This window comes from Marmota monax, unplaced genomic scaffold (genome assembly GCF_021218885.2).
Source record: "Marmota monax isolate L192 unplaced genomic scaffold, Marmota_monax_Labrador192_F-V1.1 WCK01_AAM20220418_F8-fsc00332, whole genome shotgun sequence".
Lineage (NCBI taxonomy): Eukaryota > Metazoa > Chordata > Mammalia > Rodentia > Sciuridae > Marmota > Marmota monax.
In genome coordinates, this window is record NW_026693576.1 from 397489 (window position 1) to 935519 (window position 538031).

Sequence of the window (538031 nt, forward strand, 5' to 3'; positions counted from 1 at the left end):
TGAACTATGCTCTTGTCTAACTACAAATTCCATTTTCTTTCTGCTGTATGAGGCTACTTTGAGCAGTGACAAAAGAGTCCCATGTTTTCATCTTTATATGATTCTTTGTCTTATTTCCACTCCATTTTGGCAAAGATCAATACCTCTTTCCTAGGTTTTGATTGCTGATTCTTTTTTCCAGATTAAATAAGCCTGATGACTGCCCTCACACGTTCATTTTTCATTTGTTTGGAATAAATTCCTTTCCCACATGCTCTCTTGAATATGCACTCATTTAATCATTGTCCAAACAGGAGCTGGGTTCTGCGACAGAAATAAACATAACAGTTTTCTCTCAGGGACCTCACAGTGACCTCCTAAATGGTCCAAAATAAAGATGGGCAGGGTGCTAAATGCCCCATAATTATCTAACTAAACCTGGTAATTACAGAGTACTTACCAAAGAAGGTAACTCTTCATTTGAACCTTACAGACAGAATAAAATTTAAACAGGAAAACTAGATGAGAGTATCAGTATTCACTTTGTATGATTGTGTGACTCATTGATGATACCATAAAAATTGTTTCCAAAGATTTATTCTGTCTACTTAATTTGACTGGAGCAGGATGCTTTGGAACTGGCAGGAGTTGAAGTGACTGAAGGCAGGAATGAGATCTTCAAGCTCTTATGAGCTGCACAAAGGAATTTTAATGTTATATGTAACCTACATCTTGTATGCAGAGCTGTTCTACATTCACTTGAAAATATTTGGGAGTTCTAACCTCTTGTACTGCAGGAAGTGGCCTTGATTGGAGACGGGGTCTTTACAGAAATCAGTGAGTTGAAATGGTAAGGATGTTAGTTGTTAATTGAATGAATAGCCAGTGTGTTTTGCCTTACAATAACCTATAACAGGTACCACTGTTAGAATAACAGTTGAATAAGGTGATTTCAGTAAGGTAGGGTCTAAGACACTATGTCCAGTATCTTTATAAAAAGAGGAATTTGAAATCAGACATGAATACGGAGGGTGCCATGTGAAGATGAAGGCAGAGACCATGAGAGTGCACCTCAATCCAGGGAATATCAAAGATTGCCCACAGACCAACCAGAGGTGGGAAGGGGCCTGGGAAGAGATTCTAAGTCCCAGTCCTCAGAAGGAGCTACCCTGCTGATAACTGGATCTCAGACTTTCAGCCTGGAGAATTGTGAGAAATATGTTTTTACTGTTTAAACCACCCCATTTTTCACACTTTGTTTGGCACCCAGTCTGTAGAACTGGAATCCAATGCCTGGCAGCCCTAGATACTAACACAGATGGTAAGGAAGAAAGCAAGATGATTTTCTTCTGGAAAATGGAACTTTTAGAGGAATAATCAAATGAAACTTTTTCTACAACACAGACATGGGAGGTATATGTTTGTATCTGATTCAGGGGCAAACACAATGTATAAATAACCATTCTGTAAAGAGATATCTAACAGGTACCACTGTTAGAATAAGTTGAATAAGGTGATTTCAAAAAGAGTGGGCGCCACTCCCGCAGGAGTTGTCAAGGCAGAGACTGCCCGTGTCTAGCCAGGTGGTGATCATACTACTTAGAGTTAAGTCTTTTTCTGATCCATATCTCAATACTGGAAAAATTAGAAGAAGTCAATATACAGTGGAAAAGTTTCCAAGAAATAAAAGATCAATCTTGTTTTCATGTAATCCTTGTTTCAGAATATTCTTCCTGCCATCAACTTCAGTGAAACCTATGTCAATTCCTTTACTGATGCATGAATACACCCACAGCTGATTGTAAATACAAAAGTAGGGTCAACAAATGGAGAATGGTTCCATTGTCTGCGATAGCCTTCTCTGATTGGAAAGAGTGCCTTGGGAATTCATTACTGAAGGCAAGTCCCACCCCTGGAAACTGCTCCTGCGCTCACTCAGGATTATCAGACCTGACATTGCCAGGAGTCCACTTGCTCTACTCAGCTGCAGACCAACACGTGATAATCCAGGTAAAACTCTTCCTCTTCCTTTTACATTTAATAGCATATTTGTCAGTATACTATATGCATGATTATGTGAGAGCTTTGTGTGTTAGAGTCTTTCTTTCTGAAAATATACTCATATTTTATTCATGAAATTAAGTTCTGTAAGTAGAGAAAATACCTATGAATAGATATACATAAAACTGAGATAATCAATATCACTACCTGACATTGACTATAACAATCTTTATCTAAAAGTATATAATGTTTTCAAATGGAAAATCAAAATTGTAACAATAATTGATCACTGTGATACTCAGTCATAGAGTTGTTTGAAAAGATGATTTCTGCTCTGCAGTCCAATGTGAATTGTTCAGTTTAAAGCAGATGATTTCTATTTGGAGTTTGCATTTTCATTTGTGTTTCCATCCACGTTATTTTACTGCATAATTTTAGTTCAGACGTCATAAGATTATCAGTGCATTTTGAAGTCATATTTGTATAGGTTCACAGGTACATTTATTTGAAAAAAATAATCTTAATTGTTCTTTTTGCCACAAATTTTTTCATCAAATTTGATGAACAATATTAAGTAAATCATTTATCTCTTCAAATTAATGTATCAAATAGATTCATGCAATCTCAGAGAAATATATTACCTAGTTTGTGTAAAGGCATAGCTTTCTTAAAATTCAGAACTGCTTTACAACAAGGTTACAAATGAAACCATTGGTTGCCTGCAATGTTAGTTGTTAATTAAATGAATAGCCAGTGTGTTTTGCCTTACAATATCCTATAATGCTAATGGATAAGCTAATTTTTCTTCCCTAAATTAATTGCACAGACGTCCTTAATTTAAAATCACTTGCATTTACTCAGCTAGTTGTTTTTAAACAGGGCAAAGGTCTTCAACATTTATACTAGAGAGATTTAAATTGCCAATTTGATGTAGAAAGCAAGGGGCTTTCAGTATAAGTAATTAAAATTCACTATACATCTTTTTTTTAGGTTATATTGAATAGGTTATCAGAGTTTGCAAGAAGGCAATATTACTACAAATTAATCTTACAAAGTCATAATTATTCTTATAAAACCCTTATTATTATTAACCTGACAAATTCCTAATTATTCCATCTCTGTTCATTCAGCAATTTTCATTCTGTTTCAAGATCATGTAAAGAAATTCCAAATAAAATATTAAAGTAAAAATTAAGTGATTTTTTAAAAAATCAAACTGTCTAAACAGCTATTTGAGTTTGTAAGAAAAGTTAATTATTTTTTTTTATTTGTTCTACTTAGTTGTACATGACAGCAGAATGCATTTCAATTCATCATACACAAATGGAGTACAATAGTTCAATTCTCTGGCTGTGCACTGTTTAGAGACGCACCATTTGTGCAATCATACATGTACCTAGGGTAATGATGTCCATCTCATTTCACCATCTTTCCTATACTCATAACCCCTAAGAAAGGTTATCTCACCACAAATTAATCTTACTCTAATTATTATATTTCTCTTTTGATTCAGTAATTTCTCTTCTGCTTCTATGTCCCATAGAAAATTCTAAATACAATATTAAAGTAAAAATTTAGTCATTCTCGTTTATCAAGCTGTTAAAATTAGTGAGTTCCATGTGTGAATTACTGTCTTAATATAGCTAAGATTTATAATGAGAGATGAAGTTAATATAATGAATGTTATGTTCAAAATATAGTCATAATAGATATGATGTTAATGATAATGAATGATTAATGTCCCACATCAATGAAGAATGTCAGAAACATTACATAGAGACAGATGACTGTGAAACCCAGCATCCTAAAGCCTCATTGAGAATCTAAGACCATATTTCCATTAGTGTCAAGAATAAATGATTACCAGCATTAGCCTCGATTATTTTAGTGTTTCTTATGCCAGACAATTTTTATATCAAGAATTTTATTAAACAAAATTACACATCCTATGAACAATTTAATGCATTAATTATTTTTAGTTATCTTAAAATTTAGCATGTTTGCTTTCTTTTATATTATCAAAAGTGTTATCTCATGTATTGCTACATAAAAACCTTAAGAAATCTTATTTTCTGATATCTTTAAAATAAAATTTCAACCTGGCATTATAGCCCAATTATACTATCAGTGGAAAACTCATCAGATGAAAATTACATTCTCTGCAGATGCTTTTATCTAAGCAATTTTAAAAATCAAGGGGAATAAATTGTCCTTCCCTTGAAACTTCATAAAATTGGAAAATATAAACAATCAAAATTTGGGAAATATAAACAATCAAAATTTGAGAAATACAAATAATCAAAATAGTAGAAATGTGAAGTCTTATTTATTTTATTTTTGTTCACAGACTTAGAAATATTTTTATTTTTTCATTACTTAAAAAATATATGAATAATTCAGAACATATACAAAAACATGTGGACTAATATGATGAACTCTGGGCACCCAGTACCCAGCATTAACAATGAACAGAAATGGTTTTCCTTTCTCAGACACAGCACCTTCAACTAGTCCCGACTCCCACATTATTTTGAATTTATCCTAGCACCATGTCATTTAATTAATTAATATTACAGTGTGTATCTCTAAAACCTAAGCTCTCTTCTTTAAAATACTGTGATGCCATGATAACACATTAAAATATGCATGTCCTCAATTTAATCAAAATACAAAAGAGTAAATGTGCAACTCTCCTATCACCTCCTACAGGTCTCTCTTTTAAAACATTTATTTAGATCAGAATTCAAGCAGAGTTCACACATGTGAACTGATTGATCCTTTTTTTTTTTTACCATACTTTTAATCCACAAGTTCTCCTTCTATCTTTTTATTCCTTGCATTTGCTTGGGGACGGGGGACTGGATTTTTGTCTTGTGTAGTTTTCCTGTGTAAGGTTTGCTGATTGTCATACTACGGTGTAAATTCACGTTTTCCTCCACATTCCGTATTTTTTGTAGTTTGACATTTAGGGCTAGAAAATCACCCGGATTCAGGGTCTATTTTTGGCCTGAAGCTCCAGAGTTGCCCATCAGGAGACACTTAGTGTGGGACTGTTTCCCTTTGGCTAATGTCACTAACCATTGGAAACTCAATGATATTCATTTTAATTTGAAACATGAAAATATATGGTCAATTCTGAAATACTGTCAGCATAGTGGAACGACATAGTGGAAAAGTTAAAAATTAAATACAAATATTACTTCTGGTTAAATGGCTAGCAAAATCACCAACACCTTTTTCTTTCTCCAATAAATGACTGTACTTTCTAGAATTTGAAATCATACACAGTAAAAATTAAGTCTCAGATTTCTCAGAAAATACACACTCAAGCCATTCTTCTTCTTTGGTTTTCTTGTTGCTTTGAACCAACACCCTAGCTCTTTACTGGACTCAGCCACATTATCACGTTATCCAAGTTGTCATGCCCCAAGTTAACACGGTTTGGGTGATTATTCTCACAAGCACTTTCCAATGAAGAGTAATGTGGTTCTAAGGACGTGCTTTCAGGAATTCCAAAATAGGACACATCATCTATAAAAGAAATTTTGTTGCTTTTCTAGTGATCTGGGAAAGTTGGCATGCATTTTAAAATACTAGCGTTTGGGTTTTTTTTTTTTTTTTTAAGTTTTCTTAATTCCTGGATCAAAAGGACCGAATATTTTAAATCATCATTTCCTCAGATGGCAACATAAGCACTAAAGATACCATCTGTTTACTGGAAGATGGGAATTTGAGCTCAAGAGCTAGGCAGAAATCCACTTAAGAGAATTAAAACATGCGGGGCCAGATCTCAACCAGCAATGCTAACTTACTGGGGGGTTAAATGAGCTTTAGGTTAAAACTGCTTGACACAGCCACCCCTAGAATAATAAAAAGTGCATGAAGGTATCTTCCAGAGGGTGTCACATGCTTTATGTTCAGTGATTGAATGAAAGTAGGCATCTGTTTTTAATAGCATATGAGACCAAAAATACTAATGTATTTGTTTGGAAATACTGAATAAGCCAAGACTAAAATAAGAAATAAATTAAGAAAATATCTATGATTTTAGAAAATTAGTATTACATATACTAATGTAATACTTAAAATAAAATGAGTAGGCTGCATAGAAGAAACAAAAATGCCATGTAATTAGCAGATGTTGAATCAGGGTGAAAGGTATATTATTCCCTTTTTAATATATATTTGCATTTCTATGTAATAAAACATTTGAAGAAAAATGAGTATGATCCATTTACATTGGTTGTTAAATAACTTCAGACTCTAAATAGACAAGTATATACAAATGAAGATCCTCATTAGTTAGTGCTTATGAATGTATATATGCACATAATCAGAAAATATAATGAACATAAAAGGATTTCATTTTGAATATGTTTATGGCGATCATATCATTTTATGCTAAAACAAGTTTACTTTAAAAGAAAAAGAACTCTTCAACTAAAGAACTGAAAGGCATCAAGATAAAATGAAATTATTTTATGTAAATAAAAGTGATCACATACAGAAACATTATATGTGTGTGTGTGTGTTACCTTTTTTCTTCAAGTAAATTGCCATGTTCTGATTTGGCTGGAAATGCTGCCTGCTTTAAGATAGTGTTGGTAACTGATAGGAAATACAATATTTCTTTAATGTTGAGTTATTTTAGTTTCCTAGGACACTTCAGTCATGACTAGTTTTCAGGATTCAAATGAATACATGAATAATTGCATTTCTTTTAGTGAAAATGTTGACTACTGAATCTCCTTGAGAAATCTTACTTACTTTAGGTTGCAATTTCCCCTAGGAATTTCTTTTTTTTATTAGTTGTTCAAAACATTACATAGTTCTTGACATATCATATTTCATACATTTGATTCAAGTGGGTTATGAACTCCCATTTTTCCCCCGTATACAGATTGCAGAATCACATAATTGGTCTCTTCTTACTTAAGGTTTCAGTCAGTGAATTTTGTACAGTCCATCTCTTGAGACTCTAAAGGATATTAGAGAAATTTGTAGTCTCTTTATAATGCACCTTTTCTGCACAAATTTGTAGAGAAATTATATAATCTGGGGCCCCTTAGAGTCAGAACTTTGGGCACAACTCTGCAAGAAGGGAAGAGTGTTTTCTAATGACAAGGTTCGGGTTCTTGGGAAATTGCCACCTATGTCAATTTCTCCAGGTAATGAGGCTAAAAGTGCCTCCAATTTCAGGCAAGGCTTATTTGACAATAATGAACTTGACAAAGATGCTTAATCTGGACAGCTTCTACAATAAATTCATAGCTCAGAAAAATTAATACATATGTCATAAGTTTGAGATTCTTTTTCCCTTCTCAACTATCTGTTTTAATTATAAGTAAGAATTTGTATAACATTTTTCTCTTCTTAGAAACTGCGTAAGTTATTCAAGGACTCTTACATCTCCCTACTTAAAACCAGCTTGTCAATTTCAACAAAAAGGAAATATTTTTATTAAGACTAAATTTACATATAAATATGGATGGACTTGGTATTGTTACAGTAGCAAGTTTCTTAATAGCTATGTGTGGTGTACTGGTCACCCAGTTTTCAGATCTTTATTAATGTCTCTAAAAATATTTAATGATATTCTGGGAAATGACTTCTTTTATTTTTGCAACAAATTATATTTCTGTATATTTATGTTCTTAGTGTATCCTTTTCCGTACTTTGTCACAAACTTGGCAAAAAAATTATAAAAGAAAATTTCCATCTTTCTATCACCCAGAATTTTGACCTATACAAGAAGTACTATTAAGAACTACTGGAGCCAAGCATCTATCTTAGCAAAATATCATTAGCAATTTCCCCTCCTCCCCAGATATTGCTTTGAAACTATTTTTTATTTCTATTCAACTTACTTTTACCATTGTTCTATGGCATATTCATTTTATCTGATATGAGGGTGGTATAATGATCTTTATAATTCCTTAATCTCCCATACTGCTTTGGACATATCTGCTTAATAATCTCTAATGTCATATTTTTCTTCTCTTTCCTTTTGACTTATTAGCACATGGCATAGGTATTTTATTGTTTATCTTTCTATAGAAACAGACTTTAAAAATCAATATGCTTATTTGCTTTCTAATTCACCATTTTCAGGTTTGACCCGTGTTAATCTACTTCTGCTACTTCATTTTGCCTTAATTTTTGGTGTTTAAGTTAAATCTTGAGTGCTTTACTTTCAATTACATTTCAGTTGCAGGAACAATAAAGATTAATTTTTTTCAGCATATAACCACAGACACAGGTCATTTAAAAATTTATGTTCTATATATAATTTCATATTTTCTTGTTCAAAAAATAAGAATGGCGGTTCTGCTATTGTAATATGCCTCAAAAGCAAAAAAAGAATTATTTTTTCAAAATTTTAACTAATTTACGAAATAAAGTGATATCAATATAATGATGTGCACTAAGGAGTTGATTTGAGGTTGACTGGTCATTGCATAACGCATTTATCAGTAATTTTTTTGCATGGGGTACCAGGGATTGAACTCAGGGATACTTAACCACTGAGCCACATTCTCACACACACCCCTCTTTTTTTTTTTTTTTTTTTTTTGAGATAAGATCTTCCTAAGTTGCTCAGTGGTTCGCTGCCACAACCTGCACTGCCAAACTTTAGAAACCAGCCAGGGGCAATGGGGAATTAAGAAAGACACAGAAACACTTATAGAGAGAAAGCTGAGACAGACCTCTGATGGAGGAAAAGTGACCCAGAGCTAGATCAGCCTATTTATCATATAGAGTCTCACAGTCAGGAAGTTAATGCACATTGTTGTCTGTGCACCAAAAAGTTACATAACTAGAGGCATTTTTGTAACTATTCTACTATTGCAGTGCTAGGAACATGCTGTTATTATCCTGCTGTACCCAGGAAGCCCATTGCCTGCAAAACAGGCAGGTTTGAGGTTGCAGCACCATATTGTGGTTATCTTGTTATGTTCAGAATTCTCTCTCTCTGGCAGCTGATATCTGGGCTCAAGGTCAGGACTGTTATTGTTGTGTACATTTGCACAGAACTTCCTCAGGCAGGGCATTGCCATAGCTCCTGGGTAATCTCATCCTGCCCCTTTACATAGAAAGTTCCCAGGGCAAAGTGTAGCCACAATTCCCAGGCAGTTAAAAACCATGATCCAAGTCACTGCTGTCCATAGCTTGCTAAGTTGCTGGGTCTGGCTTTGAACTTGTGATGCTCCTGAGTTGCCTTCCCGAGCTGTTAAGATTATAGGCATCTGCCACTGTGCCTGGCTCAAATACTATTTAAAAAAAAAAAATAGCAAATATAGTAATGCAATAATAATAAGTTTTACATTTAGTTATTAAAAGAAAAAAGTGCATACAAATATGTTAATCAACTTGAAGTTTGAAATGAAACTTATAAAAAGATATATATGAGAATTTATGTTTTCAGGTTCATAAGCATAAGAGAATACTAAAACAGTAGATTATTCAAAAAGGGACATTAGGGATCATTTATCAGTCACTACTATATCTAATTTAGCCAAGAAACTCTTGCTTTAATGAAAAAATCTGTTGGCTGGTGTAAATAATAAAATTAACAAAAGCCCCAGCTTTTGTCTGAGTTGTCCAGCAGAGATGAGGAGGGACTGGATTGTTCCATTCTTCTCTCAGCCTTCTCAGCCCAGGGCAGCACTAAAACACAGCCAAGTACATCAAACACTAATATGTTTACAAAAATGAGATAAATGGAAAGATGTTGAAATTCTAGTTAAATTTTATTTTTAATCATTCTCTGAATTCCTTTTATCTTACATTTTAATATTTCCCATTATACATTTAAAAATGAGAAATAATAACTCAAGAATTCTAGAATATAAACTTTTCTATTAAATGAGAGAATCAAAGCCTAGTGGAGTTTATTTAGACAAAAAGCAGACCACTGGTGGCTGACTAAAATTAGTAATCAGACTCTTGTTGCTGCTCTTTTTTTCTATGTAGACTTCTTTAATTCCTAATAATTTGTGTAAGTCTGTATTCCCTCATACAGTTATCTATATTTATTTGTTTAGTCCATCTTTTATTCTATATATAATGCAATTTCAAATTTTGCACATAGCAATTCAAATTAAAAATAGATCAGAATGTCTATCTGTTGTCTTTTTATTTGGTCTTTTGCAGTTATAAAATGTATTTTTGGTGGGCATATGAAATGGAACAAGAAGCTGACCTGGAGCAAAAATAACTTTATTAGATGTATAGCATGCACACTTCATCTGTCATATTATCATCTATGATAGCCTAGTCAGCACCTCACATGTCTGTGCATCCTATGATTCCATTCTAGCTTTCATCTTCCATGACACGCACGCTCGTGCACACACACACACACACACAAACGTGAAACATTGTGTGACCTTTATCCTATTATACATATATATATATATATAATAAAAAAAAGTTTTTTATCATTATATTGAGAAATGTAGCTGAAGAAATGGAAAGCTGTTTCAGACAAATTTGTATTTTACTGGTTTTAACATGGTATTAAAACCCACTCAAGTACTCAAAGTAGCAGTCTGAAGAAATAGGAAATGATTATCGAATGGTTAAATGGAAAAATAAAATAAAAGGATTGTCCAGTGTCACCTTTGGTTTTAAAAAAAATACAAACTGAAAATGTATCTATCTTTCATTTTTTAAAAAATTAAATTTGATAATCCATTTTAGAATTTTATAGTTATATCAATAAATATGATAAGAACTTTGCACTCCAACAGTACAAGTAGTATAATAGTGTTAAATACATGGCCAGAAAAACTCCAAGGGGACATAGTAAGATGGATGACAAGTCTGAATATTGCCTATCCTTGTTGGATACTTTTTATAGGGAACAATATGGCACCATAGTTCTATCCTCTCCTTCAACAAACCAACATTGAAAAAAGAAGAGAGCATACCTATATCACAAGACCTTCAAGTTTAAGATCCTGAAAGTATTCTGGCCCACACCCCATGGGCATATAACACCGCAGAATAATTTTATGATTTGAAAATAATTACTTCTCTGGAGATTTGCATTACTAAGACATTGGCTGTGACAAGTGTTAGGTAAGAAAATTTTCTTGAATTTCAATTTCCTGGCACAGCTACAATTTGTGAATGTGAATATTTTTAGTTCCATGAAGCCAGGGTTTGGAAGGAGACTGGAGATCCCTAGGAAAATTTATGAGGGAAGTAAAACTTTGATTTGAAAGACTCCCATATCATTCCCAATGAACATCTTGATCTTTCTGCCTCCTTTCCAAACTCCCATGTTCTCATTCAAACAAGTCCTTCTGAAAACCCAGACCTGCTTCCCTGCTAACCTCCTGAAGAGTTAGTATGATCTTGTCTATGAAAGTATCAGCTAACTTTTAGGATATCTCTAGGAATCTGATTATCAAAAAGCTTGAATAGGCCTGGGGAAGTTCTAGAGACCCTCCGAGGCAGAACCTGAAACAAAAGATACTTGAAGTTGCGTTTTGAGAGCCACAGGCTCTAGGGTACTCTGATAAAGAAAGCCCCTCTACCTTCCTTCAGGGGTCTCCGGCTTCACCTTTCTACTAATTCCAGAAAGCCATATAATAATGAACTAGAAGGCCACATTTAAGAGGTTCAGCTTTCTCTTCTCTAAAGAGAACACAGTTTTGGGCTGAGGCAGCCACCCAATAATTGACTATAAGATTTGATACTATCAAAATTAATTTATATAGCACTTTTACTCTATATCATTTTTATCACTTTTATCACAAAAGGCCAAATCCAAAGTGAACCTTTTGCTGTAAATACTTGTAAAATTGTTTAACTCAATGAATTATTAAATTCATCAGAGATTTACAGAATATATACATGTAGAAATTAGAGGTATAATAGGGAAGAGATTTCTAAATACTTTATTTTTTGTAGATATGTTTAGATATGTGGAAAAAAAATTCCAATGTGATCAGAGGTTTCCTACTAGATTTATTGAAAGCACTTTATTTAAGTTGACTTAACATTTGTGAGTCTACCAAAAAAAATGTGCTGTTCTATTTAAAGATCTTTAAGATACTGCAATGCAATAAACCACAGGCAATTTTTGGCACTGTGTTAATGATACATATTTTCACAATTAGTAATCTTTCTGTTTCCAGAGTATGTTTATATTTAAGTATGTATCTCTGTAGTTACCAGCATATCTTTCACCCTGATTTCTTTAACTCAACAAGAATCAACCTTGTTTAACAAATTCTGTATATGCTTACTTTTTTGTTTCTTTAATGATTATACAGCATGTTCAAGATTTCAAGATAAATGGCAAATTTTAACATTTATTCATCATTCATCTCATTCATGGCCAAAATATTCAAGATGACACAAGTATTGTATTTTGATGAATTTCTTGTTACCAAAATTTCTGGAGACAAAAATAAATTTTCAAACACTGAAAGACATATTATTTCTATTTAGTTTACCTAATTGTTATTTCCAATTCACTGATGTTGGTCTGATAGTTAATATATTTTCATGAAAATAAACACAGACTAAAAGAGAATGACCACTTGACATCTAGATATACTTGTGATGTTAGTTGGAAAAATAAATAAATAAAAGCAACTAAATGTGCTTTCATTTTAGGAAGAGAGGAGGGAACATCTCCAGAATTTTTTCTTAGTGATCTTAATGCTTGTGACTAGAAAAAAACAATAATGATCACAATTTCACAAGTGATACTAAATTATTCCACTTAAATGATCCAGATATCTGAAGGGAGAATGGTATCTGAAATCCAGATTGTCCTCCCCACCCCACAACAAATGTAAACTCATTACAGAAATATATAAAAATTCACAATAAATTAAGGCCCAAAGATTAAGTCAATCAACAGTTGAATCTGAGAGGAAATTCCACAATCCACAAACTAACTGAAAAGAATGGCAAGATCAATTGCTAATTTAAGACATCCTTTGCATGCGATCCAAATATAAAGTAAAACAAAAGCAACCTGAAATTAGATAATCGCTTCTAACTTGCTTAAAAACCCTTTGCAGTGGTTTCTGTGTTGCAAGTCTGTGTTTTGAAGGTGGCCAGAATAATAATGACTTGGAAAGAGAGCAATTATAGACATAAAGTCCAGGGTTTGGAAGAAAAGGAAGTGGAAACTACACAATTAAAATGGGTGTTAGAGACACAAAGGAGAAGAGTTATGCAGAAAACTGAAGAACTGAGGTAAAACCTGGAATTGTAAAATTCTCTCTGAATACAGGGAAAATAAATGAAAGAAATGAAGATGAATGTGATAAAATGTGAGGGTAGATGGAAATGACGGGAGCTGAAAGTTACATAGCTCCTAAAAAAATGTGATCAAAACAATAGCCAGAGAAGCAAATCACAGAAAATGCTTCTAAACTGAATACAGTGCTAATGAGGCCAAACTGAAAGGACTTAACATTGTCTCAGGCAAAATCAGTGAAAAGGCCCACAATCCAGAAGGTCACTAGGCCTTTTGATTGTTTGCATTTTGGATCCATGCTTATTTTTATTCAAGTTTTATCATTATCATATAGTGAAGGGCTTTTCATGGGTACTTTCTCTCCATTTCTTAATCTATGCTTTGCCATAATATTCCAGTTTTGCCCCTGTGTCCCACAATGCAACAATTATGAGAATATCCTAAGGATGGAGTTCTTTTCCCACACTGCAGACTTCCCTCAGGGATGTCCCTATCTGATTTCCTAGTTATTTTTATTGTATTATATATGAGTGTCCCTAAAAGCAACATGCAATCCTTTTTAAAAGTAAGTTGTCAAATCACGTTGTTTTCATCGTAACCCGCTTTAAGATACCAACACAGTCAGTCAGGAGAAGGTGTGTTAAGCTCTGATAATAAGCCATCCCTTAAGCTAAATGATTTAAAGCAGCAAAGGTTTATTTCTCATTTGAGGAATATGTCTATTGTTCTCTTTCACTTTGACCCTTCTCTTTAACACCTCTGCTATTTAGAACTGGCGAGTTGTTGGGTCAGGATTGGTAGTGAATGATGCTTCAAGCTTCCACCCAGAAATGACACATATCATATCAACTCAACATCTCACCCATCAGTGCAAATCGGATGACCACGCCTAGTTTCAGGGTAGCAAAGAATTGCAATACTTCTACGTGCCCAGGAGAACTAGACATTTTTGACAGACAGAACTAATGACTGCCACATGTTTTCAGAAGATTTGAAGTAGTTAAATTCCCTGATGCCCCTAAAGTTGGCGTGTTGATAAAGAAATGAAAGGATCTACGCATTTGGTTTTAGCAATGCCAAATTCCCTCTATAAAACACCTTCTTAGCTACTAAAAAAAAAAAAAAAACTAGTGATGTTGACTTATTACAAATCCCATCCAACTGGAACAGTTGGGTGGGGTGGAGTGGGAAGTTTTGCAGAGCAAATTTGGAAGAAATGTGAACAGGCTTGCTATCTCAGACCATCATATCCTATATATATGCTGAACCAAAATCTCTTAAACTGAAATAAAAGAGAAATAGCATTCAGGCTTGAAACTATTTGGAAGAAAAACAGGAAAGTGTGCATGGAAGTGAGACCCTTTTTGAAGACCATGGCTCAATTAGATTTCTGCAATTAATTACAAGTAACATTTCAGACAGAATAGTTGGGAAACTAATATGACAAAATATGGTTAACAGAGATAAATTATTGCTTAGCCACTAAAAAAACCAATCAAACAAACAAACAAACAAAAACACCTATCTCCCAAAACTGCTCCAAACGGAAATCGTTGACTTAGGCAGGAACATCCTTCTCTGATCACTGCTTCCAAAACCCCATGTAGGCATAAGTCTGGGCTGGGGATACTGAATGAGGGAAAACTTCTTAGTGGGGAGAAGCTGGCAGCGGGATTGCTTAACCAAGATTCATGCCACTTCTAACAAATGTCTGCACAGTTACCAAAATACTTTCTGGATGAGTTAAAGAAGTAAAAGTTTAAAATGTTTTAACTGATCTATAAAAACAGAGAGAAATATATTGGTCAATGTGTATTAGATTCTGATGAACAAGAACAAAATCTAAAAAAAAAAGAAAGAAAAAGAAATGTACAAAGATCAATAGGTTTGTCTACAAAAAAATGGGGGGAAAAAAGAAAATATAAGTGAAACCAACAAAAGAAAGATGTGGGGATGGAATCCAATCATTATAACAAACATGTCATTGACATATAGGAAATTCTCACAGTTCAATTTAAATGTCATAGACAAACCAATAGAAAAAAAGAAATAAGGGCAAAACACAAAATATTTGAATAAAAAAAATTCTAAAAGACATCCTGAAAGTCAATAAATACAGAAACTTTTGCCCAAGGTAGGCAACTTCTTTAGTGTTCTGGCTCAGCCCTCTTCTGAGTTTGAACTCTAAATATTGGGTTGCCCCAGGGACCTATTGTCACCCTCTTTCTCAACAGGTATCCTCAGGTGACCTCACCCAATTCCAAGGCTTCAATCACTGTCAATAGTGAATCCACATCTTGTCTCCAGCCTCAAACTCCAGATATCCATTCAAATAGAATCCTGGATTTCTCTCCCCAGTCTATACATCTAATCGTTATTCAATTTCCCCAGCATCTATCCCAAGTTGTCCAAGTCAAAATCTATTTATCACTGTGAATCGACTTTACTCAAATCTCATGTTCTGTATATAAGTTCTAGCATATCTCTCTCCAAAACATCTCCCTGATCTTTCAAATTTTTCTAAATTCACTGTTAACCAAATTCAAGTCAGTATCATCTCTAGTCTCTAGATTCCAGCAAGAACCTCCTGATGGCACTCTCCCTGCAATCAGCAGTAAGAATGATGATTTTTAGAAGTATTTAAGATTATCTCAGTTTCCTCTTTAATATCATGCTAAGATTTTCCACCATGTTTTGAAGAAAAACTCCATTTCTCATTATGACTTAGTTAACTCACTTGATGTGATCACCCCTTTTTCTCTAATTGCATTTTATAAACGTCCCTTCCTCTACTGTACTGCAGCCACACTGCCCTTTGAGTACTTACAGACTCACGTTTTATTGATGTCTAGAAGGATTATAATGAAGAAAATATTGGCAAAATTTGTAAAAAAAAAAAAAAAAAGAAGAAGAAAGAAAAAGAAAAAGAAAAGCATTCAAAAATTACTAAATATATCAACTTAATTCTTTTTCTGGGCATTTCTCTTTTGGAAAAATCATAAGCAGATTTGTATTCACATTAAGTATGGAAATACAGCACTTATTGATTATGTGACATTAAGAAAAGTATTCTATGGATGATTGAAAGAGAAAAAAAAACAGCATATTTGAATAACAACACACTAGGCAGGAAGATATTTAAAATTAATATGATACTTAAGACAGAAAACGTGTAAATTACAAGTTATTGAACAATGCCCCTTGTTGTAAATATGGAGCTACTTTAATACAAGAGGATATTCTGAAGTTCCCAGAATATTTTGGAAGGCTAGAAAGCAAAATTCTGGAACTAAACAGTTGCATCCATTGGACTTTTCTATTGAAAATATTAATGTCTTTCTTTCAGAACTCAAGATGCTCAGGATTAGATACTTATTATTGCTGTTTCCCACAATCTAGTTGATTCTCTAACCATGATTATAAGGCTATCTATTGCACATGTTATGGTTTGGATATGGGGTGTCCCCTCAAAACTCCTGTAAATGATTAAATTATGAGGGCTGTAACCTGATCTGTTCGTCTTAATTTGAATGGACTAACTGGTGGTAACCTTAGTCAGGTGGAGAAGGGTTGGAGGAGGTAAGTCACTGGGAGGCATACACACACCTCACTCTGCTTCTTGAGCCTGCCATGAGCTGAGCAGCTTTCCTTTGCAGGGCTCTTTCCGCACCATGTTCTGCCTCCCTTTGGTTCAGAGCAATGTTGTCCACCATCATGGTCTATGACCTCTGAAACTTTGAGTCCTAAATAAACTTTTCCTTCTTTAAGTTGTTCTTGTTGGGTATTTTGGTCACAGGGACACAAAAGCTAACCAAAGTACTGTTTATGTGGTGACCTCAGGAACTTGCTCATTTCTAAGTACAACTCTTTCTAGGGATTCTACTTGGTGGAAACTAGGTGACATATTTGTATGAGGGCTGCAAGGAGACTGGAATGTGAGTTTTATAGCTTCTTCCTTGGAAAGGGAGGACGCATAAGGTAGAAAATCACCAGAATGTGACACAGATATTCAAACATGTTGAAAGATCACAAATGAAAAATATCTTAAACACTGAATAATACAGGTTGGTACCAAACCAAACACATATGGAAAAATATATACGTAGAAAAATCCCAAGAAGAAAAATAGAACAAACATAAATAATGCACATACATACATAATACACATATATTTACTTATATCTTTAGTAATACACTACATAATGTCATTTGAGTCAACCATAGACCGGCTTATAGGATTAATAATGGTTTTATAAAATTACATCACCTAGTGACATCACAGTTGTCTTCATGTGTGTGAGTGCACTATGTGATGTTCACACAATGGTGAGCTCACCTAACAACACATATCTTGGAATTTATACTCATCATCAAGAGGCACACATATGCACACCCATGGGCACACACTCTCACACATACACACAAACGGGATTGAAATTTTAAAACACATGGAATTCTTTCTCTTAAACTTAGATTATTATTTTTAAAATATTATTATTATTTTCAAAATAATAATGTTCATCATTGAAACATACAAAAATAAACAAATAACTAGACATACAAAAATAAACAAAAACATAACCTTCTTACACACAGATAATATAATTGCTGATAATGTATTTGGTACAGTTATTTTTTTTCAAAACAATATGCTTTTACAAATATATTTACAATTTAAATTAATCTAATTTTCAAAATATTTTCTTTTACCTTCATATTCTAATACTCTTTAAAATTGAAAAAACAAATCCAAACAACTTGTGTTAGGAATAGAAATACAAAAAGCTCTGTGCATGTGAGTGTGTGTGTATGTGTATGTGTGTGTGTACAGGCATGTTTGTTCCTGGGGATAGAACCCAGTGCCTTGTATATGATAGTCAAGTGCTCTACCTTGAGTTGCATTCCTAGGCCTGAAGAGCTTTTTAAATATGTGACCAAAAACAGTAGAATTTTCCATATAGTAGTAGCAAAAAGGATAAAGAGAATAATTCACAAAATAAGAAATGTGAAATAACTAATCAGTATGAAAAAGTTCCTCAAAGTCACTAAAATCAAACAAGTCAAATGAAAGATAATTCGTGTTGATGTAATGATAGCTTCTAGTGGACTCTTCAGTGAAAAAGTCAGCTCAACACAACGGGATGTTTCCTTCAATGTGACAGAGAGCATGTACACCCTATCCATAAAACTAGCCATGCACCTCTGTCAAATCTGTCAAAAAGGTTTAATAAAAATATTCCCTCAAAATAAAAACTTACTGTTCTTCACTATTGCAATAGTGAATGTTCCTGTAGTTCTTGAAAACAATCTTAGAAAGGTTCAGTTTTGGTTTTTGTTTCTCAATTAGCATTTTCTCCATTCTGTTATGACATTACAGAAGCATGTGTGAGCCTGTCTGGACTAAGAATGGTTAAGTTTTATAAACTGACAACAGCCTGTTGTTTAGACAGATGAAGGATAGCCTAAAGAAGAATATGGATCATGTGGTTAAAACACAAAGAAAAACTTGGCAAGGACCAGCTTTGGTATTCGACTTCTCACTGTGCACTAGCAGCCCATAATTGTTATCAGATTCTGTTTTATGTTGAGTGGATATGGTCCAGAACTGTGAAAAACATCTTCTCTTATAGGAATGTGAGGGCAATCTGACTCCATCTCTCACCCCCTTCGACTGCCCTGGGGTAATCTAGCTGGGTAGACAGGTGACCCTCTCCTTCCTCACTTATCCCCCCCAAAATGTGTGCTTGGTCACAAAACAAAAGACCTTCCTAAACATAGAGCCAAAGAGTAGCCATGACCTCTCCCAGCCTCCATACTTTTCCTACTCCAATAAATATTACTTAACCAGGAATCCCACATGTATATCTCTAGTTTTTGTGAGAAACAGCTGCTGAAATAGCCATGGAGCCATAAATTCTCAATTGTCTTATACTGAGCCAAAAGTTCAAGGTAAGTGATACCATGATTTTTACTTAACCTTTTGTTAAATGTGTTTTTCTGTCATTTTTATGGAACACACTTTAATTTAATTGCTGTATTTTCCAGTAGAATTGGGATTTTAATAATGCTATACCCCAGGCACCTCTCTTTCTCTCTCTCTTTCTGCGTGTGTGTGTGTGTAAAGATATAGATGTAGATATGGATATATACTTATAGTAATCGAATTAATTTATGTTTAGTGATTATGTTGGATGAACATAGCAATCATAATTTTCTGCTGTTTCCAAAATCTTTATCTTTTCCTTTACTCTCTTTCTCTGGCTCTCAATGAGGATGGAATAAACATGATCATCTAGATGTCATATGAAAAATCCAAAATAATGATTTCCTTCTCTTTCAGCCAAACCCCTCTTTTCCTGGATTCTCTTTCTTGGGTAATTCACTCAGTAATCTAAGATAAATATCAAGTGCCATACTATTTTTTTTCTATTTTCATTAACCGGTTGCCAAGTTTTAGTCTCTTTCCATTTTTCATCCACGTTCTCTGCCACCACCTGAAACTGTTCTAGAATTTGAAACACAGGCTGACTGATTCGAAAATCAAGGCTTTTAACTCCTGCTGAAAACTGCCTATATAATAAGGCTACACAGTAGGACCAACGTTATCAAAACAGTTTTAACAGATTAACCTAGAATTGTTATCAGGAATGTACTGGTTCAAAAGCATACCACATCAGGGAAGAGTGAGGACATCATAAAAAGAAGTATCTAGCTACGGTAGTTTGTTTCAACAGGGAAATTTAAGGAAAAGGATGCATGTGAGATTAAAGTACCATCAGAAACTTGAAAGACTGATTGGCACATTATTTCAGTTGTCCATTTGTTGTATATCAAATATTAATATTTATAAATGACCCCACTTTACTTCCCAGGTAAATAGAGCCAGCCTTGTAGTTAACAACAGTGACCAGTCTAACACATACATTATCACATCACTCATCAAAATCAAACTTTATCTATGCCATTCAAAGGCTTAGCTTAAGTTTGAAAAAACACACCAATGCTCTTCAAACAAAAAGAGAACCGCGCATGTGTACATGTCTCTTCCACATTTATCATTTTGTTTGGCAGAGGTTTGTTTGGGAAACATCTGTGATATCCAAAAACAAAGTTCCAGATGGAAGAGGTGAAAATAGACACATGTTCCAGCTGTTTTTAATCTCTCTTTTTGGTTGTAGTTAAAATAAAAGCACACCCTTTAGAAGTCAGAATTGTCACTCTATCCAAAGGTCAAGGTTCGAAGAGTAGCCACTCACAATATTTTTTTAATAAAAGTTGCATCTATGCATGTACATGTTTGTAGCATATATATGCAGCCATCTGTGGGTGTGCAAATGTGTGTGTGTCCATAAATATTTCCTGTAGGGGAACTTGCTCTGTGGGTGGAAAGGCTACTTATGTGTATCTCCAACACCCTGCTAGATGTGCTTTGTTTAAAATCCTTAATGGAAACAAGTCTTCCAAGTCCATGTGTGTGTATATTGAGGCCCACAGCAGGGTGGATCTTACTTTTGGCAGATATATGGTAAAGTAGAGTGATCAAAACCAGGTATGAAACATTGCTTATCGGTGTCACCTTAACAAGTCTTGCTTGAACACTATCTACAGGCACCTCAAACTCAGATCCATCCCAGTGGTGATGAACTCTTCTGAACCCCAGCTGCCTCAGTCAACATGCTGGTTAAGATATTGTTCCATGTAGGTTTACAAGATGTTACCATTGAGAGAAACTGGGCAAGGGTGTGTGGGATCTCTCTATATTATATCTTACAACTTCATCCAGATCGACAATGCTCTCAAAATAACAAGTGTTTTCTCAAAAAATTCAGTTGATTTAATAGAACAAACTTCTTTTGTCTTCAGTATCTCCAGGTGACAACGGTATGCCCTGATGCTCTTCCCTATTCATGCCCACCATTCAGTGGGTCATCAAGTTATGTCAGTTTGCTTCCTGCTTCTAGGGACCATCTGTTTCTGACTCTCCTCTTTCCTACTGCAGATGCTTGTTTCATAGCCTTCTTTTCTCTTTCCTGTGAAGTCAGTCTTGTAATTGGCCTCCTGGTTCAAGCATTACCCCTCTAGGACAGTAGGCCTAAGTATAGCCACAAAGTATAATTACTTGAGAAGATTTATTTAAAATTTTTTTTATATATGATTGTCCTAGGAGATATATATATATATATATATATATATATATATATATATATATATATATATATATATATATAATTGCCATCCTAGGACAATTAAGAAGTAAAAATATCCAAAAGTAGAGTCTGGCCATTGTTTTATTTTGAAAGCTTCCCAGATAATTCTAATGAGCAGCCATGGCTGAGAGAGAGAAACTGCCTTAAATATCTGTCTTCAGCTAAAAATTCTAGAATGATTTCATCAAAATGAAATGCTGGGCATTTCATTCCTCTGATTTCATACCCTCCCTCTCTGTTATGGTTTGAATTATAAAACTCCCCAAATTTACATGTTGACGTTCTAACATTCAGGACCTCAGAATGTGACTGTATTTGGAGATGGGGTCTTTACAGAAGTGATCAAGTTAAAATGCAGTCTCTGGTGTGGGTTCTAATCTAATATGATTGGTGACCTTATAAAAAGGGAATATTCAGACAGAGACATGAACACAGAAAGAATACAATACGAAAATGAAGGTAGAAATTGGGGTGAGGTTTCTACATATCAAGAAACACCAGAAATGGCCAGCAAATCACCTTGGAGCTAGGTAACAGGCATGACAGTTTTTCCCTCACAGCCTTCAAAAGGAAACAGTCCATACAGGCAAGTGACACTCATGTGTAATCCCAGCAGCTCAGGAGGCTGAGGCAGGAGGATTGCAAGTTCAAAGCCAGCCTCAGCAACTTAGCGAAGCTTTAAGCAACTTAGTGAGACCCTGTCTCAAAATTAAGAATAAAAAGGGCTGGGGATGTGGTTCAGTGGTTAAGCAACCCTGAGTTCAATAACTAGTGCCAAAAAATAAAGGAGCAAATCCTAGTTACATTCTGATCTCAGACTTCCAGCCTCTAGATGTGTGAGAAAACAAAGAACAGTTGTTTGTGGCACTTTGTTATGCTAGCCTAGCAAACTTAAATCCTCATAAGTTACAAAGTAAAATTACAGCACACCAAGGAGGGTCTGTTACCCTCCACCCCACCCAATTCTTCATTCTCCTTTCTTCATTCTTTACACTCCACAACTTGAAGACTTTACTTTGGTGTCATCTTATGTTGGGTAAACTCACACTTCCCAAGGTCTTTGACTACATGCAGAATGTTTTATAATACTGTAATGACTACATTGTATTACACATATCCATTTATGTTTTTGTGCTCTAAATGACCCTAAGTCCTCTGAAGACTGCACCATGTCTTAGTCCTTAAATGCCTAGTGTTTACAACTTGGTAGTTCTTCAATCATATCTTTATTGAATGAAAAATGTTAATTATTTTATATAGAATACAGTACTACATTAGTCTGAGGACATCAAAAAGTGAAGGCTAAAATGGGATTAAGGGTGCAAGAGATTTATCAGGAGTAAAGAAGCGGGGGAACAACCTTGGACTTGTTCCTCCTGTGGAAGGAGAAAGAAAAGGAAAGGGAATTGGGTAGGAAGAATCTTACTCTTCACACAGTTCAAGAAGAGCCCTTGAGTCCAAGTTGCCTCTTGGAAGATTCCCTCTCACTGTATTCCCCAGCTAAGCTCAGGCACCCGCATCTGCAACCATTGTCAGTTTCTAATCAGGAGCCCTGGCACCCATAAAACATGATTTCGACCAGCTTGAAGGTCAGATCTTCATTCTGTACCCTTTTGCAATGTGTTTTTATTGTCTCGAGTTATGACAATAATCCAAGGAATTCAAACAAGGTCCAGTTTCAAGGAGATTCCACCATGGCAAAGAGAGGGGGTAATGGGGAGTAGGTTAAAAGTTAACATTAAATAATTTCAGACTATCCAAAGTTCTCTGAAGATAACAACCACGGATATAGGGTGAAAGGCAACTGCGGGAGGGAAATAATAATTTTTGTAGAATGTTCCAAAAGGCCTCTGAGTTGATAGTATTAGGGGTAAAATTTGAACACTGAGAAATATTCAACTCTGAAGAGAGTGGTGGAAAACTCTGTTCTTTTGAAAAATAGAAAAAAAATGTCTGTGTATTAAGAGTACAATGAGCAAGAAAGTGTGTGATACAAGACATGAGAGAGATGACCCGGCTGCCACTTGTTTTGCCCTGGCCTGACCTCCATGTTCTCTGATGAATCATAAGTACCAGGGTCACTTATCTGTTTCCCTGGACTCCGACAGCAGGACAAGTCTGTGGCACCAGCAGCAGTGATGTCAACAAGGCCCACAGTCCCGGCCTTGGGAAAAGTCCAGAATTTAACAGTTAAAGAGATTTTTAAGAGATGTGGGAAGCTCCTATGCTCAGTATTATCCCAGGATCTCTCAGAGGAAAACCAGTGTCACATCTTACAGGTGGATGTTAACACCACGGCAATTACAAAATTGGATCAGTTAAACTTTCTCATAGATGCCATTTCAAGAGACCATTGTGAATTCACCAATAATAGATGAGGAACAGTGGCACCAGTCTGTGCTTCCTGCTAAGTCCCTAGAGTACTCTTTCATCCTGGCTCAGCAGCTCATTCCTGTCCTGGTCCAGAGACACAGCAAGACCACCAGCTCCATGACCACAGCCCAACTCCGGCGGATCTTCACATATGGCCTCATGAGGATCAGCCCAAGCTTGGACTGATGCAGGTTAGATAAGGTTGGAAAAAATGTGTCAAATTTGTAGTCCCACCAGTTCATATTGTCCAGAGCCAGCCACAGGATCGAGTTCAGCAGATTCATGGTAGCCAAGGACAAACCACACAGCTGGTACAGTACCAACACAGGAGAGATGGTACACAGGCAGTTGATCTGCTTGCCTAGCTGGTATTGGGCACTCAGATACTTTCCTCCAATGCTAGACAGAACACACAGACCAGAGTCCAACAGGACAGCTTTCATTCACCTCACTCACAGATGAACAGCAACTCTCCCAGATCTAGAGAGTCACCATGATCCCTGGGCAGGATCCCCCCACCTCCAGTGCCTATTCATCCAATGAGCCACCAAGCCTTTCCAAGGACAAGCTCCCCAAGATTAATCTGTCATAATTTCATTCTTCTTTATGACTGAATAAATACTCCATTGTGAATATATACCACATTTTCTTATCTACTCATCTGTTGACCATCACCTAGGTTGGTTTCATAGCTTGGCTATTGTGAATTGTGTTGCTATAAACATTGATGAGGCTGCATTCCTATAATATACTGATTTTAGATCTTTGGGATATATACCAAGGATTGGGATAACTGGGTCATATAGTGGGTCATATAGTTTTTTGAGGAATCTCCATACTGCTTTCCAGAGTAGTTATACTAATATGTAGTCCCACCAACAATGTGTGAGTGTACCTTTTTCTCTACATACTCACCAACATTTATTATTATGTATTCTTGATAATTACCATTCTGACTGGAGTGAGATGAAATCTCAATGTAGTTGTTTTATTATTATTATTATTATTATTATTATTATGTCTAATCAGTTATACATGATAGTAGAAAGCTCTTCGATTCATTGTACACAAATGGAGCAGAATTTTCACTTCTCTGGGTGTACATGAAGTAGAGTCACACCATTCATACAATCATACATGTACCTAGAGTAATGATGTCTCTCTGTTACAACGTAGTTTTGATTTGCATTTCCCTGATTGCTAGAGATGTCAAACTTTTTAAAATGTATTTGTTGGTATTTGTATTTATTCATTGGAGAAGTGTCTGTTTATTTCATTTATTAATTGAGTTATTTGTGGTGATTTTTAAGTTTGTTAAGTTCTTTAAATATTTGGATATATATATATATATATATATATATATATATATATATAAATTATATATATTTGGATAAAAATGCCCTAGCTGAGGAGCAGGTGGCAAAGATCTTCTTCCATTCTGTAGGCTCTCTCTTCATGCTCTTGTATTCTTTGCTGTACAGAAGCTTTTTAATTTGATGCCATCCCACTTATTGAGTTTTGGTTTTATTTTTGTTCTTTAACAATATTTTTAAGAGAGTCAATTCCTGTGCCAATATGCTGGAGTATTGGGCCTACATTTTCTTGTAGCAGTTGCAGAGTTTCTGGTCTAATTCCTAGGTTGTTGATCCACTTTGAGTTGACTTTTGTCAAATTTCATTCTTCTGCATATAGATATCCAGTTTTCCCAGCAACATTGTTAAAATGGTCATCTTTTCTCCAATGTGTATTTTGGTACTTTTGTCTAGTATCAGATGAAATTCTGTATGTCAGTTTGTCTCTGGGTCTTCCATTGGTCTTCATGGTCTTTTCCCTAAGTTTTCTTAATGTGTAGACTCTAAATAACATGAAGCTTGGTAAATCTCCTTCTGGATAGGGAGATAAAGTTGAAAACAAAGATGAGGATAAAGACAGTGGAAAAGTAGTCAGCAGAGGTGTAGTCACATCAGAACTTGTATGTCATCACATCAGAACTTGTATGGCATCACATCAGAACTTGTATGGCATCACATCAGAACTTGTATGGCATCACTGTGAAGATTTGGGATTTTATTATATGGGAAGCAATTGAATAGATTTTGCCCAGTCATCTGATGAATATCTGACAGATTACCCTGACCCTGCTTTTCAGAGAATATAAATAGAAAAGAAAATCAGTTAGATGTGTAATGCAATGGCTTAGATTAGGGTGGGTGACAGTGGCTATGAAGAACTGTGACTGGATTGGAGTGGATTAGATAAATTTAGAAGAAGTAAATATAGGATTAGGGGCTGGGTTGGATGTATAACATTAAATAAAGAAAAGCCGTAAAGTTTACAACTGAGATTTTTAAAATTTTTTATTTGTTCTTTTTAGGTACACATGACAGTAGAGTGTATTTTGACATATTAACACCTACATGGAGTGTAACTTACTCTAATAGGATCCAATTCTTGTGGTATAACCAGAGTTTTTGCCTTGACCAAATGGATGGATGAATGATAGTTTCATTTAATGAAATGGGGAAGTCTGGAATAGGAACAGGTTTAAGAAGGATAACAAGAGTTGTGTTTGGAGCAAGCTAAAACTTTGAGATGCCTATTTAGAAGCAAACAGTTCACCTTTTTCATATAAATTGCAGATGAGCAATTCATTTACCCAGCGCCTTCTTCATATATATATATATATATGTGTGTGTGTGTGTGTGTGTGTGTATGAAATGGCAGGCTTTATTATATATACATATATATAATAGTTTTATATATATATATATAAAATGAAGAAAAGGAAGTTTAAGAAGAAAATATGTGGTTAGCAGAAAGCAATTATGGACAAAAACTAGAATGAGATTCCTCAGGCATAAAGCTATTTTAATTCATTGCAAAAAGTAGCTAGATTGGTAAATATTTTTTTAAGGGTCCAAATCCATTTTAATGTTTGACTGTTGGCAACTTTTAGGCTCCACCAGTCTCACTCTTCCTTCTGCTCCACATCTGGGAAAGCTGATAATGAAGGGTGTTCCTTTTGGGGGCTGTAATGGGAAGTTCAAACTACACAAGACTCAGTCCAAGCTGGGGAACCTTACTGGCCATCATCCCTCACCAAAATAAAGCTTGTCATTTTCAGAGCCTGTGTTATGCTCTCAGAAAACCTGATTATGTACTAATACACTTTTCATATTTACTTGGTGAGCAAGGGGGCAGGGGAGGGTCCACCTTACTCTCCAGTTAAAATAGTTAATACATTCTAATATAAATTAAAATGAGGTCTTCAAGGATTGAAATCAATTATACAAGACCTGTTTAGAGAAGAGACATTTATCCCCACCACTTTTCTATGGCCATTACTCATCAGTCTTGGCAATCAAACTAAATCTTGCATGAAGGTCCAACTCAGCTCTGCCAGATGACAACAATAATTGGCACGTGAGCAGGATATCTAGGCAATAGTTGCCACCCTGGGGGTCTTGCTTCACTAGCTTTGGCTTGCTAACTGGCCCTGTTGCTGCTGGCAAGAATGTACTTAGAACTGTTCTGATTGGTGCTACATTTGCTGAGTCCTACCCAAGTACAATTATAGATTGAACTGACTTAAATCCAGAGCTGATTATTGACATATGGCAGTATGGGATCAGGAACCTCTTTAAAGTGGTCCTGGGTTGTGTGTCTTGGCCCAGATCTAACAGTGTGCTTCAGATTGACTCATGTGTCTTGGGTCCAGAATACACTGATACTAGGCTCTGGGTAACAACTCTGTACCCTGCGGTGTGTCAACCAGGCATTGACCACCACACTCAAGAGTACTCAGGGAGTACACAGATGCTCTGTGTAATATGAGTCTACTGGATGTGGAGCACTTACTATGGGGCATGCAAAGATTCACACTTCTAAAAGTGGATGGCAACTTAGAACTCTACAAAATACTTTTGATGCTGCTATTACCTATGCCTCTCTTGTCCCCCTGCAAATAAACCCTGTAATGTTGTGATATAATAAGAAATCTATTTAGGTTTCTGACCCTAACATAGATTTAACATTCTTATAGATAGAGCATTAAGAAAATCTTTCATTTTGATATTTGTTCTTTGACTCTTGGTTCAATATATAAAGCTCCTAATAGTTTTGTGATTTCCTGAGTGATGGGAGAGTCTGAAACTGAGCTCCTAAATTCCTTGAAATGTTCTGGGTGATAGAAGCATCTTTTGTTCTACTGAAGGGACTCTCGTGTGGGTCCTATATAGCCTGAGGATGGGGTTGGCTGCCAGGGGAACTAACCTAGTGGTAAGACAACACTTGGAACTTTCAGTCCCAATCCTGAACTCATAGGGAGGGGAGTGAGGTTGCAGATGAACAATTGATTTTCCCAGCACCCAGAATATAAAAAATAGACAACTTCTTTTAGGCCTTTCAGGGGTTTGAAGGCAAGATTTTTTTCCTCATTTAAAAATGTTTTCTTAATTCTATTTATCACATCTTTAACTGGACTCCCTACAACAAAGGTCTCCAGAATCTGTTTAAAGGGCAATAGGCAACACACATTAGTTTCCCTGTCCTTTCCCCAGAAAATCCTTCACAGTGGTGGCTTTTGCAACACCCCCCCCCACACACACACACACACACACAACTCCCTACTCATATCTTCTGGAATCTGCAGTGCACCCATAATATTCATGGGTTTCTGATCCACAAAACTGCCCTCCTTAGCCTGATGTTACCCATCATTAGAGTGCCAACTGCAGGCTTCATATTAAGCGCTCCTAAGGACAGAGGTTCTCACAGGCCTGAGCCTATGGCCCTCCGTACGTTTATGTGAGTCTTGAAAGCCACATCCTGCAAAGCTCAACACAGCTAACAAAGCCTCCTTGCTAAACCACTCAAAAATAACAAAAATAAAATAAAATAAAAAATTAAAAAAAAAACCCCTACAGCTAAATCTGGCCCCTCTTGAGTATCTAATCTGCTGCGGGAGGGCGTGGCCTCTTCTGTCCTCAGCCCACTTGTCAGTTGAGGAGGTGTTTGAGAAGTTACGCCTTTCGTGGACCCCTTAACTTAAACCTGAGATTTCTTGGGATTAATAGAGTGAACAACAAGAGGAATTTCTACACTTTATGGTCAGCACAAAATCTCGTACATGATGGTGTTTACTGGAAAGTTGTGCTTTTTATCCCTAACCCAGACACCCCTGATGAAGAACAGGACCCGAGAGTGAGCAAATCTGGCTAAACATGAGGCAGTCATCTTAGCACTGGGTGGCCCGCTCCCTAACTATAATAAACACCAAACTAGTCTCCTTTTCTTACTTTTGAGTCATTTCAGGCCTGCTTGAAAGGTTATCCTGCTTCCTTCACCTTCAGAAACCCTTATTTTGTAGGTAATCTTTTCATACCATCTCAGTCCATGTGTGGCATCATTAATCTTGACATTAAATGTCAAGTGAGATGACCACAACATATTTTCTCCTAAACCTTAATTAATGCCTTGACAAACAATGGACTCATCAGAATCAGGCCTTTTGATTATGTAAGTCACTTTGATAGAATTTTGCAATGTTCGCTGTAATTTGAGTCTGCAGCTAATTGGAAAATTTCGGAATTCTCTATTCCAAAGGGTATTATCAACTGAGAATAGAAGTTCAACTGTTTTCCTGTTTGGTTTCTCAAATTCACTATTTCTGTATATGTCTTCCATCTGTTACTTCTAGATACAGTTTTGAAGGGGAGCCCACACCCACAGTCACAATTCCTATTTCTCTGTAACCTGTTTAGCTATGTTGCTGCAGAAGGAGCTAAGTTACTATATTAAGCACTAGCATAAAACAAACTAACATGTTTAAAATTGGAGGTATTCTGAGCCGGGTGTCCCAAACATTCCTAAACAGTTCTGAGACTGGAATTTCAATGACTCAGATGCTCAGGATGGAAGGTTCTTTAGTCTCTATCTGGTATATCACATACTTCTACAACAAGGGTTTCATCTCAATATTTGTTCAATGCATAGATTTGTTTGTGGGTACAGGAGTTTATTTGATAAAACGTCTAATTGACAAAAACAAAATTCATGCATATTTATTTAATCAGTATGTTACATTACATAAAGTATGTATTGCTGCAGTCTGGCTGGGCACAATTCAGGAGCCACTTGTCAAAAGAAACAAACTTTATTTTTAGAACACACACATCACACCACACAGCTCCTCAGGAAAAACCCTCAGAGCCCAACTGCCACCACCGGATTCCCACAAGCCTCTCAACCTCCCCCACTCCTCCTGCTCTTGAGGCCCATTGGCTGGGTCGTGTGGGCGGAGCCAAAAAATGTCCCCCCCCCCCCATGAGCAGCTCCGTGGTCTGAAAGGGCAGGGAAACAGCCCAATGAGCATCACTGCAGAGGAGCCAATCAGTTGGCAGCTAGAAGTTTGCTGGGGCGCTGTGAGCCAATCATCAGCTGGCAGCTGGAAGTTTGCTGGGGCTTTCAACAATGTATTTGTATAATTCTATACCAAATTGCCAGATACATTTTCATGCATGGGGAAATATGCTGCTTCTCAGCATCTATTACTTCAGCTGTACTGGAATCTTTTGGGACGGCTATAAAGCTTGGAGAAAGGACACTCATTCCTTTTGAATTTATTCAGGGGCAAGGGCAAGGGCTGGGGATATGGCTCAGCGGTGGAGTGCTTGCCTGGTATACACAAGGCCCTGGGTTCAATCCTGAGCACCACATTAAAAAGAGAAAAAAAAAACAGCATAGAATTGAATTTATTTTGGGCAAAAAATAAATTATTTTCAAGTTTGAGCATCAAGAATTTTTAATTCATTCTAAAATTTCAGCAAGTCATCCATTACCTATAAAATAAATATTTCAGATGATTTTTGTCTATCTGAAAATGAAGATTACAAAGAAAATTTTTATATAAATTCTTAAAAACAAATACTTTATTAATTAGCTGCATAATATGTTTAAAACTGACTTGCCAAAAGCTCTACGCTAGGCTAATTTTTCACTGATAAGGTGAATATGTACGTACACTGAAAGGGATTCCATCCCTGGGAGAGGTAAAGAGAGAAAAACTACAGAAAACAACTATGCAAAGCAAAAGAACTGACTGAAACTGTATTCTTACAGATTATTTTCTTTCATAAGAAAGCATAACAAGTTTCAATGTTTGGAAGCACTTATTTTTTCATCCATAAAACATTTATTGAGTATGATCATGTGTGAGGCACTGTGGATGTGATGTTAGATGGAGCCTCCAGCCTTGAGTTTCTCACCATGAAGTCAGAGTGCAAAGCTTACTAACATGTTTTTGTCTTAGTATGAATTCATATGAATGACATAGCACACACAGGCTGCAGTCTTTGATTCTAATTAGTGGTGTTTAAGGTTTATGAGTGCAAAGAAAGTGGGTTAAATAGTTCAACAAACCACACAATCATCTCAAGTGATTTAGCAAAAAACTTCAGTGAGACTCAAAATACTACTGTGATATATTTGAAAAACCCAAAATTAAAGGTGAAAGGCTAAAAGCTCTTCTCCTAAGATCAGGAGCAGAGCAAATATGGTGTTCCTGCCACTTCTATTCACGACAGCACTAGACGTTATAGCCAGGGCCAATAGGCAAGGAAAAAGAGGCACCCAAACCAGAAAGCAAGATATGAAAGTGTCTCTTCTGTAGATGATGTCATCTAATTTCTAAAGCATTGGAAGAATAACTTTTTTAAACTGTTAAAGCTAGTAAATTAAGTCAGCAAAGTTGCAGGATGCAATATCAACTGTATTTCTACACACTAGCCATGAACGATCCAAAAAGAAACACCTTTAAAATTCCATCAAAATGGCATTGAAGAGAATAGAATATTTAGAAGTAAATTCAACCAAGGAGGAGCAAGACTGATACACTGAGGACTAGGAAACACTGATGAAGTACATAAAAAGATATCCATGTGTGTGGGTCAAAAGACTTAATAATATTAAGATGACAATGCTACCCAAAGTAATATATAGTTTCAATGCAATCTCTATCAACCATACAATGGCACTCTCTACAAAAATGGAAAAACTCATCCTAAAATTCAAATAAAATCTCAAGAAACCCTGAAGAGCCAAATCAATCTTGAAAAGGAAGAATAGAAACAGAGATTTCACAAAATTTTAAAGAGGTGGAAGTTCCATGCTACTGATTTCAAAATTAATCAAAGCCCAATAACCAAAACAGTGTAGTGCCAACATAAGGACAGACAGAGAGACAAATGAAATAGAATTTGAAGACCATAAATATACTGTCACTTTTATGATCCTGACCATCAACCAGGGAGCTGAAAATACTCAATAACGAAAGAACAAGTCCCTTCTTCAATAGTGGTGATGAAAAAAACATATATACAAATGCAAAGGAATGAAATTGGACCCTTACACCATAAATAAAAAATTAATATAAAATGAATTTTCTATCACTGCAACAAAATATCTGAGAATGAGAATATAAGGAATATATGTCTATTTGACTCATATTTATAGAGGCTGGGAAGTCTAAGCATGGCCCCAGTATCTGATCAGTTGATCTGTTGAGGTCCTTCTCACTGCACCATAACATAATGGGGATCATATGTTGAGACAGAGCAAAAGTGCTAGCTCGTCTTATAAAGCCGTCAGAGGAGACCCAAACAGATATTTGTACGCCAATGTTCATAGCAGTATTATTCATACATAGGAGACCCTCATGACCTCATCCAATCCTGGTTACCTCCCAAAAGTAATAACACATGAATTTTGGGACTTTCTATCATATGAACTTTGTGGGGGACACATTCCAGCTATAGTATACCTAACCATAGGATGCAAAATTATAAAATTCTTAGAAGAAAATGCAAGGGGCAAATCTACATGACCTTAGTTTTGGTAATAGTTTCTTAAATATGACACTAGAAGCAACAATAACCAAAAAAGAATTAGGTAAATTGGACTTCACTAAAACTAAAAACTTTTGTGCATCAGAGGATTAAAGAGACTGAAAAGATAACCCATGGGATGGGAGAAAATATTTGAAAATCATATATCTGATAAGGATTTCAAACCTAAAATATGTAAATAACTTGAGGCTCAACAAAATAGACAACTTGATTTAAAAATGGGTAAAGGACTTAAATAGACATTTCTCCAAAGTAGAAAAAAAAAATTTCAACATTATTGGTCATTTGGAACATCAAAAGCACAATGAGATACCACTTCACATTTGCCAGAATGGCTGTAATTTTTAAGTGGAAAATAAAAAGTGATGGCAAGAAAATGAAGACATTGGTTGCTGGAGGAAATGTAAAGTGTTGTACTGTTGTAGAAACAATTTGGCAGTTCCTCAAAAAATTAAACATAGAATTAGCATCTGATCCAGGAATTCTATTTCTAGGTCTAGAACCAAAAGAATGAGAAACAGGTGGTCAAATAGATTTGTTTTGCCAATGTTCATAGCAGTATTATTCACACTAATCATAAAGTGGAAACAACCCAAGTGTCAATCAGCAGTTGATGTGATAAACATACATGCAATCTATACAGATGCTGGAATATTATTCAGCCATAAAAAATGAGTGATTTTCTTTTACAAGCTATACTATGGATGAAACTTGAAAGCATTTTGCAGTAAATGAAGCCAATCAAAAAAAAAAAAACAGGGCAAATATCTACAATAGGAAAAGTCACAAAAACAGAAAGTATATTATAGGTTAATGGGATTATGCGAGAGGAGAATGGGGAGTTATTATTTACTGGGTCCAGAGTTTCTGTTTGAAGTGATGATAAATAATGGAAGTAGTGGTGATGGTTGCACAACACTGTGAATGAAATGCCACTGAATGGTAATATTAACATATTAACGATGGTCAAAATGGAAAATTACAATACAGAGATATATATTATGATATATATTATATCTATATCATAGTTGTCCATTTATATATACCATATATATGCATATCTCACCATTATACAAAAAAAAGTGGCAAGGGAAAGAAGACATTTGTATTAGTGAGCAATCTGTCACTGTGACAAATATCCGAAATGAAACAACTGAAAAAGAAGAAAGTTTTATTTTGCTCCATCATTTTGGAGGTTTCAGTCTGTGGTTGGTCAGCTTTATCACTTTGGGGCCTGTGTACATTATGCCAGGAGCACACAGCAGAGGAAGCTGTCTCCCTCAGGGCAGTCAAGCAAAGGGAAAGGTTTGGGGTCCTGATATGCCTTTTAAGGGATGCCTTTAGTGATCTAATTTCCTTCCACTAGGCTCCACCTTTTAAGTATTTCACCACCTCCCAATAGCACCTTAGGCTGGCAACCAATCTTTCAACATATAGAACTCTGGGTACACTTATCTAATCCACAGCAAGAGTACATAGAAAACTATTTTCAGTATTTGCATAAAAAAATCACTGGAAGGATATATAATAAATTAATATAAGTGATTATATTATACATTAATACAGTTTCCTGGCTCAAGCACAGAAATACTTCATACCTGACTGGTAAATGCTCACTCCCAAATTCCCTCAATTTCCTCTACCTCTGCTCTCACCCCAGAATACCTAACTGCCCCATGTTCCAGAAAGTGGGAAGTTAACCATGGCAGGCAGGGATCCAGCAACTTGGTACAGATGAGGTTGGGTGGTGACAGGGTGGAAGAGATACTGCATGCTAAGCCTTGTCACGTCCTTTTGAGTTCTGGACCATTTAAATATAGTACCTATCTCTGATAATAAAATTTTAAAGCAAAAATAAGAAGCAAAGAAGAAATATACCAGGTGGAAAAGGCAACTTGAGAGAATTAGAGCCAAACAAATGTGTACATGTGAACCACGGTGACACAAAGAAAAACAGGGCTTGGGGAATTACAAATCCTGTAGAGAGGCTTGAATATATGAGAAGAAACTAGCAAAGTAAATTTGGATCACAGTATGCAGCATTAATTAGCTTGCATTATTTCTGCAGCAGAGACAAATCAGTTAGAGTCACTTTGTTCTTCAATTAGCAGAAATCCTTGAACAAATTTATATGTTGGAAAAATCACTCTGACCAGTACAGAGAGAATGGTTTAAAGAGGGGTGAAAGTAGGAGAAGTAGGAGGGCAGAGATGATAAAGAGTGTGGTAATGAGATGAAAAAAGAAGAAGCCGAAGGACAGAAATCAAATGATCTTTCTGAAAAATAGCTTGGGATTGAGTTTTTTTTTTTTTTTTTTTTAAGGAAGAACAAAAGATGACTCTTAGATTGCTAACTTGGTTAACTAAGAACAAAAATGACCTTTCATCGGGGAGATCTAAATGGAAAATAATTCTGAATTCTGAAAATGTAAAATGTGAATATATTGAGATGCCAACGATAAAGCATCATATAATGTGGTTTTCAATAAAATGTTGTTATTATGCAAATGGTAATGATGCTTCCAATTTATTTATAAATGATTTACTAAAAAGATATATGCTAAATTTTACAGGAAAAAGATCTTTATATATAAATGAACATCAACTCAAGAGTAAAATTGAAATGTGTCTCAAAGACTCTTGTGCTGATTTTTGCAAATTTCTTCCACTGAAATAGCTTGGGTGTTAGACATGTAGGAGGATGACCTCCTGTTAATGCCACTAACTCAAGGATTTTATATCTTATAGAGGTAATAAATAATTAATAAGATTTTTCATAATACCAAGTATTATTTTCCCCCATAAATGTTTTCATAATGCTATATTTCTCAGGGAGCAATATTGTTTCCTCTGAGTGGAAATTAGGATGAGCAACAGAAGTTTCATATCTTCATGACCAAAATGACTTTCTTCCCTCAACTCTTCATCTGTCTCCAGTTTCACTTCTCTTTTTCCCCAACAGTTAAACATTTTAAGGAGTAATCTATATTCATATTCTTTATTTCACATTTATTCCTCAACCTACTTTGTCTATTCCATTTCTATAAGTGAAATGGCTACGGCTAAGGTCAACAGTGCCCAACACATGTCTAAATCATCTCTATATGGTCTCTCTGGTTCACCAACATGCTTAGACCAATCATTCTTTTTGAAACATTCTCTTTCCTTGACTTATATGCTATTACACATTCCTGATTTCTTTTATCCTTCTATGGTAATTTTTCTAAACTCTTTTGCAAGTTTATTCTCCTCTACCTGGCCATTAACTATTGGTATTTCTCAGGAGTTGGTACTAACCCTGCTTTTATTTTACCTCTCTTCTCTTCCAGGGAAGCTCACCACATCTATGACTTCAATTTCCAACAAGTGCCAATGATTTCCCCACCTGCCCCCTTTATTTCAAATCTCTAGACTCTTCTTCTAGACTACAAGTATAAATAACATTTCCTCAAACTCTGAATGTGTATGCCTCAAATACACCTCAAACTACTTATGTGCAAGTAATTATAGTCTTGATTACTCTATCAAACATGGTTTTATTCTAGTAGTCCCATCTTAATGAAATTAATTATCAAACAGGTACACAAATCAAAACCTCGGTAAGACTTTTAACACTTCTAACATTTATCTTTTATTAAATCCCTATTACCATTTAATCACCAAAACAATTATTGTTTCCTAAGTATCTCTTTACTTCTTTCTCTCTGTATTATCAACAACCTAATCCCAAGTACCAATATCGCTCCTATATTGTTGTAAAAAGTTTTTGTAATTATTCCAACTACAACGTTGCCCTGTGTAATCTGAAAAACATATTGGATGGGAAGTTCTTAGTCCTCAAATCTAGAAAGATAGCATAAAAAAAAATCCTTATTAGTTTCCAAGAAATGCCAGTTACTTAAAAAAAAAAAAAAAAAAAAAACAGAAATATCTACACACATCCACATCGCATGTCATCATTAGTAATCACCATCTTCTGTTTGGTTGGGTAAGAGACTTGAGAAGTGGTAGAGGAAAAAAGGTGAATGAAGTCCTATTTCCATCTTGCTACATCTTCTGCTTGGTATCTGACCTTTCAAAACAGGAGTATCCAGTCTGAGTTTTCTCTTTCAGTCTTTTCCAGATTATTTTAGGGTCATCTGAAAGCCTGGGAAGACCCTGATGTGCTTCTCCAACATGGGTGAGAAAGTCTGTGGTATGAAGATGTTCATCTACTTTCTCTTGGAGGAGAACTGACTCCAGTAAAGTCTTCTTTTGCTTTAGGAAGGCAGACTGAGCCAGCTCTGCTTTTTTCCTAATACAGTTGGGACACTGTGAAGTAATGTGTTGCTTTGCTGATGCCACCTGTTTTAGTGTTGTCCTCACGTTTTCAAAATAGATTCTGTTTAAAAGTTCATCAGGAACAGTACATGTTAAGGCATTGATTTCTGAAGGCTCTGGATCGCATCTAAACTGCAGCTTTTTGTGTCTGTTGCTCTTCTTTTTAGAGTCCACTCTTTGATGGATCAAGTTTATCTTAGTGGTGCAAAAAGACTGCAGGGCATTCAGTTCTTCATCGGACAGCCCATTGATTTCTGTTTGAAGTTCAGTCTCCGGTTGGTTTTGTTCATAGTTAGTTTTTTTGTCCTTGAGACAGTTGATCCATTTTTGAGTCAACTTCTTTTCGTTATTTTTGAAGTCAGAAAGCTCGGATTGCTTGGTTTCTTCTTGCAAGCTTGCAGCCAGTTTTCCATCATCCGATTCTGTCCCAGAGGGGCTGGGCCAGGACTGCTGTCCTCCAGAGGGGCTGAGAGAACCAGAACTCTCTACCTCATCAGTAAAGGACCCGGCCGTTTCATCAGAAAGGTGAGCCATAGCACTTACGTCGGTTTGAACCAATTCTCCTTGATCTTTTTAAATCCCCAGACTTCTGGGCAGATGGACATCACATTGCTTCAGAATCGGTTTCTCATCTGCTTTGCTTTCGTCAGGATCATCTCAGGAACTAGTGAAGGATGAGCCCACCGGGCCCTAGCCCGGGTGCCAACAGCTCAGCGGCCCTAACTTCCGGGTGACGCCTTTCCCCGCTGCCTTGGCAACGTGCGCCGGTCATGCGCAGTGAGTGGCCGCGGTCCCAGGCTCCACCTCCGCTCGAGCGGTTCTGCGGGGGTTGGGGTCTCGCTCTTAGGTGTGGGCTCTTGGCTTCTCCTCCGTAGTGTTTTAACTACAGAATCTAAGAGTCGGTGGGAGAAGGTTGCAAGTTTCATTGCTTCGGGACGGGGAGTGAGTGACGTCACACTGGTTACACCTTTGTAGTCTTAACAAAGACAAGGACAAATCCTAAATGAACAGATTTTAAAAACAAAAAGTGCTGGCTGAAATGCCCAAGCGAAAACCTGTCTGTTTTATATAATTACCTATTTATAGAGGATGTTTATTATATAAACACTGAAACCATTTTGTGCGACCTCTCGCACGACTTTCTGTGCTGCAGAGTTCTGGTACCTGGAAGTTTTTCCAGATCAGTTTCTCAGGGTTTTTGTGCAGGCAGGTTCCCCCTCTGCCACGTCAGTACTCTTTATATGACCAATTACTTCTCCTTCATGCCCACCCCTGCCCCAAACACTTTACAGACTTATGGTTTCCAGTTTGTGTTTGTGTGATTTTTTTTGGATAAGGCCGAAACCATGTCAGTGTTGCAGGCTGGTCTAATGACCAGCAATCAGCAGAGGTATTGTAGCCATTCAGTAGATCTCTGCGGAATGAAGGAGTTGACTGATGTGGAAACAAATAAATACTACCTCGCTCGGGTTCAGTGGACTTATGGAGTAAGTACTACCAGCTCAAGAAAATCTAATTTTTTTTTCTTCCCTGAAACTTCAAATTTAGTCTGTTACCCATGACATATCGTTTTCTAAACGAACAAAAAATGGTAGTTTTGTTAACAATTTTCAGGAATTATAAAATGCTAACTCTGGAGATGGACTTTTCCTATGTCTTAATAAATACCTGAGTCTAAGTATCTAGAATAATCTTTTTGTCTCTATCTCTCCTTATCTCCCTCCCCTGGTGTATGTGTATGGGGGCGGGGGAGGGGGGACGGGGATTCAGTTTGACCCAGATATATCTAACATTTCCCAAATAACTAACTTTGTCAAATGTGGGATATTTAAAAAGCGGCTTTCAAATATGAGCCAACATCATACTAAAGATAAGGGAGATTCCAACTTATTTATTCAACTCAAATTCTATTTTATCACATAATGTTAAACTTTAAAAAGAAGGTGCAGGTGGTTGTGGTAATACATGTCTAATACCAGCAGCTTCGGAAGCTGGGAGGATTGCAAGTTGGAGGCCAGCCTCAGCAATTTAGTGAGGCCCTGTCTCAAAAAATAAAAGGAGCTGGGAATGTGACTCAGTGGTAAAGCATCCCTGGGTTAAAACTCTAGTACAAAAAAAAAAAAAATAGTGCAGATAATTGTGAGTAGTTCAAGTGAAATCCATTCAAAACTCAAGTTTTTCCTTTATCATTTTGATTTCAAAAACTTCCCCATTCTCTGAACATTTTACATATTCATATTTACACAGAATTAATTAGAATCATTTTCCTCATATAACATCAACTATATTTAAATATGGTATATTTCTGTCTTTTCATATCCTAAAATTCTGGATATGAAAAAAATCTCCCTTTTTAAAAAACTGGTGTTGTAAATTTCTCTTGATATCTAAAAAGTAACTTTATCCTAGGAGCCAATAAATTTGGGTGGTAAATTATACAATTAATCAATTTCTTTAAAAGTAGCAAGACCCAGTAGACAGTTTAAGAACTCTAATGACTGTGTTATCTAAGGAAGAAAAATAGCTCAACAGTGTGCTATCATTATCCAATAATATTCATGAAGATAGAGGTCAAAGTGGATTTTAAACATAGAAATGATTACTCTTTATATAAATCATATAGTATTAACTTTTCAACTCTGTCTGTGAGCAAAGTTTAAAAGGTGATGCTACTAAATTCCACACTCTTGTTATTTCTTTTTATCTATGAAAGAAAGATGATATTTACCTACTGTCTTCTTTGTAAGTAAAAATTGTCGGTAATGTGTATGTGAAAAACTCAGATCATTTTGCTGTACTGACAAAAAATATATATTCTATATTACTTAGAGATTGTTAAAAGAACTATGAACAAGCGTGATATATTAATTTTTAATTAATTTTTTGGTTCTTTCAAGTGAGAGTTGAAAATAGAAAAGCATTAAGGGGAAAGGAGGTATAATTATAACTTCCTATCTTATCTCAAAATCTTCTTATTCAAAACTGATATAAATCACTCCCACTCACTGTACTAAAGGCAGATCTTATCAAGATTCACAGGAAAAAATGCAATATAATATTTTCAACATTTTATCGCTTCTTTTAGAAAAAGAAAAATCAATGAATTAACAGAAGAAATATTTATATCCTCAGAAAATTCAATAGCAACATTTCAGTGTCCCAATAACTTTGTTACAGAATTATTTATTTTTGGATTAGTAAATATCTATGATCATGAAATCGTTTCTGCAAAATTATGCAAACAAAACTTAAATGTGCAAAGAATATGCTGCATTTTTTTCCTATTAATGTAATTTTCCTTACAAGTTCTCATCCACTTGGATAACTAGGTATGTTAAGAATTAACCTGGTGATTAATATCACAGACATTCCCCATGTAAATCAGTCTTATTGTGGGAAGTGCCCAGTCAATGATAAATTTACCTAACACAATTTTTTCCTTCCCTCTTCTCCTCCACAAGATGGTGCGTGAGAGGAAAATCTTATTATATTAGGCTTCTCTTATATGGATGGGGTCCTTTACATTTGCCTTTCATTCAAACCATTATGTTTCTTAGAGTTGACTATTACTTTGAAGATTGATTGTTAATTTTTTGAAAATATACATTAAAAAACAAACTTCTGTCCTCCTTTCTTTAAAAAATATGTTTAACATATTCTACACATTACTCTGTTTTTATCTTAAAAATATATTTTGGATGTCACATGACATCAATATGTAAATATCTTTCTCATTTCTCTCTACAACTGGATAATATTCCTTTGTAGGAATTTGTCACAGTTGATTTGCTTGTTTTGATTGGCATTTTGCTATCATTAAAAAAATCAAATTTTCCTTTATGTCTTTGGAAGTACAGGTTCAAGATGATTCCTAAGTCTGAGATTACTAGATCAAAGTATTAAAGGCATATATAGTTTTCTATGTATTGCTAAATTCTTCTAATGGGTGCACCTGTTCCCAACAGCTTGGTCCACAGGATATATAATCAAATTTATGGATTTCTCCCCCCATCTAATGGGTGTAAAATAGCTTAACAGAATTTGAAACTGAAAAACCACAGAGGAAAAAAATATCTTTGAAAAAAAAATATGGGAGTCATAGATCATGATCTGCATTTTGATCTCTTGATCTCGTGATCAAACACGATTTCTTTTTCTCTTCATGTAGACTGCCTATTCATTTCTTTTGTTCAGTTTTCCATAGGATTTTTGCATTTCTTTTCAATTCTTTTAAAGCACTTCATATGTTGAAAATATGATTTGTTTTTCTGTAACATAATTTTGAAATGCTATTTCATCTTTTTTTTTTTTTCTATTTGGTCTACACTACTATTTTTTGCCATGCAAAAGTTTGATTTTTTTTTCATTTTTTTCAAATGTATCAATCTTTATTCTAATTGTTCTTGGATTATTTGTAGTAACTTTATATTTTATTTTATTTTATTTTATATTTTATAAGACATTCTCCTATTGAAATTGACTTGTTTCTCTTGGTGTACAGTTTTATGAATTTTGGCTCATGTAACCACGTGTAAAGTTGTGTAAACACCATCAAATCAGTATATACCATGCCCTGTTTTATCTCCTTTGCAGGCACACCCAACTTACCTATGTCTCCCATATTTTTTTTCAATGATTTTTCCCCCTGTGGTTTTTCAGATATAAATCATGTTATCTATAGTTAAGAAAACCACTCCTTTCTAATTCCTAAACATTTTTGGTTTGTGTTGGGACTTGGATCCAGGACCTGAAGCATGCTCAGTTAAGCAATACAATGGAGTTACACCCTGGCCCATCTAATTCTTGTATCTCTAATTGCTTCATCTTATTTAATTTTTCAGGTAATACCGGCAACACAATATAAACTAATAGTGAAGTTAATAACCTTAACCATTTTTAAAATTGGATATTTCTCTTTGTCTTGATTTGCAAAACATATAAAAAATTTCTCATACTTCAGAAATGTTTTGAACTTACAAAAACAAGAGATCAAAATGATCTGCACTGTATAAAATTTCCGATAAGACGGTATTATTGCAAAACTCTGTAGATAGGTAGAAAAGTAAATAAGTAGATAGAATATTGAAGAATTTCACAAGTTAACAAAGAAAAAGCTCTCCAGTTAAAAATATTAAATAGGGGCCAGGGTTGTGGCTCAGTGGGCAGAGCACTTGCCTAGCATGCATGAGGCACTGAGTTTGATCCCCGGCACCACATAAAAATAGACAAATAAAATAAAGGTATTATGTCCATCTACAACTAAAAAATTTAAAAATATATATTAAATAAAGTTTCCACCTATGTTCTTTTAACATTTCCAGAGTATCATTCATTTTACCCAGGTTCTCATTCTTATTTTATATATTTAATACATTTATTTATTTGTACTGGGGATAGAACCCAGGGGTGCTTAACCACTGAGGCATGTTCCCAGCCCTTTTTATTTCTAATTTTGAGATAGGGCTTTACTAAGTTGCTGAGGCTGGTCTCAAACTTGTGATCCTCTTGCCTCGCTTCCCAAATTGCTGGAATAATGGGCATGAGCCACCATGCCCAGCTCAGATTTTCATGTTTTAAAAATAAGGTTAAATAAAATTGAAACCTGAAAATAGAGTGGGTTTTCATTTTTAAATAATTTTTAAATATGTGAGATTTACCCAGTTTTTTTTTCCTGAATAATTATAGATACGTGATTTTTATGTAACTGTTGAAAAGGTTACAACAGTTATTAAAAATGTTTTGTGAGTTAGGGCCTAGACATATTCTGGATGACTGCATTTTAACAAACATATGTTTTAGAATAAAAAAAATGAAGTTGGGCAGCCTCAGCAATATAGAAGGTCCTAAGCAACTTAGTGAGACCCTGTTTCAAAAAATTAAAAGGGCTGGGGATGGGACTGTAACTCAAGCACCCTTGGGTTACATCCCCAGTACCAAAAAATAAAATAAAGTAAAATGATCATAATTTTAGTTATCTCTTTTTAAGGGACTTACCAAGAAATTAAGAAATTAGCAAGTTTGGTTCCTTTTGATAGCTCTGAGAAAATGATCTTCTCGACTTGTAGCTTCCCCATGGTTATTTCCACATCGTGTTTTTCCTCCATGCCTGTCTCTATGTCTGAATCCCTTTTCTTAAGAATGTTGGTCATATTAGATTAAGGTCCATGGTAATTATCTCGCTTTAACTTGATTGTCTTTGGAAAGTCCTTGTCTAACCAATAAGGTCACATTCCAAGATACCAGCAGTTAGAACTGCATCATAAGAATTTAGTTTGGGTAGTGGATACAATTCTGTGGAAACCAGGTAAAATGTTAACTAAACAGTCCATTTTGGGAGTAAATTTTAGCATAAAACTACTAGTGATTTGTTGAGTGAGTAAAACAGAATTGTTAAATATAGGAATCTACCATTAATTAAAAATCACCTCTGTCTTAGATGAAGGTTCATGGGGGGCTTTGTGTGTAACTCTATGGTCATACCTGAAGTTTTAAGTAACAAATTATTTTAAGAAGGCATTATTTTTATTTTAAAATAAGTAAAAATAAAAACTTTTGCTGATTTTATTTTCAGATATTTTGACTGAACTATTTCAGGATTTTTAAGGCATTTTAGGCATTAAGCAATGATTTCCCATCTCTCCACCTGAGGAGATTACTAGATCACCCCTTAGAAGTGCACCCCTTAGAAGAATTTAGCAATACATAGAAAACTATATATGCCTTTAATACTTTGATCTAGTAAAATTCAGAACCACTGAGGCATGTTCTCAGCCCTTTTTATTTTTAATTTTGAGATAGGGCCTTACTAAGTTGCTGAGGCTGGTCTCAAAATTCAGAATGTAAGTCATACATTGCTCAGTTAGTTTTGAAATAAATACATCCAGTCTACTTAAGGGCATCAATGCATTTTAATGACAAATAATGTTGTATATGAATTTGACTTGTATGATGCTTTTGCTACTTTTAAAATAGTGTGATGAAAACATAATGTCTAAGTATTCTGTCACTGGCCTAAATACACATCTGCCTTATTTACTTCCTCTTCATTGTAGTTAAAATTCAGAAAGACTTTCAACATCATTATGCAATTTTAGGCATTTAGGTGTCTGAGCCTTTGGGCAATATTAGTGGAATTTAAGAAATAATGTAAAATTAATCTAAATAGAATGTAATTCCCTTTAAATGGCTGAAAATATATAAAATGAATCCAGAAATATCGCCATTAATTTGAATTTGAGTTATGCAGTTTCAAGTTTGGGACAAAGTACAGGAACCTGTGGCTATAGATGATGGAGTTGGAATTCACAGTGGTTTTCCTGAAAACTACCATGCAGAATTATTTTTCTACTACTCAATATCTTGTACAGCATTTTACCATATTTTTTCTATGAAGTCAGCTTTCACTGTAAAATGAATATTCATATGATTGCAGAGGACTGAATGACATAGCAACTAAATAATTTCATTTAAGAATACTCTGTAAAAATATTTTACAAACATGTTCAAAGTAATCATAAAAATAGTTAGCATGCTCTGGGAAGAGAGCTAATGCAATAAATCGAGCTCATGGGCTAAACTTATTTTATCTCCTTATTTTAGATAGGCATTTTCCAAAACAAACTATATCACTGAAGAATGTAAGACTGTTTCTTTAGAGGCTTCCATGCTTAACTTGAAAGCTGTCAACTCAAAAGGCTGAAACAGAGCAAGACTATGAAACCCAAGTGAATAGCTCATTCTTTGCGTCCCTGCCCTTGCTACCCGGGGCCATGTGGTACAAGCCTGAGAGGTGTGCACTATGATAGCTAATGAAGCACTTCCTTTATATTGCTCTGACCAGAACTCCTATTTGAAATCTCTGTATTATGCCAGCAAAATCTCACAATGTTAGCCTTTGTTCTGGCTAGCAGAGGCCATTTCTTGTCCTTTCAGTGGCTGGATTTCACACACAAAACTTGTTAGGCCCTTTTGCAAAGAAGTGCAGCACTAAGTCATTAAACCAACTTCTGCTATTTTGTTAGATTGTTTTGTCTGTCTCTTTTAAATTACAGCACCCGCCCCCCCCCAAAAAAGAAACAAACAAATAAACCAACAGAAAAATCAAGAACTTGTAATTTTGAGAACACTTAACGTGCTTGGAGTAAAAGCCATTGGCCCTCTTGAAGGCATTCCTACATATCAAATATAATGATACAGGTGGCATTATAACCAAAAGGGAAAAGAAGACAATTTATCCCGGATGAAGAAAGCAGCATCAAATGGCCAAAATGAATTACACTTTATAATCATCAATGTAACTGGGAAGTATTAAATGTGACCCACTCATTATGGTTTTTTGGATATTATTTATCATGCTGTATCATGTGATTACGCATTTCCTCAACTACCATTAGATAATGTGTCCAATGCATGCTTTGGCCTAAAGAACAATCCATAGTCATTATCATAGAGCTCTCTAAAATATAGGCATCAGCTAATCTAAACACAAATTCAAAATATTTTAAAAGTTCCTCATGATCTTTAAATTCAAAAGTATATTATGAACTCCTTCCTCCAACCCGAGTTGTATCAGATCCTTCATTTTCAGTAACAAGAGGCAGCAGCACCCATGTTTGGAGTTGTGTTGAGTCTCAAGTGAGATCATACAAAAAAATAAAACTTTTACTGATTTTATTTTCAGATATTTTTACTGAACTATTTCAGGATCTTTAAGGCATTTTAGGCATTGAGCAATGATTTCCCATGTCTCCACGTGAGGATCTGGTAAAATCCAGAAACACTGAGGCATGTTCCCAGCCCTTTTTATTTCTAATTTTTGAGATAGGGCCTTACTAAGTTGCTGAGGCTGGTCTCAACATGGTACCTGCTCAGTCACCATTATCATTGAATAGAGGACCTGAATACAGAGATTCTTCTAATACGGTATCTTAATGAATTTGAGATGCTGTAAAAAAATACTTTAAACTTACAAAGAACATTAATTTATTATTTATTTCTCATAGTTCTGGAGGGTGGAATGTCCATGATAAAGGTTCCAGCAGATTTTATGTCTAGTGAGGTTTCACTTTCTGTTTTATAGATGGTGCCTGATTCTTTCTGAGCCCTCATATGGTGAAAGAGGCAAGACAGCTCCCTGGGGGCTTTTGTATAAGGGCATTAATCCCAATCATGAGGGCTCTGACCTTATAGCGTAAACTCTTCCAAAAGGTCCCATAACTTAATATCATCACCATAAGGGCAAAACTTCAATATATGAATTTTGATAGTATCGAGGGTGGGGTCATTAACATTTAGACCAATGCATATTGGCTGCTTCAAATGAGTTATTTAATCTTTAATAAGTGTCTTATCCTTCTGATTCCTCGGTTTCATATTTCTTTTCTACTGCACTCTAACATTTCCCCCAAAACATTAATAAACTTGCATATGTAAAAATATTTTGAACAGCAAATAACTAAAAACATAAAAGTTACTTCCTCAAATTGAAAAAAAAATGATTAAAACCTATGATCTCACTGAGCCCTATTATCTCAACATTTCTACCATCTTTGTATTCTCCTTTTTTGATTCCTATATTTTAGTGCAATTATCAAATCTTTAAGTCAATATAATTTAAATGCCAGAAAAGTGGATCTCACAAAGGAAGCCTTCATTCTATTTAGCAGAGGCAAAATTCCATCCTTTCTTTTGCTAAAATGAAAATGTTTTAAACTTGTTAAACTCTTTAAATACAAATAAATATTCCTACACTGAAATTATTTTGCTTTGTTCCTTTTTTCCAGATTTTAAGGTAAAAATTTGTTTCTATCCAATTTTTGAATCCTGGATTAAGGAAAATACCGTTAGTGATAATGTAACCATAATCTGTAATAATATAATCATAATTTTAGTTTGTGTCAAAATAAATGTAATAGGATCATAATATGTTCGTAAAACTATAATATTAATAGTAGTATTAATGTATTTGCGTCTTTTAATATATTCGCTAGCTTCTGAATCAACTCTTCATACCATATATTAATGTGTTTTTATAGTATTTCTAAAAAAAGGAAACTATTGGGTTCTAATGAAAAATCCTAAAATATAATGTCATCCCTCTTCCCCATTCCTTACCCAACTCTGTTGTGTTGTTTAGAAGTATAAACAAAAATAACTGAAATGGGAGCAGACCTCCACAGATCAGCAAGCTGTCTTTATTATGCAGTAGTGGAATGGGATATTTTCAGGGAAAAAAAAATGGCAACTGGTTTCAAGAGGGGTTTGTTTTTTATAAGTTTTAATGAGAGTTAATCATAGCAGTATGTTTAGTGTGATTTAAAATTAGAGACTTGGGCGGTCAGGAAACTGGTGAAGGTTCAAAGCCTAAATCAGGAAGACAGTTGTAAAACCTCTAAACCCATTGATACTAGGATGAAAGTCCACAGCCCAGAGCCCCTCGTTTGCCTTCTCCCCACAGGACCCATCCTTTCTCCCTGGGGGTTGTTATTCCATATCATTCAAGAAGTATGTTAATGACAAAAATTAACTTTGAAATGGGAGATGTTTGTAGTGGCAATTGAAAACTACAAATATGTTTTAAACCAATCTGTTAAAAAGATTGTTTGCAGTCCTTATTTCTTTCATATTTCCCCCCTGCAGAATATTTAAAAAATTTTTACTATTTCACAGGAAGGATATCTAGCCAAACATCTTTTTTTTTTTAACTAATAGCTATATCTGAAAAAAAGGGGTTGATCCAAATAAAGACAAGTTCCATGGGAGATAGTCACATTATTTGGCCAAAAGATTGGTCAATTTATGTCTGAGTTCCAAATTCTCATATTGACTTGACTTTTAGGGTTCTTATTTTCATTTTACTGTTTTCTTGTCTATTTAGTGTGCCCACTCAGCCCCCAACACATACTATGGTATCCATAATGCATAGTAAATCCTCACTTGGTTCTTCATGGCCTGTTGTTACATGAACATCATGTTTTAAGACTCCCAAAGGAAAATAATATTAAAAGGAGAGTCAAGCACCTTAATTCCTTCCCCTTGATAGCATTCTATTTCCCATCATCCAGGTGTTGTGACACTGGACTATAATCCCAGTGACTTGGGAGGCTGAGACAGGAGGCTCACAATGTCCAGGCCAGACCTGGCAACTTAGTGAGGCCCCAAGCAACTTAGTGAGAACTATCTCAATTTTTTTAAAAATAAATAGAACTGGGGATATAGCTCAGAGGTAAAGCACCCCTACATTCAAGTTCTAGTATTTAAAAAAAAAGGATTTCACTTCCCATGAAAGATAGTAAATATCTGGAGCTTTTAAAAGTAATTTGATTTTCTACACTTCCCTACTTCTGTAAGTATATAAAAGTCCCTATGCTGTAGAAGCTCTAATCAAACAATACTAGAAACTGGGGAATTGGGTTATGGTTAAAAATAATTTGCAGTTTTGAGTTTAGAAATTCATAGAATAGAATAGAATAGAAACCCATTAAGGAGCCAAGGTGTCCGAATTCTGGGAGTCACCCATGGCTCCTTCTTCTCCGTTGCCACCCACACCCATACAAAATACCATCAGTGCACAGCTACAGACTGCCTGCTTTTAGAACAGGACACCACCATTTCCCACTGGGTCCAACAATCCTGCCTTCCAGGTGACCCCACAGCCTCTGGAGTCTCCTCACTTCCTTCACTTCCTTTGTCCTTTCTCCCACTTTGACTCCTTTCCAAATGATCACCCCACAGCTGCCAGGATGAAGCATGACTCAGGCCTTGACCTTGTCCGGCCACAGGTGTTGGCAGCATTTTGTCTTGTTGAACCCTATTACCTGGTGTGAGTTACCTTTTTCCACAAAAAAAAAAAAAGTGGGCTACTTCAGTGAGCACTGTTAGTAAAGGCTTCATGTAAACATACTGGAGGAAAAAGGAGAGGGAAAATTTTTTAAGCCACTGAAGGTTCCCCTGAGAAGCAGAATCCATTCAGAATTCCACAGCAGCTGTTCCTGCCGTCTGCCCATTTCTCCCTTCTGATTTCTCACCGTTTGAGTCTCAGCTGATCTGTTGCTTCTTCAAAAAGACATAAACACAGATTCCTGTTCTTCATGCTCTTGGCACCAAGACTGTGCCTATAGCAACCACCACATCATAAGTAAATTCACAATTGTGTAATACAAGGCCTAATATTTGTCAAAACTGGTAGACTGTAAGCACCTCCAGAGCTAGAAAAAGACTGTTTTGATCCCTAATAAATCATGTGTCTTTGCTAACATACCATAGTGTTAGTAAATTATGAAAATAGTAAAAAAAAAATCAAATGATTTCATAATCTACAACACCTCTGACAACTAAGAAGCTCCTCTGACAGCGTCCTGCTTGGAAGTCAGCTTTCCCCACTTTTGTGTTGCTTATCATGATAAGGAGGTCTTTTAGGGCATCTAGTCTGTGTTTGCACTGGGTCTCAATCCCTGGCACGTAGCTGGCCTTGAGCAGCAGCAATTGGTGCATCTCAGTGACCTTTGCGCAAAAATCCCCCAGAGGGAGATTGCAAGAAGCAGGCATCGCATGGTCCCCAGGAAATCTGGCATACCAGGAAGGTTTGGGACCCCTGACGTGTAATTCAAATGTTGTTGAATATTAGAATCTGTGCTTAAAATGTCAGTAGCCAGATAACACACAGAACCAATGAAATTAGAATCATTGGGAGTTAGACCCAGACATTAGTATATTCTAGGTTTTTTCCAGGTGATTCCAGGGTGAGGCTAAGGTAAAGATCCCACACTCTATGCCTCTGTTACTAACATTGCAAAAGAGATAGGATTTGCATCACCGGGGGCTCCTTTGGAAGGCTGAACTGACAGCCACATCCAGAGCAACTGAATTGAAATTTGAAGCACAACATATGTCCCTCGTGATCCTCTGTGTGCTGAGATTTTAGGGGCACCGCAGCCCTAGGGCACGGGGGAGCAGCATCCATTTCCTCCTGGCTACTGTCCTCTTTTCTCCTCCTCTGGCTACCCATCCCTCTCCTCATCTCTGCTCCTGCCATTGAGAACTACAGTCACCTGACTTGCTGCTCTCTTTCTAACTGCTTTATTTTAAACATTATAAATTATTTTAAACTTTCAGAAAGGCCAGAGGAAAAATAGGACTAACACTCGCATACCCACCATTAATATGCAACAAAGATAAACTCTTATTGTCATCAGGTCCTTTCTTACTAAAAAAAAAAAAAAAAACATTACAAATAATAAAATTAAAGCCACCTCTTCATCCAGACCCAATTTTGTTCTACTCTGTCTCTCTTCTCCAAATATGCTCAGGTCTATTTTGTTTCTTTCCTAGCATATGAAACACCATAACAAATAATAGTTAAAAAAAAGCCTTTCCTCGGGGGAGCTAACCTTCTACTGTGTGGACAGACGATAAGCATAATAAATAAGCAAATTACATTAGAAGATAGTGTGTGAAAGAAATGAGCCATTTTCCCAAAAGAATGCTGAGGGATCCTGGAATTTAAATACAGGGGCAGGGAGGGCCTCTCTGAAGAGGTGACATTTGAACAAAGCTGTCAAATAGGTGAGGGAATGAGCCACAAGATTACTGAGGGAAAGAGCCCTAAACTGAGAGAACTGCAACAGCAAAAGTCCTCCATGAGCACATACATGTCTGGCATGTATAGAGGCCAAGAAAGATGCTAGAGGACTGAAGAAGATGGAAGGAATTAGAGATTGTAGCAGAGAGTTGGTAAAACCCAATCAGGTGGGGCCTTGTGGGTTTTCAGTGGGACAAGGGCTGGAGCACAGAAAGAAGTCAGACTCCAGGCAAGAGATAATAGTTACTTGAACCACAGTCCTAACAGTGGAAGTGGTAGGAATTGGCTATATTTTGGAAATATTTGGAGTTTGACGTTTAAGGATTTCTTAATGGAATGGAAACAAGGTGTGAGTAAAAAAAGAGTCACAGAGGAGAAACTGGAAGAATTAGTAGAAATCGAGGGGCTGGAATTGTAGCTCAGTGGTAAAGCACTTGTCTTGCAAGTGTGAGGCACTGGGTTCGATCCTAGCACCACATAAAAACGAATAAAGGCATTGAGTCCATACACAACTAAAAAGATTTAAAATATTTTAAAAAATAGAAATGGAAAAGACATCAGGAAGGCAATTGTTGGGCAAGACCAGAAGTGCAGTGTTTGGAAATGCTAACTCTGAGGAGCCTTTGGACAAAGGCTAATAGGATATTCTAGTAGACTAGTCTGGAGACCACTGGGAGCAATCTGGCTGGCAATGCAGAGGTTTGAAAAGTCATGAGGATATGGATAGTTAGTTTAAGCCACTGATCCGCCGGAGTTCACAAGAGAAGTATTTACAGATGAGAAAAGAAAGAAGGATACCCTGTGTACCAACATCAGGGGAAGGGGACGGCAGCAAGAGCCAGCAAAGGACACTGAGAAGGAGCAAAAAAGCAGGAGACACGAAGAAATCTGGGAGAGTGGGGTGTCCTGAAAGCCCACTGAAGAAAGGAATGGGAAGGAAGTCATCAACAGTATCAAACACCCCAACAGTAATCACTATTAGATTTATTAATGTGTAGGATTTGGGAGACCTTGACAAGAGTAGCTTTGAAGTTGTAGGGATCAAAGCCTGGTGGGAATTGGCTTTAAAATCAATCAGAAGAGAGAAAATAGAGATGATGGATATGGACAACTTTGGAAAAGCTTTACTGTAAAGGGGAGTACAAAATAGGCAATAGCTGGAGGGGTGAAGGAAATCGAGAGAGCATTGCACTTAATATAAGAACAAGCATTACATGTGTATGTAGATGAAAAACACAATAAGATGGAGATATGAAGGTGCAATAGATAGGAGGAAAGTTACAGTCACACCCTATGACATGAGGTGGAGAGGTACATGTTCAGAAGGATTGGTTTAGAGAGGAGCTCAGATAATATGTATAAAGTGATGGGAAGAAAGGTGGAACACATGTACATAAAAGCTGACACACACACAACTTTGCAATAGAATAACTTTAAAAAGTCATTTTTAGCCAGATGTGGTGGTGCATGCTCTAATCCAGCAACTCCAGAGGCTAAGGCAGGAGGATCTCAAGTTTGAAGATAGCCTCAAGAAGTTAGCAAGACCCTGTCTCAAAATAAAAAAGCAAAGAGGGGTGTGGAAGTTGCTCAGTGGTAGAACAACAACCTTGGGTTCTATCCTCAGTACCAAAAAAAAAAAAAGTCACTCCTATGGGTGTTGATAACTATAGCATTAATGACCCCAATATTATGTATGCTGAAGTAGTAACTCCTATTGCTAATTCTGTGGATAACCAAAGAAAGCTGAATTTCTTAAAAGCATAATGCTTTTTCCATAAAAGTAAATCATTTCCAACATACCAAATAAAAAGATTCATAATTAAATACCTATGAATGCTTTCTAGAAAAGTTAGCATTTGCCTCTAAAAATAATTAATGTGTTTTCTCTCATGCTTTGGACTTTCTCTTAAGAAAGTAAAACCATAACATATATACATATATATGTATAATATATATAATACTATTTGTTCCTATTTTTACAAATGAAAAGGATACATATTTTAGTCACATTTCCTTACATTTTAAAAATATGACAAGATAAAAATCTTTAAAAGCATTTTTCTGTAGTAACATTTTTTCTTATTTTTCTTATGTTTCATCGTGAATATTCTCAAAAGCTAACAATGAATAAACACATTTCCATTCCTGCTGCATGATATAGAACAGCCATCTTAAAACAATTGTTTGTATGTATCCACTCACAGACATTAAGTTCTGATATTCCTATCACAAGATTAAATTAGTATGAATCTTAGAATTTCTAGTTTGTTTTTATTGTGTCTGTACTTTGGACATGTCTTTATCAAAATACCAAACCTATAAATTCAGCTTGTTCAATTTATTAAAACTTTTTCCATAAAATCTTTATTGGCAAATCTAAACTTCATTATCAACCAGTGAGATCCAATAAACATGCCCATATGCTTCATTTACAGTCCTCTTCCTTCTGAATTCTAGTCTGTAGATAAATAGACATTAAGACAGGTGGGAATGTATAAAACTTTGCCTTGCCAAAAGTCTTTCACCTGGATAAAATAAGATGTTGTAGCTTCAATTATTTCTTACTGAAGTTCCCAGCAGAACTAGATAGGACTTATGTAGCACTCTAAACATCTAACACCTGGGAAAAATGCACCTTATCTTCACCTTTAATCTTAAAATTCAAATCATCTTTAAATATCTTGGGTTGATCATGGAAAATCTGTCTCTGGGTTTAAGTCAGTCTACTGTATCATCAGAGAGGTTGCCTGTCTCTTACTCTACTCTGGGGATCTTAAGATGAAGATAACATCATTTAATTCTTCAATCTCAGTACCTTCCTGGCACATAAGCACAATAATTACTTTCCAAATGAATATACATGTTTCTGTCTATTCCTATGTATTTTAAAGAAAAGACATATAATGCTCTTTAAAATAATGGAAGGGATAAATACAAGGGGTTGCTAGACTGTCTCTTTAAGCACCAGGCTTTTCATGTGATCCTGGAGAATTCAAAAGTATTCCATTCCTGAATTGCCTTTGTCTATTTTGGCAGAAATACCCTTGGAGTTCTTTTGGAGATTAGTTTAGTATGACCTTCCATTCCTGGAACCACACAGGCCTATTTCCATCAACCTGTTCTTTTCCAGATGTTTTTCTACCACATCCTTTAACATGGTTTAAAATTTTAATTCCTCTGCTGTTTAATGTATCAACCTTTTTTTGGACTAGTTGTGTCATATACATGAGTTATGTGTGCTATTTCCATGGCAATGTTTCTGTGTGATTTCACTGGGATATTTCATGGAAATGTAGAAGCACAGATGGTGGAACTCTAAGTATAGAGTTGAAGCAGTTACATTTGCTTACCTCATCTAATGTTTTACAGAGTGTTTTGAAACAATTTTCAACTCAAATGGAATTGCTTTCCTAATTCAGTTTGGAACTTTCCACAGAATAATGAGCTCCTAAAGAAAAAAAGACTTTAAAAAAAATATTGAGTTGCATGTAATACAATTATTTCACCTGCCCCTTGGTGTTTTCTCCTATTACTCAGAGACTTATCACCTCACTAAAACTGATCACTCAACAGTGAATACTGCCTTCTAACTATTTTAGAAATCTGACTTAAAGTAATTTCTACTTAAAATTGTTATTTCCTTCCTGTGCTTTTACTGCTAATTTTTGCCGTCCCTAGAGTTAAAAAGCAAGTTATCTTTATAGGTGGAGACTCATTTCCTGACTTTTAATGTAGTTGGTCAATTGTAGCTAAATTTAATGAAAGGGAAACATTCAAAAATAAGATAAATATTTTATATTTTATAAATGTTGGTGGTGGAGAGAAAGGATAAAAGAGAGAAAAGTCCTGTCCAGGAAATTCAGTAATTATAATTGTTCTCCCACTGAACATATGCTTATTTTTTTTTCTGAAGTCCAGAGAAGTATTTTCTAAAATGAGAATTTCTCTTGATATAAATATAAGAGATCTTCTCCATGATTCAGCTAAATTTGAATCAGCAATAATGCCAGTTCACATAACTAGATCATGTTGTTTTACTGGTTAACTTGCAGTTTATTGGCATGTTATACAGACCTGTTGTCTTTGCAACCAAGAGATGTGCTCTTAGGACACAACGTCAGAGTATTATCAAATCCATAGGAGAGATGACCAGAGTAAGAATAGCAAAAATTGAAAATTCATTACGTTTTTTAATTCAAACTTCTTTTTCCAGAAGTAGTAATATTTGTGCATGATTTAATTGTTTCATTATTGTATTTAAGACAAATATTTGAAAGTGTTTGTTAATCTCCTATTATATGCCTGGGGAATCACAATAATAATTTGGCTTTAATTGAGCGTTCCCGTCTTGAATAATGTATAAGCAAGGCACATTGAGTTTGCAAATGAGGTCTTGAAAGGTCACGTGAGGCAGGTGAAAATCTCATGGAACACCAGTAAAGGGATTGGGGGTGGAGAAGATTCATTCAACAATTCCCACCATTTTCAGATGAAGAACTCCTTGAGGACATCTAAGTAAAAGTCTCAAATATCCTTTCATTTATTATTTCGAATACTTTATATTCCTTGTAGCATTATTTATTTCTTTTAAAAATACTTCATTGCTATTTATCATCCCTATATTTACTTTAATATTCCATACACACAGCTGATTTTTCTAATTCCTTTTATTCTCCCTCTTGAAACGAATTCATTGTTCAATTTAATATTAAATGTGTTAATATTAAATTACAGGAAGGAATGAAATATACAGAGGGAAGGAAGGACAAATATTAGTCAGTTTTATAGTACAATATCGGGCACAGAATGTTAACCTAGTGAGGTGGAAAGTGAGGCAGCAGGGGGGATAGTCATGGTAACATAAAGAACTACTAAAAACAGCAAATTTAGGTGCCAGGAATTCATGTGGATAGAGATAGATATATCATTTATTCCTCACCACAACAAATTCTTGCTCTCAAATAACATAGATTTTAAAAGAGTAATCTGTTATATACAGAGAATTACAAAATATTTTAAGTCTACTTTTGGCTTTATCTATATAGAATAATAGGGTGCCTAAGAAACAGTTAAAGAGTTCCCAACATTTGAACGGTCTTGAAAATGAAGAAATTTCACACTCCAGACTATCCAATAAAGGAAACATGCAAAACGGAGAAAATATAAAGGTGTTTTCAGAAATGGCATGCATTTCAACATAAGTTGGCAAAGTTCCTATAGAAGCAGGTGCTAAGAGAAGAGATGGTATAGAGGAAGAATCAGATATGTGAAGGTGGCATTGACACAGCAGTGTAAAGATAGAATATGTGGTGTTTTCCAACTTAATGCACCATGAATGTCTGTTTCTGCTGCCAAGAGGGGCAAACCCCTAAACTTTTACAACATCTAGAGCAATAGGATGTACTTACCTTTCTGTTGAGGGCACAGAACACAAAATGTAGAGAAACATTTTCTTGGAGTCTGAAGAGCATTAGTCAAGACAGTGACCTATGGTCACAGGTTCTGCTGTATTAATAACAAAGACACTCTTTTTGTCCTTAATAAATGTATTAAACGTGATTTGTGATGCACTTAGCTCTCTTCGCTTTGAATCCATGGCAAGAGAGCTCTGCTAACACAAGTTTGTGTCAAGGTCATTTCACAGAATGCTGAAGTTTTACAGTTGTATTCATAAAGCCATAGAAAGATCAGTTGACCAATAATAATTGCTAAGAATTTCCAGTAGCTTATAAAAATCTGTTAGTTGTTCATCATAAGTTTTAAATTGAAAATTCTATTTTTATCAACAAATTAAACTGCTTATGATGCAATGTAATACTTCCCTTATATCAGCAGATTTCCATCATATAATGTGAAATTTTTCTTATGATTTAATTGAGGCAGTCACATGCAATAAAAGTAGTTGATTCATCAAAAGATTTTAAGGAATTATATGTTATAGATATTTATCACATGATAGTAATTAGCTTGAAAGTGTGTTATTTATATACAACTCAATTCAAGGAGAAATTTCTCCAAAGACTTCTTCACTTTAGGAGCATAGGGTGTCTATTTCAGGAAATGTAGAATTGTTTAACAAGAGACAGCATCCTAGAGACTCTTGCCAAGTTATGACAGAAGTCAAGATTGATGAATAAAGTATGGAAAATGGAAAGAAGCCTGGATCTGGGATATAATACCCCAGAGTGATTAAGACCAATTACTAAGATGTCCACCCTGTTGTATACACAGCCTAACTTCTAATGCTGCCTTTCATTATCAAAAAGCAGTATAGACTGAGTGGATCCTATAATAAAAGACCCAGGAGAGCCAAGGGCTCTGGTATTTTCTTAGTTTACATGAAAGTTCAATGAGGAGCAGAATGACAGGCTGTGATTCATGGGCCAAGAAGTCGTATCCTATAAATGAGACATCTGGAAGGTGATTTCAAGCTGCACCTTAAATATAATCTTATAAAACTCTGCAGCTAAATATGATTTCTAAAATATTTCTCTGTTTAGTCCAATATAAAGGATGTAATATAAGCCTATTATTGCTTTTTAAAGGGTTCCAAACTATTCCATCATATTAAAATAGTTTTTCAAGACTGAGATTCATAAACATTTTGCATTGCAACTGATTAAAAGAAAATAAATTCTCAAATTCTTGGTCTATTTTTAATGTTTGGGCATCAAATTGCAGAATAATTTCAGACCATGAAATTCCATGGGTATTTAGAATTTATGATGGCCAGTGATTACTGCTGAAACAAAGATTAATGACCAATATGAGAAAACCATTACATCTGATGAGCTGACCATGGGTCCTATAAATAGTGCATCCTTTGCAGGATTTTTGAAACTATTTTTGACTTCATAATAGATAAGAGTTCTAAGATACCACGAAAGATTGTTTTCTTAATCCCCTTCCTCATTTGTTTTAGCATATCTTGGAAGCCACTGCACACATCTAATGACTTGTGAACTATTGAGCTTGGCTAGTGTCCCACTGTGCCCTTAAACAATTAAAAAATTCAAAGTTGCAAAAATGGTTCATTTTTAATGTGTTTTATAGGGTGTGGAATGTTTTACACATCTTAAAATATGCAGATGCTGAATTCTCAATGGCTTAATTGCTCTCTTATCTATTATAAAGTCAAAAATAGTTTCAGAAAACCTTTAGAATAATATAATAATTCTGAAGGCTAATTTTTAACCTCATAGACAGCAAAAGATATTAAGGAAATAGAAATTTTTTTTCCAAATATGATGTCACTTATCTTAACAAGAATGGTTCATCCAGATGTAGAATTTAATCTCCAGACTCCAAATTCAATGCCTTGTTATTATCAGTATCTGCCTAAATGCTCTATTTTTTATGGTACTAAACTAGAGTGAATAAAAGATATTAAGTAGAGTCCAACAGCACCACAGAGTCAACTTACAATAGACTGAAGTTTTAAGAGCAGAGAATAAATAAACTGTATCATAAAAGGTATCATGATCTAGTCTGGGAATGTAGGAAACCATTATGAGCCTCGATTCGGGCCTCAAAAGAAAACTGAACCCTAACAGGTGAAGGTGACTTAGGGAAAATCTGTTTTCCTTCATGACATCATGAAGTCGAAGCTTCCTCAGTTCCCTCTCTATGGCCTTTCAGTCTAATGTTCTGATCCAGTTAATCAAGACATCCATAAAAACTTTGTCCCTCTTTTAAATGAGCACTGAAAATGCCATATTAACTCTTCTGGGAACTCAAATATTCTATTTCTAAAATATTGCAGTTCAGTGCAATCATTCATAGTTAAAACAATTTTTGTTTGTTTGTTTGTTTTGGTACCGGGGATTGAACTCAGAGGCACTCGACCACTGAGCCACATCCCCAGCCCTATTTTGTATTTTATTTATGGGCAGGGTCTCACAAGGTCTCACTTAGCGCCTTGCCATAGCCGAGGCTTGCTTTAACTTGGGATCCTCCTGACTCAGCCTCCTGAACCGCTGGGATTACAGGTGTGCACCACCGTGCCCGGCTGAAACAAAATTTTATAAGGAGCCTCCTATGTGCCAAGTACCATTCCAGCAGTGAGGATATGATGTGAGCAAAGAAAATGCCAGCCCTTGTGCACAGGGCTGCAGTACCACACAACTCCAGGGGTGACAAGAGGCTCAAAGCCTGTGCTGTTTACAGCACCCCCTGAAGGTGGCAGTGCACTTACTCTGTGGCTCTTAGATGGTAATTTGTTCATGGATGTATCAAGTTCTGCACTGAAGCAGCATTATTGAACAAAGTTTGAAATGCATAGTCCAAGTAAATTTCCCCAAAGAAATGAATTTCACTCCAAATATTTTTAACTCTATTAATGGACAAATTTTGAAATGAATTGTATATTCCCTTGCCTTGTTAAACAGAATATACTGATCAGACTGAATTTGTTCTTAATGACTATTTCACCATCTTGAACATAGACTGTTTGTGCTAAAATTCTGTGATTATTCTCAGGAGTATGAATCATACACAATACTATGCAATTGCTGAGTAGCCCCAGCTGCTATAGTTTTCAGTTCTTTTGTCTGTTTTTTGTAATCTCTTTCTTCATACTGTCTGCTTTCAGATCCTCCCATCTCTTCACCTATTACTAAGGTTTGTTTTCTCATGCCAAAATACTGTGTTTAATCTACTATGTACAGTACATGGCAATCACAGAACCATTTGGGTATGTACAGAGAGCCAAACTTGGCACAAATAATGATACTATCCGTGTGTGTGTGTGTGTGTGTGTGTGTAATATATGGTATACCATTAATGTATTTACACTTTTTAAGTAAAGTAATAAGACCATGAATAATAACAAGAGGAAATCACTGATTAAAAATGCCATTTTGGCTGTTGCAAGACTTTTGTTTGGCCTCTGGATTGTAATTTGCCGGGTTTGTTAGTTGAATGATGAAACTAGTAAGTTACTACCTACTTGTGTGTGTGTGTGTGTGTGTGTGTGTATGTGTGAGAGAGAGAGAGAGAGAGAGAATAAAATTATTATTGTCAAGTAGATTTTATCCACACGTCAAGCTAGTGTATGATTAGTAAAATCAATCAATGCAATTTGTGATAGGAACAGAAAAAAAGAAAAGCCATGTTACAATCTCATGGACAAATTAGCAATATTTATTTCAATTAAAATAAAAGTATCTTTATTAATAGACAACATAATTAGGTAGGAATCAACAAAAAAGTTGTTAGAACTGATAACTGATTTACTCACATCTCAAATTACAATATCAATACACAAAAACCAATTTTATTTCTGTATATTAGCAACAAACATTTGAAGCTACTAAGATCAACACTCAAAGTATAGATATTTATGGATGAGTTTAACAAAAGTTATGCAAAACTTACAAACTAAAAATTAACAAACATTACAGAATGTTTAAAAAGACCTAAATAAACTTAGAGAGATACCTCATTTATTGAGCAGAAGATCAGTGGTGCTGAGGTATATTTTTATGTAGAGATATATTGTTATAGATAATTTTGATCTTCATATTCACCTCAATCCCAATCAAAACCCCAAATATTTTCTTTTGCAGAAACTGATATGATGCTTTTAAAACATGTGGAAATTCAAATTTTAACTAGATGAGTTAAAACAATTTTTGAAAAATACCTAGACTTGTTACAAATAAGTCACACTAGTCAAGACATTGTGGTGGTGTTGAAGACTATGCAGGCTCTTTTTCTTTTTTGACAGTGCTGGGGATTGAACTCAAGGCTTCATACATGCTGAGCAAGCTTTCTACCACTGAGCTACATCCCCAACCCCAAAAACATATCTATGCACTAACAGGAGAGAGAATCCAGAAACACATGCATATAAACGGTTAATTTAATATCAACAAACATGCAAAGGCAGTTCAGTTGACAAAAAAACTATCCTTTCAACAACTGTTCTGGAAAAGTGTATATGCGTATACAAATAAATTGGGGCTCTTACTTCACACCATATACAATAACTATGTTTAAATATATCATACTCATTGATCTAAATTTAAGAACTAAAACATAAGACTTCTAAAAGGAAACAGGAAAAAATGTTTGTGATGTTAGAAAAACATTTATTAGAGTACAGAAAAATTCCAAACCAAATAAGAAAAACATTAGTTAATTGAAATTCATCATAATTAAAAACACTTGTACCCTCAAAAAAGACTTGAAGAAAATTAAAGGAAAGCCACAGGCTGGGAGAAAATATTTTTAAAATAAATACTAAAAAAGGACTTATATCCAGAATATATTAGAGATCTTACAACTCAATAAGAAATACAGACCCAAATTTTTAAAAAGGTGGGAAGGCAAAAGATTTGAATGGCATTCACCAAAGAATATACATACTGTCAAATATATACATGAAAAGAGTCTTAACATCACTAGAAATATGAAAATTAAAACCAGAGTTAGATAGAACTACCCATTTCCTATGATGCTTAAAATTTAAAAGTGTGACTATTCCCAGCGTTTTCAGGATGTACAAGAATTGGGTATCTCAGAGATGGTTGTTGCGTATCAAAAATATTTTAGTTATATTGGAAAGCATGGTAGTTTCTTATATAACTATATATGTACTAACTATGTGACTTAGAAATTTTATACCTGTATTTTTACCTAAGAGAAAGAAAACATATCTTCACAAAGACTTGTATATAAATGTCTATAGCAGCTAGCTTCATTTGTTATAACAATGAAAATAAAGAAACCAGAAACAATTCAAATGTCCATAAACTTGTGAGTGGATAAATAAATGTGGTATATCTACACGATGGAGAAGTACTCTGCAATAAAAAAGGTCTGATGCCATCTATGCACTGTAATCTGGATGAATGTTGGAAATGTTATCCTGAATGAAAGGAGCCAAATCCCAAATAAAACATAATATATAATTTTATTTTTATAATATTCTAGAAAACATAAAACCATAGTGATAGAAATATCAAAAGACTGCCAAAGCCACTCTTGGAGAGAAGGGAAGGACTCTGGAGGGTATGAGAGAATTTCCTGGTGTAAAGATATATAATAATATAATATCCTGGCTTTGGTAGTTGTCACAAGAATTTATATATTTATCAAACCTCATCCAGTTGCACACTCAAATTGGTGAATTTCATCATTATGTATTAATGAAGCTAATTTAAATATAGAATTAGGCTACTGGATTGTACATGTGATGGCACAGTGGTATGAAATACCAATTCTATGTCTCTCAAGAGAACCAGGGTAGTTCTAAACAGGTAAGATCCTGCATTTATCATATAAAGACTAGCTGCACAGATATTTCTAGTCGTCATAGGACAATCTGAGTTCCTGCTTTGGTCTCCTTCTGTAATCAGTGCCTGTCCCAACATTCAAAACTGTGTTTATAGATTGCTTCTTGAACAAATCCCCTGATAAGTAATTGTCCTGTCTAAGGCTTTATTAACTAACTAATTGGGGCTTCTTATCTTGTCTTCAGAGCCTCATTACTAACCTCAGAAATAATCGCTGAGTAAATAATTTTATTTCAGACATACCCAGCATGTTTAATGATGATAGGAAATTGTTGAAACTAACGCCTGCTTTTTGAGCAATATATAGGAGGAAATGTGGGACTCAACCAAAGCCTGTGGATTATCCAGGCTCATTCTAAGGGATGGTACTTGTGTTATTTACCCTGTTCAAGAACTGAAACTTAAAGCGGGGGGTTTCAGTTTAATACCAGGCATAAATTACATCTCTTTAATTATGTTCAAAGAGGCTCATTAAATCTATGGTTCATTCTATCTACAGAGGTTCATTAAGCCTGGGTTTTCATGATGACCACAGTAATCATTCATTAAGAAGGATCACAATTTTACTGTGGAGTGGAATGAATGGTTAAGTTTAAACATGTTTTTAACCATAGCAGTACTTCACTAAGGCAGTAGTGAAATGTCTAGCTGGGACTATGGAACTGACCACACTGAATTTGACCAGCCATTGCTGTTTCTGTCCCACCTATGACTTTTCTCTGATACCTGTGTTCCTCAATATCCCATACTTGTCCCATTATAATGTATCTCATTAGAACTGATGTATTAGGTGTCAGCATATTCTTAGAATCTATCTGATTACTTGAACTTCAGAACTTCTGAAACTAGGTTTATAAAGCTCTGTTCAGTCTTGATTGGTGCTGCACGTATCACTGTGAACTGTATCTCTGGAGTTTTTAAAATGAGCTTGTATCTGCATTTTATAACAATATCTTCTCTTTACCATAGGGTCTCCTAGTTTGGGTCAGTAAAAAAAAAATCGTTTTCTCATATGAATTATATAAACATTTTTTTTCTCTATGATTTTTTTCAATATTTGAACTAGAAAGTGTCACTTCTTCCCACTTCTTAATACTGCTTCTTCAGGAACAAAAGCCAAAGGGCTGGATTGTGAAGAGATCTTTGAACCTACACTTCCTAATGTATCAGTCAGCTTAATGATATCATTTGAGTCCTTACCAAACAAAGAAACAAACAAAAGGCAGATCTATTGAACAAAAGCAGAATTTCCAGTAATCTAGACAAAAATGAATTATGAACTACTATAGTAGTACAATGTGAATTATTCAAGATAATAATAGCTTACAAAGATTTAAGGATAAAGACATTTGTGAAGCTCAAAAGAATATGACTATATGGAAAAAATAACAAATGTTTAGTTGGCCATATATGATAATAGAAAGAGGAAAAAATAAATACAAAAAATTAGAAAAATGCTTTAAGATGAACTTATCTTTTATACACAAAAAAATGACTAGACCAGTACTTTTTTTTTAATGTAACAACACTAATTAATGAACAGTTGGAGTCAGAAGCCTAAGATTATAATCTGCCTCTACAACTTATTACCTGAATGACTTTGGGCAAGACACACAGTGCTCGAGTTTGGATCTAAAATGGCCCCCAGAGGCCCATAAGTTAATACTGTGATCCCAGCCTGTAGTGCTATAGAGAGATGTGGAACCTTCAGGAGGTACGGCCTAGTGGAAGGAAGTTAGGTCATTAGGGGCGTGCCCTTGATGGACACATTGGGACCTCAGCTCTTTCCTCTCTTTCTTTGCTTCCCAGTTGCTATGAGGTAAGCAGCCTCTAGCACCCCATGTTCCTGCTGTGATTTATGATGCAGCTACAGTTCCAAAGCAACATGAACAAGATCCCCCGTAGACTGAAACCTTTGTGACCACGAACAAAATTCATCTTTTGCCTTTTTATGTCAAGTATCTCAGGTATTTTGTCCCAGTGGCAGAAACCTGACTAGAACACACTGCAATACTAAGTCATCTTAGTATTACATTTGTTTCTTCATTGGTAAAATGGGGATATTTATCTCATGCTACCATTGTTTCAAGGGAATTCTTGGCCAAGATGAAGAGAGCACATAGTCACATTCACCAAAATACTTCACATGCACACACATTAAAAAAGCTACTAGTTTAACTAGCTAATAACTCACAAAAAAAAATCTGAAGGAAAATGACCACACAGAGCAAGAATCGATACATCATATCCTATTGACTTCAAAGTCCCAAGTAGAGGCGCATGCTGCTGTAGAGACCATCTACAAGCAACATGGGCTTACCAGATCTGAAGATCCTAATTCTAGAGAAGCTGTTATCTTTTTATGCTCAGGGCTAGTATCACAAGCTTGCTAACCCTCTGCCCAGAAAAGATATTACCATTTACAAACATAGGGTTCTCCAGGTCCTGGGCCATACTCAATGCCAGCAAGTCCCCTTCCTCACCTGGAGAACAAAGCATCATCAATGCTCTGGTGACCTCAAGAATATCTTTGCTCCCAATTCCTAATATTTAAGAAGTAACTACTATGTTAGTTAGTTTTGCATTGTTGGGACCAAAATACCTACCAGAACAACTTAGAGAAAAGAACAATTTATTTGGGCTCATAGTTTCATAGGTTCAGTCCATAGTGAGCCAATTCCATAGCTCTGGGCCCTAGGGAGGAAGAACATCATAGTAGCAGGGCATGGAAGAGGAGAGCTGCTCAGCTCAGAGAGGGCAGCCTGGAAACAGAGAGAGCACTCCATTTTCCAGAAACAAAATGCAAACCCCAAAGGCATGCCCCAGTGGCCTATGTTCTCCAAACACACCCCACCTGCCTATAGTTACCACCCATTAATCCATTCAAATTATTAATCCGTGAAATGGCTTAATCCACTAATTAGATTATAGCTCTCATAATCCAGTAGTATCACCTCTGAACCTGTCTCTTTATCTCACACATGAGCTTTTGGGTGATACCTTATTTTCAAACCATAAGGCCCATAGAATTTCAGACGGTTTTGTGAAGATTTAAGTAAGGTGATCTCATAAAGCTTTCATTACATAGTGATTATTCTATTTTAGTAGTTGTTTTTATTATTACATCATAGTTTTGTGAGACTCAAATAAAATAATTCATGCAATGTGCTTATCCCAGAGCCTAGAACACATTAAGTTCTTGAGGGTGAATTGTTTTTACTGTCGATATTGGTATTCTTTTAGTTACCATCACTCTACACTTATACTTTGCCTAACCATGTCTCGTAGCCTTTACCCACTCAAATCTTGACTCAAGATTTGAGATGGATTCATGGCAAAAAAACAATTTGTATGATTTTTGATAAAAGAACTGTATGGGATCTTCAGTTTGCATTTCATATATTTTCAGTATTTTATTTATGCTTCGTTAGGATGATGAGTGAACTATCAATGATATTCAGTATTGCCATTCATACTCTTTTACAATGATATATGTTAGAATGATTAAATCTTGCAAATATCAAATATACTGCATGAGCTCAATATAATGTGGAGGGTCTAAAAAACAGAGCCAGAACGTAACTATAAAAAGTGACTTTTGACATGTTAGTGGAAAGATGGAATTTTTAACTTCCTTAATTATATTTTCATGACCTAAAAATAACTAAAGAACTTTTCTAGCTTTGAGTTTCTGTTAATATATCCCAGACTATTGTCTTTTTTTAATTTTTCTGATGAGTGTTTATGCTTTAATGTGTTTAAAATAGAAACTTAAATATTCAGAAATATACTACTTAATTAATTGCACCCCTCCCATTTTTTGTAGATCCTGTCATAGGTTACTGGCCTCTTTACAAGAAAGATGGTAATAATTTGGAAGTTTTAACATAAAATTCCATCATCCCCAGGAATGTGCAATAATGATGTCTTTCCAAAAATATATTGATATTGCAATTCTTGGATATACTGAGATAACGTTTGAAGTGCAGCTGGCCTAGTACTTTTTGGTTACAAAGGATTAAAAGGAAGAAGATTGAAGATGTTCTAAATGCAGGAATTATTTCATCACGTGATGTGGATATGCAATATACCATCTCCAAAAATCACCTTGGGGTCGAGGTCATTGCACAAGGCTCATCTGTGATTTTGAAATCAGCAGGTCCCCTGAGACAGTGGTAGGAGCCTGTGACCAGGGGTACAATAACCTGGGTTCAAGTCCTGCCTGTGACTTGTTAATATTCTGCCAAAATATAAGTCATTTAACCTCTTAGAGCCTCACTATGATCATTTTTATTTTAATGTGTTCTTTTTAGATATACATGACAGTGGAGTATATTTTGACATATTATACATACATGGAGTATAATTTCTTCTAATTAGGATCCCATTCTTGTGGTTGAACATGATGTGGAGTTTTACTGGTGGTGCATTCGTACATGAAGATGTCCAATTCATTCTACTGTTTTTCCTATTTCAATCCACCCTCCCTTCCCTTCATTCCCCTTTGTCTAACCTATTGAGCTTCTATTCATCTTTCCCTTTCTTATTGTGTGTTAGCATCTGCAAGTCAGAGAGAACATTTGACCTTTGGTTTTTTGGAATTGGCTTATAGTCCCCATAATCATTTCTAAATGAATGGATGAGAGCAATTGCCTTGATGCTTTGCACAATAGAAAGAGGTTTCAATTAAATTCTGAGTGTCAAGAACCCTCTTCTTTCAGACTTTCATTCCTCCTTTAGACTAACCACTACTAAAAATACATCTTTTACCTATACTCCTTAGCTCCCTTTAAGACCTGTCATTCAAATCAATTACTACAATCTTAGGAGTCTGAGATCTCTCCACTCCCTCACTCATGTTTCCTGGTCACCTCTCATGATGGACTTTCCTAACTGTGTTTTCCTCTCTTTGGAATCAGACCCTCCCACTCTCCAAGTTACTTATTAAAAAGTTCCTCTCACTTGTTGATTATGATTACAACTTACTTATCTTGACATCATTGGTACAAGAAGGAAGATGCCATGTATCATTCTTTGTTATTGTCACTGGTGATGAAACGAATCCCCTTTCTACAAAACCAATCTATAAACTACCTGAGAACCAGATCACATCTGTTAACTCTGCTCAAAATGCAGTATAAATGGGGATGTGTTAAGAGCACAGAAAGTTCTTGCTGGTTAATGTGATTCTGCACCTCCACCAATAAGCAATGTATGTCTGATTCCATTGGGCCAAAAAGGAACTGCTTAGGCTGTTAAGAACTCAAAAATCTATTAATCAGATAAGCACAGTTTTAAGTATCTATCGATAATACAAAGTATAAATTTAAAAATACAGCATACGATTTCATATAATAATCTCTGATGTTTGTGTCACAATGTATAGCTTTGCGGGAGAGGACCTTTTGGGTATTTTTGTTTGTTTATGAGCAAGCATATGCACTATCTCATTTAAATCTGGAGACAACCCAATTTCAATCTCCAAAAACTATGTCCTTGATCCTCATTTTATAGAGAGAATTATTGTTGGGATAATGGTCTAATTTTTAAATGTTAGAATTGCTCTCGTCACCATTTTCTTGATAGCCTACTCTATTTCTTATGAACCAATAAACCATGTCTGTAGCAGGAGAATTAATTCGTGCCTAAAGTTTGTTCACCCTGAGTTGCAGAAAGATCTGGACATGCCTGCCTTGCGGCATTCATCTTTTTTTTTTCTCCCTTGTCCTGAAACCCCTTTCCCCACCGGAGGCTTTCCTTCCTGAAAATCTGTCTCAAAAAGTGCACATACATATCCTTGCACATACACATCATATTTTAGCCCATTGTCCTGAATTCTTTTTATTTATAGAATACAACACTGTAATTGGTAGGTATTTTCTTACTTAGTTCTGTATTCAATTAAGTTAAATTAGGTGTAAATTCATACATGGAAGAAACTTAGTCTCATTCTCCACCTATGATTGAAACCTGGCTCAGTGCTTGGCATATAATGAATTCTTAATTGTATGAGTGATTATGAAGACATCAGGAGTCTCCAATAAGGTATGAGACAGTGAGTGAGAGGTGTACCAGATCAGTTAGAGGAGCTGGTGCAGTGCTGCAAAAGGCAGATGTGATATCCACCATAGTATTGCATTTTCCTCCGTTGCAATCCCCAAAGGCTTATGAAGGGCTGCAACTGAAAGAATATTAATTAAAAATATTAAGCTCTCTATAGAAGACGAAGAGAACACAATATTGGTGATACAGTGCTGTGGCTTAACCGTTGAAAAAGAGAAAGCAGTGTCTTCAGGGTTGACAGCAGCTGGCTCTGGCCATGACAGAAAAACATCACCCAGTGTCTATTCAGAGCCTCTCAGCAGGAGCTGTGACATTTCCAGGGGATCAGCACCTTAACTTTCATTTAGCATCTGAAGGGAAAATCGCCTTCTCTTTGCCTCTTTGGAAGCATGGCTGGAGGAAAATGGTGCCTGTCCAATGGCAACTGAGCCTTGGTAGAACATACACCACTCTGTGGAGACTCTGAGAACAGTGAATTCCAGTTTTTAACTCCCAAATTAATGTAGTCTGAAAAACAAATTATAATGTGCAGAGCCTTCAACTGAAGTACACTCAGTAGGAGTGTGTGTGTGTGTGTGTGTGTAAAGGAAAAAGAGAAAAATACAACATCAAGAGATGATATGATGGAGCTGGGATTGTGGCTCAGTGGTAGAGCGCTTTCCCAGCATGGGGAGGCACTGGGTTGGATCCTCAGCACCACATAAAAATAAATAAATAAAATAAAGGCATAAAAACATTTATATTTTTTAAAAGAGAGAGATGATAAGGTCCTTTACCACTAATGAAGTAAAAGATACTACATTATGGAAAGCCTTAATAGTTTTGCTGTATGTGTATAAAAAATGATAAGAAGGTGCCATGATTCACTTTGATCAAGAAAAAGTTTTTGGAGAAATGCCTAAGAATGTTCTAGGAATTGCTAGCATAAATGAAAACAAAACCAAAAGTTTGGATAATATTTAAGAGTATGACATGAAAAAAGTGAGACATAAATAATCATATATATATAAACATAGCATATAAAATATTTGTGAGGGAGGAGATTTAAATGTTCTTTTTGGTAATAGCATGATTTTGATTCTTGGCCCTCATGAGCTACTGTGTGTTTCCTAAGTTCTGAGGAAATCAACTTCTTCTAGGAAAAGTGAACAAATATTGTCTACTTCTCATGAAAAAAAAAGTTAATGTAAACAAAAATTATAATATGCTACATGGGAATTGTAATTCATACTTAGTTCCTCCCCCTTCCTTTAAAGATTAGGAAAATGAGGCACAAATAAATTATTTTACCTGAAACCATAGAGATATTTGTTGGCAGAAACTTCTTACTATCTTAACTTGTTTAGTATATTCTTTATATCCAATATACTTTACTTTTCTATATTAAATATTTTGTACTTGCTATGGGAAAATTAGAAAATGCTCAAAATTAGAAAACAAAGAAAAACATCACTAAGATTCTACTATTCAAAGACATTTACTGTTACATTTTGATATATTTTTCCAGTGTTTCTCTCTAGGAATTGATTTTTTGATGAGTTTTTGTTTTATCTTTGCAGTGGTTTTGTTGACTCTAGCTTATTTTAATTAGTAGTCTAATATAAGAATTACTAGTAACACCTAGCATTTCATCTAATGCACACATCAAGTTTATTTATCAATTGTTATACTGGTTATTTCCAAACTTTTTTATATAGTTATACTATCAAAAAATTATGTTTGGAAATTCGTATTTAAAGTATTTATTCCTTCTGTTCAATTCTCTGCCTTGCAATTTATGTAATTTAGAAGATGTCAGGTTAATATGAAGAGGAACTTTGTAAATGGTTAAGTTCAAGGATGAAGGTCAGCAGGGTGAGAAGTTACAGGGAGGAGTTTAACCTATCACCAGGCAGTAGTGAAAAGCTGTGCTTTTAGGTTAGGTACTTTTTCCAACGTGGGCACTTTGACAAGTTGGATAAGCGCTCTCAACCTCAGTTACTTTGCCCACACTGGGAACATATTTGTACATCCTTCCCACTATGACTGTTGACAGACTAAAAGAGCAATCCTGTACAGCACTGAGACAGGGTCTGGCGATCAGTGAGTGTTCGAGGAGCATCCGTTATGTGTCTCAAAAGATTTCATAACAGCAAGAAGAACAAAAAAGGAATCAGGAATTACAGATCCACCTGGAGACAGGACTGAATGATGGTTTCCTCATTCCAGTATCCAAAGTGCATGGAAGTTTTAAAGTCAAGAAGCGGACGGAGAGGGACACTGAGATATAGGTCACCTTGGAAATAATTTGGCAGAATCGTATTCTGAAAAACCTTTTTCCTGTTGTTCCCTTTTCCCATTCAATTTCTTATTCTCATACTATTCCATGAAACAAGTTAGTTCCGTGCAAATGACCTTGGGGTCAGAGGACAAGGAAAGGGAGCTTTTTTTTTTTTTCTGTAAAGAATCTTCTTCCAGCTCTAATCGGACCTTCATGGATTCAAAATGGAGAAAAATGTCATCGGCTCAAGTGAGATTCTGTCCTAAGACTTGAAGACCTTTGCTTGGACTGGCTGAAGGGAGCTTTGCCACTGAAGAGCTGAGTAACTGGACCCATCACTTAAGCTAATTGAAAGTAACTAGATCTATTTTAAAATGTGGAAGAGGTGATTTTTTTCCCCCTATGTAATATATGATAAGTCTTTCTAAAAATAAGTATGCAGATTATTTTGATTCATCTTGCTATGAGATAGCTGGGCTGGGAATGGCTCATAATTTAATTGTACACAGTGCTAATATTTATTTAGAAGGAAGCATAAAATTTAAGCCCCATCTTAATTCACTTTCCCCCAGAAATTTAACTAGCAAATATGTATCAATGGATGTGTAACTGATGTGATTCTGCAATCTGTATATGGGGTAAAAATGGGAGTTCATAACCCACTTGAATCAAAGTGTGAAATATGATATATCAAGAAATTTGTAATGTTTTGAACAACCAACAATAAAAAATAAAAAAAAACAAAAAAAAAGAAATTTAACTAGCAAGAAAAAAAGGGATAACTCATCAAATTCCCTCCATTATTATTATTATCATCATTATTTTTACTGTTTTTTTGTGGACAATTGCCAGAATTGAGTGTTTCATTAAATTAACACAATGTAAAATGCTGTATTAGTCTGCTCAAGCTGCTATAACAAAATACTATTTGTTGGCTTGGTGGTTATACAAATAGACATATTTTTTACAGTTCTGAAATTCAGAAAGTCCAAAATCTAAGTGCTGGGCAATTAATCCTTGGCAAAGAACCTCTTCCTGGTTTGCAGACTTCCACCTTCTCTCTATGACCTCACATGGCAGAGGAGAGCTCCAATGTCTGTTCCTCTTATCAGGGCCCCAATCCCATCTCAAGAGCCTTGGCTTCCTAACTTCCTTTAAACTGAGTTAGTGCCATCTCTAAATACTGTCACTTGGAGGCTGGAGGTTTCAACATATGAATTTTGGAAGGAACCCAATTCAGTCCACACCAAATGCCAAAATATTTACATGTATAGTTTTGTTTTTTTTTCAGTTTTTTTTTTTTTGTTTTTAAACCAAGTAAGCTACATTTTGTGACTCCAATATTAAATGCTCTAATAGCTTGGATCTGTGACTAGCTTTTGTTTATACTAAAAAAATTCTTGATAGAACACACTCTTCCGTTTTTATTAAAATATGAGCACTAATGTAAAATTGGAACAATATGTCATATGATTTACTGTATTCTGGGTCAAGTGTTGAAAGAACTATTCAGACAACCTGCCAGGTTCTGTTAGGTTACACCCAAAGCTTCACGGTTTAAAACAAATGCAGGCTGAAAATTTGACTCACAGACATGTGGTCTGGCTCAAAACTATGCTACATGTATCTGGAAACACCCGCACCCCCCCCCCAAATACACATACACACCCACGTATACACACAGAGCCAAGAAACACAGAAATGTCTTCAAATAATGAAAGCAAAAACCAGAAACTGAATATCTTGTCTTACAAATTTCCTCCATCTCTTGGAGAAGCAACTTGGTATTTCCTTTGTGGTTTTCATTTCAAGGAATTTTTAAAATTCAGCAGTAAGTTGCTTTCTGTATTATCTCATAATACAATTCCCTCTTTAAAAATGGATGTATTAATAGAGGTACTTGGGGCATCAGAAGTTTGTATGAGGTATCAGAGAGGACTGGGAGAAGGTGTATAAAATGGTCTGAGGAGAGAGAAATCTAATACTGGTTGGCTTTCTCATGTTAGCCTTTAATCCCTCAGGTACCAACATTAATGTTAGGCCTTAGGATAACAAGGATTTTGGAAGAAACCTTAAAATGAACTTCACTTAAAATGGAAAATAAAGCAATATCAAATATTTATACGGTGCTGTGCATGTCTAAGTATTTACAAAACTTACCAAATGATAAAGCAATTGTTACAATTATCTTTCAAATCCCCAACAACACTGTGTCTGGTACCCAGTGGATGCTCAAATCGTTTGCTGTTTAGTTGTTCTTTTTTTTTCTAATCAGAATTGGAAAAAAAAGGTTGAAATAACAAAACTACCAGACACACTTTAAGAAAACCATTTCTTGTAATTCATTTCCTCCAGTTGCTGATATGTGTTGCTTTGGTTTCTATCTTCTTGTTGAGCAATAAGTACCATTACTGTTATCTTCATGATCTTCTCATCTAGAAGGCAAGAAAATAATCAACTTGACGTGGCTACTCAAATGTGAGCTAAGACAATTTCTGAGCATACATAGTGTTTGTGGAACAATCTTCTCTAGGAAATTCAGAACCATCAGACCTGCTCCGCCCCTACACAGTGCAAGGAAATCATTCATAGAGACCATCACCAGGGGATTCTGTCTCCAAGTTCAATGAGCCTGTTGCTCAAATTGACTTTACATGTGAAGTTGTTTTTGTCCCAAACTCTAAAGTCCAATATCTGTGTTTTTGATAGTTCACACCTTTTACTCAAGACCCAAAATATTATTTTAACTCATTAAAAAACTTGAAGCTCAGCAAGGCCCCACATAAACCAGCTACTGCATTTCTGAGGTTCATTTGTCTACCTAAGAACTTGGCAACTATAACCGACACTCTGCTTTGGCCCGTGAATAACTAATACAAGTAGGGGAAATTCTTTTATATTTTATTCCACAGTAGGATTATTTTGGTAGTGAAATTCTACCTTCCAACATAAGGATAGAAGAAACCTATTAGGACACATGTTTTACAAACTCTTTCAAACTATTTTTCTAACATTTAAGTTTTGGCAAATGTCTTACTACTTTCCGCCCATTATATTTTTCTCTAACTTACAATGACAAATGAAATTTCATGAAAACTTTAATTTAAAAGGTTTTTTAATATATATTTTCATTTCTCACACTAAGTGGAAACATGTCATTGAAGTTCATGAAAGAAAACACTGTTGATGTGTTGCTCTATCCCAGAAAATAATTATGGCCAGGCTGTGATAATGATATTGCATAAATGTAAGGATATCCTATTAAATACTGTGAAGAACATCAACTGTTTTTAAGGTCTGATAAAGAATTCTTTAAGCTATTTTTAACTGTGTCCTTTATAATGGTTAGCATGCTGAGAGACTGATAATCCATAGTAACACAAAAATTTTTGCAACCACATGCAGTGATGAGTTTATATTTGAAATTTGGCTGAATTCAATTGCCAAAGCTTTGGTTAAATCCTGATTAATATTTATCTCAAGTAGAAATAGTTATCAAACTGGTAGATGGAGATGAAAGTGAATAATACTTTAAAATAGCAGGATTACAGTGATCTCTACTCCATGAAAATATGAGAATCTATAGAAGCAAAAGGTTCCCTGAAGTTCTGAGTCCAGTTTATGTATAATGGATGCTCTTTTATACCTGCTCATCAGAACAGTGGTGAAAACACTGCGGTTTTCTAGACCTTGTTCAGATATCTCATTCATAACATTACAAAAAAAGAAGAAAACAAACAAACAAAAACCCCAAATCCTCATTCTATTCCAATGCATCTACCATAGCAACCATATATCTAGCCATAAAACAAGACATATATTTAAAAGAATTTAAACTATTCATGGTATATTCTCCAACCACAATAGAATTAACTTAAAAATAAACAATAAAGATAACAAGTGAACAACAAACAATTCTCTTTTTAATATAGATACAAAAATTAACAAAATTTTAGCAAATAAAATTCAATAACATATAAAAGATAATATGCCATGATTAAGGTTGGTTTATCCCTGGAATGCAAGATTTGTTTAATATTTAAAAATTAGTCAATGGAATCCGCATATTAATAGCTTAAAAAGAAAAATTTATGCAGAAAAAATAAAAATCATATTAGAAAAAAATGTTTAAATTCCTACATCCTTTCCTGATAAAAGCTTTCAGCAAACTAAAACTAAAGTAGGGTTTCTCAACCTAAACATTATGGATATTGTGAGTCAGATAACTATTTGTTGTGGGAAGCTGTTCTGTGCACTGTCACATGTTTCTCAGACACCTTGCCCCAGTTGTAACAGCTAAAAATGTATCAAAACATTGACAAATGTCCACTGGGGAACAAAATCACCTCCAGTTGAGGACAACTGAACTTGAAAGAATTCAATTGCCAAAGCTTTGGTTAAACCAAAAAGGGTATCCACAACAGCAACAATAAACAACAAGATTAAAAAGGAAAACACTTGAAGCTAATATTCTAATAGTAAAAGGTTAAATGTGTTTTTCATTAGATCCAAGACAAGGGAAGTATGTCTATTTTCATGAATGTTATTCAACAATGTGATGCAGACTCTAGCTTTATTCTAGTGGAATAAAGCAACAAGAACAACAATAAATAAATAAAAGCCATGAAGATTTTAAAAAGAAATAAAACTTCATTCTTATACAATATGATGATCATCTTCATAGAAAATCATATGCATCTTCAAAAAGCTACTAGTACTAGTTAGTCGTGTGACATTGCATGAGAGTCAATTAGATCAATACAACATATAGAGAATCTAGAAATAGAAGTATACATATTTTGGTCAGTGGATGATTGTTAAAGGTGAAAAGACAATTTCATGAAGAGAATTGTTGTAAATGATTCTGAAACAATTAGATATCTGTATTTAAAATAAAAGAATTTTTATTTACACTTACTATAAAAAAATTAACTCCAAATGTATCATAGAACATAAATGTAAAAACTAAAACTATAAAACTTCTAACATAGAATAAAGGAAAATATAGGAGAAATCTTTGTGGTCTTAGATTCATCAGTTTTCTTTGACATGAGGCCAGAAATTCGATCCATAAAAGAAAAACACTGATAATTATTTCATTTACCACAATTAAGAACATCTGCCCTCCAAAAAGAGTAAGAAAATGAAAAGACAAACTATATTGGGAGAAAATATTTGCAAACCACTTACCTAATGAAGTTGTTTCTTTTAGAATATTTAGAATATATGAAGATCTGTCCCTTTATTAATTAGAAAACCAACAACCCATATTGTAAATATGGACAAAAGATTTCAATATGTATATATTGGTTCTAGGATTGACCCCAGGTGTGCTTAACCACTGAGCCACAAACCCTAGCCCTTTTTATTTTTTATTTTGAGACGAGGTCTTGCTAATTTTCTTAGAGCCTTGCTAAGTTGCTGAGGCTGGTTTCGAACTTGCAATCCTCCTGCCTCAGGCTTTTGAGGTACTGGGGTTACAGGCATGCGCCACTGTACCTAGCTAAAGAGATATTTTTATCAAAGATATAATGATAACAAATAAGCACATGGAAAGAAAGTCAACATTATTAATTATTCAGAAATGCAAATTAAAATTTCAATGAGATATCCTACATGTCTATTAGAAAGACTGATCATACCAAGTGTTGGCATACTCATAGAACAACAAAAATTCTTAGAAACTACAGGTAGACATAAATTGTACATTGGCTTTAGGAAATAATTTGGGAGTTTCTGAAAAAAATTAAAATATGCCTATCAAGACCCTAGGTACCTATATAAGGAAATTAAACAATATATACAAATAAAAACTTGTATATGGATGTTCATAATGGTCTTATTTGTACTGGCCAAATAAATTTGTCCTAATGTTATTGTCCCAAATGTCCATCAACAGATGAATGGGTAAACAAATTGTGGTATATCCGTACAAGAAACATTACCAAGCAATAAGAAGAAATGGACTACTGCTATGATACAGATGGATCTCAAAATAATTAGATGAACTTGAAGAACACAGAAAAAGTATATGCAGGTGATTTCATGCACATAAATTTTTAGAAATCATAAACAATCTGCAGTGATAGAAAGTAGATCAGTGGTTGCCTGAGAGCAGAGGGGGAGGAAGGAGAAAGGAGGGATGAAGATAGACATGAGATGATGTGTTTTGTTTTGTGATGATGTTATCACAAGTATGTGGATTTGTCAAAAACAATAAAATTGTGTATTTTAAATATATACAGCTTTCTTTGTGCCAGTTCCAGCTCAATAAGCTATTAAAATATGTAGAGACTGGGGCTGTAGCTCAGTGGTACAGCACCTGCCTCACATGTGTGAGGCACTGGGTTTGATCCTCAGCACCACATATAAATAAGTAAAGATACTGTATGTTAAAAAAAATCTAAAATATGTAGAGAAATTCCAAAAGCAATGGACACCTAGAAGAATCAAGAAATAAACTGAGGAATAAAAACGCTAGAAAGCAGCAGCAAACACATTCTACCAGAAGAAAGAGTAATGCAAAACAATGCCTTTCTTTGCATCGTCTAACAGGTAGTAGTAACCTGCGTGGGACTGGTGAAAATGTCCTATTGAACTTGATGATACTAGGTTTCTTTCAGAGAAATACAGGTGCTTAATTATATAAAGAATCACACCAGAGAAGCATATTTGCAAATTCCTCATTGTTTTGTTTTTCCTTAGCTATTATCTGTTTAACCAATAGTCTCCCCCTGTGCTCTCAGTTCACAAGGCTTTTTTAATATTCCTCTACTTCCTACATGGAAAATTCAGCTCTTCAACAATATGCATGGCATTTAATAGAAGAACATCAACACAAAGTTCAAATCTGACCTTTCTAATTACCTTTGACAGAGCCACCATCCATCACCACCAGTTACCATGGCAGCCTCCTAACTGGTCTCCTTGCTTTGGCCCTTAATGCCTTTCAGTCTCTTCACACAGCAGCCAGAGCAAGCCTACTGAAATGTCAGGTGGATCGTGTCACCTGTCTACTCAAAACCTCCACTTTTTACTGAGTCAAAGCCAAAGCACTTACAAGACACCCCCTAACCTGCTTCTCATCATGAACCTGAGCTTACCTGAGATCTCTCTCCTCTCTTTTTCCATTCAAGCCACATCTCTTGCTATTTCTGGAACTCATAATCTTCATCTTCTAAGGGTGTCCTAAGCTTATTGAATTAAACAAGGAGATTTATCAACTCCTAAGATCATATATATATATATATATATATATATATATATATATATATATACACACACATACACACACATACATATATGTATATTTACATATTATATATATTTTAATGTTCAAGGGCCAAGATATTAAATAATTTAATATATCACTATATATAAATTTTTACTATTTAAGTTTATTTTTAAAACAACTCTAAATTTATGAAGATAGTTTTCTCTATCACAATTCTTGAATTGTAACAATTTTTAATAAAAGAGAGCATTGAACATAATAATCTAAGAAGCAGGTATAAAAAATGGAGTTTTAAAATTTTTGACAAAGTTAATCAAAAATTTATAATGCACATAACAACTGTTAAACAAAATTATGTTGTGTTTTTTCCCCTATCTGGATGTTTATCTGTAAGATGAACTTATCTGGAGAAGGTACATGTAAGAATTATTGAAAAAATTAACTCAAAATTCTGTCAAATAACTTTTTTTTGTTTCTTTGACATATTTGGCAACTTTAATAAATTACAAGCAAAGTTGTTAAATAGAGATTTTTGGAAAATTAATTTTCACTAATAAAGTGTTTCTACATTTATTATACAAATTGTATACATGTGAAAACTTTTAAAGTGTTTTAAAAGTACATTTATTTTTTCTAAGTATTAATTTCAAGTTCATTACTATTATGAAACAATTAAAATTGAAAGAATAAAACTTACTACCACCAGCATTTACCAAAATAGTTAATTCAAGTACTGATTTTGCAAGTACTGAATTAATGAAAATTCTTAATTCTTTTTTTTTTTTTTTGGAAGGGGTCATACCAGGGATGAACTCAGGGGCACTGGATCACTGAGCCACATTCCCAGCCCTATTTTGTATTTTATTTAGAGATAATGTTAGAGTTGCTTAGCACCTCACTATTGCTGAGGCTGGCTTTGAACTTGAGATCCTTCTGCCTCAGCCTCTCCAGCCACTCGGATTATAGGTGTGCACCATCACACTCGGCTCTTACTCAATTCTTGGAGAGTGAAACACTTTTTTTTTTCCTGAGGTGATATGGACTGAAGTTCAGGTCTTGCACCTACTAGGCCAGTGCTCTACCATTGAGCTATATCCCCAGGCCCTAAAACACTATGTTCAAAGCATAGATCTTGCTCTGCACAAAGGGTTATTGGACAATGTTAGAGTCATAGAATAAGTCTTCAAAAGTAGTTCAGATTCAGGGCTGGCGTTGTGGCTCAGCAGAAGGGTGCTCACCTAGCACATGTGAGGCACTGGGTTCAATCCTCAGCACCACATAAAAATAAATAAATATAATAAAGGTGTGTGTCCAACTATAACTAATTTTTTTAAAGTAGTTCATATTCAAATTTTCTTTTTTTTGGCATAAAATGTATATTTTGATGTTTTTTTTTTATTTTTATTTTTTAATTTTTATTGTTGGTTGTTCAAAACATTACATAGTTCTTGATATATCATATTTCACAGGTTCAAATTTTCTTAATGAGAAATCAGTATATAAACTATTATAGCAAATCAGCCAGCTAATTAGATTTATCAGAGCCACATAGATACTATTTAGATAGTTGTCTATGTGAAGAAATTTGATCTTTAAAATAACTTTCAATACTCTTCTACTCTTTTCTCCCCAAAGAGTAGGAAATAATTGTTCTATTGATACCATTGTTTCAAATGTATACATTTAACTTGGGGTTTCATGGATAGACAGAGATTCTAAAAATATCATCCAAAATAGAGATTAAAAAATCCAAAAAGAAAATAACTATAATAGTAAAAATAACTCTAGCTACCAGTGAACATTATATCAAAGTAGACTGCCTTATATGGATTATCTTCTCTAATCTTGAAAGTCCTTAGTTACAGAGGTTAAGTGTAAATTTTATGCAGGTCAAGTAACTTTCACGGGGTCACAGTGGTGGCTAGTTTTGGAGCCAAGCTTCTATCCTGATACTCCCTTTTCAAGTTTTTACATGTACCTTCTCCAGATAAGTTCATCTTACAGACAAACATCCAGATTAGAAAAAAAAAACACATAATTTTGTGTAATGGTCTGATCTAGTAGAGTGTAGATATTCAACAGAGTAAGATATTTAGATTTACAAATAGAAAGCAAGAAGGGGACAGATATTTTAAACCCCTTGCTATGGGCCTGACAGGATGTTTAGCATTTAAGAAGCATCTCGTTATTTATATCTATATGCATATTTGGTAAAGCCTGCATGAGAATATAAGTTCTGAGATTTCTTTGTATATAGGCAACAGACAAGGAAAAATAAATAAAAGTGATTAAAGATTTAGGAAGCAATGCTTTTAATAAGAAAACATGAAGTCTTGTTTGTTTGGAGAAGAAAGGACAAAATATTGGTTTAATGTTTAAGGAGAAACTGACTAATAAGAGTATCTAGATATCTAAAAAGGCACTCTATAAATGTATGTGAAAAGGGTTTTGTTGCTTCCTCAGGCCAATATAAACAGAAACAAAGCTGATTGTTAGAGGCAGAGTGAATGAGGCCATAACATTTCGGAGGAGACTTTAAGAAGCATTAAATAGGATGCTCACATGATATTGAAAAACCATAAAGAAGGACTAGAGGCAGAGATAAAGATGGAAGTATACAGGTTATTTTAGGAAAACCATTGTATTGATCTCCATTCCATTCTGCCCCAGTGTTTTCCTTAGAAAAATAAATATAAATATATAAACACATGAGCACACAAATTTAACCCTGCTTTCCAATCTGCAAGTTATATGGAAGGGTCTCTATTTTTAAAGAGGAATCTGAAACTCAAAACATTTAAGAAGTCTTCCCAATTTCACACAGTAATTAAGTGGAAGTCAAGGGAGGCAGTTTGTAGAGAAAAAAAAATTAAAGCACAAAACTTAAAAGAACTAGGTTCTGAAGTGGAGTTGGTCACTTGCCATCACTTATCTGGGAGAAAATAACTTCCTAATACTTTATTTGTAAAATAAAAAACATACACAAAGACTAGTAGGAAAACTAAATGGGCTAGTGTCCAAGAAAGTACTCTGAATATGAATACAAATACTTTGAAAAACAATTATGAAAGAATGAATGTCCTTCTTGTATGCTTAAAGGTTAAATTTAAAGGCTCCAAATGCTCATTTTTTAACAAGTAAGGTTTAGATCTAAATGTTTAGAAACCTTTTCTTCCCGTTATGTTTTTATTTGAATACTTCTCCTCCTCAAGTCATTCTTGCTATTTGACATGTCTTAAAATAGATCATGTTTTGAAACAATATTGAGAGATTTTAGCTATCTCATAAGAACAGAAGTAGTAGCTGCCACATACTTCTTTGAGTTTTCATCAGTCTTTTCACAGAGTATTAAAAAGATGGTCATTATGATATTGGAGGATCTGCTTGCCTTTGTTGTAATTAGAACAAACTGAGAATAAACATGAACAATGAAAACTACTTATGATTTCAGAGCAGAAAAGGATGGATATAAGGGCAAACAGGCTTAATTAATTTGTACCTCCTTATATGTCACTCATATATCCTATTGGGATTGGAATTATTCTCACACTTCCCATTATTGAAAAACTCTAAAAATGTTCAACCCACATGCAGACCCAATAATTAGATTCCTCTGATTGCCAGTTGCTGAAAAAAAAAAATGTTTAAGTCATGAATAGCAACAGAATCCATTGATCACAAGTAAAGTGGAGGGAAACATTACTGAGTAATCTCAATCAAACAAGATAATCAAACTTAGCGATGCTGTTTCCTGCTTCTCTGGTATAAATAACAAAACTGCCCCACTAGTTTCTCCACAACCTGAATGTCCCAAGGCCACATACCTCATCTTTCCTTCCACTTTCCTCAGGGAGAATTCTGGGTAAGAAAAGAAGGAAAATTGATATAACTCCTTTGCTAAAATGACTTCAGCTTCCTCTGCATTTGTGTTTGTGACATCTTATTATAAGATGAGCTAACATCTATTATTAATTGATGTACTAATTAAAGCCATACTTGCAGTTTCCATTAGCTTATTCCCTAAATTCTCTAGAGTTGGCTGTCTGGTTTTAATCAAAACCAAATGGTAGTCCAAGTTCCCAGCCTGGAGCAGCTAGGAGGAAGTCATTCAGTGGAGGCACAAGAAAGCAGAAAAGATAAACAGATGATAGTTCACAAAATTTGTGTCGGACAAAGGATGCAGATACTGTGCGCCGCTTTAGAGCTGTGATTCAGGGACTGTGTCATGCTAGATGGAAGCAGTTGCAAGTGTTTAATGTCAGCAAGACTCTAATATGATCAAGATGGAGTCTGTCTTCTGCTTTTCCAGCCCTGGGTTTGTGTAAACTGGAGGACTGCGACTGGAGGTAATGCTCCATGTGCTGTGACACAAACTACTTTATTCTGTGAAGAATTCTTGGGATCAGAGAGGACCTGAAGAAAACATTCCATTTACTGGATTCTTGGGATTCGACTTACAGATTTTCTCAGGTACAAAATGTAAGGCTGCAGCATTTTAAATTTTAAGTAATATTTTAAAAAGCGTATGTGTGTAGGGGGGTAAAATTCAGAAGAATGACTATTAAAAGCTCTCAATTCATCTTGCTCTCTTGAAAGATCTTTAGAAATGAGCCCTGGCAAAGGTCTTTTGATGAAGCTGTGTCTATACATTTAATATAGTGGAGAGACTGTCGATGGGGGTAAAACTATGTTTTCTTTTGTTTCTCTCTCTCTCTCTCTCTTTTTTTTTTTTTTTTTTTGCTTTTCCTTTTTCTCCCAAGTGTGGGATAGAAAGAGCTTTAGGACCTGATGACTCTCTAGCTAATCACCTCAAGAGCTTTGACAAACTCACTTCAGTTCTGTGAAAACTCAGAACTCCTAAAAGCCCAGGCGCCCTGCCCTCTTTCCACCCCTCCCCTCTGCTTCGTGCAGCCTCTCTCACATGCACACTTCTCAGAGGCAGGAAATACTTTCCAGGCAATCTGGGCCTGGTGGTGGAGGCCCCTCTCGCAAAACATCAGTCTGAATTTAGTAGACAGAAGTCACTAGGAACGCCTTGACAGGATCCGGCTTCAGCGGAGGCTCCCTCCAGCTGCGGAGGGTGTTTTTGTTAGAATCACACACTGCGTACAACTGCCTAGAATAGAGCCATGATCTCAACCACGAAATGTGGACTTATATTTTGGAGAAGCTAACGGGAAGGACTGCTCTCCTAGCCCGAGTCTGGACGGTGTCATGCCCTGGCTTTGCGTCTCCTCCTGTCTAGGTAAGAAGCTCAGATTGTCTATGCTTAGAGATAATCTTTGAAGAAGCAGAGGGAGAGAAGTGTTAGCATCTTGCGCAGAGTTGGTGATTTCCTAGGTTTCAGAGCTAAGCCCTGGTTCCAGGAGTGGAAAATGTTTAGTAAGTAGAAAACTGTGAGTCAAGTCGTTTTTTAGCCAAATGTCATTTCCAAAATAGACTTCATACAGATTTTCCTCTTTTCCTCTATAAAGTAACACTTTGTTTCCATTCCTTCTTATTCCTATTTATTAATAGAGCTATAAGGACTGTTTTTCTACCACATGGCACAGTATGAAACAAATCCATCTCTTCACACATTAAGGGTAAGGTGTAAATGAATTGTCCCTTCTTTTGCCAAAGGAAAGGGTAGATAGCACTAGAGTGACTTTTTCTTAATCATGAGCGCCCAAAGAATTTTTTTGTGTCACAATTAACACTGTGAAGGCTGGATTCTTCACTATTTCCCCAAGCCGGTTTCAGCCACAAGCTGCTATGGTACATCCTAAAGATTTCATGTTTTTAAAGCGGTCAACTTGAAATTTCAGATACTACGTCTGTCCTAACTGTATTTAACATGAGTTTGGGAAATGTAAACATCAGAAGTGGATTTAATTCATGTTAAATTTCCTTCATTCACTCCTTAGATCATATTTTGTGTGACTGTTTTGAATAATTGAAGTAAATCTCAATGACAATGACACTCCTATTTCAAAGTAGCCAAAATCAGTAAAATCACACAAAAAGTGATCATATGTCCATACATAGTATAATCTAAAATTACGTTTCCACTAGAATAAAATATGTCTTCTGTTATGCCTTCTAATCTCTAATATGTCTTCACATTAAATGTGTGTTCTATGAGTAAAGAAATTTAGTAAGGATTAAAGTAGCATGGGCTTATAATAAATAACATACTGTTATATTCCTGAATACTCAGAATAAAAATGATTATCTTTTGGAAATAATATAAAATGATATGTAAAGGGACTAATATTCACATGAATGTCCAAATGTATAAGATTCATGAGAAAACATGCTAAAGGAGGGAAGTTTTGACAGTTGGATCAGAAATTGAGAATACACTGATGACTTTCAATTGTTCACTAACAGTTCAAGTTATTTTAAAATTAAAATATGAGATATAGCATTTATTTTTTTAAATGTTAAATATGAAATTCTGTAGACTGGGGGTGTGGCTCAGTGGTAGAGTACTTTCCTACCATGTATGAGGTCCGGGTTCCATCCTCAGCTCCATGAAAAGAAAACGAGGAAAGGACAGAAGAAAAGAAGGAGGGAGGGAGGGAGAGATAATGAGGGAGAGGAGGAGGGAAGGAGGAAAGGAAGGAAGGAAGGGAGGAAGGGAAGAAATTCTGACTTATTTATAGTATGACAATAATACAATTCTTAAATAGAACATCAGAGAAGGAAAGAGCATAAGAGTTCACAACTTCTCAATATTCTCTTGAATTTGTCAACGAGGAAGCTGAGGAATGGCATTCAGAGGTGACCTGTCCAAGGTCATACTTCTAGCTCAAAGAAGTGATGACAGTACTACCACAGTGCCTTGATTCGTCATTTAGATAACTTCATTCTGCAATGTGTTGCTCCCAAATAATAATTATGCATGACGAAGTATGACCATGTCCACTGGAAGATTACTTTGCAGAAAGAAAAATAGAGTTTCTAATGAAGAAACACAAAGATTTAAAGCTATACCAATGTAACTAATGAAGAAAAAACATGATTTTTAAAAAACAATCAAATTCACTAAATCATATAGTTTATTCAAATGCAAATGTTTTCTTAAAAAGATTTATTGGCTTCAAAAAACACTTTAGAGGAGTAAATTGTTTTGTGACTATTTATGTTTCATGTTCATTCAAGAAAATTATTCATATGCTAATGATTATATTAATTTAAAACTAGCATTTCTTTAAAAACAGGTCTAGAAAAAAGTTTGTCTACTTCACATTCTTGTATTCAAATGATATCATAAAAAAAAACTATCCCAACCAGTGATTTTCAGAAGTAACTTTACAATTCCTCCTTTGGAATTGGTTTAAGAATTTAATATACCCAGCCTTTTTTTTTTTTCAAATCTAACCTAAATTTCTATTGTTTCAGCCTATTTTTAGTTCTATGTGCTTTTTCTTCAATGGAAATGTAAAAAGTTCAAATGGACTATGAAAACATAAATGTACATTTCTAGACCAACTAATCCCAGTTTATTTCACCTTCATTTCTACAGATTGTTTCCAATCCTTTGGTTCATATATCTACACTAAGCCTTCTACAAAGTCCTTCAGTTACAGAATACAGACTTTTTTTACAGTATATAAATGAATGTCTCACCAGTGCAGTGTAAAATGGGAGAGTTGGCTGGGTCATCTGTATCATATATCATATCTGACAATATACACTGCTGTGTAGGACTGAAGCACTGTACTTTCCAAGCAAGAGCCTGTCTCATAAAACTAGTATATTCCATTTCTAACAGATGACCTTTCTTTGCAGAGAATGTGTGTTATGATACTTGGGTAATATTTCTTGGTTTGGTTTGGTTTTGTTCATTTTCATGAACCAGATTGACTTTCCTAATATTAATACCACCTAAAAGATACACTATTCAACACCTCCAGAGTCACCACACTCTGTGTTTATGAAATGAGGAGTAAATGCAGTCAGCAGAAATCTATAATTGACAGCACAATTACTAGTAAGGAAGCTCATCATTTCTTTTTTTTCTTAAGAAGATTATAATTTAATAAAAGGAATTTGTCTACATTTTGCCAAACCTATCCTTACCTTACACCTTGCTAAAAATTCTTAAGGAATAGTTTAATCTTATTTATAGAGGATTAGGTCCCATGGCCTTAAGTCTAAATGGGCAATTAAAATTTATGTATTTTTTATTTGTTTCTTCTTGCAAAATGAATGAACTGTGACTACATTGTCTTACAATGAGATCAACTCTTTAGAAACTATCATGGAATAACACAGGGTCAAATGGAATATGACCCAGACCTGGGGCAGGAATTTTGTTTTCAAAATAGAGAAGTGTCAATAATTGTACAGGAGAATAGGTCTAATAAAATTCAGCACAATTTATGGAGAAGCACTACTCTTGATTGGCTTTAGTGTGATATAGAATTTATTTCTGTGGTTATGTGTTGATATTTGCTAGCTTAGAATTTTGAGTAATATATGGCCTTCACTTTTTTAAACTTTTAAAAAAATTTTTTAGTTGTAGATAGACAATACCCTTACTTATTTATCTTTATGTGGTGCTGAGGCTCAAACCCAGTACCTCATACGTGCTAGGCGAGCGCTCTACCACTGAGCCACAACCCTAGCCCTGGCCTTCATTTTTAAGGAAGTTAAATAATAAAAATATGAGCTGTAAACTTTGAAATTGAGTTTAAGGAGAAATTGTACATTTTGACCAAAGGATTATAGAGTATATGTAAGTGGACTTGAGAGGATTAAACAGGAACTCAGATGCAAAAAAACTGAAAGGCAACAATTCACTTAGTACATATGAATTTGCTCATTGAGAGATGAATGGAAGAGACAATTGTAGCTGTTTGTATGTGTGAAGATTGCTTTTGTATTGGACTGCAGTAATACAATATTTTTGTAATACAGTTCAAACAATTCAAAGAAAAATCAGTGCTATTAAAGGAAATTAGAAAGATCAAAGAGCAAGTTTAGAAATTTAATTAGGGCTTCCTTTTTTTCCCCCAGCAGTTAGCAAAATATCTAGCATGTTAGGAATTGTCAATACCACTTGTCAATAAATGCTTGTAGAATGAATGGGAGGAAAAGAGAAAGGAAGGCAAAAGATAATCAGGATTGAAAAATGTTAATTTGTGAGAGTTTTTCCAGATATCCTATTAATGATGGAATAATAATTGTTAAAGGGGAAGAAAAATAAGTGGTTGGCAAAAGTCATCAAAGGCTGAGGCCAGAGGTTAGCATCACTCTTGTAAGATGACATTTCAAGTTAATTAAGAACCAGGAGCATGAGCGTCCAGAAATAGCTTTTTGAAATGAAAAGTTACATGAGAGTAGAGAGAACAGAGCACTAGTGATTTTTCCACAATTTAAACAGAGTGGTTCACCAGAAAAGTCCTGGGCAGGCTCAGAGTGCTGGCTTTGACTCTATGCCATTTGAGTCCTTGAATCATTGCATTTTACATTTTGGTCTGATCACACCTATATACTGAAATAAAAGCAAGAGTTAGATTTAGCTCATACTCAGCCATGAATTCTGCACCCAAGATCAGTCAAAAGTTGATGGAGTCCTTCTCATCATCTCCATCATCATCATTATCATCATCTCCACCATCAACACCATCACCATCACCATCACCACCACCACCATCAGCAGCAGCAGCAGCAGCCACCCAGAGTGGCACCGAGCCTCCATGGGTACTTGCAATGTGCCTTAAACTAAGTGCTCTGTGCGTGTTATTATCTCATTATGATTATGTTAGTTCATTGTTATTATTTCCCCTCAACAACTTTTCAATATTTCCATTATAGATGTGATTAAAACGAAGTCACATAGAATTTAGGCAAATAACGCAGCATCAGGGGGGAAAAAAAGGATTCTTTAACAATATCTTGCCTTTACAAAATAAGGAGATAAAAATCCCTGCCCAGCGAAAGTTATTTGATATTAAGCTGTTTACTTAGTCCTGCAAACATTTCTTCTTATTTATGAGTATTTTGTATTACTACTAAAGGAGATAGTATAAGTAACACACCAAACATAGTACCTGATCCATTACACATGCTTAATAAATGGAAATTTTTTCTGCTTTTACTATTATCATTATCATGAAAAGTTTCTGATTCCCTTAATATTGCTTAAGAAACAGAAGCATGAGCTTCTACAAATAGTTTTAAATGAAAAGTTACATAATTCCAGGGCTGGGGATGTGGCTCAGTGGTAGAGTGCTTGCCTCGCATGTGTGAGGCACTGGGTTAGATTCTCAGCACCACATACAAATAAATGAACAAAATAAAGGTCCATCAACAACCCCAAAAAAAATATTTAAAAAAAAAGAAGAAAAGTTACATGAGTCCACATAGAAAGCAAGCAGTGATAAAATCAAATGCAAATGTATATAGGTAGAAAATAAAATGAAGTAAAATTATGGATATTAAGCATAAGTAAGATGAAAGCTATATCAGAGGCATCGACCCCTAAAAGGATACTGAACTAATGGAATTGGTGAAGACTCCAACAATTTCTTCTTCTTGACTTCAGTCAAAACTGAGCTTATGTAACGACTAAAACCTCACTCCCCTGTTGTAACCTTGCTATTTGAGCACCTGTGTTCATGTAGCTGTTATCTCTATTTACACTTAGTGATTACTAGGTCTACTGTTGGAGTGTTCTTAGAAATGATAGCAAAGCTAAAAATAAAGTGACCACTTAAGCAAAGCCGCAACTCACTATGGTGATGATAAAGCATTATAACCCACATCCCTTATTGCACAGAAATGTCCTTTTTATAATGAGGGGAAACCACATTTCAATCACATTACTTTGCCATCCAAAAAAGGGGTGGGGGAGGCACCAGACTTTTAGCACCAAATTTAACTCTAAGCTATTTCTTGTTGCATGAAAAATTCCAACTGAAAAAAGTTACAGAAAAGGCAATACCTTTCCTTGGTGATAAGGGATTCTATAGAGAAGACATACTGCAAAGTGATGATTCATTAATGAGTTGCTTTGCATAACTCATCTAAGGCACAGTGTGGTACTAAACGCCACAGGTGCTCTGAACTTATAGGGTGGAACACTATTGAAAAGGCTTTATGCTTTTGAAAGATAAAAAATGGAGACCCCCCCCCCAAAAAAAAAAAAAACACAAGTATCGGGAAATTGCTGCATCTGTGAGAAAATATTATCTCTCATGATTGTTTTAAATCAAAGACCTCCTGTAAACCACATATCCCCAGAAAGGTCTTAGTGATAGCAGAAAAAATACCATGAATGTTCCAAGATTTCCTCAGATTTCTCGTGGGTGGCTTAAGAAAACCTTAAGAGAATCTCCATGACTGACTGCCCTGAGCTATAAAGTGGGTGGTAAGTCAAGCCCTGCCAGGATTTGGACTCCTCCCTGCAAGAAAATTAGATACTGCTCAGGAACCTGGCGGTAAAAATAGGGCACCACCGAAATAATAGCTTCCAATTTTGCAACACCCTGCTCTTTTCTGATGAGCGGACTTCTAGTAGAGGGCAAGGGTTAATTTTCAAATTTGCCGATTCCTGGAGTAACTCTATTCTGAGAGCAAAGAATGAGAAAAAGTTTTCCAAGTTCCATAAAAGCTCTGAGATATAAATTTAAAAATAGATTAACATTAAAAGAATATTTTTAATTTCTGTGCCTACTTCTTCATTTTTCTTCTGAAAACCAAAAGTGTTGGGAACTTGGATGTGCTTCTCAGAAAAAGTGATATCTTACTTATTCTACTTGGCTCATTATACATGGTTTATATTGTAATCTGTTAACATTTCTGTGACTTCCAGGCAGCTTAAAGACAAGGAATCTATTTCATATGTAGTATTTCAATCTCCATTGAGCAATTTACTAATAAAAAAATTCAACAGGAGTTTTTATGTTTTCCATTGAGAACTAATGAAGTATAATGAGTAAATTCCAGAATTAGACAAAGAATATAAAAGTAAATGGAGAATGATTTAGTGAGGGATTAAGGGACAGATTGCTGCTAAAGAAAGAACATCTGCATAGACTCTTAGGAGATAAATTCTTGCATTGTATTATTAAAACTTTTCCCCACAACTTAATTCTATCCTCCTCTAATGTGGATTACATAATGTAAATATTTCAAAAAAAGAGCACTAATTATCTCTTAATAAAAGTTGGCTGTCCTGACTAAACTCATAGAAATGCTTTTTAAAAGTGTTTAACATTTTTGCTTTTTGCTCATAAAGGAAATTTTTAAAAATTCTTATCTCCACTGAGCCTTCTGGCTGCACATGAGCATCTTGATACTTTAGTTGTCGGTGAAAAGCATTTCTCTTCATTTTGTTGTTGAGTTGGGTGGCAGTGGGAAAGTGTCCCAATGTGCACAATCTAGTTTGCTGGATAATTGATTTTTTGACAGTTTCTTTGAGAAAAAAGGAACATAAGTTAGCCTGTACAACTGATGTGTGATGAGGGGTCACTTTGACATTAGTTAACCACACATTTGAAGAACTGTATTAAGCTAAACTCATGTCTGTTCTAAGATTGTCTATCCTAGTTGTCTAATTCACTCCAATAAATGTTCATGGTCATATAGTATGTACAAAACTGACATCCTGAGAGTAGCTAAGACACATCAAAATTTAAAACTTCAAGAAGATATTCATATTCCCAGTGTCTCCATCCCACTAACATGACGCAGACCACAAAGTAACAAAGCTTTGAGGTGTTATCCTCTTGGTTCAGATGCATTCTTTTCTTGCAAAAGTACATTTTTAGGAAGTGTAATCTACATTTAAGTGAAAGGCGATTATTCTCCTTGTATCTTCTCTGCTTTTTCACAGGGACTGAGTACATGTTCTGTGGTCACTCGTGTGGGGGTGGGGGGCGGGTGCGGGGGTGTGTGTGTGCGCATGCGCTTTAAGCAACGGTAGAAACAGAATATAACCTAGAAATTTAACATGAGATGGGTAAACATGAACAAAATCTCTAAGTTAAACCAGAATAAACTCTAACTTTCCAAGGAAAAAAGTAAGAAAAGGAAGGTAACAATACTGTTATATCTTCCTTTTCCCATCTATTAAATATGGAAGACTGTGTGATGGTATCTAAAAATAGCCTAGGAATTAATCACATTCATTTATTGTATTTGTATATCTATATATATATATATATATATAGAGAGAGAGAGATATACACACAAGTATATATATAAATATATGTATATACAGTCAGAAATCAATCATGTGTTCATTTATACTTCTATATTATGTGTGTGTTGTATATATGTATATATACACATTATGTGCATGCACATGTGTAGGTATATACATATATACATACATATTATATGGGTATATTTATGTAAATGTGTGTGTATATTTTTCTGTGTATACACACACATATATATATAGTGTGTGTGTGTGTGTATATATATATATATATATATATATATATATATATATATATATAATCCCAAAGGACAAATCAAGGCACCCACTTTTAAGAAGATGAATTTAAAAGTTGCCATTTTCCCAAGTACTACAAGTGAGGTATCCAAGAAAAGTTTAGGAATGCTGCAATGGAGAATTCCTCTTTTCCTATTTATTTGCTGATTGAATGCTATTTACATATTATTTTATGAATGTTAAACTTCTATTCAGATAACATTTCAGAAAGTCCAGGACTAAGATAATTACCAAGAATAACTGTCCTGAATTTGAGGAATTCCCTAGGAATCCCTAAAAGAAGTCACCTCAGAATTTCATGCAGCACTGTATTGACATTAGTGGCCCAAGCTAAAGATCTAAAATGGTACTTTAAGTTGCTGAAGATGTGGGGTTGCAATTTGTGTAATCAGGAGGGACTGCTGTAGGGAGTGGGGAAGGGGCAAAAGAGAAAGTTTGGACCCTTCAGATATATTGTAGAGAATCTGCAGTAGTATTTCGGATTTAAAAAAAAATCAGATTGTAGATTATTTTTAGCTATTTCTTCTGACATTTACCTCCATATTTCTAAATAATGTGATGGGTAATGTAATAGTTTTTCCACTTTAGATATTATCTCTTAATTTCCTACTATAGAAGATGAGGATTTATCTCTCTACACCTATTCCTCTCATCATCCTTAACCCTACCTCTCACAGACCCTAGACTCAAAAATAGTTGTTTCATAATTTTCAGTTAAATTAGTATTTACTATTTTTTATTTTGACTACATAAAAAAAAATTCACAGCTTAGCCAGGTAGTGGCACATGATTGCATCGCTCTTCTTTTTTTTTCTTTACTTTGTTCTTTTTATACACATCAGTACTATTTATTTGACATATTTATGCAAACACGAGTATGTCTTATTCTAATTAGGATTCCAGTTTTGTGCATGTACGTGATGTGAAGATTCACTGTGGAGTATTCCTATAAGTACATAGGAAAGTCATGTTAGAGTCACTCCACTGTCTTTCCTATTCCTGTCCCCCCGCTCTTCTAATAAAACTGGTCCTCCTAGAGTTAATAATTGATTCTTGTAGTTTCCTGTGAAACTATTACAAATTCTTCCATCCAAATTGTCTGGCTAGACTATAAAGTTCTTCTCAGTGTAGCTATCACATATAGCTGACATATTCATCTTTCTCTTTCTTTCTTTCCTTCTTTCTTTATCTAAGTGATATCTTTTATAGAGAACTATCCAGTAGCTTTTGAGAATAAAGGGTTTTTTTAAGTGATTTTTCACATAATATTAAGGTAGGAACAAATTCCCATCCAAGTTGTTAAGGCATATTTCCTTGTCATCTTATTTCCACTGTTACTTCTAAAAAATGCAATACCATTATCATTCCCAAGTCCTAAAATATAATTTCTCATTCTCTGTCTGATAGCATTAGGGATCATTAACTTGCCTCCTACATTCTGAAATTTCACCAGGATAGTTCCATTACTACTTCATATTCCATTTGTTTTCTTCGGTCTGAAGACTTGGATCATTAATTATGGGATATTTTCTGAAATTTTTTTTTTTGAAAAATTTCTCTCACTTTTCTCTGAAATGCTACTGAGAAATGTGGCTCCCCTCCAAGGTGACTAATGGACTAAGGAAGAGAAGGAGGGCAAGAAATTGATGACTGCCTACATTCAACTTTTCATGGCATTTGTACACCTATTGTGGCCATTGTTAGAACATTTTATTTTTGTTTACATAGTTTCTCACACAATATTGTAAGCTCCAATACGAAAGATAGACTAGATAGATTGTTTAGGTTTATATTTCTGATGTTTAGCAGAGCATCTTCCACATAGTAGGCACTAAGTAAACACGAGGTTAATAGAGATTATGATATGACTATGGTCACTTCTGTATTACTACACTCTTGATTTCAGCTGCTGGGGCTTTACTTAGGGACTTGTTCTCACAGGATATAGAATCATCAAGCACAGTTATTATCAGCTGACCTTTTAATCAGCAAGCCAAATTATAAGGTGAATGTTTGTTTCTGAAGCAAGTGCAAAGTAGAACATGATCATTAAATAGCACATGTCGTTCAATGATTCTCGAACTAGAAGGTCTTCAATTATCATTGTTAGATACAATAACATTAAATTTTGTTTGATTTTAGAATATATACTGTATGCCACGGAGTGCTTATGTTGAGGAGTGGTGTTACAAAATTAAACCAAAGAAAAATTTGTAACTGCTTTGTGTCCAAATATCCCATGCACTAACGTCACAGAAAGCAACTTTGGACGTTTCACAGACATTTTTCAGAGTCATTGCACAACTAGAAGTGCATACAGACTCTTGTAATATTAATACAGTGGTGTTTGAGCACATGTGTTTCAGAAGTGAAAAATCCCCATGGAAATTCACTTCATAAAATCAACACCCTGGAATGACCTACACTTTTCCAGATCCTCCATCCAAATCCTCAGCAGCTGAGCTCATTTTGAATGAAAATGCACAAAAAGGATTAGAAAAGAAATGTAATATAAATGTGCAAAATAAGGAGTCAGTAATTTGAAATACAATTTTAAATAAGGCAGCCTGATGGGGAAGCCCATAAGGAAAGTCATGTTTTTTACTGACTTCTGTCTCTTACAGGACAGATTTTAGTTAATTCAGATGATTTAGAAAATGACACCAGTATGCTCAGAAGCAATTGCAAATAATCTCACTTTTCTATGTACCTGTACTTTTTTCAGGCTTTAAACCACAGAAGTAGATTTAAATGAACTTTAAAATCAAAATTTAAATAGGAAATCTGAACAGGAGAAGTTGTAGAGATGAAACTTTTTACAATCACAAGATAAGGAATGGGCGTTTCAAAATATAAAGATGACAAACATAATCATAATCATGAAAAAATTTTGCCTTAAAATTAAAAAGGTATACATTCATAAGAATGTCGTGGAATTGTCCAAAGAACGTAAGTCGGAAATGAGATCAGGATTAAAACTGTGTTGAATCTATCTAAGTTACAATCTCTATCTCCGTAGTTAGAGTCTTTTAGAACTTGTTATTATATCTTACTTTGATGTGATAGAAATACCACTTACCAAACTTGAGTGGATTATGTTAGCAATTATTTTAAGATTTTTAAGGGCAAAATTGTTGTGTATTCTTTTCTCCATGGAAAATTATATTTCTCGTTTGTAAAAGAAATCAAACCAGAATTCAGGCTCAACTTAAATGTAAATGTGGCTTAGGAATGACACAGTAATACCACTTGGCATTTCTTAAGTTGGCCTGCTCTTTCTACACTGGATAAAAATAAAGAAAAGAAAGCATCTAAAACAGAACCGCCCTATTACAACCCAAATTTGCCCATGAAAGCAGAAATTTTCTGGCTTGCATCTATGCGTTTTTTCCACTTTCCGTAGCCTCCCACACTATAATGACTTATGCATGGAATTCAGAGACTTTATATTTTCTTTTGAGTGCAAAATGAATGCCAACATGGAAAATGTGAATGCTGGCCATTTTCAAAGATGGCCACAGACCTTCAGGGGAATTAAATAGTATCCAAAAAGATATTTGGTCAAGCTAGGGTACCAACATTTTAGTATATTCCTTAACTTCACCAGTCTTTATAACATGGGAATATTTGCCTTTGGGACATCTGCTGGGTCAGAATAACTTGAGATTTTTGATGGGGAGTCAGAATCCATTTCAATACACTGAAATGTCCCCAAACTAGCACAGCAGTTAATCTTGTTTATGGGTGAAATCAATAAGCCAATCCATGTTATGTGCTGACAGTTCTTGTGCAAAATAAAAACTAAGTGTCTGCTCTTTGGGATTTTTCATTTACAGTCCAGTTATTTGGTTTCATTGTGGAATAATATTTGGGTTGCTCAATTTATAATGTTGCATTTACTTCCTCATTCAAAAGGATTTGACTAATTCAAGGCAAAAGGATGAATACCTGGAAAGTGTTTTTATTCTGAACTTATATTACACATGATTTTCTTGTTTATTTAAATTTTTATGGCCAAATTCTAACTGAAATACACAAGCCAACTCCTTAGATACCCAAAGAGAATGAGATTCAAGTTTCTGAAGATTAGTCTTAATTGTTTTATCATATTCATATCTCCTTTCTGGTTCACTTGAATTCCTGAGAGGTATGGAAAGTTTATACATACTAAAGATACATAAGGAGAAGGGATGAAGTAGATTCTCCAAACTACATGGAGACAATGAATTTTACTGGCTATCTGAGCCTGGGCCTTAGAACCAGTACTTAATTTGAATATGGACTTACTTCCTAGACATATACTTTGGACAATTTATTGAATTTATTTAAGCTTCAGTATTACTAGCTTGCTAGCTAGTATTAGCAGTAAAACGATGCATGAACAGATGTATATGTCCTAAAATGCTATAAATTGTATATGTTGTGATTTCTTACCCATGAACCGTGTGTTAATATGAGCCAAACTGGATTATTCTATATTTCTTAGTCATTCCCTGGAGTAAATACATCCTGGCCATTTGGGGTCGGTATTAATTCTTTCACACACTAATACTTACACATGCTGTCTCTACAACTCAAGTTTTGCATGGCTAGTTCCCCGATAGCTTTTGCTGCAATTTAAACCAAACAACAAATGAATTTCTTTAACAACTTGTGTTCACAAAAATGAATTAAAGGAGCACATGAGCTAGAGCAATGAGTTTCTTCTGGTGATTTTTCTCAAGTATTTCAATTCAAATATTTTCTTAATGGAGTTTTAAGTGTTTGATAATTTATATCTTTATTCGTTAATGGACCAGCTCTACTGCTTTTAAAATTATTGCTGATAAATTTTGACCAGAGATATATTTCTTCTGTTATTAGGCTGCTGCTTAAAGAAATAAACCTTTAAAGCTAGGAGACAGAAGCTTTAAAAGATTTCTTACTTCTGTCTTCATAACACAGAGTGGTGCTCTTTTTTTTTTTTACCCAAGATAGATTTTGACACTAGAAATGTATCTGTAACTGCATGTTTTTTAAAATTTTTTAATAGGTGGCAAAATGACAAAATTCACTGTGTTCTTTGATCCATGAATTTGAAATAATCTTTCATCAAGTTCCATCTCCTTGAGCCTCATATGGAATGCATCTCTCTGTCTGTTGTTAAACGACGATGACATGTCTGCAGCTATCAGAAAGAGAAGCTGGGAAGAACATGTGACCCAACGGGTGGGACAGCCTTTTAGTTCTGATGATTGCAACAGAGTATGTCATCATGGACTTGTAGCCGACAGCTTGCAGGCAAGTATGGAAAAAGATGCAACTCTCAATGTGGACCGCAAAGAAAAGTGTGTTTCGCTCCCAGACTGCTGTCACGGATCAGAGCTGAGAGATTTTCCTGGGAGGCCAATGGGTCACATTTCAAAGGAGGTGGATGAAAATGACAGTCATGAAGGTGAAGATCAGTTTCTTTCTCTGGAAGCCAGCACAGAAACACTTGTGCATATTTCTGATGAGGATACCGATTCTGATCTATACCTTGTGGGTGATAAACAGATTTTAACTACTCAAGGGCATAAAATATCAGACCAACATAATGTCGAAGGAGCAGGCTCCTTAGTAAAGACACTGCCTATCATGGAAAGTAACCAAGATTCTTATAACTCCTGGGGAATGGCTGGGGAAGCTGATTTGGTAGAAGATTGCGGGGAAAATAAAGTTGCTGACACTGTAAGAAGCCTGGAGCTTTGTAGTGATATAAGCTTAAATGAAACAAAGGATGTACCCAACGTAATTATGCTTGATTCTTTGAATGTGAAAGATATTATGCCTGAGAAGCAATTGCTGAATTCTGCCGTAATTGCCCAACAACGAAGGAAACCTGACTTCACTAAAGATGAACCTGAAAGAAATACCCTCGACGTCAGACAGGATGAGTTCTTGGCTACTCCTTGCACAGACAGAGGACTGCCATTATTAAAAGCAGATTTTGGAAGCTGCATTTTGCAGCCTCCTTCCTGCCCCAGTGGAATGTCAGCTGAAATCGACCTGGAGAAGAGCGGTTTCTCAGAACATCAAAACAAAAGTCCTCCAAAGGTCAACATGGAAGATGGCATGCAGTGTTTACATGTGAGGGACTCTCTGACCACCCAGGAGTCCACAGAGAGCCAAGTCAGACTTCGAAAGAGAAAGGTAAGACACATTCACAGAGTATCTGGCTTTTGAAATTTTTTAAATATCCCCATTTTTATCACTTGTTATTTTGCTTTATTAAAAAGCTTTGTAGGCATTTCTTTTGCCCTATAATGCAGCTATTTAACTTAAAGACTATCCACTTGGTGAAACCATCAAAATATGTACAAATTATAATACAATTATCTTTCAATTTCACTGATAATATTTATGATGGCTCTTGGATATTATACTTTGAAATTGTGTTGAAGATATAATTTGACATCTTTTCTCTAGTTGGAACTGAAGAGTTGTCACCTAGCTCCTAATGATGCAGTTGAAGGCCTTGAGGAGTAAAACTTTTAGAAAGGAAGTTGTGATTTTTTTTTAACGTAGGATCCTTTATTTAGACCTCTTTCTTTTTCCCTTCAAAAGTATATTTCATCATAGTAAGAGTGGTATAAGTCACCACTATTCATGTTTAAAGGCAACAAACAATCACTCCTCCCACCCAATGTCTGACACTATTTAAATGATACCCTGGCATATTCACCAACAGTAGATGCATCATGATTTCTATTTCTTGCCACAATTTTAAAACATCAAAAAAGCCAATCCCTAGATCCCTTAGGAAGTTTCCAAGTGAGAGAAGCAAACACTGAGGTATCACTACATTGATTTGTGGTTTAGCTAGTAAACTCTTAGCCAAAACTTCAAGATTTCTCCAATATTCTTTAGACAGTGTGGGGTTGTCCATTCCTGATATAAGTCCAAATACAACTTCTCCTATACATCCCACCTACCAACTGGCATTGAGACCCTGCAGATCAGACACTTTGTATAATAATTAAAATATGCTTTCTTACCCTTCTGTTGATATAATCTTAATCTATAGTTGCAATTCTACCAAACACAAAACTAATGTTGTTAGTTCTTTTTAATGGGGGCTATCTACCTACAATGAAGAAAAAAAAAAAACTTCCACAACTGTCTCTGTGGTTAAAAATCTGGTTTCCATAAACTGTGGTTTAGCTAAAAAACTAGATCAGTAATGTGTCATGAGCTCGTTTAATTGAAAGCAAAGACTTTACAGCAAAAATTGGTGTGTTCGAACCATGTGCCAACAGAGTATTCTGTGCTGCTGGCCATCTCTCCCTTTCTTACATAAATTGTATTAAAATGTTAATGTTCCATAAAGTTGTTATGATTGGAATGCTCGGGCCACTTTTTCAGAAATTTCCATATATCCTATCAATTCTGTTGGAGGGAATGCAATAATGACATAAGAAAGTCTCAGCTGACCTATGACATAGCCCCCCTAAAATAAGACAAATCCTGCCCAACTGCCGACATAAACATTGAACATTCCCTAAACATGTGCTCACCATTTGGACATTTATATCAATACTGAGAATGCTGGAAAGGATTTACTCTTGGACGTGTCCCTGTAGCTCCATTGTATTTTGAGAGCTGCAATCATATCTCATTTACAAGTTCTAACTTAAATAATTTATATTAAGCATTTTGTTATTCTAAAGCTTTGTGACATTATCTGGTGGAATATTTACTATGACTCTATAACCATTTTGGGGTGGGCTTGTAATGAACAGATTAAATGTAAAAATTCAGATTCAAAATTTACTCTAGGAAAATACGGTTATGGAAGAAGTCCTTAGAACAAAAATACATAGGAATTTTTGCTTTATTCATTTTGAATGAGTGTAAAAATACCTTTAAATTGACAATTCGCCATTTTCAAATCTTACTAAAGAAATAACAACATATTCATAAAATAATATGTTCATCGTTGTATTGCATGTTCCTGAAAACAAAAGAAAATAGCCTAAATTTCCATCAATAAATAACTTGTTATTCGTCTATTGTATGGAATGCTATTGTTTACCTGTTGTATAGAAAGATGAAGTGAGATTCACATGCACTGATTTTGAAAGATGCTCACGACATAGTGTATCTGGAAATAAGCAGTGGCAGTCCAAACCTTATATGAAAAATGTACATATAGAAATCGATAAAGGTATAGACAGGAGAATAAACCTTTCTATACGACTGAGTAAGAATATGAAAAATCTCAGCTAAATGTGCACAAAATTAACAGCAATCACTTTGAATGAGTAGAATTAAAAAGGTAGAAAACATACATTCTCACTTTTTATAAAAATTTTTATAAAAAGTGATATAATGTGTGTGTATGTATACATGTATTTACTTTGTCAGCTATAGCAATAACTATAAAATTAAAGCTTGGAAAAGTGATTCATAGCATAAAGTGATATAGTTTTAGTCAGAGAACTTGAATCAGCTCATAATCTGATGGTCATGTGAGTGAATCAAATTCTTCACTGTATTTCTGAATGTGGATTTATCAGGATGAACTTTAGTCAGCTTTTCATTGCGCTGACCAAAATACCTGAAAAGAACAATAACAACTTAGAGGAAAGAAAGATTATTTCGGGCTCGTGATTTCAAAGGTCTCAGGCCACAGATGGCCAGCTCCATTGCTCTGAGCCCACGGTGAGGCAACAGGGGAAGGACCCAGTGAGGAAAATCTGCTCAGCCCTGGAGGCATCAGGAAGTAAGAAGATGCACCCTTCTAGGGCACACCCCCAGTGACCCGCCTTCTCAAGCCACACCCCATCCATGCAAACTAGGATGAACTGATCAGGACACAGGTCTCGTAATCTAATTATTTCATTTCTGAATACTCCTGCAATAACAGGAACTTTTGAGGGACATCTCACATCCAAACCATAACAGGATATAATCAAGATTCTAAGACTTGAAGAAAAAATCAAAACCAAAAAACTATAGGAGAGCTTATAAAAGCAATCACCCAGAATGTATTAAAATAGTTCTCTAGAGAAATCATTGGGCTTTAGATAGACGTTATCATTCCTTGAAATCCATATATCTTGACAGGCATTCATTGTTTTGCACAACTTATTTTTTTCTTGATGTCCAATAATATTTCTGACCATCCAGGATAAACACATACACGCACACACACACACACTTACATATTAGAAGTCTCAATTGTAGAAAACTGCATCTGTAGTATATCTAAGGATTGACCTTTTGAGCTAATAATTTCCTTAAAGATGATGAAATGGGTCATGAAACTGAAGCTACTAAAAGCAAAGGAAAACAAATGGGTTAAAAGCAGACATTAGTGAATGAGCCCTGAGGTCGGGCAGATGATGAGTGGTCATAGGGCCTTGGCTGAATCCCTGGGGTGAGACAGCTGGTTAAAAGCAATTCTCAGAAACAGATTCCAAAGATGTCTGGAGGAGGGAGACAGTCTAAGAAGTGGTCTCTTTAAACCAAAAGAGATGTGAAGATGGAAAATACGCAGAGAAAGACTTGAGGTTAGATTTTTTTTTTTTAAGAACTAGTATATTTGTCATTGATGGTGGTTCACAAATTAAAGAGAGTCCAAGATTCAGTCTTCTGTAAGGGCTATTTAAATATTCTCCAAATTTTTGAATAACCACAATAATTATATAAACTTATAAAATGTTTTATTTGCTCACATAAGACAAGGAATAAACCATATTACAAAGAAATAAACTTGAAAAGATTTTGCAAAAATATGAACTTTGAAAAGACACTGAATTCTACATTCCAATAAAAATCTAGACTAATTTTATGATCTTATTTTATTACCCTAGTATTAGTGAATCTGTAGATTTGACTACTATCATTCAAAGCTAGCATAACAGTAGCTTAAACAACCTGGTTTTCTCACATACACATAGTACTTAGCTATAAGCAGTTCTGGACCTATATGTAGGCTCTATATTTTCAAAACTCCAACCCCTTTGATCCAAACTCACTCCTGTCTTGAGACTTCAGTCATATTCAGGCCAGTGTGGTAGGGGACACAGGCAGATGCACACTTCTTTATCTCTCAGATTGCATGAACTAGAACTGAATTATTTGGCTATACCTAGCAACAAGAGGGCTTAGAATTGAAGTCTGCATTATGGGAGAGAATGTGTCTGCTAAAACCTCTATTATCATAAAATAAGAATATTTATGTTAAGGGATAACTCACAAACATATTGAGGAATAACCCTTAACATACATATATACTAATGTACCCTGTCATGTTATGAAAGAAATAAATAGGTTACAATATATGTTCTGTTATATTCTTTGTAAATACTTGGTACTTGAAATACTTGATACTTTAATTTCACACTGTAATATATCTTTCTGTGTTAGGAATCTATTTTACATATTAAAGTGACATTGACCAAGTGCTACACTATTTCTTATAGGATAACCATCTAGGAGCAAAATATTGCAGTGTACATATTTTATGTTAAGTGTCTGGAAAATGCAAGATGTTAATTAACCAAGACAAATAAAACTCACATATTTTCTTTTTACCCTATCTTTAAAAATATGCCTATATTTGGTAAAAGCACACCCATTCCTGAAATGGCATTCTCTTTGACTCCTGAATGCCTCTATGGGACCTTTGTTCCAAGGAAAGGTTGATATTGACCCATAAGTGATATAAAAGATAGTAAAACAATACCCCAAAAATGGAATAAGTCAAACTATTGGCTGGCTGGAAGAATATAAAAGAGAAGGAAATTTTGCCCAAGAAATAAAAACCAAAAAAGATAGCCCAGCCATGGTACAACATAATGTCACAAGATATGTTGAATAAAAGCAAGGACTAGGAGAAGGATGGTAGTCTGTGAATAAGTTGTATCAGCTGAAAAAGAAGGAAGGAATGGCATGCAGAACATATAGTTTTCTAGGTGAATTCATAATAGTATGAATTTATACTAAGGTCACTTTTAGACAGGTCTTTTGAAGCTTTCAAGACAGGTCTGTTGAGCAGATTGCCTTTCCTAAATCCTCTTGCTTTTCAGTTCTATTTTACTAGGATAAGGTTTGGATATAATGAATCAAAATTGTTACTAGGTAGATAACTGGGCATAGACAGATGACATGTTCCTATGATAACACTTCACCCACATATTTTTAGCAGAGCTGTGTCCCAGGTGAAGCTAGTGGCTTTGTAAGCAACATGATGTATGCTCTTTAGGCCACACAAAACTGTCAAATGACTTCATGCCACAGAAACTGGTTTTTTGCTTTGTAAACAACTAGAAAGCCAAAAACATATTTGCATATACTTGGGACTCAGATATTTTGCCTCATCTCAAATATAATTCTAGTAAAACTAACTAGAAATGCAACAATGATTATTTGATGAAGAAAAACACAAGATATAGTGCCTAGTGATCAGTCAATAAACATTGATCATTTTCAATATCCCAGGCTCTGTTCTATGTACGTGCTATACTACCATCAGTTAGACAGTCAAGGTGTTTATATTGTGAAGCATATAGTTGCTTAAATCCCCCTGGAATAACAAATGAGGCTTCTGTTTGACTAACATGAAAGGCTGGGACTCAAGGAAGACTAGTGACAATGAGAGAGAGAGAGAGAGAGAGAGAGAGAGAGAGAGAGAGAGAGAGAGAGAGAGAAGAGAAGAGAAGAGAAGAGAAGGAAAACAGGGAGAGAGAGAGAAAGAGATAGAGAAAGATGGGCAGGCTAAAATAGTATACTAAAAGAAGCATTGGTCAATTGCAAGGGAAGAATGTCTATCAGTCTTCAGCTGGGCGCTGCGGTGCATACCTGTAATCCCAGCAGCTCAGGAGGCAGAGGCAGGAGGATCAGGAGTTCAAAGCCAGCCTCAGCAAATTAGCAAGGCACTAAGCAACTCAGTGAGAGGTTGTCTCTAAATAAAATACAAAATATGGCTGTAGATGTGGCTCAATGGTTGAGTGCCCCTGAGTTCAATCCCCAGGAGCCCCCCATCCAAGAAAAACAGTGTATCAGTCTTAGATAAAACATGGATGTTGAGCAGACTGAAATCAAATGTATTGCAACACAATGATTTAGTGATCTCCAGCAGAAGTTTAGTAAGAAGACAAAGGTAAATAATTGCTGTCATTTTACATCAGGTTCTATGATGTCTAGAACTGGTTTTCATTGGCTGTGTCTCTATTATACAGAAGATGGAGCCCTGATAAACTAACATTTCAAGATCCTCAAATGTTTTCTCTTTGGGGGGAACACAACTTTCCCCAATTTCCTCAGTCAAATTAGTTGATTTTTTCTCTATATATTCATGGAGGACTTATTCCTTATACAATATATCTATTCCATTTTTAATTTCAATGTATAATTAACAACAAATTTGTTGGAATTCATTTTATTCCACTGTTGCTAATTAAAATGTAAGCTCCCCGAGGACAGTTATTCAGTCTCCTTTCTGTAGTGTCCAGCTCAATATGTAGGACCTTTCCATAAATTCCTGAATGAATTTACCATGGTAAAGCACCTATTTTTCAGAAAACAATACCAAATATCAAGAGCCCAACATTATAAAGATTCCAAAGAAATTAAGTCATGCATCCAAAATCATTGACCAGATATCCCACACTTCATACCATAATTTACTTTTTGTTCTCCAAGTTCCATGCTAAAACCGGATATGAGAGAAGGAGAGGGGGAAAGAAACCATGTAATATCTGGATCTCTAAGTCAACCCTCAAGTTTAAAATTATTACCACTCTTTGCCACAGAACAACTAATTAATTATATTGCAATCTGTGAGTAAAAAAAATATTTAGGTTATGGTCAGTTTGTCTCCAGAAAGGAGTGAGCAATGTTAGGTATAGAGAAGAAAAATATTAGAATATCTGTTAGCATTTATTTTGTCCTTTAAACTTGTATGTTTTATAACACATATGATATATTAGCACAAACGTGTATGCACTATAGTTTATAAATAAGTGAAATATGCATGCTCACTGAGGGAAGTGCATAATCAAAAAGTTAGAAGGGCACTCGTTCAGAAATTCTGTAGTTTTTCTGGTTAATATCACTTTGAGGAAGTTAGGGATGGAATGGAGAAGAAGTGACAGGAGTAAGAGATCAAAAGAAACATTGATGTGGCTGTGTCCCTGTAGTATGCTGTTTTTAAGTGTTTTGGGTATAAACTGAGGAGAGCAATAGCTGGGTCAAATGGTGGTTCCATTCCCAGATTTCCAAGGAATTTCCATACTGCTTTCCATATTGGATGCCCCAATTTTCAGTCCCACCAGCAATGTATGAGTGTGCCTTTTTCCCTACATCCTTGCCGACATTTATTGTTGTTTGTTTTCATAATAGCTGCCATTCTGACTGGAGTGAGATGATATCTTAGAGTAGTTTTGATTTGCATTTCTCTAATCGCTAGAGATGATGAGCATTTTTTCATATATTTGTTGATTAATTGTATATTCTCTTCTGAGAAGTGTCTGTTCAGGTCCTTGGCCCATTTGTTGATTGGGTTATTTGTTGTTGTTTTTTTGTTGTTTATTTTTTTAAATGTGTCAGATAATAGTAAATTTCTTAATTTCTATCAAGAATACTACATAAAATAGGGAGATTTCCTACCAGGTACCTTGAAGGCAAAAATATGAATACACACAAACATACATACACGTATGTGTGTGTATTCATATTTTTGTATCTTAATCTTTCTGTGTGTTTGTGTGTGTATGTGTGTGTATATTAATGTGTGTGTATGTATACTGGATGAATGTAATTAGATCTGAATATTTCCTGTTCCAGATATTATTTTTAAAAAAAGTAGTTATGATGTGTGATGAGCCTCTGATCCAATTAGTGACTTGGACCAAAATTGCAAATTTACATTAGTTATTAACAAGTTAATATTAATAAGTTCATATTAACTTAACATGAGCATTTATTGAAGCAAAAATTAAAACACTTTTATGATATTACTTTACATAATGAATGGCTATTTCTGAGCCAGCTGCACATTACAGTCTATCATAATCATGAAACTGATTTAGTTTCTTCCTCATGGATTTCTGTTACTAGAAACCAAGACCAATTTATTAATCTTTTAATACCAATGAAACTGCCATAGCTTTTGGCTGCCTCCCCCTAAGAAATGCCAATATCCACAAAAGTTGGAATAACTTGCATAACCTCCATAAGAGAGCCCTGCCCCAGTTATCTGGGTACCAGACACAATGGTGCCAACAGGATCTGTTCATTTTCTGGCTCATGTTCTCAGAAATAACATACTTATCCTTTGCTGCCAACAAGATCTCTATTCCACAGATAATTTTCTAACTGTAAAGAAAATTATAGCGCTATTTTCAAGATAACCTCACAGTTTTCAAAGGAAATATAAGCAAATAAGAAAACACACTTCTACTCTTTTTTTTTTTTCAGTTCTATTTCTACCCTGGTCTAGGAATAAAACTAGTGATTAATGAAGATCTTCAATTTTTGGATTCTTTTTCTTGAGCCAATGAAACTTCAAAAGAGTTTTCTTCTTTTTATGTACATTAAAAATTAACCCAGAGGTTTTAAAAAATGTTGAAATAGCATTACTATTTGGTCTAGAAAATGAATAGCTTGGTCTGAACTGGATTTTCTTGCCAAGAAAGTTAACTGCGATGAAGGGAAAGAGTCCAACCCAAATTGGGGGATGTTGTTTAGCCTATGTGAGCTGCACATGTCTCTGGAAAATGGAAACAATGATCTGTACTTCACAAGGTTGTTGTGAACATTAAATACGAAAGAAAATGTGATTCGACATCTACGAAGTCCAGAAGTAGAATAATCTTAATTTTTCAACCAAGGTTTGAGATGAGGATCTGACAGTCCAATAATTGAATAAAGCAAAGTTATTATCTCTGATTATAAGTTAAATTCTAGTGGAATCTATATTGACAGCATATAGAACCAGCCAGCACATATCTTGTGCAGCTGGAAATTTCTGGAGTGCTGCATGGCTCAGGGTAAGCTTCCACAGCTTCCTTGCTATATAGAGCTGTGTGGAGAACCCAGTGATTAAACCAGTGGGCTCCGATACCAAACGGCCTGCTTCACTCGTTTATAATTTTGTGATTTGTATCTTACTTAATCTTTCTGTGTCTCAGTTTTTTCACCTGCATGATGGGATTTCTCTCTCTGTTGTTAAAAATATCAAATGCATTCAGAAATATATATAATTCAAACAATGCCTGGCATATATAGTAAACACCATATTTTTTTCTGTTATTAGTAGAAGTGATAATTTTTATTTTAGTAAATTATTCTAATTATAAATGTGAGAGCAAACTGAACTGTCAGGAATAATTCTGGGGGCAGACTGTCAAAATATGAGAGAAATTTAGGAAATAAGTCAGCCCATATTGATACCTTTGCTATCCAATTTTATCATTACACAGTACAGTCTTCAATATGCATTCATTAACTTAGAAAGTATTTCGTAAGTACCTTTTTTCCCCCATGCACTTTGTTAGGTGTGGTGCAACATTATAATAAGTATCGTGTGTGCATCCTGACCTAGAGCTTACTCATTAGTAAGAGCAATATCACACATAGATAACTCACTTGAATATTAAGCTTAACTACCCTTGGTAATCAATAGTAATGAATATTAGAATATTATGTAATATTAGATTTTGAAATACCAGTACGAAATACCAGTATTAGTATTATCATGGTTCAGTATAATTCAAGGTAGAAAGTATTGAGATTTCTGGAGACAGAGTTAGGAACAGGTCCCCTAAAGGGGAGATGAGAAAAGGCTCCCTTCAAGAGGTGCCCAAGCTGAACTTCAAAGGATGCACTTTAGATTTTGTATATTTGGGAATCCAGAGAAGGAAATTTGTGGTGCTATTTTAATAATACTTGAGAGATTCAGATTCATTTTTTAATACACATACTTAAATCTTAGGAAGAAATAAAATAAGCAAACACTTTGCAAAAGTCATTATGTATACAGGCACTTTTAAGTACTATAGAGCAAACTATCTCATGGTTTTATGAAAACAATAGTGGTACTTCACATGCAATACCTTAGCTTAGGCAAAGCAACATACCCTTTTCAAATTTAGACTTTTAACTTGGTGATTTGAGGGATCCTTTTATTTAAACTTTTTTTTTTCTCTAGATTTCAGCATACTAATGAGTACTGTCAAGAATGCTGTCTTTACAGTCATAATAATTTGCCCCCCAGAGAGTATTTATCAGTAAGCAGAAAACTGAAACAAAGATCAGGAAAATATGCTCATGATTAAAACAGGGTCAAGAGATGCGCTAGCAAAATAGTTCAACGACAAAAATGATGATACTTTGAGTGAGTGAACCACAGTAACTTTCAATACTGTCATCAATTACATTGGAGCCATGTATGGAACATTGTTAATTGATTATTTTTATAATTATAGACAATTATGAAAAGGTAATTTAACAGTACAACGGACTGAAAGCATGAGAAATAAAAAGCCAAGAGACTAATTCCTTGTTTGTGAAAAGTGCAGCCCTAATTATGATGTTGCATATTCCATTAACATATTGGCCTAATATAAGGAAATTTTCTGATTTAGAGTCACTTGGAAGAGACACCCAAAGGTAGTTAAGTACAATTGGAACAGACAAGAAATGCACTTTATCAATATCTGATAAAAGGTAAAATTTCAATTTTTATGTTGGTATAAATGAAGAATTTTTTTCTTAAGGATAAGAACAGAATATGGGTGCTCACAGTCTCTGTGAGCAATTTGACCTGATGCATAACAATGTGTTCCAGGGATAGCAATCCATGACCATGTCCTTCTATTGTTGGGGACAAACATTGAGTGGGAAGGTCAGTGCTACAACCCAGTGTGCTGGACAACAGCCCTGGTTTTCAACATTATTATCTAACATTTACTTCAAATGTCAATTTATCTCATAGAATTCATCTGTGCTCTTCTGAATGAGTTAAACTTTTTAAGAGAATAATGAAGTGTAGTATAGTGGGAGTACTAAGGATTAAAAAAAACTACGTCACAAAAATATTAATTATAAAAATTCATATCCAATATCTCCAATAAGTAAGTACAATCTGAGAGTCAGCATTTGTTTTCTTAAAAACATAGCCAGGCTTATTGAAGCTTGATGTCAAGGAGGTGACAAAACACATTGAAGTAGTCACTACTACAGGAAGAACATTGGCAAACCGGCCAATTGTTCTAGTCTTCCATGTATTTTCTTTACTTTTTTTTTTTTTTTTTTTTTGGCACCAAGGATTGAACTCAGTGACACTTAACTACTGAGCCACATCCCCAGCCCTTTTTTAAAAATTATTTTATTTAGAGACAGGGTCTTACTAAGTTGCTTTGTGCATTGCTAAGTTGCAAGCCTTGGAACTCGTGATCCTCCTGCCTCAGCCTCCCAAGCGCCTGGGATTACAGGCATGCGCCACCATGCCCAGCCCTCTATGTATTTTCAAAGTAGTTGCAAAAGAAAAGTAGAAGCAGGCTTAGCTTTGAGGGCCTTTAGACTCTTTTTAACCCACCCACAGAAGCACAGAGAGGTTGACCCAATGTGGCCAACCAGTGCCTACATCAAGAAACAAGGGCTGAGGGTACAGCTCAGTGGTAGCATACTTGCCTAGCCTGAGCAAAGGTTGGAGCCTCAGTGCAAAAGCCATCAAACAAAAACTAACCTTGCTCTTATATGCATAGTAATTATTTCCCACAGGATGTATTTTCCATGGTATAGTTGAGACTTTAATTTCCCATCCATTCCCTGCACCTTTATCTTCATTTTGTTGTAAAATGATAACATAATGTGCAATGTCCTGTCTCATGTTCATTTACCCAACAAAGCAAACAAATTGCTCATTTTACCATAAGATTGCAAATAGCATCCTACAAACCAATGAGATGAAAGACAAGGATTTTGCTTTTCGTAAGTTCTTGGAATGTTCCAACTGGAAGAAACTTTAAACATCCTTGCATTTCTCTTTAACTGGAATACTGTGTTTATATTGACAAGGCCAAGGAGCTATAATTTAGAGCGTTAATAGTGGTATGTCCTGTTACCACTGCAAAGTTGCTGTCCTACAGAGAAGATGCTGAGTTGCATATTATTCTAGAAAAGCTACAATTTAAAAGTAATCACAAAGAGTTGGCCAACATCAAAATGTAACCGAAACCTAATATTAAGGTTTTTTTAAGCAAAGAAAGGAAATATGCCTCTATTTCAGACTTTTGTCCACTTTGTATGCAGAAAAAAAAAAATCCATCCTTGAGAATTTAACTATCATTTCAGGTAGTTGTTGATAAAAATATAAAATTAATTTTTAAAAGCTAAAAATGGAGTCTAAAATGATATTTGTGTTTCTCAGCTTCTCCTGGTTTCTAGTTTTATAATAAAAATTCACTCTTTTCTAAGGACTGAGTTTTCATTTAATTCAATTATTCTGTACTTTTCCCCTGTGATCAACATAGACTTTTATCATAAATATTATCTGTGTCCACTTAGGACTTACAAAGTGCTTTCTCTCAGATGTCCACAGTGTTTGGATTGAGGCATGATAAATTTTAAACAAGCTGAAAAGTATTTCAAACAAGGTCCACACTGTGAGCAATCATTAAGAAGGCAAGAAAGAGAGGAAATTAGCTAGTAGAAGTTGGTGTGATCGTCATGCAAGTTTTTTTGTACATATGTCTGTAATCGTGTAAATCACTACATCTTTATAGCTAAAATTCTGTCTAGACTAGAAGCAAAACATACACTAAATTGTATATCGGCCTATCATAAGCAACTAAAAATGGAAATAAATCTATTTTTGATATTTGATATCTTACATATTATAATCCTTAATTTCCAACTCTGACCACTGAAACAATTTATTTTCTGATAGTAAATGAACAATCTTCATGTTGCTTACACGTAGCCACTTAATTATAAAATTTAATTTTTGTATTTCCATAAATCTCTCTATTTTTAGGAAGGCCAATTTACTCTAGAGATGTCAATCAATAAGTCACTACACTGATAAAGAATCATGCATATGAACTGTTGCCCAGTATGGTGTCTCCAGTTTTTTTTTTTAAAGATGGAATTATTAGCAAATATGTAAATATTTTCACCTGAGGTTGCTGGCCAGGTCACTTTGAGACTCATGGAAATCTTTCCTCTGCACATTCATCATTGTGCACACTCCTTGTCATGGTCAGTGGGCACCCAAGTGAGAAGAAGCAGACGGATTTCCTGATGAACACTACTGTTGACCTTGAGGAACTGCTTATGTTCACCATGACATATTTACCATCTCCCAATGTTGCTGCCTTTAAGTTTTTCTGCTCAGAATTCCACTACCACTTTGATAACACCTCTGCATTCCTAACCTCTCTATTCAAGGATGTTGTGGTGCTTTTTAAAACCAAGAGAACTAAACAGGTACATATAATAGAGAGTGAGTCACAAGTGGTATCTATCCATCAAATGCTATCCATCAAATGCTCGGAGTTGGAAAACAAAACAAAATTATTCTGAAGCAATACAAATTAAAGTGTATCTATAGTTCCAAGAGCTAAATGAAATGAAATGAATTCTTATGTAAAAGACTTGTTCTAGAAATTCAAAATGTTAATTATTGGTTGGGAGTGTAGCTCAGTGGTAAAGTGTATGTCTAGTGTGCAGGAAGCCCTGGGTTCAAGCCCCAGCACCATCCACAAATTGGTTTATTAAAAACAACTTTTGGATTCACATTGTTAGATGTCCATATAGACCTATGGCACAGTCAGAATTATAGATAGTTCAGCTAAAAAATTTAGATTTCTAGAATCTAGCTTCACCTTTAAGTTGATTTAATATTTGTTATGAAAATAATTTGATCCCTTTACCCCCCACCATCTCCTCCTCAAGTTAGCAACACCATTTTAAGCGGCCTCTTTTCTGTGTGGGGGAGGAGGGACCAGGGTTTGAACTCAGGGGCACTCAACCACTGAGCTACATCCCCAGTCCAAATTTTGTATTTTATTTAGAGACAGGGTCTCTCTGAGTTGCTTAGCACTTCACTTTGGCTGAGTCTGGCTTTGAACCCATGATCCTCCTGTTTCAGCCTCCCAAGCCATTGGGACTACAGGCGTGTGCCACGGCACCAGCCTTAAGTGACCTCTTCCCTCCAGCTCTGACCCCTTCCAATCCCTTCTCCACACTGCAGCCCACAGTGTCTTCACACTCTCCTTCTAGATCTTCATCATTCCAATATGGAAGATGCTTTGAAGGACAGTCACCGTCCAGGGCTGTTTACCTGCATAGTCTCATTTTCACTTTCACATCATCTCACATTTTTAAGTCACATTAAACCTCTTCCACTTATGAACTCATCATTCTTTCTGCCTCAGAAATCTCTCCCAGCCCACCTCCCTACCCTTGCCTGACTAAGTTTTAGTCATTCAAGTTTTGTCTTAATTGACAATTTATTTAAAAAGGTTTAGTGAACCCTCAGACATTTGGGATCTTCTATGTGTCTGTTCATCCTGTAATTCTCTTAATGTACCCAACCACACTGAAGAGTATCAACTCACTTCTACATAGATTAGTGATTGAATTGTACCACCCCCACCCCCAAAAAAGTATATGCATATCCCAACCCCTGGAAACTAAAAATGTGACCTTACTTGGCCGGAAGTGTTTTGGCAGATGTAATTAAGGATCTCAGAATGAGATCATCCTGGATTACAAGGGGGAATTCCAAATCTGATGTCAAGTGTCTTCATATAATGCAGAAGAGGACCTAGACACAGAGGAGAAAGCCCCTGTGAAGACCTAGGCAGAGATTGCAGTAATACAGCCACAGCAGAGGAAGGCCTGGAGCCACCACAAGCAGGAAAGGGAAAGGAAGAATTCTCCCCTAGTGCCTTCCTGGAGAACACAGCCCTGCCAACATACTTTGATATCTGGCCCCCAGAACAGAAAATATCCTTGTTGTTTTAGGCCATCAAGTTTGTTACAGCAGCCTCAGGAAACCACTCCACAAACCTCCATTTCAAACTGTAAATTCCTTGGGATCCTCATGCTTATAACTCCCTCATCATTCTATGCTTTGAGCCCAGCATGCACCACACATAGAAAGTGCAGTTATGAAATTCCTGGGTAATGAATAAGTTAAGGCAAGTGTTAACTTATTAACTTATTAATAGAAGTTCTATTCTTTTCATTGTCTTCCTGTTGCCATTAAATCACTTAATCATCTACTCCAGGATGTCCAAATTTAACTTAACTGGTTACATCTCCATGAACAACTTCATCACATGGTTGTTCATTTATTTGAGTTTTGATGGGCTTATACTTTGCACAGACTGTAATGAATGATTAAGTATATTTAACTCTTTAGGCTCATTTTTCTCCTTGATAAAATTTGATGATGTTACTCAACTCCCCTATAACTAAGTATTTCATATGAGAAGCTCTACATGACACTGATAACCTGTCTTCTATAACTAACTTGCTTTTAAGGCTCTGGATGATCTTAAGATAATTTCTTTCTTCTTGGAATCATAAAATTCATCACACAAAAAAACATAACTTTATTCCTTTTGAGTGCAACTTTATTTTCACTTAATCTGTCAGTCTAAACAGCCATACCCTTCATCAATTTAGGAAATATTCCTCCCAATATTTTTTGAGTATTCCCATTGCTTCTGTCATTTTGGCCCAGAACTCTTATTTTAGATACTTTTCAACAACCTTTATCTTTGTCTCTTAATTCCCATCTATTTTATATTTCTTTGCAATTTTGTTTTACTTATTATGAGATTTTCTTGACTCCCAGGACCACATCAGCAGCTTGATATGCAGGTGTATCAATTTTATCATTTAATCTATCATAATATTTATTGTTGAACTCATACTTTAATTTACATATGCTCTTTCTTATTTTACTCAATGACTTAGTCCACAAAGTCCATAAACGGGTTTTGAGCAGTCACTAAATGCCAGCCACTCTTCTGGATAGGAGGAATAGCATTTTTGCTCTAAAAGACTTACTCTCTATGGGAAGGAGTCAGAAAATAAACCATCAAATGAATAGTAAGCCAAGGTACAGAATGAACAAAAGAAAGAATAGAGTAAGACCTGCAAAGCAATGTAAAGAAGCTGTTCCCCAAAAGAAAGCAAGATTGCACATTTCAAAATGCTGTAGATCGAAATCAACTAAATCAAAAAGAAAATCAGGCATTTGACAACATGAAGCCCACTGGCCAACTTATCCAGAGCAGCTTTGGTAGGAAGAGATGTTCATTTTTTGGTAGACCAAAGAAGGAAAGGGAAGACATGAGTAGAAGAAAGTGAGCAAAGTCAACTAATAAATAACTATTTTATGTATACTAGAAAAGGAAACAAAGAGAACGGAAGAGAAAGATGTGGAGCCAAGAGATTTTTTTTTTAAATTTTAGTAGATATTTGTGCATGATATTTGGAAGCTGCTAGAAATAATCCAATAGAGGAAATGTCATTGATACAAAAGAGGAGGTGATTCAAAGACTGATGTCCTTGAACTGCTAAGAGGGGAGGAGATCTAGTGTACAGAGACAAGATGGAGTTGGCTCGGATCTTAGCAAAGAGTTCAAATCTGTAACACATGGAATGCAAAGAATATGTTTCAGAAAGTAGCACATTCTTGTTTTATAGATGTAACATTCTCTCACATCTCTTTGTGAATACTAATTCTGGGGATTCTCTCAGAGGTTTCTAATGTTTTGTTGCTGTTACCTGAATAATTCCTTTTTCCTGCAAAGTCTGTTTCTCTGCTATTGATTTTTTTATGATTTCATGATTTTATTGGCCTTTCTGAGTTATAACTAAGGGAAATTGGTTAGAATAGGTGATTGTTGTTTGACTGCTCTGTAATTTCTTTGGGAACATATTATTTAATCATCTCCAATCTATCCATATCCTCAACCTAGCATGTGGAGGAGGCTCTCTTTCCAGAACAAATATTTACCTTTTTTTTTTTCTTTTTCTTTTTTTTTTTTGGTATTGGGGATTGAACTCAGGGGCACTCAACCACTGAGCCACATAATTTCTTTCTTCTTAGAATCATAAAATTCATCACACAAGAAAGCATAACTTTATTCCTTTTGAGAGCAACAGAAAATATTCCTGTTGTTTTAGGCCATCAAGTTTGTTAAGCAGCCACATCCCCAGCCCTATTTTGTATTTTATTTAGAGACAGGGTCTCACTGAGTTGCTTAGCACCTCACCTTTGCTGAGGCTGGCTTTGAACTCGCAATCCTCCTGCCTCAGCCTCCCAAACCACTGGGATTGTAGGCATCTACCATTGCACCCAGCTAAGTATTTACTCTTATTCCAGTTCATTCTGCACAGTACAGACTGATTTAATCTTCCTAAGAAATCATCATCATCTTATTTCACTCATAACAAAGTTAATCCATCTTTTGTTTTTAATCAGATTTTGATAATATTCCCCAGCTAATATTTTAGTCTGTATAATTAGTCTTTATTAAAAATTTGAACCTCATGGGGTGTGTGGCACATGCCTGTAAATCCAGCGATTCAGAAGTCTGAAGCAGGAGGATTGCAAGTTCAAAGCCAGCCTCCGCAAAAGTGAGGCTATAAGCAACTTTCGAGACCCTGTCTCTAAATAAAATACAAAATAGATATGGGGACATGGCTCAGTGGTCAAGTGCCTCTGAATTAAATCCCTGGTACAAAAAAAAAAAATTAACCACACACACACACCAAACGAACCTTGTTCTCACTTCTATAGCAGAATCCTACAAAAGCATACTATACAGCCATGTTCTCAGACTCCTACAGACTCTTAGAGACTCTGAGTAGTCATGTTGGACACCTAGTTACCTAACTGAAGCACTTAGTACGTAACTCTTGTGACTCTTCCCAAAGCTGCATTATTCAACTTCTCTCCCAGAAGATGTAACATGAAGTAAAATGAATAAAGGCTAATTTTATTTTCTTCTCATTTGGGGATATAACTGAGGCTTTGATGTGGCAGCTGTATATGCTCATTGAGGATTGTATGTTTCCTCTGTGTAGCCTCAGTGATATATATATATATATATATATATATATATATATATATATATATATATATATATATATATAAACACATTGGAGAAATAAGAAGATAAGAAGTAGTCTAGCAGATGGATGGATGGATTGGTGGATGAGTGGGTGAATGGGTGAATGAATCTGTATTTTCTCATTCACAGTTGACCACAAAACTTCTCTATTTTCAGTAAAGTTGATGTGGGAGAAAAGCATAATTTCCCTTGCTGTGTATGTATGAAAAGGATAACGTTCACTATGCTGTCCTTGACTCTAAGATTTTAATCTTCTTCTTTAATTTCACATATGTAAAGGGATGTATCCTACATTAAAATTATAATTATTTCCATAAAATATATTCATGTTTAATTTATTTACTCCTTTCTTCATTGAGCTTTTTTTTTTTAGTTGCTAGATATTCAAAGATGGATCAGTTACTACCATCCTCTTAAAAAGAAAAACTTGTAGAAAAGCACTCATAAATTCTGAACTCTAAATTATGCTCCATGCTCCTTTTTAATGATGATTGTTCATCCTACTTTGTCTGGACCACGATGGTTCATGCCATTGTCCCCACATCCTGCCTGGTGTGCCCCACATCTGCATCTCTAAAGAATTCCAAATTACATGGTTTACTTATGTATTAGCCATGTTAAAAAGAATTGTGCTGTACCTATATGTAAAGATGAAAATATGTCTTATCTCCTCACCTAAAGTTAAGCTTCTTAGTGGCATGAGAAAATTCTGTTCAAACTTTCAGAACTCTTTTCCTTATGTTTCCAATTTTTCTAATATTTTGAAAAACCTTAATCCAACATTTTTGATAAAGAAGATTAAACTTTAGATAATTGATAGAATGCTTTAAAACATCATGAAAACCATTATAGCTGGTTGTGCCCGGAAAGCCATGAAGAACTAGTATTCACAGTGATAAGTGATACTAATTAGTATTCAATTTAGAAATATTGAAACAATTATTTATTTATTCTACTTTAAGTTCAAGAAATGTAAAATGTGTTTTGCCTTAAAGTGAACATATTTGCCTCATTACCATTACAATTCTTCTCCAAAGCTCCTTTTTGCTTTAAGAGGCAACCAACTCACTTTTCATATTCCCAAGGAAATGGTGAACTAATTAACTTGTGGAAGTTTAGCAACACTCATTTCTCATTCAGTGAGAACTGGCTATGAAGTAATGATTCTGGTGTGTAGGACCAACAGAAATCACCAGAATGAAGGAAATGGTAGAAGCTTAGGTATGCTTTTCAGAGTATGCACAGTTTCATTCATCTCTACTTAATTTTCCAAGTGAAACCCATGATTTTCTTCATATAGCAAATTCAGTTCTGGATGCCACATATCCATTACTTGTCAATCACTGAGGCTTTGTTTTGACCAGATATATCTACATCCCAGTTTGCTCTTCCAAGACTTGGGTATCAGTCTCAGGGTGTGTATTTCCTCCAGTTCACCTCAGAGCTGAATCACATCAAGGAGTCTACCCATTACTGGAAAAGATTCTGTAGTTATGGTTAGGTCTTTCTCTTCAATTCACTAAATCCAAAAATACCCATGGCTTCTAGGCACATGCTAAGAATAATAAGAAATTCATTATTTTAACCATTATGTGTAGTCAAAGCCCTGATAGAAATATGGCATTTCAGGGGATCTTCAAAATCAGCAAACTAAAGTCCTCTTGAACCAAAATTAAAAATCAAAGTTTTCTCCAAAGAAAGTAACTTAATTTTTAAGACCTATGTATCTCATAGAACACAATTGTGTGTGTGTGTGTGTGTGTGTGTGTGTGTGGTGCTGGGGATTGAACACAGAGCCTTGTGCCTGAGAGATAAGCACTCATAGCTCACCAATTGAGCTATGTCCCCAGCCCAAGAACACACTTTTTAAAGAAGGGTATTTTACCTTTTTTAGACCTTTTTTAAAAGGCTATTTTCAGTCCTGATATACAATTTGTTTAAGGAAAGAAAGAAAAATTATTTATAAATTTATTCCTTTTAAAAATTAAAGTTGAGGCTGGAGTTCTGGCTCAGTGGTAGAGCGCTCACCTAGCATGCTTGAGGCACTGGATTCAATCCTCAGCATCATATAAATGTAAAATAAAGATATTATGAAAAAAAATTAAAGTTGTAATTTGATCTTTTTTGACTATAAATGCTTATACTTTGAGTTAGTATGAAATCATGGGAAATTTAGTAATCAAATAAAGCTATAAAAATATAGATGATTTTTGTCTTAGTTCATTCAGGATGCTGTAACAAAATACCACACACTGAGTAACTTACAAAGAACAGAGATTTACTCCTCATGGTTTGGTAGGCTGGAAAGTCCAAGACCAAGATGCCATCAGATTCAATGGCTGGTGAGGTCTTATTTCCTGGTTTATGGATGGCACCTGTATGAGGACTTAGTTCTCATATAATGGAAGGGATCTTTCTTGGGCCTTTTTTTGAAGGACATTAATCTTATTCATGAGGACTTTTCTTTCATAACCTAACCACTTCTCAAAATACCTTTCTCCTAATACTAACCCATTGAGGATTAGGTTTCAACATATGAAATTTGGAGAGGACACGTAGTTTCAAACATAGCAATCTCAAAGACCTTACTTATCAGTAAGTCAGGTTTAAAACTTTTCCCACACTTCATGTAGAAGAATGACATTTTATCATTGTTTATAAGATAGCCATGTCTGTTATGAACAGACAAAGCTATCTTATGGAAGAGTGTTGTTCTCCTCCCAGCTCTGAAAACATCTAGGACCTAGAGCAAGTCACCTGCCTTCTTAAGCTTGTCTCCAAGGAGGGTATTGTTAGGAAAGATTTATGGCCCTCTCAGCAGTTCACATCTCTCATTCCCATAGATTTGATAGCAAATTATGTTTGCTGTCTTAGTAATCAGAGTTTTTTATTTATCAGTGTTTACACTCAGGTCTAAGAATTTGTCCCACCACCACAAAAGTTGTCAGAACAACTGACATGTTATAACAGTTTCATTTAAAAAGGGATTCAAAACTTCTCTACTGAAAATGTGTCTTTCTATTTTTATATAGTTCATTCACTCATCAATCCCAAATGATTGGACATCTCTCTTGACTTTTCAGGTTAGCATGTTGTCTCTAGTCTGCACACTAATGGTCAAAATCAGAGTCTGGCTATAATTCCTTCATATTCGTCTCTTGAACCATAAACCTTTTTAAGCTAAGATAGATTTTTTTCCTTTTTTTTCTTATTTGTATAGTGACTAGTATTCAGGCCCTCAGTAAATATTTATTTGTTGATAGATTATCCGTGGTGCTGAATGAAATGTTTTCCCAAATCTAAAAGGAGGAGAGAAGGATGGAGGAAGGGAAGTAGAAAGAAAGAAAATAAATTTTTAAGGGTGATGTACTTACTTAACCCTCTTCTGCAATACACTCTTTAAAATCATTAGTGGTTATAACATGATTTAATCATTTAATAATCAATTTCTGTCTTTCTTATGAGTAAGGAATCCCTGCTACTGGAAGGAATGCTTGAATCACCCTAAGTTGGCAAATAGAATCGTTTGGTTTAAGGTGCTAGCATTCCCTGCCAAATGCAACTCAGGAGGGTTCTTCCCAATGAAGCATGACCCAGCAAAGCATTAAGGGGTTTCAGCTGTGTCCCAGAGGACCATTGCTAAAGATATCTGGGGACACAAGCCAAGTCTCACAGTGTGTAAAGAATTCTCAAAGATTTATGGTCATTTGTCCAAGATTTAATGAATTCCTAAGCAAAAATATGAGTCAATTTCATACTGTTTGGAGTAAGTTAGAGAAAACTAAACATTGGATGAAAATATAAATATTTCTGCAAAATTTCCGTCTTCTCACTGCCACGACTCCTTCCCCTCCCCCATGGAAATGAACAAACATTCCCTTCATTCAGCCGACATATGTGCGTGAACATACGTGTCACTCTGTAGTGAGAACAGCGCTAGTCTCTTCTTGAAGGCAACATCAGATTCTTAAGGTGCAGGATACCGCTCCTAGTCTCTCAATCCTTCCCTGGGAAAGTTAAAAATAAGTCCTGCTGAAAAAATAAGTTGGCACTTGTTATTTGAGAAAATTGCTTTATTCCAGGAACTGCCTCATGTAGCAGAAATTTATTTACCATCTGTGTGGACTCTAAAAATTTTCCATCTTAACTGATACACAGCTGAAATAGAAACCGACTTTCCGCGCGTAGGTTTTCCACAGGCCTCAATTTTTTTAAAGGGTGTTAGCTAAGAAACTTTTGGGATTTTTGTGGTCCTCGGAGTGAAAGAACTGTATGGCTGCCCCTCAGCCCTAAGATCTTCTGAGGCAGCGCCTCCTCTGCTGATGTCACCCAGTGAGGAGGTGGGGAGTGGTTTCACGGTGGAGTTAGAAGGGGATGGGGCAGGATCTGCCAGGGAGCATTCCAGGGACTCTGCTAAAAGCATTCTTTCTTCTTCTTCCCCTCCCCCACTTTTTTAAGCAAATATATATATATATTATATATATTTTATATATATATATATTCAAGGTATAGACAATATTTTTATATGCATAACTATTGTAAAATGACAGTCACAAACAAGCTAATGAACACATCCATCACCTCACATAGTTACCATTTTCTCTGTATGAGCTGAGAACACTTCAGTCCTACCTTCTCAGCACATTTCAAATATACAATGCAGAATGCTGTATTAACTATTTTCACCCTCTCTGTGGTACATTCTGTCTCCAGAATGGTATTCATCTTGACCTGGAAATGGTATTCGTCTTGACCTGGAAATGGTTTCGTCTTTGACATTGAAACTCTGTACCCCTTGACCAATGTCTCCTCATTTTCTCTCCTTCTCCCTTGCCCCTGGCAACCCTTATTCTACTATTTCTTAATAAATAATTAAGTTTGACTATTGACTCCATGTGTAAATGAGACCATACACAGCAGTGCCTGTCCCTTTGTGGAGACCTTGTTTTTCTTAGCATAATGCCCTCCTGCTTCACTCATATTGCAGCAAATATCAGGATTTCCTTCTGTTTTAGAGCTCAATAGTCTTCCATTATATACACCATCAGCCCTCTGTATCCATTGATTCAACCAACAGAGGATTAAAACTAAAGCTAACCTCACAATGATTACATCTGTACTGAACATATATAGACTTTATAAGAACTTTTACACAACATTTATATTTTATTAGGTATTATAAGTAGTCTACAAATGATTTAAAATATAAGAGGTTGTACATAGGTTATATTAAAATACTATGCCATTTTAAATATATATTTTTAGTTGTAGATGGACACAATACCTTTATTTTATTTATTTATTTTTATGTGGTGCTGAGGATCAAACCTACTGCCTCCCACAGGCTAGATAAGCACTGTACCACTGAGCTACAACCCCATCCCATATTATGCCATTTTTTTATAAGGGAATTGAGCATCTCTGGATTGGGGTATCCTTCAGGTGTCCTGGAACACATATCATGTTTTCTTTATCCATTCGTGCGTTGATGAGTATTTGCTTTGAAGTAACCATTGGGGTACAGATATCTCTTTGACTTGCTGATTTTATTTTTATTTTTTGGAATATATACCCAGTGGTGGGATTGCCAGATAGCTTATATGATAGCGCTGCTTTTAATTCTTTGAGGAACCTCCATACTGCTTTCCATGGTAGCTGTAGTAATTCCTATTAACAGGGTACATGTTCCCTTTTCTCCATATTATCATCAATGCCCATCATCTCTGGTCTTTTGCATAATAGCCACAGGTATGAAGTGATATCTCATGTGGTTTTAATGTGCATCTTCCCTTATGATTAGTGATGCTGGGCATCTTTTCATGTGCCTTTTGGCCATGTATATGTCTTCTTTGGAGAAATGTGTATTCAGTCTTTTGCCTACTTTTAATGAGCTTATTGTTTTGTTTTTGTTTTACTATTAAGTCGAGTAGGTTTTATACATTTGTGATATTAACCCTTTTTTAGATATATGGCATGCAAATATTGTATCCCAATCTATTATAGTTACCCAACACCTTATGCTTAAAAATCAAAATCAAAGACCCTCAGGAAATAAATTACTTTTATTCTGAAGTGCTTTGGACTTTTGTATGAGACACACGTGCTTTCTTCTTTCCTAGCTGAATCAAAGGATTATTTTATTCAAATGTTTTATTAAATTCTTCCACAAGAGGAAGTAACTTTATTCACTGAGGGGGGAAAATGAAGTTGAATGGGTGGCTGAGCACAAGTGAATTTATTGTTAGACAGTGTTTTATATAAACTACAAAAAAATCAAAGGAAATCCAATTGCCATTTTATACAAAATAAGCCATCCTGCCAAGATATGTTCCCACAATATTGAGCTATGATATCATTATTTGGTAGGTTCGAAATTAGACTTGCAATATATTAATTCTCTTCAAAATTTATGTTATTCCTTTGGGAAAACTCAAAAGCTTTGAGACATTTGGAAATCTGCAAAGACTTTTAGCAAAGCAATATCACAGCTCTCTGGACAGGCATTTTAAACAACTATTTGAAAGTAAATCAAGTTAAGTTATATAAGTTTTGTATCTTAATAATATTTTCCAATCATTTTGTATCACAAAGTTTTATACTAATATCAACATTCAAACAGATTTCAGTGCAACTTTTAGGAAATAGAAACTGATACAATCAGGTTTTTTTGATCTATATTTTACTTTTGCAAATACCTATAGTCACCTTTGCAAATACCTAAACTGATACAATCAGGTTTTTTTGATCTATATTTCACCTTTGCAAATACCTATAATTCCTGTTATTTGAGCATCACTATGTCAGCAGCAGTCCTGAACTCTTTATATTCATTCTCTCACTTAATGGCTACTGCATATAAATTTGGTAAAAATTGATCAATAAAAAAACTGAGACCTTCATAAATGTGAAATATACCTCAGGTTACAGAGGAATTAAGCGTTAGAGGTATTCTTCATTGCTCAGGAGTCAGGGTTCCAAAGCCCAATATTTTGGCTATAGTACAGCCGTCAGACCAGGCATTAATCTGAAAAACCTGCTGGGCGTGGTGGCACACGCCTGTAATCCCAGCAATTTGGGAGGCTGACGCAGGAGGATTGAGAGTTGAAAGCCCTAATGAGACCCTGTCTTTTAATATTTTTTAAAAGGGCTGGGATGTGGTTCAATGGTGAAGAGCCTCTAGGTCCAATGCCCAGTACCAAAGTAAATTTAAAAATAAATAAATAAAATAAAAAATTAGCAAAGCCAATCCTAATGAGATACACATTGGACATTTTTATCTAGGTCTGTGGATTGAACTTAGGCCCTTGTATATGCTAAGCATGTGCTACAACAGTGAGCTACACACCTAGTTCCTAGGATTCTTTTTTTAAATATGGGTATTTCAACACTGTTTTGAATTTATTTATTTATGTATTCATTTAATAGTATTGGGAATTGAATCTATGGCCTCATTCATGCTAGGCACAGGTACTCCACCACTGAGCTATATCCCCAGCCCCTAAGATTTTCTTTAAAGAAGTATTGACCTCAGCCTTGAAGTTTTTATTTATATCAAAAACTTTCAAAATCATAATAAAGAAGGATCTAAGTTAAAGAGTTAGAAAAAGAGTGATGTAAGCTCAATTAAAGTAAGGAAAGGAAATAATTAAGATACAAGTAAAAAATCAAGAAAATGAAAAGCAGACATAAAATGAAGAGAATCAATAACAAAGACATTGAGTCTTTGAAAACTTTAAAAGTAAATATATCAAGGTCTATCTAGTAGAGGAAATAAGAAAAAATAATATAAAATTAAGGCATAATTAGTATTTAGTGATTAAGAAGATAAGAGATTAATATAAATCTTTAAGTTAATTAGTTTGAAAACATATGAAATAGGTAGTTACTTAAATACTTAATAAACTGAATTTTAAAAAACATAGTCTTAAAGCACTGTTTTGAAAAAGTGTTTTAAATCATCCTGTAAAGAAGACCCAAGACCCAGATGATTTTATAAGCAAATTCTAATCAGTTTTGAAGAAACAGATCATTTCAGTCTCTTATAAACTATTCCAGAGATTAGGAAAGAATAATATCACTCATAAACATAGACCAAAAAAACTAAACAAAATATTGGCAAACAGATTCAGCAAAATAAATCAAGAGAAAATGCCTTAGTCAAATGGGTTTTATCTCAGGAAAAAAGGGTTAGTTTAATGTTGGAAAATTTATGTATGCTGTATTAAATCTACATAATATTTTAACAGATTAAAGAAGAAAATGATATGATTATTTTAAGAGATCCAAAAAGAGCCTTTGGAAAAATTCATCATCCATTATGAACATTAATACAATTACAAAGAACAATAATGCTTTACAAAATGAAGGACTAAAATAAGAAGAAACTAGAATTACCTTGGTCTAAGACAATCAGAGCTCTAGAAATCTGTAGCAAATTGCATTCCTAATGGGGATGTGCTATCGTGGTGTCTGTTCAACTTGAATTGGACCTCCACCCCAAAAGAAGCAGACAAAAATCACATTATATGCAGATTATTATCTACTTAGAAACCCTGCCTCCAAAATAGACAAATTATTAGAAAAAAAATGAAAAGCCTTAGTCAATCTGCAAAACTTGAGAAAATTTATATTTTTAAAATTGTCATTCACAAAAGCAATCCAAACTGTAAGTTATAAAGCAATCAATTCTTAAATATTATACATACATCAGCATGTTATGCTTCTGTGTAAGAAATTATAAAAATTTTTGAAAGATATTAAAGAATATCTAAATAAGTAGGAGGACATATCATGATCACACATATGCTCAAGATTGTGTAGATATCAATGCTTCTCAAGAAGTGGACCTTAAAGAATGGAATTCAAATCAAATTTCCAAGTTTTCAGGAAACTTGACAAACTGATTCTAAAATGTTCAGGGAAGCATGATGGTCAGAGTAGTTTGAAGAAGGAATTCAATGTGGGGGGAGTGACCCACCCAAATGTTTAAAAATCTCTTAAAAGATATTGTAATTAATATGGTTATTATAAAGCTATCGAAAACTGCTTAAAAATAAGACAGCATACCTAGAAATTTGGTATTTGAAAGCAGTACCCTTGAGGTCCAATGACAGATAAAAAATGTCATATTTTCCTCTATTGGACCTTGAGGTCTCTCAGGAAGTGACTATAAATGCTAATCTTGCCCTGGTGGGGCTCAAGACAAAATGGTCATGGATGTTTACAGTGTGACTTTATTTTTTTATTTTTGTTTTTCGAACATTTCTTTATCTCGATAGACAACTTAATGCCTCACAGTCTGGCCTGTGACCAGGCATCCTTGGCACAGGAATCTTATTAATACAGGAAGATACCTTTAATGGTTTGCGTCTGACTTGTGTTGGGTTTAATCCTACCAAGAGAGCCACTTTCTAGGAGGATCCTGACCAGGAGGCGAGTTAGGTTTGAGCATGTCAGTAAGATGGGACACAGAGCAGGCAGCTCAACAAAACACATGCAATAACAAAAACATTTATTACTCACAGATCCCAGAAAGAGCAGCACCCTCACAAGACCAACAAAGGGGGGCTGTAGAAGATACTCAAGGGCCTCATGTGTAGCTCAGTGGTAGAGCTCAACCAGCAGGTAGTGAGACAGAGAAAAAGCCAGGGACCTGTGGACCAAAGCCTTTAGTAGGGTTCAGAGTGTTACCCAGGCAGATTTCCCACAGGGAGTTCTAATTGGTGGGTTAGATTAAGCAGGCTTGGGCTCTGTGGAGTTGTCTTGTGATGGAGAGATGGTTACTGGTCTATCTGGGCAGTCCATGGAGGACATAAAGTCAGTGTGGGAAGTCAAGTAGTTTGTATCTAACATTATTCCTTAAGCCTTCACATACTCTAAAAATCAGAAAATCTTACTCCTAGCTTTATATCCTAGACTCATTCTTGAATTTGTCCTCCCAGAAAGGAGTACAAGAATACTAAGTGCATTAATGTTCAAAATGGTGTGAAATTAGAAATAATCAGAATGGTCATTGACAAGAGGATGAATGAGTACATTTAGCACATTGACACAATGTTACATCATGCAGATAGAAATTTAATTAGTCACTTCAACCCACAACACTAGATTTCTATGAATTAACATTGCAAAGAATAAAGGAAGTTTAAGAAGGTCACGTAGAGTAGTATACCTTAGTTAGAGCTCAAAAACAGAACTAAATAATACCTTACTTAAACATACATTATATGCAGCTTGAAAATATATATTTTTAAAAACCAAGGAATGAAAAACAAAACCAAACACATGGGGCAGTATTATACCTTCAGAGAAGCAGGGATGAGATAGGAGATGACCTTGCAGGTAGATGTAAGTCATTGGTCACATCCTAGTTCCAGGGAGGGATGGGGGAATTCACAGAGAATCTTTGTAATATTATGCTTTATCATTACATATTTGAGGCATATGTTTCATGTATCCACTGATATATTTAAATGCAATAAAGTGAAGCATTTAATGTGGTAACAAATGTGACCATAAAGATTTAGAAGGATTTTTATTGCTGTGCTTTCAGCTGATGTTTCTGAGATTTATTCTCCCTAATAAATAGTGAACTACTCAAGGGCAAGGATTTGGACTTTGAATTCCAGGTCATACTTGGTAAATATGATGCATGATGCATTGTCAGTAAAGAAAAAGAGAGTCTATTGTTGCTTTTTATTTGGTGAGGTTGGATCATATCTCACCCTGTGCCCTTGGCCTTTATAGAGCATCTAACACAAACATAAAGATCCCTTGGTCTGCGCACTCAGGGTTTTAGGAAGGTTTTTTCCCTCAACATCTTCCAAGAAATCCAACACTAGTTCCACCAATTCTCCCCAGGCCTCAGCCCACAACCAGGAGCCTTGCAGTTTTTACTCACTTTTAGCCTATATTTTAAGTCTTTCTGACTCTTAGAAAAAATTTTCACTGTGTTCAAACTTCATCTTGCATTCTCTTCTTTCTATCTTAGATTATCTCCTTTATTCATTTAATCCCTGAGACTGCAACAAGGAATTAGGCTAACTGTCATTTTCTCCTTCTAGCTCTTCTGAGCTCTTTCATGTCCCCACAAATAGAACTGCCACTCTAGCCCCAGATGGTCCTTTTTTCCTAATGGACAACTCTCTGGGGAAAGTTGATAATTCCAGCCTTTAAAGACATGGGTCCTGGGAATCCAGCAAAATGTCAGGTTCCTGTTTCCTCATCGGAGAATAATACGCCAAAAATAATAGCTATGAGTGGCTATTAGAACAATGTTGCTTCCTCATGACCAGAAATGACCGGTTCCAATTTGGAGACAATCGAGCACAGAAAGACTCCTGTGTCTTTATGTGAAATCTTTACCCAATTCACTGTTTTCAACAGACTTAATCCAAAGGTAAACAAAATTGAAGCTTTTCCATAAACAAACGTTAATAAGATATGGATAGAAAAACACCATAGTAAATATCCACTTACTCTTTTTCTTTTAGCACCAGGGAGTGAACTCAGGGACACTCAACCACTGAGCCATGTCCCCAACCCTATTTTTTGTATTTTATTTAGAGACAGGGTCTCACTGAGTTGCTTAGCACCTCGCTTTTGCTGAGGCTGGCTTTGAACTTGCAATCCTCCTGCCTCAGCCTCCCTAGCCGCTTACTGTTAATATGTATCAGATTACTGTCTTTTGTGTTTTGACTAGACCTGGAGAAACTAATCTATGTCCTATCAGGTGATATTTTAAAAGTATTCTCCTTCCCTTGTTACGTTTTGTTACCTGTTAGCAAAGATGTCAGAATTAACTCTTTGCAGCAAATGGTATCTGAAACTTTAAGTCTTAATCAAGGCCCAAATGCCAGAAATCATCTTCTCAAAAGAATGGCAAACCTGTGGCTTGCGGTAGTTCAGTGGTAGAGCTCATGCCTAGTAGAGACAAGGCCCTGGATTCCATCCCCAGCACAGCAAGTAAAAAAGAAACACCTGCTCCATATTCAGTTATGCCTCTAAATAACAGTCTTTTGAGAAACTCTTTGAATGATGACAACCTGATAAAGAACATCTTCTAAATTCCTTGGCCAATTTTGCTAAGAATATACATGAGGCTGTGAAGATATTTTGATGCAAAATTCCAGAGGTATGTTGTCTGTGATGACAAAGGAGAAACCAGTTAGTTCTAATTTGTTTTTATTCTTTGTGCTAATGATACCTATACATCCCAATGAGTTAGCCATAAAGTCAGAGGGTCATGAGGGTTGCAGAAGCTGCTGCAGCTGCCAACAAAGCATGTGTTCAATGCTCTTGTCTAAACACAGTGGATGGAATGAGCTCCAAATCCTTGTAAAATAACTTTGACCACAATCTTGCATATTTCTTCTACTTTCAAAAGGATGTTAGATTTCCAGGTACAGACACATTTGCAATAACACAAACGATCAAGACCCTAAAAAGCAAAGGCATTTTATTATTCTCATTAGAATGCCAACTAGGTTGTCAAAGTAAAGTTCACAGGAGGACTTAGTGATTTTCCAATATTGTTGACACATCATGGTATTGTACTTGTAGATTACAGGATGAAATGAAAGATGAAGAATGGGTATCTTTAAAAAAAAATTTAGTTGTTGATTGACCTTTATTATTTATTTATTTATTTATATGCAGTTTTGAGAATCGAGCCCAGTGCCTCACACATGTTAGGCAATCACTCTACCACGGAGCCACAACCCCAGCCCAAATTGGTATATTTTTAATAAAACTTTTTCTTGAATAGATTTGGGTAGGATTTGTATGGACTAAATTGAAATATATTTACTAAATAATGCAACTTATACACCCTATGGTCTTGCAACAGTAGTTCTACATTCTGCTAAGAAAGGGCTGGCATTGAAAACAGTAAGTCTCATTCTGCTCCATCTGTCCCCATAATGCAACTGTCCCCCTTGTCTTACAGATAAGGGCCAGAGTGAAAAAGAGGAAAGATTCTAGACTGTGCTTTCTCCCTGATATTGCTCAGGCAAAACAAGCTGGATAGGAGCAGAGACGAATGCCTCACTAACATTGCCACTAAGCATACAGAAGCATCTCATTGTGTGTCCCAGGCACCACCAGGTACATTGTCTCTGCCACTCAAGTTCTGTGATCTTGGTAAGTCATTGAAACTGCTCAAAAGGACACTGAATGTCACACTTCACAGCAGGAATGGGAAAGGGATAGAAGAAATGTTCCCTCTAAAGAGTCATGGCATAGTTTGAAATCAATAGTAAACATCATTATATTTCAGAAATGGACAAATATTGTATTATTATTATTATTATTATTATTATTAATCATGATGGGAGATAAACCACACAAAAATCTCATCTAATAGAGATTGATAACTTCATGATGCTATCTATGTCACCTATAAATAGAGTCATGCCCTTGGCAAGACAAGGTTGGAAGGGAAAAGACAGGAAGAGGCCAAAAATGTTCATGTTTGTTATAGAAATGAAGGAAAATTCCTGTATGTATATTAAATATTTAGAAATACTCTGGGGACTGATACGCTGAATTTTCACATAAAGAGATAGAGAATCATTCCAACACACATTGGTATGGGGTACTAAGTCACTGGCATGATAGCTTGCATTATTACCACATTATGTCTGTGCATAGGATGCTGCCCATTCCCACTTACACACACACACACACACACACACACACACACAGAAACACATACACACACTGTGAAACAAACCATCATGATTCCTTAAAGAAAAGGTATCTGTTTTCAGAATTAGCACTCATAGTACCAGTGTTTGCCGTTTGCACTGGGATTCCTAAGGATGCCTGATCTTGATATTACATGTCAATCCTGCACATGCAATTATTCCCTTTACCTTTGGAATATCAACAGTGCTCTGTAAGGGAAGAAGGGAGGAAAGTTTCTGTGACCCTTGAATTTGACCCACACCATCACCTCCTTGGGTGCCTCCCCATCGCCTCTCAAAAACCTGCACTCTCACAGATTTACTCACCAGACCATTTAGGGTGACACTCATTACCTTGGGATATACATGTTTATTTACTTTATCCATTTCTAGAAGATCCTCCAGGATAGAGACCATTTTTTATTTGCTTCTGCAACTCCAGTACAAAATCAGGCGAAAAACACTTCTATACAGACTAGATGAATGAATGTACAGAGCTTACAGTGACCCTAGAAGATAGTATGGAAGTCTTTTAAGTAGACAACCAATATTCGCTCAGATTTTATCATGAACAAGAAAGGCACTTTGCAAGGAAGAAGCTATGGAAAATCAAAGTTTCTAGAAGAAACATAGACCTTAAAACACGCTGAGGCAAGTAGACAGGCCTTTTTAGATATAAATGAGTACAAGGCAGTGCACTTTAACAACCTGCATGTGATACAGATGGCATGTATCAGGCAAGGCGACCTCCATAACTCTGGAATTCATTTGTTCACTTGTTGGATAGTTCTTAATCTATTGCTCAGACCATTCAAACACTGCCCTAGTGGTTTAGCCTAGGGCAGTGAGCATAATTGTCCATAGAAGGCTCAGAGGGGGCGGTATGAAGTAATTTCAATTGAATTGGAAAATGGGCAGTTTCAGGAATAGACAGAGGAGAATGAGAACCGAGCTTCCAGGCACCAGACACCCAAAGTAACTTTGAGGGAGTGGAGTGGGTGCTCCCCAGGCCATCTTCCTCCTCTTGGACTTATGAAAAGACTTGATTACAAAAAATCTTTTTATAGAGAATGTTGTGTGGCATTTGTATCCTACTTTTATTATGCTTATTCACAGGAAGCAGTTTTCCCATAACATTTCCCTTTTTTCTAAAAATCAAAGGGGTCACTCTTTAGGCCGGATGGGAAAGGGAAAATGATAAGCTGGCTGTGCTGGAGAAGTGGGCCAGTGTTGGCTCAGAGCATTATGATGTGCTGAGAGTCCTGAGGCCCAAGGCTCTCACTAGGCCCTCCCCGCCCCGCCCCCACCCTGTCAGGAAAACACAGTGCAGTTCCAAGGAACAGGGAGATAGGACCCGTTTCTCCAAGAGGGAAACTGAAAAGCCCCAGTAATTAGCCTCAAAGGAGTCACTTCGTCATTACACAGCTGTGAGGAGGGAGGGGAAAGAAAAATTTTTACAACTTATTTATTGACACAGTTATCTGAAAAATAAAATCAGGAAGCAATCCAGGGCTTGGAATCTCTGTGAAAAGACCACCTTCTGACATTGGGAAAGATCCAGAGGAGGTCAACACCCTCTACTTCCTGTCCCAGAGAAAGAGAAAAGGGAGACCAAATGAAAGAGGGGGGAGGGAAAGGAAGAGAGAAATCTGAAAAACATAGAACTTCACAGAGCTTAGAAATTCTCCAGAGATAGAGCAAGGGTGGGGGGGGAGGAACTTTCCAGAGAGCTGCTCTTTCAGAAGTGCTACTTTTAGAAAATCAAACTTACAGTTGGTTGGGTTGTTTGAAAACCATGTCTTATTAGGGAAGAATTATTATTCATTAGCTGGATAAAACAAATAGATTGATCTGTTGGGATGGAATTGAATAAGGCTGACATTTTTAGCTGCTTAGTAAGTTAGATTTTTATTCTACAAAAGAATATATTTTCAGATGAGAATTGGTCTTTAACATAGGATTGTACACATTAGTTCCCAAACTAACAAGAAGTAAGCTTTTTAGAGATTTTTCCCAAAAGTGATAAGCACACCTTTGTGTTCTAAACGAAGAAAAGGTAGAGGCTTGTTTTTGAGTATTTGTTATACATGAGAAGGATAAGGTAGTAGTAGACGTACCACCAAATCTGCGTTGAGGGGGGAAAAAATTGTGATTATAGATTCAGTCCATATTTCAAAAGGTCATTCAAAATGCTTTCAACTACTGACGTATGAATTGCCAGCAACATTGGTGATTTCAGAATTGTGGTACTGACTTCATATCAGATGACGGCTTTCAGATATTGTACAGTGTGATCTCTATGGTCATAGAGTATAAAGTATTATTTTGGAGTTTTCTCAAATGCCAGCTTAGCATTTCAAATAGCAAGGGAATTCCTTAATGGGCTCACGCTATAGTAGAATATTTTATTGACTATCTTATCAAGGCTCCAAGAAAATCAAAACTTCAGTTAGTAGAAATAGCAGTGGGCTGAGAGCAGGAGTTCTGTGTTTTAGTTCTTAACCCAGTTTGACCCTGGGAAAATCAATTTCTCTTTCGGAGCTTCACATCCCTTATCTACAAAGCAAGGGGCTGAGACTTAGATGATAGTTAAAGTTTTTTCCAACTGTAAAATTTGGAGCTTTTCAAAATTGCTTCATTGAAGTTACACAACAGCAACTTCAGTAACAGTGATAAACATATAATGTTCAAATTTTGAGTAGAATTTAAATTCTTAACTCTGAAAATATTTGATTGTAGAATTTCCATATATGAGTTCAACTTTGTTCTGTAGTTTCTAGAATCATTCCATTTTTTTTTTTTTGAATGGCTTTACAATAGCCCTCTCATGGTTCTTATCGAATCACTTCTATAGTTTAATAAAATACTTTGAAGAAGATAAAAAATAATAATTTGAAGAAATTACAAATAATTCCTCTCTTCAACTATTTCCACACTATACTGTAACACAAAGGCAATAATTAAAGGGTGAAAATTACTTTTTTTCCTTCTACATAAGCAAAAATTGATTATCTTATAATGGGGCAGGAGGAGTTAATTTGCATCCTTGAAATAAACTACCTGACTCCAAACAAGGGTCTATGTGACCTTTGTTTTTATTTGTTTAAACCATTAGTTTCCTTTAGAAACTGTGCACATTTTATTCTCTTTAGTTTATATCTCCTTAGCATTTTCTATAACACAGTTACGTAATTAAATTAACTAAACTTTCTTTTTAAAAAATAAATATTATAGTATCTTCCATTCTCTCATAACATACATTTATAAAATGTTTTTCTACTTTTTTTTTTTTTTTGGTAGCCGGTATTGAACCCAGGGGCATTTAACCACTGAGCCACATCATCAGCCCTTTTTATTTTTTATTTTGAGACAGGGTCTCTCTAAGTTGCTCAGGGCCTTCCTAAGTTGCCGAGGCTGGCTTTGAACTTGAGATCCTCCTGCCTCAGCCTCCTGAGCCACTGGGATTATAGGTGTTCCCTACTACACTGTGCTTGCACTTCATTTTATACCCTTTGGAAGGAACATCTTATTTCTTTTTCATTAGTGCATTATAGTTTTACATAATATTGGGGTTCATTTTAACATAATCATACCTGCATGGAATATGATTTATTTCATTTCAGTCCCTAATATTTCTTCTCCCTTCCCCTGCTCCCTTTCCTATAATCTACTGATCTTCCACTTTTTCGTTTTATTTTTTTAATTGGTGCTTTACAGAGATACATAAAGGTGGAATTCACTGTGGTATACTCATACATGGACATAGCATAATTTGGTCATTTTCATTCAGCAGTTCCTCCCTTTCTCTGGTCTCTTCTCTCTCTCCTTCCATCCTCTTCCTCTATTCCCTTGATATATCTTTTATTTTCATGGGATTCACACCTCCCCCTCTTTATTTTGTTCTAGATACTTCATACCTTGACTTCCTGAGTCTAGCTTATTTCAGTTAGCATGATGCTCTCCAGAGGGAGATTTTACTTCTAACTTCATCTCTCTTGGTTTAAACTTCTAAGAATTTTCTATTCATCATAACAATTTATAACAGAATAGGATAGGAGGGTATTTTATAACATATATGATATTTGTTTGACAGCAGCACATTTTAAGTAATTCAACCAAATAAACACAGGAAATGGTGGCTTTAAAAATAATTTTGTCTTCATTCTTTCATCCAGTAAACATTTATTAGATAGTGTGAACTGGGTATAATACTAGGTTCAGGGAGAGTTTACAATATTCTTAAAAAGAGAGAGAGATAAAAAAAAAAACAACAACAACAACAACTTAGTGCAACAAAAGAGCCATTCCCCAAAATGGAAATGTATCAAGAACATAGATTTTAAATCCAATTTTTGAATTGAATTCAGATTACCTAAGGTACAATTAGGCTCTTTAAAAAAAAAATAGCATTGTTTTCAACTATGACAAATACATTGTGCAGCCGCACAACCCACTGATAACATTGCAGGTTTAATTATGTTCCCTTGATCTTCAACTTCATGCACAGCTGGGTCAAGTGCTGTAGCAGAACTCGGTCAATGTCACAGTCAAGGTCAGCAGAACCAGTGTTTAGAGCTGACCCTAGCTTTAACACCAGAAGCACCACAAAGCCCACGTTAGTTGGGGGCTTCTACCTGTCAAGTTCCCTATGAAAAAAATGGAGCACATAATTCCTGCTTTCCAGGACGATATGGGCAAGGTAGAACACACCTGCCTGCCTGTGAAACTCTTGGCCAGTGCACTACACAGCAGCATGCTACACTTGAAATGAAAAATAAATGATAAGAAAAAGGGCAGCGTGGAAAGAAACAGCAGAGCTGTGCGACGTTCAGTAACCATGTAGCCGTGAAAAAGGCAAAAGTTTAAAGACTGCATTTGGGTGTAAGCCATGACTCTCAAATTTTACTTCACCTGGTTGTTTTTGTCTACACCATTGTACACAAATGGCTTGATGGCCCTGAAAAATTTAATAAGTGTCTCCAGTACCACAGGAAACATTGTGGCCACTGTATTAAGAAGATCCTTGCATCTTCCTTATGGAAGAAGTTCCACCTCAAAAGGTATAGATGCAAAGTCAAAAAAACCCTTAGATTTAACTCAAGAATTGTGTCAAATCATTCCTACCTCGTTATCAACTTCCTTGTCAGGGAAAAAGGAGAATTCACTTCCTTATAAACTTCCCTTATGTACTTCTGAGATCATATGTAAGTGATAGTATATAACCCTAAAAACATGTGAAAAGGCTATCATTACATTTGGGGGACCACAACCTACTGGAGACAATGAATTCCAAAATAAAAATTTAATGAAAAGCAACCAGAAAATCTGTTATAAAACATAATATCCTGGAACTGCCCTTCAGGAATTCTGATTCCAGTATCTTTGGAGAGGGCCCCAGGAATAGACAATGTTAATTATCATCTCCCACCCTGAATCTCCACATGCCCTGGTACTTGGAAGACTCCACCAGTATAGATTTTAGAGAGACCATGCTTTTGTGAAACATTATATTTTGAGTATCAAACAAAGGCTATAGTTCATCTTACCAGAAAAACAAGTATTATATGTAACACTAATTAGTTTAAAAATGTATAGGTTCAGAGACCCCCTTCTGAAGTTGTTAGGAATCTGTGGATATCAGAGTCAGAACCTACTAATCTAAATTTTACTATTACAGAAATTCTTTTGCATATCTGGGAAAAAAATGATGGTTTTTTTTTTCCTTTTTTTAGATACAAAACTGCCCCCAATCTGTTTTCCATCAGTTGTAATTTCACCTTATGTTTCTCACTTCAATCAACTTAAATCTTTTAAAATTTGGCAATAAAAGGAAATAGAAAATGAGGTTCAATCTAAAGGCCCTACGTTTGGGTTCATTTGGTTGGTTCATTTCTTCATTCATTAATTCACCAAAACTTGTCTTTAAAGAGTGTCCTAAAAACTTGGAAAAAAAAAAAACTAGATAAAAATCAACTACAAAGCAGAAATAAAAATAAGAAAGTAAAAGACAAAAAGTCTTTCTCTTATTACATATATATTGTAGTAAGGGAGATAGGTAATATATATTAAAAGGTACATATATTAAAAGTTATAAGCAAAAATGCAGCATCGCACATGGTGCTACATGAAAATAAAGCAGGAAATAGAGATAGAAAATGTAATTTTACATGGAGTGGCCAGAAGAAGACCCATTGTGAGGTCGACATTAAAGAAAGACTTATAAAAGAGAAGGCAGTGAGCCGTTTTCCAGGTGTGGGGAAGAGTCTTCCAGTTCAACCAGGGTGGAGGGCTCAAGATAGGAGCTGGGAAGGCAGAGTGGCTGAACCAGATAAGGGACGTGAAGCTTGAATGACATGAGGGCCTTGGCAATCCTGAGGTCATGGAGGATCTCTGACTCTTACCCTGTCTGTTGTAGGAGCCTTTGAAAGGTTTTGAGGAGAGGAGCACACAACCCAACACAGGTTTCCACAGGGCAGTCAAATACGTTTCTGTGTGGGCCGCCCATGTCCAATGTATACCATGCGTGCCTCTGAACATGTCCGACTGATACACAGTACTCTGCCTCCTCTTTTTTCTTTACCAACAGCAAATATTTTCATACTTGTATCCATTATATTTGCTTTTATAAGTAAAGGAACTGCAAAGGAGTCATTTATGAACAAAGGAGTCATTTCACCAATTTGGTGGTGAACTATCTGGAGATTCCAAAATCCAATCAATTCTCACATCTTTCGTAGAAATAATTTATTTGCTCATTCAGTTATTCAACAAATATTTATTGTGAGTCTTCCAAGTACCAGGCACTCTGCATGCGGAGATTCAGTGAAGAACAAAACAAACAGAGTTCCCACACTGTACAAAATCCTTTACATGCTTATATATCCTCCACAGTCTTTTCCACCTACATACTCCACAGACTGCAATCCTGGTGCTACACCTTCTACAAATATTAAGAAAGCCTTTCACACTCTTCTGTATTGTGTACCCAGTTTCATTCCCAGTCGAACTCCTCCTTCCTCTATAATTTTACTGAAATTTGATCATTATACTTTGACTTCTCAGGAAGTTGGTGGAAATGATCTTTTAAGAAAATAATGTACTTCGTGAATGTCTTTTGCACAGTATTTTAAGAAGACAGTAACTCTTTTTCCTTAATAGATATTTCAAACCAACCGAATCAAATTTTTTCCCCAACCACTTCTTTGCTTTCTCATATTACATGCTAGTTTGCTTTACAAGATTTTTTTTAATGCTTATAAAACTATGACCTTGTATAAGTTTCCCAGGAGACACGATTCTCAGCATTTTGTTGGACAAACATTTTTTTTTTCTTGCAACTACATGGACAAGCCAAACTGCACGTAGTCCAAAAAATAATCTTGCCTTTTTTCACTACACTATTTTTTTTAAAAAATTCCATATTCAAGGAATCCTCATGCAGTGGAAATGAAAATATTTTAATTTTACCATTTGACCATAAGGACATTAAGCTTTGGCATATGTAGTAAAATAATTTAACACTCTGGGAAAGAGTTTATTGTATGTTCTCATTTTAGTTGTTAACTGAATGGACATGAGTAAGGTCCATTTATATTTAAGAAAATAAATACACTTCAAAGTTGTATTTATTTGCTTAAATAGCACAAATCGGTAACTTTTATATCCTAATACATATTTTAGCACCTCTTAAAGAAGAAATCTTTATAACTAAATTAAGCTATAAAATCACAACACTTCTATAATTGTGACTAAGTACAGTACTGTTGGGTTTCAACTTAGAAGAAATTAAATAAAAAGAAAACCTTGCCAGATTAGTGGCATTTCTATAAATTCTTTTGAGAATAATCAGGAGATTTCAAATGAGATATTGTTTCCTTAAGCCAAACAAATGAATTGGCTGTTCAGTTTAGACTCAGTAAATGTTACTACTTGGGAAAAAAAAAAATCCCTGAATCCATCTACCCTTTTAGCATCCATCTAAGGAATTTCTCTGTTTGTATAATTATAACAAATTAAAAACGGAAATATTTATAAATGATTTGTTGCTTTACTGACATTTTTTGAGAAAATGAATCCAGTGTTCTTAATGCTGCTATATACCTACATTACATCTTTCTTCATTTTGAAAAATAACTATGTATGTCTAAAATAAAGTATCTTTTGATCTTGGTGAAAAGACTGAAGAGACTCATTGTGACTCATTGTGACTTACCTACTTTTCATTTCTCCTATCAAGGATTAACTTACTTGATAGGTTTATTGTGAGGATTAAGTGAGATAATGACTGTGAACTCATTCTGAGAGCACAAAAAGCAAGAAACTGCCAAGCTGCTATTGTTATTGCACTATGATCACTCACATCATGGACATTCTCCTACGGAAATCACAAATGGCACATATGTGGAGGTAGTTATGCAAATGCTGCCATGACAGAATATCTCAGTGAGGAGGTCATCTGCTCCCAGAGCCACCATGCATATCTGAGTAAGACCTTAGACTAACCCTAATAAACTAAAAATTTATCAGATGAGATCAGTACAGTTTGGATTGATCAGATATGTGGCAAAATCAGCATTTTCAGGTTTGAGTTATTAGTTTTGCTATGTGTGAAGTACCGGGGAAAACACATTTCATCCTAAAATCAGTGGTGATCATCTTAAGGTACTGAGCAGCGGAGTTGGTGGACAAAGGAACAATTTCACTTGTCTACTTCTACCTTTTCTAGTGACTGTAAGATTGACATGTGTACCTGAGGCCCCAGTAAATGATGGAATCATACTCAATGTGTCAAATTAGGCATGAGGATATCTGGATAGTTTTATATCAAGTAGAAATTGTTTCAGTCTCTCCTTTAGCCACCCATTGGCGAACAGGAATTGAGTTACCTTGCCCTCTCACCATGTGATATTAATTTACAGAACAGATACAGCTACTGAAGTCAAGGCAAATTATAGGCAGGTATAGATTTAATCATATTGAGGTACATTTTTAAAAAACGAACTAGCTTAATGTCTGGTTTATACTCATGTTCATATTTCAATTTGTAAAGAAACTATATTTATTTTAAATATTCGGTTCACTTAAGACTTTTCAAATGATAACTCTTCAAATGTCTCTGAAGTCTTTTTGCATCTTGTCTATAAGATCTTTGAAGACTTACCTTTCAAATAAAATGGAATGTTATGTGCAGTTTAAAGTAAGTCAGGCTTAATGACATTGATGGGTGCATGCTCTTTGCATGACACAAATATCAAACTGAACCTCATTACTATATATCATTAATATGAGTTAATGAAAAATTCTTTTTAAAAATTTAAATAAGTTAATTTAACATGGCAAAAAATAATTATACACCTTTGTTTTCTTAAATACATAGACCTTTTATTTTCCTTTAACTCATTGTTATCTTAAGAAAATTTGACCCATGTATATCCTTTATTTTTAATCATGATTAAAATTAAAAATCATTAATATGATTTTATTTGGAAAAATTTTATACATGGCTATTAATTTTTTAAAAGCCTGTCTTGTTCAATGTCTTATAAAAACTTTTAAGTCTTAAAATGTGAAGTCATCAAAATATCACTAAGTTATACACTAGAAACAGAAAAATTTCAGAAAATAAAGTGTACTGTTTCAGGTAAGATAAATTGCTTTTTAAAGTTTAAATTTCTTTTAAAACTAAGCCATCTAAGTTTTATTACCCACAACTTATAATAATGTGTTACTGTAAAATTTCTTCTTTCTTTAACTTATAGGAAAATGATATAGAAATTAGGAGTTATAAGATTTGGGGACTAAAAATTGACAATCTAATGGCACATACAATTCCTGACTGCCACAGTAATAGAGAGTTGGGGAAACCTGTAATCTAGTGTTGCAAAGTTAGAGCTATCTCCAAGTTGAAATGTTTTCCCCAATTAGATAAAAACCGGTTGTCTTCTTGAATTAGATTTGAATTTTCCTTCACATCATATCACAACCAACCACCACTAGCCTATAGAAGAAATCATTCCCCCGTGTCAGATTCTTAAAGCCTGTCTTGTGTTTGCCAATGTTTGCCAGATAGAAGTGTTAAAATTGCACTTCTTGGGCTAACTACAGCAAATATCAACACCGTTTCCTCTTTAAAAGAGATAGTTATCCCTCATTTAATCCTGAATGCATTGCTCCATGAGTTCCAAAATGACCTTTTTTTGTTCTTCTTGTTACAAAGGCAAAACTTCCCTTCATTTCTATCATATCAGCTCCACTGGGGCTGAGCTATATGCCAATCTCCACATCCCCAAAGACTATTATTTACTCAAGCCCAACAGTATATTTAGTTTTCTACATAAAAAGAGGCTTTGTCAAGCACAGTGATCTCTGATTCTAGGTCATTTCACAATACTAGGATGATTTTTCTTAATTGCTTTAGAAGGTTAACCTCTGGAATGATTGTGGCTTATAAGGTACAATGTGTTCATTAAATTGGCTTCTTCAGTAATTCATGAAATGCTTGCAAACTGGCATCAGTTGACTGAGTTTATTCCGGTCTTTAAACAAAATGGCCACAGCAACCCAGGAAAGTAAAGCAGGAAAAAGTATAGTTGCCTCAAAATCTCCTGCAACTGCCAGGAAATGATCAAAACAACAACCAGCCAGTCCTGTGAGTCTCCTTTGCTGCCATATCTGCTCTTGTACATTAAGGGCAGCATATCAGAGATGGCATCTTCTGCATGAGAAATGGTCTAAGCCAAGATAAATGTCTTCTGAAATTAAAAGGAAAAATTCAACATTGAGCAGTATGGGTAAGGAAGGGGATGGGATTCAACTTAAGAAGGATGATGTGGGCACTTCTGTTAAAGAACATTTTAGGAGATGCAGGAAAGAAGCTGTTCGTTTCGGCCCGGGAAATCCCATGACTCTTGCTTGAAAATACACTTCCATTCCAGGGTTTCATGATTCATGACCAACTTTTTTTCCATGTGAGTGTAAGTGGATACCACAGTGACACACCACAGGCTGAGCAGTCATGAAGGGAAGTGAGTCACCTGGGGAAGAGGCCTCCCCAGCCACCATCCCAAGGTTGACCCACTTTGCTGGAAGCACTTTCCAAGATGAGCTTTGTCTGAAAATCTCTGCTCTTCAGAAGAGTCGATCTATTAACATTTGGTCTTTCATGCTGCCAGATATAAGGCCTTGAGCCTCTCAGAGATTTTACTATTCTATGGAAAAACTTAGAAGGACTTCTACCCACAGCCTTCTAAAATCTTTCAGAGCCTCTTTAAAATGCACGTAGGTTTTCTGAAAACTTTGTGCCTATAGGAATGATATTTTCATATTTGAGATTAGTTTTCAAAGTACTCTCAAAGGGTCAAGAAAATCGATTTAGCTGATCTAACAGAACAAATAAACAAAAACAAAAAGTAAGAACAAAAATTAAACAAAAGTTACATCATCCAGCATTAAAACAAATGTTAGAAAAAGTTTTCTTGTATAATCTTATACTTTTATTCTTGACCTACTCTCTTATAAAGCAAAATTAATCAAATCTTAGGGAAGAGATTTTGTTCCAATATTTATCTCCTAGAAGAATTAAAGTCCTAATATCTAGTGAGAAACTTTTCTGTCTTTTCTAAAATATTATTGAGGCATGGTGGTGCACTCCTGTAATATCAGTGATTCCAGGCTGAGGCTGACGCAGGAGAATCATGACTTCATGGCCAACCTGAGCAACTTAGCAAGGTCCTATGCAACTTAGCAAGACCTTATCTCAAAAATTTTAAAGATAAATAAATAAAAAAACTGGGGACTTAGCTTAGTGGTAAAGAAACCCTGGATTCGATCTTTAGTATTAATTAATTAATACTGGAAAATAGGTAAGAGAAGAGGCTCTAGGGTCAACAAAACTAGACAGAAAAATTCCATTTTCACCATTTACTAGTTGATTGAATTTCATTGAGAGCAATAAAATACTGATACTATGTGGTGAACTGATTCCAGACAGAATTACATTTGCCTTAACCAAATCTAGTTCATACCAAGTAGACATTACTCAACATCACCTAAAGAGCCAGCATCAAAAAACCATGCTTTACAATAAAGCAGAATTACATAATATTAATAATGAATGCACAAAAATGTTTATTATACATACAGTATATATTTTAATCTCAATATTGGAAAGGAATAGCCTTTCAGGATGATAGCTTTATATCCATAGAAAGTGTATAATATTCTTTTTTTTTTTTGTACTGGGAATGGAATCCAGGAGTACTTTAATAATACATTGACAGAACTTTTCACTTTTTGTTTTTTTATTTTGAGAGAGGGTCTCACTAATAGGTGAGATTGGACTTACACTTAAAATCCCCCAGCCTCAGCCTCCCAAGTTGCCTCAAAGGCCACTTGAGCCTTTGAGGGTCACTGCACCTGGAAAAAATGTGCAATATTGGGATCCTAATATCAACTTTTGGAAAACAAATTTTTAATAAGTGGAGACTAGTTGCCTCCTCATTAGTTAATGTGTGAAGGCTGGGGACCCTTGGAAGGAGTAAAAGTTTAGAGAAGTGTTTTAAAAATCCAAGAGATGTCAGAACCAAATTCTAAACATTTTTTTTTCTTTTCGTTTCATTCTTTACTAAGTATACACTGAACCAAAAATTTCTGACTCGAGAGTGTGTTGATTTAAAATTTAGTCATGACTCAACAACATGCCCAGGCCATGTTCGCCAATAACAATTTTTCGCATTGAGAAAGGTTTGTGGAAATCAAAAGACAAACATAAGAAATGAGTGCTATTTTCACATTTCTCACAATTTAAAAATGGCAGAGAAAGAAAAAGAATAGATTTATTAAAATGCCCAAATATAGTATATTATGCATGAGAGTAAATTTTATTATAACATTGCTAAGATACATATCATATATTTTATTATATCATATATTCTACACCCATGAGAATGTTGATTGATACCCTGAGAGCAAAATGAGCAACTTAGAAATTTCAGTGATTTTGAGGGCAAATGTTATTTTTGGCCATTGTTTTCCACGCATCTGTGTTCTTGGTTATGTTATTATTTTTTTATTCTATTAATAAGGAATATTACCCCCATTCCCTGAACTTTGTAAAGCTAATCTTCCACTGGAGTTCTTCTTTCTTTCTTTTTTTGGGGGGATAGGGAGGTGCTAGGGATTGAACTCAAGGACACTCAATCATTCAGCCACATCCCCAGTCCTATTTTGTATTTTATTTAGAGACAGGGTCTCACTGAGTTGCTTAGAGCCTCACTTTTGCTGAGGCTGGCTTTGAACTCGAGATCATCCTGCCTCAGCCTCCCAAGCCACTGGGATTATAGGCGTGTGCCATGGCCACCGGCATTTTCCTTTTTTAATTAATTAATTAATGTTTTTAAATTTTTTTTAGCTGTAGATAGACACACTATCTTTATTTATTTTTTTTAATGTGGTGCTGAGGATCGAACCTAGTGCCTCACACGTGGAAGGCAAGCGCTCTGCCACTGAGCTATAGCCCCAGCCTCTCTTTTTTTAACTTAAAAAAAAAATCAAAACTTCATTGACGCAGTTGTTCTGTTCTGTTATGTAATTGATATGATAATAAATCTTTCCCATAGCCCTTCAAGTAACATATAAAGCTTTTAGTCAATGGGCTGATCAGTATTTCAGTCAATAATCTTATGATCAAGTAATAATGGAGAACATTCCCATCTCCTTTCTTAGGATTCTCTAAGGACACCTCTCTCCTTGGGGATGATGTGTCCTAAAAATGGGCACAAGAGCCTGAAATGTCTATTACTTGGTACTCTCAGCTGCACATAGATAGGCTTAACTAAGCTTGGCTCCTTGGAGAACTTACAGGTGCTGAGTATGCGAATTCCTGAGGTTTTAAAGCAACTATTTAACCTGGAAAAAGAGCTGTCTGGGTTATTTTTGTTTTGTTTTTCTTTCTTTTACAGCTGTTGTACCTCAGGGTAGGATGATATCACTCAGAAAAGAGGTCTCCCTATAATAAAGTCTTGTTAAGTCTGTAGTCACTGGTCTGTCATAGATGCCAATTCTGTACTCACTCATTACTGTGGCTTGAGTAGAATTAACCAGGTGCTCTGCCCTCATTTGGTTGTTCTGGGTGACAGTTTTAATCACTGCTGGTTCCTTACCTGGTACCTCTGTTTGTCCCCTGGAGGAGGCTGGTATTCCCTTCCCTGGCTTGCAGCCTGTGTGAAGATCTAACCTATGCGCACTAGTGCTTTTGTCTGAAGTACAGGCCTGTGTTTGTTGGTGCCTAGAGCTTCCTGCTTCCTTCTGATCACACATTTACCCTCCCTCCTCCAAAACAATTCTTCTTTCTGTTCCTGGTTAAAGATCTGATGAATACAGCAATCTGTTGCCAACTGCCCAGTGACTTTTAGATAAAAGTAGAAAGACACTAAAAGTATGCTGTAAGATCAAATCATGACACTGTTAATACTCTCTCTCTCTCTTTTCTTTCTTTTTTCTTTCTGTTATCTCTGTCCCTCCCTCATTCCCTCCAATCTTACCCCCTGCCTCCTTCCTTCATCCTCAGATATGGAATTTGAAGAATACAGGACTTCATACACAAATGATTCAGCCCTTTCACTGTTTTGTGGAAATTGTGGAGTTATTTTTTAGGATTTATGACCATGCCATACTTTGAAATATTCCTGTACTGAATGTTTTTCAAATTGCATTGAAAGTATTTCCATGAAGCATAATTGTCACTAAATACTTAATATAATCGTTCTAAATTCTTCTAACATTGAATGATATTTGCTAGTATTGTAATTTTAAAAGGCAATAAGCAGAGTGGAATGATATTTATAATAAAAATGACTGAAACAACAAATTTGTGAGAGGAGAAATACTATAGCTTGTATTAATAAAAATTTAATGTTATTTGAGTCTTGAAAATAATATACTAAATTGTTTTTAATCACATAGTGATGCATTTTATTCCTTTGATAGCAGATAATGCTCCCAAGCTTGCTACATCCATCACCGATAACTTCTCTCTGTCACTCATTTGACAGGATCTTTTAAAGATCTTTTTATCCCCTGTGCTTATAATTCTGAAATATTTTGCTTAGATTTATGAGAAGAAATTGTGAATTAGGGATATACTGTGGAGTTAAAAGTAATTTATTGCCTTGTTTACATCTTGGACATGATCTGCTTTGTATATAATGTTTTGCAAGTTTTGGATAGCCCCAGGATATTGTGGCTTAATGTGCACCTAAATAAGATTAGTAAATCCTGGATAAAGGGAACAGAGAGAAATGCCAAACATCTGACATCAGTTTAAGAAACACAGCCCCCCAGTAGCAAAGACTTGCTGTTAAAAGGGGGATACAGCAGTAGCCCCTTAGCTATTCATAACACTCATTCTACCAAGGCTAAGAGAAGTATTACAACAAAGACATTTGTTTGTCTGTGCTCAGCATACTATTTCCCTCATTCAACAGTGCCCAGAAATCTTTATTTCATGAAATTACTATTAACAGGCTTTGGAATTAACATTACATGGAAGAGTTTGATAAATACTACTCTAGAACCTCAGATTCCCTTGAAGCCCCTGAGTGGGGAGTTCATATCCAGTGAGCATGATTTAACAAATATGGAGCACCAGTATGTCTAATGAATAAATTCAAGGCATTGAAATTAGAGCATTTTAATATACTATTTCTCTAGTGTATTTTCAAAGCATATTTAGAAGACATTGAGAAATGAAATTTGAAAAGAAAGCAAAGTTGGCCTCTGTGCTCCTGGCAAACATTCTCCTTTGGTTGCAGCTTAAATTGGGCAACAGAACAGAATGGAGATGAAGAAAATGTGTACAGAGTACAATGTTTCTTCTGGCTTCTGAACCAGGCACCATTGTGCATTTGGACAGTTTTAAGTATCCTGAAGATGAATGAATTTCTTCATAACAGTAGTTTAGTAGAATTATTTCAGGATATAGTTCAAGTTGAACTGTTTGACTATTCATATCACATGTCATGATTAGAATTCACTTTCCAGGGAAGCATGAATAAACCAGTGTTCTTGCAGACTATTTCTAAGCATATATGCAGATAGTACATAGGAGTAAAAGTAGTTCAACACTAAAGTGCTAGGAAGTAGAGTGAAAAGATATTTACTGTTAAAAAAGAACTAGTTTTTGCTCTTTCTGTCTTTTTAAAATCCACTCAGTTCCTCCTACTAGTTGCAATATTTCTTTGATGCACTTTCTCATCCAAATGTCCCATGAATATTACTCTCTTATTGAGTTTTTACTTTTTAGGATTTATGACCAGGCCATACTTTGAAATACTCCTGTACTGAATGGAAAAAGAACTTTGGATGTTTTATCTCAGAAAAAAAAAAATCTGAGCAAGGTTTCTTTACCTGTTTACCAAAGTTTAAAATACTTCAAAGTAATATCACTCTTCTTCCTGTGCATTCCCTTGAGGTATGTAGCTAATCAACAAGAACTAAGACAAGAAATTTGAGATTTTTATCAGAAAATTTGATATAGTTTTTTATATTCATAAACATGTTGTCAAATAGAAATAATAATAAGCAAAGAAGTTTGTATCAATAAGGTTTGTGAAACTTGGTAATAAATTCCCAAGCAAGTCCCCAGAGATCATTGAGTAACACAGTGAACATAGAATTTAATTGTTTTTCTTGACATGGGTTCCATGTAACCCTGCTTCTGCAAGATACATTGCTATGATCAAAAAAGAATGAGAAACCTGTACATACTCCAGCTTCTTCTTTAAAATCCATGATAATAAAAGTATAAATTTTCCAAAATCCCTCAGGAAAAGTAATTACTATTTTCCAACTTTATTAGAAGAATGTTTTCCCTACTCATACCTATTCTCATTTCAGAGCACCACTGTTCCATGGCGCATACAATGAGGAGCACTGAGCTATGTGTCACTTATTTTGTCTTTCTGCTGGGAAGGATTTTCTTAGAATGAGTTGAAAAATTTGTCAGTCATGAAAAAAATCATTTCTACCAATCGTGATTGAGTTTAGACCTATCGAAATTTTCCTCATTAGAGATGAATCATGAAGGGAATATATTCTTCCTATTCAAGCAGGTTTAAGAAAGACAGGCATGGCAGGATGTCTGGCAGCTAGTCAGTAGGACTTAAGATTGCTCAATGCTTCTCTCTGAAGACACAAACAACCCGTGATAGTCTTCATATGTCAGAGCTGTTATCAATCCCCTATGTACTAGAGGACAAAGGCTGCTTTGGACTTTATCTCTCAAAGGGTTGTTGACTAAAACACATCATCCAAGTTGTAATTTCCTATTGGATATGACAGAAAACCAGGATGGGTCCAAATACTAATACTGTTGAAGTTTGCGAATATGCATGTACCTTATTAACTTGGAAGTTTAAAAGACAGAGAAAGTTGTATCAGTAACAGAAAATGCAGTATCCAAACTTTAATATGTGAAAGAACCTCACATACATATAGCAGAAATCAATAAACTATGAGCCAGGTATGACTCTTCGCCTGATTTTGTAAATTAACTTTTCCTGGAACACAGTCACAATTATTTGTTTACATATTGTCTGTAGAGACTTCTATATTATAACAATGGAGTTGAATAGTTGCAACAGAGATCAAATGGCTTGCAAAACCTAAAATATTTACTTTCTGGCCCTTTGTTGAAAAGATTTGCTGAAACCCACTTTGCAAGGGATGCCCGGTACCTTGATAAGTATAAAGAATTAGAGGAGATGGAGAATGATCATGAAAAGAGGTGATGGCTGTTTAAGACAGGGAGGGGCTCTGTCCAGAGATGGCATTTGAGCAGAGACCTGAAAACAATGAGGAAACCAACCTTGAAATCAGGGGACCAGTGAAAGAAACCCCTAATTGAGAGGAACTCAATGTGGCATGTTTAGAAAACATTTGGAAACCTAGTAGGAGGAAAGTGACAGGAAAGACACACTGGTGGGAGGAGACAAAGACTTAGGGACAGGCTAGATGCCAACAACTTCTTAGCCACAGGGAGTTGAGATTCCAAGTGATAGGGAGGCTTTGAATTGTTTTGGTTAGGGAAGTAACATGAAATGACTTGTTTCAAAACAATCATACTGGTTATTTTGTTGAAACCTGACCATAAAGAGACCAGACGAATAAAGTATGAGAATTTCACTTCTAAAAACAAAACCAATGTGAATGTCAGACTACAAACTATTATTAATTAAGTGTGTCTATCAACCAGCAAAGCCCACGTGTCAGAGCGATAATCTCAACTCTGATTGCACATTAAAATCTCCTGATCAACTTTTAGAAATACTAGTGCTTAGAGACTATGAAGATATTTTGATTTAATTCCATGGAGATGAAGTTTGAGCATTCATTTCGTTGTTCGTGTAAAACCCTCTAGATCTCTCTAATGGACAAGCACAGCTGAAAACCACTGCTTTAAAGAAAATTATCAAAAGAAGAAATAAATGTCAATTTTGTATGATAGTTAATAGTATAGCACGTAAAAGAAAACAGAACATAGGCAACATGAATTACACAGGATTTTACTCTTCCCAGGGATCTTCATAAGAATTTCAAAATTATTCAATGTCGCAGACAGTTTTTAAATCATATCAGGGACCCATTTGTCTGAAGCAGGCATAACTCTGCTTAGGAGTTGTGTCAGCCTGAAATGGCCTTTGGAGATCCCAGGCAGCCTCCTGATGCTGTTATTCAAATCAATTTGTACTACATTTATGACCTGATGGTGTTTGCTGGCAGGAAATTTCATTGAGGGGGGAGGGTTAAACACATCATCTGCACCCAGACTATGGCCTGAGAGATAACGTCACAGGCCCCTGCAGACCTGCCTACACAGTGGTCCCCGGGAGCCAGTTACCAGAGCAATACAACAATATTATTTGCTATACATAAGCATGTGGACAGACCTTCTGAGCCTCAGGCATAGCCATTACATGAGGTCATGTGTGCTGATGTGATTTGTTGAAAGAAATAAACATAGAATTAATCACGAGAAGGGAGACCTTATTACTTAATGTGAAAATGATTCACTTGGCATAGATCTTAAGATAGAATTCTGTGTTTTGACTGTAGCAAAATAAAAGACATATTTCAACTTTAAAAGATGCTCAGACTAATCAAAGTGTGGAATATGATATGTCAAGAAATGTGTAATGTTTTGAACAACCAACAATAAAAAATTTAAAAAAAAAAGAAAAGGAATGGTATATTTCAAAAAAAAAAAAAAAGATGCTCAGACTAAAATGTGCACTCGCATGTTCTGGAAATATAAGAAATCAATGTGGACCTAAAAGAAAGCCCGCAGCAGGTCTAATGAAAATCAAGCTCCAGGCCTTAAATGCATTATTTTTCATCTCCCCTGCCTGGTTGCACTTCACTTTGATTGGTGTTTCGTTCAAGGGAAAACTGAATCTGTTCAGTTCTCAATTTGTCAACTTGAGAAACAGTAGAAAAAGTCTAGGCAAGACAAAAAAGGCAAAAAGAAGTAGTAGCTGTTTAATTGTGGAGGACAAAGCAGAAGATCAGTGGGCCATTAGATTTCTGGAAAATCTTTGAGAGATGATTGAAAATTATTTTAACGTTTAGGGTGCATGACAATGTCAAAAACAAAGGTGTTCCTATAATCCCAGAGGCTCGGGAGGCTGAGGCAGGAGGATCTTGAGTTCAAAGCCAACCTCAGCAAAAGCGAGGCACTAAGCAACTCAGTGAGACCCTGTCTCTAAATAAAATACAAAATAAGGCTGGGGATGTGGCTCAGTGGTCCAGTGCCCCTGAGTTCAATTCCCAGTACAGAAATTTAAAAAGATGTTAAACAAGCAAAAATACTTACATTGCCAACTTTTCTATTTCCTCTTTCAAGAGAAAAACATGGTTAAATGTCAAGAGAGAAGAAAGATGCTGCTGCTACACATTAGAAAAAATGTCTCATTTAATCTCTAAAAATTGTTTACTGTGTTTTTCAGGATGGCCAACTCAAAAAACTATGCAGCTATAAATCAAAATATGTTGTCTCCAAGTTTCCATTTTAACATATATATTTTTACAAATACAGATTTTATGGAATTTTTTACACAAGAAACCCTCAATCTCTTTTAAGCATACAGTCTGAATTGCATAACCTTAGTTCCCCCCACCACAAAAATGTATGGAGAAATTTCTTTTTCAAGCCTCAAATCTGTACCTATCTAGTGACCAAACACTTGCATTTCTTAAAGTGATTTTTAAAGAATATTCTGTGCGTTTTGAAAGTAGGCAAATAAATGCATCATTGTAACATTAAGCATCTTACACATGGCATAAGATCTTAGAAGATCGTGTAATAGAGCAGAGCTCTGGGAAAACATAATTTCCTCTTCAGCTTGTCTGTTTTCTGCATTGTCTAGTTGTTGTGTGCTAAACTGCTGCTTTTAAAAAAAGGCTTTTTAGTTATTCCTAAAGGAATCTTTAAATTTATAAAGCCCAATTTCCCAGATGATGACATTACAAAAAAAAAAAGGAAAAAAAATCTAAGAACCCATTTTATGGGGAGTCTGGAAAAGTGAAAATAATGACAATCGAAAAAGAGTCAGTTCCTTTCAATGTACAGACACAGCTTCTCATTTCAGGGGTTAAATCTTGATTGGTAATTGAATACTGGATGGTAAAATTTGATATGATGTTATTGTCAAGAAAAGTGTAAAACCTGCTGAACTAACACTAATAGGGAAAAATCAAGGAGCAGAAATCATCTCTTTTTCCAATTTATTTCTAAAGAACAAGAATTTCCTACGTACATTTGGGAAATATGAAAAAAAAGTAGAAATGGGAAGGAATATTCCTAGATTCTGGTCCCTCTTCTCCATGAATTAGTTTAGTGAAGTTGGTAATTATTATCTCTGAAGTCCTCAATTTCCTCATTCATAGTTGGAAAAGTTGTATTGAAGTTTTAAAATTCTTTTTCTATATGCCTGTCATCTTTTAACTTGCACATTTAGAACCATTTGGTAAGCTTACCAGAAAATATGTGTATTAGTTCCCTAGGGCTGCTTTAACAAAGGATCACCAAGCATAGGATTTACAATAATAGAAATTGTTTCTCTCTCAGCTCTGGAGTCCATAAGTTGACATCAAGGTATCAGAAAGGTGTTGCTCCCTCTGAAGTCTCTAGAGCAAAAATATCCCTCTTTGCCTCTCTCCAGCCTCTGTTGGTGCCTGCAATCCCTGGAGTTCCTTGATTTGTAGATGCCTCGTTCTAATCTCCGCCTCAATCACCCATGGTCTTCCTGGTGTATCTGTGTCTACATCTAAATTTCTCTCCCTTTATAAAGACACCAGTAATTGGATTAAGTCCACCCTAACCCTTAAGAAAGGGTTACATCTGTAAAGACACTATCTTCCAGTAAGGTCACTTGTACATACTTTTTGGGAGATATTGCCCAACCCCGAACAAAGTATATAAACCTTCAAACTACCTAAATCTAGGTTTAAGTGTAAATTAATGAGGATACTTACTCTATGATCTACATTTCATGCCAGTTTGTTTATAGAACCAATTAAGCAGCCTGAAATTCAATTATTTAAATTCAACAGGTTGACATTTACTGAAGCATATTCTTTTGCAAATTCAAGAGTCTCCTCCTTGGGTCTCACATATGCGTTTTATCTCCCAATATTTGCTTATATCATCTCCAACTTACAATGCACATCCATTTCTCTTTATCTGAGGCAGAGAGGCAGTTCATCTCATTTTTCTTAAACCAAGCTCCATCCTCTCCTGCTCATGATTGCCCATTTTGGCAATTTATGAAGTATTACTTTATAATTTTATCATATGTTTAAGTAATAACATCTTCAGCTTCCAAATCTTTAAAGGTGTCATATATTTTTTATTTCTCTAGGTTTAGTATGGTTTCTTACATAGATACTCCATAAAGACTCAACTGACAGACTATCACAATGGTAAAAGAATTCACTTACATTCTGTTAATACCCACTCAGAATCCTCAGACACATCATCCTTCTGTCTCTCTCTTAGATTATAAAGAGTCATGTGATAAAAAGCAGTGGTTTAGAAATGACTATTCCATGTCAACAGTATTGCTAGTTCATTAGGGAAGCACCTTAGCTACCTGGAATATTATCCTCATCTGTAAAACTGTGGGATTAAGTGGAAGTTTACTCTATTGCCAATAAATTCATGAATCTATAGGAACGTCCATATTTCTTTCTCCCACCCATGAACATAGGGAAAATATTTTACCATTTTTTTAGGGTTTGTTCCCAGAAGAAAGATACTTGGGGGTTATCAGAGCATGTCTCATTAAATTTATAGGACAAAATTGCCCTGGCAGCATCCATAAATGAAGATAACAGCCAGAATATAATTACATAATCTCATTTTAGTCTGTCAATTTTAGAAATAAAAAATAAGTTACTCGTCATTTGGGGAAAGAAAGTCTGAGATTCATGGAACTTCAGATTGAATTCATCATTTATATAATTGACAATCAGAAAAGCAAAACTTGGTTGTTAACTTTTTGCAGATGGGACAGCCATTTGTGGTTGGTTTGTGTAAAAACTACTCTTAAGCTATGCTTTTTCTTGACCTAGAAGTATTTTAAAGAGGTTTCCTCGATGGAAATGTAACATTCCTCACCCCAAAATGACTGTTCCAAAGATGTCATTCATTATGTCCATCAAGCCCTACTGACTCCACAACACCCTCACACACTTTGAGTAGTGTGATTCTTGCCATTTTAACAGAAAATAGCCATAGGTCAAATATTCCTTCAAGTTCTGGTCTGCTCCCAACAGCTGTGTGTTCTTTTCCTGAATTTGTTTCAGACTTAATGAATAGGAGTCCCTCTTCCCTTCTATAGCTGCCATCCTCCCCTTTCCCTTTGCATTGATTCTCCCCTTTAATTGATAAGCTAGATTTAGAAAAAGGAATAGAAAACAAAAAAAAAGGATAGGAGAAGAGTGGAAAGGAAGGAGGTTGGAGAGGAGAGAAGAGACAGGTAGAGAGGAGGGGGACCTGTGCGACACTACACCCCCCAGTACACACTGAAGAGCATGCAGCTTCTTGTAAGGCCAGTCTAATGTCATTGCCTTCATTTACTCATGTCACATGACTCTGTCTTATAACTTCATCACTCTCTTGGAATTACTTTTACAAATGTCACTAATCTCCTAATTGTCAAAATTAAAGGATGCTTGAGCTTTTGTTACTTGCCTTTTCACTGATATCTCACACTCTTCAGTACCAGTACCTTGCCTACAGAGATTTTTCCAGCCCTTAAAGCAAAATTCAACTTTAAAAATGATTTAGCTCTTGCCTTTCTTAGTGGAAAGAATAGAGTACTTCTCCAATAATATTTACTAAAATGTAAGTACACCAATTTTGTGTATGTGAATTGTAATTTTGTGGCATTAAAATGAGAATTCTAACTTTCTATTATCATCAGGACATCCAGGGTGTATTACATAAGTTAATGATTGGTGATACATTATTTTATAATTGTTCACATTAATTACTCTTGGGTATATGCTTTTCTCCATAATAGATCACAGTTTCCATGTATACCACTTCTTTCTCATAAATCTCATTAGCATCTGCTTTTAGTTAAGGAAATGCAATAAATGTCTGTTACAAAGCTGCCTGTAGATAAGTCTCATTTCAACCTAACAGTATTGAGTTGATGTCAGTGACTTGAGTAAAAATAAATTTATTTTGATCAAATTTAGCAGCTGTTGAAATTACACGATTATAGATTTCAAGTATGATATGCTCCATTCAATGAGTATTTTGTTCTTTTTAACAAGAAGACTTGGTTGAAAGGCAGACAACCACCAGCTTAGATGTGGATGAATGCAAGAGGTATATTTATAAACACGTGTGTCATAAAATGCTACATATGAATTTCTAAGACATAGTGGAAATATTTTCCTCTCTTTGGACTTGTCTCTTATACCAGTGTGGGAAGGCATTACTCTTTATCTGTCACAAATCTTTTTAGCTCTATATCTGTTTTATTTGACTTCTTGACTTTAGGGGGCAATCACATGCCCCTGTTCATCCTCTCCCCCACTCTTTCAATCTGCAGTACCCTTCCCCATCTGGACAATCAGGTCCTACACCCCTAACCACAGTTATATTGTACTCTTTGTTCTGAAAGCATTTTTTCTAAGAAAGGAGTCCTAGGAATCCATGTTGGTCATCAAGAGGCAAGCAGAGACAGGAGAGAATGGCATGTGGCACAATTGCTTGAATCTTGAATGCAGATATGCCTGAATCCATCTCTTAAATTTCTCAGTTATATCACCACTACCTTTTCTTTTCTTTTCTTAAGCTACTTAAAAGAGTGTTTCTGTGACGGACATCAACAGAGGTCAAATCGATGCCATAAGTAATAAAACCTTTAGCTGACTGACATAGATGTCCATTATAGATTTTATAAGTTACCCTCACTTCATTTGCCATCTATTCATTCTTCTTTTTAAAAGGAATTCATTGTTCTTCATGCAACTAGATATGATAGAAATGAACTTCACACATCATGTTATGACACTTTTAAACTTCAAAAATACATTGCAAATATTTATTCACTTTAATAACTACTCATCCCTAACATGACTCCTTGTTGACAACTGAGTAGCAATAAAATACATTTTACGAATATACTGATTTATAAAATTCTGTTTCACCAATATTTAGGTTTGGGATTTATATAACAAGAAATATAATATAAATTCTTTTCAGCTTTTCCATTGTGTAGAAGTTAAAATCAATTATCAATTTTATAGACCAACATGTTTCAATTAATTCTCCCAATTTTTTTATTCAATGGAGAAAGTGTATTTCCAAGTCAAAAATATGTTTCCTTTTCATCCATCCAAAGAACAGTAGACAAAGAAGATAATGAGCACTACCTTGAAATATAGCAATCATTTTTTGGAAGATTGGTTTAAGTATCTCAGTAGTATTTTGCCTTCAAGTGAATCTCCTATATCCCAGCGAGTAATTGAAGAGTTTCTGGAATTCTAATAAGTGAAAGTGTCAGTTGGTATCTGTCATAGACTAAGGTCTTCAACAACTATATTTACTGGTAAGGGGTAATTATGCAACAATAAAAAAAAATCACATTTTTATTTCTAATGCCAGTATTTGCTTTTAGATGTTTTTTTTTTCTTTTAGGATCTAATTTTTTTATATCCTAAAAAATTAGGATCTGTCTGATTTTTTTCCATTGGTCTTTGTTTATCAGAGACCATCTATGGCACAATCACATGCAAATTTCATATACATCTATTGGAACAGAATCTCAGTTGTAGGGGAGAGGGGAGTTTATATCCTCAACAAAGTACCCAATGACTCATGCCTTCTCTAATTCAAGAACTATTAGTCTATGTAGGAACCTCAGTTTCATATCAGAATTACTTGGAGAGGCTTGTTCAATACTCGTGCCTCAGTTCCACTTCCAGAGATTCTGATACATTTGATCTGGGGTGAGACCTGGGTATTGGGACTCTTTAAAAGATTTCTAAAGCTTTAATCAAGGCTAAGTATTACACATATGCTCATGCAGGCATCAGGTAGCATTAATTATGATGTGTATTAGCTCAAATAGATGGGGATTTAACTTTTAAATTTTTGTTACCCAGTAATTAATGAAAATATGTGTAATTAATTATCAGCATATTTTCCAAATGAGTGTTTTGGCATCTTCATATTATACTTAGCTGACAACATTTTCATGTGCCTTTCTGAACTGGTAGAAGAATGTTTTGAATCTAGAGTTTCTACTGTCATAGGTACCAAAAGGAGATTCAAGAGTGCTCCCAACAAATAAAAATGTATTTATTGAGTATTACTTGGTGGTCTGCACTGTGACAACCATGGAAAAAGATATCAAAAATAAAACTTCCCCTTTTGGCTTTCACTGCTGGGAAAGTCAAAGCTAAACCTGCTGCAGAATCATAGTGTTTGTGTACAGCTAAGTCTGGGGTGTTTTGCTTCTCCCTGTGCTATGTCAGTGGTTCTCAACCAGTGTGCACAGCAAATCACTAAGGAAATGTGAATTTAAAGAAAGGAGGTGAGTAAAGACGAGTGATTCTCTCAAGTTGAGCCAGTTGTCCTTGAGGCAATCAGGAGGATAGAATAGAAGAATCCAGTGTCAGGCCAGAGCCTGAAGAGTCGGGGGTTGGACCAAGGGGAAAAAACTTGGAGGGAGTGGGTAAGACACTGGTAATAGATGAAAATTTTAAGAAGACAGCCAGCAACCTGGGACAACTGTGGAGGGCAGTGAGCAGGGTAGACAGGGAGAGGGCCCAGAACCATTCTACATTCATTCAGTTGTGCAAGAATGATGCCAGGAATGTGGAATCAGAGCCAGTATCAGGCACTCTCAAAGTACAGACTAAAGTCTGATCTACACCTGCATCAGACAAAAGCCAGGGGGATGAATACTTAGAAATGACAGCTATAGGCTACACATAGACAAAATTAAGAAATAATATAGTAGGCAATTTTTCCAACGGGGCCTCGTTGTAAGTAACCTGGAGGTAAGATCTAATGACAGCAGTTAAGAATTGGGAGAAATCCTAGAGAGGTAAATGCAGACAATTCTTTTTGAGACAAGAAGGAAAAAATATATACAGAAGTAGGCAATGGCCTCATATACCCCCAGAATACTCATAAGAGATGAAATACATAGGAAAATGGAAGGAACAAAGATCTGGGAGATAGAATGACGGGTTTTTAAATCCCTGTTGTTCCTGCTAATCCTCAGTTGTCCTGTCTTTATAAAGATGAGGACACTCTAAATGGTTTCAAGTTCCTCCTTAAGCTTTAAACTCTGTCATCCTCTGGGGGAAAAAATGGTGTGAGAAAATAAGGCAGAGACTGAGAGTTTCGCTTGAATATGCAGAGTGTGTGGGAAGAATAGCTATGAAAAGAACATATTTATTGCCTGGTGCGGTGGCGCCCACCTATAATCCCAGCAGCTCTGGAGGCTGAGGCAGGAGGATCGTGAGTTCAAAGACAGTCTCAGCAAAAAGTGAGGCACTAAGCAACTCAGTGAGATCCAGTCTTTAAATAAAATACAAAATCGGGTTGGTGACGTGGCTCAGTGATCGAGTGCCCCTGAGTTCAATCCCTGGTACCCCCTTGCCCCAAAAATATATTTATTAAAATACAGAGACAAGTATTTGGAAAAAAAATAGTGCTACACAGTTACTGTCTCAGTGGTAACTACCAATACTAATAAAAACCCTGTGAATTTATATAGCAACATGTAATCTAGAGAATGTTGTGAGGCTCAGAAAATAAGGGAGAAGAAAACTATCGAGTGGCTACTGCTTGCCAGCGTTGGTGTTAGATCTTGATATACACAACTTCTTTTATTTCTATTTGGTTAAAAAAAAAATGGACTGTTACTTAATAGGGAATCTGTTGAAATGTTAGGCATGGATAACTTTTCAATTTGTGTATAATTATATTGGACCAAGAAGAAGGTCAAGGAGAAGGAGAAGGAGATGTATGGGGAGGGGAAATGGAAGGGAGAGAAAGCAAAAAATAGTTTTCAGGGTTTGGGGACGTGGAGAGGAGTTAGATTGTTTTTACTTCACACGCATTTTAAAACAACAATCAGTTTGATTACGGTAATATGACATATTTTTCCTATGACACAGTATAATAATGATATTGACCAATTCTTCAAAAATTTCCGCAAAATACAATCGTCTCCTTTACAAGGCAGATTTTGTAAACCACCCCCCATTCCGCGCATCACTTTCTGCCTAACACAGTCCCTCTGCCTCCCAGGAATTCCTTAAATGAGACTGAGAAAGTGAAACACTCACTTACTATACATTGATCTAAAAACATCAGACGAGGGTTAGTAGTATCATTCCCACTGCCTTTTGCTTGTTTTCTGAGTTTTCCTTTCTGTCTAAATAAAAATACTCAGTCCTGTGAACTCTGAGAGTGAGATGCGCCATTCCCTTGACCCGCCACACGGCTCCATCAATATTGATTTGAAACAAACCCTCCAGGGCTGTCTGTGTTCCTGGCAACGTTTCAATACTAACATGTGGTTAATTTTTTTAGAGGATTTTTCTTTCCCTTCCTGTGCTCAAGAGGAGCCATGGGGTGTGTGGGAAACAGCCGCTCCACTTGCACATCTGTGGTGTTTGCATATTTCCCTAAGAGAGAGTGACCCGTCTTCTTCCACTGCACATTGTGTTCCAGGAACATGGAAAGAGGAGCATATCCTGAATACTTACAGGGCTTTTACAACAGGGTTGCCGGGGATCTGGTATATGAAAATGAAATCACAGGATTCTCAGCGCTCGTTCTCTAATAAAAGTTAGCAATGAATGAACATTCTCATATTTATAGCCACTTACATTCCATATGCATTAGTTCACTGTTACTAAATGCAAATTTTGTAATAAATGCACACTTTAATTGTATTTGTTAGAGTCTGTAAACAAGTCAAAAATAACACCTGGCATTTTGCCAGGGGAATGTTAGAGTTCGTAAACAAGTCTGGATGGTGCCTGGCAAAATGCCAGAGGGAGTGGTTTGAGAAGTAACAAAAGCGAGCCATTAAGTGTGGAGATTCCTTATTGGTTGACTGATGTATCTAGTTTATGCTAATAAGATAAGCTGTGTGGAATGTATAAATACTGCTCCTGTCCTGCAATAAACGGCTCCCACTCCTGCTGTATCAACGTTCACAAGTTGTTCGTCACCCCCTGGTTATTTTGCTGCAGCCAGACAGACTGCGGCAGATGGTGGCCTGTTACGGGGAGCCCCGGGACACTCGGGGGTAAGTGACGAAAAAAAGCTGCCCGTCCATAGATAGGACGGGAGCAATCTGCTCGTCCCTAGGCAGATAGGGCGAGAGGAAAAATGGCCATTTCGAGAAAATGGAGAAGATTGATACAGTATGTTTGTGTCTTGTTTTGTCTTGAAATGTTGTATTGTCTTTGTGACGAAAATATGGAAGGGGTGAGAAGTAAATTACTAAGGGAAGAAGGCACCCCAGTGGAACCAAGAATAGTTAGGGCATGTGTTGATAAGAGCCCAGGAACTCTAGTCAGAAAGAAAAAGAAAGTTCAGAAGAAGGATTATCAGAAAAAACGTTGCAGCAAAAGGCTATTACTGAATACTTTTCGTTACCGGAGGGTGCGTGAAGCGGAGCCGCGGCTGCCACATGCGTGAGCTGGTCATGGCGCAGCAAGGGCTTTCCAAACGGCGGCAGCCGGCTCTTCCACTGCTGAGAGCCCAAATCTAGACCTGACTTGGAGGCACAGTCTCGCAGGCTCTTGCTCCCTGTGCCCAGTAGCAGTTTGAGTCCGGGACTCTCCCCAGGGCCATCTGGGGCTACCCGGGACGCTACAGCCGCAGAAGACACTACTGGTGTCCCTGATGTTTGGTCATTTCCAAGACCAGTAACTACAATGGTTCTCCCACACCTGGAAGCTAATGAGTAATGAGCACTATTAATGCTTATTTCAAATGCAAAAAAACCTTGATATAATGTACTAAATTGTTCAGAAGGTTGTTTTCTTAGTAGAATGATACAGGATTTTCTTTAGCCATCCGGAGTTCCTGCCTTCGTCCCAGTGCCGGTAAAGACCAAGGTGGAAGAATTCCCAGTGTTGCTGAGAACCAGACTGAGATTTCAGCTGAGAACCGGACGAGACTTCGGATCAAGCTAGCTGCCTGCAGAACTTACCTGGACTGTGATTTAAGCTAGCTGCCTGCAGAACTTACCTGGACTGTGATTTAAGCTAGCTGCCTGCAGAACTTACCTGGACTGTGATTTACCTGGACTGTGAGTTAATCTATCTTTGCAAATGGTGTCATTGCTGGTAAAATTTTTCCAAGGGCTTCTTACATGGAGCCATGGAATGGCTTGGTATTGTGACATTTTGTATCCTTCCTTTCTGTTTGTAACAGGTTATTTATGGTGTTTTTGTAAAAACCACTATGGTCGTTATTTAAATTAAACAAAAGGGGGAAATGTTAGAGTCTGTAAACAAGTCAAAAATAACACCTGGCATTTTGCCAGGGGAATGTTAGAGTTCGTAAACAAGTCTGGATGGTGCCTGGCAAAATGCCAGAGGGAGTGGTTTGAGAAGTAACAAAAGCGAGCCATTAAGTGTGGAGATTCCTTATTGGTTGACTGATGTATCTAGTTTATGCTAATAAGATAAGCTGTGTGGAATGTATAAATACTGCTCCTGTCCTGCAATAAACGGCTCCCACTCCTGCTGTATCAACGTTCACAAGTTGTTCGTCACCCCCTGGTTATTTTGCTGCAGCCAGACAGACTGCGGCAGTATTGAGTAACTAATTTCTGACCAAGAGCATAAGGAATATCTGAAGGCAAATAAAGGAGTTCTGACTCTTTTTTTTTGCCATTATTATTATTTTTTCCAGGTAGGACAAAGAGTTATTTTGTTTTGTAATTTCCAAAATTCATGAGAATGGTCTTCCAGAACAGTATTGCCATGTTTCCATCTTCAATACATAAGGAAATATGCCCCAAAAGTTCTCTTAAATGGGCTAAAGACATTTCATAGGATTACTTAATTTACTTTCTATTTTTATAGCTGTAGTAAAATTCACATTTGGATTATATTTTGCTAAGCAAATAACAGAATCTTAAAATAATGAGATCGTAATTCTCATTTTCTCCTCGGATGGACTTCCTAAGTCTTTAGTGGATCAACGCTTTAGGTCCACAAGGAGACTTTTAGCATAAAAATATTGAGTGCTTCCTTTAACTTGCTCCCAGTAGAAGAATACATACTCTAAATTATTTTATTAGTAATGGTGACAGGTTCTGCTAAAAGATCTATATGATTTCTTGTGGATTGGACCTTTTAGTCATCAGCAGGCATCTGTGGTTGAATAAAATTTCAAGAGAATTTTGTCACATTAAATAACAGCACACCCCAATGCAGAAATTGTGGAGAAATGCCATTTTTGATTAAGCAGTCACAGAACATTCAGGATGTACCTACCAATTTTGATATATGTTGAAATGTATTAACATCAATGCTTTTTAAATATTAGAACTCAGTGATTATCCACAAAGAATAGTGAAGTGAGACTTTGCCAACCTGGTAAGGACCCCTTCTCACCAGCTTATAAAATGATCTATTTCTGCCAATCACGTAAATGGCAAATTTAATTTCTCCTTGAAACAAATAGAGGAAATATCATGCCATTAGGGATCTCACACAGGTGTCTATGGGAAGCAGTGGGGACTAGAGGAAGAGAAGTTCCTTTTATTTTCCCACTTTCAAAATAATTTTATCAAATGCTTATGTTTTCCTCAGAAAATATAATGAGACTTGGAAAATGAGAGTTGGTAAGTGAAAAGAAAAAATAAAAACACACCTAGCTAGCTTGGAGGGGGTCATGGCAGGGCAAACCTATAGGAGTCAAGTCAACTTAACAGCTCTTCATAGGTGTACTACAAATCCATGCCATTCAACTTATGATGGAGTTCACTCCAAATAAACACATTGTAAGTTGAAAATATCTTAAAAATTGAAAACAGTAGAAGCCAAAGGGGCATTCACATACTTCACCTACAGAACTTCGTAGCTCAGCTATGCAGTCCACTGTAGAGTATCAGTTGTTTGCTCTCATGTTTGTGTCTCTGGCTGGGAGTCAGGGCTCTCTGCTGCTGCCAGGCATCCCAAGAGAGGATCATACAGCAAAGTGACCAAAATTCAAAGTACAGTTCCTATTGAATGCATATCGCAAAAGTGATATGAACCATCCTTAAGTTGAAAAATTGGTGAGTCAAATCATACAAAGTGAGGGACTGTACATTTGTCATCTGTGCTTTGCACAAGAACTAAGCCAAAGCTAGGGTCCTGCACACCACCCACTAAACAACTCAGTCAGAATCCTAAAGCTATTCTGTTAATGTCCCTAGTTGTATCATATTCCCACCCCACCATGCATTTCCATGCCCTCTGTCCTTCCCAATCCTACTCAACTTTCAAGGATCAAGTTTAATTATTACCTTTTCTAAAAGCTGACCCCCTGGGCCATCTGGGTCATACCATGTTGTCAATCTTTTTTGTTGTTTTTTTTTTCTTTAATAATACTTTACTGTAACTCTGAACTCATTCCATTTGTTTTGACTAGTCATTTGCATGGCATGATACCATTTGTTTGGTCTATTCCATACAGTACAGTTTTATCAATCTAATAGTTACTCAGTAAAGAAGAAAAACAACTTACAAAAGACCCTCTTCATCAAACCAGGACTAAATAAAGAGGAGTTAATTTTTCTCTAAGATCAATTTAAACATTCATGAAGAGATTTACAGTGGCAAAATTCCCATTTGTCAATTAATGTACACAGTAATTATGTGTAGTTCCCAGGGTATCATTAAACCTCTTTTCAGCAGGAAAAATCTAGGAAGCCAATTGTGGCTTCATTTTACCAAACTTAGACCATTGCTTCATTGTTTAAAAAAAAAAATCTACACCATCTCTAAAATCCTTTCCCATTCTAAATTATTACTTTATGATCTGTTTTATACTTTCAACATTGAAAATAATGGAATTTTGTCACTAAGTACTATTGCATCTACCATGAGCTTCTAAGAAGAGCAATACTGTATAGTTTTAAACCCCATCTTTTGAAAACAAGGAAGTTACTATTATGTATTGTTCAATCCCTTTTAACATGCATTCTATGAATACTTTTCAAAACATGATACTTTAAGGAACTCTGAATTCCAAGATTCATATTAAAATTCTATCTAATATGTTTCTTACATTCTCTAACTCGCAAGATTTTTCAGTTATATTTTTATTTGTATTTATATAATTAATGGCCAAAGAAATAGTATCCATTATAAGAAATAAGTACAATCAACTCCACAGGAGACTTGTATTTTTAAGTATGACCATTTGAATTAAAAGTCATAGAAATTTGTGGGTTCCTCTCCTGGGCATGTAGTTTATGTGTAGAACAAACCAGATACATATTTAGATAAAGAAAATTCTCTCTTCCTTGTAGGAAAGAGACTCCCTCACCGGAATGGTGGGCAAACATTATTACCATATTGGGAAAGAAGAACCCATTGTGTGGTTCCCCTATGCACAAAAGGAAGGCAAACAAACAGGTCTTAATGATCTCAGGGAATTGGAGGATGAGTAACCTCAATATTTTGGAAGCAAAAGGCTATTATTCAAATGTCCTTTTTTCCTCAGAAATATTATACCACAAAGACGTTTTTGAGTTTTAACAAAGTCCTATGAGGACACAAACAATGAACCACTCTACTGCCAACACATTTTCTAATCAGTACATCTGAGAAGTTCTCTTCCATTAAAAAAAGAAAGTCTCTATGTAGTAGTTATTTATTCTTTCTCTCTGTAGGAACTTTCTCTCTGTAGGAACATATTTCTAGATGTTTATTACAGATTGGGATTTAGAACATTCATTGTAAAGTAATTAAAATTATTTGATCCTTCACTATACATTGAACTCTGCTGGGTATCTCAGAGGTTCAGAGATGTGTGAGGCCCCGTCCCTTCTCACCGTGGCCTTTAAAAACTGATTAGGATCCAAATTCCTCAATAGGACACCCATAGCACAAAAGTTAATAACTAGAATCAACAAATGGGACTTAAAGTTTTTTCTCAGCTAAAGAAACAATAAGAGAGGTAAATAGAGAGCCTACATCCTGGGAACAAATCTTTACTCCTCACACTTCAGATAGAGCCCTAATATCCAGAGTATACAAAGAACTCCAAAAATTAGACAATAAGATAACAAACAACCCAATCAACAAATGGGCCAAGGACCTGAACAGACACTTCTCAGAGGAGGACATACAATCAATCAACAAGTACATGAAAAAATGCTCACCATCTCTAGCAGTCAGAGAAATGCAAATCAAAACCACCCTAAGATACCATCTCACTCCAGTTAGATTGGCAGCCATTATGAAGTCAAACAACAACAAGTGCTGGCGAGGATGTGGGGAAAAGGGTACACTTGTACATTGCTGGTGGGACTGCAAATTGGTGCAGCCAATTTGGAAAGCAGTATGGAGATTTCTTGGAAAGCTGGGAATGGAGCCACCATTTGACCCAGCTATTCCCCTTCTTGGTCTATTCCCTAAAGACCTAAAAAGAGCATGCTACAGGGACACTGCTACTTCGATGTTCATAGCAGCTCAATTCACAATAGCAAGACTGTGGAACCAACCCAGATGCCCTTCAATAGACGAATGGATTAAAAAAATGTGGCATTTATACACAATGGAGTATTACTCTGCATTAAAAAATGACAAAATCATAGAATTTGCAGGGAAATGGATGGCACTAGAGCAGATTATGCTAAGTGAAGCTAGCCAATCCCTAAAAAACAAATGCCAAATGTCTTCTTTGATATAAGGAGAGTAACTAAGAACAGAGTAGGGACGAAGAGCATGAGAAGAAGATTAACATTAAACAGAGATGAGAGGTGGGAGGGAAAGGGAGAGAAAAGGGAAATTGCATGGAAATGGAAGGAGACCCTCAGGGTTATACAAAAGAACATACAAGAGGAAATGAGGGGAAAGGGAAAAATAATACAAGGGGGGAGAAATGAAGGTCAGTAGAGGGGGTAGAGAGAGAAGAGGGGTGGGGAGGGGAGGGGAGGGGGGATAGTAGAGGATAGGAAAGGTAGCAGAACATGACAGTCACTAGTATGGCAATATGTAAATCAATGGATGCGTAATTGATGTGATTCTGCAATCTGTATATGGGCTAAAAATGGGAGTTCATAACCCACTTGAAGCAAAGTGTGAAAGATGATATATCAAGAACTATGTAATGTTTTGAACAACCAACAATAAAAAAAAAAGAATTCTCAAAAAAAAAAAAAAACTGATTAGGAGACAATATGTGCATGAAAAACTTCATAAGTAAGGCCCCAATACTGACTAGTTATTTCTTTTTCTTTTTTAATTTTTTATTTGTTCTAATTATTTATACATGACAGTAGAATGCATTTTGACAGATCATACATATATGGAATACATGATGTAGAGTTCTATAGATCATATAATCATCTATGCACACAGGGTCATAATGTCCACTTCATTCTACCATCCTTCCTACCTCCATACCCCCTCCCCTCTTTTCACTCCCTTCTGTCTGATCCAAAAGTTTTTTCTTTCTAGATTTGTTATCATCAAAATAGATCAAGGAAAGAAATAATTATGTTAAAGGCAAATGATATATATCCTAACATTTTAATTGCCAGTGATTTTTAGAAGTTTTAAATGATGGGTTTTCATGGTCAGTAAGCAAAAGATTAGTTAATGATGATGCTAAATCACTGTACTTTTTAACCAGAAATATAATTATCAGTCTATACTAGAAAGACCCATTGGATAACTATAAAAATTTTACAGAATACATCCAAGAACTCGAATTGTTGTGAAAGACCTTCTTCCTATAAAAATAATATGGTGGTCTTTCCACCACATGGAGCTCCCTGTGTAGAAACTAGTTATTCGTGTGGCCTGAAATTGTGCATATTAATCTGTATTTTCCATTTCATTTATAAGATAGAACCACTTTGTAGGTCAAAAACAGTAAGAAATTGACAAATTATTATGGTTTAACCTAAAGATGGAGTCTGTTTCCTTCCTACTTTTCTTCTTTCCTATGTCTTAAAACAAAGTATCATCAAGTGTTTTGCACAGTTTAGGAATAAAATTTCAAATCCCTGTTTCGTGCTTTTACAATTGTAGTTTCACTGTTGTTTTTAATGAACATTCACTTTATGTAATAATAATAATAACAACAACAACTAATCTAGTTTCCCAACATACACTTGTTAGGAATTCCACATTATTAAGAAAAATGGGTAGATTTCCTTGTTCCTCTCCAAATTCCATGTTCTAGCTCCAAGGATAAGTGTTCTTCCAGATAATTTTTGTACCTATTTATATTTACACATAAAGAATTTTGCTTTGGGCAAATGTGTCTGTGTCTGTGCTCTCACATGTGTGCGTGTTTGGTACTATAGTACATGCAGTAGTGTGATCCTTCACCTCTTTCTCCCCTGAATAGACCCAGTTGGAGTGCTTTCCTTATAAATAGAAGATTCTCAACAGAATCCCAAGTTCTGTTGATTAGACTCTGCCCTGTACAAGGAAACCAGAGTGAAGCACTGAGTGGGGGCTGATGGGTGACCTGTACTTTGCTCTGTTAGCAGTGAACCTGGGCACAGGATGACATCCACCACAAGAGGCATTTTTCTGACTCACAATGAAGCTCTATATAAGTTACTCTTGGCTCTGTCAGTGCAAGTACACCTATTTCATTACATGCATCTACTATCTAGTAGTCAAGGAAAAATAGTACTACAGTTTATTAAGTTAAACAGTTTTCTATTGATAGCCGCTTGAGTTATTTCCTGTTCTTTGGTCACTGGAAGAAAAATGTTTCAGTGAATACTATTGGGCCTACTATTTCTGTTTGTGCATAAGTAATTTTTTAGGACAGGTATCTAAAATTAGAATTACTAGGTTGAAGAATATGCCTTACTTTAATTTTATAGATATTTTCAAAATAGCCTCCAAAGAGGAAAAAAAATATTTTCAAAATACTGTCAACTTTGAGTGTGGTCAAGATTTGGTTTTTGGTTTTTGTTTTGTTTTGTTTCTTTTTCATTTTTGACAATCTGTCAGATGAAAAATAATGATTCTCTTTCTTTATTTAATAGGCATTTTTTATATTACCAATGAGGTCCTAGGGCTTTAAATCATTAGGAATTCTTCTATGAAGAGCCTCTTTGTTTGTACTGACCATTTTGATTATTTATGTCTATTTATAATTTCTTTATTTGCTGTTACTTATGCTCTAAATATTTTCTTCCAGTCTATAATTGTCTTTGAACTTTTATCAATTTTCCCTTTATGAATATTTTATACAGTGTATTGTCTCAGAGAAAGTTCAGATTTTTTTTTTTTAATTGGGGAATGAGCCCAGGGGCACTTAACGATTGAGCCACATCTCCAGCACTTTTTATATTTTATTTAAAGACAGGGTCTTGCTTAATTTCTTAGGGCCTTACTAAGTTACTAAGGCTGGTTTTGAACTCACAATCCTCCTGCCTCAGCCTGCAGAGCCATTGGAATTACAGGTGTGTGCCACTATACATAGTGAAAGTTCATATATTTTAAAAAGATTTGATCATTTCCATTTGTAGACGGATTTTAAAACCAAGGCATACTTTATCATTTGTGGGTAAAATATTACAGTAGCTGGCATTTGCTTAAAATACTGTTTGAAAATTTAAAGAAAGTTAAATAAAGTTGACTAAATACTGGTAATTTTAGACTGATACACAAATTAGAGTTTATTATATTTCTCTATTATGTATGTATTTATACACACAGAGTTGTCCATAATAAAAAGATTTGGAGGTTGTTTGCCTTTATTATATTAATTTTGTTTTCAATAGACTTTTTAGAGAAATTTTAAGTTCCCATAAAAATTTATCGGAAGGTGCAAAGATTTCCTCTACCCCCTGCCTGGAACATGCATAGCCACCCCACTACCAGTATCCTGCTCCAGAGAGGTGCATTTGTTATAATCAGTGACACTGGGATCAGTATCACTCAAAGTACAGAGTTCACATGAGGATTCACTCCTGGTGTTTATTGTGTATGTTTTGACAAATATATGATGATATACATCTGTTACTATGGTATCAAACAGAATAGTTTCACTATCCTAAAAATCCTCTGCTCTGTACCTACCCATTCCTTCCTCACCCTTAACTCCTGATAACCACTATCTTTTTACTGTCTACATAGTTTGCCTTTCTAGAATTTGGTGTTGCTGGAATCTTATCATCTATGATATTATGAGATGGACTTTTTTCAATTAGTAATATACTGTAAGTTCCATTGATGTCTTCTTGTGGTTTGATAGTGCATTTCTTTTCTAGCAATGAATAATATTTCATTGTCTAGATGTGTTGCAGTTATCTGTTTGCTTATTGAGGGATGTGTTGGTTAGTCTGAGCTTTAGGAATTACGAATAAAACTGTTATAAACATGCATGTGCAAGTTTAGGGTTGTTGTTTTGTTTGGATTAAGTTCTCAACTCATTTGGATAAATACCATAGAGTGTTCTCGCTGGATTGCATGTTTTCCTGTCTTTCTTTTTGTTTTTTTAAGAATGAACTTTGCAAATTCAAATTTTAAAAAACACAAAAAAACCCATGGGGTTTGGGGTTTGGACTCCTTTGAAGAAATCATAAATTGATTCATAGAATTAATACTTTATTCACTCATTCAACAAACATTCTTGTGTGATGATTACTTCCCAACTATTTGCTCCGGATTCTCGGGTTATATCAGTGAACAAAACAGGTCATGATTGCAGTCCTGGTGGGGCTGACATCCTAGTGGGGAAACAGACGGAATACATAATAAATTAGTTATAAAGTATGTTGAAACTGTCCTCTACGAAAAGAAAAATTCTCTTTCCATTTTTTCTTTCTTCTTTTACATCCTTTGATGTCACTTTGGTTTTCATGTAACAATCTGGCTCATTTCTTGATCAGTTACTTTTACACATTCTTATAACCTTGGTTGCTATTGTGATTTAGTTTTTATTCTATTCCACATTTTAAATGATGAATAACAGTGGCCAACACTGTTCTTGGGTTTGTCTGTGTTGAGCCAAATTGTTTTATTTGTTCTAACAGATTATCAGATTGTCAGATTGTTCTCTGGAATTTTCAAGGTACAAATCCTCTTCCCTTGTGATATAATCATCTACATCTTGTTGTCACTATTGATTTTATTGCACTGACCAGGACCTGAAGTTAACTCGAATATGTGATAGCAGACTTTTTTACTTTTTCCTAATGTTATAGAAATATTTCCAGTGCTCCATTCACTATTATCCTCAATGTTTGCTCTAAGTGCTGGACACTTAATCAGGTTAAGAACATTGCCATCTAAGTCCTTGTTACTTAAAAGAGTTATTAATTATTATTTCTGTTTTTAACCACTAGTAGGTGATTTAAAGTAGATTTTGGATGTTATAAACACCCTGTTTAACATTTGCTTGTTGACTTGTATTTTTCCCTTTAATCTGTTACTATGGGTATTAACAGATTTCTTATTGTGGAATTCCTCTGGGTGAAAATCTGATTCCTGCTGTCTTAATTTTTGTCAGAAACTGTAAAAGGGTTTCCTCTGTAATCTTTTACAGAGCTTACCAACCCCAGCTATGCTATGAATAAATCCATGAATCTTTTAAAAATGGTAGCTTGACCTCACCCACCCCCACTATATCAGAAAGTTGTCAATGGAGGTTAGCATGTGGAAGTGTTCAAAGCTATACAAGGATGCCAATCATTCACCAGTATTGACTACTGCTGGTCTCATGTGTGGATTAGAGATTCTCACTATGAAGCCCCCAGTAACAGCAGCATTACCTGAGACCTTGTTAAAAATGCAGATGTTTCATTTCCATCTGCCACCTACTGAATCAGCAGCTGCCTGATGATTCTGATGCACACTAATATTTGAGGACTCCTGAGAGCACAATTTTTGACAGACTGGTAGAAAGAAAAGAGGAAGGGATAGATAGAAGGAAGGAAGAAGCAAGAAACATTAACCAGATTGGTTTGGCTGTTTAATACATAGATTAATGACAATAAGAAGGTGCCACCTATATATGACTAAGTATCTGTTTTTAATCTACATCTATTCATTTCAGATATCCAAATGTATTTTGGCGGGGGTGTACCAGGGATTGAATGCAGGGTGCTTAACCACTGAGACACATTCCTATCCCTCTTTATTTTTTTTAATTAGAGACAGGATCTTGTTAAATTGCTTACAGTTGCTGAGGCTGGTTTTGAACTTGCAATCCTCCTGACTCAGCCTCCTGAGCCTCTGGGATCATAAGAGGAAGATTGTGGGGTGTGCCATCGCACCCAGCTCCAAATGCAATTTGATTTGTATGAAAGATACATCATTTTGAGTCCACCTGTAGAGTTGAAGGATGCACCTTCTAGGACTAAAAGAGTTAATTAATTCTTGGGCAAAAAGAAGAAGAGGTTAATTGAATCTTCATACACTAATTTTCCCATTAACCGAGTCTGTATCTATGGGAAAGTCTTCAATGAAAAAACATATAATGGCAAAAAAAAAATTTACTCTTAAGATACTCATTCATGGAAGATCTAATACAAAGTATTAAAAATGAAAGTAAATTTAAAATTCTTAAAAGATCACAAGAATAGTCTCATGCATTTTTTTCATTTTTGTTTCTAAAGAAAACCCAAAAATGGTAACTTGAAGATTTTTCTAGAATTATAACACAAAATAAAGCACTGACAAAAAATAAAATTTCCATTCACTGGAGTTGTATGACTAAAAGGGCAATTACTGGGCATTCATTCAAGGAAACAACCATGTGAAAGAGCTGTCCATGGCAGTGACATGCACTTGAAGCTGTTTCCATCAGTCCCTCCAGGCAGGGAGAACTGCTTAAGTTTAAGCAGCACCACTATGTGGATCAAAAATAAAGATGCCAGATAAAATACAGGATGCCTAGTCACATTTTACCTTCAGACAATGAAATGTCTTTGTATCACTATGGCCAATGAAATATTGTCCCTTATAACATTAGGAAAAACTTATACAAATATTTATTTTTTACTTCCCTGAAGTTTAATTATAACTGGACATTCCCTAATTTCATTTGCTAAATCTGAAAATCTTTGTTGGAAAATAGAGAATGTGACATATTTGAGAAGCCAAAAGAAGCTATATACCTGTAGCACAGCATTTCCTAAAATACAGTATTGTTTACATGAGATTACATTAGTTAGCAGATAGTCTTTTTTATAATTTTATAGTTAAAGTATGTTAAAAACACGCCAAATTTCCACTTATATGTATTACATACACACAGTTGCTGAGGCTGGTTTTGAACTTTCAAAGTTTAAATGAAAATACATTTAAACTTTAAAAATATTAAGGAAGATATAGTGGTTAGATTCAGGATGATTGACATTTAAGAATCAAGGAGGGTGATGAGAGATACAACTAGAAAAGTCAACAACAGTCAGATCTCAGAGAACTTTTTAAAAATTAGGTGATGTTTTCAAAGGAAAAGAATAAAATTTTAGCTATGTCTGTCTTTATTGTTCACAGCAAAGATCATCATAATAATCCTGAAAACAGTAGAAATTTAATGCAAAACAGATATGTTCCTTAAGTTTTCAATTCAGGACAGAACCTGTTTTTTAAAAAACCTGTGGCCAAGCAACAAACCATTTGAGAATTATTTGAAAGAACAAAAACTGCCAGGATTTTAGATACCACATAAACATGACCGAATAGAACAATCAGCTCAGAAAAGGCATACCTTATGCTGTAGCTATGTTTAGTGACCCTGCATACCAATCTCCAACTTCAGCACATAAATTGAAGACCTACCTCAGAATACTTACCAAATTATTGACAGAAATTATATGCCAGTCTCAAAAATGGGACTCTGAAGTGCATAGAGAAAGTCATCTGCAGACTTCTCTTGGATACAGAGGAATCGCTGACCATCAGTTCTCCCCAGGTGACACCTGCCCTTCTGCACACTCCTAAGGACAAGCTGCATAATTGTCCTTTGAAACTGGGACAATTATTTAGAAAACTGGGGAGGCAATTTACTAAAGTTCCAGCTAAGAAACATGCCATTTGAAGCCTAATTGGAATTTTTAAAAAGCCAAAAAATAATAATTTTCATCAGGCCTTGTAAATGGAAGCAGATTAATATAGGGTAAATATAAACCCTTGCTCTGAAGCCATGATCATTAGTTAATAATTACATGTCAGTTAAAAGATTCCTTGTAGCAACTTTAAATAACAATATCATTCATCCATCTCTACCATCTAATATTATAACGATATTGGCACATTATTATTAATTTAAAATACTACATAAAGAATTTGGGGTCAAACAGACTATATCTGGCAAATAGAAGATAGTTGTTGGTTTGTTTTATTTTCTCCTAGTCTACAGAAATTCATATTGAAACACAGCAGAATAAAAATTTAGGCGGTCATGTTTAACTTCCCCAAAAATTCTAACATAGGATAATTATATTATCTTTAGCTTCTGACAGTTAATTCAGATGAATATCTCCATTGCTCCTGAAAGAAAAAAATAACTTTTTAGTTCTTTAAGCAGGATATTATTTTAAGAAAGGAAAGTGTAGAAAGAGGAATTTATTTTCAAATGAAATATATAACACTAATAGGAGATTTCATACTTGTCCAGCTGGCTGCAGATCAAATAATTCAGGATGAAACTGATCCAAGTCTTTTGCTAAAAGGGTCCCTTTCTTTTATGGGTGAGGAAGGAGTATTAGCAGCCCAGAATAGCCAGGAAGATGCATATGGAATTGAAGACAGTGCTGGGGCCAGAACCTTGAATTAAGAATCAGGAAGTCTAAGTTCTATTCCTGGCCCAGCCTTTAATTTATTATGGCTATCTATGTGATGCCACAGCTCACTGACAAGCAGGGCATTCAGGCAACACTGTTATTTGCTCAGCTAACACTGTTGGAAGCACTGGGTATTTTACTGAATTTTTTGTTCTCTTCCACATGCTTGGCATTAGGAGAACAGAGCCTGTGTATGTGTCCAGTGGACACGCTCTTTTCTCTAGACTTCACATTTCTCCAGTCTGTAAAATGTCTGGTAACCTGTACCTCCTGCCCACCACCTTGTGTGTGTGCTGTGATTTCTTCTGTTCAATTAAGAGCACTGGAGAACAGTGTTGGGATTGTCTTCCCCAAAGGGAAACAAAGAAGGAGAGTGGAGGCTCCTGTCTAAGTCTTACAAGTTCAGAGATACTTAGAAAGAATGACCCTTAAAAACCCTATTTATCTCCCCCAGATAGCATGACAGTTAAAGTAACGGCACTGCCCAGTGCTAAATAGCTCTTCAAAGTAAATTAGGAGCATCATTTAGATTTCCAGATGCTCACCACATGGCTTAGCCAGACTAAGTTTTGGACAAGGAATCAAATTGAATAGAAGTTTCTTTTCAAAAATTCTTTTTAATTTGTTCTTTTTAGTCATACATGACAGTAGAATGTATTTTGACATATCATATAACCGCCCATTTCTGTGGCTGTGAATGGAAGTTTCTATCCTGACTTGCCTGGTCTCTACTGACCTGTGTCTAAAAGAGGTATAACTGGCTATTTCTTCCCCTGCAGTTACATATATTATCTACACTTTGACAACAGCTGGTTGCAGTCTCAAGGCAACAGGAAGTTTCTGTCTTAGCACTACACAGGCACGTACTAGGAAAAGAAGACATATATCACACCGTTGACTTAAGTTCAGCTCACAGTTAACTAAATGTTTTTTCCTCATTAAAAAAGCAGACTCTGGTTGTCCCATTAAGAATAGCCTGTTTGTGTTCTAAACAGGCACTAGATCCTTAGGCTGAGTGAAAGAGGGTACACAGAACATGGGGCAGCACTTCTCTCTTCCACCCTGGCCAGAGAACACACAAAGTCATGTATTTCATTCCAGGCACCAACCATTAATTAGATAATTGACAGAATTCTGTCATGTTCAGAGAAGAATAAACAGAACTAATAAAGATTTGAAAACGTGTCATGTGAGAAATGATGAAATGAACTATGGCCTGAGCATGTAGCTCAGTGGTAAAGTGTGTGCCTACCATGTGAAGGTCCAGGGTTCCATCCTCAGCACCACCCACCCCACAAACAAGGAACTGAGGATGTTTCCCCTAAAAAGGAAAAAGATGAGCACAATGTAGTTCTTCATATATTTGAAATGCTGTTTTGGGAACAGACACCACTTATTCTGTCTAGTTCTGGAGGGAAAAAAAACTGGGAACTCAGAGTAAGACAAAATTTTACTTTTTACAGTTTTAAAAATTATAGCTGCACTTATATAAAATAGGTTGCTTCCTAGTCAACAGTAAATACAACACGTAGTACAAACATACAACAGATCTTTGAAAATTGTTAAATAAAAATTTAAAGAACTGGACAAGAGAGCTTCAAAGGTTTTGTTTGTTTGTTTGTTTGTTTGTTTTTTCCAATTGATTGTTTCAGTCATTGGAGCTCTTCAAAAACAATGTTCCTGCAAAAACAAAAACCAGACTGCAAGAGTTGAGAAGAGTACACATGATACCCATGAGGGCATTAATTTAAAATGTTATGTATGGAACGAAAACAAAATGGAATGTTGGAGAGACCAGGGCAGAGTGTGAGACAGCCAGGTTCTGGGCTCAGATTTACCAACGCAGGATTGACTTGGACTTAGAATATCCCTAGAGTTCAGTTTCCTCATTGGCAAAATCAGGACACTGGAGCTGGTAACTGCAATTCTGAACTCCTGTATTTCTTAGCTGTTGGGTGGGGTATCTAAGAAAGATACTGGAAAGCTTAAAGATGTTTTGACTTATTCAAAATTATAAATATAATGTAAATCATAATGAATTTTTTAAAACATTACAAAAATATCTTTCATTGCCAGTGTGTAATGAGAAATCTAAAAGTTTATGAGACAATAACTCAGTAATTTTCTCACATGCTGCTAGTGGTCTCCATTGCACAAAGAGTGACGTTTACCACTTGACCATGAACTCCAAAGCAGATGATGCTCTGGCTCCCATTTGGCTCCAGCCTCACTTTGCAGGAGCCTTCACTCCCTCTTCCTCCCACGTGTCCTCCTTCACATACCTAGCCTTTTTTCTGATCTCCTTATTGACCAAATTCATTCATTTCCATCTTGTTATCATTGTATCACTCCTTACTCCACCTGAAATACCAATTTCCCAGTTCTCTTTCTCCTCATCCCCTCTTTCCTCCTCTTCTCCTCCTCCTCTCCTTCTCTCCCTCCCTCCCTCCCTATCTCCATATACCTCCATCATCTCTTCCATCTCATCCCCCACCTCGACTCTCTCTTCTGCAGAAAGCTCTTTTCTGACTATCCTGTATAAAGTAGGGCACTCCTCCTACAGTTACTTATATATCATTACCCTATTTTTTTATACACTTGTTCCCATTTGAGGGTATTTATATGTGAATTTTTTAATGTTCATTGTCTATATTCCCATAGTTGGTGATATTATTCAGGAAAACAGGGGTCTTATCTGTCTTGTTCAGTGATGGATATTTAGTCCCATTAGTAATATTTTGCCTATAAGCAAATGAGACAGACTATGTCTCAAAATAAAAAATTTTAAAAGGGCTGGAGATATAACTCAGTGAGAGGGTGCTCCTTCGTTCAAAACCAATGATGATGATGATGATAATAATAATGCTGATTTACCCAGAACAGCTGTAATGAAAGTAAAGAAGAAAGGAAATATGGGAGGGAAGAGAATTAACACCTTGGCCTTGATTTGAAATCAATACTGATTTCATGGATAGGTGATTTCACTTATTAAGCTTTCTCTTCATGGATTGTTGTAACAGAATGAAATTAAATCTCCATTGAAGAAGTCAACATAGCCAAAATCTGCAAACACACTCTCTGTTTTCAGGTGTGAGCTAATTTCCAGAGTTTAGACGTGGATATATGAACTGTTAGAACTTTAGAAATAGTAATACCTATGATTTCAAAATAAGGCCTAATGATTTTTAGCTGAAGTATCAGATCTATAGCTGGTCCATCTTGCAAGGTTTTATAAATGTGCAACACAAGAAATACTTGACACGCCAGGCTGAATATAAATGGTGAACCCTGAGGTATCCCTGAAAGAAAGGGAAAAGAAACAGGGCTATTTCTCTAAAACTGTATCATAGAGGGGCTGGGGATATAGCTCAGTTGGTAGAGTGCTTGTCTTGCATGCACCAGGCTCTGGGTTCAATCCCCAGCCCTAAAAAAGAAGAAAAAACCACAATTCTGTATCATAGAGCAAGACTGTTTGGTTTTAGCCTTTTGGCAAATCATTGAAAGCATTTAATGCTCATCCAATGGATTTGAAAATGTTTTTAAAGCATAAACTCAGTATCCAGTTAATTCAAAGACAAATTCGTTTTGAGACTACTGCTGATAAGCCCAAGATAGCTTCAGGGTGTATTGCTGTGTCCAACATTAACTTAGTAGCTGGAAAAATATGAAGATATATTTTCTAAGGCTTGGGAGGCATTATTTCACAGGCTTCTATTGATTTCATTGGTATTTGTCCTGAAAATGTATTACATGTGCAGTGTATAACTTAATTCTAAATTGTTTGCCAGGTAGAAAAACTTAATCTTTGTCCTTGAGGATATAACTGACAAATAAAAGACAATTACACAAAAACCATATGTGGATAAGAAGATGCAAAGAAAATCATCTTGTCAAGGACAACTATAGTTTAATAGAGAAGGAAATTATATAAGCAAAAACACTGGAAGAGTCATTAAGGGGACTTAATTACTATCCAGCCAGACTTCCATTTGGGGGACACTTACAAGGGTATTAAATGGAATAATCTCTAATTTTTCTGGGACTTTCTTTTAGGTTATAAGCACTATAAATAACCCTCCTTTGATATAATAATGTTCTATCATGTTGAGAGATATTACATAAAGTTTCAGATTTGTTCGCAAATACCATATATACTTTTAAGCACAGTAAAACTTTATGATAACCAAAGTTCATGATTCTCTGTCAGAGCTTAATCAGCAGGGACAATGGGAAGAAACTGAAACCATAATAATTGTTAGTATTCTGAAGGAATTGGGTCATGGCATAAAGTTCTTAATTTATTCTCTAAAGCAATGTCTTTGTGGAAACAGGAGTAATTCGTACAATATGTGTTAATCCGTTAAACCAAGTTCAAGTTCTTTTTTTTAAAAAAAGAAAATTTACCTAATATTAGCTTAAGTAATTAATTCTCTGACCAACTTAATCTTGTAAACTAATTATTTTACCTCTGAAAAATAATGCCTCTGTAAGATTAGCAATCTGCTCTGGTTGTTTAAGGCATAGAGATTCCTGTAGAATTAGATTAATCCGTGAAATTACCCTGTTATTTGGGAGTGCCTCCCAATGGGAAATTTGAAAGGATTAGAAGAAATGCCAAAAGCACAATAGAAGGTCTGATTCAGGCAGTCATCACATTCCTCCCATGACTAATGTCATCAGGGAAACAAAGCCCCAACCTGCTACCCTTGTGTAGACATGCCCTAAGGATCACATCATGATTATTTCCCCTTTGAAGTTGGCCACTTGTGGTCCTTTCAAAGCTGGTATCACCAAATAAATATCTTGGACAGATGGGAGGTTGGCAACTCCAAATGATGATTTATCTCAAATGGGCTTGCCCTCAGTCCACAAGTCTCTCAATAGATTTTGCTTCTAAAGAACCTACCTTTGTTTTCCATGGTCTTTTTCCTTCTTACTACCCAAGCCTGATCCCAAGAACACTGCAAAGAATTTGGAAGACTCCTGATACTAACTAACTTGATTTGAAGGAGTAATAAAGAACCATTTCCAAGTAAACCTACAAGGACTGTGAGAAGCTTTAGCTGCTCCAATAGACCAGCACATTTCCAGAATTATAAGTCTGTATTCCAGAGTACTCAGAATAAGAAATCAATGATATATATACATATATATATGTATATATGTATATATATCACACATCATGTATATGACTTTCTTTTAAGTTATAAGCACTATAAATACCACTCCTTTGACATAACAATGTTCTGTAATATTGAGATTTTATATATATATATAGTCAGTGACATATGACTTAGTTTGAAGTAGTAGTAAGTAAATGCTCCATTCAAGAAAAATTGCCTGCTGAACAAACCAAACACTTTCCTTGCTTCCATCTAGTTTTTTGTAAATTCAGAAATATTCTGTCAAAAATATTCTCTCACATACATTCTTAACTGTCTAGCCACACACACAAAAAAAAAATGATTAGTAGCTTGTAAATAATCAATTTGTACTGTGCAAAAAAAGAAAACTAATATATCTTTTCTGAAGGCTAATTAACTGGCAATGGGGAAACATGTATCAGCATCATTGTTATTACACTTTTTTCATATCTTTAATATTCATGTAAAATGCTTTCTTGGCACTAGATCAGTATCCTCCCCATGAAGAGCCCATTGATGATGCAGAATAGAACTTCCCTTCCTCCTTAAGTAGAACACTGCCTATTATCCAGTGTCCTTTTTGTCACATTGAAGAACAGGGAACTTTTTATTCTTTCCAAGAAATGGCCTTTCAAGTTCAGTAACAACATGTTCTGTTCCTCAGGAAATGAGAGAAGATCGAGATAAGGCGCGACTGGACTCCATGGTGCTGCTAATTATGAAACTGGACCAACTTGACCAGGACATCGAGAATGCTCTCAGCACCAGCTCCTCTCCATCCAGCACACCAACAAACCTGCGGCGGCATGTTCCTGTAAGCTTCCCCCTTCCCACTTCTCTTCTGCAAATGGTGTGTCTCTTTACTACACACAGTTCCTGTTACCAGTGAAACATCTTTGTTAATAGCATCTTCTCGTGTATATAGAATAGAGTCCCATAAAAACAACTCAAGTATTTCCATGCTTAATGCAGAGAATTCATAGAGAAATGAATGATACAAAAGAAAATATTTAACATTGAACAGGAAGAAAGGTCACTGGGATATTATGTTTCCTAATGATTAAATCCTCTTTGCTATAGCTGTTACCTTAACTGACAAGTCATCTCTGATGTGATATAAACTCCATTATCAAATACTGTTTGGTAAATTATTTCCAGTGACCTGCAAATGTAAATTGGATGAATAAAATATTTAATAACTATTTTGCTGCATGGATGGGTAGATGGTGGTTGAATTAACCCAGTATACTGTAAGAAAGAATTTAAATGAGATTAACTTGAGAGCACTCTAAAATTCATTCAGTGAAATATAACAAAGAGAACAGAGGTTAGAATTATATTGTACTGTGCATTAATATTATATGACAAATGCTCCTCCGAGATTCTGACATTCTGAACAAATTTTGAAAGAGATAGATTTCAGGATTAACTATACATTTTACATACTTAATGTTAGCTTTATATTAAATGACTTTGCGTATTAAATGCAAAACTACTAAATATGATGGTGGAATTTATAATTAAGCCATGAATCCATTTTCAATTTCTAACTTGTATTATGCAAAAATAAGCACATCAAGTCGAGAATGAACTGAGATCAAAGCGGCGGAAAATCACGTAGAAAATTTGAGCACCTATTTCTAAAATACAAATATTCTGTCCTCAATTCCTTTGTATAGTTCTACCATTGCTTTGTATAGTTCTATCATTGATTTTGAAGTAAAAAAAAAACAGATTAAAATAAAAGCTAACTCTAATATATCAGTGCATATTACTCTAAGGTTAACACATTCATTCTTTGTAAAATTTTCAGATGAGTAAAAGGCATAGAGAATGGAGTAACTGCATGTTCCAGAGCTGGCGTACAGATGCTGCCAGTCTCTATCCAGAGCTGTGTTAATGAACCACTACACCATGCTGCTTTCTCTAACTGATCATGAAAATCTGATATCTTAATCCAAAATGATAAAAGTAGTAGTAATAACAATAAAATTTAATTAAAATTCAGTAAATACGAAACTAAATACTTATAAAATCCAGTAGAAACGAAATACCTTCCTAGTCAGAATCAATTACTTTCTCCCCTGTGCCACCCTAGTGTGGTGCACATAATATAGTTTTACCAAGTAGAATTGGCTCCAAATGGAATAAATACAAAGTTTTTCTTGAATGTCAACAAGGAGGGACTATTTAATTTTATTTGCATATGAAGAATGTATAGAAACTTCATGCTCATTTGCATCAACAACTTCAAAGACAAGAATAATCTAATGTCTTTAATAGGAGGTAATACTTAATAACTTTTTACCATTAATTTAGCTGTGAGCTATGTTTTCTCCAAAAATGTTCTAGTGTGACTTGTTAATCTCACCTATATTTCAAATCTCTCTTTCCCTTTATATTCAACTTTCCTCAATCTCCATGTACTTAGGAGAAAGATTCAGCCCCAGATTTCTGCTGAATACAACTCCATACTGTTGTTACTATCTCAAAAAGCAACCGAACCTTTATTAGCTACATAAGGACAAACAAAAATAGGAGTTAATATGTTATGATCTTAGAATTGGTCTACACCTATATTTTCTGCTTCCATTCAAATTTGTAAATTGGGTTTTATATTACACAATTTAGCTTGTGGAAAATTACCACAACAATTGCTTCTGCAACTAGAGATTCATTTCTTAGCTCTCTTTTTATCGTCAGAATCTACCATAGTAGAAACATTGTGAACTTTTGTGGCTACAGATCTGGTTCAAATTCCAGTTTTATAACTGACTATTTGGGAACATAAAAGAATTATTTAATTTCTCAAATTATTTAATTTCATATAAAAATGAAAGTTGTTGTTTCTTAATGGATGTCTCATTGGGAGAAGCAAATGAAAGAATGTATGTGATATGTTTTGCATAGTTATGGCACAGAATACATATTTGGTAATGGTGAATTCTTGTCCCTTTGCCCTGTACCCACATCAGGCAGTGGGCTAAAGATGAACAAGACAAGTTCCTCATGCCTCAAAACTCTTTTTTGGTCTTTATGATTTTCTAGGTCACCCCAGGGTCTATATTTATGTTCCTTGGTATTTAAAGTTAATTTTAACATTCTCTCATCATCAAATTTTTTCCACAAGCACTTTCCATTCCTTTTGATAATTGTGCCATGGAATAAGAGGATTATAATGGCATGATTATGACCTTAATCATTAACCAAGGAACACTGTCCCAGATTCAGAGGAGACACTGCCTCTACCCCACCCACCCACTCCACCATGAATCTATAGTTTAGCAAGAAGAATAAGACATACAGTGAAACCATGATTGTTCCCTAGCCCCAGTTTGAGAATATTTATGAAAAAAATGCCAAAGTTAATTCTACATATAATAAAGAATATGAAGAATAATATAGGCTAGAATCAAATGATTTTAACATGAAACAAATGTTAAAAATGAAACAAATATTAAAATAAAGATTGAGATAAAGATTTAAAGAGTCTGCCTAACTAGATCCACACAATTTGGTGATACCTTGATAGATACTCTTTTGCAGTCCCAAGCCCAACTTAATCCAAGCATTTACTAATGTCAGTATCTCAAGATGGCTAAAGATAGCTAATCTCATGGGATAAGTGACAGATAGTAGTGTCTAGTAAGCATTAATCTTTGTATATGTTAATTCATTGATCCTCTTGACAATCCTAAAATGCAAAACCTGAGTTTCAGAAAGGATAAGTAACTTACCCAAGGCCACACAGTTGGGAAGTGGTAATTAATTTACCTGGAGTCACCCAACTGGTGAGATTACTTGCACATCAGAAAAGCCATGTTCATCCTGCTATATTATAAACCTTTCCAAGATGCAAATTTTTCATTGACAATGGGATAAACATCATTTCCTGAACCATAATCCTCTTGTCTGATAGGGTCCTTTTTTCTTAATAATAAAATATTCTGAGTTTTGAGTTACTAATAGGGGGACAATGTGTAATCAAAGGGATATACAATCTCTTGAGATATTTCATCCATACCATGGGGGTAGTTTAGGAAATATGTAAGCTGTAGCCATTTCTCCACCTTTAAAGTACCTCTGACATTGCTCTGCAGTATTTTTCGGTATCCCCGGATCATCCAAGGTAGCTATTCAAACATTTAACAATCCCCAAACCCCTACCCAATCCTTGCATTTATTTATCTTGTCACATAAATGGAAGCCAATGACAGAATTTCCAGCATCATAACTGCTTATGGCTGTAGGTGATTCTACTTTCTTTCTTCCTTTGTCAATCAAAGATATGTTGTTCCCATCATATAATTCTGATCTTACAGTTGGGTCCTTACTTCCATTCCTTACTGTCTTCTAGCTTAGCTCCACCAATTCTTTGTTATAGGTTCAAATGCCAGTGCCCTCTTCCTATCAGTTCTTATCCTTTTCTTAAGCATATAGACATGCTGTATTTTCTCTGTCATGTATGTACTAATTAAATAAATCCTTTCTTTGTTTAAGACTGCCATGTTATAATAAGTGTTGGCAAGGATGTGGGGGAAAAGGTACACTCATACACTGCTGGTGGCACTGCAAATTAGTACAACCACTCTGAAAAGCAGTATGAAGATTCCTTGCAAAACTTGGAATGGAACACTATTTGACCCAGCTATCCCATTCCTCCATCTTTACCCAAAGGTCTTAAAATCAGCATACTATATAGTGACACAGCCACATCAGTGTCTATAGCAGCTCAATTCACAATAGCTAAACTATGGAAGCAACCTAGATGCCCTTCAATAGATGAATGGATAAAGAAACTGTGGTACATATACACAATGGAATATTACTTAGCATCAAAAGGGAATAAAATTACGGCATTTGCAGGTAAATAAATGGAATTGGAAAATATGATGCTAAGCAAAATAAGCCAATCCCAAAATACCAAAGGTAGCATGAGGGCAGGAAAGATGGTGGAATGAAATGGACATCATTACCCTAAGTACATGTATGACTGCGCATATGGTGTGATGCTATATCATGTACAACTAGAGAAATGAAAAGTTGTGTTCCATCTGTGTATAATGAATCAAAATGCATTCTGCTGTCATGTACACCTGATTAGAACAAATAAAAAACAAAAAGACTTCCCTGTTAGTACACCAGGAAAATAGACATGGGTGGTAAGTGAGATCATTGCTGTTTTTCAATGTAGAAATTTAAAAACAAAAGCAAAAAGTCTTCCCTTGATCTTTACTCAAGCATTGCCCTATCTCACTCTTTTTGGGTGTGAGCCAAGCTTTCATCTGAGTATCTCCTCCTTGATTTAATTCCTGGCTATGGCTCCATCACTTCTCCACCCTTCATCTCCTAACTGACAAATTCAGTAGGAACAGCACAGTCTTTAGCTATTACAGTGACACTATCCAGCACTCTCTTCCCTTTAATTATCACTACTCCTTTGGCTTCTGGCTCCTCCCTGTTTTTGCTTCTCTACCTCTGTGACACTTACTTTCTATATATGCCATTGGCTCCTCTTTCCCCATTTGTCCCTTAAATCTTATATCCAGGTTCTAGACTCAATTCTCCTGACTGTGTGACTTTGAATGTTCTCCCTGGGAATTAGCATGGCTTATGTCACCTTCTTCATGATGAGGGTCACCAATGAGACAGCTTTTTATGATCTCCATATCTATATATCCAGTGGACCACTAGATTCTCAGTCTTTTGCACCAAAATTGAACTGCGTAAGCATCTCTAGCACATATCACACTGGATTACCTAGCACAACAAGAACTCCTGAGATTTTTATACTTCTATAGCCAGGTATAGTTGAAGGAATAGAGTAAGAGTCATTACTAGAGCCTTGTAGGAGGATGGTATAAAAGAGGAATTACACAAAGCAAAGGTGAATTGCAGGTAAATTATTAGGTGATAGTATAATGATAATTTGGATCTTATTCACCACTGGGTTTGGGTACAGAAGCAGACAAAGGAGAGAAGGAATGTGAGAGATCAGGAGAGAACTTGTATGATATTTTTCATAGTGAACAGAGGAAAGAAGAGAAAATGATAAAGATTTCTGCCAAACTGCACATTATTACATCAGTTACTTAGTTGTTTAGGACCTCAATAGAACAGATGGAGTTAGTTTACCAGGTTGAACCCTGAGGTCAGAAAGGCCTGAGTTTCAATGCCAGCTCTGTGAGAAAGCGTGACTTGAGTGGAGTGACTCACCCCAGGTCATGGCTTCATCATCTCTCAAGTGATGATAATAGAACCTCCCACACAGGGGTGATGACCACAGAGGAAGATATGGGCGGTGAGGTAAGGTCTGTAAAAGGCAAAAACACAAAAAGAGGGTAGTCTTTGATTTAAATATATTATTTCACCTCAGAACCCTTGCATGGTTAGAAAGTTGCAGGATTACCCAGTTAATTACCTATCAAATCATCAACAGGAGGGCAAAATTAATTGCAACCAATTTTTGATCTACAAAAGGTCAAACATAAATGGATTATAAATTACCTGCTACTTATGAGTATGCATTAGATAATATTCAAAAATTACCTGCTATTACCGACTACTTATTTGATGCTTGAAATTTAAATGAATCATATTTTATCTAGAATAAAATGTTTCTTGCTTTCTCTATGCAGAAAAATAAATATGCAAATAAAATAGATGGCCTGATCTGAAGTCACTCCAAACATCAGAAATTTGGTTACAGACTTGTACTTTATACACAAACACATTATTAAAGAATGCAGTATACTCTTCATCATTTATTACTCTTCGTCTTTATTAGTATATATCTTTTATACCATTACAACTGAAGAAAACTGAGTTTCAATTCTATTTATGATTTATAATTTTATAGCAAAAAAAATACTTACATTGTGAAGACGAAGAAAGGAAAGGTTTGTATTATCTATGCAGTTGTTCTTTTACAAAACAATATTACATGACCATGTTCTATGTGTCAGGCACTGTTCTAAGACCTGAAGATATATCAGTGTGCACGTCAGGCAAAGCTCCTGATTTTGTGATGCATGCCTTCTAATTGTCAAAGATTAAAAGATGGAGGAATGGATCTGTAGATAGGTAGGTAGGTAGCACAAAAAACCAACAGATTTATTGATAGATGGTAAATATAAATAAGGTATGGTGAACAACAAGATGTTAACAAAAAGATATTGCAGATGTTAAAGGAAGGAAACTATTTTGGCTTTAAATAGTTAACAGCTGCTTCAAAGAAAGAGCATAGTCCCTGTCGTAGACACCAGCTTGATCTACTAGAAGAACTGAAAACAGGCAGTACTACCAGAGCATCCTAAGAAACCAAAGAATGGTAAAACATATAGTCAGAAAGTTGGGGTTCAGGGAAGATATTTGACCACTAGATCGTGGTGAGGCTGAGATGTAAAAAGAGTAGATGCAGAGATATTTAACTCATTTTTTCTCAGGTTGAAAGCATGGGGTGACGTGTGCCTTTGCCCTCCTCTCCACTTTCTTCTACTCTCACCTTTCCTCTTTGCAGTCAGTTCACCTGTAAGAGAACATTTGATAAATTAAATGCACAGCCTTTGCAGAGGTTACCAAATGATTGCATCATTCAACGGGTGTCTTAGAAGTAGTTATTAAGAAGATATAGGATATAAATAATGTTTCTAGTAATGGTTAACATTTAATGAAAATGACCACACACAGTTACATGCACTTTTTTATATATCTTGCTTAATCCTCATAAAATTCTCTGAGTGCATATCATTATCATACCCATTTTCAAACAGGATCATTGAATCACACATGACAAAACATAATTCATGCCCTCCTGTAGTGTGTGGAGTGTTAATTGAATTACTCAAGGTCACATAGTGAGAAAGGGTATCTATGGTCTTCTACCTCCTAACTCTTACTGCTATGCCCTAGCTAGCTCTCCCACCTACCCCTTCCAATTGGCATTATGTTGTTAAATTACTCAAGTTGCATGATACCTCTCTCTCAAGTAGTTTCAGACCCTCAGAAGAGTATGATTGTTATTATGAAATCATATGATTTTGAGTGACATGTCAGTGTTAGCAACCCTTAAATGTGTGTTGACAGAAGGAAGTGGAAAGGGGCTGGTGGCAGGGAAATGAGCACAGAGGGATTAGTCACACGTCATTCATATGAATGCATTTGTTTTTAATAGGATCTGGAATCGGGATCTGAAAGTGGAGCAGATACTACTTTAGTAAATCAGACACAAGTAAATTTGCCTTCTAACACTGAGTCCACTGATCTACCATCTTCCACCCCACTGACCATTTCTGGAACCAAACCCAAGGCAATGGTAAGTTGTAAATAAGAAGTCAGTCTCAACATGTAAGTGTTGTGACTATCAGATGAGAGTTGATATTGTATCCATTCAATATAGAAGAAACACTCTTGGAGTCTTTGCCATGTCGATTTGGAGTATTCACCACCCTGAACACACATGTTTGTTTAATCGATGACAATACAGTAAGTTTGCTAAAACAGGCCATGAATGCAGAATTATGCAAAATATGTAATTAAATTTTGTTACTAAACACTCATAACTTTAAAGAACCAAGAACACAAAACTGCAGAAGGCTTTTCTCCTGCATTAGTATCCTAAGAATGCCACTTGCTACTTAAAAACTTCCTTGACATATAGATGATAGATACTGATGGACAGAGGGATGAATAGATAAGTAGATAGATACAGGGAGATGACAGAGATGGAGATAGAGGTATCCAAAATCATTCACTTTATAGATTATCTGTGGGCATTGATGATAATACACATGTGAGGGGCTTAGCTAAGTGTTTGGTACAGAATAAGGGCTGAATAAAGGTAAGCTACTGTCATTATAATGATGCTTCATGGACTTCATAATGCCATCAAAACAAGTAAAAATATAGTTACTGCATGGAATAATACAGCATGGTGAATTGTGAATAAAAGAGATTTTCCTTTAAGCAAAAAGTGAACTGCACCAGGAAAATAGTATTTGACTCTAAAAGGTAACATTTATGGAGGAAGTAATTACTACTTCAAATATCTACAATCCAAGCAGTTCCAAAATAACCTTTCCTAGTTTGGTGAAAATCATAGTGTTGTATTATTTTTTTTAAAGCCCATGTTAGCTTAACACAGAGAAACAAGTTTGGATTGCTTCTTTGCCTGCCTTTAAAATAAAATAGTGCTGGGAAATAGGACTCAACAGAGAACACTCTGAATTTGAAACATGGAAAATGTACTGCTATTGCAATATGAATGAAAATACATCGTTGAAAATGCAGATGTGTCTGATTTTAATATTTACCTAGAAATTACATTTCCTGTTATTATATATATCCAGAGTACTTTGGTTGATAAACATCTATTGAACACCTCTTACATGCCATATACTATGTTAGATGAAAAAAAATGGAGAGGAATAAAACATATTCTCTGTCTTTAAATAATTTTCATTCTAGCACAAGAAGATATGAAATGCAAGTGCTATGTGCACCATGGTAGTGCTCTATGTATTGGGAATAGGAGGAATCAAAAAGTTACTGCACAATGCTATTTTGGGGTACACTGAAAATACGGGGTCAACCCTGTTGAAATGCAAAATTAGACTGTGGAATCCAAGTATTTCATTTAACCTCATTCTGATTAAGGAAGGATTTTTTTTAAATACATGTTCTCTCAATGTTTTTTTTTTAATATTTTTTAAGCTGTCGATGGATTTTATTTTACTTGTTTTTATGTGGTGCTGAGAATGGAACCCAATGCCTCACATGAGCTAGGCAAGTGTTCTACCACTGAGCTACAACCCCAGCCGTCTCAGCAGTTTAACTTGAAGATTTTGAGAATCATTGGCTTTTTAACATTGGGGATGTGGGTAAAGGCCCTTCTTAACGGTATTTTTTGCTTTAATTTGCTTTTGGAAGCACCTGCTAGTACCCTGCAGAACAGTTCTTTTCACCCTGATGTTTACTTTCACATTGGTCTTTCAATTTAGAATAATTGCCAGTGGTATCCACTTTTGTCCCCCTGGAAAGTGCAGTATCTGTGTAAGAGTGCCTCATAATCCCCTATCATGTATACAACTGTGTGTGCAGTTCCTTTATCTTTCTTCATTACCCTCATGTTTTCAAGTGTAGTAAAGAAAGTTACACAGAGGCGTATACAATGAGAAAAACAAACCATCAGCTGTCCCAGGACTAATCCTTTGGATACCTTGTGATGGGTTCTTTGTTCAAATTTTTCATCCTTTGCTTCATCAGTTGACCAAACTATTTATTCAACTGTCACAATTAAGATATACTTAAGTCACTGGGCTCAGTGGTACCTGTAATCCCAGCTGCTCAGGAGGCTGAGACAGAAGGATAACGAGTTCAAAGCCAGCCTCAGCAAAAGCAAGGTGTTAAGCAACTCAGCGAGACCCTGTCTCTAAATAAAATACAAAATAGGACTGGGGATGTGGCTCAGCAGTCGAGTGCCCCTGAGTTCAATCCCCAGTACCCCCTCAAAATTTTAAATATATATACTTAAATCAATTATTAAACAGAAAAAAATATTTTTGATATATCCCAAATTAAGCACTCACTTATAAATTTGTTAACTTTGAAGAAAACAGAATGTGACTAGAGCCCAGATGCCCAAGGTGCTTCATAATCAGGACACATGAATCATTCTGCAACTGACCCCGCCTCCAAAGACAATATTCCAATTTAAGAAAATTAAAAACTGACCAATCTACCAATACCTTGGTATTAGACAAATGGACATATATCTGTTTCCTTCTTCTGAACTATAATTTGGTAACATTCCCCAACAGGTCATGAAAAGTATCTAGAAAGAAACATTCCACTGTTGAAGACAACTGATTTTGAGGAAATTTCTTAAATAAAATGGACAATTAATAAGAATAGCTTTAAAAATAGGCTTTTGCTTTGTGTGGGGGCATATGATTTTTTTGTTGTTATTAACAATACTATTCTTTCGGGTATTCCCTTTTTACTACAGTTTGAAACTGATTCTTGGGCTGTGAATAAATTTTATGTTGGCATATTACAACGAAGAATTTTATTAGAAATTAAACAGATACCTTGACCCATAATTTGGAGCTTAGGTAATATATGTTATGTAAAAGTAGTCTGGATACTTGGTGAAAAGGAAAAACTCTTATTATCCTACAGATGTCTTCTTTTCACTATGGACTAAATTTTCAATTTTAATGTGAAGTAGAAACATGAATTCTAAGAACAACTTCTTAACACACCCACCTATATAATAACTAACCTTCTGTTCTATCATGTCACATTTTTGCAGAATGCTTTCATTCATTTCAGAAGTTTAGCATTACATTTGATTTGCCACTGCAAAACCTATTAATAATGGTGACTAACTTCCAAAAATATTTGGCTTTCCTTTTATGCCTAAGGTCCCTGGATTTCTAAGTACTATTTTTCAATAGGAATTATTTTATATTTATTATTCGAATCAGATCAATGAATAATCTTCAAATTTTTTGCTAATTCTATGTATATATCATGCTGAAAAGTAAGCATTAAAATAATTATGCAATATATTTCACACAAAAATGAAAGTGTTTAAAAGTAGATTATCCTTTGTCAAAAGAAAACCCACACCTAGAAAAAAGAGAACCCTTGCACTTCATGCTAAGATGTTGATCAATTTCTCTACTAAATCTGCTTTTGTGCCTTTGAAACAGACTCAAAATGTCTTCCATACTAGAATGTTCTACAAACAACTCCAGAACAGTTGTGCCTTTTATATAAAGTGTTTTGAAGCACTGTAGAGCAAGATACTGATGTCATTCTCCATCTTCAGTGTCTTCCATGGACAGAGTTGTTCCAGTGTTAGGTAATATAAGGCAACTACATTAATATAAGGCAGCTACATGAAAGATTTTAAGGCATGACACTATAAATTTAGAGATTATTTTGGTTTTTTTTTTTACCCTTGATGTTTTTTATTAAAGTATGCCATTTATATATCATATATATGCATATATATACATATATATATTCCTAATTTTAATTATTCAGCTTAATGGACTTGTGTGTCTAGATAAACCTAAAGTCTTGCACATCTATATACTCTTGAACTTCCCCCCAGGTCAAGATGGACTATGAGCAACAGAGTGAAGCCTGCTGGAATTATATATATCCCTATCTGTTTTTTAATTAGACCTAAAATCAATATGGTTAAAAGTAAATGATACTTACAGCCAATTCTAGTTTCAAATTTTACTCTTTTTTGATTGACATATTTGTATTTATGTATGGGGTACAGCATTATAATTTGGTACATAAATATAATATGTAATGATGAAATCAGAATAATTGACATTTCTGTCTCCTCATATATTATTATTTCTATGTTTTTGGAACCTTCAAGCTCTTCTCTAGTCACTTTGAAATGTATAATAATTTGTTATAGACTATGGCTACTCCATTGTGCTCTAGAACATCAGAGCTGATTCCACCTTCCAACTCTGTTTTCCAACTCTATTATCCAACCTCTCTCTGTCTCCAACCCCTTCCCTTCCTAATCTTTAGTGACCTCTATCGTACTCTACTTCTATGTGATGGACTTTTTTAGCTTTCACAAATGAGTGAAAAAACACGGTATTTATTTTTCAGTGCCTGGTTGTTCCACTTAACATAATGTCCTCCAGTTTCATCTATGTTGACACAAATGACAGATTCTCATCTTTTTGTGACTGAATAATACTTCATGATATATATATATATCACATGTTTATACATTCATCTATCACTGAACATCTCAGTTGATTCCATTTCTTGGCTCTTGTGAATAGTGTGCTACAATAAACAACTGTGTGCAGGTATCTTTTTGATATGATTTTATTTCATTTGGATATTATGTCCAGTAGAAGTGGGAATGCCAGATCACATGGTAGCTCTTTTTTTCAGTTTTTCAGGAATCTCCATACTGGAGTAAGATGACTTTTTAACAATATTAATTCTCTCTCTGATGTATACTCTTGTCCTTTTGTCAAAAATTGGTTGGCTGTAAATACGTAGATTCATTTGTAGATCTTCTATTTTGTTCCATTGGTTTGTGTCTGTTTTTATGTCAGTTCTATGCTGTTTCAATGACTATAGTTTATACTAGGTTTTGCAATTATGTGTTGTGATGCCTTTAACTTTGTTCCTTTTTTTAATGGTACAGTTTTATATCTATATATCTATATACAAATATATAGATATAGAGATATATTTATTTATTTGTTTGTTTGTTTATTTATTTATTTTATTATGTGGTGCTGAGGATCGAACCCAGAGCCTCACGTGTGCTAGGCGAGCGCTCTTCCCCTGAGCCACAACCCCACCCCTTAACTTTTGTTCTTTTGTTTCAGAATTGTTTGACTCTTTGGGGTCTTTTGAGGTGACATAAGAATTATGTGATTTTATTTTTCCATTTCTGTGTAGAAGGCCATTGGTTATTTGATGTGGATTGCATACAAAATCGCTGGGGGTAAGATGGACTTTTTAACAATATTAATTCTTCCAATTCATGAGCATAGGATGTCTTTCTGCTTTTGTGTTATGTCCTCTCTAATTTCTTTCATTGTTTTATAATTTTCATTGAAGGGATCTTTTACTTCCTTGGTTAAATTTTTCATACATATTTTACTTGTGTGTGTGTGTGTGTGTGTGTGTGTGTGGCTGTTGGGAAAGGGATCTCTTTTTTATTTTTATTTCTTTTTCATCCAGTTTGTTATTGACATATAAAAGTCAGTAGGACTTTTATATGTCAAACTGGTTTTGAATTCCACAACTTCACTGAATCATTTTTGGTGGGGGTTTGCAATGTTTTCTACGTAAAAGGTCATGTCATCTGCAAACAGGGGCAATTGCTCCTTTTTTCAATCTGAATGCCCTTTATTTTTTTCTCTTGCCTATTTGCTCTGGCTTAGACTTCTAGTACAATGTTGAACAAGAGTGCTGAAAGTGAACACCCTTGTTTTGTTCCTGATCTTAGAGGAAATGCTTTCATTTTTTCCCCTGTCTCAGAGGTTTTCTTGTGGTTGTTTTTCTTAAGGACAACTTTAAGAGCAGATGTTCATTAAATCACCATTAATTGTATATTTATGAAGAAAAGAGCTCAAGCCCCAGAGAATAAGGAAAAGAACATATTTTATTTGTAAACTAAGTAACTAGAGAAACAAGAAGAGTCCAGCATTCTGCTGAAAAGGACTGAGAACATCAACAAGCATGTAAAGGATGTGATTTTAATTGAGTCTAATCTCCAGCCCTGCCCCCCACCTAAGAAACTCCTTTAGTTACCAGGTGACACAGAGGATTCTAGTAACAGCAATGAGAACCAGAATCATTTGAGCAAGTTGGGACAGAGCAGCTTTGAGTGTATACTAAATAACCTAAAGGAACGTTGGAACACATTGGCATGCACATCAGAATGTGCTGCATACTGGAGTTACAAAACAACCCTAGTATTGAAGACTTTGAAAACAGCATAAATTATTAACACTCAATATCTATAATTGCTACAGGGTTAAAAAAAAAGAGGGGAGATATACAGCCCCGTCCAGGTCAAAGAAGTAACACTAGCTCTAATTCCACAGGTTGAAGGCACCTCTAGTCTTTTGATCATTATTACTAAGGAGCCATGGATGAGAGGAAGAACATCAATCAGCTCATGGAGAGCCAGGAGTCCAGGGCAGGTAGAATGGCTCCCAGCCAGATGCAGCTGATTCCTTACAAGAGTGGTTCAAACAAACCCTGCCTAAACACCTCTAGAAGATGGCTAAAATAGAGCTTCGGCAGTATGTCCAACTCTGGGAGTCCATGATCATTTTTGGGTGACTTTAAAAAAGATCCCAATGCCATATCCAAACTGATACGTTAGTTGCTTTTACTGACAATTCTCAAAATTCCATGCTCAGCCCAAGCTATTGTTGGAGGGGGAAAAGTAATCCTCTCAACATGACCACAAAACACAGTGGTTGGTACTGAAGTGAAATTAGTGAGGCACCTCCATGCCCTTTATTCATTTCCCCTTCCGGCATGATAGAAGCAAACTGCAATTTTTTGGCCTGACATTTGCTGTCATTAGTATTGTCCTCCCTAAAATATACAGACATTTTGAGGTAGAGGAAAATGGAAGATGGTGACACTGTAATAATTTTGACATTGTTAAAAGTGATTTAAAAGTCGTATCTTATTTTCCTTTTTCTCACTCATTGAGAATATAGTCTACTATGTTACTTTTGAAATTATCAGTTCATGTTTTGGTCATTTTGTAGAGAAGAACCCATAAATTGTCATTCATATATTCTGAAACTATAGGAATATAAACTTTAAGAAAGTTCTGGAAGTTTCTATCTATTAATAATCATGGAAAAAATTGGGTTTTGCTCATGTAATAATATTAATAATTGAAAACCTGGGCATTTGTGGAATTCACACCATGTGGCAAATGCTGTTGCATGGACTTGGCTGTCACCATTCATTGGAGCTTCATAAAAAAAAAAAGAGGGGAGATACAGCCCTTTCCAGGTCAAAGTAGTAGATGCTATTGTTGTCTGCAGCTCATCAATAAGGAAATTGGGACCTGAAGTGGCTAACCAAGGTGCCTATAGTCTCGCTACTTCTAGGAGATGGCGCCAGGACTGCACCCAGTGCCCCTCAGCACTGCTTTATACAGAGATTCATATGCTCTCCTTCTGGCTTCAGAACTAATATAAATTGGTGTGAGATGTTATTACATCAGAAACTAAATATCACTCATGTCTGAACTCAAAAAGCATAACAACAGTTTTTTGTTGTTGCTGTTCAGTTTTGTTTTTCCTTTTGTTCTTTCTTTTCTTTTTCTTGTCTTTTTTCTTGTTTATGTTTTGTTTATTTGTTGTTTGTTTGGTAGGTACTGGGGACTGAACCCAGGGGCACTTTGCCACTGAACCACACCCCCAGCCCATTTCATTTTTTTTGTTGAGACATGGTCTCACTAAGTTGTTGAGGGTCTCACCTAATTGCTAAGGCTAACCTCAAACTTGTGATCCTCCTGCCTCAGCCTTCCAAGTTGCTGGGATTACAGGCAAGTGCCATCATGCTTAGCCAATAAGCACAGTTTTACAAACAACAACAACAAGACTTGTTCATCGTAGCATGGTGTAGGTTATCACTTCTAACACCACTTTCTAAATTTCCTACTTACCACAGATTTTATATATGCCTTTATGTGGATGTGTAAGATATATATGTGTATGTATACATGTCAGATTACATATACAGACAGACAAGTGTGTTTGTGCATATGTGTGTACATTCATTTTGAGTATGTCTATGAATATTTTTTCCTATCAAGGAATTAAGGAAAAAAATTTAAGCTGGAGTTCATAGATGGATTTAGAAGGATCCCTGATATTTCTGAAATTGCACTTTAAATTGTGTATACATGTCAGCATTTACACATTTCTGAGAAAACTGTTAATAGCTTCATCAGAGTCTCAAAAGATTCTAAAAACACCCACAAAGAAATGCTGTGTGAATTTTGATGATTCGGTCATTTATTCAGTAAAGAGAGCCGATGTTGGACACAGGAATGTCTTTGCTACAAATAACAAATACACGTCAGGTACATGGACAGAAATTATTTTGAGCTTACTTTCTAATGGGGCAACCCACTATATTCCCTCTGTGATCATGTAGACTATTTTTCATATGAAAACTATGCTATGAAATCATAAAATTTGTATTTGTTATAATTATTTGCATACAAATAAAAATTAAACTGATCCCAAAAAATAAAGAATAACTCCCAGGTGTTCCTCTATTATAATAGTTTCAGTGTAAACCAGGTTTTAAGTCTAAATGCCATCATAGATCTGATAGATAGATAGATAGATAGATATAAAATAATATATTATATTCCTTAGGCTAGTCCTTCTGCTTCTGCTTTTTAATGGTAGGCATTAAAACTGAAAAACACCATGTGGTTTCTAGAGTCTAAATTATATTATTTTAAAGTATCATTTTAAACCTAATTCATTTGGGTGATAGTTGTATTTTATTTTACCAGGTTATATAAAATATATTTTGCATAAATTATTTACAGATGAATTTTTCTAACAAGACTGGTGATTTTTCCTAATGCTGGCTGCTGTTTAAAATAATGTACAAGACTGAGTTATGGAGCTCAGAGAAAGAGCACTTGCCTGGCATGCATGAGACCCTGGTTTTGTAGAAGTGCTGGGGAGCACTTAATTTCCACAAATAAATAAATAAAAATGAACATAAATAAGTTAGAAGGATAAAGCACTGTCTCTTTTATAAATAGTAACTACAAATATTCCTTTTTAACTGAAGTCTTGGGGAAAAAATTCATGGTGATATATAAAATTGGCTAGAATTTAAATAGTATTTCATAATGTCACATATTATATTACTAGCTTTCATATTCTAAAAAAGAAAACAACATATTAAAGAAAAAATGGCATACAGAAGTTTTAAATAAATTTTTGAGGCAAAGTTATCTGAAATGACAAAAAATTTGAATTAATGTAGTTTGTAATTAATACATTCAGACAAATTTAATAGTCTTAGAAAAATGCCTTTGATTACCACTTTTTAATGTGGTAATTTTGTTTTGACTTAGCTAAGCAATAACATTAAAGTATGTGGATTTTTAAGGAAATATTTGCCTCTGTCCACTAAGATATTCATTATTTATAAGAAAGAAAAATAAGGCAAATTTCATAGGCTTTCTTTTTTTTTACTTTTAAAGAAAAACTAAGCCACCAGAGAGCTGGGAGAAAAATTGTTTCTGAAAGTGAAATTGTTCAACGATTATTATAATAAGATATTTCTTAGAATTTCATGATTTAAGAACATAGAGGATCCCATTTACATATTTTGGATTTTGAAATAACAAATATGCAATACGTTACTTTGGGTTTGAAAAATAGAAATATTTTCCACTGCCATTTACTTTTATATTTAAAATAAATTAGAAATTCCCCACTTTGTGTATGTGTGTATTTTAAGGTAACTGACATCTGTTTCTGATCAATTTACCTGTTAACTCAGGACAGTGATCCTGTCTGAGATCTCCACAATGACCTCCTCACATACATCTTTTCAATATGAATCTTGGAGTTTTGTTTTGCAAAGGATAAGTATAATTTGTCCAAAGATATGCAGATCATCAATATAAAACTCTAGGGGGCTAGGGTTGTAACTCAGTGGGAGAGCACCTGCTTATAGGTGAGGCACTGAGCTTGATCCTCAGCACCACATACAACTAAAATTTTTTTTAAAATATTAAACTCTAAGCACAGGGTACTTTCTAAGCACAGGGTACTTAAATAACTTGGGGATGGTAAACCTGTCTTTCTCCCTTCTTGTGCTTAGTTTGTAGTAACTGGGCTAATTCGGTATCTGGAGCCATATTCGTAAAGCTAAAAGAAAGATGAGGAAAATTGAATACATACCAATATTGGAACAGTTAGGATTGAATATTCCATTAGGGACAAGAAGCAATATTAAAAATTCATCTCTACAACTTAAGACTTGGTCTTGTGAATAGTATTTTGCATGTTATCACCATTACATGCAATGAGCAAATTTTAGTTTTTCCTGTGCTGATGTGACTTCTTGAATCCAGTTCATGTTTCCATCCAAGAGAAATAATAAGTTGCAGTTATTTCTGTGTAATATAAAATGGCAAGCCAACAGCATGCCACATCACAGCAACCAAGAATATAATTCATAGCACTGAGTGGTAATAATAACCAGTAAGCCATTTTCACAAAGTCCTCGCCTTGTTCATTTCTAACCTAGTTGTCCCGAAGCTCTAATTACATATGCAATATGTTCCTGTATTTTTCTACTTTCATGCTAACAGATTGGTAATTAATTCTACCCTTTGCCTTTGTGGCCTCTGTGCTCTATTCTTAAAGACAGTGGGTGAGTCAGTTGAAATGTTTAAGGAGGGATTCCATGTGAATATTCAATAGCAGGTAGTAGAAGTTTAAACAGAGGGCCTTCTTGACTATAGTTTTGAGCTGGGTCTACCACATACCAAATGTCTAAGTGAAAAATAAATAAATAAATAAAAATATCAACCAGCTATTTGAGTATTCTGAAAATCACACATCTAAACATTTGGTGTTCATACAGCAAACATATGAAAGCCAGGGAATTGTTTACTCTTTATCCCCATAATGTCTTCAAATACCATCACTTGGAAAACAGCTACATTTTGGACTGTTCTTGGTATTTGGTGAACATTTTATGTGCTAATTTTATGTACTGTTTCTTTGTAAATCAATTGGTTTTGTGGTTGCAGTTCTTGTTTTTGTTTTATATTTTTATGTTTTATTTTGTTTTGGAGTACTGGGGAATGAACTCAGGGGTGCTATACCACTGAGCTACTTTCCCAGTCCTTTTTATTTTTTATTTTGAGACAAGTTCTCACCATGTTGCTGACTTTGGCCTTCATCCTGGGATCCTCCTGCCTCAGCCTCCCCAGTAACTGGATTACCAGGCAGCACCACTGCCCCAATTTCCAAAGTCTTTAGATTATTGCTGTGCTGCAGCTTTCAAGTGACTCCCTAGTCTTTCTGCTGCAGCAATGTGGTGTGACCCAGATGACCTCCTGGGTTAGTACCCTCCTTCAAAGGAAATCAACTGTTATCCTCTCTGCTGCAGATTGCCAATAAATCAGGGCTGTTCACGGTATGCCCTCTGGGGCACCTCAGAACAGCCTTACCTGCCTTAGCCAAACTTACCTGTATCTCTTTTATAAATGGGCCTTTGAGCAATCCCCAGCCTAAACTTTGTTTTAAGCCCATACTAAACAAATTATAAGAGAAAAAAAAATGTTAGGAATGCTGTGTGCGCCCAAGCACTGGAATACATATGCCTATCTTGTTTTCCAGAGTATCCACAGGCACTTGCCTCCAGAACTTCCTGCTGCTGGGGCATTGCATTACTTCCTGAAGCTTCCTCATTCTTCCCATTGCATTCATCTACTAAAGCAGCTGAGGGGCATTACCTTCATTCCTCAAGAGTCTTGAACCCTGGGGGAAAATAAGAAACAAAATAGTGAGAAAGGGTAAACACCAGATCAGAGCAGCTAGATGTAGCCAGGGTTGAGGGTGCTGCTGAGCTGGATATTTACGGTTTTAATGTGGTGTAAACACAATACTTCATAACATTGGGTTTCAGATGATCATTTGGCATTTTTTGTTGTCTTGTGTTTTTTGTTGTTGTTGTTGTTGTTGTTGTTTTGAAGCCAAAGTTTCAAAGAACTTTTAATGGTGAACATTTAGACCTCAGAACTAGCAGAATCTCAATTTAAAAATATTTTCTAAGAAAATATTAACCGAATGCCTCATTTAACATTTGACATTTTGTGGATACATCAAAATTGTGTGATCATTCTCCCACTTGTTATGCATTCGTAATTTTTCTTTCTGTATTAAAACCAACATACTCATATCAAATACTACAATGGGCATATCTATATATATTTTCATCTGCAATTCTAATATTTCCTATGTAATATGAGACCAAAAATTTACATATTTTTGAAAGAATGCTTTTTTATTGCTAGTAATGTCAAGCTTTTCTTATAAGACAGTTCAACACCTTACCTTAACCAAAAAGTAAAGATCGTAATTATCTGCCATGTACATGCCTATTATAAAATTATCCTGTCTATTTTAATTAAATAAAGCCTTTTTAACTTGTAAACTAGTTGAACTCTAATACTATTAATACTAGTCACAAGACCCAATTAATTTTTGTCCAAATGCCATCAATAGTTTAATATATCTATGTGTGGACCACTGTGCTAGGCATTAGGATAGAACTTAAGATAAAAATAGGGGACGTGACATTATTGGAATCAGACTTCATGTTATGGTTTGGATGTGAGGCAACACCTAAAACTTCTATGTTAATGCAGGAAGTTGCAGAGGTAAAGTGATTAGATCATGAGAGCTCTAACCTCATCTATCTGTCCTAGTTTGAATGGACTGAATGGTAACTCTTGGCAGGTAGGGCCTGGCTGGAGGAGGTAGGTCACTTCGGGTGTGCCCTGGCCCCTTCCCCTTGCTCTTTCTGCTGCCTCACCTTCCTGAGTTGAGCAGCTTTCCTTCACTGCACCGTTCCACTGTAATATTCTTCCTCATCTTGGGCCCAGAGTAATGGAATTGACTGACCATGGACTGAACTTCTGGGGAACCCCAAATAAAACTTCCCTTCTAAGTTGTTCTTGTAGGATAATTTGATCACACACTCCAAGATCAAAAATTGACTGGAGATGGTTTATCAATGAAGTACGGACATGAGAAAGGCAGAATCGAGCAGAGAGCAGGGTTGTGCTGAGCTGCAAAGCAATGACAACTATAGCCTCAGCTGATTCTGCAGAGAGCTCTGGAGTTTGGGTGACCTTCAGAGTGGTCCCACATGGAGGCAGTGAGACTCTTTCTCTTCATCCCCATAACACCCAATTGTTGGCTGTTAGATGTCCCTAGAAAGAGATTTAACCTTGTCTGAGGCAGTTTATTAAGGTTGAGGACATTTCCCAAAAGGGCAAACAGCTATAGTTGCTGGAAGCCACTGTTTTCCAACAGCAGGGGAAATTAGTTCTTTGTTCCCAAGGAGGGAATCTGGTAGCAGATTTGCAGTTTGCACCGTACATGACATGGCCTTCACCTTCATGGGCTGTGCACTGTGACACACATAGCACATCCTGAACTTGTGGTTATGAAACATTGTAAGGAATATCAGCTTAAAGTTATTACCAAAATTAAGATTAAATGGTAAGGAAATATGTAAATTCTGTTACAAAAGGTAGAAACCCTCAGGTAAGACTTCCCAGGAGAAATGACAATGGAATGCGACCTCTAACAATAACCAAGAAGTTTCCCTGGTGACCAAATAGGGAGAGGAATTGAATGGAAAACATCAAAGAACCCTGGGTGATCTGACTTGATTGAAATACGGTACATATAGTTCCAATTGGAAGAAAATATGGCTCGAATAGCCTTTTGGTCAAGCGGATGGAGAACTTTGGATATTCTGACGAAAAAGTTTGCTTTAAGGGAAATACAAGGATGATTTTTAAACAAGAATATAAAATGATCTGATTTATATTTTAAAGAACCATAATTTTACAAATAGTGCAGAAAAATGAATTCAGAGTATAGGGGATATACAAGACATGAAGAGGAGATCAGAAGAAGAGATAAAATTGTGTGCAGTAATGCAGGCCAGGGAAAATGAAGCCTTGAAGACAATAATTATGGGGACAACAGAAAATGTAGATTCATATACCCTGTCAGAGGAAAAACTGATAAAATTTGAAATTTAAAACCTTTTGCAAAGGCTGAGAAAAAGAGAAGAATTAAAGGCAGGTTAGAGATTTACAGCTTGGGAAACTTAAGAGAACTGACCAAGATGGGATACAAGATTAAAAGCAAGTACAATGTGATGAAATGATGAGTTTTTAAATCAACTTTGTGAAACTAATTTACATAAAATGCAATGTACCCATTTTAAGTGGGCATTTTTCCAGGAGTTTTGGTAATGATGGAAAGAGAGGCAAAGGCTAGCAGAAGAAACTCATGGAAGGAAATTTAATTATTTTTATATGATTTTATTATATCCCCAGGAAGGTATTGCTACTTAACATAATGTGATCTCAAAGAAAATTTATTTTTTTCTTATACCTTTTGCTGCAAATATGCCATTCATCTCCTTGTAAGGTCCTTCCCTGCTTCCACAAAAGCTCAGGAATCTTTGTGATTCTTACCAGAGACTCTTCAGTCACATAAGTATTTAAAATTCCAAAATACGGCAGTATTTTGATTCACTGTTTACCATCTTGAGTCATGTCAAAGCTTTAATGGACTCATTAAACATTCATTTCTAAATTGACTTATTTATGGGACTGAAAAAAATGGTACTAAAATATCGCTTCTTCTCTGTGTGGTTTTCCCCAACAAGGCTACTTGAGTGTCCCCATAGCAAGTTATCTGGCTTCTCCCAAAATGAGTGAAAGAAATTCAGAGGTCAAACTGTCTTGTCTGCCTTACTGTATTTGTGACACAGACCAGCCTTGTTCTGTATTGGAAAGAACTAAACAAGGGTATGTTTACCAAAAATGATATTTATTGTATGTCATCTTGGAGACTGGTTGCCATAACATATCATGCCTCTCCCACTTGCAAAAACACTGACCAGCTCTAAATGGCTCCAAAAGATTCATCTATGACAGCATCTCTTTGAAATCCAAGATCTTGTTACATTAATCAGGTCCAGGTGCTGATGAGACCCTCCAGATAGAGTTTCTCACATATAGCCCTTAGACATAGTTCCTCTTGATCTGAAGACCTTGGAGTCACCCAGCATACAATGGGATTAAGACATCAGATAGCCACTATCCACCCTCCCATTCAAAACAGAAGGCACACAGGCATCACTGGTTTACAGAATTCTCAAGAAACAACAGGGCACATACTTGAATGCTCTTGGCTAAGATCATTTCTACTATTTTCTGAAAATGATTGGCCATGGTTTCTGACTCCTGCCCTCTGAGATCTCTGTTCTTCCTTTTAAGTCATTCTTCTTCTTTTTTATGAAATGCCTAGTGTTTAAAAACAAGTTGTTTTCTTTTTTTTGCTTTCTGCCTATCAGGGGCTGGCAATGTGGCTTAGTGATAGAACCTTTGCCTAGCACAAATGAGGCTTTGGATTTGAACCCCTAGCACCACCACCAAAAAAAAAAAAAAAAAAATCTTTCTTCTTTTCTGCTTATCATAGTTTGAGAGTCCAAAAACCACTTTTAGTTTTCTACCATCTCTGAATCTTTTGAGCCAAATCAGGGGTGTTTCTGTTAATACAATTTCTACAAAACTTTTAGTATCTCCCATATATCTTATTAGGACTCACTTCATCTCAAATACCAGAGTTAAAACTCTCAGATAAATGTTTTCCTATCTCAGCCTCCTATAGAGGCTTCTGGGAAAAAAATGTGTTCATAATTCTTAGAAACCTATTGTTTAATGTTCAAAGCCTACGGAGATGGACTCTAAAAATCCTTAGAGAACCTTTTTCCCAAACATTTCTCTTGTGCATCACCTTAGGTACTTCTGAGGTCTTAATAAAGGATTTCATCTTGAGACGGCATTCTCCAACAACTACATTTGCTCTCAACGATGTCTTCATTTTAGAGTCAGTCATTTGCTGTCTGAAGAAGCTATAAAGGAGCGAAACTTTCATTTCTCAATTTTAAAAAATCCTGACACCTTTATATTTTAACACTCCTCTAGCTTATCTCTCTCCCCTTTGATTTTAGTACAAGTAACAAGAAGTCAGGAAGTCTCTCTAACCCAGCCTAAAAAAATCCCCTTAGCAAGATTCCTAAGTTCTTTAGGTACATTTTCTACTTTTTACATTACCACTCATAACAGTTTTTCTAAACTTTCTTCCACAATACACTAGGGATTTGCTTTGTTTAATAACATTTTCTTCACTTTTCTTTAAGCTCTCAATGAAAACCTCCTCAAAAGCCATCCAGCTTAAACTAACAGCATCTTTGACATTGTTTAGTCTTTCCCTAGTTTATCATCCTCCAGTTTTAACATCCACCTATACCTTGGTCCCAAAGCCTCTCCCATAGATTGTCAGTTTTTAGGTTTTTTTGGTTACAAGGCATGTCATTCTTGCTAACAAATTTTGTTTTAATTATCTATTGCAACATTACAAGTTACCCCCAATGGCTTAAAACAACAGTAAAGTCTGTCATATTGCATGGTTTGCTCATATCAGAAATTCAAGATTAGCTTGTTCATGCAGTTCTAGGACAGGATCTCTTAGAAGGTTGCAGTCAGATATTGGTTGAGGTTGGAGGCTCTTTTCCGAAATGGTTATTCATTTGATTGAAAAATTGCCACCTTTCCACGTATGTGTCTCTGTGAAGCAACTATTCTCAATCATCAGCTGGCTTCCCTCAGAGTGGGCAACTTAGGAGACCGAGACAGAAGCTGCCATATGTTTAATGCACTAGCTTCAAAATTCACATGTCACATGTCCATTGTATTCTACTGGTCATACAAACCAGTCCTGGTTGATGTGGAAAGGGACTATCCAAGACACAAAAACTAGTGGGGCTGTCCATATTGGAGATTAGCTACCACATCTGTAATGCTCTTAATGTGGCCTTTGCACTTCTACATCTGCAGGTTATGTGCTTCCTAGGTGGCCACAAGGAGTATATGGACACTTTTTAGCTTCTCCTAGCTGAAGCTTGTTAACGCCTCTACTCAGCCCTGAGCACAGATCTTAAATGATGTCATGATACATCTGTGTTCCATGAGAAATGCTCAACACTGCTTTTTCCTGCCAGATCTGGAAATCCAGCTGATATTAATACAGCCACAACTCTCTAGGCTTGTCATCAGCTGGGTAACCCAATCAGCCCAGCCTTCTGTTTTCCTCATACTCTAGAGACAAACATCAAGGTCTTAGTGTCTAAAAATCCCCTTCAAAGTCCCTATCACCATCGAGGACAGGCACCATACTAACCCCTCCCTACAGGGCAAGGTGTGGTGGAGAACTCATAAGTACAAAACACTCTCTAAAATCACGTTTTTCCCCACATCTTCTGATTCTTGATTCTATTACATCTTTTAAGAATTCTCAAATGCATCCTCCTTCAAATACTTTTTTTACTAGTTCCACAGTTTGGTCTATTTCACAAGTCACTTTGATATCAACTCTGTCATCTTAAAGATTAGGTCAAAACTTTTAATTTTAACATCCTTCTAATAAGAAAGGAGTGATTTGTGCCCTAAGCTCCGATTATGAGTGCCAGGAGCACATTTCCTCTCTACTGCCATCTAAAAGATAAAATACTTTGCAGAATATAAAACCACAGATTCAAGATCAGGGCAATATTTTTTTTCTTTTTTCTTCTTTTTTTTTTTGTCATTCATAAAAACTGCATTCAAACAGGACTAAAGATAGTCCATACATCCCCGAGTTAGATGACTACCACCTTTCGGTTCCTTGATTGGCCCTGCCTTAGCAGTGAAGTTTATAACTGCAAACTGGAATAGGGGTGTAATTAATGAGTTTCCTTTATGCAAAACATATGCTGATCAGGTGACATGTTAAAATATTACAAAATAGTTTTCATGTTGACTAACAATGGATTCTATTACAAATAACAAATCTGAACACATACACACACACGCACAGACACACACACACACACACACAAATCATGACGACGGTTTTAAAACATTTTTCCAGGAATAATGAATACAAGTGTTTATCAGATGGTTAGACTTTAACTTATTTCTTTCTTGATGTTCTACATAACATATTTTCTGTCTAGTACGGGGCCTGATTTCTTCTTCAGCTAAAAGAAGTTCTGAAGAAATTTCCTTTGATGCTGGTCAGATTTTCTCGTACACTGAGAAGAGGAGGAGGTCCAGTAACAGGAAGTGAAGTTCAGTTTGAGGCTGAGCTATAGAAGCTTCTGCAGGTTTGCTGGGGATTGAACCCAGGGTTTTATGCATACAAGGCAAGCACTCTACCAACTGAGCTATATCCCCAGCCCTTAAGTGCTCTTAATGAGTCTCAAATTATCAGAACAAGCATCTGTGAAAGGAATTAGGTCAGGTTTCTTGCAAGGATAAAACATAAATTCTTACATCAGCAGTATGGCACTGAAATGGGCCCCACAAAACCCTGCTTACGTGTATTCAAACTTGGGCTGAAAGACTGTTTTTCTTAAAATGCTTGAAATTGAAACAATGGAACACTAAATGTAACTTTTTTCTTGCAAAATACCTGAAAAGGTTTTTCATTACCATCAAACCAGAAAACAATTATCATTTAAAAGCAAGAAACACAAAATTTAAATTACTTCAATATCTTTCATTACTGTTACTATCAAATATGTATGTTTTCCTAATTATTTATATCATATTTCTAAGTTATGCAAAATAAACAACATTATTTATTAATTGGTTCAAGAATGTCGTTATTTTGGATTGTGTATAATTCCATTTTTTGGTATAAATTGGAAGAAACATTATAAGCATATGAGCTATAAGCTCACCAATGCATTTTTCAATCAAATTAAAAAAATTTTAAAGTTAAGTTCATAAAGAAAGTTTTGATACTATTTCAGGCTGTTGAGAATTTTGAATATTGTTAAAAATAAAAGGTTTACATGGAATCCAATGTTGAATTTAAAATAGATTTAAGAGAAGAATACAAAGTTTTGAAAAGTTATAAATAAATAAGTAAAATAATTCATATATGACTCATATACTCTATATGAATATATAAAATCCACATATCATATACATATGTAAGATATACATTATCTCCACTGAAAAATCTTTTCTTTTTTAATTCTAATTTTATTTGATGTATTTTACAGCATACAAAATGTTCTTTAACCAAATACATATTTGAGGTAAAATTCTAACACATTTAGTCTCTTCCTGGATCATAGGCTTGATGACCATATGCATTCTGAATACCCAGAGAAAATTAATACACCAAGGACTTAAAATTCTATAGCCTGTAAATAAATACTGGGTCTTTGAAAGGACTTTCTTCTCCCATGAGGAAAAAAAAAATAGTACAAGTAGACTCTTTAAATTACCAATTCATTTTTTCTGGGATCAGCACATCTTATACCTTGAAAATATAACAGCCAAAGAATGGCTAAAATTTTGAAAAAACCTTTAAAAACATGCTAATTGTGATACCTTGATTTTTGTTTTCCTGTTTTTCTTTTCTTTTTTTTTTTCCTTTCAAAATGGTGCCATCTTCTGGCCAAACTGTATCACTTCACACACATTTTTTCAAAAGATTCACAATTTGAAGCAAATTTAGTTTCTGTAAATTTACCTTTTATCATCATCAGGAGTCATCCATTTGAGATTAATGCCTCCAATTTCCCAAACCTAGACATCTTTAAATAACTGTTCAGGAAGTTTAAGAAGTGAAATTGACGGAGGGCATTTCAAGACTTGTAATGCTATGAAAATATGCCCTGACCAAAAATGCTAATGGAAATACAGACCAGGTAAAGCACTTCTGGACAATATCTGGTTTTTGTTCTATCTCTGTAAGAATCCATGGATAAATATAAGTAAATAAATTTGACATATATTTTCTGTTTTTATTTCTACAGACTAATTTTCAAAGTGATTCATCTTGGAAGGAATATTTTATAGTATTTTATAAAAATCTTTATTCCAGAAATGTCCTCCTTACCACAAAGCAGACTCTTGTGGCTGGTAACTTGATTTTTGTCACAGAGTTGTCTGTATTTGTAATTTCTTCTACGAGTCTTTATTAACTGATGCGTGATTTAAAGGGCCAACTTAGTTATATAAAAGTATGATTGCTTCCTACTTCTGCACTTCTAATTTCCTTTTCTTTCACTCATTTATTAAACAAAAATTAGAGTATTTACTGTATATCATTTTCTATGCTAAGCACTGAAAACTCAACCAACGCAAGATGCTTTCACTGGTCTTGAAAGTATGCAACTTGATCAACCCCCAAGAAATTTTCACTGTACCATTGTGTCCTTAACTTATCCCACCCAAAATGATTTTAATCTACCAAATCCAAAAGCTAGTAAGTCACAGTGCAAGAATGCAAGCATCTAAAAGACTCACTAGCTACTGCTTTTTGTCACTGATGGTTTTCACCAATTTTCCTTTTTTCTTCCCTTCATCATATTTACAATCTGCTGACACATTATTCTCACCAAATAGACATGAGGTCAGTCAAAGGAATCAATACTTAACAGGTGAGAGATTCTGACCCAGGGAGACCCACTGACTTGGGTCAGTCAACAAGAGCTAGGATTAAATATTGGCTGAAATGAGCCCCCTGATCTTGCTTCTGTCATGCACTAGAACTCTGTGGATGAAAACAGGAAGTTACTTTTTCAAAGCTTTGGCATGATACTCTGGGGCAGAATCCTAAAGAAAGATAAAAATTATACTGAGAGTTCTAAATATCCACTCTTCCTTTCTAGTTATGAATCCATAAAACAAATCATACTCCGGAAGTCCCACATATCTACCTGCATTATTTCATAACCTTCTGTTCTAACAAAATCCACACATTCTTCTTTATTCCATATTCAAGAACGGCCTGATTAAAAGAGTCAGTCTTGGGCAGGGAGAAAAGGAAGAGGGTTCTGAGCTTCTTTTCTCACAGAACCACACCACACAGATTTGCTCCCTGAACTGCTGACTCAGAGGAATAGAGGAAGAGAAAGCTTGTCATTAGCTAATCCTACCAGCTCTGCCTCATTTCACTTGCAATACCCCACTCTTTTTCCCATAATTAAAAGAAAGCAAGTAAGTGATCACATGCATTGTTGAATGGTTTTTGCCCAGATAATGTGAAAATGTCTTCCATATTCTCTGTTATGCAAAACAGGAGTCACTACTGACATTATGCTGAAGAATTCATGGGGTCCTTACACTCAAACTATTCTCTTTAGCTAGAAGATGCTACTAACACACTATGGGAAGAGGTTTTCTTTTTACTGTTTCGTTTTGTTTTTTTCCTCATAGTCATAATTGGAGCAATACAACTTAAAGCTTTTTCAGGCTTAGGTTTGTAAAAATATTAAAAGAAAGTTTAAAAATCTACAAATCAATCTAATAAGTATCCTAGATATTCTCCTTCAGAACTAACATTGACTATATGTAGTATGAATATATGTATGTATCTATATATATTTTTCCCTCCTGTGTTTCTTAACTCAAATTTCACACTGCAAAATATTAAAGTGCTGCATATACTTTATGATCTTCTTTGAATAGGAATGGTAGCCAAGCTTTGAAGAATATAAATTATTCTTTTAATGCTCATCACATGTTTTTTTTTAAAAAAAAAAGAGTATTCATTGAAATTTCCAATTCAGATAGGCGGTTTAAAGAATTCCAGATGGAATGGGTCTGACCTTTGGCCTCCTATGTCAGAGGATAAATTGAAGCTTAGATTTGGAATACTCCACTGCACTAATCCACAACAGACTACACAACCATTGACAATGTGTTTCTATTTCAAATTGAGACCTATTTCAAGAGGTTAGATTTAAATATTAAAATCATAAATTAATTTACAGCATTTTCACGTATTCCTCTTAAGCCAAAACTGGGTTTTTTTAATTTATTTATGGGTTCATGCACTTCATAAAGACATTTGCTATTTGGTTGAAGTCTTTTGGAAACTTACTATATTTAAATTACATTTTGATAAACAATAAAATCCTGGAAATTTTGCTAAATTTTCCATAAAGCAAAATACAATATAGAATTATAAATTATTCTTACTATTTTATAAAGCTGGACATGCTTTATACATGAAAGCAAAGCTTGCAAGTTTTGTTTTTCTATTTTTTTAGTATTTTTGCATACAGTTTTTAAATATTTTCATTTTAGTTAATAATTAAGTTAGCTCCTTTGAAGGGGATTCACAAAGATTCTGGGAGTTTATGGGAGTAAATTTCTTAGCAGACTGTGCTCCCCCAATACCTCAATTTTCACAGTAAATGTGCTTTTTGAAAGTAACAAGTAACCTTATTTTCGGTGAAATGAATAGTATTTCAGGTGGTATATATCTTATGACAGGTTGTTCTTTAAGCTGAATCACATTCTGGTATTCTCTGTACCAGGGATAGGAAGGAGAGGAACATGTGCCCTTAAGAAAGAGACCAGACCACGATAATCTGGTGAGCTAACAAGATGAGATTATCCACAGCCCAAAAGGGCTTCCTTGTCTTGCATGTCCAAGAAGATAAGGAGTGATTTATAGGGTCAGGTTCTCAGAAAGATGGAAACATTCAACCTCAGGGAAAACTGAAAGATGAAGGAGCCTTTTATTATCAGGGAAAACCCCACAGCACACTTTTGTATTCAAAATGACACCAATGAATGTGGTCATTATCTGGGATGACAGGAATTATGAAAAAGATTAATAATTCAGTCACCCGTCTATGCCCCCATCTTAAAAAGTGTCATTTGGGTTTGACCACAGTGGTCCCTGCTGTTTTCTGTTGCTGGCTTTCTTATTGTTGTGTGCTGAGCCCACCCATGATGTCACTGGTGTCCAGTGACAGTCCATCCATGGTGCCTCATTGGGAACACTCCAAAGAATATATAATATAATTTATAAATACATACATTCCTGCAAATTTGTTTCTTTGGCTTTTCAATAGCTTTCTATTTGAATGAAAATGTTGTGCTAAGCAGAATATTTAAATGAGCTCATATGACTATCTCTTTGAAAATGGAGCTCTCACTCTTTCTAACAAGGGCATGTTCCTCTCAAGAAAATGACAAAATACTTTAGCCCTTAGTCAAGATATGACAGAAAGTTCATGAACCGTGTTTTATAATTGTAGTAATTCAGATGTCAGCAAGTAAGGACCAGTGTTTCGTCCATGACGAACAGTTAGAGGAAAGGTTTCTGCACTGTGGTCACCGCCCCTGAAGAAATGATGTTCTTCCACATCACCTCAGAAGAATGAGTTTAGACATTTTCTTGGAATGCTGGTAACTACCAGCCCTCCAACAATGAAACTGTTTGTGTACAGAGCAGTTGTAAACAGACTTCACATGGAAACGATGATTTATATTGATATCATTTCTCTCTGTAACTGTTTAATCATTATTAGCAATTATTAGGTGAATCTGAATTTTGAACCTTTGAATTGGGATTTTTCTTGGGCTTTTAAAATAATCCCTAATGAAAGTCAATTCAATTTAGTTAGTCCTATTTTTCCAGACGTTTAGTATTCTATTTTGCATTGTCAAAGCCAATCACATGCACACACACATTTTAAAAAACAAGTCACAAGTGAAATGTAAATAATAAAGAATAGAATTCTTTTCCTATAAGCAAACTATCAAATTTCAGGCCAAATCAATGATCTCCTAATCTGTTTAAGGAGAAAATTCATTTCCTGATGAATGAATTTTTCAAGAGAATTTGACTCTCTAGAATGTACCATTAGAGTTCCACAGTTTTTATTTGATCCTTTTATGATGTGCTTACTCAGTAGTGATGATGCTTTTAGGTACTAATTATTACCTTCTGGCTATTTATGTCTCATTTACTCATTCAATAATCCCTTACTGAGTGCCTACTATGTGCCAAGCACCATGCAACATATCAGAGGTACAACAGGCTTCCTGGAGGGGTGCAGCATGAAACAGAGAGACACACTGATAAATACCCCGTCTTATTCAGCAAGACTGGGATGGGACACTTGAACTAGTGTTGAGGGAGTCAGGGAAAGGTGACATAGATTGGAGGCTCAAAAATATTTCTCGAATATTTAGGGACAGATAAACTGTGTGAATATATGTGTTTGTGGGCAGTGGGAGTGGAGGAGGCAGGGATCCACTTGACACTAGCTAACCAAGAGTCTGACTATCAGGAACTTGGGTAGTGCCACTACAAGGGGAAAAAAATATATAGGCAAAAAGGTCAGTGTGAGCAAAGGAGATGGAAAAACCTACCTCCCCCATGTCCGAGGTCCAGCAGTTGGTTCAGTGTAGGACAGGTGCAGGGGCTTCATGTTCAGAGCTCAGTTACAGTTAGATCCAATGTATATCCTACACCATGACAGAGAGATAAGACTACATTTGTAATTTGGGGGAAAATCTCTTTAGAATGGGGAAAGAATGCACTGAGCTGAGTATGGGGAAGGGGACTGTTTTGAAGAGTGTTGATGCCTGAACTGAGGTAGTAGGAATGCAGAAGAAGAGATTGATCCAAGATATATTAAGAAATTCTAATATATATAATAATAAAGTAATTTATTGGATAAAAAGAGGAAAAGAAGGGGAAAGGAATGGAAGAAACAAGCTCTCTTAATGACTAGCCACTAGAAGATGATGGTACCAAGATGAGGAATATTCTTGGCATCTAGTTCCCTTCTTCTAAAAACAATCCCCAAGTTTCATTTGAGGCTCTCCCCATAACACTTAGTTCATATGGTATAGACAGGCTGCCCCCAAGAAAGGAGCATGTAACCCAGATCAGAGCCACCAAGTAGACTGCCATTCCACAGGCCATTGTGTGAATGTGACTTTGTGGGCGGTGGGAGTGGGGATCCTCTGGACCCAAGTTAACAAGAGTTTGAATATCAGGAATTTGGGGGGTTCCACTACAAAAGAGGCTGCCACCTTTGCACTGGATTTAGAATGGCAAGGATCAAGGGTTGGTCTGCCTCTAAGAGTACCTAGGCATGTAGCCAAGAGAGAAGCAGAGCTTTAGTGCGGGAGCAAAAACCTCATGGTTTAGCTGACATTGTTTGAGCCCTGACTTCAGCCACACTTAAAGCCAGCCCTATAACTGGACTTTTCAACTGTGCACTTCTATATGTTTAAGTGATTTGTAGGAGAAAGAGTCCTGGCTTTTAGAGAAGTTGAGGACAATGAGCAAGAAATAGTCTAAATATACATGTCTGAGCTCCAGGGAGATATCTCCCCTAGGGTATAATCTGTAGATAGGTGATCATAGACATGAGATGATCACCCAGTGACATGAAGAAAAGACTAAGAGAAAACCATGGCAACACCAACATTTACCCTGTCAATCCTTCAACAAATGCTTTCTGAATACTTATTCCACACCAAGTACTGTATCAGTGAAACTGACAAAATAACAATAAATACCTGCTATGCTAGGGCAAATAGCATATTAAAGAACAAGCAAACTAAGTAAGTAAAGTTTACATTGTAGTTAGTGATGGTTCCAGGAAGAATAGATAAGGTACAAACCTTTGGACAACTTCAATAAGAAGTTGACATTCGTTTTCTGAGTAAAGAGTAGAAAGAAGTGGGGAAACAAACCTTGTGTTTACCTGGGGAAGGTGAGCTGGGAGAAGCTACAGGAGATGAGCAGAGCAAAGAGGAGGAACCAGGTCAGGTAAGGCTGCATAGGCTATTGTATTCTGAGTGATAGAAGGAGCCAGGGGAGGAGTGGACATGGCACAGGATCTGACTTAGCTTCCAAAAGGATCACTCTGGTTGTATATGGGGACCAGCCTGTAGGCACAAAGGGTAGGAAGGACCCAGGAGGCCAGTTAGGGAGCAAGTGTGTATCAGTCCAGGACAGAAAGGATGGTGGCTGGGCCAAGGTCATAGCAGCAATGGTAAGATAAGTCATATCTATACTTTTCTTCTTTCTTTCTTTTTTATTTGTTCTAATTAGTCTAAGCACTTTTTATTTATTTATTTATTCTAATTTGTTATACATGATGGCAGAATGCAATTCATTTAATATTACACATATAGAGCACAATGTTTCAAGTCACTGATTGTACACAGAGTATTTTCACATCATTCGTGTCTCCATACATGTACTTAGGGTAATGATTCCCACCATCATTCTTGCCCCTTTGCCCCCTCCTTTCCCCTCTCTCCCCTTTGGTCTATCTAGAGTTCATCTAATCCTCCCATGCTCCCCTTCCATCGCCATTATGAGTCAGCATCCTCAAAGAAAACATTCGGCCTTTGTTTTTTGGGATTGGCTAAATTCACTTAGCATTATATTCTCCAACTCCACCCATTTACCTGAAAATGCCATGATTTTATCCTCCTTTAATGCTGAGTAATGTTCCATTGTGTATATATGACATCCATTGTGTATATATGGCATCTCGGTTGGTTCCACAATTTAGCTATTGTGAATTGTGCTGCTATAAACATCGATATGGCTGTGTCCCTATAGTATGCTGTTTTTTAAGTTCTTTGGGTATAAGCCGAGGATGGAATAGCTGAGTCAAATGGTGGTTCTATTCCAAGTTTTCCAAGGAATCTCCATACTGCTTTCCAGTTAGCTGCACCAATTTGCAGTCCCACCAGCAACGTATGAGTGTGCCTTTTCCCCCACATCCTTGCCAACACTTGTTGTTGTTTGTAATCTTGATAGCTGCCATTCTGACTGGAGTGAGATGAAATCTTATAGTAGTTTTGATTTGCATTTCTCTAATTGCTAGAGATGCTGAACATTTTTTCATGTATTTGTTGATTGATTGTATATCCTCTTCCAAGAAGTATCTGTTCATTTCCTTGTTCCATTTATTGATTGGGTAATTTGTCTTTTTGGTGTTTAGCTTTTTGAGTTCTTTATATACCCTAGTGATTAGTGCTCTAATTGATGTGTGAGGGGTAAAGATTTGCTCCCATTCTGCAGGCTCTCTATTCACCTCACTGATTATTTCTTTTGCTGAAAAGAAGTTTTTAAATTTGAATCCATCCCATTTATTGATTATAAAAGTAGGCCCTAATCTCCATCATGTCGGATTAGGCCCCAACTTCCTTAATAAGACTCCTATAGCACAAGAATTAAAACCAAGAATCTAGACAACACTTTTAAGAGAGAGAAAACAGAAGTTCTGATAGATTGAATGTGGTCTATAAGAGAAAGAAAGAAGTCAAAGATAACTTCAGTGTTTCTGCTCTTGAAAGTGAGAAAAAAATCAAAAGACACTAAATTGTAATATCTGCAGAAAACAAAAGAATGTTGTCGGGATGGAGTATAGTAAACACCTTTAAATCCTGCAGAAAAAGCACATGAATAAAAAAAGACCCCCAATTCCCCATTTGATCCGTGGTTGATGATTTGGTTAAAAGCAATTGTATTTAGTTTTCTATTCATTTATTTATGTATCCAACAAGCCCAAAATACTGAACTTGTTAGACCATGAAATCAGTTAAAAAAAAGGATTGAAAAGATGAGCCTACTTCAAATTCTGTACATCTACTCCATGTACAGCAGGATGGGAGATGGAGAGAAGGTTAAGACGTGTTCCCTCAGCCTCTAAGCACTTACCGACAATTGGGGCTATGTACATGAACATTAAACAGGCAAGTAAGGCCAAGGCAGCATTGTCTGTGCATCCCCCTCTCTAAGCATCACCAGAGAACAGTAGAGCAGGAAGAGCATGGCTAACCCTAGTAACCTTTATCTTTAGGAAGAAGAAACATGGCTTCTAGAATCTGTACACATCCAGCACTCAACTTCCCTTCTGTAATAGCCAAGAGTGTACGATTTCACACTGGGCTGCCTTGCTTCATCTCTTAGGACAGATAAGAGTTGATTCCATGCACGAGCAAAGGTGGCCTGAATGGAACATTGTCTCTGATAGAACACTGGGATTCTGTAAGAATTTTTTTTTTCCCATATAAAGGAAAACTGCCTCATCTTTCATTTTTTGGCTGGGCCAAACCCCACAGTAGCAACCTCAGGTCCTTTATGAGTTACAGTAAGAACTTGAGCTTATTTTCGTGCTGCTGCAGGAAGTACAGAGGCAACACTTCAAGCAGCCAGAGAAGCCCTTACCATGGAGGAGAAGGTGCCAAGTAGAAAGGGACACTGCATGAACTTGACTTTGGTGTAATAGAAAATGTAGAAGACAGAGGGCGGGGTGATTAAGGGCTCTTTATCACTGTGGGACACTAAGCTCTGCTCTTATGTGGGGATCAAATCCCTATCTGTTTGAAGGTTCCTTATGATGTCTTTCAACCAAAGAGCCTGAATTTTCTTCTTGGATTTATATATGGCTGGGATAAATTCAGCTGTTTGGAACACAGTGATCACTTGAAGCCAGGGTCAAGATTTGGTCCTTAACTAGACTCATTTTCTGGACACACAGAATGATTTTCATCCCAGGAAACGTTCCAGATCCAGAGCTGTAGACACTGTTCCAAGCCCCACACAGTGATGGAATGCAGTGAGAGGGGAATGTGTGCTTATTTCTGCAAAGTCCTTTCTAAATTGAAACACTTCTCGAGGCTCTTATCCCAATCAATCTATTTCATCCTCATTTGCAAACTTAACTTGAATAATCTCTTGAAACCTTCTCCCATTCTGCATTCTTTGCTCTTGGTGCAAGTGGATAGGCCAAGCCTGCTGAATTCATCCTCAAGTTGCCCAATATGGACGAAGGAAAACACACACAAAAAAACCCAAAAAATCACAGACAACCTCGTTTCACCCACTGACTCCGTTAACTAAAAGTCTCAGAGCATCTGATTTTTAAGACTTTAAAGGATACCAGAAAGATTCAGTGTGCTAGAATGCAAAGACCACAAACCTTTCTCAAAAATAAACCAAAAAGATGGTTTAGAGGTATTTTGTTTTAATTTGTGTTTTACTCTAATAAAGAAACAGATCTGCACTAGGAAATAGTTCACGAGAAGATCCTTGGTAGGTAGAGGTCACCTTTGGCTTTCCCTCCATCTGTTGCTCTACTGAGCATTGAGATGTGCTGGCTAGCATGTTGACAGATCTCTTGGAATAGGATGCGGAACGTGTTACAAGATCATTAAGGACAGTGCATGATCTCAGCCAGCAATTCTCTGTGTTGTATTTCCTAGCAGGTGATGGTCTGGAGGGACTAAGGAGCATTCCACATCCTGAGTCACAAACGTTCCAGGTCACCCCTGTCCGTGTAAGCCTGACCACATCTAGTCTCCTAAAGCCCATGGTCCAACAGAAATCATAGATGATGGGAGGGAGAGAGAATGGAAGTATCCTGGGCAAGTGACCAGGACTAAAATGAAAAACTTGTATCCAGAAAAGAGCAAGAGAAACATGAAACAGAAGCACAGAACCAAAAGAAAATTAAGTGGGATTTCATTCACCCCATTCTAACTTTCTAACTTTCTGCATTGTATGATAGAGGAATATGATCTTGCAGAAGGTAGACAGAAGAAAGGGAAAAGGTGGGGGTGGAAAGGTGGCCAAGTTGATGGTAGGAAGAGTGAAAAGACAGGCACGGGGATAAGAAAGAAAATGTGTCCTGTGAATATGAGAAAGAAAAGAAGAATGCAAGATTGCAAGTCCACAAAGGTGAGAGTGTGCAGAGAATCCTCAGGCAGGACAGATGGGGAAGCTTCTGAAATGAATTATCACCAAACCAGCTCTGACCCAGAGGGGAATGGAGACCTTAGTCTGGAAAAATCATCTCTGTTCCAAGGATGAGCTCACAGCCTTGGTTAAATCTTAAGAGAGCACCCTCCCCCCTTCCCAACACACACACACACACACACAAAAAAAAAAAAAAAAAAAGAAGTGGAGAGAAAACCTAGTCAAGGGATGTGCATGATTCACATCCTCTCTAGCTGAGCAGATTTCTAACTTTTAAAACATTCCTTCTCTTCCTGAATGAGCTTGGGAGGAAGAACAGCAAAGTATACGTCAAGACCTCGCTACTCTTTTTAGTTAACTACTGATGGGATTTTATCTCTTTTATTTATTTTAAAAGGTTGGACCACCAATCTTGAGGCTGGAAGCAGAACCTCCCACTAGTCCACAAAGAATTTTCCATTGACCACAGGCTTTGTGGGGCCAAGGCCAGGTCTGTCTTGATCACTACATTCCCTCACTGAGGGTATTTCCAGGCATGTAGAAGATGCTCACTAGATGTGTGTTACATGAACTAAAGGAGACCACTTTCCACAAACTTGATGAAAGGAGAGCTATGCTAGACAAAGCAAGATGGACCCCTGGGGTTCTTGTTGGTGTGCTGGAGCAACGGGAAGCCCAGCTTGGAACAGCTAGTTGGACCAGCAAAATAAGCAAATCCTCTACAAGTCTATAATTCCATGTTCTCAATGCAACACATATTGAGTTGAAGTATAGAAGTGAAACTAGCTCGGCCCAAATTCACCTGACTGAATGATTACTTTTCCCACTTCACTCTGCATTTTAAAGCCCTGGTCTTTAAACCTTCTCACTGGTACATTTCCCCCCTGTCTTTGCAGAAGATGAAAGCATTTTTCCAGACAGGCCTGCTGTGAGTGACTTCATGGAAATGAATATCCTGAGTCCCTTATGTACCTCTCACACGGGGAACTCCTTATATTTATTTATTTTTAAGAATAGGGCTGGGAGGTTGACGTTTCCATTAACAGTTGAGTGATATTTTTTTAAATAAAAACCCTACTCCTCGGTGAGACATGCCTCACATTCCGGTCTCCCCACTTCAGGCAGTTATGTGCTACTAAATACACCGTGGAAATGACACACGTCTGGAAACCCAGGAGCAACATGGTCCCGCGACTGCTTGCTCAGTGGCGTACAATGAAGGTGTTGTACATGGTTAATTGAGGAAGGCAGACTCCAGGATCCTCAAAAAAGAAATCTGTGGCATCTTATGCATCTGGCATTTGGCAGCTTGAGTGCTAATCATACCTATTGCAAGATGAAGGTACAGAGTTACCTGACCATCCAGAGAATCCTGGAAACATCATAGTATCTAGAGCTGAACTGAGGCCAGTAATTTGTCCTTCACAGGGAGATAACATGATGTCACATGCCACTAAAGAGGCAGGATCAGCTCCTCCTATACAGGCTCAGATATCAGCAAGCCATGTGAGCATTTGAAACACAGCAATCTTTGGCCTACCATTGCTTCCGTTCCAAAGGGTAGATATAATCAATCTAAAAGTGTTTTCCCCACAATTTATATGAACAAAGGATCCCTGCAGAGAACTCTCCTGACATATGTGAAGAGAAGTAATAGGATGGAGGTTGTGAAATGGAAATTAAAGATGGAATTGTATTACAAAGGATTATACTAATGGAATGCAGATTAGAGTAATTGTAAATTAAGTATCAAAACAAGAAGACGTTTGTCCCAGTTGAAGAAAGTTTTGAAAGTCTTTGGGCACAGATTTACCCTATACAATCCCACATATACCAAGCATTTAATCCTTGGCAAAAATATGAGGGTCATTTGAAAGGAGAAAGTTCAGCAATTATCTTTTAATAAAATGAGAAGAGTCTCTTAGACAATATTTAGTTCTTCTAGTTTTGATGAATTACAGGTTAATTAATTTGAAATATGAACTTTTTCTTAAAATGTAAATGTTTTTATTAAATTTGGTAGAAAGTGTTTGATTCTGATTTGAAGGTTTGCAAAGAAATCTAGAGCATGTAACAATTTTTCAAAATCACCTATCCCTAGGGATTGGGGCTAGGGCTCAGTGGTAGAGCACTCACCTAGCATGTGCGAGGCACTGGGTTTGATCCTCAGCAACACATAAAAATAAGTAAGTAAAATAAATGTATTGTGTCCAACTACAACTAAAAAAAAAAAAAATCACTTAGCCCTAGTCCAAAAATGGAAACCATGTAAGCTCAGAGATTTATGTGCTTGTTCTCCTGCCTCATTTCTGTAAAGCTGAAGCCCAGCACTGGGTTGTCTAAGGTCTGGATTGAGAGATCCTGGGGAAAGGGGAGGGGATGAAAGCAAAAATGTGGTCAAAATACACACAAGTGCACAAGTACACATGCACACACACACACACACACATACACGTCCTCCCTGCTAATGCTCCAATCATAAGTAACAAAGACAAAGAAACCATTGCAGGATGCTTTTCAACTTCCAGAGAGCTACTCAGACATAGCAGGAATTAAGGGAGCAGCGTGTACCTTTGTACCTGGTTTTCTTTAGCCAAGTAAAGCAAAGCTACACAAGCCCGCAGCTTTGTTCTTGATCATTCAAGTTATCATTTTGGTGCCAAATATAAAGAGTTCCAAATGCAATCCAGTTTTGCAATCACCAAATACCGAGAAAGGTTTGAGCATGCTTGGCAAGGTTAGATTTTGCTGGTCCCACCAAGCTGTTGGTAGATGAAGTTGTAGGACTGCTTTGCATGGTGATGGGGTTTTGTTATGTTCTGGGTTTTGCTGCTTATTTTATGGGGATAACATGTAAAAGTACTCACCTTCGCTTCTGGATCATAGTAAAACAATTTGCATTAATTTACTCTTTGCCTTCCTGTGATCTTGGTATAATAGAAAGAGCAATGGCTTTTGGAATAAGAGCTAGGCTCAATTTCCACTTCTGTCACCAGCTCTATGACCTTGGGCTATTTGATTCTGTGAGCCTTCATGTTGTTAATCCATTAAAGAGGGATAATTGCGGATACTTCTCATGGTAATCATGAAGTTTAAAAGAAAGAGAAAATATGAATGCTTAGCAATCATTTATTTAAGTCACAACAGTATGCATACTCTTAAGGATATAGTACAGAACTATACAGAAAGAAAAGACACTGCCCTCAGGGAGCAAATTTTCAAACTACAAAGAAATCCAGAATGAAACACTGAAATACAGGTTAGTTGCATGAGCTGTCATTTTTAGAGCTTGAAAGAATTTGGATTCTGGGGCTGGGGATATAGCTCAGTTGATAGAGTGCTTGCCTCACATGCACAAGGCCCTGGGCTCAATCTTCAGCACCACTAAATAAATAAATAAATAGAATTCAGATTCTGCACTGTTTGCGTGAGTGCCTGTTTATTGTTCATATCCTCCACTCTTCCACACCTTAACTTGTTTAGAGTTTTGTATTGACTTCATGATGGCAGAAACCAACATTGTACCCCATACTTTGCACAGTGTAGACACAAAATGCGCAATCACTGGATAAAGAATTGAAGGCCTCAGGATAAGGAAAAACACAGTAGGATATAATGGAGAAAATAGAGATCCGAGGGAGGCAGCCTTTGACAGGGTAGTCGATAAAGTCTCTGTAGGATGCTGAAACACTTATGTGATGAGAAGAAACCCGCATGTGGATGAAAAGAGCCAGGAGAAGAGAATTCCAGACAGGAAACATCTAGGGCAAAGGCCCTGAGACAGGAAAGACACTGGAATGCTTAACAAATAGAAAGGGGACAGTCTGGCTGACGCAGGGTGAGCAACCGCTAGATCACACAAGGTCCAGAGACAGAAATTATGGTAAATTCGAGTTTATATTCCTAGCATAACGTAAGCTCCTTGTCCCTCTTCCACACCTCTCCATTTTTATAGTTTTGTTTTCATAATAAGATTATTAACTTCCATTTAGAAATTAGGCAAGAATATTAGGGAACGGATAATTAATCATGGATTACGAAAAACAGATGTCCATGTTCAAAAGTAGGTTATGTGAGTAAATGGATCCAGGGAAGATTAACCAAGATCAGAGTTTACCTCTAATTTCAGGCTTATCCTTGAAATTATTTCACTTTTAAGTGTGCGGCTCTCCACTTCACAGATCTAACTGGTCCTCCACTTTGGAAGCTGTCAAGGAAAATTTTCTATGTCAGATTTTTACAATGCCCTAAAACGTGGGCTCTTTCTTCAGTCTTCCTGGTTAACTTCCAGCAAGTCATTGAGGTTTCAGGACTCAGCTTCCACATCCTGCACAGTGCCATCAAGGTCACTGTTCCTGCAGATTTTGTCTCAACTTCCTAGACTCCCTCCATAGTCTGATTATGTGTTAACACATCACCTTCGTCTTGCCAGTCGCTTCAAATTAAGCCACTGCTCAATACAATGAAGAGCAGGAACCTGGAGAGTTCTGCTGTTTTCTCAAAAGTTTAGTGATTGACATCTATTGTGTCCAACTGCTATTCAGTCCCAACTTTGGATCTCTTTCTTTGTTTTTAGGAAATTCTCTGTTCTTTTCCCTCTTTCGGTCTTGACTGTGTCAGGGAACTACACTAACATGGTCTAGCATTCAAATTACTCTCCAGCCCAATGCCCAGCACCCAATACCATGACTTACTTACAGGAGGTTACTGGTGTGTGTGGTTGATAAGGAGAACTTAGACAATAACGTCTGTTATTGTCAGTCCTTTGAGTTTTGCCTTCAACATGAAACTTGATTCTACTCCTACGAACTCTACCAGAAGTTGGAGGGAAAGGAATTTGATTTTGGTATGGGAAATTCCCCAAAGAAGTCACCTAAAAATACCTTATCTAAACTGTCTGTGAGATATACAAAATGATAGTATATAAAGGGATTTTTTAATGATATGCTACTTCTTTAAAATTATATCTAAAACATATAAAATGACATTGAAAGCATGTCCTCTATAATGGTAAAAAAATTTTTTAAGAGGTGGAATCTCATGATGCCTCTGTGACATGAGCCCAACCATGTAAAATAACTAGCATAGAAATAAGGAAACAAGCCAAACGCTTGACACTGTTTATATCTGGGTAGTGAGATTGTGGATTTTCTTAATTTATTTTTTTCATAGTTGTCTATACATAATAATTTTTAAGGCAGGCACTGCTTGTATGATCAGATTATACTCTTTGTAAAAAAAAAAAAAACATACTATGTAGCCACAAAGCACAGAATAAGTATGATCCTCCTGATTCTCAGTGATTCACAATCTTGAGCACATTATAATTAATGGGAAATTGTTCCCAAACCCAATGCCCATACTGAACCTTAACCAATTAAATCAGAATTGGAAACCCAGGCATCAGTGTTTTTAGGTTCCCCAGGTGATTTCAATCTGCAGCCAAGGTTGAAGGACTGGTAGACTAATTGAATAGCTAAGATCAGTGGTTTGCAGCCACGGCTGCAATTAGAATCTCCTGGGGAGCTTTTATAATACCCATGTATGGTCCCTAACCCCAGGTTTATATTAATTGGTGTGTAGTGGAGGCCTGACACTGGCATGTTTTTAATTTGCCCAGGTGATTTTTGATATACACACAGTCTATTGAGTGTTCGATCTGTGCAGGTCCTATGCTGAGTGTTTTGTGTGCATTATCTCTTTTAATTCTCAAAATAACCCAGTGAGGTGATTTTGGTATCATCGTTTTACAGAAGAGAAAACTGGGACACAGACATCAAATAAATTGCTCAGCTTGTTTAAACCCAGCTGGTCAGTCCTCTGTGGGTATAGGCAAAGAAAGAATCTACCCCATTTTAAGAAAATGCTTTCTAGTGGAGAATGCCCATACCCACTTGTAAAATGTTGGTGCAGTAGCTCTTTATAAATCTGTCAATTAGTAATTGTCTCCTTCCTGTCAAACTCCATCAAGTATAAATGCATCAGAAATATCTTGATCATTTGTTCCATAGACCTGAATAACATCAGGACTTAAATAATTTCCAGCTGTTTCAAAGTTGCAATAAAGTCTTGTTGCTGTCCAACTTCTCTCCTGAAATCATGGCCTGGTTCATATTTTTAAAATTTCATATCATTTTTTGGTAACCATCAGTTAAGAACATTTTGAGAATTCCTTAAAGAGTTTTGCAAAACTCCTTAAATAATTGAGAGCATTCTCAGATGTCGTAAAACTAGTCTTAGCATTGCTGTTGCCCACAGATTTCAACATTACTGGATTTGCTGAGGTTTCTCTCTGATCTTTCCTTCATTTAGATTGAACTGTGTTTTGTTTAAAGCAAACTTCATCCTTTCCAAGAGCCAAGATTCCCACAGACCTCAAGCGGAGCTGCAGGTGCCTATTGCTTGCAGAACTGGGCCCTTTTTTTATTTATAATTTGAGTTCCAAGTCTTTGAAGTAAGACTCATTTGCCCAGATTTGTATAGCATTACCTGAGCATAACATTACCCAATAAAGCCAAATTGATGGGTTAAGCATACGAAATAGGCCATTTCAATTGCCAGGAATCCAGAATGGGCTTATGAGGCAGGTTTTGTGAGTGAGAAGAGAACAAACACTGTTCAAAAGATAATTTGTAACTGTTTTGCTTTCCCATGATAAAAATAGGCACTTTTTTTTAATCAATGCTTTCACATGATCTTGCAGACATATGTCTTTCTGCATTCACAAATTCACAAAGTAACATAGAGTTAATTTAAAAAACTTTGCCAGTGATTAGTACCTATAGAAAAAAGAAGGAAAAGGAAATGACCATCTTGAGTACTTGGGTTCAGATAAAAGAGAAATCTTTTCTATGCACCACTTAATTTCTCTTCTTTTTGTTAGCACTTCTTTTTGGTTTTTTTCTTAGCAGGAAGTTTATGTTGTATTTTTAAGGCATTGTTAACCCTGCATTTTATAATGGGATTATTTGGGAAAGAAACTACAATAGATAAAATAGGAAAATATTTTATTGTATGTTTTCAAGAAAAAAGCTTTTCTTACATTTCTTCACCTCTTCTAGATCATGAGAAAATGTAGGAGATAACTTAATAATTGTCTATCCTGTTATCCAAGTATGAAAGAAAAAAATACTTATTCAGACTAATCAAGCACTTTTTGAAATAAAAGAAAATTAAGTGCCACACATGAACATACACCATTCTTCTATCTCAACAACATATTTGCTGTTTCACTAATCTGGAAGTGAAAAAAAGGATATTTTGAGATTGAAGTCTGATTAGAGCTTTCATGAAGTTATTCAGGTTGTTTAAAATATCTAGCTACATGTATTTTCACATATGTGTAGCATGGAAAACACTTGATCTTATATCTTTAGTTTCAGTTAATTAGTAAGAATCTCTGACTTACAGGTATTTGTTAACAAAAAAAAAATCATGGTGAATGGGAGAGTATTTGTTATGAAGAAAACCATTATAGTGAGATTAGCCTTTCAGATTTTCAGATAGTTATCATCTTTTTAAGATAACACCTAATCTTAAAGAATCCCATCTGTCAATTTAAAAAATTGAAATAAATTTTAAAAGCTAGTATCTAACTTATGAAAACAATATATGGGTAGTTTTATAAAATGTATAACCAGAATTTATAATTTTTTTTTTTTTGGAGTCAAGTGATCCTCCTATTTCTTCCAAGTATTTTTACATGTTCAGGAAATGGTAAAATTTCTAACTTGTTTTTCATTCTAAATATTCACATGGCATTGAAAAATAAGTATTTATCATTCATCTTGATTTTCATAGAAGGTCAATATTTATCTATTGCAAATTCATATCAACTGTTATCATTCTCAAGAAAGAAAATTCTGAAGATAAAAAGAACTGACTGAGATTTGACTCATGAGAAGAGAATTGAATGGTCTTCTTGTAACTCTGTTCAGAATTTCATAATTCTTGCTAAACTGTAAGCAGAGGGCCAAAAGCAATAAAACAGCTGAAACCCAAGTAAGAATGTGCCAGAGTTCAGAGAACAATTGCCCCAGGCTTACCTTCATGACCTTTTAATCTGTTTGGGTCATCAGTGATTTCTCTATAAAGCATCCAACAACGTGATGGTGCTCAGGCCTTGAATAGTTCTTTTGCAAGCCACTATCATAACAACACAAGCCAAACTTGACTTTTGGTTCTGAATACTTGGGGAAATTTATGAGATAACCAATAAAACAATTTTCCCTGGCACAGTGTATTTGAAACCCGTAGGTGTCAGACAGTGAATTCGGATGTAATCTCTAGCTCAGAGAAGGTCTTTCCTGAGACTTCTCTGACTTGTGCTCATAAACACAGAAGACCTTTTGGAATCACAGAATTAGCATCTGGAGAATAAAGTGTGGTCTACGAGTAGAAAGAGCAATGATCAGGAAGTCAGATATCCCAGGTTCCTGTTCTTGATCTATTGACAACAGGTCCTTCAGAATGAAATTTGAATATCCCTTAAGGCCCTATAAAGTGGGCCAGCACCAGTGAACCAATACAGCCCATTTGCTGGCTTCAGGAACCTCTGAGTGTAATGGAAAATGTAAATTAACACAATTTACTATGATTATGTTTTGAGAAATGTTTTATGAACATTTGGAAAAATTCAAACAAGACACTGAGAAAGGAATAATCAGTTCTATTGGGTAGTGTATAGGCAGAAATAGCTACAGAGGCTTCTGTAAGGACCTTGGAAGATAATTCAGCAAGTAATCTGGTAATGGTGAAAATATATGGTGCAGAAAAAAGGAAAGACAATAAATAAAAAATCAAGGAAGATTGTGAAAGGCTTTGACTGTCTTGCTATGGAATTTGAGCAACTCAGGCTCTTTGGGACTGAATTTCCTCATTTTTAATAGGGGAGTTGGACTGGACAATTTCTGAGTTCATGACCAGGTCTAAAAGTCGAAATACGATGATGTTAAAAGTTCAAGGGGAAATGCCTCCTATGAAATCTGACCAGATGATACCAATTCCTGTAAAGATAGTGCCACGTCAGTGGCTATCATTCCAAGTTTCAGAAAAACAACCTCCCTTGAATTATTATAAAAGTCCTTAAATGATCATTTTAAAATATAAAATTTTAAAATTAATCAAGACTACTTTTTGTTATAGGTTCCAAAATAATATTTTCCAGGGCTTCAAGTTGAGTCACTTAAAATATTATTGTAGAATGACAAGACTATGGGAATGAATCCCCCTCCCCCAGAAAAAAAAAAAATCATATATTGAAGTCCTTGTCCCCGGATGTGACTAAATGTGAAGGAAGCAATCAATCAAGGTCATAGGGCGGGACCATAATCTGCTAGGATTGGGGTTCATAAGAGGAGACAGCAGAGAGCTCACCTACTCTGTTCCTGAGTACAGTCACAGGAAAGGCCAGTGCCCATCTGCAAGCCAGAAACAGAGCCCTTTCTGGGCAGTGGACCCTGCCAGGTCCTGATCTTGGACTTTCAGCCTCCAGAACTGTGAGAAATAAAGGTGTATCATTTAAGCTACTCAGTCCAGTCTTTTGTTATGGTAGCCCAAGCTGACTAACAATACAGATATTAAGTAAATGATTATTTGGTGTGGGAACAGATTTTTTTAAAGTTTTAGTTCAGGTACCAAAGCCTACTAAAATATGATTTTAATTATTAGAACTTTAGAGTTATTAATTCTTTTCTTAAGTTTTCTTTTTAATACTTATTCTTTAGTTGTAGGTGGACACAATACCTTTATTTAATTTTTATATGGTGCTGGGGATCAAACTCAGTGCCTCACACATGCTAGGTGAGCGCTTTTCCTCTGAGCCACAACTCCAGCCCCTAGAGTTATTAATTCTTTATGGTCATTATTGAGCTCTAGAAAAGATTGTTAGGGTCTATAAACAAGTCAAGATGGCGCCTGGCATTTTTGCCAGAGGGAGTGGTTTGTGAAGTAACTCCAGGGAGCTATTAAGTGTGGAGATTCCTTATTGGTTGACTGCTGTATCTAGTTTATGTTAATTAAGATAAGCTGTGTGGAAAGTATATATACCCCTCCTGTCCTACAATAAACAGCTCCCACTCCTGCTGTATCAATGTACACAAGTTGTTCGTCACCCCCAGGTTATTTTGCTGCAGCCGGACTGCGGCAGAAGATAATTTTTTTGATTGTTTAATCTTGTGATGAATATGGATGCAACTCTCTCACTGATGTCTTGGAATTTCATTGCAAATGAGACCATTCATTGATTCCAAGCTTCTAGCTTTGCCTGTACCTTAACTTTACCAGTGAATTAAGTTACAGTGGCATTAAAAATAAGTGAAATGAGCTAATGAGCATAGTGTATAAATGAGTTTCAACCCAAACAAGTTTAGTTCAATTACTTTCAATTTATAAAGTGGTTCTGTTTATATGTGTACATACACTTACATATGTTGACATACTCACACACAGGCACGCACACACACACACATATGTTTTTTAAAACCTCTGGTAATTATTTTGCCATTCATTCAACGTGACTCCTTTCATCACCTACTTGATGCCAGATGCTGTACAAGACCCTGGAAATAGACAAAGGTATGGAAAATAGGCTCATTCCCTGCTTTCAGTAAAGTGAAAGTCAAGCCTGTAAGACAACAAAACTACCCCATGCAGGCCATACTGTATGTTAAAGGCTGTAATTGAAGGAAGTCTGGGTCTCTCTGGGTGCTGCTGTAGCAAGACCATCTAACTCCTTACCAGGATCAGGAAAGACTTTCTGGAAAAAAAAAAAAAAAGAAGAAGAATCTTACTTGAGCAAAGCCTGGAAGGAGTTTGACATATGTAAGCTACCAGTAACTATGCCAAATGCAGAAATGCTAATCAGTAGGATTTAGTCAAGCAAAGATGTAGGGAATGATTTTTCAGGCAGAGTAAGCTTAATGTTTGATGATCTGTAATGCAAAAGCATAGCCAATTACAGAAGCAAAGAGCAACTCAATACATCTGGAGGGCAGAACCCTAAGGGGCTGACAGGTGGAGAAACATTGTGTCAATGGACCTGCGAAGGAACCCATTAGCCTATTTTGCTTTCAACTATCTTTGAATAAATCAATAACTATGCCACTGACTTCCATAGTGTTGAACATTAAGAGTTAGAAGGTGCTTCATAAAAGATTATGGAAATATTTCAACAAAAATTATGAAATATTTATGGGTATATCAGTTCAAACATATTTTCTTCTCTCACTCATAAGAAATACCAGATATGTAGTTAAGGAAAAAAGTTCTTGAGAGGATATATGTGTTAGTTTTCTATTACTATAACAAAATACCTGAGATAATCAACTTAAAGAAGGAAAACGTTATTTGGGTTCATTGTTTTGGAGGTTTCAGTCCATGGCCCATTGGTTTCAGTGCCTTGGGGCTAAGGTTAGAAACAATTACACAGGGGGTCTCCTGTGCACCATGTGAGTAATGAAATCTTTAAAGGTTATAACCTTCCAAGCCTGCTGTTCGAACACGGACAGTTCCTATTTAGATAGAAACCAGTTAGTGTTTTTCTTGCTAGTTACATGTCACACTTTCACAAAAGGAGCTCACAGGCCTAGAAGAGATCTGTGCTGTACACATGGGGAAAAACTTCAACCAAGTACAATAAATAGTAAAGGACAAGTAATAAAGCAATGCTTGCCATGAAAGAAGGAAAAATGAATTCTTGCTTCAGAGTTATAAATTCTAACAACATCAGGGTACATGTGGAGGTTAGCCTTGGGTGAAAAGAATAAAAATGTTAAAAAAAATCTCACAGATGTGGTATATAGTATTTCTCTCTTCTAAACATCTTCTCTTAGTAATAGATCCAGCCTCTGGCCACAGAGGGGAGTCTGTGATCCAGATTGAATTATCATAATAGTTCCAGAATTTTTCAGACCTGTCAAACAAAACTCATTTTAGTTTCTAGTCACAAACTAAGTGATGTAATCCCCAATATGCCTGCAGCCATACTCCCACTACATGGTGAAGCTGGCCTCAGAGATTAAAGCCAGCAGATGTGTGAGGCACAGAAGACTGAGAATCCTGATGCACTTAGGCCAACCATCCAGAGGCCACACCCACCTTCAGAATTTCTAAGATGCAGTTTCTTCTTTCTCTTCCATATGTTTTGCCACCAGATGCCTGCCCCTTTCCTATATACTCTGCTTCACTTTGCCTGATCTCATCATTCACTTAGAAAACTAGGTGCTGTTCAGGCTTCCTCTGTCTTCCTCGCCTCACCAAACCTAAGCAGCATCAAATCCAGATAATCTTGAGCCTGTCTCCTCTTGTAATATTTAATTTTTATTTGCATGATCAAAATCCATGCTCATGATTTAATAGACAGAATAGGGTAATTAGTTGTATCACAAAAAATTTGCAGGCTTCGAACTCCCCTCTCCTGATTTCTCCCCAAAGCAACATTTTCAGATGTTTTTGCTACTTCTATTGCTATTTACTTCTGTACTTATTTTCTTAGTTCCCTCTCTCTGGAGGATTAGGGACCTCTCCTCTGTATTTTTATAGAAAACACCTTATCCATGCACACACCATATTCTGGAATGAGCTTCTTGTGGTTCTGTGTCCATATAGATGACCGTGACTCCTTCATCTTTCCCAACTTCTTTATGGTGCAGACCTCGTGGAGATAGCCAGGGGAATACTCCAGCTATTTCTCTCTCTTACCTCTTCACACTCTGATACCTGGACTAAGCTCTAACCCTCAAAGTAATTTAACTAAGGGTTAAAGCTGCACACTAAGGGTGGTCTAGAATGGGCCTGTGGTCTAGAATGGCAGAAGAGAGATGAAATTCCCAGACACGCTCTGTTCTCATGTCGTATCCCTGCACAGCCTGTGTGTGTGTCCAGCCCTCTGTTCTCTGTCTCAAAGCACCTGCACATCTTTAAGCTCTAGTGGTGGCATGTTTAGGGCTCTCTGTGTCTGATTTTCCTCAGGAACAAAAGATAAAGTTTTCTTCACCATTATCATCCACTTGTGATTTTTTGTGCTTTCATTAAGCAAAGGAGAGGAATGGACTCGAGAGATTGCTTTCTAAAATGCTTACAAGAACTAAAGGCAGCCTCTTTTGTTGTTGAGTTTTCATTTGTATCATCTTGTTCTGGATCCAAAAGAAGACAAAAATCTGTGGTCAGAAATGCCTGCTGCGTTGAGAAAAGCAAAACAAGAGAACCAGTCACAGGGGGTATGAAATCAAAAGGAGAATGGGAACTGAAGGTTTTCACCAACAAGACCAGCCCAGCCTCTCCATCGCCTCCCTGCTGGCCAGGTCATGGACATGGCTTGGACAATGGGAAGCCCATTGATTCCATTACATGAAAGAGACTGCATACAGATTACCATTCAGTTCCTGTGGTACCTGGGCTTCATGTTACCAAGAACTAGAAAAACGGTTAAACTTCAGGATTTTGTAAACAGAGTCGGTGATTCAGCTGCCCTGGTAGGCTTTTTGTCTATGAGATAAATGATTTCAGAGTTCTGAACAGCTGACTTGAAAGTGGACATTTAGACCACAACTTGTTTGCAAATTCTAACTAGCCGGCATTTCCATTTCCTTCCGACTGCTAATTGAAAAACTGAAGGTGAACAATTAATTATGCTTCCCTCCAAAATAGCAGACTTGAAATATGGTTCAAAACTTGAGCTGAAATGAGAAAGCCCCTTCTAATACTCTTGTGAATCCCTGCACATAAAAAGAAAAGTGTACTCAAAGTTTAGCTAAACCTTAGAGACATAATATTCTCCAAAAGTCACTCCACAGAACCCCCAAATTGCAAAACTCAAGGTGTATTTTCTGAAGAGCATTTTCCATCTGAGATTCCTGTAAAGTCATTGCCTAATGTATCGACATATCCAGCTTATGTTGCATGAAATAGCAAAGGCATAGTGCAAAAACTTCAAGAGACAAATGCATATGATCCCGGAGTCCACATTTCCTTTACTTTCTCTGCAATGGTAACTTTTTGTTTTTCACTCTAGGGGAACTGAATCAACTGTCTCTGTAATTCTCAATTTGTTTGTTATTACAGTAACTCCTGGCATTTCGGGCACAATACATGACAGTTGGATATCCGCAGGCAGGGAAAAATAAGGTTACAAGTTCCATCCTTTAAAGTTTCCTGTCCCCTCAAGTTCTGCCCCACATTCTTCCACTAGCTAAGTATATCACACATGGGAAATGTGTTTCCTCCCTATTACTCTCCTCCTCAGCATAATAAGTGAAGGGAGGACGACTCTAAAATTCCTTCCCTACTGCACAGCCCTGGAATGATATGATATTATTTGCCTTCACAGTCTACTAGAATAATTTTTAATTGCTTCCCATTATCCAGCCCATTATCCAATTTGATGAAATAATTAAATAATTAGAAGTTGACAAAACTTAGGTTAAATGTATGCACACAATTATGTATCTTTTCTTTCACCACAAGCAAACGATATCTAATTACAAATTGAAACCCATTTCTGTGGTTATTACTCTATTTCTCTTCTTTTTGAATTATAAAGGGGGGGAAAACTACCTTCATGTTTTTAAACACACTTCCTTTCCTAACAGACCAATTTGTCTTGTGTTGCTATCAATGTTGCCATTGTATCAGCCAGAGAGACACAGTACTATGTACTATGTACTAGAGTATTATGTAATCAGCAACACTTTCTATCCTGTTTTTGTAAGAACTCTTTGATTGACATTTCTTTGTAGCAAACATCAAACCCTATTTGTCACTGAAACTGTATTCTGTTTTCCATTTACCTATTAGAACACCTCTAGATTGAATGTTCTTTAAAGGTAGGACCAAAAACTAATTCATATTTTACTTTTCTCAGCACAAAATACAGACTTTTGGTACGATTTTTTGAATACATACTGATGGCAAGAATAAGAGTAAATAAGTGGTTTGCAGGATAATAATGCAGGTTCAGAAAGTGTCAAGTGGAAAGAATTTCCAGAATTCTGAGAAACCTTTGCCAGTTTCCTGAAGAAAGTGGTTGTAACCAAAAGTCCTGGTGGCTTGGACCATTGGTGCTTCTGAAACTTGAAACAACTAAGTATTTGAAATTTGGGTACCTAAGTATGTCAAGACTATATGAAATGTTGACTTACATCCACCTGTTGCAGGTTCATTTTCAAATCAGTATCTAGAAAAGGTGTCTCTCTGAGAAAAATCAGGATGATTATCTGTAAACTGGACAAAGGCATTAAAACTATATTTAGTGGAAGTTATTAAAAAATACAAGTAACAATAAATATTGGTGAGGAAGTGGGGAGAAAGAAACTGTCATACATTTTTGGTGGGATTGCAAACTGGTGCAACCACTATGGAAAGCAGTATTGAGATTCCTTAGAAAATTTGGAATGTAACAACCTTTTGATCCAGTTATCCCACTCCTTGGCTTATACCCAAAAGTCTTAAAATCAGCATGCTACAGTGACACAGCCACATCCATGTTTATAGCAGCTCAACTCACAATAGCCAAGTTATGGAAACAACCTAGGTACCCAATGAATGGATAAAGAAAATGTGGTGTATATATACAATGGGATATTACTCAGCATTAAAAGAGAATAAAATTATGGCATTTTTAGATAAATGGATGGAGCTGGAGAATATCATGCTAAGTGAAGTTAGCCAATTCCAAAAAAACCAAAACCCAAATGTTCTGATTTATGGATACTAACCCAAAACAAAAGAAGTCAGGGAGGGGAACAATAGAAATCCAGTGGTCTAAACAAAGGAAAATGAAGGGAAGGGAGCAGGAGGGGAATAGGAAAGACAGTAGAATTAACTGGGAGTAACTTTCCTAGCCTTGTATTTGAATACACGACCAGGGTAACTCCACAAAAAGTGGGAACCTTAATACAATAAGTTATATTTTATGTATAGCATATTATATATATATACACACATATATATACATATATATATATATATTCTACCAAAATACATTCTACTGTAATGTATAACTAAAAATAAAAATATTAAAAAGAAATTTTATTCAGCACTGTAGAAGTCTAACTTTCACCAAAAGGGAACCCAGTGTAGGAAGAGAATGCAGGCTCTAGAATCAGACAATGACTTAAATTCACTAATAGCTTGACTTTAGCAAGTCACTTAGTATCTTTCACTCTCTTTTATTTTTCATTTAGAATTTATGTCAAAATTTTGTCATACCATTAAATGTTTTTCCTGAAGTATGAAGTGATACTTTCCTAGCATAACCATGAAATAGTTGGTGAATACAGTAGTTTCCTTTCACCTGTCATGTATTTTACTACCAGAGGAAAAGACAATTCTTTAGCTTCCCCATAGCTTATCAATCATATTTGGATTCTTCATGATTAGAAAGGATTTTATTTTGAAACAGAGTGAAAGCAAATAAACTCTTTTAATTCATACTTGCCCAATGTATCCTCTGGACTGACACATTGCAATTTAAAGAGTCTCTTTATTGTTAAAATAAATGTAGGTTTACCATCCTGAATCCAAAACTCCAAAATCTGAAATGTTCCAAAATCTCCAACTATTTGAGCACCAATATGATGTCACAAGTAGAAAATTCCACACCTGACCTCATGTGACAGGTGGCAGTCAAAACAGAGGCACACTGAAAGTACTTTATAAAATTAACTTCAAGCTATATGTATTATGAATATAAGGTGTATATATGAACTATGAGTGAATCATATGTTTAGACTTAGGTTCTATCCCTAAGATCTAAGTTTAAACATACACACACACAAAAAAAAAACACATACACACACAAATGCACATGTTTACACATGCAAGCACACACACATAAGTATCCCAAAATTAAAAAACCTTAAACAAATTCACCCCAAGCATTTCAGATAAGAGATCCTCCATCTGTACTATCTAGCATGGAGAATAGCACCCAGTTTTATTGTTTTATTATTATAGATATTGAAAGATTGATCAGCTAGCTGACAATTTGGCTAATTTCATGTTCACATGTGATTATAGAATTTGATGGAAGACTCTCCATCCTTTATGCTTTGGGTACCCATGGAATCAGTCAGGCTTTGGCTGCCCTTGATGGGGCCTGTTCTTCCCCGAGGCCCCAGCTTAAGAACTGAACCCTGTTTAAAATGCACCTTTGCACCCCAGGGCTGCATACCAGGAAAAGGAGACTTTTTAGCTTCCTGGAGTCACTACCTTGTCTGCCCAGCTTTAAGGCTTTCTTGAAGGATTCCTTACCATATTCCACTGCTGTGACAGCCACAGGAGCCAGCTGCAGCTCTCCAGTCAGGAATTAGCTAGGGATTCTCCAAGTCAGTGGCTCTCCCCACATGGTCCAACAGCAGCAGCAGCACCTAGGAATTCTCAGAAATGAAAAAAAAAAAAAAATCCCCATCCCAGTTACAGTGAATCAGAACTGTGCCTGGGACCTGGTAACCTGCATTTTATCAAGCCTTCCAGGTGACTCTGATGTAGGCAAGAGTTCAAGAACTGCTTAGCACTAAAGGCATAACATGTTCTCACACCCAAAGTCTAAATAGCACTCAAAGCCACATCGATATTTTCTGGATTACTTTTTTTATCACCTTTATTTTATTTATTTGTTTTTTTATGTGATGCTGAGGATTGAACCCCAGTGTCTCACACATGGTAGGCAAGTGCTTTACCACTGAGCTACAATCCCAGCCCTTATTTTGTGGATTTCATTCCTATCTTTAGATGGTCTCAATTTTGAAGAAGATAGTAAATACTGGACACCTCCCAGTGGTTCTGTTATATATGATAGGATGCATCAAGCTTTCTTGTAGGGATTCTCACCTTGGAAATGTACAGGGAAGCGTTCCCCTGATGAGCAAACTCCCAGGGGTTAGCAGGCATCCTGTTTCCCACCCTTAGAATGCCCTGCAATCTCTCTTAGGATATAATAATATATTATATGCACATATATATGCGCAATGTCTAGCTGTATGGCAATGCCCTGAGAAGCCTCTGTGTTAGAGCCTCATCAAGCCTCCACCTTGATTGCAGGCACATAGCTCCTGGGAATAAAGGAACTTGCTTGCTTGATAACTACAATGTTTCACCAAGCTCTGGTGCTCCTGGAGCTGCCTGCCTAACAGTAACTTCAGACAATGGACCTTCTTGAGAGCTGCACAAAGCTCCTAACATTATATATTGTAACTGTGAAATGTAACTGCAGAATAAGCAACCTTACTGATACTCTAAATAATAATGTGGTTATGGTACTAATTACCTAATGTAACCTATTGGTATAAATAAATGTGGCCACTTGGATGAGGAGCCACTCTGTCACCTTCCCTGCCTCTGCACCTTGTCTCTATGTCTCTTTATTATTTCCTTACACTTTCTTTCTAGAGCTTCCTTTTCCATTCTTTTCCTTTCTGATTATTTATTACTAGTTTCTGTTGTTGAGTGTTGTGGTTATGAGCTAAATGAATTGCTTCAACAAGTAAAACAGTACTTTTGCTGACATATGATCACTATTTTTACTCAAATACTACTGCACACAACGTTTCCCTCTGGAGTAAGTTTCAAAGTGACAGTATTGAGCCTGGATATCCCAGTAACTTGATGTTATTGATTCCATTAGTGCCATGACATGGGACAGCCTAAACCTTCAGGTTGTCTAGACACTAATAAGGCCACGCTGAGAAATAGAAATGACTCCCATGTACTCAGATGTAGCCATAAAGCACAATTAACTTTCTAAGAAGTGTATCTCTGACAGGTTTTAAGCACTTCTGAGACCAGAGCTAATATTTTATTTTGTTTTTGTGAAACTCTGGTGCATGAATTAATTAGAGACTTTATGACTGAGGTAAAATACTGACTTTGGGAGAACTTTGAAGCATATTAAGCTGATAAAAACAACAAAAGAACAATAACCACCAAAACATGTTAACATTTTGAGGAAGCAACTGGTCAACCACCCTCATTTTTACAAGATAGGAAATCGGGGGTAGGAATTCACATTCATGGGGTCTATGAGAAAATAAAAAATTTAAGTGGCAAGGAAAAGTAAACAAGACCATATGCAAAAAGAAAAAAATAGCATAAAAAATTGAAGATGAAGCCAGGCTGAACACAGTGCCTGGAATGTGCTTCACCCATTGTGAATGGTTTTGACTGGAATGCATTCAGGTCTCTTTTCTGGAGCTAGTTCACCATAGGGGCTTCCCAGAGCCCCTGTTCCAGACCTTCACACTGTGCCCCACCCAATCATCATGTCCTACCCCTGACTCTTCCTTTATCACTTTTGATGCTACCTACTTTTGTATCTTATTCAGTTGCTTCTTCTTTAAGTTCCTGTGAATACAGCAGAAATTTTTATGTTTTATTTACTGATAATCCCCACCCTGCTCTCAGCATATAGTATGCATTGAATCAGAATTTGTTGAATGAAGGAAGGAAAGGAGAAAGGAATAGCCAGGCACAGTGGTGCACACCTGTAATCCCAGAGGCTCAGGAGCCTGAGGCAGGAGGATCATAAGTTCAAAGCCAGCCTCAGCAAAAGTGAGGCACTAAGCAACTCAGTGAGACCCTGTCTCTAAATAAAATATAAAAAAGGGATGTGGATGTGACTCAGTGGTTAAGCATCTCTCTGGGTTCAATCCCCGTACCAAAAAAAAAAAAAAAAATAGAAATGAATGCAAACTCTTGATCCAAGAGTTTGAATTCTCTTGTTATGGGGTTCTTATGAATTCTCTTGTTATGGGGTTCTTATTTTGTTGAGAATCTGAATCCTCTTATATAACTTATGAAAGCTGGGATTGTTTTCTTAAGGAAAACATACACAAATGCACAAATAATTTTGGCATGTAATTCTAGGGGCTCAACAACTAGGTCCCCTGTATGAAGACAAACCATCTTATGTGCCTTCCACTTACTGATTTAGTTTTGAAGAAATGGACTTTTAAATCAGAAATTCTCTCTGATTGTTCAGAAAATGTTCTGGAGATGAGAGCCATCAACTCTTCTCGTTTCAAAACAGGTGACATGATGACAGGACATCTGTACCCTGTATTGTGCAAAACACCAAGTGTGATTTCAAAACACCACACAAATATCCATAAACTACTTAAAATAGTCAACTGTAGTTTGTTGTCTGATGTTGATGGTTCCCAAAGACGTACCCTCGAATGGGAAGAAAAAAAATGGTAACCTACAACTAGAGAATTGGAAAAGATAATAGCATATTTCTTGAGCACCTGTGTTTGTCTGGTACCTGCTAACTGCTTCACATGCACCATCTTGTCCTTACACATTACCTAGATGATCACGAAAGCCAGAAAAGTCACATACTGTGCTTTATCCTGTGTGACTTAAACTCCAAGCACTGTGTCATTTAGTAAGCCCTTCCCTTTGTATAGCTGGTTTTTAGCTTTGGAAACTGTTCTCAAATGCATCCTCTCATTGTCTTTTAACCTCTCAGCAACTCTACAACAAGGGACCTGTGGTTTATAAAACTATTTGACAAGCAAGAGAGTGGTTCAGGTAATTCATTCATTCTCAGTAAATCCTCAGATATTTACTGAACTCCTATGCTTGTAGAAATTTCCCAACCTTGTTGACAAATACATGTGTAGTTTATGAAGCACTTCCAGCACAAAAATCCAAACCAGTAAACATGTGATTTGACTGCTTGGTTAACTTACACTTTGTCTGAAAAAAAAAATTAAGGTATACAAAAAAAAAAATAATAATAATAATAATAATAATAATTGATGATTTCTGGGGGCTTCTTTGATCTCTGCAGACAAATGGTAAAGACTGTTTATTGTGCTAGATAGACTGGTAGCTCACGTCTGTGGGGTAGTGTAGAGCCATGGAGTGTTGGAGTGGAACAAGAGCTCTAAGACCCTATGGAATGGAAGGAGAGCTCTAAGACCCTATTCTTGTTCACGTGCGCAGCTGAGGTGTACAGCTGAGGTGTGCAGATACATCCTGACTTTCTTGAGGTCAGAAATCAGGGCTTATTCATTCTTGTATCCTCACAAAAAATGAGGTATTTATTAAAAAAAATAAATAGATAGATAAATAAATAAATTCTCGGGAAATATTGATTTGCTTGATTCATATCAAAACTTCCAAACTTGGGTTTTTGGGGGCAGGGTGGGCAGGTACCAGGTATTGAACTCAAGGACATTCCACCACTGAACTGCATCCCCAGCCCTATTTTGTATTTGATTTAGAGACAGGGTCTCACAGGTGAGACAATGAAAGAATGTTCAGAGGAGAAATGATTGGGTTGTGAGAGTCTTAACCCAATCAGTGACTTAATCCCTGATGGGATTAACTGAATGGTGATTGGAGGCAGGTGGGGTGTGGCTGGAGGAAGTGGTTAATTGGGGGCGTGGCTATGAGTTATATATGTTATATCTAGAGGGTGGAGTCTCTCTCTCTGCTTCTTGATCACCATGATGTGAGTTTCTTCCCTCTGGCATACACTCTGCATGATGTTCAGCCCAGAGAAATGGAGCCAGCCTTCTATGGACTGAGACCTCTGAAATCGTGAGCCCTCAAATAAACTTTTCCTCCTTCATAGTTGTTCTGGTCAGATTCTTAGTTACAGCAGCGAAAAAGCTGACTAAAACACTGAGTTGCTTAGTGCCTTGTCGTTGCTGAGGCTGGCTTTGATCTTGCAATCCTCTTGCCTCAACCTCTTGAGCTGCTGGGATTACAGGCATGTAATTACCACCCTGCCCAGGCCAAACTTGTTTTTTGTTTTGTTTTTTCTTTTTGGTACCAGGGATTGAACCCAGGGGTGAATAAGCACTTCACCACATCCCAGTCCTTTCTTTTTTCTTTATTTTTGAGACAAGTTTTCACTGAGTTGCCAAGGCTGGCTTTGAACTTGTAATCCTCCTACCTCAGCCTCCCAAGCCACTGGGATTTGAGGTGCAAACTTGTTTTATTTTTTATTTTTTATGATAGGCAATAGTACATTAAGGACAATTTCTCTCTTTTACAACAGTGATCACAGTATGTTTTTTTTTTTCTTCCTTTTCTAACTAAATTGGAAAGCCAGTTTTGAATATATTAGCCCCTCATTTCAGAATTTGAGTACAGCTGAGGTGCCAGTTACAGCAGTTACAATTATTTCCAGTTAAACCAAAATGATGCTTTCTTTAAAATGTGACATTCTGAATCTAATTTATTTATGTCCATTTGCTAACACATAATGTCTCCCATAAACCTGTGATTGAATCAGATTATTATCCCTATTTCCATGGGGGGGATTCTGAGGAGCAGATTGTCCAAGTGAGTCCTCTAAGGTCAAAAACAAATTGTGGCCCACTGCAACCAGTCCAGCTTCTATTGCACCAAACCATCTGCAAAGGCAATGTTAGGAAAACTTTGAGGTTACCTGACAATTTGTCCAAAATGTTAAGTTCCTCTAACTGTACTGTCTTCCCAGTAATATTGAAGTATACCACTTCCACAAATGATAGGGGACCAGCAAATATTAGTTAAATGAAAGAATAAATGAATGGAGCCTAGTTGGTCAAAACAGCATGTTCAGTTAATATTATGGGAAAGCATTTCCTTTTAGGAAATTTATATCATTAACAGTAGAAAGAATGGAACTTACTTGTTGACACTAAGGAACTCTTGCTTAATTTAACAATTTAGTTAATTTGATATCATGCTTTCCTTTGTTGTTCTGAACCAATTTCTGTTATATATCAAAAGTGGTATTGTTTTACCAAAATTTATGGAAAAGGTATTCTACCTGGGCATGGTGGCACACACCTGTAACCCCATGACTTGGGACGGAGGCTGAGGCAGGAGTATCACAAGTTCAAAAACAGCCTCAGCAACTCAGAAACCCCAAGCTACTTCGTAAGACCCTGTCTCAAAATAAAAGTGGGGGGAGGCTAAGAATGTGGCCCAGTGATAAAGCACCCCTGGGTTCAATCCCCAGTACCAAAATAAAACTTTTTAAAAATGTATTCTGTAGGCACAATTACATATGTACATATCATCACATATATATTATCTTAGAAATTCAGATTTCTTAATTCTGTCTCATCCTTCTAGATTCCATGATATAAACAGAGTAGAATTGAACAACATGGATAGGCTTCTAAATCTGGCTCCCTTATATTTCCATCTATTTATAATTTGTGATGCTAATGTGATTATCAAATCAAGTGAATGCAATAAAAATAATTACAACATACAAATCTCCTAAATTATATCATTACTCTGCATCATGACCTTTGAAGATATTGGACCAATTGTTTTACATAATTATGAATGAATTCATCCTCAATTACAAATCAGATAATATATTATTCTGAAATGTGGCAGATAATGAGTAATATAATTTGAAAATAATCCTAATTGTATCAGAAATATCTTTACTTGAACTCAGACCATCTTGTCCATATCCAATGTGCATTATGGAAATAATATCCACATTCTATTTTCTTTCATATGGTCCATCTCTTGTATGCTGCATGATTGAGATTTTAGTATAACAGGACTATAAAGAAATAAAGTACACTCTTAACCTTCTAGAATTCACTTCTGTGCCACAAGTATTGTCAAGGAAGTATTTTAATTTTCATTCTATTTATGCTTTTTCTTCAAGGAAAAAGATACATTTTCCTTTCTAGCTTTTGCCAGAGACAGTTGATTTTGGTTTTGCTTTGTTTATATTTTACATTTTATCTTCTTTAGCTGATTATTAGTAAGTCACTTGATTCTGTTTAATCATTTTTATATCTGAACTGTACAAGGAGAAAAATGACAAATTTGCTACCAGCCCTAATGTTTTGATTTTGTTTTCCTGGGTACCATTAACATCACAGAGCAATAACAGCATTTATATTTAGGTGGCATATTACTTAACATTTGCAAATTTTTCATAATATCACAACAACACTGAATGTGCTGTTGTTATTCTCATTTTATAGACAAAAAAGATGAGGTTGAAGCCAAGAGCACGTAGCTCCAAGTGACAGAGCTGGCATTCAAACCCAAGCTTCTGATCAGTCCAGTTCTACACACAACAGATCCCATAATAAAGCACATCACACAACAGTATGCACCAACACTCTTGCTTAACCTTGACTCCTTTATCTCAGTAAGATCTCTGAGCTATAAATTTAACAGTAAAGCATGAGCTATTAGAGCAGAACCAGATCTAACTAGCTTGAGCTATCTCCTACATGGAAAAAAGTTGTAGTTTTCCTGGAGAATTAAAGTATCTTTCCCTAGAATGGTTACTTTTTTTAGTTGAAATATTCAGACAGTAAGCAAATATCACAAACTTACTGATGTATGAATATTTCTACCATTGTAACTCTACCTTCAGTCTCAATAATAAACTATACTATCTCAACTTCATTTTAAGACTGGGGATATGTTAGAAAAATAGACCTTATTAAAAGCTCTTCTTCCCTGGACTTCAGCAAATAATGGAGTATGTTCCATGGATTTAGGTGAATGGTCAGTCTGCAGCTCATATAGGAAGATTCAGAAGAAAAATAATTTACTTGGTTTTATTTTCACAAGAAAGATAGGCCTTTGGACATATGCACTTCTTCCAATTTTTATAAAGACTCTGAACATCCTATCTTCACTTCTCCCAGTTAAAATTGAAGTGCAACATTAAAAACTGTTACTTCTAAGTGAAGCTGTAAAGTACCTTTTTATAATTTTTAGAAATTATTTCTGAAAAATCTAGTCTCAAAAACTTAAGTTGTTTTTAAATTAATAAAGTCATAATTAAACATGTATTGTCTTCAGGCCAAGGAACAATGGTTGACTAGTTTTGCTTCTTTATATTGTCATCCACCCATAGCAGACACTATACAACTTGAGCAAATAAAGTGGTCCTGAGGTTCTATGGATTAACAGATCCAATTTGGCTTGAAGCCTTTGGTTGTGGTTTCTACAAGGCAGAATATATAATATTTATTATTGTACACTTCTTGAAGCCTATTTTTATGGAGAACAGGGGCTTCCATCTAAGCGATATCTTTATCAAGAAAAAAGATAGGCTGTTGGTTTCATAATACTTTGAGAAACTTCCGCCAGGATTTAGACTGCCCTCTTAACTCTCTTAACCATCTTCCATCTACATCAGAAATTCCCATGCCTTGGTAGTAAACAAGAACTGATCTGGAAAAGTCTGTTTTGTGTACTCACACTGTTTTCTCTACAAATATTAGTATTCTATGGAGAAAAATATTGCTCCACATGCCCTTGGCTTCCCTGTCCTCTGAATATGATTTTCTTTCCCCAACGTGAAAATTTTTAGTCTGTTATGAAAAACCAAATTTACATTTAAACTCTAGTGAACTTTAGGCAGATTCTAAATCCATTTGCCTGTTTCCTGCAATTATATTTGAGCATGTTCCTTTGCTCTTCCTCCTTCAAAAAGGCTTCTAGATTGTGAAGGACCCCCCAAGGTGCCATCTTGTTCTCCCTGTCTATAATCTGTCTTTGGAAGATGTCATCCTAACCTAAGGTTTTAAGGACACCTTGTAGACTGATAATTCTAGAAGGTTTACCTGCAGCTTGGATCTCTCATCTCGATCCAGACCTCTCTCTCCTTCCTGAGCCTAGCATAGGAATAACCAGCTCAGACCCCTAAGCCAGATTTCCTGTGGGCTAATTCATACTCTGCCAATTATTTTAACCTTGGCAGTGATTAGCAGTAATTCCTATTTCTGGCGAAAGTTAAGAGGTACAAATTAGCTGTTGTACTTAAAAGGGCTCAGAACAGTACCCAACACGTAGTACTAACCCATAAATAATATAGTTAAAATTGTGATTTGACATCTCTGCTTAGACATTTAACATAAGTCTCATGTTTAACACAAGAAAAGCCAGACAATTGCTTTCTTTCCTACACACCTAGCCAGTCAAACACCCAGGTCAAACATACAAAAGCAACTTTGGATTCTTCTCCTTCCAATGAAACATCCAATTCATGCTCCTATAAGTCCAGCTCCCTTCACCTACCAAGTCTCTCATATTTTCCCCTTTCTTATCCTTGGCCAGAGATCATTGCTGTTTGTTTCCCACAAACCAGGCTTAAATCATCAATGTTTCCCAGTGTCCCCGCTAACCTCCAGCCCCCGTAGTCTAGCCTCTGCACAGAGTAATCCTTCTAAGCATTAATCAGATCAAGATATTCTGCCTGCTTAAAAGCTCCCAGCTGCTTCCCATTGCAACCAGCACAAAATTTTCTCAAGGGCTTACACATCCAGCCTGCACCCTACTCTCTGACCTCTTTTCCCTTCATCCTTCTGCCCCATTCAATCTGCTACAGTGACTCTAGCCTTGTCCCTATCCTTGGGACACACCAGGCTCCTTTCCATCCCGAGGGCTCCTTGCTCCTGCTCCCACTGCGGGATCTTTCCTTTTCATAGCTCAGGTGACAGCACAGTTGCACCTCCCTGACTACCCTGACTAAAGCCACTTCCCACCCCCGTCACCAAGCCCCACTCATCACTGCATGGTTTTATCTTAACTCTTTCCTAATTCATATCTGAATATGTATCAACTGATTCCTTTTCCATATGGTTAATCTCCCCTAAAGTTAGTTTTATGAAAGGACGGCCTTCCAGGTTCTGTTCATCAGGGCTTTTGCACTACTTGGACAGTTCTTGCACACAGAGAAGACCCTTGAAGACTATTTTGTGTCTAACTCTAGGTTTGCTACAGTTTGACAAAAACTTTCCTACTGTACTGTGAAGCTCTAAGGCAAGAACGTGTTTGCAGAGATCTGACAAATTGATATTAGATGGAGAAGGAGAATGCATGATTCTGAACCACTGTGCATTCTATTTTATATATACTAAGTAAAACCATGTTTTAAATAGGGAAGTGAGAAGGTTTGAGGGACTTGTGACAAATGAGAGTGCCATTTTCTGCAGCAGGTTGAAATCCCGCCTTTGAGCAGTTTGAGTCTTCTTAGAACCTCTTTATTCTGCATCACCAAGAAGAGCATATGACACTAATAGGAAAAGATGTTTGGAAAGAATTTATTCATACATATAATAATGAGAGATAATGAAAATTTCATTTTTAAAGCCTTATAAGAAGTAGTGATAAGTGCTATGTGAAAAATCATATCTTTTTTAAACATTAAATTCAGTTAGGTACATTTTTTGAATCACAGTACTACGGAAATTCCATAGAGGTGATTCAATCCATTTCTCTACCTTTGAAGAGGATCAACAGACATCTCAATTTTTAAATTCTAACTTGTTATTTATGATGGAAGAATATATTACAATTCATATTATACATATAGAGCACAATTTTTCATATCTGTGGTTGTACACAAAGTAGAATCAAACCTTTTGTGTCTTCATACATGTACTTAGGGTAATGATGTCCATCTCATTCCACCATCTTTCCTATACCCATGCCCCCTCCCTTCCCCTTTTTCCCCTTTGCTCTATCTACAGTTTGTCTAATCCGCCCACGCTCCCCTTCCCAACCCCATTATGAATCAGCATCCTTATATCAGAGAAATCATTTGGCATTTGGTTTTTTGGGATTGGCTAACTTCACTTAGCATTATCTTCTCCAACGCCATCCATTTACCTGCAAATGCCATTATTTTATTCTCTTAATGCTGAGTAATATTCCATTGTGTATATATGCCACATTTTCATTATCCATTCATCTAGGTTGGTTCCTCAGTTTAGCTATTGTGAATCGTGCTGCTGTAAACATTGATGTGGCTGTGTCCCTGTAGTATGCTGTTTTTAAGTCATTTGGGTATAGACCAAGGAGTGGGATAGCTGAGTCAAATGGTGGTTCCATTCCAAGTTTTCCAAGGAATCTCCATTCTGCTTTTCAAATTGGCTGCACCAATTTGTAGTCCCACCAGCAATGTATGAGAGTGTGCCTTTTTTCCCACATCCTTGCCAACACCTATTGTTGTTTATATTCTTAAGAGCTGCCATTCTGACTGAAGTGAGATGAAATCTTAGAGTAGTTTTAATTTGCATTTCTCTAATTTCTAGATATGTTGAACATTTTTTCATGTATTTGCTGATTGATTGTATTTCTTCTTCTGAGAAGTGTCTGTTCATTTCCTTGACCCATTTATTGATTGGGTTATTTGTTTTTTTGTTTTGGGGTTTTGTTTGTTTGTTTGTTTTTGTTTTTTGGTGTTAAGATTTTGAGTTCTTTATATGCCCTAGAGATTAGTGCTCTGATGTGTGAGGGGTAAAAATTTGCTCCCAAAATATAGGCTCTCTATTCACCTCACTGATTGTTTCTTTTGCTGAGAAGAAGCTTTTTAGTTTGAATCTATCCCATTTATTGATTCTTGGTTTTAATTCTTGTGCTATAAGAGTCTCATTAAGGAAATCAGTGCTTAATCTGATATATTGGAGATTTGGTCCTACTTTTTCTTCTGTTAGGCGCAGTGTCTCTGGTTTAATTCCTAGGTCTTTGATCTACTTTGAGTTGAGTGTTGTACATGGTGAGAGATAGGGATTTAATTTCATTTTGTTGCATATGGATTTCCAGTTTTCCCAGCACCATATGTTGAAGGGGCTATCTTTTCTCCAATGTATGTTTTTGGCACCTTCATCTAATATAACATAACTGTAGTTATGTGGGTTTGTCTCTGTGTCCTCTATACAGACATCTCATTTTTATTTTATTTTTTTAACTTTTGGGAAGGAGATTTCAGCATCCCAGAATCACTTAAGCATCCATTTCAGCAGAAACTCAGTAAAATAGAGAAAACATTACTTTTTAAATTATTGTTCCATATAAATTATCTTAATTCTCTAAAATATCCACTAAGCTGGTTTAATTGATGGCTTAACTAAGCAACCCATAATTTACATCTTGGAGAAAAGGGAAAACTAAGAAAAGCAGCCTATAGCGGATCCTCGATGTTTCTAGCATCTTCCAGTCATGCTCCATGTGCTCTGCTCACTCTGAATTTCAGGTATACTTTTGGAACTGGAGGTGGGAGGTACAGCTCTGATGATTTGAGCTGGAGGCGCTGCAAGAACAAATGTTTTTAAAGAAAGATGGCATTGTGCTTACCGTGCTTTACAGGCTGAGGCCGGAAAAATCTGCTAATCCACTTTATGATGATTTTCAAAAGTGGTTGAAATGAACTTTTTTTTTTAAAGCAGCATTCAAGAAAAAATGCAATTGACATTCCATTTCCAAAAAAAAAATCTGTTTAATCAAGGTTTTACTATGTGTGATTTAGAGGTCATTAAAAATGCTGAAGCTAACTCATTGGTTCAAGGGTGAAAAAATGTTGTTTTATGAAAGCCAAAGTTAAGCTATAGCATAGTGCAACTCTTCCTGCTCAGAAGTTATGCACATTGTCCCTTGTCACATTCTCAACGTGTGATGTCAAGGAACAGACCAGCAGGAAGGAACAAGGCACAGGGCGCATACGGTAAAGCCACTTAAGACAAGCCGCAAGGGCTGAGTGCCAATATCAATATTTCATTCTTTTTGGTATGGAAAATATTTGAGCTTTTGAAATCGTAGAAATTTCAAAAAACAAATTGTATTTTTCAGTAGAAAATTAGACGTCTTAAGTTTTAAAATTTTGGGGTTTTAGTGACTTTTCTCTCTTCTTCCCTTTCCCCCTCATCTTTTTTTTTTTTTTTTTTTTTTGGTTTTAGATTGTGTGAGGTTTCTATCTGCATCACTTCTTAATTAGAGCATAGAGATAAAAATTTAAGGGTTTTGGGCATATCTCAATCGTAGAACACGTGCTTAGCATGTACAGAGCCCTGGGTTCAATCCCCAACACACCCACTGGAAAAGAATATATTTTAAATCTGAAGGCATTATATAATGAACAGAATTCTACTATGTGACAAAATCAGGCATATTGATTTTTTTCCCCCTTCTTGATCCTCCATAGCAACACCAACAAAATAATATGTATCCTCATAACAACCAGTCCTCAACTTGGAAGTCATTTTTTTCTCAACTTTCTTTAAAATTTTGCACTTTACTGAGCCTAATTTGTTAAAATACTAGTAGGCTTAGAATTCCTTCTCTATATACTTAGGTCATGATTTCATAGCTTCAGATCTCTGAACAAAACAGAATCCTATAAATGGAATTGCCACCAATGAGAGTGATTTTCTCCAACCCAGTATTATTTTCTACATACAAAGTAAAGCAGAGTGGCATCCATCACTCACAAGGCCTCAGTTTCATTGTTGAAAGAGGAATTTACTTTTGTGTTATAGTAAAAAAAAAAAAAAAATGTTGTTAAAAAGCGTATTTCAGAATTTTGTTCCACCCAGAGAAGTGAGTGCCACTTCGGTTACATTCTTTTATTTGTAAACATTTTAAATCTGTCTGTCCTTTCAAGGGCACAGAGTATAGGATTGCCAGGGTGCTGCCCTGATCATGATGGCAAGGCCCCCTTGTTACCTTGGGACTGAGTATCACGTTGATGGAGAGGACCCTGCAATAGAAAACCAAAGTGGCCAACCTTGCTTATCATTTAACAAAAAACAAAATTAAATTAAATGGTTAGACTTGTTTAAAAACCACCAATCCATTGAATTTCCCAGCAGAGCCCCTGTGAGAACCTAGTTATGAAAAAGCTAGGGTAACAGAGACCAGGAAATCACCAAAACCTCTGGCTCCAGAGGAACCTGGCCCTGACCACATCATGAATGAGTGAGTGAACTTCTCTCCTCCTGATTCAGATATCTTAGATATTTATTTTAAGCCTTTTGGGATATATTCTTTTCTGACATCTTTCCTTTTTGTATCTGTCCACCTAATTTCAAGTGTGTAAGTATTTTTCAGAGGAGGTCAATCTACCTATAAAGCCAACTTGTGCGCGTATGTTATCCCAATGGCTGAGGCAGGAGGATCATGAGTTCAAAGCCAGTCTCCACAAAAGTGAGGCACTAAGCAACTCAGTGAGACCTTGTCTCTAAATAAAATACAAAAGAGGGCTGGGGATGTGGCTCAGTGGTCGAATGCCCCTGAGTTCAATCCCCAGTAACCTCCCCCCCCAAAAAAAAAAAAAACAAAGCCAACCTGTTTCTGAGCTCGTGACACCTCTCATGTGAGGAAAGGCATTTGGAATCGCTGTGTCTAGCCTGTCATGCCACAGAGAGTCTGAAGAAACATTAAGCAGGCAAAGAGCACAAAAATAAAAAGCAAGGTAGTGAGGAAAGACAGGTGTATTCAATCCTGATCAATGACTAACATCATGTTGTACCCTCTCCCTGGTGGGCGTTACCTCCCAGCCAGGGTGGAGCCTCCAAACAACAGGCAGAGAACACCACCCTGGTTCCCAATGAAGACATGGAGGAAGCCAGATGGTGATTGGTTTGAATGTGTTGGTCCCTGTAATTATTCATAATTCATCTCAGAGTTCACAGAAACCATGGCATTCTACTAAAGGAGACACAGATTCAACAAACTGAATCATTTATTTTAGTGAGATTGACTTTTGTGTGCAGTCAAATGTTCATGAGTGATGCAGTCACATCAATGTTTATAGCAGCTCAATTCACAATAGCTAAACTATGGAACCAAACTATGTGCCCTTCAACAAATGAATGGATAAAGAAATTGGGGTATATATACACAGTGGAATATTACTCAGCCTTAAAGAAAAATGAAATTATGGCATTTGCTGGTAAATGGACAGAGCTGGAGAATATCATGCTAAGTGAAATAAGCCAATCCTAAAGAACCAAAGGCCGAATGTTTTCTCTGATATGCAGGTGCTAATTCACAATGGAAGGGAGAAGAATAGAGGTATTTTGGACTAGACAGAGGAAAGGGAAGGGAAGGGATAGGGTAGGGGGGGTAGGAATGATAGTAGAATGAAGCACATATTATAACCCTGTGTGCCTATATGATTACATGATCTGTGTAACTCTACATCATGTACAACCAGATGAATAATTATATTCCATTTATATATATTGTGTCAAGATGCATTCTACTGTCATGTATAACTAATTAGAACAAATAAAAAATTAAAAATTTATAAATATTGATATCTAATAATCAATCAAAAATATGTAGACATAGTCTGTTAAAGGTCTACCTCAGCCAGATTTTGCTGGGTTTTCTGGTAGCAGATAAGTCAGCTAAAGGTGAAAAAAAAAAATTAGTCCTGTCTTTAGCTATTGGGTAACAAATCAATATTCCCTTCTCAATTTTGACTACAAATAAGGCCTGAGCATTCAATGTGGATATCACACAGCTGTGTATATATTAATAAGCATTGCTTACTGCATGAGAGATTCTACATTGACATAGTAAAAACAAAAAGAAAGGAAATGTATACATATCTCCTGTCCTTAAGGCTCTTACTAGAATTTAGATGGAGAAACAAGACATGACATTGTATCTAATAAGAATATACAAAAGATTTAATAATACATGTGTTTGTATATATGTATATTTAAAATATGTATGTACATACGAAAAATCTGCACTGTTAGTGGAAGCAATTTCTAATCATAGAACAGATAAAGGGTCAAAAAATACCCAAACCCAAGCCATTCCAGAATTCACTTTTAAAAAGATCATAATTTCTTGAAATCCTTTCTTTCTTTTAGGCCTACTGAACCACAGTTTTGATGGGAAGGACCTAGGTATGAATAGACCTACCCCTTCTAGGTTGAGATGATGGTGAATTAAACCTGTATGACTGGGATTCCATGATGTGCCCTAGTAACTTCTAGGATGCAGCTTCAGTCTTGGACAGCTCTTCTGTTCATTCCAGTGATCCGTTCCAATGTAATCATCTTATGTGGATGTATGTCTTGACATGAAAAAATTGGGAAGTTATGTGAGACCAGTAGACAGTCATAAATCCAGAGAGTAATACTTGTTGAGGAAACAGTCTAGGGAGAGGGCATAAGAAGGAGATTTCTTGTTTGTTTCCCCATCTAAACCATCCTGAGCGACTCCGAGGCAGGAACCTGATGCTTCATCTTTTCTCCAGGACCCAGTTGTCTTTCATGTATGACTGGTTCAAAGAATGAATGAATCCAGGTCGGTATAAAAGATTCCGTGGATAAGTGTCGTCACTTCATCCCCTTCCACTCAGTCTTCAACTTGTTCCAATCTGGCTTCCCATCCACTCCAAGTTTTCACACATACCCTTGCTGAATTTTTCAGCAACTTACACACTGTTAGACCAAATGATCACATCTTCATTCTCATCTTACTTAAAGAACAATAGCTCTGGTCTATTGACTGCCTCTCCCTCCCTCCCCCCCACCTCTCTCTCTCATACCAGGGATTGAACTCAGGGGCACGCAAACACTGAGCCACATCCCAGCCCTATTTTATATTTTATTTAGAGATAGGGTCTCACTGAATTGCTTAGTACCTCAAAGTTGCTGAGGCTGGCTTTGAACTCGCAATTCTTCTGTCTTAACCTCCCAAGCCACTGGGATTACAGGTATGCGCCACCGAACCCAGCTGCCTATCTCATTTTTAAAGTCTTTTCCTTCAGCTTTTATAATATCATGCTGTTCTAGTCTTGATCTCTTTTCTCTGGCTGGTCCTCATCAGTTTTTTCTGTTGCCACCTTCTTGACTTGGCCCTTAAATTCCAGCATCCATTCTCAGGGTCAATTCTTTAACATCTCACCCTCTTTATGAGGTTTTATCTCTCTAGCTTCAGGTCCTCTAAACTTGTATTTCAGCCCAGACTTCTATTCCAAGCTCCAGATACCTGTGACCAATGGTTACAATGTGTGATTAATTCTACTATCATTCCTACCCCCATACCCCCCTCCCTTTACCCCTTCCCTTCCTTTCATTCTCCTCTGTCTAGTCCAAAATACTTCTATTCTTCTCCCACTCATTGTGAATTAGAATCTGCATATCACAGAAAACATTAGGCCTTTGGTTCTTTGGGATTAGCTTATTTTATTTAGCATGATATTGTCTAGCTCCAACCATTTACTGGAAAATGCCATAATTTCATTCTCATTTAAGGAAGAGTAATATCCCATTGTGTATATATACCACAGTTTTCTCGAGTTGAACTTGCACAAAACCAAATTCAGTTTCAACGAACACACAGCCCACTCCACCTGCAATCTTCTTTAACTCTGTAGATTATACATCTTTCTACTCAGCTTCAAATTGTAGGAAGATGAGGGTCTCTTTGGCAGCAACCTCTTCCACATTCTCCCACTTAATCCATTGTCAAGTGTCTTCTGCTGATTCTCCCTCCCCTTAGACATGTCCACTTCTCCCTTTCTTTACATAGCCCGTGACCTTCAGAGCAGTCATTTCTCTTTCCTGTTAATGTCATCTCACTTCTGGTCCCTTTCTTCCAGATTTGTTCCTCTAATAGCAGCCAGGGCTGTTTTTTAAATGGCAAATCACATCATTCATCTGCTTGAAACTCATGGATAGATGCTCAGCACTGAACAAAAACTACAAGGTCTTTTATAACATAATCACTATCTAGTTCATGAGATCTTCTCGTACCGTCCTGTACATCATTCTTAGACTCCAGCCCCACAATCATATTTTCATATCTTAAATGAGCCAAGACTTCTGGCCTAGGATTTTTCACATGCAGTAGAAGTACACATGTAGTAAAAAGGTCCTGCATGGGGCACTCTGCTATCCGTACCTCACCTACTTATTCTTTAGATGTCAGATGAAATGGAACTTCTCAAAAAAAGCTAAGTGAAGTCACCATCTTTGAACTTTTCCTTCTAGAACTGTCCAAATTGTTTAATTGCCATTCATTTGATGAGTTGTTTAATGTTTTGGTTTTTGTTTTGTTTTGTTTTGTTTTGTTTTGTTTTGTTTTTTGGTCTCTGTGCTGTGAGCTCTATGAGACTAAAGACAATGTCTGTATTTATTCACTGTTTATCCCCCAATGCCTGGCATAGTGTATGGTGCACAGTAGGAGCTCAGTACATATTTGGTGAATGAACAGGTGGATAAAAGGCAGTAGGAGAAAGGAAACTGAAAATACATTTTATGCTTTCATAGGGCCCAAAGGGCTCCAGGAAAATGTAATTACATTTACTTGTAAGTAGAGTAATTTCTGCCTCTGGTCTGGAAATGAGCTTTGCTTGGTCAGATCCCATTTTCTGGCCCAGTTCTTCAATGCTTGCTCCGCATCACTGAACTGCAAGCCATTCTCTGTTCCTCCTGAGTGGTCACAAAATCACAAGGAGTACCACCATGTGCCATAGCTCTTAATTAAACTAAAGCAGTGTGTTCTAGCTTGGAGCAGCAGTACTACCCCCATCTGGGAACTTGAAGAAGATATAAATTCTTGAGCTCCAGTCTAAACCTACTGATCTACAGAATTAGAAAACTCTGGGAACAGAGCCAGCAAGTGATTCTGATACACACCAAATTTTGGGAACCACTGATCTAGCTAACCAAGAAGAGAAATGCCTGCAAGCCTCAGTCCTACCTTCTTATTACTTAGACATAGATGATTTGGCTGTTTTTTTTGATGGACTCAGCACAGAAAAGATATTGGGACCCAATGTTGTTTGTCTAAATTCATAAATTGAATGCCTTTGGTGTGGGAAAGTGGGAGGGGGCTTATGAGTTGGGAGTGGCCCGATTATATGGACAATTAAGGTACAATAGTCCACATGCCATGTGTCCAAGGGACACATTTCAAGAACCCCAGTGGATTTTGGAAAACTCTAATGGTGCCAAAACCTATATTTTTCTATTGATATCTATATGTCTGCAGATGCTTATCTGTATCTATATGTCTATCTATAAGTACACATATAGATAGATATACAATGTATTTTTTTCTAAGTTAGTAACAGGTGGGTAGCATATATAGCATAGATACACTAAACAAAGAGATAAATTACATCCCTGGCAGGTCAGAGGGGAACAGTGTGACATTTCATCTGCGACTCAAACTCAAAGCAGTGCACAATTTATAATTTATTGTTTGTTTCTAAAATTTTCCGTTTATACTCCTCAATGCCATTCAATACTGTCTTTAGTATGATATATTCAATGATTGGTTGATAAAATCATTTTCTTACTTTAATTTGGAAGAAATATAAAGCATTACATATTTTCAAATGTGATGCAAGAGAATGATATTTTCCTTAAATGTCCATTTTTCCTAAACAGTATTAAGTCCTGGTTTTCATCCATGATAGTGCCAAAGTTCTTTTTCTGTGAATTCTTCAATCTCTTCAGCATTTCCCAACAGTTTTCAGCAGCTGTTTGTCCTCACCATGAAAGAAAGACTCATTGTTTACTGAGAATTGTCCCCTGACAGCTTGCTTCGATTATGTCTCTACCTTATGATCAGGCTTCAGAAACCACCCACTCGCCAACCCTCTTTTATATGGTAGAGAGCATTTATGACCCTCTTAGATTTTTCTCTCTGTGTGTCCAGAATTATTGTCGCAGAACATATTTAAATGTTTAGGAAGTGTTGTAGTGGCATTGCACAATTTAGTATGATTATGGGAAGAAGAAAAATGTTTTTCTGTGTATAACATTATCCCTTCTTGCCATACATAAAGTAACCCAACAGTCTCCTTAAGGGACTGGGTCTGGTCTGAAAACTAAAAGCTCTGTAGCCTCACTCCTGCCTCCTTCCCAAGTTTCCAAAGCTTTGAACAGACCATACCAGCAGCAACCCAACACTGACCAATTTCCAGAATCTCCCTTTTCTTGTTTCTTTTCTTCCCAATTGTTTTATAAAACAATTGCCACAAGTTCAGGGTTCAAGAAAGAAATACCTTTGTCATGATCCTTCCCCCAGCACCTCTGCTACTGTCTCTGGGTTCTATGTGATTCATTTATAGCCCTGTGTAGCTTTCAAGAAATTCAAGATATTCTTTAGTGTTTAATGTTTAAACAAATCTATCATTTGAATTATCTTATGGCAAATAATCTTTACACAACATCACCAAAGTGTTGTCAAAGGCTATTTGATACTGCAATAATTAACTTAAAAATATAGACAGATCATTTAAGAGCTCCAAGTCATCAAGACATTGAGATGCATTAGCTATCACACATTGCACACAATCCAGCTTGCTTGTCAGATTTACACTGACAGGCATCTTTCTTAATTTATTATCAGAAAAAATATTTTCAAAAGAAATAATACCACCAACTAGTGAAAGGTCTATTGGATACCTTATAGGACTGCTATGAGAATTAAATGAAATAGTATATGAAAATAATAATAATAAAGCATTCATTATGCTATGTTACTTTATCTCTGTGTGTATATATATATATATAAATGTTATGACTGTCATGTGCCTGTTTATGTTCATACCAATATTCACTGAAAAATATGAGAGCCTTAAAGGTAAAAATCAGTTTGTATCATGTTGCATATAGTTCCTATTTTGACTTAACAGATGCAGGGGAGCTCAATAAATATAAATTGTAACCACTATCAACCTAAGCATAATGCTTCATTACAAAGAATGATGAAGGAGAGTTGTAACAAAGACTCCTGGCCTGCTTTCTGCCAGTTTCCATTTGTTCTGCCACAAAAGAAAGTGCTGTTTAATTTTAGCAGGAGAAATTTGTGTTTCTTTATATCAGGGATAAATTTATGCCTTGGAACCTAAACTGTTGTTTCTCTCTTTTTTTATGAAATTTTTTCTCTCTTTTTTAAATATATGTTTTTTTAGTTGTTGGTGAACCTTTGTTTCATTTATTTATTTATTTATTTATTTATTTATATATGGTGCTGATAGTTGAACCTGGTGCCTCACACATGCTAGACAAGCGCTCTACCACTGAACCACAACCCCAGCCTCTGAAACTGTCTTTTAAAGGAGTTTTAAAACATCCAGTTCTCAGGAGAATGAAGGGAAGGGAGAGGGAATGGGAGGAAAGACAGTAGAATGAATGGGATATAAATTTCCTATGTTCATATGTATAAATACATGACCAGTGTAACTTCACATCACGTACAACCACAAGAATGGGAAGTTTGGGCTGGGGATGTGGTTCAAGCGGTAACGCGCTCGCCTGGCATGCACAAGGCACTGGGTTCGATCCTCAGCACCACATAAAAATAAAATAAAGATGTTGTGTCTACTGAAAATTGAAAATATTAAAAAATTCTCTCTCTCTCTCTCCTCTCTCTCTCTCTTAAAATAAAAAGAATGGGAAGTTATACTCCATGCATGTATAATATGTCAAAATATATTCTGCTTTGTATAATTAAAAAGGACAAATAAAAATGTTTTAAAAAAACCAATTTCCTAGGGAATAATATGAATTTTAGTTGGATCATATCTCTGAAGATGTGCATGAAAGACAGTTATAGTTTCCTGGTTTAAATATGTCAGTCAATATGTCAGTTGCTACTGCATAATAAATTACCCCAAAGCTTAGCAACTTAAAACACTGGGCATTGACATCTTACTCAGTTTCTGTGAGTCAGTTCGGGAGGAGCTTAGGCGGTTGTAGCTCTCATGAGGTTGCAGTGAGGTATCTGCAGACTTGACCAGCACTGGAGGGTCTGTTTTCAATATGGCTCATCCACACAGCTGTTGGCAAAAAGCCTCTCTGCCTTTCCTTATGAACCACAGAGGGTTGCTTGAGTATCCTTAGGACATGGCAGCTAGCTTTCCCCAGAGCAAGCCTCCCAAATGAGAGATGGGGAAAGAGGCTGCTAGGCCTTGTGTGACTATATCCGATGTCCCACGTGGTCACTTCTGCCAGTCTATTAGGGAGGGAACTAGGCCCCACCTTTTAAAGGGAGGAGCATCAAGGAATCGTGGATATATTTTAATATCCCAGTAAGCTCTCGGGGTATTGCCATTTCCATAAGGTAAAGACATATTACTTCCTTGAACTCATATGGTTCCAATTTGGCTAAGCTTTTTACCGACAGACTTTTCCAAGACAAAAACACAGACGTTTCAGTGCACATGAAGAATTACTTAAAATTTAGAACTTTAGAGAAAAGTTCAAACTTTATAACTAAGAAAACCATGACCTTAAGTGTTTAACTAACCTTCTTAAGGCTAGAGCACTAGGTCTGAGCTCTCCAGATACCCAGTTTTAATCCTAAATTGGTTTAATTGTATGTTAGATTGGCAGACCTATATGAAATTCAAGGTTATAATTGAAATTAAACTTCATAGTTTGTGTCCAACAAAATAAGAATGTTCGATAGACAAACAGGTAAAAATACTTTAGGCTTTGCCCTCAAAAGTACTTGCACTTTAGAGCAAAAAGCTTTCAAACATAAAGCTAAAATAACTAAGACTGTATTATTTGCTTATTTCAGCAACAGATATTTGGTTGTGTTTCAAAGTTAAAATCATCAAAAGTATTCAATAACAATGGGTACCAATTAAAATAGCCAGTAGATATTATCTTTAAAAAAATAGTTTTTTTGATTTATTTTCTGTTCTGAATTTTTCTTTTTATAAAGGAAAATTTATTATAGTTCTTGAAGCAAAAGTACATGTTCAAAACCTCAATGAAATAATGCATTTGAATAGAAATATGTTTCAGGCCTACCTCAACGAATCTCTAATTTTCTAGTTTTCAATGTTCCCAGAATAGAGAATTTGTGAAAAAAATATCATTGGCTAATGAAGTTTTGACCCAAATACTAATGAAAATATTTGTAGGAATTAAAAATAGACTTAACAGAGAATGTTGCATATTTACTGAATTCCTATAAAAGACGCTTAAAAATAGGTCACTTCCAATGTCTGGACTGTGTGGATTTGCAGTGAATCATTATCAAGAGAAGTCGCCACTAACAATTTTAAACTTGTATTTGTTTTTGCTAAACAAAACAATGGTAGAAATAGTCAAAAAGCCCCCCAGATTTCTGATAACTGGATGAATTATGCCCCTGACTCATACTTCTTATGATAGTGACTTCCCATAAAAGAGGGATGTTGATGGGAAGAGGAAGTGTCTCATTAGAGAGGTGACATTCTCCTTGTTACTAAAATACACCCAACTGTTTAGGTATCTCATTTTGCAATCACTTTATAATCTGTTTCTTTTATTAACTATTCCCTTGCTTAGCAGATCGGTTAATAAACCTGAATGTTTTTTCTTTTTTTTTAAAATTAGTGTATTATAGGAACTGGGGCTGGGGCTCAGCGGTAGTGCACTTGCCTGGCCTGTGTGAGACACTGGCTTCAATTCTCAGCACTGCATATAAATAAATAAAATAAAGGTCTATCAACAACTAAAAAAAATTTTTTAAATATTAGTTCATTAGAGTTATGCATAAATGTGGGATTCATTCTGATATATTCATAAATGCATATAAACATAATTTGCTCCATTTCATTCCCCAGTACTACCCACTTCCCTCTCCTCCTCTCTTCCCTTGATCCCCTTTATCTGCTCTACTGGTATTCCTTCTACTTATTTATTTTTTAATTGGTGCATTATAATTATACATAAAAGTGGAATTCATTTTAATATATTCATTTATGCACACAGCTTAGTTTGATCAATTTCACTCCAATGTTCCTCCCCTTTCCCTTCCCCCTACCCTTCCCTTTGATTCCGTTCCTCTATTCCACTGTTCTCCTATTTTCACAAGCTCTCCCTTCTTTTAATTCCTTATTTCTCTCTAGCATCCACATAGGAGAGAAAACATTTGACCCTTGCCTTTCTGAATGTAGCTTATTTCACTTAGCATAATGTTCTCCAGTCTCTAGTTCCCAGTTCCATTTTTTTTTGTTTTGTTTTGGTTTGGTTTTTGGTACCAGGGATTGAACCCAAAGGTACTTAACCACTGAGCTACATCCCCAGATCTTTTTTATTTTTTATTTCGGTATGGGTTCTCACCAAGTTGCTCAGTGTCTCTTTAAGTTGCTGAGACTGGCTTTGCACTTAGAATCCTTCTGCCTCAGCCTTCTGAGCCACTGGGATGGCAGGCATGTGTGCCACTGTGCCCAGCTCCTATTTCATCTTACTTGCCAGCAAGTGACATGATTTCATTCTTCTTTAAGCCTGAGTAAAATTCCATTGTGTATATATACCACATTTTCTTTGTTCACTCATCTATTGAGAGATACCTAGGCTGGTCATATAAACTTGACTGTTATGAATTGCACCAATGTAAACATTGGTAGGCATGTATCACTGTAGCATGCTGATTTTAGTTATTCTGCATAAATTCCAAGGAGTGGGATAGCTGGGTCATATCAAGGGTCCATTCTGAACCTTTTGAAGAATCTCCATACTGTTTTCCAAAGTGGTTGTACTCATTTTCAGTCCCACCAAAAATGTATGAGTAGTGTATTTTTTTCCTCACATCCTCACTAGCATTTATGGTTATTTGTATTCTTGATGATTGCCATTTTAACTGGAAAGAGATGAAATCTCAGTGTAGTTTTGATTTGCATTTTTCTGATTGCTGAGAATATTGAACGTTTTTTTAATATATATTTGTTGATCATTCGAGTTTCCTCTTTGGAGAAATGCCTATTTAGTTCAATTGTCCATTTTTTGATTGGGTTATTGACTTTTTAATGTTGTTTTTTTTTGAGCTTTTTATATATTCTGAATATTAATCCCCTGTTAGAGGTGTAGCTGGCAGAGATTTTCTCCCATTCTGTATGATCTCTCTTCAGGCTTGTTTCCTTTGCTGTGCAGAAACTTTTTAATTTGAAATCATCCCACTTCATTTTTTTTTTTAATTTGAAATATTCATTTGCTTTAAACTATAACAAGTCTCCTTGAAATCAACATTATCTTCGACTGATTTTATTTTCAATCAGTATTGAAATAGATATTGTCTTCAAGAAAATCATTTTCTATTTTCTGGTTTGCTGACAAGAAAAGTCGATATTTTCAGGAAATCATTGAATAGGAAGGCACCAAGCTATACATATGATAATCTATTAGGCTAGAACTATACAGGAGATCATAATGAATGGATATTTTTTTTTGCTGTTTGTCCACATTAGCCCTTGTTCAGCCTAGAGTCAGATTTTATCCTTTTCACGCAACTGAGAACAAATGATCATTATGCCAGATGGCTAATGGGCCATCTTTTTACCAGGAGACCTTTGGAAATGCTGTTACTTCAATAGGACTAGCCCTCCTTTTCCCTTTAGAGCAATCTATTGTCCTCATCTTGGTTGTCTTCCAGGAATCCTTCTCTGACCACCCTAAGCCAATAACCCATCTCCACATTAGATTCTTCCATAGCACCCTGTATCCAGCATCCTTAGGGCTTGTCGCAGGTGTGACTTTATCAGCATCTACCTTACCCATTAGACTGTGAGGTCCATGGGAGCATAGACTGACTATTTTTACAGTTATATCTCAGCATCTACCAAAGGCCTGGTGCACGGTAGATACTAAATATTCGATGTGTAAATAAATGACAGAGGTAGACTTTACCTCTTGTATACAGCTCTTTACTGCAAAATTAAATGCGTATGGAATATCAGTGAAGGCTGGAGGGAAATAATTTATTTATAAAATCTATAATTTGGGCGGCTGGGGAGATATAGATCGGTTAGTAGAGTGCCAGCCTCGCCTGCACAAGGCGCTAGGTTCAATCCCCAGCACCATCAAAAAAAAAAAAAAAAGTGTCTCCTGACTTAGGTTTCCTCATCTGCAGCTTGAACAGCCCCTCCCTCTTTCTCTATAGCATCCTAGAGGAAGTGGGTCTGTTCATCCCACTTCTTGAGTCCTGGCTTTATTTCTTGAGCTTGTGGAAGCCCGTGCTTGCATCACTATGTTGGTGTGTTAAACCTGTATTTTCTTCTAGCAGTTGTAGTGTTTCTGATCTGATTCCTAGGTCATTGATCTACTTTGAGTTGATTTGGGGGCAGGGTAAGAGACAGGGATCTAATTTCATTCTTTTACATATGGATATCCATTTTCCCAGAGACATTTGTTGATAAGGCTTTTCTCCAATCTATGTTTTTGACACCTTTGTCAAGGATCAGATGACTGTATCTGTGTGGATTTGTCTGTCTGTCTGCTATTCTGTTCCGTGAGTTTTCCTTTCTGTTTTTATGCCAATACTATATGCTATTTTTGATACTATAGGTCTATAGTGTAGATACTCAGCATTGTGATGCCTCCAGCTTGATGCATATTGCTTAGTATTGCTTTGACAATTCCAGGTCTTATAGTCTTCTATATGAATTTTGGATTTTTTTTTTTTTTTTTTTTTTTGTTCTGTGAAGTATGTCATTGTGTACTAATGGAGATCACACTGGATCTATATACCACTTTTGGTAATAGGGCCATCTTGAGAATTATTAATTCTGCCTATTCAGGAATACGGGAAATCTTTCCATCTTCTGAGGTATTCAAATTCTGACTAAACCTAAATACTTAAAAAAATGTATTATTGGGCTGGGGATGTGGCTCAAGCGGTAGCGCCTGGCATGTATGCGGCCCGGGTTCGATCCTCAGCACCACATACAAATAAAGATGTTGTGTCCTCCGAAAACTAAAAAATAAATATTAAAAAGTCTCTCTCTCTCTCTCTCTCTCTCTCTCTCTCTCTCTCTCTTTAAGAAAAATGTCTTATTCTTTGCTTGTACTGAATTTTGTATTTTAAGTAATTTAGGTTATATCAGTTTTGTAGATTTGGAAACAGTATATTGTAATTCTTAAAAAGGAAAAATTTTATGTGTTACTTGTATTTTATTTTTGTTATATATTTTATATTTATTTAATATATTTTACATTTATTTTTAATATATTTTATAATTTTTATTTTTAAGTGTTCTAGCAAATATTTTCTTTTGTCAATTGCAGAAAATATATAATTGGGCAAGGTCCACTCAATCCAAAGATTAGAGATAACTCAAGACAATCCAATCTTGAATGAAAAGTAGATAGACAAATCTTTGACCATCTTGTAGATAACAGAAGTCAGAAAGCCAATTATGACAAATGGGATAGTAGCAAAAAGCTTAAGAAAACAAAAGACTATCTTACTGATATTTGGACTAAAATCCATTTAGCACAGTATCACTTTGATAATTTAAAAGCCAAACCAAACTTCTGTAAAGCCTAAAAGTAAAGTCATAGAATTAAGATACTGCAAGGAATTGGGTGGGGAGAAGAAGACAATCATGGAACGGTTGCTATGGGAATGGTGTTTGCAAACATTCTTTACCAATGAGGTGAAGGGAAACTGTCTTTTAATTATAATGCAAAGTTACTCTTTAGGGCCAGGTAGTCTTTTATGTACTTACTATATTACTTTTGCTTTTTTGGTGTTTGTTTGTTTGTTTTGTTCTGCTAATATGCTCATAATCTAAAGCAGTTCTATATCCTAAATATGGCATGATAAAGACTCCCTGTGTTGAAATTTAATCCCTTGTGAAGTGTGAAGAGGGTGAAAATTTAATTTGATTATAGAGTTTAGAATTGGAACTTTTGGAAAGTGATTGTGATTAAGTTAAGTTGGAGCCTCAGGATTGAATCTTGGTGGCTTTATAAGCAGAGAGAGAGAGACCAGAAAATACACACATACACATGTGCTCCCTGTTTCTAGTCATGGGGTGCCCTGTACCACTTCAGGATTCTGCCCATAAGAAGCTATCACCAGATGTGGGCCCTAGACCTGGTATCTCCAAAAATATATTCCAAAACCTCTTTTCCTTATAAAGTAGCCTGCCTCCAGTATTTTGTTATAGTAACCAAAAAGTAGATGCACACAGGTATAAATAAACCCTTTAACATCTCTGCGACTGATTAAAAATTCTAAACCTGCAAAACCTAGCTCCACTGTAAGTCTTCCTTATCAGTGCCTCAATGAGGAGTTAACCTCACTCAATAGTGTTTCTGTGGAGAAGAGACATTACATGAGGCTAAACTGCAGAGCATCCACACTTGTATCTCTCCCATGAATGTCTGTAAACATTTTTTAGAATAGTCATAAAAGGAAAGATTTCTTCTTTTATTCCAGTAAGTGTTTAATTCAGGTAACTCAAAAGAGGTTTGGCTAGCCAAGGACTGACATGTAGAAAAGAAAAATGTGTCCAGGGCCAAACTTTGTGTTAAAGTTCACCACTCCTTTAGAAGATATGGCATTTACCCATTAGGTACCTCAAGGATAATCAATGTTCCATTATTCCTTGAAGCCCACATTTCAATTACTTTTGCTTTAATATGTTCCAGCAGTTGAAAACAATACCACTATCTTGGCATCTAAGTTCCTTTAGTTTTATTTTTATCCATCATACAGGGTATTGACAGAAAAAGGAATATGCCAGTCCAAGAGAGGCTGTCTTAAGTAGAGGTTCAGAACAGGGTCTCCATCCAGGTTAAAGTCCAAGTGTAAGTCTTGGCTTGACCATTTTCTAATGGTGAGGTCATGGTCAAGTAAGTTACCTTGTCTTTATATGACTTGGTTTCCTCATCTATAAAGTGTAACAGAGTACCTGTAGGGTGTATGATACTAGTTAAAATGAGTATATCTCATTAGAATTCTGACTTTAGAGAGTGCCTGGTATAGAGTAAGCATCCTGTGTCACCTCTTAGTAAACATTGCCTATCCCCTAAGCCACTGAAGCATCTTATCATCCTTTTGCTCAATTATTTGGAGGATAGTGACCTCTTTGATTATTATAACTGAACTCTTTCTTGACCATGGCTTACCTCTCTCACTTTCCTTTCTCAACCCTTTTCCAGTCTCCTCAATTTCTTCCTGCCCTTGTAACTGATCCTGATTCAAAAGTCTCCCCTCTCTTCTACACAGTATCCAGCTCCTAACCTAAAACTCCAATAATTATTGGATACATTCCAAGACCCCTAATGGATACCCAAAGTCATGGACACACACACACACACACACACACACCAATTAGAAAGTTTGATTTATAAATTAAGCAAGTAAGAGATTAACAATACCTAGTAATAGGACAGAACAATCTCAGAGATGGAAGATTTATTCTTACTTCAGATATTAGCAATCTCACATAAAACTTTTTTTTTCCTTAGGTTGAAAACTTTTATCTTTTCATTTAAAGGAAAAACTTCATGGCTTTTCTTTGTCATATCCAAATGCCACCATTACTACTAGTACTTTGGGAGCATTATCAAACATAATTAATATAATTAATAATTTTATAATTAATTATAAATAATTATTAATTTATTATATAATTAATAATTTTGAACACAAGTGCTATGATACTGTAACAATTGATTCGATAACAGAGACTATTACCAAGTGACTAATGGGTAGGTAGCACATACAGCATGGATACACAGGACAAAGGTATAATTCACATCCAAGGCAAGAAAGAGACAGGACGGAGCAGAATGGTGCAAGACTCTATCACACTACTCACAACATTGCACAATTTAAACTTATTAAGTATTTATTTCTGGAATTTCCATTGAATATTTTCATATCATTGTTGACTGGGTAACTAAAACCTTGAAAAGTGAAAAGGGACTTCTGTACCCTACCCTGTCCCCATGTGGCTGCTCACAATGAATTAATGCCTTGAATCTCTACCCTCCCCCTCCCTTCCTAGCCTCTCTCCACACACCAACACAGCTCAAGATAGACCCAGGCATGAGTTCATCAATAACATTAGTCAAAAAGGATTGAACATGGTTGTCTGTGTCTTTTTTCCTAGGAGTCTAATTCATTTTATTTTCTCTCTCTCTCTCTCTCTCTCTCTCTCTCTCTCTCTCTCTCTCTCCTATCTTTTACTCTGATTTTGATAAACATTTGTTGAAAATACATTTTGAAAAAAAGTTTAGTTAGCTATGAAGTCAAAATTTTATTTAACTTCTAAGTTACATGTAAATTTTGTTTAACCATGCCCTGTGTGTAAAATCTTTCCATTTATCTTTTGTTTTGTTTGCTTATTTGTTTTGGGGTTGGTTTTTGGTTTTCAGTTGGGGATTGAGTCCAGGGAAGCTTTACCACTGAGCTATATTCTCAGACCTTTTTTATTTTTAAGACAGGCTTTCACTAAGTTGCTGAGGCTAGCCTTGAACTTGTGATCTTTCTGCCTCAGTTTCCCAAGTCACTGGGATTACACATGTGCACCACCATGGCCAGCTTTCTTTTATGTTTAATGTGCAAATGCATTTCATGGGTTTACTACAAAAAAATTAGTATCTAGTCTGGACACTAATGGTTTCACACTTCCTAATTAATAATCCTCCCACCTATACTCATAAATAAAAATGTGACTTGCTGCTAATATTATTACTTAATCTTTCTTATACTTGATGATTCTAATCTTTTCATCAGTAATCTAAGCTGAAAATATGTCAGTTCCATAAATTGCATTCCACGGAAGGCAAAGAATTCATTGATCCATTGTGAAATGCAGATTTCTGGGACTAAGACAGATTTGAAGGTGCATCAGGTTCTATATATGCCCCACGTAACACTGCACATAGGAGGAGCACAGGGACGGAGAAGGAATTTCCCTACTTATTCACAGAAGAAAAATTGAACAGGGTTTATCAATCAGGAATGCAATAGAAAATAGAAGGAACACTTGAAATTGAATGATTTGGAAAGGAATTAGTTATTTAGGGATTGTTAACAAAGATGAGGATAGGACACATATTAAGGAAAGTGACAGTAACCAGAAGTTTAGTAACAGCTGAACCATGATCACTTCAAGAAGGAAGCTTTTAACAAAACCTATAAGGAGAGAGTCCACTGCCTTACGAATAGTAAGGAAAGGTGCTTAAGGTGAAAGGGTACAACCAATTAAAGAGGAGTGTGCCAGTTGGGATGTCCAAGGAAATAAACACTCTAATCTCATTCTCTTCCTTTACCCCTTTTATCTCCTACGGGGAGCCTAACAGACAGGGAAGCCAGGGGGTATGGTATCTTAAGTGTTCACATATAAATTATCCAAACTGGAAAATGTTAACAGGGTGGTTAAAATTAATTTTAATTACTGAACAAAACACATACTACTTAATAATTGCATCACCCTTGTAGATGCAGATCATGCAAGAAAAGATGAAACCACTCTACCAAGAACAATCCTACCACTCCACAATCTATGCAAATCTGCTCCACCTCTGTTGGTACCACGAATTTCACAAGTACCTATCCCACATGGCCGCCTCCCCCATCAGACTCCTGCATGACTCAGCAGGCATTCACAGAAACATTGCTGGCTGGTTCCCCAAGAAACCAGTAGGGTAACATCGTCAGACACTTCTGTCACCACCAGAAATCAGGAGCTAGCTGTCCCTAGCCACTTGTGTCCGAAGGCACGGTGTTAACCTGCAGGCTACCCTTGAAAGGGAGTTGTTTGGTAGATTACATCTGGAAAGGGGTCAGGAAATGACAGGCTAACTTTGAGTTCTATTTTCAATATCAACCACATAATAAAGTAAGAAGTTTGCTCTCTGCCCAGGCATCTCATACAATACTAGACTCTAGAAACTAGAAATGCAAATCCTTCCTGGCTTGTTTTAATGCAACTATTAATCTTCTGTATCATAAAAAAATGAACATTCAGACACAAATGTTAAACTGATCAGAAGATCCATATCAGCCAAAAATTTTTTCCAGGCAAACAGCTCAGCTTTCCTGCACAGAGAATCAAGTAGGAAGGAAATATAGAAGGCCCAGTGGAAACCTACACAGAAAAGGAAGATTTGGGTCACCTGTGTAAGAAAAGAAAGAGTTGGAGTCTGTGGCCTTGCGATATGAGGAGAGAGATCCTAGAATAGTTTTGCTATAAAGAGCAGGCGATTGAAAAGCCTTAACATCAAGTTTACCTCTAAATTAGTCCATTGCTTTTCCTCACACGGCAGAGACCTCCTAGGTTATACAGACTGATTCAGGAACGTGCCTTGGAAATGGTAGAAAGGGCATCTAAGCCTTCTATCTAAGCCTCCATCCTCAAGGAACAGGATGTTTTAAAAGTTCTCAGTCAATACTATTTACAACTTGGAAACATCAAATATTTGGTATTTTTTTATTACATCCTCATTTCAAAAAGCTCTTGTAATGTATTTTTTTTTTCAGTTTCTGTTAATCTTCTCTACCCTAGATTTCTTTTATAGTTACTAATCACTTTCAGTGGATTCTGTCCACACTGAGGCCTGACATGATGAGCTTCATTGGAAAAGAAGAACAGGAGAAAAACTTTACTTTCAGGCAAAGTAAAATCCGTATTTTAACTGATCCTGAAGTCAGGATATAAATAAAGCGTTGTGGGTTACAGCACACGTGAGATAAATTTTTCAAATCAAATTTGTCAGTGGTTATCATTACAGTGAATATCTCCCTGTTATAAAAGTGTCTCTGGGTTTCGGCCAAGAACCCACTTACATGAAGCAATATTTGATAAGAATAAATTCCAATTAAGTGAACAAGGTTGTAGTTTGTCATAAAGAGATTTATGTGTGTCATTTAAATGTAGACTTAATCTGTATTCTTTGTTCTGATTTAATGGAATATGTTTTGAGTTCCTACCAGAGGTCTGGTGCTACCAAAATTATTACATTGTAAGTTTTGAAACTATGAGAATATTAGTAGATTTATGGTTAGACAGATGAACATGCAGGCATTGAATTATTGAAATGGATTTAAACTTATATTTGAATTTAATTGGCAAAAATTAACCTGATCAAAATGGGTATGCATGAAGTGTTTTATCTTTCAATCTTCTAGGAACTTAAGTGAAAATACACAAAATAAATTCTTTTACTTATAAACTACATTTTATATGTAATCCTACCAAGAAATCTTTACCTCTATACTTCATTTACCTACTAACCAATATTACATATGACATAACATTTTTAAATTTTACATACACACACACATAATTTGTGAATCATGTATGGAATTCCTTTTAGTTTGGGGAAATTCAATAAGTGATTGATCTCATTCACAATTTTTATTAATGTGAGTAGTGGTCCCAAGCATCTCCTACAATTTGTAGGTCAACCAAGTGTCCCATGAGAGTGGAGGATAAATGCTTTGCATCTTCCAGTAGAAGGTTCACTTCTACACATACCCTCAGGCCCTGCTGATTCAGTATGCACAGAATTGGGATTCCTATCTTCTTATGAGGACCCAAGTTGAATAGTATCACTTGCTCATCCCTAGGAGGGCAAAGAATAAACATACCTAGTGACCGCTAGTGATAGACCCCAATTAAAGGTGAGGACAGAGGATGGTAGCCTCCAAAGTGGGTTTTGTGAGACTAAAGGGAAATAGCTAACCAAAAAATAAGAGAAGAAATTTTCCAAAATATCACAGAAAATAAATGCAAATGGTTCAACATAAGGAAAGACAAAGGAACATGTGGAAATAAGTTAATCTGACCAAAGGAAGAAGAAGATGTAAACAGATAGCCTGTGCTTATATTATTTCCAAATAAAAACATAGTAGCGTTTTTAATCTTATATTAACAAATATAACCTTGGAATAGTTTACCCTTATGGAGTTCTGTGATCATCCATTTCCATGCAGCAATTTTAATTAATCTTCCCAAATAGCCCTGGGAGATATTTATAACTACCTTTATTTTATAGATGAGAAAAATGGGCTGGGAGAGTTTTCTAGAACTCTTGCCAAAAGTCACCAAACTAATCAGTGGCAGCAGGGAACTTAGTACTTATTCATATTCATCTCTAATTTTTTTGCCCCAGCCTTCGATCTTGAATTTACAATTAGCTCACTTCCTTCTACAAAGTGCCTTCAATTTCTTTTAGTGCCATCAGAGCACTTAGCAGCCAGTGGGTATTTAACATGTGTATCAACTGACTAGAATTAGGCAGGATATCAGCATGTTACTCAGGGCTGAGCCTAATACTGGGGGAGAATAGTTAAAGCATTTCAAGGAAAACAGTACTGTGAGTAAAAGACCTTCACCAGGGATGATTGTCTCAGTAATGCCCACCAGATCCTAAGAGGAGGGGTTCACACCAGCAAAACCTGTGACTTCACCTAGAAAAGTTGAAAACATGGCTGAGACTGAAAGAGCCTTTATGGGAGGTACTGGGAAGGATGAAAACAGGCCTAACATCGAAGCACAGAGGAATTACTGCTTCATACAAGATGATGGATTATCTGGGGAACAGTGGCGCACACCTGCCTCTGGGTCTGAGGCAGGAGAATTGCAAATTCAAGGTCAATCAGCAACTTTGGTGAGAATCTGTCTCCAAAAAAAAAAAAATTTTTTTTAATTTCTAAAAGGACTGAGGATGTAGTTTAGCACTTGCCTAGCACACACAAGGCCCTGGTTCAACCCCTAGTACTGCCAAAGAAAAAAAGAAAAAGAAAGCTAAACAGCAATTTTGAGTCAATTACCCTCTGAATAAGTTACGTATTTTTGGCATCATCTTTACTGAAAATGAGTGTACATGTCTATGGTATTCTGTAATTTTAAACTTTCATAGATCAGACTTAAGAAAAAACCCAAAGCTATCTGGAATAGTCACTTAATATTTCTAAGTGGCTACTCTATGAAAATCATTGTACAAAACAAGATAAGAATAATTTTAAATAATTTGCTAATTTACAGGAGGTGTATTCATGTGTATGATATATTCCTTGAAGATAGTCTTTCAGAAACAATTTCCATGTATCTTCCATTTTTTTCATTAAGAAACTAAGGTAAATAGTAATACGAACACGGGGAAGGATAAAGCCATAGTGACCTTTAGGCTTTATTGTCTTATGTATAGCAGACAATGCGAGGAGACCTAGACTCCAGTCTAGTTCCCATTTGGCAACTGATCCTCTGTAGCATTGGGAAAGTCATTTCACCTTTCCAGGTATAATGGCAAAAATGACAGAGAAAGAACTAGAGCGCTGTTTTCCAAAGTATATTGCATAGACTACTGTGGGTGTTTTAGCTGATACAGAGATAAATATTTTAAATTTCGGTAGTTATTTATTTTAGTGTAAATCATGGACAGTATGACCAGCAAATCAAATGTATAGAATCATCCATTTTATTTTTATTTTTATTACTTAGAACAAATCAAATATAAAGGAGAACTTTAAGTTTAATTTTCATAAAATATTAAACAATTTAGAGATGATAACATAAATATAGATATAAAATAGATATAATGAATGATAATACACATACATTATATATGTGTATTTTCTGGGTATGTAATATATATAGTATATTATATTATATATGAGTATATATTATATATGAGTATATAAATAATATATATATAAAATCTACATATGGATACAGAAACTACAAAGGTGGTATTCAAAGAACTGAAGTTTGGGACACATCACTGAATGAATTTCAAGTCCCCTCCACCATGAAGAACTTACATTTTCAACAAAAGAAGGGTGACTGTCAAAGCTAGAGAAATATTTCATAAACCAAAATAGATGATATCAGATTACCAATGAGACTCAGCTTGATAATGAACTTCTTTCTTCAAACAAAGCAAACTGCAATCATTGAGGGGCTGAACCTCACAGGACCCAATGCTGGTTCCTACGGCAGCTGCCGTCGTTGAAGGTTTGTACCCATATCCCATCTTCCTTCAAAACCTTAGTAATTCTTCTCCTCCTTCCTAGAGTGATTTCAAAACAGTCTTTAAATGATGAAGAGATGGAATCAAGCCCATTTTTCCATGTACCTTATTTTCTTGTATGTCTTTCCCTGCCAAAATGTTAATCTCTAAATGTTCATCTCAGTACTCATTGTGCCCCCGGTGGCCTCTTGGGCACTCAGCTGGGACAGAGGCTGTTCCACCACTAGGAGATTTTTCCTGTCATTTCTATGGACGTACTTACACATTTCGAAATTTCTCTAAATATTTCTTGAGAGAATAAAATGAGAGTTTTATTCATTTATTTATTTTAAATTTTTGGTGTGCTGGGGCTTGAACCCAGGGCCTTGTGCATGCGAGACAAGTACTCTACCAGCTGAGCCATATCCCCAGCCCCAAAATGAGTGTTTTAAAGAAAAAGGGATAAATTATTCTACCTCTAATTCTTCTACGGATTAAACCACCGTTTAAAAAGCAAATGGAAAAAAATTCCTATATAGTAATATTCCAGACACTTCTGTGTGAACATCTTTCATATTTGAAGTCATGCAAAACCGGCCTATAAAGAGAGAAAGCACAAAATAAATGTTGGTGCTCTGTTGTGTACTAAGTGAACAACAATAACAAAAAAGTTAGCCCTTGGTGGAACCCAGGAAGAGAATCTTTCACCCCATCATGCATGCCCATTGCTTGAAGAGATTGACCTTCAAAGGGCCTCTTAGTTGAGATAGTCCATGGTACTGGTACTGATTCCTAAGAATTAAAAAAATATATATTTTATTCAAATGAAGGAAATAACATATCAATAAAAATAGCATATTATAGACATAAAATTATACATTTTTACCTAAAATCATCTAGAAGAAACTGGATCATTCAGAATATTTTAACCATGCAATTCCAAAAGAACATGTATGACTTATGCTGCTGTTTATGTTAGAAGCTTTTGTGTAGATGCTGTAAGTTCCCAAAGGCTTCTGGCTGAGGTCTTTCTGGAAGTGCAGAAAGCTCTCCCAGCAGCAGACCAAAGGAATCAACCTATGTCTATAGCATTTCCGCAAATCATGTCCAGATCAGCATTTCCCTAACCAGGCTTCACATCCCAAAACATAAACAGACATGCACACAGTCTAAACTCCCACACACAGCTTTAAAAGATCTCATTAAGAGAAAGCAAATTGTTTCCCTGTCTCTTACTAAACAATTTTCTTTTTAATGACTTTGAAAAAAAAATTCAATCTCAAAGCACTTTCAACAGACCAACTTAAATGAAAATCTTTACACAAGAGGGCTATTAGAAGATTAGAGTTTGGGGGGGTGGGGCAGTGGTAGTTACAACCATAGAAAAGGTGGTTATCCTATCATTTGTATATCTCAGAGAACAACAAAAGAATATGAATGATTTTTCCCCTCATTTGGAAGTTATTAGTAGACTTTGCTTTGTTCCATTGAGAAATAAGAGAAGAAAATATGAAGTTACAGTGAACCCATATGGCCAGCAGGAAAATCCTATTTAATTGCTTTATTGCCAAAAATGTTAAATCACTTCCTGAGGATGCAGTTCAAATGAAACATATGGCAGCTATTAGCAAAAGCTCCTAACGAATTCAAAAATATGCTTTTTATGGGAGCTTTCTCAAAAGCAACAGTCAAACTTGTTATTTAAACTGTGTTACAGATACGCATTTGGTATGTTTCTTCTACAAACTTTGATGAACACCTACTGGGTGCTAGTTTACACAGCAAGCTTACGTGGGAAGTTTCATTTTAAGCCCAGAAACAGAACACTTCGGCACTTCAGGATGAAGCCCCAAATCTAACCATGCCTCATCTCAGAAGTCAAGGGCAAAAAACATCTCCCAGCCAATGTCTCCATCCCAAGAGTTCAATCCCAGAAAAACATCCCATTACCACCTGAAAAGTCCCAATTATCTGGTTACCTACTTATTTCTCACAATGCTACACCATTGATGGTGCTAATCATTGCCATTTAGCACTACTTCGAGGAATTATTCTTTATCTTTTTCACATCTTGTTGTCAATTCAAAGTGAGAATTCCACAAACAAGAAAACTTTGCTAATGGTTTTTGTATCTAGCATAATGTGAGGCATGTAATTAAGAATCAGGAAATAGTTTTAATTAATTGAAAATTAAATGTCAGTGTTTTCTAATTTCTTTAATGTCTCTTATCTCTGGAAAATTTTAGAAATTTAGTCAGTTTACTCATAATCATTTTCTAGAGAAACAATTTTCTTTCAAATTCAAAGTTTAAGTCAGTTCAGAGTATCCAGATGTTATTATTATGTGGTCTTATTTTAAAAGAGAAGTTTTCAAATTTTAGGTTTATTAAATTTTATCCATCTTTTCTCTACATTGTAATGTCACCATTGCAGTTATTAAAGGAAATGAGATTTGGGAGCAAAAGAATCGTACAGAAACTGGTGAGATTCCAAAGTAATTGGGATTGGCTACATGAGATATTGGCACTGGATATATGAAGGCTAAAATGGTTCTACTTCGTAACTAAATTCGCTGATTGACATTTTTATTAAATTTATCAATGCCCAGTTATAGATTTCTTCAATCAAATAAAATATGGGAAAGACCTGTCTTGGATGCTAGTCAATCTTGTGATTTGGGGCAAGACATTAACATTGTCTTAAATGCTTTAGCTGTAAGAAGAGAGAGATGAGATTTCCAAATATCCTAAACAGATATTCATCCACAGGTAGTTTATTACTTAAGTCAATATCCTATTATGGAACCTCTCCAGAATTTTTCCTCTTCATTTCCCAACGCTCTAATTAGAACAGCCTCAGAGGTCAAGGCGCCAGTCCTGGCTGCCACTGCTGATGGTGTGACATCATGAAAGTTACTTCAGTTTCCGGGATTTAGAGGGTTGTTGTAAGAATCGAGGGAAAATTTACCGGTTAAAAATTGTGCCTTACACTTACTAAGCCCTGAAGAAGTGTTAGTTATTTTTCTACCGAGGAAGTTCCTCCAGTCATCTTCCTTTAATTACCAATCACTAAACTTCACTTTGTTGTCAATCAGGGAAAGGGTTTTTTGTGGTGGTGGTGATTGTTCTATTATTTGTTTGTTTGCTTTTCTCAAAGAGAAAACTTAATTTAAAACCCTTGATCAACGGTAAATTGAGGAGTTAGACTTCATATATAGCAGACAGTGTGAAATCAATTTTGATAATCATTTTTAATTCTTCTCAAGAGAGACACATAAAAAGTAACAAACATCACCAAAACTGTAGGATAAATTTCTTGGAAAGGGAGAAAATGACCTCTTCCTGTTTTTTAATCAGAGAAGTTCTTGCAAGAGAAGGAAAAATCAGATGACACACCTACCAAGGGAAAGATGCTCAGAAGAGTGCTGGACACCTCTGCTGGCTATTTGATGAGCTGGGCCTGATCCTCATACTGCTGTCAAATATCCTGATATTCTTCATATCTGTACCCAGGGTGCAAATTTGATGTTCAATCCAGAGAGCAAGTGTTGAACAAATAAATAAAACAGATTGAGTCAAAACATGCCTTAAATATGGATAATTCTTGCCAAAACAAACCTCTCCCCTATTTTTATCTATAGAAAGTTTTACTTTATATGAATGATTGGACCAATCTCCAGATCCACTGAATTCCAAAGGTGATGATCTCAGCAGTAATCATATGTCACAAAGATAGGGGCATCTTGATAATCATTGTTTCTGGAAATAAAAATTGATGTCATGTTCTTGCACTTATTAATAACAGAGGTACACTTGGACCTCTTCTCTCGCTCTCTTTCACACACACACACACACACACAGGCACACATTTCTAACAAAATCGCCCATATTATCCTGCTTTTCTTGCCTCAACTCTGTAGACTGTCTGCTAAAGAGGAGGAGAGAGGCACCACTTTCAGACATATGCTGTGGCTGGGTGTGGGAGGGGACATCAAATCACAGTGGCTCAGATAGATTTATAAAAAGACTTGGAGTTCAAGTTAATGAATAATTGAAGTAAGAACCAAAAATTCAGCTTCCTTAATTTGTTTTAGGGTATCCACAAAGGATAGAACTAGACAGTGATTTTTTTTTTAAGTCTTTTGAAACATCGTAGTCTGAACCCTATTTTTAAAATAATGATCGTGATAACTGCTGGGAATGAAACTTCTAAATCTTTCCTATCAGCAAATTAACCCACTGGATCAACGCCCGTAGTAGTAAACAGTCAGAGCAGCTAGCGTTTTCCTGAGGACCTTTTGGGTTTTCTAGAGGTTCCAAATCTTGGTCTTTCAGCAACCCTGAGAAGTGGACGTGATTATCCTTGCTTTATAAAGGAGGAATCTGAGCCTGGAAAGGTAAGACAGCTCATTAAGAAATAAGGGACAGGGAAGAGATTTAACCAATTTGCCTTTTCTGCCTCCCAAAAATTGGCCAAAGGAATTGAACTATAAAAATTTGACCCAATTTCTCCAAAGAGTGCTTTTTGTGTCACTTACTGCCAATTCCTTTTAAAGATAATATGGGTATATGTTAGTTTGAGTTATCTTCAGACAAGAAAATAATAACAAGTTGATTTACAGTCATCACAGGCAGATCTAATGATTTCCCAACAGTTCCACAGAGCTTATTTTTCTAAATTGTCATGCTCTATTTAATTTTTCTACACATGTGATACTTTATTTTATTCCTAATGATGCGATTTATTGTTTCTTTCTGATAACATCATAATTTTGTGTTTTTCTTTTCTTTTTCAGGCTATGCCAGGTGTTTCAGAGAAGGAAAAGGCTGGTAAGTTGACACTTTGGTTTTTTTTGTATTTCAGAATAAAATTCCATTTTAAAGTAGACATTTTATTAAATATCTAAAATGTATAAATTTCATCAATATCTTGGAAAATGTTATTGTTGAATTCCTGAAAAAAAATGAGTTTATTGTGCTCCAAATGTAAGAAAAACCGTGTAACATAACATTAAAAATATGTAACATAACATTACATTATAATAAGACTTCTTGTATCCTCATAAATATCTGCAACCGCATTTTTTAAGGAAAGCAATTCAATATTAATCAATGTTGTGAAGAAACAGTCTTTGGAAACTGGTTGTTACTAATTATCAAGATTTATTTTTGAATCTTAAGTACATATTCAGTAACCATGGAAATAGTCATACTTGATGTTTAAAGCTGATGCTATACTCTCAAAAATATAGATGTGAGGCAATATAAAGAACTGTGTTAGAGATAAAATTATGTTTTTATGCTGTATACTATAACTATTCAAGAATATCATGGAAAAACAGGTAAGGATTGATGAGAAACATGGAAATATGAAAATTAGATTCAGATTGGTGATCCTGTGTGCTTTTTAAAAATCTTTTGATCTTTCCCAATATTGTCTTATGCATTCTAACTAAAACAAAAAAAAACCAAAACCAGAGTAAAGATGTGCCAGCAAACTTGAAGCATATCACACAGTTCATAGACATTCGCGATGCTTAAGAGCCATGTTAAAAGTTTATAGTGTCATCTAAGAGAAGATACAGTTTCAAGTGCCTTTGTACTAAAGCATAAGAGTTTGTCTGATATGATTTTGATACTGGGGATGTTCATCTTCTATTTCAGAGATCTTATTTTTGCTGCTAGATAATGTTCACAAGTTTTCATAGTTTGTTCCTTCTGTGAACTCAACTTTTCTCTCGTATTTAGTCTGTGTCTGATTTCTTCAATAATGTTGAAAATGCTTCAGAATAGAAGGGAAACTTTGAATTGGCCTGATATGTCAAGGCAAGAGGAAAACTGCTGTATTTAACAATATACTAGTATTCTATGGATTAAGTACAAATACTAAATAAATTGATGCTTTCTTTTTCCTGCATTTTTATTGGTACATTATAATTGTACATAATGGTGGGATCTGTTGTTACATATTCATACACGAAACAATTTAACAATATGATTTGGCCAATATCATTCCCCGTAAATGAATTTAAATTACAGTTCCAAAGCCCCAATCTTTAAATAGATTCTGTTGGCTATATATTTATAAAAAGTAGTAAATAGTTATGTGGGTATGTGCATCACAAGGAGAAAGAAATGTAGCTAAAGTCCCGTTTTATCTTGGGTTATAACATTCTCTGTAATTCCCCTGATTAGTTGCAATTTAAACAAAGTATGTAACAGAGCATAGTTGTCATCTTATTCCAGAATATCAGCAAATTCTTTCATACCCCAAGGGGAAAATTTGGATGTGACTTGTTGGCTGGTGAAGAGGAGAAAGAGGGAGTGGACAAGGCTGTCGTTGAAAGAGATAGGGAAATAAAAAGCTACCTCCTTCCTCTTTCATTGAAATGGCTTCAGTTTGAGAAAGAAACATTCCATTTTATCACACCTCTCTAATACTTTAAAAATTTTATTGCAACAAAGAATTAATTAGACGTAGAGCATAAATACAAAACTATCATCATGGAAATTTTCTTCTTCGATGACAAAAAGAAACATGAACTTAACTAATATCCTTCCTTTAATATTTTAGATGATTTCTATATTGATGTTGTGCAAATAAAAGAGTTAATAGATTCAGTTCCCTGGGGTTCCATAAATGCCTGTGAAAAGCAGGACTTACTAGTGGGCAGGTACAACCTGCCCCAGACACCCAGATACCCATCCCAGAACTCAGCAGCCTGAGATGAGCTGATCTGAACGGATCCTGTCTTCCCTCGAACATTCAAACAGCAGAATGACTAGGATTTTGATTTAAGAGTCCTAGAGAATGTGTCGTGTTTAAGAAAAAATATAATTTAATTTGATAACATAAATATAAGAAAGAAATTATTTCTTCAAAAAAGTGAGTGAATTTGCCTGACAAGACAAATGTTTATGTTTGACTAATTTATGAGTGATGGTATCAGATTTGACAATTCAAAAGAGAATATGATTTATTTCAAAAGTTGTAAAGGACAATAACTGTCAAAGCCATCTAATTTTTGCATTTCTAAACTTTTTCATGCACCATAAAATATGGTGAGTGTTCTGTACACAAATGTGAATCTCTTTATTCCTAGCTCTGTGCATCTTTATTTTTAATCTCCCACTAGACAGTGGAATAGCCATGAAGGCAGAGGACCTTCTCAATCTTGGGGTGGGGGAAGCGGTAATTGAGCTCTTAAATAGGATTAGCTTCAGACCCACCCTGAAGGGGTGTCATTTTTTTTCCCATCTTGATAAATGAATGTAGCCTATTGTTCCTTATTGAGAAAGTCTATTTTTAATCCTTGTGACCACTCATCCAAGCCAACTGGAACCAACTCTACCAGGCTTTGTAAAGCTCTAAACAGAATCATTTTGGGTACATTCCATTAATCCTCCTTGAATTTCAGTTATGTGTTTGTCCCCATGTGGGCTTTAAATAGCTGTCTTCTGTTATGACCCATGCTGCTGTGCTAACACAGCCAGTGGGGTCCATTCTGCTGTTCTCCTACCTCAGGAGGACAAACACTCCAAGGGGAAAACACTTTGGAAATAGCCCCCTAGATGCATTTGTTCCATAAGTTCTTATTAAACTACATTTTCTGGGCATTATATGAGGTTCTCTGGACCTAAGAGAAATTATGAATAAAATTTGGTAACTGCCTCAAAGAAACTCAGATTCTAATTGGAGAATATCCTCTCAGGTCAGCATCTTCCTCCTCCTCTTCTCAACTGAGTTTTTTTTTTTTTTTTTTTAAGTAGCAGGGATTGAATTCAGGGGCACTTAACCACTGAGTCATATCCCAGCCCTTTTTATTTTTTATTTTAAGACAGTGTCTCACTAAGTTGTTGAGGTTGGCTTTGAACTTGTGATCCTCCTGCCTCAGCCTCCTGAGCTGAAGGGATTACAGGTGTATGCCACCATGCCTGGCTCAACTGAGAATTTCTTATCTCACCTTGTTCAAAAGCTTCCTAGGAAAAGAATCATATGAAAGTATTATTTCTGGGAATCTGTATCAGAATGTGCATTTTAAGAATCTGAAATACAGTCTAAACAACTTGTTGTTAAAATATTAACTTCATTACGCAAGTGTATATATGTATACACACATACATCTATTTGTATCCAATATATAATATAATATTTTCCTCTAACCCCCATCAGACACCATAATCTGTGTGGCTCTAAAGAGAAGGCCCAATGCCTTTGGCATATTCTCCAACACATCTGCTTCCTATCTGTGTGGCCTTGAGCAAGTTGCTTAATTTCCTCATTTATAGAGCATAAATAAAGTATCTGCCATGGTATTTTTGTAAGACAACAAATCTTGGTATGAAGTAGTTCTAAAAAATGGTAGCTATTTTTTATGATGATTAGCTGTGTTCATAATCTCTGTGTGTCTGGAGAGCTGGCTCTCTGCTGTCTGTGTGTGCCCTAAAAGTCCTTAATGCTTCCTCAGGGCATGGAGTGACAGCTAACCAGCCGTTCATGTGGAAGACAGAGATGCTCCCTTCACAAGTCCTCTGAGTGGGGTTAATTCAGACAAAGGTTGTCACAGTATAGGCAGAGTTGGTCACATTTAACCCCTCATTAGAAATTATTTTCTCTACAAGGCTGATATTCTTTTTTGTGAACAGATAATCTTGAATTTTTGCAAAAGATTAGTCCCTGGGAAATATATACCCTCTGTCCCATTTTCCCATGACTTGCTTATCCTCCTCAATCCCCAGTCCCTGGGGAAATTAGAGCCTATCTACCCAGCAGCCCTATTGGATCCTATCTCCCTCACTTCCTGCACATAATCCTTGTCCATTTTTCCTACCATTGCTTTGGTTCAGGGCTCTACTTCCCATTTAACTTTTGCAACAGTATCCAGAACTGGTCTCTCTGCTTTAGCTTTACACCCATCTTCTCTCCATACTGTGATCTGACCTTTCTTGGAAAAGCAGGACCTAATCATACCAATTACTGCTCATTTTACCTGTCTGTGCATTGTCTATAAAGTAAGATAGAACTTTCCTGCTCGACATACCTGGACATTAATAATCTCGATGCAGTATAAAGTATTGTACTGGGTATAGAAACTTTGACCCTCAGATCCACTGCCTGCCTTGCTTCTCCCTGACCAGTGTGGACTAAATGCATAAGCTTCCATCCAGCTTCCATCCTATCTGGAAGATCCCCAGTCAGCCAAGGAGGAGCCTCCGCAAGAGACTGGGTATGGGGGCATTGGGCCATTGAAGCTGGGTGTTTCATTCCCTCAACTGCCTCGCATCACAAGTTTCCAGGCTCTGACAACCACTCTCTCCTCTTGCCCTGTGGTTTTCCTACACTTTTATAAATAGTTTCTTTGTTAAACTCCCCTCAGTTTACCCCATGTGCCATTCATTTCCTATTAGGAGCTTCCTGGATATACACAGCAATATTTCCCCTTCTTTCTACTCCTTTGTTTTATTGGTTGATTGGTACAACTACAGCCACCACATCCAACGACAAAGACCCTTATAACTTTTTATCTTTCTTCTTCTGCCTCATCTGTGACATGTACTTGTTGAAAAAATTACAGTTTGACATACAGAAAAGAGAGAAGTAGAGAGAAATTTGTCTAATCTAGAAAAAAATAATGACTGTTTTTTCTGCCTCCTAAATGAACATAATGATGCTTCATACTTTGGGGAGAAATATATAGGTCCTTATGATTTATAAAGTGCTCTCTATCGAATAGAAACATGTAACTGAGAAAATAAGTACTTCAGCTTGGCCATTAAAATGTGATTCTGAACATATTTGAGAAGTAGTAATATGGAGTAATGTGAAATTTCTCATTCTAAAATTAAATCACAGAATACCTTGCAAATTTCGTCAAGCTACATGGCAGTTCATGGACCATGATCATTAGCCAAAAATGGCATTTTCCCCTGTCTTGAAATGCTTATTGTTTTATTAGACTTGACAGTACTATCACCTCCTTAATGTAATGAATTATTTCCCAATCAGAGATCATCATCACTGATTGTTCTGTGGTCCTAAAAGCACTGTGTGTCTCATTTTCTTGCTTGGCTGTCTTCTTCTCCATCTGTGAGATTTTCTTGTTCAGGAATATTGTCTTCATGTTCTCTGTAACCAAAACAACTGCCGTTATATAGTGTGTAATCTGTAGATATGTGTTAATCAGTAAATTAATATCACAGAGATGCTTTAGTTTCCAGTCAATGATTTAGCGTCAACATAGTTCTAAAATTTTTATTTAACATTCTCTTCCTTTCACTCCATCACTCCTGTTACCCACCCAAATATCTGCCAAATATCTCAGCAAGGTACTTAATGGTGCTATTTGGGGATATATCCCATTCAAATGTATAAAAAAGTACCACTGAAAAAGATGACTTGGAACCTGATTTTGGTTGTATTCATAGGCCATTTTTGCTAGAATGTTTGTTCTGCCTCAAGGTGATTTGTTTGGCCAGAAAATATTAAAAATCAAGATAATGAATTATAGCTTGAAACACTTGTGAAAGGTATCTTTCAGAAGTATATAACAGAGTTATAGTCTCTCCAAACTTTGTGTTGTGCCTAGCAAGGCAGAAAATAGAAATCAAACAGTTCTTTGTGACACATGTGTGAGAGAAAAAATTAGGGTTTTCATAATTTCATTCCATGCTTCTTGTAAACATGCTAAATAACAAACCCAGACTTGGTGTCTTTTGGTATTAATTTTCTTGGCTGCTTTTGATCGCCGAGAAGGGAAATGCAGATGACAAAAATAAGATCTAAAATGGAAAGACACTTCTGCCTTTGCCAGTGTGATCATCATTGCTTGGATTCAGAGAGTTATCAATGTGATCTGTTTCACTCTGAGCCATGGTCCAATATTTACAGATCCAAAGAGATATGATTTAAAAAAATCACAGGATTGCTGTATTTCAGAATTCTTTGAAAAATTCTACCCTGTTGCATGTCTTCATTTGGTATGGATTAGATTGTTTTATTGTTGTCTCACTAACATGTGAACAACTTGAAAGACAGAGTTTTCTTTCACTCAGTTCTTTATTTTCCATGCCTGGCATTATTGGGTAAATAAAAAAATAATTGCAATCATTGAAAATTAGCCAATGCCTTCCTCTCTTATAAGTGATGCTTTTTTTTTTTTTTTTTTTTTTTTTTTTTCCATTTCAATGCTTTATTCATTCAAATGACTCAATACAATTTCACTCTATAGGTTCTTTTTTTTTTTTTTTTTTTTTTTATTGTTGGTTGTTCAAAACATTACATAGTTCTTGATATATCATCTTTCACACTTTGCTTCAAGTGAGTTATGAACTCCCATTTTTAGCCCATATACAGATTGCAGAATCACATCAATTACACATCCATTGATTTACATATTGCCATACTAGTGTCTGTTGTGTTCTGCTGCCCCAAAGCCAAATGTACCATCTTCGAATTCTACCCTAAGGGAAGCACCTATTGTAACAGCAAAGATTGCCCGCCACACACACCCAAGCTGTTAGGATTAGGATTCTGGGGTCTGAAAAGTGTCTTTATCTGGCCAGTCTGGGTTTTGGCCAACATTCTAAATTCTTTATTCCCTTTCACTCTCAGAAAATGAATTTCACTATTTTAAACTAATGGCTTATAAATACTCATTGCTTCATTTTTTTAAAAAGTATTATGCTCTCTACTTGACTGTTTTCTTAGGAGGAAGGAATTTAGGGTATGCCCACACATAACCTCTTGGTTCCTCTGAAACCTAATGTAAACTAATCCTTGAAAAGTTGGCTGTGGTTGACTGGGTTGTTGAGAGGAAACACATTAGCTTTCAGGTATCAAGGAATTCAGGGAAAATATAAGCCAGCTATTCTTAAATACCAAAGATTTTGAACTCAAGATTTAAAAAGTAAAGATAACTTCTAAATGTTCTTTAATTTTCTATCAGCTTTTCACTTACTGCTAAATAGGTGAAACAAATTTACTTTTTCACCAGAATCAATAAAATGTAACTTCTTTTCCTCTCAATTATATTTCAAGCAAAACTGATGTGTGATATTTATTTTTAACAAGTTCCACTTGAAATATTGCATCTTGCACTTGTGACGATTCTCCCCAGGTCTCTGAAAGTGTTACTTCTCTGGTGTCTTTCTTGTGGTATTTAGTGTTTCCTGGGATGCCTTTCTGTTTGTGAATTACCTTCCAGATCAGGCTGTAAGCGTCAAGTCAGATGCCTCCATTTTATCTTACCACTCAGTGTGGTGATTTGCAGAGAGCAGGTTCTCAAGCAATGATTTTGGAATGATCTCCTTATTTGGCACACCAACCACTCCTGCAGGCACTCAGTAAATCTCTTTTCTATCAATAACCAGGATTTTTCACAAATAATGGACAAGCTCAATATTTCTTCTGAAGTTTTTCTTATTCCATAAAGTCTTGTGGTCATTTAGGCCCTCCCATGAATCCTTGCAAAGAATAGCTATCCATGGTATAAAGAGAATGCTATGAACTACTGATGTGGGCCAATTAAATACTTTTGCATTTCCATATTTTAACAGCCATTAGCCTTTTATCTGTTGAAAAAATTAATTTGTCACTTTCATCCTGCCTGAAGAAAGACAATTTATGAAAAAGCACCCCCGCTTTGGTACTGGGGATTGAACTCAGTGGCACTAGACCACTGAGCCACATCCCCAGCCCTATTTTGTATTTTATTTAAAGACAGGGTCTCACTGAGTTGCTTAGTGCCTCACTGTTGCTGAGGCTGGCTTTGAACTCACAATCCTACTTCCTCAGCCTCCTAAACCATAAGGATTACAGGTGTGCACCCAAAAAAGCCCTTTGTATCATTTAGAAAGCATTAAAAAAATTTTGTTTAGTCTGAAGTCATCTCTGATCATTTCTTGAAGTTTTTAGCTTTATAGAATTTCCAGTGCATTGGTTGTAGTTCAGTTACTTTTATTAATTGATAATGTGAATATATATATATATATATATATATATATATATATGCAAATACATGCTATAAGGTAAACATTTGATTGATTCTAGCTTCTTTGGAAGTTATATGGAACAAAGTATGAATTTGACCTGCTGAAGTATGAAATGATCTGTAATTCTGATGGCATGATTATACTTTTCTCTGACCCTCCATGGATCAAAAGAACTTTGATTTGTTTTTCTGCATGTAAAAGTTTAAGATCAATATCTCTTCCAGGTGGATCCATGGCCATTTCTGTTGCAGAATTAAAAAATGACTTTAGTATACAGTTATCCAAATGGGAAATCCTAGACAGTCATTAAAATCATAACAAACTGGGCTGGGGATATAGCTCAGTTGGTATAGTGCTTGCCTAGCATGCATGAGGCCCTGAGTTCAATCCCCAGCACCACAAAAAAAGAAAAAAATATAACAAGCTAACAACGCCCAGTAAAAAAAAAAAGACTGGTGCCAGGCTGGGTTGTGGCTCAGTGGTAGAACGCTCACCTAGCATGTGTGAGGCACTGGGTTCGATCCTCAGCACCACATAAAAAAGAAAACAAACAAAATAAAGGTATTATGTCCATCTACAACTAAAAATTAAATACAAAGACTGGTCCCATCCAAGCCATCCTGCTCTTGGGTGTCAGTTGTGCAGAAAAATTAAAAACTGTTTCAGGGAAAGAGTGGATCATGGATTAAAGGAGCTATTTTGTCTTTACTACTATAATCAGGTAGAAAAGATCTCACAGAAGTCCTAATGTGCAGATTTAGCAAAATAGTCACCCAGGAGTCCTCAATGAGGTATTATTATTATTTTTTAAATTCCTCAACTTTGAGCTCCCCCAGAAAACACAGTGACTGCCGACTGCTCATGTTTTAAACCTCTTCTTCATATAAATGTTAAATCAATTCTTTCCTATGGATTTAAGAAAATAGATAAATGGAGGATAACAGTACAATTCATCACCTCATTTTTTAATCTCCCGCCTCTTTATATCTATGGTCTTCTCTGATATGTTTGTTAAGTGTTTCCCCCATCGGGCTATGATTTTCTGAAAGGTAGACATTTTTTCTGCACCTCTGTTATGTCAACCTCTTAAGGGGCGTTTGAATTAATGTGTGTCGAATGAATGATTGAGTGGAAAAATTATAGCAAGCCTTTGCTCTATGCCTGCACTTATGGAAGCACTTTATAGACATAAACTCCATTTAATTCTCTAGGCACCCTGTGAGGTAGGTGTTCATGTTATCCACCTTATACAGTGAGGAATTCTGCGCTCAGTGAGGTTTCTGAAGACACCCCAAGTTACACTGTGGCCTTGCAGGATTCATCCAGCAATGCCAACTGCTGTGTGGTGGTCAAATGCCAAGACTCCTCAGGCTGACGGATATGTTTTCTATAACCTGGCCTTACTCTTCCTCTGCAACCTTATCTCTCACCCTCCTCTAACGCGTACCTTCCTCTGTAGCCATGGTAACAACCTCCCAGTTCTCCTGAAGTTGCTTCTGCATAATTCGACCTTTGCTCCTCCGATTTCCTTTCTAGAAATTATCTCCCCCACTCCCCAAGGACTCATTTGTGTCCCACTTCCACCATGAGGTCTACTATGATAACCCCTGCTCATATGAATTTCATACTTTTTGAAATGATACAACTACAGTGTACGGAGTCTGAACTGGTCATTTTCATAATTAATCCTAGATGAGCTGTCATTGTCCTTTGAGTGTTTTCTTTGTCTCAGTCCTTCCTCCCAACAGTCTTTTAAGTATCTTAAAAACATCACTTAGTTCAGGGCTGCGCACCTAAAAAGAACGAATTTAATGAATAGGTTTTATTTTAGAGCAGTTTTAGGTTCTTAGCAACACTGAGTGGGAAATATTGTTCAAACTATGAGATTCCAGTAAAGGTGAAAGTAAGACGATGGTAAGATCAGAGATGACCCATGGCTTGCAGGGAAGGAGGAAGGAGTAGGCATGGCACCGCGGATTTTTATAGCAGTAAAACTACTCTGTATGATGCCATCATGATGTAGTCAGTATGCAGTCTTTTCAGATTGGCTTATTTCACGTATTAATATGCATTTAAGGTCTCTCCATTTCTCTTTTCAGCTTGATAGAGAATTTCTTTTTAGTGCTGAATAATATTCCATTGTATGGACACATAGTAGTCCCCCTTTATCCATGGAGAATTTGTTCGAAGCTGCATGAAGTCACAGAGTGTACAGAACACTACTTTTTTTCTACACATAGGCTAGAAAGTGACTAACAGTGAACATGCAAACAGGCAAAGGGATGTTCAAAACCCAGGCATGAGAGAGCAGGCCAGCAAGAGACTTCATCTTACTATTCAGAACAGCACATAATTTAAAACTTATGAATTATTCATTGCTGGAATTTTCCATTTACTGTTTTCAGACCACATATAACTGAAACCATGGTCAACAAAACCCTTGATAAGAGGGGACTTCTGTACCATGAGTGAAAGGGATTATTCAATACATTATTAATGTAAAAACTTTTTTTCAAAAAAACTCGAAGACAATGAAATATGTTACACACTTCACTAATGTTTACTTCTGCCCTTTTTCTTTAGGCAAAAGTAACTTTCTTCTCTTTGTCATTGACTTGACTTAATTTCTCTTCCTTGGGATTTTTCAAGCTTTTGAAAGAAAAATATCACTACTAACTATATTATAGACAGCTATAATTTATAACAGTAGGTGAATAGCACTTCTGTTCAGTGGTGAGGAGAGAGCAAGGTGTTTTTAAAAATTTCACAGAGCTACTTAGTGAGCACTTAAAAAAAGTGCTATATGACTCTCTCCTGTTGCAAGACTGCTGTTTTCTCTCTTCTCTGGGCCTTATGTCACCACTTGCCCCACCTCCAAGTATACTGATAAAAGTATGACAAAGTTAGTAAAACTATAATATTTCATACAATTTACACAGCCTACATATTCCTGTCTTTGTGTCTTTACTCTTGAAGCTTACTTTCTCAAAAATAGTCTTTTGTTATCTTTTTCTACAAATCTTGCTCTTCCTTCAGGGATTAGCCTGAGTACCGCTTTTTGCATAAAGCCTTCTACAACTGAACTCCCCTTAGTCTCAGACTACTTTCATTGCTTGTCTTATCTGCAGTCCCTGAAAGGAGCAGTCAGTGTGTTTTGTGACCCTCTCCCTATCTTAATCTGGGGTCAGAGTCAATTGGCCTACAGTGGGCAAGGTGGGAATGCAGACCCCCTGGACCACAGGCCAGAGATTGTATTGGCTGCCCAGTAGCCAAGTAAATCTCTTCTCTTCCTTCGCCTTCCCCTCTCTCCCTCTTCCCCGCTTCTCTCATTTAAATCATGGGCTACAGAGTCTCAATCTGCAGCAGGTGTTTTAGTTAATGGTTCATTGTGAGCTGTGAGCTGAAGCAAACCATTCTGCAAAGAGCAACAGGATTATGGAGTGACAGGGCCAAGACAGAGAAATTAGAGACAATGCAGACTAGAGAAAGATGGAGAAAGTAGATTCCAACGAAGATGACTCCCTGAGTGTCAGTTCCAGTTCTCAAGATACTTCTGGCCCACACCTGCACAATGTGTCTGCATCTTTACATCTTAGGACCTCTATTTTAATTGGACCTAATATGAATGAATTCCTTGTACTTGAATGATTAGATTCTTCTTCAAGTTCCTATGACTGGCCGAGCATGGTGGCACACACCTAGAATCCCAGAGGCTCAGGAGACTGAGACAGGAGATCCCAAGTTCAAAGCCAGTCTCAGCAAAAGTGAGGCTCTAAGCAACTCTGTCTCTAAATAAAATACAAAATAGGACAGGGGATGTGGCTCAGTGGTTGAGTGCCCCTGAGTTCAATCCCCAGTACCCCCCCAAAAAAAATTTCCTGACTGTACAGTTATGATACAAAATGATCTATCAATTCCCAGCAGCACAAAAAATTATCTATTACTTTATTTTCATGTGATGTTTTGAATCATTCCCTGTTTCTGGTATAAGTACTCTGTCTCCCAAAATATATGCAGCCACGTTTTTGTTTTCTAATTACTTGTTCGTTTTATTTCACAGGATCTAGAAAGATCAGTGGATATCCAATGAATTCATAATTTTCACAGTGAGACTATCTTCTTAGGTTACAGAGCCATATTTTTAGTTCATAATTACATTTCAGCCCATAGAGTATCTTTCCATTCCATCTCTTTTAGCTGATCCCATCCAAATCAGTACCATCATACCTTGAATTTATGAGTTTCATGGATTTCTTTTTCCCCTTGGCCAAATAAATTATCTTCCTTTTTAAATCACTTAGTTTTATCTTGAGCATGCCATTCAGTTTTTAATTTGCATTGTAATTTGCTTAGGTCAAGTACTACTGCTCTCAATAATTTAATATTTTCTATAGACTATATTCCTTTTCCTCATTCTACTTAAATACCAATTAGTATGATATTAAATTATGATAGTTAACATTGTAGGCCCAAAATAAGAAAGAAAATATATTCATTTATCTATAAAGAATATAAATAAATAATCAAAGTGTTACAGTTGATAACATTCTTAAAAATAAAAAATCTTCAAGAGAAAAAAAATAGGAATTTGGTTAGACTTACATGTATTCCATGACATGTTTTTTTTTAAAGAATATATATATGTATGTGGAATGTACGAGATATTTCTGATTCTTTTTTTTTTTTTTTTTTTGGTACCAGGGATTGAGCCCAGGGCCACATCCCCAGCCCTTTTTATATTTTATTTAGAGACAAGGTCTAGCTGAGTTTATTAGGGTCTTGCTAAGTTGCTGAAGCTGGCTTTGAACTCCTGATCCTCCTGCCTTAGCCTCCCAAACCACAGATGCCATCGTGCCTAGTGTCTTCTTCTTCTCCTTTTTTTAATTGCTCTTTCTAAGCCCTCTGTGGCTGCCTTCCAGCTATAACACTGAACACAGGAGCTTCCCTCTGTGCAAAACAAAGATTATACAGGTGACCCAAAAAGGAACATAAGACTTTTTATTTTGTCTCTTCAGTAAAGTAGGGAGCTGGCTTAATATAGCAATAAAACCTTCACCATTTTGTAATATTTTTGAGCACCAAAAATATTAGAGCCTTTAAAAAGAGAGTCATCTCAGTCTGACTTGTGACCCTGACTCTGAGATGAGGCTCATCATTCTGCAGCTAATCAGGAGCTCTCTCCCAGATGGTCCCTGACAACAGAACATAAACAGAGCACTGACCTCCTCATCCTCACATGCTGGGAGCGACCTGGCCTCTCTGGGATATAGACAAGAGAAAGTGGGATAAAGACACATTCAACATGTCTTTCCAAATGGAGATGTTCCGGCACCCTTACAAATACCTTCAGGTATTCCCAAAGCATTTCCATCTAGAATGGAGGCCAGCTTTCAAAAAATAACCTCAGATCAAACACGGACAATTTTCTGAAGGGAACGACACATGAAATTTCAGCAAAGTGCGTTTAGTTCCTTAACAGACAGAAGTTAGCAAGAAGCCCTACTTGCATTCTTTTCCTGGTAGAACCTGAGTGAGCCAAGCTAAGGGCGCTGATCCATAGAAAGAATTCCACATCTGGAAAATCTTTGCTCCATCTGTGATAGGTTTTCTGTCTCTTGCTCTTGCTCTACCATTTCCCATGACTTCAACTTACCTCGCTTTTGTTTTCTTTAGAGAAATTATTCAACCCTTAGGGTTTCGCATTGTGTTTTTTTTGTTGTTGTTGTTTTGTTTTTAGGAGGCAGGAGTGAAAGAGCTACCTCCTAATAGTGTTGCAATGCCCTCATTTCTCATATTTAATTTTTTGTGTGTTTTTTTCAGTATCTATGTAAGTAATATATATGGTAATAAAAGCAAAGATCTGATAAACTCTATGGAATTATGTTTAGAATACTTTATGTTGGGAAAAAAGATACTTTAGGTAATAACAGTACTTTGTTTTTTCATTTGCATGGATTTACTATTGAACTTTATCTTCTAATTCAAGAGTTTTGTTACTCTCAAATAATAGTTAATATCCGAGAGCACATAGAAATAATGTTACATGTTAGTACGATAGTATTCATTGATACCACATTATAAATTGTGAAAAAAATGCTAACTCTCCAATCTTAATCTCACTGAGGTCTTAATTAAGTTACATGGCATTGAAGTTTGGGTTTTCTTCTCTTCTCATTCTTTGCATTTTCTCTTGGGAATTCCACCCAATTGAAGATGGTTCTGCACACTTCCAGCCGAGCCACTCAACCAAGCTACATGCCTCACCTCCAGGCCCCCTATAGATGCTGTTCCACATTCTCCACATCATACAGTCTGTACCCCAGTATCTTTGCTGATATCATTACCTTTTCCCAACACTTCCTTTCGTACCATATCCAAATTTCCAATTACCTCCTTTTGAAAGCCTCTGAGGATCTCCACTTCTTGGAAATCAGTACCTTTTCCCGAACTCTCAAATCCTATATTGAACTTTTTATAAAGTGTTTATTTCTTTATGCCCTTTATTATCATTATTAGGATTTATTTTCTCTATTATATCATAAAATTCATGTCTGATTTATCTTTTCCCCTCCCTTTGGTACCAGGGATTGAACTCAGGGGCACTCAACCACTGAGCCACATCCGCAGCCCTATTTTGTATTTTATTTAGAGACAGGGTCTCACTGAGTTGCTTAGCACCTTACTTTTGCTGAGGCTGCCTTTGAACTCAGGATCCTCCTGCCTCAGCCTCCTGAGCCACTGGAATTACACGGGTGCGCCACCGTGCCTGGCTCTGGTTTATCTTTTGATGTCTTATACATAAAGGATAATCAATAATTATTTGATTAAAAGAAAAATGGCATCCATATTTGAGAGTAAAAGCATACCTTTTAATGAAATGTTCGTTAGAGTGTGCCTTTTAACTGTGTTAAGTATGCCTCTAGAATACTTGTTTAAAATTTCAGATTCCTGGAAGCCTCCAGGCCTGCTGAGTCAGAATTCCTAAGGCCCAGCAATCATAAATGTTAATATACTCTCCATGGAATTCAGATAAACACTAAAGTTTAAGGATCACTGGTTTATGTCAGTGAACATTTCCCACTTATTCTTCTTTCCCACGTGGATAGAATCTCAATTTGTAGTTCCAAAATTTTGCTACCTAACAAAATCCTAAGACCTAGGACAAATTATCATGACACTGGATGGCTACCGAAAGGTCATATTTTATTACATATGAGCAAAAATATATCTATTCTCTCTCTCTCTCTCTCTCTCTCTCTCTCTCTCTCTCTCTCTCTGATGCACTGGACTTATAAAACTACTTAAGGCACTACCTACAGAGAGTTTAGAGTCAAGGTAAGAGAAAAGATACATAAATATGAAAGTTTATTGAAAAGACAAAACAATCAAAGATACCCTATGTATCACATAGTTGCATGTGTTTGCCTTTCGTCAAATCTACCCATTGTCTGGTCTACCAAAGACGACAACCTTTTAAAGAAATGATAATAATTCCATACACAGATATGGTGGGGGTAGAGGTAAGGGAGACAGACACTATGCAGTGAGAACCTGAATGTCACATCACCCCATTACTCACCCTCAATACGTGGATGTTTATTGGGACTAGGTTCTTGTTATAAACATACATATCTCTGCCTCCCTACCCATTCGCCCCTCTTCCAGGGCTAAACTTATTCACATATCCGAACCACCCAGAGTGTATTGGTGAGCACCAATTCAACAGGAATTCTAGTCTCTATGAGGTGGAGGGTATTTGCGGGGTGATGAGTCATAGACCCCTATGGAATGATGACCCTGCACAACAGGATGGCAGAGGACTGAATGCCACAGAGAAAAGAAAGAGGTCACAGGAGTGAAGATGTGCAGAGAGAAGAGTAGAGCAATGACATAAACTAACGTTGCCTCATTTGCAATGTTGCAATCCTGGAAACAAGGGACCCTGCCAAACACTGCCTAAAAATTGACTTACGTGGCACAATCCTTCAGCAAGTTACAATCTTGAGCTTCCCCTCAGTGGAACCTGTGATCCCTGTTCCAGGTCAGCACAAGACCAGCCAAATGTCAGCCCATCCGTTCCCTTTCTCTCCCACTTCCTGTTCCCTCCACTAGAAAGTCAAGGGCCAACGATAAAGGGAGCGGCGCTGGCAGCAGTGACCTAGGTATGTGCTGCCTTCCTGCTTGCCTGCTGTCTCAGGATTTCCTTTTTCTAGACCTTGAGTGCATGTCCTCTGAGTATGCTGACAGCCTGCTGAGCAAGATAAGTGGTAACAACTAAGCAGTAAGATTCTCAAGATACTCTGGACGTTTAGCCGAGGGCGAGGACACCTGGGCTGGAGTTGTCCAGAGAGATGGGGGAAAGGAAGTCTTGAAAAACTGGAATGGAAGATCTGAGACATTTCTAGGCAAGGAAAATGCAGTTGGCAAAGTCGGGATGGTGGGAACGCACAGGGCTAGGTGATGCAATGGGGTACCCTGGCTAGCTGCAGCCCACAGTGTGTGTTTGCAAGAAGAAAAGACTGGAAAAATGGGATTCCAGGCTCCGACAGGCCTTGGAGAGAGTGATTATGATTTTTAGTAAGAATGCTAAATCTTATTCCATTAATCATCGATATTACCACAGCTGCAAAGATCTAGATGTCTTTCTTATCCCTACCTCTTTATTCAGTAGTAAAAGACAAAAAAGGTACCAACAGTTCTTTTAAAAAGATACACCATTTTTAGAAACTTTTTGAAAGCAAACACAATCACTATTGATAAGGGACTTTTCATGGGTATATGTCACGGAATTTAAGATGAGGTTGGAGAATAGTCAAAATTTTTTTTGAATTCTGCTTTTGTTTTGGGTTATATGCTTTTAAATTTTGGGTTCTACTTTATTATTCAATCATTATTTATTAAAATAAAAAACAAATGACATCATTAATATAAAGAAAAGATAACATGGAATTTAGACAACTAAAGAAAATATTTCTAAAAATCTCTAATTTTCCAACTAACTTCAGAGGGAATAATCTTCCTAAGAAATGCTAACCGTTTCCTAAAAAATAAATAGATATAAAGGAGGCCTACTTTTAAATGATCATATTGTACACTTAAATGGCAAAATTGCCCGTCCTATTTCCTGCCACCATCTATCCTATGTTTTGCTTTGAATATCTTAGTTTCCTATGTTCTTGCATCATTGACAATCTAGTCTTAGTGCCAGATGTGAACCACTTTGTGCATGAAATTCCAAAGGAAAAATACTTCCGTTTCCCTCAGAGGAATGTTTTCCAATGTCCAATTGAAATGGTAACAGTACTTACCAATGCTACTTTTTATGTAAGTAACAAATATCAAGAAATATGGGGGAAATATTTGTTTAATTCAGAGTACATTGATCAGCTTTCCATCCCTATGACAAAATGCCTGAAGTAATCAATTTTGAAGAGAAAAAGTTTGTTTTGGCTCACAGTTTTGGAGGTTCTAGTATATGATTTTTTGGTCCCATTGCTTTGGATCTGAGGTGGCACATCATAGCAGGAGTGCATGGTGGAGAATGGTTGCCTATATCACAAGCCAGATGGCAGGAAAAGGAAGAAAGAACTGAGTCCAGCAATTCCCTACTAGAACATAACCCCAATGACCCAAAGACCTCCCATTAGGCCCCACCTCTTATAAGTTCTATCATCTTCCCAATAGTGCCACCCTAGAAACCAAAGCTTTAACACAGAGGCCTTTGAGGGACACACAACATTCAGACTAGAACACAAAGGCTGATAAAAACCTCACAAAACCGTGTTTGCCCTTTTTCTCCATCTAGACCTACTCAGTCATCATCTCTAGATACTTGTCTCATATACTTAAGAGCAGTTTCTCCCAAACTATTTATGATGACCAATTTTTTTTAACTCCAACCATTTTAAAATATAATGGAAATGGATTACTAGAAAAAATAAATTGGAAAACACTTTTAAATAGAAGATGAAATGATTTACCATTAGATGCAACAGACATGAAACTTATTCTGTCAAACTCATGCAAGAAGTTTCTAAATGCCTCCTCTCCATTTCTGGGCTCATCTCTGACCATCTGTCTGGACCCTGACTAGACGATGGTCAAACATTAAATAGTTTTAGAGACCAGGAACCTCAAATCAATAAGGACTGTCAGGGAAAGTTAGGGTGGAAACTTCCCAAGTCCTACTCAAAGAGATTAGGAAAGGCATGAGATTTATTTGATGATCATATGTTTCTTCAAACATGTGGGAATTCCACTTTTTAAAATAAAGGAATGTATGCTGGGCACAGTGGCGCACGCCTGTGATCTCACGGACTGAGGAGGCTGAGGTAGGAAGATCAAAGCCAACCTCAGCAACTTAGCGAGACCAGGGTGTCAGTGACACCCTGCCTCTAAATAAATATAAAACAGAGGCTGGGGATGTGGCTCAGTGGTTAAGCACCCCTGGGTTCAACCCCAGGTACCAAAAAAAAATGAAATTAATTAATTCAAAAAAGGAATGTGTCTATAAAAAGCATTTGCTGAAAGTCCCCACTGTCCTTTAGCATCTGCTTTTCTTCTTCAGACTTTCACATGTTCAAACTTCACCTCAGATGCCCTCTTTCCTCTGAAATTTACAGGCTGTCATCTTAAATATGCAAATGAACAGCAATGCTCCATCGCCCATAATTTTACCTTTTTCTTCCATTTGCTCAAAGGCTTTCTTTTTCCTTTCTTCTCCTAACTCTTCTTTCTTAAGTCTTTTGTATGAGTAAGACTTTCACTTTTTTCCTGTTTTTTTTTTTTTTTTCTTGTTGAAAATAGTTGGGAAGAGAGTTTTAAGTCACTCTTTATTAGAAAGTGACTGTGAAAATTGTGTTCATTTTACTACTGATGTTAGCAAAATGCTTGTTCACTTAAATAAGTTTTTTTAAAGGTTCCACTCTGAGCCTTGAAAAGAGAATATATGTCCATACAATTAACATATTATTCTAATATAATAATTCAATAATAACCTATCATTATTCAGTTGAAATGTTTTTATTCTTTTATACTGCATGGGTTCATACTAGTTACCATTCACTATGAATGAGTCTTTCATGACACCTTTCAAATGAATGTTATTATTGGTAATATCTGAAGTGCATTATTATAATATAATTTGATCCACTTATCATATCACTACGGATAATAACTCCAAGCCAAGTATTATTCCATGAGTGGCAATTTCCTCCTTGGTAATAGAAGGACCACCTCCTCCCTACCTCTCTGTAGGGTGTATATCTAATTATCAGAGATACATGATCTGCTTTTGTTAGAGAATCTTTAAAAAGATCAATGTTTGAACACTGAGATTTTTTTTCTAACTATATCACTTCCATATGTTCTATAAAATGCTTATTTATAAGATCTGTCAATTTGCAATTGATTGCTTCTATTTTACTTTTTGATTTGTAGAAGGACTTTATTTATTATAGATATTAACATGCTATTGGTTATATGTGTTTAGGCCAATGTTTCCCCAGCTTATCATTTTGCTTTGTTTCATCAACCCACAGACTGCTGCATAAACTCATGCACCCTGTAGTTAATGTCACCCCATCCTCACCTTATCTCCTGTTGGTCACTATAGTTTTGCCTTTTGTAAACGTATCTGTAAATTGGAAAAGGTGCTATCAATATTCTCATACAATCTTTTTTTCCCTATTTTTATTTCTCTTGAGTAATATGTTGGAGTGGAATTAGTTGGTAAGGATATATTTCACTTTATAGAAAATCCTTCTAAACTGTTTCCAAATCGGTTGAACCATTTTACACTCCCACTAGCAATGTATAGGAATTCCAATTGCCCTATATCCTAACACTTCATATGGTCAGTCTTTTTCATTTGAACAGTAAGGTATCTCAATGCAGTTTAATTTGCATTTCTCGAATGACTAATGTGGTTCAGCATCTTTTCATATACTTATTGATTATCCATATATGTATTCTTTTGTGAAGTATCATTTTAATCCTTTTGCCCATTTTGTTAAAACATGGTCAGAAGAAGAAGGTCCCAAAACTTCTTGAAGTCTTCTAACTTTTTTTTCACATTTAGGTGTATAGTTCATGATCCACTTAAAATTCATATTTGTTTAACGTATGAGGTAAGGGTCAAGGTTCTTTATTTGTACCATATGGTTATCCAATTGCCCCAGCATTATTTGTTGAAAAATATTACCCTACCTGATTGATTTACTTTTGTACCTCATTTTTTAAAAATCAGCAGATGATGCTGTATTGATCTATGTTTCAAATCTTTTATTTGGTTCCATTACTCTGTATATTTGTCCTTAAATTGTATCACCCTGTTGATTATTCTTGCTTTATAGCAAGTCTTGAAATCAGGTAATGTAAATCCTCTAATATAGCTCTTGTTTTTCAAAAATATTTTGGTTCTTTTAGGTTCTTTATATTTATATATAAATTTTAGAGTCAATGTGTCAGTTTTTAAAACAAAAAACACATTGGAATTTTTATGGTTTTTATCAAGTCTATAGATTATTTTGGAAAAAAATTACATTCTAGCAATAATAACTTCTCAAATCCATGAACATGGTATATCTTCTCTAATGATATCCTTTTTAATTTTTCTTAGAAATGTTTTGTAGCTTTCAGTGTATAAGTATACAAATATTTTTGTTGAATCTATAAGTATTTCATATCTTTTTATCATGCTATTAATTGTATTATTTTGTTTTAATTATTATATGCTCATTGCTAATATACAGAAATGCAGTTGACTTTTGAATATTGATCTCAATTTTGTGACATTACTGTAGTCAGATTTTATTTCTAGTTAAATCTGGTTAGGGCTTAATCAACTTAATTTGTTTCTTCAAAGAACCAGCTTTTGATCTTCTAAATTGTCTACTTTCAATTTCAATGATTTCTTCTTTCATCTTTATTATTTCCTTTATTCTGTTGCAAAGTCCAGAACATCCTTTATTCTAAGACTAATTTAGTCTCATTACTGAGGCATGACTGTTCAGGAGATTCCACCAATGCCCCATATTCATGCTGGCTGATGAGAACACAAACTAATTCCAGCCTGTGTGAGTTCCAGGAAGTGATCTGCCTACTGATTTTCAATTCTTCTTACTAAGCCTTGGAAAGTCTCATCTCGTGGCTGAATAGATGAGTATTAAGCCACAGGTTTGAGAAGACCTCTCTCCAGAGCCTCAGACTCATTCTTTGTGCTGCATCCTTTTCTTTGGTTCTTTGCTCTACAAATTCCAACTGATCTCTTTCTATGGTTCAAAAATTGGCCCCAAGCAGAGGATTGAGATGGAAATCATGTAGAATTCATCTATTTTTATAAACCTTCTCTCAGAGATCACAGTTCTTACATCTCATTTTCCAATTTCTGTGTTAATGTTTTTAGGGTGTTTGGGATTTTTTTTTTATTTGTTTGAAGGGGGTGTTGTTTGTGTGCACATGCAGCCAGCAGAATCACTTCATGCATACAGGCTAAGTCCACCTGCAAACAGCTTTACACAAGAGCATTCAAGTCTGTTGATATTGACATTGTTTGGGGTCTCTTCACAATATATGACATTTATTAATAATCTGGGTTCAATACATTATATGAACACTGAGGAATAAATAGGATTTTGTTTGGTCTGATTTTGAAGTTATGCCTGAATTAATATACTTGCGTATTGAAATTATCCAAAATTGTTTTGGATTTTGTTGTTACTGTATGCATACTATTTGAGGTGACAGACAATTGTTATAATCCAAAGGTAATGGTATCTGGCACTTTCTGTGGACATTTGTGACAATAAGCATACTGTACATGAAAGTAAAATAACATGTGAGAGCTTTTATTTATTTCTCAGAAAGAAGTATTTTAATTCAGAATAAGAAGGAGAATGACATTTTAGCCTAATATGAATAAAAAGATAGATAAAGGGCTGGGGCTGTTGCTCAATGGCAGAGCGCTTGCCTTGCATGCAGGAGAAACTGGGTTTGGTCCTTAGCACCACATAAAAATAAACAAATAAAATAAAGGCATGCTGTCCATCTACAACTACAAAAAATATATATAAAATAACTAGTGTGAATTGGAATAAACACAATTTAAAAGCAATTCAAGTAGTCACAATATATGTAAATCTTGGCAGAGACATTATATCAGTGAAGTCTATGTCATTATGTTGAATTCCCTTAATTAAAAAAAAATACTGGAATTTCACACTGCAAAGAATAAAGGATAGGACGGGGGTTAGCAATGATGGTGGAATGTGATGGACATCATTATCCAAAGTACATGTATGAAGACATGAATTTGTATGAACATACTTTATATACAAACAGATATGAAAATTGTGTTCTATATGTGTAATAAGAATTGTGATGCATTCCTCTGTCATGTATTTTAAAAATAAAAGCAATTTAAAAAAGAATAAAGGATAGGAAAATAAAATGAAAAATAAAGAAGACAAAGAAGGAAATTCTTTCTTCCTAAAATTTAAACTGTCTCTATTTTTTTTTTTTTTTTTTTTTGCCATTAGATGTTCTACTCTTGCTAAGGCAATATGTTATAAATGTATTATTTCTTTTTCATTATTTTTGATGAGGTATTACTGTTGATTTTTCTTTAGAAACTAAAAATAGTTTAGCCTTCTGAAATCAAACAGAAGAAAGTCTGAAATCATGACATAGAAAAAGAATTCTAGGGGCACTACTTCTCCATCTTTCTCCTTGGTCAAGAACACTTAACAGAGATATTAAAAAATATTCTTCACCAAATTCAGTGTAATCCTTAGGATTCCAAATGTAGAAGCAGACTAATATATAAAATGCCACTTGCCAGAGCAAATGTGCTAAAGAAGATCATCTTAGGTAAATATTTCAAAGTAAAAATAGTATCAGCCCATGTCAGCTGCATGCTAAGTATTAGTTGTTGGAGTAAACAAAAATCATTTAGACATTCCTCAGAGTTCCAGAGGCTTCCTTCTACAAATGCTCTGTGTCCTGGACTATCAGACATCTACATGATAGAGAACTCATTTTGTGGAGTTGCAACCCTTTAGGCAGATTTATTATGCCTGGGGTAGGCACTGTCATTCATTAAGCCTTCTGTCCAGTTGCAGGGGTTGGTTCAATGTTAGGGCCAAACCAAATGCAGTTTTAATAATTTCCTTCCTCTGTCAAAGACCCAAATGTAGACATGGCATTGACTCTTAATAAACTTTCCATTTCCCGTCATTATTTGTATTATTTGGAAAGAAGCTACCAGCCCTTACAGCAGTCCTCAATGTTCCACTTGACCCAAAGAACATTTAAATGAGTTGCATCACCAAATGAGAGTAGCTAAAAGACCACAGTGGATTGATGCTATACATGTTTGAAAAAGAGGGTGTCTCTATTACCAACTCAAAGAAGATGGGACTTAGAAGCACTATAAAACTGAAAAATTTGTTTGCACCTAGAAAACAAAAGTTATAAAGTAGACAAATTTAGATAAAATCTACAGTGCATTTCCAAAGCATGATGATTGTTTTAGATGGAAAATATTAGGGATCTATTTGAGCCAGAATCTCTAGGTTCACGTATAAATGGGAACCTCTACTCCCCAGGAATCTGGAAGAGTTTGCACAATTTTTCCTGGTCAGAGAGAAGCCACACCAATGACTGAAACTAACTTTTTATCACAGAAACCTAGCAGAGTTATTCTCATTTCTCCTGTAATTCCCAGAGGGATCTTGAAAATCCAATGGACGCCTTATATTTCCCCTTCCCCCAGGAGCCAAGCTGAGACAACACTAATTATCACCAACTGTCCTCACCTCTTGCTCTCACAAAAGACTGAGATTACTTGAAATTGGTGGAAATAAAACTTGAAGAATTTTTCTATGAAGCGTACATTCTAAACAGCACTTTCGTATGTGTCATGATTCTAATAGTCTATAAGAATCAATATAAAAATAATAATTTAAAAATTGGCTGTGGATTAGAATTATTTTTGTAACATACACATACACATGATATATGGCTGAGATGCAACCATAAAAAGTTGAAATATCCTCACAACAAAATATCAATTTAATGAGTTTCCTGCCCTAATTTGAGCTATGATAAAATCAACAATTAAAGCTCATCTTGCTTTAAAACATTTATCTGCATTCCTATTCCCCAAGTAGTCTGTTAATGAAAGTTATGTTTATATTGATGATTTTTTTCACATGAAAATTTCTTAGATAGGTTGGGTGGTCTCAGAATCATTCTACCTGACAGAGCCCACACTATGCATAGGTTGTTTTTTTTCCTAATAGCTGATTAAGATGAGCTGCAATGAAGAACTAAGATTATTGTTTTGACGTGGAAGTGTTCCAAAAGAGAAAGAGGGTCATTCTGGAACATTCTGGATATGAGACCTGAGTACTCTAGCATAAAACAATGTTCACTGAATTAGGTCTTAATTGTCCTGGTTCATTTTCCCTCAATTTCCATAGCTGGGATCCCCTAAAACCCATCTGCAAATTCAGGCTTCTTCCACATCCTGGGTCCAGTTGGTTATTTTATTTGCTAAGTTTAAGAAGCTTTGATCTGGGCTGGGGATATAGCTAAGTTGGTAGAGTGCTTGCCTCGCATTCACAATGCCCTGAGTTCAATACCCAGCAACACACACACACACACACACACACGCACACAAGCTTTGATCAATAACTTAGTATTAATTGAGTCTAGATATCAGTAATGGGTCATTGTCATTATTAATTCAAGACCAATCAGGTTGATTGGGAAGCTAATGAATTTTAGCAGCATACAGCACCATGCATGAATCCTAGAACTGTCACATGGTATCTGAGCTTTCTTTACTTTCTTCTCTCAGAGCTTGTTTACTCTTTTCTAAAGAGGAGATGACTCTCCGGTCAGAATGGCAATTATCAAGAATACAAGTGATGATAAATGTTGGCAAGAATTGTGGGAAAAGGTACATTCATACATTGCTGGTGGGACTGCATATTGGTGACACTACTCTGTAAAGCAATATGAAGATTCCTTAGAAAACTTGGAAAGCAACCACCATTTAACCCAATTTATTCTACTCCTTGGTAGATACCCAAAGGATTTAAATTCACCACACTAAAATGATGCAGCTACATGAATGTTTACAGCAGCTCAATTTACAACAGATAAGCTATAGAACCAACCTAGGTGTCCTTTAATTGATGAATGGTTAAAGAAAATGTGATATATATATGCAATAGAATATTATTCAGCCACAAAAAAAGAATGACTATAACTTGCTGGTAAGTGGATAGAATTTGAGATCATCATGCTAAGTGAAATAAGCCAATCCCCAAAAACCAAAGGCCAAAATATTCTCTTGGATATGCAGTGCTAACACACAATAAGGCAGGGGAGGGAAGAATAGAAGTCCAGTGGAGTAGACAAAGGGAAATGATGAGAAGGGAGGGGGAGTGGGTATAGGAAAGACAGTAAAATGAATTGGATATAATTTTTATGTTCATATATGGATACATGACCAGTGTAACTCTACATCATGTACAACCACAAGAATGGGATCCTAATTACAATAAGTGATACTCCATGTATGTATAATATGTCAAAATACATGCTACTGTCATAGATATCTAAAAAGAACAAATTAAAAAAATTTAAAAATAAAGAGGAGATGATGACACCTGTCCTGGATTGCCATGATGAACCAGGAGTCTTTACACAACTCTAGAAGGGTTTGTGGTACCCATCACGTATACTTAGTAAATGCTTCTTTTTTTGCTCTCTCTTCCTTTCTGTGTTTAGATATAGAGAAGCTTCCTACCATCACAGTCACCCTGCATGACTCAACAATTCATGCTGGGAATGATTGTATGCCCTTGACTTTGTCATAGATCTAGATGATTGGAAATTCAGGTGAGGTCAGTGCCCAGGAGGAGTTAAGAGTCCAGGCTATGTTTTTCTCTGTGCTCCCATAATACTTTGAACATGATTCTATTGTGAAACTGACCACATAATTTTAAATTTATTTGTAGTCAATGTGATGTCACATCTTTGAAGATAGAGTTCATGTCTTATTCATCCTCAAGTTCCTCATGCACAGAACAGCATGTGGTACAGGACATTTCTCATGCCATGGGTACTTCATTCTGTTCCTCTGCAAAAGGGGTCCAGACAAACCTGTCCTGTTCAACCTGATTGACATATGAGTCAACATGCTTCACGGTGTTCAGACCTCTTTAAAGGAGACACACGCACACACACAGACTTTGAGTATCTATTTTAAAAGAGAACCAGGAATTAGGCAATCCATTTTTGTAATATATATATATATATATATTTTTTTTTCAGTACTAGGGTTGGAACCCAAGGCCTCGCACATGCTAGGTAAACTTGCTAACAATCCCCTGCACAATTTTTGTAAAATATTTTTTTAGTTGTAGATGGACACAATATCTTTTTATTTATTTATTTATTTGGATATGGTGCTGAGGATTGAACCCAGGGCTTCACTCATGTGAGGCAAGTGCTCTACCACTGAGCTCCAACCCCAGCCCCAATTTTTGTAAAATATTTTAATAGAGAATTCTCACTTAGAATTACCTCTTGAAGGCACAGAGCTCTATAAAATTCAGTAGTTAATACTTGTTGCCTCCCAATCTGTTTTAATCAGCTTTTTCATTGCTGTGAGCCCCCCATCCCCCCCCCAAAAAAAAAAAAACTGACAAGAACAATTTTAGAGGAAAAGTTTATTTGGGGAGGTGGCTCACAGTTTCAGAGGTCTTGGTCCATAGACAGTAGACTTCATTCCTGGGCTCTGAGCTGAGGCAGAACAACAGGAAGCAAGTGTGTGATGGAGGAAAGCAGCTGGGAACTTTGCACCAGGAAGCAGAGAGACAGTGAGCCTCTCAACAAGGACAAAATACCACAAAGGCTCGCCCCCAGGTGCCACAAAGGCTCCTCCTCCAACTGAACCCTACCTGCCTGCAGTTACCACCAAGGTAATCCCTATCAGAGGAATAATGCATTGATTAAGACTCTCATAACCCAATCATTTCACCTCTAAACCCTCTTCCATTGTCTCACGCATGAGTTTTTTGGGGGACACCCAATATCTAAACCATAACATAATTTATGCCCAACCCAGTGATAAGGGAAAGAAGTAGGTATCTATCAAAAAGCACATTGTTAACTGGGGAAAGACTATGGTGTGTATACAGTTTGAGTTTGTTCCTCAAGGGTTCATGTGTTTGGAGGGTTGATTTTTAGTGTGGGGATGAGACCTTTCAGAGGTGGGACCTTGTGGGAGATCCTTAGATCCCTAAAGGTGCTGCCTTTGGAAGGGATTCAGGTAGTTCTCCTAGGATTCTGAGTTACTTCTCTCAAGAGTGAGTTATAAGGGTCAACTTGACTCCTGAATCACTCCAGCTTCCTCTTGAACAATGAGATCTCTTCTTTCTTCAAATGCTCCTGCCATGATGCCATCTGCTATTAGGCCCTCAACCAGAGGCCCAAACAATGGAGTCACCTGATCTTGAACTCTCAGCCTCCAAAACTATGCTAAATAAACTTCTTTACCTAACAAGTACCCAGACTAAGTTATTTCATTATAGTAACCCCAAATAGGCAAATAGGGGTTATTAATAAGCAGTGATTACTCATGAGCACAATTTTACTATTATCATAATTATTTTTTGTGTAATTAAGTTATCAAAGATATAGGAAAGAGGATCATGTTGTAGAAATTAAAATGCTCAGGAGATAAGTGTGATCATGTAGAAAAATAGAGTAATAATCATCATTTGCTTGGTACCTTGCCTCTTACAAACTGCTTTATCTCATCTTGCAAAGGCTATGAACAAGTCCTTTGATACTATCTTATGCCAATATTATGCTTCCCTGCCAAACCTTCCCTGCCAAACCTTGGGACTTTGGGTACATAAGAAAAGAAAGGATTAATAATGCATTAAAGGGAAAATTTGCCAAATTCATTGGCATAAAATGAGATTTGTTTGGCATTTTAGAAAAACAAGAATGTGTCCTGTAAAAGAAGCAGTTGGCCCATATTTTGACTTCCAAAAATGTACCAAAAGTACTTTTTTCCCCCCAAATCACTTTGGGGTGCATTTTTGTTGTACAATTATAAATGATGAAATTCGCTTACTTGAAACGTAAAGATTCCCTAAGCCCTGGGACATTTGAACCTTATTTAGGGGCAAAACCTAAAATTATTTACTTAAACCACAGAGTGTAAAGTATAATGGGAAAATGTGAAGATATGAGAAGCTGATTAATATTTTATTTAAAACTCAAGTGTACGTTTCTTACAATCCAAACAGATCTGGGGAGGCTTAGCACAGCCCTGTCTCCCTTCCGGTGACCATAACTAAAGGTTCAACTCGGGTATCTCAAGAACAGCCTGACCTAACCCAAGAGCTAGTAAGATAAAATGTTAATGCTGATAAGAATTAGCTTTCACAGCTGAAGACAGCACTACCTACTGGCCCTCCTCCCCCTCCCTCACTCCCTTGCCTCCCGAACCGCCTTTCCTTCCAAACCGCAAGGTTACCTGGATTGCTCTGGAAGGAGAGACAAATATTTAATAGACCAAGAGCCCAGCGTGTACCAAGTCAACTTATTGGATTACACAGGAAGCTAGAAGCATCTAGATAGCCAGGGCTGCAGCCCGAGAGCTGGGCGAGTGTGGCGCGGGCTGGTTCCTAAGCCTTTCCAGATGTGGCCACGGCGCGAGCTTGGCGACTGTCCAGGAGGCCGCCTGCAGTTGGCGCTTCCCGGGGCCGCAGTGCGAGCCGCAATGCCGGCATCCTGAAGGCGCGGGATCCTTCTCCGCTCCCTAGGGACCCACGCCCAGGCAGAGCGACAGCCCGCGGCCAGCGGAGGACGTCTCCAAGAGGAGAGAGCAGAATGGTTGCGGCGCCCGCTCTGCGCTGAAGTCACTGCGGGTGGATGGGGGACCCCGAGGCCCACGTGATGGCTCGGCCCCTGCGAGCCCCTCTGCGGAGGTCTTTTAGCGATCACATCAGGGACTCCACGGCCAGAGCCCTAGATGTTATTTGGAAAAACACTAGAGACAGACGCCTGGCAGGTGAGGGGCGCGAAAGGGGGGAGGGGGCGAGGATGAGAAATACTGGGGTGAAACGACCGCGTTTAATGCGCTGATTCAGATATTAACTCGGACAAGTCATGATCTTGCCGGTGGGTTAGGTGATGCAATGTTTTTTTTTTTTTTTTTTCGGTCTCCCGTTCTCTGCTAACCCTAACGTTTCTGGAGTCTCCGGGGGGTTGGGTGGGGTGGGGATTGGGTTTATTTACTTGTTTTTCTGTAATGCCTTTCTAGTTGTTGGTCTGATTATTTCTGGATAAGGTTTTTATGAGAGATGGGGGGTTTTCTGTTTTTGTTTTTTCACCTTGAAAAGAAAGCAAGGTCCTTTGGACTAACAGGAAATTGGTGGTGATGAACAGTTGCAGGCAAAAGCCCCAAGCTCTGTAGCACAGTAAAGAGTCCTCCTTGGAGCTGGTCAGCCTAAGGGGGCCTGGGAGCAGGAGAGGGCCCTAGCAGGGCTGTGGGTCAGTGGAGTAAGGAGCTACCCAGTGAAAGCCTTCTGGTATTTCCTCTGGCAGCCTGCAGCTGTTCCGAGTTCCAAGAGGGTATCAGGTATGCCAGAGGCAGGCATTTGAAATATAATAAAACATACAGACAGTGGTGCAATTCAAATATTCTAGGGCTCATGTGACAGCCACCAAATGCAGACTGTGATTGAAGAAATACAGTAAGGAGACAGGAACTTCTGCCTGATTCTGGGTAGGAAGAGGATTCATTAACTAATATAAAGTAGCATCTCACTTTGTGATGTGAAAAAAACCCAAATCCAAGAAAGGCATTCGTTCCAGCAGTTCTGTTTGCTAAGCTGAGTTCCTATGCCATCTACATGGGTGGGTCAAAGACCATGTTTTCTTAACCTTTTTGGTTAATCCACTTGTTTTTCATGTACTGAATGGAGTTCTGAATTGTTAAAAATATTACAAGTGGCCTCCACAGGTCAATACAGCTTTCTGGGCTATATTCTTGATGGTCATTGACTTTCAAGTCCTGACACGACTTGAAGAGGGGAAATTTAAGGTTGTGATGGTGATAAAGCAGATTATGAAGATAATGTGCTAGCTGCATGCCATCATAGGCTGTAAGTTTGTTTTGAAGGTATAGAGCAAAATATTTTAAGTTTAACAATTTTATTATTGCTTTAGAATTAAATGTGGTATCTTAAAGCAATCCAATTTTTTCTATCTAATAACAATTTGCAATTAACCAGATGAAGTTTAAGAGATAAGCTATGGAAGTATAAAATGCCCAACTATAATTGGTTGGCCTCAGAAAGAAAGAGTGATTCCTTCATGGTTGTCTTATTTGATAACTCCATTGTCACAAATGAAAAGATTGTACAAAAGATAACACAAGGACTGGGGCTCTAACTCAGTGGTACAGTTCATGCCTGACATGCATGAGACCCCGGGTTTGAACCCCAGCACCACAAAAACAAACAAACAAAAAAGCAAAAATATCTTATTATGATTTGGTGTTTTAAGAGTAAGACTAATGAAACATGACTGCTTCCAGGACTTCCTCTTAGATTTTTAATGCAATGAATTGCTTTTGACAACTGATGATCTGTGAGAATAAGGTTGAAAGTTCTGAACTATTCTCATTTGTTATAAATTAATTATATATTTGAAGTAAAAATGTAGCAGTGAATATAAACTCATTAGAGAAAAACACTTTGAGAGCAATCATTACTTTGGATGTGTAATGAGAAAACACTTCCAAAGCTCCACCTGTATTTTTGCTGCTTCAGTTCTACTGAGGGAAGAAATTCTTTTATGTTGCTCATGTTCTCGAGGACTGTCAACCTCTTAAAGGCTTTCACATAGTGGAGAATTCAAGCCTATACTTGAAAAGAAAGGACTTCCTCTACAACCATGGACTGATTACTGGAGACCTGGACACTGTTTGTGTCCTCCCTAGTCCTTGGCTCAAGGCTGAAGCTCTGCCAGTGTTTGTCAAATGGAGATTGATCTGGTGCACATCCAAACCTCAAGAGCACTTACTCCCATCTCTTTCCCTCCAACTTCTCTGCTCGCCGCCCTCCCACTGACCGAGCGCTAAATAACAGCTGTTAATTATCCACAAAAAGTCTCTTTTCTAAACAGCAGAGAAAATCTTTATATCATCCCACGGTGCCTTTGCTTGCAGAAGGGAGGGCAGTAGAAAGTCCAAACTTCCCTCTTCTCTTTGAAATTAATGAGGTGACAGGTAAAACGTGTTTGGAAGCCTCTGGAGGAAAATGCTTCTGTCAATAGCACCTGGAATGTTAGTTCCATGATGATTGTTGCTTTCCTGACCTTTCATGACCTTCAACATGTTTCTGAAAAACTAATTGGAGATTTTAGTTTCTTCCACCTGACCAAGAGGTTTGGTTATGAGACCAAGTTTCAAGTTTCTTTGCTAGGTTTTCTCTGTATTTTTGTCTCTGCCTGTCTCTTTGTCTCTGTCTCTTGTCTCTCTGAATCTCCCGGCCCCCATATATATAATTAACAGTTCCTAGTTCTCCATATCCAAATGAAGTCAGGTACAAAGACCATCATTTACCTCTCCCTGTCTTAAACTCCTTTATGTATAAAAACAAAGATCCTGTCTGTTGTTTTTAAGGATCTGCAGCCTTATATAAACAAAATACTGAATTGTCACTGGGGAAAAAAAAAAACCTTCAGATTGTGAGAAATAACAGAAGAGATTGTCTTTCTTGCATCCCCTTTATGTTTAATCCCTTGTTTCTTCTAGTTGCAACCCTCAGGAGTTTCTCTTGCACTTGTCTTCTCTACAACCATTATCCCCAGCCCCACAAGTACACTGTCATCTCTCCTAAAAGCAAAGGATGGCATGGAGTTTTCCATGAATTGGAAGTTGGAAGTTAACTGTGGTTTACTGAAGTAGCAGACAGCCTTTCTCTGGATGAATCCTGTGTCGTTCTTACATCTCTTCTGGGTTCGCATCAGCCTGAGCAGAGCTCACCTTCTTTGTCTGCTTCTCTCTCGAGTGATACGTAGACATCTTGACATCAGGGTGCATTTCGTTCCTGAAAACAAAGCTGTCTCTTAATTCCTTCATAGGGGACTTCCTAGTTTTGTGTGTGTGTGTATGTGTGTGTGTGCGCGCGCGCTCACACACCAATGGATCTCTTTAGCATTCTGGCGATGCTTCTGGATCACTTCTGAGAGTAATGTTTTTAGATGTGTAGATAAAATTCAAAAAAACTGGGGGGGGGACCAATTATAGTGAAATATAGTTGTCAACATAGTCAGACAAAAATAGTGATATGGTAATAAAACATGAATGAGTTATAAAATAGGACAATGCACTTAAAATATAGGAAATTAAGTCTAAACTAAAAAATATTTTTTTCAAGTTTCAATGTGAAGATTGCTTAGCTAGATGAAGGACCATTAACCTCTGCATTACACAGTTATTTTTTTAAAAATTCATCTTCTTGTCACCAGTTGTTATATATAGGGAATACTGGGAAGCAGTGCCCATATCTAGGTCACCAGTGTAGAACCTGCAATTTCCCTGTGTGGTGGTTGAATGACCACATGCATGGAGTTGTTCAGTACTTGGTCAGTGAGAACATATGGACAAAGGTGATTAGAAAAATTGCCAATCATGTGGCATCCCTGTAAGGGTTGTCATATGGGTTTGATAATGACCGTAACTGCAGAATACAAATGACTGTAAATGATATTTTATGATATCTGCAACAGCTGCAATGTGATATGGAAAAGCTTGGCTTCTATTGATGATAGAGTCACAGGGACAGCTAATACCCTTATAGGGGCAGGGCAGTTTGCCAATGTTTATAATTGGAGGAAATTCTAAATTTCAGTTAGAGTTTAGGAAAATGGAAATGTAGCTTTTCCTCATCCAAGATCATGGACTCCTCCCTGAATCTATCCATAAGCCATAGATTTAAAAAGCTCTGCAACTTTCAAAGATGTCTAGGCAAAACTTCTCTTAGACATAGCTAGCTGGAATTCCTTAATGGATATTTATTTCTTTCCCTCTGGTGGGGAAATATCCATTCTCTCTACTAGGAAGATATGGCATAGAAAGGGAAAATTCTCAAGTGCCTCAACCTTGAGACATGTGGTTGACACTACAGCCTTAGCTAAATATGTAAGGAAGAAAATCGGAAATGCCTATGAAGAGGGCAAGAAAATTGAGACAAATCTGGATCCAGGGGAGATTCAATGGACATAAATTCTTCAAGTGTCTATATTAGATTGGATTTCCCTGGGATATTTTGCTGGATGTTCAGTATCTCCTGTATTTTGGGAAATAGATTTTTACAGTTCAGCTGATCAGGTCTCTAATTCACTAGAAAAACGAGTGTTTGACATGCTTTGCAGTGCATTAGTTCCCAATTCTGTGGGGCATCAAGAATTTTGGCCCATTTCCAGTGAAGGGCAACCACAAACATTGACTCTTGTGAACTGTTTTCTGCTCATTTGGTTCACAGTGAAAAGCAAGTAAGGGCATATGGAATGCCTTTTAACCATGAGTGAGGTATGCCTCAAAATATGCAGGCTCCGCCAGTAAACAAAGACAGCCCAAATCTAGATCTTAAAGAGAGACAACCATTAGGGATGCTTCATGGCCCCTGTGATGTGAGAATGTATCTGTTGAATTACATTTTACTGTTTCAGTAAAGAGAGGACCAAGTTGAGGTTCAGACCAGCTTTGACGAGAGGAAAAAATGCAGTATGGTGGCCGAGATTGCTGACTGTGACATTGGACTGCTTGGGTTTGAAAGGTGGCTCAGGCACTGGCTAACTTTGGGCAAGTCAGTCTGTTTCTCACCAATATAAGGAGGATGATAATGTATCTCTACCTTAAAATGCTTTTAAGAATGGAATGAGGTGCAATGCAAAATGCTTAGGAGAGCTGTTAGCCCTCCTTTAGTTTTGGTGGTTATAACCCTTCTTTGCATTTCTTTATGCCCTGCTTCCTGAGGAGCTTCACCTTATTAGCATGCCACCTATAAGATTTGCCTAGGGCTTTTGGCGAGAGCAGCTCAACCAGTACAAAAAGAAACAGAAGGTAAAATTTCAGTAGTAAATGTATTTCTTTACTTCTGGAGAAAAATCATGAAGGATGAGAAGGAAGGTATATTTTTGTGCAGACCCTGGGAATTCCCAAAGGAAATGGCCAGAATAACTGTTTCTGCACATTGATGAAGGAATCAGTCCTTGCAGATGAGTTTGTCATGCTAGATATGCGATCTCTGAATGTCTTCCCCAGCAGGTTGGAACTTGCTTTGAAAATTGCTATATGGATGGAGCCAAACATGGAAAAGAGCAGTCGCACCAGCAGGCTTGGGGTTCCAAGCACGTGGCTCAGCTCTGGTATGGGAAAAAGCATGCTCAATGTCAAGGCTGCCACTTGAAAGGGATATTTTGCACACCTCCCTTTCTGGAGCAAAACTTCTGTGACTTTATTTAAAGTAATATGTACAAATGGTCTTTTGCCCAGAGGTCTTTGTAATTACAATAACTGGGTGTGTCCAAAGTCAAAAGCTTGGTAGAAAGGGCTTATTTATTGATTTGTCACAGATCTGCCTAAGGAGATAAAGGTCCATCATATAGCAAAGACTAGATTTAAAAAAAAACAAATGCCTCTAGTAGTTCCCTATTCCAGGGGAATTATATAGACATAGACTAAAGTTAAATGGGAATGGTTTTTGCAATTTCTGATTAGAGTTACTTCCTTTTAAAATAATTTGTCACTCTGTGAAGGGAGATGCTGTGCCATCCAGATGGCATATGCTGAAGCTGTTTGTTGGCAGCGATAATAAATGTGGATTGATCCTTCTGTGTTCTTCCTCTGTGGCTCACAGACAACCACTGATATTTTTTAAGCACTTGCCTGGAACAATTGATGAAAACTTGACCATGGAAAAGATCCAAGTTATTCATCCTCTGTGATAATTGGACTCATGATGGTAGTATTGTTGTTGCACTTCTCTGAGTCAAAGACTAGTGCTTTTTAGAGTATAAATTAAAGATTTATCAGCGGCAGAGCGCTCGCCTAGCACGTGCGAGGCCCTGAGTTCAATCCTCAGCACCACATAGAAATAAATAAGTAAAGGTATTGTGTCCAACAACAACTAAAAAAAAATAATTAATTAAAAAAAAAGATGGCATTTACCAGTAGGTAGCACCTTCATTAGAATATGTTCTTTAGGAGTGCCTACTGAGGACCAGAGCCTGTACTAAGACCTCTAAATGCATTTCCTCATTCATTTTCTTTTAAATAATCCTAAGAAATAGATACTACTTTGGAACCACTTAAATTAGGGCACTTTTCAGGAATACCTTTAAAATCTATTGATTAGTATTCATGGACAAAGCTTGAATGTATCCAAACCTGTCAATCATCATTTATTAATGTCACAAATATTTATTGAGCATCTATTATATGCTGAACACTGTACTGAGTCCTGAATGACAAACAAAACACAGACCTTGCCTACCTCCCATAAATGTGATGCCTGAATTCTACTTTGAACTCAAGGAGCACCAGCCTGGGCCAGGTAAACTCTTTTTTATTAAGGAAGAATCACAGTGTGTCTCTTGGATGCTGAGAAGTGTCTGAAACTCATCAGCAATAGGAAACCTTAACCAGTGGTTCTCAGGGGCAGCAGAAGATGCACTTGTAAGGGGCAGTATTAGAAAGGTGTATATGTGGCTTTTAAAAATATGTGCAAAAGATTTGTCCTATGAAATTAACTAATCTCACAAAGCGCTATGCAATCATATCTTTTATCCTCTCTTAAACCATAGATGCTGACCTGCTTTTAAAGTGTAAGTATACTAAAGTCTAAAATATGTCACCACCTAAAATAGGGTGCTCCTATCTGATCCAGAAGTCAGAATGAACTAAAATAGAAGTTGCATTTTAAACATTTCAATTTACATATGAGATTGTTCTCAAGGTTTTCACAAATAAAGATTATAGAGGTGAAACAGATCGTCCTAAGTCTTTTTTTAAATTTTATTTATTCTAATTTGTTATATATGACAACAGAATGCAGTTCAATTCATACTACACAAATAGAGCACAATTTTCATGTCTCCCCCATAGAATTTCTTACAGAATCAGATTAAAATCGGGATTCTTTTATTTTTCCTGATATTAATTGAATAAAGGTCTTTCTATTTTGCATTTTTTAAAAAGTAAATAAAAAGTTTTAAGTGTATTGTATTAAGAATATGGCATAATCATTTTATTCATTGTTTATTATCATCAAGGTTAGGTTGTACTAAGTAGAAAAATACTTGATAAAATGTAAATATTACATATACAGTCATAGTGAAACAATTCAACAACTCCATAGGTAATATCACCTCAAGAAATTCTAACCTATTTCTAATCAATGTCATCCTGGTTTGGTTTCAGTAGTTTGAAAATTGGTTATCTGTTCAATGCTGGAGGTTTATGAAATGAATGAGAAAATTGTCAAAGAAGATACAAATTTATGTTGGCACTGCTTTGACCAACTTTCCCATTTTAATTAAGGCACATTTTGAATATTAACAATATCTTCAAGTGTTATGGTCTCACTTTTTTTCTTAGAGGCAATTTCACTTGCTTGTTCCAAAGCTTGCTTATGGCGGTTGCTTAGTATTACTAGGCAAAGGATGGAAAGAAAAGAAAACAGTGAAGTTTTAAGGTTAAGCATATTTGTCTTCAAATAAGGAGCCCAGGGACAAAGTATGGGATATTGTTCATACACTGTGCAGTCAAGAAAGCAGACATAACACTCCCTGCAGCAAAGGGTACCAAAGCGGGTTTTTATACTGAATGGACATAACCTCTTGTCATCTCCAAACTAGCTAATGTTGATTGTTCACTAACTATGTGAAAGCCCTGTGATGGGTGATGGGAAAGATACAAACTTAAAATTGTCTCTGGACTCTAGTAGCTGTGATGCTGTTTAGCCAGAAAAAAAAAAAATGGCTTTTATAGAAATCAAGTCTCTAAAGCATGATTTGACAGGTCGCATGAGGTACTTACTGAGCTGATCAATATCTATTCCTCCCTCCCTTCTCTCTCCCACCTTTTCTCCCTTCTTGTCTCCTGCCCTCCCTGTCTGTGCTTCCCTCCTCCCTAGTCTTCCATCTCCTCTTTGCTGATTGAAGGTTCCACTGTCTAAGCACATTAAAACCAAAGGATATCCATGGTATACTTCACCATTCCTGTTTTCTGTATTATGTCAGGGGCATGCTAATTCTGTGCCCTTAGGAGCATTTGATTTAAAAGTGAAAACTTCCTTGACACACCAACTTTAAACTTTTAACATCACAGTTATCACCTTTTCACTATTGCCCAAGGAAATGAAAACGTTCGACTCACTATGAAGAGATGCTTCTATGCCACTGTAGGATCTGACGCTATAGTGATGTGATGTGTGTTAAGGGGTATGGGGAGAACCCAGGAGGGCGGTACTCATGTTTTAAAGTAAATTTTATATATATTCTTTCATAGTAGCATTGGTATGTTCAGCTAGCCAAATTATTTGGATGGTCCTCAACCTTTGAAGAAGTTCCTACACTAGTAGCTTCATTTATGAGTCCGATTGCTCCTTCCACTGGAGAAAAAAGAAAAGAAAAAGAATATATAAGGTACCCCACTATGATTTTTTTTCCAATATGACATGGGAAGAGGTAAAGCGTGCCTTTCTGAGAACGTCAAACACCCACACCTTGCCCCCAGCGTGGACATACCTGAGACGTGTCTAGATTGAAAGTCCCGTATGGACTTCACAGTGGTAGCAGAAAGTGAAGAGATTGAAGGACCTTCTCATGATTTGCCAAGGACTGGCCTTGCCTCCCTATTAGCACAAATACCATAGTGTTGAACTCAGTTCTGTGACAGAGGGGTCTCAGTTTTGATCCTGATCACCAATTAATAAATCAGTTTAATCAAGAAGTGAAACACTCTTATAAAAACAAATTAGTGACTTTGGGGTAATGAAAATCACTAAGATATAGTGAAAAACATGGCATATCATTGATGGATGAAGTATTGGTTAGTGACCTCTGAACATCCTGATACCATAATTGATGCCATAATATAATTCACTTTCTTTCTCTCTCCTGTCTCCTTAGGGAATTTATTATAAACCTGAGCACATCTAAATAATTGTACACACACACACACACACACACACACCACACTCCTCTCAGGAATCACATGACTCCAAGGAATTTCTCTTCATTAAAGATTCAAAGTTCCTGATTTATAGGATGCTGGTATAAAAGTCACGACACAGCCTCTGGTTGTTGACAACTTGCAGTGGGGGGAAACAGCACATTTTATGGTGTCTAGACTTTGTTTTATCTTGTGGATTTTTGGTGACATATTTAGCTTTCTGTAGACAACTCTCAAATTACTGACTCAGCAGTCAGTGTGGTTGCGTTTATCATGATCCATCATCTTTAATCTGGTCTTGAATAGCAGGATGTTGTAGGTCCAGATTGAAGTGTGACCTTTGCATGTTTTCCATTCATGCTTGATTACTATATCCTAGAGGTCTAGACAGTGTTATTGGTTTCTCACCAACATAAACATCTGGTGAAAAAAAAAAAAAAACTCAACTAGATGAGTGAGAACATTCCTGATCTACCTTTATAAAATGCTGTTTTCAAATAAAACTCTTTCTAAAAAGAAGCCTCCCTCAGGTCTAAAAGTCAACCATCAAATGTATTGTTTTTCAGCTCTGATAAGACGATCATGGGGCTGTCATATTTTACCGATGAAAACAAGTGTGAGCATGTAATTTCAGACTGCAATAGAAACATCTTTCCTTTGTGCTATTACAAGAAGCTAGAATTTCATTTAGTGAATTCCAGCCAAATGAAATTAGCACGTGCATGTTGACTCATGTGTAGCTCCTGGCTGGACAAATGAGATGACAAATCTGTAGGGGTGCACAAGGGGAGGAGGAGGCCAACCCCCAACCACATAGACATTCGTTACCATACGGTCTGGTGTCATCATCAGGCCTTCTAAACTTTTATTTCATGTGGATTGGTTTTAATATTCTAAGAGTTATTCATGATGTCAGAACTATGCAGAGAACTTATTTAAGAGCCAGAACTCCCCACTGTATTGTGCCACTGAGTCAAAGGGAAAAACTGAGGCCCTTTTCTTATGCTGATACTACAGACCACATCCAACAAAACACTACACAAAGCATACCCACTGTCATGAGCATCAGGCTGGGGAATGTGGATGGATAAGAAGGTAACCCCAGAGTACTTGCCTTACCCAGTCTTTTGCATGTAGATGACCCGTATATCAGTGCATGCAAATCATACATATTATGAGAATAACACTGGAAATTTTTTTTGGAGCATACCTTTTCATTTCTCTGGTTGTACATGATGTAGAATCACACCATTCATGCAATCTTATATGTGTATATGGGGTAATAATGTCCATCTCATTCCACCATCTTTCCCACCCCCATACTTTCTCCCTTCCCCTCACTCCCCTCTGCCCAATCCAAAGTTCTTCCATTCTTCCCTTACCCACCCCCCATTATGGATTAGCATCCACTTATCAGAGAAAACATTTAGCCTTTGGTATTTTGGGATTGGCTTACTTCACTTAGCATATCATATTCTCCAACTCCTTCCATTTACCTGCAAATGCCATAATTTCATTCTCCTTTAAGGCTGAGTCCATTGTGTACATATACCACAGTTTCTTTATCCATTCATCTGTTGAAGGGCATCTAGGTTGATTCCACAGCTTAACAATTGTGAATTAAGCTGCTATAAACATTGATGTGGCTGTATCACTGTAATGTGCTGATTTTAAGTCATTTGGGTTTGGACCAAGGAGTAGGATAGCTAGGTCAAATGATGGTTCTATTCCAAGTTTTCTGAGGAATCTCCATACTGCTTTCCAGAGTGATTGCACTAATTTGCAGTTTCACCAGCAATGTATGAGTGTACCTTTTCCCTCACATCCTTGCCAATACTTACTGTTGCTTGTATTCTTGATAATAGCCATTCTGACTGAAATGAGATGAAATCTCAAGAGTAGTTTTGATTTGCATTTCTGTAATTCATAGAGTTGAACACTTTTTTATATTTCATTTGTTGATTGATTGTATATCTTTTGTAAAGTGTGTGTTCAATTCCTTAGCCTGTTTATTGATTGGGTTATTTGGTTTTTTGGTTTTTTGTTTTTTTGTGTGTGTTTTTTAGGTGTTAAGTTTTTTGACTTCTTTATATATCCTGGAGATTAGTGCTCTATCTGATGTACGTGTGGTAAAGATTTTCTCCCATTCTATAGGCTTTCTCTTCACGTTATTGATTGTTTCTTTTGCTGAGAAGAAGCTTTTTAGTTTGAATCCATCCCATTTATTGATTCTTGGTTTGATTTCTTGCGCTTTAGGAGTCTTGTTAAGGAAGTCAGATCCTAAGCTGACACAATGAAAATTGGGCCTGCTTTTTCTTCTGTTAGGCACAAGATCTCTGGTCTAATTCCTAGGTCTTTGATCCACTTTGAGTTTTTGTGCCAGAACACTGGAAATTTCACACTTAGAATATCGTAAGTTTACAAAATGGCCCTTCAGTAATTTATTCTAACTCATGAACAACAGTTTGTGCATAGTATTAAATTCTTTTTTTAAAAAACATTTTTTTTAGTTATGGATGGACACAATATCTTTATGTTTTTTTTTTTAATGTGTTGCTGAGTGAGGATCGAACCTAGTGCCTCCCACATGTGAGGCAAGCACTCAACCACTGAGCTACAACCCCAGCCCTTAAGTTCTTTGTTGTTGTTGTTGTTGTTGTTCCTTTTTTTTCCCCCTAAAGAAAGAAAAGAAGAAGAGTTCTTCAGTGACTATTTGTATAAAATTGATGACTTAGAACTCAGGACTGTATTTCCACCCATAGCTCTTTGGCACAGCATAATCGTTGCACAATTGAAGATAAACATAGAGGGTAAGCTCCAGAAAAATTATGTCAAAGCAGTGTCTGAAGATCTATTGTAATGGCCTTTGCACCATTAAGACAATAACAACATTCCCTGACCAGCCGCCCTGTACATACCCCAAGGATTAGCCAGCACATCAGCGCCAAGTGTTAATAGACTGGGAAAGAGGAGAAATAAACATTAAAAAAAAATTTTTTTTTAAAGAAAAAGAAAATGTAGTCTGGGAAGAGCATTAACAAGAAAGTGAAGGTAAACTGCCACCTGCTCTCTTGGAGATGATGACAAATGGATCCAAACTGGGCACCCACCTTCTCAGCCACCACCACACGCATTCCAAACTCCCATTCTTGTGAGGCCAGTTCACGGAAAAATGTTTTTATTTCTGTGACCCCGAGCATGACACCCACTCGGCTGCATGGAGTATTTTCTGAGTGAACCTTCATGGCCTTCCGTTCTCATTAATCCCCACCACCTACCCACACATGCCCCCACTGGCAAACTGAGTCAGAGGTTGTCTACTATTATTTTTTAACCCACTTGGTACCTGAAAGGGACATGTTGAGTGTGATAAGCTCATAGTGTAGAGTTTGTCCTTGACTGTGAACACTCTGTTTCCCGTTTCATGTTTTTCTATTTGAACTTAAAATGTTTTAAGAAATGAGAAAAAGACCATTATTTCAGCAATCCCCTGGTCTCAAAATAAAAGTGTATGTTTTTACATCATGATAACTTACGTAATGTCTCTGTTTTTAAACAGGGCTTAGGAAAATGGCCTTTGACAATTTTTATTACTTAAGAGAAAAAGCTGACCCATGCATTGTAGAAATGAGTTCTAAGGGTCAAAAGCCAAGTGCTTTTAATAACTTTTTAAGAGTAGGTAATCTTTGTTCACTTTGAAGACTGAAGTATGTACTAATTGCTTTTGTGAAATGAAGGTGGTGTTGCTATAGCTAATGGTCCATGCAGTTGTACCCTGGGACACTTGATCCCAGTGTCTCATGTGGCTTCAGTTGCTGTTTTTATAACATACTCACTGTTTTTTGATTCAATATAGTTTGGGTAAAAGTTTGAAATTGTCTTTGCTCTCCAAAATTTTTTTTTCTCCAAAAATACTTTTAGACGGATTTCTCCATTAACTAATAGTAAGGTTATTTTTGTTAAAAATTCTAGACATACAAGATACTCATATGACAACCACTAACTTAAGTAATAAAATATTACAATTACTGTTAAAGCCCCTGTGAGCCCCTCCTGGATCATATTTCCCTCCCCTGTCCTCTCCAAATCCCCCAGAAATCCTCCAATCTTGAACTTAGTGTTTAGTCCTTCTCATAGTGGTTTTATATTTATCACATATTTAAGCATCCCAAAACAATATTAATTATTGCTTTGCACGTTTACAAATTTTAAGTGGGTGGTACCATACTGAAAATACCTATGTGCAATTCTCTTTGTTCAAAATTAGATTTTTGGTATTTATTTACATTCCAACATGATTTGTTTATTCTCATAGTTATTATAAAAATATACCATAATAAGCTTATTCTTCTGTTGAGAGCCATTTAAATCTGACTGTGTGCTAATATGAACACTTGCTGTTATGAATATTATTCTTTATATCACCAGGAACACGTTTAGAAATTTCTCTGTGAGCCAGGTTTGGTAGCACACGCCTGTGATCCTGGCAACTCTGGAAGCTGAGGAGAGGATTATGAGCTCAAAGCTGGCCTCAGAAATTTATTGATGTCCTAAACAACTTAGCAAGACCCTGTCTCAAAATAAAAAATAAAAAGGGCTGGGGACTTGGCTCAGTGATTGCGCACCCCTGGGTTAAACCCCTGATACAAAAAAAAAAAAAAGAATTCACATTATAGAAAAAATTTCAAATGCTATAAGAGTTATAGAATATTCAGTTTAAAAAACAAAAACAGTAAATGACAAACATAACAAGATGTCAACGAAATGAAATATATATGCATTTATATGTGTATATACATAAAAACTTATACATTTGTGTATATAAACATGCCCACATGTGCATAGAAGTCCATATACAAATAATATATATGTGTATATATAGAAGTCCATTACAAATTTATGTATATATGTGTATTTTATATATATATATATATATATATATATATAAAATGTAAGTATATGGTGAAGACTTTTAAAATCTGCTAAAATGTTACCTCTGATCTCTGACCACAGCCCATTCTGGATCACTCTATTAAAATTGTGTTCTTTTTTTATGTAATATTTTATATATATATAATTTTTTTTATTTTTTATTTATTTAATACATGACAACAGTGGAATGCATTACATTCATAATTATCCATTCACAGCACAATTTTTCATAACTCTGTATATAAAGTATGTTCACATCAAATTATGCCATTATACATGAGTTCTCTTATTGATTTTTTTTGCATTACAATTCTTAATACACCTTTATACCACAATTTATCATATCTCTGTTTGTATATAAGGTATGTTGACACCAAATTCACATCTTCATACGGTGATCATTATACAAAATTGTGTTCTTCTATCCACCAGTTGCAAACCATTTATCCCAGCATGTTGTGTGTGTCTGTTTATTGTGTTTTTATTCCCAGGGACTTAATGTATAACCAGAATACACATACACCTTGCCAAATGCAGAAATGCACGCGTCAATATTGTATATTAAGGGCTGGGGATGTGGCTCAAGTGGTAATGCGCTCGCCTGGCATGCGTAAGGTGCTGGGTTCGATCCTCAGCACCAAATAAAATAAAGATGTTGTGTCCACTGAAAACTGAAAAATAAATATTAAAAATTCTCTCTCTTTAAAAAAATATTGTATATTAAAATATACATGCATGTCTTATAGAGAACTAAATGAAAGAAAAATCATTATTGGGAAATTAAAGCAAAACATCTCTCACGTTCTTTTTGAATCAATCAAAACAGTAAGAAATTACTTGAATCAATAACCCCTCTCTAGACGTTACATTATTTTTTTCATGAATTATTTCTAGATTATATGCTTGTTTATAAGCAGCTAATTCCTGAAGTTCAAACTACCTTATATGTCCATCTATAAAAAAATGATGTAAATTATACTTTCAGCCTTCCAGCATCAGTTGAATCTTTACCTCCCTCCCTCCCTTCTTTCCTTTTTACCTTTTCTTCCTATCTTGTCCCACCTTTGTTCTGTATCTCCTACAGTCTCCTAGACATTTTCCAATAAATGGTGGATATCTTGTGACACCAGATTAAAACTGAGAATTCCAAGGTTAACTTTGTCATCTGTTCCCTGGGTCGCTCCTCTTCTGCAGGGTGCCTCATTTCCTTCATGGCTTATACCAACTCGGTCACCAAATCCTCTCAGTTCTGCTGTTGTGTATCTCTGTGTCTGCCCCTTCCTTTCTAGTCTATAGCCACCAGCATGACACAGAGTGTCATTATTCTTACCTGGGCAAGCAAGGTCTTCCCACCTGTCCCCGTGACTCCAGCATGTGTCACTTCAGTCCCTCATTCATACCATGGCCATCCTCATGTATTTCACTGGTTCTGCCCCTAAACCTTCAAGATTTTGCAATTTCCACTTCTGTCCTCCCTGCTTATAAAGACCCTCTTTTATCTAACTACATCGTGCCTAGTCTTATCTATCTCCTTCTTGTTCCACCAGAGTGCTGTATTCCTCCCCCCTCGATAAGTTGGCTCTGGGTCTCCAACAAATGTAGCGTGACCCCTGAATCCAAATCTTATCCACTTTTCAGTTTTCTTGTTTTTACACTGTTCAGAACAAGGTCAACTTTGATTAATGTCATTTTATCTGCAGTCTCACAGCACTGATTTTTTTTAAAGTCCATAATTGATTACATGCTTCTTTTTATCTATATCATTTCTATGCTGCTATTTCATGTTAGTCTTCTCCACCCAATTAGATAGGAATCTACTTGAACAGAAGTGGGGGGGAACCCTCTTGTATATAGTGCTGGTATGCACCCGCACGGCATACCAGGACTTTTTTCCAGGCAGCGTAACACACACCAGTTCAAATAAGTCAACGTTCTCATTGCATTTGCAGAAGAAACAAGTCTGCATGCCAATTTAAGTAGGACAGGTAAGAAAGGCACAAAAGGAATGTGATGGGTTTGGAGAAGTCGTAACATTTTCAAAGACTGTGGCATCTGTGGGTTTTCCAAATAATAAAAATAATAAAGCTGTATTTCTCTATACTCCACAGCCAGTTGTGGATTTATCATGAAGTTAATGAGCCTTGAGGATCCCTCGCTTGCAGAAGTCCCTCCAGCATCCCAAGGGGGGGCCTAGCCTACTATTTACACATTTTGTAAAATTAAGATACTCAAACTGTGCTCAGTTCTGATCACTGTGGATCATTATGATTCACAGCACTGAGTAGACTGTGGACGTTTGCATTAATGTTTTCCTGGGGTGGCCACAGGCCTTTTGCATTCATGACTTTTCATGCCAGGTGCCACTGGAGTGGCTGAGGGAGCATTTTATAATTATAATTTCAATCTGTTTCCTTACTTGAAAACTGAAATGAAGTATTCTAAATTCTAGCCCACAACTGTTTCCTGCCCAGAGGGGAAATGACAGGAAATGAAGTAGTAAGAAAAGATAGAAATTAATTTTCACCAAGGACCTATCCTATTCCCATAGTCCAAAGCCATTGATCTCCTTCAGTGCTAGAACAACCATTTAAGGCATTTTCCCCGTTTAGAAATGACAATGCTCAATTTTAAAATGTGAGGTAACCAACCAATCAAAAAGATAAGAACGGTTAAGAATTTAAATTTGGATGTCAGCTCAAGTCCCCTGAGTCCAAAAGTGCATGATGTTCCTATATCCTTATAGGGCTTATGTAAAAATCATGATGTAGATATTATTTTAAAAAACAGGGATATGTATGGACAACAGTTTTTAGAAATTAACAATCTAAATTCCCTACTATCTCTATATTTTTCCATACCAGATTTTCATAAACAAGCTGTGAAAGTGGTATCTCTTTCCGGTACTTCTCTGGATTCTCTTTATCTGCTCCTTCAAGAGACTCAGAGTAAGCCTACAGTTTCCTCTGTGAAGCTGAGGATTTATAATATGTCAGTCTCTAAAGAAAAATGTGAAGGAGGAGTACTGGAAAGATCTGAAGAGCCCTCAGTGTGACGCTTGAACTATTTATCTTCGGGTACTGGAATGTTTTGTTTCTCTCACCCTTGCTCTTGTGATTTGCTGGGTGATTCGAGTTGAGATAGCAACCACTGTAAAACAGTGTAAGCGAATTGAAACTCCAAGTTGTGTTAAGCAGCTGCTTGATGGTGGCTCCTTGCCGCTTAGCTTTGGAGAAGTCTGCTGTTGGTACTTACATGTATTTTACTTCCCACTGACTTTTGGTTATTTCCTTCTTGTATTTTCTTAGACACTTCTGTAGCTATGAAACAGATTACTCATGACTTTGGTAAAATGCATACAAAGGTTGCTAGTGACTAAACAGAGAGAGAGAGAGACAGGGAGAGAGAGCAAGAGTGGGGGGGGTGGGAGAAAGCAGTTCCCATGCCTTCAAGGACAGCTGGTTAGGATTAGATTGTTCCACCTTCATCTTTTTTTCCCACAGCTTGTATTGCTTTTATGTTTTTCTTTTCTGTAACTGACATCAAGTCACCATCCTGCCCTGGATTATCATGTTTTATATAATCAGGATATTCCACTAAGATATTTTTAATGCTGAATAAAATGACATGAGATATAGATCCTACTCGCAAGACAGGCACACTAAACGGTGAATACAGCAAACATTTAATTATTCAGGACTGATCAAGCATACATTCTCATGATGGCTGAAACATGTACAGTGGATTGTATCACTCAAGCTCATCCCTATATGACAATAACTTTAGTGTCCTTCACTAGTTCAGTGGGCATGTCTAACTTTTTGCTTTTATTTTTCTTTGAAAGTCAGCAAATATGCTTCAGGGAACTGCAATTCAAGATCAGATAGAAAATCTTAATCAAGAACTTGATTGTTGGGACACAAGTCGTGACTGCTAGGAAAACTATTTTGTGACTGATTGCAAGAAATGTGACAGAATTTTAGGGGAGGTCTTGGTTCTGATCCTGTCTTCCCAACCAACCAAGAGACAGTGCACAGATTATAAATAATGAAGAGCTTCATAGAGTGCAATGTTATGTTTAAAGATTGTCCTTCACTCTGCACACTGTATTGTATTACTGGTAGTCACAAGTGTGCTGTGGATTTGTTACTGGTACTCAGCTAGGGCCCCTCCACAGAGCCTCCCCTGACTCTTGACCAAACCATTCAGACGTCAGTGATGAGCTTTATTCTTGGAAAAATTTAGTCTAACTAAGAGCTTGTTTGAGTGAGTAGGAATTTTGAAAGCTTGAGTTACGTAGTACTAAGTACATGTGATCACTTATAAATCTATGTCAGTATTTTTTTGTTTGGTTGGTTTTTTGACTGTATGTTAATTTCCTCCATTCTCTTGAAACTCATGTCAAGAGGTCCAATTTGTATTCCCCACTCTGGGATCAAGCCAGCTGCATAAGATTTTGAGCAAGTTAATAATGTAAGTAATCCTCTCATCCTTCAGCTGTAGAGAGGATGTTAGATTCTCTTTAAAATTCCTTCAAAACACAAATATGCAATGTGCCCAAATATTTGTTCATCACTATGGTGTACTGTAGCAAAAAGATATGAGATATAGATCATCCTCTTAAGACAGGCTTGTCAAACGGTGAGCAAGGGCAGTGTTCTTTCATTTAATAGACATTGAGTTCTTCCTGTGTACTAAGCTCTCTGTCAAGTGCTGTGAAGTTGACCATGGGTGACAGCCATACTGCAGACATTATAGAGAAGCTTCCCTGAAGCTGTCTGAAAAGTGATGGTGACAGAGTTGGGGAAGGGGAACAGGCTAATAAAACCAGGCAAAAGTAGAAGAGACTCACCGAGAGGGCAAAAGAGACAGAAAAAGCAATGGCCAAGCCCTGTCCAGATATGAGGTGCAGACCTACATGGCTGAAGTAGAATGCTGTTGTTTTCAACTGCCAAATCTGATCATCTAATCTTTCCTCATTCATTCATATACCCAAGAGGCATTTGCAGGGTAGTTACCAAGTCACTGTAAATGAGGATACAAAGATAGACAGGACTCACCCCTGTACTTAGCAGACTAAATAATATCATTTATTGAGCTCCTTTAATATAGCAGGTACTAACAGAGTTTTTATAACTTTGTCACTAATTATCTCAAATGCAATGGAGTATACGTTCTATTATACCCATTTTATTACCAGCAAAATTGATACACAGAACTATTTTAAATAAGTTTTCTGATAGCATACCATAAACAAAGGCATCAGAATCTGAATTGAAATCATCTATCTCCAAGGTCTGTGCCCTTAACCATCAATATTCTTCTTCCTGAGTGTTTTTTAATAGATTCTAAACATTTTGTTACTGTCATGTTACACCTGAAATCATCAACAGGAAGATACCTGTTTAGAACTTCCATCTTGGTATAAATCAGAAATCTATATCCCTTTCCCTAATCCCAGAGATTTTTTTTTTAACCTCGTTTTGTTTTTCTCTTTCTGCATTCAGTAATATCTAATGATATTTGACAATGGGAGACAGAGGTGGATTAGGAGATAGCTAATGAATTCTTTTCCATTTTATTAAAATCATCAATCCAAAGATAAGTCCAAAAACATAGCCTACCTAACTATGTGACTACGAAAAGTATGGAAATTATCATTTACATATCTCTTCAATATAATTATAAAAAGTGGAAAGAAATAACAGATATTTATTGTTGCCCCCTCTAACCACCATCCATGGGAGATACATTTTAAAACCCTCAGTGGAGGCCTAAAACCATGAATAATACCAACCCAATATATGCACACTGTAATATTGCAATAGTTGATCTGATACACTAGATAGCCACTAAGTGACTAACAGGTAGTGTATACAGTGTGGATACTCAGGACCAAAAGCTAATTCATATCCCAAGAGAGAAGGAGTAAAGAGTATGATCTCATCAAACTAGTCAGAATGGCATAGAATTTAAAATATAGAAGTTGTTTATTTTTGGAATTTTCTATTTAATATTTGTGGACAATGGCTGGCTTTAGGTAACTGAAACTTTGGAAAGCAAAACCACAGATAAGGGAAAACCACTGTGATTTATAGGTCCCTCCCATCTTCATTTTAATCAATCTTTTCTTATTCTTCAACTGTCTAGAAAATATAAAGTATAAAACATAGAAATCTGGAAGTGGATTCTAGCAGGCTACCACTGATAACCAGTCTACCCTCAGATGGGTGGGGAAAGTGTCCTGGCCTGTGTCCACATGTCTCTTAAGACTCAGGATTGGTTATTTCTTGTTTTTACATTCAGTTTTCCCTCTTGCTATTCTTTCCAAGTGCCTTTTATTTTTATTTTATTTGGGGGTGGAGGGTGTGTGGAGGAGGAAGGATGGGGATTTCTAAGGCAACCAAAACATTCTGAAGAGATGAATACACCTGTGATCACAAAGGTGGTCTCCTAAATATTTGGTAGACTAGTTATATTCTTAAGCTGCTATGTTTTCAAGGATTTTTGCAAAAAAAGGATTTAGCAAATTAAAGGAAAGACCGCATTCACCCAAACATTAGATGGTTACTATAGTTAACATCTGGGCTGCATCCTGACATGGAGAGTTGCTGTGATGAAGTCCAGATGTTAGGGTTTAGCAGTGTTTTTATGACTCCTAAGCATTTACTGCCTTTGTTGTTGTTGTTTTCCCCACAACCTGATACACAAAGGTTGTTAGAGGAGGGAAGAGAACCTAGTAGATGGCATTGACCCACAGTAACTGGCCTCCTCCTCTTCCTAGGCACACTCTCAAGCCATCCCAGGTGTGCAGCCTATGGGAGGGCAGGTTCCAGGTCGTGCCCAGATAAGGACAATTCCATTCAGTTACTGATCTCAACTAAAACAGGGGATGTGAGTTGCTAAGTTTTCTCAGGTTTAACAGGACATAGTACAGAAACAGGAAAAGGAATAAAATCAATGGCAAATGTTTCACAATTCTTGGTTGATTTTCTTTTAATCTCAAGTTCATTTATACAGACGCATAATATACATCTACACATATCTGAACACCACACACATACACTCACACATACTAGACACACACAATTTTCTAGAGGACAAAAATCACCAATCACACAAGAACAACCATGTTGATGCCAGAGTGTCGTGATGAGCATCCAAGGACAGTTTGAAAACATCATTATTCCTCTTTGACCTCAGTGCCAAGAAATGAAGAAAATCTCCAAGAAAAATTTCTTCCTTCAGTGTCCACTTTGAATGTCCATTAATTCGTCTAAAGTCTTTTCATGACTATTCTTATTTTTAATTGATTTCATTTCTTACGCTAATCCCATTTGAGTTCCAAACATTTTATTTCCTGTGTTAATAGCTCTCCTTTGGTTTAATCTAAAGCGATTCTTATAAACCTTCCAAGAGTTAACCCAAGTTCTGTTCTGTTATTACATATTTGGGGGACTAGATCATAAATGGCTTCCTATTTCCTCAATCCCTTAGATAACTTTTTGGGAACCTTTTTCTACCTCCATTATAATGTATTTTAAGATGTATATGATATTAAAACAGTGAACACATATGACCTCTACCTGAGTGGCATCACTTTTCTAGTTTAGAATCTTCATGCAATGTGACATTTTTTATAATCTTTAAATCAACTAAATAGAAGTATGGATATAGATACCCTCCTGATTCCCCTACTTGGGCTATTACCGTTTGGCCAGAGGATAAGGGTAATGGGGCAGTTCTTTGTAGCATCACCTAAAAGTGTTTGCTTACTTTTTTTCTATATGATGAGCTTCCAATATTTGAAGGTAAACAAGATTCTCTTATCTCCAGGATATATCTCCTTAATTACTCCTACATTTTCTTCTGAGAAAGGGTTTGGGATCTCTGAACAATCTTTTGTAGAAGCCATCTAGATTTTTAATAGTCCTCTTTAGTAAACAAGATATATCTGCTCTAAGCAAAGTAGGAAGGGGGGATTATCAACCCAAGCCATAACTGTTCTGTGTGTCATTATCTCCTGCATTGTACTGATGGTTCATGTTGAACTTGTGATCACTATAAGCAAGAGAACCTTTCTGATATGAACAAGAATCCTTAGGCCTAGACTTCATAAGTATGCCACTTGGGACTTGTAATCAAGGATTTTCTATTTAATTTACTCAAAATGTTACTTAGGACAAAATCAAAGGCAAAATCAGAGATCTCCTTCCAGGTCCATATCCTCTTCTACTTAATAATTGGCAATCTTAAAGATTAGCTGCTCCGCCAAAATATGATTTATCCCAACATTCCAGCACTCAATCAGACTAAAAGAATATCAGGAGAGCTTTGTAAAATGTTTTACTCATACCAGGAGGCTTGCCATTTCCTTGGGATACTAGTTCAACAACTTTTTGAAATGGAATTGCTTCTTATAGAATTGATTTTTCATTTAATTCTTGAATACATCAATATTTCCAAACCCAATTATATTGTCTCTAATAGTATTCATTATACATTGTTTTGTATGTACACACTTAAAAAAAAAAAAACAACTCAACACCCTCATTAAATCCTTTCAAACAGATTATGGAAACATATATTATTATTTCCATTCAAAGGTAAAGAAACATAAGCTCAGGGAATTGGCTAGAATTTATATCTCATGATTTAAGCTCAATTTTCTTTCAGTTGATAAAACTGGATTGCATTCTAGTCACATAGTTAGGTGCTCAATGCATATCTTTGAATGGATGGATACATTTATCCTAAAAGACATTGTATCCAAGGGTTTTGCCTCAGAGCAACCTAACACCTACTGTGACTGTGTAAGAAGATGCATCTATGAGGAGGTAACTGAGGTTAAGTGAGGTCATAAGGGCAGAGCCTTAGTCCAATAGGATTGGTGTCTTTATAAGCAATACACCAGGAAAACACACATACACAGAGGAGAGGCCATGTGCTGCTACAAGGCAGGAAGGAAGGACTCACTAGAAACCAACCATGCTGCCACCTTGATCTTGGATTCAGTTGCCGAACTGTGAGAAAATAAATTTCTATTGCTTATGACCCCCACCCTAGAGCGGTCTGTATGGTGTCCTGAGCAAACAGCAGAGCAGTGCACTGCATTGTTAATATCATTACATTTATTTAGTGTAAAGTCTTTTATTCTGTTCGTCTTGCTTTTATGTTATTATTAAAATATCATTTTATGAAATTATGGTGATACAGAATGATTTTGGGGTGATGTAGATTACGGTGCTTACTTGGAATAATAAAAATTAGCCATCTGATCTTGGACTGAAAATACCTTTTAAATTTTTACTAGTCCAGAGGTGTCGTCATTGGAGGAAAACACGTGAGTGAAGAAATCACACGTTGACCAGCTAGCTGACTTCAACCAGGAAAATCTGTGAACCACAAAGAACTCTCCAAAGTCATGACAGAAACTTAGTGAAGCAGATGGAAACAATATTGTTTTGGCAGGGAACAGCAATATGTTGGATCAAAAATAATCAAATTATATTAAAGCAATAAAGAGGCAGTAGGAATGGAACAGAATGATTTGATGGAAACAGTTGTTTAACAAACACATATTTATCCTCCTTCACTTGCCAGATATTGTGCCAGGCAGTCGGGAGGGGACACAACAATGAACATGACATGTTCCACACTCTGAAAGGTCTCATTGTCTAGCGCCCAGACAGGGTGAGGAGACCGCGGTGATGGAGATGAGTACAGTGTCCCAAAGCACCTCAAGGGAGAGGACCCAGCCCAACCTGGAGGGTACAGATATTTCAGGGATAGTAAATGGCAGGTAGAAAGACAAGAAGTCACTGCGTGTGTGACGGAAGAAATGATGTCAGTGGATAACTTATTAAAGACATTTGCCTGAAAAGAATAAAGAATGCTAAATGGGGATAGTTTGGAATGGACAAAAATTGGTTTGGAGTATGTTTTAATTTTCTGTTCAATGTTTTGTTGTTGTTGTTATTGTTATTTTGGATTGGGTTGTTTGGTTTTTTAATCAGGATGGGAGAGTCTTAAGTATGTATTTAAGCTGAAAAGAAGTTGAAGTGAAACAGAAGGAAGAGGAGGAGGAGTGGAAGAAGAAGAGGAAGAAAATGAAGGAGGAAAGGAAAAAGAAAAAAAAAACCCTTTTGAACGCTGAGAAAGGGATAAGAAATTTACTAAGGCACCAGCTCAGAAGCCTGGGAGAAAGGTACAGGTGTAGGGTGGTCTTGCTAAGAAGAAGCATCTCTCTCTGGAGAATGATAGATTCACTAGACTGTTGTGGCAGTAGATGACTTGGCAGGGAGTGGCTGGGAAGCTAAGTGTGTTAGTCAGCTTTCAGTTACTGTAACGAATACCTGAGACAAGTCATCTTAAAAGAGGAATAGGTTTGTTTGATGGGCTTCAGTTTGTTGTTGGTTGGCTTATTGCTTTGGGACCTGTAGTGAGATAGTAGAGGCTGCTGCTCGCCTCAAAGGACCTGAGAAGCAAAGAGGAAAGAAGGGGTCACAACATCCCACTGAATATCCACTTCAAGGGCTAATTTCCTTCCACTAGGCCCTACTTCCTAAAGGTCCCACCACCTTGCAATAGCACTGCAGGCTGACCACCAAGACTTTATTTAACACCTGGGTTTGTGGGGGACACTTATCCAAAGCATAGCATTGAGCTTTATCCTAACCGATAGTCTTCAACATCCTTAATACAGGCCAGAGAATACAGGCTGTTAAAAATGAGTCAGAGTTGGAGATGAATGAGGAAGGTTTAGATAAATTACTGAGAAACTGACAGGGAGAGGTCCAAGGATGAGTACCGCCCACCAAGTGTGGGGTATTGGTTCCTGTCTGCAACACAGTGAGGGCTTTCTCTAGCGGTGATAATTGGAGCTAGGTGATAACCCGCTGGAGAAAAGGTGGATTGAAAAGGAAAAGGTGGATTGCAGCTTTCATTCAACTTGTTTATTTCCCTTGTTGGAGGCAGTAGAAACACCAGTAATTGAAAGTACATATCAAAAGTACAGGTGGGTAACAGCGGTGTCTGTTTCTGCCTGTATTTAAGAGAAAGACTGAGTCTGCAGAGGGAGAGAGACAGGAAGAAATGGGATCAGGAGGCAGCATTGGAGTTGAAAACTTCGGAATGAAGCACTCTGGGCCAGTAAAAGATGTGGGCTGCGGCCCAGCGATGGTCCTGGAGTGAAGGATTACAGTGTGGGAAGGTTTCTACAGGGACTTGGCCTCCTCTGCTGGAGTTGGAGTGAAACAGAAGTGTATGAACTAGAGTCAAGTATTTAATGAGTAAGAAAAAGCAACTGGAGATTGATTGAGGCCTCGACTCAAAAGTCATGGAAAATAAGGATTAAGAAACAGCCTCTCAGCCGGGTATGGTGGTGTACACCTGTAATCCCAGAGGCTCGGGAGGCTGAGGCAGGAGGATCGCGAGTTCAAAGCCAGCCTTGGCAATGGCGAGGCACTAAGCATCTCAGTGAGATCCTGTCTCCAAATAAAATACAAAATAGGGCTGGGGATGTGGCTTAGTGGTTGAGTATCCCCAAGTTCAATCCCCAGTAACAAAAAAAAAAAAAGAAAAGAAACAGCCTCTCAGAGAAATTTCTCTTTGTGCATCCAACTTAATGGGATATGGAAAAAAAAGATAAGGATGCAAGAGAAGAGATATGCTAAGTGGGGAGCCAGGTCTCCACTAGAACCAGTGGGTGCAGAAACTGCTGCAAATATTGAGAGTATGAAAGAATATGAGGGGTATGGAGAATGGAGATGGGAGAAGAGCAAACACAAGGGAACAGGAGGAAGGAAGTACTGAGCAACAGGATGTAAGACATCATTCATCTACCCCTGAGCACTTGCTCTGTGCAAATACACACTGAGGACCAAGACCAACTTTTAGTCCCTGTTTTGCCAGGAGCCTCAGTGCCAAATGATTGGCATTTTGCTTTGTAACTAATGATTCTGGGAAGCAGATGCATGATCTCAAGCTACTGTGAAACTACAGCTAATTATTTTCCAGATGCATTGCAAACAACATCCCACTGAAATGAATGCAGATCATAAAATGCTTTTAGCTTCAAGCACTTCACAACATCCCACTGAAATGAATGCAGATCATAAAATGCTTTTAGCTTCAAGCACTTCTAGGTACTACCATAGGGTACCCAGAATATTAGCAAAATATCACCTAGTTTGGTTAGAAAATTATTCTAGCACTATTAGGAGCATTAATTCTATGATAATTCACCTTTAAGATAAAGCCTGTCTATTCTTTACACTTCTTTGGTCAAATTTCAAACACATCTTCCAAAACAGGCATTTGCATCCTCTGAGGGCAGTTAGGCATAGAGGTTATAGAAGCGCTGTCAAATGGCCATAGAGAGTGTAGATCTTGGAGACAGTCTTAAAGAATTTGAATCCCTGTTCTTACACTTACAATGTGGGTAACTATGGATGGATTCCTTAACCTCTCTCTCCCTTAGCTTCTCATCTGTAAAGTGGGGATGATATGAATTCATCTGTCAGGCTGTCATGAGGATTAAATGAGTCACCATAACTAAAGCACTGAGAAAGCTACCTGGTACCTTGGAAGTGCTACATAAGAATTAGTAATAACTATAGTTGTGTATCGTGTCCTGCTCTTGGAAAAGTTTGGTGTCTTCTGCACTTGAGACTGCTTGGCATACTAGTGGCCATATTAGCCTTGTGAGTTGTAAGTCTGACCTAGAAACAACTGTGCCAAATTGCACAAGCAGATAGTAATGTTTGGCAGTGGCTGAAGTTTTCACTGCTAATGGACCAACTGGAACTGACTTTCACTTGGCATCCCACTAAATAATGAATCCTTGCCATCCTTTCAGCAATATGCTTGTCTTTTCTCTCTAATATTTTCAGTGGTCATGCATTAAATACTTATAAATGCAATGACCCTTGCTGGGCAGTGGGTGAATTCCTTGCAAGGTGGTGGAGGACACAGGATATCTGGATGGTATGCTTGTTAACAGAGGTGTCTGTTTCGGCCTGTGTTTAAGAGAGACACTCAGTCTGGGATTTGTTCATTAGAGTTTTGCAATCCAGGGTCACTTCTAGGTGGGGCACCGTACTGACAACAAAACAGGAATGAACAGTATTTGTGATCTTAAATGATGGGATGTATTGGTAGTGTGACACTGCTTGACTCACTCGACAGATATTATAAATATGTCTCTAGGTCCTGGGACACAGCTCTACTCTCCAGAATACCTCCCAATATTTAAAAAGGAACTCAGATAAATGTGATAAAGAAATGAGTGTGGCAGTGGTATGCATGTGGGTGTTGGGCGATGGAATGTGGTCTTGCAGAAAATAGGCAACTAACTGCCTTACTATACTTTTCCTCAACTGCCTTTACTATACCTACTATACTGTACTTTTGAGAGCATCTTTATTATGAACATAGTTGGAAACTAGGGGACTGCCATCTGTAGCTCTCTGCTCAACAGGATTTATGGATGGGAAATCCAACCAGGGAAGAAGTGAGGGAGGGCATCGGAGTTAACAGGTAATTACAATATAATATAACACACAGGTGAAGAAAAACAGGTCTGACCAAGACACAATGGGATCACAGGGGAAAGATGCTTAGCTTGGTCATAAGGTTCAGGAAAGGTGGCTTAAAGTCAATCAGATGAAGAGAAGTAGGAAAGAGTTTCCAAATAGCAGAAACAAAAGCAGTCACTAGGTGTATGCAGTACAGTAAAGTAGAAGATGGATATGGAGGTGGAAGAACATGAATGTCATTCAAGTCTTGCATGTCCTACCAGCAGGCAAAGGCAAAGACCTTATCTTAGACAGTGGAGAGTCATTAAGAGTCACTGCAGACATCTAGTTGAAAGATTAAGAGAACTTGGATGAAGGAAGTGTAGCTAACTTGGCAGTGAAGGGGGATTTGAGAAATGTTTAGAAAGTAAAATAATGCACCTGGGGATTCATTGGGTGTGTGGATTGTAAGAAAGGGAGAAGTCTAGGTTGCTATCAGGTTCTTACTCTGGATGCTTAGAGAAATGGAGATTCCCTGAGATGGGAAATTTCAAAATGGAAACACGGTAGGGAGGAAACCAGGATTATGTGGTTCCTGTGGTCATTTGTGTGCATAGGGCCAGCGAGCAGGTACATGAATGAGTCTAAACTTGAGAGGGAAGGTAGGGCATAAGACATCCACTTGGAATTCATCAGCAAACAGGAAACAAATGAGATAGATAGTCCCAAAAGAGCATGATAAAGACAGATTTTTTTTCTCCCTTTGGCCACAAAAATGCAGACATTGCCAGTAACCTGAAATACTTCATATCTGATGGCCTCAATCTTCTGAATGAAAAAGAAGACAAGGTTTATCTATTGAAAGTGGAGCCCAAATACTGAGAAAAAAATTAGGACAATCAACAAAGAGAACAATTAAATACAGAACTCAAAAAAAAAAAAAAAAAAAGAAAGAAAGAAAAGAAAACAAAATTGTCCTGTTGGTACTATGCAAGCTTTTGAAATTGTTCCTGAAAACAAAATGCCTTCAGCTTCCTCTCTGAAATGGTAGTCCTTGGTCTCATTCCCTAAACAGGCAAGAAGAGTGCTAAAATCATGTTAGGGTCATACTCTATCTCAGGAACTCACACAGTTGATTTCAATTCCTTCAGATTTTTGTACATTGAACATCACTAAGCAAGAAATCACTGAGCAAGGAAACCATTAGCCATCTCCAAATGCAAGCCTTCACAAATAAAAACACTTACAGAAGAGTGGGGAAGAATTGTGTTCTTTTTTTCTTTTCCCTCAATGTTTAACATTCATTATTCTAAAACATCTCAACAATCCATATGTATGTCAGGAACAGTTTCCAAAGGATGATAGACACCAGGCTCCTTCTGCAAGCCTTCATTACTTTACTTGGGTCTGAATCACAAGGAATTCCGAGTATTGATGCTGCAGGAAAGATGTCTTTCCGAGGGGAATTGGCAGAGAATGTGAGCAGAAAGTCTAAGAAGACAAGATGAACCATCTTCTCATATAAGCATGTGTGTGCCTAACAGACACTAACAGTGTAATGTCATATTGGGGTGCACACCTTTTTAAATTTTTTAATCCTGTAAAGGGGCCTGTCTAGTAAAAAGAGCTGAAATTCCTAATCCGTGGATAATCCTCATCTCTCCCTTCAGGGACTGCAGTTGCCTTCCCCAGGCAAACTTCATCAGAGCTCTCAAGAGTGAGCCAAATGGACAGATCTGAGTTTCACCCCCTTAATGAAGCATGGTGAAGGACCAAAAGGCAGCCTGCTAAAAGATAAAATAAAAGGCACCCAGGGTCTTCATGTTCCAAGTGGCTAATTGGCCCCTAAAAAATAGCACTGTGTTAATGCCTGTGGATTCGTAACAGAACAGCAGGGTCCCCCTGAAGAAGACCTTACCAACTGGGGGTCACCACAGCAGTGAGATTCTCAGCTCATGTCCTTTGTCCCTACTGAAAGCACTGCCAGCTTTTCTTCCTGTTACTTTGCCATTTAGAGCACTTGTGAGATAGGAATGGGGGCTGGGAGAAGAGGGAAGAGAAAAAAATTTTCTTATGTTTTCTCTGCTACATACAGAGACTCTGATCAAAATATTAATTTTGGAGATATCTTCTTTTTATGGTCTACCATTGCATTTGATCTATAATATCAATCACATTTTTTTAAAAAAGGTATAATGAAATGGAAAAAACAGAATGCCTAGAAAAGGAAAACCAGAAGGAAAAAAAATATATCCCAAATCAGATTAGAAAGTGTGCATAGAAAAATCTTGCTTCCATGTGAGACTGCTACCCATTTGTTCACACTAAAGGTGTTTGCAGTAGATATTTACATAATAATACCTTCTTCAGTGGCCTTTCCTTAACTGTTTATTGAAAGCCCTTCTGGCTATTCTAACAGTTTCTAAGCATCTGCTTTTATTTCAGGTGAAGAGAAGTTCAAAGTGTGCCTATGAAGATAGTATAAATCCATAATTTGACTTCCTAAAGTCCCCTGACTGAAATGCACTATTTCTCAGCTAGACCTTGAGTCCATGCAAGAATGTAACTTGAATTATACAATGAATTTGAGATTTTAAAAAACTCCACTTTTTGCCCCAGCTCTCCTCCCTCTCTCTCCTGGTAGGTTTATTCCTGTTTTCTCTTTCTCCTTCTTTGGGCTTCTTTGCCTTTTCCTTCTGGGCGTCCCGAATCTGACAAAAGAAGGAGCCTAAAACTAATGAACACGACTCATAGTTTAATACTTGACATTTGGAACCACATTCAAACAGCCTCCATCTGTGTTGGTAGCACGTGTCCCCAAGGAAAATTCCAACTGTGTACATGTGGGGATCTTCTTAGAGCAAAGATAGTTTCAAATTAAAGAGAATATCTGCATTTAAATAGAAATCAACTATTAACAACTTGATTATCTGAAATAGCCAAAAAAAAAAAAAAAACATTGTTGATTGATCAGTGAATCCTTTTTTCCACCAAAGTTAAAATGATTTCAAGGACCACTAGATGAGCCACATGACTATCACACAGCACAGATGAGGGTCATTTTTACCTTCCTTTGAACTACCAGCCCTTTGTTCACCTTTGAACCTGGGTTAAGCCCATTACTTATTCCAAAGCTTTTGTGGCTTAGAGGACACTGTGGTGGGAGAAGAGCAGTCCTGTTCTGTAAACTGCAAAGAGATACACACAGATCTCTAGACACATCTCCTCCTTCAGGTGAAACTTCCTTAGTAGGCTGAAGTTTCCTCCTTTGGAAGTTTCCATAAAGGGCTAAGAAACAAAGTCTTTCTAATCTTGTTCCCATGCATCTGTGTATTTGAAGATTAAGATTATTTGTGTTTAGAGAGCACAGCGGCCACTTAGATACCTCTCCAGCGGGCAGAGGCTGAAGGGGTACGTTAATGTTTATCACTGGCATCAAGCCAAGCATTACAGAAATGCAAGTTTCCTTGGCTTACTTCCTAAACTCTGCTTTCTCTCTTGACTGACTTCAAGTCACCTTGTAAATTGTTTTGTTGTTTGAGCAGTACATTTCTCTCTGGGTTGCTGCGATTCTGCAAGAATCAATATTTTAACACTTTTCTGGAAAACTCTGCATTTCTAATACTGGACCTCACTGGATTCTCCTTTGAAGTTGGAGAACATGAGAACATGGCACATGGCCTGAGATTACACATTCGGATTGCTTCCCTCTTGAGACTCTGCCCAGGTATGAGTGTGCGTGTGTATAAGTCTGAGCTGGTTAATTGTTTCTTTGGTTGTTTAGGGCATGTATGATGTTGTCCTGGATCCTTACTTTAGTCCCTGAATGTTACACCTGAAGAAGGCTGTTCCACAGCTGTGGATCCAACATGCCTCCCTGACCTCTTGCTTGGCAGTTACATGCCTATGATCAGTTGGAGAGGATGGAGTGACAGCCCCTAGTCTGATCTTTTCCTACTTGTCTGGCCCTGTATAATACAACCCAACACCCAGCTTTAGTTACCATGGGCTTTTCACTGTTCCCCATATATCTTATAGCAATTCTTATCTTGGCTCCTTTGCCTGCACAGGATCCCGATACTGAAATACTCACACCCACCCTTCTCTGATGATCTAACACTTTGTGATATGCAATTAAGCCTTTATTCTAGGAAGCCTCGCTAGCCACTGCACCCAACAACTTGTAATTGTTTGTTCACAGTGAGCACCAGATGACCCTATTACTAGTTGCTCTTTGTAGACTGGAGATAAGAAACCTTTTATTCCAGGTACATGCACTTAAAATCCTCTTTTCCAACTTCCTTTGTATATAACAGAAAAAAAGAGGAACACCAAGTGACTGTATATTCAGAACCTGACTTACTAATCATACCATGCTGCCTGGTTTTGATTCAGCTTTCCAACTTGACTGTGTGCTCTCATCCTGGATCTGTCTTCATTTTATCTCCATGTCCTCCCTGGCAGAATGCAATGCACACAGTAGGCTCAGCACAGCTAGCATCGCTTCTGATTATTCCGAGATAAGGCCACACCCCTTCTGAAAGCATACCTCAAAGCACACGTACATCATTTGAGAGGAATGATATTAATGAGCTTCCAGGAAGTCAGGCTGTTTCCAGTGCTTGCTGCGTAATCCAGAGGCACAGCTGGCAGGCTCTGCTCCGCTCAAGGGCATCAGCCAAGAGGACACCTGGGAGCTGAAATCTAGCCTGACCTCAGATCTTCACATCCCGTAGGGGAGCTAGCAGACCCCGAGGGAGGGAGGGCTTTTCTAATTTGTTAAACGTACTGATACTTCTCAGGACAGGGGCTCCTAAGAGGGCACCTTTTCTGAGTTACATTGAGGTTCCCAGTGACTTAACAAGAATTCAAGTATAACATGTCGACGGGAAAGATGATCAAAATGAGTTTATTGACCTGGTAGATAATAGTTCCATGTTATCACATGTCTATAGAGATAGAGATTAATTTTTTTTAGATTTCCCTCAAGATAACAAATTACATGTCCATCTATAAACACATTTTGATACATACATATGTATATACAGAGAGAGAGAGAGAGAGAGATGAGGAAATTGATTGTGGGTGAAAGTGAAGACAAATGTAAACCTATCAATATTTATTTATTTCAAAGGACGTCAGAACCATCTCTCTCTCTCTCTCCTCTCCCTCTCCCTCTTCCTCTCCCTCTTTCTCTCTCTGATTTCTTTCTGTGTATTAGGTTAGTACTATTTAGAAACTATTGGTTATAACCCGCAAAACTTGTATGTTCCACTCTGGAGATACTACAGCTATTTCTCCAGTGTGGCCAGAAAGACCAACAAGGTCCTGAGGCCCAGGTAATTAAAGTAAAAGTTTTCCCCTCCTCGGCATCACTGTGTACACCCTCCCCTGATTATTGTGTATGTGTGTGTGTGTGTGTGTGTGCGCGCGCGCTTTTCTTTCCCTATGCACTGTTGATCCTTGAAAAAGAAAGCAAAACATCAGAAAGGGATGTAAGGACTTCTGAGTGAGAATAATTTTATACAATCATGAAAGGTTAGAATTGGAAAGGACCCTGAAGCTGTCTAGAAGCCACTTCCTCATTTAACAGAGAAAATTGAAATCTGAAAAGTTTCCATAGTATGTATTTCATTTCTTACTTTAGAAAGCCCAGGTCCCTTTCAGGACCAACCCATGTTTCTTCTCTCCCCAGACTGCTAGAAGCCAGGAGGATCGTGGGCAAGCCTTCTATGGGCAAGTGGCAGATCTCTCCCTGCAGAGATAGATGATCTCATATGACTGACCTCATAATATTGACCTAATATTGAAATAAATATTATTAATTTATTAAAATACAATTATAATAGGTATGATTAAATATCATAATTACAATAATTAAATATTTATTATTAAATATCTATTTATTTCCGTAAACTCATAATAAAAAGTTATAATCATTACCTGTGACACCATTTATCCTAAATGGTCCTAATTTACTTATTTTGGGGGCCATCTCCAAAGCAAGTACAATAAGATTAACCTCTCTCAGAGTTGTAACAAGAATATTGTCAGAGTTCAATAAATTTTTTAAAAATCCAAAAATCCATGGTTTAATACAGTCAAATGCATTACTATTCTCTTTTGTTCACTGTAGATGTTATTGTAGGTGGTTTCCTATGATGAGTAAAACAAGTACATGGTCATGTTGACACATTAATTTGTGGGTTAGGGATTTTAGATTTCAGTTCAGTTTTAACATCAATTTACAAAGAGAAGCAGACAGAATCTTGTAGTCAACATATTTTACAATAACACCATTCACTGATGTCAAGCAACTCAGACTGAGATTGATAAAAAAGAAAGAAAGAAACTAAACCAATAAATCCAGTCCTTGAAATCAACAGAAAATCAAGAATCTGTAACAATCAATATTGAAAAAGTACATGAGACTCAAAAGAAAATATATTTAAAGACAGATTTATACATTTATTGATCTTGCAACATTTTACAGTACCAAAAATCTACAACAGAGTCTGCCTTCAGCATTCTCTTAATCCTTACATAAGTTAGTGACTTTTTCTGTTAAATATAATTTTAAATTTTTTATTGAGCATATTTTACATTTGCCATAGATAATTCATAACTTCAAAAAACAGATAGCAGCCATCATAACTAAATTGGCTGCTAATAAACAAAAGCTTTGAAAAAATTAGTATCTTAATAGCAGCTTTTTAATTTTTTTTTTTTGTGTGTGTGTGTGTTGTCTTCTACTCCTGCTTCTTGATTCTACTGTCTTGCGTATTAAGTGCAAAGGCTTCCATTTTCAGACAGTCCTCCTGAAAGCTGCTGTCATCTATTTATAGTCCTTTCCATCCTTCTTGTTTTAATGGATGCTTTTAAAGCTGTTAGAAATTAAAGGTCACCATGACTGAATGTGTATGTGGCAATTTGTTCAAATTAACTTATTACTGTGCTCTGGTGGGTGAAGATGGGCCATCTGGCTCCATTTCTTAGGAAATACCCTCCAAAAGAATGATTCTGGAAAAGGCTTAACTATCTTTCATCTTAAGGAAAAAAAAATAAATCTTCAGTTGTCCTCTGGATTAATTATTGTTAAATTTTAGTTTAAGGGACTCTTCCCCTCTCTGTCTCCTCTATTTCTGATAGAAATTAACCCAGAAGAGCAATTGTATATGCAAATTTGGAATATCACTCATTGAAGAAATTTGTCCTTCTGTGAAGATGAGAACAGATAAAAGTTAAAGATATTGAATATTTAAAAGTTTCTTCTTGACCTTAAGCCCCTAAGGGGAGTGCAAGGAATTCTGTCCACATCTTCCTGGTAACATCCCAAATGAAAGGGATGTCAGCTTTCAGAGTTATTATCTCATCTTATAACTATCAATATTTCAGGGTTGTCCTTGACCCATGGACCACACTCCATTGTCAAAAATGACATTTTTGGAAAGCTCCTTTCACCGTTAATCTGTAGTGGACCACTTTGCCAAGGAGCAGGAAGAACAAAGAAATCGAATAAGAGACGCTTGGCTGCTCAGAGCCGCGGGCGCTTTGCTCCCATCTGCTTCCTCTTTCGCTTCGCTCCGGGCGGAGAAGCTGAATGTGCAATCAGCAGTGGATTGTAAGTACCCGAGGCAAAGAAAGCTCAGTGCGCCCCGCCTTTTTTTTTTTTTTTTTTTTTTTTTGAATATTTTTTATACAGGGAGAGTTTGTGGATTGGGATTGCTGGCGGGGCTGTGGTTTCTGTGCCGAAAATCCACTCCGCGGGAGCCGCCATTTGCTTTCTGCTTGCTGTCTTGATGGCTCCGTATACACTGTCCGGCAGCCGCACCTAGAGGTTGCAGCTGGGCTGCGTGCCGAGCCCTGTCCTCCGAAGGCTGGACTGCAGCCTCGAGCGTCTCTGTGGCCTGTTCGCCGCTGCACCTTCGGGCAGAGCCTGCTCTGGGGTCGTTCTGCACCCCCCTGCCAGGGGACCCGTGCTCCGGAGGAGGGGGACGGAGAGCCGCGGCGGCAGCCGCTTGGGCCCCTGGGGCCTGGCACCGGGCGGAAGAGCTGCGGAGGCCAGGGCGGCTCTGCTACGGGCGCAGACAAGCGCGGACGCTTGCCAGGGCGGCTCTGCTACGGTCGCAGACAAGCGCGGACGCTCGTCAGCGCGGCCCAGAGTTTCATTTCTAGAAATCTGGACTGGAAACAGAAGCAGCAGTTTGTATAATCCCAAGAACTTGCTTATACCAGGAAGCTGTAAGGGCAACATGAATATCACTGAGGAGATGTAACATGGTGGCAGGCGCAGAGAGATCAAGTCTCTGACATCTTCAACTGTGAGGGCATAGGGAGCCGTAAACTGTCTAAATGCTGTTTGCTCAGGATCACTAGGCAATGCTGAGCTGACGTGGATCTGGGGTGTACACGCTGGGCCCCTCAGAACACACACACAGAGCCCGAATCGGAGGCAATTAAGCTCCGGTTCGCCTGCTTCGTGTGACTCAGCACTAACGATCCCGCTGAAATAATTGGCCGGCCCTTAGGAACTTACAGAGGTAAAAGCCAACCGAGCCTTCATAGGCAGTGGCCACAGGACTGAAACGGGGATTGGGAGAGACAGTCAGGACCCACCCGTTGCATTGGTCATCCGGCAAAGGGAACAAACGGTCACCATTTGCATGGGATATCACCATGGCAGAGAAATGGCGTCATGGGCGGAGGAGATAACTGCAGTGAAACCAGCGCGACAGGTGTGTAATCCCCTAGCCATCTCTCTCCACACAGCGGGGAAACCTTAAGAGCCACTCCCAGCTCTCCTGTGAACGCAATAACCAGACCGAGGGAATCAGGAGTGGCGCAGGACTCGCGGCACGGAACTCCCGGCTACCGCTCCCACCAGTGCTGACAACTGAGGTCTCTTGCACCAGCTACCGGGGGCGTGGCTACAGGAGGGCAAGCAAATTCGCTGGGGGATCTCAGCCCCAAGCTCTACAAACTTAGGGTCTGAGGGAGGCAAACAGGGAGAGTGAGCCCAGGTGTTCATGAAAACAGGGCTCCCAGGAGCAGCAGACCTGGCGTGTAGACAGTATTGTGGTGAGCGCCACAGGTGAGCACGGCCTGGCTTGAGGAAACACAAGACAAGGCCCTAGACACTCAGGATTGGAGACCCACCCAGTCTAGGAGAAAGAGCTGCTGCACAGTGAATGGTTCCCACCTATTGAGAGGAGAAGCTTGGCCCAGTGGGCACAGCTCCACCTACTGGAAGAGAAGTTAATAGAACTCTAGGACTGCATTTATTATTATTATTATTATCATTTTTTTTTCTTTTCTTTTTCTTTTTTTTTTTTTCTTTCTTCTTTTTCTTTCATTTTCAATTTTTATTTGTTGTTGTTCTTTAATTTTTTTTCAATGTTTCTATTTTTTTTAATTTTTTTTTATTTTATTATTATTATTTTTTTTAATTTTAATTTTCATTTTTTATTATCACTATTATTTTTGTTAAAATTTTTTTTTCCGTCTTTTCTTTCTTTCTTTATTATCTAATCTTTGTTATTCTTGTTTCTTTTGTCTTTTCATTTCTTTTCAATCTTCTTATTCCCCCTTCCTTGAATTCTACCTGCCTACTCTCATTCTCTTTAGTGACTTCTTCCCTTCCCTTCTAATATCTTTCCTCTCAAGCATCAAATAAATCTATAAGAGTAAACAGTAACTCAGCAGTCAAACAGAACAAGAAGTAACATGAGCAGCATAAAAAAGCAAGGAAGAAAAGGAGTACAAACAATGAAGGACAGCCTAAATATTCAGGAGGACCTAGAGTCAGCAGAAAAATGGTCATATAAAGAACTCAAGGAATACCTTAGACAGATGGAATGGAACCTTAAAGAAGATACGAGACAGCAAATCCAAACAGTGAAAGAACACTTTGAAAATGAATTACATAGACAGATAAAAGAAGAAGTTAAGCATCTTTATCAGGAGATTGAGATTATAAAAAAAAACCAAACAATAATTCTAGAAATGAAGGAAACGATAAACCAAATTAAAAACTCAATTGAGAGTATCACTAACAGAGTGGAGCAAGTAGAAGCCAGAACATCAGATAATGAAGACAAAATATATCATCTTGAAAAGAGCCTAGCCAACTCAGAAAGGCTGGTTAAAAACCACGAGAAAAACATCCAAGAGATATGGGATAACATAAAGAAACCAAACCTACGAGTCATCGGGATAGAAGAAGGTACAGAGATTCAAACCAAGGGAATGAGTAACCTGCTGAAAGAAATAATTACAGAAAACTTTCCAGAAATAAAAAAGGAAACGGATATACAAATTGTAGATGCATACAGGACACCGAGCACACAAAATCACAGTAGACCAACGCCAAGACACATTGTTATGAAGATATCCAATATACAGAACAAAGAGAAAATACTAAAAGCTACAAGAGAAAGGAGGCAGATTACATTCAGGGGTAAACCAATAAGGTTAACAACGGATTTTTCATCACAGACGCTGAAAGCGAGAAGATCCTGGAACAACGTATTTCAAACACTGAAAGACAATGGATGCCAACCAAGAATTCTGTATCCAGCAAAATTAAGCTTCAGGTACGATAACGAAATAAAAATCTTTCATGATAAACAAAAGCTAAAAGAATTTGCAGCCAGAAAACCAGCATTGCAAAGCATCTTGAGCAAAACACTACACGAGGAAGAAATGAAAAACAATAACCAAAACCATCAGTGGGAAGTGCCTCTATAAAGACAGAGGATGGGGGGAAAGCTAACCATGGAGAAACAAACTAAATTAAAAAAAAAAAAAGAAGAAGAAGATAAATAATCAAACATGGCTGGAAGTACAAACCATATATCAATAGTAACTCTAAACATTAATGGCTTAAACTCTCCAATAAAGCGACATAGGCTGGTAACATGGATTAAAAAAACAAATCCAACAATATGCTGCCTCCAGGAGACACATCTGATTGGAAAAGACATACACAGGCTGAAGGTGAAAGGTTGGGAAAAAATATACCATGCACACGGTCCTCGTAAGCAAGCAGGGGTGGCCATCCTCATATCGAATAAAATTGACTTCAAGACTAAATTAATCAAAAGGGATAAGGAAGGACATTATATACTGTTAAAAGGAACCATTTACCAACAAGACATAACAATTATCAATATTTATGCACCAAATAATGGTGCTGCGACGTTCATAAAACAAATTCTCCTCAAGTTCAAGAATCAAATAGACCACAACACAATAATTATGGGTGACTTCAACACACCTCTCTCACAATTGGACAGATCCTCCAAACAAAAGCTGAATAAAGAAACTATAGAACTCAATATCACAATCAACAACCTAGACTTAACTGACATATATAGAATATATCAACCATCATCAAGTGGATATACTTTTTTCTCAGCAGCACATGGATCCTCCTCAAAAATAGACCATATATTATGCCATAGGGCAACCCTCAGTAAATATACAGGGGTGGAGATAATACCATGCATTTTATCTGATCATAATGGAATGAAACTGGAAATCAATGATAAAAGACGGAAGGAAAAATCCTACATCACATGGAAAATGAACAATATGTTACTGAATGATCAATGGGTTACAGAAGACATAAAGGAAGAAATCAAAAAATTCTTAGAGATAAATGAAAATACAGACACAACATATCGGAATCTATGGGACACAATGAAAGCAGTTTTAAGAGGGAAATTCATCGCTTGGAGGTCATTCCTCAAAAAAAGGAAAAACCAACAAATAAATGAGCTCACACTTCATCTCAAAGCCCTAGAAAAGGAAGAGCAAAACAACAGCAAATGTAGCAGAAGGCAAGAAATAATTAAAATCAGAGCGGAAATCAATGAAATTGAAACAAAAGAAACTATTGAAAAAATTAACAAAACTAAAAGTTGGTTCTTTGAAAAAATAAATAAGATCGACAGACCCTTAGCCATGCTAACGAAGAGAAGAAGAGAGAGAACTCAAATCACTAACATACGGGATGAAAAAGGCAATATCACAACAGACACTACAGAAATACAGAAGACAATTAGAAATTATTTTGAAAACCTATATTCCAATAAAATAGAAGATAGTGAAGACATTGATAAATTCCTTAAGTCATATGATTTGCCCAGACTGAGTCAGGAGGATACTCACAACTTAAACAGACCAATAACAATAGATGAAATAGAAGAAGCAATCAAAAGACTTCCAACCAAGAAAAGCCCAGGACCGGATGGGTATACAGCGGAGTTTTACAAAACCTTTAAGGAAGAATTAATACCAATACTTTTCAAGTTATTTCAGGAAATAGAAAAAGAAGGAGCTCTGCCAAATTCATTCTATGAGGCCAACATCACCCTGATTCCGAAACCAGACAAAGACACCTCAAAGAAAGAAAACTACAGACCAATATCTCTGATGAACATAGATGCAAAAATCCTCAATAAAATTCTGGCGAACCGGATACAAAGGCACATCAAAAAAATTGTGCACCATGATCAAGTAGGATTCATCCCTGGGATGCAAGGATGGTTCAATATACGGAAATCAATAAATGTTATTCACCACATCAATAGACTTAAAAATAAGAACCATATGATCATCTCAATAGACGCAGAAAAAGCATTCGACAAAGTACAGCATCCCTTTATGTTCAAAACATTAGAAAAACTAGGGATAACAGGAACTTACCTCGACATTGTAAAAGCTATCTATGCTAAGCCTCAGGCTAGCATCATTCTCAATGGAGAAAAATTGAAGGCATTCCCCCTAAAATCTGGAACAAGACAGGGATGCCCTCTATCACCACTTCTATTCAATATAGTTCTCGAAACACTGGCCAGAGCAATTAGACAGACGAAAGAAATTAAAGGCATAAAAATAGGAAAGGAAGAACTTAAATTATCACTATTTGCAGATGACATGATTCTATACCTAGAAGACCCAAAAGGGTCTACAAAAAAACTACTAGAACTAATAAATGAATTCAGCAAAGTGGCAGGATATAAAATCAACACGCATAAATCAAAGGCATTTCTGTATATCAGCGACAAAACTTCTGAAACGGAAATGAGGAAAAACACTCCATTCACAATATCCTCAAAAAAAATAAAATACTTGGGAATCAACCTAACAAGAGAGGTGAAAGATTTATATAATGAAAACTACAAAACCCTAAAAAGAGAAGTAGAAGAAGATCTTAGAAGATGGAAAAATATACCCTGTTCATGGATAGGCAGAACTAACATCATCAAAATGGCGATATTACCAAAAGTTCTCTATAGGTTTAATGCAATGCCAATCAAAATCCCAACGGCATTTCTTGTAGAAATGGATAAAGCAATCATGAAATTCATATGGAAAAATAAAAGACCCAGAATAGCAAAAGCAATTCTAAGCAGGAAGTGTGAATCAGGCGGTATAGCGATACCAGACTTAAAACTATACTACAGAGCAATAGTAACAAAAACAGCATGGTACTGGTACCAAAACAGGAGGGTGGACCAATGGTACAGAATAGAGGACACAGAGACTAATCCACAAAGCTACAACTATCTTATATTTGATAAAGGAGCTAAAAGCATGCAATGGAGGGAGGATAGCATCTTCAACAAATGGTGCTGGGAAAACTGGAAATCCATATGCAACAAAATGAAACTGAATCCCCTCCTCTCGCCATGCACAAAAGTTAACTCAAAGTGGATCAAGGAGCTAGATATCAAATCAGAGACTCTGCGTCTGATAGAAGAAAAAGTTGGCTCCGATCTACATATTGTAGGGTCGGGCTCCAAATTCCTTAATAGGACACCCATAGCACAAAAGTTGATAACAAAAATCAACAAATGGGACTTACTTAAACTGAAAAGTTTTCTCTCAGCAAGAGAAACAATAAAAGAGGTAAATAGGGAGCCTACATCATGGGAACAAATTTTTACTCCTCACACTTCAGATAGAGCCCTAATATCCAGAGTATACAAAGAACTCAAAAAATTAAACAATAAGAAAACAAATAACCCAATCAACAAATGGGCCAAAGACCTGAACAGACACTTCTCAGAGGAGGACATACAATCAATCAACAAGTACATGAAAAAATGCTCACCATCTCTAGCAGTCAGAGAAATGCAAATCAAAACCACCCTAAGATACCATCTCACTCCTGTAAGATTGGCAGCCATTATGAAGTCAAACAACAACAAGTGCTGGAGAGGATGTGGGGAAAAGGGTACTCTTGTACATTGCTGGTGGGACTGCAAACTGGTGCGGCCAATCTGGAAAACAGTATGGAGACTCCTGGGAAAGCTGGGAATGGAACCACCATTTGACCCAGCTATTGCCCTTCTTGGACTTTTCCCTGAAGACCTTAAAAGAGCGTACTACAGGGATACTGCTACATCGATGTTCATAGCAGCACAATTCACAATTGCTAGACTGTGGAACCAACCCAGATGCCCTTCAATAGATGAATGGATAAAAAAAATGTGGCATTTATACACCATGGAGTATTACGCAGCACTAAAAAATGACAAAATCATAGAATTTGCAGGGAAATGGATGGCACTAGAGCAGATTATGCTTAGTGAAGCTAGCCAATCCCTAAAAAACAAATACCAAATGTCTTCTTTGATATAATGAGAGCAACTAAGAACAGAGCAGGGAGGAAGAGCAGGAAGAAAAGATTAACATTAAACAGATACATGAGGTGGGATGGAAAGGGAGAGAAAAGGGAAATTGCATGGTAATGGAGGGAGACCCTCATTGTTATACAAAATTACATATAAGAGGTTGTGAGGGGAATGGGAAAATAAACAAGGAGAGATATGAATTACAGTGGATGGGGTAGAGAGAGAAGATGGGAGGGGAGGGAGGGGGGATGGTAGAGGATAGGAAAGGTAGCAGAATACAACAGTTACTAATAGGGCATTATGTAAAAATGTGGATGTGTAACCGATGTGATTCTGCAATCTGTATTTGGGGTAAAATTGGGAGTTCATAACCAACTTGAATCTAATGTATGAAATATGATATGTGAAGAGCTTTATAATGTTTTGAACAACCAATAAAAAAAATTAAAAAAAAAAAAAAAAAAAGAAAGGGACACATTGAGAAACACGAAGATAAACTTGACAGGACGCGGTGATAGAATAATCCCAAATGAGGGAGGCCTCTGGGGCGTGTCAGCTTTCTGACTGGGAAGGTTCCTCTGCAGAGTTGTCATTCCTTACCTCCGGACGCTCATAGGCAGAGGTTTGGGAGTAATCAAAGACCAGCCGAGCACTCAAAACCAATTCTCCCGACCCCAGCAGACTTCCTTGCTCAGCTGCATCCACTATGAGGTGGAAGTCTTTCTTCACATCCCATCTACGTTGGATCACCTGAGTGACACGTGCTCAAAAGCCACCCGTCCCATCCTCAGTACCACTCTCAACCTGTGGCACTTTCCGCAGTGATGTCCATCCCAGCTGTGCATGGTCTGTCTGGCCCGCCAGCTCCTGAGTCTCTGGTAGACACAATACTGTGTTATCCTGCTGAAAACCCCCCAGGCATAACAAACAAACAAAAACAGAAGGCCCATGTAATAAGCACTGGATAAATGTTTTCTGAGTGAACTGAGAAATACTGTTCTTCATGGAATTCCTTTAAGATGAAAACAATAGCTGCTTTGGGTCACCCTGTTGAGTTGAAGGTGAGGTCATTTTCTGCCAGCGAGTGTGACTGACTTTAATTAAACATTTTATACCATTCATCTGCTGCTGGGTAACATGCCTTTTCAAACACAGGAAACATTAATCTGCAGATGAATAGTATAAAGTCTTTTTACAATATTTTCTTCAGTTACAAGTAGATTATAATGCTAACCACAATATTTCTGTTCCATTCTAGAATCGTGGAAGAATGCATGCTATCAATAGACACCTACAGCGAGGGTAATGATATGCATATGGTGCATTATAGCATCCTTATGCTAGTCTCAGAAACTGAGAAAACAAAAAGTCAGGAGTAGGGAATGTTATGACTTAAACAATGCGAGCATGTGCCTGAAGTCGGGTTTGGAAGGGAAGGTTTCCCATGTGGGAAGCACAAGTAGAAGCCCGAGGGGTTTCCCTGAGCAGTAGCCCTGTCCGCCCTCACTTGGCTGACCCTGTCTCAGCACTGTGGGAGTCCAACCCTGCTCTAGGTGGGAGTGACGTGAAGAAGGGAAGGAAGGCCACGTGTGACCAGGCAGCAGACAGCCAGAGCAGAGGGACGGGTGGCGCAGCTCTGCCCAGGACCTAGGTATGAGGGTGCAACCCAGGAGGCCAGGTGGATCCACAAACACAGCTATGACCAAGAAGTACTGGATCAAAAGTATCAGAAAGTTGAAGGTCAAATAACTGCACAACAGCTGCTTCCATCAGCAATAGGACCTGCTTCCCTCAACCACTCACGTAGTTGTTTCTACCAGAGAATGTGCAGGAGTGATGGTGATGTGCTGGGGTTACTTCCCCAAATGTTAGGAAGGCTAGCAATTTATATTTTGTTCTGAATTCACTATCAGTTACTGGTGCTAGAAATATAACTATTCTGAAATTAGCATGATGTTAAGTATGAAAATACAAGGGGTTATATTTGGTCTTCTTGTTAATGTTCATGAGTTGGGAAGGGTGAGAAAAATACAGATATTTTAAAAATGAGAGACTTCCATTTACTCCAGTAGCTTCCTTGATAATGTTTAAATTTTGAAATCACCAGTGGAAATGTGCTTTCTCCTCCTTGAGCTGTTACATTTTTGTCTATTTAGGTATTCATTTTCCTGTTAAGAAAAGTTTTTATAATGCCTTTTTAATTCTGATTTTATATTAAAACTTAATGATTAAAAATAAATAAATAACTGCACAAGAAAAAAAAAAAAAAAAAAAAAAAAAAAAAAAAAAAATGACATTTTGGTAGCTCATTTTCATCTGTAAAATTAAGAAAAAGATAATTAGATATTTTTAACTGCTTCCCAACCAGCTTTTCACTGTTAAACGGATACACTTGTAAAAATTCAAGCAAATCCAAACATTCTTTCATTATTAAATGACTACATAAGACTGTCTCAAAGTAAAAATAATCAAAAGATAGTAGCCATCATAACTAAATTGGCTGCTAATAAACAAAAGCCAAATAAGAGAAAGACTTAAAAGACTAGGGGCTATAGGCCCCAGAATTCAGTCTTAACTGCTTGTGTTTTTACTAAGGTTTTCAAAATATTTTGTGGTTTGGCTTCTTTTAAAGTAATATGATTTACAAATCATTTGTTTTTGTTTTTTATGACAAATTTCTCTTTTCTTTGCCAAGACTCCATGCCAAAACAATTCCCACAAAATTCAAATTTCAACATTTGTGTTATCTGACTGTGACTTCAGAGTTTAATTCTTCAATCTTCCAGTAATCACTGGACAAATATAACTTGCACACACCATTATTTTATTTTACGTGGCCAATGTTTAGAGAAAGAACCAAGCAAAGATGTCATACCACTTCAGACTGTGTCCCTCTGGGGTGGTAATGCCAAATGACAATTCTCTTCATTTTTAATAACTTTTACAGATTTCCATATCTGCGGAACTTGTCTTCATGAGCTATTATTTCATAATTAACAACATAGCCAAAATCTAAGCCCTAATTAAAATTGATTTCCGGAACCCCATCAGAATTAGAAGATGACACTTATTTAAACAGGAGGTAGGCTTGAAATAGATCCACTCTAAATTGCCTAGCTATTCTCTAAATGTTTTAATGGAACCTGTATTTGACTTATTTAGAAATAATTGCATGCTGTTGTCAACTTTGTAAAGGACATTTAAGTTGAATGAAAAATAACTGCAGCATGATTTAAGGTTTTACCCTGAACTGTACATTCTCCATTATTTTAAAAATAAGAAAGAAAAAGGAAAAATAAGAAATAAATTAAATCATTATAGCTTGTGAGTGGTCGAGACTTTGCAGGCAGTTGATATTGTTATGTTAGCATCACAGAGAGATGATAAACCAATAGAATCCACCTCCCTGCCAACAGACCCTCAATTTAAGACTTTCTTGTTGTAAAGATTGATGACATATGAAGGTTGAATTTATTTAATGCTGAACAGCTGGATGGAAACAAATAATTCAGGCCTGTCTAAGTATCAAAACATTGTGCTAACAAAACATCCAGATGACAAGCCAAATTGTTCCACTTTCGCTTCCATGTTTAAATATCATATTGAAACTGAAGCAACATAGTAGAAGATGAGGATCTCACAGTCTCACATACTGATTGTGAGATTATAGGACCTTCATTTGAAATTCTTGTGGAGTATATTCTTGTCCTGAGCAAATGGTCCTCTGTGGAATGTACTCCATAATGGGAACAAAACATGAAAAATAGTATTTAGTTTTTAAAATACCTAATGAGAAAAAGATTAGGGAAAAACATACTAAAAACATACTGAATTTTGTTTCTTTTGTTCACTATAGACAGTATGTGTGTATACATACATAAATATGTATAAATATGTTTTCACATATATCATAAAACATATATGAAATGAGGATAATGATGGCCAGGAATTAGGCACAAATGTATACCAGAATTGTAAAATATCTATTTAGTAGTAGTCAAAAGTGTATATATTTTCATATTTCATTTTTCCAATATGTCATTATTTCTTTCAAAAATATTATTGCTTATTTAGGGAAAGCAAACAAACAGAAGATCTTTATTTTAGTTCTGATTAGAAAAAAAAAATCTAGGGGACAACATATGAGATACATAGCCATTGCTAAAAATTGTATCTAAGGCAATATGGTATTTGATGCATGTAATAACTCTTATTTGAATTAAAATTCCAGAAATGATGAGGTAAACATCAGTCTCTTTAAACTGCCAAAGCAACATAAATGTCACTTGGAATGAATACAGGGCATAGGGAAGCGTCCTCTTAATCATCGCTGTCTTCTCACTTCTGTAAGGCTGTGTTGGATCCTCAGAGGAATGGAGTAAGGATGACTGCCTGTTTACTTTGTGTGTGTGTGATCGACTATGGAGAAAGCACTCCTGGGCTGTCTCCACACACACCATCCCCTCCTCAGACTTCAGCATCTGTCCCCCACCCTTTAAGCCTGGCCACTTCCACAAATGATGCCACTGATGCCCTACTTTGTCTGCACCCACACTAGTGGCCAGCTGAAATGGGTCACCTCCTTATTTCAGAGAACAAATACCACCACACTAACCAAAGAACTAAGAAGTCACAAATGGCCATTGAAAGAGCCTTTAGGGTGGGGAAAAGTAAACACTGTGGGCCAGATTGATATGCCAGATATGCTGAGATTCTTGCCTTATTGGTACTTTTCTGGAGACACCAAAACCTGAACACAGCAGTCAATATAAATATCCGCCAAGGCTCAAAATATAACTAAGCATGTCTACATATGACATCATAACTCAAAGTTTATACTTTCATAGAGTACTTTCAAGATAAAGATCAAAACATGCCTTCACAAATAAAGTACATTTTAAAACTAATCTGCTGCCCAGGTGCACACTGTACTTAATCTGGTTTACTGTGAGTTTGGACAAGCTATATCTCAGTCTCCTCATCTGTTAAATCAGAGAATTGGAAAAGATAACTGCTGTCATGTGTCCCTGCTCTAACAGTCTTGAACTTACAGTGCACAGGATTGTGAAAAGTCAAGGACCAATAAAAATGAAAGAAATTTCCAACTCTTTACTTTTCTGTATTTTTTAATTTTCCTACAATTTTTAGGGCATGCATTCTTTTTATAAACTAGGAAGGAACAATCTATTTGTATATTTTAAAAATTCAAAATATACAGGAATAGGGACTCTAGAGATCATGTCACTGAACTAGTGAGGGCTGCTGTATTTCCCAACCTTTAAGCATGGCCATTCCCACACATGATATTGTTTAACCACTGATATTGGTTTTGCCATATGCTGTCCTCATTAGTAAATGTAGGCTATTGACCAAGTCCCTTTGACTCTAGGGGTAATACTCTTTGGTGACACATGAAAAACATTAAATACAATATGGCAATTATACCCACCAGTTAACAACAATTTAAACACTCATTTTTTTTTTTTTTTGCATCTTCCTATCAGAATTTAAATGGGATAGCACCCAGCAGTAAAAGCAAAAATTTCAACAACTTGAAGGTCAGACACTTATTTGTAAAGTCCACAACTCCTGAAACAGAGCAGCTCTACTTTTACCTGTGCCGAGAGCACTAGCCCATGATTCTGGAGCTCTCTTTTCTCTCCCAGCAACTAGCCATGTGTGTTTGTGACACAGTGGCCTACCACAAAGCAAAGTGACAAATGCCTAATACACTTTGACATGATGCTTCTTCTCAAAATGGGAAAAAAAAAAATCCCAAACTCTCCATGAGCAAAGGCCCGTATCTAGATTGAAGCCCTTTTTATGTCCATTCCACTTAGTCAGTCTCTCTCTCCTCGATTCCCAAGTACCACACCTAAAAGAGGAAGAGTGATATCAGCTCCCCTGGATTTATTGCCATCTGATCTTCCTTTGCCATTTACTTTTTCAATTTTATCTGTATTATGAAACAAACATACAATGACTTTTGGTGGGGAGATGCAGTAAACTAGCAAAAGCCAATTTTCTCATGCACCCAGTAGGACTCCCCAGGTGTTCTTGACTCTTGGCTGTGACCCCTTTCAACTTGCCCTCTGTTCACACCAGCAAAGACCGAACATAGTATTTATGAAGATACCCAATAATCACGATTTACTGGCTGGGGAGTGCAAGAAAAGCTTTATTGGCTGGTATTAGTCAAACATCAAAGTCCTTTCTTAGAAAGCAGTGCCGTTTCCCGCCTGTTTGGTGTGCATGAAATCAGTGAACCTAATAAAGTAGGAAAGGCTCATTAGGAAGAGCAACAAAGTTCCCAGTGTCCTTTATGAGCAGGCAGCCGCCACAGAAGAGATCAAAGCCTCCCTCTCTGGTGTCCATACATCTGTTTTCTTTTTATCCAACCTGTTATTTGGTTAGTTGTTTGACAACATCAAAGCTTTTGGCCATTAGGTTCTTGGGTCCACGTGGGACCAAATTCATTTTACTAATCCATCTGGTCTAAGACGTAAATGTTTTCAATAGCTACAGGTCACCAATTTGAGTGAAATGAACATATCCAGAATTTATCATGAGTTTTGAGAGCCAGGTTCTCTTTATCAGGCTGGAAGTAAGAGTTTCTTAGTTCATTGTAAAATCACCTGTTTCTCCCTGAAGAATTGTTATATAAAATTTATAATCCAGGAAAAGGAGAATTTTCTTTGTCTCTCTTCCTCTTTCTCTTCTTCATCCTTTACCTCTTCCTTCTCCTCTCCCTCCCTCCATCATTACTGAGTTATAATTTATGTACTGTAAATTTGCACATTTAAAGTACACCCTTCAAGAGTTTTTAGAGTATACAGAGTTGTACAATCTTAGAACATTTTCATCACCCCAAGAGAAACTCTATTTGCTCTCCAATTTCTCCCAAACTGCCCCAAGATATAGTGTGAGGCAGCTCCTAATCTGTTTTCTGTCTCTGTGGATTTGCCTTTCCTAGATATTTCATATAAATGGAATCATACAATGTGTAGTCTTTCATGACTGCCTTCTTTCACTTAATATAATACTCCAAGGTTCATAATGTTGTAATCTGCAATATTTTTTCCTCACATAATCACAAAATATTCCATTGCAAGTGTATACCACTACCTGCCACATTTAGCCATTTATCAGCTGATGGACATTTGGGTTGTTTCTACTTTTGGACTATCATAAGTAGTGTTGTCATGAACATTCGTGTACAGGTAATTGTGTGAAAATCTAATTTCATTACTCTTGAGTATACACTAGTAGTGAGATTCCTGGGTCATATGATAACTCTATGTTTAGCCTTTTGAGGTACAGCTAAACTGTTTTCCAAGGCAGCTTTACCTTTTTATATTTTTACCAGCACTGCAAGAGCATTTCAGGTCCTCCACATCCTTACCAACTCTTGCTGTTATCTTGTTTATTAGAACCATGCTATGGATACAAAGTGATATCTATCAGTTTTGATTTGCATTTTCAATTCTGTATTCATGTCTAATAATGTTGGGCATCTTTCCATGCTTACTGATTATTTGTAAACTTTTCCCAATGAAATGTCTACCCTGATCCTTGGTCCAATTTTTTTTTTTCTGTGTTGGGGATTGAATCCATGGGTGCTCTATTACTGAGCTATACCCCCAGCCCTTTTTAATTTTTATTTTGAGACAGTTGCTCAAGCTGGCCTCAAATTTGTGATCCTCTTGCCTTAGCTTCTCAAGTTGTTGGGATCACAGATATGTGACATTGTGCTGGGCTTCTATTTTAACTGACTTATTTTTGTAATTAAATTATGAGATCTCCATATATTCTAGATAGAAATCTTTTATCAAATATATAATCTGCAAAATCTCTTTCTCTTTTTAATTGTATTGACATGTTCCCTGGCAATTATTTCCTGTTTTTATGAAGAGGAAACTGCTTGAAAAGGAATCATGACTCACAATAGAGAAAATAAATTTTAAAATCCTCTTTGCCAATTACACAACACCCTCCCACCCACCCCCCAAAAAATCCTACTAATAACATTGGAACAAGAGCTTTGTAAGTACAGTTACTATTATCACTTCAGTTTTGTTCCAATATATTTACATTTGTTTATCCTGATATACATAATCTCTCTTATAATCTTCCTGACATTTCTGTGAAATATTTTATTCCATTTATTAATGAAAAGTTGGATGTTTGGGGAAGATGCAGTTAGACATATTCAATAAAGTATGTGTTTAGTATGTGTTTTTGGTTCATATGACCAAAATATATGACAAGAACAATTTTAGAGGAGGAAGAGTTTATTTGGTGCTCACAATTTCAGAGGTCTCAGTTCACAACCAGCCAGTTCCATTGTTCTGGGCCAAGGTGGGGTAAAACACTATGGTGGAAGGATGTGGTAGAGAAAGGCAGCTCAGAACATGACAATCGGAAAGGAGACAAAGAGAAAGAGAGAGAGAGAGAGAGAGAGAGAGAGAGAGAGAGACACACACTCCTCTCACCAGGGACAAAATATATACCCAATGTCCCATCTCTTCCAGCCACACCCTGCCTGCCTACAGTTACCACCCAGTTAATCTCTATCAGCAGATAAGTGCCCTGATTAGATTAAGATAAGAGTTTCGGGGACACCTCATATTTAAACCACAACAGTACGTTATCATATTTAAGGCAAAATTTAGCCTAAAGACCAGCTATATAAATGACAAAATATCCAGGACAAACTTTATATAATTAAACACAAAGATCACCAAACCACTATGTACATGATTTATTCTACAACTTATCCATTTGTGTATGAGGCCTAAATGTGAGATGAAAAGTAAAACAATTGTGTGTCATAATAAACTGGCCGTAGTTATCACTGCCTGGTATCGAACATTTAGAAAACTTCATTTATCTTTTGTCATGTCTTACAACACATAAAGTTCTGTGCTCCTGAAAAGAAACATTAATGTTGGAGAACTCAGCATGACCATAGAGACAATACCTTGATTCTTTTTATGACAGTGATGTATTCACTTGAGACAATAATGCACACTTCTTGCCACTAACTTACTGTACCATGATATGCAAACCATGAACCTCTCATGGCCCCCAATTCCCACACTAGAAAGTGCACCAAGATTCTTGACCTGGTCTTATATAGGGTTTTCTCAAATGATCTTTGAGATTATCTGGAGTCAGATTTGAATAAATGATGGGACATAAAAGATGTGACCTCTTGGCATCTAAATAAGAAAGAAGTAGGCAGTAATGAGTCAATGATGCAATTACTTTTGGCTAATCACTTGGTGAGATGATGTGTGTAATGAGGTGATGTGTGTGGAAATTTGCCTCCTCACAGTAGTATATGGTGTTTCCAGTTCATTCTGTACCCAAAACTTTGACTTGAACTACCCTAGAGAAGCTCAGAACCAATTAAATGTATTCCCCAAATGGTAGATCAGAATCTTCACTGGGATCAAAGTTGTAGCATTTTCTAGAACTCCCAAAACTATTTAGAATCAGTGGGACTCAGTTCTGTGCATGACAAAAAATCAGAGTAGACTCCACTCCCTCTATATATTCTCTATTATCAGGCCACGTGTTCTGATAATAGAGAATATTGTGTACATAAAGCAGTATGGAAAATCTAGGACCCACCATGGCCCTCCTTTTGTGACTATCAGAAAATGTCATTAGCATATATCCAGAAGGACCTAGAAAGAGAAATTCTCATGGCCAGAACTTGAGTTCTGATCCTGACCATGTAAGCTGGCTTTGTGGTCAACTATAGGAAAGAGCACTTTCTAAGTCAACTTTAATTAGTCAATTTACCAGCATTTATTATACCAAATTAAATAACAGAACACATCTCTGCAAATGCTCTGTAATTGCTTATGTCATGTGTTATATCATATGTGCCGCACCAACTTCTCAGTGTCTCCACCTGAAATAAAATATAGAATAGACTTTATTCAGAAAGTATAGGTGAGAGTACCTCTAATTTCCTATGGAAAACTCAAAATATGAACCTAAAACTATATTAACTAAAGATGGATTCATTTTTGGAAAAGAAATTATTCAACTATGAAAGAAAAATCTCTACTGTTTTGTCAAAATGGACTCTTGAATATGGACATCCGCTTATCCCACGTGCCCTGTGTTCCACTTAGAATTCTTAGTGCCCCTCTAATCAGTGGTGAAGCCAGAAGCACCCATGTAGGGAAAGAGGGTGAAAGAGATGTTTGCCCGGATTGTAGGTGCCAACTGGCTGTTCACATTCTTTCCTGATCTCTGACCAATCAAAACTTAACTGGGAAATCTCCAGATGCAAATGTGATAACAGCATTGGTTGGAGTGGCAGGAGAATGAAGCCTTTTGAAGGTGACCCGGGGCTACTTCAGAATCCAAAGCAAACTTGCTTTCAGTAAGAGCCACTTTTAAAAAAATAAGTATCCTTATTTTTTTTTTAAAGGGCAGAACCCCTACCTTTACATAAGAATATCAGCTTCCTACTCAAAATTGCACCAAGGCATAGAAGGAACAGACATTTCCACCTTTTGCAACAGTCTTTGATCGGTTGTGATGAAGAAAGACTCTCTAAGAATTCTTCAAATTTGCCTTTCATTTCCTGGTGTAGATAGGAAAACTCATTGAAAGCCCAGCAAAGAAAAAAATGGCTGAGTCCCTAATCCTAGAGCCCCAATTCTTTAAGTATCTAGAAAATTTCTTGGGAATCTACCAGCTTTCTACAGATTTTTTTTTCCCTATCTTTGTCTTGGGTGGTTAACTTACTATTGTAGGATAAGTAACTTGGCCTCTGGCCTTGGGAGGAGTAGCTACAATCAAGATAGGAAGAAGAGAGAGAATCTGTAGGCACTGCCCCTATAAATACTGCCCACATCCATGCCCTTGCTGTGCACACTGTCCTTGGCTGTTTTTGACCAAGGAGGGAAATGGTTGAAGTGGAAGTAGCTCCTTGGGGAAGGAAGTGGGCAGTACAGGAAAAACACATCAGAACCTTCCCAAAATAGAATCCACCTTTGACCACTTCTTTAAACTGCCCCTTCACCACCACCACCACAACCCCCCCCCCCCCACACACACACACACACACAAGCCCTGCAGGACAGGGCGACACATGGAAAAACCTGTCTAAGCCTGTCCTTGCTCACAAACCATCAAACATATTTTTCAGAAATTAATGTCCTTGGCATTTATAACTGTCAGATGCTGCTTGGCTTTCAAGTCCTTCTTGAACTGATGAGTTTGCTGTATTTGTTCTCACTTTGCAAAGAATTTAAGATTCTTAGTTACAGCCAAGAAGCAAAAGAATTAATGGAGTTTCACGACCATTTATTTCATAGAGGACCTCTTGTAATCAACAGGACTAAAATGTGCTCCCAGGCAATAGGGTCCTCTAGGAAGTCGACTCTGGTTTAAGTTTATATGTCTCAAACCATACACATCATTGCTATTTTTACAAAAGCTTTATGATTGCCTTATGTTTTAAACAAGTTTAATTTATTTTGTTTCCACAAAGAATTTTGGCAGCCTTATAAGTGTAAATAAGCAATTGTTTTTCTGTTCACCTGTACCAAAATATCTCCTTATGATTGAACCACTCCGGTTTTTTTTTTAATTTATTTAAAACATTGCCTTTGTGTGTCTGATATTTATTTGTGTATTTATTGTATTTATTTTGCACCCTCAGAAGTTGTAGACATTCCAAAACTTACATAAATCTGATCATGGCAATCAAGGTAAAGGAGATTGTGAAAATTTAAAAAAAAAAGTTTCTTGAAGGTACTCTTAAGTATATTTTCCTTTTTATTAGAGTTGGTTTCAGACATTCTTCACATTTTTAGGAAATCTTGATTTGTTTCTGTTTTAGTGTGTAATGTAAAACTCTCTACCTTTTACTGAAACATATTAGCCAGTGAAAAATTAAAAACAGTATAAAAGCAGGAATAGTTAAAGCCCATCTTAAAGACCTTAAAGCTAAAATAAATTCTTCAAATTATAATGCTCAACTTTTATGTATACATGTATTCTCAACAGACCAATAAAATGGAGTGCTTGTTACTTATTGGACATTGACATTCCAATGGTGTTAGCCAACTAAGTAATTCTTTTTAAAAATTTCCTGGGCAAAAATGTGTACAAAGGAATGTTTCTATACCAATTAATGTTTATAGTTTATTTTGGAGCATGAAGTTAAAGTTAGTTATATATGCTCTCTTTTTACCATATTTAAGCAATATCAGTGGTGGTCAGTTGTGCTAGAGTTTGTAATTCTTGTTTCCTTTCAAAATAATGGCAAAAGAATGATCAAAGTCACACTTAATACAAAAAACAAGGCTTTGCAGAGGTAAACAGAGTCTTGTGTTATTTAAAGTGAACCTTAATGTTCTTCAAAGAAAGCCTAGGTAGATTATGTACAAAGATACTGCATAAAATATTTGTACCAACTGAGGGAGTTGGGGTGAGGCAGATAGTTCTAGTGTGATGGGCCAAAAGGAACATTTTTTTTTTCAGTTTTTTTGGTATACATATGTATGTGTACCCACACACATAAATCATATGCATACGTACACATATGGTATGTAAATTGTGTGTATATACACATATATCATTTCATATTATCCTTTAACAAATCTATAATTTATCTATTTTGCAAAGGAAGAAATTGAGGCACAAATATTTAAGACTATAGAAGGTCATGCAACTAGTAATTGATAGGACTTGGATATCAGCCAGGTCTGTTTGATTGTAGATCCTGAGCTCCTCTTGATATAATGCAGAAAGAAGAGTTAGTACCTAGAAAACAGAGTAAAGAAGAACAGCAGTAAAATCACAGGAAAACGAGCAACAGAAGCTACAGGGAAATGACGGCAAGAATCAGGAGATCCATAATCGCAAGATGGTCCTAAGATTTGAGAGATGGTCTTGAAATTTTAGCACATACAATTTTGCATTTCTAATGGAGCAATCAGATGGTGAGATCCCAGGGGGGGAAAAATCAAAAGAAAAACCTTTAATGTAATACTTGACTTTTAAAAGATGTGTCTAACCTACATTAAAAAAAAAATCATTGTGTTCAAGATATTACTGAAATGGAATGTCATTTGCCTTTCTCAAACACTTTTTAGCCTAACAGCTCAAAATCCAATATAGATTAATCTACACTAACCACCTTTTAAGTTTTCATTTTCTCACTATAACCTGAAGGGATTTAAGATGTGGATTTTCTCTATCCCTTTTTTCATTTATTATAATCATAGCAAGAGTAGGTGCTTAAGAGATTTAATAAAAGCATGTTTTGAGGGAGACCTGCCATCCTAAATTTCTTGATGTAATCTATTATTATAACTCTCTATATTCTGTTGTGCTTGTACTATGAACACCAAAGATTGCCAAAAAAACACTAACTGATGAAAATTACACAAAGGCCTTCTTAGACATCAGAATTTCAACCTTCTTTGTTCTGTCTTAGCTATGTTTCACTTCTAACTTGGCAGTGCTTGCCTTGACCTTAAGCAATATAAGACCTTTGGAAGCAGTTTTTCCCATTGAGTAAAAATGGGTCCTTGACTGAGGAATTTGGTCGTCAGCCAGGTTTTAAGGCCTTTTCCCTGTCTAGATGTCTTTATTTGGGTGACCTGGCAGTAGCAATCATCTGGGTCAGTGGTGTCTAACATCCCCCATGGAGAGACCAAGAGATGACCCAACAGCATTTGTTTAGTTTGTAAAAGGGGAAACTCTGTGAAAGGTGGTGACCTTCGTTTAGGGCTGGAAAAACCCAAGGAGTTTAAAGTGATTAAGAATCTAAGACTCAGAAGATAGTGCCTTTACCTTCTTGGGCTGTGGAATAACCTTTAGCACTGGCTTGGCAGAAATCTCCTCTGTGAAGTTTAAAATGTAATCACCTGGCACCCTCTTATGTGGGGCTGTGTTTCATCACTCACCCTACAGCCTGCCTTGTTGACAGTCTCAACCATGGCTGCAAGACTGTCACCAAGCCTCCCTTGCAGGGCACACAGGCACATCTCCTGTGGCTATTGATCTCTATGAGAGCAATTCCTGTTAAAACTCTGTATTTCAGGTTGCATGTTAATTCTATAATGAATCAAAGATAAATTGCACATATTTTGTTTCCAGAGTAATGACAATTAACTTTGGATATAGAAAAAATAAATACGCTGTTTGTGTCCTCACATTTACCCAGGAACCCAATATTTGTAAAAACAAATGTTATAAAAATTGATGAGCTATGAGTAATCCCAAGAAATATTTGTCTCAAACACACAAAAAAATCATAGTTAATAGCAATATCCAAAGAATATAATGTTCCATCTTATGCTTTCACTTATTGATCATCATATTGAACAGCTTAGAAACATTTGGTCTCTCATGAAAATATATCCTGTGCTTTAAATTAATTCTTGCTTGGATAAAAATTGTAGCATATAAAGAGACATTCTTTAGCAATTCTAACTGAAACCTACATGTCATACAAACCATTCCACTCAGTTTTCCATCCTCACTGATCCCTTTCCTATTACTGAACCACAATCAACCATTCAACATTCCTTATTGCAGTAAAATACATCTAACTCACCATTTTAAAATGTGTGGTTCAGAGGATTTTAGTGTGTTCAGAATGGTGTGCAGTCATCACCATTATCTAGTTCCAGAACATTTCAATCATCCCAAAAGGAGACCCCCATACCCTTTAAGAAGTCACTCCCCACTTCCCCCTCTTCCCAGCCTCTAGAAATCGGTACACGGTTTTCTGTTGTGGCTTAGATATTAGATATCCCGCAAAAGTTCTTTGGGAGACAATGCAAGAAGGTGTAGAGAAGAAATGATTGGGTTATAAGAGGTCTAACCTAATCAGTGCACTAATCCCATGACAAGGATTAACTTGGTGGTAACTGAAGGCAGGTAGAGTGTGGTTGGAGGAATTGGGTCCTGGGGGCTTGCCTTTGGGGTATATATTTTGTCCTTGTTGAGCAGAGCTCTCTCTCTGCTTCCTGATCATCATGTCCTGAGCCACTTTCCTCTTCCACACTCTTCCACCATGATGCCCTGTCTCACCTTGTGTCCCAAGGAATACAGCCAGCCGTCTATGAACTGAGACCTCTGAAACTGTAAGCCCCAAATAAACTTGTCGGGTCTTTTTGGTCACAGCAGCTAAAAAGCTGACTAAAACACTCTCTCTATGGTTCTGGATATTTTCTATAAACAGAATTATATATGTGGTCTTTAATGTCTTTTACATAGCATAAGATTCTTAATTCATCTATATTGTATATATCAGTCCTTCATTTCTTTTTACACCTGAATAATATTCCAGTTTGAAGTCAAGCTACATTTTATTTATCCATCTGTCCATTGATTGGCATTTGAAATGTTTCCACTTTTTAGCTATGGTGGCTAAGTGCTGTTTTGAACATTTTTGTACCAGTTTTTGTTTGTGCTCTCATTTTCAGTTCTTCTGGATATATAAAACAAGGAGTGGAATTGCTGCATTATATGGTAATTATATATTTAACTTATCAAGAAACTGCCAAATTGTTTTGAAAAGGTTTCACCATTTTTACATTTCCACTAGCAATACATGGGTTAATTTGTCTGTATCCCCATCAGTATTTATTATTTTCCTTTGCTGTTGTGATTGTGGTTGTTGTAACTATCCTGGTGGGTACAAACTGGTTAGTTATGGTAACTTTGATTTGCATTTCACTGATGGTTAGTGCCCTTGAACATCTTTTCACGTATGTTAGCTGTATGTTAATTTCTGGATAAATGTCTGTTGATCTGCAAATATTTTCTCACATTTTGTGGGTTGTCTCTACATTTTCAGTAGTATCCTTTGGTAGACAGAGCTCTTTACTTTTAGTCCTCTTGTCCAGTTTGTCTGATTTTTCTTTTGTGTTTGCACTTTTGGTCCACATCTAGGATTCCATTGTCAAATCCAAAACTGTAGAGATCTGCACCTGTGTATTCTCCTAGGAGTGTTATAGTTTCAGCTCTTAAATGTAGGTCTTTGCTCGTTTTTAGTTAATTTTTTTAATCCGGTATGAAGTAAGTGTCCAATGTCACTGTTTTGCATGTGACTTTCTAATACTATTTGTCAAAGAAGCTATTTTTCCATCTGTATTTAATTTTGAAACTTTCCAGTTGATAGTATTTTACTTAATTATTCTATAGTAATTTTTATTTATCATTTAATGTATGTATATCATAATCTCTACAAACAGGAATTTATTCAAAGGAGGACACTTCTTTCAAGTGTTCTGTATTTTATATAAGAGCAGTGCCCAGCATATGATAGCACTCAACAGTTTTTATTTTGTTGAATGAACAAACAAATGGACAAATTACGAGAGACATATATCGTGTATGCACTCTTCCAAGAGTTAGGTGTGTCGTTGAACAAGTGCTCTATGTACTTTGTGGTTCTGGATATGACAATATCTGACTCCCGGTCATGAACCACAGCTGTTAGGAAAGTTATCTCACTGTTGCGACTGAATGAGTGACCCATCCATTGTCACTCAAAAATGCAAGCACTTAAATCTGTCCTTTCCTCCTCTCCTTTTTAACCTCCTCTGAAACCCAGCAGTAGCAAATTAGTAAAATTGGAAACGGATGAAGATAAGAGTACAAAGGGAATCAATTTTCCCCCATCGGAAGTGGCAATTGGTTTGTCTCCTTACACCTTTTCCTAAGAGGGGTCTTTCCATGTTCCTGAATTTAAAAACATGGCCTGGGCAGAGTGTGCCTGGCAGGACTGTTGCATCTAGTCTGCTCAGCTGCTACAGAAAAAAAAAAAGGGGGGGGGGGCGGTGGTCTTTAGTGACTCTTGACAACAAGCCAGTTTCACCACTGATAAGAGAAGCCCAAGTACCAACAATCCCCCCAGACCACAGGCCGACTTCATAATGAGGAGCTGCAGGGTTCACCAAAGAAAGCAAATAGGAGAGCTACCTCGAAAATCTGCTACCAGGACCCTGGAAATTAAAAGAGCAGCTTTCCTAAAGCAATATTACAACAATGCAAAACCAAATGGGCCATGGAAGGCAGCCCTCCAGGGATCCAGAAGGATCCTCATTGACATATTTCCCATTCCCTTTCACATTTCTGAAGATTTCCTAGACATTAATAATGTGTCACTCTCTATATCAGTTTGCAAGTTGTTCTTTACCATGACTGACATCTTCATTTTAGAGTAGAAAAAGAAGCCCAAGGATATTTTACTCAGAATATAGCTTATGAAAAAAAGTACTTATGTATTAAACTATCAAATTCTTATTAAACATGGGCTTGAGATTTTATTGCACAGTTGGAGCCTCACTGGAGACAAAGCTAAGACTCATAAAAAGTGAAATTTCATTATTAAGGAGGAAAAAAGGACATACTGTGGGGTTTCTCTTCACTCAAGTGTCATATTTGATTCATGGGAGAAATCAATTTATTCATTTTTAAATGTCCTGTCCCTTAAAATTATATACCCTTGGATTGAATACCAATAATTTTCTGTAACATTCTCTAATTTATATATTTTCTAAAGATCTGAGGAGTCCTCATAAATTCAAGGAGACCTACTTCCCTGATCTGTATGGAAGGAACAGAAGGGCATGTTGCTGTTTCTATGTGTTTCAAGAGTTCAAGTTTATCATAGATGTGAATGGTGTTTGAGGAGCTGTCTATGGAGGGTTAGAGTTAGGGTTAGAGATAGGATTCATGTCACTGTAACTGCACTCACTGGTCGTGAGTGTTATCTGTGCAGTCATTTTGCTTTAGTGAGATACATCCAATAATAATTTCGGAGCAAAATTTTATTTTCCCCCGAGCTGAGAAACTCATTATCATGCATGGTATATTTAATTTTGATGTTATCGTGAAGAATTTTTATTAAAAGGCTCTCACCTTGTCTCCAAGTGAGAAGAGCAGTAAATTAATATTCACATTCAACTCCCACTGCCTTAAACCCCTCTTCTTGAAATGTAGAGATTCCAGAAAAAAGCACAAGCCATTTTTAACTCCAGACAATAGCAACTGAGAGCTATACAGATAAAAATTTTAAAAGGTGCCCTTGAGCAAAGCCATCTTTGATTAGATCAAATGAAAATGAGCGAAGGCCAAAACTAGAAACAAACATTTAGTCAAATGGAAAACATTTCTGGACTTCTGCCTTTTGGACCTGACGGCCTCTCAAGCTGTTATATGGTGATATTGAAAATGCTTCACGTATCGCAGAGATAACATGAGGATTAAAGGCATGTTTGAAGTTCTTGGAACTATTCTAAGAAAGCCACTAGAGAACACGCAAGCACTGCTAATAATACTGTGCAGGCCATCATTTTCATTCATTTCATCTTCCTCTTACATTTTTTGATATTAAGCTATCACATCATAACATTTTCTAAATCATTCTTCTTTGGCAAAATGAGTGTCAAAACCTCATAAATCAGGAGGGGTATTAGGAGACAAAAAACATAAATTCACTCACTCACTCATTCATCCATTCATTCATTCATCCATCCATCCATCCATCCATTCATTCATGTCAAGCATTATGCTGGAAGCTAAAGACATAGCAATGCACAGTTCCCATACCATACCTGCTCTGATGGAACATACCATTCAACAACAGAAGCAGCAATTCCTGAGCGATCCAAAGAAAAGTGGAGTGGGTTCTGTGTTCAGGGAGACCTAACTAGTCTAGGGGAGGATCCAGGATACAGAGGGGTAAAGGCAGTTGTGGAACCTTGGAAGGCCACCATGTCTGGCTGACCTTCTTGATACAAAGAATGCCAATTTTATTGTTGTTTAACAGGAGTGCAAGTCTTTGTAATATTAACTGAAATTGTCCGTGGAGTGTTTACGTATTTACACCACAATTTGTTTCAACTGTCTGTTGGGAACAGTGCCAGCTATTTGTATGAACGCCTTGTCAACATTGTGTTAAAGTCCTGGTTATGATTTATTCAACCTCATTGTCGAGCAGCTTTAGTTTGCCAGCATTCGACATGTGAGTTCTGTTAAAATTTCATTTTAGAACGCTGACATATAAGATTCATCAGACTGGACTATTTTTTACCTGCCAGGACTCCATGTAAATTTAGAAAAAGGCCCTCATTCCTTCTCAGTTTGGAGGTTTCTTTTGTTTTCATTTTAGGGCCAGCCTATTTTGTCCTTCTATTTTATAGTTATTATGCTGTTACAAATAATTTCAACTATAGGGAACTAGAAAAAAGAAATGGACGTTTTCACCTTCTCAATCCTGGTGGGGCATTTTTTTGTTATATGTCTAACAGAGGAAACATGACTAGTATTTGTTAGCTACCAATATCATCACCACCAAGAAGTCATAGAAACAGACCAATAATTATCTTAAAAGTTTCCTGCAGAAGATGCCCTTCTCATTCTGTGCCTTGATGAGCCATTATTTGTTTCATAGTTATATCTCTAGAAGAATCAGAAAACCAAAACTGTATTCATTTGAAATTTGCATTCTGTTCCCACAAATGAAATGACATAAAACATATATATTAGTTAAGTCTTATATGAAGAACTTCAAACCAGAGAAGGAGATTTAAAAGCAGCAGGAACAACAGATGCTTTAAGTAGTTTTGATTGTGAAGATAATGAGGTCGTAAAACAATTTCTCCAACGAATGTCAAAATACACCTTGAATATGAAGTCGCTCTAAGTGGAAAACCTAAAGTGTTTCTATTGAACCACCAAAAACCAGTAACAAATAAAAACTACCAGCCTTGTAATACCCGAATATCAATGTTCTTCTTTCCAAAGACCAAAAAAAGAGATAACTTTCAAAACCTTTTTTTTAATATTTATTTTTTAGTTTTAGGTGGACACCATATCTTTATTTTATTTTTATGTGGTGCTGAGGATCGAACACCAGTGCCTCACACATGTTAGGCAACCACGCTACCACTTGAGCCACATCCCCAGCCCCTCAAAACCTATTTAACACAGAAAACGAATCTGAAAAAAAAAAGTACTCTGGGAATATGGATCTCTCTCTCTCTCTCATCAAAAATTAATTTCTACTGTCTCTGTTCCCTTATAGCCCGATTTTATGATTTATCTTTTCTTTGATTTATTTTTTCTTCTGAAGTTTGCCTCTGATAAATATTATAATCCTGTCCATGAGTTTGAATGCTCTAAATGTTGACCTTCTCTCTCTCTCTCTCTCTCTCTCTCTCTCTCTCTCTCTCTCTCTCTCTCTTATGGTGCTATGGATTGAACTTGTGCATGTGAGGCAAGCACTCTACTGACTGAACTATATGTTCAGTCCCTTGACCTTCTCCTTTAATGGATATTTTGGTCTTCCTAGAACAATATTTTTTAAAAACCCTCAAAATGAGGGGGAAAATGCTCGTCTCAAAAGAACAGGGAGAACTGTTTGAATATGCTGTTTTGTCAACTGTATAAAAAATAAAATAAAGGCAAGAAAATGACAATTGGTAATGACAGGCGGGCGGCAAGTTTGCAATTGCTCCTGTAACATTTAACTGTAAACCAAAAAGAAGGGAAAAAAGTGCTTCCTCTCTACTCCCCTGTTCCCCAAAATTATTAAAAGTTAGCAACTCTGATCTTTAACATTTGAAAGCCCATACTTGATGTTATTTTATTGCCTAGAATTGCCATTCCCATATTTACATTTATGGGATTTTGTTAATTTTTCTCTGCTTAAGAGCAATACCATATTCTGTAATTTCAAGGTACCTTTCATTTTGTTGTCAGAGAGACAACTGATGAGTAGAAGTCACAGCTGACACACTCACATCTATATCTCATCGTGACTATTGTTCTCTACTTGTAGTGGCATATTCAGTAGTTTTCCTGAAGAAATATGATTTTATTGGGGAAAATTATACACAACAGTAGAAATTAAATCTGCATGGATTATAAAAAATCTTGAGATGAACCAGTCGCAGTGGCACACGCCTGTAATCCCAGCCGCTCGGGAGGCTGAGGCAGGAGGATCGCATGTTCAAAATCAGCCTCAGTAAAAGCGAGGCACTAAGCAACTCAGTGAGACCTTGTCTCCAAATAAAATATAAAATAGGGCTGGGGATGTGGCTCAGTAGTCGAGCGCCCCTGAGTCTAATCCCTAGTACCGCCTCCCACAAAAAAATCTTGAGATGACTCTTTATAGATCTATCTATCTGTGTATCTTTAAGGATAGATAGATTGATATTTACAAGATGTGTGCATGTATCAATCAATATAAATCACATCTCCACTGGAAAGCCTTCCTAGACAGCAACTGCCCGCCCCCTTCCACTCCAGTTATTTTCAAGGAATATTGGTTTTCTTGGGACTTGAAGGCTTTTGGAAAAGTAAAGTTAGAAAGACCAATTCCATTCTTTTTATTTTCATTATCATAACCTTCTTTGTGTTCTTTAGCAGAACTAAAATAACAGTAAATTGAGTACAATTAATATAGACATTACAAGTGATATTTTCCCAACTGCAAAAATTGGACTGAGGCGATTAATTTTTCTTTTGATAGAAGCTTTTTCTCAGTTTTAAGAACCTGTTTGGAAAACTATCTTTTTTGTGTTGATTAGGCAGCCCAAGAAGGTGTGAGTGAGTCAGTGTGTGTGTGTGTGTGTGTGTGTGTGGTGTGTGTGTGTTTCTGCATTTAAATGTCCACATTACCTTTTTAGTTTTTGCCATAAATCAATATTCCAAAATCATGATTTGTGGTTCATCTGAGAATCTAGCCATTGCAGAAAAGAAAAGAAAACAGAAGTTTGATAGAATATCACGTAAGAGGACCTTTTAATCCAAAAACTGCACTAAAGAAAGGAAGAAGATTATATATAGTAGTATTTAAAACTGAAATTGTTGGATATACTATTTTTTATTTAATAGTTTATTCTGGAGGAAAAAGTGATTGATAAATACTAACATTGGGTTTTGTCTTCACAGTGTCCTTGTAAAGACTGACCAAAATAGGGACAAGAAACCCCAAAACAAAAATCTTTAACTATGTTCCTAAACTAAGTTCTTTTTCTGCCTACATCGAAGAGATAATTCATTTCATGAACTTCATTTTCCTGTCTATAGTTTAATATTGAATATATTAAATTTTGTATGTTTATATAACCTCATTAAAACCTGACATTGTTTTAAATATTTTAGCTATTTAAAACAACACTAACAGATCCACTCTAAAGATATCATACAAACATGGCCTTCAACACTGAGAAGTCCTTCTGTCAACCAATGATCTGTAATTCACAGAGATAAAAATGAGAGGAATCTTGAATAAAAAAGTGTTATCATGAATGGAAACAAATGCCAGACAATAGCATCTCAACTAATATTTAAGCTTCTCAGAAACCATAACTTCAGTAGTCTATACACTTTTTACATTAATAATATACTCTAGATATCTGAAATATCAAATGCCAGTAGTACCTTCCCCAGTTGTGACAGCCAAGAAACATCTCTAGGTACTGCTAAATGTCCTCTGGAGAGCAAAACTATCCCAGTTGAGAACCTATTCCAAATCATTTATATGTAATACTGTAAACCAAACATGGAAAATGTCTATTTTTAAACTTAAGTTTATTTTATCTTTTAGTAATGCCAAAAAACCTTTTTGCTGTCTTTACAAATCTTACATTAATATCCTTAAGGAAAGAGCTATGTTTAAAATTGTATTTTTGTATGCTAGCAATGAACATGTAATAATTTAAAGAAAATAATACCATTTACATTATGATCTAAACACAGGAAATACTTATAGTTTTAAAAAGTGGTAGCACACTGACTCAAATTCAGTTTATTTCTATATGTGATTTTAAGGATCATCAACATAGAAAAAGACATTTAAATTTGAAGGGACAAAATGAAACTTTTTTTTTACTAAGTCAAACTGCATTTTTAAATTTTGGACACATATGTTTGAAGTTATTATTAACTATTCTTTTTTTAAATTAGAAAGTTAGAAAACTATATTCAGGAATAAAAGTTAATTGGATTAGACAAAGGGGAATGAAGGGAGGGGAGAAGGATGGAAATAGGGAAGAGAATTGGGCATAGTCTTCATATGTTCATATGTAAATACATAACTAGTGTAACTTCACATGATGTACAACCACAAGAATGGGAAGTTATTCTCCATGTATATATAATGTGTCAAAATACATTCTACTGTCACATACAACTAAAAAGAACAAATAAAAAATCTTTAAAAAACTATTAATTTTTTTTAATTTTACTTATGGGATTTTGAATAGGTGATACTTGCACATAGTTTTCTACAGTAAATTCATATAACAATGCACATGTTTCCAAAATATTTTCAGAATGCTACATACCTAACACAGCTTATTGTTTATTTTATAAAGCAGCTCCTTGCCCTCTCTTTGTTATTTTGGTAAAACATATTATATAGCATTTTAAATATGTATGCTCCATAGCATAATAGAACTGCTTGTCATCACAGAAATGTCAGCAAATTTGAATTTTGCTTTTTGTAAAAGAAAAGTAAGTCATTCTCAGGTTCAGATTCTTTGCTGAATCTGAATGGTCTCAAATTTTTTTATGGTCACTCTCTCATTTGAAATACTGTGAAGAATTCACTATATTTCATTATTGGGGAATTTTTGAATTAAAATTCTAGAATATCAATATCATCCTCAGGCATTTTGTGCACTTTTACCTTTAACTTCTTTGCTAAAATAGCTCAAAATACTAAATCTTGCAGTGTTATCTCCATAAACTTAGCCTAGAATTCTTTCTGTGGTTAAATTTATAGTTTTTTCATAAAATATTATTTTTATTAAAGGAGCCATTCACTATTGAAAATATCACCTCATTGGTTTTTCTTTCCTTTGGTGGCTCATAATGAAAGGGAGAAGGTAATCATTCATATTCCATTATTGAAAAAATTTTTGGCAAATACTATGAGCTGAGGCCTATTAGAAACATTTGTACTTTGACTTAACTGTATATTCCAAACCTCCTACACATACATAATTAGTTACAAAACATACTTAGTCATATCTTTTTCAATTTTTATTGTGCATTTCTAACAGTGTTTATTATCAAAGGAATGTATTTTTAGTTTGACACACCCTATTGGTTTTTTCAAGGATGCTTTTAGTCATTTTTATCAATGCAAGGACATGTGTTCAGTGTGTCCTTAGGTCATTGGCCATTAAATGAAATGATATTTTTTTCTAATGTAACTTTTAAAGATTTACCATTAAACATTAGCTTGAGTATCACACAACTAAACATCATGGGAGAAATCAGAAAGAACATACATAGGTTAAAAATGTCATGATAATGATGATTTTGTTCCATCCCTAAGCTAGTAACACAAGTTACAGTTACCCATTAGGTCAAGTTTCACCTTGAAAAAGAATGCATGTAAATCTATACGTTAAGGGTTTTCTTGATCATTTCACAGAGAAGCCGGTAGAGACAGACATTTTGCCAAACATGGTTAGATTGTCAACATGTCAACCGTTCATCTTAAGACCAAGAGAAATATCAACATTTTCAATTTTGTTTTTAAGGAAAATAATATATTCTTAGCACTCTTAGGTTTACTTATGTTCACCCATAAGTAAACACATGTAAATGCTGAAAGCAAATGACTGAGAGGCTCTGCCAACTCTTTTAAAAGATGGAACTCATAATCTGCCCTCAGTAGACTTTGAGTGACACATGACATGTGGAATTAAGTGAGAATCAGCATTAATTTACATAAATTAAAGATTTGCAAAGCTTAATTTCATTCTTCTTTAGTCAAAAATATGTATACATAAAAGTTAACCATGTTTTCTCCAATGGATCATCTTGCACAGCTGCTGAGGTGCCAACCCCACTTTAAGGATTCCTGCCTTAAGGTGAATGCTAGCTATTCTTAGAAGTGCAAATAATGTGTATTAATCTGCACTGCAGACTGAAATGAACTCTGTTTTCCTATCTAAAATTAAAATTGCACTACAGTCTTTGGGCTTGTTTTCCTCCTAGCGTGACCACCCAATAATGCCATCTGGTCTATAATAGTTCATTTTAACATGTAATCACAAAGTGCCCTATTTCAAGACTGGACAGATTCAGGCAGTATGACCAAGGAGGTGTTAAGATGCAAGCCAATTAGTGTCATAGTTATAGTTAGGGTGCAAAATACAAGACAGGTGCTTGTACTAGCAACCAATTGAAAAGCATTCCCTCCACTTAGTCATATGTAAAGACAAGGAAGGAATTTGACCACAAGCATTCTCATAAATTTTTAAAAACAGTTCCCTGGCTGAGTTAATAAATGAACGGAATGGTTCAGACTTTCCAGCCAGAGTGTGACAAGTAATTGGTGAGATTGGCAAAATACCTAGTGACTGTTTAAAAAGATGTTATGTTTTCAGATCATTAAAGCACAGCGTTTTATTTGCCAATGATTTATTTTATTTGTAAAGTATCCTACTCATAATGAAATGAAATAGCCATGACTTTAGCTCAATAAAATATTTTATTGCTTTTAAAACCTGTGAGACTCTGTGTGTGTGTGTGTGTGTGTGTGTGTGTTTGGAATGTGTGTAAGAGTTGAAATTACTGAAATGCTCTATACCTATAAAAAGTTTTTCGTCTTCTTTCTTTCTTTTCTTTTTTTTTCTTTTTGTTGTTGTTAAATCTGGAGTTTGAGCTTTACCCTATCGATACTTATCAACAGAATGCAAAAGCTCACTTTAAAGTCACCGGGAAACAGTGTGCTTAACCTTAACCTGTGCCAGGGGTTCTCATTACCTTGACCTGCAAATAACTGAAAATGAGTGTGCTTAGGACAGATGCCTACTCTGTGCCCACCCAGCCCCTTTGTATTAGCACACCCAATGGAGTTTTCTGTCCATGGATCCAATTCCAATCATTCCAATTCTTGGAGTTCACCAAACCAAATGAACACTTCAGAATCATCTCTGGTTGGATGGCAATATTTTTCTTAAAAGGAATCCTTCCCCTGCTGAGCATTGTTATCCCTCTAACAAATTTCCTGCCAAGACAGCCATGCTACAAGTGTTCTGTGGACCCCAAACATATCAAAGACCCAAGAAGCGACTATTGCTGAGTATGGGCAAGACTTGTAACGGTGTCTCCCATTCAAGTAACAGCAATGGTGAGACATGAGCACACGGGCCATTAACAACTTCTCCAGTGAAGACACTGGATTTAAAATTACATAAAACTACCGAGCTTCTTCCTTATGGTGTTATTTCCCATCCGTTCTGTTTTGTTGTCCAAAAGATTCATTTCATGTAAGAGGCAGGAGTCCTATCACAAAGCTATTTTAAAAGGAATTTCCTCTTCTGTCCACAACTGGGAACATTCCCCTTATAAAGTAGGAGCCTACGTTTACAATTAAATAGAGACGAAGGGGGAAAATATTCTTAAAATAAAATTGGCAAGAAGGAAGGATGGGAAAACTGTGTATCAAGCCACTTTTGTTCAGACTTATCGGCATAATCATCATTTAGACAGGATTAGATGCAACTTCCAGGTTGTAATCAACTTCTTCCTGTTCATAGAATATTCAGTATTCATTTCACTCTGGTTAATTGTCTGGGGTAAGAAATACTTCTACCTAGTATATCCCAAAACTAATGGAAGAAATCTAGGGGTTTTTTTGTACCATTTTGTGCCTTTCCTATTTCTAATTTCCTACTGAAATTCCCTGTTCATTATTTTGGCTGACTTGCCCTTATATTGTTTTTAAAAATAAACTGTACCACTACTATCTACTGATGATGTTAATAATAAGAATAATAATAATAAGAGGAGGAGGAATATTAGTAGAACAACCAGATCATGGGGAGGTAGGAAAAAAAGGAAAAGGAAGGTACTGGGAAATAAGATTGATCATATTGTTATGTGATGTATGAATATGGCATAATAAATCCCATATAGATATATAATTATAATGCACCCAATAAAAATAATAAAAAGAGCCAGCATGGTGGCTACACCTGTAATCCCAGCAGCTTAGAAGGCTGAGGCAGGAAGATTGAGAGTTCAAAGCCAGCCTCAACAACTTAGCAAGGCACTTAGCAACTCAGCAAGACCCTGTCTCTAAATAAAATTCAAAAAAGGGGTGGGGATGTGGCTCAGTGGTTAAATGCTTGGTTTCAATCTTCAGTACCAAAAAATAAAATAAAATAATAATAATAATAAATTGCATTATGAGAATAAAAACTTGAAATGCTAAAGTTAAAAATATTTTTAAAAATTAAAATTGCATTATAAAAAAAATTATCCTGGGCTGAGGTTGTAGTTCAGTGGGAGAGCATTGGCCTAGCACCTGTGAGGCACTGGGTTCGATCCTCAACACCACATAAAAATAAATAAAATGAAGGCATCTACAACTACAAAAAAAATTTAATCATCCTAATAAAAATTTAAAAAGAGCTAAGCATAGTGCTTAATTCTTGATATGTGGTGCTGAGTTCCCTCTAATATCTTACAACTTAAAATGAAGAAACATTAGAAACTAGTGAGTAATTGAACAGCAATCAGAAGAAAAGGCGTAAAAGTGAATCCTGCTTTTTTACTATTTGCTGTTAAGAAAGATTGACTAAGACTAAAATCTCAAGCTCTCCTTGAATAGAGGGGAAATGAAAAAGCGGGGGAAGCCTCAAGTTTGATAGGAGTAAAATCATGGTATAGACCGTGAAATAAGTATTGAATGAATGAATGAATCAGTAGATGAGGAAGGAAAAGATGAAGCAAACTAGGAAATTTGTACAGACAAAAAATAAAAGTTATTTTTAGATAGTCTGGAGTATAGAGACCCAGATCATTTGGCCTAAGTGTCTAGAAATACAAACTTTATATTCCAAATTCAAGATGTGTTTTAGAGAAACTATACTTGTAAAAGTATAGATAAGAATGTGCACAGTCCACACTGAAGATTTTGGAGACTCCATAAATCTTCGTGGAATCAATTGATTTTTCTTCTTAATCATTAAACTCCATTTGGGATTTAAATAACTAGAATAGTGACTGTGGGTTTTATTCTGATATATTAGAAATGAGGAGCTTTTTTTGGACACATTCTCATTCTCAGCTATAATTTATGGCTTTTGTGGTTGTTGAATATTGTCTTCTTAGATTTATTTTCTGAATAAAGTAAGTGCTCTATTATCAGAGGGCATAAAACAGCTATGAAGTATTTGTTCTTTTTCATGCTCTTGTTTTTATTTGAGTTTTATGCTCAGGTGGTCTTTACAGTGTAAGCTAATGAATATTTTTGCTTCATTTTTATTATTAGATGTGAAAAATCTTTGACATACAAGCTTGACACACATAGTTTATAATTTTGCTTTTTCATCTCAAAGTTATTTCAAAAGAGAATGCCTACTTTGAAAATGCAATTCTGAGTGATTCCCAAACCTTGGACGCAGTCCCAAACAAATCAGAAACAGGTTGCTGGCTTTTTCTCTCTTTTTCTCAACCATTGTCAATTTGCTTTATTATTTGAAGAGTAGGAGGGGAGAATTCCAAAAATAAAAATGCTGCTTGTTGCATGATAACCAGCCTCACAAAACCCAATGCCTTCAACCATCTGAATCGACTCCATCTCTCTTTTGTGCTCTGTAATTATAGTTAAGGCTATAAATTGAGACCCAGAGCCAAACCTTGGTTCTGTATATGCACAGTTTAAAAATTGAAAACAATCCTATAGACAGGGTTCATGTCCTAAGTTCCATTTAGGAGAGAAAACATCAGCATATAAGTCTACTTTTAAGAATGTGGGTTCCTAAGCCAAAGCACTTGGTTGTGAATCTCAGTTCTGCCACTCCTCTCTGAGTGACTTTAAGCAAGTTACTTAACCATTTAGCACCTCATTTTCCTTACCTGTAAAATAAGGATAAAAGTAGTACTTGGGGCTGGGGTTGTGGCTCAGCAGTAGAGCACTTGCTTTGCAAGTGCGGGACCCTGGGTTCGATCCTCAGCACCACATAAAAATAAATAAGTGAAATAAAGATATTTTTTTGTGTCCAACTACAACTAAAAAATAAATATTAAAAAAAATTTAAAAAGTAGTACTTATGTTACAGGGTTGCTATGAGGATTAAAGGAAGTAATGCATCGAAAACTTTGGGTGCGGCACATTGTATATAACACATGCAGGCGTTTAGAATCGTGGCTTTCCTTAAAATTTTTAATTACTATTGTGTTATGATTTGGGTCTGCAACAATGCTCAGAAGTGGGGCTTTTGCAAATTGATTGGATCTTGAAGACTCTGAACTCATCTGTGGACTATTCCATTGGTAGTTGAATGGGCTAGTAGGAGGTGGTGGAAACTGTAGGCAAGTGGGCATGGTTGGAGGAAATAGGTCACTGGGGGAGTGTCCTGGGAGACTCTATCTTGTCTCTGTCCCTTCCTGTCTCTCCCTCTCTCTGTGCTTCCTGGCTGCCAAGAGATGAGCAGCTCTCCTCCGCCAAGCTCTCCTGCCATGATTGTTCTGCCTCACCTCCATCTCAAAGCAAAGGACTCAGCTGACCATGGACTGGAGCCTCTGAAACAAAGAGCCCAAAATAAACCTTTCCTCCTTTAAGTTGTCAGATATTTTGGTTACAGTGATGAAAAGCTAACTATCATATAACATTAAAGACGATGATAATATTTGTGACATTTAGTAAAACTGAGCATCATAACCTGCTCCATGCTGTGCAGTACAAAGAACACGATTTGGAGACAGAGATCAAGTTAAAAATTCAGACTCTAAAACTTGCTGACCTTGTGGTTTTTCCCATTTTCCTAAGATTTATGTTATCATCCATAAACACAGAAAAAACTTCCTCTCCTCACTGTCTTGTGTAGAAGACATAGGAAAAAATAATTTTATATAAAACAAGAATTTTTAATATAAAATAATAATAATATAAATAGTAATAAGTTTAAATAAAAAATAAGAACTATTTAATACAATGCAGTGAGGATGCAAAGAAGAGAGGACTGAGTCTGGGTCAGCAGAATAGAATAAAAAGTTTTCAAAGGGAAGTGATATGTCAGTGTTGTTCCAAGGAATGAGGAGAAATTTGCTAGTCAGTATTTTCAGAGGCATAAAAAAGATATGCTTGGAGATCAGTGAATAAAGATGAGATTATGTGAGAAAGTTCATTATGACTTGTAAATCTTTACCTGGTGTAAATGTTGGTTGCACTTAGTGATCTACATATCCTGCCAGCGAATTGAGACTTCATCTGTAGGACGAAGGTCAACTGGAGGTTGTTCAGGATAATGTGTTTATATTACTTACATAAGACTTGGGAGACAAAGAAATGGGTTCCACTTTCTACTTTAGAGAACAGTAAATCTGGGGCTGGAGTTGTGGCTCAGTGGTAGAGCGTTTGCCTAGCATGTGTGAAACACTGGGTTCGATTCTCAGCACCACATATAAGCAAATAAATAAAAGTCCATCAATAACTAATAAAAATTTTTTTAAAAAAAGAACAGTAAACTTAGAAATCTCCAAAGCAAGGCATAATCTAGAAATTAATATAGGAATGACTATTTCTTTGGTTGTGGCTTAGTGGTAGAGCACTTGCCTAGCATGTATGAGGCACTGGGTTCAATTCTCAGCACCACATATAAATAAATTAATAAATAAAATAAAGGTCCATCAACAATTAAAAAAAAAAAAGACTTTGAACAGGACATGCCTGTAATCCCAGTACCTCAAAAGGCTGAAGCAGGAAAATTGCAAGTTCAAAGTCAGCCTCAGCAATTTAGTGAGGCTCTCAACTCAGTGAAACCCTGTCTCTAGTTAAAATATACAGAAAGGCCTGGGGATATGGCTTAGTGTTTAAGTTCCCTTAGGTTCAATCCATGATGGAAGGAAGGAAGGAAGGAAGGAAGGAAGGAGGGAGGGAGGGAGGGAGGGAAGGAAGGAAGGAAGGAAGGCTGGCTTTGATTTGTTTCACGGAAAAGTGTATACATTAGACACTTAGGAAGAAACGTATGAACGTGAACTTTCTTTCCCTCGGGAATACTGTCCTGTAATAACTATAACTTCCAAAAAAGAGAAGGTCAAGCGTTTCTGATAAAAACTTCTAACTTAGCTCAGTTTCTTCACTTTGCCTTTGTGAATGGTTACCAATTCTAAACTGGCATAATTATGAAGTTGAGAATTTCTCATTAATTTGGGGAGTGGATATCTTTTACTCTGCCCTCCTGTGAATCCACATTTTATCTTATTCCACATATTTAAAATTATCTTCCTGGATTGTGCTCCTGATAGTGTTTCTTCTAAGACTGTCCTTAACTTCCTGAAAGATTTCAATATTAAATTGACTTCTTCTTTTTACTTTAAATAAAATACGTAGAAGACTCATGGATCGGAAGTCAAGATCAGGCAAAAGAAGTTGAAGCTAATGTTTTCTCGTCATTAGCTTTTCTGCAGGACATAGTTGGATGTCCTAAAGGTCAAATTAGATGAGTTTTGCCATTTATCCTACTCATATTATTATAGTTCTCACTACATTCTTTTAACTCATAACTCTCCTACTGTCTTTGATCGTCATAAAGCCCATATTCTGAAAAATTTTAGCTCACAAAAATGCATTTACTAGGCAATATTTTTTGTTGCCTCTTTTAAAATAAATCAAATATTTAAATATCTCCCAGTTAGGGAAACTAATCAGGAAGGATAGTTACTATGAACTATGATAATAGAAGTCTAGCCAAAACTAAATAAGCTGGATATTTAAAAGTGACATTTCTTGAAGCTTTCTGGGGTGTTCAAAATGATTCAATGACAAATTACTTTTTTTTTTAATCCCCCACTAGCCATCCTGAATCTCCAGGTTGTAAACTATTTAAAAGATTAGACCAAAAATATGAAATAGGTAAAAGCAGAAACTGAAAAATTTTGTAAATATTCATTCATCCATTTAAAAAGAACTGCATATGTATCATTGACCAAAAAAAAAACACTTCATCGTGTGCAAAGGTAGATTCAAGGCAACATCAAGAAAGGCCAAGTAGAAAACTAGAGAAAATCCTAGGATGCTTTTTAATTTCTCTGAGGTAATAGAGTCAAATTAAAGTCCCACCTGTACCCCAAACATCCCTCCCCTGGAAATATTTCATCTCATTTCAAGCTATGGCCATAACTCACTTTGCAGAAGCAAAGATATTCTAATATTAGATATGCAACACTTATACTCTAGGTCATCACTTACTTAGTAAATACATATTTGAGGCTAAAATTTTTCAGAATATAGACTGTATGGAGATAAACAACAAAAGGAATATCTGGGGTTAAAAAATGGTGAAAGTTATAATAATCTGAATTATATCTGAAATGAGAATGTTCTCTCAGACCCAGAAGATAGATAATCAAAGTTTCCATGGAGAAGAACTTTTTTCTGATTTCAGAGAGAATATGAGATCTGAGAGAAACTGTAAAGAGAGTATCTGTTAAAAATTAAGAATTGTGGAAGCCCAGAGACTCTATACACATTGGAGGAATCATAAACTTGAGGCATGGTTCATAAGACACCTATAAGATGCAGTCGATAAATAAGTGGTCCCCTGCCTCCCAGATCATGGCCTATGGGCTGCAGTAATGAGCAACTGAGTTTGGTCTGGTGCATGCTGAAATGAGAAAATGAGGGCAATGCAGTACAGCTGTGTTTTGCTTTGTTTTGTTGGAGAGGAGAGGGCAATGATTTTGAATACAGAAAAACACATAAGGATAATGTAATACACCTTTATATTTCTGCATCCAGAATTGACAAATGTGAATACTTTTTTTTTTTGTAAAAAATGTGTTATTTTTTTTTTTTCTTTTTTGCTCAGTGCTGGGGATGGAGCTTGGAGCCTTATGCATGCTAGGCAAGTGCTCTGCCCTGAGCTACATCTCCAGTCCTGTGTTACCATTTTTTAAAAATAAAACATACTGTGAGTAAAGTTGACTTCTCTTTGAAGCACCACTTTCCTTCCCCTTCACTTATGCAGAAATGTCCACTCTCAGGAGTTGGTATTTCTTCTTCCCAGTCCGTGTGTGTGTGTGTGTGTATGTATGTATGTATGTCTAAGAGAAAGAGAGAGAGAGAGAGAGAGAGAGAGAGAGAGAGAGAGAGAGAATGTAGACTGTATAGTATTGATTATTGTATGTTTTAATTTACATAAATGGTTTATATTTCATAAAGCAGAATTTATTCACTATACAAGAACTAGCCTTCATTCTTACATTACTTATTTTATACCCTTCTTGATTTACAGTGTCTTTTATTTTGTTGAGTGATGGTAATAGTAAATGGGAATTAAAATGTTGTTAACTGGCAGAATTAAAAGATGGCAGCCTATATGCCCACCCTGATCCCTTTGCTTATTTTTTTCAAATGATCCTTATAATCCAGGAGAAGGGTAATATTGCTGTACTCCAACCATGATGCTCCTGCTCCAGAGCCATTGAGCATTCACTTGGATACCTCTAGGGATGGGCTTGTTATATGGAACTCCAGCATCATTTCTCATGGGCTGTGTTAGAAAATAATCTCCCGAGTTGGTTTGAAATCTGTTTCCATCTGGCTTTCACCTGTTGTCATATTCTATACTTTGAGGTTACATAAACAAAAACAAATTCTCTTTCTGCACAGGAGGATTGCAATCACAGAAAGAAACTCCAGACGTTTCTTGGAATCTTTTTTTCTATAAATTAAGCATCCTCAATTACTTCTACTATACGTCATATAATTTGGACGTAAGTAACAGAGAGCTGCACTCACCTCCCCTTCAGCTTGATCATCCACCCTGGACATGAGCTTTTTTTATATATAGAAAGGCTCAATAATGCCATTGCAGTGATCGCTACTTGTAAGAACATGTTTGTTTGTTTGTTTGTTTTTTTTAAGACAGTTCATTTGCTTTTGACCTTGCAACAGAATGATTGCCATGGCCAATTACTCACAAAATACATCAGTCAACTTCAGTGGGCATCTTGTATCTGTGCAGATCTGAAGCTTCATGGAAAATTGGTAATAACAGGATCAGAATGCAAAGGCTGAGGTTCCAGCTCTTTTTTTTCCCTTATGATGGAATATTAAATTATTACCTTTGGCCAAATATATGAGAAGCAGCCGTATCAAAGGAGAAAACCATGCTTTAGGTATTTGGATGCCAATTGACCTTCCTAGGTTCACTTTCTCATCCATAACAAAACAGGTGCATTGTACATCACAGTGCTCTTTCAAGTCAACTAGGAAAGGGTTAAAATTAGTTTTTTATTATTATTTTTAATCTCCAGAATGGAGTCCTTGTACTGTTGCCAGCAGTGCTGGCCTCTGTCTATGGCAGCCTTCCAAATCAGGTGTGTTGACTCAGACTCAAAACAGCATTTGCAAACATTTTTGAAGCATATCCAATTTCAAGGTGCACTGCTCACCGGGGCCTGCCTTTACTCCAGGCCTGTCTGATGCCATCAGGAAAAGCATTCCTTACAAAAATGCAAAGTATGATTTTCATATAATCGTCCGAGGGGATGAGTAAGGATATACGCAGAGAGTGAGGGATGATTCATAGCTGCCCACTCAGCTCTCAAGGAAGTCTCCGGAGCTCTTGCTGAACCATTCCACATTGCTATTGGCAGGAGGGACTTGGAAGTTTTTCTGATTGCAAAAGCAGACCTCTCACTTTCCTGAGAATGGTGATGGATGTTCCCCCTAGAGGACCTTGGTTCATTAGAAAAATATGGCATTTGATAAATATTTTGAACACAGTTTCCTTACTAGAAAATTAAGTTCTCATTTTTTCTGTGGCTAACTAATTCAGATTTTTGTGAGCTGAGAAGCTTACCCTTATTCTGAGCCTAAATGCTGACACCTCCCTTGCCATAATTCTCCAATGAATTATCTTACCATATCATATCATATTATACTTAGTGCACATTTAAGCCTGCATTTTTAAAATGCTGATAAGAAGCATAGTTTTATGAAACTTACTATCAAGCACACATGTGGATTTTTCAGAGGTGTTAGATATTCCTTCTAAATATCCAAAATAGATGCTCATTTCCTTCGATGACTTATTTGATGAATTGTTGGTTGAAATCCAATGAGTACTGGCAGATTTCCACCTCCCAGGGAGCACCATGATAATTACAACTTGTTGACATTCTTTTCAGCAATTTCAGAAGGGATACCAAGAATTAAGCACTCAAAGAGGTTGAATCATCCTTTTACCCTTGAATGTACTCACTTCCTTTGGTTCTGGCCAAAGGTTTTTGGAAGATATTCCTGTAAACTTCCGTTGCTGGCATAAGCAGTAGAAAACCAGAAGGCAACAACCAGGATTGGGTTGCCTCAACAGAAACAAAGATCCATGCCTCTGACCCATCCAGTGAGTAGGAAGTGGTTGGAAGGAGGAGAGGATTCAGCCCAAACAGTTATTCTGTTTATATGTGTTTAGTGCAAATATAGCACTAAACTGTATGGTAGATTCCATTATCTTTTAACTTTGGAAATAACATATAAAAGATTTTTTTTAACTTAAATAGGACTCCTCTCCCCTGAGAAAAGATTGTTCCAAAGAAATTTTTCTAACATCCCAATTTGATCTAAGATGTTTTCCCTGATAGTCTGTAAAAGACTCACTTAATGAGGGAAAGAAGATGTGGTTTTTGAAAAGTCTGAGTAGTAGGATAGGATAATGATATAAGAGCTGTCATAAGTCATAGTCACTTGTGACATGAGTAACAGCTGGTGGGAATTGCATTCTGAGCTTGAGAGGTCTCTCCACTGGGAAGGTGTGAGTTGGGTTGCATTGAAACAGATGGATATAGGGAAATGGTTCTGGGCAAAGGGATAAGGCATGAAAGAGCAAAGTCCTTAACATAGGAACTGTTATCAAGAAGTTAATTGTGTTAGTTTGCTCAGGCTTCCAAAATAAAATGTCACAGACGAGGTGGCTCAAACAACAGAAATGTATTTTTTTCATGGTTTGGGGAACTAGAAGCCCAAAATCAAGGTGCCAGCAGGGTTGGGATCTTCTGAGTCCAGTTCTTGCCTTTCCTTGCAGACCTCCGCCTTCTAGCCATTTTGTTCTTTCACGGTTGTCCCCTTGTGGATTCATGACCCATGTGTCTCTTCCTCTTCTTTTAAGAGGAGGTGTCATATTAGGAGAAGTCTCTACCCCATTTGAACTCAATCACCTCCTTAAGTATCTTATCTCCAAATAGACTACAGGAAGTTAGAACTTCAACACACGAACTTTGGTATGGGGGCAGGTAGCACAATTCCACCCATGATACTAATGAAACTTAAAATCCAGGGACCTCGACTTGGGTGGACCTTTGAGAGTGCTAGGAATTGTGTTGTACAAGTGGGGAGGAGAAACCAGGCTGAACACATAGAGATATTCTACATTAGCATGTCTGGCGATTATTAAAAGAAATCTCAGAAGAAAAAGACCTGACTCTTCAAATTTCCAGTGATTCCTTGGGATGTTTTTTCTCATTCTAAAGCAGTTTATTTCAGTGTCTAATATTACTTTCTTAATTTTGTTATTTTATTCTTTAAAAAAATGGCATCATCCAACATTGCATGGCATCAGGTTTCACAAAAGCTGGTTCTATCCTTACATACAAAAATGATAAGGCCAATCTCCCTGAAATACTGTAGTCCCCCATTATCTACAGTTTCACTCTCCATGGTTCAATTACTCACAGTCACCTGTAGTCTGAAAATATTAAGTGAAATTTTCCAGAAACAAATATCCATCAGTTTCCAACTGCACACCTTTCTAAGTAGAGTGACAAAATTATATTTTATTCTCCTCTGTCCTTCCCAGGATGTGAATCCCTTTGTCCATGTATCCATGCTGTATACACTACCTACCCTTTAGTTACTTAGAGGTCTTCTGGGTTATCTGATTGACTATCAGTGTATCACAGCATTTATGTTTTAGTAACTCTTATTTTACTTCATAATGGCTCCAAAGTGTGGCTCGGGGTGCAATTTTATTACAGTAGAGTGTTATAATTGTTCTATTTTATTATTAGTTACTGTTGTCAGTGTCTTTATCTTTGGTACATATGTATAGAAAAAAACATAATAAATGTAGGATTTAGTACTAACTGTGTTTTCATCCATCCACTGGGAGTCTTAGAGTGTATCATCCATGAATAAAAGAAAGATAGAAATCAGTCATAGGAATTTGGAGGCAAAAGGACTATAGAGGTTATTACTTTCAAATCCTTTATTTTACAGATAAAGAAACCGAGGCCCAGGGAAGAAAATGGCTTGAGCAAGGTCACACATTGCCCAAACATAAGCCAAGACTACTTCTAGACATTAATCCTAGTCCAGTGGTTTGCCCACAGATTCAAGCTTTGTGGAATCAAAAAACACAAAGGTAGATTCAGCATTCTGATTTGTCATCTGGGCTTATACTTGGAAGCCTCCCTGACATCCTTAAAATAGTATTTTTGGTCCACTCGCTGGGTATATATTTTACTCTCTCCTTCTAGCTGTTCTGGTCCCTAAGAGTCAATATAGCAATATAGGTGATCCCCAATTTATCTTTGCCTTCCTGTGAATCCTGTGGCCATCAGGAGACCCTAGGAATTCACTTCCTTTTCTCCCATCAGTCATTTATAATTCACTTTCTTGCCAGCCTTTGACATTGACTTATGCAACTTTCTGCAGCCAACCATTTTCCACTTCATTTTCTACCCCCACTTCCATAGAACACCCCAAACATACACTGTTATGTGGGGCAGTTTACCAATTTTCCCACTTTTAAACATCCCCCAGAACAGCTATTGTTTAGGGTTAAATATAGGAAGGGAGTTGGTTGCTCAAGGTTCCTCCTCTTTTAACTCCCCCTGACACACATTCTGACCTCATCTTCAGCTCTTACTGATACTGACAGCATCACTGGCACTGTTTGGTTTGGTTTGGTTGTTTTGGATTTGGGGATTTTTTTCTCATGTAGCATCTTTCCATACACCTCACCAATCCTCACCTCCACCCACCCTTCACCAGTGATCTGGAGCCTTTTTTGACCTCAGATTCTCTAAGTCCCAGTCCTTAAATATAACTGGAATACAAGTTAGCATTTTGTGCACCCTCAGCCTTATTATTTGCTACCCATTCGAGACTTCTACCTTTCTCAAAGGTATTCAGAAGAGACTTGTCCGTCATCATAATCCTTGGTGTTAGCAAGCACTACAAACTGTTAGCAGACCTTTAAAGGGGTATATGACTACAAGGTCCAGAGAGACAGGGAGGATTCTGTCTGCTAACAGGCTTCATTATGTGACTCTAAAACCAAAGAGAAAAGAGATGCTCAGCAGCAGTGGTTGGTGGCTGTGGACAAGGAAGCAGGAGTCCCAATCCTTGTTCACACTAACCAGAACGCACCACCATCCCCTCATAATCAGCCTGTGTGGTCCAACAGGGTAGCCTCAGCCACGGGTCTGGCTATTAAGCATCTGAAATGTGGCCAGTGGCAACTTGGATGAGATTAAGTATAAAATACACACCAGATTTCAAATACTGACTATGTAAGGTATTTTATTGATCTTTATATTACTTACTTGCTCAAATGGTATTTGGCATGCATTGGTAGGATATATACTACTAAAAAGCAGCTTGATTCATAATCGCTAAGCTATGGAACCACCCTAGGTGGCCTTCAACAGATGAATGGATAAAGAAAATGTGTTATATATACGCAATGGAATATTATTCAACTGTAAAGAATCATGAAATTTTGGCATTCACTGATAAATGAATGGAATAGGAGACTGTCATGCTAAGTGAAATAAGTCAATCCCAAAAAACCAAAGGCCAATGTTCTTTCTGATAAGTGAATGCTAACACACAATGAGGTAGAGGATGGGGAGAATAGAAGTTCACTGAATTTGACAAAGAGGAATGAAGGGAAGGGGGGGAATGGGGGAAATAGGAAAGATAGTAGAGTGAATCAGGCATAACTTCCCTATGTTCATATATACAACCAGTATAACCCCACATCATGTACAACCACAAGAATGGGAACTCCATGTATGAATAATATGTCGAAATACACTCTACTGTTTAGTGTAACTAAAAAGAAAACTTTTTAAAATGGAAATAAGTTAATTTTATCTCACTCTTTTTATGTTTTTGAAGAGACTACTAGAAAACTTTACATAACAAAGGGGGTTTCATCACATTTTTCTTGAATGGCACTGCTCCAGACCCAGCTCACCCCTCTGTCCCAGACCAAATGGTAGCCCAGAGCTCTGTAGGCCAGGAATCCCATCTTTTACCTCCGTGCTATAATTGGCGCATTTTTACTTAGAGTTGCATTTACTGGTCTTGAGTTAAATAGACTTGGCTGGAATTCCACTGGTATTCAGACCAAGAGAAAGAGCATTTTTAAGTGTAAAACAAATGATTTATAAACAAACAAACAAAATGAATCAGTATATAACCTGAACAGGATGAAGCTATTTTAGCTTCTATTGTTCAGTGACCTTTACGTAAAAGCTCTCCACAAAAAGATTTGAAATATTTATGATTATTTTATCATGGAAACTATTTTTAGCTATCGAAGTGACTCCAGTGAGTCCCAGCCTAATGTATATTAAAGATCTTTCATTGTTTGGGATGAGGCTTAGCCAAGAGAAGGAGTTTGGCTTCTTAAAAAAATATTTCATTAAAGAGGTATTCAGGGACTCAGTAGCTCAGTGGCGGAGCACTTGCCTGGCATGTGTAAGGCACTGGGTTTGATCCTCAGCACCACATACAATAAATTAAAATGAAGCAAAGGCATTGTATACATCTACAACTAATTTTTTTAAAAAAAGAGGTATTTCATATCAATATGGAATATATTAAAATTAGCACCTTTGAAATCACCAACCAATTTAAGAAATCGAACGTCCTCAACACCTTAGAAAACCCCCTCAATATCCAGAAGGAACCAGTCGTCTAAATTGTATGCTCATCCTTACTTTCTGTTACAGTTAGGAATTTACTACCTAAGGAGCTGTTTAAAAGGCTGATTTGACCATTTAAAACCGTCTTTGTCATATGGGCCTGCTTAAAATAATTATCCTGGAATCTGTGTAGTGACCTAACCTCCCAAAGCTACCATTCTATTTTTACAAGTACTTTTCCATTAAGAAGCGGGGGGAATGAGGACAAGAGGAAAAAAAATATTATTCACTTGTATGACCGTCTTCTTATGTAAGAAAGTGACACCATATAGAGAAACACAGCCTTTAAGGCTGGAGCCAGTGGGTAGAAGGGCCAGGAAAACACCCGGGAGCAGCCACTGGAAATTGCATCAAAAAAGCTGGCACGTCATAAATATTCTGCAAATGTTAGTGGCTTCCTTGAAGAGGCAGCAGTGTTGAATGCCTCAAATATTCCCAGATGATTCTGATTCATTTCCTCATTCCTATTCTCTCGATAGTAAAAAAAAAAGTCCAGAACCTCCCCAGCCTTTATTTTTGTTTATTTATTTCTAAATTCTCTCTACTTTTTTTACATAATGTAAAATTTAATATCTTTTCTTTTTTGTTTTTTTTATTGTTGTTATTGTTGTTTAGTGATTTTCTCTGTCAATCCACTGTATCATCAGTATGGTTCTCTTTCATCCTTCTGGCCATCTTGGGCACTCAAAAGAATCCTAAAGTGTGTTTTTCTTCAACAGTTCATGTCAACAAATATTAATGGCCACCTACTCCTTGCCAGATACCAGACTGAACTCTGAAGGCAGAAAGATGGATGTCACATGATCTCTGCCCCAAAGGAACTTTCAATTCTAGTGAGAAAAGCAGAGAAGTTAAAGATACCCTTTCATTCAACAAATATTTATTGAGCACCTATTATGTGCCAAATATTCATACTCTCCAGGGACACACACCAATGACTGAAACAGGCAAACCATCTGCTGTCATGGAGCTTACATTCTGCTGGAGAGAGGTAGATGATAGAGAAAACAAATACGTAAATTATATATGATGGATTGCTCTAAAGTTGGAAGGTAATAATAAGTCCTATGGGGGAAAATATAAAACAGAAAAAGGGGACCATGCAGTGTTGGTGAGTAGGTGGGCAGTGGCATGACATTGGAAATATAGCGCTCAGGGAAGACCTCCTTGAGAAGGAAACAGTTAAGTGAAGATGTGACCGATAAGGTAGCATTCTTTGAGGGTAGAGTTTTCCCAGCAGAAGAAACTGTACATGCAAAGATCTTAAGTGAGAATGAGACTTTGGTGCCCTTTTTCTCCAGATAGTCTTTTAAGAAACACAAGGAAGCCAATATGGGAACAGGAGACAGCAAGGGAAGGTTAACAGAGGAAACGGTTGGAGAAATAACAGAAGGGAGGACTTAGTAGGTTATTTTAAGGACTTCAGATTTTGCTCTTGAATGAGACAGAAAGTGAAGAGTTATCAGAGGACTGATGTTGTTATTAAGTTTTAATAGAATGACTCTGACAGCTCCATTGATAATAGACTCAAGAGAGACAAGAATGGAATGGAGGAGACTAGGAAGCTATGGTAATCCAGGCAAGCCATGGTACTAGCTTGGATCAGGATGATACCAGTGGAGAAGGTGACAAGGTACCCAGTTATGGATATCTTCTGAAGGTCAAGCCAGCAAGATTTGCTGTCCCAGAGGGCCTGAGGCATGAGAGGAAGAAAGAAGGCAAGATGATATTTGATTAGATGATATTTGGGGGGAATAAGGAATTTTCAGGAACCAAGATGGAAAAGAATGAGATAGAAGCAACTTCTGAGAGGGAGATCCAGAATTCATTATTGGTTCAGCAGTTACGTTTTAAACATCTCTTAGACGTACATGTGTACATGCAACTGGGTCAACTGGTCCAGAATTCAGGGGAGAAGTTTAGGCTAGAGATATAGGTGTGGGAGTCATTAGCACATAGATAGTTGTAAAAGCCATGAGAATGGATGAGCTCATCAAAGAGAGAGTTGAATTAGAGAAGATGTCAAAGGTGTTGGAGCCCAAGGGCACTCCCACATTAAAAGTCTGGAAAAGAATAGAACCCAACAAGTGACTGAAAGGGCATAGCCAGTGAGGTGGAGTCTGTCGTGGTCTGGAATCCATGAGAAGAAAATTTCAAAGTGGACTGAAAAAGATTCACTTATCAAATAATGCTGATCAGTCAAGAGACTGAAGACTGAGAGCTAACCATTGGAGTTGGTAACAGGAGGGTCAGTATGGAACTCCAGAGGAGCATTTCTGGTGGAGAAGTAGGAGTTACAGTCGGGGTGGAGTGGATTGGAGAGAGAAAGAAGGTGTGGAATTGAAGACAGTGAATATGGGTGGCTCTAGGAAGGAGGTCTACAGTAAATGGGAACAAGCAAATGGATTGAGATAGCTGAGAGGGGGGTTGGATTTAAGAGAGGGCTTTTCAAATTTGTTCTAACTAGTTACACATGAAAATAGAATGCATTTTGAGACATCATACATAAATGGAGTATAACTTCTCATTCTTCTGGTTGTACATGATATAGGATTACAATGGTCGTGTAATCATATATGCACACAGGGTCATACTGCCTGATTCATTTTATTATCCTTTTTGCCAAAGGGCACCAAAGTCTCATCCCCTCCTTTCACTCCCCTCTGTCTAATCCAAAGTACCTCTATTCTTCCCTAGCCACCCCCTTATTGTGAATTAGCATCTGCCTATCAGAGAAAACATTCAGCCTTTGGTTATTTGGGACTGGCTTATTTCACTTAGCATGATATTCTCCAGCTCCATCCATTTACCAGCAAATGCCATAATTTCATTCATTAAAAGCTGAGTAATATTCCATTTTGTTTATGTACCGTATTTTCTTTTTTTTAAACATGATTACTATGTTGTTGTTGTTTTTTAATATCTTTGTTTTGCTTACTTATTTTTATGTGGTGCTGAGGATCGAACCCAGTGCCTCACATGTGAAAGGCAGGCTCTCTACCGCTGAGCCACAGCCCCAACCCCCACATTTTCTTTATTCATTCATCGGTTGAAGGGCATCTAGTTTGGTTTCACAGTTTAGCTATTGTGAATTGAACTGCTATGAACATTAATATGACTGTGTCACTGTAGTATGCTGTTTTTAAGTCCTTTAGGGTATAAACTGAGGAGTGGGACAGCTGGGTCAAATGATGGTACCATTCCAAGTTTTCTGAGGAATTGCCTTACTGCTTTCCATAGTGGTTGCATCAATTTGCAGTCCCACCTACAGTGTATGCATGTTCCTTTTTTCCCATATAAGAAAGTACTTTTATTCTGAAGGGAATGACTTTGGAGAAAGAAAAATATTGGGTGACGCAGGACATAGGAGAATTGCTGGAGTCTTTGACTACGTAACAGGTGGTGGGGTCTAGTCCTTATGTACACTTTGATGAGTATGTAAATGAGATTTAAAAAAACATCTTGCAAATACACACATGATTCAAAGGAGGTGAAGATAGTAGAAACTCATGTTGATGTGTTTGTCTCACAAAAAATAACATATATATATATATATATATATATATATATATATATATATATATATGACCTTTGTTTGTTTTGCTTTGCTTTTTTATGCCTTTATTTTATTTATTTATTTTTATGTGGTGCTGAGGATCGAACCCAGGGCCTTGCACATGCTAGGCAAGTGCTCTACCACTGAGCCACAACCCCAGCCCCCATATATATTTTTAAACATTATATGTAATAATAGCATCCACATATTTTATTTATATCTTAACTGTTAAAATTGCCTGCTGTTCTCATTAATTATTGGTGCCAGATAGTTGACCAAAGAAAGTTCATGCCAGATTTTAGCAAATATGTTACAGTTAAAATGGATCCTATTGCTGATAATTTTAAAATAATATTTCTTCAACAGAAAAAAGGGGGAATACTGTTTATCAGGAGCTGAATTGTAAAAATGATGAGTAAAAAGTAGAAATTCTAGGGCTGAGGATGTGGCTCAAGCAGTAATGCACTCGTCTGGCATGCGCAGGATGCTGGGTTCGATCCTCAGCACCACATAAAATAAAATAAAAATGTTGTGTCCACCGAAAACTGAAAAATAAATATTAAAAAAATTCTCTCTCTCTCTTTTTTTTTAAAAAAAGTAGAAATTCTAACAAAAAAATAAAAATTTATAATCTTTTACATTATGCTTTATAATAAAAATTTGGATTATTTACCCATGTAGTACAACTCATCGTTTTCAATATTTAAGTGCAACAGCCATTCTGCTTTCAGGTAAATTGATTTTTCATGTGATTATTTGGATTTCATTGATATTCTTATTGAGAATCTGGCCAATATAGGATAATTTAGGCCTGTTAAGGACTAAGATGAGGTGTAAATAAATAAATAAATAAGTTGTAGCAAATGCTTCTATATGATTGGGTTGATTTAGTGACCAGTCATAAAATATTCACATTAGGAACCACTTAAATTCAACTTGATACTTCTCAGTGAAAGTTATGGCCAAAATTGTGTCCTTTCTTATGAATAATGGCCCCCAAAAGTGCTTTGTTTGTGATTCGTAGTTATAATAGTTAATTTTTTTGAGATACTTGTGATTGAACTCAGGTGAACAATGTCCCCAACTGTTTTCATTTTTATTTTTAGACCAGTCTCATTAAATTGTGGAGGCTGGTCTCCAACTTGCTATCCTTCTGCCTCAGTCTCCCAAGTAGCTGGACCATTGGCATGTGTCACCACACCGGGCAATAGTTAACCTTTACTGAGCATCTCAATGGTGTCAAATCCCTCAGCCTTATGACATTTCTTTAGGAAGGAGACTGTTTTACTATTTTAAAATGAGGTCCCATGGATTTAAGTAACAAGCCTAAGATTACGCTTTGTAGAAGTTTCCAGTACCAGCTTTTATAGAACACAATCTATAGCTGCAAATGGAAGGCCTTGAAAATCAGAGGTGACTTGGATTTGAATTCTGAGAGCCACATAAAACTTTTACAGCCCAGTCATGCTAAAGAACAATTTAAAGCCTGGCCTGCATTATTCCACGTTTGGAAAACAGCAAAGCATTTATTTGGTTAGTTAATCTTTAGTAGTCATTGAAGAATTTTCAAATTTACTTTAGTTATATTTCTCCTGTAAAATTAAGCAAAGTGTATGGAAGTTATTTTCTTTTGTATGTTATAGTAAACCCTTGCATTTATCCCTTCAATTTATCATTAAGGAATTCTATAGGGAAAGATTATGCAAAAGAAGGGAAAAAATAAGCATTGTCTGTTGAAGATTATCAAAATGCTTCTTTTGGAGGCTTTTACCTAAAATAATTAAGCGGACTTTCTTTGGGGAATTTCTTTAGGAATAAAGATTGGGTAGATGGATGGATGAATGGTTATGGTTGGTTGATGGATGGATGATTAATAGATAAATCTTTATATAGATATTTCTTAATTTCTTAATTTCCTTTGAGAATGAGTGACAAACTTCAAAAATGTGTTCAATTTTAGTGCATTCTGCCAAAACCCTTTTCAGAACAGTTCCTTTTCTTTAATGCATATGCTTCATTTCTTATTTACTCTAAAGCTGTTTAATATTCTGTAACCTTGCTACGTAAAAGAATGATCTTTTATGGGAGAGCGAACTCACAAAAACAGTCTTGAAACATTTTCAGAGGAAGAAAATTAATGTGTTTTGAGCCTCATATCTACAGATGCGTCGAAGTCTATTGCCTACCCTGCCTCATTGGGTTCTGGTGTTCGTAAGTAAATTGCAATTTGTTGACATGATTGTGTCAATAAAATGCATAATGTAGTTATGCATAAGGTGCATATCTCTTTTCTTGAGAGTCCTTTATCCAAATTATCCATGATTTTTGGCATTGGTTTGTGCATTTCTTAAATAGACCATTAGTAACACAACCAGTATAAGCCACACTAACTCTGCTTGTCTCCTTCCCCCTAGCAGTTATTAAGGAGTCTATAGTTCCTTCTTTGTTTACAGGATATGTATTTTACTGAATTTTATTATAAATATTACTTTTCAAATGCAGTATAATATATCCAAAGTCTACATTTAATCTTGGTGTTTAGCGATGTCTGGCTTAAGAAAGCCACAAACTAAAGACAATCTAATGTTTATTTCATGTCTGGTATATACATATAAACTAATGTATTCTGTGACACAAAAATAGGTGCTCCTCCTCAGGGGACTAACACTTTTGGAAAATACAGATACAAAAACAACTAAGTACTATAGAACTTCATAAGTAACAGAATAACAGAAGGACAGAAGATGTAACATGAAAGGTTGAAGGAGAAATAAGTAGTTTGGATTAAGGTCAATATATTGACTTCAGAAAAGAAATATCCTTTTAGTGGGAACCGCAAGATATGAATTAAGAAAGTAAAGGAATAAACTAAAAATAATCTGCATTTGATAAGTACCTAGATTACTCATATGTGAATTCACCATGAGCTCAAGATTTCCATCTAGGACCGTGATCCACAGTATCACAAATCCAAGAATGTATTTTTCTTTTTAAAGGGGTTATATCAAATGGACTTACCAAGCATGAATGCCAAATAATTACCTTTTGTTAAAGAATAATATGCATACAGAAAAACACATGTATAAATAAGTGCACTGCTTGATAACATTTAAAAACTGAACATACCTGTTTGATCGGAACCCACACCATGAAACACCAGTAACTCTGCAAAAGACCTTTCAGGATCCCCACCACTACCCACTTCCAAAGTTCTAATTTCTTTTTTGTTTGTTTAATAGTGATGCTGGGGATTGAACCCGGGGCATTGTGCATGCTTAGCATCAGGTCTACCACTTCACTCCACCTGCTCCACCCACAGTTCTGATATCTAATAATAGAGATGTGTTCTGTTTTTACATACATATAATCACTCAGTACACAATATTTTGTGTCTGGCTTTCCTCACTCACTATTATACTCTTGTGATTCATCCATTTTGGGCATAGTTGTAAAGTGTCTATTCTCATGGCTCTAGTGAGCATTCTGTAGTCTTGATATGCTGTGATTTATCTATCCTTTTTTTTTTTTTCCTTTGGTGGGACTGAGGATTGAACCCAGGGCTTTGTGCATGCAAAGCAAGCATTCTACTAACCCTATCCATTCTACTCTTAATATGCATTTGTGTGATTTCCAGTTTGAGCTACCACAGATAGCACATCTATGAGCATTCTAATGAATATGTTTTCTTGAGCAAATGCATACATTTATATTCAAAACATTTTTTTATTTGGTGGACTTAGTATATCACATACTATGAAAGCTTTCCAAATTGTACTGATTTATACATCTGCCAGCAGTTTATGAGAGTTTCATTTGCTCTTCAAGCAACTTGGTCATTTCCATCTGCTTTGTTTTAGCCATTATGGTGGATGCATAAAAGATTCTGCCTTTTTCTTACTGATTTTCAGGAGTTCTTTATATAGTCTATGTATCATGAAAAATCTTCCGCTTTTAATGGTGTCTCTTGACTAATGGAAGTTAATATAGAACATGTATCATTTGTTTTCATCGTTAGTTATTTTGCGGGGCTGCCTTTTTGATTATCCATGAAGTCTCTTCTCACCCGCAGATCAGGGAGAAGTTCCACTTTTTCTGTAAAAGTTGTCTTGTTTACCTTTCATGTGTAAATCTGCAATCCAATCAATCATTTTTTTTTATCTATAATGTAAGGTCAAGATCAAGATTTTGTTTCTCTATATGGATATCTAGTTGATGAGAACCATTTTATTAAAACAATAATTTTAATTTATTTAAGATGTATTAAATCTACTGAAATAAGACATAACTAAACATACCCTCACATCTTAAATATTTTGTATAACATGATATTTTAGCATCATTTTTATTTTTAGGCTCTTTTTTTTAATGGTAAGTGATGCAAATTTCCAGCATTTGGTAGGGAGGAAATTAGAGAAGTAGGTTTATTTCACTACCATAAATCTGTTCTCTACAGATATTAAATTGGAATAGTTCCACCCTAATCCTGCATTTTTCATTCTGCTCAGAAATAGCACTAGTATTTACACCACGATTCCCAGCCCAAGAACCAAAATTTTTCCTGGTTACACTAGTGATTGGAATAGTATCTAAAATATAAATAACATGATATAGGAATGTTGGCACTTTGGGCCCTAGACTACCACAATTTTATTTGCAGTGCCTGCTGTCACTGTGCATTGCTTCCTTCAAATTCTACTTTGTAATGTGTATAGCAGGGAGCCTCGAAACTCAAGTATGTTACCACATCTCTTACGTAGGAAGCTGAGCAAAGTAAATACTATTGCACTTATAAGTTTCTAAAAACAAAACCCTCAGTTTGCTGAGAGTTTAATAACTTTAAAATGCTTTTTAGTTCTTTAAAGTTCCTGAAGCTATGAAAAATTTCATTTCTCAAAGTAAATAGATGTCATAGAGAAAACTAATGACATATCATCCAATGTCCAGATTTTCCTATAAAACAGATACTTGTAGAACAATAAGAAGGTTGAAAATATATTATGAATTCCCTAAGGAACTGAAAAAAAAATCTGTTGCTAAGACAAAACAGCCTAAATATCATTTAGAGTCAGTAGACTAAATTGCTGATGTCCGTTGTCACATAAAAATATTCATTTCTGTTCTGAAAACCAACTGTAAATAATTAAAAAATTATTGGAGAAGTAAGAAATTTGAACACTTAATAGATGTGATTATTAATAAGAAAATTTTTTTGCTGTGATTGTGGCCAAATTTATTAAAACACAAATTTAACTTTTAGAGATACATTCTAAATATTTATGGGATGAAATGATTTGCTACCTGAGCATTATTTCATAATGTCACTCAAGCTGGTATGGAGTGGGTAGAACATGGATGAAATACAATCGGTAACAAATTGAATGCTGTTGAAGCTGGGTAATGGGTACAAGGGAATTCATTATCTTATATTTCTGTTTTTGTGTATGTTTGAAACTGCAAACTGAAAGTTGCAAAAATATTTTATTTCAGTCAGTCATCAATATGCTGCTGCAGTCACTCTTTTCTTCTTTTTTCTATTTTTCTTGTGTTGTGCTTTATGCATTTCCTGGGTTCTATCAGAGTCTTTAATATACATACTGTCTTCTTAAAATTGCCTGGGTTGTTTCTCTTGGAGATTTGTTGTTTTATCTGATTAACACACACACACACACACACACACACACACCTATGAATAAATTATATACAAAATAACATACAAATTACATACAAGCCCACACATATAACAAAGCTACATTGGCATAATAGAAATGTTAAAGACTATAGGGATCAAGTAAGAATTTACTTTTGCACTTTTGAGAAATCCAAAATGGGTCTCACTGGGCCTAGATTCAAGGTGTTGTGAGGGTTGGATTTCTTTCTGGAGTCTCTAGGGGAGAATGATCTCCTTCCTGTTCTCAACTCCTAGAAGCAACCCAAGGTCCTAAGCTCATAGTCCCTTCCTCCGTCTTCAAAACAGCAACAGCCAGTTTTCACATTGCTTTTTTCTGACCTCTTCCATTTCTCTTGTCTACATGTAAGGACCCTGTGATTACATTGGCCCCACCTGGATAACCCAGGATAACCTCTGTATTTGAAGATGAGCTGATTGACAAACTGATTTCTATTTACCACCTTAATTCTCCATTGCCATACAGAGGTTCCCAGGCTCCTGGGATTAGGGCATGTTCATTAGTGGGGTTTGGGGGATGCACACTAATCTACCTATCACATTTATTTTTCTTTAAGGAAGAAATTTAATATTTGCAGGCCATTTTCATTCTTGGTAATTAAAACCACTTATTTCATTTTTTTCCCTGGAGGAAATGGAGAACAAATGAAAAGCATATTAAAATTTTTATTTAGAAGCAATAAAATCAAACCAGGTCCTGGCTTCTTTAATTTTTTTTTAATTTTTATGAAATAAAATAAGAAACTATATGCAAAGAAAGTAAAAAAGCATCATCCTAGATAAAGAATTTAACAAAACCCATGAAGTTTGACTTATAGAGATCCATGCCCCCCAAAACAGGTAAGTTTATTCTCCATTCATAGGATCCCTATCTATATAACATTCTCTAAATGACAAAATTATAGAGATAGAGAACTGATACATGATTGCAGGGACTGGGAAAGGAGGAAAGTGTGGCAGGAGGGAGTTCCCCATGTCGTGACAGAATACTGCTATACCTGATTGTGATGATAGTTATAAGAATCTACATATAGATAAGTTAAAAAGTGTTGTAACATTATTCCAGAGACCTCCCCTCCCCGACCAAAAAAAAAGAGGTCTTGCAAAAAATGGCAAAATCAGACTGAAATCTGTAATGTTAGTTAATTGCATTATACCAATCAATTTCTTTATTTTGGTAATGCACATTAAGTAACTAACTGATGGGTTACACTGTTTTTGCAACTTCTTGTGACTCTGCAATTATTTTGAAAATATGTTGAATTTTAAACTGTATGTTTAAAAGTTGAAAGAGGTAAGAGTGTGGGACAGATGTTTCAAAAGTTAAAGATGAGCACTTTACACATCTATCTGCAATGGTTTCTGGTAGACCAAAAAAATGAAATTTATTTAAAATTTAATATTTGGTAAAGACATAGGCCCACTCCAATTTATAAAAGTTCCAAAAATGGCTTCTAATTCCTAAAGTATCCCAAATCTGATGTCTCATAAGTACTATTAATTTGGTTAAGTTTTATCCTAAATCCAGTAGCTAGAAAAAGAGATGGAACAAAGAAAGAGAAAGAACTTTTTTTTTTTTTTTTTTTTTTGGTTTCTGTAGAAGCACCAAACTTAGGTAATGAGATTGGTCTGCAAAAAGAGAGTTTAAATTCCTCTCCCACACGAACTCCTAAGAGAGCTGGACTGGGTCCAAAGGAGACTTTCCCCTCCCTACCCGTTTGCAAAAAGCCAAACTTCTGACAGGGAAATTTAAAAATAGGACTCTAATGTTTGTTCACTTCAAGGTAGTCAAGACAATTCTATAAAGCATATTAGAAAAATATGTTGATTTTAAAAATAAGCATTCGTTCTGAGTTCAAGACTTCAAAAGATCTCTCATAACCATGCTGGGAAGAAATGCAGTATGAATTATCATTAAACATATAAAGAAAAGAAAACATTTTCTATAGCCTAGTGACTTTTTTGTTACCTAGTGAGGGTCTGCAATCAGAGAAGCTACTTTGGAAAAGTTGGAAAAGAAGCAGAAATTAAAGAGATGAGAAATTTAGGATGAGAATAGTCTAGAATTTTTTTAAAAGGTATCATTAAGGTCTAGAAGATTCAGAAAATTGATTCCTGTGTACTTTTTGACATAGAACCTAATAAGTTCCTTTTAGATCAGCTAAGATACTAGGAATAGAGATATTTGAAATAGCAACAACAATACAAATCTATTATCAAGAGTTTGTTCAAAATGGTACATATTCCAGACTAAACCAAGTCTGGCAACTACAAATTCCTAATCTGCCACTTTTTCACAGTGAGTTGGGAAGTTGTTGAGATAAACTGAGTCTCCTTTGCTTCATTTGTAAAAGGGAAGTATAATCATAGTTAATATTTATTGAGGAGTAACTATGTTCCAAGCCCTACTCTAAATTCGTATGTGTATGGCCTCACAGAATCCCACCACCACCACCACGATATTTACTGAAGCCCTGCTAGGAAGGGTTTACTGAAACCTCCCAGGAAATGAATGCATTCCCAGGGGAATGCATGAGCCACCACGTACGTAGCTCGAACCCCAGCACATGTGTCTGAAGCATACCAGCTAATAGAATAACTGTTGATTTCCTTTCTTTGGTTTCTCTTCTTCAAAAGTTTTCCTAGCAGTGATTTTGGCAACCTTCAAACTGGCTACAATCTTCAAGGGGCTCAGTCGGTGACGTTGGAAGTATATTACTGAACTATTTGTATAAGCACCCTTACAAGGCTGGAACTTAACTCTTAAAATAAATAATTACCACTTTAACTCCTCAGACTCCATAAAATAGTTATAAAAATAGCTACTCCCAAATGATGCCTATAAAAATGTGTTATTCTCAAAAGAATGGCGCCACATGGATGAAGCACAATTATTGTTCCTTGGGGGTAGTTGTTATTTGGATCAATTTTTTGTGGGTGTGATAGTGTATAAGACACACTGATCTTCTCAGACTTAGTTCTGAGCCCATAAGGAATCTTGAGCTCTTTTCTACCATGGTCCCAAGTCAGCTTGCACCAAAGGACCAGCATTCGTATACCTGCAGCACTGAGACTCATTTGGAATTCACCTTAGGTGCAAACTTCTCTTCCATTCCCTCCCCGGCAGATCCTCACCTGGGGAACCATTGACTTTCCCCTAAAGATCTGAGCCCCGACACAGTCCTTGGAGCAATACCCTCTGCAGAGCCTCCAGTAGATGTTACGTGCAAGGCCTCACATACAAATCTGCTTTCTTCTGTATGTAATCTACTTTTTAAAGAAGTAGAAAATATAAAGAAGTTCAAAGAACTCTTTTGACCCCCACTGACTTCACAGCCCCTATTAGAGTTTTTTAAAAAATCATATGAATGAAGAATAAGAACAAATTTAGGTCAGTCCTGTCTAAATAACATACTTTATACTGTCCCTGAATCTTTCACTTAGTCCTGAAGAAAAACCCTTGACACATCATTGGGGAGATGAGAATTTAGTATCAGCTTCTTATTTCTTTCTTGTCCAAATTTCTTGTTATAACTAAAGGGGAAGGGCATGCTTGCATTCTTTTTTTTTAAATATTCCTGTACCATAAAAGGATTTACAGATCTTTGATAAGCTTAGCAATTTACTTTCTCCACCTGCTTTAGCAGTTTCTGAGGTGGCTACTCATAGCATGTTCTAATAACCAATAAACAGAAGTGAAATTAGTATCCTCAGTCAACATGAAATAAGTTGTATTTCTTAAATCACATTCTGCACAGCTTTAGGGGCCCTTGGCCATAAAGCAGTCTCCTTTAAATTTAAATCCTCTTGAGCAATGTTTTAAGGGTTAGCCCATAGGCTAAACACCCCAAGTGAAAAGCCCAAGATCAAGTCCATCTCTTCCATCTTTCTTACTAGAATCTTAAGTGGCTCTGTTCTTTTAGCATGAGATATCTTCAAAATAATCTTAGCTCACTTCTTCCACAACACCTAAAAACATAATTTCTAATTACTATGAAACTCTATATAATTAATTTTCTTCTGAGTGAATTTACTTTTTTTTTTTTACTTTACACTTTAAAGGAGACATTCTGTTGTGTTTTTCTTATCAATCATTTAAGAATGTTTGGCTCTTCAAATATTAAAGACCATGTATAAATGCATCCATTTAGTATATATCAATAGCCTTTTCCAGCATAGCAATTCCCAATAGCAGTTAGCCAAAATGAAAATTATTATGCTGCATAAACTTGATCGTTTATAAAACTCTTTTTTTATAAATCACATAGTTTTAGGGTTTAAACCTAAAGCACAAAACGTTCCTCTGTATTCTTAATCCCTTTCAGAATTTTATGAATGAAAATAGCAGATTGAAAAAGATCCCCTCTCTTTCATTTTTCATACAGGGCAATTAAAGTTTTATAAATTAAGACTTGGTCAAAACCACAGAATAAGTTCTACCCAGATGTGAAATAAAACCCAATCACTCAGTCATCTAACCAGTGATGTATCTTATTAGTAAGAAGACCTGTCTTTATCTAGTTTCTACGTGAACCAGGCAGTATTCCAAATATTTGATACATATTAGCTCTAAACTTTAAAAAAAAAATAGTAAAACCCTAATTAAGACTATTTCCCCATTTTATAAAAGCACTGAATCAAGGGATTAAGTAATTTTCCCAAGTTCTCATAGGTAGTTTCACAATAGAACCAAGATTTAAATCCCTGTATATTAAAATTCCAGAACTAAAGGAAACATCTCATTCTACCAAATTTTTTCTAGTTCTTAGACATTAAAATATACACATTCTGAAAATGGTGTCTCTTAGTGGACGTGGAGAAACACAAAAACCAATCAAATCTTAAACCTGAGCTGTTTAAAAAAAAAAAAAAGTCCCGACCTTGAGCTGCATATTAGAAAAGCCCCCAGATTTCCAAATACTACACATTCCATTTCCTTCTGATCCATAACCCCATGAAGATGAAGATATATGGCTCCATACTATTTCTGGATGAATAATAAACTTCACAGAAAGTTTGAAATCCCATTTCCTATACCCATGACCTCTTCTACTATGCAGAGGAGGAGTATGTGCTGTCCCTAGCATTATGACAATAAATTAGATCCTTTTATCCAACCATCATAACCACAGGGTCACCATGGGGGGAAAACAGAACTCTAATCATTGAGTTCATTTCCTGACTGCTGTGGGGGATTTTGGGCCGCCTGAGGAAAGCAGATAGATAGAACAACAGGGAGGTCACTGACGTACCACTCTGACAGAAATAATGCCCATTGATAATTGGTTTGGTGGGGGACTTTACTTTGAATTTTAAAAGCCAATGTAAAACAGTCAGTTGTTTATCTCTCTTTTATTCCAAGAGGAAGATCAAAAGGAGGCTTATCTGGAGTGGAGACAGTTTATTTCCATCTCAGAACAAAAGACAAAAGATACTGAGTCTTTTCCTTTCCTTGGAATTCCTGAGCCTTCCCACTCCCTTTCCTGATTGGCAATAATATCCTGACCATTAATCTATGTATTTTAAGCATGGAAATCAATTTCTGGAACTTGTCCCATCTATTTCACAACAGGAACAATGGAAATAGCATCAAATTGCTATTGAGGGTAAAAGAAATTTTAAATGCCCTATTTGGCTTTCCGTTCTGATAACTGGATATTTCGATGAACTGAAGGGCATCTGGGTCAGGATCTAGACGCAGACCTAGAGCACCGAGAAAAAAGAATTCCATCTAGGAAAATGTTACTGGCCCTTCCCAATATTAAAGTTTGGAAAAAGTCATTTATTATTCCATTTCATAAATTTCTTTATTTGGAAGCCACTCTAATCTAAAGACCACTTGTGTGGCTTTGCTTGTTCAGCCAAAGTCTGGAGGATACATTTTTTATGTCTTAAGAAAAAAGAAATGAAGAACAAGTATGGTCTTATTAGAGACGTTCGTACTGTGGCTTGGAGAAACCTAATTTAAGACAACCTTAGCCCAATTCTTTTCAAAACCTTGATTTCCCTTAGAATCCCAGAAAAGAGGATAAAGTGTAGATTTGTCATTTAAAACAACAAAACACACTCTAATTGGACTAAATGGTCAGGGAACATTGTCCGCCATAGAAGGCTATATAATTGATACATATTAGATCTAAAAATAAGTTTACTTTTTTTTTTGTCATTTTTCCAGAATTGAACCCAAGAGTGTTCTTACCACTAAGTTGAATCTCCAGCCACCCCCTACTTTTTTATTTTTTTAGATACAAGTTCTCGCTAAGATGCAATGGTGGTCTCTAACTTGTTATCCCTCTGCCTCAGCCACCCAAGCCATTGGAATTGCATGTGCATATCTCATGCTATGGCTATGTTTAGCTTAGCTTTTATTTTAAATCATAATTTAACAAAATGACAAATGTAAATTATGCTTTCCAGTTGGAGCTACTTCTGGCTAGACTAATCTGTGCAGTTGATGCCAATTGTATGGATCAAATAAATACTATTCTGTGGGACTCCTGGAGTTGACACTGATCCAAAGACAATCATCATTACAAATTCACTTGGGTAGCTGTCCTGATGGCTTACCACATTGCAAGTTTCATGTGAAAAGCTGTGCTCTGATTTGGAGCATCTTCAATCAGCCCCCAAAGCCCCCAAAGCCAAAAGTAGCAGCTTTGAAACCCAATAGAAAAAAACATCCAACTTTCCCTACGGAGCAGCCATTAGGTTTTAATCCATAATCCTCACATAAATGAGGGTAAGGACCTCAGCTACATCCAAGGGGAGTTGTGGTCCAGGTCACACACATAATATACATAATTCTGTGTAATCAGAGTCATTTACTCAAAAGGCCCCCAAATCCCTAATGTAAAGATTAAATTCCCTTGCAACCTTTCAGAAAATGTCTTGACCAATTAGACTTAAGAACACAGCAAATGTTGAGACAAAGGGAGGCTTTAGCAAAGTCCACTGCGGTCGACTTTGTGCTTTTTACCCCCTTAACCCCTTTGCAACCATGTTTTGAATTGTCTTCTTGCTGAGTGTTTACCCTAGAATGTACACAGACCCTTCCACTAGAAAAGGCCTTTTGTTCATTTCCTCTAGTTGTGTAGCTCAGCTTCTTGGAGCCTTTTTCTTTTTCATTTAGAATTCAATCCACTTATGAGCTTTGTTCCCTTTGAGACGAGATGAACTGAACAAAATTTCTCCAACTCCCCTTTCTTCGCTTTCATCGTACAGAAGTGGATTCCTGGCTCAGGAAGCCTGTCTGCTTTTCTGCAAATAAGGTATTTCTCAAAGACCACAGGGTAGCAAATTCCCAGTAGCCCCTTATGTCACCTGTTGGGCCCTATCCCAATCCCAGCTTCTTCAGCCTTCCCCTCCCACAGGTGAAGTGGGCATGAGATTGGGTATCTTTGAAGGATTTTAAATAGCAAAGTACATCATCAGAGGTGTGTTTGAGAAAAAAAAATTGCTCAGAAGTTTAAATAAATTGACTTATTTAATCAGTTTAAATAAGATGTGTTAGAGAACAGAGGAGAGGGATACAAGGATACCAGTTGATGGTCCATAGTCCTGATGAAAAGTAGTGGTAACCTGGATTAAAGAAGAGCCCAGGGCAATGGAAGATGCACTGGAGAGGCCGAATGTGCTGAATTTAACTGCTCATAGCCTTAGGGGAAGACAATATGAAATCTATGTCAAAGAAGATATCAGGGCTCTGAACCTATGAATTTGTATGATATTAAGCCCTAAGGAAATACCAAGAGAAAAGATGGTGAGTTCAGTTGGGAATCTGTTTTTTGAACATACACTCTGCAATACAGAGATAGAACCCTTTTCCAACCCCCACAGCTCCTTCCCCACCCCCATGGACTTGGTCCTGACACCATGGTGTATTAGTGACAGGATGTTGGATGTACCACTAGGGGGAGCAGCATGGTGGACCTGGATTAAACAGCTTTCCTGGGTTTGCCTTTCTGGACTCATCTAGCCCTCTGATGCCACCCAGAGAACCAAGATATAGATGTGTGCTCAAGAAAATGGACACGAGGAAGTCATTCTGCTCACTTCTAGTCAAGCCCACAAGACTTGGAGTGGAAAGAGAACCGTTGCCACTTGTATGTGGTCAGCCCATTTCACCAGAGTAAGGAAATGCAGGAAGGCATAGAGGATGATGTTTGAATTGGAGTTTCCACTGTTTTGGGGATCCTCTTCAGGAAAATGAAGTTGAAGTAGCAGTTGTTGAAGGATTCAGGGATCCTGGCCAAATCTCTCTTTCCAAAGAGCTGTGGCAAACAGAAATCCTGGCCATGAGCCCCCCCCACACACATGCTTCACCACTAACAGTGTTGTGCTAGAGATGCCAACAGACTATGCAAGCAAAGACCACTAGCTGGTTGTTGAAACTTTAGGAAGAAGCACTTTGAGACAAGAGCATCTCGGGAAATACAGAACTACTGTGCCACTTATCAGCCAACAACCCTTTCAGTGCATCATGCCCAAATCACTTCAAATTCTTTGCCTACTTATTCCCTTTTTGAATTACGCTGTTTATCTTTGTTTCACCTACTTCTTCTTTCAAACATAACACTTGGAATCCCATTAAAACTACAGCATAGTTTAGTACTGCTAGATCTGGTGATTAAAAATACAGAACATCCAGTGAAATTTGAATTCCAGAAAAACAATGATTTTTTAATCTAAATATATTCCAAATATTACATAAAACAAAATTATAAAATTTACTTGCAGTTTATTTGAAATGTAAATGTCACCGCACATCCTGCTTTGTATCTGGCAACCCTGCTAAAAAGAGAAACCAATTGAAATCGCAGAACCATCTTATGAACTTATCTGCTTTGATAGTACATGGTCCCCTGCCCTCCTTTTAAATTTCAGGGCTATTGTGTTAACATGCATTTCTACCTACAAAATATAGAATCTCTGCCAATTCATATTTAATTTCATAACCACCACAACTTCTTTTCCACCAGATAATTTCGGGCTATTCCACTGAATTATCCAAACAGACAAATAACTCCAGTCCTGGTTAACACAGTTGAAGTTTCTGGGTAGACCATATGCAAGAGCTCTGGAGGTGATATCTCTGAGTTTAAAAATAATTACAAAAATAAGGGGAAAAAAGTCGCTTTCTCCTTAAATAGAAAAAGGAATGTCTTCTCTGGTTATGCCTTGTAACTTCTATACAGGTGAAGTTTCTCAACCAAGTGACATGCTGTGTTCTGTACCCACACTCCCATGATGATATGCTCATATAGATAAGATCTGGTTGGAATTGATGCCACAGGGACTTTGGAAAGGAACATCAGGAAGATTCTAGGAAATTCCAGGGAGAGATCAGGCCTTGGTCAGATACCTAGCAGTAGCAGTAGCATTAGCTTCCTTGGTCTAGAAGCAGTACGCACATTTCCTCCTGTGCATTTTCCTATTTCACCAACCAGAATACCCCACCCATTCCACCCCACACCCATAGGGGCAGAGCCATGCCAACTGGTGATGCAACAGGCTCTCAGTTGATGTAGCTGAATTAATGCCTTAAATGTAATCAGTGATACAATCCTCGCCCACTGCAATGTCTAGCAACCCTGGTGTGAAGAGTTTCCAACCCACTTCCAAAATCATTTCTTGATCCTAGGTATTTTGGGAAAGTCTTAGGGGCAGTGGCAAATGCTAAGTGAATTATGTTCCTTTCTCCCAACTTAGATCAGCTAATCAGGCAATTCATCAAGTATCAAGATTTGGTATAGAACACAGATGAAATGGGTTAGCAAGGTGTGAATTAACTTTTCTGTTATATTGCTATTTTAACTTATATTAAAGAAGTGTGTCATACTATAGGAGGACAGATTCTAGCTGACTGTGAGCCCAGTAACTCGTATTTAGGGTTGAGACTTAAATCACATGTCCTCCACCTGTCTTGCAGCCTGCTCATGAATGTGCATTGGGAGAATGCCTGCCTGTACAGACCCTCAAAGGCACACTTAGGGAGGTTGCATGGGTCAACTTCATACAATGGCAATGACTTTAAGAGAGATCTGCCAATGGGATAACAATCTAAGAATGTCCAAACCCAGTTGTTTAAAACAACAGCCCTGTGTCGATGAATGTCAAGGAAGTAACTGCTTTTACTTTGATATTCTTCAAGCTCTTCAACTGTTTCAGTTCCTCCACTGGGGCCATGTACTTGTTTATCTTCTTCTGAATTCCTTATGATATCTCTGTTAAGTAGTAAAGTTTCTCCTCTATCAGGCATTTCAGTATGTGTCTCATCAAAAATTTCCACACCTAGGCAGCCACTCTTTAACAGTGATTCACAACTTTTCAAATATAAATAATTTAAGTCAAAAACTTTTGTAAACACCCACAGGATTGTACCTGTGTTTTTATTATCTAGGTTGATTGGAATATGGTACAGCTGTTATAAATTTATCACACTTGGAAATTAATTTTTTTACACATCACAAAGCCTCTACCTATATTTTTAAAATTGTGCTTATTCAAGTGAGAAATTTTGTATCCTACAAATTTGTATCCTACAAATACTGTGAATATTGATTTATGAACATTTGACAAGAAACATAGACTCTTAAAGTGGGACCCACTCCACAGGCTAAGAAGCACTGTATTATTCTGTATATTCCATTGAATCTCAGAAGGGATACTAAGAGGAGAGTTCTTTCTAAGGGTCGTGATACATTTCCATATGTAACAGAGGCACATAATGCAGTCTCATGGCAGGGAAACAGGAAAGGTGGGTTAGGATCAGAATCAGGGGGTTTGATCTTGCACAAATCCCCACAGAGGATGCTGAAAGACCACCATTACCCTTTCACACCATTCAAAACTCTTATTGGCATCTTTAGCTTTGTTGATGTTGCAGTTATTTTGCTAATGTTTTTAATAAATGTATTCATCTGGATTGCAGTTCTGCTTCTTGTACACATAGACAATATCTTTGGAGTAAAGAAAGCAATCAGATTGGATTAGGATAGAAACAGAATGTGCTCTCAAATAGGTCCATCTCCCCCACATCAACTCCCCAGATCCATCTGGATCACACTCCCTTATTCACATAGTAGTTTCACAGAAACACTCAAGGGCATCGACAATCCTTACTGCTCCTCTCCCCTCTCTGATAAAGTCCCTCTCTTTTTAACCAAAGAGCTGATATGCATTAAGCTTCCTGTGGTTTCAAAGTCAAACCATTCTGGATGTTTGATGCCAGGTAAGAGGAGAGAGGGAAGGAGGAAGAACCAGAGCGAGAGTTCCAGGCCCTCACTCACCCTCTGAGGTGAGGTGAAATGGAGACAGGACCGCCTCACATTCCAGCTACCAAATTCAGGAGGGCAGCACCCCTGAAAACCATGTGGAGATAGATGATGAGAAACTTCTCAAGGTTTGAGATCAAGCTGGGACAGGTACTGGAATACTCTCTGAGTCAAACAGCAGTCAGTCCACTCATCGGAGTCATTCTTTATGACTCAAAGATTTATGGCTTAAGGTTAGTCTTACAATGTTTGTGATCTCTCACCCACCTTAACTGGGGAGGTTTCCACTCCTTCCCTCCATCTTTTCCTTTCTTTCTTCTTGCCATTTGCCCTCCAGATTCACATGTCAATTGGAATAACATTCCAAGAACCATGCACCAGTGAACCCACTAAGGGTCCCCGGGGAGACAGACATTGCCCTGGATGCCGTCTAGGGAGACAGTGGACCTGTGTGGGATCTGTTCCACAGGACCCATGCCAGCTCACCCAGGAAAGTTATTAGATGATGGGGAATGGGGGCGTGGGGAGGAAAGCCCCTGTCTGGGTTTATAATTGAGGCAATACACCCATAGGTTGCACAATAAATAAACAAAAGAAGGGGTGTTGAATGAGGTGGTGCCTCAAGCAACAGAGAGAGTTCTTAGGCTTCATGTTGGGGCACAGAGCAAGGAAAGCCAACTAAGTCCCTTCTCCACCCACTGAAAAACCTGGAAGCCAGAATGTGCAGCTGTCTCACAATCCTTTAATGAAGCCAGCACCCTGGAGGCATTCAAGTGACCCAGTCTTGAGCCTCCTGGGGGAGGCTAGGCCCATTCACGGCCTAACAAGGGGCAATGCCTGGCTTTGTTTCCCATGTTGGATTTCACTTAGGAGCTTCTGTAGCTTGACAGAAGCTGTGATCTCAAAGCTCTGGGGCGAGGAGATATGAGAATTTTCTGCCTCAATCTCTTACAGTTTCTTGGGCTCCTGCCACAGCACTGGTATTTGATTTAGAGGCGTAAGAGGGAAATCAGTCCCACGTGGGTAGATAACAAAACACTTTCCACCTTGGAATCATGGAGTGGAATTTAAATCTGAAGCCAAAAATCCTATCTCTGCCTGCTTCGCTAATTACATAAATTTCCTTGCTAGATTCTGCAGCTGTTTATATGAATATAGCTCTGATTCCCAGAGTGGTACCTCTCAACAAAGAGGTTCAGGGCACTTGTATCTATCTACTGTGGAACTCAGATTCTTCAATGTTGGTTCTAGTTCTAGGGTCCTATTCTGTTGGGTATGCTGGGCACCCTGATCTATTGCATTTTTTCAAAACTTGAAGGTCAACAGCTGCTCGATGATGCAGAGATATCAAAGAGAAATGAGAATCACAATGAGAAAGTGTGTGTGTGTGTGTGTGTGTGTGTTCCCTGTAAAGTAACTAGTAATGAAGATTATTGAGACAGGTTGTTGAGGGGATATTGGATGAAGATCAGTGTTAAAGTTAAAGGAAAATGTATATTCTTCTCTTTAAAGATGTTCCAGATTTCACTGTGGGAAAGATGACTAAACTTCACAGATGTCCCCTTACCCTTCCTTCCCCCACCCGCTCCCAAGATACTGTTTGACCTGGGAGAACAACCAGATAGCAGAATATGAGTTTTTCCTTCTCTCTGCCAAAACCTCACCACCCTTGTCTGAGGATGACACCCTCCTTTGCTTTCCTTGAGAATAGAAAAGTAGGGAGGGTAGGGGTGCAGTCGAATAAGCTTGATGTTTCACAAATTTGTTTAGTGCAACTGAAAATAAAACTGATTTAACTAATTTAAGTCCTAAACTGGCTACTCCGTGAAGAGCAAATACATTGTGAAAGTTATTTCTTTTGTTTTTTCCGTTCCTTTTACTGGGAAGTCGAACAAGTTTGACTAAATGTGTCTCCCATAAATAAAGACTGTACTTAGCACAAGTTAGAGTCACAATTAGCCCCTCTTGATGATGTGGGGTCACTGGGTGGGGACCCTAGGGATCTACTATGGTTAAAAATATGAAGGACTTTTTGTATGACACACAGATGAGCCAATAAAAACGTGACCTCTTGGCATGTATAAAAAAAAAAACTGTCGTGAGTTTCTTTCAGTGAAATATTTGAAGGCTTTAAAATTTTAAACAAAGCCCAGCTGGATTGTATGCACAAGTTCCAAACCCTGAAATATTCCCATGATATCTAGTTTCAAAGAATTCTACTACTGTAAACTAGCAAGTAAACTACAAGGGTAAAAGAAGTTTTCCTTTTTAAAAAATGACTTTGTATTTGTTATAAAGCATTACTCATGATAAATAAAGCTTGAGAGGAAAAATGTAAATTTGATGAAAAAATGAATATAACTATGATTCCAAATGTAATAGCGATTAGAAAAGCTAAATTCCCATTTGGAGTGTAAAAAGTTATAGAACCTCTAGTGTGATAGAATTAGCGTTTAAATTCTGGAGCTCAAGATACCATTGTTGAATTGTCCCTTTCACCACTGTCTCTGGCAATACATTTATTATTTTTGTGAGACAAGAGACAGATAGTTTGACCATTCTGCATTCAATCTTCTTAGATCAGGCTCAGTTAGCCTATGATTTGGAAGCCAATTAATAGCTCCATGATGATTAGCCAGACTTTTTTATTTTTCAAAGGCTAAATTACCTTCAATCACTGCCCCTTTCTGTTTTCTTTCTTTCTTTCCTCTTTTTATTTGATCTTATTACTCTACTATTCCTATTGTTCCCTCTGCTAACTATTAGCAGGCTCTCTCTTGCAAAAATACATGTTCTTCGTGGTGAATTTTCTTCTTTTCCCATATCCCTTCAAGGCTCAATTTCACTTTCTACTCTTGCACTTTCTCTAACACTCCCCCCCCTGCGCCACCCCCCCTCTTCAAATTGCATGTAAGTTTTTTTTTTTTTTCCTCTTCTTTACTACCAAAGATTCTTTGAGTTCTTCATGTCTTAGGGTGTTTCAGACTTAATCGTTTATACCAAAAAGGGGAAAAGTTAGTTTTATTAGGTAACTTGTTTTGATTTGTAAACTGTGGTGCAAAGAGCTAGGTATCCTGCTTCATATGACTTAGGTATTAAGTTTGCAAGGTCAGTGCGACACGCATGACAAGTTCCAAAGAGACCCCAGTAAATCAGTCTGAGGCTTCTGCATGAACAGAATCCACACTATTGTTTACAATTCCTGTCTAGGAATCAGATTCCAGTCACTACAGTTAATCCTGGCATTATAGTCTAACCTCCATTTCGGAGTGGGGGGAGAAAAAGAAAGAGGAAAACCTTCACAAAGGTAATAGGTGGCAGCCATCCTTTCTGTCCTGTATGTGTTCTTTGAAAGTATACCTTGACTTTAGTGAGGTTTCTACTTTCAAAGGGGCAGAGCACAGGACTGCTCCTGGGTGGATCTTTTAGCTACTAGGCACTGGCTGGATCCCACCTAGGGATGCTCTGGGCAAGCTTAAGGCCTCCAGTCTCTGACTTCTTGATTGCAAACATTCTCTTTAGCCAGATCAGATACAAAGATATCTGGACTTTTTATAACCTTTCGTTCTAGAGTTTATGAATACAGGAACCCACCCTTTCCTTCTCCTAACCAACAGCCATGATTAAGCCCTGGAAGGAAGGGATGGGAAGTGTTTGAGTACAGGGTCCACCAATGACTCAAGAGTCAGAATTTCCGAGAGAAAATATTTGATGGGATTCTCTCGGCTCTGGTGGGAAGGAAGACTAGAGTTTTCCTCGGGGCCTCTCCCATGACGGAACAATGCAAGGCCGAGTTTGAGCTAATACAGAAAAAGCATCTGGCACATCCAGTGCACTCTAACCTCTAACTCTGTAATCATTTGACACAGCAGGAAGAAATTCAGAACCAAACAAAACTATGTCCTCAATATCCTCTGTGTAACTGGGATTGCTTTGAGGGCTATTGGCTATCATATTGATGGTCAGAAGTTGCTCTAGGAGACAACATGGGGTAAGAGTTGAATGGGTTGGTGTCTATCCAAGCTAACTTTCTAATAGGAAACAATAGTACTGTATTTTAAAGATTATTAATTTTGAGCAATGTAGCCACATCTTGGCTAATTTGCTGGTTGGATTTTTCTAACTGAGCAAAGCAACAAAGAAATAAATTTTCTCATTTTTCTCAAACTCGAAAAGTCAAAAAAGGAGGGAGGGATGTTATAGTCATAATAACTCTAGATAGTATGTTACTTTTAAAGGCATCTAAAAATTCTGAACTTAGAATGAAAATGAAATAGGATAAGTCCCTAGTTCATCCATTTAAAAATATTTCACATTTATAAAACAAAAACTATTTAGGTTTCTCATTTCATTTTATGGGCGTTGGGATTATAGTGAATATATTCAGTAAAAGTTACTACCAACCTGTAGCTCTGGGTTCTTGTATTCCTCATGTGAATTATTAAATGAGATCTTTATTACATTTTCATCAGTAAGTAATATTGACCAGGAGACCTCAGATATGAGAGTAATCAAAATTTGCAAGATTTTTTTTTTACCAAAGTCTTAATGAGGGCCCTCAAACTACAAATTAAGAGAGACTATAAGCTTTATAAATATATGGGGGCTTGTAAAACAAATATTAAATGTTTAACTAAAAGCATTTATCTTAATATTGCATTAGTAAACTTAAAATATTGAAAACACCTATTTTGGTAAATATGTTTTTTTTCTGGAAAAATATAAATAGATTTATATCAACTTTTCAGTGTAAAAAAAAAAGTCATGAAGTTGGATACTCATTATTAGTATTTAAGATTTTAATACTAAAAATGTTGATGTCCAACCACACAGTCTCTTTTTTTTTGAGTGTTTTTGGTGGAGGGGTTTTGTCATGTCTCACCATAGAGAGCCTACAGGCACAGACTATTTACTGAAGCAGGGATGCAGCAGTAAAACCCTGCCTACATCAGAAGAAGAAAAGAATTAAGTAATCGGGGTTTAGCCATGTAACGGAATTCTGTGCAAACATTAAAAGAAATTGAATATATTTATATAGACTGACATGAGGGACATACAATTATCTTTCTTTTTAAAAAAAAGAAAGTTGTAGAATAGTTTACACAGACATTAGTGAAGAAAAAAGAATGTGTGTTTATATGCCTGTATGTATATACAGAAAGATTATATAGACGTCACAAGTACTCACATAGAAAATGTTTGAATAGCCACACTGATAGCTTCCACAATGGAGGTATTTCACTTTTGAGTTCATTCAATTCTGTATTATTTGATTTTCTTTAAATGAGTATTATTACATGCATAGAGGGGTTTTGTTGATATTTTGTGTTGTTTTTGTCTCTGCAGTCCTGAGGACTGAACTCACGACCTCACATACACTAGGCAAGTGCTCTACCGCTGAGCTATATCCCCAGCTCAATACATTTTTAAATATGAAAAAATCCATTCAAATAATAGTGTTCCTTTATATACACATCAAAATATTAATAATGCTTATTTCTATGTAGGAGATTGAATAACTTTTCTATTTCATTCTTTCTTGATCATCTGTATTAGCTTTTTATTTCTGTCCTAAATATCTGTGACTACACAATAAAGAACAAATTTAAAATTTTTTTTACAACAGAGACCAGAGTGTTTCCATGAGAAGAAAAAAGGCCACAGGCTGGATGGAATGCAATATGCCTTAAAGAACATAGTGGTCAAAATTGTTGCAAAGCTTTATTAAGTTATAAACTTAAAACAAGTTCTTTAACTAACTCCCCAAGACAAAACTGGCAGCAGCTTTTTAAATAATTGATAAAAGGAGTTCCAGGTGGCTATTTAAATCCATTTCTTAAGCAAGCATAATGAAGATAACCTCATTCATTTCATATTAATTTTCACAATCAGATTTTTTTTAAGAACTGATATTTGACTGGGCATAGTTCAACTTATTTCTAATAGTTGCCTCAGTATTCCGTGGAAATTAAAACTGCCATTTACGAAGAATAATCTGTAACTTCATGAAACAAAGATGCTTTAATTAAAACTTGAGAGACCATTGAACTTGATCCAATACATTGGGCCATTTCTTTTGGTTCTATATTTATAAATTCTTGTTTCATCTTACACTTTTACACCTTTGATACGTTTTAAAAATACTTTGTCTTAAAGAGTAAACTAGGCATCAGCTCTATTGCCAGATGTCTACCCAAGTAGACAGATTTTGAGTGTCTGTCCTTTCCTCTTTAGATATGCAATGCTAGATTTAATAAGTCAAAGACCTCTTATGAGTCAATTTCTAGACTCACTGTTTGGACCACTGATTTTGAAAGTATGGATAACGCTTTGGCACACAGACTGTAGGGCTGTATCTCTGAGTTTGAATCTCAGTTCCACTGTTGACTGGCCTTGAGCAAGTTGTTTAAACTTTGCCTAAATTCCTTATCTATAAAATGGGGGTATTGGTGGTCATGAGACTATTTAGGGATCTGAAGTATTTAGTAGATAAAAACAGTCAGAAAGTAGGTGACATAGATGACAGTCAAGGTATATTAATGATCATTATCTTGAAACAGACTATTGGTGTTTTCAATGGTATTTCATTAGATTGACAGATTAATTAGGGGAAAACTAATGTCTGTAAATACTAAGTCATCCCATGTTGACATCATGTGTTTTTTTATGTATTTGAGTCCGTTTTGGGTTTTTCTCTCTTTTAGGTTTTTGAGTCCACTTTGTTCACACATTTGCCCTCAGAGCAACCATGTTTTATAAGGATTCACATTCTTTTCCTTATAATTCATCTTCCCCAGATATCTCATCATCATATGGTTCCGATTCCTGTAATTCCTACTTATTGTGTCCCAAATGTCCCACTCCATCTTCAAAACATCTCTTACCCAAGACACATACCTGAGGACCTTACAACTTGTCCCTAATAAAATGGAGCAAGTCCGTGGCATTTCTTGCAAAAATTGAGATTCAATACTGCTTATAACGGCTCATGCATGTTGATGCTATTTTCTCCAGGGAAAAAGTTCTCCTTTGGGATGTTGTCCTGGATGTGAAGTCTTAGTCTGTAAAAAGCATCTTTAAGAAATCAGACCCTTCAATGAGATTTTATGCTCCAACCCTTTATCTGAGTCTCTGTTTCACGCACATTAAACTGTTGCTGGAAAGCCTGGGTCCTTGAAAGTTCAGGGGGAAAGTGTTTATAAAGATCTAAGACTGAGTTGAAGACAAAGCTATAGCCAGAGGCCTGGTTTCCTGTGAAGGAAGAAGTCCCCCACTCATCTGTCATGCTTCTGTCTAAAAGGATATTAAAGCCATCCCAGGCTCCTGTGTTTACAGCCAGTCATGTGTCTCACAATCCCTTTCTGTGCCAGGGAGTCACATGATCAGGGTTACACACCGGGTTCCCCCTTAGCTCCTTGTTAAGTGCAAGAGAGTGAATAATTAGGGTATTGGCGACAAAGGAAAAAAGAGAGACAATGAGACCCTTATTATCTGTTACCATCCTCCCAATCACTGCCTAATGTAATTAGGAGGAAAAAAATACATCTTTAAGAAAAAACTGAGCCAGCTGGGCAAGCCATTATGATTCTTATCCTCTGTCAATACTCTTTGGTCATAACCTCCTTTGTTACCTCAAATGAATCTTAAATGGAAATGCTCATTAGACATTTTTCTAATAAAAGAAAATTTGTTAAAAGATGTAGCCAGATGCAATAGTGTACACTTGCAGTCCCAGCTACTCAGGAGGCTGAGGCTGGAGGATCACAGGAGCCAAAGAGTTCAGGGTCAGCCTGGGCAACATAGGGAGACCCTGACTCTTTTTTAAAAAGTTTAAGCTGGGCATGGTGGCGCATGTAATCCCAGCAGCTCAGGAGGTAGGAGGATTGCAAGTTCAAAGACAGCCTCAGCAATTTAGTGAGACCCTAAACAACTTAGCAAGACCCTGCCTCAGAATTAAAAAAAAATAATAAAAATAGGTTGGGGATATGGCTCAGTGGTTAAACACACCTAGGCTTGACCCACAGTACCTAAAATTAAATAAAGTTTTAAAAATTTTTTAAATGTAGAGATGTAATATGAGAAGTCATCAACCTTCCCCCAACCCAGCATATAGTCCTGTCTTCTTTTTCCATTTCTTTTAAACTAAGAGAATTGAAGATTCATATATATTTATGTACAAATTTATATACAAATATAAATATATATAAGTATATACATATACACATATATATGTATATATACACACCATATATGTATGTGCATAAACACGCACGCGCGCGCGCATACACACACACACACACATACACACAATCAATACCAAGAAAGACATTCAAGTGGTGTCCATTTCCTGGGCAATACATCATCCTTCAGAGACAAATGGCTGATTTAATTCTGGTTCAGAGCAGACAGATCTTGGGAGATACATGTTATAGCCTTGGGAAGAATTCTTTAAACAAAAGTTGTGTTTATCAGCAGAATGAAGTCTCTGGTCTAGACTTGGAGAGCAATTTACTTAGGCAAGGCTTCCCAAACCAAGTACGAGCAAGAGGCCTGATGACCACAGGGACTCTTTTTTTTTTGGTATGGGGAAATTGAACCCAGAGGCACTTTACCATTGAGTTGTAGCCCATCCCTTTTTATTTTTTATTTGAGAAAAGGTCTTGCTAAGTTGCTTAGGGTATTGCATAGTTGCTGAGGCTTTCTTCAAACTTGGGATCCTTCTACCTCTGCCTCCTAAATTGCTGGGATTACAGGTGTGTGCCAGCATGCCTGGCCACAGGAACTCTAACTAGAGCTTTCATCTGCTCATCTCTTGTTTTATTCCAGTCCTGGTGGGTGGGTTCTTAAGTTTGTTCTATCTCATTCCTTCCTATGTACGGATGTTCTTCCCCCTGGTGGGAAGGCTGACCAAGGGTGTGTTTGCCTTACTGGAGGGAAAAGTAATCAACTATAAAAGAGAGCTTGGGAAATATTGATGTTGTCCGTGGTTGGCCAGAAGGAGCAAGGGTGTCGTGCAGATGGGCCGAGTCCAGCCAGAAAGGAGGGCCAGATAAGACTGTGTAAATTGAGGTGAGGAGCAGATAGAGAATAGGCAAATAGGTTTTCATGTCCAGACAATGACCAGGACCTTGCTTCAGAAAGAGCTAGGGAGTGAGAAAAAAAAAAATGTTGAGTCAGATCATTTGTTTCTGGGGGAAAAAAACTGTTTCAGAGCAAGTTCTGGAAGTAGGAAATGGAGAGATCATTAATTCTCAGAATATAATGAGGCAGCAGAGTCGATGTTTTGGAATTTCAGGGAAATCAAAGGAAAAGAACAGGATTCGTATGCAGCAAGAGCAAAAATCTTGGGAAGACAGCCTGTATCCACAATGGGATTTGAACAAAAAGTGCAATGGGGAACCTTCCAAAGTTTACTTACTCATATTTTTTCAGGTTAATAGGATTGGGATTAGGACTTCTGCCTTGTGATTCTGCTGAGAGATTTCCAATCAGCATCATAAAAATATTATCTCCCCCTTACTAGTCAAGTGGGTGTTGCTATCAAGGAAATGCCCAGAAGAGTGACAAGTGAGAACATGCCTTAGGGCTCCAGGTGAGGCCTCTGGGAACATTAAGATGTACCAGCATGTCTGTGCCGTGTGTGTGTGTGTGTGTGTGTGTGTGTGTGTGTGTGTGTGTACGTGTGCACATGCATCTTACACACACACACACAGGACTTAATTGTCAAAGTTTTCTCTTTCTTCCTGCTTAGCTGTCAGTGATCTAGAAAACAAAACTGCATGTCCTACACCCTGAGACCCAGCTTTCCCAGTCACTGCATGTTGATGTGCAAAGCTGTATTCAAACCTTAGGCTCAGTTGCAATCCAACTGCCCCTATCAGATCTTTAATTTTCAGATAAGGGCTCCTGCCTTTCCTTAAATGCAGAATATGCAAATTAGCAAGATCAGCATCAGCCATGAGGTCTGGAAATCAGAATGAAAAAAACTTTCCTTTTCTGATTTGAAGATTTGAGATGGGTGGTAGAAGGAATAAAAACCCTGGTATGGAATCATTTGGGTCCAATGCCATTAGTTCAAAGAAGTACTGAGTTCATTTTGAAAAGGGGAAAAAGAAATCCACACATACTAATTTAGGGGAGTTGGCTGGAGCTCCATTCGTCTCATTCTTTAGTTTTTTGTTGGAGATTTATTTAGGTCAGAGTTTTGAGTTAGATCCCTCATTTCCCCAGGAGACCAGCAGGACTGTGTAGAAACTCAGTTCTGAGGAAGAATGTGAATCATGTAACTGATATGTTTGGCTTCTATGATAACCCAGGGAGAAAAAAGAAAAAAATATAAACTAAGGTGTGTTTCCTAGACACAGGTATGCAAACCATGGTACTAGGCAAATGAAGGAAAAAAAGGTAAATGGGGGCTGACTGAATATTTTCAACACTTTGGAAGATGCTGTAGAAGTTTTTTATCTTTATCTTGCCCAGATTTGGATTGATCATTCTAGAAAGATTTCAGTTTTACACTATTAATCAATGTTCCTTCATTCTTTCTAAATTCCATGAAGATTTCAAAGCCTTAGGTAGGCATAGGGCTCAGTCAAGTTAAAAGTAACCAGGAAAGTCCAATGCCTTCTAGATTAGATTTTTCTGGTTTGCTTTACTCTCTGGTTCTCTGTGCGGAGGAACATTATAACTCTTTCCATAATCCTGTCTTGGACTTTATTTTTCCCAACTTTAAACATTCTAATAGCACAAGAAAATAGAGTAATTATGGCGGTTTAAAACTAAAATAAATATGCCATGTGATAAGAATAGTAAACATTCACCTTGGAAATTGGGTGATCGTTTACAGAGTCAAGTTACTGTGATTACTGTCATCATTATTAAAATTATTTAGCTTCGATAATGCACAGAAGGAAATAGATTTGGGGATTATTTTAAATAACGTAAGTTTAGATATTAAATAGCTAATGGTGATTACTTTCAGTATCCCTAGGTCACTAGGTTGGGAATTTTTTTTAATAATAACATTTCAACAGAACATAACTAGGAATTATTTTTTAAAGAGAAAAAGACTTTTAAAACATACGTAAAATAGCTGTGAAATGCAATTGCCACTATGAATATTACAGTTTGAGAAACTGTGATATTGTCATAAAGTAAAATTATCACCCACTGACCCATCATCCAACTAACTAAAGAGTTTGAAAATTCTGTTTCCTGTTAAAGCTACCTAGGTGCTCTTCCTCCAGCTAGTGTCTCTGCTTTGCCCCAAAGGAAATCACAGTCTTGAATGTTGAATTTATGATTCCCTTCCTATTTTATTAATTTTTATCATGTAATTTTGATATTTCACTTGACATTGTTTCAAAGATCAATCCTTATTGCATGTAGCTATAGCTCACTCATTTTCACTATTGTGTAATATTCTACTGTGTAAACCTGCTGCTTTTAAAGACCTGTTGTGCAGGTGATAGACATTTGGATTATTTGCATTTCTCCCTAATATAATGCTATGTAGACCTTCTTTCTGGATGCACATGTGCAAAAGTTTCCCTCAAAATATTGATTTCCACTGTATCACACAAGTTTAAACATGTAGTACATTTTGTTCTCATTCAGCATTTAAAAATTTTTAGTATGATGGCTTCTCTGATCATGAAATATTGAGTATTTAAAATTGAGCATTTAAAATTATATTGAGTATTTAAAATTGAGCATTTAAAATTATCAATACAAGTACTGATTATTTGTATTATCAATTGGTGATTTTATTGAATTTTGTTCAGAGAATGTGATATTCTAGTTACCTATTTATGCATTTATAAACACTACCTCAAGAAGTGGCTTAAACAACAGTAATCAATTATTTGCTCATGGGTCTGAGCACCAGCTGGACACAGCTGAACTGTTCTTCTCAGGATCTGTGTTGTGGTTTAGATCTGGAATGTCCCCCAGAGTGTCATGTGTTGAAGGTTGGTCCCCAGTGCAGCAGTGTTCAGAGGTGAGGCTTTTGGGAAATGATTGGATCATGAGGCTCTAACCTCATCGGTGGATTCATCCATTTGATGATTAATAAAGTGAATGGACTTTGGGGAAGTGTTGGAAACTGTCGGCAGGTGGAGCATGGCTGGAGGAAGTAGGTCACTGGACGTGCCCTGGGAACTGCCTCTTGTCCCTGACCTCTTTCTCTCTTTCTGCTTCCCAGCTGCCGTGAGCTCAGCAGCTTTCCCCAGGCTTTCCCTCCACTGGGATGTTCGGCCTCCCCTCAGGCCCAGAGCAGTGAAGCTGGCCAGCCCCAGGTTGGCACCTCTGAAGCCATGAGCCGAAACGAAGCATTTCCCCTTTCAGTCGTGTCAAGTATTTTGATCATAGTCATGAAAAGCTAATCAACACAGTGTGCATTAGAGTTCTCCAGAGAAGCAGGACCAACGGGATAAATAGATAATAGATAGATGAAAGGGTCTATCTTATGAGGATTGGCTGACTTGATTATAGAGGCTGATAAGTCCCACTAAAAAGAGCCACGGGAGCTGGTTGTGAGGCTCAGTCCAAGCTTTAGAATAGGGGAGCCAGCAGAGTAACCTTCAGTCCAAGGCTGAAGGCTTGAGAATCGGCATGAACTGCTGATGCAAGTCTCAAAGCCAGAGAACCTGGAGATCGTATATCAAAGGGCATGGGAAGATCGGTGTTCCTGCTCCAGGAGAGACAGCAAATTTACCTCTCCTCTGTCTTTTTCTTCTATCTAGACCCTCAACTGGCTAGATGGTGCCTCTCACGTTGAGGGCTGATCTTCCTAATTCAGTCCACTGATTTAAATGCCAATCTCTTCCAGAAGCTGTCTCATAGACATACCCAGAAATAACATGTTAAGGCTTGACCAGCTATCTGGTCAACCCTTAACTGAGCCAAATGGACCCCTTAACTTGCCCATCTCAGGGTCTTGTCTGGCAGTTTAGTCAAATGGTAACTGAGATTAGGGCCTCTCAAAGGCTTCTCCATTCACATGTGTGTGGGCTGGAAAAACTCAAACAGCTGTGAGCCAAAACAGCTGTAACCAGCGCCTCTGGAATCTCTGAGGCCTTTCCATTTATTCTCTCCACATCAGGGCCTCAGAGTTATCAACTTTCTTACTAGGTAGCTGAAGACTCTAGCATGATTATACCAAGAAAAACTCACAGAAACCACATAACCTTCTCCAGTCTACCTTGAAAGAAAAGCAGCATCACCTGTGCCAGATTCTGTTCATTACCACCTGGGTTCAGGAGGCGGGCATTACTCCACCTACTGATAGAAAGGATCAGCAGAGATTTTGTGGACATTTTAAAACCATCACAGTCATTAATGGGGTACCACCTCTTTGAAATTTGTTAAGATTTGCTTTATGGCTTAGGATATGGTCAGTGTTTTTATTTCGGTTTCTTTTATTTGTTCTTAACATTGCAACACTGAGAATGTGCATGTTCTACCTGATAAGTACAGATATCTGCATGTGGTGACTAAAACTTTTCTCTTTGGCTTTATTTTGTCTGCTCAGCCTATCCAGAATTGTGAGAAGTCTGTTGAAATCTCCCACCGATGCAATTTTTATCCATGTCTACCTCTAATTCTGCTCATTTTTGCTTTGTAAGTTTTGAGGCTATTTTATTATGGGCACACAGGTTCAAAATACCTTTACTTTCTTGTTAAGTGACCTATTTAGTGTTTGGTAGTAATTCTCTTCACCACTTACAGTCTGTTTTGAAGTAAAGCCTTTTATTTATGATACCAGATAGCTCTCCTAATTTTCTTTTCCTTAAGATATTTGCCTGGTATATATTTTCCTGTTTATCTTTTACTTTCAACCTTTCATATCACAGTATAAATGATTCAAACATCTGGAACACTCAGTTATGAAATTTGGTGGTTTATAAACTTCTTCTTTTTTTCCTTTTACATATCCACTTTGGTAACCCACTGAAATGATGGCAACAGTCAGCAGGGAAATAGTTGTTTGTTCAGCAATAGGATATCTGTGTAAGAGAGGTTTGATGTAGTCCGTTCTCTACTGATAAATCCTCAAATGTCAGTCTTTCTCAATTCATGAGTCTTCTTGCCAGATCCACTTTTTAAAATATATAATTTGTTGCCTTGCAGTGTCCCCAAATTACAGCCTAATTCAGTAGAATCAATAAGAGATAATTGGGCCAGGCACAGTGGCACACGCCTATAATCCCAGGGCTTGGGAGGCTGAGACAGGAGAATCCAGAGTTCAAAGCCAGCTTCAGCAATGGCAAGGCACTTAGCAACTCAGTGAGACCCTGTCTCTAAATACAATACAAAATAGAGCTGGGGATGTGGCTCAGTGGTCAAGTGCTCCTGAGTTCAATCCCCGGTACCAAAAAAAGAGATAATTGAGTGAGTTAGTTACGCATGAAAAGTCAAGCTTGAGGATGAACTGCAGCTCCACTCTCCTGTTGGCTATTAAAGTAAGTTAATGATCTGGAGCTATGTAGGGGTTTCCAGCAACAACACGATAATGGCCAACATGCCATAGTTAGCAACTTAGAAAAGAAACTGTTTATTATTTTTCAGGCAATTGCCCAAACCCATCCTGCAGTATCTGTGTTTTAGGACCAGTGTACCATAAAGAAAAAGAGCAACATATTATGGTTCAAATAAACACGTAACATCTCCTTAGTAGAAATAAACTCATGAGCAATTCTACTCAGATTTTCAGAGTTATGGTAGTCAGTTTTATTTCATAGCTACTTTAGAATTACATCTGGATATTGATTTTAAAACTCAGAGTTTAGGGGTAACCACATGAATGATTCATTTTAAACAGTGTGGTAGAAAACAAAATTAAAAATGTCTTTATACCTACAAGGTAAAAGGTTTAAAATGTACATCTTAGCATTATATATAGCCCTTGAAAAAGTTGGATTTATTTATTATTAGGTATATTATTAGTATTATGAGTAAGTATATATGAGAACACACATACACAACATTGCACTTATGGAACATTTGAAAGTCAAAAAGTCTCTCAAAAATGTAGTGCCCCTACGACCTTGACACGACTTTGACATGACTTTGACTTATACTCTGACTCCATTAGATTCTCAGTAACAGGTCCTTATGGAGGCCTCACTTCCTGCAAGGCATTTATCTATATGTGATACTAAGAGAGGTGGAAAAAATAAAATAAGGAAGCTAGAATTATTTTTAAATACATGATCAAATGTATAATTTAAAATAGAGCAAAAAAAAATCCCAAGTATTAAGTAACCTTGTTTTGTAAGTTAGTGTCTCTGGCTTTAAACCATACAGAGAAAACTACTTAAGTAAACTCCTAGTTAATAATTAAAAAGAACAAATAAGTAAAATCTTTGAATTTTTTGAAGCTTGTTAATTTTTTAAAATCATAAATTAACAAGCTTAAAAGGGAGATGACAAACTTGTAAAAATCTGTTTTATATTAAGTGACAAATGGCTAACATCCTTAATCTGTGCATATTCGATTCAGTAAGAAGAGACAAAATGCTTCATCCAAAGAAGTTCTAGAATTAAATAGATGAGGTCAATATCAGTGTGTTTGGGGTGGGGAGGGAGACAGGGAAAGAGGGAAGGAGAGAAAGACTGGAAAAGAAAAAGCAGTTTAAAAGCATAAAAATACTCCAGCAGTATACAAGCCTGGTAAAAAGATCAAACACTGTGTGATCCCACTTCCATGAAGTACCTGAAATCGTTAAATTCCTAAAGACAAAAAAGTAAAATAGTTGTTACTAGGGGGTGGGGGAAGAGAATAAAGAGTTATTGTTAAATAGACAACAGAGCTTTAGTTGGGGGTGATGAAAAAGTTCTGGAGATAAGTGGTGGTAACAGCCACACAATAATGTGAAGATCCCCAATGCTACTGAACCAATACTTAAAAATAGTTAAGACGATAAATTTTATGCTATGTGTATTTTACTACAAGAAAAAAATCCAACCAGTTTAGTGTTCAAACAAACATAAACAATAATATGATGTTTTGCTGGTCAAATAAACAAAATAAATTAAAATAATAATGCTGGCAATACTGATAAGAAGGGAAATGGGTACATGCAGACCCTGATGAAAATGTAAACTGTCCTGAATGACAGTTTACAAATATATATAAAATGTCCTTCTTGTGTGTGGAGTAGGCGGGGTGGTAACTGGAGATTCAACCCAGGGGTGCTCTACCACTGAGTTATGTTCTCAGACCTATTTATTTATTTATTTATTTTAAGGAGAGAGAAAATTTTTTAATATTTATTTTTCAGTTTTCGGTGGACACAACATCTTTATTTTATTTTTATATGGTGCTGAGGATCAAACTCAGCGCCCTGCGCACGTGCATGCCAGGCGAGCACGTTACCACTTGAGCCACATCCCCAGCCCCCTTTTTATTTTTTGATACAGGATCTCCCAAATTGCCAGGCTGGCCTCAAACTTGTAACCCTCCTGCCTCAGCCTCCCAAACTGCTGGGATGACAGGTGTGCACCACTGCACCTGGTTAAACCATTGCCATTCTTATTTTTTTTTAAAAAACTAATTACATAAAAATGTTCTTGAAAGGAAAAAAATGGTAAAAAATAAATAAATAAATAAAAGTGCAACATCAATCAACTAATTCATGGTGGGTCCATAAGATGGAATATTATGCAACTATGACAAATCATATTCTTTATCTATGTTAAGTGAAATAAAATACAACATAATGTGATCTCAATTTTATATGACTAGGAAGCCAGACATGCAAATGTAATACATCTATAATTACTTCTGTTATTCTAGTTATAAGATTTTATTTATTCCTTTATACTTTTCCATATTTTTCTTGACTCTTTACAATGAATAGCATAGAATCATAAAATTTAAGTAACAAAAGATTAAACATTACTTGTACTTATAAAATAACATTATCCATCTTCAGCTGTCAATGAATTATGGGCTGCAAGCTCATAAAGGATTCTTAAATTTAAGGATAATAGCACAATAGACAAAAGAATCAAGGCATGCCCTTTAAACTGGTTAACTCAATGGCAAAGCCGCCTAGTTGTCTTCCTGGAATAAAAAATGATCACATTTTTTTCCTTTCTACTCACTTGATTTCTGTATAGTCAAAGGCCACAAGAAAGAATTGGTGTAGCCATTAGCAAAGATCAAATGGAAGTTGTGAGTATGGTAGAGACGTGACGGAGTGCCTCTGCTCCTGGGTTCCTGAGTTCTCTGGTATTTTTAGCAATGAGGCCTTGAGTTCATCTACCACCTAAGCCTTTATAGAAAGTAGACTTTAAAAGAAAATTCTACTGCCAACATGGTAAATATCTCAGGAAAGCATGCCCACTGATTTCTCAAATCTGGATGGAGAACTCCATAGGTTCAACCCTTTCCTGGACTCCAGTGCAGAACTGTACCTAGCACTGCTTTCTGCCAAAGAGCTTCCCTTTCCAAGCTCCCTCTTCATTTTTATTTTGTTTCCCCCAACACACTGCCTTTTCTAGGGTTTAATAAATATTTGTTGAATGATGCAAGTATTATGCTAGGCTTTCCTATTTGGGGTTTAAGTGATTATCCAACAAGTTGATTCATATTGTATTTATTATACAGATGCTCTTTCAACCTCATTAAAAATCTCACTGCAAGCCCAGCACAGTGGCCTGTGCCTGGAATCCCAGCTACATGGGAGGCTGATGAGGAGGATCACAGGTTCAAGTCCAGCTTAGGAAACTTGGTGAGACCCTGTCTCAAAATAAAAAAGGGCTGGGGATATATTACAGTAGTTGGAACACTTACCTAGCATGCCCAAGGCCCTAGGTTCAATCCCCAGTACAAAAAAAAAAAAAAAAATCTCAGGGAGACTAACTACTTTCAACATATTTTGAACTTGAATGTTCCAAGGTGATAGTCAATTAAAGATCTAACTGAACGAAAGAGCTAAAATTTTAAAAACGATAAGTTTATTTTGCAGCCTAAGCTCTGTGTTCCTTTCTTCTTTCTCCATCCTGTACCCCTAGTATTAGAGTTTTGAAAAATTCTGAAAAAGCTAAATACCTTTTAGCCTTTTTATAAGGTAAGGAATGGGAAGAACCCAGACTGAGGTCACTGAAGCTTAAAAGTAAATGAATGCTTTAAGGACAGCCATTCAATTTCAAATTTAATTATTTTCCTTAATTGAATACTGTTTACCATTATTTCCAAAATGCCTTTCTTTCTTGTATTTCCTTTGAGCATTACAAATCAAAATTATTTTCCTCAGTAATTTCATAATGTTCCATTGAACACAAATTATATTACAACATTTTCCAAGTGCAGAGGAGTCTTTTAGTTCCTAGGGGAGAGAAAGAAATTTCCAAAGAGATGGCTTGGCTCATATCACTAGAGCAGAGGTTTAAACTCGTTGCCCGAGGGATAAATGAAGCCCACAGTTGAAATGACTTGGAATGGATTATGATTTTTTAAACTACTTGCCCACATCTAAAACTTGGGAGCTTTGATATAAAAATATAAATAGAGGTAATATAGGTCAGTGGTAGAGTAGTTGACTGGCAGGTGAAAAGCCCTAGGTTCATTCCCTAACACTGTCATCACCCACCAGAGGAGGAAGAGAAGGGGGGGAGGGGGAGAAGGAGGGGAGGGGGAGAAGGAGAGGAGGGGGATGGGAGGGGGAGGGGGAGGGAGGAAGGAAGGAAGAAAAAGGGGATGGGAGGAAATACAGGTGCTGTTGGAAAATCATTAAACCCAGTACATTGGAGTTGCTGTGTTACACGTGCCAACAAGGGCCTGACTGGCAGCTGTCTTCAAAGAGGGTTCTGGACTCTCCTGCTCTCACCATTCCATGTGGCTTGCTTTACTTACAGCATCACATGCCTGGATGCCTGCAGACACCTGAAGTTTTGTTTTGTTTATTAACACATTATGGTATGAAAAAATGCAAGAGGGTGACTTTGAACAATATCAATAATATCTCATTTCAATCATTAAAATAGAATATGAACCAAAAAGAGTAAAGAGTCGCCCTCTTTGTCACTCTCTGCCACACAGTTTAGGAGTTAGCTATGTGATTTTTCTTTCTTTGGTAATACTACAGTTGAATGTGAAAAAAAAAATCCAAATAGAGAGGTCAGGGATCCCCTGTGAATAACCTCCAAACAGTGGATGCCCAAACTGAGGAAGCAAACAGTACAAGTCCTTATGTCATCTTTAAAAAAAAAAATCTTCCATTGATAACAGTCAATGGCAACAAGGATCACAAAACCTTGTGTAACTGGTGACGGATTTTTATTCTTATGAATTGAAGAGCTTTCTTATGACCTTGACTGCAAGTGGAGAAATGGGCAACACTAAAGAGGTAACTTCTGCCTCTTAAGAGTCCACTATTACCAAAATCTCAGTTAATGAAGATCAGGGACACTCAGTCTAATGTCAGCAGTTTCTGTCAAATGAAACCTTAGGTGACGATTTAGTTGAAGGTTAAATAAAGAGGAAGGACCCTGAACTGCCCTGGGAACCCTCTTTCATCTGGCAAATACCACTGTTTGTCCCCATTCTTAATGACTTTTCCACTCCTTCCTTCCCCAGTTTGTGAAGGCTCCTTAGATTCACAAAGGTTAAAGTCAAGGTCTTATTCTATATTGTTTTAATTTTCTCCCGGATATGATTTAAATAGCAATTTCATCTCCTATTTTGATATTTAATAGGACAATCAGTCCTCTCTATGGGCAGCTTCTGAGCCCACAGATAAACCAACCACTGGTTGAAAGTATCTGGAAAAAAAATTGCATCCGTACTGAACATGCACAGACTTTTTTCTGTCATTATTTCCTAAACAATCCAGAATAAAACTGATTTACATACTATTTACCTTGAGGTATATAAGCAATCCAGAGATGATTTAAAGGCTGCAGGAAGGTGTGAATAAAATACTACTGTGTCATTTTATACAAGGGTATTGGGTGTCCAAGGCCGGGTGTGGAAGGGAGTCCTGGAACCAACCTAAGAATGCCAAGGGACAACCTTGTATAATAATAACAGCTAACATCAAATGCTAATTGCATGCTAAGTACTTATGTACTTTATCTTATCTAATCCTTATAAAAACCTCATGAGATACATCCTCTTTTTAAAGAGGAAGAAACTGAAGTTTTCAGAGCCTAAAAAACCTGTTCATCACAAAGTTAAGTGGCCTGCTCCAAAAGTCCAACTTTAAACCACTATTCTACAAGCTTGGTAGCCTTCAAGCATGTCCGTTTATATACAATGGGAGGAAAATTTAAAACTATGAAAATTGGGATTTGGCTCTGGTCACAGGCCATGTCATAATCGAAGAATAAAAGAAGACAAGATTCAGTGAAGGCCAGATGCAGACCAATGCATCACCCAAGAAAAATGTTTTGGGAGTTATTAGTATCATAGATGATAAGCAAACCACACAAGGCAAACTTCCAGAGATGTGTAATAAAATTAGGAAGATTTGGAGAAACCACAATAATCAAGGAGAAAGGAATGGGATTTGAACAAGAGAAACAAAAAAGGTCAACATGGTTTATTCTATGAAGATGAATACTGAGTGGGGAGGAGTGTATTAGGGATGCAGACTCCTGGAAAGCAATAAAAATACAGCTTCACCCAATAAAGTTCATGTAAAAAGTAAACATTAAGAATTAGTCCTAAGAATTGATATACTTTGAGATGCTTTAAAAATACCTATATTTTTAAGGTTCGAATTTTTAATAAATTAGCATGTTTTACAGATGGATGTGTTTGTGTGTGTGTGTGTGTGTGTGTGTGTAGCATACGTGCATTTTCATGTGGGGATCAAACACAGGGCCTCACATATGCCAGGCAAATGCTCTACCCCTGTGCCACATCTGCAGCCCCTGGAAGTGCTGAAGTTTGAAATTTATACTGCAACTTGAGTGATCTTTTCAAAATGCAAAGCTGATGATGGGATCCTCTCTTGCATTAAAATGGATTCTCACTGTTAAGAATTTTTAACATCCTTAACATAGTCATTCAGGGAATTGAATAAGTTTGCCTTTATTTTCCCAGCCTGCTCTTGAATCATGTCCCGCTTGCTGGCAACTGTAGGCTGATGTTTTCATAGCTTCTCCAGTGCCCACACCTCAGAGGGCTGCTCCATTTTGGGGAAGGGCAGGTCAGATCTTCACTTCCTGAACCCTCACAGCACCTCTTTTTCATACAGTAAGCTTGTTTGCCCCATCATAAGGACAGAGGGCTGACAGACATGCCCTGGATTACCTTTGTGTTCCAGCATCTACAAGTAGGTAATAGCTGGGAAACAACAGTATTTTCTGAATAGATAAGACCCATCCTCTCAGAAACTAAATTCTAGTTTGGGAAAATTAATTAAATTTGCTAAATAGGTGGAGTTCTCATTTTTATTTTTGTTTCACTGAAAATATGGGAGTGGGGAGAGTCTTGTGTTTATAAATTAAGACATGGCTATAAAATCAATACATTTTTAATTGAAAGACAATTCTTCCATTTGTATTTAACCCTATTTAAAAACTCCTATATTCCCTCGTCTACTTTATATTAGTCTCATCTAACATACTATATATTTTTCATATACTATACTATATATTTACTTGTTTTGGTTGGTCATTGTATATCTTCCCCATTAGGAAGCAAACTAGAGGGGAGAAGGGATGTTAATCTCTTTTGTTCACTGGTATATCCCCACCCCCAGCCTAAAAATAAGTATTTGGCACATGGTAAATGCTCTTAAATATCTGTCAAATTAATGAGTTTAGGTCAGTAGTTTTCCTTGTCCAGAGATAACAGGCAGAAAGCATCAATTTATCCCAAAGTAAAATTTCATAAAAGCTTCTTTTCTAGATTTTTTTTTAAAAAAATTTCTGTGATTTTATTCCATTGTTTTTTTGTTTGTTTGTTTGTTTTTAATGAGGCATCTTATATTAGGAGCCTCCGAACTACTATGCTTCAGAATCACTTGAGGGCTTGAAATAAATGCAAAGCCTCAAGCATAAGAGATTCTAAATCTTCAGTCTGGGGTTGGACCTATAACAGTTCCAGGAGCTCTGCTGGATTACGGTTCAAAGGCCACAGTTTGGAAAACACTGGCGATAGCTATGCACACAGAAGACTCTCAACACATCTACAGCAGCGTTTATTACCTACATTCGCTCTGTACTTCTGAGGGCTTTATATAGTAAAGAATAATAAATGTCCCAAAGACAGGTTCTTTTATCCCCTATTTTACAAATCAGGAGACAGGTCCATCCCTATTTCGATTTTCCCTCCATAACCGCAAATTTCTGTGATGCCCATCAGAATGAAAGGCAGAACCACCCAGAAAAAGAGGGAAAGGGTACGATGTCTCAGGGTCCAGACGGGACGTCTCCGCCAAGCAAAAGCCTCATGGCCTTTGCCTTTGCCCCCGAGGCCAGTAGCCGGCGACTTTTAGGCGCTTCCCGTTGCAGACGTGGAGGCTGAGAGAAAACATTCCAGTCCCGGGTGGTGGAGGCGGGGGCGGGACCTGGTGTGGGGGCGGGACCTAGAGGGGCGTGACCGGGACGGCCCGCGATCTTGGTGGCCTGGAGGAGGCGCGGGGTAGGGTGGAGCCTGAGCGTGGGGCGGGGCCAGAAAACCCCCGAGGCTGCGGCTCCGGACCCCCGCAGGCCGGGAGAAGGCGGTGCTGCCAGGTCTTGTCCCTCCCTTCGAGGCGGGCCCAGCAGGAGGGCGAGGCTTGCGGGGTGTAGTGTAGGCAATTCGCTCCAGCTGCCTATGCGAGGGCGCCTCTCTCTAATAACTGGCCATGGCCGCGCTTCCCTGCAGCAGGAGCAACTGCTCCCGGGCTTCTCGCTGGGCTCCTTGAGATCTCTCCGGTTTCGACCTCTTTCTTTCTGGGGCCTTGGCGAGAGGCTAGGACCCTTAGAGAAGGATGCGCTGAGGACCGCCAGGGCACGTGTCCCTGTGCCGCCGTCAGCCCCGGTGCGGGAGCCGACCTGCCTGGTGCTGCCTCGATTTACCCTCTGCGCGCCTGCCGCGCTGTGCCGCCCTTGATGTGCAGAGAGAAGCCGGACACCATGATCCTAACACGTAAGCTAGACTTGTGCCTTTGCCCGGGACTCAACAGCTGTCACTGCGCCTTGGCAAGTTGGTGTCTGTCCTTCGGTGCTTTTGGAACGTTTGCTAAGGAGTAGCTGGAGTTTCTTGGGAGTGGAGTGTGTGTGTGTGTGTGTGTGTGTGTGTGTGTGAGTGAGAGAGAGAGAGAGAGAGAGAGAGAGAGAGAGAGAGAGAGAGAGAGAAGCAGGGTCGTAACCTGGCAAGGGAGGTTTGGATTTCGGGTAATGACCTTAAGTCTCGCATCGCCTGGGGACCACGGACGCGAGCCCGGGTGGACTCCGAAGGACTGCCCGCTCGCGGCCTGCCAAGGTCGGGTAGAAGACTCGGACCGGGCAGTTCATCTATTCTCATTCTAAATCCCAGGCGCTAGCCTCTGGCTCCGCTGGAGTGGCAGGACCCCCTTTCTACTTTTCTTAACCTCTGGAATCCTTCTGCGATTGTTGCTTTCTGCCCTGAATCCTACACTTCCAAAATCAGCGTAGACTCCCCCAGAGTTTTATTTAAGGGACGCTGCAGGCTTTAATGGCACTTGGAAATGTGCTTGCGTGCATATTCACCCCCCAAAGTGCTTTAATTTCAAATCTTTTTTGTTCAGATATTTTAAACGATGAGAATTAACTGGACCAGGAAAGTCTGGCTTTGGTAGTTGCCGGTGCCGGGAGAGTGTTGAGGCTCTTTGACCAGCCCTGAGGCGCGCGTGGGGTGGGGTGGGGGGGTCCTGATGGAAAAGGCTGCGCTTTTCCGCGGTGAGCTGGGCGGTCGGAAATGCCCCCACGAGATGCCCACGCCCTTGGCGCCTGACGAGGAGCCCGCGGAGTTAGCCCCTGGGTCGGAGACAGGAAGGAAGCATGCCTCCCGATCCGACTTTTTTTTTTTTCTCCACAATAAGTAGGGCTCTTGGAACCTTGTCCCACTCTGTCCCTGACCCCACCTCCAACGTAAAGGGGCTGAGTCTTTGATCTTTGGGAAAGAGTTACCCTGGCCACAGTAAACCTACCCTGCCGCGTGTAATTTTCTGCTTGTCTGCGGATCCTTATAGCGCACAGTCAGTGGAGGTTGGTGGGATGGCAATCCCGGGTCTGCAGCCTGCTGGCTGGGAGAATCTGAGAAATGACAGGACTCCGCTGTGCCTCCTCCATCTGCAACACCCGGGTAATAATTGCATTGACCCGCAGGGAGGTTGTGAGGATCAAGTGATCTAATACAAGTGAAGTTATTTGTACCGTGTCTGGCTCTAACTTTCAGCAAATTCCCACTTTTTGTTAATGACTGTAGATGGAAACTCCTGCCTAAAACCTTATGGAGCAGAAAAACCGTCCCACCACCCTCTTCCCCATTCCCGATCTTACCCCTTTGAGCCCGACCTTGGTCAGCAAATGAATCCATTGTCGGGATTCAGAGGGTTGTTCAAGCGGTTGCTGGCAATTTAGAGGAATGCAGCCTTCGCACAACCATCCATTACAAAAGATTCATGAGGATGGCACATATGACGCATTTGGATAGAAAAAAAAAATGACAGCTCAAGAGAAGGCCAAATACTGAATCTCAAATTACAATTTTTTTCCTCCAAATTTTTGTTTGCTGAAGGGATGAAAGAAAATAATAGCCCAACAGATTGCAGCGTGGGGCATGTAAATCTATCAGCAGCTCAAAGAGGTTGACCAAGTCAGAATCCATCTGGACTGCAAGCTGGTCCCTTAGCAGAGATAAGTTCGCAGACCATAAGTGTGCAGTTAATGGAGGCACCCAATGCCATCTTGGCGTGCAAATTGCAGCAGATGGTCAGAAGGGTGCCCTGGAAGGCAGCAGCGCCCCCCACCTTTCCCCAGAAGAATTAAAGAACTGAGGAAGGAGGGTCAAATGGTTAGAAGATGTGGGTTCAGAAATTATTTAGAGATATTTTCTGAGAAAATGTTGGTGATTGTGTTCACTTTTATTGTGGTATGTTAGATTTACAGTGAGGCTCAAGCCTGGGTAGTACTTTTTCATTAGCACTACTGTTCAGAGTTCAAACTGAAGCACAGCAGACTGACTTTATCCTTCCCATCTGTTCTTCAAAGTTTGCTTTTGACAAAAACTGATTTTATTTCAATTCAAGTCGAGTGACTCCTTGCACAAACCAGGTTTAGAAACTCAAGAAGGGAGACTGACTTGTTTTCTCCATTTCACAAAATCAGAATAAGTAGACTGCAACTTAAAATCTTTCTCCAGAATGGATAAAGAGTGGTTTCAGTGACTTTTATTATAACTTCTCAGTTGTAGATCTTATGAGAAACAATGCTCTCTCCTTGAAGATGAAAAGATTAAACAAGCAATTGATTATCATTAATTGGAAGCTACGTTTCAAATTTTAATATACTGGACGAATCTAAAGATCTTCTGGAGCAAATGTGAAAGGCAGTTTGTCCTTAAACCCTAAAGCCTTTCTTTGTTGTTCAGTATTATATAGTTCAAATAACAAAGACCAAAGTTGAAGAGCATTTTTACATTGCAAGAGGTATTTGGGTTCTTCTGGAAGATGCACCAGATTAATGGAAACATGTTATAATTAAATAGCTATTTCTGTGATGTGAGTTGTGAACTGTACATAGTACTTAAACTCTAATTCATAGATCTAGCATGGGGATCAGAGGGGATATAGTAAGCCCCAATGAGATGCCTTCCAATCAGAGGTTTGGTGAGATTCCAAGAGGTGGTTTCAAATACAAAATTACGTACTTGGTTTCCCTGGGTATCCCCATGGAGATTTTAAGCCATAATGCAATGTTCAAATGAGAATGGTATTTTTATGACTTAGGGCGGGTAAATATGCAATTTGAAAATATTCAGGGAAGGGTGATTTGGTCCAGAAGAATGGGGGCATCTAAAGTACAGTGAGTGGAGTGAATCAGACTTTTGTGAAGAGAGCCTTGTTCTGGACAGGATGGTCCAGTATTGTAAACACGAGTTTCTCAAGCTTAACTCTCCTTCCTAGCAACAGGAAGACGGAAATGAGGCCATGCAAAAAAAGAAAAAAAAAAAAGATTCTGAAGGGCTCCAGACAATACTTGATCCACCCTGCTATTCACCCTGTATAGCCAGAAGACCTGCAAAAGTAAAAATAACTTCAGATGTTTCCCCTTCCTCCCTGGATATTACCAAATCAGTAGATTGAATTCTCAAAAATTTAGAACATCATAGCAAAACCTGGCCCCATGGTGTGACTGCATATAGACTCACACCAAGCCAAGCCTGTTCTAGAGATTGTAAAATAGACTCAGAAAGAAAGATGATTTTCATTTTTAATGTTTGCACAGTCCAGTGATTACAGTGACATGAGTTGGGGTCCAGGGAGAGAGAGAAAGCTGCTTTAATTTCTAAACTCAGTTGTACTTCTTTGTCTCAGAACTCTCTCTCTTTTTTTTTAATTTCAAAATGTCTTTTTTTATTTTTTGTTATAGATAAACACAATATCTTTATTTTGTTTATTTATTTTTATGTGGTGCTGAGGATTGAACCCAGTGCCTCACATGTACAAGGCAAGCGCTCTGCCACTGAGCCACACAACCCCAGCCCAGAACTCTCATTTTTAACAGAATCTGCCACTAAAACTCTTATTTGATGTTTGGAGTCTGTAATGCAAAGGAATGATCTCTAATGCATTCAAAACATAAAAGGACATGTTCCTTCTTTATGATGGTCAAAGTCAAGTTTCGATGCCCAACTATAAAGTGTTCATGTCTACTGTGTCCTAAAAAGCACAGTCCCCAGTTCCCCTTTTCCAGGGCTATGCTTTTCTGGAACAGACTTTATCAGTTGTCTGTTTTCTGACTATCACTATTGCGTATAGAAGAACGCAGACCTGAGCCTTCTTCTTCTTTTAGGGTAGACAGTGCCATAGGCCTGAAATATATTTTATAAATACAGGTTGCTGCTGTGAACTAGTGACTCTGTGGTGTTTTCTTTCAACCTTAAATGACAGCAGTCTCCATTTGTCCTTGGGGAATACATATTAAGACCCCCAGTGGATACCTGAAACCATGGATAGGCCCCAAAGTTACGTAAACTCTTATTTTTTTTCCTATGCATATATGTCTATGATAAAGTTTCATTTATAAATTAGACACAGTAAGAGATGTCCAACAACAATAATAAAATAGGACAATTATAACGATGTACTGTAAAAGATTTTTAAGACTTAATGCGTTATTTATTTCTGGAATTTTCCATTTAATATTTTCAAGTCTCAGTTGATGGTGATAACTGAAATTGTGGATAACGGTGTACTACCCGTAGGTAGTCGAAGATTCAGTTAGTGTAAAAGGGGTAAGAGTCCCAGCTGAGAGAGATTCTTCCTGTCTTTCAGCACTTTTTCCTTAGGTGAGAGCTTGAGTTATTGTTAAGGATTATCATGATCAATGATAATGATTAGGGACTCCTGCCAGGGTGTTTTAATTAGGTCTAATCTGTCTTAACCATTTTTTCACTAGATATTTTTTTTCCTGGCTGTCATAATTAATGGCAGGCAGGAAGAAAGTCCTGCATATTTAGCTTGTATTTGTTTTTCATATATCTTCACAAGCAATAGTCAGACTTTTCTAGAAGGACTCATACAGAGTCTTTTAATTACTTTGCAGTATGCGGGGCGGAGGGAGGCTTGTGCTCATAGGCAAAGTGTTTTTGCCTCCCGTCTCTGAAACCTATTGAGTGGAGGCACAAGCAGCCTCTGTCTTTAACATTTTGGGGAAAGGGTTCTGAGATAGCCTTTTCTGAAAGTCACCCTCTATCTACTCTACTGAATAATGCTTTCTGCAGTGAAAGTCTTTTAAAAGTATGTTTCTAAGGGAAAAATATTTTTGCAGGTATCACTGAAAACATTTGAATATAGGAAACCCAATTCTTGGGCTCATAGGTAAACTCAAGCCAACCCAGTGGAAATCAGTTTCTCTTCATCACTCAGCCTAGGTTTTTGTTCTGCTGTTAGACTTAGCTTCCCAGTGGACAGTGTGTCCTTTTTCCCTCCTCGAGTATCTCCACTTGGTGGCCTTTTCATGTCTGCATCCCTCCCCCACCAGGAGAAAGAATCAAAAGCTACTTGAAGGCTGAGGTCAGTGAAGCTGAGTCCTCAGATGCCTTTGACACCTCCCATCCACATTTTGTTCTCTGCCCTGCCCCACCTTTGAGTGTCCTGCGGAGAGGACTAGAGGTCGCTTCCTGAAGCTTGTCAGAAAGGCGCCTTCCTCCTCCTGCAGCAGTCTCTAAAGGATGTTTAGGGGACAAAAGTTTTCCACACCCTGAGGTCCTAGCATTTCCCAGGCTCCCAGCACTTAGGGAGCCAGGGAGGAAGAGACTTTGGAGGTGAAATGGCCTGTGACCCATGCCCCTGAACTGCCCTACAGCCATGCTGTTCCCTTTGTCACACTCGAGTGACAAAATAGATAGAAGATGCTGAAACCCTGAACTCATCTTTACCTCCTGAATCTGGAGAAATAGTGACCTCATAGGAGATCTAGTGCTCATACAGCCCTCTTTTTTGCAAATTATATCGCACAGAAAAGGGATTTTGTGTAATGCTTGTGCATTTATGAAAGGAAAAATCCAGAACTTTGCAAAAGCAGCCTGGAAAAGCAGGGCCTCTTCTCTATTGAGAGGTAGCTGAAATGCAGGGGAGTTCAAGGTCATACATGAGCTGAATGAGCCTCAGACCTCTTCCTGCCAGCATGTGTGAGCAAGATGGGGATAGGAACCAGGTGAACATCGTAATGTGTTTGTAAGAAATATGTATTTGAATTAAATTTTGATCATTAGTGCACACCTGTAAGGGGGCTGGGAGTCCCAAGCTGTTTTTAAAGAAAATAATTCCTTAATTCATTTAGAAGACAGGAAGTGTTGCTTTGCTTTGTTTTTATTTTGGTAGGAGAGATTGAACTCAGGGGTGCCCAACCACTGAGCCACATCCGCAGTCCTTTTTATATTTTGTTTAGAGACAGGGTCTCCTTAAGTTGCTCAGGGCCTTGCTAAATTGCTGAGGCTGGCTTTGAACTCGAGATCCTCCTGCCTCCGCCTCCTAAACCACTGGATTACAGGTGGGCGCCATAGTTCCCAGCAGGAAGTATTTTTTTATATATACTTTTTGGAACAAAACTGAATTTGTCAGGGACTAGGGATGTAGCTCAGTGGTAGAGCGCTTGCGTATCTTGCATGAGACCCTGAGTTCATCCCCCAGTGCTACCTAAAAAAAAGCAAAAATACTGAACTTGACAAATTGAATGGTATTTCTTTTTGAGTTTAGACATAGGGAAGGCTGGAAGTAGTTTATACCTTTTTTTTTTGCCAGTATCTTCCATTTTTAAATTTTTTCATCAGTCTTTGTTAAGGGAGCTTAATATTTTATTTCTTGATTTTTTTTTTTTTCTGTCACTAGGAACTAAAATAAAAGCAACAGGATTTGTTTTTGTTTTGTGGTGGTTTTTTTTGTTGTTGTTGTTTTTTTTTAGGAATTCCTTCCTATCTCCTTTACTTCTATTCAAGGTTTTTGTAGCACTTTGATTTTCACAGTATTTTATTTTTCCTGTGGTATAACATAGTAGAACTTGGAACAAAAGCCACGTTTTGGGAGAGCTAGCCTAAGTAAAACTGAGCTTTGGAGGACGGATGTGGATACAGGTTATTCTAGGCTTGTAGCCAGAATTTTGCCTTGCATAATAAGTTTTAAAAGGAAATGGATTATACAATCTTACGACTACTGCTTTATTTTACCAAAAAGAGAGAGAGAGAGAGAGAGAGAGAGAGAGAGAGAGAGAGAGAGACAGAAAATTAAAGGCCCTTAAAAATATGTTACTTAGAGCTGGGGTTGTGGCTCAGAGGTAGAGTGCTTGCCTACCATGCGTGAGGCACTGGGTTCGATCCTCAGCACCACATAAATATAAAATAAAAATATTGTGTCTGCCTATAAGTAAAAAATAAATATTAAAAAAGTATGTTACTTAGATAATTTCCTTTCTTAAAATTATCTTAGTAGCACTTATCACCTTGAAAGGCTTAAATTATGGAAGCTATTCAAACTATTTTGCTTAATACAGTTTGAAATGCGTAAGTATTTGATATAGAATACTAGATGTGTGTGTGTATTGAGATAGGAGTGTGTGTGTGTTTGTAAGTGTTCCAAAGGTTTATTTTTATCCCAATGTACTGAAATGAAATAAAAAGATTTGATAAGGCAGTATGTATTTCCTTAATAGTTTATTTTCATTTCAGTTTGAGTAGTAGGTGCCTGTTTTGATTGGTTGGGAGATATTTCTGTTCCTGGAAATAAGTGTATCAGCAAGGAGTGGCTGACAGCCATGTCACTCACAGGCTCAACTTAACACAGAGCTGTTGATGTAAGCTACTTGGCTTTTCCTGGGTTTTGTGTTAAAACAATACTTTGCAAATGCTTCTACTAAATAATCGTCAAAGAGAATTTCAGTTCATTTAATTTCTGCATTGCTAAGGTGTCACTTCATGTATTTGATCCCAGTTATAGACCTGCAAAGTCTATCTCCAGAGGTTTCCTTCTTTCAAAGCAAAACCATTTATTATGTTGTCATAACATCACAAGGGGGAAAGGGGGCTCTTTTCTCCCCCCACCCTTTTATTTCTAGGAATGTTCTTTACTAGAAAGCAGAATATCTGTCTCCACAACTCAGGGGGGCAGGTAGTTACAAACAAAAATTCCCAAACTTGCATTTCTCGTTGGTACTGAAAAATAGTCAGTGGTTTAAACGTAAGGGCATTAGTGAATAGGCAAGAAGTGCTGTAGCCAGGGCTGAGGGTTGGGTGGTGCTGGAACCTTCAGCAAAGAACCCAGACTCTGCACCAGCTTCTTTATTTACAAAGAAAAAAGATGCAGAGTTCTAGCTGGGTGCTGCCATGGAAGCCTACGTGATCAATAAGCAAAGTAAAACAAATGCTGAGCGGTTTCTATGCTCTGGAGTGTTTTCCAATATAGATTAAATTTAGTTTGAGGGCTTTGGACACACATGAGCAAACATTTTTGGACTGGTGTTCTCTATACCATGAACATAGCTTTCATGAGATAAATCAAGAAATTGATCCATTAAAAAGCATATTGAGAATTTTAACAGTAAAAACTTCAATACAGGGCTGGGGTTGTAGCTCAGTGGTAGAGCGCTTGCCTTGAGTGTGTGAGGCACTGGTTTCGATCCTCAGTGAAATAATGGTCCACTGACAACTAAAAAAAATTTAAAAAAAAAAAAAAAAAAAACCAACTTCAACACATTTAGTAAAATGGGGACCACTCAGTACAGTTTCTGGCAAACTCATTTTTTGAAGGAGGAAGACCATCTCCTTCTAATTGATGAGAAGTCGAGAAAAGTAACAGTAAGGATGGATCTCATTCTAAGGATTGTCTTAGTGAGACAATCCCCTTATATGCCCCTTCCATAATGGGACTAGCAGAATCAGAAGTTTAAGGAATTTACAAAGCCTCTGACAAGCCCAGGTCATGCAGATGAGGGGACTGGTCCACAGAGATTGTTTTCTTCAGGCTGCGTCTCTGGGCAGTGAATTCTTTCTGGGATTTGTTTTCCTGAGCTTGTTACAGTTTTGTGCCCTTTCTGTGATGGATTATCAAGCATTTGGGACACACAGATGCAAAGCTGTTTTACATCTGGGGAAATAATGGTGATAATTCATTACATAACCAGGTCAGGAGGTGCTAATGTCCACAGTAGGGAGGTAACTGCATTCTCCTTTTGCTGTATGTTACAGTAGATCCTCCTGCCTACCATTCCTTCACAGATGCCTGTGCTTCTTCAGGTCTCACTCTCCTTTACCTGGAATCTCTTCTTCTACAACCCAGTCTTACATACGGATCTTCACCCCTCCTTAATAAAGGCTGAGCACAAATTGTCCAATAAGGCCACGCTAATACCCCACCATGAGGAAAGAGCAGCTCTCCCACCTCTGAGTTCATACACCTCTTTCCTATGTCACATCACATTCTCCTTTGTATTATCCAGAAGTTCTTAGATTTTGTTTGTTTGGGTTTGCTTTTTTTAAGAAAAAGCAATGCATGGGAATAGTGCATTTCAAACTGGTAACTTGGGTAAAGCATTTCAAAAATTGGAATAGAAAAATGTAAGAGTAAGCTCATCCATGGTGTTATTTGAAACTTCTTGCAGTTTTACATATACACATTTGTATACAAGAAAGTATACGTATATATTTATGTACATACACAGATGTGTATGCTAGGCTGTAATGTAAAATTTATTTCTTATTATGGATCCTGATTTTAAAAAATTAAGACTACTTAACTGGAATGAAAATAAAACCAATAGTTTATTGATTAGTATAGTCTTTATTTATTGAGCAGCTGCTCTGCCACAAATAACTATAGGTGCTTGGGATGTATCAGAGAATAAAATAGGCAAAGATACTTGCCTTTGTGGAGGTCACAAAGAGGAAAAACAGAAAGTAAACCTGATAAATAGTGGTGTAGAAAAGAACAAATAAAGGAAGAAAGGGGGGTGGCCCCGGGGGAAGAGGCCAGTGTGGCTGGATCAGGGAGTCAGAGGCAGTGGGTGGCAGATGGGGTGTAGTCAGGAGCAGGGCATGTGGCATTAGGACTGTGGCTTTCACCAGTGAGATGTGAACTCATTGGCGCTGCCTGTACAGGGTCACTTGGGACTTAGCTAACACACGGACCTTAGGGTAGCCCTTAGGAAACTATTCCTAAATTGATGATAGAGGGCCATCTGACACCCTGTACTCAACTGTGAATTACCTTTCCAAGGGGCTTCCTGCTTCAGGGCAGGAACTCAGGTCTATGATTGTCCTGACAATAAATAAATATTAAATGAAGGGACAAGTGAAGGCTGATTGCCTTCACCTAAAAGCATGACCACGCTAGAACACACCTCACAGTGGATTTGGGTCAGCCACTGTTAGGCCACATGACCCAAAAGTCTGAATGAGTGGTTGACCAGTCTCCCAGAAGCTTCCTAACTTTTTTTTTTTTTCAAACCTTCAAAATATGCATCAGAAGATGTTTGGAATTTTTTAAGCACCTGAGGGTAGGAATGCTCCTAGTTGCTGTCAAAATCTTTGCTGTGATTAGATAACTTTAGAGCTTAATAAATACAAAGTGGCATTCTGTTATCTGACTTAGCCCTGCTAGGAATTCATTTTGCATAGATAACTCCTGATTGACAGTCTTTGGCGGTTGTGTGTGTCTGTTGGACGTCTATTTTTATAATTGCAAAGAGAAAGGGATTCAAGTCACAGTTCTTAATTTCCCTTTTAAGAAAGGAAAATATGAATGTGTTTTCCCTTTTCCTCCTTCAAACAAATATATGTGTGATTCCAGTGTGCAAAAATGAGTCTTTGGGGATGTACAAATGAATAATAAGTGAGAAATCGGTGGGAATTTGTTGGAGGCAGGGAAGAGAACACAGTCCTTGGGGTCAGAGCACTGGGTACACTGGGAACCTTGAGCTTGCATTTGGAGGTCTGTCTTTCAAGAACTGAAGGGACAGCAGAGACCAAGGTATGGAAGCAGTTGAATGTTGCTGAGGAGTTTGGATTCTATCTGAAAGGCAGTGGACAGTCACTGAAGAATGATAAGCAGAGGCTCAACACAGTGAATATAAAGTTCCCTAAAATCAACCCAGTGGTTCAGATTTGTTGGGAGTGGAGAGGTGATAAGGCTTACCAGAAAGTTCTTTTAGTGGACTGTTAGAATAAGCCAGAGGAAAAAGAGTTCAGGACAAAGGACTATGGGTTCTCAGTCCTGGCTATACTCAAACTTATTCAGGGAACTCCCATAAAATATCATGTCCAGTCCTCTCTCCAAGGAATAAATCAGAACACCTGCAAGTGGGTGGTCATGGTGTTTTCTAGAAAGACTCCAAGGCAGTGCCTCCTCCATCTAGGGTTGAGATTTCTGAGGTCCATTCAATTACTACAAGCCTTCAAGTCCCTGGTTTGCTTCTCCAGGTGACCCAACCTGGGAAATGCACCAGGTGAATGTGCACTGTTATTAAAGCCATCGTGTCCAGCTGCACGTCAGCCTTGCAAAATTAGCCACAGGAAAAACGATAAGCAGAATCTCCCATCTCATTTGAAGGAATCTGTGTCACCCAGGAGAGGAGAATGAGTCTTTGCATCAGAAAGCACCTGCCCACACACAGCTAAGGTAGCGGTAGAAGCAGCAGCTTTTCCATGAACTTTTGCCTACATGTCTGTCATATTTCAGAAAAATCCAAGGAATTGGGGAAGTGCTTGAATTTTCCTAACATTCCTCTAATTCCTTAGAATTGCATTTAAAGAAACAAATTCAGAGCCCTCATGGCAACACAGGCCTGTAGTCCCAGCTTCTCCAGAGACTGAAACAGGAGGATTACAAGTTCAAAGCTACCTTAGCAACTGAGACCCTGTATCAGAATAAAAAAGGTCTGGGGATGTAGTTTAGTGGTAAAGCACCCGTAGCCTCAATCCACAGTACTGCCAGGAAGGAAGGAAGGAAGGAAGGAAGGAAGGAAGGAAGGAAGGAAGGGAGGGAGGGAGGGAGGGAGGGAGGGAGGAAGGAAGGAAAGAAAATTCAGTATAGCATTTATAAGAGCCCTGGTTTTGGTAACATATTGGGGAAGAAGGGGAGAAACCTGAGTTCCCATTGTGAAGATAGAGCAGAGGGAAGCCAGAAGTAATCCCATCCTACTTATCCTACTTAGACCCCATCTCTGTTGCTCAGTCCACTGAGATCCTCAGACCTTAGCAGAGTGATGAGGGTCTGTTGGACATCTTCTGCTAACTCAGTGTTGGGGGATAGTGGAAAGATAGGGACATCCCATCATGACAGGAAATATGCAAATACGGCCCAATAGTTCCCAGCCATACATGAAAGGGTCTTCTGGACCTCACTCATATAGCATGCAGAACTATTTTGTGAAGGGACCAACAACTAAAGCTGTTTCCAATAAAAATTTCCTGTGTCCTCCTTAACACATGTGTGTTGCTCACTTAGAGAAAAGCCAGGTATAAAAGTTTATTGTATTTCCATTGGATTTTTAGTGTCTAATGACATCTATCCCCAGTGGGCAATGATTTTTAAAAATCATCCTCATAGTTTGCACATCAGCACCACATTTACTCAAGGAAAAGTCATATCTCAGAGCCTTCCAGAAGTCTCCAGAAGCCTGGGCGAGATGGTAAGGTGACTGAAGTCTTATGTTTGTGGTTTTCTTTAATATTTTAAACTTTGTTCATTGCTACATTTTTTTTTTAAGGGAAGAATTTGTCTTTCTGGAAGGAACTTGAATTTCTTTGAGTTTTCATTTCCTCTCCTACATTAGAGAAAAAAAATGTAGAAAGCTCTTTTTTTTTTTTTTTTAAGGAGAGATGGTTGCTTGTTTGCCTGATTCATTAGCCTCTTTTTATGTTGGAAATGATATCAGTACTCCACATTTTAGGATCAGTATTCAGAGTAAATGACCTAATATATATTCAGTGCTCAGAATGGGCCTTGCATATATTAAGTGCTCGATAAAAGTTAAATTTAAAAATTGATGGAGTTGTCCAGATATCTGGGAAGACTACACATTGGTTGAAGAATTTGTCCTTGGGATGAATGAAATTTGACCTTATGCAGGCAATAGGGCGTTTGGGCCAAGGAAGTCAGGGGATGTGTATGCTCAGTTTACTTTAGCTAGGAGGCAGGAAAACAGGAACTGAAAAATTAGGTTGAATGTCACATAGAAGGCCTTGAAAACCACAAAGAAGTGTTTAGACGTGATTTTCTAAGATATTCGTGAAGGAGAGATGAGATCAAAACTTTAGCTCAGGAATTTTGATGAGCCAGGGTTGGTGGGTAGATTCTTTGAATAGAGGAAAGACTAGAGTTTTAAGTTAGGGAGACTAGAGTCAAAGTCATGACCTGAACCAGAGAGTGAACCTCGAAAGGCGTTCCATGCCTGACCTGCCTGTAGTCGTGGGTTCACTTCCTATTAAAAGTCACACGTGGATGTTTTTAAAATCACTATTTGTGTTTGATTGTTAATACTTTCCCTTGTCCTCTGTTAATTAGAAAGACTAGGACTAAAGTCTCTATATATTCCATTTTCTAAAAAAAATCTGTGAGAATGTTTTAGAGTTTTCTAATTCTGGTTTCTACCAAAGCAGTGAGTTAAATTCTCATTTTAATATTTATTTTTTTTTTAGTTTTCGGTGGACACAACATCTTTATTTTATTTTTATGTGGTGCTGAGGATCGAACCCAGCGCCCCGAGCATGCCAGACGAGCGCGCTACTGCTTGAGCCACATCCCCAGCCCTAAATTCTCATTTTTATGCAGCCTAAGTTTTCAAGGAGTGGATGTTTTTAACGTAAAATAGTTATGCTTGGCTGTTTCCCTTTGTTTCTTTCTCTTTTTTTTTGGTACTGGAGAGTGAACCTAGGAACATTTTAAACACTGATCCACATGTCGGTCCCTTTTATTTTTTATTTTAATTTTCTGTAAATTGCTTAGAGTCTCGGTTAGTTGTTGAGGCTGGCTTTGAATTTGCGATCCTCCTGCCTCAGTCTTCCCAGTTGCTGTGATTACCACTACCACATCTGACCCCTTTGTTTCTAAAAGAAGAACATTCTCATTTACTTTAGGATGAGGAAAAGGAAGGGTAAAATTACCAGAGCTCTGTGGTTCTTAAAAGTACTGCTTTTGAAGTGTATGTTTTTAATTAAATTATCTGCTTAAAAGAAAAGAAAGCAAACCTTTTTTCACATAATTTCTTTTTCACCAAGTGATCCTTAGAGTGACTATTTAAACTAGATCAAGTTTTGGTTATGTGAGCGAATTTTATTTTCTTAGTGGTAGAAAACAAGAGAGACAAGACAAGATGGTAGGTTTGTGTGTTACTACACCACATGAGACCTTAAATAAATACTATATGTGAAAATACTATTGCAATTTGTAAAGTATTCAAAAAATAGATGGAAATCTTTTTAGAAAAACATCTAACATCATTCATGCCTCTCAGTATGAGACCATTTTAATAAAAAAAAGTCAGAAAAATGCTCTAAATGGGGGTGAAATCTGCTGGTGAATTGGTGTCTATAATTAAGGCTCTTCTATCTGTGCTGACCCGATGTTATGTCTGAATATAGTCAAAAAAATGTGGACATTGAGAATTTGTGCTTATGGTATTCATCACTTAAGTAAAATATTAAAAGAGTGAGCACATTTACTTTTTAACAATATATTATTCAACTGGGCATGGTGGTGCACGCCTGTACTCCCAGCAGTTTGAGAGGCTGAAGCAGAAGAATCTTAAGTTCAAAGCTAGCCTCAGTAACAGCAAGGCACCAAGCAACTCAGTGAGACCCTGACTCTAAATAAAATACAAAATAGGGCTGGGGATGTAGCACAGTAGTCAAGTGCCCCTGAGTTCAATCCCTAGTACCCTCCTCTTCTACCATAAAAAAAAGAAAGAAAATAATCTCTAAGGAGCTAGAAGAGGCAAATTATTTTAAATTTAAAAAAAAACAAGCAGTCTTTTTTCTCTCCTTATCTGTCTTTGGGGGAAGGGGGAGGATATGAAGATGGGAAAAAGTTATTTTCTCATTATTTAAAATAAAATATTGACCTGGGCATGGTGGTGCATGCCTATAATCCCAGCAGCTCAGGAGGCTTAAACAGGAGGATCGCCAGTTCAAAGCCAGCCTCAACAATGGTGAGGCACTTAGGAACTCAGTGAGACCGTTTCTCTAAAAAAATAGGGCTGGGGATGGGCTCAGTGTTCGAGTGCCACTGAGTTCAATCCCTGGCACCAAAAATAAATAAATAAATAAATAAATATTGAGTTTTTATGTTTCCCCAGCAATATTGTTTTCTAGAAATTATTTATAATTTTATTTAAAACCTCCTGTGGAGACAGGTATGGATGTAAATACATGAAAAATAAAGTTAAGGCTGAGGTTGTAGCTCAGTGGTAGAGTGCTTGCCTAGCACATGTGAGGCACTGACTGAGATCAATTCTCAGCACCAATAAAAATTTAAAAATAAAGTGTTGTGTCCATCTAAACTAAAAAAAATAAATAAAGTTAGGTTCAGATAATTCACATGGAACCAACTCTATAGATTCTTTTATTCAGTGCGAACATTAAAGTCTTTACACATTAACGTCACTCCATGTGCTGCCCCCAATTTGGCCCTAAATTTTGTGTTTAATGGTGGTACTTTCATCTCTACACTGAAAAGACTCATGCAGGTAAACTTTGCCATGCCTTTCCACTCTAGGCCATAATTGTTTTTAGCTGGGGTATTCACTAGCTTGGAAAATCAGGGGCTTGTTTTTCTCTTTGGTGTGCCCAATAAGGGCATTCCTACTTGCTTTAATGAATTTGAGTGTTCTTAATTACCTTTCTTGAAAGGCCCAAAGAACTCATGAAATAATAGGTGAAAGATGCTTTGAAACAGTAAAGTCACTAGACAAAAGTAAGATGTGTATACCTCTCCTAATATATTAGCCATCTCCCTCCCATCTGGCTCAGAGGAGAGATGCTTAATGAAGATTTGAATCTGGGGTAAATTAAGCCATGTTGCGACCTCTATAAAAGAGTGAATAGCTGCACATAACTAAGTACTCTAATGGCCTGTGGAAGGCGGGAAGAGGAGTTGAAAGGAAAATTCTTTGTACAAACCGAGAAACTAATTAATGTGCCCAGGACCTCCTCTGTGAGTCAGTTTTAATGGGATTGTAAATAGGTGTTTGAGTGAGCTGTAACACAGTGTGTTGGATGCTCTGGGCCTTCCTGTTTATCAATACTATCTACAAGATGGTAAACCACAGGGAGGGAGACGCTTTATTAGGCATTTCAGCCTGCCAAGACTGGGATTTATGGACTTCATGCCCTTCATGTCATGGGGCAGCCTGGGCCTCTCTTTTACTGGGTTAAAACCTGTGGGCCTAAAAACTCATCACCAGGATACCTGGGGCTGTGAAAACACCCAGCCCCTGGGTGTCACAAGTCTGTAACCTTGCCCAGATCAGTTCTACTCTAGGGTGTCCCATGTACTAGGTGGGTTTTGGTGGAAGTAAAAAAAAGTAAAGCAGGTTAAGCCAAGCAGGCTTGAAATTGTTATAGGGTCCTCTTCAATTCTGTCATTCCGCCCTGTTTTTATGATCATCTGTAACTGGAGCACTTCAGAAGCAGAGCAGAGTAACCTACTTTTAGGACCCCATTTTTGTGTTTTCTTTAAAGGGAAGATAGAGTAATTACATACATCTGAAAAACTTTGAAAAGATGCATAAAGATGTAAACCATTTGAATAGAGTGGGCTTTTTGTTTGCTAGCCCATCTATATTTTCTATTAAAGTCAGGTTTTGCTTGTATAATAAAATCAGTTTAAGTCAAAAGGTGGATGAGGCTGATAGCTTTGTCTTTCTTCTGTTTTAGAAATCGAAGCCAAGGAAGCCTGTGATTGGCTGCGGGCAACTGGTTTCCCCCAGTATGCACAGCTTTATGAAGGTAAGCCCGAAGGCCATTTTTCTTTAAATTGACATGATTATAATCTTTGGTTTATGATTGTTCTTGATCTATGACTTATTTTCAGGCATTTGTTACTTAGTATATGTTTCATTTCATTTAAAAAAATAATAATAATGTAGAGCCAGGCATGGTGACGCACACCTGTAATCCCAGCAGCTTGGGAGGCTGAGGCAGGAGGATCGAGAGTTCAAAGCCAGCCTCAGCAACAGCGAGGTGATAAACAACTCAGTGAGACCCTGTCTCTAAATAAAATAGAAAATAGGGCTGGGTACCTGGTTCAGTAGTAGACTGTCCCTGAGTTCAATCCCAGTACCAAAATAATAATAATAATAAAATAAAATAATGTAGTAAATACCTAAGACCCCCACCACTCAACACAAAGGCGAAGACCATGATAATAACACACTCACCTGCCTCCTTTTCTGTCCCTGATCTGAAACCTCTGTTCACCATTTTCTTGCGTTCCTTTTGTTGTTATTTTACTCCTCTTTCCTCAGAAGTATATTTTATAAAGTGATTTTTACCTTTATAAAAGGGATAGGTATGCTGTATATAATCTTGTGGGATTTCATGTTTTCATTTAAAATATTTCATTAAGATTTTTCTAGGGCTGGGGATGTGGCTCAAGCGGTAACGCGCTCGCCTGGCATTCGTGTGGCCCGGGTTCGATCCTCAGCACCACATACAAACAAAGATGTTGTATCCGCCAAAAACTAAAAAATAAATATTAAAATTCTGTCTCTCTCTCTCTCTCTCTCTCTCTCTCTCTCTCTTAAAAAAAAGGTGATTTAAAGACTTTAAAAGCAAATAAATGTTTGTTTAAAAAAAAAAAAAATTTCTAAATTGTGTGTCCCCACAGTTCAGGCATGCTACCCTATCTTGTGAATAGACCACTGCAGTTTATTCCTGTCCACACTCTGATGGGTGGGCATTTCAGTTGTTTTGCTTTTACAAAATGTGCTGTTTTGAACATTCTTGTAACTTTCTCTGGAAGTGCGTGTATGTTTATCTTGTGGGTATTTCTAGGAAGAGAGTTGTTTGGTAATTTAAAAAACTTGCATAATGCAAATTTTTCTTCAGTGCACATACCAATTTTCACTCCTATCAATCACATATAAAGATCCTGCCTGTCCACGTACACTCAATACTTGATATTGTCAGACTTTAATTTTTGCCAATCAAATGGATATAAAATGATATTAAATAGATTTTCACTTCCATTTCCCTTAGCATTAACAAAAATAAACAATTATTCATTTTATGGCCATGTGTTTGATTTTCTTTGATATGTCTCAGGCCTATCATCCTCCTAAGTTGATTGTGATTTTTGGGGGGTGAGTACTGGGGATTGAACTCAGGGGCACTTGACCACTAAGCAACATCCCCAGCCCTATTTTGTATTTTATTTAGAGACAGGGTCTCACTGAGTTGCTTAGCACCTCGATAAATTGCTAAGGCTGGCTTTGAACTCGTGATTCGCCTGCTTCAGCCTCCCAAACTGCTGGGATTACAGTTGTGCACCACCACACTTGGCTATGTGATTTTTTAAATGATGTGTAAGGGCTCTCAATTCTACATTCTCATCCTTGTGGGTCATGAGTTGCCACTGTCTTTTCCTCCATTTGTAATTAATCATTCCACTCTTCTTTAGGTTGTCTTTTGATTTTAATTTTTTTTTTGTAACAGTCAATTTCTTAATTAAGAAAAATGAACCTTGTAAAAAAAAATCGATATCTGGACTAAATGTTTTTCATATCATCTTCTCATTAGTGCCCTGTAGGTGACTATATGCTGAGGCTATGGGGCCTCAAATCTGGCTCATTCTCTGAGCCTCTGAGTACCAAAATAGATTATGTGTACTCTGTGCATGTCAAAAAGAATAAGTCATTCATTTAAATAGGAGTTTTATTACACTCCATATGAGTTTGCTTTAAAATAGTTACAGCTGTGAATGAGCAAATTCCATTTTATGGATAATTTTCAAAGTTGCACGAATGGTAAAGTCATTTCTAATTTGCAACACATGATCTTCCTCCTGGTAGCTCACATTAAAAAATATTTTTCATCTTTTTTTTTTTCCCCCTGGTACTGGGAATTGAACCCAGGGCCTTACATATACTAGGCAAGCACTCTCTGCTGAGCCACATCCTCAGCCCTGAAATCTCTTATTGTTTTTCCATTTCAGAGAAAACCTCTGGTTTTGTTTTATTTCCTCTCATTTTCAAAAGTTGTTGGTTCAGTGCCATATGTCTTATGGTCATAGGAGTCGAGTTATCTTTCCTTTAGAAAAATTCTTGAGCTATTAAAGATCTTTTTTAAATTAATTAATTTATTTTAATTTTTTAAATTTTAAATTTATTTGTTTATTCTTTAAAGGACTTTTGAGGTGGGTGGGGAACAGCAATCAATTAGATTTTCAATTCACAGCTCTGGAGATGAGAATGATAATTGCATTTTCAGCATCTGACTTCTCACCTGTTCAGAAATCAAATTTCCTTCAATTATGTCGATTTGGGTGTTGATCTGCTGCCAGGTGGCACCTTCTGGTGATTGTGTCTGTTTGCTAAGAACGAGTTCAAGTCTCTGTCTTACTTCTTTCACCATCCTAAAATGCAGATGGCATTTTCATAAGTGACATTTGGGGGCCCTTTCATGCTCCCAAGTCGTTTGAAGTGTAAGCCTGCTTTTGAGGTGCACTGTACATTGTTCTGGGCTATCATTTCCCCCGTCCATCCTGCAACTGTGTTCAGGGTGAGCACATACACACCACATACCAACCCCCACATTCCTCGTCTTCCTGTTTAGCTTTATTTTTGTACTTGGCAATTTACACTTCCTGCCTTTAAACCCAACCAAGCTGGAAGTTGAATTCAGAACACTTCTATGCATGAGTGAACTATTATCTTCTAGAAACTAGATCTTTCAAAAGAGAGTAAATAAGAGAAAATTGTTGATTTAATTGTTTTACTGCTCACATTTAATTAATCACTACTGAATTTTTTTAAAAAACAGAATTATAGTTAATTTGGATCAGAAAAGTGATCCAAATCACTTTTTTCCCTATACTTAGGTTGCTTTTTCCCCTATACTTAACGTGCATGGGAGCATTTTAAGTTACATTTATAGATTTGACATTATTCTATATATAAGTATTAAAAATTCATCCTATAATATTAGTTCTATTATTTAATACAGTAACAACAAGGATGAGTTGTCTTGCTTTTATTCACTAAGAGCCAATATTCACTGTAAGCCTCCCATTATGTTTCTGCTGTAGCAGAGCCACTAAAGTCATTTGTCTAGGAGGGACTTGGACTGTCCATCTCTTCCTCAGTTTGGGCTGTAACTACTTCACTGTTCTGCCTGTATTATCATTCAGAAACAATATCAGTAATCCCACTCTTGCTTTCAGGAAAAAGAATAGACTATAAATTAATACTCATTGTGATTGTTTTTAAACAAGTATCCCTAGAAAATGGATTATTATGAATAAGGAGTCCCAGACCATTCTTTAAGATCAGTGATCATAAATTAGAAGCCAACTCAAGAATTAGAACTTCACAAGTCACCTGCAGCTCCTAAACTACTGATGGTCAGGTCTTTTCCAGTATTGCAGCATTAGCCATTCTGAAGGCCAAAGAAGGTTTTTAGATGATGATAATCCTTCTATGGTGACTTTTTTTCCACCTATTCCTGACTCACGTTGCTTCACACAACACTCGTTGCTGTGTACGTGTTCTTCTGTGAAGGCCCATTGTTTACTTTGATAGCTGAACTCCAAAGAGGGCCATAGCTTGCCTTTATCTAGTGGCAATTTAAGGGCTGTTCTAAGTTTCCACAACCAGGCTGGGGGTCTTTCTCCTCGGCTTGTCCTGGATACATTTACCTATTTAATTGCAGGGATTTATATTTCAAAACCTGGGACACATTTTTTAAATATATATTTTTTTATTTTTAATTGATTACTACAGTGTGTGTGTGTGTGTACACACATATGTGGAGCAGTTTAGCATTTCAGTTGCATGTAATGTAATGAGTAGTGGTCAGAACGGAGTAATTGGCATCTTGCTCCAAATGTTTAGCATTTCTTCGTGTAGTGAACATTTTAAATCCTCTCTATTATCCATTTTTAAAAATGCAATTAATTGTTATAACCTATGTTTATGAATTGTTAATAACCTGTGGTTATTCTAGCATGCTGTAGAACATTAGAAGTTATTCTTTCTATTCAACTACACCCCTACACCTGTTACCCATTCTCTTTCTACCACTCCCCCAGCTTCCTAGACTCTTGGAAACCACTATTCTACTCTGTCTACAAGGGATCTTTTTAGGCAATACAGAAAAGGAAATTCTTCCATTGAGTTGACTTTTTTCCACCTTTTCTGCTTTTGAGTCTGATACAGCTTCTTCATTGTTCTGAGAGAATTCAACTCTTCCATAGATTAAGGGATCTGGGATTCTATTGTCCTGCAGTAACTTTATAGTTAGCCCTTTGTTTTAGGGAGAGTTGTATAAACTCCTGAGAATCCATATTGAAGTATTAATATTTGTTTTAAAATATCATGTCTTGAATCCCCTTTAGCTCTCCATGTCATACAAATGCACTAGTCCCTGTGACTACCACTGGCCATTATCCTCTGGATCTTTCCTTGGCCTAATTTTTTTTTTTCTTATCCTGATTATATGTGAGCAAAGACATGCATTTAAAAACAAAACAAAACAAAAAAAAAGTAAATCACATTAAAAAAAAAGACTCCTTATCAATTCATTCTGGCTTAAATTATAACGGTTTATTGCCTTGGTTTGTATAAAGGTGGAACGGGGTTTTTCAACACTTACCTTTGACATAAGCAACATTTGGGTTTCCAGACCACTTTAGAGCTCTTTTAGGATGCTCGTGCTGAATTGCTTTAAACTGCTTTATTCTCCAAGAGCCTCAGAGAAGTTGGAAGAGAATGAACCTTCCTGCACACAGGAGATACTAATCACATTGCTTTGGGAGGTTTCTCCCCACTTTGGTGAACTGAGCCAGTTTATCCAGAACCTACGAGCTTGATAACATGTTTGTATTTATTTTTCTTATAGATCTCCTTTTCCCCATTGATATTACCTCGGTCAAGAGAGAACATGATTTTTTGGACAGAGATGCCATTGAGGCCCTATGCAGGTAAGTGAGCATGTTCTGACCATTTCTGTTTTCTTTTCTTTAAAGAACAAGGCACTTATCACAGGTTTGATTTTCTTTTGTTCTGATCACGTCTGGTCTTTGATTAGCAAATGGTATAGTGACTTACCTTGCTATAAATCACAGACCTTTTAATTTAAAATGAGGTAAAATGCTCTTAGGTGATATTGCCATTAAAATAGCATTACCTTGTCTTCAGAGGTCCTCACATTAATACCATTCTGTGTTTGGATGTGGTACATCTAAAGAAACAGGTCAGTTTCTGATGGTCTTGAAACTTGAATAGGGTTTCTCAAAGAGGTCGGGTAATCGACTGCACTGCCCCAAGCAGGTACCCTAGCAAAGTCAAGGCTGCGCTTACACAGAGTGGAAATAACATATTCAGAGGAACAAGTACTGGGTGGGGGCCATGGAATAGCACCATCTTTTGAATTCCAGAAAGCTCCTTGTACCTCTGGCTGCCCCAGGTTATAGTAATGATAGGATTAAATAGGCTATAAAACAACTCAACACAGCCTTCAACATACAGGAGACAAGCAGTAAATGAGCATTGATGTGAAGTGTGAATAAAACTGTCAGAAATCCTCTTTCATTGTGCTGATGGCTCTTTGGGCTGAGGAGCAGCTTGTGGGTTTTTTAGCAAAGTGGAAGTCATAAAACCGGAGTCAGATGACGACTGGACGCTGATAATCCTTTCAAACCCTGTATGACATTTTTATTCATCTTAAGGTTATTCATCCTTTGTAATTTTTCTCCAAACCTAAAAACCCTAACTGCTGAATTCTGGGGGAGATTATATACATAGACAAAATTTACATATGATGATTTGTTTGTAAGATTCAAATAAATTCTCCTTTAATTTCAGTATTTATTTTAACTTGGAAAAATATGATTTAGGTACAATGATATCCAGTATTTCTTTCCCCTTTGTCGGCAATAGCTCTATGAAAATATTTTTTTTTCCCTCTTTCTTATGTAATACAGTGTTTCTTGGAGCAGCCAACTTTAGCAGTGGTTTTGGAGAAAGATAAATAGGATGTTTAAAATGGTGTATGGAAAAGACTAGTTCTTACGGTTTAAGGAGGGAGATGCCATATTAACCACAGAAACATTGTCAAACTTTTCAAGTCCAATTAAATAACTAGTGGGAAGTATGTAGACATTTTCTCAAAGAAAGCTGATTCCAAGCCCTGCGATGGTGTGTGTAATATCATAGCTATGTCATCTGCAATGAAAAAATGTCACCAATGCTGTTTTGGGAGGGGAGAAGTGTGTGTCTGGAATATAAACTACTCCAGACATTTTTAAAATGCTTTCATGCTTAGCTGCGGGGCAGAATTCATTTATTTTCAACTCATCACTGGTGATAATGCATATGAATGAGGTCACTCCTAAGATGCATCTTAGGAAATATCATCCATTTCACACATTTTAAGCCCTTGGAACAGCAGCATCAGTTTAGGAATTTGTGGATCATAAAAATATCACTGCAACATTTCAGCCCAAAGAGTCATGATTAAATTCTTGAATATTTTTGCTGTTGTTGTTGGAATATCAGTTTGAAATTTAACTTTCCTTTATTTGAAAGATTTACACTAGCTCTGATTACCACTCAGAAAGCCACCTCCTATTGGAGAGAATAAATATGTTCTTCTGGATCTTTCCTAAAAAGAAAAGCCTTAAAGATACTGGACTTTAATCTGTATTCAAACTCTGCCTCATATTCTGGTTGGGCTTCTGTTTTCTCTTAAACATAGAATAATGTATCACAGGTTAGCAGAGAGAAGGAAATACACTAATGAAAGTCAGGTGCTTTAAAAATGAAATGATCAGACCCAGATTTGAGGAAGTGCAGTAAGTATGGGGAGTGTATTTTATTTTTAAAAAAGAAATTTTTCAGAAAACAGAAACATCATCAATTTGCTTGTAATGGAAAACCCACAGACCCTTGTCCCCATAGTTACATAAATAGACTATATGGAAATGGTTCCCTCTTGATGTCAGAAGAAAAAGATGGGAGCCATACAGGGCGGATTTCAGGCACCCTCCATAGATAACGCATTTCAAGGTCTGAGCTGTGCATAGCATAGTTGGGATACTCGTTTTACTGATGATGTGATATTTACTTCATTCACTGGAGCTACCTATTCCAAATGCCTTCTCAGCAAGGGGAATTCCAGGGCCAACAGATAATGAAGCTATACTGTAGTTTAAAATTTCACCTTGTGGTTTGTGAAGTTCTCCCGGGGAACCACAGACTTTTTGTACACATCCATCTCTTGCCCTGTTGAAATATTCTGAACAGGTGATTTTAAACATGTATGGAACTACAGTTGCAGAAATTCAGTTTAAAAGCTTTACAAAATCTTACATGATTTCTTGTCCCCAGGATTCCTTCCTTGTATTGGACCCTATTTTAGAAACAGATATTACAAACAATCCTTAGAATGCACTAGCATTCTACTTTGTTGAAAATATTCATATTCCTATAATATTAGCAGGTCATACTACTTTGGCATTAACTACTTTGATCAAAAAACTGGGAGGAGCTATTCCCTTTTAAAATTTCCTACTCAGAGCAGAAGATTGGGAGATATAATGGGTTTGGGGAGGGGGATTGTTTTGTTTGTTTATTTGTCTTAGAATGCTAAAACTATCTCAACTATAAAGTTTGGTAAAGAACTAAATATAAAATTACAGTTGTAGGACTACTAGGGTATTTTGGGTTTGGAGTGCTCACCAACAGTCTTACATCACTATTAGGTATTTATTTGTTTCCTTGAAGAGATTGGCTCTTGTCCCAGGCTTTAACTTCGCTGAATAACCTGACCTCAGTGATAAGGCCATAGTGATGAAGGAGTTCTTCTACTCAGTGTTAATACTTGGAGGAGTGATCAGCTTGTGCTGAAGCATATACAGATAATATTGCAAAATGTGATCTAATACCAGGATACCTCGTGTGTAATGTTGTCTGCCCATAGCTTCATAAAACCTTCTAAATTGCTATTTTCCTTTGGAATGAAAACTAATTCTTCCTATAAAAACATTGAAGAATTGTGAGCCCCAACTGGAAATGGTAGAACGAAAAATAGATATATATCCACACTATCATCTTGAGTATGCACTTTTGTTTTAAAACAGCCCTGAAAGTGCGTAAATTGTGTTAAGCATCTACTTCCTTAAAGTTGATTTGAGCCTTGTTACTATTTCTGTTCTGCTTAAATGGAAACAACTCATTTTTTTCAGAGCAGTTGTACTAATTCCAAGAAAATATCTTTTAAGAATGGGAACAAGTTTTATTTTTCAGTTCCTAACGGGTTCTTTGCTTTCTCTCTCTTTATTTCTACTTTTCCCTGTCTTTATTTTGCATCCAGATTCATGCCTGCTCTGCTTTTATCAGGGTGTCTGCAGCACTGGGCAGCAAAGCTCTTGAACCTCTGATAGCCCCCTCCCTGTTCAGAGCAGGGTACAAGTTGTCCAGGAGATAAAACCAATGCATTCCTGTGGAGCTGAGCCCTGTGAGGGACCTGGTGGGTGGGGATGACCAGGGCTTCTGGACAGATAGTTATGGATAATCGATGTTTGAGCCACTTATTTGAGGGCTCCTACTTGGGATATAAGTTGCTCCCATTATTACCATCATTAATATTTGTTTTAGAAAAGAATGCAGAAGATATTGTATAGAATACCAGAGCCACCATGTTTTAATTGTGTGGCCTTGGACAAGATTCATGACCTCTCCAAGCCCTCATGTCCTCATTTATAAAATGAAGATAAATCATAATATCCACACCATAGGGATACTGAAGACAAAAATGAGATGATAGCTACAAAATACAGAGCATAGTGCCTCACCTGGAATGAGCATCTAGCTAGCTTGATTTTTTTTTTAATTTTTAATTGACGTATAATAATCATACGTATTTGTGGGGTACTTTAGATATTGCAGTACATTTATACAGTATGTAATGATCACATCCTGGTAATTAGCATATCTGTCACCTTTGGCATTTATTGTTTCTTGTGTTGGGAACATTCAAAGTCCTTCCATCTGGCTATTTTGAAATATACAAATACACCATAAATTAGTGTTAGCTGTAGTCACCCTGCCATGCTGCAGAACACCAGGACTTTCTCTTCCTGTTTTTGTACCTTATACTAAACCTCCCTCCATTCCCCTCTTCTCCTCTCCTCCTGCCAGCTTCTGATAACCACTGTTCTACTCTCTACTTCCATGAGATCAGATTATCTTTTCTAGCTAGAACGACTGTTTTATGTCAGTATCATCTATCTATAAGTAAATAAGGTCACACCAGTGGGCATTCTTTGGAGATCCCAGGGGATAAATGAAAACCCCAGAAACCCCAGAGAATAACTCTGGGCTTCAGGGTTGCAATGCCTTTAGCTGGTTGCTACCAGCATAAAAAGGTGAAGTCGGTCTTTATAAAACTGGCCTCCCGGGTCTTTTTTGTATGACTGCAATCTGGAATTGGTGAAGAAAACCCCTCCTCCTCCCCCCACAGGCCTCTATGCCTAGTAAATTGGGTTATAAACACCACTCAACCATTAAAGCTCAAATGAAGTCAAGAAGGTTTGATGAATGAAACCCAGACTTAAGACTAACTGTAACTATTCTGGATTCTTAAAATCTTGAAAACATTTGAGCACTGAAACACTGTGGGTTAAGTAATTTAAGTAATTGATGCCCCTTGGAGAGGGACTTTATACACCTCCTTGTTTTTAAAATCTGCAGACTTTTTCCTCTGTTATTTGGTTATTTGTTTTCTTTCCCTTCCCATCGACAGAATATTCTGAACATAGGTACCCTGTGTTATCTCTGTTTATTCTATAAACAGGCTTCCACATAATCTAGGAAATCAAAGGCAGGCTTATCAGGCAGGCAGAGATACTTTCTATCCTGGTGCATCAAAGTTGTCAGACAAGTTGCAAGAACAGGATCAAGAAGATAAAGCCCTGAGGAGGGTACATGATCAGTTTGAATTTGGGCAAATTAAGTGCTGATATCCCATGAAAACATAAGAATTGCAATTTTAGGAGAAACTGGAAAACCAGTCAGGAGATTTGTGTTACTTAACGAGGCAGCAAACCGGCACATTGAAGGTTCACGGAGGACACTCAGTGATGGTCATCTGGAAGATGTTAGGAAGAATGGGGCCTGGAGAGCTGTCTCTCATACTTTCACAGACCAGTTCGCCAGGCATATTGAAAGCATGTCTTCTTTGAGCTATTTCGTTATTTCTCTGTGAGTTTTAAGCATTTCATTTTTAATGACACTCAATTATTTCCCTAATCTATCTATTTCTATGTCTCTTTCTCACTCTCTTTCCTCCAGGTTATAGTATCCAAATTTTTAAAATAATAATTTGTGTTATTGCTTTCACTATACCAAACATTATTCTCTCCTGAACAGGAAGTTATTAAAGAGGGCTAAAATTTTCTCTATATACAAAAAAAATAAAATAAAATAAAATTACAAAGAGGTTGCCTGAGATGATTATTGGTCAGACATAACTAAAGCTTATTTTTAAATTAAAATTGTTTTCCCTTTTTATTGGTTCTTTTTAGTTACACATAACCTTAGGATTCATTTAGACATAAAAGCATAGAATATAATTTACTCTAACTCAGTCCCTGGTACTTCCCCCATTCTTCCCCTCCCCCTCTATTCTACTGATTTTTCTGCTGTTTTTCTTTTTTTTTTTTAATTAGTGTTACTTCAAGTTTTGATGTCATATACAATTTACTTGTTTGCTGACGGCTCTAGTTGGTTCCTCGTTGCTGTCCTTATTTCTATGAAAAGAGACATTTCAGGTTCTTATTTTTTGACATTCAACTAACTTAATTGCATTTGCCTAATGACTCAACCTACCAGTTATTGAAAAAAAATGCATTTTCTCATTGAGAATTGCTTATTCCAGGAAGAATTAGAGGTACCTGCCAGTGCCCTTGTGGTGTGCCAATTTACTATAAAATCATAAAAATTTAACTTACAATTTACTATAAAATCATAAAAAATTAATTTAAATGAAAAGCTTAAGAAATATAAAGGCTTTTATTTCACCCATTCACATTTTAGGGAAGTTTCTAATACATAAATTATTGATATTATTAAGTTCAGAGAAACTCACTAAATATGTCAGTTGTTTAGAAAAAAATGTTTACCTACCCATTAGTGGTTTCCTTTCTTTGCTAATGTTATTTCTTTGCTCTATAGGCGTCTAAATACTTTAAACAAATGTGCGGTGATGAAGCTAGAAATTAGTCCTCATCGGAAGAGAGTGAGTATGTAAATTATATAATAGGATTTGGGGGAAACAAGCAGGCAAACCTAAAACTGGATTATGTGTTTTGTAATAGGTTTGGTTTCTCATATTTTCTCATTCCAAAAGCATTTCCATGTTTAATGTTATCATCCAGTCAAGTTTACCAAAGAGTGTGTAGTGGTAACCAGCTAATAGATGGGGGTTTTTTTAGAATTTTTGTAAAAATTTGTGAATAGGTGGGTTTTTGTCTGAAGAAATCATCTATTATCTTTCCTAATGAACTCAATTCCTACTGTGATAACAAAGATGAGACTTAATGAATCCCAATGGACTTTTGCGTGACTCCCTAGAGAAAATAAAGCTAACCCCACTTTGGGAATTCCTCTGTCTTCCCGAATACAACAGTAACTACATTTCAAAGCTGTCAGGATAAAAACAAAGGCTGGTTCGGGGATATTGAAGAATAATAAAACTTTTGGAGGGAGGAAAGGAATTGGGGGAGGAAACAGAGAAGCCAGGAAATCCCACACATTTCAGTCAATGGTTGCACATAACTGAATTGAATGGTATTTTCTTTTGCGAATGAGTTGGGAGGCCCTTTTAGGAGATCTTAGGAGAAAAGGTAATACTGGGAGTGAGTGTCACAAATTAGAATAAACAGGAATAAGTTGGATCAAAGAACATACTTTTGATTGTTCCGAGTACAAATGTTAATTATCATAGAGTCTCTGACCTGCAAAAAGTGGACTTCTTGGGGAGTTAGACCTTCTAAACAAATGAACTGGAACCTCAGCACCCACTGAGCTGTGTCTCCAAGTCATCGCATAATGCTCTTTACTCCCTTTCCTGCGAATCTTGGGTCAGGTGATATTTTTCACGCCTGTGGCAGAGATATCTAGCATGCAGAATTCTGCCTTTTGATACTGTGCCTCAAAGGCCAAGATGGAACAGTCTGTGACAGCCTATCTCTTGAGACCTGCACAGGAATCAGACTCACCAACAGAGATGTTACTCTGTGTTTATGGATGTTCCCTGCTGTCAGGACTGGGTATTTGTGAAGCCTTGTTAAATTGCCTGGAGCTGGTCTCGGGCTGAAACTGCACAGGACAATTCTGGAGTGAGCTCTGGTGGGGGGAGGGGAAGAAAAGGAACAGGTAAGAAGTGGCCGGCACGTGATGGCTCGCTTTGCCTGGTCTCCATTAGTTTAGGAGAATTCAAAAATTTTTTTAGGGTGGCTGGATCTTCTAAGTTGCCACTCTTCTTAACTGTTGGGAGACTGCTTTCTTCATTGCAAAAGGATCGTAAACATATGCTATCTACAGACAGCAAAACTAGAGGTGGTCCCGAGGGAGTCCTACCATTGCCGACTCCAGTCCAAAATATTTTGCATGCCTAGAATTTTCACCAATCTCAGAGGTTTCCTTTGTGAGCAATTAAACAACAGATAGATCAAAGTTTCCATAAAAATCAATCTTATTTAGCTCGGCATCAGTAGTACATGCTTATAATCCCAGTGACTCAGGAAGCTGAGACAGGAGGATCACAAGTTCAAAGCAGCCTCAGCAACTTCACAAGATCCTGACTAATTTAGCAAGACTCTGTGTCAAAATAAAAAGGGGCTGGGGATGTGGCTCAGTGGTTAAGCGCCTCTGGGTTCGATCCCTAGTACCAAAACAAAAAAATCTTATTTAGCAGGCAACACTTGATCGGACTTTCTCCTGTTACATTCTTTAAATATATCTTTTTAAAGAAAAAGAAAGTAAATGATGTGAAAGAAGTGGGGAATTTGGAACAATTAGTGGTGGCGTTGGAAAAATCTCCTGGCCCATAGCATGTGTCCTGGTCCCTGCTACCTTACGGTCCCTGTGTATAAATGGCTTCATTATGTCTTTGCAGAGTGAGGATTCGGATGAAGATGAGCCTTGTGCAATAAGTGGCAAATGGACTTTCCAGAGGGACAGCAAGAGGTGGTCCCGGCTTGAAGAGTTTGATGTGTTTTCTCCAAAACAGGACCCAGTCTCTGGGTCCCCAGATGATTCCCACCTGAAGAACGCCATGAGCCATGAAAGTATGCTGACGGACCTCAGCGAGCGCCAGGAGGTATCTTCTGTCCGAAGCCTCAGCAGCACCAGCAGCATCCCCACCCACGTGTCCCAGAGTGGGGATGCTGTGACACCCCGGACTAACTCCGTCATTAGTGTCTGCTCCTCCAGCCACTTTGTAGGCAATGACGACTCTTTCTGCAGCCTTCCCTCTCCCAAGGAACTATCCAGCTTCAGTTTTAGCATGAAAGGGCATGAGAAAAATGCCAAGTCTAAGACCCGAAGCTTGCTGAAACGGATGGAGAGCTTAAAGCTCAAGGGCTCCCACCACAGCAAACACAAGGCACCCTCCAAGCTGGGGCTGATCATCAGTGGGCCCATTCTGCAAGAGGGTATGGATGAGGAGAAGCTGAAGCAGCTGAACTGCGTGGAGATCTCAGCCCTCAATGGCAACCACATCAACGTCCCCATGGTACGAAAGAGGAGCGTATCCAACTCCACTCAGACCAGCAGCAGCAGCAGCCAGTCAGAAACTAGCAGCGCTGTCAGCACACCTAGCCCTGTCACCAGGACACGGAGCCTCAGTGCCTGCAACAAGCGGGTGGGCATGTATCTAGAGGGCTTTGATCCTTTCAATCAGTCCACATTTAACAACGTGATGGAGCAGAACTTTAAAAACCGCGAGAGCTACCCAGAGGACACAGTATTCTACATCCCTGAAGATCACAAGCCTGGCACCTTCCCCAAGGCCCTTTCCAATGGAAGCTTCTGTCCTTCGGGAAATAACAGCTCTGTGAACTGGAGGACTGGAAGCTTCCATGGCCCTGGCCATATCAGCCTAAGGAGGGAAAACAGCAATGACAGCCCTAAGGAACTTAAGAGGCGAAATTCCTCAAGCTCCATGAGCAGCCGCCTGAGTATCTACGACAATGTGCCAGGCTCCATCCTCTATTCCAGCTCAGGCGACCTGGCCGACCTGGAGAATGAGGACATCTTCCCCGAGCTGGACGACATCCTCTACCACGTGAAGGGGATGCAGCGGATCGTCAACCAGTGGTCGGAGAAGTTTTCAGATGAGGGAGACTCGGACTCAGCCCTGGACTCCGTCTCTCCTTGCCCGTCCTCTCCAAAACAGATACACCTGGATGTGGACAACGACCGAACCACACCCAGTGACCTGGACAGCACAGGCAACTCCCTGAATGAGCCTGAAGAGCCCTCTGACATCCCGGAAAGAAGGGACTCCGGGGTGGGGGCTTCCCTGACCAGGTGTAATAGGTAAGCGCCTTGCTCCTCCCACCGGATTAAGGAGTGGGGATCGGATAAAGACTGATGTTCGTAGCCATATCAGTTGCTGAGAAAAGTGTCAGCCCAGGAGATCCAAGATTCAGAAAGAAAGGATATTATTTAATGGGTGTGGACTTTCACTTGGGGAAGATGAAAACAAGGGGAGGTGGACTGCACAATCCCAGGGTGGACTTAACACCACTGAACTGTGCTTTTAGAAGTGGTTACGTGGTCAATTTTAGGTTGTGTGTAGTCAGCCCCCTTTCTCCCCTTTCTCTCCATCCCCCTTTCCCCCTTTTCTCCATCCAGAATCTCCACATCTGCAGATTCTGCTAATAGCAGATCAAAAAAATTTGAGGGAAAAAAACTTGTGTCTGCACTGAATATGTACCAACTTTTTTACCTTGTCATTATTCCCATAACAGTACAGTATAACAACTAATGACTGAGCTTTCACTATGTGTTAGGTATTAAAAGTGATCTGGAGATGATTTAAAGTAAACAGGAGGATGTGCATCATCTATATGCAAATACTGTGCCTTTTGTAAGGGACTTGAGCATCTGTGGATTCAGCTATCTGAGCGGGATCCTGGAACAAATCCCCTGTGGACACCTAGGAACCATTGTACGCTTTGCCACAGGGGAAGAAAATGAATGGCCTGAAAACTGAATCCTTTCAGTTCCTAAGAGGACAGCTAGCAGCCTTGGCCAGTTCTGCATCTACCTTTGTGCTCACTCACCCTGCCCCATTCTTTTCCAGGCACAGACTGAGATGGCACAGTTTCCAGAGCTCCCATCGGCCAAGCCTAAACTCTGTATCTCTGCAGATTAACTGCCAGTCTGTGGCCCAGATGAACCTACTGCAGAAATACTCGCTTCTCAAGTTGACAGCCCTGCTGGAGAAGTACACACCTTCTAACAAGCATGGTTTTAGCTGGTAAGAACTTAAACCGTAACTTCAAGTGATGTTTTTCAGTCAACTCCTTGAGGCCATCCCCACAGTAAGCACATGGTAGTTAGTTCTGTTCTTTGTTAATATCTTTAGTGTGTCATGCAGTCTCTGCATTTTGTTCTTGGCTTGTTTGTTTTGTGATGCCGGAGATCAAACCCAAGGTCTCAGGCATGCAAGTCAAGCACTCTTCCAGAGCCAGCCTGGTCTCTGCATTCTCGAGATCACATTCAAGACAGCTGAAGGCATCAGAGTTTTAAGGAATTAACAGCAGGGCTGGCAGATTGCATTGTCAGCTCTTGGAGTGGCAAATTGCCAGTTGATGGTGGTGAGAATGTATTACTCTCATATCACGTGGTATTGCTGCCTCCTTTCCAGTGGTAGGAATAACCCACTATAAGTAAATACATGTACATTATTATGTCATACCTATAGAAGGAAGGAAAGAAATGGTAAGATATTATGAGATCATCTTGGAAATGCTTGATGTACATTGCCTGTCCTTGTAATCCTATTTATGCATGTTTTTAGAAATCTTGTTTGTTTTGATGAGCTGGGGATTAAGCCCAGGGTTTCATACATGCTCAGCATGCTATCTCCCATTGAGCTACATCCCTAGCCCTAAAAATTATTTTTGATATGAGTATTTGCAGCATCACTGAAAGATCTACCTGTGTTCAAGTGTTAAGGTTATTTTTTTTCCCAGCAAAGATGCTCAAGCAGTGAATAATAAATTTTTGAGAATGCACTACAAAATGCTATAGGCGAATGCATAAATAAAGACGAAATGTATTAGATGAGTTCTTTGTAGTTACTTTTGAAAATCTAGCCTTAGGTGTGTCCAACTTGAGATGTAAATTGTTAGATTGGAGGGATCATGGATGTGACCTAGTCTGTACACACTGATTTTTCTACTCTTAATGCAAAACCCAGAACTGCCTCTGCGTTGACATCTCAGTGTTATTTTGCATTGCCAGCTGAGTGTCCTTAGTCTTTTCACTCATCAAAGTGTTTATTATTCAGTTGTTATCAAAACAGAGAAGCAGCCCATGTCATTGGAGCCCTCTGTGGCAGATCAAAGTCACTTGGGAGAATCTGCAAAGCCAGGTAGCTTGGTCTTGCTCCCTCCAGCTCCACCCTCCTCTGGATGCACAGTGAATTTAGCTGCAGCATCAAAGCCCCTCCTGTGCAAAGGCCATTATTATGTGAGCCTTGCTAAATACAGAAGTTGTTTGTTCTGAATGACATAAATAAGTATTGACCAGTTTATCCCCACATGCTTCAGATTCTCAGTGGGGAGCGTAATGTGTTCTTTGCACATTCCCCAGCCAGGCTTTTCTCCCCCGACAAAGCGAGTATTATGCACTCTTCTAGCCGTGATACTGTATATTTAACTGTATGGAAATACCAACTCAGCTCTGCTCCTTAGCTTTACCTTTCCTGGAGCTATAAACAGTAACGTGTCGTGGCCATTGGTAAGCACTCAAATGTTGAAGCAGTTGGTCTTCTGCAGTATTCCTGTGTGCTTAGAGTAATATTTTCCTTGCTGGCTATTTAAAACTGCATATTTTAGATTCCCCTTGCTGAGTTGCCCATCCCCTTCCCACCAAACCCTCAGGAATCTCAAAGTCTATAATATTTCTCAAGTTCTGGTCAGTTTTTCCAGCAAGTCAAAACCTTAACGTAAAAGCCTGGCATTGTGGATCCGTGCATTAGGGAGAAATTCTGCCCAGAGTTACTTTCCTGTTTGGCCTTGTCTTACTTGTCTCATTCAGAGGGGTCATTTGTAGAGCTCAAATGCCTGCGTGACAGTCTTAAATGCACAACATGGGTTTCCTGGTGATGCATGTGCCGCTGGGGGTGGACCTAGTTTCAGGACTTCAGGAAACCTGGGGGAGGCTCACAAAACCCCCATTCTTCCTTTTCTATCTTTCCTTAGAAACTGCAAGATATAACTCTGGGGTCATCAATTAAGAGAATTTATTTTGAATTCAGGTCTTTCACTGTTGAGCTCTGGAGTTGATGCTCAATATCTTATACCAACTTCATGTCTTTGCTCTTTTTTTTCATGCAATATTTCCTAAATCTTTTTACCTTAACTACTTTGGATCTCATCAGGAACTCAAAGGGGATTCTTACCCTTTTCAGGACAAGTGGAAGCTCGTGTTTTCAAACTTTATCAGAAGCATCTAGTTAGGGTATCAACATGTTTTCTGCTTCTATTTCTTCCTGTACTGCCATCTTATAAGGAAGTCCATTGGTTTCCTTAAGACTATAGACCTTGGTTCTCAAGATTAACAATGGAAGGACAATCCCCAACAAAAGAGATGTGACCAGGCCTTTTAACCCCAGCTCTGAAAATACGTACAACAACATTGTCCAGTGAAACTGTCAATAATGGTAGGAAGTTAAATGATTTTCACATTCTAAAATAGCAGCTACTGGGCCAGGCATGATGGCACTTGCCTATAATCCCAACAGCTCAGGAGGCTGAGGCAGGAGGATCATGAGTTCAAAGCCAGCCTCAGCAACTGAGGCCCTAAGCAACTCAGAGAGACCCTGTCTCTAAATAAAATATTTTTTTAAAAACGGAACTGGGGATATCAGTCAGTGGTTAAGCACCTCTGGATTCAATCCCCAGTACCAAAAAAATAAATAAAACAAAACAGTATCGACTACCAACAAATGTCCAGTGAGCACTTGAAATGTGGCTAGTACAACTGAGGAACTGAATGGGTTGCTTTATTTCATGCAAATTTAAACAGTCACCATATTGGCAAAGATCTAGGGACCACAGGGTTTATCTGTAGAGGAGGACAAGTATAGACAGAAAAGTAAACGCACCCCTTCGCACCATGTTCTTTAAACAGGGCTGTGCCCAAGTTCATGAAAAGAATCAAGGTTCCAGACTACAAGGACCGGAGCGTGTTCGGGGTCCCCCTCACGGTCAACGTGCAGCGTACAGGACAACCCCTGCCTCAGAGCATCCAGCAGGCCATGCGCTACCTCCGCAACCATTGTCTGGATCAGGTGAGGACCACTACTTGTGGATCCCACTTCGCCCTGGGGGCTCAGCCGCACGTTTCTCCTAGTTTTGTAATGGAGATACTGCTTCCATCCCAACATGGAATGTTTTTCTTCCGAAAGGTCGGGCTCTTCAGAAAATCAGGTGTCAAATCCCGGATTCAGGCTCTGCGCCAGATGAATGAGAGTGCCTCGGATTGTGTCAACTATGAAGGACAGTCTGCTTATGATGTGGCAGACATGTTGAAGCAATATTTTCGAGATCTTCCTGAGCCACTCATGACAAACAAACTCTCGGAAACCTTTCTACAGATCTACCAATGTAAGTGTTCTTGGACTTTGAGGTTACTTGGCACGGAGGGACATGGGGCCAACTGAACTTGTCTTTGGCCTTGTTCTTGTCTTTGTGTGACCTCTTGGAAACACATGTCATCAGTTTCTTCCTTGCCTCCTTGTTTGTGGAACTAGTTCCTATATACTTATTGATTAATGAGAAATAAATTTCTCTTCTCATTAGTCTCTAATTGCTGAAGCAGTTATATATTTTTATATTCTGATCCAGCTCCCTTTATTTTTCTCTAGAGCAATGTTATCTAAGATGCTTAGATAAAGAGCAGGTACCAAGACATCTATCTAGCTTTCTCTCTCTCTCTCTCTCTCTCTCTCTCTCTCTCTCAGCCCCTCTCCCTTCCCTCTCTCTTGGCCTTGTCTAATGAAATTTTCAATTGTTTCATATCTTTCTAGCAGGTCTGTTGTATTTAAAATTGCACAGGTGTCTTTGTGTTTTATCACACTGTAAAATGAATAAATAATCTTTTTCTGTTATTCATCACAATCCCTGCCAGAAATACTTGAGAAAACAATACCCATGCTCTTCTCACTTTTAAGCAAAGCTTAAAGCAAACAGTTGTCGAAATTAATGATCAAGATCAGGATTATAGCTTTTACAGCCTTGTGTTTTTCTTGGCTCAGGATGGTATTACAGCAGTGTGATTTCAAAGCAGCTTCTCTTGGTGCTGAAATTGTCCTTAGAACTGGAGCATTGGACTTCATTTTATGAGAAATGGAGCTGCTCTGGATTATTTCATTATTTGTTTCATCCTTTCATAGTTTATGAAAACACAGGTCACATTTTCCCCACCAAGGTATTTGTTATGTATTGTAACCATGGAGCTGTTTAATAAGTTTGTCCTATGGCCACTACATTTGAGTGACTTAATTTTTCCACTACATGCTTTTAAAAAAGGTCTGTCTAAAAAAGAAGACCTAAAAGTTGAGTTCAGCATTTTCTACATGCAGATTATTTTATGGATTCATTTGCATTTTTAATTATTTGAATAATCGTGTGCATTTCTATAATAGCTTCTCGGTATGGTTTCTAAAACTCAAGGAAAAAATTACTGGTTAAATCTATCTATTGTTTAAGTCGACTGACTATTTTAACAATTTTCCCCATTTTTTTTTAAATTTTTTAATATTTTATTTTTTAGTTTTCGGCGGACACAACATCTTTGTTTGTATGTGGTGCTGAGGATCGAACCCTGGCTGCACGCATGCCAGGCGAGCGCGCTACCGCTTGAGCCACATCCCCAGCCCCCAATTTTCCCCATTTTGAGAATGAGCAAATCACTTAAAATTATAGCAGTCCCCAGAGATTCTCAATCTTTTATAATCAAGGCTTAGATAAGACTTTTCATTGAAACTTATGTTTAAGTGTATAATGATCTCAGTAATTGAGATAGTAAATTAGGGATTATTAGAAAGTATTCAGGAAAAAAAAAATTTTGTTCTCTAAACTAAAAGAGCATTATCCGGAGCTGAAGTCTGAGGTAGATTTAGGAGTATTATTGGTATCATGAGTGTTTAAAATTTTTTAACTCCTCCACAAGGCAGGAAATACCTGAGGGTCGTGACGCTGGTGACTGGTAGCAGTCCATAATTTCTTCCCTATTAACCTGTAGTGCACTTTCTGCAAGTGCTTGTTCAGTATTTGATGCTGATGTTTGCTTTGGGACATTTCCTTGCCACATACATGGAAAATCACTGAGCTTGAGGAAAATTCTTGTACCTCGCAGACGTACCCAAAGACCAGCGCCTCCAGGCTATCAAGGCTGCCATTATGCTCCTGCCTGATGAGAACCGGGAGGTTCTCCAGACGCTTCTTTACTTCTTGAGTGATGTCACAGCGGCTGTAAAAGAAAACCAGATGACTCCGACCAATCTGGCTGTGTGCTTAGCGCCTTCTCTCTTCCACCTCAACACCCTGAAGAGAGAGAATTCTTCTCCAAGGTACAGGTCAGATGAGAGGTGCACACGGGGGCTCTGTCCTTCCACGGAGGCAGCTGGCCTTTCCTTATAGGGCTGCCACTGTACTCCTGTTGGCTTCTTACCTGAACCAAACAAAATGAGTGAGACTTCCTTCATTTACAGCCACAAGGTTCCCCTGTACTTCTGCCTTTTTTCCTCTCAGAACTTTCTAGAAAGTATGACTTTTATAGACAGCCTAGTAACAACTAGGTTTTGAGTCTTGCCTTGCCCCAGCCAGTAATGGGGGGCAAGTCTAATAATAGTGTCATCATCCTATTTGTGCCAACAAAGAACAATACCGATTTACAAGTCTTAAAAAACTGGGTGGATGATTCCTGCTGCCTTTTCCCTGCGTGGTCAAGCAAGCCAAACTTCCAGCCTCTGCCCAAAGTTGAAACAGCCTGGTCTTAATGTCGAGCTTCAAAGGTGCTTCTACTCAGGATTTGGCCTAAGCCAGTCGTTTGTAAAATTTCTGCATAGAATGCGTTTACACAAGATGAAAAGTGGAGAAAAAGTCAAGGAATCTGAAAAATAATAAAGGCTAGGTGCTTATTCTGTACTGGGCACAGGACCCTTCTATTCCCATTGATCGGCTCATTTATTCCTCATAACAATCACAGGAGGTAAAGATTCTGCAAATATCTTTTTCACAGGAGGAAAGTAAGGCTTAGAGAAAGCTTAGTTCAGTAAGTAGCTTGACCGCGCCTGACAGGAAGAAATAGCAGAGCCAGTCCTAGCCTCTGCATTTTCATATGAATACCTTCTTATTGGAGGGTCTGAGAGAGTGACTAACAGGACTTACTGCAAACTCCCCCCACCCCCATACCAAATGTATCCTGCAGATCCTTTTCTAAAGGAACCTGAAGAGTTATTTCCTAGCTGGAGACCTGGGGCCTAGCTGTTCTAGTGGAAGTTAGCTTTGTTCCTAAAAGCCATACAATGCTTAAATATCCTTTTTAACTAGTTCCGAAAGTTTGCTGGGGCATTCCAACTTTAATGGGATAAAGAACTAGAGGTGAGTAGAAGAGAGAGATCAGATAAGAGAAAGACAACACCTCTGGGAAAGAATAGGTTTATCCCTCACCTGTGGAGGGTATCCTGTTTATTTAAATGGTAAGAATACTGAAACCATTTACCCCAGCTCCCAGGGCCCCCACCCCACACCCTCCGGAAGCTGGCTAACTCCCCAGCAGGACCACAGCCCTTAGCAGCTGTTCCTCTTAAGACAGAATCCTATTTAACAAAGTGGCTTTAAATATCCTGGATTTCATGAAAAACATATCTCTAGCGTGTGTTGTTGATAAAACTCTGAGAAATTCTGGTAAACAAAGTAAAAGCTCTATTGAACCACTTCGTGATAAATAGGTTCCAGGAAAATGTTTTTTTTTTTTTCCTCCTTTGAGTTTCCATGAATAATACATTGATTACCAATATATAAATATTGGACTCATTTCCCTCCCTTTATTTCTTTTATCCAGGGTAATGCAAAGAAAACAGAGTTTGGGCAAACCAGATCAGAAAGATCTGAATGAAAACCTAGCAGCCACTCAAGGGCTGGCCCATATGATTGCTGAGTGCAAGAAGCTTTTCCAGGTAAGGAGTTGGGAAGGTTGGCTCCTGTGTTAGGATGACGCAAATGGGGACAAAAAGTGTTTGGCAAATGGTTGGCTTGATATTTTGTTCATGTCTTAGGAAAACATCCTTTTCCACAGCTGGAGAATAGTGTGTGTGTGTGTGTGTGTGTGTGTGTGTGTGTGACCTGATAATGTCTTAATTTTATATTTATGTATATACTCATTAGAGTTAATTATGTTTCATGAAATGGCCTACCTCCATACCCCCTTACTTAAAAAACAAAAGCAGCCAATTATCTGAAACTAAAATTCTGTATCTGAGCCACCTACCTGCTCAGTGGCTCAGTTAAGCCCAATTTTAGTACACCTTCACAGATATGTCTAAAACACGTATATCTTACACAGGAATACGTGTTTTAGACATATCTGTCAAGGTGATCTGTCTGTATCCTTGTGACATCACATAAAGTCAGAGGGACTCCCTGCCTTCTGTTGGAAATGGGGACAGGGCTGCCTACACTGCCTTGAGGACCCCAGCTGTTGATTCTCCCGTGTGCTCCCACTGATGGGTGCTGAGGAGGAGCCCTGGTGGAGTCTCGACCTTGTGTCTCTCGTGTCCTTCCCAGGTTCCTGAGGAAATGAGCCGGTGTCGTAATTCCTATACCGAACAAGAGCTGAAGCCCCTCACACTGGAGGCACTGGGACATCTGAGTAACGATGAATCGGCCGACTACAAACACTTCCTCCAGGACTGTGTGGATGGCCTGTATAAGGAGGTCAAAGAGAAGTTTAAAGGCTGGGTCAGCTACTCGACTTCTGAGCAGGCCGAGCTGTCCTACAAGAAGGTAGGCTTCTCCCTCTTGGCTGCTCTGAAATCCTGCAGTCAGGACTTGGGTTCATGAGAGATAAGATTCTTGGGCCAGCGGTAATCCATGACAATCTGTAGCCCAGACTCCCTGAGCTGATGAGGAGACCATCACACAAGGACTAATGAACACTAGAGAGGATTTCAGTCCATTTCTAATGAAATAAATCCTTTAGGTTCCATGGAATCACACTAAAGTTTCCTGGAGTGTTTTATTACTGGTGCTAGGTTTTAAAGAAATGTTTTAGAATATTTAGATTTTCCCATAATCCAGTCAGCATCTCCATGTACCGTCGTCTGTTCTCAGTTACTATACTTTGGGCATCCTATGTGGTATGATAGGTCCATAGTGGTATTTGCTAACACTATCTCTACCACCTTCGGTATAAATAAACAAGAGAGTAATCCATATAGCTATACAGGCTTTGGGGTATGATGATGGTTGATCTTACATATACCCTAATACAGGTACCAGAAAAATAAACATCATGATTTAGACCAGAGTCGACACCAGCTATTTCGTTTGCTTTCAGGCCTGATCCTGAATATACTCAAAGACAGCAACCTATTACTGTCATAGATTTATTAGCCTCTGAACACAAGACCGGACCCTCCATTCACAATTTGCTTTCTCAGCCAAGCTGTGTATGGCTCTCTTAGCTCTGAAATACGCATCCTCTTTTCAGGTGAGTGAAGGACCCCCTCTGAGGCTTTGGAGATCAACCATCGAAGTCCCTGCTCTGCCTGAGGAGGTCTTAAAGCGCCTACTGAAAGAGCAGCACCTCTGGGATGTCGACTTGCTGGATTCAAAAGTAATCGAAATCCTGGACAGCCAGACTGAAATCTACCAGTATGTCCAAAACAGTATGGCACCCCACCCGGCTCGGGACTACGTGGTGTTGAGGTGAGATCTGCCAAACAGATCGCTGTGGCATAGGCAGCTAAATATCAAAACCAAGCCTATGTGTTGTAGAGTCCTACAAGAAAGTCACACGGTTCAAAATGAACCACAGGCCTCAGAAAAATGGCGAGACTTCCAAATACAGAAATCTGTCTACATCTAGTCCAGCTGTGTATTCATCAGAAAGGCATATTCAGATGAATATGCTTCTTCATAGCAACAGATTTTTGCCCCTTTTAGGGTAGATTTTTCTGGTTAGAAACAGCTAGAGAAGGAATAAGCCAGGAAATAACATTCGAGTCCCAAGTGAGATGTGGTTAAGGCTGATTTATGTGTAATTCATAAATTCTCTGGAGACATTGCTGAAAGAAGAATTCGAAAAATCTCTGAGGAAATGTCACATCATTTGTCCAGAACTTTTCAAACAGAAGCGATGCTCATTTGGATGTCCACATTTGAAGGCTTTTTGTAAAATGGAAAAAATGGCTTTTAGCTCCACTTCCCATTGGCCCATCTTTTCCAAGTCTGAGCTTATATATTCTCAGTGGACGTCGTGCTGTACAGAGTTACTCATCCCAGAGTCTGTGTCCAATAGTTTAGAGGATGCCAGGAACCCAGGCGTGGGTCATACATGGCACTGAGCCTGGCCCCTCCTCCTTTCTGGGTGATGCCACATTTTCAGTGTGGCTTCCAGGAAATCCCTTTCTCACTCCCTCTGGTTTTGTCTCCACAGAACCTGGAGGACAAATTTACCCAAAGGAGCTTGTGCCCTACTACTCACCTCTGTGGATCACGACCGAGCCCCGGTGGCAGGCGTGAGGGTCAACGTGCTTCTGTCCAGATATTTAATTGAACCCTGCGGGTCAGGAAAATCCAAACTCACTTACATGTGCCGAGCTGATTTAAGGTATGTCTGACTCTGACTTTTTGGACACAGTGAGGGCCTGAGGAAGAATTAGACTTGTTGTCTGATGCGAAAAAATGAATTAAATGACCACACTGTGGTATCTTGGTGACATCATGAAGTAACACATTGGTGTTTGCTGGTCATTGGGTACCTCCACTTCCTAATATGGATTCCTTAGAAAATGTGGCCCTAAAGCAACACAAGTTTGGTGGTTCTACAGTGAATTTAATGCCCACAGGAAATTATGTATTTTATGTTTCAACCATCAAGCAGACATTTCTCATTTTATATTCAAAGGCGTTTGAATAGTATGAAGAGCATTTTTAGTAATTGATTAGGCCTACACTCTGTGCCAAAAATGAATGTGTAATCATATCATAAAATGAGAGAGAGCTGGAGATATAGCTCAGTCAGTAGAGTACTTGCCTCATATGCACAAGGCCCTGGGTTCAATCCCCAGCACCACCACCCCCCCCCAAAAAAAAATGAGTTTAGGCTGTATAGAAAATGAGTGAGATAGAAAAGAACAGACCAAACAAATGAAGTTCTGAAAACTCTAAAATATCTCTCATGTTAACTAAATTCTCCTTTGAAATATTTACATCTCACTAGTTCTTCAGATATCTGTATCTCTTTCCATGATGTAAGCCGAAGCATTTCTTAAGCAGTTTCACTCAATATCTATGTTCTATGTTTTGTTCCTTAGAAAACTTTGGTTCCAAATGTGCAATGAATATCCCAGGAAATTGCCTGGGGATTAAAAAATGGTTTTGGGATTTTTTTTTTTTTGGATACTGGGAATTGAACTCGGCCTCACTCAAACACAGAGCCATATCCCCAGCCCTATTTTGTATTTTTATTTAGAGACAGGGTTGCTTAGCACCTCACCATTGCTGAGGCTGGCTTTGAACTTGTGATCCTCCTGCCTCACCTCCTTAGCTGCTGGGATTACAGGCGTGTGCCACTGCGCCCAGCAAATAAGTAATCTTTACCTACACATTTGGTCCATCAAGAAATGGAAGTGGTACTAGGGGTGTTGCTAAGTGGTACAGAGTACTTGCCTAGTCTGTGTAAGACCTTGGGTTCCATCTCCAGCACTAGCATAAGGGAGAGGAAAAAAGGAAAAGAAAGAAATGAATGTGTATTTGGGATTGCTTTCATCTTATTTCAGTGTTTTCCAACTAAATCATGGGCTTTTCCTTTCTTTACTAGGGGTCACATGCCAGAATGGTACACAAAATCTTTTGGACATTTGTGTGCAGCTGAAGTGGTAAAGATTCGAGACTCCTTCATTAATCAGAGCACTGAAACCAAGGATACCAAATCTAGGTGATTACTGAAGCATAGCAACTGTGTCCACCACCTGCGTGATTGTTTCCAGAACCTTGCCAGTCCTTGGAAGAATCAGTGTGTGTCTGATCCTGAAGCAAATACAAGTCAGAGTATAGAAAGTGACTGTAGCAATTTGATACATTTTTAAAGCTGCTTCCTGTTTGTTTAAGGTCTATTCTGGAGACCTTGACTGGAATATATAAGACTGTGCATATAAAAAAAGAAAAAAAAAAGTTCTTGTATTCTAATTCAAATTGCTTCTGAGAAGCAAAACTCTTTAAATACATTATGGAAGACAATGAAGATATTTCATTCTCTGTGATATCGGTGTACGTTACCTATGTCATTGATTTGCAGTATGTCGAGGGACTGGTGTATCCACTGGAATAGTTGGTACTTGTGGACATGTTTTCTCACTGAGATGAGCAAAGAAAGGTTTGCACAGAGGAGTGTGAATGTGTGTTTGTCACTGGTTGAGTGGCATAGATGTCTACGTTGGAATGCAGTGTCTGGCACACTGAGATGCCTCCAGGAAGGATGTCGATGCAGCAGGTTCAGTTTAACCTGGAATAGTTGACTACCCATGGATCCATCCAGAAAGGAGACCCAACAAACACTTGTCTATTTTTTCTTTTCCAGGTTGGTAAGCATATTCCTTATCCACCACTTCTTCTTTACTTTAGAAGTCATTGCAGGTTCACTGTAACACTCATTGCAAATGCAGTTTGTTTTTAGACCTGATTGCAAACAGGGATGTAGTTTTAACCAATAAAGATGACTTCAGGAACAATAATCCCCTTCCCCTGACCTTATTGGCTCCAAGGCACAGGGGGGTTTTGTTTGTTTTTATCTTTTTAAGAGAGGTAAAAACTAAACACTCCATTTACTCCTAAATCGAGCATCAAAACTTTTTTTTTTTTTTTAACCTGTTACAGTTCTTTGCAGTTTCATGTGTATAGCACAGACTCTTTGAGACACTATGCATGAGAACATGGGAAACCGTCCCAAGGAAATTCCTGTAAGTTTAACCCAGGCACAAAAGCCTTTTTTTTTTTTTCTTTTTTCCTTTTTTGGTGGTTGTTAACAGCATTCCTGAAAGCTGCACATTTTTATTAATTGGTTTTGTTCTTATCAGCAAATAGGTTTTTCTGGTTTCTTGGCTTTTGTTTTGTTTGTTTTTCCTATATTTCTTTTTCTTTTCTTTTATGATGCCCTCAAAATATATTTTAGTCCTAAGGGGAAGTAGTAGTCACAGTGAAAGAATACAGCACAGTTTTCTGGAAGGGTGGTCTTTATACAGGTTTTACTGTAATGGTAAAGATTGACTCTAGAGACAGTATTAGTGAATTTATTTTGTATGGATCAAAAGTGAATAATGTATGAATGAGAGTTGTAAGAAGGATTTTTATTTTGTTATAACTTAGTTACCATTGTCAGTGTTACTATTTCAAAGGTTCTTTGAAGAGTTGGGGGGTGGGTCAGATTAGAATTTTAAAATTTGAGTATTTTGGATATCAGTGTTCCTCGTAAAGATATAATTGTATGGCTTCCAGATTTGTAAGATTGTATGTTGTATATACCATTCTATTAAGAAATATGTACACATGTCTGTCCACTGTGCTTTCAGACATAGGTAAAGCATGACAAAGATTATTATTTAAAATATACTTGTATTTATACCTCAGATATTCTTTTGGGTTTTGTACCTCAAGGCTTTTTCCCCCTTAATGTAAATACACTTTACATGAATACAGTCTAAGTGAAAAAAATAAATAAAAGGAAGAAGTTTATAATTTGCTCTATATCTGTACAGAATATAATCAGTAAGTGCACTATTAAATGTTTAAAGTAAGGGAAAAGTCTGGCCTGCTTTACTTTATTTTTGCATCTTACTCCCATCCTTCAAACCACAGATTGCAAAGCATAGCAACCCAACTTTGACCAAAATTAAAAGACAGATTGGCTGAAGGAAAAAAATCAGACTGTAAATTCATTCCAAGGCCAAACTGCAACTGAGCCACACTCAATCACAAACAGGAAACTCTGGAGAAGGTTCAGGAAGCAGGGTGACTCCAAACAAAGGTCCAGTTAGGAAATGATGCCCAGAAAGTTACGAGAATAAGCAACAGCAATGGAAAGATGCTCATAAGCAAAGTCAAGGTCACTACACTAATTTGTCCCACAAAAGGTTTCTTCTTCCCCACTGTTGAGCTTCCCATGGAAAGGAGTCCTTGGGATATTTCGAAAGGATGTGGATATTTTCAAGAACTCCCACTTAGCTGGCCTAACACCTATCTCCACAACTGATTCATGTGGCTAACTGCCTAGACTGTAAGCCCTTCAAGGGCAGGCGCGTCTCCTGCACAACCTCCTAACCCTCTACAGCAGCTTTTCAGTGTTTTTTGTACTTGGAGGCACCTAATAAATTTATTATTTGCTAAAGTGAATTGGTTGAATTTTCTTCTGTGGTTTCAAAGGGGAAAGATCACAGTTCCCTCACTGCAGCTCATCACTGCCACTTTGAGATTGTAAAGAAATTGTTCCACCTGCAGGATCCTACAATTTAAACTAAGGAAACCAACAGAGATACTATGCAAACTAATTCTAAATTAAAGAGTTCTTTGTAATGGATTTTTTTTTTCTTTTCTTTTTTCCCCCAGTGTTAGGAATTAAACTCAGGGCCTTGAATATTCCAGGAAAGTTGTCTACACTGAGCTATACCCCCAATCCTTTGTTCTGGAATTTTAACCAATCTAAAGCAATATGATGTCCATCTTAGAAGTATTATTTTGGCTGGGCATGGTGATGCACGCCTGTAATCCCAGTGGCTTGGGAGGCTGAGGCAGGAGGATTGCAAGTTCAAAGCCAGCCTCAGCAACTTAGTGAGGCCCTAAGAAATTTAGCAAGACCCTATCTCAAAATAAAAAAAAGGGGTGGGGATGTGATTTAGAGGTAAAGAGCCTCTGGTTTTAATCCTTGGTACAAAAAAGAAAAAAGAGAAGTCTTATTTTGATAGTATTATGCCAGGAGTAGAATGGGAGAAACAACCCCAGTTTAAACACACACCAAGGTGTTTTGTTTGTTTTTTAAACTCTGACTCCAGTCCTGGTTTCTTCAGAGCTGCTTAAAAATAAACATGTCTTTAGCCAGAATACCTCCTACTTTTCTTGTTTGAAAAGTCCTGAAACTCTTGAAGTTACTAAGACATTGCTCACGCAAGGCTACCAGGATGGAGGAGATTCTGGATTCTCTCACAGGCTCCCTATGTGGATCTAGATTGCTTTTGTCACACCATCCACCTCACTCATTTAGTCATTTGCTTGGCGCCAACTACATACACTACACCCAGCGCTGCAGACAATCATGAGCAAGACTGGCATCACCCTGCCCTTGCACAATTAAAATCCACCCTCAGACGCTAAAATAGAAATGATAATGCCAAATAGCAAGCAGTGGGACAGGTTCTTAGGTGCTCAGGAGGGTGAGCTCTAAAGGTCCTGACAAAGCTCAAGGTCATTGTTACAATCAAAAGGTCCTTTCTCTCAATTTGTAGATGGAATGAGTTGGAAATAACTAGGGTTCTTTAATACGTTGTTTTGTTTAGTTTTGTTCTAAGGCTGAGGAGACAAGTGGAATTTGAGGAAGCCAATGATCTATGATTGCTGCTTTCCCACGTCACTAGTTAGGGGTGTGTAGAAGTAGGGCTGCGTGAGATTTCATGACATTCATGTGTCTTCATACTACCTTTGTCAACTTTTTACACACTTTCTTGAGCCTCACATGCACCCCATGAAGCATGGGTGTTCTCATTGATCTATGGGCAAAATGTGGCTCACAGAGATAGTGACAAATTCAAGTACCGTGACCTGGAAGAACTAGAACTCTGATTCCAGCTCAGCCTACTACCTCAAACCACCTGCCATTTGCTAATCCTTCCTTAACTGGGAGGCATTTTTCTTAGCAAGAGCCAATCCACCATGGCATTCGCATCCGAATTAGGAAGAACTAGGAGAATGAAGGTCTAGAACAAAATGACCACATTAGAGTCCCCCCCAAAATAAAGTTATTGTCACCCAATTACGAAGACGATTTAGGAGAAATCAAATAGGTCAAGATAAAGATGATGAGGTGAATGTCTTTCCCTTCTCTTATTGGCTTCTTCATTTGCAGCCCAGAACCAGAATTCTGGTCCTCTAACTCTGCGATACCTCCTCCTGCCCTTCCATCATAAAAGAATATCATCAAATGCTACTGAGATATCCGTGACGATGCTTAAGGGCTCTTCAAATAGAAAGATGCATTCATGAAAGTAAAATAAAAATGAGCCAAAATGCTTTACCTCACCTGCCTGTTGAGGCACACATCAATGATTATAAAGTAGAAATCCTAAACAATGAGATCATGGCTTGCATGTCATTTTTGTGTTCCATCAGGATGAAATTTGCCTAAGGAATTTAAATTCCATTTGCCCAAGGAATGCAAATTACGAAAGACCTCAAAGAGCCTCTGGCAGGAGAAGCTGAGGTAGGTCTGTGCAGTGCACAGATGCAATAATTTGGGGCCCATTCTTGAGGCGTTGCAGTCTCTTGCAGGCAGGGAGTTTGCAGAATCATGTTAGCGGCTGTAACCCAAAGTAATTACCTCTGGTGTGTGTACACAGTTCCCATGAAAGCAGCCAGCTTGCCTCTCTGGACCTAAGGCTCTGTTGACACCTATGGCCTAAATACCTTGCAGAGATTTTTCATCTCATGGGATTTTTTTTTTTTTTTTTTTTTTTTTGAGAGAGGAAAAGGATGCATTTCAGGGCTAGAAATGCTACCACTCTTAGGGGATTCTCATTTCCTTCTCTTTCCTCTTAAGACACAAAGCATCTCGGGAAGGAAGCCTTACTCTTCTTAACCACTCTGAGAAAGGCTTCCATCAGCAATGATGAATTTCTTGTTTCTGTAGAAACAGTTCGACTCCTAAGGAGGTTGTTACAAAAAGCTTTGCAGTGTATAGGTACTTCTCCCCCCCACCCCACCCCCAGTGCTGAGTCTCTAACCCAGGGCCTCCCTCGTGCTAGGCAAATGCTCTACCACTAAGATATAACCAAAAACCTGGCTATTGGTACTTTTAATAAAATACAATTTTTTTTTCACTCAGGTCTGAATAAATTCATTCTCGAGGGTTGCAACCAGATGATGTGTCCAAATTAAACACAATAATATGCCAAGCACTGGGATATATGCTTTATATAGTTAATATCTCATTTAACTCTCAGCAGTTCTTAGAAGAAGAATTTGTTAGCTTCATTTTATTGACAAACAAAAATTAGTTTAAAAAGGCAGGAATACTAAGAGAAATAAAGTAGCTATATAATGTTTGTAAGGGACTCAAATCCTAGAATTGAATTTAGAACATCCTGCCATGAGAACAGTGTTCTATATCTGTCCTTTACAATAACTAGCTGATAATACATGTGGCTATTGAGCACTCAAAATACAATTAGTCTAGCTTGGGATGTAGCTCATGGTAGAGCACTTGCCTACCATGCACAAGGGGTTCAATCCCTAGTACCAAAAACATGGATTTTACAAACGATTGTAATTGAATATACATACAGAAAAAAATTATTAACATCATTTCCTTTAAAAATATGGTTAGTGTGATTTAGGATCTGAGTGCTTAATTTTCTGTAATTTTTATTAATTCAAATTTGAATAATTGCATGTGGCTAGTACTTATGGAATTGGACAGTGCAGAGGTTGCTTTAAAGACCTAAGAATATTTCCAAGGAATTCAATCCCAGTCTTTCTCTTCTACTTAATTATCCTCTGTCAAATAAAAAAAAAAATGGAGCAAGGGGACAAAAGGATAGGGAAAAGAAATGTGGTGAATATTTGTAAAAGTGGAACTGGCCACATTTCAGTTCAGCTAATGACCACTCAACACCCCACCAGCCAAAAGGCTCACACTGTGTCTCCCCAGCCGTGGCCACTGTGTCTGTGTTTCACAGGCTGGAGATGGATGTCCTCTTTTCTTTGCGGTCAGCAGATCCGTACATCTCCAAACCAGAGATAAAGATATGGTTGATCTGAAAGAAAGCCTCATAATCCAGAATATTCTCCTTGGCTTGTTGCAAGCAAAGGACCCTCACAGACACGGCTGCTCCAGCCACCCACAGTCATTCTGCTGTGGGCTGTGCCTGTTGGCTCAGTTTCCCTGGTTCTGGTATCGAGCCTTTCTTTCACGTTGGTAAGATTGGCCACTTGGCAGCAGGGTCAGAGACTTCTTCAGTGAAACGAGTTATTCATCCAGGTGCAATCATTTGTATCTTAAATGTGTCCCCAAAACCCATGTGCTAAAGGCTTGTTTCCCAGGGTGGCACTACTGGAAGGTAGGGGAAACTTTAAGAAGTAAGGGATAGTGGGAGGTTTATGTAATTGGGGGCATACCCTTGAAGGGGATTCTGTGAGTCCATCCCCTTTCTCTTGTTCTCTTTCAAGTCCCTGCTGTGAATTGAATGGCTTTGCTCTGCTCTATACTCTGGCCGGGATATCCTATCACAGGCCCAAAGCAACACTAATCAATCATGGATTGAAACTTCCAAAACTATAAGCCAAAATAAACCTTTCCTCTCTATAAACCTATTGCCTCAGGTATTTTGTTACCATAACAGAAATCTGAATAACACACCAGATCTGATAACAAAGATAAGTCTGCACCTGAAAGTTGTGGGTGAGGGATGCTAAAATGCATCTCCCAGTCTTCTTAGTTCCTAGCTTTGTCTCTCCAAAGGACTCCTCACTATGTTTCTTAATATATTTCTTTTTCAAAAATTTCAAAGTTTATCATACTAAATATCATGCTGGTATAAACCAGCATGGTGGCACACACCTATAATCCCAGCAACTCAGAGGCTGAAGCAGGAGGATTACAAATTTGAGGATGCTAGCCTCAGCAGTTTAGTGAGACCTTGTCTCAAAATTAAAAATAGAAAGGGCTGGGGATGTAACTCAGTGATAGAATGTCCAAGTTCAATCCCCAATACTGCAATAACATGAAAATAAAAATAAACAGTTTAGGGGCTAGGGTTGTGGCTCAGTGGTAGAGCACTTGCCTAGCATGTGTGAGGCACCGGGTTCCATCTTCAGCACCACATATAAATAAATAAAATAAAGGTCCATTGACAACTAAAAAATAGTAATAATAATTTTAAAAAAGACGTTTAACTAAGAAGTAATATATTTGGTTTCTTATTTTGAGTATAAATAATGTTTGTATGTATGTATACATATAATTTATAACTGCTAATCAATACTGGAAGAAAGAAATATGGAATAAGTTTTAAAATCGGCATGAGATTTGATAGAATTCTCAATGAGAAACGACTTTCTAAGACTTTTAATACTGACAGCCGCCAAGGTCTGGAGTTATTGTGGTTCCTATTCTCTCCAGCACTTGGCATAGAGCTGCTCAGTCCAGGAAATGGGGGATTTAACAATTGTCCCAGAAAAACCATCTGTCCTTGCTTCCAGGGCTAGCAGATAGGGTTAACTTTTTCCAAAAGCAAAGATAAGGCAAGCTCTATTTTGCTGCTGTGTTTCAAACTGTAAACATAGGAATAGATCACTAATGGCATTCCAAGGAAGCAGGAAATTCAAAGTTCATACAGTCTGTGAAGAACACTGAAGCAAGAAGAAAATGGAAACCCCTGGGACTATGGGAAATGCTGAAATATCCCAAAGAGCCGGAGAATATTTCACCCCAAGACCCTGGAATTAAAAAATAAAATACGTTTTCCAGCATCTAATGGAAGGGGCGGGGGAAATGCTAAATTTCCAGAGGCCAACATCCTGGCTGATAAGGCAGGACCAGGGTCAAGCTGTGGGCTTGGGGGCTTTTTGTTATTGTTGATCTATATTTTGTTTTAGTTAACCTACTGCCACAAACACTCTTGGATCAGGCTCTGTCACGGTGCCACCATGGACATATTCAGGTGACCGCCCCTGACATCCAACAGTACCATCCATGAGCTCTCACCTGACAAGTGACCTCAGTGCAGAGCTCAGCGTGAGGTCCGGCTGCCCTCACAGGACCAGCAGCCATTTAAATTCAGGACCTCAGTAGGATTTGAACAGGGCCATTTCACACCGTGGCAGACCTGAGAGGAGAAGCAAACTTCAGACTGATAGAGCCATTTATTTGCTTCCACCCACATCTAGTGTTCCCTGATCCTAAACCCATTTACTCTCCAGAAAAGCACAAATGGAGATAAAGTCAGCAAAGACAAGGGACAAGCCTCCAGATACAACTAAATCCTCATTGAAGCAACAAACGAAGAAAGAAAATTCCAGAGGCTGGAAAGGCGGAGGCAGGAGGGTCTCGAGTTCAAAGCCAGTCTCAGCAAATTAGCAACTCAAGGAGACCCTGTCCCAAATCCAAAGAGCTGGGGATGTAGCTCAGTGGCGAAGCATCCTGGGTTCAATCCTGGTTAAAAAAAGAAAAAAGAAAGAAAGAAACCACATAGTAGGAAGGAAACAAAAGCAGGACCAGTACAGAATTTTTAGTTACCAAAGGCTGCATATTTAAAAACTCTCTCCTCTGGGTTTGAGGGCATCCAGCCAAGTTCTAAGTTGCCTCAGGGATGTGATTTCTTCCATTTTCATGCTTATGTCTTGGTGTTTTCCTTTTTCCATCCCCTTGATATTCGGGTTCTTCTCATTCTGGCTCCTGTTCCTTGGTACAAATGCCTCCTTTCTCTCCTGGGACTTTTCTGTCTTGATTCCTTCAAACTCACAGAAACTTCAAGCTTTCTGATTCCACGGCCACCCGTGGCCTCCCACACAATCTGCTCCCTGTGCCCCCTGTCTCCTTCCAGTCTTCCTTCTCTTCTCTCCTCATCTCTCACACTTCCATATGCCTCCCCTTCCCATACCTCACCCGCTCCATAAAAAAAAAAAAAAATTACAAAAGGAAAAATTATTTGAAATGGGTTTTTTTAAACATTTTTTAAACTTTCCTTGATTTGTAAAGCAGAAAAATCACTTTGTGTTTCTCTTATTTCTATTCATTTAATGATGCTTCTCTGCTAGATGGGCTGAGGAATTCTTTATCCCTTCTGGAATGAAGAGCTGTCAGGAGTTGTTACAGAGCACAGCGATGGTAAGGAAATAGGTGGAGAGATAACAGTCACTCAAGAAGTGACCCAGGGAGGGGCTGGGGATGTGGCTCAAGCGGTAGTGCGCTCACCTGGCATGCGTGCGGCCCGGGTTCGATCCTCAGCACCACATACAAACAAAGCTGTTGTGTCTGCCAAAAACAAAAAATAAATATTAAAAATTTCTCTAAAAAAAAAAAAAAAGAAGTGACCCAGGGAAAGGAGACAGCCATGAAATGGTATATAGAAAAAGTAGTTTCAGGACATAGATCTGAAATGAAGCAAATTTGCCCGTGGAGTAGAGAATGTCAAGATGCTGGGAGGGATACACAGAGCATCAAAGTCAAGGGACAGGCCTTTGGTACAGTCAAGACTAAAATAGTCTCTGGTGTGCAAGATACTCAAGGGCCATGGAGTCAGAGAACATCAAGGTGGCTGGGACTTCCAAGATGACCAAATCCAAGCATCTAATTTTCCAGAAAGAGAAGCAAACTTAGACTAGCCCGAGGATTTAAACCACAACAATAGATGGGCTAGAAACAGGTTTGGAGGAAAGCAGTCACCCTGGAAGATCTTTTCACCCCACCCCTGCCCCATAAAAGGGTAGATAAATGCTTCAGTTTTAGACATTTCTCCCCCATCTACTTCCATCAGGGTGCCTTGCTCAGAGTTTCCTTCAAACCTCTGACTGCCCAGGGGTGGGGCCCTTGTCACTTCCAGCCAGTGCTTTGCCTATCTCTACTCCCCTGAAGCTGTGAGTATCCCTAAGCTTTCATGAATAATACCTTGATAATTTTCATGAATTATTCCTTGAACCAGGCTGATCAACACAATTCTAATTTTTCCCATGCACAAGTTGGCCCCCCATTGACAAGTTCCATATCTGCCAACTCAACCAAACATGGATTCAAGAAATTTTTTAAAAAATCATATGTATCTGATCTAAACATGTACAGATTTTTTTTTCTGGTCTTTATTCTCTAAACAAAACAGTACAACAATTTATATAGCATTGATATGGTATTAGGTATTGTAAGTAATATAGAGATGATTTAAAGTATACCAGAAGATATTTGTAGGACCTACCTAATATTACACCATTGTATTTAAAGGACTTGAGCATCTGTGGGTTTTGATATCTAAGGAAGGTCCTAGAGTAGATCCCTCACAGAAACGGAGGGAGGATGGTATTCATTGGGCTATATGAGCAATTGTTCCTTAAAGCAGGTGAGTCTGCACCATTTTAGTTTTTCCATGTCTCATCTTATTTAATCATCTCCATAAAAACCGATAAAGCTGTAGGCATTGCTATCCTATTTTACAGATGAGGAAAACCAAGTGCTGCTGGTTGTTGTCCAGGATTCCCTATAGGGTTAATCACACATAGCCTTAGGAGCAGAACCCAGCACATGGTAATCACTTGGTGTCTGTTCTTTTTAATATTATACTAGAGGTCAAGTCTTGTGGCAGATAGCAGCATAGACTTTGCAGCCAGTTTCTGGGGCCAAACTGCCATTTAAACTAGCTGCGTGATGTCAGGGAAATTGTTACTTAACCTCAACTTTCATTCTTTTTTTTTTTAATAATTTTTAGTTGTAAATGGACCCAATACCTTTATTTTATTTATTTCTTTGTGGTGCTGAGGATCAAACCCAGTGCTTCACACATGCTAGGCAAGCACTCTTCCATTGAGCCACAAAACCAGCCTCTGGACTTTCATTCTTATCTATAAAATTGAAATAATAATAGTAAGGAAATTAGAATAATGCCTACTACACACCAAGTATTATGCATTATTACTTCCGAATGACTGTTTCTTATTCTTTCTTAGACTAAACATATGTCTAAAATAAAAATACACATATGTAAGATCACAATTCATCAAGATTAATAGCATCCTGGACTTGAGCTGTAGCTCAGTGGTAGGGCGCTTGCCTAGCATGTGTGAGACACTGGTTTGATCCTCAGCACCACATAAAAATGATGAATAAATAAAATAAAGGCATTGTGTCCACCTATAACTAAAAAAAATGTTTAAAAAAGAAAAGATTAATAGCATCCAAGCTTGAACAAAAAGACTCCATGAAGAGCTTCCTCTTCTTATGGAGTCTCTGAAATTTAGCAACATCAGCCCTAGATTTTTACTGAGCAAATCATCCAACAAACAGTTGTTGAATACCTACTATGTTCCAGCAGGGAGAAGCCACAGAAGAGTAAGCCATCATTCAACTTGGAAGCATAAAGTTTTTCCAAAGAGAAGGAGAAATCATTTTAATAGAATGTGCTACTGTAGAGACTCTACTTAGAGGTGGAGAGAAAGAGACATCTAAGCCAAGTATTGAAAGATGACAGAGGGACTGGGGAGGGGCAGAAGGCATTCAGGCAGGGGCAGCCTTGGGGAGACAGGCTGCCTGGAGGAGCCTGGCTTGGTGAGGAAGCAGGAAGGTTCTAAGAGTTCAGGAAGAAGGAGCCACGGGAGCCTTCAGAAGCAGGCACTGGTGAGATTGTGAAGGGCCTTGCTTATGACTAAGAAATCTGAATGTCACTCAAAACAATGGGAAGCTTTGGAAGACTTGGAGGGGAGGAGCAATAAAATTAGATCTGACTTTTTTATAAGAGAAACCTGCAAGTGTCGTGGACGCTGGATTCACAGATGTCTTGAGGCAGGGAGAGCAGTATGGAGTCCTTTGCAATAATGCCCACAAAAGATCATGAGCCCCTGAGTCAAGACAGTGGCCTAGGGATGAAAGAAGAAGAGGCCTATAATAGATAATGAAGAGGTAGACTCAACAGCACTCTGTGGCAGTTTTTTGAGATTGAAGGTAGGGCTTGCACTCCTAGCCAGAGCTCCACAGCCTGGCTGCAAGGTAATGAAGCCATTGACTGAGAACAGTAGTCCAGGGCGAGAAACAGGCTTGAGATGAGAAGGGAAAGTATGGAGAGTTAGATTGTCCACTGAGGCTTCTGTAGGACATCTAAGTAGAGCTGTTCCACAGGCCAAGAGTTCCTGAATGTAGCCTGGTCTAAGGCTTAGATTTGGAAGGTAAATGGTAGCTTCAGCCATAGAGGTTTAGGAGATATTCTGGCTCCAAGAAGAACAGAAAGGATTCGCCTGTGCTATCCCAGCTCCAGACAGCTGTTCATGTGACTGGAGGTCACCTTAAAAAAGGTTTCAAGGCCATGAGACAGAGAGATGGATTCTTTGATAATTATCAGAAACCTAATTTTTCCCCTCCCTTAATTTGATCTATATATATATATATTCTATTTATTTTATTTTTTTAAATAGACCACAGTGGAATGCATTACAATTCTTATTACACATATAGAGTACAATTTTTCATATCTCTGTAATATTTTAAATTTCCTAATTCACTAGTTTATCAGAGACAGTGAATTTTATTTATTGATCCTTTCCATGGTAACATGGAGAAATAGAAAGGGAAAAAGAACAGCCAGAGTCAACCAAAAACAATTAAATGGAGTAAATGCGCATCCAATGAAAAGAAAATCAAGAGGGTGGGCACAGTGGTGCATGCTTATAATACCATTAGATTGGGAGGCTAACGCAGCAGGACAGTGAGTTCAAAACCAGGCTCAGCAATTTAAGAGAGACCCGAAGAAACTTAACAAGACCCAGTCTCTAAAAAAAAAAAAATGTATTTAAAAAGGGCTGGAGAGGGGCTGGGGTTGTGGCTCAGTGGTAGAGTGCTCACCTAGCTCACCTAGCATGCACGAGGCACTGGGTTCAATCCTCAGCACTATATAAATGTAAAATAAAGATATTGTGTCCACCTAAAAATAAAAAATAAATATTTTTTTAAAAAGGGTTGGGGATATGGCTCAATGGTTAAGCTCCCTTGGGTTCAATCCCTGGAACCACAACAACAACAACAACAACAACAAAGTCAGAAATGGTCCTAGACTACCTGATGTTCAAGTACAATGAAGTTAGTGTTTGCCAGAGTAAAGAACTGGCTGCTTACTTCAGTATCTTCAAAATGCATAAACAGAACCAAGAAAAGACAAGAAAGGGCAAATGCAAATCATGTCCCAGCACAGGAAGGCTGTCTGAACTAAAACACTTTGTTGACTTTAGAAGGAATGGCATCCTTCCCAGTGTGGTGTCATTGGTGATCCTTGTGATAGTCAGAAGCTTCCATAGGCCCTTACGTGTGTGGGTTTTGATACATTATAGAAAACAAATTAGGTTTGCTTAGTCAATGCACTTCAATGGATAGTTATTAGTTTTCAAAATGCAAAGTCTCTGGGTATTAAGGAACAAACAAAAGAAAATGAGCAGGTACCCTGGATGGTGGAGCTTGGGAACTGACTGCAAGGTCTCAGCTCTTACTCACTGTCCTTATTACTGAACTGGGCACCACCCAGCAGTGCCACAGGCATCCCCTGTGGTGAACCAAAGAGCCCTTTCTGCTCACATGTCAGAACACCTCTGTGAAAAAGGTGAGTGGAAAATTTTAAGGCCTGCCTAGCCAACTCTAAGCAATCCTTTAAGAGAAAGTTATGCTAAGAAGCCCTCCAGGTTGGGCTCTATTTTGCCATATTATTTTGCAATTGTCCGGGTTTTCCTTTGTTTTGGTTTGGTTTTATTTGCTTAGTCTGGTTATATATATATATATATATATATATATATATATCTTCTATAAAGGCAAATCTTACTATATTCCTTTGTTGTCCCCAATACCAAACACAGTGCCTAGGATAGTCTCAGAGTTCCCTAACTGTGAGGACCAGAACCAAGTGGGTTTTCCTTTGTTTTGTTTTAGTTTTATTTGCTTTGGTTAGAGTCTGGTTCTGCTATTGTTTGTGTGTGTATGTGTGTGTGTGTATGTAATATAACTTCTGTAAAGGCAAATGTTTACCGTATTCCTTTGTTGTCCCCAATAACAAACACAGTGCCTGGGATAGTCTCAGAGTTCCCTAACTGTGAGGACCAGAACCAAGTGTGCTTTATAATGAGACTTCCATCTACACACAAAAGATGGAGAAAAGCACACTCTTTTCTACCAGAATGTTTCAGTTCTGGGCTCAGGAAAATGGTGGGGGCCAGGAAGGCCTCCCCCCTGCATGGTCTGGGTCAGCTGAACCAAGGAATTTCTCCCCCCATGTGATAGAGTGCCTTAGTGTATTTTCTATTGCCATTGACCAACTACCTGAGACTGGGTCATGTATAAAGAAGACGAGTTTATTTGGGCTCACAGTTCTGGAGTTGGGCAAGTCTAAGACATGGCACCAGCATCTGCTGGGCTTCTGGTAAGGGCCTCCCACTGCAGAGTGGGAAGAGGGGTTGAACAGAAGAGAAAAGGTGCTGAACTCCTGCAACAGCTAACCCACTCCTGGGAGAAAAGCATTAATCCAGTCATGGGGCTCCATCCCCAAGGGACCCAAACACCTCCCACAAGGCCCACCTCCCAACCTGGCTACACTGAGGAATCATGGTTCCAAAACAAGACCTTTGGGGAGAGACACTCAAACCATAGTGGGGACTGTCCCTGCAATGACCCAGCAAACCCAAACACCTACTAGACAGTATCCGAGGCTTTAGGGTGACACAATGAATACTAGATGTGACTCTTGCTGACTTGGAACCTCCATCTAGACAGGAAAACAAAAAACTGACAGTCCATGAGAGCAAATCTCCAGGGCCCCCAGTGAATGCTTTCCTAAAGGAGAAGGACAGGAAGCGGAGAGGGAGTTGGATACTGAATATCTCCTCATTATCTGTTTGGACCTTGCAAGAAAAGAGATCTAAATATGCATTCATCCTGGAGATAAGACAAGTGGGGCCTGGAGGAAATTTTAAAGGAGGGCAGGGACTTTTAAAAAGCATTTGCATTGAATGCTGGCTCTTCCTTCTCTTTTTTACTGGCAAAGGACAAGGGTAAGATTCAACTCCAAACGTTCACAAGGTATGTTCCCTCGCTGATTAGAATTGAGATCTCATTTTTCCATCAAGTTTTTGGCTTCCAATTACTCCACAATTGTCTTTGGAGACTGCTTCCCATGTATCTTTGTAGGTGCACCATATCTTAACTGACTTTTTAAAATTTTTTTTTTAGTTATAGGTGGACACAATATCTTTTTATTTTATTTTTATGTGGTGCTGAGGCTCAAACCCAGTGCCTCATGCATGCTAGGCGAGCGCTCTACCTCTGAGCCACAATCCCACTCCTTTAATTGACTTCTTAAGTCACTTACCTATACACTTACCCAGGCACCTCTTCTTTAAAAAAATAACAAGGAGCAGGTCAGGGAAGTAGCTCAGGGGTAGAGCACTTGCCCACGTTACAGGAGGCACTGGGTTCCATCCCCAGCCCCAGAAACCAGGGGAAGCCTCAAGAGGGTTATTTCATTCAACACAAACAGCTTGCAAATAGAATTTCTTGGCTTAAAGAAGGTGTGTTGAGAAGGCTACCTTTCCGTCTGTGTTGGACAGGAAACACTGCCTGTAATTCCATCATTACCCTGTTTTCCTACACTTTTTCCCAGATAAGGGGCACCTTCTCACACCCCCTCATTTTTGCATGATTCCCCACCTCTGAAAGTTTATTCAGTTGCAATAACATAGGGAGAAAAAAATATGTTCATGAGTTTAAAAGGCTGAGGTCTTAGGTTCCACCTCCAACTGCTAATCATGTAACCATGGTTTCACTTTATGCTTTGAACACAGATAGCCCTTATAGCTCTGCCACTGCAACTTATTTTTAAAATGGACATGGGTCTTTCTCTTCCTCTCTCTCTGCGAATCTCTCCCCCTCCCTAAACTTCAGGGAAACAGGATTACCATTCTTCTCCAACCTCTGCAGAATCGATTGTCCTTGAATACACACCCACCACAGAAATGAAGTAATTCATACTTTGGGGATGGCACCAGAAGATCTCAGAAATGACTCTCTCCCAAATTAACAAGTGAATTACAACTCCTGACAGAGAACACATGGAATGCAGCCTTTGAATCACCTCTTTAAAAGTCCCCTGTTCCCCCTGATGGGCAGAATCACAGCCTCTGGGACAGGAGTCCCCTGTTCTTCCCTTTGCTAGCAAAGCAATAAAATTTCTTTTGCCCTTTTCTCAAAACCGTGTCTTTGTTACTGGATTGGCATGGGGACAAGGATGGAGCTTTCGGTTAACACTCAGACCTGCCAACACTTTAAAGTGCTTCCAAATGTAAAGTGCAAGGGCCATGGGAGGAGGGGACTGCCTCCTGCATCAAACATTGCTTCAGACCCTGATTCTGCAGCCTAGTGCACAAGGGGGGTTTGAGATGCCCCTAAGTCAGCACTTCTAGACTTGACAAATCCCATCAAATGAACCCTCAGCATGGATGTGCTCCTAATCTGCCATCTGACCTTTTTTTTTTTTTAAGCTTTCTTCCAGTTCTTTTATTAATACATATGTACATATCGATGGGATTCAGTATGATATTTCTATACATGCATACAAATGCCCTGATCACATCCAAACTCCCTCTTTCATCATTCCCCTTTCCTCCCTCCTGCTGACATTCTTCCTCATCCCTAGTAATCACTTTTCTACTTTCAGATCAGCTTTTTTTTGGTTTTTACATATGAGAGAGTACAGGTGATCCTTGTCTTTCTGTAACTGACTTACTTTGCTTGACATATCCTCCAATTCAATTCACTGTTTTTGCAAATGACAGGATTTCATTTTTCTTTACCTATTCGCTCATTGATGGTCACCCAGGCTTAATGTAGACCTTAGCCATTGTGGATACAGCTGCAATAAACAGGGGCATGCGGGCATCTGTTTAGCATTCTGACTTCATTTCCTTTGGATATACACCCACAAGTGGGATAGCTTATATGGAATGATTGGATATCCAAATGCACAAGATTGGAGCTTCACCTCTCTCTTTCACCCTGTACAAAAATCAACTCAAAATGGATTGAAGACTTTAACATGAGACCTGAAACTCTGGGACTACTAGAGGGAAGCAGAGGGGAAACACTTCAAGATGTAGGTACAGGCAATGATTTTCTGGATAGGCCCCCAAAGCACAAGAAATAAAAACAGAAATCGACAAGTGGGATTACATCAAACGAAAAAGCTTCTGCACAGTGAAAGAAAAAATCAACAGATTGAAGAGAGGATGGGAGAAAATATTTCCAGCTGTTCATTTGACAAAGAGTTAATATTCAGAATATATAAAGGACTCAAAAATGCATCAGTGGAGAAAAAAAAAGTAATCTAATTTTTAAAAATAGGCAAATGAAACCGGGCACAGTGGCGCACGCTTGTAATCCCAGCGACTCTGAAGCCTGAGTCAGGAGGATTGAGAGTTCAAAGCCAGCCTCAGCAATGGCAAGGGGCTAAGCAACTCAGTGAGACCCTGTCTCTAAATAAAATTCAAAATAGGGCTGGGGATGTGGCTCAATGGTCGAGTGCCCCTGAGTTCAATCCACAGTACAAAAAAAAAGGCAGGTTATCTGAATAAATATTTCTCAAAAGAAGAAATACAAATGGCCAATAAATATGTGGGGGAAAAAAGTGTAATATCATTAGGCACCAGAATGGCTATTACCAAAAACAAATAAATGCTGGTGAGGATGTGGAGGAGTAGGAACTCTTTTGTTGGTAGGGATGTAAATTAGTGCAGCCTATGGAGAACAGTACAGAGGTGCACCAGAAAACCACCTGATCACTCTTTAATATTAAACTTTATCACCTGGTTGGTCTCAGGATTGTCTTGCTCTTAAAAGCCTGCTGAGGCTGCAGACTGAGGGTGGCGGTTAGGGAGATATCCAACTCAGTGACTCACTTTCTGATACTCCTCAGGTGAAATCCACTTTATAGATTAAATGCTAAGAAGGGTGATTAGCTCTTTGCTGTCTAGGCTTACTTCTTAGCTCCCTGCAAAAATTTCAAGGCCACTAACAGCAGTGCTTGAGCATTATATCAATTTATGTCTGGGCTGAAGGGTCAGTTCAGTTTGACAGGGATGGGGAGGTGGGGGGATGGGGGTGAACAGCAATAGAATGTGTTGTCACTGTTAGTTAATATTTCACACATGGTCACTCTTTCTGTATCACTAAGTCACTATATTATTGGGATATGGGATGTGATTAATGGAAAAACTAAGTGGAATCAGAATTCTAGGATTCTGGTTCCTTACTCTGTTTGAGCCTTTGTCTCAACACAAGAAACAGGAAAAAGAAATATGCCACCTAGACTAGGGTTCAGGGTAGGCGTAAAGGGATTTGGATTTATCAGTCTACACGAAAGGCTCAGACAAACATGACTTTTTGTCCTTACAAATGTGGGCATTGCTGAAATGTTTTTGTGGGGTGGTGGACACAGGCTTTGAAAATCTTCCAAGATGAAATCACCTCTGGCCCTCTCTGTAGAATAAAGCTCTCACTTGTTCATGGATCAGGGTGGACCCTGAACTGTTTCCTGAAAAAATTCCTGGCTTTGCCTTCCTGTCTCTCCTCCTCCAGAACAGTCTAGTATTCTAAAGTGTGTGGATGGTCCCTCAGTGATAGCGTCTCTCTAAGGCCTTGAATGGAGACCTTCCAACTCTCATGCAAAGGCTGGGTGATAAAGAATTCCCAGAGAAAAGCCATTTCAAAATTATTCAGTCTATTCTCTCTTCTTGGTACGTTAGGTTCTTTCCATGAATACGGAAAAGTAAACACCTACTCACTTATTAGGTTGCAAATGAAAATACAGAGATGCATTTCCATCGGTAAGAGCCAGCCTAAGAGGCAGTTAGGCATTTGGCTTGGAGCTTGTGCAACTGGGGCTCCCTCTGCCTCCTGGGTCCACTCTAAGAAACATCTCACCCAAAAAATCTTTTCCTCATAAGGCAATCAAAAGGCCCCTTCTCCCAAATTCACTCTCATAAATGACTTTACTTCCCCCCTTCATCTTACCCACCAAAACACACACATTAACTTTTTTGAGATGAGAACCTCAGAATCAGATTTGTTTTTTTGTTTTTTTTTTAAAGAGAGAGTGAGAGAGAGAATTTTAATATTTATTTTTTAGTTATCAGCGGATACAACATCTTTGTTTTTTTGTATGTGGTGCTGAGGATCGAACCCGGGCCGCACGCATGCCAGGCGAGCACGCTACCGCTTGAGCCACATCCCCAGCCCCATCAGAGTCAGATTTGGATCTTGATGATTTTACAGTCCCTCCAGTCTGCCTGGTCATATCACATTTCCTCTTAGACCTCACTCCCCCACCCTGATATTCTCCCTGCTTCGGAATATTGCATCTCCTTTAGTTATAAGCTGTCTCAAATCCTTTTTGGATATTACAAAGTCATAACAATGAAAAAAAGTGCTTAAAATATTCTGAGACTAATCATCCAAGTCATAAATTGGCCAGACTCTTTGGCTTCTCTTCTTTCAATGACCCTTCCTCTTTACAACTTCAGTTCTCAATACACTGACCAAGTAATAGTGATTTAACTCCACCAACACTCAACATATAGATTCATGCAAATTACAGTGTATTGGAGAAAGGTTTGTTGAATGAATAACAGAGGAAAACGTTTGCAAAGGCAGGGAACTGAGTTTTGCCTTGTAGTTTGGAGATTCCCTCCACTTTCATTACCCGAGCTTCCAGTTTCCTGATGCCCATAACAGATTTAACTGTGCTTTTCTTCATGATCTCACACTTCTTGAGACACTATTATAAAGGAGTTGGTTCTCTTGTGCTTGTTTTACTTTCCTTGGGAGAAGTCTAAGCACCCTAGGTAGCAGGTGCTGGAAAACTTTTTTTCTTAAAAGGACATGCAATAAATATTTTAGATTTGCATTTCATATAGTCTAGTGAAACTGGAGCCAATTCTCATTATTTGCAGACTCCTGTATTTGTAAATTAGCCTGCTCACTCAAATTTATTTGTAACCTCAAATTACAGACCTTATATATTTACTTATTACATATGCAGAGCAGTAAAAACACATCACCTGCTGGGCATGGTGGATCACGCCTATAATCCCAAAGGCTTGGGAGGCTGAGGCAGGAGGATGGTGAATTCAAAGCCTGCTTCAGCAACTTAGCAAAGCCTTAAGCAACTCAGTGAGACTCTATCTCTAATAAAATATAAAAAAAAATGGCTGAGCATATGGCTCAATGGTTAAGCACCTCTGAGTTCAATCCCTGTTACCAAAAAAGAAAAAGAAAAAAAATTTGTCACCTGACACTCATGTTTCCAGTTAATGGTGAATTGGGTGATATTCCATTTTTAAATTTCAACTTTCATGCTGTAAATAAACATCTTTTCATAGTTTTGTTTGTTTGTTTGTTTTTAGTTTTTGTACTTTTTGTTCGAATTTTGTTGTTTAAAATGATCCCCGAGCATAATGCTGAAGTGTTGTCTAACAGTAATGTGCCTCATGGAAAAAATACCCAGGTTAGAAAAATTTCAGTGAGGCATGACTTTACAGTGTTGTTAATAATGAGTTCCATGTTAATGAATCAACATATGGTTAACAAGCTGTCATTGAAAATAAACACACATAAAATAAGTATAAAATAAATGCATTAATTATTAATTAGTTTACAAAAATGTGACCAGAGGCTTACAGGAAACTAACTCCGTAATTTCCCTAGGAACAATGGTACTGTATTTGATAATTCAGTACTCATGGTGACTTTATAGAACATAATTATCTTCAATAATGAAGAATCCATTAGATTCAACCCTGTGGTTGTTACCAGAAAGGGGCTGTAGACAGTATATAAATGATGAACATGGCTGTGTGTTTATAGGACTTTAAGGGACCTTGAACTTGAATCCCATTCAATCTTCATATGTCACAAAAATATCTTTCCCTCTCCTTCTCCCCATTTGAAAATATAAAAACTACTTATAACTCACCCGCTGGCCATAAAAAAAAAAAAAAAAAACTGATGATGGGTTGGCCCCTAGACCCTTATCTGCCAACTCCTGTATACAGTCTCTTCTTAATGAATCCCTGTGCTTGGAAGTCAGATTGTGATTGATTAGAAGGAGCTGAAATCTTGTTGTCCTGAAGTCTCTGCAATACAAAGGTCATCATTCTTGTGGGGCCTGAGAACATTCATGAAGTCTGGGGTTGTGAAACAGAACTGGAGTCCAGATAACTGGGCTTTTGAAAGCCAGAGATATCACTTCTTAGCTGTTTTACCTGAAGCAATTTTTCTAAGGCTCACGTAAAGTCATGTGTTGCTTAACAATGGGGCTACGTTCTTAGAGATGCATCATTAGGTGATTTCATCATTGTGCAAACATGACAGCATGTACTTATATACACACCTAGATGGTATAGGTCATTCACTCAAGGTGACATCTTGTCTCAATCAGATGGGTTAAACACAAAATGCATGAGGCTGCTCCTCTGGTAACATAGCATACTGTTTTGAGGCAAACCTTTTATTTTATAAGTAGAGTGCACTCTAAAACAAGAATAAAAGCACAGTATGGTAAATACATAAACTGGCAACATAGTCATTTATTATCATCATCAAGCATTATGTACTGTATGTACTTATATGTGTTTACTTTCTTAGGAATTGAAGTGCAGTAGGTTTGTTTACTCCAGCATTATAATTCATTGTGTTGTGATGTCATAATGATTATGGTGCCACCTGATGATAGGAGTTTTTCAGTTCCATTATAACCTTATGAACTATTGTTGGAACAGTTGGGCTGTTGACCAAAACATCATTATGCAACAGGACTGTATAAGACAAAGAAACCTGCAACTCTTCCAAGGGTGTAGTGCAGTTAAGCTGCACAGCAAGACAGAACTGTGTGAATGAGATTCCCTATGCTACCCTCCACTCCCACCCTAGCCCAGGTAAGCAGTTTGACCCTTCCCCTTGGGGTTCCTAGGACATCCTCCAAGCCTCACACAGAGAGCAATCAGCTGCTGACAAACATCTACTTTTTTTTTTTTGTTGTTTTCAGGGGCCATTGATGCCATGAATTTTAATTGAAAACACAAGCAGGAAGATTTCCTAAAGTCTGTAGCCCTCATTTCTGTGGGTTACAACACAGTGCGCATAGGGCAGTGTCCTCAGTTTGCCCCCACCCTTGTTTAAGCTCATGTCAGTCAGATTATTTTCAGGCAGGGGACAGAAACCTGCTGGTGAGAAACTTCTCAAGTGTCACTGCTTACAAAAGGGGGAAGAAAATAGAAAACTCTGTTTATTATCCGGGCCTAAAAGATAACATCACTTTGCCCTTTCCTTTTGTTTAAGGTTAGGTAAGGAGACTTTCTTGGAAGTTGCTTAGAAAGAAAGCTTTTCAGACATTTTTTTTTCCCTAACAAATTGTGTTTTCATTTCAAATTTACTCTCAGTAATAATGAGGACTAATAAATACGATTGGAGAAAACAATGCGAATTTTCTCATCTGTAAAATTGGAATGATTCTTCTGATCCTGTTTAAAAGAGTTATAAACTATGCAGGATCCTCGTAACGTCATTACATCCAAGTAAGCACAGCTATAAAAAATTATCATTTTAATGGATGCGTAATAAAAAACTAAATTATGTCAACGCCTTTGTCCTCAGGGACTCAGGGCACTCTTCTGCCAGTAAAATGCAACACTCCATAGGTCGTAGCTTCAGACCTTAGCGCTGGAGGCATCTCGGAGAGCGCATTCAAATCCTTAGACTAAGAAGGAGTTACCCAAGGCTCAGAGAGCAGCAGCCAACTCGCACGTATTCCCTAGAGGAAGACCGAATTCCGCAAGTGGATGGTGCGGTCAGTGCTTTGGCCACGTGCAGGGCGCTGGAGGCGGGGGAGGGGGCGGGACCGCGCTGCCCGGAGGCCCAAGGTTCAGCCCGCCCGCAGGGACGCGTCCGGGGGCGACTAGGGGCGTTGCGAGCTCCCAGTCACGTAGCCCTGGGTGGGGAGAGGTTGCCCTGCTCTGCCTCAAGATTGGTGCGGACTTTTATGATACAAATATGATCTAGGTTTTTCCTTTCCTCATCTTAATTGCAACTTTGTAGAAACTGATAGAAAATGGAAACCGGGCACATTTGTACAAAATTTGCACTTTTCAAAGACAAAGAAGTGCCCCTGTGAGGTAGGTAGCCGGCCTCTCAGCATGAATTTCATTCACTTTTGTTGGGCAGATAAGGAACCGGGGCTAGGTTGCTCTTCACCCCCACCCCCGCAGGCCTCCCATTCTTCTCTTTCCCCCACCTGGGTTCCGCGGAGCCTGGCCTTACAGGAGCTTGCAGTTCCACTATTTTTATCTGGTGGTTTAGGACTTTTAAACAATGTATAAAGCACCCTAGTGGGAAAAGCTAACTTTGCCTCTCCTTGTGTGTGTGTTCTTTGCCTTTTGGCAAACGCTGACTGTCCCAGAAGCTGACCGTCCCTGTGCAGCCAGGAATAGTGACTTGATATCACTGTGGAAGGCTGCACTGCTCTGTGTTGCAGCGCCCCACCAAGGTTGATTTCTACCCTCCCCTCCCCCCGTTGCAACTGAAGCTGCTCCAGCGAACCTACCTCCTGTGCGGTGAAGGGAACGATTCCACCTGGGCTTTGGTAATTCTCCAAGCCCACCCCTTCCATTGCCATCAGAGGTGGTTTTCAAAATTCTGATCATGGAATACAACTTTCGGAAGGATTAATCAGAAACAGTATGGAAAACGGCCAATGCTGGGCTGCTTTATTGCAAAGAGGCATGTGAGATGCCCTCCTCCACAGGCCTTCATCTTGGAGTGGCGTCCAGGGATGGAGCCCTGGGGCTTCTCAGTACAGTTTGAATCACATCTTCCAGATGAAAGCGCTGGCTCATTACTGTGCTTCTCAGCACTGTTTACAATCAGGCCACGATTCTTTCTTCCACACCCATCCCCACCCACTCCCCTTTCCCTGTCTGGGGATTCACCCAACACAACTCCACCCCGCTGTCACTCCCTGGCCATCCCTTCTTCAGTGCTTTCTCTAGTATTTTGAACGTGCCTCAAATACAGCATCAGCCACTCTGTTGTTTGAGGTCAGTTTTCCCTATCAGATCTTGAGCCCCTTGAAAGCAGGAACTGGATCTTATTCTTGCAATGTTTAACTGAGATTTCAAGAACACTTGAGTCTTGGGGCTGGGAAAAGACCTAAGAGAGGAAGCCCTACCCTTATGAAGTTGACATCCTGGAGAAAGGGGAGATAGACAGTAAACAAGATAGACAAGAAAAACTGCATGGTGGTATAGATCAGCTCTGTGGAGAACAATGAAGCCGGGGAGGGGGATGGGCAATGTGTGTTGGTGGGTGCAGTGGGATTTTTGGGAAGGCCACACACAGAAGGCAACATGGGTGTCAGCCTGAAGGTGGTGAGGGAGAGAACAGTGCAGATGTTTGGGGGAGAGACTAGCAAGGTAATTGGTGAAAAGTGGCCAGATTCGGGATATATTGTAAAGGAAAAGCTGATAGGAGGATGACTCAAAAATGCTTGGCTTGAGGGCTGGTTGTGGCTCTGAGGTAAAGTGCTCGCCTAGCATGTTCAAGGGCCTGGATTTGATCCTTAGCACCACATAAAATAAATAAATAAGTAAAGAAACAAACAAACAAATAAATAAATGTGGGTATTGTGTAAACTACAACTAATAAGTAAATATATGTATGTGTGTGTATGTGTTATGTGTGTGTGTATTTTTTTTTTTTCTTTAAGTGCTTGTTTGAGCAGCTGCCCTGGACAGAGTGGGAAGGCAGATTTGGGGAGCATATTAAGGCACCTGAGTGGCTCTGGAAGCAGTCTAGGGTTCAGAGGAACCCTCTCATGCTTGGCATGAGGCTGCTTGGCACAGAGTAGGTACTTAAGAAATGCTTGCTGACTACATCACATAAATGAACCAGTCTATCAGTCAAAGAACATATGAATAGAGAGCCTAGAACACCATTAAAAAAAGAAAGTGAAGAAACTCTGAACTGTTTTCCTAATATTGAACCTTACATCAAATATGTGGATTTATGGATTAGAGGTAGATAGTAATTAGGGACTTAAAAAGCTTGTTCTTGAATATATTCAGTATATGCTTTGTTTTGTTTTGTTTGCAGTATTGAGAATTTTGAACCCAGTGCCTCACACATGCTAGGCAGGTTCTCTACCACTGAGCTACCTTGCCCCAGCCTGTTTTGTTTTTAATTTTAGTTTTGAGATGGTGGTCTCACTAAGTTACCCAGGCTGCCCTTGAACTAGTGATCCTCCTGCCTCAGTCTCCAAGAAGCCCAGGATTACAGGCATGATTTTAATAAAAGTGCTCCTCCTAGATGTAACAGCTTTATGCCAGTAGCATGTTGGCAATGCTTATTTCCTAAAAGGACATGGAGCCAAAGAAGCTTAGCTCTGGAGATCTTCCTTGATTCTGACCAACATGGCACCCTTTGGTGTCTAGAATTCATGGCAGGCTAATTTCTATCCATTTGTGTCTTTGTACACAACTATAGGCTGGAATAGGTTTCTTCAATTTTGTGTAAATTTCCTCATATCTTTCTTTCTTTCTCTCTCTCTCTCTTTTTTTTTTTTTTTTTCAAATTTGACTATTGGTGATGCTACTTCTCTAGGAATATCTTTGTTTTAGTTCCATAAAATGACCCCAAGGTAAGACCAAACTACATTTCACACATGGGCTAAAACAAGGATTTTGGAAGTGTTCAGGTTTCTCTTTTTATAATTATTCTTTTTTTTTAAATCTTTTTAGATGTTGATGGACTTTTATTTTATTCACTTTTTTATATGTGGTGCTGAGAATCAAACCCAGTGCCTCACATGTGCTAGGCAAGTGCTGTACCACTGAGCCACAACTCTTGCCCTTATAATTATTCTTTGTCTCTCTCATTTTCCTCCCTTCCAAGCACAAAGGAGCCCATCATTGATACAGTGTAGTTTCTGTGGCAATTTCAAGGAGACTGTTAATATAAGAAAGCAAGTGATTGGCCCGGTGACTGCCACCGTAACAGTTCTGATGTGCATTCCTTTATGTATTTGCTTTCTTGTCTGTCTTTGGCCACTCTCCCACCCGCACCCTCCAGGCTAGGAACTGACCCCAGAACCTGGGGTATGCCAGTCAAGTGCTCTACCACTAGCCCCATTCCTAGCCTGACTCCCTCCTTTTTGAAAGTCTTCCTTTTTCTTTTGTGGATCCACTTTTCCCTTTACTTTCTTTTACTTTTCCTTTACTTTCTTACTTCTTGGCCACTCCTTTTTTGGGGTTCTGTATTTTTCTTCCTCTGCTCACCCCTTTCCAAGTTTTTGTGCAACCAAACCCTTCCCCTCATCCCACTGTCTCAGTACACATATTCTCATTCACACACCCACCTGCTGGATGGACATCGTGATTCAGCTGTCAAGGAGGTGAGCAGGGCAGTGTGCCCCATGGCCTTGTACTGTTGGACCCTGCTGTCCTCTCCAGCGCCAACACTTGCCCTTCCCCCACATGTCATGTGAATGCCCCTCTTGTTGGGAGGCTTCAGTTCCTCTCAGCAGGGTTGCTTGAGTGTCCTTATGGCATGGCATCTTACTTCCTCCAAGAAAGCAAGAAGGAAGCTACATGGCCTCAGAATTCATACAGCATTATTTCTGCCATTTTTTTAATGGTCGCTAGAACAACCTGTACTCATGTGGAAGGAGACTAACAAGGGTACAGGAGGGGAGGAGCATTGGGGGCCCTCTTAGAGGTGAACTGCCCCTATGCAGTCATTCAGTGTCTTAGTCAAAATAACTCTAACTTGACCCTCAAAACTTATCTCACTGACATGGGGTCACTTCCTTGGAGATACCTGCTCTCTGATGTGTGAACTGTGTCTTCTGTTTCCAGGATACTTTAGGCATATCTCCATCGTATGTACAAAACTGCTTGAAAGCCAGGAGTGGTGGCACGCATATCCCAGTGGCTCTGGACACTGAGGCAGGATTATTGCAAGTTCAAAGCCAACCTCAGCAATTGAGTGAGGTCCTTAACAAGTTAGCAAGACCCTGTTTCAAAATAAAATATAAAAAGGGCTGGGGATGTGGCTAAGTGATTAGGCACCCCTGGATTCCTTACCCGATACCAAAAACAAACAAACAAACAAAAAAACCCTGAATGGAAATTGTTGATTTTCTTGATTCTCTGTTATTTGGTCTTTATGATCCTTGAGGAATAAGAGAATGTTTTACTTAATTTGACATTACAGTGTCTAGGGCAAGAGTACATAGTAGAATCTCAATTCAATTTACATAATCAATAACTGAATGAATGAAGAGCATTTTCTTTAACCAGACAGAAATATTTTGTAGAACACCTAATTTATATTGTCCTCCACCCTAGTTCCTCAATTCTCTACTGGTTGGCTTTCATGTTTCAGTTTTTAAACTGTATTTCCTACCCCATCTCACCCTTGACTCAGGCCCTACTCCACTTTGACCCAGCAATTCCATTCCAGGAATTTATTCTAAGGACATAATTGCACAGTTGGCAAGGATGTAGCTGACAGCAGTGTTCATTCCAGCTTGTTCATGATGTTAGTGTGGTGGAAAACATAAATTTCCAAAAATGGCAATTGGATTAAATAATTGTGCAATAATGGCATAGAACATGTGTGGCCACTGAAATACAGAAATATATTCATTGATATGAAAAATGTTCAGTTGATAGCATTAAATTAAATAAAATAAAGGAAATTGAATTTGTTTTTTTTTTTAAGATTTTTTTTTTTTACAATACCTTTATTCCAGTTATTTCTTTTTATGTGGTACTGAGGATTAAACCCAGGGCCTTACATGTGCTACAGTCCTAGCCCTATTGTTTTGTTTTTTTGGTACCAGGGATAGAGCCCAGGGTGCTTAACCACTAAAGCCACATCCCCAGCCCTTTTTATTTTTTATTTTGAGACAGGGCTTCACAAAATTACTGATGCTGATTATAAACTTTCGATCCTCCTGCCTCAGCCTTCCAAGCAGCTGGGTTTACAGGTGTGTACCACCGCTCCTGGCTACAAAGTTGTATTTTTAATCGTGCACAGATACACATATCATAAAATTTACCATCTTAACCATTTGTTTTTCAGTTCAGTAATCTTAAGTATAATCACATTGTTGTGCAACCAGTCTCCAGAACTGTTTTTCGTCTTGCAAAATTAGAACTCTCAACTCTTTAAACAGTAACTCCTCATTTCTCTCTCCAGAGTCCCTGACAACTGCCATTCTGCTTCCGTCTCTGTGAGTTTTTGTGTGGGGAGTACCTCATATAAAGTGAAAAACAGTATTTGCCTTATTTCACTTACCCCATCTTCAGGGTTCATCCATGTTGTATTACATGTCAGAATCTCCTGCCTTTTAAGACTGAGCAATATACTACTGTATGTGTATACCACATCCTGTTTTATTGATATTTAAATTCTGTCCATCATCTACTGAAAAACATTCAGGTTACTTCTTCCTTTCTGCTATTCTGATTAAGGCGTCTGTGATCATGGGTACATGATCTTCAAGACCCTGCTTTCAGTTCCTTTGAATATATACCCAGAAGTGAAATTGCTGTCATACATAATTCTATTTTTAATTTTTGAGGATCCACTTTACTATTTTATACAGAGATTACATTGTTTTACATTCCCTTCAAGTGTGCACAAGGGTTCCAGTTTGCTCACATCCCTACCAACTCTTGTTAGTTTCCATTTTTTAGCCACCCTAATGAGTGTGAATCAAATTGCAGTCTTCATTCACATTTCCCTAATGATTAGTGCTGTTGAGCATCTTTTAAAGTGTGTTTTTTGTTTTGTTTTGTTTTGTTTTTTTGCCTTTTGTATCTCTTCTTTGGAGAAATGTCTATTCAAATCCTTTCTCATTTTGAATCAGTTTTGCTGCTGCTGCTGTCATTGTTGGGTTATAGAAGTAATTTCATGTTCTGAATATGAACCTCTGATCAGATATACGATTTACAAATATTAATCACATTGTGTGCATTGCTTTTTCACTCAGTTAATTGTGTATAAAATATTTTAAAAATAAAATATTTATATTTTACATGCATCCAGGAAAATTTTGAGAAAACATTAGAAGGCTAAAGATGTGGATTATAGAATTATGGGTAGTTTGAATTTTCTTTATTTTGAATGTATTGCAAAATTTTCTGGCATAAGCATTACTTTTGCAGAAAAATGGTAAATAATACTTTCATTCTAGTAAAGCGTAGGTTATAGGTTCATCTTTTGAAGGTCTAAACAGGAAGCCCTGAAATCAAGAAATATCCAGATTGTCAGTGTCCTCCTGGTGGAGCTCTGAGCTAAGGAGTGCCAAGTCATTTTACTTCTCCAGGTTTCATTTTTTTCTTCGTTGGAATGCAGGATTTCTCCAGTGCTAGCTTTCTTTATTCTGAAAAATGCGCATATTGTGTATAAAATTGACTATCCTCAGGGTGGCCTTTCCCAACACCTTCCATGCTCTCAAAGGCACTTGTTCCTATGTCTGTTGAAGCAGTCCTCCCACAGTGTGGTGTCTGGTTCCCTGTCTAGTTGGGGATGTTCTCAAAATCAAGGTCTCACTCACTTTTGCAACCACCCACAAGCACAATGGTTGGCATACTTGTTGAACAGTATTGCCAAATCCAATAGGGACCTTTTTGTTACTCACCTTCTTAGGAAATTTGACTCAAGAGAATCAGCTGACGGTGTCTTCCTCGGAAGTGGTCTCCTGATTCTGCTTTGACACCACACTATCTTGTTTCTCTAGATCTTTGATTCCCCATTTTCTTTTTTTTCCCCCACATTTTTTATTGGTTGTACATAATGATGGGATTTTTTTTGTTATATATTTGTACATGCACACAATATAACAATATAATATGGCCAATATCACTTCCTAGAACTTCCCTCCTCCCTTCCTGGCCTCTCACCCTTTGGTCCCTTTCCTCTACTGATCTCCCTTTGGTTTTCATGAGACTCCCGCTCTGTACCTTTCTTTTCCTTTTTCTTCTCTAGCTTCTGCATATGAGAGAAAACATACAAACCTTGATCTTCTGAGTTTTGACTTTTTTTCATTTAACAATGGTCTCTCTCCATTATGTTCCATCCATTTTCCTGCAAATGGCATAGCTCCATTTTACTAATGATTAGTGCTGTTGATCATATTTTTAATTTAAGCCATAAAGTAAAATGACAAAACTCCATTGTGTATATATACTACATTTCTTTATCCATATATCCAACACTTGATGGGCTCCTATCCTGGTTCCTTGGTTTGGCTTTTATGAATTGTGTTGCTATAAACTTTGGTATGCATGTATCACTACAGTATGGTGACTTTAATTTGTTGAAATAAATACCAAGGAGTGGTATAACTAGGTTATGTGGTGGTTACATGCCTAGACTTTTGAGGAACCGCCATACTAATTTCTGTAGTGATGTACTAATTTATAATCCCACAGCGTAAAAGTGTTCCTTTTTCTCCACATCCTCTCTAGCTTTTATTATTATTTGTATTCTTGATGACTGACATTCTGACTTAAATGAGATGAAATCTCAGTGTAGTTTTGATTTGTATTTCCCTAATTGCTAATGATGTTGAGCATTTTTTATATATATTTTTTTTTTTTGGTCATTTGTATTTCTTCTTTTGAGAAGTGTCTGTTTAATTCATTTGCCCATTTATTAATCAGGTTATTTGATTTTTTGTTGTAAAGTTTTTTGTGTGTTCTTTATTTATTCTAGATATTAATCTTCGGTCAAAAGAGTAGCTAGCAGAGATTTTCTACTATTCTGTAGTTTCTCTTCACTTTCCTAATTTTTTTCTTTGCTGTACAGAATCTTCTTAATTTCATGCTATCTTATTTATCAACTCTTGGCATTATTTCCTGAGCTTTAGAGGTCCTATTAAGAAAGTTTTGCCTGTGCCTATATGTTGGAGTATAACCCTGTGCTTTCTTTCAGGAGTTGCATAGTTTCTGATCTAATTCCTAGGTCTTAGATGCATTTTTATTTGATTTTAATGCAGAATGAGAAAGAGTTTCATTCTTCTATATGTGGATAACCAGTTTCTCCAGCACCATTTGTTAAAAAAGCTGTCTTTTCTCCAGTGTATGTTTTTGTCATCTTTGTCAAGGATCAGATGACTGTAGATGTGTGGGTTTGTCTCTGTGTCTTTTATTCTGTACCACTGGTCTATGTGACTGTTTTTATATCAGTAGCATGCAGTTTTGGTTACTATAGCTGTGTAGTATAATTTGAAAACAGGTATCGTGAAGTCTCCAGTATTGCCTTTTTGGCTTAGAATTTATTCTTTCAAATGAAATTTAGGACTGTTTTTTCTAGTTGTATGAAGAATTTCATTGGTATTTTGATGGGGATTGCATTTTCTCCTTATATTGCTTTTGGTAGTATGGCCATATTTTTTAATATTTATTTTTTTAGTTGTAGTTGAACACAAGACTTACATTTTATTTATCTTTATGGGTGCTGAGGATTGAACCCAGAGCCTTGCACATGTTAGGCGAGTGCTCTACTGTTGAGCCACAACCCCAGCTCAGTATGGCCATTTTAATAATATTAATTCTGCCCTTCATGAACATGGGAGTTATTTTCATCTTCTGAGGTCTTCTTCAATTTCTTTCTTCAATGTTGTATAGTTTTCATTATAGAGGTCTTTCACCTCCTTGGTTAGATTTATTCATAGTTCTTTTGTTTGTTTGTTTGAGGCTATTATGAGTGGAATTGTTTTCCTGATTTCTTTCTTAGCAGATTCATTACTGGTATATATGAAAATTATCGATTTTTGTATGTTGATTTTGTAACCTGCTGCTTTGCCAAATTTGTTTATTGGCTCTAGTAGACTTTTAGTAGAGTTTTTTTTTTTTCCTAAGTATACGATCATATCATCTACAAACAGTGATAATTTGACTTCTTCCTCTCCTAATTTTGTCTCTTTTATTTCCCTTTTTTGCCTAATTGCTCTGGCTAGAATTTCTAGCACTATATTAAATAAGAGTGTTGAGAGTGGATGTCCTTATCTTGTACCAAATTTTAAAGGAAATGCTTTCAATTTTTCCCTAAATTTCCCCAAATTAGATTGGCTTTGGATTTTTTACATATAATCTTTATGATGTTGAGGTAGGTTCCTTCTATCCATAGTGTCTTGAGGGTTTCTATTATGAATGGTTGCTGAATTTTGTTGAAGGCCTTCTCTGCATCTATGGAGATAACTAAGTGATTTTTGTCCTTAATTGTATTTATTGGGATAAATTTCATTTATTGATTTGCACATATTAAACCATCCTTGTATCTCTAGAATAAAACCATGGTCATGGTGTACAGTCTTCTTAATACATTGTTGAGCATGATTTCTATTTTTTTTTAATTAAATATTTTTGTATCTGAGTTCATCAGAGATATTGGTCTGTAGTTTTCTTTCCTTGATGTGTCCTTTTGGTATGAGTGTGATATAAGGTGATATCTGCTTTTGGTGTGATATTGGCTTTATTGAATGAACTTGGAAGTATTTCATCTTGAAGATTTGGTAGAATTCAGCTGAGAGTCCATCTGGTTTGGAATTTTCTTTTTTGGAAGGCTTTTTATTACCACTTCTATCTCATTGCAAGTTATTGGTGTGTTTGGGCTTTCTGTTTCCTCTTAATTCAATTTTGGCAGAAGTTATGTGTCTGGAAATGTATCCATTTTTTCTAGGTTTTACAATTTATTGGAGTATAAGTTTTCAAAATAGTCACTAATGATCGGCTGGATTTCTGTGATGTCTGGTGATTTCTCTTTTTTAATCTATAATTTTATTCATTTGGGTTTTCTCTTTTTATCTTTTGGGTATTTCTGCTAAGGGCTCATCATTCTTGTTTCTCTTTTCAAAGAATCAACTCTTTGTTTCATTGATCCTTTTGTGTTTTTGTTTAAATTCTAGAGTTCATTGATGTTAGCTCTGATCTTCATTATTTCCTTCCTTCTACTGGTTTTGGAATTGGTTTGTGCTTCTTTTACAAGGGACTTGAGATATATTGTTAGGTTGCTTATTTGGGATCTTTCTGATTTTCTTATGTAAGCATTCATAGCTATAAACTTTTCTCTTAGAACTTCTTTCATAGTGTTCCAGAGGTTCTGGTATACTGATTCACTATTCTTTGTGTGTGTGTGTGTGTGTGTGTGTTGATGGAGATTAGAATTTAGAACCCAGGACCTTATGCATGCAAGGCAAGCACTCTATCAACTGAGCTACACCCTCCCCCAGCCCTACGTTAGAGTTCTAGGATAACTTTTTCTTTTTTTCCCGTTTTCTTAATTTTCTGAAACTGAGCTATATCCCCAGCCCCTTTTATCACTATTCTCATTTAGTCTAAGAATTTTTAAATTTCTCCCTTGATCTTTTCTATCACCCATTCATCATTCAGAAGAGTATTGTTTAATCTTCATGTGTGTACATAGTTTCTGTATGGTCATGTTGATTTCTAATTTATTCCATTATGGTCTGATAAGATGCACAGAATCATATCAATTTTTTTTATTTGCTTGGAGTTGTGTTGTGGTCTAAAATATGGTTCATTTTGGAGAAGGTTCCATGAGTTGCTGAGAAGAAAGTGTATTCAACTTTTGTTGGATGAAATATTCAATAAAGATATGTTAAGTTCATCAGATTTATAAGATTTTTCAGGTCCAAAGAGTCTTTACCAAGTTCATGTCTGGATGACCTACCTAATGGTGTGAAATGTGTGTTGAAATCACCCAGTTTTATTGTAACGGGGTCTACCTGAGGCTTCAATTTGAGTAATGTCTCTTTTATGTAATTAGTTGCACCACATTTGGGGCATAAATTATTTATATTTATTTGTTAAATCTTCTTGTTCCCTTTACAAGTATGAAGTGACCTTCTGTCTTTTCTGATTTTCCCATAGAAATCTCCAACATATTTAAAGGCAAAAGGTGTAAAAGGTTGGAACATTTATTACCCCAGCTTTCTCTTTGTGGATCACCTTCAGGTTGGATGTATCTTTCCACTGAAGGTCATAGCTCTTGTCAGGAGGACATCTCTAACCAATGCACTTGGGTGCTTTCTCTGTAGCTACCTACCTATCTATCTCTGTTGTGGTATCAGTTACTGCCCATTTCCCTGTCTTTTTCAGATGTAGGTGTGGCAATGGTTCCCCACTGTTACTAGAATTAGGGGTCTATACCATCTCTCTGAGCTTTCCCTAAACTCTGCCCATGCCTTTTATTAAGCTCTTTTATTAAACTCTTCTCACATTACCCTGGATTACTGCCAGGACCCTGACTTACACATACCTGTTTGACATCTCCCCTTGGGACACCACAGTAATCATGAACCTGACATGTCCAGCACAAAACTTTTGATTTTCCTGCACAACTCCTTCTTCCCACTTTCTTTTGTCTTTGTGGATGTTAGGACCACCAGTCCTATTATTATTAGATAAGTTTTTGTTTTTAAAGGACCATGAATAAAGGCTGAAATGAGAGCCTATTTTTTCTGGAGGCCTCCCTGGGCACTTTGGGGACACTTAAGATCTTGAACTATTGGATCTGGGGTTGTGGCTCAGAGGTAGAGTGCTCACCTAGCATGTGTAAGGCATTGGATTTAATCCTCAGCATCACATAAATAAAGATCTTGTGTCTACCTCTAACTAAAAATAAATAAATAAAATAAATATTAAAAACAATGCAATGAAAAAAAAGTTCTGAACTATTGCACAAAATGAATTTTAGAAATGCTTTGGCAAAATTATAGTGTAATAATGATACTAAAAATATGCAAGAAATGTGTTTTCATTGTATAAATTAGTGACACTTAGTATCTATGGACTGGCTAGAACATTTTAGAGACATTTCTGAATATAAAATACTTACTAATCAACAATCCTAATACAAAGTAGGCAAAGGATTTAACTAGACATTTCTCCAAAGAGGATATTCAAATGGATTATAAGTACATGAAAAAATGTTCAACATTACCAATCATTATGTAAATACAAATCAAAGTTATAAGATGCCACTTCCCACCCTTTAGAATGGCCATCATTAAAAAAAAAAAAGTGCTGGGAAGGATGTGAAGAAATCAGAAAACTTGTGTAGTGCTAAAATGGTGCAACCATTCAGGAAAATAGTATGATGGTTCTTCAAAAAGTTAAACAGAACTTCCATATGACCCAGCAGTTACACTTCTTGGTATGTACCCCAAAGTATTGAAAGCAAGGACTCCACCAAATTTTCATATACCCATATTCACAGCAGCTTTATTTTCAAGAACAGAAGGTTGAAAGAATCCAAATGTCCTTTGATAGGGGAATGAATAATGAAATGTGACATATGCATACAATGGATTATTATTCAGGCTTGGAAGTGAATGAGATTCTAACACATGGTACAACATGGATGAACCTTGAAGCTACTATTCTAAGTGAAATAAAAACACAAATATTGTGTGATTTCACTTAGTCAAATTCATAGAGATAGTTAATAGAATGGTAGTTCCTAGGGGCTGAGGTAAAAGAAAAACAGAGATATTGTTAAATAGGTGCAGTGTCTCCGTTTGGGAAGGTGAAAGTTCTGGAGATAGATGGTGTGAATGATTGCACAACTATGAGTATAACCTATTGACACTGAACTGTACGGTTCAAAGGATCAATTTTATGTTATGTGTATTTTACTACTCTTTAAAAATTGTATTTAAAAAAGCCAACTTCTCTAAATTCTCTGAGGATATCATAGACCTCAGGCTCTCTTATATTCTCAAGAATTAAAATTTTTGTATTTGGATTAGGAGAAATGGAAAAATAAAATTTAATCTTTATACTGTTTAGCTAAAAAATATTGGCTTAGAAATATGTATTGTTTGGGAATATGTATCAAACCAAATCAATTTATTGAGCACTTATTACATGTAATGATTACTTTTATCTCTCACCTTTGCTTAGATTATAATCTCCAGTTGTTTGGTGAAGGTGAATTGTTCTCATGAAGATAGTTTTAAGATATGATAAGGTTTAAATCAGTAGTCTTGGAATAAAGCAAATTACTCTCCCTAAAGTGGGTGAGCCTCATCTAATCAGTTGAGAAGAGCCTGAGGACCGTAATTTCAGACTGAAGACCACAAGAGCAAAGCTTGCCAGAACTTCCAGCCTACAGATTTTGGATTTGCCATCCCCACAATCTAATGAGCAGAGTTCTCAAAATACATCTTCCTCTTGGCTATGTTTCTTTGGAGAACACTAATGCTGTAGAAAGGGCTAGTGGGGTATGTAGGTGATTAAGACCTGAATTCCAGGTACTTGACTAGTTTGGTGGACACTTAGCAGACTAGAAGGAAGAGCAGGTGTTTTGTTTCAGCCATAGAATTCATAACATTGCTGGAAAGTGGTTTTCCTGCCACATTCAGCACTCGAGTGGTGGTTTTAAAGCACCACACGTCAAAAATAAAACTCAAATTCTCTGAATTTGCTGTTCTTCAGACCCTGCTGCACTTTACATCTTAGAGAGGAAGTCTTCTCACTACACCTGGACAATGCATTGCTGAAGCAATCCACCTGTGGTCTTCAAAGTGTGTCATGTGTCCACTTAGATTTGCCCCCCACACTCAGGCTGTGCATTCTGGGAGTGATGTTTAGGAGACCTCCTCTTTCTCTCCAGCGCACTGCTAAAGCGTGCGTACCTGCTTTGGTAAGCAATGTAGCACACCCTGGGTCTTCTCAGTCAAGCTTTCCAGATGCTTCCTTCATTGGCTGTCCAGAGCCAAAGAAAGTAACTGAGATGTGCAACCTCAGCTTTTCCCTATCTAACATTTTCCATTGTTACTCCTTGTTATGGTTTGGATATGAGGTGTCCCCCAAAAGCTCAAGTGTGAGACAATGCAAGAAGATTTAGAGGAGAAGTGATTGGGTTATGAGAGCCTTAACTCAGTGAATTAATCCCTGATGGGATTAACTGGTAACTGAAGACTGATAGGGTGAGGCTGGGGGAAGTGGGTCATTGGGGGCATGCCTTTGGGGTATATATTTTGTGTCTGGCAAGGGGTCTCTCTCTCTCTTTCTCTCTCTCTCTCTCTCTCTGCTTCTTGATCATCATGTGAGTTACTTCCCTCCACCACACTCTTCAGCCACGATGTTCAGTCCTGAGGAATGGAGCCAGCTGTCTATACACTGAGACCTCTCAAACTGTGAGCCCTCAAATAAACTTTTCCTCTTCTACAGCTGTTCTTTGGGTTTTTTTGGTCACAAAAGCAGAAAAAGCCGACTAAAGTACTACCTTTCATGGAGATCCTATATGGATGGCTGCAAAACAGGATGAATTTTCATCTAAATATTAATGAGCTGATATTACATAGTGGAAATTATACATTAGTTTTGCAGCTGCTTTTGTTTCTCTTTAACTTTCTTATACTGGGAAAGAAATGGAAAGTTGAAGGAAAATATGTGAACAGTTAAAGTTTGGGCCACTCATGCATCTTTCATTCCATTCACTTAATGGTGATTTTAAACATCAGACACTTCTGATGCTGGTCCTCTTTTCCTCTTCCACACCTATCATCGCTACTGGCAGAGCCAGGAGAATGGGGCCAGTAGTTAAACAGGGTTTACCAAGGTAAAAGGGACACTTAAGCCAAGGCATTAAGCAGACTCTGAGATGGAAGCAAGCTCCATTCCAAGAAGATAAGAGGTGAATCAGATCCTGGCAGAAACCGGAGAGCCGGAGGCTGGCATTGAAGCTGGGACACAATGGGAAGAACTTGGGTGAGCAGAATAAGGTGACCTGCGGCAATGCACCGTGGCCCTGCCAGCTTTGCTTTACAGTGCCTGAGTTCACTGGAAAGTCAAGGCTTGCTGACGAACAGATGAAGGCCACCTGGGTGTCTCTCCTTCATCTCCATGATTTTCTGCTGCTCCCCCACCCTCAGCTCCCACCCACCCCCATTGTAATGCTGTCACTAGCCTGGCAAGGCTAATTACTCTGGCATCACTTGTACTGCACGCCAATGGTGTCAGACTGGGTTAGGCAGCTGTGAAAACCAAGAGGCTCCCTTGTGACTCTGACTTGGCTTTTCCTTATTAAAATGTGTTGCTTCCCTGCACAGTTCCCCCAGAGCCCAAAATGAAGTCTTGCTAAGATCTATGACACTTTAAATGTGAAAAATGTCCCTGTGATAGAAATGCAGGATCAACTCCTTAAAGTTTATTCTGGCTCTATTTTTAGGAGACAAAAACGTATCCAAAACACATGTAAAAAGTTCAAAAGGGAAGAAAACAGCAATGATGGAGGTGTGGTACTTGGGAAAAAAGAATATTGAAGCTGGGAAAATTAAGGGGGAGTGCTTTGTGTGTGTATTCGCCCTCCCTCCCACTCCCTGTCTCTCTCTCTCTCTCTCTCTCTCTCTCTCTCTCTCTCTCTACCAGGGATTGAACCCAGGGGTGCTTAATGACTGAGCAACATCCCCAGCCCTTTTTAATATTTACTTTGTGACAGAGTCTCACTAAATTACTGAGGTTGGCTTGAACTTGAGATCCTCCTGTCTTAGCCTCTTGAGCCTCTGGGATTAAAGGAATGTACCACCATGCCTGGCTCATATGTCTATTTTTTTATTATTATTTATTTTCCTTTTTTTTTTTTTGGTAATAGCGATTGAGAGTAGGGGCACTCGGCCACTAAGCCACGTCTCCAGCCCTATTTTGTATTTTATTTAGAGACAGGGTCTCACTGACTTGCTTAGCACCTCGCCATTGCTGGAGCTGGCTTTGAACTTGCAATCCTCCTGCCTCCCAATCCTCTGGGATTACAGGCATGTGCCACCGCCAGCTTCATATATCTATTCTTAAGATGCTATTATAAAATTCTATAGCGTTGTTAAAGGAGAGGTATATATTTGACTTTATACATTTTAGAAGCCAACTTCAAAGGAGACCCAGTACTAAGTTATATGACCAGAGAAGGAACAGTTACAGTGGGAAGTTCTGTTGCTTTTGAAATGAAGGTGAGAGAAAAATTCTTGTCATTCCCTTATCACCATCACCCTACATTCAATTATGTTTGGGGACAAAGTGAAGAAGCTGGTGTAGTCTTTCTGAACAAATTTTCTAACATTAAAACATCAATGATCTCTGAGGGCCAGGACTGTAGGAACTCAATGAGAACAATAGTTTTACTTTCAAAGATTTGATGATTTCATGAGGGGGAGGAATACTTAAGGATTTAATGGTTAGAAGGGGTTGGGTAGATGACTTTTGATGAGCATTTGTTTAGCGGAGAGATTTTGCACATTGAAAGTAGAATATACTCTACCAACAGTTTGGGAAGCTGAGGCAGGCAGGAGAATTGCATGTTCAAAGCCAGCCTCAGCAACTTAGAGAGGCCTTATGCAATTTAGCAAAAACTTGTCTCAAATTTTAAAAGAAAGGGGGAGGGTAAAAGGCTGGGGATGTGACTCAGTGGTTAAGCACCCCTGGTACCAAAAAAAAAAAAGAAAAGAAAAAGAAAGTACAATATACTCTATTTAGAGCATATTCTGAGAGATCTGCAAGCACTCCAATATGTACTTTCTGAAAAATTTGTGAAGTGGCTAAAAAAGAAATGACCCGTGTAGGGTTAAATATGATTGTTGGGGTTACAGTAATTCAGAGGAAAAAGGAAAAAGCTTGAAATCCATGAAACAAAACCCTGGCTCTTCAGTGAAGAGGGAGGAATCCTGGTGCATCAGGCCAGGGGAGGAGATCATGGAGAAGAGAGGAGCAAGGCCGCACTCGGGATCCAGCAGACCACTCCTGGCAGGGAGGGGGTGCAGCGTCCCCTTCCCCCAAACACCACACACTTACCTGGCAGATGCCACCCCACTTCATGTCCCTTCAACTGAACAACAGCAACATCCTGCTGGGGTCATTGGGAGAAGAAAACACACCCAAAATTAATTCTAGAGAAACTTTCTCAAGTGAGTGGCATGATATTTCCTCTATGGCAAAATGTTTTTCCCAGTAGGATCTCCACGCCATTCTTCCGAGTTAAGTGCATCACAAGGCCCAAAATACCCAACAAGAAAAACTCAGAGGAGGGAAAGTTTGTTTTGGCTCCTGGTTTCAGAAATCTAGTCTATGGTCGGCTGACTCCGTTGTTCTAGGCCTAAGGTGAGGCAGAACATGATGGCGGAAGGAAGGGTGTACTGGAGGAAAGCAGCTCAGGACCTGGCCATAAGGAAGCAGGCAAAGAGGGGAGGAGGGAGCCACAGGGAAGTTGAACCCTCCAGGGCATACCCCCAGCGACCTACTTTCTCTAGCCATACCCCACTTGCCTACAGTTACCACCCAGTCACTCAAACTAGGGTGACTGATTGGGTTATAGCTCTCATAGTCTAATCATTGCACCTCTGAATATCCCTGCCTTAACACAGGAGCTTATCCCCAGCACCACACACACACACACACACACACACACACACATACACACAGACACAGAAGCTTTAGGGGAACACCTCATCTACAAATCATAGTAGCTTTTGGTTTTCTGTTTGTTATTGTTTTTATTTGTCTGGTTTTTGCCTAGATACCTGATTGAGGTGACTACTGGCAGAAATGGAAAAAAAATTAGCATATTCTAGAAATGGCACTCTCATACACTAACACAGAGGGAACAGACAAGTCCTGAATGGTAACATAATCTGGGTATTGCTACTAAGGTAATGGAAACTTCATATCACCAATGACCTGACTTCCACACCCCTGCCCCTCCTATCTACAGCTTCAGGCAGAGCAAGTAGCAACTAGGAACATCAGCATTCCCACCCAGGCCCTCATGGGACAGGGTTGCTTCTTGTCCCACTCCAGAGGCCATGAAGATATTCCCTTCCAGTGCCTTGCCATCCCCTTTGAGGGACTAGTGGGGCCTCATCCTCCTCAAACACTCATATCCCTCTTCCTCCTCCCACCTTTCCAGGGGTATTGCAGTTCTACCGTTGAATTCTCACTGGAATCTTCTCTCCCACCTCTGTCCCTGAAGTACTATTTATTTGCACCGGGTGAACAAACATAACACCTCTCATTGGAGGGCCATCTCACTTGGATCACTTCATTAGTCTCAGTCACATCTCTTTATGGTTATCATAGCACTTAAAGTTGTTTGAAAATATTTGGTACATTGATTTATTTGCAAGTTTATTGTCTGTTTCTCTCACTCTAGTATCTAAGGTCCATGGGAGCCATGACCTTGCTTGCCTTGTGGATTTCTGTATTTTCAGTGCTCGGAACAGTGTTTGACATGTAGTGGGTACACGACAATTTCCTTTTATTGTTGAGGATAGAGAGTAAAATGGATGTTGAATCAGAGAACTTGGGGAAATTGGGCATTTTATTGAATGATGCAGTAGGGAAATGTAGAGGACCTAGGAGCATTGTGGGTAGCTGGGGGTTAAGGAAAGAGGAGCATGAGGTGTGCAAAGAGGCTTGGAGAAATGGTTCTGAAGTGTGTTATATGGACCACTGAGGGTGGTGTCCCTAAAACCTGTTCAAGGAAGCTGTAAGGAGAAACTATTTTCATCATAATCGTAAGGTGTTAATTGCCTTTTCTGCTGTATTTATATTTTTACTAGTGGCATAAAAGTAAAAGAAGGTAAAACTGCCCTCGGTTTATCACGTATCCAGACAGTGGCACCAAACTGTCACCATATACTTATTGCAAAGCAAATGCTGTTTTCATTTAAGAATATCCTTGATAAATCAATAAAAAATTATTTATTAAATCTTAGTTTTCAAGTACATGTCCGCTTAACAATTTATGTGACCAGAAACACACAGAAAGCATTTCTGCTGAATAGTGAAGTGTAATGTTTTTCTTGAGGAAAAACCCTTGGCAATGCATTTTTAGCTAAACTAACCATTTATTTTTCACTAAAAAAAAAAAACCAACACAAAAACACTGTTTTTATGTAGGGAATGAGAAAAAAATCTATAGTTATTAAAACAGATTTTTTCACAGTACTGCATCAAAAGTGAATAAACTGAACTTTTTACCTCAAGTCAAACCTATCTATTACCAAAGATAAATTTGAAGTCAAGAGAAATAGAAACACAGTGCATTAGTAAGCTTTCTCTTACTGTAACAAATATCTGAGAGTGAAGGTTTATTTTAGTTCAGTTTGGGAGGTTTTGGTCCATGTTAGTTGGCCCCCTTGCTTTTGGGCCTGTAGCGAGGTATGATATCATGGCGAGAGCACATGGTGGAGCAAGCTGCTCACTTCATGGCAGCCAGGAAGCAAAGGAGAAGAGGAGTAGCCAGGGTCCCCATATCCCCTTCCAGGACATACCGCCTATGACTGGAAGATTTCCAACTAAATCCCACCTCTTACATGTTTCACTCCCTACCAGTTGCACCTCAGGCTGGAGACAACCTTTAACACTTGGGTCTTTGGGGGATACTTATCTAAATTTTTAGCATGCAGAAAACTGACATCCTCTTGACAGCTTCCTTACAGAGATAATTCCGAAAAGATTGGTGGTGATATGAGTCAATGTGATTTTTAAATGTTGTACAATATCCCAAAATTTGGAATATCTGTTTGTTATGGTTTAGATATTAGATATTCCCCAAAGGCTCATGTGTGAGACAATGCAATAAAGTTTAGAGGTGGAATGATTGAGTTATGAGATTCTTAACCTGATCAATGTGTCAATCCACTGATAGGGATTAACTGGGTGGTAACTGTAGGCAGGTAGGATGTGACCGGAAGAGGTGGGTCACTGGTGGCATGCCTTGGGGGTATATATATATTTTGTCCATAAGTGAATTCTCTCTCTGCTTCCTGATTGTCATATTTTGAGGATCTTTCCTCTACAACACACTTCCACCATGATGTTCTGCCTCACATGGAGCCCGGAGGAATGGAGCTGGCTACTTATGCACTGAGATCTTTGGAATGGTGAGCCCCAAAATAAACCTTTCCTCCTCTAAAATTGTTCCTTTCAGATCTTTTGGTCACAGCAGTCAAAAAGCTGACTAAAACACTGTTTAACATTATGAACGGATAATTTCAAAAATTACAAAATCATGTGTGGATAAAATCTTTGAAATGCATTTCTGATAACAGAGCCTAAAAACTCCCAATGATAACTTTACAGATTCCAAATTGAATTAACTTTTTTTTTTTTTGGTACTGTGGACTGAACTCAGGGGCACTCGACCACTGAGTCACATCCCCAGCCCTATTTTGCATTTTTTTTTAGAGACAGGGTCTCACTGAGTTGCTTAGTGCCTCACTTTTTGCTGATTTTGAACTTGTGATCCTCCACTCAAGTCTCAGCCTCCTGAGCTGCTGGGTGAATTAACTTTTAGGAAACTGGTACTCATTGAGTTTGTGTACATTATCAAACAATATGCACAATTATCTTTAAAAGCTATTAAAATATTCTTTCCAAACACAGAAATTGATTTTTTTCTTCATAAGCTTCAACTAAAACAAGATACTACAAAAGTCTGAATGTAGAGCAGTGTAGATATGAGAATCCAGCTGTTTTCTATTAAGCTAGACATTAAAGAGATCTGAAAACTATAAATAACATTGCTCTTCTCATTGAAGTTGTTTTGGAAAAAAGGTTATTTTTCATAAACTATGCTACTTATGTTAACATGTAATGCATTGCTGTTTCTTTTAAACAGATAGTTGAAGATTGATTTATGATAGGTTCAATTCAGTAGTCCCCTCTTTTCCGTGGTTTTGCCTTCTAGGGTTTTCTATTGCCATGGTTAACCATGGTCCAACAATATTAAATGGAACACTGTAATAGAATTCTTGGAGAAGTGGTTTATAACATATTGCAAAGAAAAACAAAAACTTTGTACCTAGGATTCACAGCTTGGGAAAAACTCAAATCTTTGTCATTTTCAAATATTGGAATAACCGAAGGCTAAATGGGACCTGAAGACTAAATAATTTGCCCAAGTTAGCATTCCATGGTAATCAGCTTGACAGACTATTTGTTAAAATTTTTAGCCTATGTAGAATCATAATTACAAGGAATTTTCTTAAAAGCATTCTTATAAATTTACGGTTTAGGAGTTTGGCTAATGAGAACAAAACGTGTTTTTGCATATTAATTTTTTATATTTTTAATTATGATAATTTATCATGATATTGTAATTTTTCCTTCTGAAACATTTGAAATGGGAAATTAATTTTTAGTCTTTGTTTTATGTTTATATGGTAACATTAAACCTACCATAGGCATGTATGTACAGGAAAAAACAGAGACAGTATATACAGGGTTGGCACTCACTCTGGTTTCAGGCACCCACTGGTGGTCTTGAAACATGTTCCATGTGAATAATGGGGGATGACTGTGTCATTAACCCACATAAAAAAGCTATTTGGAATCTTCGATTTTTAAGAGAATAGTGTCTAAGGTCACCATGTTTGAAGACTTCTTGTCTACATTAGGCCTAAGAGGATTCCAAAATGAATACAAAGCAAACGAGGCCTTTTCTTTTCACTTTCCTCCTCTCTTGAGGATAGACCCACAATCATGAGGCAAAATAAAATATCAAACTGAGGAGAAAAGGTTGATATTTACTGTTACACCTTTGGGCCACAGGCCATTGACTCCCACTTTCTCCTTGAGGAGAAACCATTCGGTGAGGCCACATTAACCCATCCCCTTCTGATAGAAGAATGAGGTACCTTGTCCACAGTTCTGTTCAGCACTTCTCCTCAGACCAAAATGGATGATTATCACAAATGCCTACATCCAAAATACTTCCACCTACAATATCAGCACCACTGAGGTTAAATATGACTTGGTTTATTGGAGTTGTCCCAGTATCTACCTTGCTATGCTGCTTCCCTGGGCTGGGAAAAACAATGGCGTCAGAAAAAGAATTACCAAATTTCCTGCAAAACTCTATAAACCAGCTAGGCCTCTCTTTAAACTTCTTGGAATCATTCCTCTTATAAGAAAAAGGGTTGTTGGTTTCTTTCTTTTCTCCCCCCTTCTGTTTTTGTTCTGGCATTCTTCTGGGAGTATGGAACTGATTACTAAATAGGGTCAAACGGCTTCCTGTGTGAATGAGAGCCGTGCTCATTTCCAGCCTTTCGTTTGATATGTTATCTGTGGCGGCTGTGCCCGCCGTTGAAGTTTCAGATGGCTTCCTTCAATTTCCTGTACTGTGATAATGGTGGACGCGCGTGCGCATGTGCATGTGTGGGCAGAGGGGAGGACGTTTCTATGTGCATTGACTTGGATTCTGGTAAGGATTTTGAATGGAAAATGCACCAGTTAGCAAATTGAGGGTCCTTCAGTTGTCTACCACTAATTACCTGCATGATTTTTGATAAATTATTTAGTCTTTGGGTCCTTTTCTGCTTCCATTAAAAGGCTCCTTCCAGCTCTGAAGCTTTATAACTCTGGCTGCTACTCAAAGGTTCACTTTCCAATTCTCCAGACTTTGCTATTCTTTTTTTCTTTGTTTCTTCTGATTTTACTTTCCATTCGTTCTTTGTCTTCTTGCATTTGCCTTGGTTCAGCATAAGTTCTAGAAATGCTCCTTTTCCATCAGCTCTTACTATTTAGCTCCCATTATCTCTACAAATATATTACAAATGGTCGACTTTATCAGGAAAGAAGGTCTAGAATGTGCTTGCTTCCTGTTTTGTTTGTGGGGTGGCCGGTTCTTGGAGATTGGATTTCAATGGGATCCTCCCTAGGTCACTGAGATGGCCCAGAGATGCTGGGCCTGGCAGCCACTTCTTTAGCTCTGATCTATTTTTTAAAAATTCAATTAACTTTAAATATACAGAAGAATGGCATATTTAATTCATCTGCTGTCATGTCTGACTATGAACATTTAAAGTGGAACCAGGACATGAAACTTTTTTTGCAAACCCTTCAGCTGTCCCACACTGATCGGTTCCTTGAATCCTACACAAGTGGGTTTAGTGCCCTCTAGTGATGGGATGAGCTGACGTTTTGGGGTTGGATTCACACAAGGCTTGACAAAGAAAACCTGTCAGCTGTGAAGTACAAGCAGAGATTTAAACAAAATACTGGGAACATTTGCAGTAGATCACTTAGTATCCTGAAAGTTCAAATTTGTTATTAAACATGCAAATTTGTGTAAGTTACAGAATCCCTGGGACAATGCAAAATGAAGATTTATGGGTTCATGCACTTTAGATATGAGACATGTTTGGATTTTAACTTTTCAGTGAGATTTTTTGTTCTTAGTGTGGGATCTGAATGTTTTCTGATGATAATTCATGCTCCTGTGCAAAATATGGAAAAGTTACTTAGTTTTTAATCAACCTCAATTTCTCTCTGCTCATCTGCAAAAGATAATTTCTAAGAATTCTCCCAACTCTTTAAAATTTTCAGTCATTCCCAAATGCTACAGTTCTGTGATTTACTCTAGCAATCAAACATACTTCAGCCCTGGTGCATGCCTGTAATCCCAGCAGCTTAGGAGGCTGAGGCAGGAGGATCGCAAGTTCAAGGCCAGCATCAGCGATTTAGGGAGGTCCTAAGCAATTTAGTGAGACCCTGTCTCAAAATAAAAATGTGCCGGGGATATGACTTGGTGGTTAAATGCCTGTGGGTTAATCCCTTGTACCAAAACCAAAGAACAGCAACAAAAAAACTTCATCTATATGTTATATCCTCCCAGAGTTTAGAGTTAACAGCAAGTGTGGAAATGCCAGTTGTTGTCATGTATTGGGTCCTGCTATGTTGCTGATTTTGTTTTAGATAATTTATACACATTTAATTTTCTATTTAATATTTCTAAAATTCTGGTTTACAAAAATCTGCAAGATAAATATCATTCTGCTCATTATACAGATAAGGAATCCAGGGCTTACCACACACCTTGCCCTCCATGTTTGCAAACTTGTAAAGAAGATAAAAGAGAAAACAAACAAGACACAGACTGATGTCTTTAAATTTAGGAGAACACCTTTTACAGTAAAGAGCATGGTGTAGTGTGTTACATTCTGACAACAGGAAATGGACAGTATTTAAGCTGTATTAGAGACGCTTCCTCTCTCTCTCACACACACACACCAAGAAAGCTGCTGACATAAGGCAATTGTTAGAGAGTTCATCCCAAAAAAATGTTTTCCCCTCAGGGAGCCAGAGAGAAGTGAACATTTTTAGAGCTCTATGGAGGTATCCTGGCCAGAGCTGCTTCTTTCATTCACCTCTTGCCTGTGGGTTCAGTAATGAGGAGAAGGGCAGGGTGGCCCTCAAGGGTAACTGCCATTCCCAGATGCTAATGCAAGCTTGGCAGGTGGCAAGGGGCCATCAGCATCACTTTAGGTGCCTAGGCATGGCACAAGGGCATCACTTTGTTTTGGATGACTGATTTTTTTGGGGGGGGTTTCCTTTCAAAGCTGCAAAGCCTTCTCCAAAGTATGATAATGCATTTTATATGGAAAACAAGTCTTCTGGGTCTAAAGTATGGGAAACACAGAACTGAATAAAGTTAAATGGATTTCTTTTTTTCCCAGCATAAGACTTCCCCAAAATTTTCCCCTGCTAATGTGCACTTTGTATTTATTTTATATGTTAACCTTATTTTAATATGTAAATTAAATACTGTACAAGTCTAGGTCAAATAATCCAAAGAACCTCAGTAGCTGGAAAAAAGACAGAAAACATAACCCTCCTCCTAGTGCTTGGAATCCTGTGGCTTAACTGATTTTAACAGATTTTTGTGCGTGCAAATTTCCAAAAATGCCTGAGTAGCATCAGCTTATTTACGTGGCATAGCACATTGCACATTAATTCTGGTGAATATTTTAAAAATGCGCTGCAGCTGTCAAATAGCAGCTTGAATCGGTTTTCTCTTTATAGAGTGGCAATGACCACAGTAGCTGCTGCCACCTTGTGCTCTCTTGGAGGCATGCTCCTGCCCTATTTAGCATGCCATCCTTTCTTTACCCACCTAGTTCTTAGGCCTTGGGCTTTGCTATAAATGTTTAGGGTTAGTGATCAACCCCTATTGACCTAACATCCAGGTGGAATTTCCTATATCCTAGAAATCAGTTGTGAAATTTTAGGGTATGAATGTTGAAGAAGTCTATTAAGAATTCCTGTTGCCCATGTTTGTATAAATATGTCAAAATATACTGTCATGTGTATCTAAAAAGAAAAAATAATAAAAAAAAAGAATTCCATCACTGTTAATTTTTGGGAACTCCTAGTGCCTGACTCATTCAATCTTATCATTTTAGTACCAACGTCTTTACTATGTGCTGGGCACTGTACTAACTGGATTCATCTTCACAGCAGCCTTATAAAGACAGGTGCATGTAACAGGTTTAATTTATAGATAAGGAATTGACAGTGGTTAAACAACCTTCATCTCTCCACAACCTCCAGATTTCTTAAAGCACCTCCCACTCTTTCCCTCAGTGGTCTTTAATCCTACAGGAGATCTGTGTCTCAGAACTTGAGCGGATCCTGACACAGCCCTGCTGATCCAGGGCACTTCTTCCCTCCATACTTTCTCTCTCTCTACTACCCTGGGGCCACTGCCCTAAGCATGACATACTGGAACAAGTGTCAAATTCTATAAGAAGTTATATTAAGATATAAAAAGAAGCAAAAAGCAACTGTTATGTAATAACTCTCACTTCAATGAAGAAAAGAAGGCTAGAAAGAAAGATGGTGATGAAATTGTTTGAGTTCTTTTTTTGGTGGTGCTGGGGATTGAACCCAAGGCCTTATGCATGTGAGGCAAGCACTCTACCAACTGAGCTACACCCCCAGCCCTATGTTAGAGTTCTGGGATAATTTTTTCTTTTTTCCCCCGTTTTCTTAATTTTCTGAAATATGGTTATATTAGTGAGAGAGAGTTACCTTTTTGATTAATTTCAAGATTCTTTCTCAAACCTCAGAGACATCTGACAACCCACACGGTCACTCTATATGAAGTAAGCTTTAAGAGTTACTACTCATCAATTGCTTGATATACATAATAAAAATACAATCCCTTGTGGGTGGAGGACAGGGAAGAATGAAGGAATTTGGTTTGTTTTGGGGGGTGGGCTGTGGGAATGGGAAGGGCAGCAGAATGAGACAGACATTATTACCCTACATACATGTATGATTACACTACTGGAGTGACTCTGCACCATGTACAGCCAGAGGAAGGAGAAGTTGTGCTCCATTTGTGTTCAACATATCAAAATGTATGCTACTGTCATGTATAACTAGTTAGAACAAATTTTAAAAAAGAAAAAAATATATAAAATATGTAAAATCTTGAATCCCCATAAAAACTCACCAAAGCAACTATTACCATGTCCTTTTTGGAGACTGAGGAAGCCAAGGCTTAGAGAGAGCTCGTGATCTTTCCAAGACCACACTGATGGAATTAAGATTTACAATTGCCTAGTTCATGGGACTTCAAAGTGCCCTCTCAGAAAAATCCACATTGCCTGCATTTCTGTGGGCTGTATTCACTCACATCCTCTCAATTTATCAGTTGACTGCCATCATTCAATCATCATCCAACTGGTAGAAACAATTATTATTATTTCTATTTTCAGGGTACCCAGAAATTTTGTTACTATATCAAGTTCACATGAAAAGTGTCAAACATTGCCAGAATCTACAGCCTCTGACTGTGCTCCTGGGCCCAGCTTCTAACTCTGACTCATTATTAGCAGGTGTGCTCGCCTGGCTCCAGGGTGGCCCCACTGAGTTCCTGGATTCATGCTCTTGCTGAGTCCTCTGAGGTGGTACATCAGGGTTGTTCTGTGTTAACAGAGGAACACAGTAGAGGTGGTGAACTGTCACAGTTGAGACTAAGTCACAAAAGGCATCATGGTTTCCATGGTTACTTGCTCACGAACTTGAATCACTTACTGTGGGGGAAACGAATGGTATGTTGTGAGAAGAAATATGTAAGCAATTCATGCAGAGGTCTACAGTGCTAAGGAACTGAGACCACCAGCTGCCAGCTAAGCTAAGTAATCTTAGAAGCAGTTCCTTCAGCCCAAACAGGCCTGCAGATGCCCGTCGTGCCAATGACATCTTGAAGGCAAACAACCTCTTGGTTGAGTCAGACCCATCCCACTAAGTAACTTTTAGATTCCTAATCTTTAGACTGTGTGAAGATAGGTATTTGGATTTTAAGTCACTACGTTTTAAGGGTAATTTGTCATGTAGCAATAAATGTCACTGCTGAAAAATTGTTATATTTTCATATTTGGGTTGAAAAGATAATTTTGTAAATTCAAGAAGATTTTTTTTTTTCATCCTACGATGTTAGTTTGTATCTGGAATGTTCATTCCCCAAGGCCTCATGTGTTGAAGATTTGGTAGCCAGCTGGTGCTAGTACTGAGAGGTGGTGGAACATTTAGGGGGTGGGGTCTAGATGAAAGAGGGGGTCACTTGGGCAGGACTTTGAAGGGTATATTTTGTCCCTGGACCCTTGCTCTTTCACTACTTCCTGGCTGCCATGAAGTGAGCAACTTTGCTCCACCATACCTTCTATCATGATGCACTGCCTCACTTCAGGCTCAAATAACAAAGCCAAGCGGCCAGAGACAGAAACCTCAGAAACTGTGAGCCAAAATAAACCTTTCCTCTTTTAAGTCTTTTATGTCAGGTGTTTTGTCGTGGTGATGGGAAGCTGCCACAACTTGCCTTTATTCTTACTCCTGTTCTTCCACCATAAGCCCATAAATTCATTTTCTTTATTATCTAATTTCTTAGTTTAGACACTTATCTACTCAATAACTGTACATATTATAGAGAACTTAGCTATAAACACAACATTCAAAAATTTTATTAAATAGCCAGGCCCAGAGGTACACAGCTAACAATCTCAACTTCTTCAGAGGGTAAGGCAGAGGGATTGCAAATTAGAGGCCAGCCTGGACAATATAGCCAGATCCTGCCTCAAAAAACTTTAAAAGAGCTTCCCTGGGTGCCAGGGCACACACCTGTAATCCCAGCAGCTTGGGAGGCTGAGACAGGAGGATTGTGAATTCAAAGCCAGCCTCAGCAATAGCGAGGCACTAAGCAACTTGTGACACTCTGTCTCTAAATAAAATACAAAATAAGGCTGGGGATGTGGCTCAGTGGTTGGGTGCCCCTGAGTTCAATCCCTAATAACCCCCCCCCCCAAAAAAAAAAAAAAAAAGCATAGGGATGTAGTTCAGTGGTAGAGCACTTTCCTAGCAATGCACAAGGTCCTGAGTTCAACCCAGGACCCTTAGTGGAAACAAACAATGCATAGACCATTAGACCATATTGTTCCTCCAGTGGAACTTGTTTCACCTTATTCCTTAGCCCAAACATTACATGCTTTATATCACCAAAACGCCTCTAGTGTGCACGAAGAATTTCATCTTACTAGGGAACAGGTCGGGACCATAAACAATGTCCCCAATGTGTTATTCCCCGCCTCGTCTTCAACTGGGGTAAATCCTCAGGAGCTTAAATCACATTAGGCAGAGGGATGTTACCCTTTAGAAGTCAATGGCATGCACTTGCATCTATCAACAACTACTCTCGGTTCATTTTTGCTATGGCACAAATGGGAAAAAGTGCGATCCATGTGATTAGTCACTGCCTGGCCGCTTTGGAGTCAGAGGGAAACCCCAGGACTTCAAAACCGAGGCCTGTGTCATCCGCCATTTTTTTTTTTTTTTTTTGGTGGTGGGGGGGCTTACGGATGATTGAACTCAGGGGCATCCGAACACTGAGCCATATCCCCAGGCTTATTTTGTATTTTATTTAGAGACAGGGTCTCACAAGTTGCTCAGCGTCTTGCTAAACTGCTGAGGCTGGCTTTGAACTCCCGATCCTCCTGTCTCAGTCTCCCGAGCCGCCATCTTGTGCGAAGCCAGGTAGCCTTCACACGCCGGTAGCGTCTTCCTCGCTTCTGCCCGGACCACCCCTTGGCCGCAGACGTGTCTCCTGATTGGTTCCGGAGTCGCGGCGGTGCCGGTGGCGGTATCCACGATTTCCGCTTTCCGCTAGCCAGCATGGGCTTCCATCAGAACCGCGTCCCCAGGAGCCTGAGCCCGAGCTCTGCCGGGCCGCCCAGGCTGCCCTAAGCCCTTGATCCTGCTGCCGCCCTCGCACCAGCAGCAGCCGCCACAGCGGCCTCAGCCGCCGCCGCTGCCGCCGCCGCTGCAGGATTCGTCCAAGCCGGTGGTCCCTCAGAGGCCCGGCCCGGCCCCGCTACCATGGTAGGCACTGCGCCGCCGGCTTCCGGCTCGGACCCGTCCGCCATTCCGCGCCCGACCCCGCCGCCCGCAGTCACCTCGGCCCCGCCAGGGGCGCCTCCGTCCGCTCAGCCGACTAGCGACGTCCCCACCACTCCCGCGCCGCCTCCACCCGCGCACAGCCTGGACCCAGGGCCTAAGCAGGGCCCAGGCTCCAAAAGCCCCATAGGCGGCAAGCAGCCTGGAGAGCTGAAGCCTGGCGTCCGCTGGGACCTGAACGCTCCTGGTGGCCACTCCCAGCCACTGCAGGAAGGAGGCGGGGAGCCTTACCACCAGGAGCCCCGCCAGGGTCCCTCGCCCGGCGGCCACGGCGAGGAGAAGATGGCTCTCCTGAGGAGGCCTGGAGAGAAAACTTACACACAGCGTTGTCAGTTGTTTGTTGGGAAACTACCTTATGATGTCACAGAGGATGAATTAAAAAGACTATTTGCAAAATACGGAGAACCAAGAAACATTTTTGTCCATCAATACAAAGGATATGGACTTATTAGACTTGAAACTAAAGCCTTGGCTCAACTTGCCAAAGCTGAACTTGATGATACGTGCGTGAGAGGCAGTAAGATTCAGATTCGCTTCGCCAGACGTAATAATGCCTTCTCTGTTCGTAATCTTTCACCTTATGTTACCAATGAACTGTTGGAAGAAGCTTTTAGCCAGTTTGGTCCTGTTGAAAGTGCTGTTGTAATTGTGGATGGTCGTGGAAGATCTACAGGGAAAGGCATTGTTGAATTTGAAACTCTCAAAGCCAAAATGAAAGCATACCAACGGTGCTCTCAAGGTGTTTTCCTACTGACGACAACTCCTCGTCCAGTTATTGTGGAACCTCTTGAACAATTCAATGATGAAGATGGTTATCCTGAAAAATTGGCTGAGAGGAATTCAAAGTATCAAAAGGCGAGAAAAAAGCCACCTCGTTTTGCTGAGTGTGGCACATTTGAGTATGAATATTCTCAGAGGTGGAAGTTCTTGTATGAAATGGAAAAAGAGCAAAGGGAACAAGTTGAAAAAAACATAGACAATGCAAAAAGGCAGTTGGAAAGAGAAATAGAAGATGCCTACCAGGCAAATCTTTTGCGCCAAGGTCTGATGACACAGCCGGGAGAAATAAGAGGTGGGGAAGAACTTCACGATCAAAAGCAACGGAGACAAGAGGAGGAACAGCATAGAAGAGATGAAGAGATGATCTACCAATGTGAAATGGAAGAAATGAGACACCAAGGAGAAGAAAGTTATAGCCAGATGGACTACGAGGATCCAAGTGAAAGAGACTTGAGAACAGGTCGGGGAGGAGCCACGAACATGGGAGCTCACTATGGTTCAGGAGGCCAGAAATGTTCACCTGTAGGTGGTGGCAGTCGCGGTAGCGGCTTAGGTTATGAAGCTAATCCTGGAGTTCCACCAGCAACCACGAGTGATTCCACCATGGGAAGCTACAGGTGTACTGAGTCCTTTGGGCAGGCAGGTGAGGGGCCTGAGCGTGGACAGGGTCCTAGAGGAAGGGGCCCTGGGACTCCAGCAGAATATGGTAGAGGGAGAGAACACTATGAAGGCCCAAACCAAAAAATTCCGATTTTAGATGTGATATCTAGGCTTACATTCCAGTTTGGTTTTGTCTTTTTTTGTTTAGATACCACTTTTAAATTCTTGCATTTTAATAAGAAAGCTCCCTTTTTATGGATGTTAACAGTTTATTGGCTTAATATTTGTACATGGTCTGTTTGGGCAGGTAAAATTATGTAATGCAGTGTTTGAAATAGGAGAAAAAAGTTTTTTTACTTCCTTTTTCTTTTCTCTCTCTCATTTTTTACTATGTGATGTCCCTCAAGTTAATGGCAGTGTACCTTGTGCCACCAAATTTCCAAAGTATACCAATTTTTTTTTTTTCTGTGCTTCAAATAAATAGAAAAATAGTTTGCCATTCATGCTTCTGTGCACGTTAGGGTAAGTATTCCATTTTGGAAGCATGAGAGTGTTGAGGCCTTTGAATGACAGGCATATGCCATTTCTGGGAAATGTAAATGGGGGCTAAATATTGCTTTCTACAGGTAACTGCCCTCTTGTTTTAAAAAGAAGAAATTCAGATTGAAGTAGTTCACAGTTTGCTTGACATTATAGGAAGCAAGCTCGTGCTAAGTATTTTTAAATGGTTATGTAAGCAAAGCTGAACTGTAAATCTACATTTAGGAATATATATTAAATTATGGAATGGGTGTGAAAGTTGGTCAGGGAGAAGGTGGGTTTGGTTAATGGATCTGTTATGGCCCTATGGTCTATCCTTTCCTTGAAAGTTTTTGAGAAAAGTAGAAAGATCATTTTGTTGCATTTCCCCTATTCTTGCTTTTAAAAGAACAACAAATCCCAAGCCCTACAGATGGCTTGTTTTGAACTTTTACATTTGAATTAAAGATTGTTAAACATTGGGAGCGGGGAGAATTTAAAACAGATAATGGTCTGGCTTAAGCCAGTTCTTTCAACACTTCTGTGCTTCCTATCAGGAATGCTATATAATACCAAGGACAAGCAGTAGTAGAATTTGCCTATAGAACACTAAAGATTCAACTTCAAAAACAAAAAGGGTGAGATAGTTACCACCCATCCCCATAGAACCAATTACATCATGCTCTTTTTACCTTAAATTTTTAAAATTGTAATGAGCAGGGCTGCACCACATGCAGCCAAGAGGCATCCAATCTCTGGCCCTGTTTGTTTAGCAGGAACAGTATGGTGGAAGGCTTGCAATCAGGGAAATGGAATGTGCTGGATCCAGTAATAAGGTGGGTAAGAGATAATGTTTGTGTCTTTCCAGAAGGTGCTGAGACACTGACTTGGGGACCTGAGAAAGCGGTGTGTCATGATGGATCCATTAGTGGGACTCAAACCCCAGTTGAAACGATTGCAGGTCAATCCACAAGTGGTGGTGCTGCACAAATCACTGTCTGCCATTTCCACAAGAGAAAAAGGTATAGGAAAAGGAAGCGAATTCCATATCTCCCAACTTGGACTCAGATGGAGGGGCTGATAAGGGAATCTCGGAATACAATTGAGAGTCAAGGAAACTCTGTGACGCCAGCTACCATGTTTATGACAATGCTGGCCATTGTAAGTTGCCAGGTACGTATGGTGGCAGGAGAGACTTACTAGACATATTTTCCAGACCCTCCTGTTACTAATCCTACCTCCTTGGTAGGAGGGTCTATTCCAGTGTTCACAAATCACTCTGCCATGGTGAGTGGTCAATCTGACTGCCATCTTACTCCCTCTCATTACTTTAATTATACTTATTCTTGGGTACAGTGCTGAGGCCCCTATTTACCTGTCTATTTGCCAGAAAACTGGGTGCTTACAAGTGTCCAAGAAAAATAAGACATCTTTGTTGCCAGTGTTTCTGGTCCTTTGGAAAATATATACAAACCATCACTAAAGTAGCGTTTTCTAAATCCAGTTGTGAGAACCTTGCCAAACACCCTCCAATTCCTTATTGCCTTAATTCCACCACCTTAGAACTAGGGTTTTTCCCCCAATGGCTTGATTGTGCTAACCTAGTCCCTGTGAGACATAATATTTCCCACTCTGAGTCATATGTCCTGGACTGGTCTCTTAGGCTTGATCCAGCGCATCCTCATCATGAGTTCATGCCTCCTGGAGGGCTTGTTAGTAATATTTAGACCACAAGTTCAGGAGGCACACAGAGAGACTTATGTCATCTTTTGGCTGCTTTGGATTTTTGTCAGCATCTCTAGTCAATCATTAACATCTAGCCAGTGGTTGTACCATTAGCCCATGATATGGTTTTCATGTGTGTACAGTCTATGTATTATTAACGGGAAATGTTAATATCACCAAAATAGACAGGAAACATTCTGTGCAGTGTACTAATTATAATCTCACTATTTGTGTAACTAGGCATAACAAAGATCAAGATATTCTGGTTTTATACCAGTCTTCCTTTCTTATGCTTCCCACTGACATTGCTGGTGACTGGTATCCAGATGCAGGGCTGCAAGTTCTTCAAGAATTTCATAATGGGGATATAGCTCAGCCTGTAGAGTGCTTGCCTTGCATGCACAAGGCCTGGGGTTCAATCCCCAGCACCACCACAAACAAACAAACAAAAACTTCTTAATTGGTTAACTCAGTCATGTTGTGCAGCAGGACTTATAATCTTTGGTATCATTATCCCAATTACTATAATTACTTCTGCAATCACTGCCTCTGTCACCTGGTGGGGGCATCCAGATGGCCCATTTTGTCAACAATTGAGCTCTCCAAGGTCAGGAGGCAATTGATAATAAACTTGAAGCTAAGTTGAATGCCTTAGAGGCTACTGTAGTGGGCATGGGTGATCAGATACAAAGTCTTAAGGTCAGGCAACAATTAAGATGCCAAGTCACTTATCAGTTTATTTGTGTTACACCTTTTTCCATGCAGTAGTTCCCAGTGGGATTGGGAAAAGTTAAAGGTGCATCTGTTTGAAATTTGGAATCATGACAGTGTTAGTTTAGATCTTTTGCAGCTGCACCACTACATTCAAGTGATACACGAAAGCTAGATTCCCATGTTATCTCCTACTAGTTTTGCAGAAAAGCTTTTGGATGACTTAAATGGTTTCAATCTTTGGAATATGCTAGAACATACTACATAGTATTTCATAGGACTTGTTTTCTTGCTCTTAATTCTGTGTTATTTTCTCACAGTCAGCTGCAAAGTCCTTGGATCCCAGTTCCAATTCAGAAGGTATACATCGGTTTTGGTTGAAAAATAAAGAGGAAGATGAGGAGAGTGAATATGCCCCAGATGATCCTGCTGTGTTGGCAAAAGCCAAGCCTGGGGAACATTCCTTGCCAGAAGATGAGAATATATGAACAGCCTTGACACTCAGCTCTGATGCCAACAGTTAGCAGGTGTTCCAGTATAATGGGTTTTCTGGGTACAGCAGGATAGCTGTACCCAGAGATGTTCTGAATACTGTAACTTTTTAGTGCACAAAGAAGCCTGTTGATAACTCACAGGTCTTGAACAATTTGCAGAGCTTCTGTAGTTAAACTTCCTGAACTTGAAACTCTATGTAATAAACATGTGGAGCTAGTTCTGGCCCACTGTTCCTCCATCAGAGGACAGTGTCCCACCTGGCCCCAGCTTTACTTAAAAATGTCTCTGTGTTTTTATTAATCTCCTGTCACCCCTCCTTGTGATCTTTTGTTGTTGCTGCATAGATCGTGGCACACAGACATCTTTTGGTGGCTTTTATCTGGTCTACACTAGCCCTGGAATTTCTGGGTCATAGCACACTATTGCAGATTGATTTAACCATGGCTCTTTGTCCCTTTCTAGGTCCTTTGCCATGTAACTTTGTAGTGTCTGCCATTACAGGAGATGCACGTTTTTCCATCTTGTTCCACATTTGCAACAACTTTGTGGTTATAATGCTTTTTAATTTGAGACATTCTTGGGTATTTTGTTATCTAATTTTTACCCATGTTTTCTGTTTGAAAACTCTTAAGCCATTATGGAATGAAAGACCATATGAACACTGAAGGGATGGAAACAGACTCAAACTAATCTATCCAAACCGGTATTATGTATACACCATGCTTATTAAATCAACAATTTATACTGACATGGAGCAACCCAGGACAAATAATAAATCTCTAAATATATAACAGAATGTACAAAATAGTCCTTAACCTTTAGTTCATGTTTTACATTCCATTCTCAAAACTGCAGAGCCATCTGCAGAGATAAATGTTTTTCTAGGGCTGAGTTGTCCTCAGCTCCTGGTGTGAGTAGGATGTGGAGAAAGGGTGAGTGAGGGCAGGAGGTGCTTGAGCACAGGACTGTTCCTCTCCTGATGTTGGAAATGTCTTTCCTTGGGCCCTGGAGCTCTCTGGCCCCTATGTCTCTTTGCTGTTCTTCCTCTCTTGCCTCCAGTTCCAGTTTTCATTCATTGAATTTTGTTGTTCTGATGTTCTGGGTGTGAGTCTATGCTGTGCATTTAGGATTGGGGCAGCAGAGTTGTTGGGGCAATGTTGAGCCTGGAAGGAGGAAGAAAGAATGTCAAAAGAAGCCACTCGTGGTTTGATCTTAGGGTGGAGCAGCTACAAAGCAATTCGACTTTTCTTCCTGCCAACACTTATTGCTTCTTTGTGATGTAGGATATAAAGATATCTCTATTTATTCAGACTTGCTTTCAAGGACTGCCTTATAATTATTTTTATTTTGGTTTAGGCAAGGCCTCTAAAACTTTGGGCACAATGTGTGTGTGTGTGTGTGTACCCAGAATGGGTCAATAGCACAGCATGGGAAGAAATTTGGTGTACACATAAATAATTGCAATATTTTGTGCTGAAAGTGTTAGCTGCCCCCTGTCAAATATGCCCATTAACAAGGCTGTATATTTAGGGAGAACATCATTTCTCAGTATTGCCTCAAAAGAAGAAATTAGGATATTTCTATGACCAGAGCTGGGTGATTTTCAGATGAGTTTTGCAAGAAGAAATTGGGATTGGGCAGAATTTGCTTTAATAGCTTTGACTGCACAGGCACAGTGAAATAAGGGTCTTGAAGCCAGTGATGATGCATAAACCATGAGTGTAGAGATTACTCTGTTTTGTTTAGTTGGTTTTCCTCTAGGACCATATATTACTTGGAGCAAGCAGCAAGGCTATTTTTGTTTGGCCATAATAACATAACATAACCTAGCCTATGTTTAGGTTAAATTGTTTTGGTTTTAGTTGCTGGGTTCTATAAAAGTGGGATTATAAAGAAGGGAGGAATTAATTCTTTGAAGGGGAAGGTCATAAGGAAATTCTCAGAATTTGGGGCTGGGGATATACCTCAGTTGGTAGGGTGTTTTCCTCCAATGCACAAGGCCCTGGGTTCAATCCCCAGCACCACAAAAATAAAAAACATGGAGTCACTTGTGTCAACAAACAGTAAATAAGTAAATCCAGGAGGTTATGAAGGAAGGGTTGTCATGCACAATGTCCTGATAACAACTATCCAAAAAGACTATTACAGCCTTGCATAAAAGCCACTGTGTGTACACACACACACACACACCACACCTTCTGTAAGCACAACTACCTAGTAACTATCTGTCTAACCTTGGACAGTCACCACCTTTGCTTTTCATCCTAGTGGCCAAAGAGCATTATTTCAAAATATCTTATGTATCCCTCCTCATTTTGCTTTTTTAAAAATATTTTTTAGTTGTAGTTGGACATAATACTTTTATTTTATTTATTTGTCTTTATGTGTTGCTGAGGATTGAACCCAGGGCCTCGCAAGTGCTAGGCGAGTGCTCTACTGCTGAGCTACTACCCCAGCCCCCTCATTTCGCTTTTAAGAACTTCTTGCACAATATCTTTAAATGTCTCGTGGCCTACAATGGCATGTGTATTTCCTTTGCATTGCCATTCTGTTCCCAAATAAAGGTAATGTACTCCTTAGAGAATCTCTGATTCAGTTTAACAGGAGTGAAGAGAGTGATATTGGGAAAGGCCTAACAGAACAGAGTTATCCTAGCCAGGGATTAAAGCACAAATCCAGAGATGCAAGCCAGGAAAGAATCAAGTGTTTCTTGGGGTAGACTTCCTGGGGATCTGTAGTTCTGAGTTCCCAAGTAAGGTTGATACTACTGGTCTATGGACCGCACTTTGAATAGTGGGTCCTAGACCAAATAGAATGTTTTCAAAACCTTGGCATGAATTGATGGTGTGTCTTCAGGGGATACTGGCATGTTTGTGTAGCTGGATTGTCAAGTGTGTGATGAGAGGGTGTGTGTGGTAAGGCATGAGGAGAAAAGAGCAGCCCCACTGCAGAAGGCTTGAGTGCCCAAAGAGGAGTTGGGACTTGGCTCTGTAAGTTAAGAGTTCCTGGCATGACAGCACATTAGAATCCACTAGGACACAGAAGATCTGACTTGGTGGATTCCAAGTGGATCTTGTTCATTGGTGTGTATTAAAAGCTCTGAGAATATTCCTTTTCTTGGGTCACACTTCTTTTTGTTTGTGATTGACACATAAAACTCTACATACTTTGGGATAGCGAGGAGTTTGGGGTTCTTTGTCTCGTGAATTCGAAGAATAAAATCCATAAACACAAGGTTGAGAGCAAAGTAACAGACTTTATTAGAGTAAATAAAAGAAAGCAGAGCTCCCAGAGGGGAGGGGTCCCAAGAGAGGGATAGTGTGAGTGGCTCTTGTCTAGGGTTTATATTGATCTACAAGGTTAAGACAGCAGCTGCCTACTCAATCCTGGGTAATGCGCCCGCTCAGTGTCCTCGGAGCTCTTCACATTCTTTTTGGTCTAGTCCAGTTTCTGAGCCCCATTTTTGGTGGGGACCTGTGTACCAGGAGAAGGTGTCTCACTCTCAGTTACCTCTCCATCGACCTGACCTTGATGAGGCTTGGCTTGTGTCTGTAATTTCTCAGCCCAGCTATACAAACCTGACCTTAAAGGAATCCACGTTTCCTGCCTGTCCATTTTAACCCTTTCTCTTCTCTTGCCTCAGTGAGATACATACATTGGGTAATAATCAAATCTGTCACTTGGCCAGTTCTTGTCCTATTTGCCTCTTAAAATGAAATATCTATATAGCGTATTACATTGAACCACATGCCAGGGGACCTAGGCAGCTGTTTCCTTTCCTGAGGTTTTGAGTCTTCATTGTAGGATCTATCTCATGTGATTGGTCCACAACTGTGATCACTAATCTGAATTAGAAATTTTGATCACTAATCTGTACAGAAATTGTACAGATGAGAAAACTGAGGCTCAGGAGGGTTCAAGCAATTTGGTTAAGCCATGATGAAAAGAATCCAGAATGTTTGGAAGCAGAAGTATTTGAAATTTCAGAATTTTTTTCAGATTTTGAAATATTTGAATACACATGAGATATCTTGGAATGGGGCCCAAGTTTAATCATGAAAGTCATTTATATTTTGTATACATTTTATATATATTGCCTGAAGGTAATTTTACACAATAGTTCAAATAATTTTATGCATGAAACAAAGATTCATGGTATGGGATTTTCGTCTTGGGGTGTCATGTCAGTACTCAACTAGTTAACTCCCTCCTGCTGCATGTTCACCATATTCTAGTTTCTCAGTTGTACCAGGGATTTTTCTCTGCAGATCAGACAGTCTGGAGGAATCACTCTCAGTTGTCAGGGAAAGACACCTTTAAAATCTGAAAACTAAGACCACACTTGACTGGGTTGACCTGGTGTTATGGTTTGGATCTGGAATGTCCCCCAAAACTCATATATTGAAGACTTGATCCCCACTGCAGCCATATCCAGGGGGTGGGGCTTTGGGAGAAGTGATTGGCTCTCAAGCAGTATAATCTTATCAGTGGATTAATCCATTTGATGCATTAATAATTTGAAAGAACTACTGGGAGTAGGTGGAAACTGTAGGTAGGTGGAACATGGATGGAGGAAATAGGACCCTGGGGATGTGCCCCTGGGGACTATATCCTGTCCTGAGCACCCCCCTCACACACACACTGCTTCTCAGCTGCCATGAAATGAGTAGCTTTCCTCCTCCACACCTTCCTGCCATTATGTTCTGCCTCTCTTCATGCTCAAAGAAATGGAGCCAGTTGACCATAGACTGAAACCTTGGACCAAAATAAACCTGTAAGTTGTGTCAGTTGTTATGGTCACAGTGACAAAATACTAACACCTGGAAAAGGGATGAGCAGGGCCATCAGGAAGAGATGACGAAAGGCTGAAGAGACACCACCAAGCTCCTCCACCCCACCATCCCAGCCCAGTTGGCCTGAGAACATCATCATAGCCTAGAGCCAACTTTCACCCATCAAGTACTTCACGTGAGTGATCACCATAGTTCAAGCACTGTTCAGGTGGGGATGGAGCAGTGAATAAGAAAAACCCCAAATCTCTGTCCTCAGGAAGCCCTTTATCTTGAGGGGGGAGCAGAAGATAACATTTATGAATAAAATATACAGTGCTTAGAGAAGAGACAGAAAAGGGAAGCTTGGAGGGGAATAGGTGGTGTGTTGGGGGCAGTGAGGAGGGATGTAACATGCATTTTTAGAAGGGTTTGTCAGGGGAGACCACTTGAGAATAAGGTATTTCAAACCAATGCTAGAAGGAAGTAAAGGGAACATTTCTTATATTTCAGGGTAAATCATTCACAGAGAAAACAGAATACTAAGTCCCCAAGGTCTACAATGTTTGAGGAGTAGAAGGAGACAGAAGTCTAGAGCTGAGAAAGTGAGAGAAATGGATTAAGAGGTGAGATCAGAGTCATGGGGGCCAGTGCTGTGGGTCCTGGAAGGCCGTGGCCAGCTTTCTTCTCCTGACTTCAGGTCATGCTGTCCAGCATCCTGAGCTGATGGCAGCCATCTGACCCTTCCTAGGTGGACAGCCCCTTTCTTGGACCAGGACACATGTAAGGCACAGGGAAGGATTATGGGAGAGTAGACATCTGGCTGGATTTTGGGTCTAGGTGCAGAGCCTGAAGACCTCTCAGTGAGGCTGGTCCCACAGATTCAGTCATTTCCCCCTCTTACAGTTGTCTTTGCTGAACTCTGCATGTAGTATTTTTAAGTTGTTAAAACCCTCCACATTTCAATAGTTGATGGCTTTTATTATTTTAATGTCATAATAACAGCTAATGCTCATGTTGTCATTTATCACTTCTGAACATATTAATATTCTCAGAGTTTCCTTCATTTTTCCTCCATTGATAATATTTATTTCTACTCTTAAGTGAATTCTGCCTCTAAAATAACTCCTGGGTCTGAAATGGTATGCACTGGAAGAGGTAATAACTTGCTTTGGCAGTCTCTTGTTCTATGCACAACTAGATCTGTCTGAATTGCTACCTGGTTACCAGCTCATTGGTTATCAGGTGTTTGAAAGACCAATTTGATTGTATTCAACCTTATTGCTTCTGGAACAGCATTTAAGTAGCTCTGGCCCTGGGCTTTAATTCTCCAGAAGAGGGTAGCCTGGCTCTACATTTCTTCTGAAGACCTTTCCTGCAATGGGTTTCTTCTCTGTCAAACTTTGTTTAAGAGCATCTCAGCCTCCTGGGCAGCCAGGTGGGAATTTAGGAGCAATTGTTTCTTTTTTCCTCTCCCCTGACTCTCTAACCAGATTCTAGTTCATTTCCTCTTCATTCTGGATGTATGCCTCCCCTGCTGCTGACCCTCAAATCTCAGACCCCCTACCCCTCCTACCCCCCACCTGTTCTTTTTTCCAGAGGAATGTGCTCACAAATCCTCAAAGCCTCTCTAGTAATCAAAGAAATAAATACGTATATTAGGCTAACGTCTAAACTCTTAATCCCTTAGCATGGCATTCAAGACCCACAACAGTCAAAATGCAACCTACTTCTCCAGTTTTTCCACCTCTTACTGCCTTCTCATGTGTAGAACTAAGGTTTCATGGGAATGTATCTTAGTGCAGAGCTGAACACCTTCATTTTCCACTGATCCGGCCTTGGCCCGTAACCTAACCAACCTCTGAATCCCAGTTTCCATCTAGAGGTGGAGCCCACTGATACCAACCTACCCGCCAGGTTGATGTAACAAATAAATGATGAACATTCTTGGTATGTAGTGCACACATGATAAATGCTACCTTCGTTGTAATCATCATCACCTCCCTTTCCTGGCTTCTGTTGTCAAATTCCCTGCCCTCCTTAGCCACTGACATTCTGTCTCCAAAGGTAAGCCTTGTGTCACCTCCTTTAAACTCCTCTCCCCCTGTGGGTCCATGGCTCTGTCTGTCTTCCTCTGGGCACCGCTGTGTTCTAAGAGCAACAATAAGCTCTTCCTTCACCCATATGTCCTGAGTCCTCCCTTCTACACCAGTGCTATGCCAGCCACTGAGGGACACTGTTGTGAAAGAGGCAAACGGGTCCCTGCCCATGAGACTTGTATACTCTGGAGGAAAAAAGATACGCTAAAGAAATAAATGTGTGGGCTGGGATTGTGGCTCAGTGGTAGAGCACTTACCTAGCATGTGTGAGGCACAGGGTTCGATCCTTAGCACCACTTAAAAAAAAAATAAAATAAAGCTTTGTGTCCAACTACAACTAAAACGAACATTTTAAAAAAAGAAGTAAATGTGTGTGATGAATTTCAAAAGGAACACTATACTGGTGACTCTGGGACACAGTAGGAACATAACTTAGTGTCTGGTCTGGGTTTGAGACTGGAACACCAACATCCTATCTGAAAAAGGCAAGTGGAAGTAGAGATGGAAACATAATTAAGTCAGGCCAAGTGGAGAGTAAGAGAATATTCCAGAAAGAAATGTGCATATCTTGTCTATCCCGACACGTTTTAATTTGCCAGGAACAGGGACTCAGCCTTATTTCCAGTAAGTCTCCAATAGAGCCTAGAAAGCCCCTTGTCCATGGGAACTGTTCAAAAATTATCAAAAATATAAAGAAATGTAGAATGAAATCACATCTTTAAAACAATAGGGAAACAAGCTCTTTTCTGTCCCCATATTTTCTGTATCTTCCTCAGGGTGGTTACACACATTTTGGAAACAAACAAACAAAAAAAATAACTAATAGTTCTGCATAGATCACCTCCCTTTGAGGCTGAGGTCTCACAAGATAGAATGAGTGAGGGTCATTTCCTCACTGGGGTCATTTCCTTATTTCCTCTGCCTATGTCCGGCTGTTCAAGTCACTTCAGTCCTTATACTGAAGTTCCTTTCTTAGTAAAACAGCAGTGTGGTCTTGGATTGGGACACCCTACCAATCAGCTTCACGTGGGGGTTTCACGGTCCTTTGTGGGTTCAACGACATTTGTTTTGATGAGAGACTTTCAGTTGCCTCTAATGAGGATGACCACAGGCTTCCAACCATCTTGCCTCCATCTGGGAGGGGGGACAGCTCTACACACTTCATGGCAAACCTGAACACAGGAATCTTTGCCACCATGGAGGCCGGGCTCATGCTCCATTGGTCACAAGGACCATTCCTAATCAGGTTCCTTCTTCCTCAGGGGGCCCAGGCTCACTGCCCCAGCTGACTTCTTGCTAGTATGGCTTCTCCAACCTTCTTTCATTATAGCAGTCTCCATGAGCAAGCCCTTTGGGAACCCTGGCCTCTCAAAGACATGAGTGGAGTTGACTTCATGGTGTCCGTTGGCACTCCTCTGCATTAAGACAGCTCAAAATTGTCTTGATGAAGGCCTAACTACCCTGATATTCCAGTGGGGAAATGTGAGGAAGTAAAGGATTTCCCTTTCTATCTCAACTTATGCTCTTCATTTTATACTTAGTCAATTTCTATGATCTTTTACTTTTTAAGAGAAAGAAAAAAAGCAGTAACAGACACTCAAATATTGGTCATGGCTGGTTTTCATTTTTACCCTTCAACCACGAACTCTGAGGACCCAAGCATACATCATCAGTTTTCATCAGTATGCAAATGAAAATCTCAAACACATGCTGGGCTCAGTGGTGCCCGCCTGTAATCCCAGCGGCTCAGGAGGCTGAGGCAGGGGGATCGCAAGTTCAAAGCCAGCCTCAGCAATGGCAAGGTACTAAGCAACTTAGTGAGACCCTGTCTATAAATAAAAATACAAAATAGGGCTGGGGATATGGCTCAGTGGTTGAGTGCCCCTGAGTTCAATCCCCAGTACCGAAAAAAAAAAAAAAAAAAAAACAACAACAACCCCCACACACACACAAAAAAAAAAAAACTGAAAACTCACTCCAGGCGGAGACAGGAAAGGTAAACCAGAGTGACCAGAGGGGTAAGCTTGAGGACTGTAAGTTAACGAACTTGGGACCTTGCCCTCTTGACCTGCTGATCCAGGGAACAGATTTCCAATGCCAAAGTGGGAGCTCCTGGAGTGAGATGGTATCTTAGGGTGGTTTTGATTTGCATTTCTCTGACTGCTAGAGATGGTGAGCATTTTTTCATGTACTTGTTGACTGATTGTATGTCCTCCTCCGAGAAGTGTCTGTTCAGGTCCTTGGCCCATTTGTTGATTGGGTTATTTATTTTCTTATTGTTTAATTTTTTGAGTTCTTTGTATACTCTGGATATTAGGGCTCTATCTGAAGTGTGAGGAGTAAAAATTTGTTCCCATGATGTAGGCTCCCTATTTACCTCTCTTATTGTTTCTCTTGCTGAGAAAAAAACTTTTTAGTTTGAGTAAGTCCCATTTGTTGATTCTTGTTTTTAACTCTTGTGCTATGGGTGTCCTATTAAGGAATTTGGAGCCCGACCCCACAATATGTAGATCGGAGCCAACTTTTTCTTCTGTCAGACGCAGAGTCTCTGTTTTGTGCACAATTCACAATAGCTAGACTGTGGAACCAACCTAGATGCCCTTCAATAGATGAATGGATAAAAAAAAATGTGGCATTTATACACAATGGAGTATTACTCAGCACTAAAAAATGACAAAATCATGGCATTTGCAGGGAAATGGATGGCATTAGAGCAGATTATGCTAAGTGAACCCAGCCAATCCCTAAAAAACAAATGCCAAATGTCTTCTTTGATATAAAAAGGGCAACTAAGAACAGAGCAGGGAGGAAGAGCATGAGAAGAAGATCACCCATTAAACAGGGATGAGAGGGGGAAGGGAAAGGGAGAGAGAAGGGAAATTGCATGGAAATGGAAGGAGACCCTCACTATTATACAAAATTACATATAAGAGGAAGTGAGGGGAAAGGGGAAAAAAAAGAGAGAGAAATGAATTACAGTAGATGGGGTAGAGAGAGAAGATGGCAGGGGAGGGGAGCGGGGAAAGTAGAAATAGGAAAGGCAGCAGAATACAACAGACACTAGTATGGCAATATGTAAAAACGTGGATGTGTAACTGATGTGATTCTACAATCTGTATAAGGGGTAAAAATGGGAGTTCATAATCCGCTTGAATCAAATGTATGAAATATGATATGTCAAGAACTTTGTAATGTTTTGAACAACCAATAAAAAAAAGTGGGAGCTCCTTTTCCCCACGTTAAAAGCAGGCTGGGAGTCACTGGTGGGTGGGGAGCCTCTTTATAACGCATTTAGAGAAGGCCCTTTAAAGTGGGAAATGTTAGATTGTTCCTGGAGGTCAGGACAAGGAGTGAGAGAGAGGAGAAAGAATCAAGGTAGAAAGGTGACTGGAGCCGGCATGGCTTTGGTCAGTTCTCTCTTTAAAAACAAAAACTGGGGAGATTTAGGGGGAAATGTAGGAGGATGCAGGAAGGGTTCTTGCTCAAAGTGAATGTGGCAAGAGTGTTGTAAAGGAGCCTAAATGCAAAAGGCTGTCAGATGGTGAAGAAGAAAATCACTGTGGAGCTGTCAGACCAGGGGCGTGTCCCTGAAATGGGACCTGGACTGGGGATGGAGAGTGACAAAGATCTGAATGAAGGCTGCAGCCACCTGAAAGAATTCAATGTGATGTGGTGAGCAGCACCACAGAAGGGAGATCACAAGTCTGGTTCTTGGCTTGGCAGGTTGCTCGCTCTTGGAATCAGTGGCTCCTGAGGCCTCTGACAGTTTCCCGTGTACTGGTGTGCAAACACCTCCCTGTTGTCTTCTGTGCCCTGCCCCTGGGGACAGGAAGGGAATGAAGTGTACAGTAGAAAACTGGTCCTGAAGCTGACACTTTCCTTCTGGTTTCTTTTTTTGTGGTTGTTTTTGGACACAATATCTTCATTTTATTTATTTATTTTTATGTGGTGTTGAGGATTGAACCCAGGGCTGCACACGTGTGAGGCGAGCTCTCTACCGCTGAGCCACAACCCCAGCCCATTTTCCTTCTGATTTCTAACAGTATCGGAGCCCAGCAAGGTGGCAC

At 37.4% G+C, this 538031-nt stretch overlaps 3 protein-coding genes, 1 long non-coding RNA gene and 1 other non-coding gene across 14 annotated transcripts; 2 read left to right on the plus strand and 3 right to left on the minus strand.

The window, feature by feature from the left end:
• Positions 1 to 1971: 1971 nt before the first annotated feature.
• Dlc1 (DLC1 Rho GTPase activating protein) lies at positions 1972 to 472355 on the plus strand. 10 transcript variants are annotated; one of them, XM_058583954.1, is made up of 18 exons: positions 1972 to 1989; positions 95928 to 97066; positions 177053 to 177202; positions 184562 to 184702; positions 271563 to 271596; positions 443156 to 443227; positions 448337 to 448418; positions 454672 to 454735; positions 456617 to 458040; positions 458810 to 458986; positions 461869 to 462028; positions 462146 to 462344; positions 464098 to 464317; positions 465808 to 465922; positions 466530 to 466748; positions 467455 to 467672; positions 468403 to 468576; positions 469789 to 472355. In XM_058583954.1, the coding sequence occupies exons 2-18, from the start codon at positions 96053 to 96055 to the stop codon at positions 469907 to 469909; spliced, it is 4584 nt and encodes a 1527-aa protein (XP_058439937.1). In that variant the 5' UTR covers positions 1972 to 1989; positions 95928 to 96052; the 3' UTR covers positions 469910 to 472355. The 10 variants fall into 10 exon arrangements, with proteins under 10 accessions (XP_058439937.1, XP_058439936.1, XP_058439935.1 ...); XM_058583953.1 differs by lacking the exon at positions 1972 to 1989 and adding an exon at positions 81591 to 81921; XM_058583952.1 differs by lacking the exon at positions 1972 to 1989 and adding an exon at positions 81591 to 81912.
• On the minus strand, positions 36380 to 37743 carry CUNH8orf48 (chromosome unknown C8orf48 homolog). The gene has a single exon (XM_046459269.2). The coding sequence runs from the start codon at positions 37541 to 37543 to the stop codon at positions 36737 to 36739; it is 807 nt and encodes a 268-aa protein (XP_046315225.1). The 5' UTR covers positions 37544 to 37743; the 3' UTR covers positions 36380 to 36736.
• LOC124102831 (uncharacterized) lies at positions 72527 to 119029 on the minus strand. The gene is made up of 2 exons (XR_006855001.1): positions 118935 to 119029; positions 72527 to 72643 (listed from the first exon to the last, which is right to left on the minus strand). It is a non-coding gene; the product is annotated as an uncharacterized LOC124102831 (long non-coding RNA).
• A 43459-nt stretch (positions 472356 to 515814) lies between the features above and the next one.
• On the plus strand, positions 515815 to 527376 carry LOC124102829 (splicing factor, proline- and glutamine-rich-like). Its single transcript, XM_046459253.1, is given in 5 exon segments — positions 515815 to 515914; positions 522023 to 522183; positions 522186 to 523689; positions 525034 to 525338; positions 526922 to 527376. Coding segments are annotated over 5 exon segments (2238 nt in total). The 3' UTR covers positions 527090 to 527376.
• Positions 518679 to 518751, minus strand: Trnav-cac (transfer RNA valine (anticodon CAC)). The gene has a single exon. It is a non-coding gene; the product is annotated as a tRNA-Val (tRNA).
• Positions 527377 to 538031: the final 10655 nt, after the last annotated feature.

What these genes read in the sequence shown, in the direction of transcription:
- CUNH8orf48 (XM_046459269.2), bottom strand. Translation starts at nt 37,543, where the DNA reads ATGGCTCACCTTTCTGATGAAACGGCCGGGTCCTTTACTGATGAGGTA.
- Dlc1 (XM_058583954.1), top strand. Translation starts at nt 96,053, where the DNA reads ATGTCTGCAGCTATCAGAAAGAGAAGCTGGGAAGAACATGTGACCCAA. An exon ending in GCCATTGAGGCCCTATGCAG is followed by an intron (nt 448,419 to 454,671) that starts GTAAGTGAGCAT and finishes TTTGCTCTATAG; the next exon opens with GCGTCTAAATACTTTAAACA. An exon ending in TCCCTGACCAGGTGTAATAG is followed by an intron (nt 458,041 to 458,809) that starts GTAAGCGCCTTG and finishes ATTCTTTTCCAG; the next exon opens with GCACAGACTGAGATGGCACA.